Below are 576,716 nucleotides of genomic sequence, written 5' to 3'. Positions count from 1 at the left end.
GGAATTAAGCTTCTGAAGGAGTTTGCTGTGAAGGAAGTGCTTTATGGAGATCATGGTACTCATGAGCCTGACGATATTCCTTTGGGAACAGGTCTCATGAAGAAGCTGATTAAGCTTGCTCCTTCATCCTATGCTAACATCTTGGCCAGTAAATTCCTAGCAAGGAGTGATAATGGAAGATCTTTCACTGTTGGTGAATTCACTGACCAGCTCAGGCAGATAGAGGATAGCTTGTCACATTCTGGTATAATCTGTGCCATAAAGACTATGACTACAGAGCTTAAAGATGGTTTTCAGGAGAGCATGAAAGAACTGAAGGAGGACCTTAAAACCTCAATTTCCAATCTGGTAAAGGATACCGTTCCTGCATCATCTGAATGGGTGCATGTTTCTGCAGTCAGGAACAGACGCCCACCTCCTGCAAGGCAATTCCAGCCCAGGAGGAGACAAATTCCACCCAGACAGCAGCAATCACGTGCGTCACTGTGTATACTTCTGCGTGACACATATGGTGAGAACATGAACAAACAGGATGGTAAACCTACTTCAGCTCTTTCAAAGAGAGTCAGGGATCTGCAGAGTGGCAGAAACAGAGGCAGTAATGCCCGAAAAGTAGCTGTCACTTCTTCAGCTCCCGAGAGCAACTGCAATTGTTCCAACAGATGCAGTTCCTCTCACAACAACACCAATCACTGTGTACACCCTACATGCCATGTTCAGCATTAGGGGTGCCCTGCCTCCAGCCAGGAGGAGGAAAGGGATAGTGGAGAGAACCGAATCTATTGGAATGTATTCATTAGGTGGCCTGGCAGTTCAAGAGTTTGGAAATACAGGGCTTTAGTTGACACAGGTGCTCAATGTACTTTATTGCCATCTAATTGTAAAGGGACAGAGTCCATTTCTATCTTTGGAATCACTGGTGGATCTCAAGAGTTAACTAAGATACAGGCTGAGATCAGTTTAACTGGTAAAGAGTGGAAGACACATACTATTGTAACTGGTCCTGATGCGCCTTGCATTCTGGGAATTGACTTTTTGAGACAAGGTTGTTTCAAAGATCCTAAGGGTCATAAATGGGCTTTTGGAATAGCACCTGTAGAGATTGAGGATGATAAATTGAAATTGTCTATTAGACCTGAACTTTCTGATGAATCTGCAGTTGTGGGACATCATGACATAGAGGACCTGGAAGTGCCAATTGCAACTCAAACTGTTCATCATAGGCAGTACAGAACTAACCGTGACTCTTTGTTGCCCATTCATCAGCTGATTCGTCAATTGGAGAGTCAGGCTGTCATTGAGAAAGCTCATTCACCTTTCAACAGTCCCATCTGGCCTGTGCGTAAACCTGCGGGTGACTGGAGACTGACAGTTGACTTTCGTGCCCTCAACGAGGTGACACCACCCATGAGCGCAGCTGTGCCGGACATGCTGGAACTCCAGTACGAGGTGGAATCGAAGGAGGCTAAATGGTATGCAACCATAGACAGTGCTAATGCTTTCTTCTCTATTCCCATAGCAAAGGAGTGCAGGCCTCAGTTTGCATTCACCTGGAGAGGAATCCAGTACCAGTTCAATCGTTTGCCTCAGGGGTGGAAACACAGCTCAACCATCTGTCACTCAGTCATCCACAATGCACTGGAGAAAGGTAAAGCTCCAGAGCACATCCAGTACATCGACGACATCATTGTGTGGGGCCAAACTGCTGAGGAAGTCTTCGAGAAAGGTAACAAAATCATTGACATTCTGTTGCAAGCAGGTTTTGCCATTAAGAGAGACAAGGTCAAAGGACCTGCCAAGGAAATTCAGTTTCTGGGAGTGCGGTGGCAGGATGGTCGCCGTTACATTCCTCAGGATGTGATCAACAAAGTCTCTACCATGGCAGTTCCCACCAGTAAGAAGGACACACTTTCTTTTCTTGGTGTGGTGGGATTTTGGAGACTACACATTCCTGGTTTCAGTCAGATTGTCAAACCTCTGCATGATGTGACTCGTAAGAGAAACAATTTCGAGTGGGGACCTGAACAACAAGCAGCCTTTGATCAAATCAAACGAGAAGTAGTCCATGCAGTGGGCTTGGGACCTGTGAGATCTGGTCCAGACATTAAAAACATTCTGTACACGGCTGCCAGTGACAATGGTCCAACTTGGAGTCTCTGGCAGAGAGCTCCAAATGAGACACGTGGTCGTCCACTTGGTTTCTGGGGACGTTGTTACAGAGGTTCAGAGACAAATTACACTGCAACTGAGAAAGAGATCCTAGCAGCCTATGAGGGAGTGAAAGCAGCTTCTGAAGTGATTGGAACTGAGTCACAATTGTTTTTAGCTCCTAGACTGCCAGTTCTTAACTGGATGTTCAAGGGCAAAGGTTCATCACCACATCATGCCACAGATGCAACCTGGTCTAAATGGATGGCTTTGATAACCCAACGAGCACGAATGGGTAATCTTGACCGACCTGGTCTGGTGGAGGTGATCACCAACTGGCCGGAAGGCACAGACTGTTCCAAACCTCCAGAGGAGAAAATAACTCGTGCTGAGGAAGCTCCTCCCTATGGTGATCTCTCTGATCAGGAAAAGAACTATGCTTTGTTCACAGATGGTTCCTGTCGTCTTGTTGGGAACAAGCGAATATGGAAGTCAGCGGTTTGGAGTCCTACCAGGAGAGTTACCGAAACGAAAGATGGCGAAGGAGAATCCAGTCAGTTCGCTGAGGTAAAAGCTGTTCAACTTGCTCTTGATGTGGCTGAACGTGAGAATTGGCCTATCCTTTACCTCTACACCGACTCGTGGATGGTAGCCAATGCTCTATGGGGTTGGCTGAAGGACTGGAAGAAGAATGGTTGGCAGAGGAAAGGAAAGCCTATTTGATGTGCTGATCTATGGCAGGACATTGATGCACGGCTGGAGAAAATTCCAGTGAAGGTGCGGCATGTAGATGCACACATGCCCAAGAGCAGAGCCACTGAGGAACATCAACATAACCAGAAGGCAGACCAAGCTGCTAAGATTGCTCAAGTTGATACCAACTCTGAACTTGACATTGACCTTGATTGGAAACACCGAGGTGAGCTGTTCTTAGCTCGGTGGGCCCATGACTCATCTGGACATCAAGGCAGAGATGGAACATACCGATGGGCTCGTGATAGGTCAATTGACATGTCCATGGACGCTATCACCCAAGTCATCTATGACTGTGACATTTGTGCTGCTATTAAGCAGGCTAAGCGAGTCAAGCCCTTATGGTATGGTGATAGATGGTCAAAGTACAAGTATGGTGAAGCCTGGCAGATTGACTACATCACTTTACCTCGATCTCGTTCTGGCAAGCAGTATGTGCTAACGATGGTAGAAGCCAGCACTGGATGGTTGGAAACCTATCCAGTTCCACATGCTACTGCACGTAACACCATTGTTGGTTTGGAGAGACAAATCTTGTGGAGACATGGAACTCCAGAGAGAATTGAGTCAGACAATGGTACTCATTTCAAGAACAATCTTGTAAAAAACTGGGCCAAAGAGCATGGTATTGAATGGATCTATCACATACCCTACTATGCACCAGCTTCAGGGAAGATTGAGCGCTACAATGGTTTGCTGAAAACCACCCTCAAAGCCATGGGGGGTGGAACTCTGAAAAACTGGGACAAACATTTAGCACAAGCTACCTGGTTGGTAAATAGTAGAGGTTCAGTAAACAGAGCAGGACCTGCACAATCAGATTTGGTCCAAACAGTAGACGGTGATAAAGTTCCTGTTGTACGTGAAAAGAATCTGTTAGGGAAAACTGTTTGGGTATTTTCTCCTTCGGGCGAAGGGAAACCTGTCCGAGGGGTGGTTTCTGCTGAAGGTCCTGGTCATACATACTGGGTAATGCAGGAGAATGGTGAAATCCAGTGTATTCCACAGAGAAATTTAACTTTAGCTGAGAGAGTTTAAATTCAAGCTGTTAGGAGTTTTCTGTTCTAGGTAACATCGGCGCCCAACACTGAGAGAATCTACAATAGAATCTACAGTATGTGAGCACGAACCCAACATCACCTGGGAGTCCCTGTTCTGAGCTTTTGAATCACCTACATCTGATTGAAGTGTGAACTGAACTTGTATATATTGTTTTAGTGTAAATATTGGTTTAGATTAGATTGGGTAATTCTCAGCGGTACTCTGAGCGAAGTAGACAAGGGGTGGATTGTGCTAGTTTGAAGCAAGCTAGAATGTTTTGGTAACAGAACTAGATAACGGGCAGTGAAATGAAAACAATTGATGTCAACTTCTCTCACAGTCTCGCTGAGAGCTCTGGGAAGAAGAAAGACTTTTTCTCCATTTTGTTTCTCTCTCTTGCTTTTGCCTTAGACCTGGTCACATCTCATTAACCCTGCTCCTACTAACCTTGCTCCCTAACCTCTTGGCTGCACCTCTCTTCTTCCTGAGAACTGGGGTAAGGTTGAGAGGGCTGGGGGGAGGTGTTGGGGTGGTTTGAGAGCCCCTCCTGGGGACTCAGGTTTCTGGGAGGGGAGTTGTGCTTTTGTATTGTTTATCCTTTGTATATTTCTGTATATAATTGTATATAACTGTATATATTGTAAATAGCTGCTTGTAAATTCTGCTAGCTGTAAATAAATTGCTTCATCTATATTCCCAGAGGCCGTCTGAGTTAGCTGGGGCAAATACAAAAGTGTGGGAGGGGCGGGGTAACCCCCAAACCATCACAAGGTACTTCCTTCTTCTTTGACTGCCACAGTGCTGGCTTATTTTGTAACTGGTGATCAAAAACTCTTGAGCATACAGGTTCTTAGATGTGCTTTGGTCAGTAAATCAGAATAAAAGTGTTGATTCCCTCTCACGCGCCACTTTTACACCCTAGCAGATCAATGGGGGAATGCAAACAAAAAGAGCCTACAGCAGTGTGCAAAATAATGAGTCAAAAGTATGTGTAGCTTCATCCTCCACTAAAGAAGTTAACCTAGATGATGATGTGATAAATGTTATTGCACCATTAATATATTTATGTCAACTCAGTTTTAAAAGATTCTGTTAAAAACATCAGCTAAATCAAGTATCTCTCTGTCAGGGAAAGATGCAATTTAATGTAGCTAGGTATTAGAATAAAATCATAGAATCAGTCAGGGTTGGAAGGGACCACAAGGATCATCTAGTTCCAATCCCCCTGCCTTGAACAGGGACACCTTACCCTAGAGCAGGCTGGCCACAGCCTCATCCAGCCTGGCCTGGATCACGAGTTAGTGGAGTTTTCAATATACAGGGAGGTAGGGAGGCACTTCAACAAAACCTACACCTTGGACTTTAGGAGGGCAAACTTCAATTTGCTCAAGGAACTTATTTCCAATGTCCCCTGGGCAGCAGTTCTTGAGAACAAAGGGGTCCAAGATGGTTGGACCTACTTTAAACAGGAGCTCTTGAAGGCACAGGAACTGGCAGTTCCCACGTGCCGAAAGATGAGCCGCAGGGAGAGGCGACCAGCCTGGATGAGCAAAGAGCTCCTGAAGGAAGTGGGGGAGAAAAAGAGGGTGTATCGCCTCTGGAAGGAGGGGAAGGCTTCTCCTGATGTGTTTAAGGAGGTAGCCAGACTATGTAGGAGGAAAATTAGAGAGGCTAAGGCCCAGCTAGAACTTAGGCTGCCACTTCTATGAAAGATAATAAAAAGCACTTTTATAAATTTATCAACGCTAAAAGGAAGGGCAAGAAGAGCCTCCACTCCTTACTGGACCAGGAGGGGAATACTATAACTGATGATGAAGCAAAGGCAGAGGTTCTGAATGCCTTCTTTGCCTCAGTTTTCAACAGTAAGGAGGGAGGAGGAGGAGGCAAGTGGCCTCTTGAACTGGGGGATGGGGTCGCGGAGCGGTGTGTTCCCCTGGAAATTCATGAGGAATTAGTTCAGGACCTGCTGAGCCATCTGGACACCCACAAGTCCATGGGACCAGATGGGATCCATCCCAGGGTGCTGAGAGAGCTGGCAGCTGAGCTGGCCAAGCCACTCTCCATCATTTTCCAGCAGTCCTGGCTCACCGGAGAGGTCCCAGGAGACTGGAAAATGGCCAACGTGGTCCCCATCCACAAGAAGGGTCGGATGGAGGAACCTGGGAACTACAGACCTGTCAGCCTGACCTCAGTGCCAGGGAAACTGATGGAGCAGGTTATCTTGGGGCCAATAACTGTGCACCTGAGGGATGGCAAAGATCTCAGGTCCAGCCAGCATGGGTTTAGGAAGGGCAGATCCTGCCTTTCTAACCTGATCTCCTTCTATGATCAGGTGAGCCGCTTGGTGGATGTGGGGAGGCCTGTGGATGTGGTCTATGTGGACTTCAGCAAGGCCTTTGACACTGTCCCCCACAGCAAACTGCTGGCTAAGCTGTCAGCCCGCGGCTTGGATGGCAACACTCTGTGCTGGGTTAGGAACTGGCTGGAGGGCCGGACCTAGAGAGTGGTGGTGAATGGTGCCACATCCAGCTGGCGGCTGTCACTAGTGGTGTCCCTCAGGGATCTGTGCTGGGCCCCATCCTCTTTAACATCTTCATAGATGATCTGGATGAGGGCATGGAGTCAGTCATCAGCAAGTTTGCAGATGACACTAAGCTGGGGGCAGATGTGACTGAGCTGGAGGGCAGAAGGGCTCTGCAGCGGGACCTTGACCGCCTGGACAGATGGGCAGAGGTCAATGGGATGGGGTTCAATAGCTCCAAGTGCAGGGTGCTGCACTTTGGCCACAACAACCCCATGCAGAGATACAGGCTGGGGTCGGAGTGGCTGGAGAGCAGCCAAACAGAGAGGGATCTGGGGGTGCTGATCAATACCCACCTGAACATGAGCCAGCAGTGTGCCCAGGTGGCCAAGAGAGCCAGTGGCATCCTGACCTGCATCAGGAATGGTGTGGTCAGCAGGAGCAGGGAGGTCATTCTGTCCCTGTACTCTGCACTGGTCAGACCACACCTTGAGTACTGTGTTCAGTTCTGGGCCCCCCAGTTTAGGAGGGACATCGAGATGCTTGAGCGTGTCCAGAGAAGGGCGACGAGGCTGGGGAGAGGCCTTGAGCACAAGCCCTACGAGGAGAGGCTGAGGGAGCTGGGGTTGTTTAGCCTGGAGAAGAGGAGGCTCAGGGGTGACCTTATTGCTGTCTACAACTACCTGAAGGGTGGTTGTGGCCAGGAGGAGGTTGCTCTCTTCTCTCAGGTGGCCAGCGCCAGAACAAGAGGACACAGCCTCAGGCTGCGCCAGGGGAAATTTCGGCTCGAGGTGAGGAGAAAATTCTTCACTGAGAGAGTCATTGGACACTGGAATGGGCTGCCTGGGGAGGTGGTGGAGTCGTCGTCCCTGGGGCAGTTCAAGGCAAGGTTGGATGTGGCACTTGGTGCCATGGTCTAGCCTTGGGCACTGTGGTAAAGGGTTGGACTTGATGATCTGTGAGGTCTCTTCCAACCTTGGTGATACTGTGATACTGTGATACCTCTGGGCAAGGGGCCTCAACCACCTCCCTGGGAAAACCATTCCAGGCTCTCACCACTCTCATGCTCAACAACTTCCTCCTCACATGCAATCTGATCCTCCCCATTTCCATCTTCACTCCATTCCCCCTAGTCCTGTCACTACCTGATATCCTAAAAAATCCCTCCCCAGCTTTTTTGCAGGCCCTCTTCAGATATTGGAAGGCCACAAGAAGGTCACCTGGGAGCCTCCTCTTCCCCAGACTGAACAGTCCCAACTCTTTCAGTCTGTCCTCAAAGGAGACTATGAGATTTGATTCTTATACTAAGAGGTTATTATTTGCACTTGTGTTTTTGTATTTCCCATAGTACAGCAAAACTCACTGTTGTGTACTTCACTTCCATTTCTGTATCACAATTCTGTGCCTAAGATGCAACTGTGGGATTTTATTTGTGAGTTCAGCAAAGCTGATTCTCCTTTTTCTGTTTCTTCCCCTTCCCCTAAACCCCCACCTTTTTCGGGCCAGAAAAGGATCTGAGAAAACACCTCTTGTAAACAAGAAGCAGTTAAGTATTTTGCTTGGATACAAGTGTTCCTAGATCTTTGTGAACAATGTTACTTGAAACGTTCATTATCACTTCCTCTTTTAAACAGTTAGATAAAGAGACCTTAAACTAAAAGTTCACAGTGATATTAGCAAAAGGTTAAGATAATGTTTTCAGATTATTTTTTTAATCAATGATTTCAAATGGGGAAAACAGTATCATTTAATTTTAATTACTTGTCCCATTTCCACAGAATGATGTGCACTGATAAAACAGATGTAATCACACCCTCTCTGGACATTATTACGTACTACACTTGTGAACTGGGTACATGAACCAGAACAGAATAGAAGGAAGTGTGGGTTACAAGAAAACACCGTAAGCTGATGTGTAAGTACTTGATCAGAAAAGTGCTTTCATACAATGCTGTTTGAACCACTTGGCAGTCAGTTCTCTGGAGGTTGTTTCACAGTCCCTCCCATCCCACACAGTCCCAGTGAGACAGCATGGCAGGTTGTAGTGGAGGCAAGGAATTAATGTGGCCGAGTCAGGAATATATACAAAAATAGAGTTATTTCATTTTCCTGAAACCCGCCCCCAAAACTATATACAGAAATTAATTTAGTTTTAATTAGCAGATTCAGTCAGATTGAGAAGATCTTACAAGGATACCATAAATAAATTTGACTATTTTAGAAGTCAGGAGATGGAAAAGGCTAAGCTACTAAATATAGAATTCCCCAATATTAATCAGGATGAGACAAAAGTTTACTCACAGGTGAGTCAGGCTGTCTGAGAGAAAGGGTGCTCCAGGTGTTTGTCCCCTCCCCCTCTTTCAAAAGACCTCTGAGGCTCCTTAAGGCCTATCAAGCCTGCATAAAGGGGCTGCTTACGGTGGGAAGCTGTCCAAAGCAGGGACAGTCCTGTCCCTCAGGAGCTTGTCCTTTGGAGCACCAGAGGACTCTTTCTGCAGGAACTATCCAGGCAGGGGAGAACTCTAAGGCTGGAACCCCAAGGCATGAATTCCCCCAGTATTTATACCCAATATATACACACAGAGCAGAGTTACCACTGCCTAGGAGCGAAGACCACATCCAATCCCCAGCCCAATTCCAGCACAGGCATCAGCACGGGGCACCCCTTGTGCTGAAAGGGCCCTTTGCTACCCCTCTTCACACCTGCAGGGCAGGGGGTACAAAACAGGTTTTTCTCGCCTTTCCTCTCCCATTCAAACCACAGAGGGAGAGGAATTTTGGGCTATCCAGGACTCCAGGATGCAGGTGTGATGGAGCTCCGTAAGGAAGTGAAGGGAGCAGCTGCACCAGTGAATTACCTTGGGCATGAGCAGAGGCAGCCTGGAGGGTCAGGAACAGTATCAGGAGTATCAGGAACAGTGTGGCCAGTCGGACAAGGGAGGTTATTCTTCCACTGCACTCAGCACTGTTCAGGACACACCTTGAGTCCTGTGTCCAGTTCTGGGCTCCCCAATTCAAGAGAGATGTTGAGGTACTGGAACATGTCCAGAGAAGGGCAATGAAGCTGGTGAAGGGCCTGGAACATAAACCCTGTGAGGAGATGCTAAGGGAGCTGGGGTTGTGCAGCCTGGAGAAGAGAAGGCTCAGGGGTGACCTCGTTGCTGTCTACAACTACCTGAAGAGAGGCTGTAGCCAGGTGGGGGTTGGTATCTTCTGCCAGGCAACCAGCAACAGAACAAGGGGACACAGTCTCAAGTTGTGCCGGGAGAGATCTAGGCTGGACATTAGGAGGAAGTTGTTGGCAGAGAGAGTGATTGGCATTGGAATGGGCTGCCCAGGGAGGTGGTGGAGTCACTGTCCTTGGAGGTGTTCAGGAAAAGACTGGATGAGGTATTTAGTGCCATGGTCTGGTTGACTGGACAGGACTGGGTGCTAGGTTGGAGTGGTTGATCTTGGAGGTCTCTTCCAACCTGGTTGATTCTATTCTATGATCTTTCAAGGTTTCAAGGTGCTTCTAGTAGTAACAACCACCCTCTGAGCCATATCTTAGGCAGAGATTGTTAGAGCAGTAAGGCTTTGACCACCCTATTTCTGTGCTGATGTAAAATTTACCTTGTGAATGCAAGCCCCATGTCCATGCTGAGTGGGTTGCTGGAATGGTGTCTGAAATAACTCTCAGCACTCAGAAATCATTCAAACTTTGGTGTGTCTTGGAAAAAAAAACCGATTTGTGCATTTGGCTTTAATAGTACACAAGGAAGGTTATACAGGAGAGATGACAAACATAATAAGATAAGAGGGGAAGACTGGAAGATAATTATATGAGAAAAAAAAAGAAAAGGTAAAATATCCTAGCCAATTAATCCAGGCAGCTAAAGAAACTATAATCCCGGGACTCACCTTGAGTACTGTGTCCACCTTGAGTACTGTGTCCAGTTCTGGGCCCCTCAATTCAAGAGAGATGTTGAGGTGCTGGAACATGTCCAGAGAAGGGCAACAAAGCTGGTGAGGGGCCTGGAGCACAAATCCTATGAGGAGAGGCTGAGGGAGCTGGGCCTGTTTAGTCTGGAGAAGAGGAGGCTCAGGGGTGACTTCATTGCTGTCTACAACTACCTGAAGGGGCATTGTAGCCAGGTGGGGGGTGGCCTCTTCTCCCAAGCAACCAGCAATAGAACAAGGGGACACAGTCTCAAGTTGTGCCAGGGTAGGTATAGGCTGGATATTAGGAAGAAGTTCTTCACAGAGAGAGTGATTTCCCATTGGAATGGGCTGCCCAGGGAGGTGGTGGAGGCACCGTCCCTGGGGGTCTTCAAGAAAAGCCTGGATGAGGCACTTAGTGCCATGGTCTAGTTGATTGGTTAGGGCTGGGTGATAGGTTGGACTGGATGATGTTGGAGGTCTCTTCCAACCTGGTTGATTCTATGATTCTATGATTCTATGACAACCTGTAAAGTAATTTACTGAGTTCCATTTTCATAGTACTGGAAGTTCCTGAATAACTTCCAGTTAAAAAGGACTCTTATTCTTTTTACCCCAGGAAAAAAAATATTATTTCAGATGTTTAAGAAAATAATATGATTGAATGGTATTTTAGTACACAGTATTAGTGATTAATGAAATCACATCTGCAGAGAGTGTTACTGTTTCAGACCAAAATTAAGGGAAAAGAGGTTGTTTTCCCAGCAAGATCTCGGATAAAAACTCCAAACTGTTTCAGGTTATCTCAAATCTACTGCACAAACTTAAATGTTTCGGTTATTTGATTTGCGTTATTTTTTGGCCATTTCAGCACAAAGTGTCTTGTCCAGCCACGCAGCTGATATAAGCATTTGACCTAGAGGGCCAGCAGTACATTTAGAAGTAGACCCAAGCAAAAAGCAAGGAATTAATCCTGAAATATCTTCTGTCCTCTTTATTTCTCTACACCTCAGGTAACAAAATAAAAGCTTTCCACATTTTAACCTGAAATCTAGAGAGAAACCTGTTTGGTCCAGGGAGATAAGCTGACATATTTTTCAGTGTTTCAAATCACTGCTGCTTCAAGAGCAACAAAGAGAAGCAAAGATTTTGAATATGCCTTTTAAAAGTCTCATAGTAGACTCGTTCTTGTAAGTGAATGAATTGGGATATAGAACCGGCCTGAAAAATTCCTTATGGGTTTACAAGTTGCAGCAAGTCTCAGAGGAGTTTAGATTCCGAGCTATAAATCTGCCAAAGTACACAGATCTATGTGATGTAGACAGTGTTTGGGAGCTGAGAACTCTCCACAACAGACATCTCTGATACTGAAAACCAGACCTCTCAGATTTTCTGTCTCCTGTGTAAAATCACACTTTGCATAGGCTTGAAAGTAAGGTAATCATGATAATGTTAGGAAAAAGGAAAATCCCACGTAATAGAAGGGGAAAAAAAATAAGCATAGTTGTACTCAATCTAACAAACTTGGGAGGGTTTCTTCCTTGTTTTCTTTTATTTGCAAAATTTCATAGAAGTGATTTAATGTTCATTAGTGTTTAAGATGTATTTTACAAAAATATTTACCCTTCCCTTTCCTTGTCCTTTCCCTCTGTTTATTTCAATGCCAAATAAAAAATAATTACTCCAACTCACATTACCATTCAAAACTGTTCTTGTGAAATGGACCTGAGACAGCATTCTTGATTGCGCAGATTTATACTGGCTAGGGAAACAGAGGTGATAAATGCTGAGTCCAGCTTTGATTCCTTGCATCAGTAGAGACTGTTTCTCACTTCCACTTAGTGATAGAGCCTCCCTGCATTTAGAAACATAGAATGGTTTATGTGCCAACACCCTGCCATGGGCATGGGCACCTCCAACCTGGTCTTGAATACTTTCAGGGAGGGGACACCCACAGCTTCCCTGGGCAACCTGTTCCAGTGTCTCACCACCCTTACTGTAAAGAACTTCTTCCTAATATCCGGTCTAAATCTACCCTCTTTCAGCTTAAAGCTATCCACTCTCATCCTATCACTACAAGCCATTACAAAAAGTCCTTCCTTACCTTTCTTGTAGGTCTCCTTCAGGTGTTAGATGGTCACTATGAAGTCTCTCTGGAGTCTTTTTCCAGGATGAGCAGGCCACAGTTTTCTCAGAGTATCCCCACAGAGCAGGTACTCCAGCCCTTTGATCATCTTCATTGCCCTCCCCTGGATGAAACACTTTGATGCTCTTCCTGTACTGGGGGCGACAGAACTGGAGGCAGTGCTCTAGGTGAAGTCTCAGGAGAGTAGAGTAGAGGAGGGGAGAATTGCCTCCATCATTGATGCAGCCGAGGATACAGTTGGCCTGGACTGTGAGTGCACGTTCAGTCATCCATTTGCATGAAAACTCCAAGCCCCAAATGTGTTTCAGACTCACTCCTCTGTCAAATACAGCTGAAATTAGCCAGCTGTTTCAAAACACGTCACCAATGGATGAACTGTTGGAGTGCATAGTCTGATTTCTTTAGTAAGGAGACCACAGGCAAGCACAGGGGAAGACACAATGACATCCTTTATTATGGAAAAACTTAATTTAAGGTTTACCTTGCTACAAAGCTTTTGCTTGAAACTTGGAGCTTTTTTCAGTAAAAGAAATGGTGAATGTAACATTACCTAATACATATGACAGGATGAGGGGTAATGGGTTTAAACTGGCAGAGGAGAAATTCAAACTAGATGTTAGAAAAGGGGTCTTTACAGTGAGGGTGGTGAGACACTGGCACAGCTTGCCCAGGGAGTCTGTGGATGCTCCCTGCCTGGAAGTGTTCAAGGCCAAGTTGAATGAGTCCTTGAGCAGTCTGTTCTAGTGGGAAGTGTCCATGCCTATGGCAGGGGGTTGGAACTAGATCATCTTTGAAGTCCCTTCCAACCTTACCTGTAAATTAATGTCTTTGAAGCCATGACTGAAAACAGAACTGTTCAAAAGAAAAAAAAATTTAAAAAGCACTATTGTCATTGCAGATTTATTTTATTTTAAAAAAATACTGACAGAAAAAGTTTGTTGTTTGTTTTTAAAGTCTTTCAAAGGTTTTGAAGGAAACAGTATTATGTGCAGGATCTAACAGTCTTATTTTTTTTTCATTGTCTGTGTATTGGAACTTAATAATCTGTTATGAATTACAAATATTAATTTATGTATGCATATTATTATTTTTTATTATTATTAAAAATTCAGGAAAATTCCCTGGGATTCTTTGAATTTTCTGTTGACAGGAAGCAATTGCACAGAATTAAGCAGTTTAAAAACTCCAAACTTGGAAAACAGGAATGCAAGAACAGGAAAATTCTAACTGCTTGTGGAGTCTTGGCATTCACTCCAGCATATGTACTCACAATGCTTTTTGGTCCCTGAGTAATTCTCCTGTATCAAAGGCTCTTTCAAGCTCATGATAATGATCCCAGGGTAAAATACAAAATATCCCAGGCAGAGGGAGAGGAACTGAGTTGCTGCTAAGCTGGCCGGTGTGAGCTGCATACACATGGCCACCTGGATTCCCAGTTAGTGAGCCACAAATGACAGAAAGGCAGAGAGGCTCAGTGTATAAAGGCTGAATGCAGAAAGGTGGTTTCTAAATCACCTCCCTTTAAATACTTCAGTTTGAAAATCAAACTGGCCAACAGGCACTAGCACCATTATTCTGGCCAGTGAATTCAAAGATTTGTGCCTCTTTTGACCATGCAGGCATGTTGAGGGCAGCACAAGACACCTGACAGGTGGTGCTAAGCCTCTGGCTCTCAAGGCTTCACTCATCTGACTCAACTTGGACCTGCAACAGGAGGAGGAGAGAAAGGGCTAATCCAGCCCAGTAGGACTTATGCCCTTCCAGGACAACGTGCACAACATTTTTTCAATCAGTCTGACATATAAAGCTCTTCACATGTGATCATCAAATTATGAATAAGAATTACATCTGATAGAGAATATATCAAGAAGTTTTATAATTTGGAACAGGCATAGAGAAGTCTTTCATTCTTTAAGGTATTTTCCTGTGATAGTATTATGTACATGTGTTTGTGAGATATCTTGCATGTGTGTCTTAAGGTCTAAATCCAGTGGTGCAAGAGTTGAAATACTTCTACCAAATTTATGTCCATAGATCATGTCTTGAAAAATCTCAAAAGCTTCTCCTTTGTTTTAAGAGCTGAGTTTTCTTTTTCTGAATACTACAAGCTAAACAGGGCTGCAGAAAGACAGATGGTCATGGAAGAGGAAAAAAGCCTTCATTTCAATTAAAAACTTCCTTTGCAGCTATCAGTTTTCTAACCAAACACTGGAGGGAAATATGTTTATCTACAGAGACAGCACACAAAGCATTTTGGCTCTGGCTTTTGACAGTAACACATAGATACACAATCTGGCTGTTTCCACATCCAGTTAATGAATGCTTTTAGTATTTCCAATATATAGGTGGATGAGTTATACATGGTGCTGTTGTGTCCCAGGCCATGGGGACAAAAATGCATGATGCAGACACAGACCTGCCATCAGAGAAGGCAGAGGTAGCATGTTGACTACTAGAGGAGCCTGGCCTATACAAATTGGTGGGCCTGGATGCTATCCACCTGAGCGTGTTAACAGAACTGGTTGATGTAATTTCCAGGCTGATCTTGATAATCTTTGAGAAGTCATGAAGTCTGGGAGACATTCCTGAAAACTGGTAGAATGATAATGCCACCCCCACCTACAAGAAGGGTTCCAAGGAGGACTCAGCTAGTTATAGACCCATCAGCCTCACTTCAATCCCTGAGAAAGTTAATGGAACAAATCCTGGTGGGGATTGTCTCAAGCCATCTGAACCACATGACTGAGAAAAGCCAATGTGGATTGGCCAACGGCAAATTGTGCTTGACAAACCTGATTGCCTTCTATGACAAAGAAACTCATTCAGCTGGTGCAGGGTGAGCAGTTGACTGTCTACATGGATTTCTGCAAGGGTCCCCCACAACCTTGTCCTAGAGAAACTGACATGCTCAGGCCAAGACAAATGGTCTATGTTGTGGGTGGGGAAATGGCTGACAGGCTGTACCAGAAGGTGGTAGCAAACGGTTCTTTCTTAAAACAGCAACTGTTCACAAGAGGGGTCCCCAGGGAATGGAGACTGGAGCCAAAAGTGTATAATATCTGTCATGGAGGGCCTGTAGGCCCAAAAGCAGGCTTGCTTATGCCTTGTCTTGCTTGGACATGTTTTTCTGCCAGGACCCCTGGTTGTAAACAAATTGTGTAAGCCCACACACACCCAGCTCGTGTCTCCCTGGGGTAAACCCATGTGATCCCCATATTTGGGAAAGTCCAGGCAAGAGCTTCTGCCTATTATGGTAAGGTTTGGCTGACTGCCAACCTGATTGGTCATTCTAGTGGCCAAAGGGACCATTAATCTCAGCCCACATTCAATAAATAGGGGTGCACAGGTAAACAATGTGCTCAGACCCTGCTCAGCTCAGACCCCATTGCAGCGTCCTGCTGCTCTGACTCACCTGCATGGCTCAGACCTGTGCTCTGACCCTTACTTACAGCGCTAAGCTTAGACCCTCAGGCACGGACCCTGCATAGCTCAGCCACTCAGATGCTCAGAGGCTCAGACCTCATGCTCTGACTCATTCGCAGCTCAGCTGCCTGTGTACCTTTCTTGCAGAGCTCATTTAAGCCTGCACATACATATATATGAGCAGCCTATAGTCTCCTAAGACAGCTGTGCACATCTGCAGGCCATAGTGCTATCAGGACCAGATCCTGCATGCCTCTACCTACGGAGCTCAGACTCCCAGCAGCCACGCACACCTTGCATGCCTGCTGCCTATCATTGCCTGGTAAGAGCCATTGCCACTGAGGTAACCAGGAAGCAGGCTTTGAATTGTCTGCACACACACATGGCCTGCTAGCTGTGACAACCATGCCAGACACAGCACAATATTGTCCTCAGATTCTACCAGCTGAGAATTCCTGGACACAACATCCAGAAGAAGCCAGCAGCACCAAAGGCAGAGATCACCTCTTCGCCAGGAGAGGAGGTTAGAGAAAACCTATTTCCCCACAAACTGGGAAGATTTATCCTTCTCCCTCAAGCTGGGAGGATTCCAGCCTCAACACCCATGGGCAGAGATCCCCAGAAGTCTGGACATTAGGCACAGGCTGTGACACAGCTCTGGAGGGTGACTAATAATTAATAACATTTGCGAGTAAAAGCTTTGATACCTCTGTAAATATAAGTTACCTCTGCCATAGAGCAGAAAGAGTTTCAGCCTGCTCTGCTGCGTATATAGCATATGACCCCAAGCGGCATTAAGCCAGGGGGAAAATTCCTCTCTCTGCTTACAGTTTGAATGTTTGCTAATTAATTAACAAATTCCTGTACATGTTTTATCCTAGATTGTTTACATAACTGTGTATCAAATTTTAATATTAATATACAGTGGTTGGTGGTGGTGAGAGTTCAGAATATTGAGATTACTGAATATATATTTTTATATAAAATTATATTGCCTCAATTAATTTCTCCCCTCTGCCAAATAGGCGTAGGTAGCAGAAATCCTCCTCCGCAACAATATCTTTGTAAATTATCAGGATGTCAGAGTCAAGAGCACCCTGATGAAGTTTGGAGATGACATCAAAATGACGGAGAGGTTGACACTCTAGAATGGAGAACTACCCTCCAGGAAGATGTGGGGAGGCTGAAGGAGTGCACTAACAAGAACTTTATGAAGTTCAGCAAGGACAATATCTTAAGCCCTCTTAGCCACACATACACACACACACTCTCCTTCCTTAAGCCTACAAGAAAGCTGGGGAGGGATGTGTTCGGTTATCAGGCAGTGACAGGACTAGGGAGAATGGAACAAAGTTAGAGAATGGGTAGATTCAGACTGGATGTTAGGAAGAAGTTCTTCACCATGAGGGTGGTGAGACCCCGTAATGTGTTGCCCAGGGAGGTGGTGGAAGCCCCTTCCCTGGAGGTGTTTAAGGCCAGGCTGGATGAGCCTCTGATCTAGTATGAGGTATTCCTGCCTATGGCAAGGGGGTTGAAACTACACAGTCCTTGTGGTCCCTTCCAACCCTGACTTATTCTATGATTCTGTGACAAGTATAAGGTCTTGAATCTGGGAACACACCACCCAGGAATGTAGCTCAGACTGGGATCCACCTGACTGGAGATCAGCCCTGTGGAAAGCACTGATGATGTGATCCTTAGGGTCCCTTCCAGCCTGGCATTCAATGATTCCTATTCTAGTTGAGGATGCCCCTGCTTACTGCAGAGGGGAGGTGGACTAGATGACCTTTGGAGATCCCTTCCAATCCAGACTGTTCTATGATTCTACAACTCTGTGATTCTGTGCAATGTGTTGTGCACAAGAATGCCTTGACAAAATATGGCTAGACACATTAATTTACCATTAATGCAGTATTTCACTAGCATAACTTTACCTTCCTGGGTTTTTTAGCTGCTACCGCAATAAGGAACAATTTACTCCATTAGTAGCAGAATAAGATGCATGCTTTGCAAAACTGCCCATCTTCCTGCCTCCCAATCAGTGCATTATAGGATGGATGTTAGGAGGAAGTTCTTCACAGAGAGCCATTGGAATGGGCTGCCCAGGGTTGTGGTGGAGTCGCCATCCCTGGAGATTTTAAAGACTGGATGAGGCACTTAGTGCCATGGTTTAGTTGACTGGTAATCATGAATCAATCCAGTTAGCCCTAGAACCACAGGGGATGCTAAGCAACCCATGAAACACAGAGCACTGCAGCAGTGTAAACATAATGTGAATATGTGGGCATTTGAAATGACCAGAATTGCAGACCTGAGCGGGTATTTATTTTTGATTGAAAGCCCTGACTCAGACTGCATTTTGAATACAGGTGTTAGACAAACAATAATTTCAGGTTTGTTGCATCCATTGGGCTGATGGAGCTTCTGGAATTTCAGGAAGTGATTGGGCCAATTCTGAACAGCAAAAGGGAAAATAATTAGAATCATTCTTTACTTTCTAATAAAAGGAGAACAGATGTTTCTCTACTAGTATTTAACTTCATTAAAAATAATTTCTCTGGGTTGGTTTGGGGGTTATGTTTGCTGCTTCAGAATTTCTATACAGTTTTCTTGCCATTTTCAGTGTTTACCTTATACATGCATTTGCAATATATAAGAAGAAACCATAATAATCAGGCATAATAATCAGTTTTTTTATTCTAGTCATTATTTGAAGATTGAAGAGGATTTGGGAACTGACCTTTGGTTTTTAAATCTGTTTTCCAAATGATCAGTGATCTTAGATGTGTTGTTAAACAGAACCCACCTGGACACATTCCTGTGTGATCTGGTGTAGGTGATCCCACTCCAGCAGGGAGGGGGTGGACTGGATAATCTTTTGAAGTCCCTGCCAGCCCGTGTCATTCTATGATTCTATGAAATGTGTGCCTGGCTGAGTTAATTTAAGGTAGACACATTTTTTTTCCAGAATAAGGCTTTGCAACCAGAAAAGTCAAACTGCATAAAAGTATTTCAAATTAGGCATCCACTGAACTGAGAGATTTAAAATCACCAGGCCCTTTTCAAAGCCTCAACTGATGCATCTGGAGGCATTTTAACTCAGCCAGTGTTTGCCCCATGGTCATGTCCAACATGTAGCCAAATCAATAAAAAGAATGCAAAGCCTGAAACAGATGCCTGATCTATCACAGGATATATGGACTTATGCAGAGTTTCAGTCAAAGAACTTACTCTACAGGGAACTCTCAGCTGGCATTAGCCCAGATCAATAAAACACTCTTTGAGAGGCAGGACTGTTCATTGTCAATGCCACGTGGTGTTTGCTGGTTAATGTTTCTGTATGACTTTCTTGCCCCTGTGTATGATGTAGTTACTGTCAGTGTTTGAATACCTTCTCTTGTGATGTAATTCTTTTGCTAACACCGAACTAAAGGTCTACAGACAACACAGTCATCTGTGAACTTTGCATGTCAGTAGGAATAGGAAGAACTGTGCTGTCATCATGGGAATCATACGGGTGTGTCTTGGCCTACTCCCTCTGCAGTGGTACTATCCTGTTAACATTAGTCTGCCAAGTTAGGTACATTATGTTCTAGCACAACACAGCCTCTTAAGAATGTTTGTTTGACAGACAACAAACTTTGTTCTCAACAGGTGATCTACGTGGGATCAAAGGTGGAACATTGCAATTGGATTCTACCAGTTTGGGAGGCTCGAAGAAATCATAGAGGGACCAGCTAATTAAATGAACTCAAACAAACCCAAACAAGCACAGCAACAACCAAAAAAAAAAAAAAAAAAAACAAAAAACCCAAACACCATCCAAAAAAAAAAAAAAAAAAAAGCAGCAACTGCTAACAAAACAAACAAACAAAAGGCAAATGAACAACAAACAAAACCCAATGACAAACCCTTCTAAATGTCCCAAGATAAGTTGTGTTATCTTTTATGGGGGAAAAGAAAGTCATGACAGTGTGTGGTATTCATTAATGGACAGGGCAGCAATGTCCTCTGATAGAATGCAGGAGTTTACTGGTAATTTATGCTTCTGCTCTGGACCAGAAATAAAATCAGACCCCCTCCACAGCATCACAGAAAGGTTATTTTTTTCCTCAGTGGGAGCTCCTGCAGCAGTACAGGGATTTGAAGACCTTTCAGAGCAAGTCATTGACAAAGAAAGAGAATGAGGCAATTGGCACAGCCTGGTGGACACAAAGAAAAGCCTCCTGGCCCAGGTATTTGCTACCTGGAGATGCCATCTTGGCTGAAGACTTTACAGAGAATAGAATAAATCAGGTTGGAAGAGACATCCAAGATCATCCAGTCCAACCTAGCACCCAGCCCTATCCAGCCAACTGACCATGGCACTAAGTGCCTCATCCAGGCTTTTCTTGGACACATCCAGAGATGGCGACTCGACCATCTCCCTGGGCAGCCCATTCCGATGCAAATTACTCTCTTTGTCAAGAAATTCCTCCTAACATCCAGCCTAGACCTCCCCCAGCACAGCTTGAGACTATGTCCCCTTGTTCTATTGCTGCTTGTCTGGCAGAAGAGATCATCTCCCATCTGCCCACAATGTCCCTTCAGGTAGCTGCAGACAGCAATGAGGTCTGCCCTGAGCCTCCTCTTCTCCAGGCTAAACACCCCCAGCTCCCTCAGCCTCTCCTCACAGGCCTTGTGTTCCAGGTCTCTCACCAGCTTCATTGCCCTTCTCTGGACATATTCCAGCACCTCAATATCTCTCTTGAATTGAGAGGCCCAGAACTGGACATGGGACTCAAAGTGTGGCCTGACCAGTGTTGAGTACAGGGGAAGAATAACCTCCCTCGTCCTACTGGCCACACTGTCCCTAATACAGGCCAGGATGCCATTTTCTCTCCTGGCCTACTGGGCACACTGCTGGCTCATCTTCAGCTACTATCTACCAGCACCCCCAGGTCGCTTTCTTCCTGGCTGCTCTCCAGCCACTCTGTCCCCAGCCTGTAGTGCTGCTTGGTTGCTGTTGTGGCCAAAGTGCAGAACCCTGCACTTGGCCTTGTTCAATCTCATCCCATTGGCCTCTGCCCACCCATCCAGCCTGTGTAGGTCCCTCTGCAGGGCTCTCCTACCTTCCAACAGATCAACACCTGCTCCTAGCTTGGTGTCATCTGCAAACTTACTGATGATCTGCAAATTTACTCAATGCCCTCATCCAGATCATCAATAAAGATATTGAACAGGATTGGGCCCAGCACTGATCCTTGGGGAACACCACTAGTGACAGCTGCCAACTGGACGTGGCACCATTCACCACCACTCTCTCGGCCCAGCACAGAGTGAATCTGTCCAAGCCACAAGCTGCCAGCTTGGCTAGGAGCTTGCTGTGGCAAACACTGTCAAAGGCTTTGCTGAAGTCCAGGTAGACTACATCCACAGCCTGCCCCACATTCACCAGGCAGGGAACCTGATCACAAAAGGAGATCAGGTTGGTCAGACAGGACCTGCCCTTCCTAAACCCATGCTGGCTGGCCTGATCCCTTGGCCATCCTGTAGGTGCTTTGTGATGGCACCCAAGATGACCTGTTCCATGACCTTGCCTGGCACTGAGGTCAGGCTCACAGCTCTGTAGTTTTCTGGCTCCTCCTTACGACCCTTCTTGTGAATGGGAATCACATTGGCAGCTTCCAGTCTTTGGGGACCTCTCCAGTGAGCCAGGACTGCTGATAAATGATGGAGAGTGGCTTGGCCAGCTCAGCTGCCAGCTCTCTCAGCACACTAGGGTGGATCCCATCTGGTCCCATGGACTTGTGAGGATCCAAATGTCTCAGCAGGTCCCTTACTTCTTCCTCCTGGATTAGAGGGGGACTGTACTGGTCCCTGACTCCATCTGCCACTTCAGGAGTCCAGCTGTCCTGGAGACAACCTGTCCCACTAGTGAAGATTGAGGCAAAGAAGGTGTTAAGCACCTCTGCCTTTTCCTCATCCTTTGTCACTATGTTCCCCTCTCTATCTAACAAGGACTGGAGGTTGTCCTTGGCCCTTCTCTTGCCATTCATATATTTAAAGAAACACTTTTTATTTTCCTTGGCAGCTGTGGCCAGCCTGAGCTCCAAGTGGGCTTTTGCCTCTCTCATTTTTCCTCTACAAGACCCAGCAACTTCCTTGAACTTCTCCTGGGACACCTCCCCTCTCTTCCAAAGGTGATACACTCTCTTTTTAATCTTTAATTCCTTCAGCAGCTCCCTGCCCATCCAGCCTGGCTGCCTCCCTCATCGGCTCATCTTCCGGCTCAGTGGCACTGCCTGCTCCTGTGCCTTCAGGAGTTCTTTCTTGAAGCAGCTCCAACCTTCCTGGACCCCTTTGTTTCTAAGGGCTATTTCCCAAGGAACTTTCTGAATTAGTTCCTTAAATAGGCTGCAGTCTGCCCTTCGGAAGTCCAGTGTGGAGGTTCTGTTGATGCCCCTCCTGGTTTCTCCATGTATTGAAAACTCTATAATTTCATGGTCACTGGACCCCAGGCAGCCTCCAACCACCACATCCCCTACCAGCCCCTCTCTATTTGTGAGCAGCAGGTCAAGCAGGGCTGCCCCCCTGGTAGGCTCACGTAACAGCTGGCATAGGAAGTTGTCTTCCACACACTCTAGAAGCCTTCTAGACTGCTTCTTCTCTGCAGTATTAAAGTCGCAGCCGATGTCTGGCAGGTTAAAGTCACACACAAGAACAAGGGCAGGTGATCTTGAGGCAGCTTCCAGTTGCCTAAAAAGTAATAAATCAACCTCCTCTTCTTGGTTGGGTGGTCTGTAACAGACATCAACTGGGATGTCAGCCCTGTTGGCCTTCCCTTTAATTCTCACCCATAGAGACTCAATCATCCCTAATCTTTACATTTTCTCCAGGCATGGACAGTCCAGGTGCAGTCTTTAAGAAAACAACTTTTTAAATGCTTTCAAGGACAGAAAAAGCAAGCATTTATTAAAAAACTGGCCAAGGGAAGGAAATTACGTTTGGAGTAGATGGAACAGAGGAAAAAGGAGGAATCAAAATAAAAAATAGTATAATCAAAGTGAAAGCAAGTGATAAAAGAAGGAACTATAGAAAGGACTGGCAATGCAAAGGGTGAAATAAAACATGATCTCTTATGCAGACATTCCTGATTAGGAAAGGTTATTTCTCCTCTCTTTTTTTCCTTTGGCAGAGAGTGGGGAGCTGTAGGGAGGAGAAAATTGTTTGGTGCTGATGGAAACTTTTGTTTCAGCTGCAGCTCAGGCTGGGGAAGAACCTTGCCTGGTCAGAACCAGGTGAGGGTTGACAGATCCACAGTATTTGTGTCAGAGAGAGAAGCCCTTAATATCCTTTAATTTGTTTGTCCCTGAGCTGAGGAAAGCAATATTGATGAGTCTTTACATACTTGCTGCTGACATGTGACATGCATCATTCAAGGAATGATGGGATCACTTAACCTTCTTTCTTTGTTTCAGCCTCAGTTTCCATCCCAAATTGAACTGGAAAATTTTTTATGGACTTTGGCTTGTCTCAGTTATATTAAACCTCCCACCCCTCTTTCTATACCTCCTTTCCTGTCTACTTCTGAATCACTTTCTCGATCTGTGTCCAGGCTGCTTTCAGCTCTGGCACAGAACTGCAGCTTGTCACTAGAGGCATCCTGGCATGGACATAAAAGAGAATTGGAGGTGGAAATGATCACTAGCTAAATCACCTCATCCTCCCTCCAATCAGTGTGGGATTGTTCCTGCAGCATATTCCCGAAGGCTGGGGATTTTAATGCTTTGACCAACAGAAATTCCACCTCCACCCGCTTTGGGAGGAGTGCATGAGGGCTAATGGATCATACTTGTATGCATTTTTTCCTGATACATAGCCTACAATTTCCTTTGTTTGATGCCTTTACTCCGTTATTCCTATTTATAACTGCTGCTGGGTGAATCCCAGATGATTCTGAGGTTTATTTCTGTTTGAGAAGGCATGGCAGAGACTACTCCACATTCTTTAAAACATTTGGTGCCTTTCTGACAGACTCTTCTTATTTCTTTCCTAAAACTGCCCAGGACCCAGGAGAAAGTCTCATTTCCCTCTAACCCAAGAGAGCAGGATTTTGGATACTGGCCACTCCTCTGCTCTGGTAAATGTCTTCTGAGAACAGTGACTAAAGCCCTGATCTCCTTGATCTATATTATCCCTTTTTCTAGTCATTACCAAGTAGCCTCATTTCTCCAGTTTAATTTCCTGTATTCATCAGGCTGTCACCATGCTTTTTTTTTTCTCCCTCCCTGACCTAACAGAGGGAGTTTATCAACCTGAGCATGACAGATACTTAAGGTTTTTGGGCCTTTTTTTTTTTTCTTTTAAGAAATAAAATAATTTCTTGAGCTGCTATCCCATGAACCACTTGAGGAGCAAGTAGGTTCTCTTCCCTTGTTCCAAAGAGATCTTGCATGAAAGAATTCAGTCAGGGGCTGTGATTTCTGTCTCTAGACTCTCCATCCAACACACGGAGACAAGAACTGCAGAGGAGTCTGGGCAGACTCCACACTTCAAGGCTGCCCAAGCAATAGTTCAGTGTAATAACTACTGGCAAGCCTTTTCAGCAGAGGCATATCATAAAGTGTGTAAGCCCAATGACAAGCAGTGCTGTCAGGACTTGCTCACTGTCTTAAATTATTAGTCACAAGAGCAACTTTCTCCTTCTTCAGATATCAGAGACACTAGTCTTTGATTCAGGCACCTAATCTGGCCAGGACACAGAAGTGGCAGAATTACAGAATGGTAGAGATTGGAAGGGAGCTCTGAAGATCGCCAACTCCAACCTTCTTGCCAAAGCAGGATCACCTAAAGCAGGTCACATAGGAACACATCCAGACATGCTTTGAAAGTCTCCAGAGAGAGAGAGGCTCTACCACCTCTCTAGGCAGCCTGTTCCAGTGCTCTGCCACCCCCAAAGTAAAGAAGTTCCTTCTCATGTTTCGATGGAACATCCTATGTCCAAGCTTATGCCCATTACCTCTTGCCCTGTCACAAGGGACCACTGAAAAGAGTCTTGCCCCTTCTTCCTGGCCCTCACCTGTTAGGTGTTTGTAAAAATTAATAAGATGCCCCACCCAGCCTTCTGCAAGATAAACAGATCCAGCTCCCTCACTCTTTCTTCATGTGACAGATGTTCTAATCCCCTACACCATTTTTGGTCCTGTGATGGACTCTCTCCAGTAGTTAGTTGCTCTTCTTGAGCTGGGGTGCCCAGAACTGGACACAGTACTTCAGGAGAAGCCTCATCAGCACAGAGCAGAGGAGGAGGAGAACCTCCCTCAGCCTACTGTCCACACTCTTATTACATCTCAGGATGCCACTGGGCCTTGAGGGCTCGTAGTTGTCCTATTGTCTACCAGGACTCTCAAGTCACTTTCTTTAGAGCTGCTGTCCAACAGATCAGCACCCAACCTGTACTGACACATGCTACCGTTTTCCAGACATAGTACTTTACGTTTGCCCTCACTGAATTTCATTAGATTTCTCCCCACCCAGTTCTCCACCTACTCATGTTGTGCTGGATTGCAGCACAGCCTTCTGATACATCAGCAACTCTTCGCAGTCTGGTATCATCATCAAACTTGCTGAGAGTACACTCTGTGGCTTTGTCCAGATCATTGATTAATATATTTAATAGGGCTGCACCGATGTTCTGGAAGGCCTGAAACATGTCTTGGTTTGCTCCTCCCTCCTGCTGATGGGGGAAGCAAGGGTGGGAGGAAAACAAAGGCTTGGGACATTATGTCCCCTTCCAAAGTCACAAATAGGTACCCACAGGTGTTTAGGTACTTGTTGGTGTCTTGCCCAAATAAGGGGGATCAAGCTCTGCTTTCACCTAACATGGTCAGTTTGGAAAATGTCATTCTGATTGGTGACTCTCTATGGCCAAAGCAGCCACTGCACTCGGGCAAATAATATAAATGGAGCTAAGCTGCAAGCAGTTGAGCTGCTTCTGCCTCACTGCTCTACTCTACGTTCTACTCTGCTCCCATCTTAGACAACATGCTTCTCTCTGATCACACAATGTGCTCTGCCTCATGCTTCAGACCAGCTTAGCCCTGATGTTTTGGGCATGAGCTACCTGGAAACTTAAGTGTCTCAAATTTACCAGGAGAAGGCATTAAGTGCCTCATGACGTGGTGAGAAGTGTCACCAACTTTGTGCTCTCTACACATCTTCAAGAGATCCTGCCTGCACCTCTGCAAAGCTCTGTGCCAAGAGGAACCAGGATCAGGTCAGAGATCATCTGCCTCTTTTCCAGCACCCTGGGAAGATCTAGAAGCCTTTTAATGGCTGATCAGTTCCAACACTGCACAAAGGAGCCAGGGACTATCTTGAAATTTCCACTCCACCACAGTGAGCAGAACAGACTTACCCTAGGGTTCCCTAGGGTTACCCATTTATAAGTGGGACAAATCCATGTTGTGGCTAAACCTTTCCACTTTTCTGGTTCTCCTAAATTGCTGAATTGCCCATGCGCATCCTTGTGAAGATTTTCCCAACCAAATTAGAGCCAAAATGTAAATGGTTTGTACATAGTTGTGAGCAGGGCTTTTTGGAAATACAATAACTACATATTTTTACTTCCTGCTTTGTTAATTGCTCCAACTAATTCAACCCAGTACTGACTCCTGGGGGTCACCACTAGCCATAGGCCTTCAACTAGACTGCCCCACTGACCACAGCTATTTGAGCTCTGTCCTTCAACCAATTACCAATCCATCTCACCACTCAGTCATCTGATCTACACTTGTTAAGCCTAGCTGTGAGAATGCCATGGCAGACAATGTCGAAAGCCTTACCAAAGTCAAGGTAGACCATGTTCACTGCCCTTACCTCATCTCTCCATCTAGTTATGCCATCATAAAAAGCTATCAGATTGGTCAAGCATGACTTCCCCTTGTCGAATTCATGTTGACTATTTGAGATAACTCTCTTTTCCTCAACATGCTTTGAGATGGTGCTAAGAATAAGCTCATCCATCACTTTTCATAGAATCCTAGAATGGTCTGGGTTCGAAGGGATCTCCAAAGCTCATGTAATCCATCCCCCTCTGCAGTAATTGGGATCAGGTTTCCCAGAGCCTTGTCAAGCCTCACTTTGAATATCTCCAAGGATGGGGCCCCAACCAGCTCCCCACGCAGCCTGTTCCACCACTTTCATAGTAAAGAACTTGTTCCTAACATCCAATCTAAATCTGCTTTTCTTTAGGTTGAAGCCACTGTCTCTCATCCTTTCACTCCAGGCCTTTGTAAAGAGTCTCTCTCCAGCCTTCTTGTAGGTTCCCTTCAGGTACTGGTAGGTTGCTATTAGGTCTCCCTAGAGCCTTGCCTTCTCCAGGCTGAACAACCCCAGCTCCCTCAGCCTGTTGTAGCAGAGGAGCTCAAATCCTCTGATCATTTTTGTGGCCCTCCTCTGGACCTGCTCCATCAGGTCCATGTCTTTCCTGTATTGAGGGCTCCAGACTTGGATGCAGTACTCCAGGTGAGGTCTCACCAGAACAAAATGGCAGAATCACCTCTCAGGATGTGCTGCCAATGTATCTTTTGATGCAGTTGAGGATGCAATTTGCCGTCTGGGCTGCAAGCTCACACTGCCCGCTCATGTCCAGCTTCTCATCAATCAGCACCCCCAGGTCCCTCACCACAGGGCTGCTTTCTATCACCTCATCCCCCAGGCTGTATTGCTGGTGAGCATTGTTCTGGCCCAGGTGCAGAACCCTGCACTGGCTCTTGTTGAACCTCATGAGGTTCACCTGGGCTCACCTCGCCAGCCTGTCCAGGTCCCTCTGGATGCCATCCTGTCCCTCTGGCATATCAACAGCACCACTCAGCTTGGTGTCACCTGCACCCTTGCTGATGGTGCACTTGATCCCATGTCTGTATCACTGATAGAAGTATTAAACAGCACAGGTCCCTGTCATGGAGAGTAGCAAAGGCTCTCTAAGCTTTTGCTATATTGTGTAGTTTCTAGTGCCTCACATTCAAGCCAGAAGCATCGAAAAACCAAAACAATCTTTCAGTCCCATGGGAAGATTTCTCCCTAGGGTAAGTGAAAGGTAAACACTGGCCATGTTTCTCTTTCACTTGGCCTTGCTTTCCAGACAACAGGGTATTGTTTTGGTTAAGTAGAAACGACTATCTTAGGCCTGCCCAGCACCTGCAGGTGGGCTGGCCTGAGGAGTGGTCTTTATATTGTTTAGGTAATGTTATCCAATTGTGTAAGTTGATTACTGTTTTTTACCAATGTATGTGAACAACGTAAAAGTGGTCTGAATTGTGGGCTAGTCCTATTTTGGAACATTATAAAAATGGTGGACAGGCCAGGATCGAGGCCCTTGCGCTCTTCCCTTGCCTTGCCTTGCCCTTCTGGGTTTTTCCAGCCTTTCTGGTTTTTTCCCGGACTTCTAACAACAACAAACTGCTCGCCAATATAGCCTCGCCTCGGGCGGACCCCGAGTCACAGAGGCTAAAGCCTGCATGCCTGGACCCTCATCGGGAGAAAGGGACTCCCTACCAAGATACAGACTGTGAGTAGCTGACGAACTGTTAACTCAAACCTCAGAGACTCAAAAGAACTCTCTTTAAACATCATAGACTCTTTAATTTGCCATTTTCGGAAATGTTACTTTGATCTCAATCAAAAGAATTCACAGTGGTGGTGTAGTTTCGGGAAGAGGGAATCCGCATTCTTTGCAATAAATCACTGATAAAATAGTCAACGCCTCGCGTATTTCCCCCATAAATTCTGCCGCGAAACTGCGTTCCACGACAGTCCCAGTGCGCTCCCCTGAGGGACACCACTTGTCACTGCTCTCCATCTGGACTTCAAGCCATTGAGCACCACCCTCTGGATGTGGCCATCCAGCCAATTCCCTTATTCACTGAACAGTCCACACAACAAACCCATTTCTCTCCAGCTTAATGAGCAGGATGTTGTGGGGCACTGTGTCAAATGCCTTGCAGACAGATCACATCTATAGGTCATCCCTTATCCACTGACATAGTCATAGAATCATAGAATCAATCAGGTTGGAAGAGACCTCCAAGATCATCCAGTCCAACCTAGCACCCAGCCCTATCCAGTCAACCAGACCATGGCACTAGGTGCCTCATCCAGGCTTTGCTTCAATACCTCCAGGGATGGTGACTCCACCTCCTCCCTGGGCAGCCCATTCCAATGCCAATCACCTCCTCTGTGAAGAACTTCCTCCTAACATCCAGCCCAGACCTCCCGCAGCACAACTTGAGACTGTGTCCCCTTGTTCTATTGCTGGTTGCCTGGGAGAAGAGGCCAACCCCCACCTGGCTACAACCTCCCTTCGGGTAGTTGTAGACAGTAATAAGATCACCCCTGAGTCTCCTCTTCTCCAGGCTAAACAGGCCCAGCTCCCTCAGCCTCTCCTCACAGGCCTTGTGTTCCAGGCCTCTCACCAGCTTTGTTGCCCTTCTCTGGACATGTTCCAGTATCTCAACGTCTTTCTTGAATTGAGGGACCCAGAACTAGACACAGGACCCAAGGTGTGGCCTGACAAGTGTTGAGTACAGGGGAAGAATAATCTCCTTCATCTTTCTGGCCACACTCTTCCTAATAGAGGCCAGGATGCCATTGGCTCTCTTGGCCACCTGGGCGCACAGTTATCTCATCTTCAGTACCCCCAGGTCCCTCTCTGCCTGGCTGCTCTCCAGCCACTCAGTCCCCAGCCTGTAGTGCTGCTTGGGGTTGTTGTGGCCGAAGTGCAAAACCCTGCCCTTGGCCTTGTTAAATCTCATCCCATTGGCCTCTGCCCACCCATCCAGCTTGTCCAGGTCCCTCTGCAGAGCTCTCCTACCTTCCAAGAGATCAACTCCTGCTCCTAGCTTGGTGTCATCTGCATACTTACTGATGCTGGACTCAATCCTTTCATCCAGATCATCAATAAAGATATTGAACAGGACTGGGCCCAGCACTGATCCTTGGGGAACACCACTAGTGACAGCTGCCAACTGGATGTGGCACCATTCACCACCACTGTCTTGATTCAGCCCTCCACCCAGTTTGTGACCCATATAGGAGTGAATCTGTCCAAGCCACCAGGACTGTAACAAGCCCCAGATCATATCCTTTTTTTCTTCTGTTCACTTCAAAGAGGGATTTAAATCCACAAATCTATGCTGATCTCATAATGGCCACTATGCTATAGTGTATAGTCTGTCTTCTCACTCTTTCCTTTTGAAAGCTAAATAACAATAAAAAAAAAGAAGTTCTGTTGCAGGAAGGAAAAAAAAAGAAGTGATAAATTCCTGCTGTAGTCTGGAAGTCTAGGCATTTAAATTATGGGAAAATTATTTTTAAACACTTTTACTTGAGTCATTACCATCTTTTATATGGCAGCAAATGAGTTCAGCAAGACACTACTTCACAAAAAAAAAACATTATTCTCTTAGGAGATAAAATCCCTAAGGTTCTATCCCTGATGCAATTCCAGAAAGAGGCACAAGCACCATTTCTCCTTTACTTTTTGTATGATTTAAGCATGCCATTAGCCCACTAGATTGATAAAGGAAGAGAGGAAAGTAACCAGTTGTGAGATTTGTTGGCTCACACAGCACAGCCATAGGTGGTATTCATTGGCTGTTCACACAGTCAATACCAGAACAAACTAGGCTGGGGAAATTGTCTGATTTGGTACTGTAGAAATACAGAATCACAGAATCAGACAGAGTTGGAAGGGACCACGAGGATCATCTAGTTCCAACCCCCCTGCTGTGGGCAGGGACACCCTACCCTGGATCAGGCTGGCCAGAGCCTCATCCAGCCTGGCCTTAAACACCTCCAGGGATGGGGCCTCAACCACCTTCCTGGGCAACCCATTCCAGCCTCTAACCACTCTCATGCTCAACAACTTCCTCCTCACCTCCAGTCTGATTCTCCCCACTTCCAGCTTTGCTCCGTTCCCCCTAGACCTGTCACTGCCCAGTATCCTGAAAAATCCCTACCCAGCTTTTTTGTAGGCTCCCTTCAGATCCTGGAAGGCTACGAGAAGGTCTGGGAGCCTCCTCTTCTCCAGGCTGAACAGCCCCAACTCTTTCAGTCTCTCCTCATAGCAGAGCTGCTCCAGCCCTCTGATCATCCTTGTGGCCCTTCTCTGGACATGCTCCAGCATCTCCACATCCTTCTTGTAATGGGGGCTCCAGAACTGGACACAGTACTGCAGGTGGAGTCTCATCAGAGCGGAGCAGAGGGAGAGAATCACTTCCCTTGACCTGCTGGCCACACTTCTCCTGACACAGCCCAGCATCTGGTTGGCTTTCTGGGCTGCAAGTGCACACTGCTGGCTCATGCTGAGCTTCTTGTGCACCAGCACCCTCAATTTCCTCTCCTCAGGGCTGCTCTCCAGCCACTCACTGTTCAGCCTGGATTTGTGATTGGGATTGCCTCTACCCAGATACAGAACACTGCACTTGGTCTTGTTGAACTTCGTGAGGTTGGCTTGTCCCCACCTCTCCAGCCTGCCCAGGTCCCTCTGGATGGATCCCTTCCCTCCAGCATGAAGATCAGGGCTTTCATAAATATGAGCTTCCTGTATGCCTTGTCCCAAACAAACAAATCCATGGCTGAAAGTTTTGTCATCAGCTAGTTTCTAAACTACACAAAAAGGGATATAAAATTTAAAAGTAGCTTATTACGTAGATTGAATGGCAGTGTCAAGTAATAGACATTGATACTAAACCACTGCACCCTTAGAAGAAACAACTGCACAGAAAGGGAAATACACCTGTTTCAATTGGGAATTAAATCAATGAAGCAGGAATTACAGAAATATAGTCATTTTGTTTTCCTGAAAAGCCCCACCTCAAAACTATATATAAAATTAAGTCAATTTTATTTCTAAGTCAGGATTTTTTCACAGGGATGCTTGTGGGCAATTTTGATAATTCAGAAAAGTCAGAAAATGGAAAAGACTAAGCCACAAGATAGCTTTACCCCACTTAAAAGTCAGAGGCAGAGCAGCCTAGGGAAAGTCACTAGATTTGTTTGCAAGGGTGGAGTAGGAATTTGGAGACGGTCCCTGGATCTCCTTTATGGCAACCTCTGGAAACTGCAAGTCATAATCCAAGTGTGGAACCACGTGGCACAAAGGGAACCCGCCAAAGCTGAAGTGTCTCCAGACACAACTTCCAGAAGACAGACCTTGTGGAGCAGCACTGCCTTAGCAGTGCAGGGAAAAGCTGTACTGCTGGTGTGTTCCTGCCAGCAGCGGCAGTTTACAGTAGAGGCAGGGTCCTTCCAGCTTGGTAGTAGCAAATGGGAAGCCAGGATACGCTGGTCCGAGTTGATGCCAGGTCTGGGTACCGCAGGCAACTATTTCAAATGACTTCGTGGACTTGCAGGACTTGAGGGACCGTGCAAGAGCTTGTCTTGGAGTCCTGTACCCCTAAATTCCTCTCCTGCCCGGACTTCGGGGGGAAAGGGGAAAAGCCACCTGGTTTCCCCCCCCCCCTTGCCTGCCCTGCAGCCGTGAAGGGGGGGAGGACTGCCCCGTGAGTTCCCGCGCTGGAGCCAGGCTGGGATTGGCCGTGCGCTTTCGCGCCTAAGGTGTGGTAACTCTGCCCTTTGTCTAGCGAAGGTTATAACTATTGGGGGTCTTCCTGCCTTTGGGGTTCCCGCTTTGGAGTTTTGCCTGTGCCTGGACGTATGTGTCTGCCTGAGCTCACACACTCCCCTCGGCTGGACTGCAGAGACCTTCAAGGATTTGCTTTCCCATTGACACCTTTGTGTGCCTAATGACCCTTAACGACCTCTTAACGATTCACCTGCAGCCATTGAAAGGAAGAGGAAGACAGACCACACGAGTCAGCCTGAGTGAGTTATTTGGCTTAGCTTAATTTAGTAAGAAACCGCTATTAATTAATAGCTAAAGCCTTTTCCAACTTCTGACTTCCAATGTAGTCAGATTATTGATGGTATCCTTGTAGGTTAATTCTCATGCAACTGAATCTGCTTATTAAACTAAATTAATCTTTGTATATATAGTTGTGGGGGCGGGTTTTTGGGAAAATAAAAAATATCTATTTTTGATAAATTCCCGACTCGGCCACGTATTAATTCCTGCTCTCCACAACAGAGCTGCACAATTTTTCTGGTCACTCCACTTCAGTCTTTCCTAGACAATGTATCCAGTGTCAATATATACTGGGCAGGAAGAAACCAGCCAATGACAATCCCAGATTCCATCATGGGCTTTCCCATGAGTGACTACCTGCATGGGAGCAGGAGGAAAAGGTTACGTGGGTAGGAGCAGTAATGGTTCTAACTGTTGTGGTAAGACTGATAGGCCCAAAAGAAGCTTATACATATCCTGCTTTGCCTAGGCATGTTTTCTGCCAGACAGGCAAACACGGAAACAGACGTAAAAGAACCTGGAGCCACTGAGTCTGGCCTGCACAGGGTCCTGTAGTGTAAAGTACACACACTTAGCTTGTGCCTGCCTAGTTCAAGGCCTGTGCTTTTCCCAAATTAGGGAAAAGCAAGCCTAGGACTTTGCCCAATATGGTAAGGTTTGGCTAACTGCCATCCTGATTGGCTATTCTTGTGTCCAAAGGGCAATTAATCTCAGCCCACATTGATAAAAGGAGATATGCAAGTGAACAACCTGCTTTTGCTTCCCTGCTTTGCTTCCCTGCTCTTTGCTGTGCTCTCTCTGCTGTGCGCAGCCCTGCTGCTATTGCACACTGTCTTACTGCTTGCCTGCTAAACTCCACTTCATCCAGGAGCAGACCCTGGATATCTGCACGTGATCAGCCTGTGTGGCCAGCGTGATATCATGCTAAGACTGCACAACGTCCTTCTTATGCACCTGAAAGTCCTGCCTAGAATCCCTGGACATATACACAGATCATCCAGAAGTAGCCAGGTGAACAAGGTCAGAGATTGTCTGCGTCTTTTCCTCAGGAGCCAGGAAGAGTCAAATCTCAACGTCCAATAAGACAGAGTCCCCTGAAAGCATTTGGGCACTGTCTGGACTGTGGCCAGCCCCCACAAGTGGGCAATAATAATAATCCGTGAGTAAATGCTTAAATGCCTCTGTAATTTTCTACTGCCTTCTGCCATAGAGCAGATAGAGCTTGAGCCCAGCTACTGGGCAAATGGCATATTGACCACAAGTGGAATCTGACCGTGGGAATAGTCTTTTCCAGTTTAATTAAATGTATATATATTTTGCTGGTTATTACTAGATATAGATACTATCCATAGAAAGTTTCCATGACCATGTAAGAACCTAAATATTATTAAAATTACTGGTCGGGGTTGATGAGAGTTCTGAATAGCAAAATTAATGAACAATATTAATTTTGGGAAATATCATCTTGCATCAATTAATTTCCCCTCCCCAACAGTAAATATGAGGAGGAGTGGAGGCCAGCGACAAGTAGAGTCCATCAGGGATCAGTCCTGGGACCAGTTTTGTTCAACAGCTTTGTGGGTGACATGGACAGAGGCATTGAGTGCACCTTCAGCAAGTTTGGTGACAACACCAAGCTGTGCAGTGCAGCAGACAGGCTGGAGGGAAGGGATCCATCCAGAGGAACCTGGGCAGGCTGGAGAGGTGGGGACAAGCCAACCTCACGAAGTTCAACAAGACCAAGTGCAGTGTCCTGCATCTGGGTAGAGGCAATCTCAATCACAAATCCAGGCTGAACAGTGAGTGGCTGGAGAGCAGCCCTGAGGAGAGGAAATTGAGGGTGCTGGTGCACAAGAAGCTCAGCATGAGCCAGCAGTGTGCACTTGCAGCCCAGAAAGCCAACCAGATGCTGGGCTGTGTCAGGAGAAGTGTGGCCAGCAGGTCAAGAGAAGTGATTCTCTCCCTCTGCTCTGCTCTGATGAGAGTCCACCTGCAGTACTGTGTCCAGTTCTGGAGCCCCCATTACAAGAAGGATGTGGAGATGCTGGAGCATGTCCAGAGAAGGGCCACAAGGATGATCAGAGGGCTGGAGCAGCTCTGCTATGAGGAGAGACTGAAAGAATTGGGGCTGTTCAGTCTGGAGAAGAGGAGGCTCCCAGGTGACCTTATTGTGGCCTTCCAGTATCTGAAGCTGGAGAGGGATTTTTAGGCTCTCAGGGAGTGACAGGACTAGGAGGAATGGAGCAGAGATGGAGATGGGTAGGTTCAGACTAGATATTAGGAGGAAGTTCCTCATCAGGAGAGTGGTGAGAGGCTGGAATGAGCTGCCCATGGCAGGGGGGTTGGAATTAGATGACCCTTGTTGTCTCTTCCAATCCTGACTGATTCTATGATTCTATGAATTCTTTCCCTGTGAGGGTGCCAGAACACTGGCACAGGCTGCCCAGGGGGGTTGTGGAGTCTCCCTCTCTGGAGATACTCAAAACCTGCCTGAACACATTCCAGTGTGATCTGGTATAGGTGATCCTGGTCTGGCAGGAGGGTTTGACTGTGTGCTGGAGGGCCACATAGGCCCAATTGGGCTTACATATGCCTTGCCTTGCCTGGGCATGTTTTCCTGCCCAAACTTGCTTTTCTGCCCAAACCAGAGGTAAACACATTAAATAGATAAAAGGGGCACAATAGGCCTGGTGCCACAAAGTCTGGCCTGCCCAGGTTATGTAATGTGGTTGTAAACAGGTTGCATAAGCCCACGTGCTTAGCGTGTGGCCCACCCATGGTACCCCCGTATTTGGGGGTATTAGACTTGTGGATGCTTCCTAATTTGGTGTGTTTTGGCTGACTGCCAGAAGCCTATTGGACAATACTGTGGCCAAAAGACCATCAATCTCAGCCCACATCTGACAAATAGGGCAATCCAGGTGAACAAGGTGCTCTGCCACTCTTTCCGCTCTCCTCTCCCTGCCTGCTGCCTGGGGCCGCTACCTTTGTTGGCTTTATGTGATCCTTTGTTCCACGACACTCTGCACCGATCCAGTGGCTAATCAAACAAGCGTTCCCGGCTGGCTGCAGCATCAGCCTGATCGTGTCCATGGAATCTGCTCGGACAGCGCGACCCAATTCGAATTGAGCTATCAGCTCCACGTGAAATCAGCCACGTGGCTTTTGCTGTATATATTCTGGGGACCACAGACACTGAGACTTCCAACTAGTGAGTATTTGAACTCTCTTGATTCAAGTTGCTAGGGAATTTTACTAACTTTACCCACAGCACTTTATGCTGCAAGACTCTGACCAGAACACTTCTAAAACCTCTACCAAGTTGCTTAATTTGGCTGTAAATAGACACTTGTGCTAGTTTGAAGCAGGCTAGAAGGTTTTGGTGAAAAGAACTAGATGATAGGCTGTGAAAGGAAAAACAATTGGTGATGTCTACTCCCCTCAGAGTCTCGCTGAAGAAGAATGTAAACATTAGATAACACTTTTCACCATTTTGTCTTCACTCTCTGCTTTTGGTTTCAGATTGAGCTACATCTCCCTAACCTCACTGCCACTAACTTTGCTTCTTAACCTCTTGGCTGAACCTCTATTCTTTCTCAGGACTGGGGTAAGGTTGAGAGGGGCAGGGGGAAGGTGCAGGGGTGGTTGAGAGCCCCTCCTGGGGACTCAGGTTTCTGGGAGGGGAGTTGTGCTTCTGTATTGTTTTTACCTTGTATATTTTTGTATATTTCTGTATATATTGTAAATAACTGCTTGTATATTGTGGTAGCTGTAAATAAATAGCTTCATTTATATTCCCAGAGCTGGCTGAGTTAGCTGGGGTACCTTCTAAAGTGGGGGGGGGCGGATAACAGCCAAACCACCACAACACTCTGTAAAATAGTTTCACCAACCGCGTACAAAGGATTTGTGTGGGTTAGCTGTACATAAGTCTGGGGGAAATTCTCTTTGTATGTATTAATAAATTATTCAATAACCTTTAATCTGGCCTCATATCTCACCCCAAACGCAGACTCCAGCCTCTCTATAACAGACTGGATGAGCTTTCGAGGTCACTTCCAGCCCTTGACGTTCTGTGATTCTGTGAGGAGAAGCACCATGCTGGACTTCATATTAACAACCTAAGAAGGACTGTTTGTAGATGTCAAGGCTGGGGGTAATCTTGGCTGTAGTGATCAGGACATGTTAAAGTTTAGTATGATTAGAGAAAGAAGCAGTGTGGTAAATAAAATTTCTACACTGGACTTCAAGAAGGCTAACTTTGCTCTCTTCAAAACTCTACTTAGAAGTATCCAGGGGGCCAGGGCTCTAGAAGGAAGGGAGGTCCAAGAAAGCTGATTAATATTGAAATATTAACTCCCCTAGCTTTAAGAAACGTGTATTCTCTTAAACAAAAAATCAAGTAAAGTAGGCAGGAGATTTGCACAAACAAACAGGGGACTCTTGGGAAAAGTCAAAAAGAAAAAGGAGGATTACAATATGTGGAGCAAAAGTCTGGTCGATTGGGAGGATTAAAGAAGCATCGCCAGAGAATGTAGAGATGTGACGGGAAAGGTCAAGACTCTCAGAACTAAGTCTTGCCAGGGACGTGAAAGAAAACAGGATGGGCTTTTTCTAATACATCAATGATGAAAGGAAGAGCAAGGAAAAGGTAGATCCACTACTGAATGGTATGGGAGATACAGTAACAAAGGATGCAGAGATGACAGAACTGCTGAATGACCTAAGACTTGCACTCAGAAGCCCCAGGCTCTGGAAGCAAGGGAGCAGAACTGGAGGGAGGAGGACACTCCACTAGTCAGTCAGGACTGAATTAGAGATCTCTTGTACCAACTGAAGACACACGAATTATAGAATCACTGAATCAGTCAGGGTTGGAAGGGACCACAAGGATTATCCAGTTCCAAACCCCCTGCCGTGGGCAGGAATACCTCACACTAGACAACGCTGTCTAAAGTCTGATCCAGCCTGGCCTTAAACACCTCCAGGAATGGGGCTGCCACCACCTCCCTGCACAACCCATTCCAGGCTCTCACCACCCTCATGCTGAAGAACTTCTTCCTAACACCCAGTCTGAATCTACCCATTTCTAGCTTTGTTCCATTCCTCTTTGTCCTATCACTATCTGACATCCTAAAGAGTCTCTCCCCAGCTTTCTTGTAGGCCCTCTTAAGATACTGAAGCGCCACAATAAGGTCACATCAGAGCCTTCTTCTCTCCAGACTGAACAGCCCCAACTCCCTCAGTCTGTCCTCACAGGGGCCCTGATGGGTTGCATCATGAGTGCTGTCGGAAGTGGTTGGCACTGTTGCTGAGCCTCTCTCCATCATTTTTGAAAAGTCACAGAGAACAGGAGAGGTGCCTGGCGACTGGAAGAAAGCCAGTGTCACTCCAGTCTTCAAAAAGGACAAGAAGGAATACCCAGGCAGCTACAGATCAGTCAGCCTCACCTCCATCCCTGGAAAGCTGATGGAGCAGCTCGTTCTGGAGGCCATCTCTAACCACATAGAAGAAACAAAGGTCATCAGGAGTAACCGATATGGGTTTACTAAGGCGAGATCTTGATTGACTAATCTGCTAGCCTTCTATGATACCACGACCAAATGAGTAGATGAAGGAAAGCTGTGGATGTCATATACCTTGACTTCAGCAAGGCTGTTGATACTGTCTCACATAACATCCTCATAGGTAAGTTCAGGAGATGTGGCATAGATGGTTAGTCTGTGAGGCGAATCAAAAACTGCTTGACAGCAGAGTTCAGGGGGTTGTCATCAGTGGCACAGAGTCAGCTTGGAGGCCTGTGGCCACAGGTGTTCCCCAGGGATCAGGACTGGGTCCAGTTTTGTTCAGCATCTTTATTAACAACCTGGATGAGGGCATTGAGTGCACCCACAGCAAGTTGCTGATGATATGAAACTGAGGAGGGGGGATGTGGCTGACACCTCTCAGTCTGTGCTGCCATCCAATGAGATCTGGACAGGCTGAGAGATGGGTGAAGGTAAACCTCAAGAAGTTCAATAAGGACAAGTGCATGATCCTGCATCTGGGGAGGAATAACAACAGGCATCAGTGCAGGTTGGGGGTGCCCTGTTGAAAAGCATCTCTGTGCAGAAAGACCTTGGAGTGCTGGTGAGCAGCAAGTTCTGCATGGGCCAGCAATGTGCCCTGGTGGCCACGAGAGCCAATGGCATCCTGGGGTGCATCAAGAAAAGTGTGGCCAGCAGGGCTAGGGAAGTTCTTCTCCCTCTCTACCCTGGTGAGACCACACATGGAATACTGTGTCCAGTTTTGGGCTCCCCAGTTCAGCAGAGACAGGGACTTGCTGAAGAGAGGCCAATAGAGAGCAATGAGAATGACCAGGGGAACTGAGCATCTTCCCTACAAAGAGAGACTGAGAGCCCTGGGGCTGTTTAGTTTGGAGAAGACTGAGAGATCTGATCAATGTGTACAAATGTCTGAGCGGTGGATGTCAAGTGGCTGGGGCCGATTTTTTGCTGGTCTGCAGCAGTAAGACAAGGAGTAACAGCTACAAACTGGAACATAGATGGTTTCATCTCTACATGAGGAGAAACTTCTTCACGGTGTCAGAGCCCTGGAACAGGCTGCCCAGGGGCATTGTGGAGTCTTCTTCTTCAAAACCCACCTGGATGCATTCTTGTGTGAACTACCCTAGGGGATCCTGTCTTGGCAGGGAGGTTGGACTCAGTGATCTCTGGAGGTCCCTTTCAACCTCTAACATTCTGTGATTCTGTAGTATCAAGGATATCTGCTACAATTAAAAACAAATAAATTAAAAAAACCCCAAACAACAACAACAAAAACACACCAAAAAAGTCACTTTGTACCTCTGAATTAGCTCTACAAACTGGTAATATTAACTTCCTTGTTGATGGTACAGAGCTAATTAAATTTATTGATCTGTATAGAGAAAGTGAAAAGCATAGAGTCATAGAATCAACCAGGTTGGAAGAGACCCCCAAGATCAGCCAGTCCAACCTATCCCCTAGCCCTATCCAATCAACTAGACCATGGCACTAAGTGCCTCATCCAGGCTTTTCTTGAACACTTCCAGGGACAGTGACTCCACTACCTCCCCGGGCAGCCCATTCCAATGCAGATCACTCTCTCTGTCAACAACTTCCTCCTAACATCCAGCCTACACTTTCTCCCACCACAACTTGAGACTGTGTCCCCTTGTTCTATTGCTGGTTGCCTGGGAGAAGAGACCAACCCCCACCTGGCTACAGCCTCCCTTCAGGTAGTTGTAGACAGCAATGAGGTCACCCCTGAGCCTCCTCTTCTCCAGGCTAAACAACCCCAGCTCCCTCAGCCTCTCCTCATAGGGTTTGTGTTCCAGGCCCCTCATCAGCTTTGTCGCCCTTCCCTCCCCTAAATGAACAGACCTGTCCAAGCCTTTATTTTCCCTGGTTTTTTTTTTTTTGGTGTGGGTTTTCATTAGGCTTGTTTTGTTTTATTTCTTTTATCTTAGGCTGCAGAAAGATTTTAGGTCCATAGTTAACCCTGAGGAAGTTTCCATATCTCTATCAACTCCCCCATGAATTCTTGGTACTTGGAGTTTTGATACGAGCATGAAGAGGCACCTCTTCCTCACACTCATTTCCAAGTTATTTTACTTTATCAAGGCCTGGCTTATTCTCAAGCACAAATCTGAAATTTGGCTGCAACAGACAATTGCATACTGAAGGCAAAAGGCTAGACAAAACAGGATGATTTGAAGACTATTTAATAGCATAGGAAAGAATTGCATTTCTGGAGGACTGAGGATAAATAGAAAAACATCCAACATTTGTTTATCCTGATTAAAACCTTTCCCAGACCTTAAAACACCAGGGAGAATTGTCTTTGCAAAGTGGCCTGGGTTTGTCTGGGATATGGTTAATTTTCACAAGAAAGCTGGAAGGGGACAGAGCTAGGAGAGCTGACCTTTCCTAAACAAGGGGATATTCAATTGCACACAACATCGTGCTCATTATATAAACTCAGGGAGCTGATGAGGGCAGGGAATAAGTGGAAAGCAGGAGCTGCAACTCAGAAACAGGTTGGGCATTGGGTTCTGTGTTGTGAGTGATTGCATTGTGCACCACTCACATCCTATATTCTTTTATTACTATTACAGTCATTATTATTTCTTCTCTCCTTGTTTTGTCCTATTAGACTGTCCTTAAGCCAACAGTTGATACCTTTTTCTTCTGATTACCCTTCTCATCCTACTATGGGAAGGAGACGAGAGCGAGCAGCCTAAGCCAGGACAGTACTTCAGGCTCAAAGTGAGGCTCAAAGGGTTGAGATGACAGCAGATCTGACCAAGACATGCTAAACCAATTTGCTATATGCATTCATTACATTAGTTAAACAAATGTTGGTCACAATGTTGGTTCACTTTTTCATATGGTAGTATGTAAATCCTTATATACACTACATATTCCTTGAGGTGATGTTTATCACCTTTGAGAGAGGGCTCAGGGCTATTATTTTGCTGTACTATCAACTTATGACAAGATTACAGCACTGGTCATGAAGTTTATTTGGGCAACATGGTCATTTGTATGTGGCATGGTTGTCGTGCAAGTCCTTACTGTAACTTTTGAGGATTGAAAAATATGTTTCATATGTTCAAGCAAGCAGGCTGTAATTGCTATGTCTCTTGAATATGTTTCAGGTATTTTTAAACTCAATAAACTTTTTATTGAGGAATACTACCAGATGTGGGAGACACAGCCTGTGAGAGAGTATGTGCAGGTATATAGAGAACTTGGCCAAGAGAGCCAGTGGCATCCTGGGGTGCATCAAGAAAAGTGCGGCCAGCAGGGCTAGGGAGGTTCTTCTCCCTCCCTACTCTACCCTAGTGAGACCACACATGGAATACTGTGTCCAATTTTGGGCTCTCCAGCTCAGCAGAGACAGGAACTTGCTGGCAAGAGTCCAGTGGAGAGGATGACTAGGGGACTTGAGCATCCCCCCCCTACAAAGAGAGACTGAGAGCCCTGGGGCTGTTTATTCTTGAGAAGACTGAGAGGAGATCTGATCAATGTGTACAAATATCTAAGGGGTGGGTGTCAAGTGGCTGGGGCAAATCTCTTTTCTCTTGTCAGCAGCAAAAAGACAAGCAGCAACAGCTACAAACTGGAACATAGAAGGTTTCAGCTCAACATGAGGAGAAATGTCTTTACAGCCTGGAGAAGAAGAGGCTCAGGGAGACCTTATTGCTCTCTACAATTACCTGAAAGGATGTTGTAGCCAGGTGGGAGTTGGTCTCTTCTCCCAGGCAACCAGTAACAGAAAAAGAGGACACAGCCTCAAGTTGCACCAGGGCAGATTTAGGCTTGATGTTAGGAAGAAGTTTTCCACAGAAAGAGTGATTTGCACCGGTGGTAGAGTCCCAGTCCTTGAAGGTATTTGAAAGCAGACACTTAGTGCCAGGGTTTAGTTAAATAGAAGGTGATGGATGATAGGCTGGACTTGATTATCTCAAAGGTCTTTTCCAACCTGTTTAATTCTGTGATTCTGTGATACAGTGAAGGTGAAAGATCACTGGAACAGGCTGCCCAGAGAAGGTTTTGGAGTCTTCTTCTCTGGAGACTTTCCAAACGCACCTGGATGCATTCCTGTATGAACTACTCTAGGGGATCCTGCCTTGGTAGGGGGGTTGAACTCGATGATCTCTGGAGGTCCTTTCCAGCCTCTAAAGGTCTGTGATTCTGTGATTCTCACCTTCAATGATTTGGATCTTCATTCCTGAACAACTATGGGACCCTGAGGAAATGACAACGTTAGTAAGGGAAGTGCTGTGACTATTCCACTGATGCACTGTGCTGGGCTCTGGCCAGTCTCTACCAAACACTGTTTGATGTAGCATTCTCAGGAGGAAGGGCATGAAAACTGACCAACAGGGACTGCAGCTATTCCAGCCCTCATGACAAGCACTGTAACTACTGCAGCCTTGGTAACAGGCACTGTGGCAACTCAGACCCCAGCAATGAGCACTACACCAGAACCGAAGAACTGACTGGTGCCAGTACCAGTTCACCTTATACAGAACAAAAAAACACATTAAAACCTTGGTTCACTTAGTGAGGGATGAAGGTGAGCAAGAGTCATTATGAAAACAGGAGGAAGAAGCAGAACCACAGATAATCACCCAATGCCTGTCTCCAAACGAGCTGTGAGATATGAAAGGATTTCAGTTACTACCCAGGCAAGCACACTGTTACCCGGCCATTCCGATGCTGGGAGAACAGGACTGGGGCTAGTAGTGAATCAAAGGGTAGGGAGTCCAAGCCACTGAGTTCCTTGTCTAGGGAACAGAACATTGACAAGGTGATTGGAAAACAGGTTCGAGCCCTCAGCCTCTGGAGGTGACATGTGTAAAGTGTAAAGGTACCCCTGTGAGGAAAATATTACATGTCATGTAAGAAGGTTGACCACCACAGAGAGAGGTATCCAGTACCTGAGGGAACTGTCTGCACTGGAAGGGATTTATATCCACCCAAATAACGAGCAGCTACCCAGAGATGCAGCTGCAGTACAACACACACCACACCTGTGGCTGAAGTTGCTACAGACTGCACTGCTGTCATATACCAACTCCTTGGCAGCAGTGCCATGGAAAGAAGTTGAGGGGCAAACAGCAGGTGAAGTGACTGGCCAACTCTGGCAATACGAAGGGAAGCTCTCTTCTTCCTCTCTAAGGGGCCATGTCTCAGCTGCAGAGGAACCATGAGGCACTGCTTGACATTGCTGAATGAGGAAAAGGGCCAGTACTTTATCCCTCAATTGGCTCACGGATGTGAGCAAATGACCTGTGGGGGTGGCTACTGCAATATAAGCAGAGCAACTGGCAGTGCAGAGGTAAACTCATCTGGGCTGCTCTGCCGAAGCAGTCTACTGTTCACCAGCTAGAGCCACTGGCTGTAAAATTACACCATGTGGATGCCCATGTGGCCAATATTTGGGCCACTAAAAAACATCAAAGAAATGATCAGGTGGATCACGCTGCTAAGATCGAAGTGGCTTTAGACTGGCAATGTAGGGGTGAATTATTTATGACTTGATGGGCCCGTAACACTTCAGCCATCACGGAAGAGAGATGACATAAATACAAAGGCTTGTGACTGAAGGGTGGATCTGACAATGGATGCTATTGCACAAGTTTATCCACTAATGTGCTGCACTCAAGCAAGCCAAGCGGTTAAAGTCTCTCTGGTACGAGGGCAATGACAGTGTTGTGGAGGGCCCATAGGCCCAAAAATAGGCTTATTTATGCCTTGTCTTGCCTGGACATGTTTTCTGCCCATAACCAAAGGTAAACACACAAAATGAGCACAAAGGGGCACAACAGGCCTGGTGCCCTGCTTTAGGTTGTGTAAGCCCCCACATGCCCAGCTCATACCTGCCTAGTGTAAGACCCATGCTATCCCCATATTTGGGAGGTCCAGGCTTGTGGATTTTGCCTATTATGGTATGGTTGGCTGACTGTCAACCTGATTGGTCATTTTGGTGGCCAGTGGGACATTATTCTCAGCCCACATTTAATAAATGGGGGTACACAGGTAAAGAAAGTGCTCAGACTCCCCCGCAGTGCTCATTTGCTCGTGCTCATTATTATGCTTAAGCTTGCCTGTACCTACAGAGCTCAGTCTCCCGTGCAGCCATGCCCCCTATTGCACACCCACTGCCTGATCACTGCCTGGTGCACGCCACTGCTGCTGAGCTACCAGGAGCAGACCCTGGACTGTCTGCATGCGATCAGCCTGCATGGCCAGAGTTACATTGTGCTGGGACTGTACAGTGTCCTGCCTCTGCACCTGAAGGTCCTGCCTAAGAATCCCTGGACAGAGCATCCAGAAGAAGCCAGCAGCACAAGGTCAGAGACTGTCCTTTCCCCAGAACCTGGGAAGATTCTCCTTTCCCCTGAAGCCGGAAGGATTCCAGCCTCAAAGTCAACGGGCAAAGACTCCCCTAAAGATTGGACACGTGTATAGACTGTGACGTAACCCCGGAGGGTGATTGATAATTAATCAGAATTTGTGAGTAAATGCTTTAATGCCTCTGTAATTTTCTATTGCCTTCTGCTATTGCAGAAAGAGCTTCAGCCCACTTGCTGGGCAAGCAGCGTATTGACTCCAAGCGGCATTTGCCATGGGGAAACTCCTCTCTCTGTTTAATACTTTGAATGTCTGCTAGTTATTAATAAGTTATGGCTTGATATTAATCCTAGAATGTCTTTCATAACTGTGTAGATACTTTTAATATTAAAATACAGTGGTTGGGGGTGGAGAGAGTTCAGAATACTGAAGTTAATAACCACATATTTGTATAGATTATCTTGCACCACTTAATTTCTCCCCTCAGTCACAACTGGCGTAGGCATCAGGATACCCCGCCGCAACAGACTGTGAAGTAAATACACAGAGGCCTGGCACACTGACTACATCACAAACCCACCAAGGCATGCACCATGTGCTTACAGTGGTGGAAATGACAACTGGATGGCAGAAAATACACGCCATGCCCCATGCCACCAGCCATAACACTATCCTGGGCCTTGAAAAGCAAATCTTGTGGCAACAAGGCACCCCAGAAAGAAGTGAGTCAGACAATAGCACTCATTTCCCAAACAGCCTCATAGACACCTGGGCCAAAGAGCATGGCACTAAGTGGGTGTATCACATACCTGGGAAAATCAAAGACTACAACAGACTGCTAAAAACAACATTGAGGCAATGGAAGGGTAGGACCTTCATTGGGATGCACACTTAGCAAAGGCTTCTAGCTTAGTTAACACTAGATCTGCCATAGAGCTGGTCCTGCCTAATCAATACTTCCACGCACTGTAGAAGAGGATGTAAGCCCTCACAGGTGTCATAGTTTTTTTTAAAGAGAGTATGACAGAGATTAAACTCTCAAATCAAATTGGAGAGAAAACACAGAATTATATTTAGAGAGAGAAAACAGCAATAGACATTACAAAAACAATTACCATGGCAAACTCCCTTGAAGTTTCCCCCATCCCCAAAAAACCATATCTACACTCCCCAGTGCTCCAATCCTCCCCCCCCAGCCCCCTCCGCCATCCAAGAGGCCCACCACTCACATGCTCCCAATAAATTGTCTCCTGCCACACACTCAGGGCAGGAGGAGGAGGAAAGGAGAATGAATTGACCTTGTTGACAGTCTACAAAGAGATAGCAGAATTATAGGATTGAATAACAATCTTCTAGTCCCACAAAATTTTTTTTAACCCTATAGTTAGCATGGGTTAGTCCAGCCTCAGGTAAAGGCAAAGCCATCACTAAGACTGCTTTTGCTCAAAGACTTGTGTGCACTTGGTGTGTGATGCAAAAGAATGGAGAATTCTGATGTGTACCTCAAGGGGATTTGTTTTTAGATGAGAGCAGGCCAGTGAATTAAGTTGTATGATGCTAACTGCTATATAACTCTAAATGTCATCACAACTGCGGTTGATACACATGGTATCAATGGTATTACAGCAAGAGTCACCCAGATCAGTGAAGGATAGACCTGAACTAGCCACAGACATATTCCAGAATATATGACATCATGCTCAGTATATTAAGTGTGGACACCACCAAGGGTGAAGAGGGATCACAGCTCAGAACTGGTCTGGGCATCGGCTTCTGTGTAGTGAGCAACTGCATTGTGTATCATGCTTCATATATTCTTTCATTAGCAGTATTGCTACTATGATTTCCTTCTTCCCTGTGTTGCTCTATTAAACTATCCTTACCTCAACCCTCAAAGATTTTTTACCTTTTTCATCTGATTCTCTTCCCACTGGCTGAGGGGGGAGCAGCTGAGTGGCCACTTGGTCTTTACTTGCCAGTCTAAATCACAACATCAAAAAAAAGGTTAGATTGATTCCTTACTAAATACATTCCTTAATAACCATTAAAATCAGGGGGGCTATATGGTGTGGATGTAGTCTACCTGAACTTCAGCAAAGCCTTTGACACCGTCTGCCACAACAAGCTCCTGGCAAAGCTGGCAGCTCATGGCTTGGACCACTTTGATATTGGTCAAGAACTGGCTGGAAGGCCAAGCGCAGAGAGCGGTGTTGAATGGTACCACACAAACCCTATGAGAGGCTGAGGGAGCTGGGGGTGTTTAGCCTAGAGAAGAGGAGGCTCAGGGGTGACCTTATTACTGTCTACAACTACCTGAAGGGACATTGTAGCCAGGTGGGGTTGGTCTCTTCTCCCAGACAACGAGCAATAGAAGAAGGGGACACAGTCTCAAGTTGTGCCAGGGGAAGTACAGGCTGGATGTTAGGAGGAAGTTGTTGGCAGAGAGAGTGACTGGCATTGGAATGGGCTGCCCAGGGAGGTGGTGGAGTCACATCCCTGGAGGTGTTCAAGAAAAGACTGGATGAAGCATTTAGTGCCATGGTCTAGATGACTGGGTAGGGCTGGGCGCTAGGCTGGACTGGATGATCTTGGAGGTCTCTTCCAACCTGGTTGATTCTAGGATTCCATGATTCTGAGAGCCAGAATAACTCCTATTTTCAACTCCATACTACCTGATAGTGCTCTTTGTATGAAACGGACCAAGAATGTAGCGAACAGATGACAAAACACTTCACAGAAACAGGTGATAACATATTCCCATGTCTTTAATGGAAACATTTTGTTACAATTGAGGTTATGTGATATTCTTGCATTTTTTAAGTGTGTTAGAGAAAATGCAGAGACAAAAAAAAGTTAAAAGGACACCAATGAATGTAGGTATTTTAAATGACCAGGTTGTAAAAGACGTAAAATACATTACACAAACAAAGGTTATATCCACAGGCACTCTCTTCTACACAAAACAACAATAAATAAAATCACATTATATGCAGATAGTTCTACTTACATCAGTACAACATACTGTGTGGCTTTAAATTTGTTTTCTACCAGGCTGGTACTGTGTTTCTCTGTTTTCCAGTATTCTTTATGTTAATAATTAGTAGTGTCACCAAAAAAAATGGGATGAAGTCAGCGCCCACAGTGTCTATCCTGAGTCCTCCTACTTTAGTGGTAGTTACAGCCTATGCTCAACAAACACAGAAAATTCAGAGAATGGTCTGGGTTGGAAGACACCTTTAAAGGTCATCCAGTGTAACCCCCTCTGTAGTCAGCAGGGACACCCTCAATGAAAGCACGTTGCCCAGAGCCCTGTCGAGCCTCACTTTGACTATCTGAAAGGATGAGGCCCAAATCACCTCCCCAGGCAACCTGTTCCAGCATTCCACTGCCCTCACAGTAAAGAACCTGTACTTAACATCCAATCCAAATCTGTTCTTCTCTAGTTTGAAGTCACTGCCCCTCATCCTGCCACTGCAGGACCAATCTCTCTCCATCCTTCTTGTAGGACCCCGTTTGGTCACTGCCTTAATCCTGCCCTTCTACTGAAGCCTTCTCAGCAGTTTCAGACCTGCACTCAAAAGATGACATTTTTACTAGGCGAATGCTCAACCTGAGGGCATGGTACACTCTGAGCAGGTCCTATGCAAGACTCAAATCCTGTTTAAATTTTAGGTAAGGGGAGTATATGAGATTTAAAATGTGACTAAGCTTTCTGCTGAGTCCCCAAGAAAGCAGATATTGAACAATAAAGACAACACTACGGTACAGAAGGGGTTTCATCCCATTCTCCATACATTCAGTAGTATCATCCTAGGAGTATAACAAATCACTGAACATTTTCCCTTTTCTCTCTTCCTAGCAAAACTGCACAGCTATTTTTTCTATAGTCTCAATAGGTCTTTTCATTCCTTGCATCTATATTGCAGAAGTCATCACAACATCTACCACAACGTTACACTGGGGAGATTCTAATTATGGGAGGAAATGCTTCTTATCACACATGGCATCCAGATAAATGATCACTGGTTACTAACTGTGATACTGGCTTTTCAGTGGTGCCCTGCTCCTCTGTCACACTGAAGTCCACAGAGAAGTCCAGGTCTTCACCCAGTTTGCACAAGCTTACATACTGACAGCTTAGTGCAACAATAGCCAAAGCCTCTGTTTGTAGGTTTGTGTTCCCTGTGCATGCCAGAAAAGAGAACAAAACAAACAATTAAAACAAAATACTTTTTTAAAATACTCCTTTTGATACTTTTTCTTCTGTTTGCTCAAGTGCCCTCTGGAAATAGGACTGAAACACCAAGCAACAGTTCACACAGAGTGGATTTTAACCTTTCAGAGACTTAATGCCTAATGAATCCACAGCAGATTCCTGAAGTACTACAGCTCAACATACAAAGTTTAACAGCATTGGGTTATTTAGAATATTTTGGCTTTGATGCAGAATATTAACTGAGTGGTTAGTGAGAGATGCTGGAAGAACTCTAAGCCTCTCCTTTCAAAAGCTAGTTTTGTATGCTGTGCATTTATTGTCTGTCAGAACTCATTCTGAGTTCTGGAAGAAGTAACAGCATAACAGAAGAGTCTGTATAATGTCACACTGGTCATAATTAAACACTAGCCCAAGTGGGCAGTGTCATGGCAGCATCATCTTCTTGGTCAAAAGCAGCAGTAATGTCACAAACAAGAAAAGCCTGGATGAGGCACTTAGTGCCATGGTCTAGTTGACTGGATAGGGATGGGTGATAGGCTGGACTGCATGAGCTTGGAGGTCTCTTCCAACCTGATTCTATGAAAAACATCAACACTGACTTCTATGAGTGAGATAAAGGGAGAGCTGTATTTAACCCAGCCTTAAGGCTTCACTAGGGCAAACCACAGTGCTTAAGCTTCACGTCATTCTCTGGAAGAGAGAAGTCACTACAAAAGTCAGCCTCACTGTTTGCTGATCCCACAGCTGTCCAGACCTCTGTCAACAGCTGAGATGCTGTAGACAGTGGTCTCCAAACAGCTACTTATTTTAATTTCTATTATCATCCTCCATCAATCTCATAGAAGGTACCCAAGATTGGATAAAAATGCAGGTTTCAAGCCACCTGAACTAATTTCGGCCTCTAAGCAGGGATACACAGTGCAAACACTCCATTTCTTCCACTTGAAAGGTTTCATACACGTGAATCTTCCGCTTTCAACAGCATGCAATGAAAGGGGGGAGACGCACATAACCTATCTGAAGGTGAAACCTTTTCCAGCATGCCCATGTTTCAAAAAGCAGCTTTTTTATTTCATTGTTTCTAAAAATGACTAAAGCCAACTTCTGCAAAGCATGAACTCTGCTGACCTTTGTGGCTCACTGCTGTGACAGAGAGGTTACTAGGGCTTGTTGCTGACCACCAGAAAATGTAATGCACCATTAGAAACTTTCAGTCATGTTCCCATATGCCATGCTTTGAGGAGGGTGATCACTAGATCTGATGTAGTTTTATAGCAACAACAATTAGCTTTAAAAAAATAAAATCATCACCTGATACCACCTCCACACACTTTGACTGGTGTATTTTCTGAGTCCAGTGGTGCCCATTCATCACTTCAGCTTTAATGAGACTGTTTCTATAACCATAATTTACAGTGTCAGCCTTTGATGTTTTCAAAAGGCAATTATGCCAGCTGCAAAATTCAGATTAAACTTCAGAAAGCTTTGGCCAATCCAATGTTTCAGCTTTGCTTGGTTTAAAAGACAGGCAACATCAGAGGATCCTGAGTCTAGATCTCTGATAATGACTGGTGTGGCCATGGGCCAACATGAGCTGTGCTGGCAGCTGAGCAGCATGGTGGCAATAAACAACAAAAGCCACTTCCCAGTGAAGAAGGAAGCATCTCTGACTAAATGATGGAAAATGTCTGTCTCTCTTCAAAGTACTTCTGGAAACAGAAAAAAAGAACATTGAACAAACAAATCAAAAAGGGGGGAGGATGGAATTCGAGAGCATTCACTCTACCCTGAGAGAAAATGAGGAAAATGAACCTTAACTTCTTCATTTTAAAAAATGAAACGGCTGCATGGCTACTCTAAAACACAGGGAAGGGTAGTGAAGGACGTGGAACTGTCTTGAGCTCCAGAAAAGGTGGACTGAATTGCCAAACAAATTTACGACCAGGACTATTAGCTTCCTGTCTTTGATGTCTATTCTTGGCTTCCCAGGAGCATTATGGCATTCATGAGGTGAAAATCACACTGGAGCCAAGGTCAGCTAAGGCTGATGCAGCCTGTTCTACTGCAAAGCTGAGAAATTCACTCTGAACTGCCCCAAGATGCTGAGTTCAAAGCTTCAAGATGCTCCATTGAGGGCCTGAGTATACCTCCACTGAATCTGAGAAGTTTCTTTCATCAGCTTAACAAGATGTCCAACCCAAAAAACTAATCAGGGATCAAACACCTAGCAAAACACACCATCAGGAAGCACACTCTTGTTTTGTCCAGCACTAAGCTTTTCAAATCATTACCTATATCTTATTAGTTTTTCTTTACAAAACAAAAAAAACCCACATTCAATAATGCAGTAAAGCATTCCTTAAAACCAAACTGAAAACAGAGCAATCAAATTTATTTTCAGAAGTGAATGGATTTCTTTAATCAAATGAATTCTGGTCATAATCTTGCAAGGTGCACAAAGCTCTCATTTAAAATTTTAGCAACAAGCAAATGTCCTCAGAGCTTAGTTGGGCTTGGTCTGCAGTGAAGCACATCACAGAAAGAACTGGAAACTGATGATGGTGGGAGTTGCAGACAACTCAGCACACACAAACTGCCCATAAACAAAACTTCCAGAACTACCAGTAGCCCCAAATAAAGCATCTAGGAATGTGACTTTAAAGGTGCATGTCTTACTATAGGTAATACTTTCAGGTATTACTGCAAATTTTGCTTCATCATTATCTACTTTCAGTGGACGTATGAGTTGAAGATAAGGTATGCTTGCAAGTCAGGCAATTTATTCAGAGGATTCTGAGGTGAACCTGCTACTAAGCTGATCTGTATTTTTAACTCTAAAAAGCTAAATTAACAGAATTTGAGAGACTTTGACAATCAAAGAGCAAGACAGAAACTTCAACTTAAAAGGAACAACTATAAGATCTGGCAATAAACATACGGCCTACAGGGCAAACTTTTCTTCAATTCAAGCATGTTGCACAAACCCCTTTGCTTTAGCCATGGCCAGGATTGTCTTATTTGGTCCCAGGTCAGTAGAACACTCAGAAGCTGAAGAGGGGCATATTTTAAGTGTGTTCTGATGTGCTGAGCTGAGTCAAGATCCTCCCTGTGCTGCTCTGTAATAGAGGCAAGTATTTGTAATACAGGCAAGTTGTTGAAGACAAAAATGTAGGTTTTGGAAACCCTTTGGAGAATCAATTGTTATTTTGGTTAGACATTCCCTTACCAAGTTTGAAGCTCTGAACATTATGGCATTGAGCTAATGCAGATGAACCAGAAGGGAGAAGTGCATTAGCTGGCAAACAATCTTTCTGCTGAATAATCTAAACTCAAGGAAGTTTTTGATCTATGGGCCACAGAAGACCTGGGAACTATTAGCAAGAGGCCTGTGAAAGGCAGCTAAGACGAACAAGTTAGTTTACCTTATACAGGAATCTGCTTATGTGAAATGTCTTAAATGCTCTTCACACTTCCACAGAAAAAACGTACAGGCAGGTGTGCACCCACTGAACAAGTTTAAAACCCATTGACTCAAAATGTTCTAATGCGCAAGAAAGGTTCGCTTTCTTGGGAAATATTGGGATGTGAAGTCTAGAATAGACCATTGGGATGTGAAGTCCAGAATAGACCTCCATCAGCATCCTGTATTTTTTGTTTCCAGTGTGTTTAGTTATAGTTAAGATCATGTGATTAAAAAAAAAAAGCTATCTAAACAATTTAGTGCTCAGTTCAGATATCCTGGCTGAGACCTTCTGATCTGACTGTACATGGCACAGAGAAAATGAAGATCTACACTACTGTCTCTCTCCCTAATTCGTGAGTGTTAAAGTACTACTTGGCAATGCAAAACAAGTCATAACAAACGTAACTTTGAAGAAAAGTTTATTCTTCCAATCATACTCTCTTTTCTCTACACATTTTAAAATCTTCCTTTCTCCTTCTCTGTGGCAAAGCAGTCAAACGGATGAAAGAAAAGTAAAAATACCGAAAGGTGTATTTGGAAACCAAGAAATAGATCAAAAGTCTCAAATTATTAAAGAAATCCTGAACCTGAAGTGGGCCCAGGGGATAAACACACAGAACTGCCTGAAAAGAATTCAAAAAACTAATCAGCAAGTCCCTTTTTCTTCCCAGCCTCACAGCAGTATGAATGATGCTGTAGCCTATGCTCTTCTGTGGAGCCTGTGAGATAATGAGGCTACTTCAGAGAACTCTCCTTTGACCACAGTGTTGCTTTGGTTAAAGCATTTTTGCAGAAGTCATACAGACTTACATTGGAAAAACAGCTTGATGGAAATCTACCGCGTAAACAACAGCTGATACAGTGAATGCTAAAGACACCAAATCTATGTGCTGTGCATTCACCAGATACACTGGAGCTGCCTTGACAGCCAAGAAGCCCTGCCTCTGGCTGCCTAGGACACTGGACAATATTCCACAAGAGCAAGAGATTAACCCCCTGCACGTGGTAAGAGACAAGTGCAATGTAAGTAAAAAAGTCCAAGAAAATACTCCCGGAGTACTTCATCAGTAAATAAAAGGCAGTCGAAAGAACACAGAGCCAGCTTTTGCTCTTCATTCACTTCCAGCTACCCTAAAAGGGTTTCTCTGAATTGGCAAGCTGGTTTCCCAGGGCCTAGAAGTTTTGTAGAACACAGGCTTCGGTCCTAGTTTTGAGAATGAAGTCTGACTATGACTGCTGAGACCAAAAAATTCTGCTTATGGACTCAGAGCAGCCCAAAAACTTACATGCACTAGAACCACAGCTGTAGCTAGGCTTTCCCACAGACAGTATTGTTACGAGTCTTATTCACCACATTTCTAACATGCACTGTTCATTTCCATTTGCTGACTCGAAAGCGCTGAACTCTCATTTGTCTAGTATAAAATACCTTGTCAGTAGCTAACACATCACAGATTCAGTTTTGCTCCTGGTAAAGTCAATGGCAAAAGTCCCAGGGATACTGATGACAGCAGGATTAAAACCAGCCCTAGAACAGTGTTTTACTACCCCAGTTCCTGAAGGTAGTTCTTACATGTTATCTATACATGCATGAATAGTTAGTCTTGCTGACTAATGTAGGACTATTTAACATGTGAAAAGTTCATTGTTTGCATGATCAGCACTATCCTCATACAGACAATTTAGTAACTGCATTTATACTGTTTAGGTAACTACATTAACGTTGCCTATGCCTAGAGGAGATGGGGTAAAAAGTCTGTTACTATCTGTATGTCCATTCTCCTCCCCTAAATATTGGTTCTAAAATGTATTTACAGCTCTTGACTTTCCCTGCATGTTACTCCTATCATAAAAAATACATCTTGGAAACATCCTTACCCTTAGTTTTTAATCCTACCAAAGCAAAAATAGATACTTTAATAGAAAAATACAAGATTAAAAATATCCTAAAAATAAAATGGTAGCATGGAATGTAATTTTACACACACACAAAAAGATCCCCTTTCAAATTGCCTCAGCTATACAAACACTTCCATATTTACAATTTTGGATGCAGTCCTGTGCTCACTGAAGTTAATGGCATTTTGCCATTGACTTCACTGGGAACAGGAACAGGCTCTACATGGACTCTATTTGCCTCTCTATAAAGTCATGGCAGTCAAGAGAAAAAAGCATAATAAAACACATATGACTGAGGAACCTGCAACTCTTTCCTGATAGTCTTCCTCTCTCACTATTTCAACACCATCAAAACTCCTCATCCTCCACTGGAGCTCTCCTAAGTCCCAGCACCTATGAGGGAGAATCAGTGCTTTTGATTGTAATACTACACAAACAAGGAAAGAATGGTTTGTGTGTTTCCACTTGCCTGACTTTCTCAATGGCACTCATTACACCCCAGTGGAGTTAACTACAACCAAGGGTCACTGTCCTCCCAGAACTAAATTCCATATCCCCCATCTTGTATACCCTGTTATCAATGTCCATGACTCAGTGATGCAGGATCATACCCCAAATGAGCCCCTTTTTACTTTCCAACAAGCAATCAGCACCTGTGCCTGTCAAACCATATTTGATACCCACGTATAAGACACAATTAAGCAAAGAGGCAGTAGGAGTTAAAATAAAAGGGAGCAGAATGAGGCCTTCCCCCATCAACTAAACCCAGATCTGCACCCTTAACATATGCCTTAAGAAATACTGTCTTTTCATATTAAGTATATCCTATAACATCAAACTGCATTGTTTTCCTTTTTTTGTGAGATGAAAGGCCATGTGGCATAATGTGGTTAGCAAATCATTCCTGAGGTTCTGAAAGAAATTAAGACAAATTTACTGCTTAAAAGAGTGAGTTCTTCAAGAGCCTTGGTTCTTTTTATACTGATGTCTTTGGTTGTGTCCTTTTCCCTAATTCTTTTTGTCACTGGGAAGAATGGGATTCTTTTTTCTTCTTCTTCTTCTTCTTTATGCAGCAGAAAAATGAGATCTAATGGAGTCTTCACGTAACTGCCGATGTTTCCCCATGTTACAATCCTCCTGTCGAGTTCGTCTCTCAATAGTAATTCTGTATTTCTTTCTGCATGAAAGGAGAGGAACAGAATGAGAAATTCTTCTCCTGCTATAGGGTAACAGGACTTCCTTCATAGAGAATGCCTGTAGGGGACAGCTGGGTGCCAGTTGAAAAATGAAATGTGGCAGAATGTGAAACCCTGGTCAAAGATTAAAGCAGTGCGCCTCAAAACGCTTTGCCCAGGCTCCAGGATGCCTGTTAATTTCTACACATCAGCCTCAATGCACCAAGACCACAGACATTTGCTTCTTTGAAAACTTCTGATGTAAGCGATTAGGAAATTTTTGTGAAGTGTCATGTGAACTGTGTCACATCACTGCTTTGTATTGATCAAAGCTCAGTTTCTTTCCCGTATACTGGAGCAGTGGGCACTTTCTGCAGAGTTCAAACAGATCTGACTCATTAATCAGTTGTGTTTCTCACTGAAACTATGTATTAACTAATCCTCCCATCTCCCTCCAAAAAAGCTACGTCAGAGAAGGTAGTATGGTGAATTATGAGGAGGGATGTAGAAGATAGACAAGGAATAAATACAATTGCTCATGCATCAGACAGTTTTTCCTGTGGCTCTTCCTCTCTGCAGTCTTCTGAAGAATTGTAACGTTACTTTATACATCAAACAAGCCCTCTGATTGCCTTTCAGATTCTCCTTTATTACCCATATCTCCCTCTGAAGCTGTAAAAAGATTCACATTTGTATTTTATGCATTTATGCTGCTACTCAGTTTCAGGACCAATTTTTCCAAAGGGCATTACTCTAGCCCCTTGTGTGTGCAGTGCTGATCGTGTACGATAGTGCACGACAGAAAAGCTGCATGCAACGAAGGCTCTGCTCCACTTGCACACGCAGCCCAAGCCAGAGCTAGGTAAGCTCTGGTTTACAATCCATTTGCGTATTTTCAAGTCAGGTCCATCCACAGGTCAGAGCATGCATAGTGGCAGCTCATGCACAAGGATAGATCCACATTTTAGAAATGAAGCTCTTTTAAGATTAAATTTTTCCAAAGCCACATATGAGAGCTACAATCCAGATCTTTAAACGCTTCGCAGGCACACTCAAACCTCTGTTTGCATTCTCATTTGTGGTAATTACAGGTTCAAATGAGACTTAATCAGGAAGTACATATGCCATCAAAAGGTACAGGAGCAGCACGTGCAAATTACTTCCTGGCACACAATTGCTGGATCTACATTTTCTGAATACCCACACCATACATCCTGGTACACTATGTTTGATGTGTTCATTCTAACAGGCGAATTAGAGGGCTGTCCCTATTAACGCACTGAGACTGCAATTAGATCTCCAAGGTAAAATTCACTTCTGGGTCCTTAGATCTCTTCTGCATGCAGATCCATTCAACAGAGAAGCATTTCTAAGAGGCACTCTTCCCCAGCTTTTACATGAAGATGACATGAATTGCACCAAAGAAACTGTTAATTTCTCCCCTCTGACCACAAACTGAAAGAGTGCTGTGCTCAGGTTTGTACACTCACTTTTGCAGACACCACCTTTCACTCATGGATTTCCAATCCAAGTCTTTGTGTCAGATGACAAAGAGTTTAAGTCCTACTACTATAATGATGCTGCTTTTGCCTCATTTTTTTCTTGACATATCAACTCTCCCAATATTAGCACTGCTAGAAAGCACGCCTAGAAAATACCATCTCAGCTGTAAAAACCTCTGATGACATACAATATAAGGACAGATGCACATTTTCTTTTCCTTTTAGAGACAGTTTTTAGTTGGTCCTAGCTAACCTACCTTGTCTTAAACAGAAGCAACATATTATATAAGCAGCAAACACACACAAGAACAAAATCACTGTGCAGAATTTCCATTGTAAGCACCTGAATAAAAATCCTGGTTCTGGAGTCTGTGTGCTGGTGAATTGAAGCAGCTTTTGCTTGCTTTGTTTTTGTCAACATTTTTTAATAAACAGGTATTTTTATTGGATAGAATTATCTGATTCTTCTAAGCAGAGGTTAATTCTGTTTCCCTATCTGTCTTTTCCACAGGATAAGAGGATAAATTACAGTGTATATAAGATGCTGAACGTGGACTAATTTATTCTGTCAGTGCAGGATCAGCTCTTGAGTCTTTAGATTTGATGATTAGCAGTATAAGAATTATTTCACTTCAACAGAGAGTAAGACAGCGTTCACCCTGCAGCAACATCAGCTTATTAAGTTAAATGCACAGCTTTGAAATCCAGATGCTCTCTTAGATCAAGACAGAAATACCTTTCTAGTTTCCAATACAATTCCACTTAATACTCAACAATTAAAAATTACACAAATCTCTTGCATGACCATGCAGTCTGCACAATTGTGCTGGCAAGGAGTACAAAACAAAGAAAGCTTTCAAGGCCCGAGCCACTTTACTAAAGCAAGTGTGAATGACTGGAACTCACTAGAATTATTTTCATGAGTAAAATCACTCGGTGGCGTAAGCGGTTATAGTATGAGGCCCACAGACAATTAAATGATTTGACAAAAGGATAATCAAAGTGTCTCTGCTGTGTTTGGTGGGAATGTTACCAGAGAGGATTATTAGAGTGTTTCTCCATCTCCCACAGAGAATGTGCTGCAGGGAGCTGAGAGGTTTGGGTAACGAGCATGGAGAAATTTCAGTGAATTGGACTAACCTGAAAAAGTAAAAAGCCATTAGCAATCCTGCTCCAAGCAAGGCACCCACAACGATTCCTGTAACTGCTGATTCTCCTAGACCACCTGCTTGAAAAGGGGAAAAATAAACATCAAGGCTCGTATTAGAAACTGTTTGCATTCACATATCAGAAAATACACACAACCAGCAAATGAGTAACATACAACCGAATGTTGTTAGGAAACTGGTCTGGATACTTTGGTCTGAATCCTAACACAGACTGCAATCATAGTGACACATCCCATAGCAATCAGCACTGACTATAACAGAAGCAAACTAATTTAATTTGGTTAAACATCATAGTCCTTTATCCTCTAGGCTTATTAAAATATTGCCTGGTTATCCAACAGCTCCTAATTTTTAGTCTTTTTTTTAATCTTCTTTTTTTCACCTGAGTGTATGCTGTTTCCAGTCAAAGCCATATGAGCTTCACTTTGCTCCAAATGTCAACAGAGGCAGTGCACAGAGTGACAGAAGAGAAGCTCAAGTCGTTATTGTCACTTTGCTAAGTGCTCCCTCCTCTTCAAATTAAACCATCCCTACTCTTCATCTGCTGTTGACTCCTTTTTAAGGTGACTTTGTCTGTGCATCAGCATGTGTGGATGTAACAAGGTGCATGTTGTATGTTCTGGACACAGCCCGCAAGCAGTCTCTATAGCATGGCTTTCAAACACATGGTTTTCAGTGATCAAATTATCAGGTCACAGATACTTTCCACCACAGGATTGTGAAAAAGTTAAGACCACCCTTTGCTACCGAGGCACCAGTATCTCCCTATCCTTATCTCCATGCAATGTCCTGATCATTACAACATGGTCTGCAAAGTCAGTATGCTGGAAAACAAAACACCTTCTCTGTGGAGGGTAGTGCCAGTCTTTTAGATCCACATTCAACCACCTTCACCTCTCAGCCTATTGAGAGGTGCCTTCTCACAGTAGTGAAAACCATTCTGTACCACCCCCATCAGCAATGGCCTCCCCAGATGCTAATAATCAGTATGATTACTCAGGTTTTGGGGTCTCAATTAAATATTATCTGGCTGAAAGAGACTTTGCCTTTGAGCCCTTGGAAACCCCTAAGGCCTCCAGGGCCCCAGCCTGTGCATCATGAGTGCTTAAATTCAGCGAAGTGATGTAGACCACATACTACCCAAGGCTGCCAGTTCCTAACTTCCAAACAGTCAGCAGAGACACAGCCATGGTATCTCAGCTGGACAACTGCGCCAAGCAATTTAAAATCAAAGAATCATAGAATCAACCAGGTTGGAAGAGACCTCCAAGATCATCCACTCCAACCTATCACCCAGCCCTGTCCAATCAACTAGACCATGGCACTAAGTGCCTCATCCAGGCTTTGCCTGAACACCTGCAGGGACGGCTCATTACGCTGCATCACCCCTGTGGGTTTCTCTCTGTGACAGCTTGGGCAGAAGCATTAGGTCACTGAACTTACGTGATTTGCATGGTGTATTGTTTGTGTGCTCTGAAACTCTGCTTTCATCCAGTCGCAGCCTGCCGTGATTCCAAGGATACTTCACATTTGATCGGATTTCAAAATGCCCCTGCTTTCCATAGTAGTCCCCAATCACCTGCATAAAGAAGAAAGGAATGAAAATATTTTTCCTATCAATTGAGGGAAATGAAACACAGAGAACAGTGGCAATGCTCACTTGAACTCCTGTGGCAGGATGCTGAATCACAGAGAACAGGGCCGAAGGGGTCTGTAGGAGGTTATGTAGAGCATGCCCTGCCCCGTGGCAGGATCAGATGAACAAAAGCATTCTTGGCAGACGTTTATCTATCTTGTTCTTTAAAGCCTCCAAAGACACAGCCTTTAGGCAATTACTCTGGAAAGTTGCTATCCTTTGCAGTCAGTGGTATTCCCTATCAAGTAACTCCTATGGTTCCATTATCCATCAGTACTTACTGAAAACTGCCAGTGGGCACAGAGGCTCTTTCTTTGTGAAACACCACTCTACACATTCACAGGCTCTTTAGCTGGTCTGCCCTTGGGCTTCTCTTCTATATAAATCCTGTTTATACCAGTGTTTTTAATGCTCTAAATATTCCTCCTGCTCTACCCAGGTTTTCTTCAATTGTTTCATAGCAGATTCAATGCTCAGGACTGTTGCCCAGCTAAGAGGAATATCAAGTATCTTGATCAATCCCAACTACACACTCCAGGCTGGATTTTTCCACTTTGCAGGGATTCAGAGGTACTTCCTCACATTCAGTTAAAATCCCCAAATATGCTGGAGAACTATGACAGAGTCTTGTGTTTGTGCAGTTGCTGATATTCATCCAGAACGGGCCTTTCATACTCATGATTCTGGCAGCATGGACTACTATTTCAGGCCAATTTATCAAGATACTTAAGAATTTCAGTCCTGTTCTCAACAGCAAACCTAAACTTTATTTAAGATAATGTATGTTGGATCTACTGATAATTGCAGGACTAATTTGTGACAACTGTAGTGGGTCACTCATCTATGTACAGTAATAAAAATCATGACATTGAAGTAGTAAGGAGCAATAGCAGAAGCACATCAAACCCAGATTAATACTGTGGGTTTAAAATTTAAGCCTATTCAATTCTCACCTAAATTTCATTTTGAAGGGAAAGAGTTAAAAGATAATATTTGAACTGGCGAGACACACGGAGGTAGATTTCACACTGAATAAAGGAGATAATGAGAGAGAAAACCTTAGATGTTTCTAACATGTTTTCAACAGTAAAGGAAAATTCAGTAAACTGGAACAAGTAGAGGCAAAAAAATCTCAGAGAGCAGACTACTTATGAAGCTATTGTTTAATTTATCAAACAGAAGCAGGAGAGTCCTCTACCAGCAGGGCTTAATAAATATGAAAGCACATAGAAAGGCTTAAGGAGAACAGATAGCTCTAAGAAGAGACTAAACAGATTCAGATCAGAAGTGTATATAGATTTTTAAGGAGCAATAGTTGTTAAACAGTGAAACAAACATTCAAGGGGCAAGTGAGGTAGTGTCTGTTCTTCAGTATACAATCATAGAGTCAACCAGGCTTGAAGAGATCTCCAAGATCATCCACTCCAACCTATCACCCAGCCCTGTTCAGTCATCTAGACCATGACGCTAAGTGCCTGCTGTGGTAAAGGGTTGGACTTGATGATCCATGAGGTCTCTTCCAACCTTGGTGATATTGTGATATCTCCAGGGATGGTGACTTCACCACCTCCTGGGGCAGCCCATTCCAATGCCAATCACTCTCTCTGACAACAACTTCCTCCTAACACCCAACCTATACTTCCCCTGGCACAACTTGAGACTGTGTCCCCTTGTTCTGTTGCTGGTTGCCTGTGAGAAGAGACCAACCCCCACCTGGCTACAACTTCCCTTCAGGTAGTTGTAGACAGCAATGAGGTCAGCCATGAGCCTCCTCTTCTCCAGGCTAAACAACCCCAGCTCCCTCAGCCTCTCCTTATAAGGGTTTGTGTTCCAGGCCCCTCACCAGCTTTGTTGCCCTTCTCTGGACATGTTCCAGCACCTCAACATCTCTCTTGAATTGAGGGGCTCAGAACTGGACACAGTACTCAAGGTGTGGCCTGAACAGTGTTGAGTACAGGGACAGAATAACCTCCCTTGTCCTACTGGCCACCCTGTTCCTGATGCAGGCCAGGATGCCATTGGCTCTCTTGGCCACCTGGGCACACTGCTGCCTCATCTTCAGCTTACTATCTATCAGTACCCCCAGGTCCCTTTCCTCCTGGCTGCTCTCCAGCCACTCAGTCCCCAGCCTGTAGCACTGCTTGGGGCTGTTGTGGCCAAAGTGCAGAACCCTGCACTTGGCCTTGTTCAATCTCATCCCATTGGCCTCTGCCCACCCATCCAGCCTGGCCAGGTCCCTCTGCAAGGCTCTCCTACCTTCCAACAGATCCACACCTGCTCCTAGCTTGGTGTCATCTGCAAACTTACTGATGCTGGACTCAATCACCTGGTCCAGGTCATCAATAAGGATATTGAACAGGACTGGGCCCAGCACTGATCCTTGGGGAACACCACTAGTGACAGCTGCCAACTGGATGTGGCACCATTAACCACCACTCTCTGGGCTCTGCCATTCAGCCAGTTCTTGATGCAGTACAGAGTGAATCTCATCCCATTGGCCTCTGCCCACCCCCCTGCCATGGACAGAGACACCAAACCATAGATCAGGCTGGCCACAGTCTCATCCAGCCTGGCCTGAAACACCTCCAGGGATGGGGCCTCAACCATCTCTCTGGGCAGCTCATTCCAGCCTCTCACCACTCTCCTGATGAAGAACTTCCTCTTAACGTCCAGTCTGAACCTACCCATCTCCAGCTCTGCTCCATTCCCCCTAGTCCTGTCATTCCCTGAGAGCCTAAAAATCCCTCCCCAGCTTCAGATATTGAAAGGCCACAAGAAGGTCATCTGGGAGCCTCCTCTTCTCCAGAGTGAACAGCCCCAACTCTTTCAGTCTCTCCTCATAGCAGAGCTGTTCCAGCCCTCTGATCATCCCACTGGCCCTTCTCTGGACATGCTCCAGCATGTCCACATCCCTCTTGTAACAGAGGCTGCAGAACTGGATGCAGTACTCCAGGTGAGGTCTCACCAGAGCAGAGTAGATATATAAAACATCTTTATATATAAAATATCTTCAATATATCTATTTATATATAAATAATTATAAAATATTAATGAATAAATAATATAAATATTTATATAAAAATATCCTAACTGCATGTGCATTTACATATGCTATAAACAAAGCAGAGGGAATATAAAATGAGCAATATATTAAAAGGAGAAATATAAAAACAAAAAAATAAGAAAGTTTAAACTGCAAGTGAAAGTCCAGCAGAAGAAAAAAGATAATGAATTGGACAAAGAAAAGAGATACAAGTTTTTTAAACCAAAGTAGTTTCAGTTAATGATTACTCCTTCGCCTGGCAGTGCCTGCAGTTTACTTCTGTAGTTTCTCAGTCACTTTTACACATGAAAACACACTAGACATCCTCAGGCTCTAAAAAAATTATTCTTGAATTTGTCTCTGCCACAGCACTGAGAAGAACAATTTAACTTTACCAAGTTCAAATCCACATGCAGAAATGTCCAGCTCAGATTTACTGCCGCTTTATGTTTGAGCTTGATGAAATAGGAGAGGCCAGCAACCTTAGCCTGAAGCTGACTGCAATTAACAGCTTTACAGTGCAGATGGAGTTAGGGCACTATAACGTATTAAACTCGACACAGTCACTCTCCACATGAAGCTTGTGCTATGTCTCATAGACTGTTTTTCAGAGTCTGGCTGCTTCCACTTCTGCTGCATCCATTGGGAAGACCTTACTGGTCTACCTGAAAGGAGGTTGTAGCCAGGTAGGGGTTGGTTTCTTCTTCCAGGCACCCAGTGACAGAACAAGAGGACACAGCCTCAAGCTGCACCAGAGCACGTTTAGGCTGGATGTTAGGAACAAGTTCCTCAAAGAAAGAGTAACTGGCATTGGAATGGGCTGCCCAGGTAGATGGTTGAGTTGTCTCTGGAGGCATTTAAAAGGAGACTGCAGGAGGCACTTAGTGCCATGGTTTAGTTAATTAGAAGGTGTTAGGTGATAGGTTGGACTCTATCTCAAAAGTCTTTTCCAACCTTGTTAATTCTGTTTCAGTGGAATAACCCACATGGTGCATTCAAATGTCACTTGAACACTGAAGATAAGACACTCACATCTTATTCCTTGACAAGTAAAGGGAGGTGAAGTTTGCACTGCTGCCTGTGGTTGATGTGCAGGGTAAGATGCACCCACTGTATTTATACATCAGGGTAACCTTCTGCATTCATGTTGCTGTAAGATTACACTGGTTTGGTTTTTTGTTTGTTTTGGGTTTTTTTACAACTGAATAAAGGGCCCTGCTCATTTCACACAACTATTTCTCAAGTTCAAAACATACCAATATATAGCTTGTGTTATTTCACCATTTCAATTTTAAAAGCAGACACTGTGTGCATGAAAATGTATTATTAAAGAAAAGTAGTTAAGAAAGCTTTTAAAAATGCCTTATTAGGAGAACTACTTTGGGATAATTATTTTACAGAAAGGATTTGTTTTCCAAGTTGATAAGATTAAGCAATACAATTTTAATGTGCATATTAAACAAACCAAGTAAACAGATGATGTCATGTTACATTACCCTGGCTAATTTTATCAGTGGCCTGTTGCAGTGGTGTTTGTTTGCTTACCTCCTGGGTGCCTGCCTCTGGGTCTGTCATTCCAATCACAGAGAAATCCCCGTATCTGTCTCCATTGGCATCAATTGACACCTGCCCTGCAATGCCTAAAGAATGGCATGTGAGGAATTACAAAATTAATTGGTTAAAGTATTGAGCCTTTCCAAGGAAAACAAGAAAACAGTGCACAGGTTTTTACAGACTGATATGACAGGAAATTTCATCAGTTTCCCAGCGTTTTTGTTGGCATTCCAGAAGAAATTGTAATTTCAGCTCGGTGTCTGCATTCCTGAATTCCTAACATTTCTCCTTTTCAAATATCAAATTTGTGAGAATGCTTGGAGAATACGTGAGAAAAATCTAATCCAAAAGCCAGCATGCAAGAATAAACCACAAATGAGTTATTTACAGAGAGCCTAACCCTGGAGTACCTAATGATGCATCAGTAAGGGCAGCTCAGCTCATGTGCTGCAGAGAATGCAGGAGGTAACAGTCCTGCACCCTGCAGACAGTCAGTCTCCTGGTTTTTCCATTTGTTGGTATACTGGAGGAGTGTGATGGTTTGGGTGTTACCCACCCCCCCACACTTTGGGAAATCACCCAGACTAGACTCAGAGGCTCTGGAAATTGAATGAAGCTTGTATTTACAGCTTAGCACAATATACAAGCAGGTATTTATATGATATATATAGTTATACACAGAAATATACAAGGTAAAAGGTAATACAGAAACACAACAGCCCTCCCAGAAACCTGAGTCCCTAGGAGGGGCTCTCAACCACCCTTCCACCTTCTCCCACCCCTCTCTACCTTACCCCAGATGTTGCCTTGTACCCAAGGAAGACTAGAGGGTCAGCCAGGGGTGTTAGGAAGCAGGTGGACTAGTCACAAACACGGCAGACTAGGTTAGAGAGAAATGCAGCTCACAAAGCCCCAAGAGTGTCTCTGTTATCTACATCTATATTCTTGTTCTTATACATCTCAGCAAGCCTGAGATGTGTAAGTGAAGTAGAAATCACCATTGTTTTCTTCTCACAGCCTGTAATCTAGTTCTTCTCACCAAAACATTCTAGCTAGCTTCAAACTAGCACAAGGGGTGATGGACAAGGGACACTAGATACACTACACATGCACAAAGCCCTGCATTTTGTATATAGGATTACTGCATAATACAATGCTGTTTGTTTTATAGTTTTAGACCCCCACTTCACTTCCTTCCTTTATGAGTTCTAGGAAATTTTATGGAAACTGTGAATCACAGACTCATATGATAACTCAAGTCTGAAAGGGCTTCAGGAGGTCTTTAGTCCAGCCTCCCATTCAGAGCAGAGTCAGCCAGAAGTTCAGGGCAGGAGGATGCTCAGGGTTTCATCTAGGTTTCAAAACCTCCAAGGATGGAAGCTACACAGCCTCTATGGGGCACCTTGCTCCAGCTGTGACAGTGAACAAATGCATCCTTGTATTCACTCTAAAATTCTTCATTCAATATATGAGAGTGGTGAGAACCTGGAATGGGTTGCCCAGGGAGGTGGTTGAGGCCTCATCCCTGGAAGTGTCTGAGGCCAGGTTGGCTGAGGCTGTGGGCAGCCTGATCTAGGGTAGGGTGTCCCTGCCCATGGCAGGGGGTTGGAACTAGATGATTCTTGTGGTCCCTTCCAACCCTGACTGATTCTGTGATTCTATATGCCCTTGTACATAAATATGCAGCTCTGGCTTCTTGTGGTGTAAATCAGACTCTTAAAATCTATATAACAATACTAATTAACTACAATGAAGACACCGTAAGACTTTTCTGACAAGACTTTATCACCTCAGATATTCTCAAATGTGATTCTCCACTGCTGACAACAAACATAGGCACTTACAGCAGTTGAAGCAGAACAGGCACCATTACACATTCACATTACACTAATTACATGGCTGAACCAGGCACAAAGCCATAGAGAATCAGGCTGCCAGTGACTGTAAATCAGAAGAATCAGATTCAGTTGCAGTATAAACTCCCCTTAACATACCTAATGATAGTAAATATGAAACAGATTAACACACCTCTGTCTTGTCTGTTCCCATTTAAGGATGCCATAAACGTTTAAACAACTGTGAATTTCCAAACATGTTGTAGTCATCAAAATATTATTGTCAAGTTATCTGCTTCACTGTAACAATGCAGTGATCAAACATTGCCAATGTGATTATTTCAGGAAAACTGAAGGAGTGTAACAGCCCCTGGATTGTAAAAGCACTGGAAAAGGCCACTGTGAAGAGCTGCAACACTCTTGCCTGCACAGCAATGCGGACTCTGGATCAGACAGGAAGCATTACCTGGAACAGACACCTTCCCAGCCTAAGAAAGGCAGAACTCAACTTTTGGAAGTCGGTGTTAACATTTGCTGAAACTTGAAGTTCCTATGGGATATTTTTTTCATGGGAAAGACTAATTTTTAACTTCTCGATCCCAATCAATGCGGAGCGTTTGAGATGTCAACAACTCCTGTGAAGTTCTTCCTTAAGAAGATACTGAAGCAACCTTAATAAACAACTGCCATTAGATGAAGGCAGAAGGATTTCATCCAGTGTCCCTTCTTGTTCCATAATGTTAGACACACAGAGGAAATTTTGCTCCTTTTTGAAAGGAAATGTTAATGACTAGAAAAAATTTGCCACAAAGTGTGCCCTATAGTTATAACAGGGTTTTTCTAATAACCCAGGTAATAAGAAACCCTTCTGATCAAGGGAGGGGATTCTGCTCCTTCACTATGCTCTTGTGAAACCCCACCTGGAGTATTGTGTACAGTTCTGGAGCCTCCAACACAAGAAGGACATGGAACTGTTGGAGTGAGTCCAAAGGAGGCCACGAAGATGCTCAGAGGGCTGGAGCACCTCTGCTATGAGGACAGGCTACAAGAGTTAGGGCTCTTCAGCCTGGAGAAAGCTTCAAGGAGACCTTGTAGTGGCCTTCCAGTATCTGAAAGGGGGCCTACAAGAAGGCTGAGGAAGGACTATTTACAAGGTCTTGTAATGACAAGATGAGAAGCAATGGGTTTAAACTGTCAGAGAGGAAATTTAAACCAGAAGTTAGGAGGAAGCCCTTTCCAGTGAGAGTGGTGAAACACTGGAACAGGGAGGCTGTGGATGTAGAATTAACTTGGAGACCTGTAGCCAGTGCTCCCCAGGGATCAGCACTGGGTACAGTTTTGTTCAACATCTTTATCAGCAACCTGGATGAGGGCATTGAGTGTATTCTCAGCAAGCTGCTGATGATACGAAACTGGGGACAGAGGCCTACACCTGTCAGGCTGTGCTGCCATCCAATGAGATCTGAACAGGATGAGAGATGGGTGAAGGTAAACCTCAAGAAGTTCAATAAGGACAAGTGCAGGGTCCTGCATCTGGGGAGGAATAACAGGCACCAGTACAGGTTGGGGAGCGCCCTGTTGGAAAGCAGCTCTGTGGAGAAAGACCTTGAAGTGCTGGTGAGCAGCAAGTTCTGCATGGGCCAGCAATGTGCCCTTGTGGCCAAAAGAGCCAATGGCATCTTGAGGTACACCAGGAAAAGTGTGCCCAGCAGGTCTAGGGAGGTACTTCTCCCTCCTCTACCCTGGTGAGACCACACCTGGAATATTGTTTTGGGCTCCCCAGTTCAGGAGAGACAGGGACCTGCTGGAGAGAGTGCATCAGAGAGACACAAGAATAACTGGAGAACTTGAGCATCTCCCCTGCAAAGACAGACTGAGAGCCCTGGGACTGTTTAGTCTGGAGAAAAGAAGACTGAGAGATCTGATCAATGTGTACAAATATCTGAGGGGTGGTTGTCAAGTAGCTGGGGCCAGTCTGGTTTTGGTGGTCAGCAGCAGTAAGACAAGGAGCAGCAGCTACAAGCTGGAACAGAGAAGGTTTCATCTCAACATGAGGATAAACTTCTTTACAGTGAGGGCGACAGAGCCCTGGAATAGGCTGCCCAGAAAGGTTGTGGAGTCTCCCTCTCTGGAGACTTTCAAAACCTGCCTGGATGCATTCCTGTGCAAACTACCCTAGGGGATCGTGCCTTGGCAGGGAGGTTGGACTCCATCTCTGGAGATGCCTTCCAACCTCTAAAGTTCTGTGATTCTGTGTATGAATCAGCCATGTAACCTAAATAAAGCACACAGTACTGTGAAACCCTTGCATGGACACATTATCTCGTGGCTTCCTGGAGCAGAGAAGCAAGATCAGAAAAAACACAAACAGGCTGTGCTGGGTCATCTGCACATGCACAGACAGCATAATGAAACAGATTCCTACTGTTAAAACAGTGTTTTGGGAAGCCAATATGAATGGAGATAGTGGAACATCAAATACATTCTCCAGATAGTGCAGGCCACCTTATGGGATGACTAAAACTAGTGTAATTTCAATCAATCCCAGTGTTGCCTAGAGATGCCCTGGGGACCCTTTTGCATCGTATTCAGGCTACAACTTGGGAACAGAAGTTTGGAGCTGCTTCTTGCTCTCCTCTGTCCAGTGTGTTCTTAGAGAAACTGGTCACTGAGGTTCTTCTTATACACTCAATAATTTGCTTCTTATCTTGGGTAAATGTTTCCTTCTCTTAGGCATTTCCATAGGAAATATTGAAAATCTTACACCCAAAAATGGAGTATTATTAAAATATGGATGGGAATGTTGTAAAGAGATGAAAGGGAATGTTCTAAGAGAAGACAGATTAATCATAAAATCAGTCAGTCAGGTTTGAAAGGGATCACAAGGATCATCTAGTTCCAACCCCCAATATCCAATAATCCTTGGTTTCTTTAATGCAATCCATGCCTGACAAAACCTCTCACATCACTTTGCAACTGCAGGGTGACATACAACTCCTAGCTACACTGTGGAATTGAAGCCTACATAACTAGGCACAGTGCTGTTCTGAGATAACAGGAGGCTGGGGGGAAATCCTTCTAGGGCCCGAAGGAGAGTCATTATGAAACAACAACAACAAAACACCAGCTCTGGCACCTGCTTGCCTCTATCCATTCCCAGGCTAAGATAAAATAGTCAAATGGAAAGAATGAGGCAATGCCAGACTTAATAGATGCACATGAGTAAAGCGAGCAGCTGTAATCTTTTCAAAAACAAAGAAGGAGCCTGAGAAAATGATTGCCATTTCTTTGCATTAGTGAGGGGTGTTAAATTGTTAGGAGTGTTTAGAACTGAGTAAGACCTAAATTGCTGGTGCAAAAAAGAAGTCAGAGTGGTGGAGTATGTGAGTCAGCCTTTAAGATGTATATGGCTTCATATGTTTGGTCTTTTTCTTTTTTTCTCTCATTTAAGAATGTGTGCAGAGTAAGGACCTGACTCTGTTCCAAAGACACACAATTTTTTTTTGCCTCTGTAAGATGGAATTCCATACCACCCCTTACCTTCATATGTTCTGTTCCGTGTTTGCTGAACAATTTTTTCCCCATCTTTCTTACTGAAACCAAACTTCAGGACTTCCTGTAAAGCTAGAGCATAAAGAAGAATAGCATCATGGAATCCTTCCACAAACATGTTCACCTAAAAAAAAAAAAAAAAAAGGGGAAAAAAGCAATGGCAATTGACACATTAAAAATATGTTTTTCCATGTGAAGTTGATTAACTAAAATGAAATCTCCAAATTAACCAAAATTACTGATTTGAAGGGTTACTTTCTCAACAGCTGGAACTCAAAGAAACGTGTCTTGAAAAATTCTGGGGGGGGAGTAGCAACTTTTGACCCTTTTTAAAAAACATTTAACCAACACCTGCTACTCTGAATGTTCAAATCACACTTTAAATTCACAGATCACAGTTCCCATGCCCAAATGAACAAATTCTGCCGCTGACCACATGAAATTCTTTAAGGTGCTGAGCACCCTCACCGCACAGCATCGAGTATGTCCTCCTTTCCTTGGAGAGAGGACTTGGCACCTTTCAGGACTGGGAAGTATGTTCTGCCATGATTTTTTTGGGAGAGCACACCTCCTGGATTTGCTTTTTTAATGATTAGCACTTCCATTTCTGGCCCCGGTTCAGCTGAACATCTCTCCACTAGGAAACAAGCAATGAAGGAAACTACTTACCCTTGACAGTAATGCACTCCCTGGAACTGCCAGGAGAACACTTCCCTGTCCTTTACAGTCCTTTCTTTCAGTGACATGAAATGAATGAAATGGTTTCTAACTCTGACATAAAAGAAGACTGCTGTCAACCAGCTCCCTTCCTATGAGTCTGCATAGCAACCTACAGCTTTTGGTCTACATCACTGAGGGTGACAACCATTAAAAGCTGAGTGCTGCAGAGACATCACAGGTTTTTTTCACAGGACAGTAACATACTCTAATACTAAAACAAGCATTGCTTTAGGGGCTGAGCTCAGATGGAGAGCCATTAGCAGGAGCAGACACACATAGTTTGAGCACACATGTATTCCTCCTCTGCAAGCAGCAAGTCAAGTCTCAGTAGTGCAATTCACCCTGATCTGACGCACAGTAATACAGAATTAACTATCTTTTCATCTACAAGAAGGATGTTTCCTTTCATTCAGTTTCATTGCAGTGAAAAGCTCCTGACAACCTTGAATAAGATAACCAATGATTACACATTAGGGGGTCTCCTACTGCCATTTCCAGTGAACAATCCATCTCTAGAACTATTCTCCTGGACAAAAACAACATTTTGCTACCTTCCATTCCAGTGTATCTAAACAATTTACAATGTTGGTGTGCTAGTTTGAAGCAAGCTAGAATGTTTTGATAAGAAGAACTAGATAATAGGCTGTGAAAAGGTAAACAATGGTTGTGTCTCCTTCCCTCAGCAGTCTCACTGAGAGTTCTGGGAAGAAGAAGGAAAACATTTGATAACATTCTCCATTTTGTTTTTCATTCTGCCTTTGTCTTTAGACCAAGCCACATCTCCTTAACCCCACTGCCACTAACCTTCCTTCTTAACCTCTTGGCTGCACCTCTATTCTCCCTGGGAACTGGGGTAAGGTTGAGAGGGCAAGGGAAGGTGTTGGGGTGGTTTGAGAGCCCCTCCTGGGGACTCAGTTTTCTGGGAGGGGAGTTGTGCTTCTGTATTGTTTATCCTTTGTATATTTCTGTATATAACTGTATATATTGTAAATAGCTGCTTGTATATTTGTTGCTGTAAAATAAATAGCTTCATTTATATTCCCAGAGGCCGTTTGAGTTATCTGGGGCAAATTCAAAAGTGGGGGGGGGCAGGTAAGAGCACAAACCATCACAGTTGGTAAATAAAGTGTTTCAAACCTTATAGTTTTAGCTGGAGATAAAAAAAGCTAGAAAATTAAAATCGTGTAGCCAGTGAAGTAAATAACAGCTTCACAGATTAGAAAAGGAAAGTACTGCATAGTTAATTGACTAAGCCAAACTAACCATGCTCCGGTATGCAATTAATTACATGCAAGAGATTCCCACATTCCTAAACCATTTGCCATTACTGAGAATTTTTTAATTATTTACTGAAAATACAAAAGTTTACTTTGCTCTAATATTTAGAACTAGACTTTTACATAACTTCAACCAACGTTTCACTATGAGAATGCACCACCAGTGAGCTGAAGTCCAAAATGCTATGGAAAGTGCCAAGGACTAAAAAACACAGCTGCAGTTACTCTGACCTAAGGAAAATGCATGAAAGAAGAGGTGAAAGGCAGGATTTTAGTGGAATAATGAGAGCTGATAGACAAAGTGTACACTAGGACAGGCCTTGCCAACAGAGAGTCTAATTTTTGAGAGCTGAAAAAAATCCTTAAACCAAGAAACCACAAAGCTCAACAAGTGCTTTATGTGCCAGTATTAGAGTCCAAGTGGCCTGTGGATGATCAAACACGGGCTTTCTTGTTGTGACATTCATTCTCAGGAGAGAAACAAGTCTCTCTAGTTGCTTTACCTCCCTGCTGGCTGATTTACAGCTTGTGGTTGGCATCCATTTCAAGGAAAGCTACTTGTCACATCCTCTGCCATGGCAAAGACCTCTCAGCATTACACAGTGACCTTCAAAACCCAGTTTGCTCAATCTGAAATGTCACCCATGCCACTAGCCTGGAAATTCTTCTGTAGACAATGTGGATTTGCCAGGTAAGTCCTGCCAAAACTCACTTGACAGTTTAGCAGGTTACTGTCAGAGTTCCTTGCCTTGACTCTTGGCCAAAAGCCAAGATTTATGAAATATCACATTAGAAGTCCATCAGAAGATAATCTGTGCCACCTGATGTTCTTTATGCACAAACCCCAGCACTTCATGTCATATTGTCAAGGAAGGTGAAACTGCTGGTAATTTATGCCATTTCAAATCTTCTTTTAAAAGAAGTAGCATTTACTTTGTGTAGGTGAGACTTTACCTACACTCCCCAGCCAAACTGTATGTGGGGCATACTGGCTCTTTTCACATTAATCTAGGAACACACTCAAGAATCAGTTCTGGAAAAGGCACACAGAATGCCATGAAGAGTGCAAAGTTTTCATGCATATCATCTTAATTGATCGTTTAGTAGCTGCCATGATCCTACAGGCAGCATGATGTCTAGGACTTCTTTAAAGAAGAGAAAACACCACAGATGGGAATAATATTACAATGAGAAGTAATAGCTGCAGATTATTTTGAAGGAATTGCTTTCACTTTGTTCTATTTTCCACCTGTCCAGAATTCATTCATGTTCATATTGCAGTGCTGTTGCCTGTGACTGTCTACAATCACAGAACGTCAGGGGCCGGAAGGGACCTCCAAAGATCATCCAGTCCAACCCCCCTGCCAGAGCAGGATCACCTACACCAGATCACACAAGAATGCATTCAGGCAGGTTTTGAATATCTCCAGAGAGAGAGACCCCACAACCCCCCTAGTCAGCCTTTACCAGTGTTCCATCACCCTCACAGTGAAAAAATCCTTCCTTATGTTTAAATGAAACCTCCTATGCCTCAGCTTCCACTTATTGCCCCTTGTCCTGTCATTGGATATCATGGAGCAGAGCCTGGCTCCATCCTCCTGGCACTTGCCCTTTTCATATTTATAAACACTGAAAAGGTCATCTCTCAGTCTTCTCCAAGCTAAAGCGCCTCCCCAGCTCCTTCAGTCTCTCTTCATAAGAGAGATGTTCCATTCCCTTAATCATCTCTGTGGCTCTGCACTGGACTCTCTCAAGCAGTTCTACATCCATCTTGAACAGGGGGCCCCAGAACTAAACACAGTATACCAGATGCAAGTAAAAAAATTTGCTCCATCTGATACCAGTAATAAGTTACTAGAAGAGCATCCCAAGCCCTAGGACACCCTTTCTGGAAAACATTAACTCAATGATACTTCAAGTACCTCATGTACATGAAGGGTTTTCTTCCTTGATGTTTTTTTTTTAATTTTAATTTAGATAGCCTCTGTTCTACATTCAGCCCTGTCAGAAGTGATGAAATAAACTGACAGCCAGTTTTCTCAACAAATTTTTGTACTTTTTGTCCTGTGTTTATTTGAATTTTAGAATATCTGAAATTAAGAAAAAATAACACAAACCCCACTGATTCTTCATTTGCTGCAGGAAAATGGTTTAAAAAAGGTTAGAAGTTGTTTATGCTGCATTAATATTTCAATCAGGGTATCTTAAAAGCTTGCTTGAAACCTTCCATTGAAGTAATAATGTGTAGTTCAACATTAGCAGCCAGGACAAAGCTAAACAGATTATAAAAGCTAGTAAGATCCACCAATCCTCCAGGCAATTAACAATCCTTTTATTTCTAATAGAAAGCAGAAAATGTTTATAGTATTCTACAGTATTTTCCAATTTTGTTTATGCTGTGTTTCTTTAATTACATCTGCAAGTAGACCTCCAAAATGCTGTGACTGTAATTTGTGCACCAGGTCCTTCACAATGTTGCTGTCCCTGACCTGTAGTGCACAGCAGAGCCACTCCTCAACATGTGTCATCAACAACACAAGTGGCAGCAGGAAAGCTGAAAGGTTTGCTGATTATCTTTGAGGGGCTGCAGTAGGCACATATGTGGAAATTCCCCTGCTGAGACACAGTCTTTGTAACTTTCACATTCCATTTAAGGTACCATATGACTAAAAACCAGGTAAGCCTAACTGCATAGCTGGATGAGGCCAGTGCACCTTTGTGACTTTTACTTTCCTACCTTCCCACTCCAATAAATCATCTTCCATCAGAAAAAAAATAAAAACAAACAAGCCACCAAACCAAGCAAAACACACACACAAAAAAAACCAAAAAACCAAACCACACAACCACCACTTCATGGAAATCACATGAAGATATTTTACACAGTTCAAAGTTATGGTTCCCCAAGCAGCTATAGTGTAACCACACCATTCATATACACCAAGGTGTTAACAGCATATGAAGCAATGCAAAATACTACCAACATGGAAGGTAGCCAAGATGTAGCTACACAGGACCCATAATTTTCTGTATCCTGTCCACTGACTCTTAAGTAAGCTTATTCTTCTCCATCTGGAACTGCCCGGCTCTGAATCACAGCAGTGACAGCAATTCATACCACTTCAGGGCTAGGTGGGGAAGATCGTTATCACTTTCACTGTACTGCAAAGCAAACACCTAACATTCTTCAAACTGGGTCATCTCTTCTGCTTCCCAGTATCTCCACAGCAGCTCATACTACAGTTTCAGCCAAAATCACTGAGGACCCAGGGAAATTGTGCAGGGTCTACCCAGACTTTTCAAGAATCTTAACAACTGACATACTTGACATGACATTAAAGTGAGCTAACATCCACTTCAACTTCACTGATACCTCACAGGCTTTCAATTAGTCCACAAGGACAAAACTCCAAGGAGTCAGGTATGGAAGTCTGACCCTATAAACACATGAAGCTCACCTAACCTCAGGACTATGAATACTGTGAATGGACCATCATGAATTTTGTCAACATTGTGTTATACTGTGAAATTACAGCACAACATCCTGTGCAACCTGGGCTAGATTCTATGGTCCTGCTCTGGCAGGGGGGTTGGACTTCCCCTAATGTCCTGTGATGCTGTGACATATGCAATGAAATTAAAACACAGCACCTACATTTCACACACACACATATATATGTATGTAATTTTTTATAGATACATGCCTGCTATGATTTCAAAGCAATCTCATGCCAAGTTGCTTCATTTACTTTATAACTTTGGACTTCTTCAATGGAGTAGAACATACTACAAATTTAGGTAGATGTTTTCCCAGCATCTCATGTAGTTTTAATGTACCTCAATAAAACTGTCTTTCTCTAAGCAGTTGCAATTTCAGAGTCAGTTCTCTCTCTTTAATCCTTCCTCAGCTTCCTCAATTGTAATTATGATCCTTCCTTTATGAGCTTTTCCAAGAAACTCTGATGTAGGTAACTATTTTACAAGCATTTCTTGACATGTGTCTTTGATTGTCTTATGCTGATTGACTCACCATCCAGTAACACACTCTTCACTTGATTCTGGAGCAGTGACTTCTCTCTTTACTCACCATTTGCTGACGTCAACATGGACCTATTCAGGACACTGCCACTGCTGATGCTGTTGCTACAAATGTTCTGGGGGAAGCCCAGGAGCCCTCAGCAGTTTCTTCAAGAGTTGCTATGCCTTGGCTTTGAGCTGCATAAATCCAGAACACAGTGCTCACGAACCCCATTGTGCTGGTTGGAGGCTAACTGGAATATTTTAATGTGAGAAATTAGATCATTGGTTGCAAAAAGAAAATAATGATGATGTCTGTATCATTCACTGGCTTGCTGAGAGGGATAAAAAGTCAAAATACTAAGCAATCTTCCCTCACTCTGTTCTGGGACTTTGCCCTATTCACTTCTGCTTTGATCTAATCTCCTTTAATCTTGGCTAACGACTAACAACATAAGCTTTGATGACTTGCTTGTTTTAGTGTCTGGCCAGGAAGGGAACGAGAGAGAAAGAAGTGGTGTGGGAGGGAGGGGGTAGTTTTGGGCCCTCATGGGCAGTTTCCTTGGTCCAGGAGGGAGTCTGGATTTCTGTGTTAGTTCTGATTTGCATATGATTGTAAATACTTGTAAACATATCGTGTATGTTTATATAGGTTGCAAATTTTGCCATGCTGTAAATACAGCTTCCTCTTACTTCCAAACCATCTGACTTATTCTGGTAAATTTCAAATAGTGGTGGCTGGGGGGGAAGTTTCTAACCCACATCACTCATATGGTCTACGATAAACAGTTACTATTTGCTCAGTTGCCAGTTATTTTCTTGAAGGTACAGTATGATTGTCACAAACTGGTAGGATAAAGCTGTAATACAGTTAAGCTCAGGTGCTCAAGACTAAAAATACAGCCTGTTAGCTGCTTCCCTAAAGGAACTGGACCTTACTGGTTCAAAAAAGCCGGAAAGGAAAGAGAAGAATAACAGCAACGCATGACTCCTTCAGAAAAGGTCATTTCCTCAACATATAATTCACCACTGAGAAAGAACATAGGGCATTACGTCAAACACAGGGCAACACAGCTGCAGCCAAGGACAGTCTCTCACTTGATTCACTGATATCAACTCTCTATAAATACATAAATATATAAGCTGGCACCTGCTCAAGAACACAAGGCCAGAGCTCAGGAGTTGGTTTTCTAAACAACAGATAACTCTCCCAACTCTCATTTGTTATCTGGGGCTTGGACCCACAACACTCTGCTGAAGAGAGGATGGCGCATTACCCAGTAAAAGTAAATGTCTTGTAACAATCAATCTGAGAGATTTATTCAACTACTGTTGCATCAGTTTCATCTTTAACAGGGAGACAGAGAGTACATGGAACCCCACACAAGACTTTTCTTGCAGTGGAATATGACTTTACTATGTGCATTGCACAAACTGAGGTTTCTACTCTGCTTTAAAATTACAGCTTAACAAAATTGGTACTGCAGTCAAACAAGACCTCACTTTCCTTTAAGGACACTTTTTCTAACATGGTTGCCTCCTTTCCATAGAATCCTAGAACCAACCAGATTGGAAGAGACCTCCAAGATCAGACACTCCAACCTAGCACCCAGCCCTAACCAGTCAACTAGACCATGGCATTAAGTGCCTCATCCAGGCTTTGCTTGAACACCTCCAGGGACGGTGCCTCCACCACCTCCCTGGGCAGCCCATTCCAATGCCAATCACTCTCTCTGACAACAACTTCCTCCTAACATCCAGCCTATACTTTCCCCAGCACAACTTGAGACTGTGTCCCCTTGCTAGTTGCCTGGGAGAAGAGACCAACTCCCACCTGGCTACAACCTCCCTTCAGACAGTTGTAGACAGCAATGAAGTCCCCCCTGAGCCTCCTCTTCTCCAGGTTAAACAACCCCAGCTCCCTCAGCCTCTCCTCATAGGCCTTGTGTTCCAGGCCTCTCACCAGCTTTGTCACTCTTCTCTGGACACGTTCCAGCACCTCAACATCTCTCTTGAATTGAGGGGCCCAGAACTGGATACAGTACTCAAGGTGTGGCCTGACCAGTGTTGAGTACAGGGGAAGAAAAACCTCCCTTTTCCTACTGGCCACACTGTTCCTGATGCAGGCCAGGATGCCATTGGCTCTCTTGGCCACCTGGGCACACTGCTGGCTCATTTTCAGCTACTATCTACCAGTACCCCCAGGTCCTTTTCTTGCTGGCTGCTCTCCAGCCACCCTGTCTCCAGCCTGTAGCACTGCTTTTGTCCATTTCCTCACTGGTATTTACTGACGGAGCACGAATGTTGAATGCAGAGGAGATGGAGACATGTGCCTCCACATAGGCACTCTGCACATCAGGCAATGTGGCTCCAGTGTATGAGAACTCTGCAACTCAAGTACAAATTGAAAAAGTGCAGATACAGAAACTAGGGTGATGATTAAGTCTGGGAATCATGCAGTGGTCACAGCCCATCCACTGCTCACCTCCGTCACAGAAAAGTGGGCAAGCACCATTTGAGAGACAAGATGTACAGAAAGATCCCTCTTTGTTATGTGGTTTTTACTGTTTAATGTGGATACAAAGACACCCTCTGCCAAGCTAAATCCCTTTTCTTCAGGGTGAGACCACACCTATGCATGCCTGCACTGTTTAGCTTTGCGTATGACCAGCTAGTACGCAAGTGGATGTACAGCCCACACATGCCAAGCCACTGCCACCCTTGCATCACTTAAGAGAACACTTACTCCAAACAAAATACCACTGACAAACTCCCATCTGCTTTAAAGCCACCTGCAGACCAGAAGCCATCCTTTTGTTTCACAACAAGGAGCGGTGAAATAAAAGAAATTAACAAGAAGAAAACAAAACTTAGATTAACAGCCAATATCCGAGTGTAATCTTAAAAAGGCTAACAAAATCAGGCAGTTAAGGTATTTTGTCAGAGATTTCTTCCTAGGGAAAGAAAACTAAATACAAAGGCAGATCCTTTGCTCTTTTATCTTGTTGGCATTCTTAATGCGCTCTTCTTTTACTTAATATCCCATTGCTGAAAATAATGTAATTTACTCGGTGCCACCCAGCTGAGGCAGCTACAGGTTACAGTTTTGTCCCACTGGTAAATTCAAGCAGAAATCTGTTCAGTCCCAGGCTGCAGAGGAGCTATGCTGTGAAACACCAACTAAAACACAACAGGGCCAGCAACATCTGAGATGCAAGGGCATGCAGCAACCTTTTCACCCCACTGCCTGTAGACCTGTGCATTTTTTGCTTAGTGATTGCAACAGCCTGCTATGATTATGTAGAAAATAGCTCTAGACCCTCTCTGCCTGCTGCAAACACACCAGGCAGACAACTTTCAAAATACAGCCAAAACTTGCTCCGTCCATTAAACACAGACAAGGAAATTGCCATCTCAGCAGATCTAGTGTCTCACCCATGGTCAGCTCTCGTCATAGGGCCCTTACTGTTGCTGATCAGCAAAATCCAGACCAAACCTGTACCCCGATATTCTGGTCTCAGATCTCTCCAGACATCTAGTGGCATGACCAGACCAGGGAAGGAGCATGAGCTGAAAAATGCCCTTCTCCAGTAACACAGAATGCCTCTGGGTCCAGATTTTCCCCCTGCATGGGATTTGTAGCTTTAAACCCTTACTACCTGTTAATATTGGTCTCAAAGGAATGCAACTGATGTAGCTAGAGAGCATCACCGTGCTGCACCAGAAGTGAATTGCCTACAGAATAAATATTTAAGGGATGTTTTCCTTTATATATGCTTTACACACATACTATTCACACGTGCAGTTTAGCTTTAAAGGACTCCAGACCACTCCAGACCTTCCTGTCAAGGAAAAAGACAGAATAAGAGGAACACATTAATGTGCTTCTGCAGTTAAAATGAAATTTCCTTCCTCATGCTCATAGCACTCCCTAGCACAGACCACTATATTGCCTCCTTTCTCAGAAGGGAAAGAGAATCTTTGCTCAGGACATTGCAGGGCTGGTCAACAGGGCCTGAATCTACATGTGGAAGGGGAGTAGGATAATTATACCTGGTTTGTCAGTGACAAGCTGTAGGATGACATGTCAGGGTAAGAATACAAGGATGCTGCCCAGTTGTGTAGGGATGAGGGCAGGAAGACCAAGGCATGGCTGAAGCTGAACTTGGCAAGGGCTGCTAAGAATAACAAGAGAACTTCTACAGGTCAGCTGGCAAAGGGAAGTGAAAGAAAATGTGTTCCCCTGCTAAGCAAGAATGGCAAGTGACAACAGATGAGGTGAAGGCTGAGGTACCTGACAACTGTTTCGCCTTGGTCTTCACTGGCAGGACCTCTCCTCATGCCTCACAAGTTGAAGGACCACAAGACATGAAGCAGCAGTACAAAGTCCCTCCAACTCTGAGTGAAGGCAGGGTTCATGACCACCTGAGGAACCTGAACATACACAAGTCTACGGGGCCCCATGAGATGCATCCCAGAGTCCTGAAGGAATTGGCTGATGTAGGTGTCAAGCCACTCCTCATGACATGTGAAAAGTCCCCTCAGTCAAGTCAAGTCCCTGGTGACTGGAAGAAGCAAAATATTGCACCCATTTTTAAGAAGGGTAGAAAAGAGGACTCTGGGAACTACCAACTTGTCAGCCTCACCTCTGCACCTGGGAAGATCATGGAACAGATCCTCCTAGAATCTCTGATAAGACACATGGAACACAAGGAAGCAATTCAAGGCACCCAGCATGGCTTTACTAAGGTCAAGTCCTGCCTGATCAACCCAGTGGCATTCTACAATACAGTGACTACTACATCAGTGGGCAAGGGAAAGGCAATGCATGTCACCTACCTGGACTCCAGCAAGGCCTCTGACACAGATCCCCACAATCTGGAAAGATATCCTGGATTCAGTGCATGGACTGTTTTGTGGATATGGAACAGGCTGGATGATTGCATGCAAAAGGCAGAGGTCAAAGGCTCAATGCTCAGATGAAGAGAGATGACAAGTGGTCCCCTTGAAGGGTCCCCAGCACAACCAGCATCTTCTTCAGTGACATGCAGTGAGAATGAATATACTCTCTGCAAGTTTGCAAATGATACCAAGCTGAGCAGTGTGGTCATACAGCAGTGAGGCAGGATGGCATCCAGAGGGACCCAGGACAAGCTGGAGAAGTGGGCTCATGTGAACCTCAGGAAGTTCAACAAGGTCAAGCTCAAGATCCTGCACCTAGGTCAGGGCAATTCTCATTATCGGTACAGGCTGTGGGGAGGATGTGATAGAGAGCAATTCTGAGGAAAATTGCTTGAGAGTACTGGTGGACAAAAAGCTGGACTTGAGCCAGCAATGCACACTTGCAGGCCAGAAAGCCAGTCACATGCTGGACTTCACCAAAAGAAGCACAGCCAGCAGATCAAGAGAGGTGATTCTGTCACTGTGTTCTCATGAGACCTCTCCTGGAGCACTGTGTCCAGCTCTGAAGCCTTCAACACAAGGACATGGAGCTGGTGGAGCACAAACATGGTCAGAGGGCTGGGGCACCTCTCCTGTGAAAACAGGCTGAGAGAGCTGGCATTGTTCGGCCTGAAGAGAAGGCTCCGGGCAGACCTAACAGCAGCCTTCCAGTACCTGAAGCAGGCCTACAAGAAAGCTGTAGAAGCACTATTTACAAAGGCCTGTAGCAACAGGACAAGGGGCAGTGGTATTAAACTAGAGCAGGGTAGATTTAGATTGGACATTAAGAGTAAGTTTTTTACTATGAGGGTGGTGAAACACTGGAGCAGGCTGTTCAGCAGGGTCTGAATGCCCCATCCCTGGAAACATTCAAGGTCAGGCTTGATGGGGCTCTGGGCAACCTGATCTAGTTGAGGAAGCCCCTGCTCACTATAGGAAGATTGGACTAGATGACCTTTAAAAGGTCCTTTTTGTGCCAATGCATTCTATGATTCTATATTATTATTGCTTGAACACTGAAGGGATCTTAACTGTAACAGGTATAATTGTCTCTGCCTTTTACCAAAATGACTGGTCATTCAAGTTATGAGTTACAACACTGTGTTCAGAAATCATACTTCTAGTCACAGTGGTGAAATACAAGACATAAAGAAGACATTCAAGAAGCCCTTAAAGAAGATATTAAAGTAGCCCTTGCCCACGGCAGATGGATTGGAGTTGGATGATCCTTGAAGTCCCTCCAGCCCTGACAATTTTATGATTTGAAGTTATTTTTTTCACCAGAACACACACAGAAATTAAAATACATTTGTTAACAAGATCTTTCTAAGGACACCATAGGTAGTATGCATTATAATCTGCTACACAGCTGTAATGAATGCTTACATTAAGTTAGCATTCTGCAACAGCTGGGACATTTTAATTATGGGTAACTGCCTAGTAACCAAAAAAACCCCACCCAAGTCCTGTCATTAGATACTAAGTTTTAAATGTCAAGAAGCAAATTCAGTTTTTCAAGGAAGAACATATTTCAGCTTTCAGTATGACAGAGTCACTGAAAAAAATCAGTTCCACTTGCTAAAATAAACTGACTGGTTTAAATAAATGCAGACCTAGGACAAACAGGAAGGACATTTTTTGTTAAACGTCTATCCTCGTACAATGTGCAATTGTTTTGTGTTCTGGACTTCTAATATTATCACCAAACCACACAAAAAAAAAAATCACATAAATATTTTATTTTCTATACTAAAAACCCTCAAGATCACACCAGTTCCCATGCACAATGTGGAGGAAAATCACTGTATCGCCATGGAGAAAATTCAAACATTCAAACTGAACTTACTGGTGCTATACCAGTTAGTGAACAAATGGTATGAAGGTGGGCTGGAGATATTTCCAATGGGGTGAAAAGCAATCTGACAAAAGGACCATCTGATTTCTGCTTTACAGGAGGGTAGCAAAGGCTTTCCAGCTGAGTGTTTGCTTTAAATATAGTCTTAAGGGCTGGATAAACATGGATGCTTTAGGCATAGCTAAAAGTGGTGCTTAGCTCAAAAGTATGTTCAGAGCTGGGATTAGTCACCTAAGATCCTTATTCAGCACCAAGTGAAACCTAGGCAAACAAAACCAAGAGTCATAAGCACCAGCACCCTGCCTCCCCTTGCCGGAAGAGGAGGTGGAGAGTGAGTGATGGATGTGACCCTGTTACTTTCACAGAAGCAGGTAATGAACTCCCTGCTGCAGTCAAGCCTTCACAAAAGCCTCACAGGGAGACAATCATTTCAGATCCTCTGTCCCTTTCACCTAAAAGCCCAGGGCTATGACTGATGGCCAGCATAAGAGAAATTCGGGGTAGTGTCCCTGCTTTCAGGGAATCTGAACTCCACCCTTCCCCTACTCCATCTGTGGGGCTTCCTGGGGTGCACACAACCCAAGTGTTGGGAGAGAAAGATGACCTGCCAACACCCGGCGTACCTCTAGGCTGGGAGTAAATAATTTGCTGGCAAAGTCCACCTGAGGCTTAAGTTGCCATGACAAATGATCCCTTTATTAAATAACAGGGTAAATGGGCATATGAACTGGTAAACCTTAACAGCATGGAACTAATGCAAACCTGCAGGCAGCTACCAACCATGCTTCCATTAGCAATAACTTACAAATTAATGACTTGGCTTTGCTGTTTTCCTTCAGATACTGGGTATCTGATGAAAGCTGTTCACAGCTGGCTGATTAACCATCTCTTGGACGGCACACCTGCCAGGATCCCACTAGCACAGGAAATTAGAGGTACAGCAGTTATTTAAGAAGATATTTCACGTGTACCTGTCAGCAGGCAGTACTGTTCCCACTACACACCTAGAACATGTCCTCCCACCCTCCACTAGCAGCATAGTAATTACTACCTTGAAATCTGAGGATTTATAGCCCCTCCAAAAGGCTAAATATCCCACTATTTTAGCTTACTGTTTCTTTATTGACACTCTGATGCCTGAGATCCTGCTTGATTTTGCTTTCTAAGGTATTTTACAGTCTGCAGTCTGTTGGGCTAACTGGATGCACTGTACCAATGTGTGTCCCATTAAATGTAAATGTCTTCCTGCCTACTGAATGTGGCCTTGTTCTTGCCCACTAAACGAAGCGCGCCCAGAGCGCCTCACCTACCCTCCTTCTATTGTCCCGTGCCCCTTTCTCATGCCCCTCTTATTCATCTGCTCTGGGACAAACACAGTTCTTGTCTTTTCAATCTGACTTGATATATTAGTTCTTTTTACAGCAGACTAAACTTTTTGATCTTTGTCTCAGGCTTCTTTTCCTAATGAAAAAAAAACCCACAACAATCTGCCAAAGAGAGAAGGAAAGTTGGGAGTATCCTCCTGTAGGTTCCTATGTGCACAAGAACACCACTGCCTTTATTCAGACAGCCCATCCTCACAAGCCAACTACATTAACCCCTCTGCATTAGGGGAACTGTTAAATATCTACTGGAAAAACAAAGCAAAACCAAACCAAACAATCAGAGCTGGCAGTGTAGTACAACAATCGGGTCTCACGGCCCAGGCAGAGCACACCCAAGCCCTGCTGTCTGCCTTTGCTCTGCCACCTTACTCGAGGTGTTCCTGATTGCTGCTTACATTGCTCTTTCAGTAAGGCTTGTCACCGACATGTCACAAAGATAGACCTTGCTCTAGACTCTCACCATATCAACAGCTCAGCTGAGTAGAGGAAAGTTTCACAGGATCACAGGGTGTTAGGGGTTGGAAGGGACCTCTGGAGATCATTAAGTCCAATCCCCATTAATTTAATTTGCTTAATCACCTGAGTGCAGAATCTTCCCTGTGGAGTCAACACCGCTTTCACCCTCAAGCTCTCAAACAAGGAATACAGACTGTTCAGCAGGGTCTGCAGCAACAGGAAAAGGCATAATGGTTGTTGTGGTTTTTAAAGAGCTGACAGAATGAGTCTCTCAAACAAACTGGAGAGAAAAGCAGAATGGCTTTTGAGAGGGAAGCCACACAAAAAAGTTACAGAGCTTACACAGGATACATAGCGACCCCCTTGAGTTTTTCACCCAATCCAAAACTAATCCCCAGTGCTCCAATCCTCCCCCCACAGTGCCTCTGCCACCCATAGGCCCAAACAAAGCCTGTGGAGGCCCCTAACAAGCCTACTCCTTTTATGTTTACCCTGAGAAGTACCTCCTGCCAGACACAGCACGCAGGAAGGAGAGGAAGATTGTCCATGGGCCAGCAATCTGCCCTTGTGGCCAAGAAGGCCAATATGATCCTGGGGTGCATTAAGAGAAGTGTGGCCAGCAGATCCAGGGCAGTTCTCCTTTGCCTCTATTCTGCCCTGGTGAGACTCCATCTTGGGTACTTCATTCAGTTTGGGGCTCCCCAATTTAAGAGGGACAGGGATCTGATGGAGAGAGTCCAGCAGAGGGCTACAAGGCTAATTAGGGGATGGGAACACTGCCTGATGAGGAGAGGCTGAGGGACCTAGGGCTTTTTAGTTTGGAGAAGAGAAGACTGAGAGGGGATCTAATAAATGTTTATAAATATCTGAGGGCTGGGGGTCAGGAATGGGGGGGACAGGGTCGGCTCACTTGCTCCCTGTGATAGGACAAGGAGCAATGTATGCAAACTGCAGCACAGGAAGTTCCACCTCAACACAAGGGGAAACTTCTTTACTGTAAGGACAGAGTACTGCTCTGCTCCCAAGAGAGGTTGTGGAGTCTCCTTCTCCAGAGACTTCCAAGGCTCATCTGGATGCATTCCTCTGTGACCTGAGATAGACTGTGTGTCCTGCTCTGGCAGGAAGGTTGGACTTGGTGATCTCTTTGGGTCCCTTCCAACCCCCAACATCCTGTGATCCTGTGAAAGGAGCACGAGCTGGCCTCACCACCACCTCATAAAGACACAGCAGATTTAAGGGATCAAATAACAATATTGTACTTCCCTGTGTCCACCACTAGACTCTTCTAGTCCCTACAGGATTTTTAACCCTATAGTTCCCAACCGACAATGGTTTTAAACTAAGAGCACTGTCCCAGACTGGATATAAGGAAAACACTTTTTACAATGAGGGTTGCCCCAGAGTGGATGTAGATGCCTCAGCCCTGGAAACATTCAAGATCAGGCTGGGTGGAGGTCTGAGCAACCCAGTCTAGCTAAAGATGTCCTTGCTCACTGCAGGGGAACTGGACTACATGACCTTTATTATAAAGGTCCCCTCCAAGCTAAAGCATTCTATGACTTTGTGACTTCTGCCTGTGAAGATCTATCCCCCATTTACGACACCAAATAAGACAAAATGTGTCTCTTTCCCCTGCAACCCTCCTAAACAAACTGATTAAATTGCTTTAGCTCACACAAACACTGAACTCTAAAACCAGTCTGTTATTGCACTGTGAGCTACCAGCACAAGCAAGCCCTCCACAGCACCTGCAGTGTTGAGTCTGGAGCATCCCACCAGCCACCCAATAAGAACACCTCCACTGCAAGGAAACATCTTCCACCTGCCTGCCTAGGACCTGACTACTCACACAAACCTCCCATTTCATGCCTTGTTGACCTGAATGGTTTTCTTTTCCCCAGTTAAAAAAACTTTTCAATTGAGTGTTATTTTCATCAGCTACCGAAGGAACAAGGCTTGAACAGAAAGGTATTAGCTGCTAAAAAGTCAGTTACAAAGAACCTCGACTAGAATTTCTTAGATTGGAAAAGACCTTCGAGATCATTGAGTCCAATCATTAGTTTCATACTGACAAGTCTTTGACCTTCTTTTTTTAAGTGCAATTTTGTGCAAAATGGACTGTGTAGGTCCTTCCTTGCCTTCATTCAGACATCTCAAAGCCAAAGGCCTGTTTCACAAACCCTATGAGGAGGGGCTGAGGGAGCTGGGCTTGTTTAGCCTGGAGAAGAGGAGGCTCAGGGGTGACCTCATTGCCATCTACAACTACCTGAATGGAGGCTGTAGCCAGGTGGGGGTTGGTCTCTTCTGCCAGGCAACCAGCCACAGAACAAGGGGACACAGTCTCAAGTTGTGCTGGGGAAAGTATAGGCTGGATGTTAGGAGGAAGTTCTTCACAGAGAGAGTGATTGACATTGGAATGGGCTGCCCAGGGAGGTGGTGGAGTCACCATTCCTGGAGGTGTTCAAGAAAAGCCTGGATGAGGCATTTAGTGCCATGGTCTAGTTGACTGGCTAGGGCTGGGTGCTAGGTTGGACTGGATGATCTTGGATTTCTCTTCCAACCTGGTTGATTCTATGATCTGTTCTCCAAACAAGTATAAAAAATCCCATAAATTTTCATAAAAACAAGAACCTTAATAAGACAGCTCAGCTTTTGGATCACTAGAAATTCAAATGGCATGGAGAGACATTAAAAGCAAAAAACAGGTTATGAACTTTGCTGGGAAGATACATTCTTCATACTTCACTAATTGAATGTAAGGTGTAGTTCTAGCAAGTACTTCAAGGGAGAATGTCTTGCCCTTAAATGTCTGAGTGTCTGTTTCATAAAGTGGAATGTGCAGATCTGTGAAACCCAAGTGAAAATCTGGGGCTGTGGAAAATATACAATGTATATACGAACAACAACTCCAAACCTTTCCTACATTCCTGAAGAGTTCAGACGTTGCTATTTTCAGATATACCTACAGTTTTATCTTCATGGTATCTTCTCCAAGGTTAAAGACAGCTTTAAAAAATATGCTTAGGCTATAAAAACTAAACAGAAATCCACTGGAAGAGAGAAAAATAATTTCTTTCTTTTCCTGTCTCTTACAACATCTGTTAAAAGCAATCACCAAGCTATTACACTGCAGTTTTGCCCCAGATCCCAAGGTAGAAGATGCTACTCTTTCAAATCACTGAGAAAATACTAACACCAGGGATCAAAAACCATCTGCTGTATTCACCAAATCTATCAGCCCGAAGTTTCACACTGCTCTTACAGAAATGGAAGAAACTCTCATTAACTCCAAGGGGTGAAGGGCTAGCTGCAAAAAAATCCTAAATATGTTTTACTAATAGAATTCGACTCGTTAACAAGCTGGCACGTCAACTCGTCTCTTTTTTTTTTCCCCGGCTGCTGAAAGCAGCTTGTGGTTTGCTTTTATTCTTTCGGACACAATTAGCAAAGCACTCTAGCGGCTGAATAGACCTATTCATCTGAACAAATAATTCCCTGGCAGGGTGTGTTTTTCGGGTGGTTTGCTTTTGGTGCGGTTGTTGGTGGTTCGTATTTTTTTCCTTTATAAAATGAAAAAAAACCCAAAACCCTCAAGCAAACAATCAACAACAACAAAAAAATCCCCCAAATTCTCTGCCATCCTGGTGCACTCAGAGGAGACGCAAAAGCTGGCCTGTCATTAATCTTGCCTGCCTGTGCCTGAAAAAAGACCAGTGGGACATGCACTGCTCAATACATTACATTTCCAGCATCAACCCCAGTGACATGACTGAATTGCTCACTTCTCCCAAACCTTATCTTAGCTGCTGCACAATCCTAATTAAAAGGCTGACGTAAGGAATACACACGGGGAAGACTCTGGTACAGATGTTACGGATGAGATGACAAACTATATGAACACAGCTACCTCCCACGCAGCTTTTGTAGTTAGCTGCTGGAGCTTGAACAGTTGCTCCCATGCAGACCATTTCTCATTTCAGAGGGCTGAAAATATTAAGTAAAGCAGCCTTGCCCTTTCTAAAGAGTAGCAGCATCTCACTGATCGAATCAATCTACATAGCTCATTTCTTTCACTGAGATCACTGTACAAGCAAATGAGCTTCATTTCCCTTCTCCTGCTGCTCCTTTTCAATGTGACAAGAGCTGTGGATAGGACAAAACTCACACATCCACCTCGTGAACAATGCTGTCATGTAGTTAACACAGCAGAAATATTGGTTTAATTAGTTACTTTTTCAGCTTTTAAACAAGAAGAAATACAAGCCATGGGTGGTCTGTAACCTCAGAAGAGCAAATATCCCAGACTGTAAAATCATCCTAGCTGAGAATACTGGCTTGGATATTAGAAAAAAAAAAGGCATTTATTGAATCCTGGGCCTGAGTCAGAACAGAAGGTTTATTAAGAGCTTCCAAACTGCAGCCTACCACCAATTCACTAAGTGTTGTTCATTATTTAATAAAAATGGCTTATGCACACACTTTAACTGAAATGCATCTATTCATAAACATTTTTAACTAGAGTATTTGTTGGAAGTTATTCACATATCAACTCAGGGACAAATTCCTCCTCCAGTTAAATGCATGCAATTCCCCTTGCTGTCAGCCTCACCTAGGCTACAGCTCTGCAGGCAGAATCTGCCCTGTAATTTCCAATTCAACCATTGCTTCTTTGTTTCACAGAGACTAGGTCAGGCTGCCGTTCATGTCTTGCTAATATATCAACATAGAATCATAGAATCAACCAGGTTGGAAGAGAACTCCAAGATCAGACACTCCAACTTATCACCCAGCCCTATCCAGTCAACTAGACCATGGCACTAAATGCCTCACCCAGGCTTTGCTTGAACACCTCCAGGAATGGTGACTCCACCACCTCCCTGGGCAGCCCATTCCAAAGCCAATCACTCTCTCTGCCAACAACTTCCTCCTAACATCCAGCCTATACTTCCCCCGGCACAACTTGAGACTGTGTCCCCTTGTTCTATTGCTGGTTACCTGGGAGAAGAGACCAACCCCCACCTGGCTACAACCTCCCTTCAGGTAGTTGCAGACAGCAATGAGGTCACTCCTGAGCCTCCTCTTCTCCAGGCTGCACACCCCCAGCTCCCTCAGCCTCTCCTCATAGGCTTTGTGCTCCAGGCCCTTCACCAGCAGTCACAAAATAGCCATAATTTGGGTAACAGCACTAAAGTGATTCTATTCCTTTATGCCTAACGCAATCATTTGGCTGGGACAGAATGGCAGAAAAGCTGTCTCTCTTTTTCTTTTTTTTTGGGGGGGGGGGGCAATTTTATCAAAGAAGTCATTCTCTAGGTAGACACAAAATAAAATGGTCAGGTTTGCTATAGAAACACAGGGGGATAAAACTGATGACACTATTGAACGCTGAAAAGGAGGGCTGAGTAGATCTGATGCTTCGGCCCACAGCTCTTTGGGTTATGTTAACATGACAGTAACTCCTTTCAGGCTTAGAAAGTGGTGACTAAGCAAACTAATAATATTTGCTAACAGACTCCAGCAGCTGCTGCAATGGGATGTTGAAATGTGACAGTGTAGACAGGGAACACCCTGAACATCCTGTAGCAGCCTCATCCATTACCTACCCAAACATTTTTAAGGCACTTTCTCAGAACCCTTCCGCTCTTCTTATATTTAATACTGTCTAGTTAAAAGGCATTTAAAGAGACTTTTCTTTCACAAAAGAGATCTATAGAGGAGTCAGAGAAATTGCCTTTTCCACAACCTCCTGCTCACTTGAAAGGCACTGGATTCTCCACCTTCCTCATTTCTGTAGCATAATGCCCATGCAGAAACAACAGTAATTTTTGACCTGGGAAAGACATTCTCAGAACATGTTTATCTCTTCTGTGTGATTTCACAGCTGGAGATGAAGATGGCCAACACTATTTGACCTGTTACTCCTCCAAGGGGTGTATGTGTTCTCTACTTGGCAACCAGACAGCTGCTGCTTTAGGACTTTGCCCTTTCTGTCTCCCATATCCTTCCTTCTGTCATCTGCTTATTTTCCATTTTTATGATAGTCTTTTTTTGTAGATAACAATGCCTTTAGGATTAGTGATGGCAAGAAGCCAGGACAAAATGGCAGCACTAATGACTTTTGTTTAAGTTAGGGGTCACTGCAAGATAATTTAGACCGCAGACCTGAGGCCACATTTTCCCATGATACTAGAAAAATCCAGAGAGAAGCAGAAACTGTACATTTCAAATCCAAACCTCCCCAAGTTTATGCCCCTGGGACACAGCTTGCAGAAAAGGATCAGGATTATATTTCAACACCCGTGAGATGGACCATACCACCAACTCTCCTTCTCCAGAGTTCTTGTTTTCAGGAGCAGAATCCAGCATGCAAAAATCCATCTCCGTCACTACCCACCCACTCAGCTGTAGGACCTCTCTCTCCTAGGCTTCCCTTGGAGGATACATCCTTGCTTAAGCACAGAGCCAGGTCAAAACTGCCACTTTCTTCTCATGCTGCCAAAAGGAGCACCATTAATAAGGTCCCCAATACCCAAATATGTTTCAGAAAGGAACTGGCCCTCAGTTTGGCTTTCAGTTTTTCCCCTTTAGCTTTTAAAATGCAGTTTGTTTGTTTTTTTTTTTCTTCTCAAGGCTGAAGGCTGCCCTGAAATGCTTCTCCTCTGAAAACAGCAACAGGACAATCACCTAGGGGAATACAAAGCATCTCCCTCCTGCCATCTAAAGCAAGAAATGTAAAATTCATTTTAAGTTATGAGAAGCACCCCAGATAGTTAAAAGTCACACTGTTAATGAAGTAGTTTTTGCTGTCCTCAACTTGAGGCTACCCCTCTTTTAAAATTTTTAATTTCCCATTGGGTTTGGAGGCAGAGGAGACTCCTGTGCAAGTTGAACATCTATATAATATCAGGATGTTCTGCATTTAAACTCAAACCTCCTCATGATCTGCAGCTGCTTCATAAGGAGTCCCAGATCCTCATGGCCGCCACCACAAGCTTCCCAATGAGCCAAGGACTGATGTTTCAGTTGGCAGAAAGCTGTGGTAGGTGTACAGACATCACAGGTCCTTCTTCTGTCCTGACAAGAGACTGCGAGGGTGCAGAAAACCAGATGGGAAAGGAAAAGCAGGAAGAGGAGTGGGAGAGGCAACAATAGGCCCCATGTCTCTGCCCGGCTCTAATAAAGGCTGACGTTTTTATGTAAGGGAGTGCTTGGAACAAGATTAAAAGCTCTGGATCACAGGTCAGAATGGGATATAGGGAGAGGCAACTTTCTGAGCCAGGCAGAAGATGATCAAGGATGAGGCATTACGGAGCCAGGCACCTGAGCAGCTGCCCTAGGATGGCCAGGAGCACTGCCAGCACAGATGGCTGATTGCACAAGCAACGAGGGAGTGAGCAAAGGGAAAAAGTGGACTTCTAACAGTCAGCAAGCAGCTGTGCAAGGAGTCTCCAACAAACACATTAGCCTGGTAGCATGCAGGGGCATTTGCTCACTCACGGATCCACTTCTACTTGACTGTAACAGAGCTTGAATTTATCCAGCACCTATCAACACTGAACCTGCAAAGTGTTCACACTGGGTTCCTGTCCTAAACAACAGCAAACTGCTCCCTTGTGTACCTCTAAACTGAAAGAATTTTGAGCTCTTAGCAGTCTAAGACTTTTTCATCTGGGGAACTGTCCCACTGTCTAGACTAGAAAAGATACCAAACTGTGAATGACTGGATCCTTACTATTCAAAATCATGTTTCTCACCAGCCACAATCTCACAATAGATTTTCAAGCTTGCTAAGTCACACCTGCCAAAGGGCATACAGGGGGGAAATAGAGGAACAGCACAAATTTCTGTCCTGTGTCTTCTTCAAAACTCATCTAGCAGTTCCTGCAGAGTGCAGCACCTTAAATTTGGCAGTTGTGATTTCTCCACTAACCAAAGAGGAAGAACACCAACAAAAGACTATTTCTGCCTGCCTACACTTGGAAAGTCTCACAGAAAATACAGAAGCCACTGATGTAAAACTTAACATTTTAAGTAAAACACTGAAATATAATAGATTCAAGTTCTTAAAAGCACAATACTTATGAAAACAGACCAAGTTCTCTTTAAGTTTCTTTTCTTATAAGCATATTTGCAAAATTTATCATGGGGAAGGCTGTCTGGGAAGTACTTGCACCAGCATGCAGAAATCACTATAGGTACATGCTACACATTCTTGCTTTCACAAAAAACTGTTTTATAAAAACACCTAACAAAGTAGCTCAAAAAGCAACTTTCAGAAGCATCTCCCTTCTACATTTGGAGATACTTAAAGAAGATGTACTTTCCCACATCCATCTCTGGGGGGACAGTTGCACTTCCCTATGCCTAAAACAACTCACTAGGCCTGTGCTGATTCTTCAAACAGTTGAAGATAAACAACAGCAACAACTGAAATAAGCTTACTTGGAAATAAGACATGCATTCACATCAGGAGAAGCTTCATCTGATGCAATACAGAGGGTGTAACTTTCTGAGATCTGATTCTATGAAAAAAAATCACTGGGAGGAAACAACAAAAAAAAAACATTTCTTTGCCTGTTAGAAAAGTGACTGCTGGGAGAGAAAGACATGGCAATCTGCATTTCTTCAACCTTCCTGTTGATAAGCAGAAGCCAACTGGTGGTGCACAGACCTAGTGCACATATACAGATTCTGTTCTTACTGTTTGCATTATCCACAAACAAAGCTAAGGAGATTATATAGGCAGCAGTAGGAGTTTATAATTGAATTCAGGTGACTCTGTCCTGATAAAGTCTCACTGAAACTTCTGCTTTAATGAGGAACATGTTTTTGAAGATGCTAAGATCTGAACCCTGTCATCAAGTACTTACATAGTCATCCTCATGCAGACCTTGCTTCTGAATAGAACTTTTCACCTCCAGGGAAAATTTCTCAAACTCAGGCTTCACGGTCCTCAGCAGAGTGACAGTTTGGAGATAGGAGTATGCCTTCTTGGCTTCAAGGTCATGTTTGTCTCCTCTTCTCCAAGAGCCATTTCCTAAGGGGAAAACAAGCAAATTTCCAACTCCAAATTAGGTACCATTAGAGGATTGCCTTCTTTCTTCCTCCCAGAAATCACCTTGGGGAGATGATGGAGTACAAGGTAGCACTGAACCTGCTCCAAGACATGCAGGAAACAGAGAATGGAGCAATGGGTCCAAGTTGCAGCGTAAGAGGTTCCACCTCAACACAAGGGGGAACTTCTTTACTGTAAGGGTCACAGAGCACTGGAACAGGCTCCCCAGAGAGGTTGTGGAGTCTCCTTCTCTAGAGATTTTCAAGGCCTGTCTGGATGAGTTCCTCTGTGATCTGTCCTAGATTGTGTGGTCCTGCTCTGGCAAGGGGGTTTAGACTCAACGTCCTTGGGTCCCTTGCCACCCCTAATATCCTGTGATCGTGTAAAATGGCTAGTGGGAAGTAAATGTGCAAATAGAAGAACAACCTTACTCTCATGCTGTGATGGCTTATTTTTGAAGGGTGGGATGAAGCCTAAGCATGAGAATACACCTCAGAGAAAAAAAATGTGCCAGATATCAAACATAGAGATGCTCAAGTTAGAAGGGAGGATTTTGTTATACATCATTCCACCAGTGACACTCTTCAACAGTCAGAAAGGCACCAATAAAGTCAACAGCATGATCATCATCCTGAATGGGAGGTAGATGGCATCTACTTCTCCCACAGCTCTCCCACTGAGATCAAGGAGAAAACCATGTGTGCAGTGGCTGCCAGACCAACCCTCTTGTAGTGGAGAATCACTTAGAAATAAAAGAGGAACCTGCACCTATACTGTATTTCCAGCAAGGGAACAATTTATCTTATACCACCAGTAATCATACTTCTGAAAAACAGGATAGCTGACTGGTTGTTAATTAGCAGAGGATTCCTTAGGTCTACCAAGACTTGGCAGCAGGTCCTGGGACCCTGATTTACAGCTTCACAAGATCAATGGAAAGGTTCATACTGCACTAGACCAAGTTTTGTGCCATTTTACATAAACAATACACAGAAGAAGCCTGAAGGAAAGAGTGGTAGCTGTAAGCAGCATGCCTCCAAATGCTTACAAATAAAAGCTAGACAGTTATTTTTTTGAACCACAGCAACAAATCCCATCATGGCTAAGCCAGTCGAGATCAAAACTGACACTAAGCTCCTAAAAACAAGGAGGCGTGGAAAACCCTGATGTAAGACAGGATGTGGCTACTTTGGTTGAGTGTGATGATCACGGTGTCACTTAAACTAAGTGAAGCAAGAACTCACTGAGAAGCTAATGGAGACAGAATCCAGTCACCAACTCATGCTACTCCTTGCACAGCACTACCAGCGGCATCACATGCCAGCAAAAGCAAACTGACAGACCAGCTTGATGCCACAAAACCAAGTGAATACAGAGCCTACATTTTGTCCTCACAGTACCTCACTACTTCTGCTGGGTCATTTTTTTCTCTTCATTTTCTTCACAATACATGTAATTCAAGAATTGCTCTGCCTCCCCAGGGAGCACAGGGGAAGGAACAAAGGACTTGTTCTCCAGATGACAAGTCTATCCTCCTGCTGATTCTAGCTCCAGGGCAGCTCTTGCCACTCCCAGCACTGGGCAGGAGGTACTGGACCACCTCAGCCCTTTACCTCTCTTTTTCCACCCAATGAAAGCTTTACTTACCACAGCTCATCACCAGCTAAGACTAATCTTTATGAATACCATGAACCTTGCAAATTCTGAATTTTGTTCAGGTCATTTTACTGTCTTAGAAAGAAGCTCCACATGGCCTTGGTTTAGGGAATTCTCTTCCTAATACAAATTTTAGCCAGTCTTATGCTAAGACACTGTTCATCAGGTCTGAAGGAAACACTAAAGAGCAACTAACATCTCACCATCTGGTTTTGCCTTCAGAGGCAGCACTATTCCCTTCAGTGCCTGCACCTTGTCCTTGTTGCTGCTTTCAAAAAGAGATACACATCTGGCAATTGTAAGCTAGCACATATTGCTAGCTTCCCTACAGGAGGGTACAAGATTTACTGGAGCCTTACAACTTAAAAGCCTCTGCCCCACCTGCATCCTGCATTTCAGTGGTGTAGTATTCAGAAGTACAGCAGACACTACAGCACGGAGGGCTGTGTTATATAGCTTTGCATTTAATAATAAAATCACCTAAAGTGAGATTATAGACACCCAGAAAATAGTAGTGCTGATAGAACATGTGTAAGTTTCTCTCCTGAACACCATAGGTACTTGCTTCTAAATATCCTGACCTCAGGAGCAAAGAAGGTACACTAGGCTAAGAGTGCTCCTAGAATAATTTACATATTTTAATTCCTGCATGGATCGTTTTGTGGGAGGTTGTCTTGCCACAGTATTATGTGCAATTATTGCAGTCTTGGCATTTAGTAGGCCTGTTCTTCTATAAAAATTAGAAATATTCAGAACAGAGGGCAACAACAAACTGGAACAGGGTCATCTGAACTCAAAGGCAAAGCATCTGTTTGCCAAGCACACCCACTCTTAGATTTTGTACCTTACAGAAGTTACAAAATCTGTTATCTTCAGGCAGGGGGAACATGGAATTTGGGGAGAATTTCTCTACATTTCTCTTTCATGCTTGCTTTCCACATGTGATGAACATCTGCACAAAAGTCAACTTGTGATGCACAGTTAATTTCACTCTTCATGGGAAACACATCCACAAAGAAAACAGAAAAATTAGTTTCATGTCACGAAACAAAACATTCTAACTACAATACATTAGAAGACAGACAGTTTTCATTAATCCCTTGGAAAACCTACAAGAAGACTGGACTACCTGTAATGCAAACCAAGACGATGCAGTCTACTGTATGACTGCAGGGCAAACAAACAGCACATGTGGAGATCCCGTTGCCAGGATGGCATAGCACTACCATGTACAGAGCCGAATCATAGAATTAACCAGGTTGGAATAGACCTTAGAGATCATTGAGTCCAACCTATCACCTCACACCTCATTAATTAAACCATGGCACTAAGTGCCTCATCCAGTCTCCTTTCAAACACCTCCAGGGATGGTGACTCCACCATCTCCCTGGGCAGTCCATTCCAATGCCAATTAACTCTTTCTGTGAAGAACTCCTTCCAAACATCCAGCCTAAACCTCCCCTGGTGCAGCCTGAAACTGTGTCCTCTTGTTCTGTCACTGGCTGCCTGGGAGAAAGACCAACCCCCAGCTGGCTACAACCTCCCTTCAGGTAGTTGTAGAGAGCAATAAAGCCTTCCCTGAGCCTCCTCAACTCCAAGCTGAAAAACTTAACATTTTCACCCTGGTCCCAATTAAGGCTCCAATGCCACATGGCTTTGCTTATGCCAAAGAGGATAAAGTCACTCCAAATTAAATTCAACAAAAAGAAAGTCTTTATTTGAACTATTGACTTTGATGTTGTTCTGTTACTTTATCTTTCAGTTATTCAAGTGATTTCCTCATTAACCTAGACAACACATACAGCAGTATCTGTATCTCTGAATTTAAACAGCCACATCTACTAAAATACAGAGCTTTTAAACAAACAGCACTTTTTACTGTGAATAATTTTAGAGGTGGGAGATGAATAACAAAAAAAATATGCAAGAGAATTTAACTTACAATTGATTTTTCCTTTTTTAATGTGAATTCAGTTGTTGCTCGTGGTAATTTTTTTTGAGGCTTGAAAATGAGAAGAAAAAGCCCCAAGTTTTCTTTCCTCCTCATCCTTCACTTGTTTTTTCATTTGAAATGAATGTCATTGCAGTGAATTAGTTATGGCAGCCTACAGGGGAGAGATTATTTTCTCTGCACCTGCAAAACAGGTTTGCTCTTTTCAGAAGTAAAACCTAATTCCCAGGCATGAACTTGCCTCAGTTTCAGCGATCTGGTATTGTTCAAAACTCATTGAAAGCATTACTCCAGAATTACTCTGAATTTAACAGAGGCAGCTGTAGCAGCTGAAAGCAACTTCAGTCCCTGACATAGACTACCATATTACCAAATCTGTTTGGACGTAAGCGTGTTTCAAAAAGCAAATGTATTTTATTTACATTTTAAAGTCATGTTTTCATTTGACACATATCACTCTTTATCCTCAGGGGTAGAATTGGCTACTCCTATCCATCTTACTCCAGTACATTTGGACTGTCCTAGTCCCCTCCTTTCCCTTCAACACCACAACGCCGAGTGGTTTTGCAGATAGTTACTGATGAAAAGCTGAAACAAATTAGACACGTGGGTCCTCCAGGACAGAGATAACTTCTAGAGACCCGAGCCCTGCAGCTACCCAAGGCTCTGGTTGTTGTTTCCAGATCACAGGTCACTGGGCAGCCAAAAACACCTCTGCCCTGAGATCAGCAGTCCCATGGCCAGAAATGGTGCAATGTACCTACAGCTGAGCCCATGTACTACAGCACGTAGCACCTGCTGCTCTAATCAATGTCTTTGTCTGGTGCTGCTTCAACTGCAGGAAACTAAACAAGTTAGAGCATTTCAGTGTAAAATAGTGTTATTTGGCATTTTATAATCCACTCAGTGGTGACTATTGCCACAGACTCTGCTTTATTTCCTGAAATAGAACAGCCCACGTGAAAGATAACTGCAACAACAGGGAGAGACAGTAGTGTATCCTGGGGCTGCGTATTTTGAGGCTTACAAATCTAAAAATATTATCAGGCTTACAGAAGACTTTGCAACATTCTTGGGCAGGAAAAACATTACCATATGATGAGCTGTTGAAGAGTTCAATATTGAAGAAAGCATAGTCCCCATTGGTCATTCCTTGCCGATGAGCAGCCAACATGATGTTCCTGATTGTGTCACCGCTGGCACACATGATTACAACTGATGAAAGAAAATTAAAAACACAGATAAGAAGCAATTCAAGAACTTCAGGGAACAGCTTGTTAAGCATGAATGCTGCCAGAGACAAGTGACCCCAGCTGTCCTCCCAGTGTTGCAACAAACACGACAACAGAGATGCCAAACAAAGCAGATTTCACAAACAGCTGGCAGAAGACAGGTACCAAACACAGAGGAGATTCCTCCTTAATGCCTGTGTGAGCTCAGTTTCTTTACCCTTGCAACATGGATAAATTCTGGCTTCAAGTTTCTTCAGCTGCCTGTATTAGAGCAGTTGACTGCAACAATAATATTCTGCTCTTACTTCTAAGTGAACACAACAGAATCTGAAGATAAGGAATTACAGTGATACAATGACATTACCATTTTAATTTCCGTTTCACTGAACAGTTTGGTGAGATTTAGGTACCTGGTGACTTTCTCTCCAGAGACTATTCAATAAGCCTAGAGAACAATCTTTGACGCGACACCTAATATTTATAAAGAGGAAAATTGAGTGCCACTTTCTAAGGTGATTCTAAGATTAAATGCCACATGGACCAAGAGCTCTCCAGGTGCTCTGCTACTACAATGAGATCCGCAAGTGTGTTCTGTGGGGGCACCTTGATCCACAGTGAGTCAGCTGTGGTTAAGGTGTCTCTTCCAACTTACTGGGCAGGGGAGACTACTCCCCTTGCTACTCTTTCTCTTTGCAAAGGGAAAGCAAAAACTCAGGTGACATCCTCAGCACAGTGTGCACATTTTACTATGATCTTTTATATAGGTTCACAAGACTATCGGTGTGAAGATACTGACATCAGAACGAGCAGCAAAATATTGTACCAGTGCACACTCTGGGGCTATAGCCTTCAAAGTCATAAGAGATCTTGTTGGGACGATCACTCAAAACCAACTGCATGCAAGCTTCCAGGGACATCATCACAAATGCCAGGGCTCAAAAGCTACAATAATGCACACAAACATTTTCACCCCAACAATAAAACAGAATTGAAACCACATTCAGCTTCCCTGGGTAGAAGTGCTTGCTATTATAGGAAATGAAAAGGCCAAACAGGCCAAACCCTTTGCACACAATGAATCTTCTCCCATCACTTTTCTGGTTGGATGCCATCACAGGCATAAAGCTCCAGATGTGCTGCTGGGGTGAGTCACGTTTCAGTACATCCCCACGCTTCAGTAGAGTTATACCATGCATAGCTCTGTCCTACTGACTACAGCAAAGTAATATAATAATTTCCAGAGCAACAGAGCAAGACATATTTCATTACCATTGTGAAGTATATTAGCATGAAGGAAAAGGAGTAAAAAAAAAAATTATTACAATAAAATTTGGATCAAATCTTTTCCAGATGCACATCAGGAACAAATCTGTCTCACTGTTCCTAATTTCAGCATAGGTGAGAGATTTCCTTTTGAAATGTTTCCTTGCTGCCCTCCTTATTGTCCCTTGACTTTGCCTTTGTAATTCACATCTATCATAAAATCATAATCTGTAAATGGAATTAAAGAGATTCCCACAACACCAGTAAAAGAGCTTGAGCAGAAAGACTTAAAAAAATGAGAGAAAAAAAAAAACAAAACTTCTACTTTAAAATACATTAAATCATATTTTGTAAGCCCCTAAAGGAATGTAAGGGAAGTAATATTAACTATTTGGATGTGGTTTTCAACCCAGCAGGAGAATAAAGGTTACATACTTCAAGATTTTGAAGCAAGTAGCTATGGCATATTTCTTGCAATCTTCCAAAAACCTAAATTAAGTGTTTGTTTTTTTTTTTAGTCAGCACCCATATCTCATTATTGTGTACATACAAATCTGTACATGCAAACACACAGAAAATGTTCTTCTGCCAGCACTGTATACACACTGTAATTCTAACATAGCCCTGTGAATCTTTTGATTCTGATTATTGAGTCATTCTGTAAATACTTAGGAGTTTAACTTCAGCTACAGGAGTAAGCGTTCGCTTTGCTGCCTGCATTCCTTGGACCACGTGCTTAAAGCACAGCCCTGGGTTTGTGACCATTATGGGAAACCTGAGACTACGGCATCAAGTCCACAGAGAGGCGAACCAAGCTGACAGGAGAGCTTGAACTAATGAAATTCATTAAAGACACGTTCCATCATAGTATTCGTTTACGATTCTGCTGTGGCTCCAAGACTTTAATCTTTTGAAATGGCTCCAGGAAGCTGGGCTATAGCAGGCACTGGCAAATACGGGTGCATGGCTGAGTGTGTCCCTGAATGCTCAGTGCAAACCCCTGGACAGCAGCAAACTAATCCAGCCCAGGTCTCCACTGGCCAGCTGCTTTCTCAGCCCTGGCACAGTTCCAAGCAGGTATCCTGCACCTGCTTCAAAGCCCACTCCCAGCTGCACAGCTCAAGGCAGCCTGACCGCTCAGCTGGAATCAGTACCAGCAGCAATCTCTGGAAACAGGGAAGATGCAGGGACACAGCCCCGCAGAGGGTCACAGCAGATGTGACACAGCAGCCCTTAAAAACTGGTAAGAAAACCAACTGACCTTGAAAATATGTTTCTAGAAAGTGCTTTGGACAGAGCCCTGTCACCTGCAAACTCTGCTGACCCACTTGGAGGACCTCCAAGGAAGACTCACAAGAAACGAAGGCCTCATCTCAAGAGCTCAGGCACACAATGCATCTTTTGTATGATCTATGACCTTTAAAGTACTGCAATAATCTGAAAGATGCCATGAGCAGCAGGACTGCACCTCAAGCTTAATGGAATGTGCTAGGCAAGTCCTGTGGTCAGTCTTTAACGTCAGAAAGAGCTCACTTGCTGCATTTCACAGGGGCAGCATGAGCCACAGGACAAATGGAAAGGCAAGACAGAGGAAGGGGCCCTGAAAGATGTAAGTCAGGGAAGGATGGAAGACAGTGGGCTGCATTTATGCAGCCATTTGCAAGTTAAAGAATGATGCAAGACCAAAGGTCTCAGGCTAGCAAAGCATTTAAGCCCCGTCTGAAATGAAGCCTCTCTTCTCTGATTGGCAGCATCGTCTGAAAAGCCAGGCTGTCTTTAGCCATCAGTCACATTCCCACAGAACGGTTAAAGGCAAACACACACGCACTAAAGAAAAGCATCCTTCCCCCTACAGCAGTTTCCAATAGTGCTTTTACGTTCCATGGTACTTACTAGTTAAGCTCTATTTTAAGCACCTGCTTTGGTGAACAGTCATACACTACCAGATCTCAGTTACCTCTCACAAGGTCCTGAGCATGATAAAGATTTCACAGCAGCATGACATCAGCAGTGCAAGGCAAGGCTGCTCTGTTGGCAGATTATGGCATTGTAACATCAGCTGTGCCAGTCATGCACAGCATGATCTTTTTTGGGCCAATTCTGATGCTATTCTAACATTCTATGAACAAGGATGGAAAAACTGCACCAAGTACTTTGTACATCTACACATCTTTAACTTGACTTTAACTTGATCCTGCAGTCTACTTCTGGAATACAGTTTCTTTTTCTGCATCGACTTACTGGAGAAGCCCACGGCTAGTAAAACCCTCAAACAGAAAATGTTGTTTTGATTAGCTCACGTATCCACACATCGCTCGGTGAGATCTCACTTTAAACCACATCTAACTATAAATTTTATCCATCCCAAAGTACCTTTAAGTGTTTTACTACCTCATGATGCAAAGCCAGTTCAGCCCAGGGGTGACTTTCCAAGATGTTTCACAAGTCATTTACCTCCACGGTGTTTTTCTAACAGTTTGTGGCAATATTTACTGCACAGACTCACAGGTTCCGCTGCCACGCAGCCCCAAAATCACCATTTCCCCTAAACGCATTTGTTATTTATGAAGCAACTCGATGGGGCGTCCCATGGCAGGAGTCGGAGAACAGGACACAGCAGGGGGGAGAAGAAAACATCTTTGCTTAGGCTTTGAACTTACAGAGGAGTCACTGCAAAAATCTCAGAGAATACGCAGTAGGTTTGCTGCTGTGCAGATGTGAGTGATTTAGGCTATTCAGACTGCGAGCAGAAAGCCGATTTCTTAACACACCACAAAATCCTCCCAGTGTGGTCCCCTAGGGTAAGCCTCCCTTCCCTGCCGCGGGAGGCAGAGTTGCAAGAAACTTCTCTGGAGAGCTTTTGCTCCAGACAGCTGGCCCCGCTCCGTCCGGGGCTGCCTGGCCAGGGGATGCCGGCACAGCAGGGGAGTGAGTCTCCCTATGGGCGGGGAGGAGACTCCCCTCTCACAATCTTCTCTCCCCGGTGCTCCCAGCGCCCCAGCCTCCAGCTTCTTGCCCCAGCTACTACCGAATGCCGTCGAGGAACCAAACTGGGCGCCCTAACGCCAACTCACCCCTCTCACCGCTCTGGAGGGAGCGAACGATGTCGTCGAGGTCAAGGTGTCGGCTGTTCTCGTCGAAGCTATGCACAGCCATGTGGAAGGCCTCCTCCTGGAAGACCACATGGACGCCTTCCATGGCGAAGTAGCAGCTGCGCTCGGGGTTGCTGTCACTGTAGAGCAGCGTGGCCCGACTCCACTGGTGGTGGCGGAAAAGGGCTAGCAGCATCTCGCCCATCTTGGCGTAGGCAGGGGCCACGCGGGTGAGGTGCGAGTACTCGCCACCCTTGGCGCCGAAGCCCGCGGCCAGCGCCCCTGCCGACAGCATGGGGACGTCCCAGTGGGCCGCCAGCCGCGCCACCGGTGCCGCCGCGTACTCGCAGACAGGCCCCAGCAGCAGGTCGGGGCGGCGGCGCTGCAGGGCCACCATGTCCACCAGGCTGAAGAGGGCGCGGTTGCCGCATGCCGAGTCCTCGTAGGTGAGCTGGAAGGTGTAGCCGGGCAGCAAGCCGGCGCCGCTCTCCCGCAGGCTCCGCACCGCGTACTCGATCGCCGGCCGCACCCGCCCCAGCGAGAAGAGGTAGGCATCGTCCTGCGGCAGCAGCACCAGCACTCGGATCACCTTCTCCTCCGCCGCCGCCTCCGCGCCCGTGGGGCTGCCGCCCAGCGCCGCCCGCGCCGCCAGCACGCAGCAGAGGCTACCGAGCAGCCAGGGCGGCATCGCTCCCGCCCCCCGCGAGACGCCCGAGCTCCGGCAAACTTTTCACCCCCCCCTTCCCCGCCCTCCTAGAAATTGTTCGGTCGTGCTTTATTTCTTAGGTGTTTGGCGAACAACCTGCTCCCGTCTGCGGGTTACGGACGGAGCATCTGGGCTCTGATTTCTTGTTTTCTTAGAGAAAGATAATTATGATTATGATTGTTATTATTAGCCCCGCCCGCTGGATGCCCCTGCGGGGCCGCCAGCCTGCGCCCTCCCCGCTTAAATAGCGCGGGAGCGGCGGCGGCTCTCGGCACGCCCGGCACGGCGCGGCCGGGTTTGTGCGCAGGGAGGAGCCGGCCCTGTCGCTCCCGACCGCCCCCTCCGGCCGCCCCCCCGCGCCCGCACACCTCTCCCGCTGCGAGCGCGGAGACTGTCGAAACCGCTGGACGGCGTGCAGCCTTATCACACTTGTAACGTTTATCTGTGTGTGTTCATGTACCTTTCTGCTCAGCTGCTGCCCTCCCGGACAAGTAAGTCCTTACAAGAGGGAGTGGGCAGTAGGGGTCCCATTGCACTTTTCACTTAAAAAAAAAAATTAATAAAATTGGGGGGTGTTAAGGTGTACTTCGCTTCATGAAGAAAGCATCTGAGCTTCTCTCTCGTCAAGGAGTTTGGGGTGGTGCTCGGCGTGGCTAAGGAATTCAGTGAAGCGGATTTTGCAGTATCAGCTCTGGGGTATGCTGGGGCACCCTGAAAGGCGTTGCAGCAAAGTACAGAGTTGCCCGCCTTTGATCTCACCTGCAGAAGTGACCATGCTTAGGGATGATGTAACTCTATGGGGAAGCCGGCACTGGATTCCTGACCCCTGCCTGTATCCCTCTGGTGTCTTTCTGATAACCCATGCCAAGAAGTCCCAGACACAGTCTTCTGTTGTTTCCCACCCACTGTGTCTCAGATACAATATTTCATGCCTCAAGCAGCGGAGGTTTTCCTAGTGAAGGAGACAAGTCCTGTTCTGAGGTTATTTCCTCAGCAGAAAACTGCTTTAATTATCTTGACAACACTGTTGTGTCAGGGCATGTTAAATGCATACCTATTCACCTCTTGTTTACTGTCTATAAAGCTGCTATGCTCCAAAATTTTGTCAGTGTCCGTTTAAAATGGACCCTCTTGTTCTGAAATAAAGTCAATGCAAAATGTGAAAAATGTTTTGTGAAAGAGACTTTGGAATACCCAATGCTTTTTGACAGCAAAATCCAGAAGGATGGCTCTCTATGGAGTTTTCTGTGTCCTGTAACACCACACATCCTCAAACACTGAGCAGGGCTGCACGGATTGATATTCTATGGTTACTCAGAGTGCCAGGCTTGCATTCAAAAGGTGAGTGAATTGCTTCTGGCTTTACAGAAGTATTTTGTTTAGTTCAGCAGAGAGGTCCTTGTCAGGGCAGTATGTGTAAACATAGTTTTGTTGCTACCTCCACTGTGCAGTTTATGAATGGGAAATCTGCACTCCTGGGGTGCCCATCTGCTCACCTTTAATATGCCTCTATTAAAAAGAAAGGAAAGCTGGGAGAGCTTATGCATTTACAACCAAGGAGTGGAAGGAAAACAGCAGATAGCACAATGTATGCAAGTAATCACTAAATGATTTTTTTTTCCCCAGGAGCATTTATCTAATGGTGCTCAGTAAAATAAAGAAGCTCAGAAATTCAAAGATGGGTAGCATCTCTGAGAAATGTGCCTCTCACGTAGTTTTATTTTATTACTGAAATGAACTTCAGAGGGTTCTTGCAGATTACATAAACATCCACTCTGGTGAAGCTGGTCTTGTATGTTCCTGTACTGTAAGTTATGTCAGGCATTTTTTGTTGTAAATGACTCCATATAACATAGTGGAGATTAAGCAGAATGTTACAATATACACAAAGCTTGCAAAAACATTTTCTTTAAGACACATTTTGAAATGCTGACCTTTGTAGTCGCTGCTTTATGGTGACCCTACAGATGTGTTTACAACTTTGAAATCTGGACAGATTTCTTGATTCTCTCCTTCCCCCAGTAGAATATCTTTTTCATTTTATGTGTGAGTTCCATACTCTCCTGTCTTATTTGAGTGTAAGCTGTGTAAACACAACAGAAGAGATAGAAAGCCCATAAATCACAATGCTTCCATCCCTCCACACTGTCTGCTCCTTGTGAGGTAAAGTATTGCTGGGAGAAGCAGAGCCAACATGAGGGAAAAAAGAAACAAAATCCACCTAGCCAGTACTATGTAACTATAGCAGCATCAAACACCAATTTTGATGCTTTCAGAAAAATATGTGGCCTATAGTATATGGTCCTTACTCACCTGAATAATTACATTCAGCCTTATGGGAGTCACAGTGTCTTTGTGGGCCCAAAGTGCCACACACATTTCAGTTGTTCCCTTTGACTGGCATTAGGTTTATAAAGAATAATTCCAGCCTGTCATGGATTTATTTTTCTGAGCCAGAAATGCAAAAATAATTTAGTCATTAATCCCGATTAGAAATGTCACATCATTATTAGTTCACCTACATTATTTTCCATACCCATGTAGTCAGCATTTCTCCACAGACATTTTTTTCTTAGCTACATAAATGCTCTTGAATAGGAGCAAATCCTGCAGATGTGAATCGGCAGCAGGCAGAATGCCTGTGGAGCGCAGAGGTTTCAGGCTGGCCCTTCAGGACTAAAGACATTTGAGACACCAGTTATCTTCCCCCAGAAGTAACTCATACACAAATCAAGAATCACTTAACTTCCAGCTAGCATTAGCAACAGCCCGAACAGCCTGTCTCAGATTAAGGAAATTCTTTCCAGACAGGTTCGCTGAAAACACAGTCCCCTCTAGAGGCTGAAAGGATGAAATACTTTACTGTCATCTCTACTGTAAATGCATCTGGCCATTCCGATTTTCAAATCTTTTGTTTCTCAAAAAAAAAAAACAAAAAAAAAAAAAAAACAACCAAACAAAAAAAACCCCTCCCCCCCAACCCAAAAAACCTAAACAAACAAACAAACCCCTGTTCTGTTTTTATTTCGGTGAACCTATACTATTTGGGAACACACCCAAGAGATGCAACAACATGTAACTCAAGTCACTCCGTTCTCACCTGTGACACAATGCATCTGAGTGTCTCTTTTTGTCTCTTGTGGCCCTGCTTTTGTATTCCTATGTTATGTAGAAATGTAACAGAGTTTTAGGTGAAAATATTGCAGCATGCAAAATTCTAGATGACTCAATCTGATGAAGAAAAAAGAAAAAAAAAAAAGATATGGAAAAGGGACAAATTTACTTAGAATCACAGAATCATAAAATCAAGCACGTTGGAAGAAACCTCCAAGATCAGACAGTCCAACCTAGCACCCAGCCCTAGCCACTAAATGCCTCATCCAGGCTTTTCTTGAAGACCCCCAGGGATGGCAACTCCACCACCTCCCTGGGCAGCCCATTCCAATGCCAATCACTCTCTCTGGCAGGAACTTCCTCCTAACATCCAGCCTATACCTCCCCCAGCACAACTTGAGACTGTGTCCCCTTGTTCTATTGCTGGTTGCCTGGGAGAAGAGGCCACCCTCCACCTGGCTACAGCCTCCCTTCAGGTAGTTGTAGACAGCAATGAGGTCACCCCTGAGCCTCCTCTTCTCCAGGCTAAACAGGCCCAGCTCCCTCAGCCTCTCCTCATAGGATTTGTGCTCCAGGCCCCTCACCAGCTTTGTTGCCCTTCTCTGGACATGTTCCAGCACCTCAACATCTCTCTTGAACTGAGGGGCCCAGAACTGGACGCAGTACTCAAGGTGTGGCCTGACCAGTGCTGAGTACAGGGCAAGAATAACCTCCCTTGTCCTACTGGCCACACTGTTCCTGGCTGCTCTCCAGCCACTCTGGTCCCCAGCCTGTAACACTGCTTGAGGTTGCTGTGGCCAAAGTGCAGAAACCTGCACTTGGCCTTGTTAAATCTCATCCCATCACCCTCTGCCCACCCCCCTGCCATGGGCAGGGACACTCTACCCTAGATCAGGCTGGCCAGAGCCTCATCCAGCCTGGCCTTAAACACCTCCAGGCATGAGGCCTCCCTGGGCAACCCATTCCAGCCTCTCACCACTCTCATGCTCAACAACTTCCTCCTCACATCCAATTTGACTCTCCCCATCTCCAGCTTTGCTGCATTCCCCCTAGTCCTGTCACTCCTTGATAGCCTAAAAACTCCTTCCCCAGCTTTTTTGTAGTCCCTCTTCAGATCCTGGAAGGCCACAAGAAGGTCACCTGAGAGCCTCCTCTTCTCCAGACTGAACAGCCCCAACTCTTTCCGTCTCTCCTCATAGCAGAGCTGCTGCAGCCCTCTGATCACCCTTGTGGCCCTTCTCTGGACACACTCCAGCATCTCCACATCATTCCTCTAATGGGGGCTCCAGAACTGGACACAGTACTGCAGGTGGAGTCTCACCAGAGCAGAGCAGAGAGGGAGAATCACCTCCCTTGACCTGGTGGCACACTTCTCGTGACTCAGCCCAGCATCTGGTTGGCTTTCTGGGCTGCAAGTGCACACTGCTGGCTCATGCTGAGCTTCTTGTCCACCAGCACCCTCAATTTCCTCTCCTCAGGGCTGCTCTCCAGCCACTCACTTCCCAGCCTGGATTTGTGATTGGGATTGCCTTGACCCAGACGCAGGACACTACGCTTGGTCTTGTTGAACTTCATGAGGTTGGCTTGTGCCCTGTCCAGGTCCCTTGGATGGCATCCCTTCTCTCCAGCCTCTACAGTTGTTGTGGTTTGGGTGTTACTCCCCACCTCCCCACTCTGTAAATCACCCAGACTAGACTCAGCCAGCTCTGGAAATTTGAATGAAGCTATTTATTTACAGCTAGCACAATATACAAACAGATATTTACAGTATATACAGTTATATGCAGAAATGTACAAGGTAAAAGGTAATACAGGAACACAACAGCCCTCCCAGAAACCTAAGTCCCCAGGAGGGGCTCCCAACTACCCTTCCACCTTCTCCCACCCCTCTACCTTACCCCAGACGTTGCCTTGTGCCCCAAGGAAGAAAGGAGGCTCAGCCAGGGGTGTCAGGAAGCAAGTGGATTAACCAGAGAGACAAAAGGTGAGGTTAGAGATAAATGCAGCTTAAAGCCCAGGCAGTGCCCTAATGCCTTATCTATGTTTATAGTCTTGTTCTTATACATCTCAGCAAGCCTATGAGTGAAGTAGACATCACCACTGTTTCCCTTTCACAGCCTGTAATCCAGTTGTTCTCACCTAAACAGTCCAGCTGGCTTCAAACTAGCACAGCAGTGGCACAACATTCGAGGCAACATACAGAAGAGCTGCCATGTCTTACAGAAAAATCCTGCTCTCAGAATTATCTTAGAAGGTCCCAGCCTGGCATAGAAGAATTAGGACAGATATGAATGTTAGGGACATAAGTCAGTTATCAAAATCAGATTTTCAACATCTAGTATGTGCTACAGGAATTTCAGGGGGACCCAAAATAATACTTGGGACTACACAGTACAAATCACAGTCAGCGAGTGTGCCTTGTAACAGTCTTATTTCTGTATCCCATATAGTTACAGCAAATGAATTGGATCCATACCTTAATTTTCATCATAAGACTTTGGAGACTCTCTGAAGCACTGTCCTTCACTGCGTGCAGGATCAGCATTAACAACTTTCAACTAGAGATGTCTCTTTAGCTGTTTCATGATACATTTTTAGTCACCTCATTTCTTCTACATGTACTTTTCAGATCAATCCATCTGGTATTATAGTAGGAATAAATCAACTCTGATATATTTTATGTAGGAACAATAGATATGTTTGTGAAGTTGTGAGAATAACTCTGTTTTATAGTAGCAGTCTATCAACAGACCATGTCTAAACTATATTTGATTCTTTTCCAGTTAATACTCTAGTCTTTGTGAATAATAAACTGTTCACTTAGCAATGAATGTGTCTAAACATACCATATAGTGTCAAGGAAATACAGGCCTTATTTGATTAATATTAATTTTAAAGTACAGAAAAATAGTTTTTCATTCATATGATGCCTCTGAAACTGTTACAAATTGTATATACCATTTATCAGTAACTCATCACCCATATCAGGAAGACTGTCTTCTGATAACTGCATGTTCTACACTGCAAGTTCTGCAAGGAACAGGCAGAATCATCTTCTGAACCACAGAACTTTAGAAATTGGAAGGGACCTCCAGAGATCATCAAATCCAACCTCCCTGCCAGGGCACAGGGTTGTTTGCACAGGAATGCATCAAGGCAGGTTTTGAAAGTCTCCAGGGAAGGAGACTCTGGGCAGCCTGTTCCAGTGCTGTCACACTCACTGTAAAAAAGTTTCTCATCATTGAGGTGAAGCCTTCTATGTTCCAGTTTGTAGCTGTTGCTTCTTGTCTTGTTGCTGCTGACCAGTGAAAAGAGATTGGCCCCAGGCACTTGACACTGTTAGGGCAGGCCTGATAAGCCGAAATAGGCTTGTACATGTCCTGGCTTGCCCAGACATGTTTTCCTACTCTCCTTCCTTCTGTTGTGGGGAGAAGCAACCACTGGAAAGAGGACAAAGAACCTGGAGCCACTGAGTCTAAGGACTCTGGCTTGCCCAGATTTGTTTACATTCTGTGGTAAACAAGGTACACACACATAGCTTGTGCCTACCTTGTGCAAGGCCTATGTTTTTCCTAAATTTGGGAAAAGCAAGCCTATGGCTTCACCTAATATGGTCATGCTCAGCTAACTGTTATTCTGATTGGCTATTCTGTGTCCAAAAGCCCATTAGTCTTGGGCTGTATTGATAAAAAGAGATGAGCAGGAAACTCAACATGCCCTGGTTTATTCGTGCTTGCTTGCTTGCTACTGCCTGCTGCCATTGTTTACTGCCTGAACTGCCCAGAAACTCCACTGCCTCAGGTTTACCAGGAACAGGCTCTGAACACCTTCATGCAATCAGCCTGCACAGCCAGCATGACCACTGTCCTAAGACTGCATATCACAGGACATTCTGCCTACACCTGAAAGTCTCCTGCCAAGACGGGAAGTCATGGAGAAACACAGCTCATCCAGAGGAGCAAAGGTCAGAGATTGTCTGCCTCCTTTACCCAGCGCTCTGTGGAGCCGAGAAAGAATCAGAAGCTTCAATGGCTGACAAGACCCACAGAAAGTATTTGGGTACTGTCTGAAGCTGTAGCTAGCCTCATGAGTCAGGACTTTTTGTGAGTAAATACTTAAATCCTCTTGTAATTCACCATTGCCTTCTGCCATGAGCAGAAAGCGGCTCCTTGCATCCATCTAGTGCACAAGTGGTATATTGACTGCAAGCAGTATTTGACTGCAGGAACCTTCTCTTCCAGTTCAATTAATGTTTACATATTTTTGGTAGTTATTTATAGATCTATTTATTCTTCTGTATAATCTTTCCATGACAGTCCTGTTCAATATCTTTATTGATGATCTGGACGAGGGGATTGAGTAAGTTTGCAGATGACACCAAGCTAGGAGCAGGTGTTGATCTGTTGAAAGGTAGGAGAGCCCTGCAGAGGGACCTGGACAGGCTGGATGGGTGGGCAGAGGCCAATGGGATGAGATTGAACAAGGCCAAGTGCAGGGTTCTGCACTTTGGCCACAACAACCCCAAGCAGCGCTACAGGCTGGGGACAAAGTGGCTGGAAAGCAGTCAGGAGGAAAGGGACCTGGGGGTACTGGTAGATAGTAGGCTGAAGATGAGCCAGCAGTGTGCCCAGGTGGCCAAGAGAGCCAATGGCATCCTGGCCTGCATCAGGAACAGTGTGGCCAGTAGGACAAGGGAGGTTATATTTCCCCTGTACTAAACACTGGTCAGGCCACACCTTGAGTGCTGTGTCCAGTTCTGGGCCCCTCAATTCAAGAGAGATGTTGAGGTGCTGGAACGTGTCCAGAGAAGGGTGTCGTGAAGGGGTTTGTCTGGGTTTTGGGGGAATGAAATATGAGGCCGAATTTTAAAAGGGTTTAAATAATTTAATATTATATACACAAGGAATTCCCCCCCCCCTTCCCCAAACTTATTTACAGCTACCCCACACAAATTCTTTCTGTGCGGTTCTGAGATGATATTACAGAAGGTCTATCTACAGCAAAATTGGGAATTTAGCAGAGGTCTGAAAGGATTCAGGAAGAGAGTCTGTGGCATCGAAGTGCCACTGTTAAATTACTGAGAGTTTATGCTGGTTTAGCTCGAGTTTGCTCAGTTACTCACTGGCTGGAGTCAGTTTTGATGGTCCCAAATATCATGGGTTTGAATAATTCAACTCAGGGGTTATTGGGGCGCGCTGTCTGGAGCTTCCACGGGCACAGTCAAGCTGGGAACGGTGGCTGGGGTGACAGCTGGCCAGGAGCACCTTGGTCAGTTTCCCGGGGCTGGTGCTGTGGGCTGGAGTCATGCAGCAGTGGTGGTCCCCAAAAGCAGCTAGAGGCAGTAGGTGGAGGAGGGTGGCAGTAGTGGAGCAAGGAGCGAGAAGCGAGGTGCGAGGAGCGAGGATCGAGGTGGCAGAAGCACTGAATTTCCCCTTTTATGAGATCTGATCCCGATTCATGGCCCTTAGCCACAATTCTGTCCAATAGGGGCTTGGCAACAGGCCAAAACATACCAAATAAGGTGAAGTCCAGGGCTCCGGTACCCCCAAATATGGAAAGGGCTCAGGTGGATTCCCCACCCTAGGTGCATGAGCTTACACAACGTGTTTACTTCAACCTTTGAGGAAGCAACCCAGACACGAAGGCACCAGTTCTATTCTCCCTTTGTCCCTCTTACCTTGTTTACCCCAAGTTTAGGCAGGGTAACACCCTTTGGGGGCACAACATGTCTGGGCATGAATAGATTTGTAAACATAGTTATTTGAGACCTGTGCAACCCTCCACCACAAAGGGCAACAAAGCTGGTGAAGGGCCTGGAACACAAACCCTATGAGAAGAGGCTGAGGGAGCTGAGGTTGTTTAGCCTGGAGAAGAGGAGGCTCAGGGGGGACCTCACTGCTGTCTACAACTACCTGAAGGGACACTGTAGCCAGGTAGGGGGTGGCCTCTTCTCCCAGGCAACCAGCCACAGAACAAGGGGACACAGTCTCAAGTTGTGCCAGGGGAGGTGTGGGCTGGATGTTAGGAGGAAGTTCTTCACAGAAAGAGCGATTGGCATTGGAATGGGCTGCCCAGGGAGGTGGTGGAGGCACCATCCCTGGAGGTGTTCAAGAAAAGACTGGATGAGACACTTAGTGCCATGGTCTAGTTGACTGGGTAGGGCTGGGTGCTAGGTTGGACTGGATGATCTTGGAGGTCTCTTCCAACCTGGTTGATTCTATGATTCTGTGATTCCCTAGAGCTGCTGGCCACACTTTTCCTGATGCACTCCAGGATGCCATTGGCTCTCTTGGCCACAAGGGCATATTGCCGGCCCATGATGAACTTGCTGTCTACCATGCCGCCAATGGCTTTCTCCATGGAGCTGCTTTCCAGCAGGGCAGCCTCAACCTGCACTGGTGACTGTTGTTATTCCTCCCCAGATGCACTTGTCCTTACAGAACTTCATATGGTTGAAGTAATAGCAGTGTGCATAAGATTACATTCCCATTGGAAGCTAATTTATCTTGTGTAGTCTCATGACTTCCAAAATAAAGCATTTGGATTATGGATTATTACAAAGCATATTTTTTTCTTTCTCTCACTTTGATTAGTACTAATGACCTGCATTTCTGCAGTCAAGGCATGTCTGCAGATGCAACAACAACTTTTTTTTATTTCCCACATGAAAGAAAGGTAACAAACACAGCAAGTAAGATATCTTAGCTATTGTATTCTTAGCTTTATCTACTCTGGCCTGCTTGCTACCATCCCTTATAAACCAGCATTACTTACAGCCATTATATACTAATGGATGCTGTTTTCTGCTGCTTATCATTTGAATTGAATATTAACAGTTTGGGTTCAAGTTTTAAGTTTTCAGAATGTGTGTAAACTATGCCATTTTTGGTTGCTATTCTAACTTAGTCTTAAAAAGATTATGGTGATTCTTCAAGCGATTATGCAAACAGCATTTGCCTTCTATCTATAAAAAACTCTGGCAATTTTTTTTACCTCGGCCCTTCAGCCTGGGGGGAGGGAGAGAGCCTCTCTGTGAGGGACAGGCACGTGAAAATGTGTTTACATTTAATCAAAGGTGAATTCTAAGTTTAGAAAGACTGATGCAACATTATCAGCATAAATCCAAGATTTCACCTCCCCTACATGCACCATCCCCTTGCAAACTTGCTTATTATGTTGTACCTGCACTGCCTATCCCCAGCAACTGAGCTTTATCTTTACCTTCACCATGAATGGAGCCAGTGGAACACAGAGCACCAAAGGGATGAATGTATTTGCTTTGGGCCAGGACTCAGAAAAAACTCAGCTGCTCCAGACTGCTGGACAAGAGATACCAGAAGTAACATTAGGAAGCCTCATTTCATTTTCTTTGTGTAGTCTTGCAGAAAGTGGGACTGATTCCTCTCCTTCTCCCTCACATTTCGTAGCACTGGCAGTTCACCAGGGACAGCTGAGCACAGTGATGCCTATATCTGTCCTACCACAGATTTCCCAAAGCATTCTCATTGTTCACAGAAATAAAATGCCTTGGGTCACAGGAGCCTTCACATTTTTTATTCAATTTAGGCAATATTTAGTTACAACCAATATTTTTTAATGGTCCTCATTAATAATAAAATATTCTATATTTGCTTGCCATTTTAATTATAAATGTGGACTAGAGAGAACTTAGTCTTCCTGTTTTGTGTAGATGTGTATCTACTGTTTGGTGTTGAACTAGTGCCAAACTTGAGCCAGACAATGTAGACAAACACTTAGAAGAAGTGTAATGCTTGTGAGCTTCCTTAAAAGACAAAAGAGAGAATTTGAAATGATTGACAAGGCTGTGCATAACCCAGGTCACAAGTGAAAATAAGAGAGCTGGATCTCATGGGCAACAGAATCCTCCATTACTTATAAATCCACAAAAGAAACAAAGTGCACGGATTGTGTAGCATGGTTATTGATGTGGTGTAGGTCTCAATTCTGTACCACATGCAAAAAAGAATCAGTGCTCTTCTGGGTTGATTGCAAATCTGTGAGTAATACAATACTCAGTTCTGAAAGTTGTTTTGACATGGTTTAAGAAAAAAAAAAAAGTAGCAGAGGCTGTTAAAATAGAGGTCTTAATTTTGAGCCAGTCCCAGGTATTGTCCACCTGAGTTATATTTTTGTCCTTTATTTATATGGGGATTACTTGTAAGACTCTAAGTGTAATCCAAGTATAAATTCAGCCACCATCGAAGACCAGGATTTTGCTTTGTTTTAGCTCTGCAAAATACTTAATGTGGTACTGCTATCAGAAAGCTTATACCATATGAGGTTGTCATCAACTTCAGTTCATGAAAAAGGAATTTCCCCAAAGGACAAAATGGTGGAGTTCCACCTTTTTAGCATTAAGATAAAAATTATAAGAAAAAAAAATCTGGATTACTGTGGATTTTTCTCTTGCAAATCTTTGTGAAAGAGGTCAATTTTTCATGGGTCTGCAGACTAAACCTATTCCTGAAACTTTAACGATGAAATAGCATTATACTTTGGATAAAATCTTGTCTAGTTCTTTTTGGTGAAAAAGTATGTCTGTGGCTCTGAAAAAGTACAATGTGGCTCTGACCAACCTGATGTAGTTAAACATGTCCCTGCTGACTGCAGGGAAGTTGGATTAGATGACCTTTGGTTGTTCCTTCCAGCCCAAATCCTTCTATGATTCTGTGACTAGTCCACTCCAGAAAACACCTCCTCTTTTGCCTGGAAATGGTTCACATTCTGCAGGCAACAACTTTCAGTATTTATAGATAATACCTGGGTATAGAACAGACCTTTTATGATAAATGAACTGAATTAGAAGCAAAAGCTATCATAGTTTGCATTAAAGTATTGCTGTAATAATGACTTAACCTTGTGGAGATTTTCACTTATGTTTTCTTTTCGATGTCTTAGAAAAAGAGCTGCAAAAATTGCTCCTGGGATTTACTAATGAAAATGCCTTGGAGCATTTCCTGGGCTCACTTCTGCTTTGGATGGTCACCTCTGAAGTGCTCAGGACAATGGCTGCCTTGTTCCTTATATGCATTTGTCTTTATCAAAAAAAGGCCATATCATAGTTTGAGATAAGTAGAAAGTGCTGAAATACAAACATGTGCTGTGCCTCAGCAACACCACAGCAATTCTGTCCAGATGACTTAGTGCCATCAGAGATCAAATATCATTTCTGCTTGAGATTTAGTAACTCTACAATAGATACACATACTGCTTGTTAAAAGAAATGTTAGAAGTCATGTCATGCTATCCCTCAAAAAAAGATCTGGGATCAAACATCCCAGATGCACTGTCAGCCAGAGAGTTGGATTGCTTTTATATGTAATCTCAAGACAGAAACTATTCTGATGTGCTACTTCCATATGTATTCCCACATCAATAGAACCGAAACTTCACAACATAATTAAACCAGACATCTAAGCTTTTACTGGATATTCATCGCTACAGGCAGTATCAGTTTACATAATAATATGAGCCCAGAAATTGATTATCTGTAAGATCATTCTGAGGGAAACTGGATTTTTTTTTTGTAAGTCAGATCAGTTCACTGACATGGTTCACAGTTGTGTTGGCATGGCAGAGTAAGAGATATGAAAGGACACCAGCAAGCTGCCAGAGATGGAAGGGAGGAACTCGTTAGAGTTGGCATTAGCACTGAAATCTCTGTCTTTTCTGTTGTGTTTTATTTAATGATTAATTTCTGGGGAAAGTATTGGGCGGTGGAGGAACTCATTTAATACAATTGACAGATCTTGCTTCAGTGCTTTGGGAGGCCTGTCATTTCCAGTTTATTGAAGCACTAATATTCTTTAGTAAAAATGTATGTATTGAGTTGCTGGAACACACATTTGTCATTTTTTGTTACGTCACCGGAATGGGAACAAATGAGATCATTGAGAGAGAAGGACAAATGCTCCAGAAACAGATGGGTGGATGGAGGAAGACACAGCAAAGTAATGGAATCTTGATGCGGAGGGCAGTTCTCAGTACCTACGCCTATTTGGCAGAGGGGAGAAAATAATTGGGGCAATATAAATTTTATATAAAAAATATATTTATTAATCTCAATATTATGAACTCTCACCACCCCCAACCACTGTATATATTAATATTCATATTTCATATATATTAATATTTCATAACCGGTACATGGTTATGAAAACTATTTAGGATAAAATATGTACATGGAATTTGTTAATTAACTAGCAAACATTCACACTATAAAGAGAGAGAGGAGTTTTCCCCGTGGAGAGGTTGAGGGAGCTGGGCCTGTTTAGCCTGGAGAAGAGGAGGCTCAGGGGTGATCTTATTACTGTCTACAACTACCTGAAGGGACATTGTAGCCAGGTGGGGGGTGGCCTCTTCTCCCAGGCAACCAGCAATAGAACAAGGGGACACAGTCTCAAGTTGTGCCAGGGTAGGTATAGGCTGGATATTAGGAAGAAGTTCTTCACAGAGAGAGTGATTTCCCATTGGAATGGGCTGCCCAGGGAGGTGGTGGAGGCACCATCCCTGGGGGTCTTCAAGAAAAGCCTGGATGAGGCACTTAGTGCCATGGTCTAGTTGATTGGTTAGGGCTGGGTGCTAGGTTGGACTGGATGATCTTGGAGGTCTCTTCCAACCTGATTGATTCTATAATTCTATTCTATTCTATGATTCTATGATTCTATGAAAACAATTTAGGATAAAATATGTACATGGAATTTGTTAATTAACTAGCAAACATTCACACTATAAACAGAGAGAGAAGTTTTCTCCGTGGCTTAATGCCATTTGGGATCTTTATGCTATTTGCCCAGCACAGCAGGCTGAAACTCTTTCTGCTCTACGGCAGAGGCAACAAATATTTACAAAAGTATTGAAGCTTTTACTCACAACTCTTATTAATTATTAATCACCCTCTGGGGCTGTGTCACAGCCTGTGCTTAATGTCCAGACTTCAGGGGATCTCTACCTGTGGACTTGGAGGCTGGAATCTTCCCAGCTTGAGGAGAGAGGATAAATCTTCCCAGCTTGTGGGGAAATAGGTTTTCTCTAACCTTTGTTCTGGTGAGAGACGATTTCTGCCTTGGTGCTCCTGGCTTCTTCTGGATGGTGTGTCCAGGACTTATCAGCTGGCAGGATTTCAGGAGCAAGAGAATGGTTGTTCATGGCTTCAGGCTGTGTGTGTGTGCAGACAATCCAGAGTCTGCTTCCTGGTTTTCTCAGCAGCAGTGGCCTTCACCAGGCAATGATAGGCAGCAGGCATGCAAAGTGTGCGCGGCTGCTGTGAGTCTGAGCTCCATAGGTAAAGGCAATGCAGGATATGGTCCTCATAGCGCGATAGCGTGCAGATGTGCACATCTGGCTGGAGGCTATAGGCTCTTTATATATATATTATGTGCAGGCTTAAATGAGCTCTGCATCTAAGGTACGCAGGCAGGTGAGCTGCAAATGAGGGTCAGAGCCTCTGAGCATCAGAGCTATGCAATGGCATCCGAGCATGGGGGTCTGAGCAGCTGAGCACTGCAAGTGTGGGTCAGAGCACGTGTCTGAGCCATGCAGGTGAGTCAGAGCTGAGCTGAGCACTGCGATGGGGTCCGAGCTGAGCTGGGCTGGGCACGTTGTTTACCTGTTGCACCCCTATTTATTGAATGTGGGCAGAGATTAATGGCCTCTTTGGCCACTAGAATGACCAATCAGGCTGGCAGTCAGTCAAACCTTACCATAATAGGCAGAAGCTCTTGCCTGGACTTTCCCAAATATGGATTTACCCCAGGGAGGCACGAGCTGGGTGTGTGGTCTTACACAACCCGTTTACAACCAGAGGTCCTGGCAGAAAAACATGTCCAGGCAAGGCAAGGCATAAGCAAGCCTCTTTTTGGGCCTACAGGCCTTCCACGAGAAGTAGTCAATAAATTGTTACATACCAGAGCAAGTCAAAAGAGGAGATTTTACAGATAATGAGGAACTGGCCAATTCATATTTCTGTTAATGACATTTAATTTGACCAAAAGATGTAAGAGGTCAACAAACAAAATGGACAGAGCATTACAGGTTCAATTCTTGCTAGGATGTTGGAACTTGGCAGTGACAGATCACTTCTTCAAGCAGCCAGAAGCAGTGGATCAGGAAATGGAGGTATCCTCATCCTTTCAGAAGCGTGGCTTCTACTTGCACACTGAGAATAGACCTCCAGGAAGTGATGTCTTCTTTATGTGCAGTTTGCCACATATTTTTTAAGAGCCTACTGGTTCTTCAGCTATGTAGTCTGCTTCTGCTGACAGCATAAGTAAATGCTTTCATGACATACACACGAAAAAAAATCTATTTGAAAATGTTTAACTCATTCTCTTGTATGTGCACTTGTAATCTAAGGTCAAAAGCACAGAAATATTTCTTACATTTGTTAAAAAAAAAAAAAAATAGCTCTTCTGTGTCTTTTGCTGCCAAGGCAAACAGAAAGAGCAAGCATATATAAGTGTAGACATTTTAGCACTAATCAAACCTCTTTCTGAAGAAGTGGATTTATATTTCTTTTCTCTTAAATTTTCCTGGAAACTTTCACATAAAGACAGAAAATAGTAGGATTTAATTATTTTGGTTTCTTCAGCTTTAGTTGCTACATCATTCTTTTTTTAATACCAGACAGAACTTCTTAGGAAGAGGAGTTTGGTCAACTTTGTTCTCTCAAAGGCAATCAGGAGGACAGAGCACAGCAAGACCCCAATCTCATTTGTAGATGAAGCGGGATTGTTTCAGCTTTTGTGTACAATTTTTCAGGCTGAAATCAACTGGATTGCCATGAATCAAAAGAGAAGAAGAGAAAAAAAAAAAAAGTCTTGAGATCACAGCTATTCTGACAGTAGCTGATCTGAAAGAAGGAATTTTGGGTATGGATCCCCAGTCTAGCTGGGTACCGCTGCCAACTAGTTGCACTTCCACAATGCCAGAAAAGTTGCATGTGTAATTGCTACTTACCCTCATTCTGTCAGTATGATTTGAGAGGAAAAGGTGTTTCTGCTGAACTATGTCATCTGACAGAAGCAGGTTAGGGAGCAGCGCCACTTGAAGAAATGCCAAGAGACTGGAGGGTATGATAACAGCTGGCATTATGGCAAAAACAGGTCCAGGTGAGCTGCACTAACAGATTTCTTGTCCCAGGGCAGCTGCACCCAAGATGGCCTATTGGGCTCAGATGATCTAGAAGATAAAATAAACACAAATGTAGATAATATATTTTTTGCCATCTTCTCTTGTGGTTTACCCATGGTGTCAACATTAATCAGTACCCTTGTTTAAAGAGGTGACTGACTCCATGTTTATGAATAGAGTTTATGTACAGAGCCTATCAGCACAGGCTATGTATGTGCTACATAGTATGAACAATGCAGTACTTTACAAGGGTTGAGAATCATGTGAAGATAGTGTCAGAATCCTGACATATTAATATGGAGACATCAGATTGACAGGACAGTGATGGGTGAAGCTAGCAGTGAAAACCATAATAGAACTGAATCATAGAATCATTTTGATTAGACAAGACCTCCAAGATCTTCCAGTCAAACCTTATCTGCCTCTACCAAGTTGGTGCTAAAACTATGTACCTTAGCACCACATTACACTTCTTTTGAACCCTTTAAGTCCCTGCTGGGACTTAAACACTGCAGAGAAGAAGTAGTCTAGAAGGTTTCTGGATTGTGTGGAAGACAACTTCTTATCCCAGCTATTACGTGAGCCTACCAGGGGGGCAGCCCTGCTTGACCTGCTGCTCACAAATAGAGAGGGGCTGGTGGGGGATGTGGTGGTTGGAGGCTGCCTGGGGTCCAGTGACCATGAAATTAGAGTTTTCAACACATGGAGAAACCAGGAGGGGCATCAACAGAACCTCCACACTGGATTTCCGAAGGGCAGACTTCAGCCTATTTAAGGAACTAATTCAGAAAGTTCCTTGGGAAAAAGCCCTTAGAAACAAAGGGGTCCAGGAAGGTTGGAGCTGCTTCAAGAAAGAACTCCTGCAGGCACAGGAGCAGCTGTGCCATTGAGACGGAAGATGAGCCGACGAGGGAGGCAGCCAGGCTGGATGGGCAGGGAGCTGCTGAAGGAATTAAAGATTAAAAAGAGAGTGTATCACCTTTGGAAAAGAGGGGAGGTGTCGCAGGAAAAGTTCAAGGAAGTTGCTAGGTCTTGTAGAGGAAAAATTAGAGAGGCAAAAGCCCACTTGGAGCTCAGGCTGGCCATGGCTGTGAAGGAAAATAAAAAGTGTTTTTTTAAATATATGAATGGCAAGAGAAGGGCCAAGGACAACCTCCAGTCCTTGTTAGATAGAGAGGGGAACATAGTGACAAAGGATGAGGAAAAAGCAGAGGTGCTTAACACTTCGTTGCCTCAATCTTCACTAGTGGGACAGGTTGTCTCCAGGACAGCTGGACTCCTGAAGTGGTGGATGGAGTCAGGGACCAGTACAGTCCCCCTCTAATCCAGGAGGAAGAAGTAAGGGACCTGCTGCGTCATTTGGATCCTCACAAGTCCATGGGACCGGATGGGATCCACCCTAGTGTGCTGAGAGAGCTGGCAGCTGAGCTGGCCAAGCCACTCTCCATCATTTTTCAGCAGTCCTGGCTCACTGGAGAGGTCCCCAAAGACTGGAAGCTGCCAATGTGATACCCATTCACAAGAAGGGTCGTAAGGAGGAGCCAGAAAACTACAGACCTGTGAGCCTGACCTCAGTGCCAGGCAAGGTCATGGAACAGGTCATCTTGGGTGCCATCGCAAAGCACCTACAGGATGGCCAAGGGATCAGGCCAGCCAGCATGGGTTTAGGAAGGGCAGGTCCTGCCTCACCAACCTGATCTCCTTTATGATCGGGTTACCTGCCTGGTGAATGTGGGGCAGGCTGTGGATGTAGTCTACCTGGACTTCAGCAAAGCCTTTGACAATGTCTGCCACAAGAAGCTCCTGGCCAAGCTGGCAGCTCGTGGTTTGCAAAGAACTGGCTGGATGGCAGAGCCCAGAGAATGGTGGTGAATGGTGCCACATCCAGTTGGCAGCTGCCGCTAGTGGTGTTCCCCAAGAATCAGTGCTGGGCCCAGTCCTGTTCAATATCTTTATTGATGATGTGGATGAGGGGATTCAGTCCAGCATCAGTAAGTTTGCAGATGACACCAAGCTGGGAGCAGGTGTGGATCTGTTGGAGGGTAAGAGAGCCCTGAGGAGGAACCTGGACAGGCTGGATGGGTGGGCAGAGGCCAATGGGATGAGGTTTAACAAGGCCAAGTGCAGGATTCTGCACTTTGGCCACAAGAACCCCAAGCAGTGCTACAGGCTGGGGACTGAGTGTCTGGAGAGCAGCCAGGAGGAAAGGGACCTGGGGGTACTGATAGATAGTAGCTGAAGATGAGGCAGCAGTGTGCCCAGGTGGCCAAGAGAGCCAATGGCATCCTGGCCTGCATCAGGAACAGTGTGGCCAGTAGGACAAGGGAGGTTATTCTTGCCCTGTACTCAGCACTGGTCAGGCCACACCTTGAGTGCTGTGTCCAGTTCTGGGCCCCTCAATTCAAGAGAGATGTTGAGGTGCTGGAACATGTCCAGAGAAGAGCAACAAAGCTGATGAAGGGCCTGGAGCACAAACCCTATGAGGAGAGGCTGAGGGAGCTGGGGTTGTTTAGCCTGGAGAAGAGGAGGCTCAGGGGTGATCTTATTACTGTCTACAACTACCTGAAGGGACATTGTAGCCAGGTGGGGGGTGGCCTCTTCTCCCAGGCAACCAGCAATAGAACAAGGGGACACAGTCTCAAGTTGTGCCAGGGGAAGTATAGGCTGGATGTTAGGAGGAAGTTCTTCCCAGAGAGAGTGATTTGCCATTGGAATGGGCTGCCCAGGGAGGTGGTGGAGGCACCGTCCCTGGAGGTCTTCAAGAAAAGACTGGATGAGGCACTTAGTGCCATGGTCTAGTTGACTGGGTAGGGCTGGGTGCTAGGTTGGACTGGCTGATCTTGGAGGTCTCTTCCAACCTGGTTGATTCTATGATTCTGTGATTCTTTCAGTGATTGATATTCATCCGCCTCCCTGGAGAGCCTATTCCAGTGTTCAGTAACACTTTCACTGGATAAGTTTCCTCTAATATCCAGTCTAAATCTCCTCTGAATCACAGAATCACAGAATTAACCAGGTTGGAAAAGACCTCTAGGATTATCAAATCCTACCTATCGCCTAAACCATCTAATTAACTAAACCATGGCACTTAGTGCCTCATCCTGTCTCGTCTTAAACACCTCCAGGGATGGTAACTCCATCACCTCCACAGGCAACCAATTCCAATGCCAATCACTCCTTCTGTGAAAAACTTCTTCCTAATGTCCAGCCTAAACATACCCTGGCACAGCTTGAGGCAGTGTCCTCTTGTTCTGTCGCTTGGTGTCTGGGAAAAAAGACCAACCCCCACCTGGCTACAACCTTCTTTCAGGTAGTAGTAGGCAGTAATGAGGTCACCCCTGAGCCTCCTTCTCTAGGCTGAACACTCCCAGCTCCCTTAGCCTCTCCTCACAGAGCTGTGCTCCAGCTCCCTCATCAGCTTTGATGCCCTTCTCAGGACACGTTCCAGCACCTCAACATCTCTCTTGAATTGAGGAGCCCAGAACTGGACACAGGACTCAAGGTGTGGCCTGATCAGTGTTGAGTACAGGGGAAGAATAACCTCCCTTGTCCTACTGGCCACTCTATTCCTGATATAGACCTTGATGCCATTGGCTCTCTTGGCCACCTGGGCACACTGCTGGATCATGTACAGTTGCTGTCTACGAGTACCACTGAGTCTCTCTCTGCCTGGCTGCTCTCCATCCACTCTGTCCCCAGCCTGTTGCACTGCATGGGGTTGTTGTGGCCAAAGTGCAGAACCTCACACTTGGCCTTGTTAAACTCATGGCATTGGACTGTGTCCATCTATCCAGCCTGTCTAGGTCCCTCTGCAGAGCCATCCTACCCGGTAACAGATCAACACATGCTCCCAACTTGGTGTCATCTGCAAACTTACTGATGCTGGACTCCATCACTTCATCCAGATCATCAGTGGATATTAAAGAGGTCTGGACCCACCACTGATCCCTGGGGCACACCACTAGTGCCTGGCTGCCAACTGTATGTGGCACCATTCACCACCACTCTCTGGGCCTGGCCCTCCAGACAGTTCTTAACCCAGCATAGAATGTCCCTGCCCAAGCCAAGGGCTGCCAGCTTGGCCAGGAGTTTGCTATGGCAAACAATGTCAAAGGCTTTGCTGAAGTCCAGGTATACTACAACCACAGCCTGCCCCACATCCACCAGGCAGGTCACCTGGTCATAAAAAGAGATCGAGTTGATCAAGCAGGATCTGTTCCTCCTAAATCCATGCTATCTGGGTCTGATCTCCTGGCCATCCTGTAGATGCTCTGTGACTGCACTCAGGATGATCTGCTCCATTATCTTGCATGGCACTGAGGTCAGGCTGACAGGTCTGTAATTTCCTGGGTCCTCTTTCTGATCCTTCTTGTGGATAGGCACCACATTGGCCACTTCCAGTCTTTAGGGGCCACTCCAGTGAGCCAGAACTGTTGATAAATGATGGAGAGTGGCTTGGGCAGCTCATCTGCCAGCTCTCTCAGCACCCTAGGTTGGATCTCATCTGGTCCCATAGGCTTGTGAGGACTCAAGAGGCTCAACAAATCCATAACTACTTCCTTCCAGATTAGAGGGAGGTGCTCTGCTTCCTGACCCCACTTACCAGCTGTCGTGGAGAGGTTCATCTAGGTTTTGGGAGGAATGAAATATGAGGCCAAATTTTAAAAGGGTTTAAATAATTTAATATTATATACAGAAGGAATCCCCCCCTTCCCCAAACTTATTTACAGCTACCCCACACAAGTTCTTTGTGTGCGGTTCCGAGATTATATTACAGAATGTCTATCTACAGCAAATTGGGAATTTAGCAGAGGTTTGAAAGGATTTAGGAAGAGAGTTTGTGGCATGAAAGTGCCACTGGTAAAATTTGAAAGTTTATGCTGTCTTAGCTTGAGTTTGCTCAGTTACTCACTGGCTGGAGTCAGTTTCGATGGTCCCAAATATTGTGGGCTTGAATAGTTCAGCTCAGGGGTTATTGGGGCGCACTGTCTGGAGCTTCCACGGGCACAGTCAAGCTGGGAACAGCGGCTGGAGCGGCAGCTGGCCAGGAGCACCTTGGTCAGTTTCCCTGGGGTGGTGCCGTGGGCTGGAGTCATGCAGCGGCGGTGGTCCCCCAAAGCGGCTGGAAGCGGCTAGGAGCAGCAGGTGGAGGAGGGTGGCAGGAGAGGAGCAAGATGCGAGATGCGACAGATGCGAGAGATAGCAGGGATACTGAACTGTCCCTTTTTATGAGTTTTGACCCCATGATTGATGATCCTTGGGCCACAATTCTGTCCAATGAGGGCTTGGCAACAGGCCAAAACATACCAAATGAGGTGAAGTCCGAGAGTCCGGTACCCCCAGATATGGAGAGGGCTCAGGTGGATTCCCCACCCTAGGCGCGTCAGCTTACACAACATGTTTACTTCAACCTCCAAGCAGGCAACCCAGACTCGAAGGCACCAAGGCTATTGTGTCCCTTTGTCCCCCTTAACTTGTTTACCCCAAGTATAAGCAGGGCAACACCCTTTGGGGGGACAGCATGTCCAGGCATGAATAGATTTGTAAACATAGTCACTTGAGGCCTGTGCTACCCTCCACCACACCAGCTCAGGAGGCAGCTGTCCTGAGGACAACCTGCACTGCTATTAAAAATTGAGGCAAAGAAGGTGTTAAGTACCTCTGCCTTTTCCTCATCTCTAGTCACTACATTCCCGTCCTTGTCCAATAAAGAGTGGAGGGGAGGTTATCCTTGCCCTGGCACTACTTGAGGCTATTTTGTCTGGTCCTATTACTTGTTGCTAGGGAGAAAAGACCTTTCAGGTAGTTGTAGAAAGCATTAAGGTTTACTCTCAGCCTCTTTTTCTCCAAACTAAACAACCCCAAATCCCTTAGCTGCTCTTCAGAAGACCTTTGACCAGCTTCACTGCCCTTCTCTGAACTGGCTCTAGCACCTTGTCTTGAAGACCTGTCACCCCCCTGCCCTGCAGGCGCAAAGTGGGAGAGCAAGGGGCCCTTCTGGCATGAGGGGTGCCCATGCAGTGCCCACGCTGGCATCGGGCTGGGATTGGCTGTGGTCTTTGCGCCTAGGAAGTGGTAACTCTGCTCTTTGTCTAGGAAGGGTATAAATATTGGGGGACTTCCCACCTTTGGGGTTCCTGCCTTAGAGATCGTGCCTGCCTGAGCTTTCGTGCCTGCCTGAGACTTCCCCTGCCTCGCGCGGCCTGGATAGATTCTACAGAAAGAACCCAGCGCTCTGGAGGAAGGCTTCCACCCATTAGCATCCTTTGTGCACCTGAATACCTCCTTAATGACCCTTAATGATGGCATCAGAAGAGAGAGCGAGAGCACAGGTGGCTGGACCAAGCCAGCAGACTGTGAGTTATTTTGGCTCAGCTTTATTATTAAGTGGGAAACGCTATTCATTTAATAGCTAAAGCCTTTTCCAACTTCTGACTTCCAAAAATAGTCAAATTATCTATGGTATCCTGTAGATTTTCTGAAACGAACTGCATCTGCTAATTAAAATGAAATTAATTTCTGTATATAGTTTTGGGGGCAGGTTTTCAGGAAAATAAAATAACTCTATTTTTGTATAAAATTCCTGACTTGGCCAGATTAATTGCCTGCCTCCTCAACACACCTCAAAGTCTTTCTTGGAGTGAGCGGCCCAAACCTTAACGCAGTACTCAAGGTATGCCCTCACAAATGCCGAGTACAGAGGGATAATAACTTCCCTGGTCTTGCTTTTTATATTCTTCCTAATACAGGTTGTTGGTCTTCTCGGCCACCTGACTACACTGCTGGCTCATATTCAGCCAGCTGTCAATAATCAATTTATGGAAACAAAAAAAAAGCCAGCATTAGTGTACTGAAAACTTGTATGTTAGAGGAAACTAGCATAATGTTTGGAAAAAAATATACTTAGAAAACTCTGAACTACCCTAGGGGATCCTGCTTTGGAGGTCCCTTCCAACCTCTAACATTCTGTGATTTTGTGATTTTTGTAAACAGCTGCCACTCACCTTGTGTTAAACTGGAAAGATATTGCAAGCTGATTCTACTCTGTGTTTGATTCTTGTCCAAAAAGCCATTAGGTGTGTGAAGGAGGGAAGAGTATGTGTTATAAATCCATAAACATCTCAAAGTGAAAGAGAACAAGTGAATAGCTTAAAGTTTTGATGAACGTAATAAAATAGAGAGGTAATTTGAAGTCAGTCAATCAATTCAATAATGTCCAGTGCCTTATCCTTCAGGAAAGTGTAAAAAAGAAAAAGGCAGAATACATCACAAAATAGTGCTAGAGAAGAGTGTGGTCCTCATACTCTGAAGGTGAGTGAGGAACATGGTGCTGTTTTATTAGCAGGACAGGTCTGAGCAACAATCCTCTGTGCTCTGCAGGAGTGCTGTGTTTGCTTTGAGCGCACTATTGTTTTGAGTGAAACACAAACTGGAGAGTACATAAGGGAAGAAGCAGTGTGGAAGCATGTCCCCTGAGACAGGTTCAAAAGTTAAATTTACTTAGTCTAGAAACAGAAGACTAATATGAGATGAGATAGGTGTTGTGGAGGGCCTGTAAACCAGAAAAGAGGCTTGCTTATGCCTATGCATGCCTGGACATGTTTTTTTCTGCCAGGACCCCTGGTTGCAAACAAGTTGTGTAAGCCCCCACGCACCCAGCTCGTGTCTCCCTGGGGTAAGGCCAGGTGATCCCCATATTTGGGAAAGTCCAGGCAAGAGCTTCTGCCTCTTATGGTAAGGTTTGGCTGACTGCCAAACCAATTGGTCATTCTAGTGGTCAAAGAGGCCATTCATCTCAGCCCACATTCAATAAATAGGGGTGCACAGGTAAACAAAGTGCTCAGCTCAGACCTGTGCTCTGACTCTCACTTGCAGCGCTCAGCTCAGACCCTCAGGCACAGACCCTGCATAGCTCAGCCACTCAGATGCTCAGACCCTCATGCTCTGACTCATTTGCAGCTCACCTGCCTTTCTCGCAGAGCTCATTTAAGCCTGCACATATATATATATGAGCAGCCTATAGTCTCCTAAGACAGCTGTGCACATCTGCACGCCATGGTGTTATCAGGACCAGATCCTGCATTGCCTGCATTTACACACAGCTCAGACTCCCAGCAGCCGCGCACACTTTGCATGCCCGCTGCCTATCATTGCCTGGTAAGAGCCGTTGCTGCTGAGACAACCAATAAAGCAGACCCTGGATTGTCTGCACATGATTGGCCTGCTAGCCGTGGAGAACCGTGCCAGAGACAGCATGATATTCTCCAGCTCCTGAGATCCTGCCAGTTGAGGATTCCTGGACACAGCATCCAGAAGAAGCCAGCAGCACCAAAGGCAGAGATTGCCTCTTCTCCAGGAGAAAAGGTCAGAAACCTATTTTCCCAGAAACTGGGAAGATTTATCTTCTCCCCTCAAGCCAGGATGATTCCAGCCTCAGAGTCCACGGGCAGAGATCCCCTGAAGTCTGGACATTAGACGTAGGCTGTGACGCAGCCCCAGAGGGTGATTAATAATTAATAAGAGTTGTGAGTAAAAGCTTTAATTTCTCTGTAATATAAGTTGCCTCTGCCATAGAGCAGAATCAGTTTCAGCCCGCTCTGCTGGGTATATAGCATATGACCCCAAGTGGCATTAAGCCATGGGGAAAATTCCTCTCTCTGTTTATAGTTTGAATGTTTGCTAGTTAATTAATAAAGTTCCTGTACATATTTTATCCTAGATTGTTTTCATAACCATGTATCGAATTTAATATTAATATACAGTGGTTGAGAGGGGTGAGAGTTCAGAATATTGAGATTAATAAATATATATATTTTATATAAATTTATCTCACCCCAATTAATTTCTCCCCTCTGCCAAATAGGCGTAGGTAGCAGAATACCCCCTCTGCAACAATGGGCCCAACTGCAGCCCAGCCCCACACAGCTGCTCACACAACTTCCCCCTGACCCTGCTGCATGAAGTAGGGGTAGGTTTAGTAAGAGATGAATAGCCTTGCATTCTAGCCAAAGTTCTGAGAGACAAGAGGGCCTAGGGGTGTCTGGACTTCTCTCTAATTAGGGATGGAATTAGGGTGGCCTGCTACAGACATGTCCAGAGAAGGGTGACAAAGCTGGTGAGGGGCCTGGAACACAAAGCCTATGAGGAGAGGCTGAGGGAGCTGGGGTTGTTTAGCCTGGAGAAGAGGAGACTCAGGGGTGACCTCATTGCTGTCTACAACTACCTGAAGGGAGGCTGTAGCCAGGTGGGGGTTGGTCTCTTCTCTCAGGCAACCACCAATAGAACAAGGGGACACAGTCTCAAGTTGTGCTGGGGGAAGTACAGTTTGGATGTTCTTCCCAGAGAGAGTGATTTGCCATTGGAATGGGCTGCCCAGGGAGGTGGCGGAGGCACAGTCCCTGGAGGTGTTCAAGAAAAGACTTGATGAGGCACTTAGTGCCATGGTCTAGTTGACTGGATAGGGCTGGGTGCTAGGTTGGACTGGATGATTTTGGAGCTCTCTTCCAACCTGGTTGATTCTATGATTCTATGATCTGACACCAGATGCACCAATTGCTGTAGCTCCCGTTGCACTTCAGCAGTCAGGTGCACAAATAATATGGTTTATTTGTAAGTGAAGCATATACACACAGAGTCTTTGTGACTGCTGATGATAGGAACTTAACTGCAGAAATCGCTATACAGCTTTAAGGAAATGTGGTTGTAATTACTTTTGTAATTACCCAGAACAAAATATACTCTGTAGGCAGCTTACCTAAAGGGTAAGCTTCCTCCCTTGTGGGGAGGACAACAAAAGCTATAGATGTCTCTCCAGGGCTTTATTGTAAAATTCTCATCCAGTCCACACATTGGGTTTCAGAAGGGCTAATATTTATAACTCAGCTTTCTATTGTGTAAAGTGTGTGGGTAGGACTGTAGCCATATCATTAAGTGGGCATTTCAGTTGCACAAACGTTTCTTGATAGGACTTGATGTCTTCTGCCTAGGGAAAACAAACTGTGGTCAGGAACGGTTTATTGCTATGATAAGAAAGACAAAGGAATACCAGGGCCACACCTGGTCTAAGCTAACATTCCTATTTTGATCCCATCACCAAATACAGATGGCTGGGCCTCTGACTAGACAAAGTGTCTGGTTCAGATCTGAATGCTTACTCAGCAGTTATGCTTTCCTATTTCCAATATTTGTACTTCCAACATATCCCCTGGCAGGATAAGAAGGAGAAACTGGGAGCAAAATTCAAAGCCCCATGGGTTGAGACAAAGAAAAGTTTAAATAGGATAACATAAAGAATGAATTAATAATTGGAATAGCAACAACAGTAATGTACAAAATGAGTTAACAGAAATGTGCTGATCTTCCACCAGAACCTTGGGCATAACACTGAAACACTGGAACAGGTTGCCCAGGGAAGTTGTGGATGCTCCCTCCCTGGAGGTGTTCAAGGCTAGGCTGGATGAGGCCTTGAGTGACCTGTTCTAGTGGGAGGTGTCCCTGCCTATGGCAGGGAGTTGGAACTAGAACATCTTTGAGGTCACTTCCGACCTACACCATTCTATGACTCTATGGCATTCATGGCCGATCCAGATAGCTATAGGTGTGGCCCCACCTAGCTTCTCATTTAGAGAAAATTAACTTTGTCCTCATCAAATGCAGGAACCCTTCATTCCATGCAAATGCCAAAAAGCACCAACCCATTCTTTCAGGTAGACTGAATAAATAACACATTTTATCTCCCCTCAGAATTTCTTCTTCCTCTGATCAGTATCCAAGAGTAAAGTCCCTTGATAATTCATCTTCTGGCAGCTACTGCTAAGATTCTGTCACTCTACTTGTAGTTATACAATCTTGAAATTATTTGCCAGTTTAGTAGTATTTTTAGTAAGATCCCAAGTACTTCCAAGTAAAAAGAACACAAAGAATAAAGCCTTTATATAACTTGTCACAAGCACTTTGACAAAATTCACAGCTAAGACGTCCCTGTTTTCATCAGCTTTAATGCGTTGCTTTATTTGAAGCATTGTTACTGGATTGTGTCCATGAAACATCATTTAAAAGAGATGTTACTAAGAAGATCATCAGAACATCTGAGTCATGGCTAGAAAGAAAAATCAAGAACATGCTTTTCAAACAAAATAAATTTCACTGGAAGTATGTGAAATTAAGTCGTAACTGCAATGAAAAATATGGTTGAAGGCAACAAAACCTTAGAATGCAGCATTTGCTTTCCTTGTATTGTCTGCTATTTTCCCAAAAACTGTTGATGGAATACTTGTAGAAGGTAAAGCAAGATTAATTTTGGGTCCTTTTACACAAACCATCACAGTATTTTGAGATAACTTCTAGTAGAGAGTATGATGGAAATTGCTTGGAGTAAGAAACTGAGGTTGGAAAATCAATACTTACCAAAGAATGCCTTGGAAATTCATTTCTTGCTGCTAAGCACATTATGGAGGAAATTCCTCCCCTAGCCATGGCACAAAGGACACAGCTCAGAGAGATGTTACAGATCTCTGTAACATGCAAATCATCACTTTTTCTGGTAAGGGTATCAGGAAGTAAGTTTGATGCTTTCATTCTATAGATATTGATACATCTATGGCCTGCTGTTACAAGCACAGAAAAGATTATTCTCAAGGTAAAAATACCAGTGATGTCTATGGGGGGGAAAAGCTCTTCAGAAACCTAAATTCCATTATTACAAAAAATATCTGAAATAAATCAGATTGTCAGACTTTAAATTCTGAAATACACAATAAAATGAACCTTGGTTTTAATTTTGGTTGGGTTTTTTTTTTTTTTTTTTGTTTGTTTGTTTGTTTGTTTTAATTCAGTTACCAAAAACCTATCTCAGATTCTGGAAAATCCCATACATGGGCAAAAGAAAGTTCTATGTAGTAAATCAGCTTGGTGATGCTCAGTTATAGTAAAAGCTAGTTTAAATTTAGGTATAAAAAAGCAGAGGTGTGTCTAAGAGCCAAAATTTTGGCCAAAAAAAATGTTGTATCAATTGGATTTTTAACATTAGTTCATTGCAATATGATTAAAGACATGTGATTTCAATTTTTTTTTTTTTCAGTTTAGCACTCTTCCTCCTCAGTATATGAAATTGTTAGTATTTTAATTCCCTTTCTAACTGACTGTTTATCACCCTTCTATCTTAAAAAAGGAATACGAAATGGAAGGCAGGATTTCTGAATCTCCTTCAGGGAGCACAGTCATAAGACTGGGAGTGGACACCAGGGCAGGAGTCACAGATTTGCACAATTGCAGACAACACATCTTTTTCTGAGACTAGTATTAAAAAAAATCAAAGGAAGGGAAAAAAATATTTTCCAATTAAAGCAAACAATGTTTCTGTGGTCTTAAGTGCAAATCCAGATTCCAAATCTGGAAAATTTGAGTAATATAGAATCATAGAACCAGTCAGGGTTAGAAGGGACCGCAAAGATCGTCTAGTTCCAACCTCCCCCTCCCTTGCCATAGGCAGGGACACTTCACACTAGATCAGGCTGTCTAGAACCTCATCCAGCTTGGCCTTAAACACCTCCAGAGACGGGGCTTCGACCACCTCCCTGGGAAACCCATTCCAGGCTCTCACCACCCTCATGCTGAAGAACTTCTTCCTAACATCCATTCTGAATCTACCTATTTCTGGCTTTATTCCATTCCCCTTAGTCCTATCATTACCTGACATCCTAAAAAGTCCCTCCCCAGCGTTCTTGCAGCCCCCCTTAAGATACTGAAAAGTCACAGTAAGATCACCTTGGAGCCTTCTCCTCTCCGCATTGAAAAGCCCCAACTCCCTCAGTCTCTCCTTGTAGGAGATATGCTGTAATAGTAGGGAGTGGACATGGAGTAGGGAAGTCTATCCTAAAGGACAAGGTTTTGAAAAATATTTTAATCCTAGATACATCTTTTGGTTTAATGAGCCCCCCAAATGACTTGCACAAACTCCAACAAAAGAACACAGGAAAATTTTTGAGTTTAATTGAATGATGGCATACCTACTGCTTTTCATGATGTGAGGTTAGAAAACATTGTTGAGCAAATTATAAGTATTTTAAAACTTCTTAGCCAGTGAAATAGAGGTAAATTTGAGATATGGGGATGAGACATGAATTATCATTGCATATTTGTTACAATGAATCAAAAAGACAATATAGTTTGAGAAAAGAAAGAAGGGGCAGGGGGCCAGAAATCACTCAGCATCTCATTTCTTCAAGAGGCCCAAGGACTCCCAGTAGGAGTCTAATATTCATCTGATGTTAAGGAGTGAAGCCTGATTTTAAGTTTCAGCTAGTATTTGTAACCTGTGATTCCAACATCCCTAACAACAAACACTGAAACTAGATTTGACCGAATTCAACCTTACTGTGTTTTATTCAAAAACACTGCCTCAAAGCAGAGAACAAACTGTACTTGAGTAATTTGAATGTATTATCTCCACAGTTTCAGGTAGGAAGAAATAGTGGCAAGAGCAGCAGTTGAAGAGGACCTGAACCCTGGAATACAGACAGGGCAAAGCTGCCACTGTGCAGTGTGCTTCCACTTTACAAGAAGTGAGATTTCTGCTGTTACTGAAGAATTTCTCTCTAGCAAGTACAAGCATACATCTATTCTGTAAGAAGCAGAAAAATGTCTGGGAGATGAAGCAAACCTCTTGACACCATTAAGATTAGTACAATATACTGCAGTGGTGGTACACAAAACCATCTTGGCTATAGAAACAAAATAAAACTGGTCTCCTTCTTTGCATGAAATAAGTTATTTTTTCTTATCCTTCTGAAAATATAACTATCTCCTTCTAATAATTTAAAAAAGTTTTTAAGAAATCAACATCCAAGGCTTATTTTTTTCTAGAATGCTCCAGTTTGAAACAGGACTTCAGTTATTGTTACATTTTAGTTTAATGCCAACTCTTTCTTTTTTTTTTATTGCACTTCATGTGTTGTTAAATTTCTGAATGTAAATCACTAGACTTCTAAGATGCCTGCTGTTTTGTTGTATCTGCAAAGATGAAATAAACACTGCAGAAAACCACACAAGATTTCAGTTCCCAAAATTGAGGTTACCATATTTGCACGATTTTGTAATGGGAGCTGAAAGCTCTTCATTTGGTGTCAGTTTACAGAAATCCTTTAAGCCTTGAATTCAAATAACAGATCCATTAACTCTGGATGTAAATGGCTTTATGCAGTTTGAGTTTCCAATCAGTTGAGTTTGTGCAAAGTTAGTAAATACTCTACAGTGAACAGAACTGATTTAATGTACATCAAATTTAAACAAAGCCAGACAGTTTACAAAAAGGACAGTGCTGTTTCACAAGCTAGAGCAGGTGGTGCAAGTAAATTACAGGCTATTAAATATTTTTCTTAAAGTATCACCTCTTTCCCCTTCCTCAGTTTCTTCTATGTTCAGTTATCTTTTATTTCTACTCTTTTCTCACTACTTTCTAAACTTCTGATTAGCTTTTAGGTGTGGGGTTTGGCTTTTTGTGTGTGTTGGGTTTTTTTTTAAGTTATTTTTACATTTTTAATTTTGATATTTAGTTTTCCTAAATTAAATATTGTAATTCCAATTGAACTTTCTGACCGCATTTCAAATTCAGATGAAGCAGACACATGATACACTCACTGTTACGAAACATTCACTTATGATAATCATTAAAGCACACTAAATCAACTTACACTGGCTTGGTGTCCAGCTCAGTTCAGTCACACATCTTTAATTATGCTGCTTATGAGTGAAGCCAGTAAAATAGCTATTCAGTTTTGTGTTTTACACCATAAATCTTGTTATTTAAAGCCATGAGTTGTGAGTGGAGTATCCCACAGAATTAGTTGCTCCTTAGGACAGAGTGTTTCACTGCTGCCATCTTCTGTCAAAAGTGGTAGTTCTATAGTCTTCCCAATTGCCTTCTAAATATTTAATCATCTTTTCTCTTTTGCATTTTCGGCACAGGTTTTTGCTCATTCTGGCATTAGATAATTTATAACTTAGTTTTCAATTGTGCTGTCTCTTAGCCAGTTTATGCTGCGCATATTTTACTTTTAGGCAGCAAATGAATTAGGCCTAGGCCTAATTCTATCTTTAAGTAAAATTTTACTACACTTCGTTTTAATATATATATTTTTTTAAAAGCGTTTTTAAAGTTCCAGCATTTGCAGCCAAATAATGCAATTTTCTCTCAACCAAGCCTGTTTGCTACCTAAGCAGTATTTGAAGACCGTACAAAACTACCTATTTTTCCTGAATTTTCTTATTATAGCACTTCAAGTCTATGGAATATGAAGCACTCTGATGTCCGTTCAAGCATGTTAGTTATCTGAAACACTAATATTCCAGATCATTACTGCAGTCAAAGAGGAAGGACCTATTACAGCAGGCAACCTGATCTCCTTCTATGATCAGGTGACCCGCTTGGTGGATGTGGGGAGGCCTGGGGACACATTCTCAAGTTGTGCCAGGGTAGGTATAGGCTGGATATTAGGAAGAAGTTCTTCACAGACAGAGTGATTTCCCATTGGAATGGGCTGCCCAGGGAGGTGGTGGAGGCACCGTCCCTGGACGTCTTCAAGAAAAGACTGGATGAGGCACTTAGTGCCATGGTCTAGTTGATTGGTTAGGGCTGGGTGCTAGGTTGGACTGGATGATCTTGGAGGTCTCTTCCAACCTGGTTGATTCTATGATTCTATGATTCTATGTGGTCTATCTGGACTTCAGCAAGGCCTTTGACACTGTCTCCCACAGCAAACTGCTGGCTAAGCTGTCAGCACATGGCTTGGATGGCAACACTCTATGCTGGGTTAGGAACTGGCTGGAGGGCCGGACCCAGAGAGCGGTGGTGAATGGTGCCACATCCAGCTGGCGGCTGCCACTAGTGGTGTCCCTCAATGATCAGTGCTGGGCCCCATCCTCTTTAACATCTTCATAGGTGATCTGGATGAGGGGATGGAGTCAGTCATCAGCAAGTTTGCAGATGACACCAAGCTGGGGGCAGATGTGGCTGGGTTGCAGGGCAGAAGGGCTCTGCAGCGGGACCTTGACCGCCTGGACAGATGGGCAGAGTCCAATGGGATGGGGTTCAATAGCTCCAAGTGCAGGGTGCTGCACTTTGGCCACAACAACCCCATGCAGAGATACAGGCTGGGGTCAGAGTGGCTGGAGAGCAGCCAGACAGAGAGGGATCTGGAGGTGCTGATTGATACCTGCCTGAACATGAGCCAGCAGTGTGCCCAGGTGGCCAAGAGAGCCAGTGGCATCCTGGCCTGCATCAGGAATGGTGTGGTCAGCAGGAGCAGGGAGGTCATTCTGCCCCTGGACTCTGCACTGGTTAGACCACACCTTGAGTGCTGTGTTCAGTTCTGGGCCCCCAGTTTAGGAGGCACATTGAGATGCTTGAGCATGTCCAGAGAAGGGCGACGAGGCTGGTGAGAGGCCTTGAGCACAGCCCTACGAGGAGAGGCTGAGGGAGCTGGGATTGGTTAGCCTGGAGAAGAGGAGGCTCAGGGGTGACCTTATTGCTGTCTACAACTACCTGAGGGGAGGTTGTGGCCAGGAGGAGGTTGCTCTCTTCTCTCAGGTGGCCAGCACCAGAACAAGAGGACACAGCCTCAGGCTGCGCCAGGGGAAATTTAGGCTTGAGGTGAGGAGAAAGTTCTTCACTGAGAGAGTCATTGGACACTGGAATGGGCTGCCCGGGGAGGTGGTGGAGTCGCCGTCCCTGGAGCTGTTCAAGGCAGGATTGGATGTGGCACTTGGTGCCATGGTCTAGCCTTGAGCTCTGTGGTAAAGGGTTGGACTTGATGATCTATGAGGCCTCTTCCAACATTGGTGATACTGTGATACTGCGCAAAAGTTGCAGCAGAGGTCCAGTCCAAGCCTCAGCCCTGACACCTATCTTTCAAAGTAAGGACACTATGCCAAGATTTCTTGAAAACATTAAATCTTGCAAGAAACACTTTTCTCAAATCAGGCTATTAAATAGTTCACCGCATACATGCTAAAGCCTTGGAACTGACTGCACTGGGAGTCCACGGCCATCATGAGATTGTGTGAACAAAACGTAACCTTCCCCAATTAAACTATTATTATTATTATTATTATTACTATTATTATTATTTATTATTATTATTATTATTATTATTATTATTATTATTATTATTATTATTATTATTATTATATAAAAACAACGGAAGAGACAAAAGGGGGACTGATTCTAAGGTTACAAAGCAAAAACTCGTGCCTGAATGCCACTTCCTTCTTAGAGATGCTGGCAGCCTCCTACACAACACTAAGCCTCTCACCAGGCCTAACCAAAGCAGCCACTGCCGGGGCCCCCGCAACCTCCTCAGAATCTATTCCACATTTTGCCCGGAGAAATCAAGTATCAGACAATCCGATCCTGTCCCCACTGCAAAGAGCACTGCCATTCGATTCATCTTCCTCTGCAGCGCTGGCTCAGAGGAACGGCAGCTCAGTCGCTCCACCCCTCTGTCTGCTGTCACCTCCGCGGGGCCCCGCGGAAGGCAGGTTGTGTTTCTCCGCGCAGGAGCGCGGCGCGCAGGGCTGTGCAGACAGGAGCCCGCATTCAGCCCTCTCCAGTACTGCTACCCCCTCCGCCACCTTGCGCTGCTGGGGCCTCTAACAGACCGTCTTCACTCCACCGCATTGGCTATGCAGCCCTAGCCGCAGCCATACACTCCACGGCCGCCCAGCCGTGCGTTCCCTTCCTGCCCTATAGGCCCAGTCGCCGAGGCTCCAAGCGGAGTCGCTACAACCACCCCAAGTTGCATCAGCTACTGGCTGCCGGAAGGCGCCTGCGCAGGGCTGCTCCCGCCCCTTCCCCGCTACGCCGAGCGGCTCCGCGTGCGGTGATGGCGGGCGCTGGCAGCCAGGTGGGCCCGGCAGCGGGGCGGTGGGTCGCGCTGGAGCGCCGGCTCTTGCCTCAGCTCGGCGCCACCTTACGCGGGTGTCCCGAGGCGGAGTGTGCCCTGCTTCCCTCGACAGGCCTGGGCTGGGGGAGGAGGGGGGTGCTGGCCCTGTCGGGACAATGGGGTTTGTGGCAGGAGAGTGCAAGGCCTCTCTCTTCTCATCCTTTTAGCAGGTGGCCAGGGGTTTCCTCAGATCCGGGGGAGCAGGGTCGGAAGGGAATGAGGTTTACCTGAGAGCAGAAGAGCGAGTGTTTGGGCTGCGGTTTTCCGGGATAAAGAAACCGGGTTTTTTACCTGGCGTGCGGGTCTGAGGGGACTGAAAGCGGCTGCTGTAGCATGAGGAAATGGTTCTCGCCCGCAGGTAAATGCTGGGGAGGAAAAAAAGGCAGACTGCGGAAAGAAGAAAATGAAAGAAGGGGCCGGTGATGGAGGGAGGGCGGAGGTAAGCTGCCCAGTGCCACGGGCCCTTGAGCTATGTGGTCTCCTGGTTGCGGCACTGCGTACTGCTGGCGTTGCTGCTCTTCGTTCCTCTGAAGTGTTTTGTGTGGCGCTACAGTTAATCCTTTCCCCACCCTTATTTCCTAAACTTTGCCGTAAGATAACTTTGTTGCTTCTACACCAGGTTGTATTGTTGTAACGGGTAAGCATTTCTATAGTTGCAACTTGGTGGTGCAAATCGCTTTGTGCCTGTTCGCACTGGGAGATGGGCAGCAGGTGTCTGGGATGAGGAAAGTCTGCATAAGGCGCCCTGGCTTCCGCGTTCGTGGTGGTTAAATCCCTCTGACTTCACAGAGCTGCCAGCTGTTAGCCAGCATTTATCCTGAGCCTACTGCATAGCTCTGTAACCTGATAGACCTGACATCGTTGTATGATGTGTGGGCTGGATTCATTTCCTCTATAGGTGCTCAGAAGAGAATTATTCCCTTTGTTTTTTCGGACGTAACGATAATCTATTTTTATTTTGAATTTACGGAGTGTTTTCAGATTTCTTATTGTGTAGCTTATTAAACAGCTGTTCAATAAACTATGTAGTAACTTATTAACATGTGTACATTAATAAAGTGTACAGCGTTACATTTCAAAGCAGTTTTCATTAAATCAAACTCAGCACTGTATAGTTAATACATCATTAATATGTAGTAATAACACTTATTAGTTAAAGCACATATATAGATAAGGCCACATAATTGCTTGTGAAAAGTATGTCAGGAACTCAAACAAGATGGATATAACGTGTTATTAGACTAATAATCTATTGATTTTTTTTCTTTTGTCTTTATTCATTTTGTGTAGCTGAATCCCTGGCCTGCATTTATCAATGAACGTTTAGAAATGTACAATAAACTTAAAGCTGAACATGATGGCCTCCTTGCAGAAAGAGCTGCAAATGATAGCAAACCCATTAAAGTTATGCTACCTGATGGCAAGCAGGTTGATGCTGAATCTTGGAAGACTACTCCTTATCAGATTGCTTGTGGAATTAGGTATGATTCTATTCTGTGATATGAGTACAGTCAGCTCTATGTCTGCAGGTTGTTGCTGTATTTTGTTTTATATGGCAGATAGCCATTAAAAAGAGCAGTGGCATGTCTCCAGGTTATTCAGACTTAACTGTGGAGTAGATTTAAACAGTGCCACTGGACAGCCTGACAGTTAAAATTAGAAAAACTGGGTGATTCTTGGCAGTGATATGTGGTTTGCTTTTTTTTTTTTCCTGGCTTAGGTGCCATGTCATTGTAACCTTTACCACATTTGTGATCTGGGGTCGATGAAAGGGTTTTTAGCCTTTTGGAAGCAGAATGTAAAAGTTAGTACATCAGAAAATGTGTTTGATAATTTTTAAAAGAGAAGCTCTGTGTTTTATTGCAGTAGAATTTGAAAGCCATTTAGCACTTTTTGAGGCTGCTGCCCCTCAAGTGAAATAAGCTAATGAGTATTGTTGAGTATACAGCAGAGTTTTCTTCTCCCATCTCTGAGGTGCAGGTAGGATTTTCCTGAATGTTCAAGACTGGCTAAACTGCTCTCTTATTATGAATTTTTGGCATTGAGCCCTTCTAAAAATCATACTTAACTTTGGGGGCAAATTTGGGGAACTGAAACTTGCTGATTTCGAAAGATTAAATACTGTGTATTTATTCTGTAGTCAGGGCTTAGCTGATAACACTGTTATTGCTAAAGTGAACAAGATGGTTTGGGATCTAGACCGTCCTTTGGAGGAGGATTGTACCCTGGAGCTGCTTAAGTTTGAAGATGAAGAAGCTCAAGCAGTGAGTGTCTTCTACAAAAATTTGTTTACCTGTAGATTTGCATTAAGCTCAGCCTTGTGTAGTTATTTGCATCTTTACTGTGTTCAGAAGACAAGGGGAAGGGAACAGGTTTGCTGTGTATGTACATTTACATTTTCTATTAGCTCCATAAAAGGGAGACTGAGTACTGCAAATAATGTGCATTCTGCTGTGTATTGGCAGCCAAGTCTGCTAGCAGTTGGTGCAGGTGATGTCAAGTCTGCTCTTGTTAAAATTTATTTGCAGCCTTCATGTTAATGGTCTTTTGAACTGATACCTTCAGCACTGACTTTGAAAACAGCACTCAATACAAAAAGTACTGTCTATGTACAATCACAGATAGTACTGAATAGACTTCTCTTTTACTTGGTACATGCAGAAGTGCATACTTTATTTTGTCTGTTCATTCAGATGCTTGTGGATATCCAGTAAATTTGTAAATACTATCTTAAGAAAAAATAATTTGATGCAGGAAGCTGTCAAAGTCATCACAGAGGTCTTCCATTGAAATTTGGGGGCTTTGAATTGGTTAAATAATGACTTCTGTGAGGTTTCTGTTTTCTGTTATGTGCAAATAAAAGCAAACTGAACTCTTGTAGATTGCTTTTAATTTGCCAGTGCTTCAGGCGAACGACAAGATGGAACTTCAAGAACTGTTCTACTTCAGTGCAGGACTTCCCAGACATAAAATCTTCAGACAGACAGTATGGCATTCTGTTGAAAGTGCATCTGTTGCTCTTTATGCAGAGCTTATTTGTAGAAGTTCATTGGAAAAAAATTCTTAATGAGTTTCTTGACTTTTTGACATTAATTGAATTATTTCAACAATAGCTGAAAATAATTATTTGGTACCAGGCTGTAAACAATTTTTTGAGTAGTGGTACTTAGAATAAGAGCATTGTTGGGCAGGTCATGTTTTTTCTGCAGACTGCTCTAATGTGGGCTGTACATTTAGTATCAAAAGCAAGCATTCCAGAAAAGGTTTTAAATAAAACACTCAGAACTGTGCTGTGGGTATTCAGACTAATCCTCTGTCCGTACTTCCATTAGGTGTACTGGCACTCAAGTGCTCACATAATGGGTGAAGCGATGGAACGTATCTATGGTGGCTGCTTGTGCTATGGCCCACCAATAGAAAATGGATTTTATTATGACATGTTCCTTGAGGAAGGGTAGGTTTTGTACTTTTCTTTTTTAGATGGTGGGGGGGGGATGGCAATCAGTAAAATTAATGTTACTTGCTTGCTTCCTAAGCAAAGTGATTCACACCACTGCAGACTGCTTTGTTCTTAGCAATGTGTCTTATCCACAAGCTGCTGCATGGTGGCTGGGTCAGAAACTGAAAGCAGGAATGATTCACTCTTTTTGTGTGTGTTTGTTTTAGAGGTGTATCAAGTAATGACTTCTCTGCTTTGGAAACATTGTGCAAAAAGATAATGAAGGAAAAACAAGCCTTTGAAAGACTGGAAGTTAAAAAGGAAACACTACTTGAAATGTTTAAGGTGGGCTGGTTTAGAAGTCCATTTGTGACATTCAACAAAAAATGAGCAAAGATGTCATTCTTAGGTTCTCAGGAATATGCACTGTATTCTCTGCCACTGGAAAAATTTATGCCCATGGAGTAATCTTGGTAGCCATGTTCTTTGTTTATTTCCCACTGATGAAAATTCACAGTATTTCATATGCAATTACATGACACCTGTATTATATTGGCTTTTAGTAAAGTGCTGTGGTGATAGTGTAACTGCTTGTGCTGATGCATTCAGAAACCTTCATGGAACATGTTTTAGAATGAGTACTTCTGTCCAAGCAACATCAAAAGCTGATCCTTTCTCTTGAGTACTTACCTGCAAATAATTTTCCTGTGTTCTTGAGACAGAAATTACTCGATTTCACTATTAGGATATCAGGAGGATCAAAGTATCATTCAGGTTGGAAAGTGCCTTTGTAGGTCCCTAGTCTGATCTTCTAAACAGGGCATGGATGGGTTCAACACTGAAGTGAGACCACATTTCTCAGAGCTCATATATTTGGGCCTTCTAAACCACTAAGGGTGGTAACTGCACAAAGTGGTCTCTGGGCAGCTTGCTCCACTACTAGACTATATTTATGTCTTCCTGTTTTTCTTTTATAATCCTGTTTTGATGCAGTCTAACATCAGGTTTTCAATTATCTTGCTTAACAAGAAGTTAACAAATATGTGTGCTGCTTTTCTTCTCAGTATAATAAATTCAAGTGTCGTATCCTGAAGGAGAAGGTCAATACTCCAACTACAACCGTATACAGGTAATTATGCATGCATCACAATATTGCTGGATATAACCTTTTAAGATTAAATATATCAGAGGAGTGCTCCCCTCTTTTTTAGGTGTGGTCCCTTGATAGATCTGTGCAGAGGACCTCATGTTAGACATACTGGCAAGATAAAAACCATAAAAATTCATAAGGTGAGTGCTGAAACTGCCCTAGACAAATGTTTTCATGGCAAATGTCTTGCTGTCTTTGGGCAATATGGTCATGGTCTATCCAAGAATGTATTACTAAATGTAAAAAGTTGGGAAAGGGTTGTGTGCTAGAACAGCAGTTGGTGTGAAGCTCAAATAGGTGGCCAGGACCTGCAGTTCCAGTGCAGATAAGAGCATGAGTATGGCTGAAGTCTCAGTTGAACTGAGTTCATAAATATTTGCACAGCTGATGATTGTAGCTGTGTGTGCGTAAACAATTTGAATAGGATGACTACAAATAAACAAATAGACCTTAAAATAAAACACAAGAGAGCTTAAAACCATGTTTACGTACTCTGTTCACCTCTGCTTTCTGGATATTTCTAATGAGTGCTCTGAATGTAAGATAAAACTTCCCTTATGCCTTTTTTGTTCTACTTTAGTGATTTATTAATAATTGCACGCCTTCTCATAGCAGCCATGGTAATAAAACATGGAGGCTTCTCCTTTTTTTCATTGGGTTTTTTTTTGCATGCAGAATTCTTCTACCTATTGGGAAGGCAAGGCTGATATGGAATCCCTCCAGCGGATCTATGGAATTTCGTTCCCAGATGCAAAAATGCTGAAGGAATGGGAGAAATTCCAGGAGGAGGCTAAAAACAGAGATCATAGAAAAATTGGGCGGGTGAGACAGTTTTTTTGTTAATGTATTTCACAAACACCGTGTTACTCATAACTCCTAAAGTAGAAGCATTTTGCAAACAACATACACTTGCTGTCACAACTAAAATATGACACAACTGTACTTTCAGCCAGGTTGCAAAGTTAGGAATTTTGCTCTTGAAGGATGTCTAAAATCCTAAAAGAAATGACTGGTATGTAGACTTTGCCATTTGAAACACAACTAGATTCTTAGTCTACAGATCAAGAACATAAATGCTTTGCAGACAGTGCTCCTTCCTATGCAGTTTGTTGTAATCTGTTCACTCTACAGCTCCTTCCGTGCATGAGGATTTATAATCCAGTATACATTTCTGTGTTTTTTCAGTTGGTTGGTTTTTTTTGATTGATTTTATAGATTTAAACCCTTCTCCTAATGTTGATACCCCTGAACACTGTTAATGGTCTGCTGCTAGGACATTAGGAAAATATGCACAAGAATTCACTGTGCATGTGCATATTCACTGTATGCATTAGTCAGTTGCAGTCCATACAGTCAGTTCACATGCAGATAGCTGGAGAGCTGAAGAAGCAGAACTAAACAAAACTTGTCAGTGTACAAAAGGAGCTGTTAGAGCACACAAGCTGCGCATAATTGTGAAGTTTTTGAAGCATCAGTTGTGCAACAGGAAGCTTAACAATTTCATTCTCCTGTAAGTACTGATGGAGATATAGATAGCAGTGTAAATGCATCTGGCCTGTTTGTATTGGTTTGGGTTTATTTTTTTTACATTATTTATTAAAAAAAAAAGATTAGCAATGCCCAGTCAGTAGTAATGTAGTTTTTGATTGTTAACTGAAAAAAAAATGGGTGTACCAATGCTAAGGTTTTCAAATATTTTTCTGCAGGACCAAGAACTGTTTTTCTTTCATGAACTCAGCCCTGGTAGCTGTTTTTTCTTGCCAAAAGGAGCTTACATCTATAACACATTAATTGAATTCATCCGGGTAAGAAACGTCTTTTGGAAATCTCATAGAAGAAATTGCTTAATTGTAGAAAAAGACATAGCAGCATGCTACCTGTAACAGTATTATCAACCCTTCTTTTCAAGTTAGTGTAATGGCTTAGTTCTGTGAGTCACAGAATTGGAGAAACCTGATTTCTTTGAACTGGTCTTGTCACAACTTCTAATAAGACATGTTTTTGTCAATACTTAATACTTGCAGCTAAGGCAATGTTGATGCATTTTAGTATGAGTTCTTTGACATCTAGCAGCATAGCTAAACTCACACTGTTCTCCTGACGGGTGTTCATTTGTTGGAATAAACTTACTAGATTTGGCCTTGTAGAACTGTTTATTATGAAATTATGTGTAGGAAAAAACCACACTGATTTTCCTGTTGTAATATTTAAAGTCTGTCTTATTACCGTATATTTGGGCTGCAGTGTACTACCAAGTGTCATTGAGTAATTAGAGGCTGCTGATTTGCCTGCAGAGAGGAAGCTTGTTCTTCTTGCTTACTACACAGAAACTGTTCGGGGGAAGGGTGGTGCTGGTGGAAGGGATATATCTTGGCATGTCCAGCTTGAATCTTTCTCCTTCTTCTTGAGTCATTGACTTTTGCAGGGCAACATTTACAAATTGATGGCTGAAATCTATTACTTGAGTTTGCTTTCTTAGTTACTGGTTTTGTACTGGATCTTTTGTTTCAGAGCGAGTATCGGAAACGTGGATTCCAGGAGGTAGTGACTCCAAATGTTTTCAATAGCAAACTATGGATGACTTCAGGACACTGGCAGCATTACAGTGACAACATGTTTTCGTTTGAAGTAGAGAAAGAAATCTTTGCTCTCAAGCCTATGAACTGTCCAGGACACTGGTAAGTATATAGTGAATCTAGTTTACCCGAGATGCTGCTGATTGAAAAAAAGTTTTCTTTGAAAAATGCTGTTTCTTTTACCTGCTTATTGCAAAGATAGCTATCTTGCAACATTCAGATGTGACATGCTGTCAGGAGTGAGGTAATCAAGTTTTGTTGTCTACATTCTCTCTTTACTTTAGACACTGAGAAATAACTGATTTAGAAAGGAGGCATAATATGGCACTACTAAACCTGGATGCCAAAAGTAGATAATGAGCCTTTGCCATTGACATTTTAAGCCAATTTAGGCATTCGGGTTTTACAAGCTGCATTATTTTTTCTCCGTGAGATGAGGGAAGCCTAGCAGTTATAAAAAGGTTTTCCTGACAAAACTAAATCTGAATGAAGGTTGTATCCAGTTTGCTATTTGCATCCATAATGGAAAGGATGCCAAAGGTTTTGGAAAAGACATATAAGGTGATTGAATCCATCTATTATCTGTCTACCAAATCTGATGCTAAACCACATATCATGTACCACATCTACCTGTCTTTCAAATGCCTCCAAGGATGGAGATTCAACTGCCTCCCTGGGGGGCAGGTTCTAGTGTTCGATAACCATTTCATTGGAGAAGTTCCTTCTCATGTCATCCTGAATCTCCTCTGGTGCAACTTGAGGCCATTTCCTCACACCCTTTTACTTGTTATACAGAGAAGGGATTGGCACTTGCATTGCTACAGCCACTTTTCAGGTAGTTGTAGCCTCCTCCACAGTAAGCAACCCCAGTTCCCTCAGCTGCTCCTTTGACCTGTTCTCAAGACCCTTCATCAGTTTCATTGACCTTCTCTGGACCTGCTTCAGCATTGTGATGTCTTTCTTTTAGTGAGGGCTCCAAAACTGAACACAATTCTCAAGGTGTGGCCTCAATGCTGAGTACAGGAGAGGGTTCTAAGCCAGTACTTTGCTACTGGCTGCTTCTCACTGTCTGCTTGCAGAATTTTGATTCTAAATGAGCTTCAAGTAATAAACTTTTCCTTTAGCCTTATGTTTGATCATCGTCCAAGATCATGGCGTGAGCTGCCATTACGATTGGCTGATTTTGGTGTTCTGCATCGAAATGAACTGTCAGGAGCTCTTACAGGACTCACTCGAGTACGTCGGTTCCAGCAGGATGATGCTCACATATTCTGTGCAATGGAGCAGGTATGCACTACTGTTTAATGAAGTCAGGTATTAAAATCAGATTAAACGAGTTTTCCCATGTTTGATACTTTATTTCTATCTCCTAAAGATTGAAGAGGAGATAAAGAGTTGTCTGCAGTTCTTGCGTACTGTGTATGATGTCTTTGGATTTTCCTTTAAACTGAACCTGTCCACTCGTCCTGAAAAGTACCTGGGAGATATTGAAGTGTGGAATCAAGCTGAGAAGGTAAACAGTAGTTTTAATAACCTTTTACCTGAAAGCAAGACTGCAGATGGAGGTCGTGTGAGAACATTATGCCTTCTGGGAGGTACAGTGACAGCTGGGCATGAGCAATATAACTTCAGTAACTGTTTTTGTTTCAGTCTGGCTGCTGTAAATAGCTTGTTTTCCATACAGAAGTAATCTCCATGTCAGGATCAAACTACCTTACTCTGCTTGTATTTGGTAATTAGAAAAAAAAGAGGAAGAGAATTCTGACAACCCTTTTTGTAAGACTTTGGAGTCGGCTTCCAAAACTCCAGTTGCTTTTGTTATTAAAGTGGTGGTGTTAGCTACTGCCAGTGCAGTGCTGGGAAGAAAATAGGGCAGAAATAGCCATTAGGTGTATCAAGGTGAGTCACTGCAAGATTATCTACAAACTTTTGGGTCCAGAAATTTTGAATCTAAAAATCAGTATCTGAAGGGAGCTTAGAAGAAAGCTAGAGAGGGACTGTTTACAATGGCAGGTAGCACCAGGACGTGAGTCAGTGGTTTTAAACTTAGAGCAGGGCAGATTTACATGGGACTTCAGGAGGAAGGTCTTTAGTGTGAGGGTGGCTGGAACACTGGAAGAGGTTGCCCAGGAAGGTGATGTAGGCCTCATCCCTGAAGACATTCAAGATCAGGTTTGATGGGGCTCTGAGCAGCTTGATCTAGTAGGGGATGCGCCTGCTTGCTGCAGGGAAATTGGGGTAGATAACCTTTAAAGGTCCTCTCCAACTCAGTGCATTCTGTGATCCTGTGATTAGAAATTTTTGTGTCTTAGCTAATACTGCTTGTTTGGCAACTTCCAAAATCATTGAATTAACTTTGTTCAATTTAGGATTATTTTTTTTTTAACTGAGACTCGTCCAAGACTTTCCTTGAAATAAAATGACTTGGCAGCAGTAACTGAGAAGTAGTGAGAATTCAGTGTCAGATCTGTAGCAGCAGGCTAACCTTATGCTGTAACGTGGAAATAGAGTAATGACTTGGAAGCACTGAATGTATGTGTCCTTTATCTCTAGCAACTTGAAAACAGCCTCAATGATTTTGGTGAGAAGTGGGAGTTAAACCCTGGTGATGGAGCTTTCTATGGCCCTAAGGTTAGTATGTTGCTAACCCTGGTCTGGGTTAGGCTTTTAATTCTGTTTGGTTAAGGCAAGAAAATTACAATTCCCTGCTTCTGTTGATAGTAGCATAATCTATGCAGTAGTGGTAGCATGCAAATACTGTTCTTTGTTGTATAATAGATAAGGAGAAAAGCCCACAAACTTCATGTGTTTACAGAATTATGTCACCTTCCACATAAATGGGCAAAGTGTTTGCTATATGGTTTGTGCAAAATGTTTGCTAGATGACTTCAAATAGATACCTGACCAAGACAAAGTATCCTAGTTCATATTCTGGTTTAATTTAATTAAACAGGTACAGATTGGCAGTAAATGCTGTTAATACATAAAGAATGTTTTTCACACTATGTTATGAACAAGGGGGAGAAAATGATACAGTGGTGCTGTTGAGTTTCATTCATAAGCTTGTTAGAAACAACTTTTATTTTTCATTTAGTTTCCTGCATGTTTCCTTGCAGTGTAACATTACAACAAAATTTCTCAATGTCATTAAATTTTTCTAAAGCACTGGTGCTGTTACAGTTTGCCTAGAGAACACAGAACAGAATGGATTCTTAAATGGACAATTTGTTACAAAGTGAGATTTGGATTAGGAAGAGAAGATTGGAGGAGGACACTGGTTTTTTTCCTGGTTTTTTTTATGGTTATACCATTTTGAGGTGCTGTACATCTGAAATTTTATGGTTTCCCAGATACAAAAATCTCAGAAATACTTGATAGAGAGTACTCTGTGATCCTGATTTTTACATGTCTTTAATACTCATTACATTAGTTAAACCAGTTTACCTTCATAAACTATTTATCTACTGCTTAAATGCACATGAACAAAAGGTGGCACTCTAAGATCTGTACTAGCACTGCGCTTGTTACTATAGAAGTAATCTTTTTAGGGATAAGTGAATCCTGTCAGGAGAAGAACAAACCCAGACTTACTAGCAAATAAAAAAATCTGAAAAATGCTGCTTTTATTGGCACAGTTTTGTAGCAGTATTGAGTTGCTGGTGAGTTTTGGTATTTTAAAAAGCCTCTTGCATTGATTTTTTTTATTTTGTGGCATGGTTTTGATTGGTTGGTGTTTTGGTGTTTTTTTTTCTGAAGCTCTTCAGTTTGCACAAACTAAGGCTTTCTGGAAGTGTTGTGTTATCTTTGAGCATAAAGACACACAGCTTTACAAAATTACTTGTAAATCTTTAAAAAGTTACACTGCATTTATACACGTATTTAGTCATATAGTAAACTGGTTCTAATTTCTCTTTGCATGATAATTGAATCAATTTCATTTTATGAGTTGTAGGTGAAATGTGTTAGAATAGCTAATCATTACTAAATCCTGTTTGCATTCTACATTATGAATTTCCTCAGTTAACTTGAAGGAAGACAAATATCCTGCAGGATATTTGTTCCTAATGCACTCTAGCTCAAAGATGAGCAAACACAGCATTTTGCTCTGGTTTTAATGAGACTAGTTGAAGTTACATTTTTAAGTATTTCAAGGTAACCTAAATCTAGGTTACTTTGAAACTACTTGGTCTTTTTTTCTAGTTTGTAATTTGGTGATTTGAAATGCAGTAAGGTTATAAATAATTAATTTTGTTAGAAGCTCTTTATTGAGTAGCTGAACTATGATTAACTGGCTTCCAAATGCAAAATGAAAGATGTTTTGGAGTTCAGTTACTAAAACACCGATCTATTTGTTTGATACATAAATTAAAATATGGCACACAGGCCCAGCACACAACCATACTGGCAAAACAATGAATAATTTCAAGAGCACTGTGGTAAATAAATAAGGTCATGCCACTAGAAATCTACTAGTTTATATATCCATCTTGCCATCCAAATTTTATCATAAGTGTACTCTGGATGTTGCAACAGAAAGAATAGATTTGACTGCAGAGAGTGGTTAGATGGTTAGATGACTATTTAACAAAAATATTATCATCCCAGGTTCATGCCTTAAATTTATAATATATAATACAGAGGGATCAAGTCTTGCATAATGAAGGACTGTAAGTTTGCCAATTTCAGTTTGAAGGAAGTCTCACTGTGGTGGCACAAGTTCACTTCTGATACTGCACTTGCACTTATACTGCAAATTCTCTCAGTAAAAAAGCCCACGGAAGTCCCATACTGAGTTTCACAACATGTAGTCGGAGGAGTTATATGTAGTTCCACTATGAAGTAATGTTTGTCTATTAGCTTTAACATCTTTTCATTAGAACCTGAAAATCATTTAAGTCCTATTGCAGATAAAAGAAAAACTATTTTGTCTAAAACTACATACAGTTCCTGTGAAGCCTTCCATTTACAACAGTTTAAAACAATTTTCTTTCAGGAGGGCATGCTTGTATCCTTAACTGTAGTAAAAAATGTCTTTATTTTCTAAGATTGACATTCAAATTAAAGATGCCATTGGCCGCTACCATCAGTGTGCTACAATCCAGCTTGACTTCCAGCTGCCAGTCAGATTTAACCTCACTTTTGTTAGGTAAGCTGGTGTTTCAATTGCTATGTAATTTAATTTTACTGTCACTTAATAAAAAATACTTTACATGGAAAAAAACCATACTTTCTTCACAGCCATGATGGTAATGACAAGACAAGACCAGTTATCATTCACCGGGCTATCCTGGGATCTGTGGAGAGAATGATCGCCATTCTAACTGAAAACTATGGAGGCAAATGGTAACATTGAAAAGTAAATCTGTTTTTGCAGTTTGAGCAAACACTTTGTGTAAAAAATAGGCTAGCCTCAACCATGCAAGAATAAAGAGACATGCCATAGGTGTACCAGAAGGCAACTTCTTCTGAACCACATTGCTTAGATATTTAATAATTCTAGATATGGTAGCCTCTACCAGACAATGCTCATGCAGGTGCAGCATACAGCTTGTCTGCCAAAGGTGTATCTCTCAGCTTTGAGTTTGCAGCTGGGCTGCCTTGCAACAAGTTGTTTATGTAGGTCATCTCCTTTACCTCCTGTAGTATAATACCTTGCAGAGGTAATACCCTGTGATGGTAACAAAAGTCAAAAGTAAATGTTTTCCTCTAATTAGGTATAAGCGGAACAATTTGATTATAATTTACTATCTGTTGTAAGAGGCAACTCGGTTCTTCATGTCAAAAATTACTTCTGTCAACACCACAGTTCTTTCAGACAGCCCTTCTTGTGAGATAAGTGATAATGAGTATAGGTCTGTCTTTGCCTCTAAGCATCTGTGTCATTCTTCTGTATCAATATTAGTCCCATCTGTTAAAGAGGGTATTTTTATACTGAGAAATACTAAATCATACATAAACTTGTTTTGTTTGTTTATTGAAGGCCACTCTGGCTGTCTCCACAGCAGGTAATGGTGGTACCAGTTGGACCAACATGTGATGATTATGCTCAAAAGGTAATGTATGTGTATAATTAATAGTATTTATCCCAAAGAAATGTTACTGTCTTTTCATGTTGCATTGTATGATATTTGTATTACAGTGATGATTAGGTGCTGAAGTTGTAGAAATATCTTAAAACCTGAAATATGTTTGGGTTATTTAAATAACAGATGCTGATCTTTGTGAAGTTTTTGGATTTTAAAAGTTTATTTTTTCTTTCTAGCTCAAAAACTGTCTTTACCCTTCAGATTGCAGTCTCCCATGGCCATGTTCATCTTGCAAAAGAAGTAGAAAAAATCAAGATGGGTCTTTGCATATTTAGCAATCAGCAGGCTACCTCCTGTATTTCCTTCAAGCACATTATACATGATAGTCTGCAAAACAGATTCTTCCAATCAGAAAGTTTCACCATCTTGCCTCTTTTCTCGAGACTAAACTCAAATCACTGTCCAGCCCAAAATGCTAGATACTCGCATCAGTACTTAGTTACTTAGTGTTTATATGCTTGCATGATGGCTTCTTGCCTTCTTGACCTTCTTTCTTCAAACTAGGCTTATTTCCAATGTCTGAGCCTATGACAAGGCTTTCAGGGGTCAGATAAGATTGATTGGTTTAAGCCTACAAGTCATAAATATTTCATTGTGATGAATATCCTATGGTGACCATGCTAATACTTTGTCTCCTAGGTCAGGCAGCACTTCCACAATGCTGGATTAATGGCGGATGTTGATGTAGATCCAGGGTGCACACTGAACAAGAAAATCAGAAATGCTCAGCTTGCACAGTATAACTTTATTCTAGGTGAAGTATAGTGCTTTGGTTACAGTATCTTGACTTTCTTGCATATGCTATGTTGAGAAAGACCCTCAGGATCATCAAGTCCAACTGTTATCCTTACTCTGCAAAGTTGACTCTTAAACCGTATCCTCAAGCACCACATCTAAATGATTCCTAAACACATCCAGGGCTGGTGACTCGACCACCTCCCTGGGCAGCCCATTCCAATACCTGGCCACTCTTTCCATGAAAAAAATGTTTCCTGATGTCCAGTCTAAACCTACCCAGTTGTAGCTTGAGGCCATTCCCTTTTGTTCCATCACTAGTTACCTGTGAAGAGACCAGCACGAGCCTCTCCACAGTGTCCTTTCAGGTAGCTGTAGACAGCAATGAGGTCTCCCCTCAGCCTCCACTTCTTCAAACTAAATAGCCTCAGCCCCCTCATTGGCTCAGATTTATTCTCCAGACCCTTCCCCACCTTTGTTGTCCTCCTCTGCATTTGCTCCACCACCTCCACATCCCTCCTGTAACGAGGTGCCCAAAACTGAACACTATACTCAAGGTGTGGCCTCACCAGAGCCAATTACAAGGGGACAGGACGTCAGAGATTGGAAGGGACCCTAAGAGATACTTGAGTGCGCCTCCCCTGCCAGGGCAGGACCATACAGTCTAGCTTAGATCACAAAGGAATGCATCTAGATGGGCCTTGGAAGTCTCCAGAGAAGGAGACTCCACAATCTCTGGGGAATCTCTTCCAGGGTTCTGTGACACCGAAGAAGTTCCCCGTTGTGTTGAGGTGGAACCTCTTGCTCCTTGTCCTATCACAGGCATCAAGTGAGCAGAGCCTGTTGTCCTCCCCGGCCTTGACCCACATCCCTCAGATATTTATAGACTTTTATTAAATTCCCTCTCAATCTTCTCCAGACTAAAAAGCCCCAGATCCCTCATCCTCTCCTCCTAAGGCAGTGCTTCGGTCCCCTAATCATCCTTGTAGCCCTCTGCTGGACCCTCTCCAGCAGATCTCTACCCTCTTAAACAGATGAGCTCAAAACTGAACGCGGTACTCAAGATGAGGTGTCATAACCTCCCTACTGCTGCTGCACACAGCATTTCTAATACAAGCCAGGATGCCATTGGCTTTCCTTGCCACCTAGGCACACTGCTTGCTCATATTCAGTTGTTTGTCTTTTACATACTCCAGGTCCCTTTCTGCCAGGCATATCTCCAGCCACACCTGTAGCATTGCTTGTGGTTGTTATGGCCCAAGTGCTAGACCTGGCATTTGGCCTTGCCGAGTTTCATGCCATTAACACTGGCCCATCCATCCAATCTATCCAGGTCCCTCTGTAGAGCCTCCCTACACTCATGATCATCAACACTGCCGTCTAAGTTGGTGTTATCTGTGAACTTGCTGTTGACATGCTCTGTGTGTTCAAGGTCATTAATACACATGTTAGAAGTTTCAGACTGTTAAACAGATGTTAAATAGAAGTTACTAACTGGGATGCATTAGCATAGAAGGAGCCTTTGGTTTAGAAACACCTTCAGAGATCTAGGTGGGGAAAGCTGGGAGGAGGGTAAAGAAAGATTGGATGTGTTGGTTGGTAAACTTTTTAGAATGTTCTCAGTATTTCTAAGTTTTAAAGGAATGTGGAGGAGAAAGACATCTTGGTAAACATAAAGTTCATTGCTTTGCATCTTGGTTGTTTCTAGTTGTTGGTGAGAAGGAGAAGGCGAGTGGAACAGTGAACATCCGCACCAGGGATAACAAGGTGCATGGTGAGCGTACGATTGCAGACACTGTGGAGAGACTACTGGAACTGAAACGCTCTCGCTCCAGACAAGCTGAAGAGGAATTTTAACACCATCTACTCTGCCTGACATTAAAAAAAAAAAGGCAACAATTTTTTTCTAATTCATTTAACCACAGAGTTTGTAATATGTTTCACATTGGACCTCACACTCATTTTAGCAGAAATTTTTGATAGTCAAAAAAATTCGTTTTTGCAAAAATCAAATTTTCACTAACTTTAAATTCCCTGGCCTTTGGCTACTGGGAGATGCAGCAAGGTGAAAAGACCTTTTGTGTCCACAAGAGAAAATGCAAATGTTTAGCAGAATGCCCTTATCATTCCATCTACTTTCCGAAGTAAATAGATTTTGATAACAAATGACTTTCATGAAAGCTAATGTAAAGACCTCAAGTTTAAGCAACCACTTAAAAACCACGTGCTGCAGCAGCTTTTGGATTGTCTCCTTTAGCAAGGAAAGTGATATACATACAGTCCTGTCTGCTGCCCCTAGACCACATTAATACATTAACTTAAAGCAGTTCCCATTCCCGTGAATGGGAAAATGAACAGAAGTCTTCCACAGCTGTTGGTGCCTCTGGAGTTATCTCAGCTCTCACTGTATGGCACTCCTTATGTGAGGCCATCTGCCACAAAGTACTAAGCTGCTAACCAAAGCCAGTTATACTCACTTCCAAAGGCAAGCTCTACTGCTAACATAATAGCTGTAGAAAGGGGATACGACTGTCTGGAAGAAGTAGGGCATAGCAGGGCCAAGGAAGCAGCTGAAATAAAGACAGAAATCATGGGGATAGAGTTTCTGTTGTCAACTCTGAGCTGTGCTTTACAGAAGTGTGTGGATGTCACACCAGAAATTAATGTAGTGAAGCTGAAAAGAATGAGTTTTTAAAGACATGCTGTTTTTCAGCTCATTAGATACAGCCCTCTCCAGCAGAAAACTTCCCAAGCTTTTAGTCAGGGCATCACAGATTAGCAGCTGCTGTCTGACAGTTGAGGAATCTCATCAACTGGTTTTGGATTGGGATTTTTTTTTTTTCTGCACACCTGGCTGACAAGAGGCAAATACCTGTTGCTGACAAAAAATAAAGTCATAGTCTGAGGTTTTTTGTTGTTTGTGCTTGGTATTTTTATTTGTTAACTGACCTGAAGAACTTCAAAAGGTTGATAACTTCCTTTAAAAAGAAAACTTGCTACAGCCTTAACAAAGAGCAGACAGATCTGAGGACAGGTTTGAACCATTCTGTCTTTTGAAAACCTCCAGCTTTGATGATTTACTTTATTACTTGGGCAGAATTCATCTAACATTCTCCTATCTTTCTCAGGCCTGATGGTAACATGATACTAGCGCTTGAACCCATTGTGAATTTAATTTCACCAGACCACAACCGCAGCAGCTCAGCAAAATCTACTTCCTCATTCGCTTCCTTAGACCACATTCCAGCTAACTGCTGTGGAGAAAAACAAAACTGGGGAGATTGACTTTATACTGCATTGCTGCTTTCAGAAATACTTTTGATAAGGGTTCAGTAGGTTCCTTTTTTCTGTGTTGTACACCTGCTTTGTTTTGCTGCAAATCAGCAGAATTGGATGTAATTTTCCCTGGGACCGGAGGCCTTCATCATACATTGAAGCTAAACAAGAGGAGATCCTGATTCCCAAGGGAAAAGGAGCCACTAATTCTCTCTAGGAATCGTCTAAAACCAGCTCTCCCCTAGGCTAGTGTATGTTCTGAGAGAGCTCTTTTGTTTTACAGGAATGCTAGGCACAGTGGCATTAACTTAACCTTGGTTGTGCAGTGTGCTGGCAAGAGTAGAAGTCAGACTTGGACAAGTTATCATTGTAGAGAAAGCTGATTTGCTAAGCTCAGACTTTCAGATACCTCTATGATGATGTATATGTACACATGAATACACTGGTAGAAATGACACTTGACAGCACAGTGCTGTAAAATACACACCTCCAGTGGGATGGGAATAGGACTCAGGTTACATCCGAGTTGTGATCAGTGCAGTGGTCCATTGAAAGTGACGTCTAAACACGTTTTCTGATGTTTGACGTCTTCCAGCTGCCAGGAGCTGGAGACATGCACAGAAGCAGAACTGGCCTGGCCTGAGCAGCACATCCTTTCAGTTGGTTCAATCAGAAGTCCTCTGAAGACAGTTGTTTACCGTAGATTCTTCCATGCCCTTGGCTTTTCCTGTGGAGTAGCTGATAAGGTACAGCTCCAGCTCTACTTTACTTCACAGCATGTTTCATTTATACCTTAAAGCAGATTTCAAAGCAGGAGTCTGAAGGAGGCCTACAGAATGACAGGAAGGGAAGATCTCTAACCTGATAAATTAGCCAAGTACATACAAATAAGCTCTGGCAGGATTTTCTGTATCTGGCAGGGATCACTGTGTCAATCTTTATTTTTCTGTGGAACTTCTCAGTTCTGCAAACTCCCGTGAAAGAGTTTCACCTGGCCCAGAGCTACCTGGACACTGCCATGCTTTTAAGGTAGTTCAATCATGATTCTTTCTACTACGTCTTGGGGCAAAATTCCCATCAGGGCTGATACCACTTCCTTAAATGCACCACTGGGGCAAACTGATGCAATTTCAGTATTGAATGTTATGTCACCTCTTCTTCAAGCATCCCCTTCAGGGTGGCTACAGCTATGAGATATATTGTTAATTTCTGTAGACATCTTTACACGGCAAGTCTTGCCTTGACTGTTTTTTTTTTTCCCAGCATCCAAACCCACTGCCTGTTCTAGAAAGTTAAGAGCAAGCCTTCTGGTAAAGGAAAACTAGTTTGCAGTCTGGCTTTTCTCTTATTAAGGTAGCTCAAAATTAAAGGGGGGGAAGAGGTGTGAGGTGTGGGGTGTGTGTCTTTGCAAACTCATTTCAGGCCTTCAGCTCATACTCATGTAATTTTCCAACTGGATTAAGACTTCTCCACTATTAGTTAACTGCACAGTCCATTCTGGCAAAGATATAACAGTTGGGCTGTGGCCGTTTGAGCTGATCCTCTAGCTCAGACATAGGGGAGAGATGAACATTCCAGGGGTAGGCCACATAAATGGCAACAATAGATAAATTAATATAATTTCATTGGAGCATCAAGAACTTAATGTCTAGAAGCACAGTTTGTTCTCCCCCTTCTCCCGCTGGCTTCTGCTGCTGCAGCTTCGCCTATCTTCCCCGGCTGCTGTTTTGGCTACTGCTGCTTCTGCTGCTTCGCCGCCGCTCGACCCCTCCCCCATCTCCCTTAAGGTTATTGTATTGTTTTTTTTTCCCTTCCTTCCTTCTCTAGTTATTATTTCTCTTTACATTGTTATACTATAAGAAAATACAATTTCATCTTTCCCTGACTTTCAAAAAGAAGGGGGGGTTGTGTTGTGAATTTTCTTCCCGGGAGAGGGATCAGCCCAAACCTGGGACATGGGCCTTAAATCAGATAATGGTAAACTGATGCTGTGATGATGATGTGTTATTAGAGGCTCTGCTTATTAAAAACCAAGATAGCTTGCTGCTTAAAAGAGTATTTCCAAAACCGCTCAGCCTTTCTACACACCAATGTTTTTTCTACCTGCCGTGGTCAGGAGTATTTCTCCACTCTTGTGGCTGATGCCTTGCTAGCCACTGTGGTTGAGTATGCTTACATAGAATGAGCTGCTTGGACCTGTGTCAGGGTTTTTTTCATGTAGGAGAGCCTCTGGAGTGGGGCTCTCTGATACATTACTACAAAATGTGCTCAGATAAACTGGGGCAGCTAGGGACATTCTGTAGTGTTCTCAGGCATTAAAGGTTAACCAGCTGGGCTACAGAGTTTCACTTCTGTATTCCTCTCAAAAGTACATCCTTCCACTGGATCACAAAGCACTTTTGCAAACAAGAAAACTTGGAGCCACTGAGAGGGCAGCTGCAAACAATAAAAGAAAAATACCACCAAGCAAACCCAGACTGTTCAGCATCCAGAAAATAAATAACTTGCCAATTAAACGTGACAGAGTTGGCAAAGCAAGTGTATAGATCTATCTGTCTGAAGGTGGTAGGGCCCACTAAGTGGAGGCACAATGACTTAATCCATACTACATCAAGGGACATTTCTTTCATCCCCAGAGTCTCTCGACTTGCTTTTCTGTGGTCCCTAGAGATAGAAGCAGAAATATGGTCAAAGGCTTGGCGGAGAGGAACAGGAATCAGGCAGAAAACATGGGGCAAAGACACACAGCGCTCTCTTTCCTTAACATCCAGATGCAAAGCACAGTTAAGCTCCTTGGAGTCTGAAACATCCCACACCAGGATGCATTTATCTGGCTAGATTAGATGAGACTGCTCACTGTATACAAGTTTGAGGCTGACAAAGAACACGTGCTATCCACCACAGGAAGAAGCAGCGGAAGCAGCGTTATGCACCAGACTTTTACTGATTTGTTACATCCCTGAAACCTGATTCTTTATCTCCAGAGTACTCAGAACTCCTGTACATTTAGTAGGTATGGTAGCATCAACATAAGTTAACTTAATATTCTGCAAGAGTTTAAATGCACAATGATATTAGTAAGTTTTACAAAGTGATTGCTCAATTGCACATTCCAGGGACAAAGTCTAACCTATCTGCAGCATCTTAGCAATAAAAAGGAGAATTCTGTGTATTTTTATTTAGTGGGATAACTGACTATAAACATGTGAAATCTCTACCCTTGTTCATTTGCAAGGACCTCAGGCTGCACACTGGGACAGTTTAGAATGAACTGAGCAATGGACTTCTTAGCTATGGATGTGGCAAACCACCTTTTATTGCAGTAGCTGCTGAAAAGTCAGAAAGGGATCACTTACTGACCGTTCTCTCCCAGGAAACTGTTGCCAGATGGGAGTTAATAATGATAATCCACTTAGCTACTAGAAATCAAATCACCTGTATGTGTTCTGAGTTCTGGCCCCCACATTAAGACACATAGTGTCAGCAGAGGGACCAGATGAAGTCCAAATACCTTCATATCATGATAATAGGGGAAAGGGATCAAACAGAGACATTCTTTAAGAGTAATATTTATTTATTTAGAATTTTCAAACCAGTGCAAGTCTTTGAGCAGATCATCTCCGGACAGACTGTGCATGGCAGATACCCATACACTCCTCAGCATCAGAAGGCTGAGCTATTTGTATCTTTTTATTGCCACATATTTTTCTGAGATTTTTCACAGTGTGGAAATAAAAAACAGTGTCAAGATTTTGGGGATTACTTTTTAGCAACAGATTTGTTCTGATGTTTTGGGGTTTGGGTTGGCTTTTTTATTTTTGCTATAAGACTCTTTTAACACAACAAGACTTCCAAGGTCTGTGTAGAACTGAACAACTAATCAAACAACTAATTTCCTTTTCATTGCATGGTATCAAGCTCATATCATTATGGATTTGCTAGTGTGTAAATTAGATCTCAGTATGTACAGAAATTCAGAGATGCACTTTTCAAAGTTCAGCTCTCTGAAACAAGAGCTTGATTCAGATTTCATGTACAGACCGAGGAATTTAGCTTGGCTGGTTTGGAATGAGGAACAACACCCTAATCTGGAAAGCCAACAGAAACAATTCTTTAAAAACAACTCAGTTCTTACAGCTGAGTTCAAGAAATATCTCACTACCTATAGTGGAACTTCAGTGGAGACTAGAGCCCAGTTTCAGTTCATAACCAGTTCTTCAACCAGCTGCTACCAGGCCCTTAAGCACCTATACAGCAGAGCAATGTCTTTTCTTTTTCGTCTTAAAACACAAAACCTGCCATCCACTGGGTCCCTGTCCCAGATGCGGCTTGCCCCATTTGGGCTCCTTCTCTGAGGGAATTCAAACCCAAATCTCTTACATGCAGAGAGAGCATTGTTAGGTTGAGGTCTCTCTATATAGACAAAGACACAAGAAAAGCATTGAGACTAAGGAAATGGGCTGCCTGGGGAGGTGGTGGAGTCGCCGTCCCTGGGGCTGTTCAAGGCAAGGTTGGACGTGGCACTTGGTGCCGTGGTCTAGCCTTGAGCTCTGTGGTAAAGGGTTGGACTTGATGATCTGTGAGGTCTCTTCCAACCCTGATAATACTGTGATACTGTGGAATTCAGAAACCAAGGACTGGCTGTGCTGTGAATCTTATTGAAGGTTTCAAACACCTTTATAGGAAGAGGCTGCTCTCTTCTTACACAACGTTAGGATCTTTCTTTCCTTTTTGTGCTTTAATGAGATTTGAGTTCCCAGGTATTTACTCCTGAGTTTTCGATGCTCTACCTACAGCTGGTGGAGCACAAGATGCAATAATGTGGTGGCTGGCTTTTGTGTTCTCAACAGAATACTTCTCAAAGCAGTACTCTTCAGAACAATCTGTTGTCTTCCAGTTAACAAATTCATCAGAACAGGTACCATAAACCACTGGTAAGTTAATTTCAGTTGTGACTGTGTATGGAAGATAGTCCAGAAAGATTATGGCAAGCTGTCATTCTTTGTCTAGCAGGGGTTTCCAAGGGAATGGAAGAAAGTAGCATCTGTAGTTTGTGACACAGGCTGTGACACAATCCTGGGAGGGTGATTAATAATCAAGGGCAACACATCTAAGTAAGCTTTGATTCCTTTGTAAAATAAGTTATCTCTGCCTTAGAGCAGACACAGCTTCAGCCCCTGCTGGGCAGAAAGCATAGTTGTTAATCAGGCATTAAGCCTGAGGGAAATCTCTGTCTATAGTTGATGATAATTTCCAGTTGATAAACAAATCCCTGTAAATATATCATATCCTAATTGTTTTCATAACCTTGCACTAGAACTATATTTAATTACACAGTGGTTGAGGGTGGCAAGAGTCTGTAAATATTAATTTTAATAAATAATTTTATAAAAAATTAATACCACCTCAAATTAATTTCTCACCTCCCCCTAATAAGGGAGGCATAGAGAAATCCCCCTCCGCAACACTGGACACCAGCCAGGTTTGGCTCCATTCACCACCACTCTTTGGGTCCTGCTATCCAGACTGTTTTTAATCCAGTACAGGATGCACTTACCCAAGCCTTGTGCCAGGAGTTTCTGAAGGAGACTGCTGTGGGAGATGGTGTGAAAAGCTTTACTAAAATCCAGGTAGATAATGTCCACAGCCCTTCCCTCATCCACTAGGCAGGTCACCTTGTTGTAGAAGGAGATCAGGTTAGGCAGGCAGGACCTGCCTTTCATAAACCCCTGCTGACTCAGCCTGATCTCTTGGTTGTCTTGTAAGTGCCATGAGATGCCACTCAGGATGAACTGCTCCATAACCTTTCCTGGCACTGTGGAAAGGGTCTCTAGTGCCCTAGGTCATCCTTCCAGCCCTTCTTGGGCACCACATTTAGTAGCCTACAGTCAGCTAGAACCTCCCCAGCTAGTCAGGGCTGTTGACAAATAATGGTGATACCTGATGACCACATCTGTCACTTTCTTAAGTACCCGTGGGTGAATCACGTCCAGTCCCATAGACTTGTGCACATCTAAGTGGCACAATAGGTTGTTGATCATTTCCTCCTGGATTGGAGGGGGCTGCTTTCAGTTCCACATTGCTGTCTTCCAGTTCCAGGAGCTGAGCACCTAAGGAGCAACTGGTGTCACTGACAAATATTGAGTCAAAGCAGCCCTTTGGCAGCTCAGCCTTTTCCTTCTCTTTGGTCACCAGGTACCCTCATACACCCAGAGGTGAGTGCACATTTTCTCTTGCTTTTTGTTTACTCTTAACATCCTTATAAAAGCACTTTTATTATCTTTAATGACACTGGCCAGGTTAAGTTCTAGTTGATCTTTGATCTTTCTAATTTTCTCAGAATCACAGAACGTTAGAGGCTGGAAGGGACCTTGAAAGTTCATCCAGTCCAACTCTCCTGCCAGAGCAGGATCTCCTATACCAGATCACAGGAACACATCCAGACAGGGCTTGAATATCTCCACAGAAAGAGACTCCACAATCCCCTGGGCAGCCTGTTCTAATGTCCTGTCACTCTCACAGGGAATTTTTTTTCCTCATGTTTCCGTGAAACTTCCTATGCCTCAGCTTCCACCCACTGGCCCTTGTCCTGTCTTTGTGTATCACCCAGCAGAGCCTGGCTCCATCCTCCTGGCACTCACCTCTTAGATATTTATGAACATTGATGAGGTCACCTCTCAATCTCCTCTTCTGCAAGCTAAAGAGCCCCAGCTCCCTCAGTCTCTCCTCGTAAGGAAAATGACCCACTCCATCATCTTTGTGGCTCTACATTGGACTCTCTCAAGCAGTTTTATGTCACTCTTGAACTAGGGGGCCCATAACTGGACACAATACTTCAGCTGTGGCCTCATCAGGGCAGAGTAGAGAGGAAGGACAACCTCTCTCTTGACCTACTGCTGCGACGAAGGGACGGGGAGGCAGCTTGATGCAAGCTAAGTTCCAATTTTATTAGGCAACATACAAGGGTATTTATACTTTTCAGAGAGTATCAGAAGGCTTAACATCTTTGTCTATTGATTAGTCATTTTATCACATGCAAAATCATCTAATCTAAGTTCCATTGGCCACATCAGCTCTCGGGGTGCAGTAGTCTCAGCATATTCATCAGGCAAGAAGGACAGGCATATTCATCAGATGGCAGGACTGTCTTAGCATATTCATCAGATTAGAAGGGCAGGCATATTCAACAGATCACTCCGACTCAGACAGGCTGCCCCAGGGCCTGTGTTGCAGTTCCTCTGACCCTACAACCTACTACCACCCACACCTATTCTAATACACCTCAGAATGGCACTGGATCTCCTGGCCACAAGACCACATTGCTGGCACGTGATTAACCTTCCATCCACTAGCACCCCCAGGTCTCTCTCTCCTTCACTGCTCTCCAGCAGGTCAGTCACCAACCCGGTCCATGGGGTTGTTCTTTCCTCAGTCCAAGACTCTACACTTGTCCTTGTTGAACTTAATTCAATTTCTCCCTGCCCAACTCTCCAGCCTGTCTAAGTTGACTGAATGGCAGCACAGCTCTCCTGTGTGTCAGCCACTGCACTCAGTTTGCTTGCTGACAGTGCACTCTGTGCCCTCAGACAGGTCACTGAAGAATATATAAAACAGAACTGGTCCCAGCACTGACCCCCTGAGGGACTCCACTAGATACAGGCCTCCAACTAGACTCCATTCCATTGACCACAACTCTCTGACTTCTTTCCTTCAACCAGTTCCAAATCCACTTCACTACCCAACCATCCAGACCACACTGCCTCACTTTAGCCAGAAGGACGCTGTGGGAGAAGGTGTGAAATGCTTTACTGAAATCAAGATAAACCACATCCACTCCTTTACCATCATCTATCCACCTGGTGATGTCCTCATAAAAGGCTATCAGGTTGCTCAAATATGACTGCTTCTTGTTAAAACCATGTTGGGTGCTCCCAGTGACCCTCTTGTCCTTGATAAGCCTAAGGACAGCATCAGGCATAAGTTGCTGCATTACCTTCCTGGAGATGGAGGTCAGGCTGACCAGTCTGTAGTTACCTGGGTCCTCCTTCTTACCCTTTTTGAAGACTGCAGTGACATTTGCCTTCCTCCAGTCCCCAGGCACCTGTCCACCATGACTTACCAAAGATGATAGAGAGTGTTCTGGCAATGACTGGTGCCAGCTCCCTCAGCACCCACAGGTGCATCCCATCAGGACCCAAGGATTTATGGATGTGCAGATTACTTAAACTAATCCTTAACCCAATCCTCACCAACTAAGGAGGTCTCCTTTGTCATGTCCTCCTCTGGGTCCTCAGGGATCTGGGAGTCCTGAGGACAGTCTCCAGCAGTATGGGTGGAGACAAAGATGGCATTCAGTAACTCCACTTTGTGTCCTCTATCACCAGGAAACCCACTTCACTCAGCACTGAGCCTACATTGCCTCTGGCGTTAGTTTTCCCTGAAATAGATTTGAAGAAGCCCTTTCTGTTGTCCTTGACCTCCCTTGCAAGGTTGAATCCCAAGGAGGTCTTAGCTTTCCTAATTGCCTCCCTACATCCTCTGACAACAGTCTTACAATCTTCCCAGGTGGTCAATCCCTCCTTCCATGATCTGTAGATTTTCTGATTCACTTGACAAAGCTGGTGAGGGGCCTGGAACACAAACCCTCTGAGGAGAGGCTGAGGAAGCTGGGGGTGTTTAGTCTGGAGAAGAGGAGGCTCAGGGGGGATCTCATTGCTGTCTACAACTACCTGAAGGGAGGCTGTAGCCAGGTGGGGGTTGGTCTCTTCTCCCAGGCATCCAGCAACATAACAAGGGACACAGTCTCAAGTTGTGCTGGAGGAGCTCTAGGCTGGATGTTAGGAGAAAGTTCTTCCCAGAGTGATTGACATTGGAATGGGCTGCCCAGGGAGGTGGTGGAGGCACCGTCCCTGGAGGTGTTCAAGCAAAGCCTGGATGAGGCACTTAGTGCCATGGTCTAGTTGACTGGCTAGGGCTGGGTGCTAGGTTGGACTGGATGATCTTGGAGGTCTCTTCTAACCTGGTTGATTGTATGATGCTATGTTTGTGTACAGGCCAGGAGCTGCCAAGTGGCTCTTCTCTGCAAATCCCCTCTCTTCCTCACTGTGGCTGAGCAGCTTCAAACCTCTAGAAGAATACTGTTTGTTTATGAACAATAATTGATATTGGCTTTGTGATGTAGCCTCTTTCTGAACATGGTAACAGGAGCTTATCTGTGTCACAGCCAGAGACAAAACAACTAACACCAATGCAGCAGTCTGAAGAGAATTTTCCACAAATCCTTTTTCACTGACAGCTAACCTGTACAAGCCAGGGTTTAAAGCTAGCTGGAGAAATAAATGCTTGGTTCAAAATTAAAACAGAAATCCTGCCTAGAAGTTTTAATTTCTCATCCTCAGATCACATGGTCATTCTTCTCATAAACTGTCTCAGTAATGTGGCAATAAATCATATAATATGATTAATATAATAGTATAAATGCAGTGGCAAGGGCCCTCAAATGAGATAAAAGCCTCGTTGTCCAAAGCTGCACAGAGGCAGCCTCTGTTCTGAGAAGCTGGCTATTTAATTACAGGGGGCACCAGGAGTGCAGAATGCTGTGTTACTCTGCTAGCCAGCACTGCCCTGCAAAACCCTGGAAGGGGGGTTTCAGACTTGGAAAGTAGGGCTCTTGCTCCCCACACCACACTGCCTCTTCTGTTGGCTTTGCCAAGTAGTATTTTTAATAAGTGTGCATGTGATAAAAGAAAGATCAACCAGGGCTAAGTGTCTGTGTACTTATGCAGAGTCTGTGTGCTCTGCTGCACCCAGGCAGGGCACAGGGGGACTGCTGCTCCTTGCACTACACGTTTTTAGCAGCTGTGCTCCTTGACCTGGTCTTTCATGTCACAGCAATAAGTGCATGACACTATCAGTCATGGACAGAGGAAAAAATATGAGGTCAAACTTCTAACTTGAAAAGGATAGAGCTTCTCTGGTGTATAAACTGCAGCCATGAAAAGCCCCACTCTGAGTCACTGCAGCGATCATCCGTGCTCTAGTGTTTAGTTTGAGGATAGGGACAGGGACTTTCTATTCTCAGTGACATCACTTCCACCTCAAATCTTTAACACCTTTCCAGTCTGGCGCAGCAGCTGACTGGCCTCACAGTGCCCTTTTGAGGCTCAACTCAGAAAAGCACTGGGACTCTGCAGAGGGATAGTGTTACCTCTGCTGACAGCAGGATCAAGCCTTTGCCTTTTCCAGCCACTTGCTGAACAGGGTTTTGCCATGCAGCCCTATCTGTGTCACCCATTATGTACAGCTCTGCACACAAGGGCTGTGCTGCCCAGATGGCAAGAGAAGCCCAGAAAGGTGCTGCTTCAAAAACCAGAGAAGGAAAAAAACAGGCATCACACGTACCATGGTGAAGTTTGCCAATGACACCAAACTCACTGGGGAAGTGGGCACTTCAGAGGGACAGACACCCTGCAAAACACCTGGATAGGTTGGAAGACTAGGCTAAGAAGAACCTGACTAAAGTTCAACAAGGACAAAGGTAAGGTCTTGCAAGTGGGAAAACAGAATCCAGAAGTATCACACACAGTATCACACAGTATCACACAGTATCACAGTATCATCAGGGTTGGAAGAGACCTCACAGATCATCAAGTCCAACCCTTTACCACAGAGCTCAAGGCTAGACCATAGCACCAACCTTGCAGCATAAGCTGGGATCTACATGCCTGGAGAGCAGCTCTGCGGAGAGTGACGTCTGTGGATAGTAAGTTCAATGTAAGTGAACTGCTGTGGCAACAAAAGTCAGCAGGATGTTGGACTGTATCTACAGGGGCAATTCAAGAGAGATGTTGAGGTGCTGGAATGTGTCCAGAGAAGGGCAACAAAGCTGGTGAAGGGCCTGGAACACAAACCCTATGAGGAGAGGCTGAGGGAGCTGGGGGTGTGCAGCCTGGAGAAGAGGAGGCTCAGGGCAGACCTCATTGCTGTCTACAACTACCTGAAGGGAGGCTGCAGCCAGGTGAGGGTTGGTCTCTTCTCCCAGGCAACCAGCAATAGAACAAAAGGACATAATCTCAAGTTGTGTTGGGGGAAGTATAGGCTGGATGTTAGGAGGAAGTTCTTGCCAGACAGAGTGATTGGCATTGGAATGGGCTGCCCAGGGAAGTGGTGGAGTCACCGTCCCTGGAGGTGTTCAAGAGAAGACTGGATGAGGCACTTAGTGCCATGGTCTAGTTGATTGGACAGGGCTGGGTGCCAGGTTGGACTGGATGATCTTGTAGGTCTCTTCCAGCCTGGTTGATTCTATGATTCTATGACCAAATAGAGAAAAAGAAGTAATTTCCCAACTCTGTGTGAATGCTTGCCAGGCCATGCCTGGAATACTGTGGTCAGTGTTTGTTCCCATTCTAAAATAAAGGCACTGACAGGCTGGAGAGGGTCAAGAGAAGGGCTGTAAAGATATTAGAGAACTGGGAAGCTGCTATATGAGGAAAGGCTGAGAGAACTGGGTTTGCTCAGGATTGAGAAAAGGCACAGGGGACATCTTATCACCATATTCCAGTAGTTGAAAGGTGGCTACTAAGATGATAGCTCCTCTCTTTTTAGAAGGAGTCACATGGAAGAGAGATGGGCTAATGTGTGCAAGTTAATCCTGGGGAGATCCTTGGCTGGATGCAAGAGTTAAAAATTTCACAATAAGAACACCCAACCATTGGAATAGTGTCCTCAGTAAAGTGCTGGAGTCTCCAGGGTTGAAGATGTTTAAGATTCTGCTGGATGATGTGCCAGGCCATCCTGTCTAGACCATGCTTTTGCCAAGAAAGGCTGGGACAGATGATCCACGGGACCCTTTCCAACCTGGAAACCTATGTTCTCCTAAAGGTCTTCAGTTCTCCAGATTATAATAGTCTTCATAAACAATCATAGATTACAAAGTTTGGAAAAAAACAGTCCAAATTCACTTTTGCCCCACAGTTCATCAGCAGTGCCCTTGGGCACAGTACCCCACCAAGCAGGCACGTTTCATTGCACATCAGGATCAGTCATAATTCTAGAGGGAGATGAATGCGTGCAGAGGTCTTTGCAGCCCAGTTTGAGTTACTGCAAACCTTTTTGCAGAGTTTAGGCACTGACTTTGGTGTCTGAAGGATCTCTTCAATTCACTCACAAAGACTTGATCCCTCTCCTCACTAATTTATTAGTGGTTCTTTTTTTCTCTTTTCTGTTCTGTTCCATAGGAGTTGCTTACTCAGGTTTGGAATATCACAGTATCATCAGGGTTGGAAGAGGCCTCACAGATCATCAAGTCCAACCCTTTACCACAGAGTTCAAGGCTAGACCATGGCACCAAGTGCCACGTCCAATTCTGCCTTGAACAGCTCCAGGGACGGCAACTCCACCACCTCCCCGGGCAGCCCATTCCAGTGTCCAATGACTCTCTCAGTGAAGAACTTTCTCCTCACCTCCAGCCTAAATTTCCCCTGGTGCAGCCTCAGGCTGTGTCCTCTTGTTCTGGTGCTGGCCACCTGAGAGAAGAGAGCAGCCTCCTCCTGGCCACAACCTCCCCTCAGGTAGTTGTAGACAGCAATAAGGTCACCCCTGAGCCTCCTCTTATCCAGGCTAAACAATCCCAGCTCCCTCAGCCTCTCCTCGTAGGGCTGTGCTCAAGGCCTCTCCCAGCCTTGTCGCCCTTCTCTGGACACGCTCAAGCATCTCAATGTCCCTCCTAAACTGGGAGGCCCAGAACTGAACACAGTACTCAAGGTGTGGTCTAACCAGTGCAGAGTACAGGGGCAGAATGACCTCCCTGCTCCTGCTGACCACACCATTCCTGATGCAAGATCTCTATTTTTCAACTGAAAAGCATCATGGTGTAAATTGAGAGATTTTTCTCTCCAAAGCTCTGTATTATTTGATGGTTTGGGTGTTACCTGCCCCACTCCCCCCTCCTTTAAGAAAATCACCCAGATTAGACTCGGCTGATCTGAAAATTGAAGAATGGAGCTATATTTACAGCTTAGCACAACATCCAAGCAGATATTTACAATATATACAGCTACATACAGAAATATACAAGTTAAAAAGTAATACAGAAACACAACAGCCCTCCCAGGAACCAGAGTCCCCAGAAGGGGTTCCCACCCACCCTTCCACCTCCTCTTCACCCCTCTACCTTATTCTAGACTTTGTCTTATGTGCAAAGTGAGATTGGAGGATCAGACAAGGGGATTAGGAAACAGATAGATTAGCTAGGCAGCAAGTTAGAGAGAGAAGTGCATGCAGTTAGAGCCCACGAACAACTCTGTTATCTATGTGATTTGCCATTGGAATGGGCTGCCCAGGGAGGTGGTGGAGTCACCATCCCTGGAGGTGTTGAAGCAAAGCCTGGATGAGGCACTTGGTGCCATGGGCTAGTTGACTGGATAGGGCTGGGTGATAGGTTGGACTGGATGATCTTGGAGGTCTCTTTCGGCCTGGTTGATTCTATGATTCTGAGTAAATGTGAAGTTTTAGTTAGGCAGCAATGGGTAGAAGCTGTACTACAGAGTTTGGTTGCTGAAAAATGGAGTATTGGTATCTGAAACCTTTTGCACATTGTTAGGTTCTGTGAGACATCATGAATGATGTCAGAACTAATGTCAGTATTTCTGAAATGTTAATCTTTCTCCTGGGGAACATAGATGGATGCCATACACAGGACAGAAACTGCATGGTTCACTCATCAGCTGCTTGTTCTCGTTTTTATACATCTCAGCAAGCCTATGAGTGAAGCAGACATCGCCATTGTTTCCTTTTCACAGACTGTAATCCAATTCCTCTCACTAAAATATTCCAGATACGCTCACACTAGGACAATTATTGTTGCATTTCTGCAGCACCACAAAAAAGGTATTTTTACTTGACAAGAACCATTGCTTCTGAAAATATGAGAATTGTTGGGAGGGGGTGCTGGGCAGGAAGGGTAAGATCATGACCCTTGGCAAGGCTTACCTGCTGTAATAGCAGCACATGAGGATTCGATAAAACCCAGAACTGCAGCCCAATAGTTTCCATCCTCAGATTGTCGTGGAGGGCCTGAGGGCCTGTACAGAGGCCTCCCTATGCCTCTACATGTCTGGACATGTTTTCCTGCCAGGACCCCTGGTAGTGAATAGGGTCGTGTAACACACACCCACCCAGCCCGTGTATCCATCCCTGGGGTCCGCCCATGTGATCCCCATATTTGGGAGAGTCCAGGCAAACAGCTCCTGCCTATTAAGGTAAAGTTTGGCTTACTGCCAACCTGATTGGTCACTCTGATGGCCAAAGGGCCATGAATCTTGGCTCACGGTCTATAAAGAGGGGTACAAAGGAGCACCATGTGTTCAGATTCAGCTGTTCATATTCAGATTCAGCTCTCTGACCCACCTGCATGGATCAGCTATAGCTCTGACCTGCACCTGAAGCGCTCAGCTGCTCATACCCACATGCTTGGAAGCCAAAGCACTGCTCTGATGCTCACAGAGGTATAGACCTCTTACTTTGATTTCAGCTCGCAGTTAACCTGTCTGCGTACCTTAGAAGCAGAGCACATTCAAGCCTCCACATGATTTTTATATATAAGGAGCCAATAACCTGCTAAGCCGGGAGCCAGCTGTGCCTAGCGGCCAGCTACCTTGCTTTATCTATGGAGCTCAGACTCCCAGCTTTGCCTGGCAAGAGAGCCAGGATGCAGACCTCTGGATTGTCTGCAAACTTGCACAAACAGCCTGCTAGCTGTGCAGAGGACCGTGCTAGAAACTGCACAGACAACATCCTTCTCCTGTTCCTGGAATCTTACCATCTGATCATAGAATCATAGAATCATAGAATCAACCAGGTTGGAAGAGACCTCCAAGATCATCCAGTCCAACCTATCACCCAGCCCTATCCAGTCAACTAGACCATGGCACTAAGTGCCTGATCCAGGCTTTTCTTGAACACCTCCAGGGATGGTGACTCCACCACCTCCCTGGGCAGCCCATTCCAATGCCAATCACTCTCTCTGGCAAGAACTGCCTCCTAACATCCAGCCTAGACCTCCCCCAGCACAACTTGAGACTGTGTCCCCTTGTTCTATTGCTGGTTACCTGGGAGAAGAGGCCACCACCCACCTGGCTACAATGTCCCTTCAGGTAGTTGTAGACAGTAATAAGATCACCCCTGAGCCTCCTCTTCTCCAGGCTAAACATCCCCAGCTCCCTCAACCCCTCCTCATAGGATTTGTGCTCCAGGCCCCTCACCAGCTTTGTTGCCCTTCTCTGGACATGTTCCAGCACCTCAACATCTTTCTTGAATTGAGGAGCCCAGAACTGGACACAGCACTCAAGGTGTGGCCTGACCAGTGCTGAGTACAGGGGAAGAATAACCTCCCTTGTCCTACTGGCCACACTGTTCCTGATGCAGGCCATCCCTGGACTCGCAGTATCCAGAAGCAGCAGCGTCGAGGCAGAGATCACTTCACACCAGGAGAAAAGGTTAGAGAAACCTCTTTACCCCAGAGACCGGGAAGATTTATCATCCCCCCTCAAGCCAGGAAGATTCCAGCCCCACAGAGTCCGGACACTGGGCATAGGCTGTGACGCAACCTTGGGAGGGTGATTAATAAATTAAGAGCAACACTTATAAGAAAAGCTTTGATTCCCCTGTAATATAAGTTACCTCTGCCTTAGAGCAGACACAGTTTTCAGCCCCTGCTGGGTGAACAACATAGCTCCCAAGCAGCATTAAGCCTCAGGGAAATCTCTCTCTGCAAATAGTTTATAATTGAATGTTTTGACAGTTATTAACCAGATCCCTGTATATAGAATCATAGAATCAACCAGGTTGGAAGAGACCTACAAGATCATCCACTCCAGCCTAGCACCCAGCACTAGCCAATCAACTAGACCATGGCACTAAGTGCCTCATCCAGGCTTTTCTTGAAGACCCTCAGGGACGGTGCCTCCACCACCTCCCCGGGCAGCCTATTCCAATGCAAATCACTCTCTCTGGGAAGAACTTCTTCCTAACATCCAGCCTATACCTACCCTGGCACAACTTGAGACTGTGTCCCCTTGTTCTACTGCTGGTTGCCTGGGAGAAGAGGCCACCCCCCCACCTGGCTACAATGCCCCTTCAGGTAGTTGTAGACAGTAATAAGATCACCCCTGAGCCTCCTCTTCTCCAGGCTAAACAGGCCCAGCTCCCTCAGCCTCTCCTCATAGGATTTGTGTTCCAGGCCCCTCACCAGCTTTGTTGCCCTTCTCTGGACACATTACAGCACCTCAACATCCTTCTTGAATTGAGGGGCCCAGAGTTGGACACAGTACTCAAGGTGTGGTCTGACCAGTGCTGAGTACAGGGGAAGAATAACCTCCCTTGTCCTACTGGCCACACTGTTCCTGATGCAGGCCAGGATGCCATTGGCTCTCTTAGGATATATATTAGGATATATCACATCCTAATTGTTTTCATAAACTTGCACAAAGAACAAGTGGTTGGGGGTGGCAAGAGTTTGTAAATATTAATTTTAATAAATTAATTTTTATATAAAATAATACCACCTCAAATAAATTTCTCACCTCTGCCAAATAAGGGAGGCATTGAGAACCCCTCTGTAACACAGATACAACTCAATGCAAGATAGGCTGTTTGCTTTTCTCCATCTAACACAGATACAACTCAATGCAAGATAGGCTGTTTGCTTTTCTCCATCTCAGCTGCACTCTGGAGATCCTGGCAGAGAAGGTGAAGATGAGTCAGCAATGTGCTCTTGCAAAAAAGTCCAACAGCATCTTGGGCTGCATCTTAGACAGAACATTGCTAACACATCAAGGAAGGTTATCCTTCCCCTCTGCTCAGTCTGGTAGAAACACCAGTAGAAGAAGTCCAGTAGAAGAAACACAGATGGACCCACAGGAGAGAACCACACAAAGGGCCACAAAGCTAATGGCAGAAGTTGTGTGCTAATTTGAGGCTATTTGGAATACTTTAATGAGAGAAATCAGACCATTAGTTGTAAAAAGGAAATAATGATAGAGTCTGTATCATTCATTGGTTTGCTGAAAGGCATAAAAAGCCAAAGTATAAACAATTTGATCCTCTTTTGCCTCAGAGCCCTGCTCCTTTTACTTCTGCTTTGCTTCACTCTAATATCTTCCACTAACACATAACAAGCAGGCTTGAACACCTCCAGGGAGAGTGACTCTCCTGGGCAGTTTGTTTGTCTGGGAGGGAGTTTGGATTTCTGTATTATTTCTAACTTGTAAATATCTGTAAATATATTGTCCACAAGTGCTTGGAAATTTAGCTTTGATATAAATATAGCCTCATCTTACTTTGGAGCTGACTGAGATGGTCAATAGGTGTGTGTGTGTGTGGACGTTCCTCAACCCACCACAAGTCTCTTATGGAGAAATCTCCAATCTGGTTGCTTCTATGATTCTATGAAATCACACACATTGCTTTAGATGTGATCGGAACAGAACCAACAGCAGGTGGCTAGAAGAGTCAAGCTGGAGACCGAGGAGGGTGTTGTAAAAGGATGCAAACACAGACATGTGCCAGAAAAAAAGCCTTTGCAGTGTTATCAGAACAGCTTTCAAACTGGGAACTTAGTCATGCAAATCTCATCCAAGGGATGTTTATCTCAACACCTGTTGAGATGAACACCTTGCAAAGTTTTCAAGGCCTTGCAAAGTTTTCTGTTGTGAACGTGGGTTAAATTTCAAGAGGGGGGAGGAAGGGAGATATGGTAAAGCAATTATGGGCTTGCTTCTCATCTTAATAACGGGGAAAGGCTAAGCTTCTGCTAATGCAAGTTTTATGAATAGCTCTTCAGTTTTATTCAGCTGCCTCTGCCAAGAGGCCTCTCTTTAGATCTCAGAGACTGCAATTTCACAAGAATCATGATTTGAAGATTTTATGCTGATAAATAACATCCAGTACCATATGTTACCTAGGACATAAATGCTGTCTAACAGTGAACAACAATAATGAGTGATAGCATAGGTCACCAGTTACCAAGCAGTATTCCTCTGATCTTTATGGGGGGAAATGTAGGCACAGAAAGGAAATTGGACAGTACATTAGAGTTAACACCATCATTTCAAAAACATGTTAAGTATTATTTCTGAGCAGTTGCTAGGACAACACAGAGGGTCAAACAAACAGACACAAGCCAAGGTTTTGATTGCTTGTCAGCTGCTCATCAAAAACTGCAACACTCACAAGACTCTGCTTTGAAAGGAAGCTGCTAGCTACAGCAGTCAGTGCTTTTTGGCTTCTTTTTGTGTTTGGTTGTTTTGGTTCTTTTTTCTTTCCCCAAGAAAAGACAAGATAAAAGTCTGATAAGATATAATTTATTCTAAAACATGTCATTAATTTTTAAAAATTAATTTTGAGCTTCCCACAGCTGAACAAAGTATCTTCAGTGATGTCTCTTTTTATCCATAAAAAAAATCCTGATCAGCTCCAGTTCTGAAATGCCTGTACATAGTTCTGAGTATAGTTCATAGAATCATAGAATCAACCAGGTTGGAAGAGACCTCCAAGATCATCCAGTCCAACCTAGCACCAAGCCCTAGACAGTCAACTACACCATGGCACTAAGTGCCTCATCCAGGCTTTGCTTGAACACCTCCAGGGACAGTGACTCCACCACCTCCCTGGGCAGCCCATTCCAATGCCAATCACTCTCTCTGGCAACAACTTCCACCTAACATCCAGCCTAGACCTCCCCCAGCACAATTTGAGACTGTGTCCCCTTGTTCTGTTGCTGGATGCCTGGCAGAAGAGACCAACCCCCACCTGGCTACAGCTTCCCTTCAGCAATGCGGTCCCCCCTGAGCCTCCTCTTCTCCAGGCTGCACACCCCCAGCTCCCTCAGCCTCTCCTCATAGGATTTGTGTTCCAGGCCCCTCACCAGCTTTGTTGCCCTTCTCTGGACATGTTCCAGCACCTCAACATCTCTCTTGAATTGAGTAGCCCAGAACTGGACACAGCACTCAAAGTGTGGCCTGACCAGTGCTGAGTACAGGGGCAAAATAACCACACTGTTCCTGATGCAGGCCAGGATGCCATTGGCTCTCTTGGCCACCTGGGCACACTGCTGGCTCATCTTCAGATACTATCTATCAGTACCCCCACGTCCCTTTCCTCCTGGCTGCTCTCCAGCCACTCAGTCCCCAGCCTATAGCACTGCTTGGGGTTGTTGTGGCCAAAGTGCAGAACCCTGCACTTGGCCTTGTTCAATCTCATCCCATTGGCCTCTGCCCACCCATCCAGCCTGTCCAGCTCCCTCTGCAGGGCTCTCCTACCCTCCAACAGATCAACACCTGCTCCTGGCTTGGTGTCAGCTGGAAACTTACTGATGATGGATATCTATGAAAATTTTTGGTTTGCCTCATTCAGTACTTTGTAAAAACTAGGACCATGGGCAGGCACGCCCTACCCTAGATCAGTCTGACCTCCCTGAGCAACCCATTCCAGGCTCTGACTACTATCACACTGAACAAGTTCCGCCTCACATCCAGGCTGAACCTGCCCATCTCCATCTCTGCTCCATTCCCCCTAGTCCTGTCACTCCCTGAAAGCCTAAAAACTCCCTCCCCAGCTATTCTGTAGGCCCCCTTCAGATCCTGGAAGGCCACAAGAAGGTCACCTGGGAGCCTCCTCTTCTCCAGACTGAACAGCCCCAACTCTTTTGGTCTCTCCTCATAGTAGAGCTGCTCCAGCCCTCTGAGCATCCCCATGGCCCTTCTCTGGACATGCTCCAGCACCTCCACATCCTTCTTGTAATGGGGGCTCCAGAACTGGATGCAGTACTCCAGGTGGGGTCTCAGAAGAGCAGAGTAGAGAGGGAGAATCACCTCCCTCACCCCGCTGGCCACACTTCTGATGCAGCCCAGGCTCTGTTTGGCTTTCTGGGCTGCAAGTGCACACTGCTGGCTCATGTTGAGCTTCTTGTTTTAAGGGGCTAACCAACCTGGGGGAGTGGTCTTGACTCTGACCCCAGGTGGTCCTGACCCCTCCATGGGGCTGGGTCCAACCACTACCAGGTGTGGTAGTTAGCTCCACTTCCACTGCCTGTCTAAGACCCCTATAAAAGCCGAGGACCTTCCTGTTTCACTCTCTCTCTCTGCCTCCTGCCTGACAGTGTCACCATCCTGTTTCCTGCTGCTCTTTGTTTTGCCACATGGCCATCCCCCACGAGGTGGACAAAACCATTTGCCATCAAGTCTGGTTGCATTTCCATATTTTGTATCTTGTGTTCCCTTCACTACACCTTTTGTAACTTCCTTACCTCAAATACCTTTTATTTGTTGCTAAACTTTTCTTCTTTTAACTTTCAAATCAGAGTGAGATTATTTATTTGTGTCTGCTTACCTTTTCCTCTCTACATCTAATTCCTTTTCTTTGGGAAAGGAGGGGGAAGAGGGAAAGGCATCCTATAAATTGTTATTGATTCTATCAACTATACTTGAGTCTCTGGGAAATTCAAATTAGAACCGAGACACTCGTCCACCAGCACCCCCAAGTCCCTCTCCTCAGAGCTGCTCTCCAGCCACTCACTGCCCAGCCTGGATTTGTGCTTGGGATTGCCTCAACCCACATGCAGGACCCTGTACTTGGTCTTGTTGAACCTCAGAAGGTTGGCTTGTGCCCACCTCTGCAGGCTGTCCAGGTCCCTCTGGATGGATCCCTTCCCTCCAGCCTGTCTGCTGCACCACACAGCTCGGTGTTGTCATCAGCAAACTTGCTGAGGCTGCACTCAATGCCACTGTCCATGTCACCCACAAAGCTGTTGAACAAGACTGGTCCCAGGACTGATCCCTGAGGGACTCCGCTTGTCACTGGCCTCCAGTTGGATGTTTGAAAGCCACTCTTTGGGTGCAGCCATCAAGCCAGCTCTTTATCCATCTGGTGGTCCACCCATCACACTCATGTTTCATGATAAAGACAACAGCTCATGTAATACAAGGCAGGGATGCATACTAAAGTTCATGACACTGTACAACAGCAGCAGAGTAATGGCAAATTACAAGCTGTGTTTGTCTTTATAACCTAATGCTAGAGCTGCAATAAGTTAAATTTGACCCTGAGAAAGTAACAGAATATCAATGCTGCCTGCAGTGACACGACCAGATTTATAGTACTGCAGCAGGTTTATGTGTTTATGCTGCAAAGTTACATTTTTCAGAGTTCAAAAACAGAACAGAAAGTAATTGAAGTCCATGGAATACACCTTGGAATAACTGAATAAACTCAGTGTATTGATTTCATTTAAGGGAAGACAGGTGGGTGACTTGACCAAAGTTTGAAAGCACCTCTTTGTAAAACAGATTTCTAATAGAAGCTCTGCTCCAGGCACTAAAAGAAAGAGTCCTGTGGCTGGAAGCAGAAGTAACAAAAATTTGAGCTAGCAAAAGGCAAAAAAGCTTAAAAATGGGTAGCAATGAACTATGAGGTTAATCAGCTGTTTCAATCATCCTAGCAGCCCAACTCATGAGCAAACAAGGTGTCTGGATTTCACTGGGACACAACCTCCATATAGGTCAAACCAAACATGCTTTTCCTTTGATCAGATTAAGTACTGTTAAGGATGCAACAGCCCTTACTAGTAACCTCAATTTGCTAATCTAGGCCTGATTTACTTCTAGTTTTTTCACAAAATGTACAGCAAACCAATAAACAAAGATGATGAAAAAGTGGAAGCAAACCTTTTGCCCATGTAGCTGCAATCTACAGTGGATTTTAATCTCAGCAGCCAACTATCACCAGAGAGGGAGAGGTGGCACAGACCAGTGCAAAGGATATGCAATGTTCTTTCCTTCGAGGCTTCTTTTATTGTTTCTCTTATAAATGGTCTTCAGGCTCAAGCAAATGACAGCCTTATGTGTGCAGAACAGTGAGAGGCAGTCAGGCATACCCTATAAATCTGTTTAGAGACTTCTGGTAATTCCTTACTAGGCCAGTTCAGTATCAGCTTGCTTTGGCTGTCAGCTAGTAAAATACACGTGGTGGAACCAACAGCTTTCAGCCTTGTGCTCAGCAAACAGCCACATATGGTGGATTTAGAGATGGCTGAATGACAGAGCTCAGAGGGCTGTGAACAGTCGTGCAGTCTAGTGCACTAGACTACTGAACACTCGGTCCAGTCTGGGTGTTTCCCAGAGATCACTACTGGGTCCAGTTGTACTATCTCCATCAGTGACCTGGATGAAGGAACAGAGTTGTACTATCAGCATGTTTGCTGATGACACAAAACTGGGAGAAGTGGCTGACACACCAGAAGCCTGTGCAGCCGTTACAGAATCACAGAATTATTGAGGCTGGAAGAGACCTCTGAGATCATCACCAAGTCCAGACTATGACCTAACACCACCACATCCACCAGACCACGGCACTGAGTGCCACAGCCAAGCTTGTCTTAAACACTGTTAGGGACGCTGACTCCACCACCTCCCTGGGCAGTCCATTCCAGTCTCTAACTTCCCTTTCCAGCAGGAAGTGCTTCTAAACATCCAACCTAACCTTCCCCTGGCACAGGTTCAGATCATGCCCTCTCCTCTTGGCACAAGTTGCCTGGGAGCAGAGCCTGCCCCCTGTCTTAATACAACTTTCCTTCAGGTAGTTGTAGAGTGCAATAAGGTCTCCCCTGAACCTCTTCTTCTCTAGGCTACACAGTCCCAGCTCCCTCAGCCTCTCCTCAGCAGCATTCCCCTCCAGTCCCTTTCCCAGTCTCTTCATTATCCTTGGGACCAGCTCCAGCCCCTCAAGATCAGTGAGGGTCCAGAGCTGCACACAGTACTTGAAGCAAGGCCTTCCCTGTGCCAGTACAGGGCAGAATTACCTCCCTGTGCTGCTGGCCACGCTGCTCCTGATGCAAGCCAGGATGCCATTTCCCTTCTGTGCCAGATGGGCACATTACTGGCTCATGCCCTGCCCCTTGCCACCCAGCATTGCCAGGTCCCTCTCCGCCAGGCTCCCTCCAGCAGGTCAAGAGATGTTCCTCTCCCCCTCTACTCTGCCCTGAGGAGCTCACATCTGGAGTATCGTGTCAAATTCTGGGGTCCACAGATCAAGAGAGGCAGGGAATCACTGGATAGAGTCCAGAAGGTGGCTAAGTTGATTAGGGGATTGGATCATCTCTCTTTTGAGAAGAGGCTGAGGGACATGTGTCTGTTTAGCCTGGAAAACAGTGAGAGGGGACCTTATCAATGCTTATAACTATCTAGAGGGCTGAGGTCAAGAGGGTGCATCCAGACTCTTTTCAGTGGCATCCAGTGAAAGGACAAGAGGTGATGGACACAAACAAGAAGTTCCATCTAAAGCATGAGGAAAAACTTCTCTACTGCAATGGTGATGGAGCACTGAACAGGCTGCCTAGATAAGTTCTGCAGTCTCTTCTGGAGACTCCACATGGATATGTTCCTCTGCAACTGTCGTGGAGGGCCTGTCGACCCGGACACGAGGCTTATTTATGTCCACATGCCTGGACATGTTTTTCTGCCAGAACCCCTGGTAGTAAACAATTTATGTAACAAACACACACCCATCTTGTGTATCCCTGGGGTCTGCCCATGTGATCCTCATATTTGAGAGAGTCCAGGCAAACAGCTCCTATCTATTATGGTAAAGTTTGGCTTACTGCCACTCTAGATGGCCAAAGGGCCATTAATCTCAGCCCACAGTCTATAAAGAGAGGTGAAAAGGTGCACCATGTGTTCAGACTCAGCTCTGGTCAGATCTGTTCAGATTCAGCTCTCTGACCCTGCCTGCAGTGCAGCTCAGCTCTCTGATCCACATTGCAGCGTCCTGCTGCCCTGACTCACAGACAAGGCCCAGACACAGAATCTGGCCCTCACTTGCAGCGCTCACTGAGGCTCAGACCTCATGCTTTGATTCTATTTGCAGTTAACCTGTCTGCGTACCTTAGGTGCAGAAGCTCATTCAAGCCTGCACCCATTTATATATATAAGGAGCCGATAGAACCTCCTAGAGTCAGCTGTGCATATTGGTCAGCCATCTTGATTTATCTATGGAGCTTGGACTCCCAGCTTTAGCCTGGTGAAAGCCATAGCAGCTAAGAAAACCAGGAGAGCAGACCTTTGGACTGTCTGCACCCACACACACAGCCTGCTAGCCATGAAGGACTGTGCCAGAAACTGCACGGACATTCTCCTCCTGTTCCTGGAATCCTGCCAGCTGATAATCCTGGACACGGCTTCCAGAAGGAACCAGCACCATTGAGGCAGAGACCGTCCCTCGCCAGGAGAACGAAAGGTTAGAGAAACCAGTTTACCCCAGAGACTGGGAAGATTTATCATTTCACAGTATCACAGTATCACAGTATTATCAGGGTTGGAAGAGACCTCACAGATCATCAAGTCCAACCCTTTACCACAGAGCTCAAGGCTAGACCATGGCACCAAGTGCCACGTCCAATCCTGCCTTGAACAGCTCCAGGGACGGCGACTCCACCACCTCCCCAGGCAGCCCATTCCAGTGTCCAATGACTCTCTCAGTGAAGAACTTTCTCCTCACCTCCAGCCTAAATCTCCCCTGGCGCAGCCTGAGGCTGTGTCCTCTCGTTCTGGTGCTGGCCACCTGAGAGAAGAGAGCAACCTCCCCCTGGCCACAACCACCCCTCAGGGAGTTGTAGACAGCAATAAGGTCACCCCTGAGCCTCCTCTTCTCCAGGCTAAACAATCTCAGCTCCCTCAGCCTCTCCTCGTAGGGCTGTGCTCAAGGCCTCTCCCCAGCCTCGTTGCCCTTCTCTGGACACGCTCAAGCATCTCAACGTCCCTTCTAAACTGGGGGGCCCAGAACTGAACACAGTGCTCAAGGTGTGGTCTAACCAGTGCAGAGTACAGGGGCAGAATGACCTCCCTGCTCCTGCTGACCACACCATTCCTGATGCAGGCCAGGATGCCACTGGCTCTCTTGGCCACCTGGGCACACTGCTGGCTCATGTTCAGGCAGGTATCAATCAGCACCCCCAGATCCCTCTCTGTCTGGCTGCTCTCCAGCCACTCCGACCCCAGCCTGAATCTCTGCATGGGATTGTTGTGGCCAAAGTGCAGCACCCTGCACTTGGAGCTATTGAACCCCATCCCATTGGACTCTGCCCATCTGTCCAGGCGGTCAAGGTCCTGCTGCAGAGCCCTTCTGCCCTCCAATCCAGCCACATCTGCCCCCAGCTTGGTGTCATCTGCAGTGTTGCTGATGACTGACTCCATGCCCTCATCCAGATCATCTATGAAGATGTTAAAGAGGATGGGGCCCAGCACTGGTCCCTGAGGGACACCACTAGTGGCAGCTGCCAGCTGGATGTGGCACCATTCACCACCACTCTCTGGGTCCGGCCCTCCAGCCAGTTCCTAACCCAGCACAGTTTGTTACCCCATTATACCCTTTTGCTTGTTACCCTGCTCTGCTCGCTCTCCTTCTGACTGATACTCTCGCACACGATCACACACACGCATCGGCACAGACCAGCATTCGCTCGGCATTAGCAGCAATAAAACTACAGCCGGCTCGAGACAGCACCGTTCCAGACAGCGCCCCGATCCTCACTAGCCTCGGAAGTCAGCGTCCAGCTCGGCCCGGACCTGCGGAAGCTCAAACAGCGCGCTGCAATCCATAATACTCTAAAACTTCTCTGAACTGCATTTGGTCAGTGAGTAACTGACAAACTTAATTTAAAACTGAATAATCTCTCAAGCTTCCAGTGAACTCTCTCAAAAATCACAGACTCTCTTCATTTTAGCCATTCTATATCTTAATTCGTGACCGCGGACCAAGAACTTCGTGGGATAGTTATAAATCATAGAATCATAGAATCAACCAGGTTTTGGGAAGGGGATTTTTAGTGTTTATAGTAATAAATCTCTTAAATTCTTTCAATTTCAGCCTCGCATTTAATTCCCTGAAAACCCAAACAAACTTTCCCCCTCCACAACAGGGGGACAGGGAACACCCAAACCGTCACATCACCAAGCTGCAGCTAGTACCATGTGGCAAATCCGAGAAGGCAGCAGCTGATGAGTGAACCATGCAGTTTCTGTCCTGTGTACGGCATCCGTCTATGTTCCCCAGGAGAAAGGTTAACATTTCAGAAACATTAACATTAGTTTTGACATCATTCATGGTGTCTCACAGAACCTATACTCCATTTTTCAGCAACCAAACTCTGTAGTACAGCTCCTACCCATTGCTGCTTAACTAAAACTTCACATTTACTCAGAATCATAGAATCAACCAGGTTGGAAGAGACCTCCAAGATCATCCAGGCCAATCTAGCACTCAGCCCTAGCCAGTCAACTAGACCAAGTGCCTCATCCAGGCTTTTCTTGAACACCTACAGGGATGGTGACTCCACCACCTCCCTGGGCAGCCCATTCCAATGGCAATCACTCTGCCCACAACTTCCTCCTAACATCCAGCCTATACCTCCCCTGGCACAACTTGAGACTGTGTCCCCTTGTTCTGTTGCTGGTTGCCTGGCAGAAGAGACCAACCCCCATGTGGCTACAGCCTCCCTTCAAGTAGATGTAGACAGCAATGAGGTCACCCCTGAGCCTCCTCTTCTCCAGGCTGCACACCCCCAGCTCCCTCAGCCTCTCCTCATAGGGTTTGTGTTCCAGGCCCCTCACCAGCTTTGTTGCCCTTCTCTGGACACGTTCCAGCACCTCAACATCTCTCTTGAATTGAGGGGCCCAGAACAAACAGATGAACTCACTCTGCAGACAGGACAAGAGTGACTGGCTGTAGTGAATAGAAAATTTCAACTCCAGTCTTGATTAACTTTCTGCAGTTTCAGACCAAAAAGGGTCATGGCCATGGCTGTCACACCATCAGGATAAAAGCTCCCTGCAAAAAGCTTCCTTTGTACTAGTGGATATTTTTCATTTTCTCCTATGGTTGTAACAACATCAGACAATAAAATTACAGATATGAGTTGCTCAAAGGATTTATCAAGGTCAGCTGAGAACGTTTTTGTGTTCACAGCCTCACCATTGTTTTGGATGCCAGGAGTCCAACAAGGGGTGAGCGACACATTTCCCATGCAGAGCGTGAATGTAGGTCAAGTGGATTGAAGCTGAGTCTGAGTGAGCATGGAAAGGCAAAGGAGCAGTAGATCAAAAGCTCCAACATCCTTGCACAAGTTTTAAACCAATGTTTTACACCAGTACTGCCTGCTGCCAGCAGGACTCCCATATAAACCAGCCTACCTCTGTCAATGAGACCATTCGTCCCCTGTGGGACAGGTGTGGAAGCCAGTAGGAAGCTTCAGCCAAAATCAAATTAACCTGAACATGTAACTACAACAATTACTAAGACTCATTTCTAGTCCCATTAATTCCAGCAGCATTTTCCCTGCCTCTTTCTCTAACCACACACTTTGAAGACAGGTATAAATAGAAATTAAGTGGCACAGGAGCAACAGGGAACTGTCAGCTTCCAGGGCACATGCAGGCAGTATTTGCTAGTAAGGAGGATGTCTACTGTAAGCCAACTCCTGCCTCATGCAGAAGCCTGAGCATACTTATGGCCTCCCCACAGCTCAGAGGCAGTAAGTTTAATTTTACATGGCTAGGAAGCCAAGACCGGCTGGGCTCAACTTCTTATCAGATAGGCAGGAGGAATAAAGCCAGCTACTTTTAATCTATGTTTGTGGCTGCTGAGTGAAGAGTCTGGCACTGCCTGCTTTTAGCTGGTGGCAGAATCTCACAGCTCTCTCCATGTGTTAGTGTGCTAGTTTGAAGCAAGCTAGAATGTTTCGGTGAAAAGAACTAGATAATAGGCTGTGAAAAGGTAAACAATGGTTGTGTCTCCTTCCCTCAGCAGTCTCGCTGAGAGTTCTGGGAAGAAGAAGGAAAACATTTGATAACATTCTCCATTTTGTTTTTCACTCTGCTTTGACCTTCAGACCTAGCCACATCTCCTTAACCCCACTGCCACTAACCTTCCTTCTTAACCTCTTGGCTGCACCTCTATTCTTCCTGGGAACTGGGGTAAGGTTGAGATGGGCTGGGGAAGGTGTTGGGGTGGTTGAGGACCCCTCCTGGGGACTCAGGTTTCTGGGAGGGGAGTTGTGCTTTTGTATTGTTTATCCTTTGTATATTTCTGTATATAACTGTATATATTGTAAATAGCTGCTTGTATATTTGCTGCTGTAAATAAATAGCTTCATTTATATTCCCAGAGGCCTTCTGAGTTAGCTGGGGCAAATTCAAAAGTGTGGGGGGCGGGTAAGAGCCCAAACCATCACAGTTAGCTATTCCAGTGACTTGCTCTGACTACCAGTTCCAGGGTTCCCTTTCATGGAGGCTTAGGAATAGGGACAGGAAAGAATTCAGTTTTGCTCTGAAGAGAAAAAAGCACCATTCAACCAGTTTTCAGATAGTAGGTGTTGCAGCAAAGCACAGTAATTTTATAAGCCAGACATTCTTGTTATGGTCTGATCCAGGCTCCCATATACTGTAACATGACAATACATTTTTACTTTCAGCACCAAACAGCCAAATAATATAATTCCAAGCCAAAAGAGTGCATAAGAGGTAATTTAATCTCAAGCTTCATTAGTTCAGTTATGGTATGAAACAGATGCAGGGAAAATAGAGAGAAAACAGTCTTTCCATGCCTGCCATCTGTGTAAATAAGCATGTGGGAAGCTTGAAAATTCCCTGTGCTCCTGTTCACGGAATGTCCTCATGGGTTTGTAGTAAAGCATTTCCTCCTAGTTCATTAATCAGCTTCCCTTGCACTGGAGCCTTCCATATGGCAATTTCTCATTAATGCCTTGTTTGCCAAGACTCCAGCATACCAGTACTCCTAGTGGGAACTTCAGTGAACACCAGCACTACAGTAAACAGCAGTGCCTTTTGCCCAGGCAGAGTGACAAGCAGGGCAACAGACACAGTGTTATGAGAGGGCAGCACTGGGACAGTTCACACCTCCAGGATTAGGGCTGCAGTAAAGCTGTGTACTGCCCTGGGATGCTCACATGTACGGCAGCCTTCACCTGCCTGGGACTGCCATGATTATTTGCAAGGAAGCATCTTGACTCAGCGTGCAGCCTTTTCTTGCTTCAAGCTTTCCCTGGTCTCTGAACGTGCACATTCTCTTTTTTTGATAGCAGATTGTATGTACTTAAATGGAAGACAACCCTTAGAATCCACCATTTTTTGAGACACCATACTAAACAAGAAGGAATTTCTGTTTTCTGTTCTGCCTTTATGGCATACCAAAACTTGGGTCTTACACTATGTCCTTTGCTCAGTTACCTGGGCACCGTTATTTGTTCATTAATTAGTAACCTGGCCTCAAGCCATTCCCTTTCAAATTGCAAGCAAGTAATTGTTTGGGCTGGAAAAGACCTTTAAGATCATTGAGCTCAACCATCAACCCAACACCACCATGACTACTAAACCATGTCATAAAGTGCCATGTCTTTGAATGCTCCCAGGGATGGTGACTGCACCCCCTCCCCTGGGAGACTGTTCCAATGCCTGACTGCTCTTTTCAGCAGATAAATTTTTCCCAATATCCAATATTGGAAGGTAGGAGAGCCCTGCAGAGGGGCCTGGACAGGCTGGATGGGTGGGCAGAGGCCAATGGGATGAGATTGAACAAGGCCAAGTGCAGGGTTCTGCACTTTGGCCACAACAACCCCAAGCAGCGCTATAGGCTGGGGACTGAGTGGCTGGAGAGCAGCCAGGAGGAAAGGGACCTGGAGGTACTGATAGATAGTAAGCTGAAGATGAGGCAGCAGTGTGCCCAGGTGGCCAAGAGAGCCAATGGCATCTTGGCCTGCATCAGGAACAGTGTGGCCAGTAGGACAAGGGAGGTTATTCTTGCCCTGTACTCAGCACTGGTCAGGCCACATCTTGAGTACTGTGTCCAGTTCTGGGCCCCTCAATTCAGGAAAGATGTTGAGGTGCTGGAACATGTCCAGAGAACGGCAACAAAGCTGGTGAGGGGCCTGGAACACAAATCCTATGAGGAGAGGCTGAGGGAGCTGGGCCTGTTTAGCCTGGAGAAGAGGAGGCTCAGGGGTGATCTTATTACTGTCTACAACTACCTGAAGGGGCATTGTAGCCAGGTGGGGGGTGGCCACTTCTCCCAGGCAACCAGCAATAGAACAAGGGGACACAGTCTCAAGTTGTGCCAGGGTAGGTATAGGCTGGATGTTAGGAAGAAGTTCTTCCCAGAGAGAGTGATTGGCATTGGAATGGGCTGCCCAGGGAGGTGGTGGAGGCACCGTCCCTGGGGGTCTTCAAGAAAAGACTGGATGAGGCACTTAGTGCCATGGTCTAGTTGACTGGATAGGGCTGGGTGCTAGGCTGGAGTGGATGATCTTGGAGGTCTCTTCCAACCTGGTTGATTCTATGATTCTATGATTCTATAAACCTTCCCTGATGCAACTTGAGGCCATTTCCTCTTATTCTATCACTAGAGAAGAGACCAACATCCATCTCACTACAACCTCCTTTGGGTAGTTGTGGAGATCCATGAGATCTCCCCTCGGTCTCTGTAGTGGAGGGCCTGTAGGCCTGAAAATGGGCTTATGCATGCCTTGTCCTGCCTGGACATGTTTTTCTGCCCACACCAGGGGTAAACATATTAAATGAACACAAAGGGGCCTAACAAACCTGGTGCTATAAAGTCTGGCCTGCCCAAGGTCCCTGATTGTGTGAACATGGTTGTACAAGCCCGTGCACCCAGCTCATGTTTACTGGGTGCTAGGCCCATGCTATTGCCATATTTGGAAGGTCCAGGGCTGTGGATTTTGCCTAATATGGTATTGCTTTGGCTAACTGCCAACCTGATGGGTCATTCTAGTGGCCAAGGGGCCATGAATCTTGTCCCGCAGTCTCCCATGCAGCTGTGCATCCTATTGCAGACCTGCTGCCTTATCACTGCCTGGTAAGTGCCACTGCCACCGAGTTACCAGGAAGCAGACCCTGGATTGTCTGCATGCGACCAGGCTATGCAGCCAGTGTCAGTCCGTGCTGAGGCTGCACAGCATCATCCTCCTTCTGTACCTGAGGTCCTGCCTAAGAATCCCTGGACATACTGTGATGGTTTGGCTGTAACCCGCCCCCTCACACTTTAGAAATTGCCCCAGCTAACTTAGACGGACCCTGGGAATATAAATGAAAGTTATTTATTTACAGCAGCACAACATACAAGCAGCTATTTACAGTATATACAGTTATATACAGAAATATACAAAGGATAAACAATACAGAAGCACAACTCCCCTCCCAGAAACCTGAGTCCCCAGGAGGGGTCCTCAACCACCCCAGCACCTCCCCCTGCCCCTCTCAACCTTACCCCAATCTTGAGAAAGAATAGAGGTGCAGCCAAGAGGTTAAGGAGCAAGGTTAAGTGGCAGTGAGGTTAAGGAGATGTGGCTTGGTCTGAAGGCAAAAGCAGAGTGAGAACAAAATGGAGAATGCTATCTAATGTCTACTTCTTGTTCCCACAGTTCTCAGCAGGACTGTGAGAGAAGAGACACACAATTCATTTCACAGCCTATTATCTACTTTCTCTCACCAAAACATTCTAGCCTGCTTCAAACTAGCACACATACACACAGAGTGTTCAGAAGAGGCCAGTAGAACAAGGTCAGAGACTGTCCTTTCTCCACAAGCCAGGAAGATTCTCCTTTCCCCTAAAGCCGGGAGGACTCCAGCCTCAAAGTCCATGGACAGAGTCCCCTGAAGATTGGACTTTCTGCCATAGAGCAGAAAGAGCTTGGGCCAGCTACTGGGCAAACAGCATATTGACCCCAAGCAGTATTTGCTGTGGGGAAATTCCTCTCTGTTTTATAGTTTGAATGTCTGCTAGTTATTAATAAGTTATTGTTTGATATTATTACTAGAATGTCTTTCATAACTGTGTAGATCCTAAATATTAAAATTCAGTGGTTGGGGGTGGTGAGAGTGCAGAATATTGAAGTTAATAAATTATATATTTTTATAGAATATTACCTTGCACCAATTAATTTCTCCCCTCTGCCACAACTGGTGTAGGTGGCAGAGTACCCCTTCACGACAGTCTCCTCTTCTCCAGACTAAACTATCCCAGTACCCACAGTTGCTTCTCACAAGACTTGTTCTCCTGACCCTGCACCTGCTGTGCTGCCCTTCTCTGGACAAGCTCCAGCAGGAAGATGATGAGGATGCTCAAGTGGCCTTTTGGTGACCCACAGCTGGTTCACGGCAGAGAAGCTGTCACTAGGTGCCTCAAACCATACTCACCCTTGCAGCTAGCAGCCTTAGGTTTAGAGAAAGAGGACACCCACCATTCCCATCAGAGTTGCAAGATGGCGCCTGACAGTTTGAGGCCATTTTCTCCAGGAGGAATCTGTGGGAGACAGTGTCAAAGACTTTACTGAAGTCCAGGTAAACAATATCCACAGCCTTTCCCTCATCCACTAAGAAGGACACCTTGTAGCATCAGGCTGGTATGCAATAGTGTGTTTGCAGTGCATACCAGGTGATCCTTCAGGAACGATCATATGCCACACAACTCTCCAGGGAAACAAACACATCCTCCAGCAGACACAACAGTCATGCACACATCTGCAGCCAGTGCACTAAGGTGCATCTGTGTGGACTGGAAGTGGTAAGATGTTATCTGTTTCACAGGAGATAACTCAGTCTATTAATGTAGAATCATAGAATCAATCAGGTTGGAAGATACCTCCAAGACCATCCAGTCCAACCTGTCCCCCAGCCCTAGCCAGTCAACTAGACCATGGCACTAAGTGCCTCATCCAGTCTCTTCTTGAAGACCCTCAGGGACGGTGCCTCCACCACCTCCCTGGGCAGCCCATTCCAATGCAGATCACTCTCTCTGGCAAGAACTTCCTCCTAACACCCAGCCTATACTTCTCCCGGCACAACTTGAGACTGTGTCCCCTTGTTCTGTTGCTGGTTGCCTGACAGAAGAGACGAACCCCCACCTGGCTACAATGTCCCTTCAGGTAGTTGTAGACAGTAATAAGATCACCCCTGAGCCTCCTCTTCTCCAGGCTAAACACCCCCAGCTCCCTCAGCCTCTCCTCATAGGGTTTGTGCTCCAGGCCCCTCACCAGCTTTGTTGCCTTTCTCTGGACATGTTCCAGCACCTCAACATCTCTCTTGAATTGAGGGGCCCAGAACTGGACACAGTACTCAAGGTGTGGCCTGTATATTTTACTATCCTCTGTTTGTCTTTTTCCCCTGACCTTTTTTAATGATCTCTTTTGTGTTGGATGTCAACCATGAAAATACCTCAGTGGCAAGGATGCCTCTGAAATAGAAAAGATACTTCCTAAGCTTTGTCCTTCCTTGGAATTCCATCTTATGAATGTGCTCACACTGGAAACATAAAATACCAGAAGACATCAGACATAAACAATGCCATTTATTGAAGCTTGAAACAAGTAAATCATCATAGTTTGCTTTTTAAACCTCAAAATGTTAGAACAATACACTTTCTCTTTTCTTTTTTTCTCCTGAGCAACCTGTTGAAGCTGATGTGTCTCAGGCTAATACAATAAAATGATATTAGGCCTCTGCACTTAATAGTCTATCCTGTTTTGAGAATAGTGACCATCTGAGCCAGGACAGTAAATCTACCTTTACTTTAACAAAACAGTTATGCAGTAAGAAATAAATCTTGTTAAATGGACGGGAGAGATGACTGCACAGATTATTAGCATAGAGGAGACAGCTGGCTGATGAGTGTAGGTAAAATACACCAGTGGCACTGCTCTATTAAAACAGTTCATGTTGTTGTCACAGGTTATTTTTTTTCCCTAGAGGTTTAAGCTCAGCAACAGTGATGATTGTGCTTCCCTGGATAGAAAAAATATTTTGATTAATGCCTGTAATATAATTTATTCACTTACATCCATTTTAAATGAAATTACAGCTCCCTGAAATATACAGTGAAGTCAGAAATGGTTTTACTCCACACCAGCCCTAAGAAGCACTGGAAGGGACAATCCTCCCAAGCACTTTTCCTCCCACCTCTGCTGTATCTACTCAGTCAGCTCTGTTCTCATTACCCCTCATAACTGATGGCCCATTTCTCCTAGCCTGTGTGGATAAAACATTGCAGATGCCTCTGAGGACAGAAGAGTCTGACTCTGAAATTAATCTAAACTCAACCTGCCCAAATGCTAGAAGATGCTGCTGGGAACATCAGAAGCCTTGCCACTGGCCACCAGTCAAGGCTGTTTGGCTGCCAGAGGACTGCCTTGGATGTAGCAGGACAGGTTCTGGTCTACACAATACAGCCTGAGGCCAAGCCATGTCCAAATGCTTCCTTAACCAATGGGAAATCTCTGCTCCTTCACATGATTCAGCTGCTCATATTTTTATTGCTCAAGGATCAGTAGACATTCAGGACCTTGGAAGAACATAAGCACATTATGAAACTTAAAAAAGAATAATGTCTGGTATTGGCCAGCAACACCATGGACATGTAACATTTTAAGAGTATGTGCACACATGCTATATATATGCTATATATATATATATATATATATATATATATATATATATATATACATGCATGCACGTGCACCATTTTAAGCCATCCCCCATGTGGTATACTAGCACCATGTTTTTGACAGTGGATTTTAAGTTTTTATCAGCACCTATAACTGAGGCTATATTGCCACCACAGAGGTGAATAAACCTAACCTTACGTGCTGCACATCCTGAACTACCAGAGACTTCAAGAGAAGTGAGCAGCCAAGTGACTTTAAACAAAGGTTACAAACCTGTGAAAAAGGGCAATCAGACTTGTGGCCATCCTTAGGTTAATACATTATAGTCAGGCCCAAATACTTCTATTAGCTTTCATAAAGCTCTGTCTAGAGATAGGACTTTTGCTAGTAATAGATCTGTAACTACAGTGACACTTGGATTCACAGCTGTGTGTCTCACTCCGCACTGTGTAAGATGTGACATTTCCTTGTATTACCATCTCAAGTTCTCACATAGCTAGGAAGTAAGTCTGAGATTTTCAAAGAATCAAGATGTTCAAACTGTACTCAATTTCAAAGCATTCTAAACGTCAGGATCTGTCCAGCTATTCTGAAAACACCCAGCTTTGCTTCAAAGCCCAGTCTGGTCTCCTTGAAGTTTGCCCTGCCACATTCTTCAGGAGCTAACAGATACACTATTTGGCTCCTGTTCTTCTAATGTCTGAGGCCTAGAGCTATACAGATGCTCTGAGTCTGGTACTCCTGTCCCAGGTGCTTTCACTATCACTATGACCAAGGATTTACTCTGGGGGGAAAAGTTTGCTGTGATTGAGGTGACAGGAGTATTTTTTGTGGCTATGGGCTTAGATTCTACTAGTAGATACTGGATTAAACAACAGCTCTATCGTCTTTGAATATGGCTGTAAATTACAATCCATGCAAACAGCTTCACTTTCGTGGCACCAAGAAATGCAGCTCAAAAGGTATTTGGGAAATTAAAAGCCTGCCTTTGGTGGGGTTTTCAGGTGACTTGCAATAGAAGAAAAGTGGCCAGGAGTGGCAATTGCTGCAGAATCCTCTAGCAGTTCAGCCAAGCAGCGAGTGAACATCTTTTCTTTTGAAAACACACAGCGTTTGTGTTTGGCCTGCATATTGTAATCAGTTGTCACAAAACCCTGCCTTTACATTTCTCTAGTAAGAAAACAATTCAGAGAAATGCTGCCACTTCATCTTGATTCCTAAAAGTAGTCAAAAGTGGGTGAACACAGAGGGGCCCATGGGGCAGCGCAGGTCTGTGTCCACTGCCCCATGGGCTACCTTCACTCAGCACTCTGGAGTAAGCAGTGCTGCTGTTTCAAGTAGGTGTTGGAAAAGAGACGAAGAAGGAACAACTAAAGCATTCACTTGAAAAAAAACAATTGATTCTTGCAAGCTTGTTTCTAGCCTCTATGTGTGCTTAGGAAGTACTAACTGCTGGTACATTGCAAATTTTGTTACAGATTTCAGGCTATGACAGGAAAAGAATCTGAAGCAGTATATTAGGACTGGTAACTCTAATGTGTTTTCCCAGTTTTGATCACAGATTTTTCATTTACTTTCAATGGTCCAGGAAAAAAAAAAAACAACAAAGCAGAAGGAACATAAAACCTGTAAATAGAAGCCCTACTCAAAGCGGCTAGGTAAGAAACAACTAGTGATGAACAGCTTGGTTGTTGTTTTCTTGGTTCTGAGGTGATTTTCTTCTAGATTTGGTGTAATTTTGTTGTTTGAGACCCCGTTGACCCCAGTATCTTGCTTTGTTACGGATTTGTGGATGACTACACGTGAAGCAGCACTGAGTTTGTATTGACGGCAGCAGGCACTTGCCAATGCCTTTCAGCCTCTGGCAGAAGTGAACTGACAGTTGGTCTTTGCTGCAGGGCAGCCCTGTGGTGGAGAAGATGAGAAGAATTAGCTGTATTTTGATGATAAATTATCTGTATGCCTAGAATTTGAAACTGCTTTATGCCTGTTAAGGTTCTTATTTATGATACCTTTTCCTTCTTTTGTGTTTTGGGTCAGCATGATCTCCATGAAAATTTAGGACTTCTAAGTGAACAGGTCTCACTAAACTTCACATGATCTTCTGTCTTGGATAAAAAACAGTGCTCTTGTATTACTGCCCAGTAAGATGATCTGAGTTTTTCACTTTAACATTTCTGCCTCTGGGAACTGCCAGAGAAAGTCTAGCAACAACTATTTTTGAGTCTGGTACTTTTGCTTCCTTGTAATAATGCTCTTAAGACAAGCTCACAGTGTGCTACAAAGCCGTGCAGAGCTGGCAGACAAGGAACCTGCAACTACATGTTGAGCTTGACTAGGCTTCAATTTCCACAGCAAAAGAGTAAGCCAGGGACTGGTACTGCACGTATTACGGTGCTGATGGGTCTTCAGTAGCATTAATAAACTGACACATCAGATTTAGTCAGATATTACCACATGGGGGTGTGTTATAAATTATGCAACATTAATAATTGATATTAATTTTGATACGCAGGTGAAGATTGTTAATAACTATGAAAATTGTTTAGTAACATTAAATCTCACCAGAAGACTTATTTCCAATGTTCAGAACACACGGTTTGGATACTTACACACACAGGGAACAGGCAAACCTAGGACACTTTAAGAAATAACTAGCAAATGAATCATCATAGAATCAGCCAGGTTGGAAGAGACCTCCAAGATCATCCAGTCCAACCTAGCACCCAGCCCTAGCCAGTCAACTAGACCATGGCACTAAGTGCCTCAGCCAGGCTTTTCTTGAACACCTCCAGGGACAGTGACTCCACCACCTCCCTGGGCAGCCCATTCCAATGCCAGTCACTCTCTCTGGCAAGAACTTCCTCCTAACACCCAGCCTAGACCTCCCCTGGCACAACCTGAGACTGTGTCCCTGATAGAAACTAGTTACAGAATTTCTTAGAGAGAGGCTTTTCAAGACACCCAAAGCTTGAAGGGAACTCTGTCGGTGTCTTGAAAGTCATTGCAAGCAAAGCAGAGCATAATGTGGCAGGGCAGAGCAGGCAAAGCAAAGGCAAATGCAAAAGCAAAAAAAACCCAAACATGTGGCAGAAGCCTACTTATTGTTTTGCCCAAAAGTAATGGGCCACTTGGCCACACAAATTCACGAATCAGAAAGGCATTTTGCCAGACTTGACCATATTAGGTGAAGTCAGGAGCTTGCTTTCCTTTATTTGGGAGTAACAAGTCTGGGAAAGTCTTGGACCCTCAAGGTGGGTGTCTCCAAGCCTTTTGTCTTCTCCCTGTGCTCTACATCCCACCCCACACACACTGTGACAGAGGGAAGGGAACCATAGGATCATGCCTGGACAGCCCAGGACATGTATCTTTCACAAGAGAGTACCACATGCAGGTCCTCAGCTATAAGAAGAGGGTTACAGTGATTCTCTCCACTTCTTCATTCTGGAGACAGTTGCACCTTGTGGGACACTGAATTCACAGTACCAAACCAGTATTCGGGTTTACTAAAAGTCAGATTTTTCATATAATACCTGTCCCATGTCACTTGCTTGCACTCCCAGTTCAGAAGCTGCAGTTGTCATAGGGATATTCCTCTTAAGAAAAGGCATCTCTTTTGTGGTGGTTTGGCCCAGGTCCCCTTCTTAAGTGCCATAGAGTTCCCCAGGAGGACCAGAGAGGTCTAGGGGGTGGACTCCAGAAATTTTAGGTTTTGTTATTCAATCCCATAATCTTGCTATCACTGTGGACAACAGTGTGTGCTATCACTGAGTGGGCAACAGAGCCAAACCTCTCTCTTTTCTCTCCCTTCCTTTGGCTCTCTAGAGGGAGTCTTATCTGGTAACCATGGGGGAGTAACCTGCCTGTGGCCTCTAAGGCTGCAGTGAATTTCTTGCTTTTCAATCAGACTTGCTTCAGCCTAACAAGAGACAATGGGGGGAGGGGGGAGAAGAAAGCAAGCACTGGGGTTTGGTGGTGTAGCTTGGCTGGGGGATGGTTTTGGGGGAATCCTCACATATCCTGTATCTGTATTAGGTGTTAAGGATTCCTGTATTCCATATATTTTTCCTGTACATTTTAAAATATATTTTTCTGTATTCCTCTCCAATTCAGCAAAAGCATTTTTATTTTGCTGCCTTTGGGAGTAAAATAAATTATTTCTGCCCACTCTCTAAATTCATAACAGCTTTGGACTCATTTCATGTTCTTTCACAGCCCTCAGAGGACCCTCTGAGTTACCTAAACCAGGTCAATACAGGAAGATTCATTCACTTAGTTGTGACATCATAGTCCTGGAGTCCTGTACCCCTAAATTCCTCTCCTGCCCGGACTTCGGGGGGAAAGGGGGAAAGCCGCCTGGTTTCCCCCCCGCCTCGCCTGCCCTGCAGCCGTGAAGGGGGCGGGGACTGCCCCGTGAAGGGGGGGAGGACTGCCCCGTGAGTTCCCGCGCTGGAGCCAGGCTGGGATTGGCCGTGCGCTTTCGCGCCTAAGGTGTGGTAACTCTGCCCTTTGTCTAGCGAAGGTTATAAATATTGGGGGTCTTCCCGCCTTTGGGGTTCCCGCTTTGGATTTTGCGTGTGTCTGGATGTATGTCTCTGCCTGAGTTCGCCCACTCCCCTGTGCCTGGACTGCAGAGAGACCAAGGATTTGCTTTACTGTTAGGCACACACCTTTGTCTGCCTAACGACCCTTAACGACCCTTAACGACTCCTGCAGCCGCTGGAGGAGGAAGACAGACCGCACGAGCCAGCCTGAGTGAGTTATTTGGCTTAGCTTAATTTAGTAAGAAACCACTATTAATTAATAGCTGAGTCCTTTTCCAAAAACTGACTTCCAAATATATATAGTCAGATTATTAATGGTATCCTTGTAGATTTCTCATGCAACTCAACCTGTTTATCAAACGAAATTAATCTTTGTATATATAGTTGTGGGGGCGGGTTTTGTAAAAATAAAAAATATCTATTTTTGATAAATTCTCGACTCGGCCACGAATTATTACTGCCCTCCGCAACATTATGGCGCAGTGTATGCAGGGTAGTTCAATCATAGAATTTCTACAAGAAAAGGGATGCCTAATCACAGGACTTGATTTAATTTGGGCTCAGAAAAATTGTAAAAATCCGGAGAAAATCCTGGAGAAACTAGCTCAGCGCTCAGACCCTGTGATTCCTGAGTCTCCAACGGAGCATTTCTCTGTTGTTCTGGGGTCAGTCGTGACCCAGACTCTGGCCGAATTTGAAAATTATGAAAAAAGAATTCAGGCCTTGGAAAAGGATTTATTAGCAGAAAAAGCTAAAAGCCAAAGTATCTGGGAAAGCATGCTGGCGCAGACAAAGAGCCTGACCGTGGCACTGACTGCCCAGATGAAAGAAAGGCTTGTAACGCCTGCAGACACTACCTCTTCGGTCTCCGTGTCTGAATTTGAATGGAGTGATTCGCGGGAATCAGGGAGAAAGGCAGAGAATGCCCCGAGGGGCTCTTCGGGGGAGAGGAGTTCCCCGAAACCAGGCACAAAAGACTCTGCTAGAGACTCAGAGAATTCCTCTGCACATGCCTCTGCGCAGCAGAAAGCCTCAAAGCCATGCAGAAAGCGCAGGTCCCGACCGGACTTCCCCGTGGCTAGCGGTGAAGAGAGCTCCGGTGAGGAGGGCGCCGCGGTGCAGAAGCACGTGCTGCCGGTAATAAGGACTGAGTCCGTGAAGGGCAGGAAAGGCGCTGCAGGGACCACCGTGATCAAAAAACAGTTCACAGACGCACAGCTCAGTGACTTACAAGTCAAATATGCGAGAGATCCTGGGGACTCAGTCACTGACTATGTGTATCGAGTGTCCCGAGCCGGTGGGGACCGTGTCCTTCTAGACTCGCAGGAAGCTGCTGGAGACTGGGGGGACGATGTGTTCCTGACACGTGAACCCGAGGGGACACACAGCCTCACCGCTCGGATAGCCTACTGGGCAAGCAGTGTCCACCCAGCCTACCGGGGGGAGCCGACGGAACTAAAGGTCACCAGCTCCTCTGAGCTCATCACTGCTCTCCGCAGACTTGCCTGTGTCCAGGCTATATATGATAAGGGACATTATGATTGCCCGTTTTATGCCCCTGTGGACCCGGAGAGACTGCACCCTATTATGAAGGGTTTGCCAGCAACTCTGCAAATCCAAGTAATGAAGAATGTTGAAAAAATTGAACGTGTGCTTGGAAAAAATGCAGAGAATGATGATGCTAAAGAGCATGTAATGACTTGGGCTGAACTGTTAACCGACTTGAATGCCCACGGGCTGCAGTTTGGGTTTGGGTCTCCTGAAGGAAAAGGGGCTGGGGAGAGACAGTCTCGTGCTTCTCCCCCAGAAAATCCCAGGACTCTGCGCAGGCAGGTCCGGCCAGTGCAGGACTGCCCCCCCAGGGGGACGGGTCTTGCAGGCTTCTTGCCAAGGGGAAGGAGCAGAGACCAACAGAGTGACTGGAGACCCAGAGAAAAGAACAGTTGGTATAGACAAGCCCTGACTTTAGGGGTACCAAAATCTGTTTTAAGGCAGCTGGCAGATTGGCAGCTGAAGGATCTAGTGCGGTGCCTTCAGCAATCGGCTGCAAAATCCAGAGGCTGCCGCGAGAAGCCCAGGGCCAGCGGCAGCAGCACGCCCAGACGCGGCAGCCCCCCCGCGACTGTTTCAGCTGCTTCTCCGGGCAGGAAGGTTAACTCTTCCTTGCCTTCCCGGCAGGAGTCAAAAAACTAAATGAGGCGGTGACTGCGTCAGGCCTCTGTCACCGCTTTGTAAACATCTGTCAATGGTCTGACAACGATGAGCCCTTTATCCTAATCCCGACTGGACCCAGTAGAGCAGCCGTAAAATTCCTAATTGACACAGGTGCTCAAATTAGTGTTTTAAACTTAGAATTGGCAAAGAGCCTGGGGATACATCCATCCCGTAAAAGGATAAGAATACAAGGTGTTACAGGGGCACCTGATAGCTGCTACCTAGCTAAAACAAGGGTGTGGCTCCCAGGGGACAAACGCAGCACCTTGGTGGAAGTTGCCTTAAGCCCCTACCCGGGGAATATATTGGGTTTTGATGTGCTGGCTGGCAAGAGGTGGCACCTTCCAAACGGCTCTCTTTGGAGCTTCGGTGCCTACGGGGTGGAGTCAAGGAAGGTGAGAACAGCCCATGTAAACACCTTGCAGTTGGCTCCAGCGTTACCTCAAGCTGGCATCACCTATGCATCTCAATATCCCTTACCTGCAGCAGCCAGGCAAGGCATCTCTGAGGTGATTGCCGACTTGGAGAGGAGACAGATAATCTGTAGGACTCACTCTCCATATAATTCCCCGGTCTGGCCCGTTAAAAAACCGGATGGGCGCTGGAGACTAACAATAGATTATAGGAAGCTGAATGCTAATACTCCTCCCCTCGCAGCAGCAGTGCCTAGCCTAACCTCAGTGGTCACAGCCATTCAGGCTGCATCCCACTCGTGGATGGCTGCCCTGGACATCCGGGATATGTTTTTCATGATTCCCCTGAGAGAGGAGGATAAGCCTCAGTTTGCTTTTACCTGGCAGGGGATTCAGTACACCTTTAATCGTTTACCCCAGGGGTACAAGCACTCTCCTACCATTGCCCACAATGCACTGGCAGTGCTTCTGGACACTATCAAGGTCCCAGAAGGCGTTGTCATTTATCAATATATAGATGACATATTAGTGGGTGGGGACAACAAAGACCAGGTGGGCTCCGTAGCAAAAGCCATCTGGGAACTGCTGACCCAGAATGGGTTAGACATCCCCTCTGCCAAGTGCCAAGGCCCAGGACAGGAAATCAAATTCCTTGGGGCCTGGTGGATAGCAGGAGCAGTGGCAGTGCCTGCTGACACCCTGGAGGAAATTGAAAAGGGCCAAATCCCCGGGAACAAAAAGGAACTGCAGAAGTTATTGGGAACCCTTGGATATTGGAGGAAGCATATTCCCGGCTTCTCGGTGATTGCCAGGCCACTGTATGATCTGCTGAAAAAGCACAGGGCCTGGGATTGGACAGCAAAACACGGTGAGAGCCTTAAAACCCTTAAGGACGAGTTAAAGGCCTACCAGAAACTGGGCCCACTACACCCACAGGACCCCTTAAGGGCAGAATGGGGCTTCTCTGAACATGCTTCCTATTGTGGAATCTATCAGAAGGGACCTAAAGGCCCCACTAGAGCCCTGTTGTTTTCCTCTACAGCGTTCAAGGACACTGAGAAGAGGTATTCTGAATGGGAAAAGGGGCTCCTTTCCCTTACAAGGGCTGTTAAGGAGGCAGAGAAGCTTCGCACCACACAGGATATTGTGGTGCAAGGACCTTTCCTCCTGCTTAAACCAATTCTCAAGGGATCCCCTCCACCAGAGGAGATAGCCCAAAAATCCACTGTAAGGAAGTGGTATGCCTACTTAGAGGGAATTGCCCAGCTCATGCCTCTAAGAGAGGGCCCGGCCAAGGTGTCCAAACTTCAGCAGCCAGTAAATCCAGATACAACTTTACTGGGGCAGCCCTATAAGCCATCTCCAATAGACGTAGCTCCAGAGATAACCACAGACTCTGACACTGAGGGAGTGTGGTTCACCGATGCCTCTTCCCAGAGAGCGGGCTCACAGTGGCATTACAAAGCAGCAGCTTTAGAAATCAGTACAGGCAGGACTGTTACTGAGGAGGGTGAAGGCAGTGCTCAAGTGGGTGAACTGCGGGCCCTCATGTTAGCTGTAGAAAATGGTGCCAAAGCCATCTACACAGACTCCTATGCCACCTTTAAGGGAGCTACGGAGTGGATTTGCCAATGGGAGGCAAATCAATGGGAGATTGGCAGCACCAAGGTCTGGAGAGCTGGAGATTGGCAGAGACTGCTGGAGATAGGCCGGTCGAGACCCATCAAGGTGGGGTGGGTCAAAGGGCACTCTAAGAAGGAAACCCCTGCTGCAAAATGGAATCAGCAGGCTGACTACCTGGCACGTATCCATGTAGTGGGCAGTGGGGAAAAGGATTGGGAGAGATTAGCTGAATGGTTGCACCTTAAAAGGGGACATTCAGGCAAAGCTGATCTCTACTATGAGTGCAGGTCTCGGGGATGGCCAGTCTCACTCTCAACATGTGAGACCATTGTTTCAGCCTGTCCACAATGCCAGATAAGGCTGAAGGCCAACCACCCAAACCTTGCACCAGCCCAGCATATCCGCCAGGACAAAAGTCTCTGGAACACCTGGCAGGTGGATTATGTGGGACCCCTCAAGCCATCGCATGGAAAAAAATACATACTGGTTGGCGTAGAAGTGGTCTCTGGTCTAACCATGGCCACTGCCACCAGTGCAGCCTCGAGAGCTCAAACCGTTGAGACTCTCAAACACTGGTTCGGCATCTTGCCAATGCCTGAGTGCATCCAGAGCGACAATGGATCGCACTTCACTGCAACCTCAGTGCAAGACTGGGCACGTAGTGAAGGGGTGAAATGGGTGTTTCATACCCCGTATTACCCCCAGGCAAATGGCATTGTCGAGAGGGCAAATGGCCTGATAAAAAGACATGCAAATGTGTCTAAGGGTGGCTGGGACTCGCGTTTGGCCCAAGCAGTCTTTACAGTCAATAATCGTTGGGGAAGCTATGGAAGCCCCAAGATTAAGGCCTTTTGCCCAGCTGAGCCAGTAGTGGACAGTGACCTTGTGCCAGGGGGAATTAAGGATAAATCCTTGTCCCAGATGCAAGTGGGCCAACCTGTGCTTGTCAGGCTACCCTCTATAGGGGTGGTGCCAATGACACTGGGTAAACCCAGAGGCTTATATGCCTGGGAAGCCCTGGATGCAAATGGAAAAGGCCACCGGATCAGTACACGGTGGATCGTCCCCAATTATTAATTGTCAAGCCTGGCCTTTATAGGCCGAGCCAGGTTTTGTCTCCTTACAGGTTAAGGTCGAGGCAGAGGACCAGTTCCTGACCACCTGACCAGCACCTGGGAAAAGGAGAACCAGCTACACAAGAGATGGAGTCATATCACCGGGGTGGCCAGTGGATGATGGCATCCGGACCCACGGACTGTGACCTCCAGCCATGGACTCAGAGCATCTAAGGCTCTGCCATGAACTTGGTTGCTCTACCAGGAACAGAGCAATCTTCAAATGGACTGTGTAGCTTTATTAATACTGTTTGGGCTATTGTTAAGCCTTGTTAAGTATTGTTAAATATTGTTGGGGCGATTAATGTGTTATATATTGTTAATGTTGGAAAAGGCTAAGCCATATATATATATTAATAGGTTCCTAAATTGAAGGGGGATCACCTGTCACTAAAGTTCTAGACAAAGATGCTCATTACCACCGGGGTGGGATGTCCTGGAGTCCTGTACCCCTAAATTCCTCTCCTGCCCGGACTTCGGGGGGAAAGGGGGAAAGCCGCCTGGTTTCCCCCCCCCTTGCCTGCCCTGCAGCCGTGAAGGGGGCGGGGACTGCCCCGTGAAGGGGGGGAGGACTGCCCCGTGAGTTCCCGGCTGGAGCCAGGCTGGGATTGGCCGTGCGCTTTCGCGCCTAAGGTGTGGTAACTCTGCCCTTTGTCTAGCGAAGGTTATAAATATTGGGGGTCTTCCCGCCTTTGGGGTTCCCGCTTTGGATTTTGCCTGTGCCTGGATGTATGTCTCTGCCTGAGTTCGCCCACTCCCCTGTGCCTGGACTGCAGAGAGACCAAGGATTTGCTTTACTGTTAGGCACACACCTTTGTCTGCCTAACGACCCTTAACGACCCTTAACGACTCCTGCAGCCGCTGGAGGAGGAAGACAGACCGCACGAGCCAGCCTGAGTGAGTTATTTGGCTTAGCTTAATTTAGTAAGAAACCACTATTAATTAATAGCTGAGTCCTTTTCCAAAAACTGACTTCCAAATATATATAGTCAGATTATTAATGGTATCCTCGTAGATTTCTCATGCAACTCAACCTGTTTATCAAACGAAATTAATCTTTGTATATATAGTTGTGGGGGCGGGTTTTGTAAAAATAAAAAATATCTATTTTTGATAAATTCTCGACTCGGCCACGAATTAATCCTGCTCTCCGCAACAATCATAAATTCAGGATGCATGCTCAGCAAACTGTATTCTTTGTCACGGCCAGTAAGTGTGGAGGCTAGTAAGGGTGGAGAACATGACAACGTGATTCTGGAATGATTCTGATCCTACAGTGAAGCGAGGCTGACCAGTAACCATTCACAAGCACCTGATAAATCAGGTCAGCTCCCACTTACTGCAGTAAAGGAGTGCTTTTTGGAAGCTGTCTGTTGTGGATGTATTACTGTACCTGTGTTTTTCCTGCATTCTTGCAGATTGCACTTGCGATAGTCCGTGGGCTTGGGTTTATCCACACACATACTGTCCTCTTCGGTTTCATTGGTTTCTGTGTTTATGCACTTCACAGTTGTTTGCTGAATGCCCCCTCCACAAGAAACAGAACACTGAAAAAAAGCAATTTTAGCACATGTGAAAGTCTTTTACACAGAGCTTGTGTGACACACCAGCACTCAAGGCGTTAACGTGATGGGAAGACAAAACTGTTGTATGATCCAGCACCAGACACTAAAGTACTTTGTGTACTGCATTCTCCTTCCAAACACCTCCACGGTACATGGTGGCCAGATTTGGCAGGGTACAGTGGAGGTGTAAATAGTGTTAATGCAGCCTCTTGCAATGTGTAACCAGGTTGAAAGGACTGTTTTCCACAGAGGATGATGTGAAATGTCAGTCCTATGGAGTAGGAGAGTATTCATAGAATCATAGAATCAGCCAGGTTGGAAGAGACCTCCAAGATCATCCAGTCCAACCTAGCATCCAGCCCTACCCAGTCAACTAGACCATGGCACTAAGTGCCTCCTCCAGGCTTTTCTTCAGCACCTCCAGGGATGGTGCCTCCACCACCTCCCTGCGCAGCCCATTCCAATGCCAATCACTCTGTCTGGCAGGAACTCCCTCCTAACATCCAGCCTAGACCTCCCCCAGCACAACTTGAGACTGTGTCCCCTTGGTCTGTTGCTGGTTGCTTGGGAGAAGAGGCCAACCCCCACCTGGCTACAACCTCCCTTCAGGTAGTTGTAGACAGCAATGAGGTCACCCCTGAGCCTCCTCTTCTCCAGGCTAAACAACCCCAGCTCCCTCAGCCTCTCCTCATAGGGTTTGTGTTCCAGGCCCCTCACCAGCTTTGTCACCCTCCTCTGGACATGTTCCAGCACCTCAACATCTCTCTTGAATTGAGGGGCCCAGAACTGGACACAGGACTCAAGGTGTGGCCTGACCAGGGCTGAGTACAGGGGAAGAATTTTCCTTGTCCTACTGGCCACACTGTTCCTGATGCAGGCCAGGATGCCATTGGCTCTCTTGGCCACCTGGGCACACTGCTGGCTCATCTTCAGCCTACTATCTATCAGTACCCCGAGGTCCCTTTCCTCCTGGATGCTTTCCAGCCTTTCTTTATGGCCACACAAACAACTGCCAGATGCTTGTTCTGGCTGCACACAGATGATTATTTCAAAAAAGAACATTACCAAAACATGTTCCTGTGCCATTCTGTAAATGCACTCAAATCTTCTGACAGCACAGAGCGTTTGAGAGTTACAGTTAATTTTAAGATTATTTTTTCTACTCAGATAAATAGTAGCCAGCAAGGTAAATAACTCCAACAGATAGAAAATGTGAGCTAATGACATGCAAGACGTGAAGACAGGACTGGTACTTCTGCAAAATACACTCTCTAATGTACACCTCTTGTTCGTAAGCCACAATATCACTAAGATGAATTACAGTAAAAGATCTCAGGTACTCTTGTGGCAACTTCAGATGAATGTTTAAAATAGTTTTTTTGAGCAGTAAAATAAATGGGGTTAATAACCAGTAAAACAGTCGGTATTCATTCTGGTATTCAGGTCTTTTTATCTAATGCATGTCCCAGCACTTTTGCTTCCATAATTAAGTCTTAGAGATATACTACTTCTACATTATGGTGGATGGAAGGATGGCCATGAGCCAGCAGTGTGCTCTTTTGGCAAGGAAAGCCAATGTCATTCTGGGGTGTATTAGAAGGGGTGTGCTTAGTAGGTCAAGGGAAGTTCGCCTTCCCTTCTATTCTGCCCTGGGGAGGCTTCATCTGGAGTATTGTGTCCAGTTCTGGGCCCCTCAGCTCAAGAAGGACAGGTAGCTGCTTGAGAGAGTCCATTGGAGAGCCACAAAAATGATTACACAAGTTGAACATCTTCCTTGTGAGGAGAGCCTGAGGGAGATGGGGCTTGTTAGCTTGGAGAGGAGGAGACTGAGGGGTCTAATGTTTATAAATATGTTAAGAGTGAATGCCAGGAGGGTGGAGCCAGCCTCTTCTCAGCGATGCCCAGTGACAGCACAAGGGGCAATGGGTGGATGTTGAGGCATTGGGGGTTCCATGTGAACCTGAGGAAGAATTTTATCACTGTGAGGCTGACAAAGCACTGGACCAGGCTGCCCAGGGAGGTTGTGGAGTCTCCCTCTCTGGAGATATTCAAGAACTGTCTGGATGCATTCCAGTGTGATCTGCTCTAGGTGATCCTGCTCTGGCAGGGGGGGCTGGACCAGATGATCTCTAGAGGTCCCCTCTAGCCCCTGACATTCTATGATTCACATTCTGTGATTATGTTATACCCATATCACATCTAATGGCTTTATGTCAAAACCAAATAATTACATTTTCTGTGTTAAATGACTCTCCATTGTTTCCTTATTTGTGGCTCCTGGCTTTTAATGTTCTCTCTATGTTCTCCTGTCCTTTGATAAGTATTTCTAATATATGAATATGTTTCTTAAGAAAAATGGAGGGAAATGTTTATTAAATATACCAGCTTCTTTATAACCAAACATGCTCGGGGTTGGTCTCTTCTGTCAGGCAACCAGCAACAGAGCAAGGGGACACAGACTCAGGTTGTGCTGGGGGAAGTCTAGGCTGGATGTTAGGAGGAAGTTCTTGCCAGAGAGAGTGATTGGCATTGGAATGGGCTGCCCAGGGAGGTGGTGGAGGCACCATTCCTGGCGGTGTTCAACAAAAGCCTGGCTGAGGCACTTAGTGCCATGGTCTAGTTGACTGGCTAGGGCTGGATGATAGGTTGGACTGGATGATGTTGGAGGTCTCTTCCAACCTGGTCTATTCTATTCTATTCTATTCTATTCTATTCTATTCTATTCTATTCTATTCTATTCTATTCTATTCTATTCTATTCTATTCTATTCTATTCTATTCTGTTCTATGTTTTGCTGATACTTGAAGATTCCCAAAAGACACACTTCATAGTTGTCAGTCAGATTTCCAGATGCCAACGTAGAAGGCCACATGTCAGAGTTTAGAATTTCTGTTTGTGTTGGCAAACCCAACATTCCACAAAGGTGCTTTAGGGGTCACCCAGCCACCCCTCGATAGTTTCAAACAGTGGAGTAATGGAACAATGTCAATGGCATCTCCTTTTTTATCAGAAAAGGAAAAAACAAACCAACCTTCCAATGATATCTAATGCAGCAATGAAAAAGCCAAAGCTCTCTGTCACCTGAAAGAACCAAGATGGGATGACTCTGAAATCTTCAGCCATCTTTTCACAGGATCTCTCATTGTAGCTCCAGGTATGGTTAAGAGACTACACTTGCCATTGGCTCTCAGGTTCACAGACAAATGGACAACACTCATGATGACAAGCCACATGAAACAAAGAACTGAATCCTACCGATCCCCATGCCTGGTTAATCCAATGCACACAAGGTTGCCTGTTACACAGTGCAATGGCATTGGGTCTGTTTGTCCAGTCACAGTAGCCTTCTTCTGGACAGTAGATACGTCGCTTTTTTTGGCCACCACCACAGGATCGCGAACACTATCAAAAGAGGTATACAAATCATTAAGGGGAGAGTTGGGAATAGGTAAGAACCCAGAAACACACCACAAGGACAGCAGGAAATATTCTTCTTTTAGAAATTTGAAGCCACAGAATGACAGAATCACGGCACTTGGGAGGTTAGAAGGGACCTACAGAGATCATCGAGTCCAACCCCCCCTGCTGAGGCAGGATCCCCTAAAGCAGTTTGTACAGGAATGCATCCAGGCAGATTTTGAAAGACTCCACAGCCTCTATGGGTAGCCTGTTCTTGTACTCTCTCATTCTCACTGCAAAGAGCTTTCTCCTCATTTTAGAATAGAATAGAACAGAATGAACCAGGTTGGAAGAGACCCTTCTAAGATCAGGTGACCCGCTTGGTGGATGTGGGGAGGCCTGTGGATGTGGTCTATCTAGACTTCAGCAAGGCCTTTGACACTGTCCCCCACAGCAAACTCCTGGCTAAGCTGTCAGCCCGCGGCTTGGATGGCAACACTCTGTGCTGGGTTAGGAACTGGCTGGAGGGCCGGACCCAGAGAGTGGTGGTGAATGGTGCCACATCCAGCTGGCAGCTGTCACTAGTGGTGTCCCTCAGGGATCAGTGCTGGGCCCCATCCTCTTTAACATCTTCATAGATGATCTGGATGTAGGCATCGAGTCAGTCATCAGCAAGTTTGCAGATGACACTAAGCTGGGGGCAGATGTGACTGGGTTGGAAGGCAGAAGGGCTCTGCAGCAGGACCTTGACCGCCTGGACAGATGGGCAGAGTCCAATGGGATGGGGTTCAATAGCTCCAAGTGTAGGGTGCTACACTTTGGCCACAACAACCCCATGCAGAGATACAGGCTGGGGTCAGAGTGGCTGGAGAGCAGCCAGACAGAGAGGGATCTGGAGGTGCTGATTGATACCCGCCTGAACATGAGCCAGCAGTGTGCCCAGGTGGCCAAGAGAGCCAGTGGCATCCTGGCCTGCATCAGGAATGGTGTGGTCAGCAGGAGCAGGGAGGTCATTCTGCCCCTGTACTCTGCACTGGTTAGACCACACCTTGAGTACTGTGTTCAGTTCTGGGCCCCCCAGTTTAGGAGGGACATTGAGATGCTTGAGAGTGTCCAGAGAAGGGCGACGAGGCTGGTGATAGGCCTTGAGCACAGCCCTATGAGGAGAGGCTGAGGGAGCTGGGATTGTTTAGCCTGGAGAAGAGGAGGCTCAGGGGTGACCTTAATGCTGTCTACAACTACCTGAGGGGACGTTGTGGCCAGGAGGAGGTTGCTCTCTTCTCTCAGGTGGCCAGCAACAGAACGAGAGGACACAGCCTCAAGCTATGCCAGGGGAGATTTAGGCTGGAGGTGAGGAGAAAGTTCTTCACTGAGAGAGTCATTGGACACTGGAATGGGCTGCCCGGGGAGGTGGTGGAGTCACCGTCCCTGGAGCTGTTCAAGGCAGGATTGGACGTGGCACTTGGTGCCATGGTCTAGCCTTGAGCTCTGTGGTAAAGGGTTGGACTTGATGATCTATGACGTCTCTTCCAACCCTGATGATACTGTGATACTGTGTGACTTCCAAGATCATCCAGTCCAACCTAGCACCCAGCCCTAGCCAGTCAACTAGACCATGGCACTAAGTGCCTCAGCCAGTTTTTTCATGAAAACCTCCAGGGAAAGCGACTCCACCACATCCCTGGGCAGCCCATTCCAATGCCAATCACTCTCTCTGCCAACAACTTTCTCCTAACATCCAGCCTGTACCTTCCCTGGCACAACTTGAGACTGTGTCCCCTTGTTCTATTGCTGGTTGCCTGGAAAAAGAGATCAACCCCCACCTGGCTACAGCCTCCCTTCAGGTAGTTGTAGACAGCAATGAGGTCAGCCCTGAGCCTCCTCTTCTCCAGGCTAAACAACCCCAGCTCCCTCAGCCTCTCCTCATAGGGTTTGTGTTCCAGGCCTTTCAGCAGCTGAGGTGAAACCTTCTATGTCTCAGTTTGTAGCTGTTGCTCCTTGTCTTATAGCTGCTGGCCATCGAGAAGAGATTGGCCCCAGGCTCTTGACACCCACCCCCAGACACACATGGATCAGATCTCTCAGTTTTCTCTTCTCTAGGCTGAACTGCTCCAGGGCTTTCAGTCTCTCTGTGAAGGGGAGATGCTCAAGTCTCTGAGTCAAGCTCATGGCTCTCCACTGAACTCTTCAACTGATTCCTGTCTCTCTTGATCTGGGGAGCCCAAAGGTAAGACAAAGCCTGTCCCTGATGCCTATGATTTAGGAAGATGTACAGGCTAGCCTGCATATCAAGTCTTTGTACAGGACATGTACAAAGAAAAGCTTTGCAGTGTGACATTCATTTCATTACAGGCTTGGAAAGAGACCAAAGTGCTTGGGGTAAAGTAATCCTGACACATATTAATACAAGTAATATAGGACAAGATGGAAGTGGCAACACAGAAAAGGCAACACTGAATTGCTCCTGCAGCACTGCTGGCAACAGTAAATTCTCTAACAAGAATGAGATTGGAAGTCTCATGTTTACGGGGTTAATCTGTGATAGGTACTGAAGAAGGCACAAATTATGAGATATGACATTAAAATACACCCAGTCCATTCAATAAAGGGAATTATTTGCCAATAAAAGCTTCATCTAAAGATAGGGATACAGGTAACTTTTTAAACATTTGTGCTAGTTTGAAGCAGGCTAGAATGTTTTGGTAAGAAGAACTAGATAATTGGCTGAAAAAGGAAAACATGGTTGTGTCTCTTCTCTCACAGTCCCACTGAGAACTGTGGGAACAAGAAGTAGACATTAGATAACATTCTCCATTTTGTTCTCACTCTGCTTTTGCCTACAGACCGAGCCACATCTCCTTAACCTCACTGCCACTAACCTTGCTCCTTAACCTCTTGGCTGCACCTCTATTTCTTTCTCAGGATTGGGGTAAGGTTGAGAGGGGCAGGGGGAGGTGCTGGGGTGGTTGAGAGCCCCTCCTGGGGACTCAGGTTTCTGGGAGGGGAGTTGTGCTTCTGTATTGTTTACCCTTTGTATATTTCTGTATATAACTGTATATATTGTAAATAGCTGCTTGTATATTTGCTGCTGTAAATAAATAGCTTCATTTATGTTCCCAGAGTCCGTCTGAGCTAGCTGGGGCATTTTCTAAAGTGTGTGTGGGGGGACGGGTTACAGCCTAAACCACCACAACATTCTTTTGACCACACTGTAGTATTACTCTACTGTTAGTCAGCAGCAGCAGAACCTGCTTGAAATATGCAAGAGATTTCCCACACTGACGTGAAGTAAGACACCAGATATACTTTGAATACTGCACTGCTCTTGCCCTACAAGGAATTGCATCCCCATGGGCAGAGGACCAGAGTTTGACATCTGGTAAATGGACCTTTTAAATCCAGTTCTATCCAGTACCCTTACCATGTCAATTGCCAGGGTTAGACAAGTGTTTCTGTGAATTGTTTTAAGTGACAAGTGGCTTCAATCATTTGTCCATTTGTCATTGTTCCAGCCCTTGTGCCAGCTCTGACAGGAAACCTGCACCCTGCTCTCGTCCTTATTGCAGGTGTGATTTGTCAGCATCCTATAAAGAAGCAATGTGATTACATCCCTTGAAATCCAAAGCATCAGGCCCACAGTGCCACAAACACTTCTCCCTAAAGCTGCTTTTGGTGGGAGTAATCACTAAAATGTAATCAGACCACAGGCTTTAGCTGACATAAATATGTGCCTGGCAGTCTATGAGTTTGTTGGCACAGATTTATATTACCAAGTCACCCAAAAGTCAGATTTATGTTATCTTTGCCCTCAATCCCCAGCACCATAAAATTCCAGCCCAAAAGTGTAAAGGGAATCTCTAAATTAATTGTATTGAGAAAGCAACATTAAAATAGCAGCAAAAGGAATCAGTCTGAATGAATCATAATTACTGATCCAGCAGGACAGCTAAAACAAATCTTCTTCCAGGCTTCTCTCTTTTGGGCCATGGCAGTTTACAGCTCTAGCTGTGTATCACATGCAATTCGAAGAATGATGCTGGGGAGTCTCACAAACCTCTAGGATAATTTTCACAGTATCACAGTATCAACAAGGTTGGAAAAGACCTCACAGATCATCAAGTCCAACCCTTTACCACAACTCTCAAGGCTAGACCATGGCACCAAGTGCCACGTCCAATCCTGCCTTGAACAGCTCCAGGGACGGCGACTCCACCACCTCCCCGGGCAGCCCATTACAGTGTCCAGTGACTCTCTCAGTGAAGAACTTTCTCCTCACCTCCAGCCTAAATCTCCCCTGCTGTAGCTTGAGGCTGTGTCCTCTCGTTCTGGTGCTGGCCACCTGAGAGAAGAGAGCAACCTCCTCCTGGCCACAACGTCCCCTCAGGTAGTTGTAGACAGCATTAAGGTCACCCCTGAGCCTCCTCTTCTCCAGGCTAAACAATCCCAGCTCCCTCAGCCTCTCCTCATAGGGCTGTGCTCAAGGCCTCTCCCCAGCCTCGTTGCCCTTCTCTGGACATGCTCAAGCATCTCAATGTCCCTCCTAAACTGGGGGGCCCAGAACTGAACACAGTACTCAAGGTGTGGTCTAACCAGTGCAGAGTACAGGGGCAGAATGACCTCCCTGCTCCTGCTGACCACACCATTCCTGATGCAGGCCAGGATGCCACTGGCTCTCTTGGCCACCTGGGCACACTGCTGGCTCATGTTCAGGTGGGTATCAATCAGCACCCCCAGATCCCTTTCTGTTTGGCTGCTCTCCAGCCACTCCACTGAGGGACACTGCTCAACCATACATTAGGACTGCACCGCTCACTACAACCATACATTAGGACTGCACAGGCTCTGAGTGTTACTGTGTGTCTTCCTTTGAGTGAAAGCATGGTGTGTAACAGTCACTGTCAGCTGACAGCAAATCGTTCATTCCCAAATCTAGCTTTGAAGAGTAATACCTTACTCCAGGGCTCCACTTGCCACTCCAAGCAAGGCTCCAAGTTACAGCCAGTGCTGAGCTGTGGTTTATATCCGAGTAAGTGGCAATGAAAAGGCCTCAGAAGTCGCTTTTCATGAACATCAACACAGTGAACCTCTCGTGTCTTGAAACCACCGCTGCAGTTAGCAGAGCACTGCACACAAAACAGAAAGGGGCACATCTGCAAAGGATGCTCTGCTGAGGGACTGTCCCTTTCCCAGTCACACGGGAAGGGGACAGCCAATTCTTTGAGCATCCTGACTCACAAGGAAATTTTCCAGTTTGCTGTAACAACAGTCTCCTGTTGGGATTAAAAAACATGAGTTTCATCACAGCAAATCAGACCACAGCACATAAATATTTCCCTTTATTTACTGGAACTTATGTTAATAACATGAACCTGTATTTCATTAGGAAACTCTGCCAGCTATTTCCAAAAATCTCACAGCAAAAGAGTCATAAGGCAACAAATACAATGAAGACATGGAAACTGTCACTGCTTCAGTTGATTCTGAGGAAGGAAGGGAAGAAAGAGGCCCAGCTGCATAAATTGATTTGTCATTCAAGCCATGGGAGAGGTCTGTGTCCATGGCAGCAGACTGCTCAGGCTGTTAAAACCACTCCTCATCTCAGCCTGTAGAGTAGAACTACTGCTAACACTGTAAGACAGTGCATGCATCCCACAGCAGCAGTTCCCACCCTCACTCTTGCTTCTTGGTGGCACCAGAAGGATCCATATCATAAAAGCAGCCTGGGTGTGCGAATGGGAGAGACATCCTGAGCCTCACTCACTGCCTGTGAAAGAGCTTTTCATCTTGGACCACTATAGGCAAGCCAAGCCAGACTTTCTAGTCTCCTATTTCTCCCCAGAGCTTGCTCATGACCTCATGCAGCAGCATCAGGTTGCGCTTCAGGATCACAGAATGTCAGGGGTTGGAAGGGACCCAAAGAGATCATCAAATCCAATCCCCCTGCCAGAGCAGGACCATACAATATAGCTCAGGTCACACAGGAATGCATCCAGACAGGCCTTGGAAGTTTCCAGAGAAGGAGACTCCACAACCTCTCTGGGGAGTCTGTTCCAGTAGTCTATGACCATACAGTAAAGTTACCCCTTGTGTTGAGATGGAATCTCCTGTGCTGCAGCTTACATCCTTTGCTCCTTGTCCTATCACAGGGAGCAAGTGAGCAGAGGCTGACCCCCCTCTCCTGACCCCCAGCACTCAGATATTTACAGACATTTACTAAATCTCCTCTCAATCCTCTCCGGACTAAAAATCCCCAGGTCACTCAGGCTCTCCTCATAAGGCAATGCTCCAGTTCCCTAATCATCCTTGCAGCCCTTGTCTTCACCTACCAAAGCCCAGGACCTCTCCAGCTGCTCAGGAAGAGCTGAATATGCTACCCTGAGGATAAGGATAAATACACATCTAATTATTTTGCCATAATCCAGGATTAAAGGCAGTTCTACCAAGGCCACTGAATAACCTCAGATCAGCTTTCATTTTTACCACCACGATGCAATACAACAACTGATGCTGTTTTCTTTTGCATCAATAAGCATTCATCAGTTGACATGTAAACTGAATATAATACTTCCCTAAGGAGCTGAACAGTGGGTGGAAAAAGGAGTCCAAACTCTTGTTCACAGAAGCTTCTGTCCCTCTGGATAGAAACAAGGGACAGATAATGACTGTGCAAGAAACTGAGCGTACACAGAGTCCCAAAATACATTAAAACAATCTTAAACTTAGACTGGAAGAACAGGTCTGAAGCACCTCTCTTTCTGAGGAGGTGCACAATGAAATAAGAGAAAAGGAACAGAGAAGGCTCTTCTACAGTAGCAGGAGAACACAGCCATCTTCCTGTGATAAGGTGACATAAAAAGGTTTGACAACAAAAATCTGCTAGGAAAGACCTTTCATTGCAAATTGGCTTCACAATTGGACTCACATTTGAAAGAATATGTTTCTTGTAACATTTCATGATTAAACCTGGTATCTAACCACTCCTCTGTGGCAAAACTATCATCCACTTGCTGCAAGAACAGTAGCTATCATGAATCAAAAGTAAAGTTAAAATATGACCTACTGCAACTGGGACTGGTAATTTAAAATCGATTTTGAAGGATTAAATGTGGTTATGTAAAGCCATGGCCTTTCCTGAACTTCTCAGGAGTCATGCAGAAACCAATGTTGTTGTCTAAAAGCTCAACAATACAGCAAATGTTTTGTATCTGTAATCACCTCTTTGTCTGATTCTACCCTCTAGTCCCACTGCAAACCAGTTTCTGCAAACAAAGACACATACTGAGACACTCTGAGAGATAATTCACTGTTCGAAGCTCTGCTTTTAAACAGCATGCAGGCAACACTGGTCAGGCTACACCTTGAGTGCTGTGTCCATTTCTGGGCTCCTCAATTCAAGAGAGATGTTGAGATACTGGAATGTGTCCAGTTCTGGGCGATGAAGCTGGTGAGGGGCCTGGAGCACAAATCCTATGAGGAGAGGCTGAGGGAGCTGGGGTTGTTTAGCTTGGAGGAGGCTCAGGGCTGACCTCATTGCTGTCTACAACTACCTGAAGGGAAGCTGTAGCCAGGTGGGGGGTGGCCTCTTCTGCCAGGCAAGCAGCAATAGAACAAGAGGGACACAGTCTCAAGTTGTGCTGGGGGAGGTCTAGGCTGGATGTTAGGAGGGAGTTCCTGCCAGAGAGAGTGATTGGCATTGGAATGGGCTGCCCAGGGAGGTGGTGGAGGCACCATCCCTGGAGGTGTTCAAGAAAAGACTGGATCAGGCATTTAGTGCTATGGTTTAGTTCATTAGAGAGGGCTGGGTGATAGGTTGGACTGAATGATCTTGGAGGTCTCTTCCAACCTGACTGATTCTGTGATTCTATTCTATGAAAATGTATCAAGATTTGAGAACCAAGAAAGTCCTGCAAGAACTGAAAGGCTACACTTTCCACCTTGGACTCTCTTCCGTCTCTGCCCCATAATTGTGTATATAACTTGAACCAAATAAGACCCTATCTATAGAAGCCATTTTCCCCAGTAATTCTTTTGGATTTGTTTTCATGATGTAGAACTTAGAGGTTACATGAATAGGGAACAGAACATGTCATGTAAAAGATAACCACAGAATCACAGAATGGCCTGAGTTGGAAGTGACCTCCAGAGTCATCTAGTCCAACTCTTGCTGCAGTAAGCAGGGGCATCCTCAACTTGATCAGTTCGTCCAGAGACCTCTTGAGCCTCACCTTCAATATCTGTAGGTATGGGGTCCCAACCACCTCTCTGGGCAACCTATTTCAGTGTTCCACTATCCTTATGGTGAAGAACTTGTTTTTAACATTCAATCTAAATCTGCTCTTCTCTAGTTGGAAGCCATTGTCCCTCGTCCTTTCACTACAGAATCACAGAACAGAATCATAGAATCAACCAGGTTAGAAGAGATCTCCAAGATCATCCAGTCCAACCTAGCACCCAGCCCTAGCCAGTCAATCAGACCATGGCACTAAGTGCCTCATCCAGGCTTTTCTTCAGCACCTCCAGGAATGGTGACTCCAGCACCTCCCTGGGCAGCCCATTCCAATGCCAATCACTCTCTCTGCCAACAACTTCCTCCTAACATCCAGCCTATACTTTCCCTGGCACAACTTGAGACTGTGTCCCCTTGTTCTGTTGCTGCTTGCCTGACAGAAGAGACGAACCCCCACCTGGCTACAGCCTCCCTTCAGGTAGTTGTAGACAGCAATGAGGTCTGCCCTGAGCCTCCTCTTCTCCAAGCTAAACACCCCCAGCTCCCTCAGCCTCTCTTCATAGGCTTTGTGTTCCAGGCATTTCACCAGCTTTGTCACCCTTCTCTGGCTTTTGTAAACGATCTCTCTCCATCCCAGTAGAATGGAACACGTTAGCTGCCTCTCCCAAATTCTCTTCTGCTACTAGATATTAGGATATGCCTTAGAAACAGAGGTCAAAAAGATGCCACATATGAATATGTACAGCTTTGCTCTAGGGTAGCCACAGAACACTTAGAGCGGACACCGCTTTAGCTCTAGACTCAGGAGTTAACGAGCATCACCCCCATGCAGGAAGAGCAAAACTCACAGCAGATGTGTTTCCATAAATAACTTAAGCCAGGAAATTAGCTAATTAGTGCTGAAGGGTCAACTGAGAATCATGTGTGCATTCACTGAGTCAATAATTATTTTTAAAATGACATATTTATAATCCCCTGCTCTTTGAAATCAGGAGAGTTCACTGCTCACACACAGCTCTGAATGAAGTTACCTTGCTCCAATTTCCTGTTTTCCAGCTAGCACATGGGCGGAGATAACATTTTCTTGCAGGATCAGGCTTCTTTGTGTGCTGACAGTGGGATGTGTTCCTGCTGCTGCACTCCACACGTCTCCAGAAAGCCCCCATTCCACAAGTGGTAGAGCACTGCACAAAGGGTGAGAGGAAAGTCCAGGGGCAAACTCAAAGTTAGCAAATCGTTCTGGAAACTTAGTGTCAAGGGCCATTTTGGATGACCTTGGTTATCTGAGATATCCAAAAGAAAACTTCAAAGTCACCTAAGTCTTAAGGTTCTGGAGGAGGTTTTTTTGTGTGTGTCTTTGTTAAGAAAGTACCAATTCTGATTTATACCATGCACTGCTGTTTGTTAGCAAACTCCTGCTTCTGAGATGTTCTAAATCTATACCAGCTGTGTCACTCTGTGACTTCCAGGGATGCAATGCAAAATGTCATTGCATCAAATCTTCAGCACTGTTCCCTCTCTATGCCAAACACCACTAAATTTCATTTAATTTATCATTGTCCAATGCTCCAGACTATCCTGATCCCTCTGCAAGGCCTCCTGTCCTTCCAGAGATTCAAAATAATCTCTCAGTTTGGGATCATCAGCAAACTTGTTGACATTGTGCTCAACTCCTGCTTCCAGATCCCTGGTAAATCATAGAATTCCAAAATCATCCAGTCCAACCTATCACCCAGCCCTGTCCAATCAACAAGACTATGGCACTAAGTGTCTCATCTAGGCTTTTCTTCATAGAATCGGTCAGGATTGGAAAGGGCCACAAGCATCATCCAGTTCCAATCCCCCTGCCATGGGCAGGGACACCCCACCCTTGATCAGACTGGCCAGAGCCTTATCCAGTCTGGCCTGAAACACCTCCAGGAACGGGGCCTCAACCACCTCCCTGGACAACCCATTCCAGGCTCTCACCACTCTCATGCTCAACAACTTCCTCCTCACATCCGGCCTGAACCTACCCATCTCCAGCTTTGCTCCATCCCCCCTAGTCCTGTCACTCCCTGATAGCAGAACAAGTCCAGTTTTGTGGTGTGACAAAGTACTTCACTCAAACATATGATAACCACATTAGGTAATCATGACAAACTAAGACACTTTACTTACTTAGCAGTAGTTCAGACAGCTGTTCACACTCTACCCTTCTTTTAAGTTAAAAATAACTTACCTCACTCCAGTTGCCTATTATCCAGTAGGCACCACCAGGCGAATTGTTGGATGTGATTAGGTGATGGTTCTCTGTCACATTCATCAAAGCACTTTGGTTCCTGAGAGTGTGCTTGAGACCTAACAATTGTGTGCTGGTGGTTACAGTGTTGGGTAGTTTTGTCACTCTTCTGTTTTCAGTGTGGGCTCTTGGTACATGACCGAATGCTGTGGGCACTACTGTGACTGATGCTTGTGGGGTAGTTACTTCTACATCAGGCACACCAACCTGCAGGCTGGTATAGCTGGCTGTCGTTGGAAACACTACATCCTGTGCTGCTCTGCTAATAGGGAGGGGTGTAGAGGGGTCCTGGTGATAAGATGCTGGGGAAGGCTGAGAAGTCATGCTCTTATTTTGCATGACAGGAAGGGTAGTATCTAGGGTTGTGCTCCTGCTTCTGATTTCAGGATTGGGTTCTGTGCTGCTAAGGAGATTGGTTGGTTTCTCGTTGCCTCCAAGTGACCTATCAATGTCGTCAGATTCTTCGGTTAAGTAGTCATAGCTGGGAGTTATTTCTGGACTACTGGTAAAAGAAGAGACAGGAGTGTCCTCATTTCTCTGTACCTCACTCTCTACAGTAGAAACTGGCTCACTTGCAGAAACATTTTCAACGTGTCTGGTAATTTCAGTACTTAATCTATCATGAAAAAGCCATGAAGTAGTATTTTGGTGTGAACTGTTTTCAGTAGAAACAAGTGGATAATTGTAAACATCACTTGATGCAACAAAATTATTGTGTAATATTCTGTTGACTGTTCCTTCTTTTTCTGAGGCATTACCAAAGCCAGAGGATGTAGGCAAAGTAGGAGTTACACTTTCAGGTTTGGGTATTTCTGTTGTATGGGACCTCGGGCTTGGTATGGGTATTCTGCGAGGAGGACTCCTTTCAGGATGAGTAGTTGTTTTTCTGATTATGATCTTCCCTCTTCTAGGTGCCAGTGGAGGTATCAGAAGTCTTCCAGCAGAAGGACATTGCTGGAGACCACACAGGGCCTTGGAATTTGGTCTCTTGGAAGTATCACATGGTTCACGGTTATTTTTGGCACAAGTGACATTACGAGTCCTTACTCCACCACCACAAGTAACTGTGCACTGCAAATGAAACAGAATTAATACACCCACCCTCTTCATTCTGCTGTACATATCAATAAAAACAGGTAACCTGTTTTTAACAAAGAAGTGTTACTATAAATAAGCAACATCAAAGCCTTTTCCCAAGGATCATGTTCTGTTATCAAGAAACTCTTTCCAAACTTCTCAGAACAGAAAGTATCACCTTGGGGAAACATTAGTGAAAGGAAGACTACACAATAAAGAGAAAATATGAAAGCAATATGCTAGAATTCGATTTCTTCAATGAATCACAGAAGTTGTTTAGCCCAGACCTTTTATACCTGGGTTATAAAAAACATACTAAAATCCTGCCGCCAAAAACATACCTGCCTGGCTCAGTGATGGCTGCCTACAGCACCACAAACCCTCTGTGATTATTCATGCAGCTCACAGATCTTTGTGGACTTTATGAAATTAATAATCCATACAGTCTTAGTTCAATAACCACAGAAAGACAATGGTACACTGGGCTGCATCAAAAGTGTGGCCAGCAGATGGAGAGAGGGGACTCTCCTCTCCTCTGATGAATACTCACCTGGAGTACTGTGTACAGCTCTGGGGCCCTCAACACAAGAAGGACATGGACCTGATATGCCATATCCAGAAGAGGGCCACATAAACGATCAGAGGGCTGAAGCACCTCTTCTATGAAGACAGGCTGAGAGAAGACCCCAGGGAGACCTTATAGCAGCCTTACAGTACTTAGAGGAGAGCTACAAGAAAGCTGGAGAGGGACTTTCACAAGGGCATGTAGTGACAGCAGAAGGGATAGTGGGTTTAAACTGAAAGAAGGTACATCTGCATTAGATATTAGCAAGAAATTCTTCACCACAAGGGTGTTGAGACACTGGAACAGGTTGCCCAGAGAGGCTGTGAATGCTCCATCCCTGGAAATGTCCACAGACACGTTGAATGGGGCTCTTGGAATCTGCTCTAGTGGAATGTGTCCCTGCCCATGGCACGGGGTTAGAACTAGGCGACTTTTAGTGTTGCTTCCAACTCAAACCACTGTGTGATTCATTCTATGATTCATTTTGTGACTCAAACAGCTAACATGCAACACTTGCAGAAATCTTAGCAAGCAGGGTAGCTTGTAGGTTTCCCTTCTGCATAAATGACTTGTGAAGACAGGTTACAAAAAAACCCCACAGGCAAAAACCCCAAATTGCTGCTTCTCTGTGCTGACTTTAACAGGTCATTTTGGACAAAAAGATGTTCAGTGTTACAGTTGCCATGAATTTACCTCAGTCCAGTTGCTCACTGTCCAGTTAGATGGGCACAAGATGTCTCTGTTGCATGACAGATGGGTCTTTGGTTTAAGCAGGTGCTGGCACTCTGTTGCAGCCAGTGCCTGCTCATCAGATCCCACTGTCTGGATGCAAAGTACAGTTCGCTTCTTCTGGCCTGTTGGGCCACATGTAGTTGAACATTTCTGCCACTCTCCTGCCCACCACCTGGAAATCAGAGGTGTAAGAAACTTCAGAAAACAACCTATGATGAGCACATTAAGGAAACGGTCGAAGACTACAAGAAACAGAACCAGCAATATAAACTCTGGGTTCAGAGATATGCTTTTCATATTAAGCCCAGATCACTCAGGCTTCCCTATCTGCCCTGTGGTAACTAGGGTAACAAGCAAACAAACAAGCAAAATGCATGATTTGGACAACTAATGTGTGTGAGCACTGATTTTACTGAGAGCAATTTGTATGCTGAAAGCATAACCTCAGTCATTTTTCAGCTGCATCTGTGAGTGCAGAGCTCATCCACAATTCAGCCTGAGACAGGGGTAAGCAGAAGATCTGATTCTGTCAGGTGTCAGTCACCTGCTTTAAATGAGACCCATTGCTTTTTTCCCAAGGTTGAGTTTCCAAGTCTAACAGTTAAGGTGGGGCCCAGCTGCTTTGTCCATGATACAAGGGGACACAGTCTCAAGTTGTGCCAGGGTAGGTATAGGTTGGATGTTAGGAGAAAGTTCTTCAAAGAGAGAGTGATTGGCATTGGAATGGGCTGCCCAGGGAGGTGGTGGAGTCACCATCCCTGGAGGTGTTCAAGCAAAGCCTGGATGAGGCACTTAGTGCCATGGTCTAGACGACTGGATAGGGCTGGGTGCTAGGTTGGACTGGATGATCTTGGAGGTCTCTTCCAACCTGGTTGATTCTATGATTCTATGATCCTAATACTCATCTATACCTGGATGATGTGTGCTGAACAAGATGTGGATGCTGCTGAAAAAGTTAGCAGCATGAGATTTTATCAGCAAAGTTTGTTGCATTCATGCCTTATGGTGCTGGAAGCTCCCTCTCTCCCACCTTACTGTGTCATACTTTTTGTTTTTCATGGTACATTTCTTCAGCACCAAGAGCAGCAGATGCCATAGGGGACTGATTTTCACTCTGTGTTTTACAATACAAACAATATTTCCTTACTATGCTGCTGGGTTTTGTTACGCAGCCTAGAAGAAGAACAATGCAACAGCATCAGATAAAACCCAGGAGATCACAAGGACTCATAAAATAACCTATTTATAGTTACTCTGTCAAGTGGATAGGCAGGTTAAAAAGGCTCTAGGCATTTTCTTTATAGAGGAGAGCAAATCTTCATTCACAACACTTGGATGGTTAAAATCTCTCTGTCTTCAATAATTATCTATAATTTTTTATTATTGCACCTATGGAGCAAAATACCTGCATAATAAAGAAATACACAACTGGAAATCATAGAATCATAGAATCAACCAGGTTGGAAGAGACCTACAAGATCATACACTCCAGTCTATCACCTAGCCCTATTCAGTCAACTAGACCATGGCACCAAGTGCCTCATCCAGTCTTTTCTTGAACACCTCCAGGGATGGCAACTCCACCACCTCCCTGGGCAGCCCATTCCAATGCCAATCACTCTCTCTGCCCACAACTTCCTCCTAACATCCAGCCTATACCTCCCCCAGCACAACTTGAGACTGTGTCCCCTTGTTCTGTTGCTGGTTTCCTGGGAGAAGAGACCAACCCCCACCTGGCTACAGCCTCCCTTCAGGTAGTTGCAGACAGCAATGAGGTCAGCCCTGAGCCTCCTCTTCTCCAGGCTGCACACCCCCAGCTCCCTCAGCCTCTCCTCATAGGATTTATGCTCCAGGCCTTTCACCAGCTTTGTCACCCTTCTCTGGACAAGTTCCAGCACCTCAACATCTCTCCATGTTCCATAGCAAAATGTGGGAAAAGCATGCATTTGTAACAAAATCTTGTTGTACTTCTGTCTAGTTTCATCCATCAAGGTTTACACGAGTGGTTGTATGATAATTTAACTCTCAACTCTTCAGCCACCTTTATTTTGTTCTGAGCCAACATGTGGCATACAGGTATTGCAACGCTTTAAGGATTTTATCTGCTTTGCTCCAGACTCTTTCAGTAGAAAATACAGGGGAAAAAAAGGTAGACCATTTCAGCTAGCAAACAAGATCTGGACTTCTTGACCTCTTGGAGTCTGTCATTTAGATAGTTTGTAATTAGTTTCTTGAAATGGATTAATGAGATAAGACAATGCTTATAAGAGTCACGAGGCTTGGGGAAGTGAGCTGGAAAGATGTCTGGAAGAAAGGGACCTGGAGGTTTTAATCAAGCTGGCAGTGTACCCAGGTCACCAAGAAAGCCAATGGCATCCTGGCTTGTATTAGCAATATACTGTGGCCAACAGGAGCAGGGAGGAGATTGCCCCCCTGTACTGAGTACTGGTCAGGCCACACCTTGAGTACGGTGTTCAGTTTTGGGTACCTCAATACAAGACAGATTTGAAGGTGCTGGTAAAAGCACAGAGGAGGGCAATGAAGCTGGTGAAAAGCCTGGAGAATAAATCTTACAAAGAGAACTGAAGCAGCTGGGGCTGTTTAGTTTAAAGAAGAGGAGACTGAGGGGAGACCTCACTGCTGTCTAGAACTGCTTGAAAGGACATTGTGGAGAGGTTGGTGCTGGTCTCTTCTCACAGGTAATTAGGGATAGAACAAGAGGGAATGGCCTCAAGCTGAGACTGCATAGGTTTATTCTGGGGATCAGGAAAAAAAATTCACAAAAAGAGTAGTCAGGCATTGGAATGGGCTGCCCAGGAAGGTGGTTGGGTCACCAACCATGGATCTGTTTAAGGTCATCTGGGTGTGGTGTAGGCTTATCAGTTGGACTTGGTGATCCCAAGGGTCTTTTCCAACCTGAACGTTTCAGTCATTCTGTGACCCTGTGGTCTTATCAGCTCAGTCTGAATGCAGTTCTATTTGCAGACTTAGATTTGACATGAAGAAGTGGAATAAGCTGCCCAGGGATGTGGTTGAGTCACCATCCCTGGATGTGTTTAAAGGTCAGTTAGATGTGGTGCCTGGAGATATGGTTTAGGGGTGAACTTCAGTAGAGTTAATGGTTGGACTCTATGATCCAAGGGGCATTTACAACCTGAATGATTTTGTGATTCTGTGAAACATTATAGTAAAGCTGTTCTTTGCAAGTGGTGACTGTTGATAAATTAATTCTGATTTAGTGGTCTAGTGGCTAGTTTTGTGGTAGCACACTTTCCATCAATAGGATTTAGCAGATCATAAGGGGGAGAGTTCCACAACAGAAGATCCTTCTTGGTTTAGATAGGTTGTTTCTATAAATAAACTTGTTTGCTCTGGGAAAGTGTGAGACCATTTGTTTCACTGCCGTGGCTGTAGCACTAACCATAGGTCCCCTGCAGAACTGTGTTTAACAGCACCGTCCTCTAGCACAGAATTCAGCCATCTCTCTGCAGAAAACAGCTGGTCTTCAGTACTTCACACCAACTCTCACTTATCTTACATCATGCTGTTTGGGACAGTCAAACCTTACTCCAATGTTCAGATTTTCTTTACAGTTAACACACCAATGAACTCAGCTTAGGCTGGCCACGGCTGTCAAGGAAAATAAAAAATGTTTCTTTAAATATATGAATGGCAAGAGTGGGGCCAAGGACAACCTCCAGTCCTTGTTAGATAGAGAGGGGAACATAGTGACAAAGGATGAGGAAAAGGCAGAGGTGCTTAAAACCTTCTTTGCCTCAATCTTCACTAGTGGGACAGGTTGTCTCCAGGACAGTTGGACTCATGAGCTGGCAGATGGAGGCAGGGACCAGTATAGTCCCCCTCTAATCCATGAGGAAGCAGTAAGGGACCTGCTGAGACACTTGGATCCTCACAAGTCCGTGAGACCAGATGGGATCCACCCTAGGGTGCTGAGAGAACTGGCAGCTGAGCTGGCCAAGCCACTCTCCATCATTTATCAGCAGTCCTGGCTCACTGGAGAGGTCCCTGAAGACTGGAAGCTGGCCAATGTGATACCCATTCACAAGAAGGGTCGTAAGGAGGAGCCAGAAAACTACAGAGCAGTAAGCCTGACCTCAGTGCCAGGCAAGGTGATGGAACAGGGCATCTTGGGTGCCATCACAAAGCACCTACAGGATGGCTAAGGGATCAGCCCCAGTCAGCAGGGGTTTAGGAAGGTCAGGACCTGTCTCACCAACCTGATCTCCTTTTATGATCAGGTTCCCTGCCTGGTGAATGTGGGGCAGGATGTGGATGTAGTCTACCTGGACTGCAGCAAAGCCTTTGACACTGTCTGCCACAACAAGCTCCTGGCCAAGCTGGCAGCTCATGGTTTGGACAGATTCACTCTGTGCGGGGTCATGAAGTGGCTGGATGGCAGAGCTCAGAGAGTGGTGGTGAATGGTGCCACATCCAGTTGGCAGCTGTCACTAGTGGTGTTCCCCAAGGATCAGTGCTGGGCCCTCTCCTGTTCAATATCTTTATTGATGATGTGGATGAGGGGATTGAGTCCAGCATCAGTAAGTTTGCAGATGACACCAAGCTAGGAGCAGGTGTGGATCTGCTGGAAGGTAGGAGAGCCCTGCAGAGGGACCTGGACAGGCTGGATGGGTGGGCAGAGGACAATGGGATGAGACTGAACAAGGCCAAGTGCAAGGTTCTACACTTTGGCCACAACAACCCCAAGCAGCGCTACAGGCTGGGGACTGAGTGGCTGGAAAGCAGCCAGGCAGAAAGAGACCTGGGGGTACTGATAGATAGTAGCTGAAGATGAGGCAGCAGTGTGCCCAGGTGGCCAAGAGAGCCAATGGCATCCTGGCCTGCATCAGGAACAGTGTGGCCAGTAGGACAAGGAGGTTATTCTTGCCCTGTCCTCAGCACTGGTCAGGCCACACCTTGAGTCCTGTGTCCAGTTCTGGGCCCCTCAATTCAAGAGAGATGTTGAGGTGCTGGAACGTGTCCAGAGAAGGGCAACAAAGCTGGTGAGGGGCCTGGAACACAAACCCTATGAGGAGAGGCTGAGGGAGCTGGGGTTGTTTAGCCTGGAGAAGAGGAGGCTCAGGGGTGACCTCATTGCTGTCTACAACTGTCTGAAGGGAGGCTGTAGCCAGGTGGGGGGTGGCCTCTTCTCCCAGGCAACCAGCAACAGAAAAAGGGGACACAGTCTCAAGTTGTGCTGGGCGAGGTCCAGGCTGGACGTTAGGAGGAAGTTGTTGGCAGAGAGAGTGATTGGCATTGGAATGGGCTGCCCAGGGAGGTGGTGGAGTCACCGTCCCTGGAGGTTTTCAAGAAAAGCCTAGATGAGGCAGTTGGTGCCATGGTCTAGTTAACTGGCTAGTGCTGGGAGATAGGTGGACTGGCTGATCTTGGAGGTCTCTTCCAACCTGGTTGATTCTATGATTCTATGAACTGCACTAAGTGATGTCTTACATGTCAGGTGAAAATGTGTAACCATCTGTCTGGATTAGAGGTAATGCCAGGGAAAGCAAGTATCTATAAAATCCCACACTAGGACTACAGCCTTGAACAGAGACCATCTACAAAATGAAGGGCTTGAGTGGGATGGATAGGAATTCACTCTTCTCTACCAGCTCTTCCAACAGAAGAATTAAGGGCCACTAACAGAAACTAGCGGAAGCCAGGCTCAAAATAATTAAAATGAGGAATTAAATCTTTGGAGCTTCTTGCAGAGGAGGTTGCATGACAGAAGTTTTACAAGGCTGCAGAGGTAGGCTTGGACAAAAATTTGGAAAACAGGTTCATAGGAGATCGCTGATTTGGCAGGTTATAAAATGCCTCTGGAAATGCCTTGAACTATAACCATTTGGAAGCTGGAAGAGTATTAGAATGAGATATAATTTACGCTTGTCTTGTCCTTACTCCTCCTTAGGCTCATCAGCCCTGCTGGGAGACACAACAGGAATTTAGATAGGCCCATGGTCAAACTACTACAGGCACTTTTTTGTTATAAAAGGAAAAACAGGTACAGAATGTGACTCCAGAACTACATACATATGAGTTCCTCACACTGCATTTTGTCAGTGTTCTGCTACACTCAGAAGGATAACTCGGACTCTCCTCGGCAGCGCAGCGTGAGCATGAGAAGCATCACTCAGACTGCCAGCATATGAGAGTTTGTCTGCCTCGCCTGCAGAAGAGCACGGTTCACAAATCACCTAATTCTACAATCTGCCCAGCAGGGGACAAATTCTTCTCCCTCACTTTCAAGAGCAAGCCTGAATAATGCATCACTTGGGGAAAAAAAACAGAAAAAGAGAAAAACAGGGCTCATCTGGTACTCCAAAACAAATAGCACAATTTATATGTGTTATAAATAAGAAATGCCCTTATATATGTGAGCTGTCTCAGCTCATAACTTGTCAACTAGTTAATAAGTTTGATCTACCAGCGACTGATTTTCTAGCCATCTACAATGCAATGTTGGCCACTTATGGAGGCTGTCAGTGCAAAGATGCAATTCCCAGAGGAAGCATCATCTACTGTTGTGAAGATATCTGCAAACAACTAATAAAACCAACAGCCATGCAGTGCTTTTTTTACATTAAAGCTTCACAAAATTCACATCTACCAAATGTAATGTGATGCACTTCAAGGGACTCATTATTATAGAATCACAGAACCAGTGAAGGTTGGAAGGGACCACAAGGATCATCCAGTTCCAACCCCCCTGCCATGCCCAGGGACACCCTACCCTAGATCAATCTGACCAGAGCCTCAGCCAGCCTGGCCTGAAACACCTCCAGGGATGGGGCCTCAACCACCTCCCTGGGCAACCCATTCCAGCCTCTCACCACTCTCATGCTCAACAACTTCCTCCTCACATCCACTGTGAATCTCCCCACCTCCAGCTTTGCTCCATTTCCCCTAGTCCTGTCACTTCCTGAGAGCCTAAAAAGTCCTTCCCCAGCTTTTTTGTAGGTCCCCTTCAGATCCTGGAATGCCACAAGAAGGTCACCTGGGAGCCTCCTCTTTTCCAGACTGAACAGCCCCAACTCTTTCAGTCTCTCCTCATAGAAGAGCTGCTCCAGCCCTCTGAGCATCCCCATGGCCCTTCTCTGGACATACTCCAGCATCTCCACATCCTTCTTGTAATGGGTGCTCCAGAACTGGATGCAGTACTCCAGGTGGGGTCTCACCAGAGCAGAGTAGAGGGGGAGAATCACCTCCCTCACCCTGCTGGCCACACTTCTCCTGATGCAGCCCAGTACCTGGTTGGCTCTCTGGGCTGCAAGTGCACACTGCTGGCTCATGTTGAGCTTCTTGTCCACCAGCATCCCCAAGTCCCTCTCCTCAGGGCTGCTCTTCAGCCACTCACTGCCCAGCCTGGATTTGTGCTTGGGATTGCCTCAATCCAGATGCAGGACCTTGCACTTGGTCTTGTTGAACTTCAAGAGATTGGCTTGTGCCCACCTCTCCAGCCTGTCCAGGTCCCTCTGGATGGACCCCTGCCCCCAAGCCTGTCTGCTGCACCACACAGCTCGGTGTTGTCAGTGAAGCTGCTGAAGGTGCACTCAGTGCCACTGTCCATGTCACCCACAAAGCTGTTGAACAAGACTGGTCCCAGGACTGATCCCTGAGGGACTCCACTTGTCACTGGCCTCTACTTGAACATGGACCCATTGAGAGCCACTATTTGGTTGACGCCATCCAGCCAGCTCTTTATCCATCTGGTGGTCCAACGATCAAACCCATGTGTCACCAGCTTGGAGACCAGGATGTGGTGTGAGACAGTGTCAAAGGCCTTGCTCAGGTCCAGGTAAATGACATCAGACATTGTAATTACTTCAATTTGACTTTGCTTTTAACTAGAGTTACCAGGGAAAGACTGGTGTACTGTTATGAACAGCAGGATAAATATTTATGGAGACAATGAAAGAAAAAAGTAACATGTTCCACTACTTAAAGCACAACATTGAAATCTGTTGATGTCTTAGAGCAAATATATGCCTATTTTAGAAGCCCACAGTTCTGCTGCCACTGGATTGTTTGTTGTGGTTAGTCTTTCTTACCTTACCAGCTGAAATGGTAGAACAAATCAAAACAAAAACAGAGTTGAGTGTAAACTAAAATAATGTTATGGGAATGGAAATAACAAAAATATGTCAAATAATAAGTGTTAGGAAGAAGGTACAATAATTAGAGTAAAGGAATAGTACAACTCCACTCATCCTCCCTCACAATACAAGACAAAGGAGCATCAAAAAGTACTGAAAAACAGTACGAGAAGGTTTCTAAAACCTCGCTGCAAGTTAGTAACACTTATTAAACAATACCTTAACACTTGAGCTAAGACAAGAGGATTTTTATATTAATTAACAGTTTCCACATTTCTCAGGCATACCTGCACCTAAAATGAACAAGAAGAGTATCTATACAGAGCAAACTCTGCCATGCCTGGCACAGACTGCTCGGTAACTTGCATTGGAAACTTTTCACTTCTAATATGTCCATTACTGGGTTTCTGCTACCTTGCTCTGAAGTGCTTGGGAGCTCTCACCATGGCAGGCCAAAGATGCCACAGTAGTCTAGTACTAGGAACAACATTTTCTATTGAATAAGGCTGCTGTTCAGCACTAAGTTCTTCACAGAGAGATTGATTTGCCATTGGAATGGGCTGCCCGGGGAGGTGGTTAAAGCCCCATGTCTGGAGGTGTTTAAGGCCAGGCTGGATGAGGTTGTGGGCAGCCTGATCTAGGGTAGGATGTCCCTGCCCATGACAGAGGGGTTGAAACGAGATGATCCTTGTGATCCCTTCCAACCCTGACTGATTCTATGAAGAAAAGCCTGGATGAGGCACTTAGTGCCATGGTCTAGTTGACTGGACAAGGCTGGGCAATAGGTTGGACTCAATGCTCTTGGAGGTCTCTTCCAGCCCTCATTGACTCTATGATTCTATGATCTTGGAGGTCTCCTCCAGCCTGGTTGAGTCTATGATTACCAGAGCCCTCTCAGTATCTGTCACCTGGGTGGGCAGTCCTTCTCGTAGCATTTCTTCTGCCGCCCGTTTGGCTGTGTGGCTGGGTCGCAGAAGGAGTTTTTGATCACTCCGCTCCCCTTTCGCATGCAGTGGGCAATCTGGCGCCGCACCCCTGCGAGAGAAGGACACAAACATGATTATCAGTAATACATGAAGGCTGGGGACGAGCTGTCCTCTGTCAGGGGGAGCACACAGTGGCCATACTGACATCCAAGAATACATCAACAGCTCTGAAAGTCAGTTCTGCTGAACATCTGGGGTGAGTCAGGTATAAGCACCCTGTAACAAAGATGAAAAGCTGTTAAGCGGAGCTCTTTGGTATCAGATTGCTCAACTGAGATCAGGTTGTGTCATGGAAGGTAGCAGAGCCCTTTTGCAGGCCCCATTTGTGCACAGGGTCATGGCTCACATGAAGGCCAGCCATCGCAAAATCAAAACACTGCTTTCTGTCTACTGTCTCACAGTATCACAGTATCACAGTATCATCAGGGTTGGAAGAGACCTCACAGATCATCAAGTCCAACCCTTTACCACAGAGCTCAAGGCTAGACCATGGCACCAAGTGCCACGTCCAACCTTGCCTTGAACAGCCCCAGGGACGGCGACTCCACCACCTCCCGGGGCAGCCCATTCCAGTGTCCAATGACTCTCTCAGTGAAGAACTTTCTCCTCACCTCCAGCCTAAATCTCCCCTGGCACAGCCTGAGGCTGTGTCCTCTCGTTCTGGTGCTGGCCACCTGAGAGAAGAGAGCAACCTCCTCCTGGCCACAACCACCCTTGAGGTAGTTGTAGACAGCAATAAGGTCACCCCTGAGCCTCCTCTTCTCCAGGCTAACCAATCCCAGCTCCCTCAGCCTCTCCTCGTAGGGCTGTGCTCAAGGCCTCTCACCAGCTTCGTCGCCCTTCTCTGGACACGCTCAAGCATCTCAACATCCCTTTCTAAACTGGGGGGCCCAGAACTGAACACAATACTCAAGGTGTGGTCTAACCAGTGCAGAGTACAGGGGCAGAATGACCTCCCTGCTCCTGCTGACCACACCATTCCTGATGCAGGCCAGGATGCCACTGGCTCTCTTGGCCACCTGGGCACACTGCTGGCTCATGTTCAGGTGGGTATCAATCAGTACCCCCAGATCCCTCTCTGTCTGGCTGCTCTCCAGCCACTCCAACCCCAGCCTGTATCTCTGCATGGGGTTGTTGTGGCCAAAGTGCAGCACCCTGCACTTGGAGCTATTGAACCCCATCCCATTGGACTCTGTCCATCTGTCCAGGCGGTCAAGGTCCCGCTGCAGAGCCCTTCTGCCTTCCAACTCAGTCACATCTGCCCCCAGCTTGGTGTCTCAGCAGCTACAGAGCCTCTGAGAAGATTTCTCCCCCAGAGGGGCAGAAGGTAAACATAGGCTATGTTTTGGAGTAAAAGACCTTGGTTCTCACACCTGATGAACATCTGTCGGGGGCTGGCCCCTGGGTGGTTCTACAGGTTGTTTTGGTAAAAATTATCCAATTGTCTGAATTGATTATAACTTTGTACCAATCTGTAAAATTAACGTAAATTAGCCTGAACTGGCTGAACACACCTCCTTTGAACACTATAAAAATGCTGCATTTGCCTTAATTGAGCATCCCTTGCACCCCTCTTCTGACTGATACCCTGACTGCACACGCATCGTGCTGCAACAAAGGGACGGGGAGACAGCTTGATGCAAGCTAAGTTCCAACTTTATTAGGCAACATACAGGACTTATATACTTTGTCAGAAGGCATCAGAAGGCTTAACACTTTTACATATTGATTAGTCATTTTATCACATGCAAAACTGTCTCTTCTTCCAATCTAAATTCTTGTCTGCCACATCTGCTTCCCGTGGAGCAGCAGTCTTAGCATATTCATCAGATAAGGACAGGCATATTCATCAGATGGCAGGACAGTCTCCTTGCTTCTCCTAATCAGATCACTCTGACTCCAATAGTTTGTGCCCAAGGCTTGTGTTGCCACTGATCCACTGATTGACCACTGTTACATCAATCCCACAGCATCGCTCGGCAGCATTAAAGTTAAGGCCAGCTCGGGACGGCACGGCAGCGCCTGGTCCTCATCAACTTCGAAAGCCAGGGCCCAGCTCAGCCTGATCCTGCAGGAGGCTCAGACAACGTGCCTTAAATTCATAAATACTCTAAGCCTCTTCTCTGAATTGCGTTTGGACAGTGAGTAACTGATTATTTAGAGACTGAATAATCTCACAGACTCTCTTCATTTTTGCCATTCTCTATTTTAATCTGCAACCACGAACCAAGACCTTACGTGGGATAGCTATAAATAAGTTTGGGGAAGCGGATTTCTAGTGTTTTAGTAATAAATCATTCAAGCTTTTTTATGAATCGGCCTCACATGTTATTTCCCCAAAATTCCCCTAAACTCCGTTCCATAACAGGTTGCTTAACTGAGATTAAGGGAAATCAGTTCCCTAAATTTCAATTTAGCTGACAGCATCAGAAAAGGCTCCTGCAGGTCCTGCAGCACGTCTAAGGGGCTATTCTTGGATTAGTCACAAGTAAGAAGCAAACCAGCAGCATTAAGCTACTCACAGCAAGGGTGTTTTCAATGACCTTTTCTTTGCATTTCTGAGAATGGTGTTTAAGCAGAATACAAACTGAAGTGTTTCAGCAAAACTGATACAGCTAGCAGTCTGTTTCAGTGCTTGGGCACTCTCACAGTAAAGCAGCTGGAATATTTTGGTGAAAAGAATTAGATTATAGGCTGTGAAAAGGAAACAGTGGTGACACCCACTTCACTCATAGGCTTGCTGAGATGTATAAAAACAAGAACATAAATATAGAATAATAGAATCAACCAGGTTGGAAGAGACCTCCAAGATCATCCAGTCCAACCCAGCACCCAGCCCTAGCCAGTCAACTAGACCATGGCACTAAGTGCCTCATCCAGTCTTTTCTTGAACACCTCCAGGGATGGCGACTCCACCACCTCCCTGGGCAGCCCATTCCAATGCCAATCACTCTCTCTGTGAAGAACTTCCTCCTAACATCCAGTCTATACCTCTGCCAGCTCAACCTGAGACTGTGTTGAAGGCTGGGAGCAGCCTTGACAGCAGTGACCAAGACATGATAGTTTGGTATCATACAAGGAAGAAGCAGGGCAAATAAGTAGGACTGAAACTCTAGACTTCAGGAGGGCTAACTCTGTGCTCTTCAAAAACCTACTTGAATGAATCCCATGTGAAAAATCTCCAGAAGGTAGAGCAGGCCAAGAGAGCTGATTAATATTCAAACATCACCTCCTTCAAGCTCAAGATAAGTGCATTCCCTTCAGAAAGAAATCAAGTAGAGAAGGCAGGAGACTTATATGGATGAACATGAATCTGCTGAAAAAAGAAGTTCACAGCATGTGGAAAAAGGGAGTGGTGACTTGGGAGACTTGTAGGAACACTGATGACAGTATGTAGGAATGCAACAAAGAAGGCTAAAGATGCCTTAGAATTAAATCTGGAAAAGCAAGTGAAAAAAGAACAAGAACTTTTTCAAACGCATCCGTGGTAAAAGGAAGATTGTGGGCCCACTGCTGAATGAGGTGAGAGCCTTGGTAACACAGAATGCAGAGAAGGCAGTTACTAAATGCCTTTGTTGCTTCAGTGTTTACTTCCAAGATCACCTGTCCTGGATTCAGCTGGGAGGGACTAGTTGGGACAGCCTCCTGAATCAGCTGCTGAGTATTCAGTACCATGCTGACAGTCATGCCACCTGATGTATAAGGAAACACTATGCTGGCCAGAGCAAAGGATCATAGGGCTTGTAGCTTGGACTAACAAGAGATACTTCCTGTTTCCAGAGGCTTCTTTGGCCTTGGGCCTTGAGGTGTTCTGGGTTTGCTTTTGCTGAGAAATATAATGTGTACCATATTGTACATTGTATTATTCCATTAGACTCTCCTTATCTCAATCCACAGGGCTGTTGGCCTTTTGGGGAGCCTTTTTGTTGTTGGTTGGTTGGTTTTAGTTTTTTTTTGTGAGAGTTAGGCTGCTAGAACTCAACCACTGGCTGAGTCAAAACCCTAACACCAGCTCTCAGGAATCTCAGGAGTGAAAGGCTGGTGGAAGGCTCTCCATTGATCGAGGGTTAGAGGCTGTTTGGGTAAATTGAACATGCACAGATCCATAGGCCCTGATGAGATGCACTGACAGCTGCTGAGAGAGCTGGCTGATGTTGTTGCTGTGCCACTTTCCATCACTTCTGAAAGATCATGGAAACCAGTAGAGGTGTTTGAGGACTGGTGGAAATCAGATGTCACTCCAGTCTTTGAAAAGAGCAAGAAGAAAGATTCAGGAAATTACAGACCAGTCAGACTCACCTCTCTCTCTGGAAAGTGATGGGACAGCTCATTCTGGAGATTGCATCTAAGCACATGGAAGAAAAGAAGGTTGTCAGGAGCAATCAACATGGGTTTACTAAGGGGAAATCATGTTTGACTAATCTGATAGCCTTCTATGACTTGAATGGGTAGGGAGAGCAATGGATGTTATCTACCTTGACTTTAGAAAGGCTTTTGACACTATCTTCTGTAAGCTCAAGACAAATAGGCTAGAAAAACAGATAGTGATATGGATTTTGAAATGCCTAAACAATAGAGTTCAGAGGGTCATGACCAATGGTGTAGAGTCCAGATGGAGACCTGTAACTAGTGGTGTTCCCCAGGGGTCAGTACTGGGTCCAGCCTTATTCAACACCTTAATCAACAACCTGAATGAAGGACTCTCAGCAAGTTTGCTAATGATAGAAAACTGGGAGGTCTCACTGATAAACTGGAAGGCTGTGTGCCTATTCAGAAGGATCTGGATAGACAGGCAAAAGGGGGAATCTAATGAGGTTCAGTAAGAGTAAGTGCAGAATCCTGCACCTGAGGCAGAACAAACATCTGTACCAGCACAGATTAGGGTCTGACACGCTAGAGAGCAGCACCATGGAGAAGCATCTGGGAGTCTCGGTGGACAGGAAGTTAACTGTGGGACTGCAATGTGCCCTTGTGGCAAAAAGGCCAGTGGTATCCTTGGGTGCATTTAGATAACCATGGACAGAAGGCCAAGGGAGGTTCTTGTCCCCATCTGCTCCACCCTAGTGAGGTCACATCTGGTGTACCGTGTCCAGTTCTGGGTTCCCCAGTTCAAAAGAGACAGGGACATACTAGAGAGAGTCTAGCAAAAGGCTATGAGGATGATGAAGGGACTGGAACACCTGTTTGATGAGGAAAGGCTGAAAGCCCTGGGGCTGTTTAGTCTTGAGAAGAGATGACTGAGAGGGAATCTTACCAATGTTTACAGATATCTAAAGGGTGGGTGCCAAGAGGTCAGGGCCAGTCTCTTTTCAGTGCCAGTGACAGGAGAAGGGGCAGCAGACACAAACTGGAACACAAGAAGTCACATCTCAACACGAGGAAAAACTTTTACTGCGAGAGTGACAGACCACTGGAACAGGCTGCCCAGAAAGGTTGTGGAATCTCCTTCTCTGGAGACTTTCAGCACCTGTTTGGATGCATTCCTGTGTGATGTGCCCTTGGTGATCTTGCTTTGTCAGGAACTCCGGATTTGAATCCCTACCACTCACTGATGATTCTGTGAACTGAATTTGTTACAAGATTGTCTTGTATTTTTGTTTCTGGAATGTCATTTTGAAGGTAAATAACAAAAAATATCCTAGCATTAGAAAGAGAAAAGTCTTATCTCACATTGTTTGCCCAGTGGCTGCAACTTTGGTCTTCTACTGATCTCTAAAGTTTTCATATAGATGGCCAAAGAACAAAGTTCCCATTCTACCTATAGGACCTCTCCTCATCTAAACTCAGGAATTAATTCAGATGGAAGGCTGCCATCTCTTCTCCCCAGGTGCAGACTTACTTCCACATGCAACATTTTTCTCATATTTAAAAAAATTATTTCTGCAAAGGATAGGGAAAAAAACTTTATTCTGGTTAAGAAACTTTCAGACCTCTTTACCATCATTGTTGGTTTACGGCAAGCACTAACTCCATCTCATCGATCTATTAACTACTTTTACTTTCCTGCTGGCATTTTCTGTTATCAAAGGCAAACTTCTAGACGTGTGATCATCATTCTGGTTGCCTGGTTTAACATTCTGCACAGAACCACAACATAACTGCCACTGTTCCCAAGTCATTGCACTGACAGTGGTGAAGACATGTAAGACTGGTTCGTCGTGGAGGGCCTGTAGGCCCAAAGAGAGGCTTACTTATGCCTCTACATGCCTGGACATGTCTTTCTGCCAGGACCCCTGGTTGTAAACAAATTGTGTAAGCCACACACACCCAGCTCGTGTCTCCCTGGGGCAAGTCCATGTGATCCCCATATTTGGGAGAGTCCAGGCAAGAGCCTTCTGCCTACTATGGTAAGGTTTGGCTTACTGCCAACCTGATTGGTCACTCTGGTGGCCAAAGGGCCATTAATCTCGGCCCACATTCAATAAAGAGGGGTGCACAGCTAGACACGTGCTCAGCTCTCTGACCCTGCCTGCAGCATGCTCAGCTCTCTCTGACTCACCTGCATGGCACAGACCCTGCAAGGCTCAGACACAGAATCTGACCCTACCCGAAGCTCAGCTCGGACCCTATTGCAGCGCCCTGCTGCTTTAACTCACCTGCAAGGCTCAGACACAGAATCTGACCCTCATTTGCAGCACTCAGAGGCTCAGACCTCATGCTTTGATTCAATCGTAGCTTACCTGCCTGCGTACCTGAGATGCAGAGTTCATTTAAGCCTGCACCTGTATATAAAAGGAGCCTATAGCCTCCTAAGCTAGCTGTGCACCTGCAAGCTATACTGCTATCAGGACAAGATCCTGCACTGCATTGATTTACCTATGGAGCTCAGACTCCCAGCAGCCGAGCACACTTTGCATGCCCGCTGCTTATTGCCTGGTAAAAGCCACTGCCACTGAGAGAAGCAGGACGCAGACTTTGGATTGTCTGCACACACACACACATGGCCTGAACCCGTGGAGGTCCGTGCCAGGGACAGTATGGACATTCTCCTGCTCCTGTAATCCTGCCAGCTGATATCCCTGGACACAGCATCCAGAAGAAGACAGCAGCATCAAAGGCAGAGATCATCCCTTGCCAGGAGAACGAAGGTTAGAACCTAAGACCCCAGAGACTGGGAAGATTTATCCTCTCCCCTCAAGCTGGGAAGATTCCAGAGTCCAAGTCCATGGGCAGAGATCCTCTGAAGTCTGGACATTGGGCACAGACTGTGACACAGCCCCGGAGGGTGATTGATTAATTAAGAATAACATTTGTGAGTAAAGCTTTAATACCTCTGTAATATAAGTTGCCTCTGCCATAGAGCAGAAAGAGTTTCAGCCCACCCTGATGGGCAAATAGCACAGAGACCCCAAACGGCATTAAACCAAAGGGGAAATTCCTCTCTCTGTTTATAGTTTGAATATTTGCTAGTTAAATAACCAAATCTCTGTATATATTCTGTCCTAAATTGTTTTCATAATCGTGTATTGAACATAAATATTAATATACAGTGGTTGGAGGTGGTGAGAGTTCAAAACATTAAATGTAATAAATTATATTTTTATATAAACTTTATATTGCCTCAAATTACTTTCTCACCTACGCCAAATAGGTGTAGGTATTGAGGACCCTCTCCACATCATGGTTTAAATAAAGCTGTTATTGACAAATGCACAAAAATCACATATCAAAGTAGGACAGAAATGAGTATTTTCTGTAGTTAACACATTTGAAAGACTCAGTAGGGAAACAAGAGTGGGTCACACATGAGTTTTGCTGGGAATTGGGGCTATTGTGAACTATACTGACAGCAAGCTGCATGGAAAACAAAGCTATTTTCATTTTGAATCTCAGAGGTTGAGAATTTCAGGGCAGGTGTTACAGAAATATGTTTGACTTAAATGATTTCATAGCATTTTGTTTTAAGGACAGAATACATTATTGTAACCATGCACTATGATTTCACATCAAATGCAGATTAAAGAATCTTACCTCCTTGAGGACATTGCTGGAATAACTTAAAGATTTGTTAGTAATGAACAATAATAGGAAAAGGAAGAGTGGAATTACCTCTTCCGCAGGTAACACTGCAGGCTGTCCAGTTTCCGTACTGCCAAAAATAATCTGGCTCATCAATTCCATTCTCATGGCTTTCCTCTTTATGTACAGTGTATTCATACTTGATTCCAGGATTAGTTTCTTGAAACAGTAGCTGGGAAAACAGTGTGCTTAATTTAATTACTTATGTTTTTAATAATCTACTGGTCCAAAGCTTTCAAAGCATGAAAACAGAAGAACAAGCAAGGTTTAAAGCAGCCCATTTTGGAGCCTGCAATCAATTTAGAAAAACAGGCTGTCAAAACTCCAATCTGTGCACCAATGAGTGTATGTGTGAATCTTTCTAAGATACAGCTGCTGGCCATGCACTTTTGCAAGCCCAGGTCAGCATAACTGTCATTCTATTGACTGTGAGAAAAGATAATGCCAAGTCCATTCAAAGCACTATCAAATGTGCTGTTGATTAAGAGCAATTGCCTATCAACATGTAATTTCTCTGCCTTTCTGAAACAGCTGCTACAGATCAACCAGTACATCAGAAAAGAACAGATTTTATTCAGACACTGTTTTAGTATCATTTTTCTATATAAGAATGAAATCAGCAATTGAGAAGAGCCACCCAAGAATTTACTGTTTGGCTGCTAAGAAGGGAAAAAAATCCCTTACATCACCAAAGGGCAAAAAGATCATCAATGAACTTCAACTCTTCTTCCCAATTTTTTCCTTGACCTTGTTACAAGTAAAGGTTGAGCACCCATGAAATGTGCCTTCCCATCAGACATTCAAAGTAGGAAGGTGGTTCCCATCATACCCCTAATACTTGTTTTGATTGTGTGATGGATACACAGAGAACACAAACCAGGATAGATGAATTCAGAGAACAAAGGAGAAATTTGATTAACAGAAGCTGTTTAACTTAGAACCTGTAAGGCAACATCAAAGAAAACAAAAAGGAGCAACCTCAGTGGATGCCAAACAGATTCATTTCACTTGCCATAAGCCATTAATTCATCTATCTAATGCTGTATTTTCTTGCTCAGTGCAAGCTGTCATTGCTACCAGCCTTTCCTAGCTTTCAGTGTTCACAGCTTGATATAAGATTGCTTTTTGTGATAAACAGCTACTTATTATGTGGGTTTGCTCCATATCGTGGTCACATTAGTCTAAGCTGGCACAAAAGACAAGTTTGGGCAAAGGACTGACCAACTACAAGTGTCAGGATCCCTATTCTCGTGCCAGCACTGGGTTACACCAGCCTTCGGTAGTCATCAGACTACGATGCTGGGCACACCTGTTTCCAGGCAACATGAACAGCTGTCTCAAGCAACATGCTTATTTATCTCCAGAGCAGCTCAAGTGATTTCAGCAAGACACCATACTGGAGGAGGAGTGGTTTATAAACAAATATTTTTCCAGCCTCTGTTTCAGAGGCATGTTCTGCTGCCATTCAAACCCAGAAGGTTCTGCTAGTGATCTCCTTATTACCTGAATCCATATTGACTCATTGGTGGGTCCTGGTGCCGTCAGATTTTCTAGATCCCCTGTTCTGTCATACTGAAATATGGTGCCTGCCACTTTGTATTCGCCGTTCCACTGGATGATAAAACCTCCATTCAGGTAATATTTTTCTGGGTCTTTGCTTCGCACAGCAAGGAAATTTCCTGCTTCTGCAACTTCCATGACTTTGATTCCCCTTGCACCTTTTGGAATTAGCCCAATATCAACATATCCTAAGAACAAGAAAGGTTTATGGAGGTGAACAACAGAAATGTCATTGCATTTTACATTGATGAGCTTTGCTTAAAAATATATACAAATGAATCATAGATCAGCCAGGTTGGAGGAGACCACCAAGATCATCCAGTACAACCTAGCACCCAGCCCTAGCCAGTCAACTAGACCATGGCACTAAGTGCCTCAACCAGGCTTTGCTTCAACACCTCCAGGGACGGTGACTCCACCATCTCCCTGGGCAGCCCATTCCAATGTCAATCACTCTCTCTGGCAACAACTTCCTCCTAACATCCAGCCTAGACCTCCCCTGATACAACTTGAGACTGTGTCCCCTTGTTCTGTTGCTGGTTGCCTGGCAGAAGAGACTAACCCCCACCTGGCCTCCCTTCAGGTAGTTGTAGACAGCAATGAGGTCACCCCTGAGCCTCCTCTTCTTTAGGCTAAATAACCACAGCTCCCTCAGCCTCTCCTCATAGGGTTTGTGCTCAGTGCTGATCATCACAGGATCACAGGATCACAGGATCACAGGATATTAGGGGTTGGAAGGGACCGAAGGAGATCATTGAGTCCAATCCCTCTTCCAGAGCAGGGCAATGCTATCTAACACAGATCACAGAGGAACACATCCAGACAGGCCTTGAAAGTCTCCAGAGAAGAAGACCCGACAACCTCTCCAAGAAGCTTATTCCAGTGCTCTGTGACCTTTACAGTAAAGAAGTTCTCCCTTGTGTTGTGGCGGAACTTCTTTTGCTGCAACTTACACCTATTGCTCCTTGTCCTATCACAGGGAGCAAGTGAGCAGAGCCTGTCCCCTGCCAGTCCTCAGATACTTACAAACATTTATCAAACCTCCTCTCAGTCTTCTCTTCTCCAGACTAAAAAGCCCCAAGTCCCTCAGCCTCTCCTCATCAGCCATGCCCTCCAGTCCCCTAATCATCCTCGTAGCCCTCCACTGGACCCTCTTCAGCAGATCCCTGTCCCTCTTAAACTGGGGAGCCCAAAACTGAACACAGTATTCAAAATGAGGTCTCAGCAGGGCAGAGCAGAGGGGGAACATCACTAGTGACAGCTGCCAAGTGGATGTGGCACCATTCACCACCACTCTCTGGGCCCAGCCCTCCAGCCAGTTATGTGGTTACAGTAATGTGTTACTATATATCTTGTATTTCAGGTAGTTTAATAGTGTGACCTTCCAGGGCAGATTTTCCCATATTAGTTAGGAAACACAAACACTCATAGTGTTTATGCAGTGACAGCATTTAGAAGGGATACAGAAGTAAAGGATTTTCTGAGCTGCACCAGGCAAAATCTGTTCCTTGGAAGAGCATGAGCATATCCATAACCATGGCCAAGGGCTCTGGCACACTGCACTGTGAGTTGTCTGGAGAAATGCTGGGGACACCCAGCAAATAAAGTCTGTTGGGAACAGGTCTTTTCAACTTGCAAGGGGTGTTTCTGTCTGTCATCAATGTACAGGTATCGTGCTAGTTTGAAGCTAGCTAGAATGTTTTGGTGAGAAGAACTAGATTACAGGCTGTGAGAGGGAAACAATGGTGATGTCGACTTCACTCATAGGCTTGCTGAGAGGTGTAAGAGCAAGAATTCAAACACAGTTAAGGGAGTCGCTCTTTGTTTGGGCTGTGGGCTGCATTTTTCCCTTTAATCTCCCCTTCCGTCTCTCTGATTAATCCACTTTGCTTCCTAACCCCCCTCCCCGGCCGAACCTCCATTCTTCCTTGGGGCACAAGGCAATGTCTGAGGTAAGGTAGGGGGGTGGGAGAAGGTGGAAGGGTGGTTGAGAGCCCCTCCTGGGGGCTCAGGTTTCTGGGAGGGCTGTTGTGTTTCTGTATTACCTTTTACCTTGTACATTTCTGTATATAATTGGATATACCGTAAATATCTGCTTGTATATTGTGCTAAGCTGTAAATATAAGCTTCATTCAAATTTCCAGAGCTGGCTGAGTCTAGTCTGGGCGATTTACAGAGGGGGAGATGGGACAGGCAACACCCAAACCACCACAGGTATGTACAAAATCCCATGTACTTTCTACCTTCTCTTAAGTGACTTAGTCATGGAGATGACTATTTCTCATAGACAGGTTTACTACAAAAAAAAATACTGTTATTCAAATGCCTCAAATTCTGATGATCAGTTGATCATTTTAATAATCCAGTGACTCTCATAAGGAAGTTCAACAGTCCTTCGTATATCGTTACCTATAATGACAGATTTTTGGTTAATAATGAATGAATTAAGAGCAACTGTTAGAATTTTGTTTGAATGACAGGTGCTCTACGACATCAAGCTCTACACTTCTCACCTTACAGGGAGCTGCCATTGCTACTGCTGCTGAACTGTAAAAATAGGAAGTTCACACAGAAATTTGAAGGCAAACTGAGGAAGCATTCTGGCTGTTGCACCTACTGGGCTTTAGAAATTGGGTGGATGACAGGTCCACAAGTAGGTGCCCTGAGAGTGACAGCTGCAGCGTATGTTGGTTTACTTAAAGACTGGAAGATACGTGGCTCCCCAGCCCTCACCACACACTGCTGAGGTCACAAAAAGCCTGGATGAGGCATTTAGTGCCATGGTCTAGTTGACTGGGTAGGGCTGGGTGCTAGGTTGGACTGGATGACCTTGGAGGTCTCTTCCAACCTGGCTGATTCTATGATTCTATGAACTAAGTTCTGAGACTCATGTCCCATTCAGCTTTGTAGTGAGATAAACTGATCACCTTTCTTTACACACTGACATAAGTAGATTAAAAAACACACTGGGCATAATTAGGGGATCTTCAGTATCAATGCTTTCCACCTACCAGAAGTACTTACACGCTGCACTGTAGTAAATAAGTGCCCTAAAGTCTTCAACACTTGAATTTAATTTCAGGCCTTTTCTGGGGTGATAAGTATTGGTTCTAATAATACATATTACTTAGGGTACAAAAAACCCATCAGTTTCATGCCTTTCCTAATTACAGTAGCAATACATAATTAAATACACATTTTCCCTCTTCTGATTAATGTTCTAGAGTGAGAGTTTTCTGAATACCACCTTCAGCAAGTTCCTAAACTTTTCAGTCTTTTGTAAGCGCATCTCTGGATGTGTTGGAGCGTGTCCAGGGAAGGGGATGCTCAGAGGGCTGGAGCAGCTCTGCTATGGGGACAGACTGAAAGAGGTGGGGCTGCTCAGTCTGCAGAAGAGGAGGCTCCCAGGTGACCTTCTTGTGGCCTTCCAGGATCTGAAGGGGGCCTACAGAATAGCTTTTTAGGCTCTCAGGCAGTGACAGGACTAGGGGGAATGGAGCAAAGATGGAGATGGGTAGGTTCAGACTGGATGTGAGGAGGAAGTTGTTGAGCATGAGAGTGGTGAGAGGCTGGAATGGGTTGCCCAGGGAGGTGGTTGAGGCCCCATCCCTGGTTTAAGGCCAGGCTGGATGAGGCTGTGGGCAGCCTGATCTAGAGTAGGGTGTCCCTGCCCATGGCAGTGGGGTTGGAACTGGATGATCCTTGCGGTCCCTTCCAACCCTCACTCATTCTATGATTCTAAGCGAAAGAAACAACAAAGCCTCGAGTGTTACTGAGCAACTTACATTAGAGGAAACCAGCAGTCCAGAGCTCTTACAAGTTACCAAGGTCTGACAACTGTCCCAAATGTTATATTTGCTCTGTGAAGAGTAGACGCGCTATGAACGCAGTGTGTGTTGTGTAATTGAAGACTCAATTAGAAGGCACACTCACAATTGAGCCAAATTAACACAGCATGGAAAATCTCAATTGTGTCATGCCCTCACGTCTTTGCAATGCTGCTGTCCTTTTCCAGCAGGTTTGTTTGCAGATGTAACTGGAACAATATTTGTCCAAAACACAAAGTACAAAACCAATAAAACAGGATTTTCTTGCTGTTGTAACATTAAAACTTGCCTAACTCTGAAATTTTTGCAGAATTGGTTTTGTCTGAATCACCTGTTGTTGTTGCTCACAAACCTGATTTTACATGTCTTGCAACTGTCTGGTGATAGATGTTGACATTTAGTCGATATATGACACTCCTTTCTTGCCGGCTGTCCCCTTCTTGAGTAGCTAAATTGCCTCCTGATTTCCCAGAACCTCACTCTAATTCCTAATTAATGTTATCTGCTTCTGACAGCAAAGCTAATTAGCAGCAAGCTTTTGAGTCTGTCATCCATTAGCAGATTTTTCTTTAAAAATAACATCAACGGTGTTTATAAAATTACTCCTGGTTGTATATGGTTTCATGGGATAAGGATCTAGAGATAGGAAATTCAGTAACAGATAACATACATGGTATTCTCACTAATTCCTAAAGCATTCATACTGTGGGTGCCACTACACACCTGTGAAGCGGCCACTTTCGGATGCTATTAATCTTTTCCTTTTTAATGAAAATTAAATCTCTAAGTTACTAACACAGACAACAGTGCAGCATGAATAAATTCATGCAACCCTTGTTGTAGGCACAGCTCTACCAGGGCTGAGGAGCTGTCACTTAAGAGAGAAGGGAGAAATACCACTCAAGTGATTAACACAGTATTGCAGATGAGCTGATGATCAGATTGGGCTCTTTGTCATAATCAGAGCAGCTCCATCCTGCTCTCCAGTTTGCTGTACCTGTGAGATAGCTTAAAAACACATGCTCTTAAGGCATGATTTTCCACTAATCCAGGCTCCAGGCACTATCATAAGAATATTAAGTGGAAAACAGCACAGGCTTCCAGTGATATAGTGGGTTTTCAAATCAATGTATGGTTGCATACAGTCTCCAGTGGAATGGAGGGAGCATAGAATCATAGAATCAACCAGGTTGGAAGAGACCTCCAAGATCATCCAGTCCAACCTAGCACCCAGCCCTATCCAATCAACTAGACCATGGCACTAAGTGCCTCATCCAGGCTTTTCTTGAAGACCCCCAGGGACAGTGCCTCCACTACCTCCCTGGGCAGCCCACTCCAATGGCAAATCACTCTCTCTTTGAAGAACTACTTTCTAACATCCAGCCTATACCTACTCTGGCAAAACTTGAGACTGTGTCCCCTTGTTCTGTTGCTGGTTGCCTGGAAGAAGAGGCCACCCCCCACCTGGCTACAATGCCCCTTCAGGTAGTTGTAGACAGTAATAAGATCACCCCTGAGCCTCCTCTTCTCCAGGCTAAACAACCCCAGCTCCCTCAACCTCTCCTCATAGGATTTGTGCTCCAGGCCCCTCACCAGCTTTGTTGCCCTTCTCTGGACACCTTCCAGCACCTCAACATCTCTCTTGAATTGAGGGACCCAGAACTGGACATAGGACTCAAGGTGTGGCCTGACTAGTGCTGAGTACAGGGGAAGAATAACCTCCCTTGTCCTACTGGCCACACTGTTCCTGATGCAGGCCAGGATGCCATTGGCTCTCTTGGCCACCTGGGCACACTGCTGCCTCATCTTCAGCTTACTATCTATCAGTACCTCCAGGTCCCTTTCCTCCTGGCTGCTCTCCAGCCACTCTGTCCCCAGCCTATAGCGCTGCGTGGGGTTGTTGCATGGTGGTGTGTTATGGTAGTGGAAAAAAAATATAGTCTAGAGACAGTCTCCTGTGTGAGGATCCAGAATCACTGTTCGCATTATGGCTATAGCCATGCTCCATCCTGGGATAGTTTCAGGCATGCACCAGGTCTCTGCACTTCAGCTGCATGAAAAGGAAAGAGAGACAGCCTGGAGACCACAACACAAGTTGATTCAGTCACAACCAGGTTGTTGAGGAGGTAACAGGACCCAGGACAAACCTCAAGGTTAGGGCGAGTATGGCCATAGTTTCCTGTTTTGATGAAATTCATCCCTTCACTGGAATGGCATGGACCTAATCTTGCCACCTGACTAGCAAAGTATTGCATCCCTTCTTCTAATGCATAGTCTCCCATGCTCTAATTTTCATAAATTTAAATGCATTGTCCCCTTGCTACTGGAAGTGGCAAAAATAATTTCCCCTTCATGCACAAAAAAATGAAGACAGAACAAATGCCCATACTTCCAACTACCATCTGTTTCCTAGCCATTCCTTCTTCTAAGGCCAATCCCTCAGATTCTCACAACCCTCTTCCCTTTTCCCGTTATCCATTCGTTCCACATGTCCTGCACCTGCCACAGTACTAGGGCCCTGTCCCTGGTGCCTGAGTATTTCTCATATTCCAATGTCTGTTCTCATCCAGCAGCAAAATTTTTTCTCCTCCTAAAAGAGTTTGCACAGCCTGCAAGCATTCTGCTGTGCACGGTAAAACTCCTTTGCAGTCATCAAAACAAAATAGGGATTTTAACCTCAAAATAAAAGCAGATGCCTTCTACCTATAGACAAGGAGAGTTAGCTTCTTTTCCCAGGCCTAGATCTGGCTTTTTAATGTCTTGATCACGTTGTAACCTTTCTGCAGTAGTTGGCAGCTGAAGCAACTTAAATCACCTTCAAATGAACCTTCTGGAGGTGAGGTGCCCGCCAGGTACTTGGTAATATAAGTGCCAACAGGTAAGAACATTTGTACATAACAGACCTTTGTTTTCCATCATGAAACTCTGAGGGAGTCCATTACACAAATGATGCTCCCATTCCTGCACCTACGTTGGGGGCCCAGGATAACTATTCCCATTTTGCATACACAGGAAACACCAAAAAAAATTGGATAGAAAACCCAAGTAATGAAACAGGTTTAAAAACTTTTCTTTCTGAATATGAGGCAAAAAGACTTCAGGTAAAACTGACAGCCTTGCCCTGCAGCAAAAGGCTGCATTATTAAAACTCCTTCCCAGCATTTCATTAGTCTGAGTGACAATCTAGTCAACTTACAGAAACAACACACGCACTGCTGTAGCACTAGGCTTGGGAAAGACCCTACTGGACTCAAGTTCTGAATAAAGTTTTACATCAAAATAGATTTGCTTTGATTTTGCTTTGCAGCTCATGGCTTGGACAGATTCAGTCTGATATGGGTCAAGAACTGGCTAGAAGGCTGGGCCTAGAGAGTGGTGGTGAATGGTGCCACACCCAGTTGGCAGCTGTCACTAGTGGTGTTCCCCAAGGATCAGTGCTGGGCCCAGTCCTGTTCAATATCTTTATTGATGATCTGGACGAGGGGATTGAGTCCAGCATCAGTAAGTTTGCAGATGACACCAAGCTAGGAGCAGATGTTGATCTGTTGGAAGGTAGGAGAGCCCTGCAGAGGGACCTGGACAGGCTGGATGGGTGGGCAGAGGCCAATGGGATGAGATTGAACAAGGCCAAGTGCAGGGTTCTGCACTTTGGCCACAACAACTCCAAGCAATGCTACAGGCTGGGGAGCAGCCAGGAAGAAAGGGACCTGGGAGTATGGATAGATAGTAGCTGAAAATGAGCCAGCAGTGTGCCCAGGTGGCCAGGAGAGCCAATGCCATCCTGGCCTGCATCAGGAACAGTGTGGCCAGTAGGACAAGGGAGGTTATTCTTCCCCTGTACTCAGCACTGGTCAGGCCACACCTTGAGTCCTATGTCCAGTTCTGGGTCCCTCAATTCAAGAAGGATGTTGAGGTGCTGGAACATGTCCAGAGAAGGGCAACAAAGCTGGTGAGGGGCCTGGAACACAAACCCTATGAGGAGAGGCTGAGGGAGCTGGGCCTGTTTAGCCTGGAGAAGAGGAGGTTCAGGGGTGACCTCATTGCTGTCTGCAACTACCTGAAGGGGCATTGTAGCCAGGTGGGGGGTGGCCTCTTCTCCTGGGCAACCAGCAATAGAACAAGGGGACACAGTCTCAAGTTGTGCAGGGTGAAGTCCAGGCTGGATGTTAGGAGGAAGTTGTTGGCAGAGAGAGTGATTGGCATTGGAATGGGCTGCCCAGGGAGGTGGTGGAGGCACCGTCCCTGGAGGTGTTCAAGCAAAGACTGGATGAGGCACTTAGTGCCATGGTCTAGTTGATTGGATAGGGCTGAGTGATAGGTTGGACTGGATGATCTTGGAGGGCTCTTCCAACCTGCTTGATTCTATGATTCTGTGATATCTCTAGAAGGAAAAAACTCTGCATAATCAATATTTTTTTCATTTTTTTTTTACTGGATCTAAAGACAGCATTGAAATTATTTTGATTAACATTCAGTATCCCTCATCAGTGTTTGTCAGTGATACTTACTGAATCCTGGGGCAAGGGAAAAATAAACAAAGATAAAGCATAATATTAAGTTAATTAAAATAAGAGTCACTTATCCTCTTCCATGTGTTATGGTATTGGACTTTTTATGTTAAAACTTTTATCTGAAAGCACATCATCTTCATCTGTGGAAAACCCACAGTCAAAGGCCAATCAAATTTCACACTAGTAGAAGCAAAAATATCAGAGGCTGGAAGATTACTGCAGTATTGGAGAAGAGGGAGCTTCAGATCACAGAATCACAGAACATGAGAGGTTGGAAGAGACCTCCAAAGATCACAGAGTCCAACTCCTCTGCCAGGGCAGGATCCCCCAGGGTAGTTCACACAGGAATGCATCCAGGTGGGTTTGGAAAGTCTCCAGAGAAGGAAACTCCACAACCATTCTGGGCAGTTCCATTGCTCCATCTCCCTCACTGTGAAGAAGTTTCTCCTTGTGTTGAGGTGAAACCTTCTCTGTTCCAGTTTGTAGCTGTTGTTCCTTGGCTTATTGCTGCAGACCACTGAAGAGATTGGCTCCACCCACCCCTCAGATATTTGTACACATGGATAAGACCTCTCAGTCTTCTCTTCTCCAGACTAAACAGCCCCAGGCCTCTCAGTCTCTCTCCATAGGGAAAATGCTCAAGTCTCACAATCATCCTTATGGCTCTCCACTGGACTCTTTCCAGCAGGTCCCTGTCTCTCCTGAACTGGGGAGCCAAAAACTGGACACAGTATTACAGGCATGGTCTCACCAGGGCACAGGAGAGGGGGAAGAGAACCTCTCTAGACCTGCTGGGCACACATTTCCTGATGCACCCCAGGATGCCATTGGCTGTCTTGGCCACAAGGGCACATTGCTGGCCCGTGCAGAAGCTGCTGTCCACCAGCACTTCAAGGTCTTTCTTCACAGAGCTGCTTTCCAGGACAACCCCAAACCTGTTGTGCGAGTTTGAAGCAGGCTAGAATGTTTTGGTGAGAAAAACTAGATCATAGGCTGTGAAAGAAAAACAGTGGTGATGTCTGCTTCCCTCAGAGTCTTGCTGAAGGAGAAAGGAAAACATTAGATAACACTCTGGCCATTTTTTTTGTCTTCATTCTCGGGCTGGGCTTTGACTGAGCTGCATCTCCCTAACCTCACCTGCCACTCACCTTTGCTTCTTAACCTCTTGGCTGAACCTCTATTCTCCCTTAGGACTGGGGTAAGGTTGAGAGGGGCAGGGGGAAGGTGCAGGGGTGGTTGAGAGCCCCTCCTGGGGACTCAGATTTCTGGGAGGGGAGTTGTGTTTCTGTGTTATGATTTACCTTGTATATTTCTGTATATAACTGTATATACTGTAAATATCTGCTTGTATATTGTGCTAATGGCAAATAAATAGCTTCATTTATATTCCCAGGGCCTGGCTGAGTCTAGTTGGGTACCTTCTAAAGTGTGGGGGGGCGGGCAACACCCAAAACCATTATACCTGTACTGGTGCCTGTTATTCCTCACTAGAGGCAGGATCCTGCACTTGTCCTTACTGAACTTCATAAGGTTTGCCTTCACCCAGCTCTCAGCCGGTCCAGGTCTCATTGGATGGCAGCACAGCCTGACAGGTGTCAGACACCCCCCAGTTTTGTATTATCAGTGAATTTGCTGAGGGTTAGATTTTCCTTTGCAAGTCTCACATGCATATACAACCTGCACTTTGCACAGTTGCAGGCATCTTGACAGTTCAGCTGTGGGATACGGAGAGAAAGAAAGCAAACCCAAGTGTATGGTAGAAAAAAAATTAAAGAGCTTTCCTCCCAAATTTTGGAAACAGAACTCATATTTTTGCAAATCAGAATTATTCTATGGGAAAGAAAACAGAAACCCAAAAGTCAGACAAAGCCTCACTCTCCCTGCAATTACTCTCTCCTCACTAGCACAGTACCAATTATTACATATGAGACATCTCATCTGTGCATCAGCCTTTTTCTTCAGTCACAGACCTTGCTCTAAGCACTCTCTTTAGGACCCTGTTCTTCTCACCTCTCTTCTTCTCCTGGCCTTCCCTTCAAAATTGTACATCCTAGCTGTTTGTTCCATCCCCAGCTCACTGCAATGGTTCTCATTCAGTTTTGGTCTCCTACTTCTAGACTGTCTGGCTCCCATTCACCTCACATAGAATCATAGAATCATAGAATCAACCAGGTTGGAAGAGACCTCCAAGATCATCCAGTCCAACCTATCACCCTGCCCTATCCAATCAACTAGACCATGGCACTGAGTGCCTCATCCAGCCCAAATGTCTCACTGCTGTCAGTGAAGAAAAGCTGAGTCCTCCGAATGCTGACTGAGATCACCTTAGCCCTATGGGGAGTTACTTTCCTTCCCTTTCAAGCCAGAGGTAGCCCAATTAAATTTTAGAGCAACCAGAAGTGAAAAGTTCTGCACGAGGAAGAGGTTGCACACAGTCACTAAAGACAATGGTAACGGTTTTATGACACTGAGAAATGATTCCCAAACCAACTCACTCCAGCACTTTGTTGGTGCTTTACACAGTCCAGAGTTTGGCCCAGATTTTTCGAGGTGGTAAAACATATTCACTCATTAAATGCATTTGTCACTTGAGGTTTCAGCATTATCTGTGTAACGAGCACAGGGCCTGGTGGTCTCTGATACAATTTTAAATGAACTTAAAAAGCACAGACAGTGGATTTTTTTTTTTTGTGATCACAGACCAGAAGCATAATAAACAAACTGATAACTCACTTTTCAATGAAAAGCACTCAAGCCTTTTCATGTAGAAAAATTACTTCACCAACTGAAAAGTTTAAAAGAAGAGCACATTTTACCAAATCCTTCGGTTTGGTTAAACATCATCTTCACTGTATGACAAGCAGAGCCATCTCCCAGGCAAACACCACACTGGTCTTCAGTCGCATTGGAATTTATCTCATAATCACAGCCAACAGTCTAGAAGGAAAAACAGATTCAGAATGTGACCTCCATAATGAAATACTCAAGAGCTTTTGCATTGCTGCTTCCAGCTAACTGTGCTCTTCTAAGACAGAGGAGAAGCAGTTTTGTGGAAAAGCATATATCCTATATAAACAAATAGTAGAGATTCACAGAATCACAGAATTTACCAGGTTGGAAAAGTCCTTCAAGATCACTGAGTCCAACCTATCATCTAACCATGGCATTAAGTGCCTCATCCAGCCTCCTCTTAAACACCTCCAGGGATGGTGACTCCACCACCTCCCTGGGCAGCCCATTCCAATGCCAATCACTCTTTCTGTAAAGAACTGCCTCTTAATATCCAGGCTAAACCTGCCCTGTTGCAGCTTGCGACTGTGTCCTCTCATTCTGTCACTGGGTGCCTGGGAGATTGTTATATCCAAGTTAAACTCACGTATGTTATATGATGGTGAAAACAAACCAACAAGCAACCAACCACAGGATGCTGTGAAACACATGGTAGTGACAAGTTGCTGGAGACATGACACCCCCAAAATGGCCTCACCACCTACAACTTGCATCTAGGATTTGTGTATGCTTCTTTCATATGTGGTAAAGCATCCATAGATTGTCAGGAACACAATGCACTAACTGAACTGAAATCTGTGTGTTGTTTTTTGGTGGCTGTCAGACAGTGCAGAACCACTACTGCAGTCATGCTTCCTGGCAAAAAGAAATTCTTAATCAAACCTGAAGTTTTATATCCATGACAGCTGCCTCTCCATCTTGCCAGCATGGGGGAATGGGTCAAAATAAAGTTCTGACAAAGACTGACTTTTCAGTTCATGCTTGCTACAGGGAGAAAGTGAGGAAAAAAAAAACATTCATACTGAGTTAGGACAAAACTTCCTCCTGGCCCAACCCAGGTTGGAAAAGATCTTCAAGATCATTGAGTCCAACCTATCACCCAACACCTTCTAATTAACTAAACCATGGCACTAAGTGCTTCACCCAATCTCCTTTAAAACACCTCCGGGGATGGTAAATTGTCCATGGGGGCACTAACTTCAGTCCCCTAATGCCTTTAAACTTAACTAAGCCTTCATTTGGTTTTGGGGTGGGGCTTTTTTGGGCTTCTCTTTATAAACCAGGAAGGTTGTAGAATATAAGCTAAGGTTTAGCACTTCAGTGGTTGCTAATAGTATCTAAGACAGCTGGAGGCCTGTGATTTAGATGCACAGCCATTAAGTTTGGTGGTATGTATAGTTTTTCTCAGCTGTTTTTTCCCAAAGTTTCCAAATGCCATACCTGACAACTTCTCTAACACCCTCTTGCTGTATGAAAATCTGTGCATCTCTGCTTTTGACTCTTATTTTACCTTCAGTGCATCAGCTACTGTAAGCTTCTGGCAGGAAAATCCACCTATTAGACCAGTCTAGATATAAAGGCTCCTGCACTCTCTAGTCCTTTCCCCTCATTTTCAGTTCATGAAACACTTGAGCTTTTCCTCCAGACAACTTTTCAGTCTTCCCTCATTTTCAGTTCATGAAACACTTGAGCTTTTCCTCTAGACAACTTTTCAGTCTTCCCTCATTTTCAGTTCATGAAACACTTGAGCTTTTTCTCTTCCCTCTTGGGAAGCAAGTCAAGGCTCTGAGTTACAAACTGTGCTAAAATATTCCACTTGCATTTTTACAGAGGATACTAAACAGTAATCCATTGCTTCATGACTGATTGATACCTGCTCTGAAAAACAACATCCAGCCCAAAAGGTTCTGCAGCAGACTCAGCTTCTCCTTTCAGTGAATGCTTGTCCTGGTTTGAGGTAGAACACAACTGGTTCTGTTCAGTGATGTTACTTTTCAGTTGAATCTCCTCTAACTAGCTGTACTTTCTGAAGTTAACAGCACTTTTGTGCACACAGCATCTGCTTGTAGTCTGTGATAAAGCTAGGTATTTAGTTACTGCCAAGGACTGGTGTGTGGAAAGGCTCTTACTTTGCTCCTGCAAAGACTTGGGTCACTGCTAAATCCCACGTGTCACATTGTGGATGCAGCAAGTAAGAGGTTGCACCTGTGGGGTGAAGCAGACAATTCAGGTGGCTCTAAGCCCATCCACAAGGTATTCCATCACATTTGGCACAAAGCTGAGGCATCACAAGGGTGAAGTTCTCATCTCCTGTAGTTGGTGTCTAGAGAGGATTTTGTGCATTCTGTCTTGTTGCAGTGTGCGTTCCTGAATCTGATTCCTGCCTGCTGCCAAGTCCAGTGTGAGACTTCTCCAGTGCCAACCCACAGCATCAGTGGTGATGCTGACAAAACTGTCATTAGGAGGAGGCACTTAGTGTCATGACCTAGTTGACTGGATAGGCTTGGGCAACAGGTTGGACTGGATGACCTTATACGCCTCTTCCAACCTGGTTGATTCTGTGATTCTATATATAATTAATTTAATTGCTACCACTTTTATTAAGCCATTTAAATTTTCTTTTCCACTTTATGAGTCTCTCTTTCATATTCCCTTCCTCTTCCTCTTTGGGAAGGCAGAGAGGTTAAGACAGAGAGACTTGCTTGTCTAGTGACCAGCCCTAACCCTTGGCAAAGCTGATTTCAAAAAGGAGAAGGTTTTGTAATGTCTCTCATGCAGACACATCTCAGCACCAAAGACCACATTTATGAGGAGCAGTACAAAGTATCAGATAGAGAATTGTAGAATCCTGCCCAATCCAGCCCTGTCCAATCAACCAGACCATGGCACTAAGTGCCTCATTCAGGTTTTTCTTCAACACCTCCAGGGATGGTGACTCCACCACCTCCCTGGGCAGCCCATCCCAATGGCAAATCACTCTCTCTGCCAACAACTTCCTCCTAACATCCAGCCTATACCTCCCCCAGCACAACTTGAGACTCTGTCCACTTGTTCTGTTGCTGGTTGCCCGGGAGAAGAGACCAACCTCCATCTGGCTACAGCCTCCCTCCAGGTAGTTGTAGATAGCAATGAGGTCACTCCTGAGCCTCCTCTTCTCCAGGCTAAACAACCCCAGCTCCCTCAGCCTCTCCTCATAGGGTTTGTGTTCCAGGCCCCTCACCAGCTTTGTTGCCCTTCTCTGGACATGTTCCAGCACCTCAACATCTTTCTTGAATTGAGGGGCCCAGAACTGGACACAGCACTCAAGGTGTGGCCTGACCAGGGCTGAGTACAGGGGCAGAATAACCTCCCTTATCCTACTGGCCACACTGTTCCTGATGCAGGCCAGGATGCCATTGGCTCTCTTGGCCACCTGGGCACACTGCTGCCTCATCTCCAGCCTACTATCCACCAGTACCCCCAGGTCCCTTTCCTCTTGGCTGCTCTCCAGCCATTCTGTCCCCAGCCTGTAGCATTGCTTGGAGTTGTGGCCAAAGTACAGAACCCTGCACTTGGCCTTGTTCTGTCTCATCCCATTGGCCTCTGCCTACCCATCCAGCCTGTCCAGGTCCCTCTGCAGGGCTCTCCTACCTTCCAACAGATCAACACCTGCTCCTAGCTTGGTGTCATCTGCAAACTTACTGAAGAAGCACACATTAAGAAGACAGCTACTTTGTTGTCTCTGAGCAGGTAGCTATTCCATCAAGTATGGATTCAATGAGGCATTCCAAGTAAACACATGCTACTGAGATAAGTGCAGGATGTATCTTTATCTCTCTGAGTTCAGATCTGTTTCTTCACCTATCTACAGATGCACTGTTCTTTATACTTAACACTTCCTCAGAATTTAAAGAAGCAGGTGTGTAGCTATTTTCTTGAAGAGGTGCATTCTGCAGTGTATTTACTGGCCTGTCAGCACATTTGTTAATCACCTACACACAGAGAACAAACTCACTGCTAGCAGGTTTATTATTAGACCACAGCATATATTCAGTCTTAAGCAGAAAGTCGGGAAAAACCTGGAAATGGAACCATCCACTTTGTTTTTTGCTGTTATAGATATGATTAACCAGCGTTTGGGTGTGTCTCTTTTGATATTTTGGGGGGAAAAAACCACAACACAACAAAACTTGTCTTCAAATTGAATCATTTTTGTCAAACTTCTGGTAGGAAGTAATGTTCCTCAATAGGTCTCTGTTCATCTTCATTTACTGTTCAAAGTCATTTGAGTGGCTCCACTCAGAAATAATTCATCTAGTTCAGGCTGTTAATCAGACGTTCTGAAATGACCACCACGACACATATGTTCCATTCATGTACTGTGCTGTGCAAAAATCCTCAAACTCTCAACAAATTAGTCCTTAACTACTGCACTGGCTCTAGCAAACGAGTCTAGTAGCAGCACCACAGTTTCTTGCCTTTGCAGTTGTCGTGGAAGGCCAAAATTGACCTAAACATGTCCCGGCTTGTCCAGACATGTTTTCTGCTCCACTTCCTTCTGCTGATGGGGGAAGCACCACAGGAAAGCAAGACAAAAGGCCTGATGTCTTCTGCGATGGTTTGGGTGCTACCCACTGCCTCCCCCCCCACCCCCCCTTACGAAATCACCCAGGCTAGACTCAGCTGGCTTGAAATTAAGGAATGAAGCTTTATATTTACAGCATAGCACAATATACAAGCAGGTATTTACAATATATATACAGTTAGATACAGCAATATACAAGTTAAAAGTTTGCCTACATCTCAGCAAGCCTGTAAGTGAAGCAGACATCACCAGTGTTTCCTTTTCACAGCCTATAATCTAATTTCTCTCACTAAAATATTCCAGCTAGCCTCAAACTAGCACACCTCCGAGTCTCCTTCTCTCCTTTCAAACTTGTAAACAGGGTACCTCATGTTCTGCCCTGAAAAGGGCAGAAGCAAGCCCTGACTTTACCTAATATGGTCAAGTTTAGCAAACTACCATTCAGATTGGGTAAGCTTTTGCCGGAGGAGCACCTGGGTAAAATGATTCTTCTTTCACCAATATGGTTAGGTGGTCATTCTCCAGCTTTATTTCCTTATACAGTGAGTTACATGCTTTCTTGCAAGAGGCATGCACAACTAAGATTGGTGCATGTGGAGGGTACAGGGTTACAAGCATGGCTTGGATAGGGTGATATACAATAACATCCTGAGGGGCCAGCCCCTAGGCTGGCTAACCCAGGCTAAACTACCCCATCTCCTTCCACCTCTCCTCATAGGATTTGTGTTCCAGGCCTTTCACCAGCCTCGTTGCCCTTCTCTAGACACATTCCAGCACCTCAACATCACTCTTGAATTGAGGAGCCCAGAACTGGACACAGGACTCAAGGTGTGGCCTGATCAGTGCTGAGTACAGGGGAAGAATAACCTTCCCCTTAGGTCCCCAAAGACTGGAAGCTGCCAATGTGATACCCATCCACAAGATGGGTTGTAAGGAGGAGCCAGAAAACTACAGACCTGTCAGCCTGACCTCAGTGCCAGGCAAGGTCATGGAACAGGCCACCTTGAGTGCCATCACAAAGCACCTACAGGATGGCCAAGGGATCAGGCCCAGCCAACATGGGTTTAGGAAGGGCAGGTCCTGCCTCACCAACCTGATCTCCTTTTATGATCAGGTTCCCTGCCTGGTGAATGTGGGGCAGGCTGTGGATGTAGTCTACCTGGACTTCAGCAAAGCCTTTGACACTGTCTGCCACAAGAAGCTCCTAGCCAAGCTGGCAGCTCATGGCTTGCACAGATTCACTCTGTGCTGGATCAAGAACTGGCTGGATGGCAGAGCCCAGAGAGTGGTAGTGAATGGTGCCACATCCAGTTGGCAGCTGTCACTAGTGGTGTTCCCCAGGGATCAGTGCTGGGCCCAGTCCTGTTCAATATCTTTATTGATGATCTGGACGAGGGCATTGAGTCCAGCATCAGTAAGTTTGCAGATGACACCAAGCTAGGAGCAGATGTGGATCTGTTGGAAGGTAGGAGAGCCCTGCAGAGGGACCTGGACAGGCTGCATGGGTGGGCAGAGGACAATGGGATGAGATTGAACAAGGCCAAGTGCAGGGTTCTGCACTTTGGCCACAACAACCCCAAGCAGCGCTACAGGCTGGGGACTGAGTGGCTGGAGAGCAGCCAGGAAGAAAGGGACCTGGGGGTACTGATAGATAGTAAGCTGAAGATGAGGCAGCAGTGTGCCCAGGTGGCCAAGAGAGCCAATGGCATCCTGGCCTGCATCAGGAACAGTGTGGCCAGTAGGACAAGGGAGGTTATTCTTCCCCTGTACTCAGCACTGGTCAGGCCACAGCTTCAGTGCTGTGTCCAGTTCTGGGCTCCTCAATTCAAGAGAGATGTTGAGGTGCTGGAACGTGTCCAGAGAAGGGCGACAAAGCTGGTGAGGGGCCTGGAGCACAAACCCTATGAGGAGAGGCTGAGGGAGCTGGGGTTGTTTAGCCTGGAGAAGAGGAGGCTCAGGAGTGACCTCATTGCTGTCTACAACTACCTGGAGGAAGGCTGTAGCCAGGTGGAGGTTGGTCTCTTCTCCCAGGCAACCAGCAACAGAAAAAGGGGACACAGTCTCAAGTTGTGCTGAGGGAAGTATAGGCTGGATGTTAGGAGGAAGTTGTTGCCAGAGAGAGTGATTGGCATTGGAATGGGCTGCCCAGAGAGGTGGTGGAGGCACCATCCCTGGAGGTGTTCAAGCAAAGCCTGGATGAGGCACTTAGTGCCATGGTCTAGTTGACTGGCTAGGGCTGGGTGCTAGGTTGGCCTGGATGATGTTGGAGTTCTCTTCCAACCTGGTTGATTCTATGATTCTATGATTCCTCATCCTACTGGCCACAGTGTTCCTGATCCAGGCCAGGATGCCAACGGCTCTCTTTCATTTTATTCCCTAGCTCTGGGATACTGCTGGTAGTGCAACGACCTTTGTATCTAGCAGCAGGGCCTCATTACATGGCCACTGGTGACAAAATGTCTATTCTCATGCCAGATGAAACACCTCCAGTGGTCATTTATTCTAAGTACATTTACATTAAGTTTAATTCTCAGGTCATGTTTTACCTTCCCACTCCAGTCAATATCACATAACTTCTGTCATCCATTAGATTAATTTCTAGATGCTTCCTCCTCCCTTTCACTTGCTTTCCTCATTCTTCTGGTCCTTCTAGGTACACAGTAGCCATATTTTCTAAACCTGTCTTAAGATGATGTGTCTCAAATTGCCATTTAAAAGGGATCCAGAGGCTTAGCACAAGATATATAAACAAGAAAAAAAAATCAAACCAGCAGCACAAACGTTTTGATTCTTTTGCACACAGATTTTCTTCTGTACCCTCTGCCTGTAAAGTATGATGCACTACAGGAACCACTATGTGCCATAGCATGTGCAGCACAAATTAGCATCCTTTCATGCAGCCTTTTGCCACTGCCCCGTTCACCAAGGGCCTTTTTGGTGCACCTGAGCCCAGCTTTATTTCTGGACCCAGCACATAATGAACAGGCAGAAATAATGGCCTGAATTTCCTGGCTGCATTACAGGAAAGAGGAACAATTTCTTTCCTGCTGTTCAGTGACTAAATGGAAAACAGCTAGAAACATTACCCTTTTGCCACTTGCAGGAGGAGAGACTTTTGTGTCAGACTGGCAGCGTGTGGCAGATACAAAGTCCTTGTGGCTGCTGAAGGGTATGGCCTGTATATACTGCCTGAATATCAAAGTTACATGGATGGTACACTTAATTTTAAGCTCTTTCCTTCCCTTTGTCTCTCTCACCGGCCTTCAAATAAAGAAACCATATCCATGTCATGTTGGCCATGACATTGCTTTGAACAGGGAGAACTATGTCCTGATGTCCCCATTTATCATCTAATTTGTCTAGGCAGATTTGATTCCATGTCCTGTTGGGCTAGCAGAGGGAAGAGGAGACTGAACCACAGGAAGAAGGTGCAAAGCTATTACAAAACACCTGAGAAGGGTAATCTGCTTTTCATTAAGAAAAAACACCACATTTTCCTCCCTAATGCTCTGTACTTCTCCAATACAGTGTTAGCCCCTCAACACAACACTTGTGAATTGCCACAGAGAAGAGCTCACAGATTTGCGTGACCAAAGGTCATTCAAGCTTATTGAAACTCTGTGCAGGAGATGTATGCTTACCAGAAACAGCTGGAATGCTAAGTTCTCTCAGTGCATACACCACCTAAGCCTCCATTTTCAGATGATGCCATGGCTTGTACTGAACCAAAATACTCAGTCATCAGTGCCCAGCAAACATACTCTAGTGGCAGTATCTTTGCTTGGTGGCAATGAGGGAGCAATTGACTGCTCTTTTAAGAATTCAGAGCGTTATGGTGATGTATAATTTGAAACACAGGAAGATAGGATATGTGCTTTAAGGACCTTCTAAATAAAGGGAGGGAAATGACACTGAAAGGATAAGTGCAGACAAACACGGTTAAATAGAAACTAGTCATAGTATATCTTGATTTTAGATGAAATTACTGACAAATCTTGCTGACTCCTTCCTCTCAAAGGTACTTATAAGTCAGATCTGACAAAAGGAGGCAGTCTCAGAAGGCCAGTCTTGGAACAAATAAAATAAAAGGAGTAAAAGGACTGCATCTCTTATGTCCCTCTTCGCCCCAGATGGAATACGAAAGGATTGCAACTGCACATCTAGCTTGGAGATCTCCCTTTGGAGCCACTGGTTCCAGCACTGAGCTGATTTAATGACTTTACGTGTGCTTAGAAAGCTGAGAGAGGACCCAGTTGTTTCATACACCAGGACCTCAAAGAAGCCAACAATTCTAGCTTGTTATTGAACTAACAAGTTCTAAAGCAACACCATAATGAGCACACATTACTGGTAAGGCTTCCACCTGCACTGAGGCATAGGCAACACTCCAAAAACATTAGGACCCATACACTGGGCAAATAGCCCAAGTGAATTAGAATCAGAGAATCAGCCGGGTTGGAAGAGACCTCCAACATCACCCAGTCCAACCTAGCACCCAGCCCTATCCAGTCATCTAGACCATGGCACTAAATGCCTCATCCAGGCTTTTCTTGAACACCTCCAGGGTCAGTGACTCCACCATCTCCCTGAGCAGCCCATTCCAATGGCAAATTGCTCTCTCTGGCAAGAACTTCCTCCTAACTTCCTCCTAATTAGCACTAGCGTCTGTCCATACTTACTTCCAGCTTGAGGATACACAGCAGAGCTTTACTAAGGTAGCTAGGAAAGCATCCACTATACCTCAGGTAGCTATAATGAGGTATTTCAATCCACGTTTAGCTATCAAGGCAAGACCAATTTCTCTGATCACTCTGAACAAAACCATGGCAAACTGCAACATCAGGCTGAAACCAGATGAATTTAGGAGATTAAATTCTTCATTGCATCTGAGTTGATCTTGTTACGACATAACCACTGGGAAAACTCTGAATTCAGTTGCAACAAACCAGCTGGTCTGCACACCAAACACACGAGCAATACGGACAGTGCATCTAACCTACAACATCTCACCATTTCATTTTTCCACTCCATTTCATACCTGAGTGAAGTGTTTGTTATTTTATCATTCAGAATCTGAAGTGCTTTTGTGAGATGTAACACAAAAAAAAAAAAAAACCACAGAGCAGGGCTTTAACAGAAATTGCCACTAACATTTGTGAACTCTTTCTTCACATCATTAGCAACATGTTGCTACTGGTGTATAAGAACAATGTTCCAGACTACATTAAGTGCATTTCCAGCTTTACTCACTGTGACCCATAATGTATGCATCGTGTGTAACTAGCTGGACTGGAAAACTAGTGGATTCTACAGAGATGCCTGAAAAAGCTCAAGTGTTATGTTTGGTACTTGTTTGAGACAAAAGCACACTGCTTTTCCCTCAAGTGTGAGCTATTTGGGTTACCTATTCAACACCTGATCTCATTTGCAGCAGTTGCGTGACTGTGTTGTTGGCTCTGGGATTCTGACTCCAATTCAATCTGCTTGTCAAAGGCGAGAAGCAGTAGTGGATATGTGAAATGCTGGTAAAACTGTATGTCAGCACCTCTACCTTCCAGAAAGGCCTTGAGTTCCTACCACTATGTGTTCTTGTAGCCAAGAGGGCCAATGCCATTCTGGGGTGTATTAGAAGGGTTAACAGGTTGAGAGAGGTTCTCCGGCACCACTACTCTGCCCCAGTGTGGCCGAATCTGGAGTATTATGTCTACTTCTGGGCCCCACAGTTCAAGAGGAACATAGAATTGCTTGAGAGAGTCCAGCACAGAGACACAAAGATGATGAAGGGAATGAAATATCTCTCTTACAAGGAGAGACTGAGGGAGCTGGGGCTCTTTGGCTTGGAGGAGACTGAGAGGTGAGCTCATCGATGTTTATAAATATGCAAAGGGTGAGTGCCAGGAGGATGGAGCCAGACTCTGCTCGGTGATGCCCAAGGACAGGACAAGGGGCAATGGGTGGAAGCTGAGGCACAGGAAGATTCATGGAAACAGAAGGATGATTTTTTTTCCCTGTGAAGGTGACAGAACACTGGCACAGGCTGCCCAGGGGGGTTGTGGAGTCTCCCACTCTGGAGATATCCAAAACCTGCCTGCACATGTTCCCGTGTGATCTGGTACAGGTGATCCTGCTCTGCAGGGGGGCTGGACTGGATGAGCTTTGGAAGTCCCTTCCAGCCCCGACATTCTGTGATTCTGAGAATGCTAAAGCATACTAGTATCTATAAACTACAACTAGTAATGGCTTTGTCACATCTCATAGCCTTCTGAGCTATGCATTTAGACTAGAGAAAGTCAGAAGTATAGCAAAGTTTTTAATATGCTGACAATGGTTTGAAGTGCTCAAGTCCAAGTCAGGTCTTTCACCAACATAGAAGACTCATTCTGGTATCAAGCAGAATCTCTTTGGTGTGAACTTAAGCAGGGTTACAGTAACTCCTCCTCCTCCTAAGTGCATGTCCTGCAAAAAAACTAGAAAGACATCTTTTACTGATGCTTTCTGAGGCGCTACCATTCTATTAACACAGAAAGTCTTTAGAGAGGGTATGTCAAGAACCTGTTTAAAAGGTGAAGCTTCTATTGCTGAAAGTGTTCAAGAAAAGAACGTGAAAGTTATCAAAAAGAGAACAAGACGCTGTGAAGGGATGAAACAGATGACTTCCCAGAGTCCCTTCTAGTTCCATTGTTATGTAATGCAGTGAGTTAGGACATGCAATCTCCAGCTATCTGCAGTAGGCTTACAGAGTTTCCATGGTGCATCAAGACCTGCTTTGTTTTCCAAAGATCATAGAACCACACAGTCATAAAGGCTGGAAAAGACCTCTAAGGTCATCAAGTTCAAACTTCTAGCCAACAAATCCATGTCCAATACACCATGTCCTGAAGTGCCACATCTACTTCGTTTTTGAACACCTCAGGGCATGGTGACTTCACCACCTCCCTGGGTAGCCTGTTCCAATGCCTCAACACTCTTTCAGTAAAGAAATTCTTCCTAATATCCAACCTAAACTTCCCTGGTGCAGCTTGAGTCATTATCTCTTGTTGCTGTCCTGCCTGGGAGAAGAGGCCAACATCAGACTTGCTACAACCTTCTTTAGGCAGCTGTAGAGAGAAACAAGGTCTCCTCTCAGCCTCCTCTTCCTCAGGTTAAACAATCCGAGCTCCCTCAGCCTCTCCTCATAAGACATGCTCTTCAAACCTCTCACCAGCTTTGTTGCCATTCTCTGTACCCGTCCCAGCATGTCAACGTCTTTCTTTTACTATGACAGCCAAAATGGGATGTAGTACTCAAAGTATGGTCTCACGACTGCTGTGTTCAGCCTGGAGAGGAGGAGGCTCAGAGGAGAGGTCATTGCTGTCTACAATTACCTGAAGGGAGATTTTAGCCAGGTGGGGTTGGTCTCTGTTGTGGAGGGCCTGTAGGCCCAGAAAGAGGCTTGTTTACACCTTGCCCTGCCTGGACATGTTTTTTCTGTCTAAACCAGAGGTAAACACATTATTGGGATAAAAATGAGGCACAACAGGCCTGGTGCCATAAAGTCTGGTCTGCCAGGACCCCTGGTTGTAAACAGGTTGTGTAAGCCCCTGCACACCCAGCTCATGTCTCCCTGATGTAAGCCCAGGTGATCGCCATATTTGGGGAGAGTCCAGGCAAGTGCTTTTGCCTGTTATGGTAAGGTTTGGCTGACTGCCAACCTGATTGGTCATTCTAGTGGCCGAAGGGCCATTAATCTCGGCCCACATTCAATAAATAGGGGTGCACAGGTAAACAACATGCTCAAGCCCCCTGCTTGGATGCCATTGCTCACACTCAGAGCCTCACTTGCTGATCAGACCCCTGCATAGCTCAGACCCTCATGCTCTGACCCACTCACAGCTCGGACTCCCCTGCCTGCGTACCCTAGTTGCAGAGCTCATTTAAGCCTGCCTATATATATATGTGGAGCCTATAGTCTCCCAGCCAGCTGTGCACACTTGCACGCCACTGTGTTATCAGGACCAGATCCTGCATTGCCTTTACCTACGGAGCTCAGACTCCCAGCAGCCATGCATACTTTGCATGCCCACTGCCTATCATTGCCTGGTAAGCGCCATTGCCGCTGAGATAACCAGGAAGCAGACTCTGGATTGTCTGCATGCAATCGGCCTGCTAGCTGCATGAGATCATGCTGAGACTGCACGATATTCTCCTCCTGCACCTGAGATCCTGCCTGCTAAGAATCCCTGGGCAGAGCATCCACAAGAAGCCAACAGCACCAAGGCGGAGATTGCATCTTTCGCTAGGAGAACCACGTCAGAGACTGTCTTTCCCCAGAAACTGGGAAGATTCATCCTTGCCCCTCAAGCTGGGAGGATTCCAGCCTCAAAGTCCACAGGCAGAGATCCCCTGAAGTTTGGACACTAGGCATAGGCTGTGACATAGCTCCAGAGGGTGATTATTGATTAATCAGAGTTGTAAGTAATTGCTTTAATACCTCTGTAAATATCTGTTGCCTCTGCCATAGAGCAGAATCAGTTTCCAGCCCACTCTGCTGGGCAAATAGTGAATAGACCCCAAACGGTATTTGCCTCAGGGAAACTCCTCTCTCTGTTTATAGTTTGAATTGTTTGCTAGTTAATTAATAAGTTACTGTAGATATTTATCCTGAAATGTTTTCATGACCGTGTAAGAACATTTTTAATATTAATATACAGTGGTTGGGGGTGGTGAGAGTCCAGAATATTGAGTCTAATAAATACATGTTTTTTATAGAACATTATTTCGCCCCAATCAATTTCTCCCCTCCTCCAAAATCGGCGTAGGCGGCAGAATACCCCTTCGTGACAGTGTCTCCTCCCAGGCACCCAGTGAAAGAACAAGAGGACACAGTTTCAAGCTGCAACAGGGTAGGTTTAGGCTGGATGTTAGGAAGAAGTTTTTCACAGAAAGAGTGAATGGCATTTGAATGGGCTGCCCAGGAAGGTAGTGGAGTCACCATCCCTGGAGGTGTTTAAAAGGAGGCTGAACGAGGCACTTAGTCCATGGTTTAGTTAACTAGAATAGTTAGGTGATAGGTTGGTCTCAATGATCTTAGAGGTCTTTTCCAAGTTGGCTAACTCTGTGATAGTTCTGTGAGGACAGGGACATATCACTTTCTTTCTCCTATCAGCCACATAATTTCTGGTACAGGCCAGGAGGCTGATAGCATTCCTGGCCACCAGGGTACACTGCTGGATCACGTTCAGATGGCTGTCAACCAGCATCCCCCTGGTCCTTTTCTGCCTGGCAGCTTTCCAACCACTTTTCCCCAAGCCTGTAGCATTGCATGCAGTTGTTAAAAAAAACTCACAACTAAACATTCAGGGTTCAAGAGGGTACAGGACACAAATCATCAGTTCAAAGAAATAAACCATAGTTGTAGATATAGTCTGTGTGAGAGAAATACTCATTTCAATTATGAGAAATTCACTAAAACCAATGCTAAGACTGTGGGTGTTAAAGCAGCTACAGAACACACCTGCAAATGTCACAAGCACAAATAACATCCTGGAAACCTACTATTGACATGTTAAATATGCAGAAAACATGACCCCTCCTCTTCAATAAACAGAACATTGCCAATCTCTTCTTGGTGCTCAGCAGCAATAAGACAAGGAGCAATGGCTACAAATTGGAACATAGATGGTTTCAACTTAACATGAAGAGAAACTTCTTTACAATGAGGGTGACAGAGCACTTGAACAGGCTGTCCAAAGAGATTGTGGAGTCTCCTTCGGAGACTTTCAAGACCTGCCTGGATGCATTCCTGGGATCCTGCCTTGGCAGGGAGGTCCCCTCCAACCACTAAAGTTCTGTGATTCTGTGAAGATTGAACCACATGCCCAGTGCTTGCCTATTATCTCACTGTACAGCATTATTCAATTTACTGCTGTAAACTAAAATAATTTTACTGCCTCCAGGTCTAAATGTCTGCTCTTAATAGAACTCAGTTCAGAATTGCTATGTGATGTGTGAGGTTAAACCTCATTTTCATGAAAATACCCACAGAAAGCAGTGACACCAATTACAATCCAAAAGCTACAACCCTTAGTGAAAACATCTCAACAGAAACAAACACATTTCTCATATTGATGTTTTGAGATATGTTAGAAGAGAGGGGTTAAAAGGCACCAAAAGTAATTAGCACTCAGTCTAATGGATTCAGGGGGAACTACAAGCCAGACAGTCTCACCTTGGTGCCTGGTAAGATCATGGGGCAGATCATCCTGGAGGCACTGCTGAGGCAGAAGAACAATGAAGAAGTGATTGGATACAATCAACAGGGCTTCAGTAAAGACAAATCGTGCCTGGCAAGCCTGGTGGCCTTCTATGACAAGGTCACAACATCAATAGAGAAGGGGAGAGCTGCCAGTGTCATTTATCTGGACCTGAGCAAAGCCTTCGACACACGAGCAATGCTACAGGATTGGGGAAGTGTGGCTGGAGAGCTGCCTGGCAGAAACAGGTCTAAGGGTTGTAACAGACAAATAACTTAGTATGAGCCAGCAGTGTGCCCAGGTGGCAAAGAAAGCAAACGGCATCCTGGCTTGGATTAAAAATGTAATGGCCAGCAGGAGTAGGGAGGTGACTGCCCCCTTGCCCTCAGCTCTTGTGAGGCTACATCTCACAAGAGGTGTTCAGTTTGGGGCAGTGCAATAAAAGAGGGATGTGGAGGTGCTGGTGTGGTTCCAGAAGAGGGCAACAAATCTGGGAAAGAGCCTGGAGAATAAATCTTATGAGGAATGGCTGAAGAAGCTGGTGACGGTTAGTTTGAAAAAGAGGAGGCTGAAGGGAAACCTCATTGCTGTCTACAACCACCTGGAGGGACATTGTAGAGAGGCTGCTGCTGATCTCATCTCACAGGTAATTGGAGACAGAACAAGGGGGAATGTCCTCAAGCTGAGGCTGGGTAGTTTTTCATGGAGAGAGTGGTCAGGCACTGGAATGAGCTGCCCTGGGAGGTGGTTGAGTCACCCACCCTGGATGTGTTTAAGGGTTTAAGGTAAATTTTGTAGAGTAGGGCTATAGGTTGGACTTGGTGATCCCGAGTGTCTTTTCCAACCTGCATGTTTCTGTGATTCTGTGACATCCTCATCTTCAAGCTGGTAAAATTTGGTTTTGATGGATCACTTCAAGATAAAGGGCTGGCTTGACAGCTGCACCCAAAGAGTGGCTGTTAATGAGTCCATGTCCAAGTGGAGGCACTGATAACTGGAAGATCAGCATTGGGACCAACCTTGTTCAAAATCTTCATCAGTGATAGGGACTGAGGCACCTTCAGTAAGTTTGCCAACAGCACCAAGCTGGTGTGGCTGACAGCTGGAGGGAAGGGATCCATCCAGAGGGACCTTGACTAGCTACAGAGGTGGGCCCAAGCCAACCTCATGAGCTTCAACAAGACTTAGTGCAATGTACTACACCTGGGTCGAGGTAACCCCAGGCACTGATATAAGCTGGGCAGTGACTGGCTTGAAAGCAGCCTTGAGGGTGCTGGTGGATGAAAAGCACAACATGAGCCAGCAGTGTGCACCTGCAGCCCAGAGAGTCAACCAGATCCTGGGCTGCATCAGGAGAAGTGTGGTCAGCAAGTAGAGAGAGGTGATTCTGCCCTTCTACTCCACTCTGGTGAGACCCCACCTGGAGTACTGCACCCATTTCTGCAGACTCTGTTACAAGAAAGATCTGGACATGATGGAAGGCATCCAGAGAAGGGCCACGAGGATGATCAGAGGGCTGGAGACAGACTGAGAGAGTTGTAACTGTTCAGTCTGAAGAGGAGAAGCCTCTGAGGAGACCTTATTGTGGCCTTCCAGTAACTGAAGGACTGCAGCCTCCCAGTAACAGTAACAAGAAAGCTGGTGACCAGACTTTTTAGGGTGTTGGGTAGTGATAGGACTAGGGGGAATGGATCCAAGCTAGAGGAGAGAAGATTTAGATTAAACATTAGGAAGCAGTTCTTCACCATAAGGGTAGTGAGACACTGGAAGAGGTTGCCCAGGGAGGTGGTGGAACTCCCATCCCTGGAGGTAAGGGTTAGGGAGGTTAGCTCTGGAGATCAGGCTGCATGTGGTTCTGCGGAAGCTGATCTAGTGGAAAGTGTCCCTGGCCAGGAGGTTGGACTAGATGATCCTTTTCCAACTCTGCCCATTCTACAATCAAAAAGGATGGAAATGACTCTCACATCAACTTGGAGAAGCTGTTTCTATAAACTTATTTCCACGATCACTAAAATGTGACAAAACGGAGCAGTCCACCTTCATACCCCTCCCCCCCCCAAAAAAAAAAAAAAAAAACAACCCCAAATTGTTAAACTTTTCTGCAAAACTTTATAAAATATTGTAGAGAAAGAAACATGCAAACATACCCAATACCTTACACATGCCATTAATACAGGTATCTCGGCTGTGTCTCCCTTCAAAGCACGGAGTGCCATCGGTGACTGCATCAAGCATCTTCTCAGAAAAATGGCCATCTATTGGGCGACAGTGGAGCTCACAGGGGTTTGCTGAAAGGAAAGCAGACACTACCTCAGACAAAACTTCAGCAGGCCACTGAACTGCAACAGCATGTCCTCACTGCACCATCCACTCACTTTCTGCATTATGTGACAGAAAGGGCTCAATCTAAAGCAGTTATCAGAACCAGGTCTTATTACCAAGAGCAGCACAAGCCTGATAAATGCCACTTGTGGATTTCCAGGGAGCTGCTGGAGGCTGACACCCTCACACCTCCGTATTTTCAAGTGTGGGTGCATTAACAACCAGCTGCCTCAATCAAGCAGTAATGAGCCCATCAATTCTGAAGGAGGAAGGGAGAGGAAATCAGCAAAACCAACCACCTTTAGTGAAGGGTAAGGAGGAAGGTGGAGGTGAGATAGCTAAGTACAGATCACAGTTTTCCAGTAGCTGATGACAGTGCTTTTAGAGGAAATGTGAAACAGTTCATCATTTCTCCCAGCCTCTCTCAGAGTGCAGCCAAACTGCTGTTCCTGATCTGCTGAATGTCAGTGGAGTGTCACATCACCACTTACTTTCAGCTGTCTGCTAGCACTTTATAAATATTTTCAAACACTGGACTTCTCTCCTGCATGGCACCTTATGAAATGGGGGTTATAGGGGTGGCTCTGACAGACCCAGGCTATTCTCGGATATATGTGCACTGAAGACACAAGAAGGAGAAAAGCTGCAGTAAAAGCAGTCTGAGTCTCTGAAACAAGACTGCCTCCAATGGAGAAGCCTTGGTCTCTTCCATCCATGAAGTAAGAAAAGCCAGACACACTGCCTTGTCTCACTAGCACTGGCCCTTGGGAATGGGAAGTTTTGAAACTAAAGCTTCAGAGAGTCCAAGGACACCAGTTTGATATATACATTGAGTACATGGAATATGGATTAGAACTGAAACCAGAGTCAAAGCAGAGACAGACATAATCCCTTCCCTTCTATCATTCCCCAGAAACCCTCCAGCAAAGCCAATGCTATTTGACCAAAAGAAAACAAATCATTTAGGGGCAGCAAGAGAGGATTTGTCTCCTGGGTTTGACCTATTCCAAGACCCTAGTCTAGTGTGCTAGTTTGAAGCAGGCTAGAATGTTTTGGTGAGAAGAACTAGATCATAGGCTGTGAAAGGAAAACAGTGGTGAAGTCTGCTTCCCTCAGAGTCTTGCTGAACAGGAAGTAAGTATTTTTGTCTGCACTCTCGGGCTGGGCTTTGACTGAGCTGCAGCTCCCTGACCTCACCTGCCACTCACCTTTGCTTCTTAACCTATTGGCTGAACCTCCATTCTTCCTTAGGACTGGGATAAGGTTGAGAGGGGCAGGGGGAAGGTGCAGGGGTGGTCGAGAGCCCCTCTTGAGGACTCAGGTTTCTGGGAGGGGAGTTGTGTTTCTGTATTACTTTTACCTTGTATATTTCTGTCTATAACTGTATATACTGTAAATATCTGCTTGTACATTGTGCTAGCTGTAAATAAATAGCTTCATTTATATTCCCAGAGCCTGGCTGAGTCTAGCTGGGTGACTTCTAAAGTGTGGGGGGCCAGGGAACACCCAAACCATCACATCTAGCAAATTGTTTATGCTCAGCAAACTGAAATGTCTTCCTGAGCAAGGCAGCAGGCCGTAAAACCACCATTCACCAGTGAGTTTAAGGCTCCATTACTGAGCCATTTTCATACAATCAAAGAATGAACCAGATTGGAAGAAACCTCCAAGCTCATCCAGTCAAACCTAGCACCCAGCCCTGACCAATCAACTAGACCATGGCACCAAGTGCCTCATCCAGGCTTTTTTTGAACCTCCTTTTGCAATTCCAAGCTTAAAGTGCTAGAGTAGCTCCACTCCAGCTTTTTTCCTCCCATTTTGTCTCTGATTTATAATTCTAATGTAATTGCCTGCCCTGCCACAGTTGTCTGCCATGCTCAGTTCCTGAGGATCCCTGCACCCCACCCTTCTGCATGTATACTGAGGACTGTGATATTTAAAGTATGGCAGGAAAAACAAAATATAGGTTTCTGTTGTCATAGCTGAAATGAACAAAGGAATTCCCTTTGTGTTGCAGTCATGACATAGGATATTTTGATGCTGTGGATATAAAATCATAGAATCATAGAATCAGCCAGGTTGGAAGAGACCTCCAAGAGCAGCCAGTCCAACCTAGCACCCAGCCCTAGCCAGTCAACTAGACCATGGCACTAAGTGCCTCAGCCAGGCTTTTCTTGAACTCCTCTAGGGACAGTGACTCCATCACCTCCCTGGGCAGCCCATTCCAATGCCAATCACTCTCTCTGCCAACAACTTCCTCCTAACATCCAGCCTAGACCTGCCCTGGCACAACTTGAGACTGTGTCCCCTTGTTCTATTGCTGGTTGCCTGGAAGAAGAGACCAACCCCCACCTGGCTACAGCCTCCCTTCAGGTAGTTGTAGACAGCAATGAGGTCCCCCCTGAGCCTCCTCTTCTCCAGGCTAAACAACCCCAGCTCCCTCACACAATATGAATGTGTGCTGCTAAGTGATAGTTTCATCCTTTGCCTGACAGAGTCAGCAAAAAACTTGCTTGGTCTTCAAGGGATACAGAGTAATCCTGCCTAATTAATTCATTTCTCCTTCTTCCCCTACTCACTCCTTTACTGATGTGGCTCTTGTGTCATACTAAGAACTGTGTTTAAAATTATAGGAATTTATAGTAATGAGAGAAATACAAATTTTTGGTAATGTAAAGAAACAAAATAATTTCCTACAAAAGGGTTTATTAGTTTGAAGGGGCCTATCTGCTCTCATTGCTCTGGCTTGTACAGCACCAACATAACACACAACACCACGCAGTGCTGAAAAGTGACAGCAGCTCCTATCCCCAAAGTGTTTGTGGCTTAAGGACTGACTCTTACACAGCTCTATGACTATGAATCTCATTCATGTTAACAGGATCTCTGCAGAACTGGGATAAAAAAAAATTAAAGGGATATTAAATGAAATCCAAAACCTTAATGAGGAGTTTTGTGTTTTCCCCAGCAGAGTTAAAATGGCATCTTGGGACTCACAACAATGACGTGCTTGTGGCTTCACAAAGATGCCTTCATAAAGGGCAACAGTGATTAGAGGAAGAGGACAAGGTTATAAAACTGGTAAAATTCAAGGTTATGTGAGCCATATTCAAATATACCAACAAAGACAAGGCTACAAAAGAGTCTCAGGCAAGAATATAAAGTTTGTAATCCTTACCAGGCCTCTGCCCCTCTATGAAAAGTGCCAGCCATAACATCTGATATGAGCTGTCATGATAAGAAAAAGCAATTTTACTTCTCTCTGGAGAATTTTTTTTGCTGGCCATGTGTTTAATTTGATTACATCAGTATTCTAAAATTTTGTTGCATATCTTTACCTTCTCTATGAACCATTTTTTAAACACAAAGCACAATATCCTTACAAAAGGAGAATCCCTGAGAACGGATAATGACAGACACAGACTTTGCAGAAAGCCATTTCAAGTTTTACTCTATTCATGATGAGATATGTGGAGCAGCAGTTTGATCTCTGTGCTCCTCCCTGGTTGTGTACTGACACAACGGTGTGCAATTCCATTACAGAAATCAGTGAAGAAGAAAAAGCAGCCAGTGCTGATTGATGACATAACCCTGCCATAAACACAACACTCAGGAAAAGTTTGCACAGAAGGACAACTCCTTTACTAAGCCAAACAAACAAACAAAAAGTTAAAACTAAATATTGAGAAAACTTTCAGGCTTGCAAAGGTTTTTGATTCAAAGAAGGTCTCCCTAGGCCTGAAAGCTTTCATGGATTTATAGTAACTGATCTAAAACTAGAACCTACTTGCACCTATGCATTTCGTATTGCTTTTCTTCCTGTCATAGAATCACAGAATGGATTGGGTTGGAAAGGACTTGCAAAGGTCATTTAGTCCAACCTCTCCCACAGTAAGAAGGGACATCCTCCACTAGATCAAGTTGCTCAGAGCCCCATCAAACCTGACCTTGAATACCTCCAAAAATGAGCCTTGACTACCTCCCTGGGCAACCTGTTCCAGTGTTCCACCATCTCTGTGGTGAAGAACTTGTTCCTAACATCCAATTTACATCTTAACATAAAACCATTGCCCCTTGCTTTGTCACTAAAGGCCTTTGTAAAGAGTCTCTCTCCATCCTTCTTGTAGGTGCCCTTCAGGTACCGGAAGGCTGCTATTATGCATCCCTGGAGGCTCCTCCTCTCCACACAGAACAACCCCAGCTCCCTCAGCCTGTCCCCACAGCAGACGTGCTCCAAACTCCTAATCATTTCATGGCCCTCCTCTGGACCCTCTCCATCAGGTCCATGTCCTTCCTGGATTGAGGCCTCCAGACCTGCACACAGTACTTCAGGTGAGGTACTACCAAAGCAAAGTGGCAGAATCACCTCTCAATCCTACTGAGTTTCACTGAAATGAAATGACATTTTCCCTCCCCACAAACTCCATTCTACCCAGTATTTATACTCCTGCCATCCTTCTCCAAGTTATTTAGATAGTTTACCTGCACAGAAGGCTGTTCAGGGCACTACTGAGTAAATTATCCTACCACTGCATTAGCCATACATTCTCTATAAAATTACTCACTCATCTATCACAGGAACCTGACAATAAAATGAAAGTTCAATTATTCTAGAACTGTATCATAATCAGCCACTGCCCTCGAAACACAGAATCACAGAATCATAGAATCAACCAGGTTGGAAGAGACCTCCAAGATCATCCAGTCCAACCTAGCACCCAGCCCTAGCCAGTCAACTAGACCATGGCACTAAGAGCCTCATCCAGGCTTTGATTGAACACCTCCAGGGATGGCAACTCCACCACCTCCCTGGGCAGCCCATTCCAATGCCAATCACTCTCTCTGCCAACAACTTCCTCCTAACATCCAGCCTAGACTTCCCTCAGCACAACTTGAGACTGTGTCCCCTTGCTCTATTGCTGCTTGCCTGGAAGAAGAGACCAACCCCACCTGGCTACAGCCTCCCTCCAGGTAGTTGTAGACAGCAATGAGGTCACCCCTGAGCCTCCTCTTCTCCAGGCTAAACACCCCCAGCTCCCTCAGCCTCTCCTCATAGGGTTTGTGCTCCAGGCCCCTCACCAGCTTTGTTGCCCTTCTCTGGACATGTTCCAGCACCTCAACATCTCTCTTGAATTGAGGGGCCCAGAACTGGATACAGCACTCAAGGTGTGGCCTGACCAGTGCTGAGTACAGGGGAAGAATAACCTCCCTTGTCCTACTGGCCACACTGTTCCTGATGCAGGCCAGGATGCCATTGGCTCTCTTGGCCACCTGGGCACACTGCTGGCTCATCTTCAGCTACTATCTATCAGTACCCCCAGGTCCCTTTGTTCCTGACTGCTCTCCAGCCACTCTGTTCCCAGCCTGTAGTGCTGCTTGGGGTTGTTGTGGCCAAAGTGCAGAACCCTGCACTTGGCCTTGTTCAATCTCATCCCATTGGCCTGTGCCCACCCATCCAGCCTGTCCAGGTCCCTCTGCAGGGCTCTCCTACCTTCCATGAATCAGATACAGAATGTACTCTCATGTCTTGCTTTCAGACAGCGAACTGACACGCAAGAAAAATTCCTTAAAATTATGGTCAAAGTTGAAAGCAAAAACTTGCATTAAATTCAGTTTTTCTAAGTCTTACTTCAATCCTGAAAAATCTAAGAAGACTAAGACAAATTGGAGCATTTGGGTTGCATGGAATCACAGAACGTTAGGCGTTGAGTGCTGTGTCCATTTCTGGGCCACTCAATTCAAGAGAGATGTTGAGGTGCTGGAACATGTCCAGAGAAGGGCAACAAAGCTGGTGAGGGGCCTGGAACACAAACCCTATGAGGAGAGGCTGAGGGAGCTGGGGGTGTTTAGCCTGGAGAACAGGAGGCTCAGGGGGGACCTCATTGCTGTCTACAACTACCTGAAGGGAGGCTGTAGCCAGGTGGGGGTTGGTCTCTTCTTCCAGGCAACCAGCAATAGAACAAGGGCACACAGTCTCAAGTTGTGCCGGAGGAAGTACAGGCTGGATGTTAGGAGGAAGTTCTTGCCAGAGAGAGTGATTTGGATTGGAATGGGCTGCCCAGGGAGGTGGTGGAGTCACCGTCCCTGGAGGTGTTGAAGAAAAGCCTGGATGAGGCACTTAGTGCCATGGTCTAGTTGACTGGACAGGGCTGGGTGCTAGGTTGGACTGGATGATGTTGAGGTCTCTTCCAACCTGGCTGATTCTATGATGAATCTATGATTCTAAGATATGGGACTGGCTGACAAGTGCTGGGTAGCTGTGTGCATAGACACTGACCTCCATCCTCATTCACTTGGCCCTCTGCTTCAAGAGCCCTGTACCTGTTGTGTGTGGGCAACTGGGAAGGCTGGGTAGACCAGGAAGGTTCTTGCCTACCTCTCCTGCCTCGATGGAGAGGGATCTGTGTCCATTTCCCCCCTATCTCTTAGGTATCTTCCTTTTTCCAGGTGACAGGAGGACACGGGATCTCCTGCCTTTTGTGCCACCCATACTTGCTGCCCTTCCTTCAGGGATGGCAGAGCCCAGCTCCACAATCTATCTCCTCTTCACACTCCCTTATAATCCTCTGCCTCTGCAACTTCTTCCTTCAGCTCAGGCATTAGGCTGTTCACATCTGCTGCAGGTGTCATCTCCACCACTCTCCACTGCAAGTGCCAGGCTTTGGCACTCTCCAAAGCCAGTGGCCTGGACACCCACCTGTTTGTGCAGAGCCTCTGTCTGGTTCTGCTGTCAACAGCCCTCAGCCTGGCTGTAACCATGGCTGGATCTCTACACCAGACTGACTTAACAGGCTGCTGGGACACCCCTGGATGACTCACTTTGCTTGCTGATTGACCTTGTTCCTGGGGTGTTTAAATAGTTCGAGGTGGCTGTGACTGTGCCCATGCCTCCCTCTGTCTCCCTTGTGAGACAAAGTGGAACTGGGAGCCACACTTTCTTTGGCTTCTCAGCTATGAAGCTATGAAAAGCTTCACCTACACAGTGAAAAAAATGCCCATCTCCCAGTCTGCCACTGGGACAAGGCTGGTACAGCAATTTCTTGGCTGTTCTTGAGCAAAGTTTGCTCTTCAAAGTCAGTTAATAAGGGCACAGAGCTGCTTGCATGTCAACAGCTTTTTCCAGACACTCTCAAGCACAACACTGCACCTATGCAGTCTTTCTATCTTGTATCTCTGTAGTAACTCAGAGATGTGCATGCTAAATACCCTTAGAAAATCTCCTCAAGTAGTTCACAGGATGACAGGATGTTAGGGATTGGAAGGAACCCAAGGAGATCAGCCAGTCCAACCCCCCTGCCAGGGCAGGACCATACAATCTAGAACAAATCACACAGGAAGGCATTTAGCCTTGAAAGTCTCCAGAGAAGCAGACTCCACAACCTTTCTGAGGAGCCTGTTCCAGTGTTCTGTGACCCTTACAGTAAAGAAGTTCCCCCTTGTGTTGAGGTGGAACCTCCTGTACTGCAGCTTACACCCATTGCTCCTTGTCCTACCCCAGGGACCAAGTGAGCAGAGCCTGTCCACTCCCTCCTGACCAACTCTCAGATGTTTATAAATATTTATTAAATCCCCTCTCAGTCTTCTCTTCTCCAGAATAAAAGTCAACTCATTTCATATTCTCCTTTCTAGAGAAAAATTTGCTTTTCTCAACTCTCCCCAAAAATCTGTGTTTTTCAAATAATTTTACTTCTATGTTGCTCTCCTGTAAACCTCCTCCAGCCTGTGTGCATACTTCTGGCAATGTGCTGCTCCTAGTTGGCCATGAGATTTTAGGTGTGGTACCATCAACACTCAGGAGCCACTATAGTGCCTGTATGTTACACCAAGATCACGTTGCTGGTGTGAATAAAGGCAAGATCAATCCTCTGACACAAAGGAGAAACCCAGATGTAATGGAAACCCACACTGCTGAGCTCCTCTAAGTCTCCAGTGACTTATTTGCAATCAGAATGGGATCGAGGAAGCAAACAGCAAAGCCAAGTAAAGTCCTAATATTCAGGTATGCGATTCCTGCCCTCCACCCCGCTCCTGACAGAGTTGAGATTCACCAAGTGTAAACAGAACACAAAGATAACTAGAAAGGAACATATTTCATTCCCAATTTAAATGTCTCCCTAGCAGCTGACTCCCATCAGTTCACATGCAGGAAGGATCCAGCTTACCCTGACTCAGAAGGATGTGATTAATGTGCCTGCCAGCAGAAGATAAGGCTTCAGGTTTTTTTCCTACTCTGTAAGGAAGAAAAGAGATGAGCCTCTTCTCTTCAAACCCTCACCTCTGTGAGAACTCAGAACTGGCTGAGGAAATCCAAAGCAAAGGAAAATAGACATTACAATTATAAATCAGAGACAAAATGGGAGAAAAAAAGCTGAGGTGGAGCTACTCTAGCACTTTAACTAAGCTTGGAATTACAAAAGAAAGTTCAAGCAAAGCCTGGCTGAGGCACTTAGTGCCATGGTCTAGTTGACTGGACAGGGCTGGGTGCTAGGTTGGACTGGATGATCTTGGAGGTCTCTTCCAACCTGGTTGATTCTATGATTCTATGAATGTAACCCCTACCTGTCAATAGATGTGGAGATCCTGGCACCAATAGAGAAAAGAATGGTATTTGTATGATTCAGTGCATGCCTCATACTTACTATGTGGAAATTAGGTCCTGAGAAACCATCAAATGGTGTAAAATAGAGAATTGCAGGGTCAGTCTGACGGCAAGAAAAGCAGAGTAGCCACAAAGTCTGACTGCAGAGTCAAAGTAGGGCTCACAAGAACAATTCAGAAAGTATCCTGTTTAGAGCTGCTGGATGCTTTAACCATCACTGAACTTGGATGGCCCCTTCATCTTAAGACTCTCAGGGATACTCTGCTTCTCCAGCTACTTGTACAGGTTTCTGTGCTCTGAGGCAAATCCACAACAGGACTATGCAAGTTCCTCAAGGAGCCAAACTGCTTTAAAACAGAAGGGAAAAATCTCAGCTAGGACCTTAAATACAGTTAAGCTTAGCCAACAGCAAGATGTCACTCATTGTTTTTCTGCCACATTGCCTGCTAAAGCTGCTTGCTGCATCTCATCTTATATTAAATCATAAGCTATTAAAAAATGGTCTTTGTCCTCTTGTGTAGGTACAATCTACAAAACAGAAAAGGACATCACAGCACTATTTAATTATGTGGCATCCATTATAACTGGCTTATGTAAGTTATGAAATTAAAGCCAGGCGACAGAACTGTGACCATCAAGATAATTTACCATTTTTCTAGCAGGATGAAAGAACACAGGATGTCTAAAATCTCACGAAATACAGGGCTGAAGGTTTCATTTCCTCAGCTAGGTGCTTCCATGCAGGAACTGTGATGTGCATTCAGAGAAAACCTCGTGGTATTTTCACAGTATCACACAGTATCACAGTATCACTAAGGTTGGAAGAGACCTCACAGATCATCAAGTCCAACCCTTTACCACAGAGCTCAAGGCTAGACCATGGCACCAAGTGCCACGTCCAATCCTGCCTTGAACAGCTCCAGGGACGGCGACTCCACCACCTCCCCGGGCAGCCCATTCCAGTGTCCAATGACTCTCTCAGTGAAGAACTTTCTCCTCACCTCCAGCCTAAATCTCCCCTGGCACAGCCTGAGGCTGTGTCCTCTCGTTCTGGTGCTGGCCACCTGAGAGAAGACAGCAACCTCCTCCTGGCCACAACCACCCCTCAGGCAGTTGTAGACAGCAATAAGGTCACCCCTGAGCCTCCTCTTCTCCAGGCTAAACAATCCCAGCTCCCTCAGCCTCTCCTCATAGGGCTGTGCTCAAGGCCTCTCCCCAGCCTCGTCACCCTTCTCTGGACACGCTCAAGCATCTCAATGTCCCTTCTAAACTGGGGGGCCCAGAACTGAACACAGCACTCAAGGTGTGGTCTGACCAGTGCAGAGTACAGGGGCAGAATGACCTCCCTGCTCCTGCTGACCACACCATTCCTGATGCAGGCCAGGATGCCACTGGCTCTCTTGGCCACCTGGCACACTGCTGGCTCATGTTCAGGCAGGTATCAATCAGCACCCCCAGATCCCTCTCTGTCTGGCTGCTCTCCAGCCACTCCGACCCCAGCCTGTATCTCTGCATGGGGTTGTTGTGGCCAAAGTGCAGCACCCTGCACTTGGAGCTATTGAACGCTTATACCCCATGTGCAGTGTGAAAGGGGTTTAAAATGACTGATAATAAAACATAAGCTGCATTGGGTTTGTGTAGTTTGCGGGGCCAGTGAGGTGGCTTCGGTGAGAAGCTGCTACAAGGTTCCCTCATCATGTCCAATAGAGCCAATTCCAGATGGCTCCAAGATGGACCAGCTGCTGGCCAGGGACAAGTCCATCAGTGGTTGTACCACTGGGATAACATATTTAAGAAGGTGAGAAAAGTTGCTGTGTAACAGCAATTGCAGACAGAGAGAGCTGAGTGAGAATACGTGAGAAAAATAACTCTGCAGACACCAAGGTCAGTGAAGGAGGGGGATGATGTGCTCCAAGCACAAGACAAAGACTGCCTTGCAATCTGCACTGAAGACCACAACCTAGCAGGTCATTGATTGGTAAGAGTGAAGCAGATATCCACCTGCAGCAGTTCAAGGACCTCATGCTGGAGCAGGTGGATGCATGTGAAGGAGGCTGAGACCCTGCTGGAAGTCCATGCTGGAGCAGGCTCCTGGAAGAACCTGTGGACTCACAGATAGAGTAGGGACCTAAACTGGAGCAGGTTTGCTGGCAGAACATGTGATGTCATGAGAGACCCACAGGCACAGCTCATGACAGGTCATCTCCCATGAGAGGCACCCCATGCTGGAGCAGGGGAAGACTGTGAAGAGTCCTCCCACTGTGGAGGAAGGAGCAATGCAGACAGCATGTCATGAACTGACTACAAACCCCATTCCCTGTCCCCCTGTGCCATTTGGAGGAAGGAGGAAAACAAAATTGGGAGTGAAATTAAGCCTGGGAAGAAGGGAGAAGTAGGGGGAAGGTTTTGATTTTTTTTCTGATTTTCCTATTACTCATTGTCTTACTTCAATTTAGTGGCTAATAAACTAATTTTCCCCAAGCCAAGTCTTCTTTGCCTGTGACAATATCTGGTGAATCATCTCTCCACATCCTTAAATTGACCCAGAAGCCTTTTGTTAATATTTTCTCTCCCCCATCCTGCTGAGGAGACAAATGACAGACTGGCTCTTGTGGGAACCTGGCATCCAGCCAGGACCAACTCACCACACAAGCCAAAATCTTGATGGGAATAAGTAACAGAACACAGAGAAAAGTCCTTGGAACTGGATTGCATCAGTTGAACAGGAAAATAGGGGAAGCTAGTGTACACTAACAAAGCTTGGTGTACATATGGTGGACACGGTGATTAAGTCTCCAGAACCCTGAAACATCAACTCTTTTTTGTAAGGGTTCTACGAGGCTGTTGGTTGAAGTCTTGGCTTGTTCAGGGAAAGTACTCAGAAGAAAGGCTCAAACTGCTCCAAATAAAGAAAATTTGTATCTGAGACGGGAGGAAAACTCTCAGATATTTTCTGTTGCAGTAGGTAATACTGGCTGGGAAAGCAGCACATCCACCTACCCACAGCCATACAGTGATGATGTTAGATGAAGGATCAGCACAGGATTTGGCAGACTCCCTGCTTAGATATGTGTTCCCAGGAGAGGCCTGCCTACCTGAGAAAGCCAGGATTTTTTTCAGTTAGAAGTTCAGCACCAACAAAAACACTTCAAATGCTGTTAACAGAACAAAAGAACCGCACAGAATCCAGAATTAATCAGGTTGAGAAAGATCATCGAGCTTAACCTATCACCTATTTAACTAAGCTATGGCACTAAGTGCCTCACCCAGCCTCCTTTTAAACACCTCCCGGGATGGTGACTCCACCACCTCCCCGGGCAATTAAAGCACGAACATTAAGGACTTCATGGATTACAGGAGAGACATATAACTCTAGAATGACTTCCTCTCTGCTGAGAAAACAGATGAGAACAAAGTTTAAAGGCATAATGCTTGCATTTGTTTGCTTCTCTTCAAATGGCATTGACTCCGTGCACTGGAAAGCAAATGCAAGTGTTTGATATACAAAATAATTTTGCTGGTAGTCTGACCCTATCAACAGCAAACTGAAGTTATGCATAGATTTAATGTGGTAATTACAAGAAAACAGAAGAATATCCACAGTGACTCCCTGACATGGTTGCCCCTCATAGCTTTCACACACAAAAAAACATGCAAGCATAAAGCATGATCCCTTCTTAAGCTATTCAGTTTTATTATCAGATCATTTGAGTGTACCCTCAGCAAGTTTGCTGATGACACCAAGCTATGTGTGGTCATATGCAAGAGGGACTGGATGTCATCCAGACAGACCTGGACAAGTTGAAGAAGTGGACCAAGGTAAACCTCTGAAGTTCAACAAGGCCAAATACACCTGGGTTGGGACAATCCTCATTACCAATGCAGCCCGGGAAAGGCTGTGATAAAGAGCAGCTCTGTGAAAATGGACTTGGGGACACCAGCAGATGAAAAGCTGGACATGAGCCAACAGTGTGCACTTACCACCCAGAAGGCAAATTGTATCCCAGGCTGCATCAAAACAAGCATGGCCAGCAGATCAAGAGAGGTCATTCTGCCACTCTGCTCTGGAAAGATGCCACCTGGAGTACCCTGTCCAGATCTGGGGCATTCAACACAGGAAGGTGTACAGGGTTAACCCTCCAGGGGGTTAACCTTGAGCCTGATCCTAGGGGTGGGTCTGAACACCACCAGGTGATTCATGGTTAGCCCAGTCCCCCTTCCTGTCTAAAGATCCATACAAGCACGGGGTCTTCCTGCTCTCTCTCTCTCTGTGCTCCCTGCCTTCCTGCTTGCCAGCATCACCATCCTGTTCCTGGCTCTTACCACATGGCTATCACCCACAAGGCAGACGAAGCCCTTACCATCAAAATCTGGTTGTATTTACACATTCTGTATTTGTTTTCCCTTCCCTATACCTTTGTAACTTCCCTACTTCAGATACCTTTTTAATTCATCGTTAGACTTTTCCTTTCTTTTTCTTAACTTCCAAATCAGAGTGAGACTATTTATTTGGGTGTGCTTACCTTTTCCCCTCTCTACATCTAATTCCCTTCTTTTGGGAAACAAGGGAGAGGGAAGGGCACTCTATAAAATTGTTGTTGGTTCTATCAAATACATATATTTGAGACTTTGGGAATTTAAATTAGAACTAAGACAGAAGGGCACAGACCTCCAGAGGAGGGCCACAAAAATGACCAGGGAGCTGGAACACTTCTCCTATGAACTGAGGCTGTTCAGTCTGGAGAAAAGAAGGCTCTGGAGAGACCTGTCCTGGTTTGAGTCTAACTGGAATATTTTAATGAGAGAAATGAGAATCATAGAATCATAGAATAAACCAGGTTGGAATCATAGAATCATAGAATTGAATCATAAAATCAACCAGGTTGGAAGAGACCTCCAACATCATCCAGTCCAACCTAGCACCCTGCCCTATCCAATCAACTAGACTATGGCACTAAGTGCCTCATCCAGGCTTTTCTTGAACACCTCCAGGGACGGTGCCTCCACCACCTCCCTGGGCAGCCCATTCCAATGCCAATCACTCTCTCTGTGAAGAACTTCTTCCTAACATCCAGCCTAGACCTACCCTGGCACAACTTGAGACTGTGTCCCCTTGTTCTATTGCTGGTTACCTGGGAGAAGAGGCCACCCCCCCCCGGCTACAATGCCCCTTCAGGTAGTTGTAGACAGTAATAAGATCACCCCTGAGCCTCCTCTTCTCCAGGCTAAACAGGCCCAGCTCCCTCAACCTCTCCTCATAAGATTTGTGCTCCAGGCCCCTCACCAGCTTTGTTGCCCTTCTCTGGACATGTTCCAGCACCTCAACATCCTTATTGAATTGAGGGGCCCAGAACTGGACACAGTACTCAAGGTGTGGTCTGACCAGTGCTGGAAGAGACCTCCAACATCATCCAGTCCAACCTATCATCCAGTCCTGTCCAGTCAACTAGACCATGGCACTAAGTGCCTCATTCAGGCTTTTCTTGAACACCTCCAGGTACGGTGACTTCACCACCTCCCTGGGCAGCCCATTCCAATGCCAATCACTCTCTCTGGCAACCACTTCCTCCTGACATCCAGCCTAGACCTCCCCCAGCACAACTTGAGACTGTCCCCTTGTTCTGTCGCTGACTGCCTAGCAGAAGAGACCAACCTCACCTGGCTACAACCTCCCTTTGGGTAGTTGTAGATAAGAATTAGATTGTTGATTGTGAAAAGAAAAACAATTATGATGTCTCTATCATTCACTGGTTTGCTGAGAGGGATAACAAGTCAAAAGATAAATAATGTTTGGGCATCTTGTCCTGGGACATTGTCCTGTTCACTTCTCTATCTGGTCTCTGTGTTGTTCGATTTAATCACTTTCTTTTAACCCTGACCTGCTCTGACACCTCACCTCTATTTTTGGCAATTAACAGGTAAGCTGCTGGCTTCTGCTTTGTTTATGTGTGGATTTCTGAGATAGAGGGAGGAGAGGACAGAAAGCAGGGTACCTTTGAGCCCTTCCTCCTCCAGGTGGTTTGTTTTGTCTGTGAGGGGATTGGGATTTCTGTATTATTTCTAACTTGTATATAACTTTAAGTTCTTGTATATGTTGTGTACATACGCTTTTAAGTTTTGCAGTGCTGTAAATACAGCTTCATCTTACTCCCAAACCATCTGGGTAATTTCAAGTAGTGGGGTGGAGAGTTCCTAACCCATTACAAGACCTAATAGCAGCCTTTCAATACCTGAAGGGGACCTACAAGGACACTGGAGAGGGATTGCTTACAAAAGCCTGTAGTGATAGGACAAGGGACAGCAGTTTGAAACTAGTGCAGGGCTGATTTAGACTGGACATCAGGAGGATATTCTTTACTGTGAGGGTGGTGTTACACTGGGGCAGATTGCGCAGAAAGGTGATGGAGGCCCCATCCCTGGAGACATTCAAAGTCAGATTTGATCGGGCTCTGAGCAACTTGACCTAATTGGGAATGCTCCTGCTTAGTGCATGGAGGTTAGGACCAGATATCTGTAGTGGTTCCTTACAACCCAGTGCATTTTATGATCCTATGAAGAGCTTTTTGAACTGCAGAAAAAATACTTAACTGGTATTTCAAAGAGAGAGCAATAAAGTCTCTCCTCAGCCTCCTCTTCTCTGGACTAAACAATCCCAGTTCCTTCAGCCACTCCTCGTGTAAGTCTTGCTCCTCAGATCCTAAACCAGCCTTTCTCTGAACACATTTCAGCAAGAAAATGTCCTTCTTGTACTGAGCCACAAAACTGAATTCACGGCCTCAGCAGTACTCAGTACTGGGGCATGATTGCTTCTCTACTCCCATTGTCCACAGTATTCCTGGTACAGGCCAGGATGCTGCTGGCCTTCTTGGCTACCTGAGCACACTGCTAGCTCCTATTTAGCCAATTGTGAACCAGCACTCTCAGGTCCTTTTCCTGCAGAGCAGTTTTCAGACAGTTGGCCCAAGCCTGTAGTGTTGCATGAAGTTTTTGTTAACCAAATTCAGGACTCAGTGCTTGATCTTGTTGAACCTCATAAAGCTGGTCTTAGCCCATTGATTCAAACTGTCCAGGCTCCTTTGTAGACCCTCCCTACCTTTGAGCAGATCAATGCTCTGACCCATCTTGGTGTCATCTGCAAAGGGGTGCACACAATCCCTTCATCCAGATCACTGATAAAGACATTAAACAAAACTGGCCCAAAAACTCTGTACCTGGCCACTGAGGCAGTTTTTCACCCAGGAAAGCACCCATTCAGTCAGTTCCTCCTGGATGCTGCTGTGAGAGACAGTGCTAAAAGCTTTACCAAAGTCCAAATAAACAACACCTGCAGCCTTCCTCTTATCCACTAAGCAAGCCACCCTGTCACAAAAGGAGATTGGGTTCATCAAGCAGGACCTACCCTTCACGAATCCATGCTGACTAGGCCTGGTCACCTGCTTGCCCTGCACTAGATGCATAATAGAACTCAGGATGATCTAGCTCCATGTGACCTTTCCCAGCACTGAGGTCAGACTGACAGGTCTGTAGTTCCCTAGGTCCTCCTTCCAGACCTTCCTGTAGATGAGAATCACACCTGCCAACCTCCAGTCAGATGGGACCTCCCCAGTTAGCCAAGATTGCTGGCAAATGATTCAAAGTGGCTTGGTAACCACTTCTGCCAGTTCTCTCATTATCCTTGTGTGTATGACATCTGGACCCACAGATTTCATGTGTCTAAGTGGTGCAGCCAGTCACTAACCATCTCCTCTTGGATTACAGAACCTTCCTTCTGCTTCCCATCCCTATACTCCAGCTCAGGTACCTGGATATTCTGTCAACTGATCTTACTTCTAAAAACTGAGGGAAAGAAGGTATTGAGTACCTCAGAATTTTCCTCATCCTTAACCACTATGCTCTCCTCTGCATCCAACAAAATGCACTGATTTTCCTCAGTCCTCCTTTTATGGCTAATCTATTTGTAGAAGGATTTAATTTCTCTTAAACAGCTGAAGCCAGATTCATTTCCCTGCACAAGCTCACAAAAGCCTTGTAGTCCTCCTGAGTGGCCTGCTCCTTTTTCCAACAACCATGAACACTCATTTTTTTTTCCCTAAGCTGCAACTAGATTTATCTAAGCAGACAGGCTGGCTTCTTCCTTTTGATTCATCTTTTGGCACATGGGAACAGCCTGCTTCTGTGCCTTTGACCTTCCCTCTTGAACAGCAGCCAGTCTGCCTGGACTCCTTGGCCCTTCAGGACTGCCTCCCAAGGGATTCTGTTGACCAGACTCCAAAACAGGCTAAAGTACGCCTGCCAGATGTCCCAGATGGCAAATCTGCTGACCCTCTCTTTACTTCTCCAGCAACTGAGAACTTTATCATTTTGTGATCACTGTGCTCAAGATGGCACAAGTCCTTCTCTCTTCACAAACTACAGGTCCAGCAGGCCATTTTTGCCATCTGACTCTGTCAGAAAGTTGACCTCCACACACTTACGGAACCTTCAGGACTGTTCCCTCTCTGCTGTGTTATAATTCTGGAAGATGCTAGGCAAGCTGAAGTACCCCCATGCCAACAACAGTTGCCAGCAATTGCAAGAATTCTGCCAGATGTCTGAATAACATTTTGTCTCTCTTCTCATCCTGTTAGGATGATCTGTGCTGAAACACAGGAAACCTACTCAGAATCGCCAGTAACTGTCAAAACTCAATGGCCTTACTGAAAAGCACTACTGAAAACAAAACTGAAAGCTGAATCTTAATCTTCTTAGTTTATTTTTTCCATAAATAAAACTACACTACTAGCTGCTACTGGATGATCTACACCTTAATTTTGCACATACACTGAAAAGCAAACCTTGTGGGAGCAGTTATCACCTTTGTATTTGGTAACTAGCTGTTACAAAGCAAGTTACAAGGCAGAGGCATTGACTCCATCTCTACAATACAGGGCAACAGAATATTGAACGCACTGGGGTATTACTTCCCCAGCGTGGTGCCAAGTACACTTAGAATGCAGATCCAGGATGGAAGTAGCAAAGCCACAGTTGTGCCACGACAGAGCTCTGATTATTTGGTACAGTCATGGCTGGAGGCCCAAGCATGCAGCTCTACCTGAACTACTGTACTTTGTGTTCTGTGGCTGACATGGGAAAAGATGGTTTAGGCCTATCCCAGACAGCTTAATATAGCCACCAGTTCACTATTTTTCCTTAGGGAATATCTTTCCAGGAACTATGCTGGTTACACTCATACTCACTGTCACTACATGTGTCCAGCTCTGGGCTCCTCAACTCAAGAAAGATGTTGAGATACTGGAACATGTCCAGAGAAGAGCAACAAGGCTGGTAAAGGCCTGGAACGCAAACCCTATGAGGAGAGGCTGAGGGAGCTGGGGGTGTGCAGCATGGAGAAGAGGAGGCTCAGGGGGGACCTCATTGCTGTCTACAACTACCTGAAGGGAGGCTGTAGCCAGGTGGGGGTTGGTCTCTTCTGCCAGGCAACCAGCAACAGAACAAGAGGACACAGTCTCAAGTTGTGCTGGGGGATGTATAGGCTGGATGTTAGGAGGAAGTTGTTGGCAGAGAGAGTGATTGGCATTGGAATGGGCTGCCCAGGGAGGTGGTGGAGTTGCCGTCCCTGGAGATGTTCAAGCAAAGCCTGGATGAGACACTTAGTGCCACGGTCAAGTTGATTGGATAGAGCTGGGGGATAGGTTGGACTTGATGATCTCGGTCTCTTCCAACCTGGTTAATTCCATGATTCTATGATCCTATACAGCCTGTGTTACAGATTTAAAGACTAGTGTCTTAAATTTAAATTCTAAACAAAATTTCTGAGAGACTTCAAAAGCACATCCCGAAAGGGGGCTGAACATAAGAGATATATTTATCTCATTTCATTGACTTGTTACTTTTCTATATAATCTGAGGTTCAGAGTGTTCTCATTCTTCTTGCTTGGTCTCCCTTGCTTGCTTGTTACTTCCCTCTGTCTGTCCATCTGGCCTTGACTGCTTCTCTGCATTGAGAATTGTTAATACTGGTAAGAATGCTGATTGAGAGCGGGGAAGAGAAGATATTCTATCAGCTGAGGTTTTCCTCCAGGGGGATTAGTTGGGCTGTTTTCTAGTTGTATATGTTGATTCGATGATTCTATGTCTATATGTATTTGTATATGCTTATTACCTTTTATATGTAGCCAACTTTGTAAATAATAATTTCATTTTACTTCCAAAATTCTGAGTAGCGTGGCAATTTACCTTTGAGGGGTAAATCCAAACTCTAAGTGATATAAGTGGTCAGCACAGAGTAGGCAAGGCCAGAAGGGAGAGAAGCAGTGGGAAAAGCAGGCAAAACATCTGCATGTAGAGGGAATCACTGCCTTTGTGCATACACAAAAAGCACGTGAGATTTTTTGCTCTAAAGACTTACAGAAGCACAGAATGGAAGGGGTTGGGAGGGACTTCCAGAGATCATAGAGTCCAATCCCTCTGCCAAGGCAGGAGCACCTAGGGCAGATCACCCAGGAACATGTCCTGATGGGTCTTGAAATTCCCTAGAGAAGGAGACTCCCAGCCTCTCTGAGCAGACTGTTTCAGTGCTCTGCCACCCTTAAAGTTTTATCTCATGTTGAGGTGGAACTTCCTGGGTTCCAGTTTGTGTCCACAGCCCCTCATTCTGTCCCAGGGCACAACTGAAAACAGATTGGCCCCTTCTTAACACCCACCCTCTGGATATTTGCAAACATCAGTAAGATGCCCTCTCAGTCTTCTCTTTGCCAGAATAAAGTCTTTCAGCCTTTCCTTGTAAGACATGTTTCAGCTCGTTCACATTCTCACTGCTCCCTGTTGGGCTCCGTAGTGTATCTCTGTCCTTGAACTACAGACCCCAGAAGCAGACACAATACTCTAGATCTGTTCCCATCAGAACAGAGTGGAGGGAGAAAACCTTCTTTGACCTGATGACTACAGTCTTTTAAATGTACCATTGACCTTCCTGGCCACAAAGGCACATTGTTGCCCCATGGATAACTTACTGCCCACCAGGACTCAGAGGTGCTTCTCCAATACGGTAATTACAATTAAGTCACTTCTTGCATTCACAGAGACTTCTTGTAGGTCTATAAATTAGACATTTCATGGAAGATCCTAAAAAATTTGTAGCTTCATACCTGTGTTATAAACAGGAACCCAGTGGTAGAATTCATTCTGGTAGGGAACTGTATCAAATTCACTGCACTGCATCTGACGAAAGGTTGGCAAGCCTTTGTGACAGGGGCTAATGTTACACATGCGATAGCGTTTCCTTTCTCCAGTGCAGTAGTCTCCTCCAAACTGTGGCCTAGAGAAGGAACATTGAGACTGGGATGTGAGATTCTGGGTAAAAAATTGTTTTAAAAGAACAGTGTCTTTCAGGGTCCAAGGGAGTAAAACAAGATGAAGCTGAACCCTTGACAGAGTAGAGATATCATTCATGTGTTCAAGTATTCAAACATGTATGTCAGAGAATGGAGCACAGGGATCTAGACCCTGAATCCCAAAAAAGTGCTTGCTATGTTGCCCAGCTGAGCTCACAACAAATGACCTCATCAAATGAACTCTCCCAAAATATCCTGCCTTCCAGAATGTTTGACAGTTCCTCCTGAGAAGCCAAGAGATTTCTGCTGTTAGGCATCTTCTTAGTGATTTCTGAAAACAAGATTGTACTCAAATAGTTGTTAGAAAATTCTCCCTTTCCTGTTCTGTACCTATCAACTCACTTATCTCAAGCCCAGATGAATCTGATGATTAAAACAAAACATGAAAAATTAGTACATTGCTAGCTAATGTTCTTACCTGATGTTTGGCACTTATTTGTAAGTGACATTATTAGTAAAGTAACATTGATACTATTTCTGCAAAGCCCAAATGGTAAATAAAAGAACTTTGTTTGCATATTGTGTAGCAATAAACTTCACAGAGGCTAAGGTTTAAAAGAGAGAGACCACAGATCTAAAGAGTGGGCCAAATGAATTTCACACAGAATAGTGGCTTAACTGGGAAGGAGAGGTCTTCACAGAGTCTGTCTTGCTGTGCCTTTTGCTGCTAACAGTCTTATACAAGAGTTTCTGACGTCACAAGTATATGAAAGATTCTGGATAAAAAGTAAGAAAGAATTGTGCAGTCAGCTTACTCAGGGTTATTGCAGGGTCTCTCTGCGCTCTGAATTCCTGCCCCACATGTCCTTGTGCAATGAGACCAGGAGGACCAAATGCCCCATCCACCATGGACTGCTTCCGGAGTCTTACCTACTGTAATGCATTCACCAGAGAAGCACCACTAAAGAGAGAACAGAAAGGACAAACATCTTAAGATCACCAAATTAGGAAGGTATGAACCTGAGCAGTGGACCACCAAGGAATTAGTTGTACGGCTGCACTCGGAGAGTTGCATTCAATGGCTCAATGTCCAAATGGAGACCAGTGACAAGTGGTGTCCCTCAGGGGCTGCTACTGGGACCAGTGCTGTTTAACATCTTTGTTGGTGATATGGACAGTGGGACTGAGTGTACTCTCAGCCAGTTTACAGATGACACCAAGCTGTGTGATGTTACTGACATGCTGGAGAGAAGGGATGTTATCCAGAGGGACTCGGACAGGCTTGAGACATGGGCCCAAGCCAACATCATAAAGTTCAACAAGGCCAAGTGCAAGGTCCCACACCTAGGTCAGGGCAATCCCAAGCACAAATACAGGCTGATCAAGGAGTGGCTCAAGAGCAGTCTTGAGGAAGAGGGACTTAGGGGAGTCAGTTAATGAAAAACTCAACCTGAGCCAGCAATGGGCATTTGCAGCCCAGAAGACCAACTACATCCCGGACTGGATAAAAAGAACTGTGACCAGCAGGACAAGGGAAGTGATTCTGCCCCTCTGCTCTTGTGAGATCCCTCCTGGAGTACTGTGTCCAGTTTTGGTACCCCCAGTGTAAATGGAATACCAAACTGCTGGAGTGAGTCCAAAGAAGAGCCATGGAGCTGACTAGTGGGCTTAAGCACCTCCCCTGAAGTGACAAGCTGCAAGACCTGCAACTCTTCAGCCTGGAAAAAAGAGGCACTGGAACAGGTTTTCCACAAAGGTGGTGAAACCTCCTCTCCCTGAAAGTGTTCAAGGCCAGGCTGGACAAGGTCTTGAGTGACTTGGTCTAGTGAAAGGGGCCCCTGCCCATTGCAGGGGTATTGGAACTAGATGACCTTTAAGCTCCCTTCCCACCTAAACCATTTTATGAATCTGTGAATCATTACTGCAGGAAAACATTACTGCGAATTATTTGTTATTCCAGGCCATGATGTTTGAAAACTTAAGTGGAAATGTAAATGGAGATGTCACACGATGCTCCTTTTTCATGCTGAACAATAGCAGACCTACTCATGGTTCCTCAGCTGCGCTATTGGAGGCAGAGCAGCTTGCGGGCAGAACAGCTCACAGTCACCTTGTTTTCCCCGCACCGAGTTCCATCCGCAGCTGCATCCAGTTTGGAGCGGCAGGAGCCTTTCACCGAGCACCAGAGTGTTTGACAAAGGTTCTGGAAAAGAAAGAAATCTGCAAGTCTGAAGCAAAGCTGAACACCTATGGCCAAGATTTTCAAGTCTTCCAACTTCTTGTACATCCATTTACAATGCCTCATTGTCCTGGCAGGGTAAAAATCCAGCTAAACCAGTTTGACTACTACCCAAAGCTGCACCTTCTCCTCCAGCTGCTGGGTCCAGGAGCGAGTCCAGGGAGCAGACAAAGCAGCCAATGGGGATTAGCTCCAGTAAGCCTGTCCGAAGGGGTAGCAATACAGCACCACATCTCAGACGTCTTGTGTAACCTGAAACGTGTGCCTTATTGCCTTTTAGGGTATTATATGTGGCATGAGACTTTGAGCTCATTGGCCAAACTCCTGACACTTGTGCCCATTGGACAGTTTTATTTTCAAAACACAGTTAATAGGGGAGAGAGTGTGATTCTTAGTGATTCCCTCTGCATGGTTGCTAGGGCAATTTCCCAGTGAAGTCCCAGCTGCTTCTCCCCCATTGCCAGCTCATTAACTGGATTCCTGCCTGCAGCAGCAGGACTCACAGCACTGTTAGCTTTTGTTTCACAGCAGCTATGCATCTGCAGTGGTTCAGCTTACTGACTTTCTTGACTGACGTGTTCTAAGCATCAATTCCACATTGTCCTCCAGGTTATGGTACTCAGTTTTTCTCTCCTTCCTTCTGCCTTTGGAATTATATTGTATTTTTACTCTCAGGATTGCAATCGTGGGTTGTGGGAGCATCTTTGTACATGAAAAACTCCTGGGATATCTGTACATCCTTTGTAATTTTGGGCTTGTTTCTGTAAGTCTTAAGTTTTTAAAGACTTGTCTAGTTTGGGCTTACTCAGCAACCCTATTTGGTTGTGAAAGGAAAATAAAGATGAAGTCTGTATCATTCCTTGGTTTGTTGAAAGGGATAAAAAGTCAAAAAGTAAACAATTTGTCCCACTTCATTCTGGGATGTGGCTTCCTTTTGCTTCTCCCTCACAAAATCACAAAATCACAAAATTAACCAGGTTGGAAGAGACCTCAAGGATCATCGAGTCCAACCTACCACCTAACTCTTCTAGTTAACTAAACCATGGCACTAAGTGTCTCATCCAGCCTCCTTTTAAACACCTCCAGGGATGGTGACTCCACCACCTCCCCAGGCAGCCCATTCCAATGCCAATCACTCCTTCCACAAAGAATTTCTTTCCTAATGTTCAGCCTAAACCTGCCCTGGTGCAGTTTGAGACTGTGTCCTCTTGTTCTATCACTGGGTGTCTTGGAGAAGAGACCAACCCCTGCTGTTCTAACATTTCTCCACTAACAAATAACGACATAATATTTGCTGGTTGTTTTTTGTTTTTCTATCTGGGAAAGTACAGGGAGAGAGAGGGTAGCTTTGGGCCCTTCTGAGCAGCTTCCTTTGTCTGGGTAGGAGTTTGGATTTCTGTATTCTTTCTAACTTGTATATAGTTGTAAATAGCTTGTGTATAACTGCTAGTAAATTTAGCTTTGCTGTAAACACAGCTTTACCTTACTTCCAAGCCATGTGAGCTACTCTGGTTAAGTTTCAGTTGTGTAAGTTTCTAACCCACCACTGTTGTGGAGGGCCTGTAGGCCCAAAAATAGGCTTATTTATGCCTTGCCCTGCCTGGACATGTTTGCCTGCCCAAACCAGAGGTAAACATATTAAATGGATAAAAGAGGCACAACAGACCTGGTGCCATGAAGTCTGGCCTGCCCAGGACCCCTGGTTGTATAAAGTGCTTGTAAACATGTTTGTGTAAGCCCATGCACCCAGCTCATGCTTGCTGGTGCTAGCCTGTGTGCTTACCATATTTGGAAAGTCCAGGCCTGTGGCTTTTGCCTATTATAGTATTGTTTGGCTGACTGCCAACCTGATTGGTCATTCTAGTGGCCAAGAGGCCATTAATCTCAGCCCACATTTAATAAATAGAGGCACACAGGTAAACAACGTGCTCGGACTCCATTGCTCACGCCCATGATCACTTGCTCATGTTCAGGCTCACTTGCTCATTATTAGGCTTAGACTCACCAGCACTGCTTATGCCTATTGGCTTTGCTGTTATTATGGAGACAGAATCTCCCATAGTCTCCCAGCCAGCTGTGCACACTTGCACGCCACTGCGGTGAGTTATCAGGACCAGATCCTCTATTGGCTGCCTTTACCTATGGACCTCAGACTCCCATGCAGCCATGTATACTATTGCACACCTGCTGCCTTATCACTGCCTGGTAAGCGCCACTGCCGCTGAGTTAACCAGGAGCAGACTCCACTTGTCTGCACGCGATTGGCCTGCTAACCAGTGTGAGACCATGCTCAGACTGAACAGCATCATACTCCTGCACCAGAGTCCCTGGACAAAGTGTCCAGAAGAAGCCAGGAGACAAGGTCAGAGACTGCATCCTTCGTCAGGAGAACAAGGTCGGAGACTGTCATCTTCCTCACAAACCAGGAAGATTCTCTTTTCCCCCGAAGCCAGGAGGATTCCAGCCTCAAAGTCCATGAGCAAAGACTCCCCTGAAGATTTGGACACTAGCAATAGGCTGTGATGTAGCCCTGGAGGGTGACTGATAATAAGAATTGTAAATGAATGCTTTAATGCCTCTGTAATATCTATTGCCTCCTGCCATAGAGCAGAAAGAGCTTTCAGCTCACCTGCAGGGCAAGCAACATATAGACCCCAAGCGGTATTTGCCGTGGGGAAAAACTTCTCGCTCTGTTTATAGTTTGAATGTTTGCTAGTTATTAATAAGTTATGGTTGGATATTATTCCTAGAATGTCTTCATGACCATGTAGATCCTTTTAATATTAAAATACAGTGGTTGGGGGTGGCGAAAATGCAGAATATTGAAGTTAAATAAAAATCTATTTTTACAGAATATAATCTCGCACCAATTAATTTCTCCCCTCCTCCACAATTGGTGTAGGCAGCAGAATACCCCTCCACAACAACCACACTGCCTTTGGCTGTTTAATTCTGTGTTCATAAATACCCTTTGTGTAAATACTTGTCATCAATCAAGAATCTGGATGAACCTCATGCATTCTGGTGAATTTTTAATATTAATAAATAATAATCAGTATTTATACTGGAAATCTAATTTTCTTAATTCATTATTTTGAGTAAAAATTATTACACTCATAAGGGCTCTATTTCCTGAGGCAGATGTTCAGGTTTCTCCACAAGTGAGGTCCCACCATGGGTTCAAATGTAGGTATTCCTCATTAGTCTACAAAGAGTGACTGTCTGAAAAATCCAAAATGGTGAATGCTTTCTACCAAGTGAATTACCTGAACTACATGAGTTCAAGCACTGTCCTCACTGGTTGCTCAGCTTCCACCCACACACAGGGGAAAAATAGCCTTACAAAGGTTGGGCACTACTGTCTGTAGTAAAGTTGAAGAGCTTTGGAATTATTTCCATTTAATTACTACTTATGAATGCAATGCTCAATTTTGCTTTGTTGTCTGCCTGAAAACACAACAGTAAAATCAAAGGAGGTTAGAGAAGCTGGCCAGATAAGTAAAACGAATGTCATGGGTATCTGTTTAAGAGCTAATGCTCTATTTTGGTTTTAAATTATAAACAAGAGAGAGGAACTTTCTGGACATTCTTTTGAATGCTGTTTAGCCTGGAGAAGAGGAGGCTCAGGCCAGAACTCATTGCTGTCTACAACTACCTGAAGAGAGGCTGTAGCTAGGTGGGGTTGGTTCTGGGCCCCTCAATTCAAGAGAGATGTTGAGGTGCTGGAACATGTCCAGAGAAGGGCAACAAAGCTGGTGAGGGGCCTGGAACACAAACCCTATGAGGAGAGGCTGAGGGAGCTGGGGGTGTTTAGCCTGGAGAAGAGGAGGCTCAGGGCAGACCTCATTGCTGTCTACAACTACCCAAAGTGAGATTGTAGCCAGGTGGGGGTTGGTCTCTTCTGCCAGGCAACCAGCAACAGAACAAGGGGACACAGTCTCAAGTTGTGCTGGAGGAGGTCTAGGCTGGATGTTAGGAGGAAGTTCTTGCCAGAGAGAGTGATTGGCATTGGAATGGGCTGCCCAGGGAGGTGGTGGAGTCACCGTCCCTGGAAGTGTTCAAGAAAAGCCTAGATGGGGCACCTGGTGCCATGGTCTAGTTGACTGGCTAGGGCTGGGTGCTAGGTTGGACTGGATGATCTTAGAGGTCTCTTCCAACCTGGTTGTCTGGGAGAAGAGACCAACCCCCACCTGGCTACAACATCCCTTCAGGTAGTTGTAGACAGCAATGAGGTCACTCCTGAGCCTCCTCTTCTCCAGGCTAAGCAACTCCAGCTCCTAGGGGAGTCAGATATTGTGCATTCCTAACTGGAAAAGTGGAAAAACAGAAGCAAAAGCCCTGGGGCTCTGTGCCAGGTCTTGGCTGAAGCTAATCCAAATGCAGAGTTCAACAGTGGGAGAAAAAACAGAGTTGGTAGCATCTGGCTGTAAAGCCAGCACAACTCTTAAGTGTCATCTGAGAAAGGAGCTGAAAAGAAGGATACACCTAGCAGATCCACTGAGCTCCTCAGAGAAGGCAATGCAGCACGTGTGAAGCCAACACAGAAACCGAGCATTTGCAAAAATCCAGCCTCAATGAGGTAGTAGCAACATTTGGCCAACTGTGAATTACAAAACTTGGCTGCTGGATTCTGACCTGTTCACACTTAAAATACTTAGGCACCGTCTGTTTTGAGATAGTTTGCTTTTTGTTACTTTCTGCATTGTGTGTTCACCTTGGCTTTGATACAGAACACTGGAGAGAAAGCTGACAGAAGAGAACAGTCTGGAGCACTCCAAATTTCTAGTTGTAACACAACATCTGTCTCACTGCATCTTGGCTCATTTGGCTACTGTTGGGCAATGTACACAAGTCAAAGGCTGCTTTGCAGTTCCCTATTTATAGTTCAAGAGTAACATGACTTAGCAGCCCTGTCTGGAGCCGTTGCTGTCAGGTTCTTAAGGCAGGGCTAACCATGTGTTCTACCTGATAAATTTTACTTCATTATGAAATAAATTCTTTAACTCGTACATAGAATAAGGTTTTTACTTTCCAGTGCATGAAGTATGCTCCTGCACAGTGCTGCAGACACAAAAAAAAGCACACAAACCACACACATCTTTTCACTGATGGGAACATTTTAACAAGGTGCTTTCCACAGATTTCAAAGCCAAGAGCTCAAAGAGGAAGTTCTTTAGCTTTGTAAGAATTCTTTCATATCGATCTCCATATACTACAGCTTTTTTCTGTTTACTGTGTGCTTTTGGGAGTAATAGCCAGGAATTCGAAGTCCCTTATGACCTCACTGCAATATAGTGCACACTTTCCACCCACTCTATGACACCAGGGTCTGTGCCTTAAAGAAAGCAGAATCAAAAGCTCCTCAGTTTCACTGAGGTCAGTGGAGTCCTGAAGATAAGAGATAAGGATACTGAGCTCCTATGACCTATCCCATAAGAACCTATGGATATACCTTGCTTCTCATCTGTATTTCACATTTCTTCATTAGTTCTCTTTATGTACTTCACAAGGGGTGACCTCACTGCTGTCTACAGCTACCCAAAGTGAGATTGTAGCCAGGTGGGGGTTGGTCTTTTCTGCCAGGCAACCAGCAACAGAACAAGGGGACACAGTCTCAAGTTGTGCTGGAGGAGGTCTAGGCTGGATGTTAGGAGGAAGTTCTTCCCAGGGAGAGTGATTGGCATTGGAATGGGCTGCCCATGGAGGTGGTGTAGTCACTGTCCCTGAAGGTGATCAAGAAAAGACTGGATGAGGCACTTAGTGCCATGGTCTAGTTGACTGGATAGGGCTGGGTGCTAGGTTGGACTGGCTGATCTTGGAGGTCTCTTCTAACCTGGTTGATTCTATGATTCTAAGATGCTTAGAGGACCTACCACCTAAGTGATTTGTGGAAACAACTACCTCAATCATAAACCTCAGCCTTCACTAAGCATAATCACTAAATTGTGGGATATCTTCAGCTAAAAAAGAAGCTGTGGATCTAATTCTGTCAGACATTAGAAGTTATGGAACAAATAAGGCTGGTCAGTAAGCAAGAGTAGATACAGGAAAGGCACAGAACAGACAAGACCTCTTGGACAGAGTGACTGTACTGATTGTTCGACATGCCGGGCACACTGTATTATTCATGACTCCTTTCCTTGCCAGTGCAGTCACCTGCAGAGCACAGGCCTTTCAGTAAAACACAAAATGAGATTATATCAATTAATTTTCTGACATATGTCTAGTTGTAAAATTGGCTAATGGGGAGACGTCGAACGTAAAGGTCCAGTAAGTTCAAATCGAAGGAGAGACAGAATAAACCAATACTGCAAAATTACACTTTAATTTTCCATCTGTACCAACAGACAAATTACAGTAACTGAGGAAGGTGGAACAGCAGGTAATAAAAGCAAACTTTCAATATCCACTTTAGTTTCACTAGCTGCAGTGCAATACTGGCAATCGTGTTATGTATCATGGCTGAGAAGATTAATTAGAAATAATCTCCCTGATAGAAGGGTAGATGAGGATACATGTAATTACCTGAACAGACAGCATCAGCACTTCTTAATTCACAGCTGTGCACTGTCTCTCAAACACACTCCAGCTCTGCTGACAGCCATACCACTTTCACCACAGCTTTGCTTAAGAGGGGAAGAAAGCTGGATGCTGTCTGCAATGTTTGCTTCATATTGCTGCCCAAAATACAGCAAAGCTTAGTGAACTCTTAGCTAGACTAGCACCTGAAACCACTGTTTCTGAACTTTCTGTGTAGAAAAATACTGCATGAAGCCAAATAGCTCTGAGCATACTAGGTATGGCTAAAATACCATACAACTGCACTGTAGATAACAACCTCTTCCTCTGCAGTGGTTTCTAGCTCCTGTAGAGGGTTGTGCTGCTGTGGCTACACTGCTTCCTTCAATCTCCACAGAGCACTGTTTTGCTGTGCTGTAAGGCAAACCCCTAGGGTACTTTGTAAATTACCTATTTCCTCACAAAAATCTCATGTTCTGTGGAAAATCAAAGATTCTTCAAGGTACACAGACTGAAATTTCCTATAGTTGGACTGCCAAGACTGTGAAATATTAGGACATGGAACAAAAGAGCACAATCCTGGCTTCTTCAAGAAACTCTTCCTTGAAGATTTGTCCCCAGAATGATTTGGCCAGTCAAAAGCCATATGGCTGAAACATTTTGAGTTCTGAAATGGGATTTAATCTGCATTGACCATTTACCTAAGATCAGAACTACAAGTTTAAAATGAAACTGACTACACTGCTGAAGCACAGAAATTTAATAACAGATATGGGGTCAGACACAAAAAGGGTCGTGCAAAATACATGGCGCACACAGTGCAAGCCACTTCTAGAGTCTGCAGACTGGAATTAAAACAGTGCTGTGGAATACCTGCATGGCACATTAGTCTATGAGACCCTAAACATGTTGCATGTGCAGCCAGCAACTGTCTGCACTTGCTGCACAGCTAACATTCTCATTAGGAGAACGAAGGAAAACAGACAGCACTTACATCAACATCTTCACAGAAAGTAGCATTGGAACCATACTGAAGCTGGCACTGGTGATGCACATCATAAATCACTCCAGGAGCAATGATGGGAGACTTTGAAACTTCTTTTTGAGGGATATCATCCAGACAGAATCCCCACCCACGGCTAAAATACGAAAATTACATATCAAAAAAGAGCATGCAATCACATGTTTATCTTATCTAATTCTAATTCTTAATGGTAATCTAATCCTTCTTTTATATGGCCTTTGGAAATAGTACTTTCAGATTCCAGCTATGACATGCAGAAATGCTGGTAACAAACAACTCTCTCTAGCTGGGGAGGGTTACAAAGGCAATATACAGCTTCTTAAATTGGAAATATTATGAGGTCATTAAGGTTTGCAGAATGACTACGTAGCATGCAAGAGGCTCTGCTCAAAGCAATATTCTATTTCTGCTCATAAAAAGAACATAATGAATTTGCACAAGTTGGTGAAGTGAAGTACGTGTCATGGTGACCCAAGACAAAGTTTATAATGTCACATCAGTCCTGGATGGACAGACTTCTCTCTTCCTGGTAATTACAAATACTGTAGGATGCATCAAACCTGTGCTGGTATGACAATTTACTGCTTTACTGCCAGAAACTAAGACTATAAAGGAGTTTTTTCACCAAATACTAAGTAAGCAATAAGCCTGGGGTATGCCCTCCACAGAAATTGACTCATACTACAAAACCCTACACCTAGTAATGTATTAACACAGGATTTACTTTAAACTCCACACAAATGTCTCATTTCAAGGAAATGCTACATTCTGAACACTCACTCCAGAAAACGTGTGATGTATTCCTTGCTGCACTGAGACCAGGTGAGTGGAGTGGGATCATACTGCAGCTGTCGAGACATAATATATGGGCGCTTTCCAACAGGCTCACAGTCGTTCTCTTTTCCATCGTGCTGGATACCAAAACTGCAGACAAAAAAACATCATCTAGTTATTCCAAATGTTTGATTGTACCACAACACCTATCTATGAGTCCCCGACAGTGCTTGTAAACACATTAAGGTTGCTTCTTTCCCTGGCAGGCTGTAGATACCTCTGGCTTTAAAAAAAAACCAACAAACCAACAATCTGACCCAAAGTCCACAGAAAAATCTACATTCCAGCAGGCTGTCCTACATGTCTGTTATATACAGCAATATTGTCCAGCACAAACCAGATTGCCAGAGATTATATGGAGGAGTGTTTTTAAGGGAAGTCAAAATACTACTGCACAGTTGGGCAGACAGCTTCAGTTATATTGAAGCTGCTAAACCTAAGAGTTTCAAAGCTCTTTGACCCCAGCTATTTCAGACTTGTACTCTTTTAACTAAGATTAGGCTTCCTTCCATCCTTATAATCACATCTCTATTGCATTTTTCCTTTGATATCTCTTTTGAGGTTGAGATGTCATTGTTCAAATTACTAAACTAATTCGGTGTATTAGCCTCCTATCCCCAGTCCTTCCACCTAATCTTTCTTAAACTATGCCTCACAAAGACATTTCCGCATCAGGTTGTCCCAACATGGTTCTCTCCAACTTATTTGACTTACTAAAGGATTTCTTTATTCATCAACTTGTGGAAGTCATAAACATCAAAAGCTTAGGATGAGATTTAGCTGATTAATGGCTCTGTTATCATATCATCATGAAAATATACTCTTAAGGTTTCATGCTAACAACAAACCCTGCAGTATGCAATTTTCTCTCTTGGAAAACAATTCTTACAGGTAAGGCTCTGTAGTACTCTGTCCCACAGCATTCAAAGGACAGAGAATTACAGTCACCCATGCTAGACCAGGAGAAGGTCACAGACAGCTCTAAAGGGAAGAAGGTCTTCTAATACTAGTCTTAATGAGAAAAGCACTACAATTAGCAAGAGGTTGTGGGAACAAAGTAACTAAACCCAAAGCACCCAGACTCAAATGTAACGATTTCAGCACTATTTTACTATTTATTTTCTGGCAACTGAGAGCCTGAACAAAGAAAGGCCAATTAATGAGTGATAGGATCAATACTTAATCTTTTAATCAGTTTATCACTGATATTGTTGTTGTTTTATTACATCCCATTAGAAAATACAAACTTCATCCTGAGTGGTGGTTGAGTACGTGATGAAAGTAATGTCATTGTAGATACAGCTAGCCAAGTGTTCTGGTAGGGCATTAATCCTGCCAGGATGGCTTAAACCTTGCTCTCCTCCTTCTGTTGTGGGATCTGGGAGTGGAGTTAGATGAGCAAACAATAAGGGTTTGGTCCCAGCAACGCTTTGAGGGCTAAGGGGCTTAGCCATCATGTGTCAGGTGTCTTGTGCTGCCCTCCACATGCCTGCATGGTCAAATGAGGCACAAAGCTCTGAACTCACTGGCCAGAACAACGGTGCTAGTGCCTGTTGGCCAGTTTGATTTTCAAAATGAAATATTTAAAGGGAGGTGATTTAGAAAACTGCCTGTCTGCATTCAGCCTGTCTGCACAGAGCTTTCCTGCCTCTCATCATTTGTGGCTTGTTAAAGGTAGCCACGTGTATGCAGCTCACACCTGCCAGTTTAGCTGCTCAGCAGAATCTCCTTCCTCTGCCAGGACTATTTTGTATTTTACCCTGGGATCATTATCATGACTTTGAAAGCATCTTTGATACAGGCAACTCACTCAGGGACCGAAAGCGTCGTGAGTACATATGCTGGAGTGAATGCCAAGACTCCACAAGCACAGTCAGAACTTTTCCTGCTCTCGTGCTCCTATTTTCCAAGTTCTGATTGTTCAAACTCTTTAATTCTGTGCAATGGCTTCCTGTCGACAGAAAATCCAAAGAAGCTCAGGGAATTTTCCCGAATTTTGAATATTAATTTAAAATAACATTCATACATACACTAATATTCATAATTCACAAATGATTATTGATTTCCAATACACCGAGGAACATGGGCCAGCTGAAAACTGCAAGGGTTGCAGCCAAACTGGAGAAATACTGAGACTCAGAAGTTCAAGTGAAAATACCCAATCATAAAATAGCTTACACATTGCGGTGGAGGGGCTCAGACCCAAAAACAGAGGCCTCCCTATGCCTCTGCATGCCTGGACATATTTTTCTGCCAGGATCCATGGTAGTAAACAGGTTGTGTAACACACACACACACACCCAACTTGTGTACCCCTGGCATCTGCCCAGGTGATCCCCATATTTGGGAGGGTCCAGGCAAACTGCTCTTACCTATTAAGGTAAAGTTTGGCTTACTGCCAGCCTGATTGGTCACTTTGGATGGCCAAAAAGGCCACAAATCTTGGCCCAGAGTCCATAAGGAGGGGTGCAAAGGAGCACCACATGTTCAGAGTGTTCAGACTCACCTGCTCAGACTCAGCTCTGGTCAGATCTGTTCAGACTCAGCTCTCTGACCCTGCCTGCAGCACAGCTCAGCTCTGATCCACATTGCAGCTCAGACCCGCACCCGAAGCTCTCAGCCGCTCACACCCACATGCTCGGAAGCCAAAGCACTGCTCCGATGCTCACTGAGGCTTAGACCTCATGCATTGATTACAGTTTGCAGTTAACCTGTCTGTGAACCTTTAGAAGCAGAGCACATCCAAGCCTGCACCTGATACATATGTGGGGAGCCAATGGCCCCCTAAGCCTAGAGCCAGCCGTGCATCCTGGCCACCTATCTAGCATTTATCTACAGAGCACAGGCTCCCAGCTTTAGCCTGGTAAGAAGGACCAGGGCAGCAGACCTTCTATATTGTCTGCAAACCCACAAACACAGCCTGCTAGCTGTGAAAGGACAGTGCCAGAAGCTGCGCAGACAAATCCTCCTGTTCCTGGAATCCTGCCAGCTGATCATCCCTGGACATGCAGCATCCAGAAAACCAGCAGCGGCGAGGCAGAGACCACCTCACACCAGGAGAGAAGGTTAGAGAAAACCTGTTTACCCCAGAGACTGGGAAGATTTATCATTTCCTTGCAAGCCGGGAAGATTCCAGCCCTACAGAGGTTCAGACACTGGGCACTGGCTGTGACACAACCCCGTGAGGGTAATTAATAACTAAGGGCAACACATCTAAGTAAGCTTTGATTCCTAAGGCCTATGGATGTGGTCTATCTGGACTTCAGCAAGGCCTTTGACACTGTCCCCCACAGCAAACTGCTGGCTAAGCTGTCAGCCCATGGCTTGGATGGCAACACTCTGTGCTGGGTTAGGAACTGGCTGGAGGGCCAGACCCAGAGAGTGGTGGTGAATGGTGCCACATCCAGCTGGCGGCTGCCACTAGTGGTGTCCCTCAGGGATCAGTGCTGGGCCCCATCCTCTTTAACATCTTCATAGATGATCTGGATGAGGGCATGGAGTCAGACATCAGCAAGTTTGCAGATGACACCAAGCTGGGGGCAGATGTGGCTGAGTTGGAAGGCAGAAGGGCTCTGCAGCGGGACCTTGACCGCCTGGACAGATGGGCAGAGTCCAATGGGATGGGGTTCAATAGCTCCAAGTGCTGGTGCTGCACTTTGGCCACAACAACCCCATGCAGAGATACAGGCTGGGGTCGGAGTGCCTGGAGAGCAGCCAGACAGAGAGGGATCTGTGGGGTGCTGATTGATACCTGCCTGAACATGAGCCAGCAGTGTGCCCAGGTGGCCAAGAGAGCCAGTGGCATCCTGGCCTGCATCAGGAATGGTGTGGTCAGCAGGAGCAGGGAGGTCATTCTGCCCCTGTACTCTGCACTGCTTAGACCACACCTTGAGTCCTGTGTCCAGTTCTGGGTCCCCCAGTTTAGGAGGGACATTGAGATGCTTGAGCGTGTCCAGAGAAAGGCAACGAGGCTGGGGAGAGGCCTTGAGCACAGCCCTACGAGGAGAGGCTGAGGGAGCTGGGATTGTTTAGCCTGGAGAAGAGGAGGCTCAGGAGTGACCTTATTGTTGTCTACAACTACCTGAGGGGTGGTTGTGGCCAGGAGGAGGTTGCTCTCTTCTCTCAGGTGGCCAGCACCAGAACGAGAGGACACAGCCTCAAGCTACGCCAGGGGAAATTTAGGCTGGAGGTGAGGAGAAAGTTCTTCACTGAGAGAGTCATTGGACACTGGAATGGGCTGCCCGGGGAGGTGGTGGAGTCGCCGTCCCTGGGGCTGTTCAAGGCAGGATTGGACGTGGCACTTGGTGCCATGGTCTAGCCTTGAGCTCTGTGGTAAAGGGTTGGACTTGATGATCTGTGAGGTCTCTTCCAACCCTGATGATACTGTGATAAGTTACCTCTGCCTTAGAGCTAGGCAGACAGCATAGTTCATAAGCGGCATTAAGCCTGAGGGAAATCTCTCTTTGTCTATAGTTGATAATTTAACAATTATTTAACCAAATCCCTGTATATATATATATGTCATAGAATCATAGAATCAATCAGGTTGGAAGAGACCTCCAAGATCAGCCAGTCCAACCTAGCACCCAGCCCTAGCCACTCAACTAGACCATGGCACTAAGTGCCTCATCCAGGCTTTTCTTGAACACCTCCAGGGACGGTGCCTCCACCACCTCCCTGGGCAGACCATTCCCATGCCAATCACTCTCTCTGTGAAGAACTTCCTCCTAACATCCAGCCTATACTTCCCCCAGCACAACTTGAGACTGTGTCCCCTTGTTCTGTTGCTGGTTGCCTGGGAGAAGAGGCCAACCCCCACCTGGCTACAATGTCCCTTCAGGTAGTTGTAGACAGTAATAAGATCACCCCTGAGCCTCCTCTTCTCCAGGCTGCACACCCCCAGCTCCCTCAGCCTCTCCTCACAGGCTTTGTGTTCCAGACCCCTCACCAGCTTTGTCGACCTTCTCTGGACACGTTCCAGCACCTCAACATCTTTCTTGAATTGAGGGGCCCAGAACTGGACACAGCACTCAAGGTGTGGCCTGACCAGTGCTGAGTACAGGGGAAGAATAACCTCCCTTGTCCTACTGGCCACACTGTTCCTGATGCAGGCCAGGATGCCATTGGCTCTCTTGGCCACCTGGGCACACTGCTGCCTCATCTTCAGCTTACTACCAGTACCCCCAGGTCCCTTTCCTCCTGGCTGCTCTCCAGCCACTCAGTCCCCAGCCTATAGCGCTGCTTGGGGTTACATATCCTAAGAGTTTGTAAATATTAATTTTAATAATTATTTTTTACAAAACATGAATACTGCCTCAAATTAATTTCCCACCTCCCCTAATAAGGGAGGCATAGAGAAACCCACTCCGCAACAGACATCTCCAAAACTAAATGGCCAGGAACTTGAGCTGACTTCTGTGTCCATAATAGCAATCATATACAGGCAATATCAGTTACTAATGAGCACCCAAAAGTAGCTTTGTTTGCTTACCAGAAAGACCAAAGACTTGATATTTCTGCCAGGTTTGATTGCTTGAATTAAAAGTATTTCCAGCTAATCTGCAATATTTAAATGAAACAGCCATGTTTTGTGCAAATGATTTGGACTGATCTGGAGGTCTTGTAAAGCAATGGCATAGCAATTCAGCGTATGTTTGGAAAACAGCATAGCTAAGTGATTCTTCTTTGTAGCTTAATTATTTCAGCCTGATATGCTTTCCTAGCAGGCTCTGCTAGAATGGGAGAACTTAATACTTGTAAATATCAGCAAAGGTCAAAGGCTTAACAATCTCCTCCTTGGTACTTTGCTTTGAAAAAAGCCCAGAGATTTGATTTTAATAATAGCAACATTAACTCAATCCTTGTTTTGTTTCTGTCTGGTAATCGGAGTATGAGTGTATAAAGAACAGATTAAACTTAGCTAGGCCCTCTCTTTGCTTTCAACTGTACCTGTGTCCAAGTTCATGAGCAATAGTGAAAGCCAGCGGGAGGCCAGAATCTTCATTGATGTTACAGCTTCTGTGAGGCTGACACATGCCTGACAGATGAGACAAACCTAAGGTTTCGCATGGACGATTCATGCCAGCACAGATGTCCTTTCTAGAATGACAAAAGAGATGTGCCTTTGAAAGAGCTTAACATTAACTGTAGAGTGCCACACTGTGCTAAGTCTTCATCTTAAAATTGAAGCAGCACTGATTTTCATTTAAAGCAAAGCACAGAGTCAAAGTTGTACAAACATATAAACAGCAGCAACATTTCTTCACCAAAAAGGTCATTAGGCATGGGAACAGGCCACTCAAGGAGGTGGTGGAGATGTTTGGATGAGGAGCTTAGGGGCATAGTCTCAGAGTTGTGCACCAAGAGATATTAGGTTATGGTTGGATTTGATGACCTTAGTGTCTCTTCCAACCAGTTGATTCTGTGTGACATGCACTTGTTCTGACACTATCATACTTTACTGCTGTAATTGGTAGCCAATACTTACGTTGCTGTAGTACCTAAGTACATGTGTTAATTGCCAACTCTCATAAGAAAGTCTGAGAATGTCCACCTCTGACAGCTTTATTAAACACACTGAAAGTCAGCTTCACTCAAATGACCTGCCTGAACTCTGTTTATTTGGAGAGGTAAACCATACACCACTGTGGGACTTCTTCTTCTCATTCTTAAAGATTTATTGACACTGCTGCACCATTTGAGGGGGTTTTACGACATTGTTTATTGATTTTGCCTGACAGAATTTAACACAGGACTGTTATTTTTGCAGACTTCAAACGCAATCTTTTCTCTCAGCTATGTGTAGATTGGATTCCTTTTTATGGACCTGCAGAAGCTCTGCATCACACCCATTGACAAAACTCCCTGTGTAACCCCAGACATCACCTTTAAGTTTTCTGTGAGTCCCTTGATCACACATAAAATATTAAAATATTCTGTCTCCTTAAATAAGGAGATAATATTTTAAAATAATACTATTCAGAACTTAAAAATAAATGGCATAGTGTTCCCAAAATACTCTTGCACTCCAGCAGCACTTGCATACTATTCTAGGATGTGTCACTATGGAGTTTATCTACATGCTATGTTGTTTCAGTATATTGCCTCAAAGAAGAACAAATAAGTGACTGAGTGCAAAATGAGATATGATCAAGTACAAAAAAAGACCTCAGCACTGTAACCTCTCATACTGCTACCTCTCATACAGTTCTCAATTTCCTGGCCTAGACAGATCTCTAATAAAACACCCACATGCACACATGAAGTCGTGTATGCACTTTGAAAACAAATTAAAACCAACTCCTTTAAAAGGTACAGCAGGTCTGACTTCAGCCACTTGTTTTTACCATATAGCTAATCTTCCCTGCCTGTATGTCAGGCACACTCATAGTAAGATATTTTTGCATTAACCCTGTGTCTCGGTTATAGTTTAAATTTCCAGAGACTGAAGTAAATTTGATAGAATCAATAACAATTTTTAAAGAGTGCCCTTCCCTCTTCCCCCTCCTTTCCCAAAAGAAAGGGATTAGATGGAGAGAGAGAGAAAAGTAAGCACACCCAAGTAAATGAATCTCACTCGATTTGGAAGTTAAAAAGAAAAGTTTAACAATAACTTTAAAGGGTATCTGAGGTAGGGAATATACAAAGGGTATAGGGAAGGGAAAAGCAACCACAAATGGTATAAATACAACCTGAGTTTGATGGTGATGGCTTTATTTGCCTCGTGGGTGATGGCCCGGTGGTGAAACAAAGAGGAACAGGATGGTGATGATGATATGCAGGGAGCAGAGAGTGAGAAACAGAAGTCCCCCTGCTTTTATGGGTCTTTAGACAGGAATGGGGAGTGGGCTAACCATCACCTGCTGGTGTTCAGACCCACCCCTGGGGAGGGGTCAAGACCACCTAGGGTCAGGCTCAGGATTACTGCCCCTGGAGTGTAAACCCTATACACCCTGGGTTTCAGTAACAACATATCTTCATCAGACCACTTCAGTGGGTTCTGTGCAGAGTGAACTAAATGATGGCATGAGCCTACAGGAAAATATACTCTCACCACAAAAACACAGCTAAACAAGAGCCGGTCACAGCTGCTGAGCTGCTGTCATACCTGGTTAGAAGGACAGCCACATCGTGGTGTGTAGGGTTGACGTCACTCTTGGGATTGACACTCTTCTGCCATTTGCAGAAGCTGGCTAGTGTCTTATCAGCATGGTGAACTATCTTCAAGCCTTGCTAATGGGAAATGAAGGAAAATATTACTCTAAAGACCACACTACAATAACTTGTCTGTGATGCCAGCTATGAAGCTGGGTAATTTCTGAAATCAAACTGAATATGCTTTTGCCTAAAGCTACAATCATCAGCAGGGGCAATGCCATTTATTTGTCTAACATATTAAGTCAAAACGTTGACATTTCTGTAATTGGCTCAGCTAAAGGAAAAATTAAATGTGGAAACGCACACATGCTTTGCTAACTGAAATCTGCAAGACACAACACTGAGCTGAAAATTCCAAACAAACATTTCACATTCTCTTTCCTTCCCCTATAGAGAAAGTAAAGATTAACAGAGCTGGCACTTCATGCTCAAGTTTGTCACTCAGCGTTATGCGAACAGGGTCATGTTCAGTGAACAATTCTGCTCCTAAGGCTGCATTTCTTTCACAACATTTTTCAATTCCAAAACCAAACAATGCAGACATAGGTGTTCATTCCTCATCTTCTTACTATATAGTATGAAGGCCATTTGCTAAAATGTCTTCTAAAATACAACACATGTAAAAAAAATTAATAAAATTAAAATGTATTTTCTCATTTCCAGTCTCTGGCATTTGCTGTATCTTGTCTCAGTTTACTCTACTGAATATGTGCTTTTTTTTTTACAAAGCATCTAAATAACATTGCTATCAGAAAGTAATTTCAAGTCATATTTTTAAAGACTTCTTTAAAGAAGACTTTTACAGACTTTGTTTAAAGACACTTCTGCTTCCGTTGTTGCAATACTCAACAGAACAGGATTTAAAAGAGACATAGAAATGTAGCAAGTAAATTTAACTGGAGGACACCTTGGAATTCAGGTCCTGATTACCCCATAAAGAGGTGAACTACAGTGTTTGGCCTGTGCATTCCCTATGCTCTATCCCAATAATTATTTCAGAAGACACAGCCTGGCCCAGTGGCTGAGTTCACTGCCTTCTACAGCACTGAGTACGTCCAGTGTGTGTTCATAAATCAAAGGCATGGAAGAAACCCTCTTGACGTACTCCTGCAGTCAGAGCAAGCTATGTTATATACAGCATTTTAAAAATAACCACAAAATGATGACAATCAGCACACACTGAAACGTTCAGCAACCTACTGGTGTATGAGAGGCACTGGAAACTATCCATGTACAGCTAGTTGACAGAAATCGGCATCTAATTAGACCCCATTTCTTTGTTTTGAAAGATATCTAAAAATCAAAATGTGTGTTTGAGCTGCACAGTAACAGATTTACTTCTCCAGAGACCTGCAAATACTCTAGCATTACACTTTACAATACATTTCAAGTAATACTAGCCACTGCAGCAGCATGCACTTGCAGCCGAGATAGCCAACCAGATCCCAGGCTGCATCAGCAGAAGTGTGGCCAGCACATCGAGGGAGGTGATTCTCCCCCTCTGCTCTGCTCTGGTGAGACCCCACCTGGAGTATTGCATCCAGTTTTGGAGCTCCCACTACAAGAAGGATGTGGACATGCTGGAGCTTGTCCAGAGAAGGGCCACAAGGATGACCAGAGGGCTGGAGCAGCTCTGCTATGAGGGCAGAGTGAAAGAGTTGGTGCTGTTCAGTATGAAGAAGAGAAGGCTCCAAGGTGACCTTATTGTGGCTTTTCAGTATCTGAAAGGGGCCTACAAAAAAGCTGGGGAGGGACTTTTCAGGATGTCAGGGAGTGATAGGACTAGGGGGAATGGAGTGAAGCTGGAGATGGGTTGGTTCAGAGTGGACATGCGGAGGAAGTTGTTCAGCATGAGAGTGGTCAGAGCCTGGAATGGGTTGCCCAGGGAGGTGGTTGAGGCCCCATCCCTGGAGGTGTTTAAGACCAGGCTGGATGAGGCTGTGGGCAGCCTGATCGAGGGTGGGGTGTCCCTGCCCATGGCAGAGGGGTTGGAACTAGATGATCCTTGTGGTCCCTTACAACCCTGACTGATTCTATGAATTAGATGCTGAGCAATGACTAATTTCTGTTTCTCATCTAGTCTTTCTTGGCATCCCATGCATTTGACACTGGGGAGACTCCTTTTCAGCATTCCTAACTGTCCTGTTTGAACTACAATTTCCTTGGCTGTTTTATGCAGAAATACCTGAAAACATCAGCTAAATATTTTGCAGCATTTATTCTAGAGACAAACATGACAAAAACTAATGGAATATTAAAATGAACGTGTTCTTTTAAGCAAACAAACACTCTCCATAGTCTTGGCTCAATGCTCTGAATTCCCAAGTTCTATACATGATATTTTGGTGAAAACAAAACCTTACCTCCTCCTCCTCAAAGAGGATGAGTCGGACCAGAACGATGTGAATTGCATTGCCGATGCTTGGATCGTGGAACAACCCTGTGACCTGTGCCAGAGCCAGAAGGTATGAGATTAACCAACTCTATAGAAGTGCAGGACTTCAGAAAGAAAGCACAACATTTACTTCAAGCACTGTCCCGGGTTTGGGCTGATCCCTCCCCTGGGAAGAAAATTCACAACACAAACCCCCCCCTCTTTTTTTGAAAGTCAGGGAAAGATGAAATTGTATTTTCTTATAGTATAACAATGTAAAGAGAAATAATAACTAGAGAAGGAAGGAAGGAAAAAAAAGAAAACAATACAATAACCTTAAGGGAGATGGGGAGGGATCAAGCGGCGGCGAAGCAGCAGAAGCAGCAGTAGCCAAAACAGCAGCCGGGGAAGATAGGCGAAGCTGCAGCAGCAGAAGCCAGCGGGAGAAGGGGAAGAACAAGCTGTGCTTCTAGACATTAAGCTCTTGATGCTCCAATGAAATTATATTATCTATTGTTGCCATTTATGTGGCCTACCCCTGGAATGTTCATCTCTCCCCTATGTTTGAGCTAGAGGATCAGCTCAAACGGCCACAAGCACACTGTCAGACCTGGGGTGGGCATCAGAGGTACTTGGATTTTTAAATCCGCAACACACTTCATTGAAAACTTACTAAAATGCAACAAACGTTTACACCACCTCTACGAGCAGCTCTGCCAAATGAGCAATGATTTGGCAAATGTTACTAAGGTAAGGACTAAAAACACTCAGGAGATTGATTATTTTATGTCCATTTCCCTTACAAGAACTTCAGAGTCCTTACAGAACACTGGTAACATAGAATGCAACATACAGAGTCCCAGAATAAGGAGATACAGTCTCAAGTTGTGGCGGGGGAGATATAGGCTGGATGTTAGGAGGCAGTTCTTCCCAGAGAGAGTGATTGGCATTGGAATGGGCTGCCCAGAGATGTGATGGACCTGCCACCCCTGGAGGTGTTCAAGCAAAGACTGGATGAGGCACTTGGTGCTATGGTCTAGTTGACTGGATAGGGCTGGGGGATAGGTTGGACTGGATGATCTTGGAGGTCTCTTCCAATCTGATTGATTCTACGAGTCTACGGTTCATACCATTATGGATATTCTTGTGTTTTCACAGCACAGGAGAGGATAATAAGAACAAAAGCAAAAATAATGAATACATTACAAAAAATCCACAAAAAAGAGAGCAAGAATTGAAGTCAGAAAAAAAGCTGTCCCATAAACATCCTACTCATCATTACAATGTTCAATTAGGCAGGGAAAAAAAGGAATAGGGAAAGGCAGATGTTTGTAACCTCTCTGTAAGTGAGCTATGCCATATATCTGTGGCAGTTTGGAAGTTTCCCAGCCTCCCTACACATTCACCAGACTAACTCAGTCAGATGGAAGTTATGGAATGAAGCTATATTTGCAGCGTGGCACACTTTACAAGCATACATAAACAATATATATAGATATTTACAACTCTATACAATTATATACAAGTTAAAAGTAATACAGAAACACAACCTCCCTCCTGCACAGCACAACCGCCCAGGAGGTTTTTTTTTTCAAACCAACCCCCTCCTCTTTTCAACCTCCCCGTATCTCCAACAAAATAAACAAAATAAGCCCCCTACAGCTCACTTGATTAATTGCAGAGATCACAAGGTAAGATAACAGAGCTGATAATGAGTAAGAAGGAAATTATTAGTTTGGGTTACACAGGTTCAGGCAGAGATCGTTAATGCAGCAGCAGCCACAGACTGACTGACTTTGTTAACATTTCTTGTCACAGTATCACAGTATCACAGTATCACCAAGGTTGGAAGAGACCTCACAGATCTTCAAGTCCAACCCTTTACCACAGAGCTCAAGGCTAGACCATGGCACCAAGTGCCACATCCAATCCTGCCTTGAACAGCCCCAGGGACGGCGACTCCACCACCTCCCCGGGCAGCCCATTCCAGTGTCCAATGACTCTCTCAGTGAAGAACTTTCTCCTCACCTCCAGCCTAAATTTCCCCTGGCACAGCCTGAGGCTGTGTCCTCTCGTTCTGGTGCTGGCCACCTGAGAGAAGACAGCAACCTCCTCCTGGCCACAACCACCCCTCAGGTAGTTGTAGACAGCAATAAGGTCACCCCTGAGCCTCCTCTTCTCCAGGCTAAACAATCCCAGCTCCCTCAGCCTCTCCTCGTAGGGCTGTGCTCAAGGCCTCTCACCAGCCTCGTTGCCCTTCTCTGGACACGCTCAAGCATCTCAATGTCCCTCCTAAACTGGGGGGCCCAGAACTGAACACAGTACTCAAGGTGAGGTCTAACCAGTGCAGAGTACAGGGGCAGAATGACCTCCCTGCTCCTGCTGACCACACCATTCCTGATGCAGGCCAGGATGCCACTGGCTCTCTTGGCCACCTGGGCACACTGCTGGCTCATGTTCAGGTGGGTATCAATCAGCACTCCCAGATCCCTCTCTGTCTGGCTGCTCTCCAGCCACTCTGACCCCAGCCTGTATCTCTGCATGAGGTTGTTGTAGCCAAAGTGCAGCACCCTGCACTTGGAGCTATTGAACCCCATCCCATTGGACTCTGCCCATCTGTCCAGGCGGTCAAGGTCCCACTGCAGAGCCCTTCTGCCCTCCAACCCAGCCACATCTGCCCCCAGCTTCGTGTCACCCCAAAGTTGCTGATGACTGACTTGATATTTTTATATCTCTCAGCAGAACAAATGAGTGATATAGACATCACCATTATTTTCTTTTCACAGCCAATGATCTAATTTCTCTCATTAGAATCATAGAATCATTACAATATTCCAATTAGCCTCAAACCAGCACAATATCTCAAGAAATACAAATGGACAAAATGGATTGCATTTGGGTCAAAAATGTTCTTGAGAAGATCACTAAAGGAGAAATTACTTAGAAGCAGTGGAAATTGTGTTTACAAAGGTTTCATTTCACTATGTGGGTTTTTTTTTCAGGTGTTAGACTTGAAAATTTATCATTTTGAGTAACCCTACCATCTCCAGTACAGACCACAGAGAAGATGTTAAGGTTTGTTTTCCTGAAATTCATTATATTAGGGTTTTATTCATGTGTTTTCCCTGTGTTCATAGAATCATAGAATCAACCTGGTTGGAAGAGACCTCCAAGATCATCCAGTCCAACCTAGCACCCAGCACTAGCCAGTCAACCAGACCATGGCAAGAAGTGCCTGTCCTGGAGTCCTGTACCCCTAAATTCCTCTCCTGTCCAGACTTTGGGGGGAAAGGGGAAAAGCCGCCTGGTTTCCCTCCCCCCTCGCCTGCCCTGCAGCCGTGAAGGGGGGGAGGACTGCCCCGTGAGTTCCCGCGCTGGAGCCAGGCTGGGATTGGCCGTGCGCTTTCGCGCCTAAGGTGTGGTAACTCTGCCCTTTGTCTAGCCAAGGTTATAACTATTGGGGGTCTTCCTGCCTTTGGGGTTCCCGCTTTGGAGTTTGCCTGTGCCTGGACTTATGTGTCTGCCTGAGCTCATACACTCCCCTCGGCTGGACTGCAGAGACCTTCAGGAATTCGCTTTCCTACTGACACCTTTGTGTGCCTAACAACCCTTAACGACCCTTAACGATTCACCTGCAGCTGCTGGAGGAGGAACACAGACCGCACGAGCCAGCCTGAGTGAGTTATTTGGCTTAGCTTAATTTAGTAAGAAACCGCTATTAATTAATAGCTGAGGCCTTTTCCAACTTCTGACTTCCAATATGGTCAGATTATCGATGGTATCCGTGTAGATTAATTCTCATGCAACTGAATCTGCTTATTAAACTAAATTAATCTTTGTATAAATAGTTGTGGGGGCGGGTTTTTGGGAAAATAATAAAAAATAACTATTTTTGATAAATTCCCGACTCGGCCACGTATTCCTGCCCTCTGCAACAGTGCCTCACCCAGTCCCCTCTTGAACACCTCCAGGGATGGGTCTCCACCACCTGCCTGGGCAGCCCATTCCAATGCCAATCACTCCCTTTGGCAACAACTTCCTCCTAATATCCAGCCTATACTTCCCCCAGCACAACTTGAGACTGTGTCCCACTGTTCTATTGCTGGTTGCCTGGGAGAAGAGACCAATCCGCACCTGGCTACAACCTCCCTTCAGGTAGTTGTAGACAGCAATGAGGTCAGCCCTGAGCCTCCTATTCTCCAGGCTAAACAGGCCCAGCTCCCTCAGCCTCTCCTCACAGGCTTTCTGTTCCAGGCCTCTCACCAGCTTTGTCAACCTTCTCTGGACACATTCCAGCACCTCAGCATCTCTCTTGAATTGTGGGGCCCAGAACTGGACACAGCACTCAAGGTGTGGCCTGACCAGGGCTGAGTACAGGGGAAGAATAACCTCCCTTGTCCTACTGGCCACACTGTTTCTGATCCAGGCCAGGATGTCATTGGCTCTCTTGGCCACCTGGGCACACTGCTGGCTCATCTTCAGCTACTATCCACCAGTACCCCCAGATCCCTTTCTGCCTGGCTGCTTTCCAGCCACTCTGTCCCCAGCCTGTAGCGCTGCTTGGGGCTGTTGTGGCCAAAGTGCAGAACCCTGCACTTGGCCTTGTTCAATCTCATCCCATTGGCCTCTGCCTACCCATCCAGCCTGTCCAGGTCCCTCTGCAGGGCTCTCCTACCCTCCAACAGATCCACACCTGCTCCTAGCTTGGTGTCATGTGCATACTTACTGATGCTGGACTCAATGCCCTCATCCAGATCATCAATAAAGATGTTGAACAAGACTGGTCCCAGGTGCTAAAGCCAGTTTTACATCTGTTTAATCAGGCTCACTGCTCAGTAACTAGTCGGAATGCTCAGACAGCCACACTGCATGGGAACACACTGTATAAGCATAAGGCACAGATCAGTTACCATGGCTAGAATTACACTGATTAATTTCACATGTATTGCACATGCACCTCGATAACATATAAGACATCCTCAATAGACTCCCCATGGTCAGTATCTACCATCAGCCCTATTTGTAGGCAGTCTCATGGAACACTAATGCCCTTCTGTAGCGGGGCACTCCAAGCTCCCTTTGGGCACCCTCTCCTCCTTCATCAGTGATTTGAATGAGGGAAGATGAAGATGAGAAACTGCTTTTCCCCTTCCCTTGTGGGTTTGAACGGGGAACAGCAAAAGGCCTTTTCCTCCCACTCCCACATGTGTTCTCACTCACGGGACAGCCTGCATTGGAACCTGAGATTGTGATTGGCTGGATTTTTCATGCCCAGTATATACTGGCACTGGAGACATTGTCTAGGAAAGACTTAGAGTGGCCAGAAAGCGTGCACAAGTCTGCAAGTCTGGCAAGTCCATTAGGTTCATTTGAGAGATTTGTCTGTGGCATCTGGACCTGGCTTCTCCTTGGACTGGTGTGTGCTGGATTCCTGCTTGCTACCCACCCCTGCCCAGTATCCCTGAGCTGGAGGGAACCTGCCTCTGCTATAAACTGCAGCTGTTATCAGGAACACGGCAGCAGCGCGACTGTCCCTGTGCTGCCAAGGCAGTGCTGCTCCACGAGATGTGCCTTGTGGACGCTGTGTCTGCAGACACTTTGACTTAGGCAGGTTCCACTAGTGCTGGATTTATGCTGCGTGGTTCCTAAATTGAATTACGACTTGCAGTTTCCAGAGGCTGCCACAAAGGAGATCCAAAGACCACCTCCACATTCCAACTCTGCCGTCATGGGTAAATCAGCCTTTCCCTAGGCTCTCTGCTCTGCCTCTCATTTCTAAGTGGGGTAAAGCTATCTTGTGGCTTAGCCTTTTCCAGCTTCTGACTTTCCTAAATTACCAGAATTGCCCACAAGCATTCCTGTGAAAAATTCCCAACCCAATTTGGGCCTGTAAATAAACTTTAACTTAGTTTTGTATATAGTTTTGGGTGAGGGATTTTCAGGAAAATAAAATGACTGTAATTCTATAATTCCTGCCTCATTAAATCATCCAAATCAAATCACCTTACATTTTTAAACTTGCCACAAAGGAAGACACTGAAAGCAATTTTTTTTTTTCCAGTGTGGCTTTTTTACTACACGCATAATACTTTTCTGGAATAAAGAGTTGTACTGGTTTTGACCAGGATAAAGTTAAGTTAGCCACTGGAATGGGCTGCCCAGGCAGGTGGTGGAGTCACTGTTCCTGAAGGTGTCCAAGCAAAGACTGGATGAGGCACTTAGTGCCGTGGTCTGATTGATTGGCCAGGGCTGGGTGCTAGGTTGGACTGGATGATCTTGCAGGTCTCTTCCAATCTGGTTGATTCTATGATTCTAAGTGTCTTCACAGTAGCTCACAGGGTGTTGTTCTGATTTGTGGCCAAAACAGTAACACACTGATATTTTAGGTCTTGCTAAGTTATATGACAATTGCCTGTGGGCTCCTGCCATTAAATCTCGTTCACAGACATGGGGAAGAATCCACATACTTAAAACTGTAGGTATCTGTTGCTGTAGGTATCAACCTGAAATCCCCAGTGAGCAACAGATGTCAAAGGAGATAGTTTTCAGTGGAAAGATAAAGTTTCACTGGCAAAAAAAATAGTGCTAGCATTTTCAGCTTCTCTCAAAGAAGTTCTGCTTGTGCAAAATACTAGGTAAAAAATGCTTTAAAACACAGAGTTCCAGTCACAGAATCAACCTAGTTGGAAGAGACCTCCCACATCATCCAGTCCAACCTAGCACCCAGCCCTAGCCAGTCAACTAGACCACAGAATCATAGAATCATAGAATCAACCAGGTTGGAAGAGACCTCCAACATCATCCAGTCCAACCTAGCACCCAGCCCTAACCAATCAACTAGACCATGGCACTAAGTGCCTCATCCAGGCTTTTCTTGAAGACCCCCAGGGACAGTGCCTCCACCACCTCCCTGGGCAGCCCATTCCAATGCCAATCACTCTCTCTGTGAAGAACTTCTTCCTAATATCCAGCCTATACCTACCCTGGCACAACTTGAGACTGTGTCCCCTTGTTCTATTGCTGGTTGCCTGGCAGAAGAGGCCACTCCCCACCTGGCTACAACCTCCCTTCAGGTAGTTGTAGACAGCAATGAGGTCACCCCTGAGCCTCCTCTTCTCCAGGCTAAACAACCCTAGCTCCCTCAGTCTCTCCTCACAGGGTGTGTGTTCCAGGCCCTTCACCAGCTTTGTTGCCCAATGAATATATATGCATAGTATTACACTTCTTTCAATGGATTATGCTACAGATTTGCTTCAACATGACCAGTAATGAAAGACTTCATTTGTCTACCTGAAAAAAATAGGAGAATTGTACTTACCATACTCATTATAGTGAGAATATATGATTCCACATGGTCACTTCCATGATATTCTACCATCTTACTGTCTGCAACCACAAGTGTCTCCACCCATCGTTCCTTGCTGACAGAGCGCCGAGAAACCTTTCTGACAGCCATATGATTCTGTTCCCATGCTTCTCTCCAGTGCTGCTGCTGCTTGAAAAAGTTGAGGGTATCTGGAAGAGGAAGAAGAAACACTGGCTTGATAGGTATTTTCAAGCTTGATTTAAAGCGTACGGCTGTAACACTTGCAGACAGAATGGTAGCACTGCAGAGTCAGAGATGAAACAATTGCTAGCATCCTTGCACTGCACTCAGTGGGGCTAATTGCTCTCTGCTCATTCTAGCTGTGAACTCTTGAGACCACATTTTGAGCACTGTGTCCAGTTTCGGTTACCACAGTATAGGAGGGACACTGAGGTGCTGGAGTGGGTGCAGAGAAGTGTGACGAGGCTGGGGAGAGGTCTGGAAAACATGATCTATGAGGAGCAGCTGAGGGAGCTGGGGTTATTTAGTCAGGAGAAGAAGAGGCTGAAGGGGACCTTACTGCCCTCTACAACTACCTAAAAGGAGGTTGTAGTCAGGCTGGTGCTGGCCTCCTCTCCCAAATTACTAATGACAGGACAAAAGGAGATGGCCTCAAGTTGCATCAGGGGAAGTTTAGATTGTTTGTTTGGAGGAAGTTCTTTACCAAATGGGTTATCAGGCACTGGAACAGGCTGCCCAGGGAGGTGGCAGAGTTGCCATCCCTGGAGGTGTTTAAAAGGAGAGTGGATGTGGTGCTTGAGGCTATGGTCTAATGATTAAGGATGCTGGGATGAAGATGCACTGGATGATCCTGGTGGTCCTTTCCAACATTAGTGATGCATAGTGATCAGACGTGCTGCGGGAATTGGTTTAGTCAAGGACTTGTCAGTGTGAAATTAATGATTTGACTTGATGAGCTTGAAGGTCTTTTCCACTCTAAGAAATTCTGTGATTCTGTGAATGACAGTTGACTGTGTTACACAAGGAAATACCAGGAATGCAAATACCCTTGGCCCTGAAAAAGAAGGAAGAGATGGCAGTTTGACAGCAATTGGCATTTTCTCAACATAGAAGCCAGAGAAACACTTCTACAGTGCCATGATGCTCTGAGTCCCAGAAAGGATCATGAACATTCGTTGCTATTACAGGTAACTGCAGTAGTCCTTTGGCATCTCAGTCACAGAAGAGGATGTCCTTATTCCAGATATGGCAAATCAACAGATCAGAAAGACAGCTCCTGTCTTGAAGTGCTTACAGTCTGTCCAGCATTATCCTCACTGTTCTGTGGTAAAGGACAGCTACCAAGCATTACCTCCATCTTCTAGCACTACTAGGTGTTGAGGTACAGTAACCCAGACCACTCTTCCCCTGAAGAATGCATGATACGGCAGCTAGACCCCCAATTTCGTGTTGATACGTGCAGAAGATCTGTTCCTTATTTGTCACAAGTGAACTGCTTGTCCTTCAGAAGACCTAAGTGCATCAAGAATGTGTCATGAAATCTTGTATGTCCACAAAGTATGGCACCATCGGAATGTTGTTGAAGTCTATAATACATCTCCCAGCATAAAACGGCATCTTGGTTTATCAATTGTACAAAACAAGACACAGGAGGTTTTTTTAAAGGTGTTCTAGGTTAAGCCTATGAGGAGAGGTTGAGGGAGCTGGGCCTGTTTAGCCTGGAGAAGAGGAGGCTCAGGGGTGATCTTATTACTGTCTACAACTACCTGAAGGGAGGTTGTAGCCAGGTGGGGGGTGGCCTCTTCTCCCAGGTAACCAGCAATAGAACAAGGGGACACAGTCTCAAGTTGTGCCAGGGTAGGTATAGGCTGGATGTTAGGAAGAAGTTCTTCACAGAGAGAGTGATTGGCATTGGAATGGGCTGCCCAGGGAGGTGGTGGAGGCACCGTCCCTGGGGGTCTTCAAGAAAAGCCTGGATGAGGCACTTAGTGCCATGGTCTAGTTGATTGGTTAGGGCTGGGTGCTAGGTTGGACTGGATGATGTTGGAGGTCTCTTCCAACCTGGTTGATTCTATGATTCTATGATTCTAAGCCCATATGGAGTGGTGGAATGGTCTGTGTCCCGGGTTAGGGCAGATCCCTCCCCCAGGGAGAAAGAAACTCACAACAACACAGATTTATTTTTTTTTTAAGTCAGGGAAAGATGAAATTGTATTTCTTATAAGTATAGCAGTGTAAAGAGAAATAACAACTAGAGAAGGAAGAAAAAAACCACAATACAATAACCTTAAGGGAGATGGGGGAGGGGTCAAGAGGTGGCGAAGCAGCAGAAGCAGCAGCAGCCAAAACAGCAGCCGGGGAAGATCATAGTATCACAGTATCATCAGGGTTGGTAGAGACCTCACAGATCATCAAGTCCAACCCTTTACCACAGAGCTCAAGGCTAGACTATGGCACCAAGTGCCACGTCCAATCTTGCCTTGAACAGCCCCAGGGACGGCGACTCCACCACCTCCCCGGGCAGCCCATTCCAGTGTCCAATGACTCTCTCAGTGAAGAACTTTCTCCTCACCTCCAGCCTAAATCTCCCCTGGCACAGCCTGAGGCTGTGTCCTCTCGTTCTGGTGCTGGCCACCTGGGAGAAGAGAGCAACCTCCTCCTGGCCACAACCACCCCTCAGGTAGTTGTAGACAGCAATAAGGTCACCCCTGAGCCTCCTCTTCTCCAGGCTAAACAATCCCAGCTCCCTCAGCCTCTCCTCGTAGGGCTGTGCTCAAGGCCTCTCACCAGCCTCGTCGCCCTTCTCTGGACATGCTCAAGCATCTCAATGTCCCTCCTAAACTGGGGGGCCCAGGATTGAACACAGTACTTCAAGGTGTGGTCTAACCAGTGCAGAGTGCAGGGGCAGAATGACCTCCCTGCTCCTGCTGACCACACCATTCCTGATGCAGGCCAGGATGCCACTGGCTCTCTTGGCCACCTGGGCACACTGCTGGCTCATGTCCAGGTGGGTATCAATCAGCTCCCCCAGATCCCTCTCTGTCTGGCTGCTCTCCAGATAGGCAGGTGCAGCTCAAGCAGCAGAAGCCAGCGAGAGAAGGGGGAGAACAAACTGTGCTTCTAGACATTAAGATCTTGATGCTCCAATGAAATTATATTAATTTATCTATTGTTGCCATTATATGGCCTATCCCTGGAGTGTTCATCTTTCCCCCTATATCTGAGCTAGAGGATCAGCTCAAACGGCCACAGTCTGGAAACCTAACCTCAGGTGGGCAGAGAAAACTGGCCCCTCCTGGGGGGAGGACGCCCCCCAGATCAAAGTTTATCCTACTCCCACTTCTTGTCCACAACCCTATTTAAGAGGCAGTCGAGTTCCTGCTCAGTCAGTTGCTCCTGCCTTTGCCATTGCAACACCTCCTTGCTGCTGCTGTTCCTGATAACCACATGGACAACTCTGCTACCTCATGCTAGGGCCTGCGTTCCAAGGACAATCCATCTCAATCCAGATAATCCAGCCTACTTTGTGTTTGTGTATGTATCTGTATCTGTTCCCTTCCCTTTTATCTCTCTAAACTTCCTTTACCTTAAGTACATTTTATTTATTGTAAAGCTTTTAAATTAGAGATGTTATCAGATGTTATCAAGACAGCACAGTCCAATGCTATGAGATTTAACAAGGCCAAGTGCAGGGTTCTGCACTTTGGCCACAACAACCCCAAGCAGCGCTACAGGCTGGGGATAGAGTGGCTGGAGAGCAGCCAGGAGGAAAGGGACCTGGGGGTACTGGTCGACAGCAACTGAACATGAGCCAGCAGTGCCCAGGTGGCCAAGAATGCCAGTGGCATGCTGGTCTGTGGAATCACAGAATGTCAGGGGTTGGAAGGGACCTCAAAAGATCATCTGGTCCAGCCCCTGTGCCAGAGCACAGGAAGAATGTGGCCAGCAGGAACAGGGAAGTCCTTCTGCCCCTGTACTCAGCACTGGTCAGTCCACACTTTGAGTACTGTGTCCAGTTCTGGGCCCCTCAGTTTAAGAAAGATGTTGAGGTGCTGGAACGTGTCCAGAGAAGGGCACCAAGGCTGGTGAGGGGCCTGGAACACAGCCCTGCTAGGAGTGGCTGAGGGAGCTGGGGGCATTCAGCCTGGAGAAGGTGAGGCAGAGGGGAGAGCTCATTGCTGTCTACAACTACCTGAAAAGAGCTAGTAGCCAGGTGGGGTTGGTCTCTTCTCACAGGCATCTAGGGAACAAAACAAGAGACATAGTCTCAAGCTGCAACATGGCAGGTTTAGGCTGGATGTTAGGAGAAAGTTCTTCACAGAAAGAGTGATTAGCATTGGAATGGGTTGCCCGGGCAGGTGGTGGAGTCACCATCCCTGGAGGTGTTCAAGAGGAGACTGCATGAGGCACTTACTGCCATGGTCTAGTTAATTAGAAGGGTTAAGTGACAGGTTGGACTCTGTGATCTTAGAGTTCTTTTCCAAACCAGAGTCATAGAATCATAGAATGATTTTAGGTTGGAAGGGACCTCAAAGATCATCTAGGTCCAAACCCTGCCACAAGCAGGGACACCCCTCACTAGAAGTGGTTGGTTGCTCAAGGCCTCATCCAACCTGGCCTTGAACACCTCCAGGGAGGGAGCATCCACAACTGCTCTGGGCAACCTGTGCCAGTGTTTCACCACCCTCACTGACTAATTCTGTGATTCTGCAATCTGGTTTTGTGTACACATACATATATATGTGTGTATCTATATATGTATGTATATGCACACATATCTATATTGCAAAAATCAGTGTTGTGCACAATTCTGTTGGAGCTGTGTGACCTCTGTGAAAGAAACAAAGGTTGCACTCTCTGTTTTTACAAATCAGTTTCATTTTTCATTAGGTGGCAACCGAACTGCATGTTGTAATTCGCCAATCCCTAGAGTAAGAAAGAGCTTTCTAAACTGTAAGAAGAAATATCAATAGTCTTGATGTGAAAAAAATTAAGTTCTTCACTTTGAGTGACTCATCCACTCAAAATGTGGCTTGATTATAGGTTTTTGATAATTCCCTAGCTCCGAAGTGGCTTAAAGAATAGAGAAGTCTCACTCCTCACTTACAGGCATTATGTGAGATTTCCATATCAAAAGGTTTTTTCCCACCTTTGTCACCTGCAAGTGATGTTCACAGTAAAGTGCAGCACACTCTATGATATAAGGGGACCTCGAACTGCTAACTGCACACAGTCACCTTTCAACACCTTCGGAGACACATTGGGCTTTGAGGAAGAACAGTGAAAATGTCTGGAAATTCTCAGAAGAGGAGAATGCAGCCTGCAACTGGAGGCTGTCAGACAAAAATATAGTAGTGCTGATTTGTGCCTTCGCTTTCTGTTCTCACCTCCTTTCTCTGCGAACAAGCTCTTTTATTTCTACCACTTTGTATTCTTCACAGCCAAAATGCTGCATCTCCAGATGAAAGGTATATAACATCTGGCACAAAGAAGTATACAAAAGTTCAGCCTTAGACTAAACAAAGGAAAGGCTGAAGAGTGACTCAGCTAACAAGAATTAAAAGGATAGTAAGGTAGAAGAAATTAACACAGTTTGCTGAAAAGATATTATCATCCTACCAGTTTTAGTCTAGATCTAACAAAAGACTTGGTATTTCCCAGAACAGTGCTCTAGCCACTGCACTTCTGGTAAAGAAGGTAGGAGCTCACACTCACCCTAACACCTTACCTACTGCAAAAAGTTCCTTATTTTTCACAAAACTCAAAACCTGTAAATAGATCCTTTCCCCTGTTCTACCTCTGCTGAAACAAGTGAATAAAGCAGCTGCCTAGAAAAGCTCTGTGAAACCAAATACACAGGAAGTTGTTTACACAGAGACTCTTCATATACCCACAACAACCTTTCTTGTGGCTATTCATAACAAAAATAAGGCTGGGTGTTAACAATGTGAGAGTAAGGGCACACACGTTATAGCATCATAGAATCAACCAAGTTGGAAGAGACCTCCAAGATTGTCCAGTCCAACCTATCACCCAGCCCTGTTAATAGGGAAAACCTGGTGTGAAACAATGCAGAAAGGATGTGAATTCAAAACAGAACAGGTACCTGAATCAGCTCTTTTGATAAGCACTTCTGAAACAGGCTAATATAAATCACACTGATGCTTTCTAAGTCTGAAGCAGTGTTCACACAGGAAAATACAACAGCTTCACGTACTTCCCCATGCTGACAATCTTGAAGTCCCAACAAAAATAATCACAGAGGAAAAAACCTTACAATTCAGAAAGCTTTTTCTAGCTTTAACATTCCTGCTGTCAAGAATGTGAAGTATCAAGCTGTGGAGTCACACCACTCTAAGGCAGAACAAAGCTAAAACTGGACCTGTCTTGACTGATTCACTTGATCAGGTGCTGCTGCTGATTGTGTCTGCTGCTCATTACCACCTATGCTGGAAGGATGAAATCATAAATGTTCTGGGCCAGAAGTATCAGGAGGCACACAGAGAACAACATTATGGGAAACAGCTATGCCTGGAGCTTCCTGTATTTTGCAACCACAAATTTCCTTTTGCCTGAATGTCCTTATCCATTTCCCCAGGGATTAAACTCAAGTTGACAACGGGCAATGAAAAACTACAGCTGCACAAGGTGTTGTTCTAGAATCCTATTATTCAATGTCTTTGGAACTTTCCATGCATGTTCACTTGGTAACTTCAGTGGCTGGTTCCTCTTAGTTTGGGGAAAACATGGATGCCATGCATTAGAAGAACAAGGTGACTTTTATCTTGGTTAATCTACCACTTTGTCATCTGAGACCAAATTAATTTGCAGCACAATCCTATTTCACGGAAAGCAGGCTATCTTCCAAAACAGAATGCATCTCACTGCAAAACAAACCACAGAATCAGAGAATCAGAGAATCAGTCAGGGCTGGAAGGGACCACAAGGATCATCTAGTCCCAATCCTGCTGCCATGGGCAGGGACACCCTACCCTAGATCAGGCTGACCAGAGCCCCATCCAGCCTGGCCTTAAACACCTCCAGCCATGGGGCCCCAACCACCTCCCTGCACAACCCATTCCAGGCTCTCACCACTCTCACACTGAACAACTTCCTCCTCACCTCCAGTCTGAATCTCCCCATCTCCAGCTTTGCTCCATTCCCCCCAGTCCTGTCACTACCTGATATACTACAAAGTCCCTCCCCAGCTTTTTTTGTAGGCCCCCTTCAGATACTAGAAGGCCACAGGAAGGTCACCTGGGAGCCTCCTCTTCTCCAGACTGCACAGCCCAAAATCTTTCAGTCTGTCCTCATAGCAGAGCTGCTCCAGCCCTCTGATCAGCCCAGTGGACCTTCTCTTGGCACTCTCCAGCATGTCCACATCCTTCTTGTAATGGGTGCTCCAGAACTGGATGCAGTACTCCAGGTGGGGTCTCACCAGAGCAGAGTAGAGGGGGAGAATCACCTCCCTCAATCTGCTGTCCATCTTTCTCCTGATGCAGCCCGGGCTCTGGTTGGCTTTCTGGGCTGCAAGTGCACACTGCTGGCTCTTGTTGAGCTTTTCATCCACCAGCATCCCCAAGTCCCTCTCCTCAGGGCTGCTCTCCAGCCACTCACTGCCCAGCCTGGATTTGTGCTTGGGATTGACCTGACCCAGATGCAGGACCTTGCACTTGGTCCTGTTGAATCTCATGAGGTTGACTTGTGTCCACCTCTCCAGCCTGTCCAGGTCCCTCTGGATGGATCCCTGCCCTCCAGTGTGTCTGATGCACCACACAGCTTGGTGTCATCAGCAAACTCAATGCCTCTGTCCATGGCACCAACAAAGATGTTGAACAAGACTGTTCCCAGGACTGATCCCTGAGGGACTCCACTTGTCACTGGCCTCCACTTGGACGTGGACTCGTTGACAGCCACTCTTTGGGTGTGGCCATCAAGGGAGTTCTTGATCCATCTCATGCTCCACCCAACAAACCCATGTGTCACCAGCTTGGAGACCAGGGTGCAGGCCAGTGTCAAAGGCCTGGCGGAGGTCCAGGTGAATGACATCAGTTTTTCTTCCTCACTTCCCATTTAAGACAGAACTTCTCTTAAATTCACTACACATGCTCAGGAGGTGAAGGATTTATTTAGGTAGAAGGTTTTCTAGCTATGAGGTGTGGGTTTTAACATCATAATGAAGGCGTGTCGTGGAGGGCCTGTAGGCCCGAAAAGAGGTTTGCTTATGCCTATGCATGCCTGGACATGTTTTTCTGCCAGGACCCCTGGTTGTAAACAGGTTGTGTAAGCCCCCACACACCCAGCTCGTGTCTCCCTGGGGCAAACCCATGTGATCCCCATATTTGGGAGAGTCCAGGCAAGAGCCTTCTGCCTACTATGGTAAGGTTTGGCTGACTGCCAGCCTGATTGGTCATTCTAGTGGCCAAAGAGGCCATCAATCTCGGCCCACATTCAATAAATAGGGGTGCACAGGTAAACAATGTGCTCGGACCCCATTGCAGCACCCTGCTGCTCTGACTCACCTGCACAGCTCAGCTCAGCTCTGACCCTCACTTGCAGTGCTCAGCTGCTCAGATCGCCATGCTTGGATGCCATTGCATAGCTCTGATGCTCAGAGGCTCAGACCTCATGCTCTGACTCACTCACAGCTTACCTGCCTGTGTACCTTAGATGCAGAGCTCATTTAAGCCTGCACATATATAATATATATATAAGGAGCCTATAGCTCCTAAGCCAGCGGTGCACATCTGCACGCTATTGCTATCAGGAGCAGATCCTGCATTGCCTTTACCTACGGAGCTCAGACTCCCAGCAGCCGCGCACACTTTCAATGCCCACTGCCTGTCATTGCCTGGTAAAAGCCATTGCCACTGAGATAACCAGGAAGCAGATTCCGGATCGTCTGCACACACACACGGCCTGCTAGCCCTGACAACCATGCCAGAGACAGCACATTATTTTTCTCCTGCTCCTGAAATCCTGCCAGCTGATAATTCCTGAACACAGCATCCAGAAGAAGTCAGCAGCATCAAAGGCAGAGATTGCCTCTTTGCCAGGAGAACAAAGGTTAGAGAAAACCTATTTCCCCAGAAATTGGGAAGATTCATCTTCTCCCCTCAAGCCGGGAGGATTCCAGTCTCAGAGTCCACAGGCAGAGACCCTGGAGAATTAGACACTAGGCACAGGCTGTGACGCAGCCCTGGAGGGTGATTAATAACTGATAAGAGTTGTGAGTAAAAGCTTTAATACCTCTGTAATATAAGTTACCTCTGCCACAGAGCAGAAAGAGTTCCAGCCCGCTATGCTGGGTAAATAGCATAAAGATCCCAAATGGCATTAAGCCACAGGGAAAACTCCTCTCTCTGTTTATAGTTTGAATGTTTGATAGTTAATTAACAAATTCCCTGTACATATTTTATCCTAAATTGTTTTCATAACCGTGTACCGAACTTTAATATCACAGTATCACAGTATCACAGTATTATCAGGGTTGGAAGAGACCTCACAGATCATCAAGTCCAACCCTTTACCACAGAGCTCAAGGCTAGACCATGGCACCAAGTGCCATGTCCAACCTTGCCTTGAACAGCCCCAGGGACGGCGACTCCACCACCTCCCCGGGCAGCCCATTCCAGTGTCCAATGACTCTCTCAGTGAAGAACTTTCTCCTCACCTCCAGCCTAAACTTCCCCTGGCACAGCCTGAGGCTGTGTCCTCTCGTTCTGGTGCTGGCCACCTGAGAGAAGAGAGCAACCTCCTCCTGGCCACAACCACCCCTCAGGTAGTTGTAGACAGCAATAAGGTCACCCCTGAGCCTCCTCTTCTCCAGGCTAAACAATCCCAGGGGGGGCAAGAGTTCAGAATATTGAATTTAATAAATCTTTATTTTTATATAACATTTATATCACCCCAATTAATTTCTCCCCTCTGCCAAATAGCCGTAGATACTGAGAATCCCCCTCTGCAACAAGGTGGTTCACAAAAAGGGTACCTCTAAACTTATTTCTCGTGACAGAGTCCTGACTGATGTTACATTATCTCATGATGTTACCCAATATATACAGAACCAAGGGCTCTCCTCCAGTTAAGAGCTCCTCTTGATATCCTTGGTGCTTTCTTACAGAGTTTTTTTTCATGGTGATAGCATCTTCAATCTTTTGGCCCCTCTTCAAGGATACACAATTCCTAACAAGACATGCATTGTTTACACAAAGCCACTGGCTTTACACCTTAAAGCCAATGAAGACCAATGCAGGACACTCATCAAATGGTGCATTTGGTTTCACTTGGGTAACAGTTTTTCCAGCCCTCCAACACCAGAGGAAGGAATCCCCTTCACATGGAAACCTGTCATGAAATCCTCCCTGCGTTATCACCCCAAAAGCAGAACACCCAGTACTGTTTGGCCTGTTGGTGTTCCCCGATGCAGAATCAAAAATGTTGGGTAGGTTTAAGAGCCTACTCTAGGTCTTCGAGAGCCAACATGTTCACCATAGGAACTGCTCTCTGGCTTCATAATTTCTCTCCAATTAGTACAGCAAAAAACATCCACTTGGGTCTCTAGGAGCCTAAAAATGATAACACAGAACCAGCTGGGACCAGCTGCTCCGGCCTCCTGCCATGGAGGGTAGGAAGTCAGAGGCAAAAACACACAAGCAACACAAAGCAGCCGCAAGATGCCACCACTCCTGTGTTTACCCAGCTTGTTGGGTGGTCCCAAAACAGGATGTAGCCTCCTTGCAGGCAGTGACCTTGCTCCAGCTCATGGCTTCACCCCCACAAAGAAAACTACCAAGTTAACAAGAACGGAATTTCAGCAGTTTGGTTGGGAATGGTCTGTGAAAACTATGGCTGCTGAACTAAAGCTATCTCACATCACCCAACTCTGTCCTCCTGCTTAGTCCGGTCTATTCACAGTCTTCTGTGCCTCTTGCCCTAATTGCATCTTTTCTCCTCCTGACACATAAACAACTCCCTTCACTGAATCCTCTGCAAGGTTCCAGCTCAGCTGTGACTCCCGTGAGCAAGCCCAGGCATCCTGAAGCTCTCATGCCACTTCTACGGCCAGTGCTTTCTCTCTCACAGATGTCAGCACACACTGCTCCACCACCTCTGCTTTGCTTTGGCTTGTGCTGGGCCAAAGACAGCTTTTAAACAGCTGCTCAGCTCATCCCTCAGGAAGCTGCAGATAGCTCCAACAGTTAAGACAGGCTAGCAGACAGCTGTGCCTGTCAGATCTTATTTGACTTTGTGAATTCATTATGTACATTCTCCTTGGATAAAAAAAAAAACGTTGAATAATGGAGAGAATTTTTCAGCTGAGGGAAGCATTAACTTTGCTTTTTAAGAGGCAGATCACCTGTATTTATGATATTACTGTTACAAAACCCCAGAAATTCAGGATATGACTCCAGAAAAAAACTCAAGCTGAAATCTGCCATATCCTAGGTGAGCTGTAGAATAAATCACATCAAGTCACATACTGGGACAGGACCCACTTATTTACATACTGGATGTCAGAGCACAGAACAGACTCCAAAAACATTCAGTCAGCAAAACAGGTCCTCCAAGTTGTGTCAAAATTGCTTAAGTTACCAATAGATGTGACTTCTTCATCTTTCCAAACTATTCTCAAGCATGTATCTCCTAACTCCAGACATCCTGTTGGGTGCCATGAATTGACACTATCCACATTCACTGAGTCCCTATAGAAAACCTAACAGCTGTTGAGTAGCTGAGATGGGGCAATCTCTTACAGTCAGCTAAGAACTTAAAACATAAATAGGGCCTGAAAAGAACTTAACAGTCATCCAAAACAATTCACTGACTCTAGATTCCATATCACAGAATCATAGAATCAACCAGGTTGGAAAAGACCTCCAAGATCAGCCAGTCCAACCTGGAACCCAGCCCTAGCCAGTCAACTAGACCAGGCACTAAATGCCTCATCCAGGCTTTGCATGAACACCTCCAGGGACGGTGACTCCACCACCTCCCTGGGCAGCCCATTCCAATGCCAATCACTCTCTCTGGCAACAACTTCCTCCTAACATCCAGCCTAGACCTCCCCTAACACAGCTTAAGACTAAGTCCCCTTGCTCTGGTGCTGGTTGCCTGGGAGAAGAGACCAACCCCCACCTGATTACAACCTCCCTCCAGGTAGTAGTAGACAGCAATGAGGTCTGCCCTGAGCCTCCTCTTCTCCAAGATAAACAACCCCAGCTCCCTCAGCCTCTCTTCATAGGGTTTGTGTTCCAGTCCTCTCACCAGCTTTGTCGCCCTTCTCTGGACACATTCCAGCACCTCAACATCTCTCTTGAATTGAGGAGCCCAGAACTAGATGATCCTGGTGGTCCTTTCCAACCATAGCGATTCACAGTGATTAGATGTTGTGCTGAGGGATTTGGTGTAGTCAAGGACTTGTCAGTGTGAAACTAATGATTGGACTCAATGATCTCGAGTGTCTTTTCCATTCCAAGAAATTCTCTGACTCTGTGACCTCAGGTAAATAATGGAGAGCAGCTTAGCGAGCACATAGAAATTAAAAATACTTTCTTTGCTACCAATGAAAATGGGTTTGAACCTGAAACCACAACAAAATCACATTTCAGACTGCACCCTAAAATATGAGTAATCCTTCCCTCACACTCAAATCCCTCATTTTCCTGCCTGATGAGTAAACAAACCTTTTTGTATAAAAAAACAATCCCTTAGTCACATCGCAGCTGTTACACGCAAAAATCACTCCTGAAAACTTACTTCTGTATTTCCATATGGAGAAGCAATCATCCTACACTTATACTCAACTTCACAGTGTTGGAGTAATGTACTTTAACATATCTGATTTCTTCTGGCTACAAAGCATTGACACCTTTGGCTTTCTGTGAATGCCCTCCTTACTTTTCCAAGCCATTCTTGCTGCAGCTTTGCTATCCCATCCAGTACTAACTTAGTTTCTCTACAGGTGATACGTTCTTTATGTGGCTGCCCAGGGAGGTGGTGGAGTCACTGTCCCTGGAGGTGTTCAAGAAAAGACTGGATGAGGCACTTAGTGCCATGGTCTAGTTGATTGGACAGGGCTGGGTGATTTTGGAGGTATCTTCCAACTTGGTTGATTTTCTGGTTCTATGATTCTGTGCCATTTACTGAAGCTTCAAGGAACAAAATGGCACTCTATCCTCTCAGGTACTCTCCTTCTCCACAAAAAAAATACAACCTACTAAAGTTAAACACAGTCAGGGAACAAACATACTCAGGCACCGGACTTGTTTTTCTACTCTATTAAAAGCGAATGGTCCCCAGCAGGGCCTCAGCAAGGGCCAATGAGCACAGCACAGGAGTAGACACAAGCCAGGAATCACCCTCAGCAGTCAAGACCTGGGCACTCTGCTGAAGTGGCTGAAAAAAAAATGTAATGTATGCATACAGACTGTTCTATACTACTTGGGAGCACTGCCAAAGAGTACTGGAGTATTTAATTTATTAGCACAAACATGGTCTCACTGTGTTGGAGCAGTGGTTGCCACACCTTGAGTATTGTGTTCAGTTCTGGGCCCCCCAGTTTAGGAGGGACATTGAGATGCTTGAGCGTGTCCAGAGAAGGGCAACGAGGCTGGGGAGAGGCCTTGAGCACAGCCCTACGAGGAGAGGCTGAGGGAGCTGGGATTGTTTAGCCTGGAGAAGAGGAGGCTCAGGGGTGACTTTATTGTTGTCTACAACTACCTGAGGGGTGGTTGTGGCCAGGAGGAGGTTGCTCTCTTCTCTCAGGTGGCCAGCACCAGAACGAGAGGACACAGCCTCAGGCTGTGCCAGGGGAGATTTAGGCTTGAGGTGAGGAGAAAGTTCTTCACTGAGAGAGTCATTGGACACTGGAATGGGCTGCCCGGGGAGGTGGTGGAGTCGCCGTCCCTGTGGCACTTTAAGGCAAGGTTGGACGTGGCACTTGGTGCCATGGTCTAGCCTTAAGCTCTGTGGTAAAGGGTTGGACTCGATGATCTGTGAGGTCTCTTCCAACCCTGATGATACTGTGATACTGTGATACTGTGAATATCTGCAGTGTTGCAGCCTCAGAAGAAATGCCAGATCAGCGCTCAGCTTCACAGACAGGAAATAATGCCCTGAACCAGAATACACAGTGCTTGGAATACCCACTGGCACCTTTCAAACAAAACTTTCCAAGCCAATTTACTAAACAGGACGTCTGTTTATCTTCATCATATAACTGCCTGCCTTTGTGGCTATTCTGTATGTTTACAATGTCAGGTTTTTGCTATATATTCTGGCATCTGATTAATATGTTCAGGGTACTTTCATGATTTGGTTACTCAGATATGTTCACACTTCTAAGAAATACTAGTTTTTTAGCTCAGCTTTCACAATGTACTGGTTAAGAGAAACCGTGGATGCCCCCTCTGTGGAAATGTTCAAGGCCAGCTTGAATTGAACTCGCAGCAACCTCATCTAGTGGAAGGAGCCTTTGCCCACTGCGAGCGGTGGAACTAGATGATCTTTAAGGTTACTTCCATCCCAAACCATGCTGTGGTTCTGTGTTTCAAATAATTTATGTCAAGATATCAGTAGAGAAGTTACTGGACATCCACACACAAAGAAATTGGGGAACTTAGTCAAAATCACCCCAGATGGTATCTCTTTATTCTTTGAAATTATCACCAGAGAAATATTGGGTAGATTTAAAGGCCTGGAACACAAAGCCTATGAGGAGAGGCAGAGGGAGCTGGGGGTGTGCAGCCTGGAGAAGAGGAGGCTCAGGGCTGACCTCACTGCTGTCTACAACTACCTGAAGGGAGGCTGTAGCCAGGTGGGGGTTGGCCTCTTCTCCCAGACAACCACCAATAAAACAAGGGGACACAGCCTCAAGTTGTGGCGGGGGAGGCATAGGCTGGATGTTAGGAGGAAGTTCTTCCCAGAGAGAGTGATTGGCATTGGAATGGGCTGCCCATGCAGCTGTTCAAGAAAAGCCTGGATGAGGCACTTAGTGCCATGGTCTAGTTGACTGGATAGGGCTGGGTGCTAGGTTGGACTGGATCATCTGGGAGGTCTCTTCCAACCTGGTTGGTTCTATGATTCTATGATTCCATGATGCTAAAGAATACAGATTTGCCTGCTATAACTTCTATAGATGTAAAGATAAATTAAGCTAAAATTACGTTGCAGGGAGGGATCCAGAGCAGCAATGTCCCAATCCAATCAGAGTAGTCTAAAACATGCCCTAGCTGTCTCCCGAAATGAGAATCAAAAAAAATCCAGCTGAAGTCTATGTGTAGTAATGCACAAAGTCTGGGAAACAAACAAGAGAAATGGAAGCTGCCTGCCCAGTCAGAAAGTTATGATATCATAGAAGTAACTGAAAATTGCTAAGAGAACTCACACAACTGGAGGATCATGACACCTCTAAAGACAGGTAGGCTATAGAATCACAGAATCATAGATTCAACCAGGTTGGAAGAGACCTCCAGGATCAATCAGTCCAACCTAGCGCCCAGCCCTAACCAATCAACCAGACCATGGCACTAAGTGTCTCATCCAGGCTTTTCTTGAAGACCCCCAGGGACGGTGCCTCCACCACCTCCCTGGGCAGCCCATTCCAATGGGAAATCACTCTCTCTGGGAAGAACTTCTTCCTAATATCCAGCCTATACCTACCCTGGCACAACTTGAGACTGTGTCCACTTGTTCTGTGGCTGGTTGCCTGGGAGAAGAGGCCAACCCCCACCTGGCTACAATGCCCCTTCAGGTAGTTGTAGACAGTAATAAGATCACCCCTGAGCCTCCTCTTCTCCAGGCTAAACAGGCCCAGCTCCCTCAACCTCTCCTCATAGGATTTGTGCTCCAGGCCCCTCACCAGCTTTGTTGCCCTTCTCTGGACATGTTCTCTTGAACACCTCCAGGGACAGCAACTCTACCACCTCCCTGGGCAGCCCATTCCAATAGCAAATCACTCTCTCTGTCACGAACTTCCTCCCAACATCCAGCCTAGACCTCCTGTCATGGAGGGCCTGTAGGCCCAAAGATAGGCTTATTTATACCTTACCTTGCCTGGACATGTTTTTCTGCTCACACCAGGGGTAAACATATTAAACAAGCACAAAGGCGCACAACAGACCTGGTGCCATAAAGTCTGGCCTGCCCAGGGTGTAGGTTGTATAAAGTGCTTGTAAACATGTTTGTGTAAGCCCACGTGCCCAGCTCATGCTTGCTGGTGCTAGCCTGTGTGCTTACCATATTTGGAAAGTCCAGGCCTGTGGCTTTTGCCTATTATGGTACTGTTTGGCTGACTGCCAACCTGATTGGTCATTCTAGTGGCCAAGGGGCCATTAATCTCAGCCCACATTTAATAAATAGAGGCACACAGGTAAACAGTGTGCTTGGACTCCCCTGCATTGCTCACGCCCATGATCACTTGCTCATGTTCAGGCTCACTTGCTCATTATTAGGCTTAGACTCACCAGCACTGCTTATGCCTATTGGCTTTGCTGTTATTACGGAGGCAGAATCTCCCATAGTCTCCCAGTCAGCTGTGCACACTTGCACGCCACTGCGGTGAGTTATCAGGACCAGATCTTGTATTGGCTGCTTTTACCTACGGAGCTCAGTCTCCCGTGCAGCTGTGCATACTATTGCACTCCTGCTGCCTTATCACTGCCTGGTAAGTTCCACCGCCGCTGAGTTATGAGGAAGCAGACCCTGGATTGTCTGCACGTGATCACCCTATGTAGTCAGCGTGAGACCATGCTCAGACTGAACAGCATCGTAATCCCTCTGCTCCTGAGGTCCTGCCAGAAGTCCCTGGACAGAGCATCCAGAAGAAGCCAGGAGATAAGGGCAGAGATTGCATCCTTCACTAGGAGAACAAGGTCAGAGACTGTCATTTTCCCCAGAAACCAGGAAGATTCCCCTCAAGTCAGGAGAATTCCAGCCTCCAAGTCCACAGGCAAAGCTCCTCTAAAGTTTGGACACTAGTAATAGGCTGTGACGTAGCCCCAGAGGGTGACTGATAATTAATAAGAACTGTAAGTGAATGCTTTAATGCCTCTGTAATTTCTATTGTCTCCTGCCATAGAGTAGAAAGGGCTTTCAGCTCACCTGCTGGGCAAATAGCATATAGACCCCAAGCAGCATTAAGCCACGGGGAAACTCCTCTCTCCATTTATACTTTGAACTGTTTGCTAGTTATTAATAATTTATAGTGTGGTATTAATCCTAGAACGCCTTCATGACTGTGTAGATCCTTTTAATATTAATATACAGTGGTTGGGGATGGCGAGAGTGCAGAATATTGAAGTTAATAAATATATATTTTTATAGAATATTATCTCGCACCAATTAATTTCTCCCCTCCGCCACAATTGACGTAGGTGGCAGAATACCCCTCGGTGACACCTGCGCCAGCACAGCTTGAGACCCTGTCCCCTTGTTCTATTGGTGGTTGTCTGGGAGAAGAGACCAACCCCCACCTGGCTACAAACTCCCTTCAGGTAGTTGTAGACAGCAATGAGGTCACCCCTGAGCCTCCTCTTCTCCAGGCTAAACAACCCCAGCACCCTCAACCTCTCCTCATAGAGTTTGTGTTCCAGGCCCTTCACCAGCTTTGTTGCCCTTCTCTGGACATGTTCCAGCACCTCAACATCTCTCTTGAATTGAGGAGCCCAGAACTGGACACAGCACTCAAGGTGTGGTCTGACCAGTGCTGAGTACAGGGGAAGAATAACCTCCCTTGTCCTGCTGGCCACACTGTTCCTGATGCAGGCCAGGATGCCATTGGCTCTCTTGGCCACCTGGGCACACTGCTGGCTCATCTTCAGCCTACTATCTACCAGTACCCCCAGGTCCCTTTCTTCCTGGCTGCTCTCCAGCCACTCTGCCCCCCGGCCCCTAGTGCTGCTTGAGGTTGTTGCAGTAGACATCTGTTACCAATCCTCAAACTGAGATGGCATCACCAATGAGATGGTACTTGAGTCATTTAAACAAGCATCAGGTCAGCAAAATCGGTTTCTCACGGGACACTTTACTTGCTAGAAGACCATCACATAGGTTCACTTGTCATCCATCAGGTTTCTGGAATGCATCCTCATACAGAAGTTAGATGTGCCAATCAGAAATGAGGTACTGCTGGACTTGCTGCTCACTAACCAAGAAAATTTGACTTGTAATATCACAGTTAGTGACAGCTTTGGCTGCAGTGACATTCTCTGGAGACATTAAAAAACTGCCTGGATGCATTCCTGTGTGGACTTCCCTGGGTGGTCCTGCTCTGGCAGGGGGGTTGGACTTGATGATCTCTGGAGGTCCCTTCCAACCTCTAATGTTCTGTGTTCTGTGATTCTGTGATCAGAAATACAGTAGCATTTGGGATGCTGCTGAGCACAGTAAAGGTTAGTTCCAAAACAAAGGTTTTAGATTTCAGAACAGCAAACTTCATCACACTCAAGAGCACATCTGGAAGTGATCATACAGGAAGCTTCCACAGACGACAAAGGAGATGGTCAGTGCTGGGAGTCTTTCAAGAACAAACTCCCTAGATACACAAACCCAGTTCATCTCCTGGGATGAAGTGGACAGAGCAAGTGACCCTCGGCTATACGATGCTTCTGGTTTTAGCCAGACTTTAGAGAGTAGTTTCTCTCATTGAATCTGATTTCCTAGCAGAGACTAGTTGTCATGAACATTATAACTTGTTTAACATCATGATCCCATTAATTCACTTCCATTTTTGTCATGCATAGAGGGAAGGTCCACCAGTAGGACTATCTATAATTAAGTGGATGTCCTTTGGTTTGCTCCTTGCAGAAATACATGTCAGAATTCTTCACAGACAGGAGCTATTTGGGACACCCACACTAAAATGCCAAGTATAAAAGCACTTGCTGAGAACTTGGTTTGAAATCTGGAGTCCCATGGAAAAGGAATCAAGCAAAGCCCTGTCAACAGACTTAGCCTCTACATGGCAATATTAGTTTTCATTTGCAGAAAGTCCTTTGCTCCTCTCCCAAGTATCCTTGAAATTGTAAGTGTATATACCACATGGGACCATAAAGAGAGGAAAAATGCAGGCAGGTTTGCCTGAAAGAAGCATCCAGTTCACACACATCACAGAACAGTATATTAATGATAGCTTAAGAAAGTAATATCCCCAAAATATACCCATGAGGTATAAAACCAGGTTACAGCCATCAGCTAGGGATGGGGCTCACGTTAAGACTGTTTCTGAATGAACAACTTTCCACTGCCTCCTAGTGCTACCAGTTCAAGCTTTGCAGAAAACATCCTTTACAACCTTGTTTTGCATGACCGCCCTAGAAGGCAAGGTTTCATCCCTCTCATCTGCATCCTTCCCATCTGAGGAAGATCTGACTGACAGAAGAAATGCACAATGGGCAACAGATGCAACTGGGACACTGAAAAGAAAATGCCACAAAGCAGAGTGGTTTAGTGAGTATTTCACCTGGAGAATGTCAGGCAAACAATACGGAAAATGTCAGGAATCGTCTCTTGTTAAAGCTGCAGCATCTAAAAGACTTTGATCCAAACCCAAACCTCCACAGAGCTGACAGGAAGCCAGACTGCAAGGCTCAACCGAGAGCAGTGCAGAAAGGAATTTGATTCACCACAGGAAGGTAAGAAACTCTGGCAGAATGGAGGGCTCAGGCTGAGGCCATGTTTTACTTGTGTTTAAAAAATATTCAAAATACAAAACCCTATCTGCAGCTTCAATTTGTATAGGATTAACCCTCCAGGGGGAGTAACCTTGAACCTGACCCTAGGTGGTCTTGACCTCTCCCCAGGGGTGGGTCTGAACACCACCAGGTGATGGTTAGCCCACTCCCCCTCCCTGTCTAAAGACTCATAAAAGCAGGGGGACTTCCTGTTTCACTCTCTGCTCCCTGCCTCCCTGGTCACCAGCATCACAGTATCACAGTATCACAGTATCATCAGGGTTGGAAGAGACCTCACAGATCATCAAGTCCAACCCTTTACCACAGAGCTCAAGGCTAGACCATGGCACCAAGTGCCACGTCCAACCTTGCCTTGAACAGCCCCAGGGACGGCGACTCCACTACCTCCCCGGGCAGCCCATTCCAGTGTCCAATGACTCTCTCAGTGAAGAACTTTCTCCTCACCCCAAGCCTAAATTTCCCCTGGCACAGCCTGAAGCTGTGTCCTCTCGTTCTGGCGCTGGCCACCTGAGAGAAGAGAGCAACCTCCTCCTGGCCACAACCACCCCTCAGGTAGTTGTAGACAGCAATAAGGTCACCCCTGAGCCTCCTCTTCTCCAGGCTAACCAATCCCAGCTCCCTCAGCCTCTCCTCGTAGGGCTGTGCTCAAGGCCTCTCACCAGCCTCGTCGCCCTTCTCTGGACACACTCAAGCATCTCAGTGTCCTTCCTAAACTGGGGGGCCCAGAACTGAACACAGTACTCAAGGTGTGGTCTAACCAGTGCAGAGTACAGGGGCAGAATGACCTCCCTGCTCCTGCTGACCACACCATTCCTGATGCAGGCCAGGATGCCACTGGCTCTCTTGGCCACCTGGGCACACTGCTGGCTCATGTTCAGGCGGGTATCGATCAGTACCCCCAGATCCCTCTCTGTCTGGCTGCTCTCCAGCCACTCCGACCCCAGCCTGCATCTCTGCATGGGGTTGTTGTGGCCACTATCCTGTTCCTCTTTGTTTCACCACCGGGCCATCACCCACAAGGCAGACAAAGCCATCACCATCACAATCGGGTTGTATTTATACCTTTAGTGTTTGCTTTCCCTTTCCTATACCCTTTGTAACTTCCCTACTTCAGATACCCTTTAAAGTTACTGTCAAACTTTTCTTTTTAACTTCCAAATCGAGTGAGATTCATTTATTTGGGTGTGCTTACTTTTCCTCTCTCTCTACATCTAATCCCTTTCTTTTGGGAAAAGAGGGGGAAGAGGGAAGGGCACTCTATAAAAATTGTTATTGGTTCTATCAAATCTATTTCAGTCTCTGGAAATTCAAATTAGAACCGAGACACAATTCAAGCACCATCTGCAGCTGAGCAAAAGAGTAGATAATGCCTTTTTAATAAATGCATACAAATCAGAGATCGCATAGAACTAGAGCAATTTTAGGGAAGACATTAATAAAGAACATCAACATTTTATTTTCCTCATAGAATCATAGAATCAACCAGGTTGGAAGAGACCTCCAACATCATCCAGTCCAACCTAGCACCAAGCCCTAACCAGTCAACTAGACCATGGCACTAAGTGCCTCATCCACTCTTTTCTTGAACACCTCCAGGGACGGTGCCTCCACCACCTCCCTGGGCAGCCCATTCCAATGCCAATCACTCTCTCTGGGAAGAACTTCCTCCTAACATCCAGCCTAGACCTCCCCTGGCACAACTTGAGACTCTGTCCACTTGTTCTGTTGCTGGATGCCTGGAGGAAGAGGCCAACCCCCAACTGGCTACAGCCTCCCTTCAGGCAGTTGCAGACAGCAATGAGGTCACCCCTGAGCCTCCTCTTCTCCAGGCTAAACAACCCCAGCTCCCTCAGCCTCTCCTCATAGGGTTTGTGTTCCAGGCCCTTCACCAGCTTTGTTGCCCTTCTCTGGACACATTCCAGCACCTCAACATCTCTCTTGAATTGAGGAGCCTAGAACTGGACACAGGACTCAAGGTGTGGCCTGACCAGGGCTGAGTCCAAGGGAAGAATTACCTCCCTTGTCCTACTGGCCACACTGTTCCTAATACAGGCCAGGATGCTATAGTAATTCATTTTGGAGCATTGCTTCTTCATATTGATTAGAATGGTTTAGAAGGATCTTCCTCTAATTTCAGTCTAGTTAACACACACAAAGAATTCATCATGAGTTGTTTAAAGAGGAGAGGAACATGTATTTTTTTTCAGCTAAGCCACATTCTTTGCTGAAGCAAGTTTACGTTAAGTATTGGCTAGAGAAGAAAAGCAGAAGGAGTAGCAGAGATCACAGCAAAAAAAAAGAAAAAAAAAATCAGTATTCTCTTTTATGTTCTTTCACATAGAATCCTGGACAGGGAGCAGGTGGTTTCACAGAATCTTCAAACAAGTGCAGTTTTGAAGAGGTCTAACTAAAAAAGAAGGTGCTATAATTTTCAGCCTATCAATCTTCTGGCTACTTATAAAGGTGGATGCCTACTTCTGTTAGAGAATTCTTTTCTGTTAGAAATGTAATTCTGTATGATCTTTAAGAGTTCAGTGACCCTCCAGTCTGTCATTGTTTGGTCTTTATCAGAAAAGCTGAGAAAGAGCACAGGGTGAAGAGGTATTATCTCTGAAGACACACTGCAACAGGCAGTCTTTACACACATGAAATTAATGAACAAACTCAACTTTACTAGAGCTCCTTCACAACAAATCAAATCCACCTAGCCAGTCTAGCAGGTCACTAAATCTGTGTGGACTGTTTTCAGTGTCCAAACACAAGAAAAGTTCAGATGTAAAGATCAGTGTCTGAAATTACATCCTGGACTCCAAAAGATGCCATCTGCAGACTGCTGTCTAGCGAAACTGTACCTAGTAAACACAACGTCCAAGCTACTCAATATTGCCAGAAATTCTTATGAGAATGGTCCCCACAAGGACTCATCACTAGGGCTGAGAACTCCACATCACACTCAGCAAATAATCAGGAGTGCAGAATGGGATCTGTGCACTCCGGAGCATGCTACTGAGTAACTGCATGTAGTGTGGAATCTGTATGCAGCCTCACTTCTGCCTAAAAAGGAGAGTTTCTAGTTCTCTCTAAGATTAATGAAGTAGTGGTGGATAGAAAAAAACCTTTAACCTTCTAAGTCAAGCAGCTCCCCTCATTCCTAACTACTTATAGAGCTAAAATTTCTGCTGAGAGAAGCACTGTGATCTCCATTTAAGGAAAATTACTCCAGAAGAGTCTTTCCGAAAACACAAAATGCATACAAGTTGAAGCAGATGCTGGGAGCACAGAGTGAAGAATATCAGCCCCAACCAAGGAGTGGACAAGATGCAAAGACAGTGTGATTCACACATTAAAACTGTGCTCAGACACTTGTTTAAAGTGGGTAACATATGATAGGAGACTGCCAGACACTCATCAGGTACATGCAGACTTCAGAGAAAGCAATTGGGAGCACTGAGTCTGCATCAGTGCATTACAGAATCACAGAAACGTTCAGGCTGGAAAAGACCCCTGGGATCATCAAGTCCAACTGTTATCCCTACTCTACAGAGTTCATCCCTAACCCATATTCCCCAGCACCACATCTGAACAGCCTTTAAATACATCCAGAGTTGGTGACTCAACTATGTCCCTGGGCAGCCCATTCCAATGCCTAACTACTCTTGCTGGGAAAAATATTTTCTTAATGTCTAGTCTAAAGCTTCCATATTGCAGTTTGAGGCCATTCCCTCTTGTATCACTATTTACCTCTGAGAAGAGACCAGCACCAGCCTCTCTAAAATGTCCTTTCAGGTAGCTGTAGACAGTGATGAGGCCTCCCTTCAGCCTCCACTTCTTCAAACTAAACAGCCCCAGCTCCATCATAGAATCATAGAATCAACCAGGTTGGAAGAGACCTCCAAGATCATCCAGTCCAACCTATCACCCTGCCCTAGACAATCAACTAAACCATGGCACTAAGTGCCTCATCCAGTCTTTTCTTGAAGACCCCCAGGGACAGTGCCTCCACCACCTCCCTGGGCAGCCCATTCCAATGGGAAATCACTCTCTCTGTGAAGAACTTCATAAGATTCTCCAGGCCCTTCACCAGCTTTGTTGCCCTCCTCTGCACTCACTCCAGCACCTTCAAATCTCTCTTGTATTGAGGTGCTCAAAACTGGACACAGTGCTTGAGGTGTGGCCTCACCAGTGCTGAGTACAGGGGGACAATCACCTCCCTACTCCTGCTGGACACACTATTTCAAATGCAAGCCAGGATGCCATTGGCTTTCTTGGCACTACAACACAAGTTCAGCACTTCTCTGAAGAACCAGAAATTTGTAGTCTGCCCAGAAATAGCAGAGTATTGGTTGTTTCTTTTAGAAACTTCACAGAGAGATCAGTATGACTGAGAAATCTTCTGCTAACTAGACTGAAGGCTGAACTGCTTTGCCAACAATAGTCCATCAATGAGTCAAGTGTTCTGAGCAAATATTCAAACTCCTGAAACAAAAATGTTTCCTAAGTGCAGCTTAGCTTTCTAGGATTTCTATTTCAGCTGTGGAAATGATGCTTAGAGTTGTTCAAGTCTAGTGATAGCTTACAAAAGGTAAAGGGATGGCATGTGACATGTAACAGTTTGCTTTTAAAGCCTGATACTGCTCTCTGAATCAATACTGCAGCAGTTTATCATTTACATTACCAAAACATTTGTTTACTAAATCAATGGCAATACTCAAAAAGTGTATTAGTGTCATGCACAGTTTGATAAGGCAGAATGTAGGCACAGAATAAGAGTAGAGCACACTCCTCTGTTGATGGTATGCAGAACTGCTGAGACTCCTCAATCTGATGCATGACTAAAGACACTGTTTCAAGGAAGATAAAATAAAAACCTCACAGTCTACCCTTTAAACTACAGAAAATCAAGTGCATTAAGCAATCATGAAGTAGCAAACACTACTTCTTTCCAGTGGCAAAGACCCAACTGAAACAGAGTGTAGCAGATTTTTCCCTTCTTACAGCTCTGACTTGTATTATTTGGAGTTGAGGAAGTATATCACATTTCTGATGTTTTTTGGTGATGCCAAGTGAGCCATCTCCACATGTCTGTCCCCTACCTTTTGCACAACACAAGCACAACATCTTGCTAATGAAAGCTAGAAACTTTTCTCATGGCTTTGCAAGGCTACCCATTTGTGCCTGCTCATTTATTAGATGTAAGAGGATTTTTGATAGCAAAGTGAAATGAATACAGAAATCTTCTTAAACTCCTAGGTCAGCCACTCAAAGCTGAAGGACTCTCATCTCCCCAGTACAGAGGTTTTAGAGATGGTGGAGGAGAATTCCTTTTTCTGGAGAAGGAATGCACAGGACAATGTAAAAAAGTCAATCTTGTCTCTGATTATCTTCTAACAAACTCCAGAGAACAACTGGAAGAGAAAAGTCTTGAAACCTGAGAGACATTTACAGTCTTCTGTTTCCATTTCACAAACTTGTTTTGGCCCAGAGATGGGTTAGGAGGGTGGGTGGTGGAAATCCCTTGGTACCAGTTAGCAGCAATTGCCTCACCCACTGCTAGAACAAACCAGCTATGTCATTGTTTCCTAGATACCCCACCCCGCAATGCTACATCTCCTACCGTCTCCACAAGCAGGCACTCACTGTCTTCAACTCAATGCAAACAATTCCAGAGATGAGATTTACTCCATGGACTCCTGCAAACTGCTTGTTTTATTGTTCCTGCTTTAACACAGAGGTCATTTTGACTGAATGTATTGGAATGCAGGGAGAAAGATGTTCCTCCCTCAACACTGAATTGATCTCAGTTACCACATTCCGTGTGTCAACTTACTGTCCCAAGAATAATAGACTCAGCATTTTGGAGAAGATAAGCAAATCAAACTGAATAGTAATTGATATGATTAAACATAGGATAAACAAATGTCAGCATCGTTCTTTAAAAGATAGGAAAGCTACACAGCATGTACCAGGACTTCTGCCAGCAAGCAAAGCTGCTTACATTGGCCACAATATTTTTCCACAAAAATACAGGCTACCCTTTGAGAATAAAACAGTGACCTGGGCTTTTTTTTCCTCCCCCTTTTCCAAGTGGCTAAACAAGGACTGGATGATCTTTGAGATCTCTTCCAACCTGGTTGATTCTATGATTCTATGAAAAGCTGAGACTAACAGTTTAAGCTGTAGAGTTGCAGAGAGAAAATCTGGAGACTCCTCTGGCAGTAGCAAGACCACAATTCAATAAAATCCTGCAGTCAGTTAAAACCCTTTAGGAAGAACAGAAAACTATTATTGGAAACAGCTTAATGGCATTCTAGTCACCTGTTAAATTAAATTAAGCTGTAATTAATTTAACAGCTATTATGACTTAAAACCCAGTATAGCACAGATGATGGTTAACTTGCACCAGGACTCCCAGGATCCTCTCCACAGGGCTGCTCTTCAGCAGATCACCTCCCAGACTATACTGGTGCAGTTTATTATTCCTCCCCAGATGCAGGACTCTGCTCTTGTTCTTGTTGAACCTCATTTGGTTCCTCTGTGCCCAGCTCTGTCTCTCCAGGTCTCACTGGATGGCCACACAGCCTTCAGCTGTATCAGCCAAGCCTCCCAGTTTGGTGTCATCAGCAAACTTGCTGAGCAGACTCTGTCTGTCTGTGTCCTCATCAATGTCATTGATGAAGATGTTGAACAGGATTGAATGCAGCACTGATCCCTGGGGGACTCCACTGGTTACAGTTCTCCAGCTGGACCTAGCACCTTTGATCACCACTCTTTGAATTCTATCTTGCAACCAGTTCCTAATCCGCCTCACTGTCTGCTCTTAATTCCCACACTTCTTCAGCTTGCTCACTAGAATATCATGGGAGACAGTATCAAAGGCCTTGCTAAGGTCAAGGTAGACTACATCCACTGGTCTCCCTGAATGTACTCATTCAGTTATGTCATCATAGAATGCTAACAGGTTAGTCAAGCATGACTTCCCTTTGGTAAATCCATGCTGACTACTCCTGATATTCTCTTCCAAGTGCCTTGAGATGCCCTCCAGAAGGAGCTGCTCCATCATTTTTCCAGGGATGGAGGCGAGGCTTACTAGTCTATAGTTCCCTGTAATCTCTTTCTTGCCCTTTGTGAAGACTGGAGTGACACTGGCTCTTCTCCTGTCTTCTCTCTTCTCTTTTGGTTTTGCCTATACAATTAACTTTTATATTGACACAGAATCACAGAAAGTTAGAGGCTGGAAGGGACCTTGAAAGATCATCCAGTCTGAGCCCCCTGCCAGAGCAGAATCACCTATACCAGATCACACAGGAACGCATCCAGGCAAGTCTTGAATTCATTTCCAGAGAGGGAGACTCCATAACCTGCCCTGGGCAGCCTGCACCTGTGTTCCTATACATATGCCTATAAAGTACAGGCAGACATATTAGTTCTGATTACTATTATCACCATTCGACTTTAGGTGCTGACTTGAAAGCATCTAGGTGGTTCCACTTTTCCAAGCAAAAATCACCACTACTGTTTAGCCTGGATACATAAAGGGTTTCCCAAGCATAGATCTGGAAAATTATTCAAATGTCATGCCTTAAGCTAAAAAAAACCAACAAATAGATTTCTGGCATCAGACTAAACAACATAAAGTGCTTAAGGTCTTGAAACAGGGGAAGTTGGCTTACTTCTAAACTTTATTTATGCACCAAGTACTCCCCAAAGCTTATGTATAAATATATTTATCACAGAAAGCAAAAAAATTAAATTCCTTTCCTGTTTTTATTGTTCTGTATTTCACTTCTAACAGGAGCAACTGCACTTTAACATTGAATAATGCAAACACGAGATGACGCTGACTTTACTCCTCGGTACACATGCTGAAGAGCTGGCTACAATGGAAGTGAGATAAGAGAATGCAACATACAAAGTAAGAGTTAAGGTCCTTAGAGGAATCAATGACATATTCTACCACACAAAGGGTAAAAATGTCATCAAGGAAATGCTTTCTTTCCTCCTTTTGATATCGATTTCACAACTTGTGACAGTGGATTACTGCTTGACCAAAAGCAAGTGTTACCTCTAAAGGCTGGTCAAGTCAGTTAAACATGGAAACGTAAGTGGCAGTATGTTCTTTTGTTGATCCATATAACACTCCCTTTGTTAGCCTGGAATATTATGAACATACTATCACCACCAGGAATAGGTCTGTCACATTAGAATGAGTAGTATCAGGCCAGCAGTCTAAATTAAAAAAGCCTATTAGAGCAAACTTAAACAATCTGAGTGATAAAATCTCAGAAGCTATGCTCAGTTCTCCCCAGCACTCAAGTACAGCCAGACTGTCTCACTCCACACAACTCAGAAGGCAGATACAAGATAAAAGGTTAGAGGCAGGAAGAAATTAAACAGGTTACACAAAGCAAATAAGCAGTACGATCTGCTACCATCTGCCACCACAAGCTCCTGCAAAGCTGGCAGCTCGTGGCTTGGACCCTCTGTGCTGGGTCAAGAACTGCCTGAGGGACTGGGCCCAGAGAGTAGTGGTGAATGATGCCACATCCAGTTGGCAGCTGTTAATAGTGGTGTGCCTCAAGGATCAGTGCTGGGCCCAGTCCTGTTCAACATCTTTATTGCTAATCAGGACCAGAGGATTGAGTCCAGCATCAGTAAGTTTGCAGATGACACCAAGCTAGGAGCAGGTGTTGATCTATTGGAAGGTAGGAGAGACCTGCAGAGGGACCTGGACAGGCTGGATGGGTGGGCAGAGGCCAATGGGATGAGATTTAACAAGGCCAAGTGCAGGGTTCTGCACTTTGGCCACAACAACCTCAAGCACCACTAGAGGCTGGGGGCAGAGTAGCTGGAGAGCAGCCAAGAAGAAAGGGACCTGGGGGTACTGATAGATAGTAGCTGAAGATGAGCCAGCAGTGTGCCCAGGTGGCCAAGAGAGCCAATGGCATCCTGGCCTGCATCAGGAACAGTGTGGCCAATAGGATGAGGGAGGTTATTCTTCCCATGTACTCAGCACTGGTCAGGCCACACCTTGAGTACTGTGTCCAGTTCTGGGCCCCTCAATTCAAGAGAGATGTTGAGGTGCTGGAACGTGTAGGATTGATATTAGGAGGAAGTTGTTGGCAGAGAGAGTGATTGGCATTGGAATGGGCTGCCCAGGGAGGTGGAGGAGTCACCATCCCTGGAGGTGTTCAAGAAAAGACTGGATGAGGCACTTAGTGCCATGGTGTAATTGACTGGACAGGTCTCAAATATCAGAGAATCAATCAAAGATCTGTAAATTTTTCACAGAATCAGCCAGGTTGGAAGAGACCTCCAAGATCATCCAGTCCAACCTAGCACCCAGCCCTAGCCAATCAACTAGACCATGGCACTAAGTGCCTCATCCAATCTTTCTTTGAACACCTCCAGGAATGGTGATTCCACCACCTCCCTGGGCAGCCCACTCCAGTTTTGGTATGAATCCAAGTAAATTATTTTACTTAACAGAAGAACTAATTTTGTAAATAGGAGATATCAACTACCTTCTAGCTATATACTTAGATACTTCCCTTCTAACATAGTGAATTTCTCTTCCCCAAAGACATGATGCTGAGTATCACTGTGCTAATATTTAAGTTATTTTTACTTTTGCTTCTACAAAAAAATGCCCTTTGCTGAGGATGCCTTGCACTCTACTTTCAGAACAACCAAATGAAAATCTTTGAATATTCTGGTAACAGAGAATATAGAAATCCTGAGTTTGGACTCTGTGTAAAGGCGTGTGTGTGTCTATTTTATACAGAAGATGGTATTTACATGGAGTGAGAATAATTTAATGAAAATAATGATGACTGCAATTCTCCTTATCCCAGAATTACTCAGGAGTTCAAGTCTTCCTGACATGCTGAACAGTTCTGGATGCAAAGTGAGTGAAAAGAAGGATCAAAAAATTTGTAATGACAGGACGAGGAGTAATGGGTTTAAACTGGCAGAGGGGAAATTTAAAGTAGATTGGACACTGGAATGGGCTGCCCGGGGAGGTGGTGGAGTCGCCGTCCCTGGGGCAGTTCAAGGCAAGGTTGGACATGGCACTTGGTGCCATGGTCTAGCCTTGAGCTCTGTGGTAAAGGGTTGGACTTGATGATCTGAGAGGTCTCTTCCAACCCTGATGATACTGTGATACTGTGAGGTTGGTGAGACACTGGCACAAGTTGCCCAGGGAAGTTGTGGATGCTCCCTCCCTGGAGGTGTCCAAGGCCAGGTTCAATGAGGCCTTGAGTGACCTGTTCTAGTGGGAGGTGTCCCTGCCTATGGCAGGGGTTTGGAACTGTATGATCTTTGAGGTCGCTTCCAACCTAAACCATTCTATGATTCTGTAAAGGGGATGTAAGTTTTCACAAAGGAACCAATATGAGTGGCTCTCAAGGAGTTTTGATGGAGATGCTCTCACTCTGCATAACCACTTTCAACAGCCTGTCAAAAAATCACTGTCAAAAGCCTGCACACCAGTGGAAGCAAGAAGTATTTTAAAAGACACAGAAAGAGAACAGAGGAAAACCCATCAGTATCTGTACCATTCAATCCACATGCTTGTTCTTTTTCTGCCGGGACTGCCCGTCTTCTCCTTACAGCATTCCGAAGGATGTTGGCCCTATAGATAACATGGGGATGCGGTGTGCCCTTCTTCAGTGGATGCTTTTTAATGGGCTCAATGAAGTAGTCTCCATGGGGCAGATGGAAATACCCAGTCTGAAAATAAGCACAGAAGAGTTATTAATATCTACTGTCCAGTACTGGAAGTAAAAAGCAGAACACCTTTTTCATATCATCATCCCTGTGCTCTTCATAGAATAAAGAATCACAGAATCATAGAATCAACCAGGTTGGAAGAGACCTCCAAGATCAGCCAGTACAACCTATCCCCCAACCCTATCCAGTCAACTAGACCATGGCACCAAGTGCCTCATCCAGGATTTTCTTGAACACCTCCAGGGACAGCGACTCCACCACCTCCCTGGGCAGCCCATTCCAATGCCAATCACTCTCTCGGGCAACAGCTTCCTCCTAACATCCAGCCTATACTTCCCCTGGCACAACTTGAGACTGTGTCCCCTTGTTCTATTGGTGGGTGCCTGGCAGAAGAGACCAACCCCACCTGGCTACAATGTCCCTTCAGGTAGTTGTAGACAGCAATGAGGTCAGCCCTGAGCCTCCTCTTCTCCAGGCTAAACACCCCCAGCTCCCTCAGCCTCTCCTCATAAGGTTTGTGTTCCAGGCCCCTCACCAGCTTTGTCGCCCTTCTCTGGACACATTTCAGCACCTCAACATCTCTCTTGAATTGAGGAGCCCAGAACTGGACACAGTACCCAATAAGCTGTGCTGGTTTGAGTGTAATTGGAATATTTCAATGAGAGTGTAATTGGAAAATTTCAATGAGAGAAATCAGAACATTGGTTGTGGAACAAAATAATGGTGTTGTCTGTATCATTTATTGGTTTGCTGGGAGGGATAAAAAGTCAACACATAAACAACATTCTCTCACTTTGTCCTGGGATGTTGCCCTGTTTGTTTCTCTCGCTGGTCTGTTGTTCCATCTTATCACTTCCTTTTAACCCTGAACTGCTTTGATATCTGTGATGGTTTGGGTGTTACCCACCCCACACACACACGTAAGAAAAATCACCCAGACTAGGCTCATTCAATCTGGAAATTGAATGAAGGTTTATATTTACAGCTTAGCACAATATACAAGCAGGTATTTACAATATATATAGAAATGTACAAGCTAAAAAGTAATGCAGAAACACAACAGCCATCCCAGAAACCTGAGTACCCAGGAGGGGCTCTCAACCACCCTTCCACCTTCTCTCCACCCCTTTATCTTACCCCAGGCTTTGCCTTACATTCGAGGTGAGTTTGGAGGGTTGGCCAGGGGGGGTTAGGAAGCAGAAGGGTTAGTCACATAGACAGCAGGTTAGTTCATGCAGCCCCAGAGCCCAGAGAGAGACTCTGTTATCTATGTGTATGTTCTTGCTCTTATACATCTCAGCAAGCCTGTAAGTGAAGTAGACATCACCGCTGTTTCCTTTTCACAGCCTATAGTCTAATTCTTCTCACCAAAGTATTCCAGCTAGGCTCAAACTAGCACAATATCTCACCTCTAACCTTGGCAGATAATATGTAAGCTTTGGTGGCTGCTGCTGGCTTCTGCTTTATGTTTGTCCATCCAAAACAGAGGGGAGAGGGAACAGAGAAGGGGGTAGCTTTGAGCCCCTGTGGGCAGTTCCTTTGGCCAGGAGGGAGCCTGGATTTCTGTATTATTTCTAACTTCTGTGTAATTGTAAATACTTGTATATATTTTGTACATTTTGCCATGCTGTAAATACAGCTTCATCTTACTTCCAAACCATCCAAGCTAGTCTGGGAAATTTCAAACAGTGGGTGGGGGGAGGGGAGTCCATAATCCACCACATAATCCATTCATTACACTGCAGAAATACAGAACAAACAGGTTTTCAGCATTTATTTTGCTCCACCAATCAAGGCTTCCAAAGGGGAATAGGAAAAAAAAATCTTCCTAATAACTTGAAATTATGTATACAGAGGCAGAGACTTCCATATTTCTACAATACCACTGAAAGGTCAAAAGCTAATTTGTCAAACATGATGCACTAAAAGGAACTGCATCTTGCTTTTTTTTCTGTGCCTCGCTGCCCAGAGAACAATCCCTGAAGCTCTTTCATAAATGCAATACACAATTCTGCTCCTAGCTGCAACTCCAGAGCCAGGTTACACAACCTATCAGATGAACAGGACTGTGTGGTCCACCCTTCCTTCCCCCAGACTACAAACCTACATGGCATCCAGGCTTCCAGTGGAAGAAATAAGTAGCTTTTCATGAATCACAGAAAGCTACTGTGATGATAAAACTGACCTGTGTAACAAAGGCTCTAACACTTCTCACCTGTTAACTTCTGTATCAACCTCTAATTTTTGACTAAACCGCAGGTCTTTTAATACCCATCTGGACCAGGCAGGATTAGTTTACACCTCCCTCTGCCATGCCATAAGAGACACATGCAACCAGGTGTGGCCTTAGTCTCCTCTGTCTCAGCATTTTTCTAAGGATTTCTAACACTGCACAACCATTCTGTAGCCCTTCCACTTCCATGTATACAGAGTGCTGCTAAATCTGAAGCAAAGGATCCACTGACATCCCGGACCACACGTGGGCTGTGAGAGGAGACAGGCTTTGTTTCTTCTTTGCTCTCTTGCTGTGGTCAGTACATCCTTCTTAACCTGCTTCTGGAGCAGAGGAGAATGCAGCAACCTTGTGCTCCTGGAGCTGTATTCAGATCACAAGCACAGACAAATCTAAATGCCCTTGTGGAATACTCAAAGATTTTAAGTTTTCCTGGACAGCTGGCAAAATGGGTAAGGGTAAAGGTAAGGACAAGAAGGAAATCATATGCATGGAGGAAAAGCGTTCTTAAAAAGAAAGCAAGCATGAACTGCATGTACCAGGAGCCCAAAGGCAACTCAGTGCAATACCCACACAATGTGATTTAAATGCTCCTCTACCAGATACCTTCTACCTCCACACTGCCACAAACTCAATATGGGTCACAGCAAACCAGCACTAATAAGTAATTGTAGATGTCATTTCACAGAATTTGCTCCAATCTTCTTAAGCACAGAAACCCCAGTTTTCTGGGGCCAGTCTAAGCTTGAAAGCAAAAGGCCTTCCTTGGTTTGGAGCTCTAGTTACACCCATAAAGCTTCACAGGTTCACAACCAAAAAGGGAAGGGATGCCACCCAGAGGGTCGCCACCCAGAGGGTCGCCACCCAGAGGGACCTTGACAGGCTGCAGAGGTGGGCCCAAGCCAACCTCATGAGGTTCAACAAGACCAAGTGCAAGGTCCTGTACCTGGGTCAGGGCAATTTCAAGCACTGCTACAGGCTGGGCAGTGACTGGCTGGAAAGCAGCCTGGAAGAAAAGGACATGGGGATGCTGGTACATGCAGCCAGACAGAGAGGGATCTGGGGGTACTGATTGATACCCGCCTGAACATGAGCCAGCAGTGTGCCCAGGTGGCCAAGAGAGCCAGTGGCATCCTGGCTTGTATCAGGAGTGGTGTGGTCAGCAGGAGCAGGGAGGTCATTCTGCCCCTGTACTCTGCACTGGTCAGACCACACCTCGAGTACTGCGTTCAGTTCTGGGCCCCCCAGTTTAGGAAGGACACTGAGATGCTTGAGCGTGTCCAGAGAAGGGCGACGAGGCTGGTGAGAGGCCTTGAGCACAGCCCTACGAGGAGAGGCTTAGGGAGCTGGGGTTGTTTAGCCTGGAGAAGAGGAGGCTCAGGGGTGACCTTATTGCTGTCTACAACTACCTGAGGGGTGGTTGTGGCCAGGAGGAGGTTGCTCTCTTCTCTCAGGTGGCCAGCTCCAGAACGAGAGGACACAGCCTCAGGCTGCGCCAGGGGAAATTTCGGCTCGAGGTGAGGAGAAAGTTCTTCACTGAGAGAGTCATTAGGCACTGGAATGGGCTGCCTGGGGAGGTGGTGGAGTCGGCGTCCCTGGGGCAGTTCAAGGCAAGGTTGGATGTGGCACTTGGTGCCATGGTCTAGCCTTGGGCACTGTGGTAAAGGGTTGGACTTGATGATCTGTGAGGTCTCTTCCAACCTTGGTGATACTGTGATACTGTGATACTGTGAAGCTCAGTATGTGCTGCCAGTGTGCACTTGCAGCCCACAGAGCCAACCAGACCCTGGGCCACATCAAGAGAAGTGTGGCCAGAAGGGCAAGGGAGGTGATGCTCCCTCTCTACTCCACGCTGGTGAGACTCCACTTGCAGTACTGTGTCCAGCTCTGGAGCCCCTGTTAGAAGAAAGACATGGAACATGTCCAGAGAAGGGCCATGAGGAGGATAATCAGAGTGCTGGAGCTCCTCTCCTATGAGGACAGACTGAGAAAGTTGTGGCTGTGCAGTCTGGAAAGGAGAAGGCTCTGAGGAGACCTTATTGAGCCCTTCCAGTATCTGGAGGAGGTCTACAAGAAATCTGGTGAGGGACTTTTTAGGATGTCTGGTAGCCATAGGGGTAGAGGAGCTGGATGCAAGCTAGGGCAGGGTAGATTTAGATTAGACATAAGGAGGAAGTTCTTTACCATAAGGGTGGTGAGACACTAGAACAGGTTTCCCAGAGAGAGACTGTGGAAGCCTCATCTGGATGCTTTTCAGGCCAGACTGGATGTGGCTCTGGGCAACCTGATCTAGTGTGAGGTGTCCCTGCCCACGGCAGGGGGGTTGGAACTGGATAATCCTTGAGGTCCCTTCCCAACCCTGTGACTCTGTGTATTTGCTCACCTGGGATTACAGTTACTGCCTCTATATTCTTTGTCTCATTTTGAGGAAAAAAGAAATCAAGACTCTGATTCTTAAACATGAATTCCAAAATTGCTCAGGTTCCTTCTAAAAGTATAAATCAAAGCTACATTTAATACAGGAGCTGAGACACAGTACAAAAGCAACAATCTGCACGCTCAGACTGGATGGAGATGTCAGGCAAACATGACTTTATTGAGTTGAAATGCCTGTACAGAGGCTAAACCAGGAAACAGGTAGATGTGGCTTTCTTCCTGCTGCTCGAGGAATCAAAGCACCACCAGAAATCTTTGTCCATTCCTCTCCATTATACAGGACTCAGTCTTCTCTGGATATTCTGAGTGTCTCAGTTATTAGATCTTCTTTTCCTGTTGTATTTTTTAGCCCAGTCAGAACCACCTTCACTGCAGACCCTGATTTTATGAGGCAGGCTGATTAGTCACTGGGCTATTGTGTCAAGTTGCATCTGTAAGAAGAAAGGCCATGCAATCATATAACAAATGAAGTATATTAGCAGAGAACTTACTTCTCAAGCTCCCCTAGAAATATTTGTGCATTGAAATTCAGATCTCCATCCTCTATAAAGCAGGAGAAAAAGAAAGAATAAAAACAACAACCCCAAAACATATTTCATGCTGTACAGGCACACACAGAGATGGCTTCTTCAGTGTTAACCCTTCACCCACAACACTGGGTCACTGAACAAGCCACCAGTGTGTACACCTATACAGCATGAAATCACAGAATCACAGAACCTTAGAGGTTGGAAAGGACCTCCAGACATCATCAAGTCCAATCTCCCTGCCAAGGCAGGATCCCTTAGGGTATTTCACACAGGAATGCATCCAGGTGGGTTTGGAAAGTCTCCAGAGAAGACTCCACAACCCCTCTGGGCAGTCTGTTCCAGTGCTCTGTCACTCTCACTGGAAAGAAGTTTCTCCTCATGTTGAGATGAAACCTTCTATGGTCCAATCTGTATCCACTGTTCCTTGTCTTATTGCTGCTGACCACCAAAAAGAGATTGGCCCCAGCCACTTGACACCCACCCCTCAGATATTTGTACACATTGATCAGATCTCCTCTCAGTCTTCTCTTCTCCAGACTTAACAGCCCACAGGGGAGATGCTCAAGTTCTCCAATTATTCTTGTGGCTCTCTGCTGGACTCTCTGCAGCAGGTCCCTGTCTCTCCTAAACTGGGGAGCCCCAAACTGGACACAGTATTCCAGGTTTAGTCTCACTAAGGCAGAGAGAGGGGGAGAAGAGCCTCCCTAGCCCTGCTGGACACACTTTTCTTGATGTACCCCAAGATGCCATCGGCAGTCTCGGCCACAGGGGCACATTGCTGGCCCATGCAGAACTTGCTGTCCACCAGCACTCCAAGGCCTTTCTCCACAGAGCAATGTGGGGCAGGGCAGCACCAACCTATACTGGTGCCTGCTGTTATTCCTCCCCAGAGGCAGGACCCTGCACTTGTCCTTATTGAACTTCCTGAAGTTTGCTTTCACCCAGCTCTCAGCCTGTCCAGATCTCGTTGGATGGCAGCACAGCCTGACAGGTGTCAGCCACTCCACCCCCCCAGTTTTGTATCATCAACTTGGCAAGGGTGCACTCAATGCCCTCATCCAGGTTGTTAATAAAGATATTGTACAAAACTGGACCCAGAACTGAGGAACACCTGTGGCCACAGGCCTCCAAGTTGACTCTGTGCTACTGGTGAAAATGCTCTGAACTTTGCTGCCAAGCAGTTTTTCATTCACCTCACAGACCAACTATCTATGCTACATCTCCTGAGCTTATCTAAGAGATTGTTATGTGAGACAGTATCAAAAGCCTTGCTGAAGTCAAGGTATATGACATCCACAGCTCTTCCTTCATCTACCCATTTGGTCATGGTTTCATAGAAGGCTAGCAGATTAGTCAAGCAAGATCTGCCCTTGGTAAATCCATGTTGGTTACTCCTGATGACCTTCTTTTCCTCCATGTGGCTAGAGATGGCCTTTAGAATGAGCTGCTCCACCACCTCTCCGGGGATGGAGGTGAGGCTGACTGATCAGTAGCTGCCTGGGACTTCCTTCTTGCCTTGTTTTGAAGACCATGGGATTTTTGTCTACAGAAACTGGAGTTTCATTTTAACTTCCAATTCTACTTTTTTCTTTCCAAACAAAGCAAGAGTATTTTGTGTTCAGGCCCCATGCCTTGTTGGGCACCAGTTCATTCTGTCACTGCTTAAGGCTCCTAGGGTAAAAACCTCCCAGAATAGAATTTAGATGACTCCCCTCTGCCCTATCCCTCTCCCTGCTTTGGGAAAAAATAGGCAGGGGGAAAAAAGGGGGTAAGCAAAATGACTTGCACAGAATTGGAAGTTCAGAAAGTAATTTTAACAAACATAGCAGGTATTAAAGGAAAAGGGATGTACAGAAATATTGGGGAAGAGGATAGATATATACCTATATGTGTATATATATATATAAAGCAAACCACAGATGCTGATGGATTAGGGCCAACCACATGGCAAAAACAAAAATAAACTCCCCACCAGGCAGGAAGGTGAAACCCAGAGAGAGCTCCCTGGAAATTCCTGTCCCCTAAATAGAGGGTAGGCAGGAAAGGGAAGGGAATTACTCCCACCTGCCCACCAGTGCTGCATTCCACCTCAGGGTACCTCAGTTAACCCTTAACTCACAACACCCAGCAAACATTAGAATCATAGAATCATAGCATGGGTTGGGTTGGAAGGGACCTTCAAAGATCATCTAGTCCAATGCTCCTGCACTGAACAGGGACATCTTCAACTACATCAAGCTGCCTTGTTCACCCTGACCTGGAGTGTTTTCAGGGATAGGGCATTCACTGCCTCTCTGAGCAGCCTGCGCCAGTGTTTCATCACCATCATTGTAACCACCTGTGCTAGTTAGAAGCAGGCTAGGATGTTTTGGTGAAAAGAACTAGATAATAGGCTGTGAAATGAAAACAATTGTGATGTCTTCTTCTCTCACAGTCCCACTGAGAAGTCTGGGAACAAGAAGTAAACATTAGATAACATTCTCCATTTTGCTCTCGCTCTGCCTTGGCTTCACACTGAGCAACATCTCATTAACCTCGCTGCCACTAACCTTCCTTCTTAACCTCTTGGCTGCACCTCTATTCTTTCTCAGGATTTGGGGTGAGGTTGAGAGGGGCAGGGGGAGGTGCTGGGGTGGTTGAGAACCCCTCCTGGGGACTCAGGTTTCTGGGAGGGGAGTTGTGCTTCTGTATTGTTTATCCTTTGTATATTTCTGTATATAACTGTATATATTGTAAATAGCTGCTTGTATATTTGCTGCTGTAAATAAATAGCTGCATTTATATTCCCAGAGCCTGTCTGAGTTAGCTGGGGCATTTCTGAAAGTGTGGGGGGGCGGGTTACAGCCAAAACCGCCACACCACCTTCCTTAGATATAGTCTAAATTTCCCCCCCTTTGTTTTAAAACCACCACCCCTCACCTTGTTGCAACAGATCCTGCTAAAATTGTTGTCCCAATCTTTCTTATAGACACCCTTTAAGTGCTGAAAGATCTCACTAAGGTCTTCCCAGAGCCTTGCCTTCTCCATGTAGGAGAGCCCTGCAGAGGGACCTGGACAGGCTGGATGGGTGGGCAGAGGCCAATGGGATGAGATTGAACAAGGCCAAGTGCAGGGTTCTGCACTTTGGCCACAATAACCCCAAGCACCACTAGAGGCTGGGGACAGAGTGGCTGGAGAGCAGCCAAGAAGAAAGGGACCTGGGAGTACTGATAGATAGTAAGCTGAAGATGAGGCAGCAGTGTGCCCAGGTGGCCAAGAGAGCCAATGGCATCCTGGCCTGCATCAGGAACAGTGTGGCCAGTAGGACAAGGGAGGTTATTCTTCCCCTGTACTCAGCACTGGTCAGGCCACACCTTGAGTACTGTGTCCAGTTCTGGGCCCCTCAATTCAAGAGAGATGTTGAGGTGCTGGAACATGTCCAGAGAAGGGCAACAAAGCTGGTGAGGGGCCTGGAACACAAACCCTATGAGGAGAGGCTGAGGGAGCTGGGGTTGTTTAGCCTGGAGAAGAGGAGGCTCAGGGGTGATCTTATTGCTGTCTACAACTACCTGAAGGGGCATTGTAGCCAGGTGGGGGTGGCCTCTTCTCCCAGGTAACCAGCAACAGAACAAGGGGACACAGTCTCAAGTTGTGCCAGGGTAGGTATAGGCTGGATGTTAGGAAGAAGTTCTTCACAGAGAGAGTGATTGGCATTGGAATGGGCTGCCCAGGGAGGTGGTGGAGGCACCGTCCCTGGGGGTCTTCAAGAAAAGCCTGGATGAGGCACTTAGTGCCATGGTCTAGTTGATTGGATAGGGCAGGGTGATAGGTTGGACTGGATGATCTTGGAGGTCTCTTCCAACCTGGTTGATTCTATGATTCTATGCTAAATACAGTGTTTTAAGTGCACTGTTTTCAGTAGTATTACTTACTACTGAACCTGGATTAAAAAGTACTTGCACTGATTTTTTTCCCTTACCATTGCTATTCAAGATGGAATAATCTGTTTACATAGTCTTAGAGCATTTGGATGCAACAACTCCATCCCAAGCTACCCTTGTTCCAGTACAGCTGTAACACCCCCACCCAGATGGCACTCCACAGACAACATAATGTTCAGCAGTAGGTGTGTACCATCCTGTAACAGGAACAGTGCCAGTTTAACTCTAACTCTAGGATCAAACTAGCTGTTGTGCCTTCTGCACTCTGCACTAATTGCTTGTCTGCCCTCACAGAATCATAGAATCAACCAGGCCGAAAGAGACCTCCAAGATCATCCAGTCCAAACTAGCACCCAGCCCTGTCCAATCAACCAGACTATGGCACTAAGTGCCTTATCCAAGCTTTTCCTGAACACCTCCAGAGACAGCAACTTCACCATCTTCCTGGGCAGCCCATTCCAATGCCAATTATTATCTGTGGTGTTGGTTTTACTTCTGTTCTTATGGTTCATCTGAGTAATTAACTCCAGATATTAGGAAGCAACAGGTCTCTTATTCCACCCAAGTTTAGACCTCTCAGTAAACCTAAAATGAACAGGTAGTCTTAAGCTACCTTAGGATGCTTGTACAACCCAGGACATCACCACTACTGACACAAAAAACCTACTCCAAAGGACATCCACCTCACCTCATCTCCTTGTCTGAAGGCTTCCTGATGGAGAACTTGACAATTAGATGACATGGCACTGAATACATTAAACTTATCAGCTGAGAAGACAACCTGTATTTTATTCCTTATTGTTATTGCAAGCCCCTGGTAAAAGGTGATCTTTTTAGTCTTTCACACTTCACATGCCCACAGTTAGACTGAACAATCAACTGATTGTTATCTAGTATGTAAAATATAGTATTTAAAACCAACTGATTCGCTCTTCTGTCAAGAACTTCCTCCTAACATCCAGCCTAGACCTACCCCCAGCACAACTTGAGACTGTGTCCCCTTGTTCTGTTGCTGGTTGCCTGGCAGAAGAGGCCACCCCCCACCTGGCTACAGCCTCCCTTCAGGTAGCTGTAGACAGCAATGAGGTCACCCCTGAGCCTCCTCCTCTCCAGGCTAAACACCCCCAGCTCCCTCAGCTTCTCCTCATAGGGTTTGTGTTCCAGGACTCTTGGCAGCTTTGCTGCCCTTCTCTGGACACATTCCAGCACCTTAACATCTCTCTTGAGTTGAGGAGCCCAGAACTGGACACAGTACTCAAGGCATGGCCTGACCAGTGCCGAGTACAGGGGAAGAATAACCTCCCTTCTCCTGCTGGCCACACTGTTCCTGATACACCTGGCCACACTGCTGGCTAGAAAGTTCAGCTACTATCTACCAACACTCTGGTACCTTTCTGCCTGTCTGCTCTCCAGCCACTCAGTCCCTAGCCTGTGCTGCTGCTTGGGGTTCTTGTGGCCAAAGCATAGAACCCTGCACTTATCATTTATGAACTGTTCTTTTTCCTGTCACTGTAGTGCTCTCCAGGAATATGTGGCTACTTGACTCACACTGACTGCATGTGCTTCATTCTTTATGTTGACAGAAAACTGAATATGGATAGAGACACAGCAGCACCTCCTTCTCTGTGTTGTAATTACTACCTTCCTGCTTGCTTCCTGTACAAAGGCAAGGTTCAAAGAAGTCTCCTGTATTTCATGCAGAAAAAGTGAGCCTTTTTTATGTCCTTTAACCTCAGAAGAAGCCATGTTTGTGTGTCCTGTCTCCTCCGTCCTGCCTTGTCCTCTCCTATGTCCTATCTTTTTAGATAGCTCAAGTATGTGTTACTTCTACATGGCAGCTTTAACATTTGTTCTATACAACACACTGATGACAGCTAAACCTTTGTAATTTTGGCTACAAATTACTGAATCTTGGGGAGATAAAGGCTGCTCGATCAGACGACATCCAGACTGAAGTCACTGTAGAGTGTGACAAAGTCTGAGGACCTATTTTACTAAGGATATGCTTCAGAGTTTGAAGACTGTCATCAACTCACAGCTCAACTTGACACAGTTCAATTTGCCACAACAGCTCCTGACACCTCGGAACAATCAGAAAATCTCTACTTTTTGAAAAGCTAAGCCCACAAAGCAACAAAACTAAGATGGAGTTTGAGCCACTAGCCACTCAGAACAGAACAAGAAAAACATCAGGTGTATTTTCAGGTTATGCATAGGGCTTCACAGCTGGCTTGGCAATTCTGCTGGGCACACTTGCAGAGTCATTTTAGGCATTAGTACAATGGAGCCTCTCCACAAACAACTGAAGAGATGGCATGGAAATATATAAACCAGCTTTGCCATCAAATAGAGGGCAAATTCTACCATGAATTCAAGGCTACAAGTCAGTACAGCACTATTTTGCATCGCATCTTGGTTTAACTGTATTTGGGCACAAGACATTCTTGCCTCTTTCCCATCCCCACCTATTTGTTCCTGGCATCAAATTGCAGCCACTAGTTCCTTACGGTGCCGTATGAGGAAGGAGGAAAGAGCTAAAAAGAGACACTGAGCCTCTATTGCCTCTAAACTTACTGTAATATGAACATTCATGGAACGCTCCTGACATGCACCATGAGACTGAATATACATTCAGCACTTGGGAATCCTTATTATAAAATTAAGTTATAGATCACCACTGTTGTGCAAAACTTTCTAGGCAGGAGTTTGTCCAGGTGGCCAAGAGAGCCAATGGCATCCTGTCCTGCATCAGGAACAGTGTGGCCAGTAGGACAAGGGAGGTTATTCTGCCCCTGTACTCAGCGCTGCTCAGGCCACACCTTGAGTCCTGTGTCCAGTTCTGGGCTCCTCAATTCAAGAGAGATGTTGAGGTGCTGGAACGTGTCCAGAGAAGGGCAACAAAGCTGGTGAGGGGCCTGCAACACAAACCCTATGAGGAGAGGCTGAGGGAGATGGGGGTGCTTAGCCTGGAGAAGAGAAGGCTCAGGGCAGACCTCATTACTCTGAAGGGAGGTTGTAGCCAGGTGGAGGTTGATCTCTTCTCCCAGGCAACCAGCAACAACAGGACACAGGCTTAAGTTGTGCCGAGGGAAGTCTAGGCTGGATGTTAGGAGGAAGTTGTTGGCAGAGAGAGTGATTGGCATTGGAATGGGCTGCCCAGGGAGGTGGTGGAGTCGCTGTCCCTGGAGGTGTTCAAGAAAAGACTGGATGAGGCACTGATTGGCTGTTAGGCAGAAAGTATTGTTTTCATTCCTGTCCAGAATCACAAAGAACACACTTAAGTCATCCTCAAAGTTTAAAAAAATATAATTTAAATAAATAAATAAATAAATAAACCCTTTAAAAATCAATCAATTGCACAGTGTAGCAGTTGGAGGTATAAAGACCCTATGCATCGGCACTGGTAAACAAAATCATTGGTTTTAATCCTGAGAAATGTGGTTCTCATATTCCAAATGCTAATCTACCAGGGGAAATAATACTTTTTATTAATTCAATTTCCTGCTCTGTCTTGTAGAGAAATGTGTTATAGAGATACCTGTGTAAATTTATGGGTAAAGCTAATTAAGGAAATCAGAGCAGGAAATGCATCACGCCTGTCAGTGCTGCTTGTGATGAAGTGACTGACAAAATCCACTTTCAGCACCCAGATGTACTTTACAACAGCTTCCATCAGCTACTGAATTCCAGCTCTGCACTTGTTATTTCATCCTATACAGGTTATACACTGAGAAATGAATGAGATACCATCATATCATATAGAATACAAAGGAGTAGGAAGCCAAAGTAGCCATGGTGCTTTGTGTCTCCAGGGATACGAGATATCATATCAGAACATAACCCTTCAGCTCTTAGACTGCTAATGGTCAGACTGGATACGAGATATCATATCAGAACATAACCCTTCAGCTCTTAGACTGCTAATGGTCAGACTTAACTCACAATCATAGAATCACAGAATCAACCAGGTTGGAAGAGACCTCCAAGATCACTCAGTCCAACCTGGCACCCAGGGCTATCCAGTTAACTAGACCATGGCACTAAGTGCCTCAACTTCTATACATTTCTGAGACAGGGTTTACCAGATTAAGAACATATGCTCAACAAATGAGACAAGCCAAGTTTCTGTGGTCATGTCAGTCATACAATCACTTACATACACCATCACTGAGCTGAGACACTTCACAGAGCATCTTTACTTCAGGTTATGGCACCAGCCTGCTGGTGACCACATTCAACTTCATTTCCTCTTTTCACCACACTTAAGCAGGACAGAATCATTTCTCTTTTCACAGTCTAAAGAAGATGGAGATTTTTATCTAGGATATGTGGTAAGAAGCCAAGGCATTGAAAATTCATGCTTTATAAAACTGATAAGAGAAGTAACTTTTCCAAATCGTGTCCTCCTCTGCTTGCCCCAGAAACAGCTTATTAAGCAACAATGATAGCAACACTGATAATTTCTACGGATCTCCAACTCACTGTGAGCATTTCTTCATGTGAAGCATCCTGGCCACAGTCATTTGGACTCAAGAAAACTATCTGTGAAATAACTCTTCTGTGGGGATTTGAGCATGCTACGTGAAAAGACTACAACTCAGAACATGCCATTTTAAAAGATACCTTTGTTCACAGAATCATAGAATCATAGAATCAACCAGGTTGGAAGAGATCTCCAACATCATCCAGTCCAACCTAGCACCCAGCCCTGTCCAGTCAACCAGACCATGGCACTAAGTGCCTCATCCAGGCTTTGCTTCAACACCTCCAGGGACAGCAACTCCACCACCTCCCTGGGCAGCCCATTCCAATGCCAATCACTCTCTCTGCCAACAACTTCCTCCCAGCATCCAGGCTAGACCTCCCCTGGCACAACTTGAGACTGTGTCCCCTTGTTCTGTTGCTGGTTGCCTGGCAGAAGAGACCAACCTCCACCTGGCTACAACTTTCCTTCAGGTAGTTGTAGACAGCAATGAGGTCACCCGTGAGCCTCCTCTTTTCTAGGCTAAACAACCCCAGCTCCCTCAGCCTCTCCTCATAGGATTTGTGCTCCAGGCCCCTCACCAGCTTTGTTGCCCTTCTCTGGACACGTTCCAGCACCTCAACATCTCTCTTGAATTGAGGGGCCATACTTCAAGTCATGGCATCCTCTACTATGAATTGCCCATCCTAAATGAAAAATGTTGGGGTTTTTTTTCAACTATTCTCTGGTTACCCTTAGAAAAAATTAGTCTGGGTACCTTATTCATGCATTTTCTTGAGGGTGTCCTTATGGTTCTAGTAGTATTTGCATCATGGAAATATCCCCTTTTTTATGATACAAGATCCACAAATGTAAGACGGCATCTGAATGTCTATGAAGCTGCTTGGAGCCTCCTTAGTCTCTCTACAGGCTTCTGCTTTGAGATCTCCAACACTTCATGAGGAACATGATGCTATGTTCCCACAGCTTCTACCTCTCTACCCCTATCACAGTGCCCAGCAGTAGTCACTTCACCTCATTCAATTCCAAGAAAGTCTTCCAGCTTCCTTCCACATTCACATTTTCTACTATTTGAAATATGTCCATTTGACTCCCTTAAGTAAGAACAGTTATCCTTTGCTGCCTCTAAAGCTTAGGCACACCATTAAATTGAGTTGAAACACACCTGTGTTTATCACAGCCTAAGCATCCAGCAGGGAATTGTGTGGCACATTAAACAGTTTGAACCCTTATTCTACTTACGAGTGTGATTTTGACAGTGTAGCTGAGAGATGGACTACAAAAAGTTCTCTGAAGCCTAGTGCTTGAGATTTGGTGCACTTTTAATCAATATTCCATTCATCAATTTCTGACAAGTCTTTTGTGTCATTGGAGAAGATAACGTTGCAGGCTTTTGCTGCTCCAGAGTCCATGAGGTGACACTTTGTCAGGACAGACAGGCTGAGTGGATGGTGCCTAGTCTGTGCCCTGAGCCCGTCCACACAGCCCATCCACATCACTCCTAAAGACAAAGCACACTCAAGTTATTGCTCCTGCCAAAAATCAGACAGGCCACATGGGGCAACCCATCAAGCAAGGAGAACGAAAAAGTAGCCAATACAGCCCCAAATTCTAACTCAGCGTGACTCAAGAGCAAGTTAAGTCTAAATTAAGTATCAATGACTTTGCTGTCCAGCCTGAAGGACACTCTTCAGTGAACAGTAGAATAGTCTTTGACTCTTCATCTATGCTTCCTTCTTCTCCCTTCTTCCCTGTTTTCCTACAGATACTGGAGAGGGGAAAAAAGACCCACACAAAACCAAACAAAAAAAGCAGGGGTAGGGCTGCACAAGACATTTACCTTGACCACAAGCACCAGACATTGGATAATTTAAAGCCTATGTAACACACTGAAGTGCAAAGATTTAACGTGAGCTTGGTAAGAGGTTCCTTGCCTAAACTGTGCTTTTTATTAACAATAAAAACACAAGCGAGAGGTTCCAAAAAGCAGACATGACCTCTGTTCCTGGAGACACAAAGCACCACAGCTACTTTGGCTTCCTGCTCACTTATATTATAAAACTAATTTCAAGTTAGTGAGCATGACAATGTTAATGCTGCAGAGCTCAAACTCCATTAGATAATAACTAGATGCAGATATCTGATCAAATGACAAGTGACATTGTTAATACTGGGAGGTACTGTTTGTGTTACTGTGACCCACACGAACCCTAGTCACACAGTCAAAAAAGCAGAGATATATTAAGAAAGTACAATTATCCCGTTTTGCAGTGGGTGAATGCCAGGCAGATGCTTTGCTCATCTGCTGACATCCTCCTAGCTTCATTCTGTGCAGCCCAAGAGCAGCAGAGTTGTGAAGTACAGAGAGCATATTTTAGGTCTGCAGCTGTGATCATAGGTGTGCTGAGGGAGAAGGCTTCTGCCTCTGTTTTCTCCAAACATTTAAGCTTCTGGCTACACACCTCAGATGAGACTCATGAATTAATTCAGTATGCCTGCAAAGTGTCATGTCACCACTCATCAAGAAAATGTCCTATCAGAGAAACTTAAAGGCTGCCTGTACTGATGCTCTCAGTCTTCTTTTCTTGCCATCTGTGTTCCAGTGTCTTTCTAAACAGTGACTTCCCCATAGACAAAGGATAACCTCAGAGCAGCACTGTGACATGGAGTTTCATCTCAGTGCCCACAGGAGGAATCATGGACTCTGCTCAACAACTGCAGCTCAAAACACATTGCCTCTGCCTCTGAGGGTGGTATAAGAAAACAGCTGCTCCATTTGCTCTGCACAGCTTTGCAGCAGGCTGCAAGCCATGCTCAAGCTGTAACTCTGTGCTGTCTCTGGTGAGGAATGAAGAGGGAGGGAGCTTATTAAACCCAAATACCTGGCAAAACACGACAAATAAATTCCCCAGTTAAGGGCAGCTGTAGCACACCAAGATAGCAGTATCAAGCGAGCGGCACACTACACTGGTTATTTTGCATCACAAACAGTGGCCGTGTTAAAAAAGGACTGCGAGTTAGAAATGAGCTGTGGAAGTAGAAGGGAGAAGAAATAAAACACAAAGCTAAGAACAAGGCTCAAGCTGAGCACCATAACCTGGAGGACAATGAGCTTAGAACACGGCAGCCTGGGGACCAGCAGGATGATAACTGGCAATGGCAAGAGAAGTTCTAAACTTCAGCTGCCCTGGGGCAAATCACATAACACTTACTTGGCTTTTCCTGTTATTTTTGTCCACCTGAAAAAGTGAGAGCATTTTTTACTAACTGTATCTGCCACACCACCACATCTTTTACAAATCTAGTACAAGTCCTAGCTCCCATACATACCAAAATTAAAGGCTGACCAGATTCAGCATTTGGTTCAGGTCACTTCAAATGCACAAACCACCTACGTTAGCCCTGAAGTTGATTTAGATCCCCTCCTGAAACTTAAGGCCTGAATTCTGACTAAAATTCATTTCAGTTGACAGGAGAGGTACTGTGCACACACCAATGTATTGTCATCATTACTTGCATGTGTGAGATGCTACAGCTTGCAGGCAGAAAATTAACAACTCAGGTGCAGAGAGATGACCTATACTTTGGAATTTACACTGTGCAAAACCACACCAAAACAGTAAGAACAAAAGCCTGCAAGACAAACAAATACTCCTCAAAATACTCAGCTCAAAACTTAATATGAACCAACCCAAAACTTGGTAATATTCCAATAACTGAGTGAACTCCTTACAGTAAGCATAAAAATTTCTGTCAATTCCAGCTCCACCTAAGAGCTTTAACTCATGAAATGCAAACTACCTTCTCTAAGGTGATGAATAATCTCAGGTCCTGAAGCCAGTGGGAAATCAGAAAGTTATGCACTCCAGAGGCAAGACCCTGTATAATGAGCACCTGAAAGGCTGTGAAAAAAAAGACATGGGGAAGCAGCAAACAGCAGAGGGAAACTGAAGACTTCTACCTGTTTGCTATCTGCTCTTGCACAGGAGGTCGTGAGCTTCAAGAGAATCTGATAAACAACAGTAACTTTATTTTTACCAAAACATACTTAAGATTAAGGAGCCTTTGCCATAGAAAATTGCACATCAGAAATATTTTAGAGAGGTATCATAAGTGGCTGGACAAATACATGTAGGAAAGGTTATTCCTGCATTTTAAAATAGAAGAAAAAACACCTACAGCTCAGAAAACAGCATGTCAAGAAGATGTCCCTCTTTTCCAACCCTGTTCTTACACCTCACCCCAGGAATCTGCTGTTGACCATTATTTCCTTCAGAAAGTCAGTGACATACTCAACAAAGCCAAGAGTCTGCCAAATTAATACCCTTCACCAACACGGAAATCAACAATCTGCTGCTCAGGTGCTGCCTTTGTAGGAGCTTTTTCAATAGAAAAAGAGGATTTCTCAGTTGGGTGCTTAGCCTTCTTGGTTCCTTTTGCAGTTCTCAATCCTTTCTCCTATTGTGCCTTTCACGAACCAGTATTCTGTTTTACTTCAGCCGTAACATCAGCCCAAGATGCCCTTCTGGGAGATCACAGCAGGGCACATTCAGTCCTTTCTATTTCTTCAGACTAGCCCTTCTGTGAAGCAGACTGGACTTCTTGGCTGACTTTGTACTGCCATAGGTGTTGACTACTTATGCAAACAGCAGCCGCTTCCTTTTAAAAGCGTCCAGGTTTCCAAATGGTTCTTGGTGATGTCCTTTTGTCTGCTTGAAAGATGAAAATGTCTTAGTTGTGCAGCTCACCTGTGGAGACTCAAAACAATAGATTTCAGCCTAGACCTGAAGAATTTAGGATTTTAATGTTGAAGTGTTTTGATACACTTGAATTTGTTTCTTCTGTAGATTATGGGAGGTGGGGAGGGACAGAGGGAGAAGAGGGAAGTTTGGGTTTTTTTCTGTTGAAAAAATTATTGTTCTTATTTGAAACTGTCAGAAGAATCAGACTTCCCATCAAAACAATTCTTTGACTGCAAACAGATTGCTTTCACTGTTTTGGAAATGCAGCACTGTTTGGAATAAAAGCATTTAATTTTTTCTTGCTTTGAAGCAGCAGTTGGCCTTTTAGGTTTGAATATGATATTCCATAGCACATCAAATGACAATACAGGGAGAAGAATAGCACTGTTTGTCTGAAACTGGGCAGGCAAGGAAAAGGGGTTTGCTATAGCAAAAGGATTCATTTTCTTTAAGCCACCTCTTCTTCTGCTGGAGGGATGTTAATGATTAGCCTTTCAAGCCGGCATGTTTTGAAATCCTCATAATGCACCCTTCAGGGATTCAGAAATTACAAAAATATATTTTAACTTTTAAAAAGGCACAGTTCAGTATTTCTAAGAATTCAGCAGTTTGCCTCTTTAGGACATTGTCATGGCTTCAGCAAGCTGGACCAAAGAATGGTATTTCATCATAGTATCATAGTATCATCAGGGTTGGAAGAGACCTCACAGATCATCGAGTCCAACCCTTTACCACACAGCTCAAGGCTAGACCATTTGATACCATGCTGACATTCTGACAGCTTCACAATTAAAGTGCTGGGTGAAGCACAGGTGAAAGGCCTTAAACACAAACCCTATGAAGAGAGGCTGGGGGAATTGGGGTTGTTTAGTCTGGAGAAGAAGAGGCTCAGGGGTGACCTCATTGCTGTCTACAACTACCTGAAGGGAGGTTGTAGCCAGGTGGGGGGTGGTCTCTTCTCCCAGGCAAGCAGCAACAGAACAAAGGGACACAGTCTCAAGTTGTGCTGGGGGAGGTCTAGACTGGATGTTGTTAGGAAGTTGTTGCCAGAGAGAGTGATTGGCATTGGAATGGACTGCCAGGGAGGTGGTGGAGGCAGCATCCCTGGAGGTGTTCAAGAAAATGCCTGGATGAGGCACTTAGTGCCATGGTCTAGTTGATTGGCTAGGGCTGGGTGCTAGGTTGGACTGGATGATCTTAGAGGTCCCTTCCAACCTGGTTGAATCTACAATTCTATTTTCTTTCCTCCTCAAAACGATTCAGGTGACACTTCCTTGAGCTGATGTGTTTCTTTATCAGTGATACTTCTTTTTTCCTTCTACCCCCAACATTGAAAACCAGGAAACAAACACTGAACCAAATACACCCTGGCTCAATCTCATTGACCTATGTGCAGCAGAGGCAGATCTGACTGCTTATACTGCAACAAGCTATGCGTGGATTTCAGAGACAGTGAATAACCTCCTCTAGGTGGAGATGCAAAATGCATGCATTGCTACCGTACAATCTTTTGCTATTGTAAAACATGCTTCATCTTACTCTATTCTGAGTACTCATCACATGGCAGCATGCACAGATCCTCCACGTGCATCTTTTAAAGAGAAGACACTCAGGGCAGGCTCTGCCAGAGCTGAGCTTGAAACACAGAGGTAGTTTCGTGGAACTGGCTGTTAAAGCTGACTTCTGGCAGGCTTTTTTCCCCAGCACTAACAGCTGTTTTCCAAGAGCTACACAACATACTCCTAGCCCAGGATGCACATTCTCCTTTCCTTCCACAGACTGGCTCAGCCCTCTAAAAATTGGTTTTTGGCTGCACATCTCTGGATTCTGCCCAGTTTTCTTCGAAACATTAAGACTTGCACCGGCCTTATTACAAGCTCAACAGGTCTGAGATTATAACAGCTACCTCTCCACTAAAAATCCATGTTTGGTTTCCCCACATAATCTGATTAGATTCATTTGGCACAACCTTTGATGAACTTGGCTGAGCACACCGTCTCCTGGATAAAGCACTGGCTGGACAGGAGGGCCCAGAGACTGGTGGTCAGCAGAGTTAAATCCAGCTGGCAGACAGGCACTAGTGGTGTACCTCAGGGATCTGTGCTGGGACTTCATTTTAACATCTTTATTGATGACCTTGAATTCAGGCATAGAGAGTGTCAGCAGTAAATTTGCAGATGACACCAAGTTAGGTGGCAGTGTTGATCTGAATGAGGGTAGAGAGGCTTTTCAGAGGGACTTGGATAGGCTAAATCAATGGACCAAGGTTAATGGGATGAGTTTCAACAAGGTCAAATGCCAGGTCACTTGGGTCACAACAACCCCAAGCAATGCTACAGGCTTTGGGCAGTGTGGCTGGAGAGCTGCCTGGCAGAAATGGATCTGGGGAGTTGTAATGGGCCATGACAGGAATATGAGGCAGCAGCGTGCCCAGGCAGCCAAGAAGGCCAATGGTATCCTGGCTTGGATTAAAAATGCTGTGGCCAGCAGGAGTAGGTAGGTGACTGTCCCCTTGGACTCTGCTCTGGTGAAGCCACAGCTCAAGTACTGTGCTCAGTTTTGGGCACTGCAATACAAGAGAGATGTGGAGGTGCTGGAGAAGGGCCTAGAGAACACATCTTATGAGAAGTGACTGAGGGAGCTGAGAATGGTTAGTTTGAAAAAGAGGAGGCTGAGGGGAGACCTCATTGTTGTCTACAACTACCTGAAGGGACACTGTGGAGAGGTTGCTGCCAGGCTCTTCTCACAGGTAACTGGAAACAGAACGAGGGAATGTCCTCAAGCTGAGACTGGATAGGTTTAGATTAGGTATTAGGAAAAAGTTCTTCATGAAGAGAGTGGTCAGGCACTGGAATGAGCTGCCCAGGGAGGTGGTTGGGTCACCGGACCCAGATGTGCTTAAGAATCCTTTGGATGTGGTGCTTAGGGATATGATTTAAGGTGAATCTTGCATAGTAGGGTTCTAGGTTGGACTGGATGATCCTGAGGGTCTTTTCCAACCTGGATGTTTCTGTGATTTTGTGATTACCTTTCGGTGAGAAGCACTTGAGAATATTTAAGAGCCACACACAGTTACTGAATAAACTGTTTCAGTTTTCACTCTTTGCAGAAGGCTATTTTCAAGTATCAGCAACTATTTTGTGAGGCTCCAGGGAAGTTGTGGGGATTTGCTTGTCTGTTGTCTTCAGACAATAATTCTACTCATTCAGAAAGACTGTACTACAGATGCACACACTAAAGATTAGCTCTGGGTCCAGCATTTGGAATCATGCCCTGCTCTCGGTCACAGCAAAGTGCAGAACATGAACAAATGAAGGACAAGCAGGGGATCTACACACACACTCAGAGTGTAATCCAGCACGTGTGGAGCACAGGAATTAGAACACTCAGTTGGATCCCTGCAACTAAAGAGAAGATCTGAGCAGCTGTGCACTAGAACCGAGAAAAAAACTCAGTGCAGGTTATTTGTGATTAATCCTCACCTTGCAACAAACCAGCTGAACTTTGTCCCATTCTACTGGCAACATATAAACAAAAATAAGTCAGTTCAACTGAATTTGCAGTCCTCTAGATGGGGCATCTGCCAAAAAAAAAAAAAAAAAACCCCAAACTTTTTCCAACTCTATATAAATCCTTTTCCTCTACAACCACAAATCCCTTGGGAATACGATACTCCAGCTTGTTGCAAGCATGTCTACCTGCACATGAGAAACAAGAGACAGAAGAAGGGAGAAGTTCAGAGCACATGAACCCATTTTACTGATCCTCAGCTTTGGATACTTCACATGCCAAGGATCCACAAGGATTTTCAGACAATACAGCAAAGATAACAACTTTATGTGCAGGACTCAATGGAAACAGACTCTGGCCTGCTGACACTAATACCAGGGGCGAACACTGCTGCATTTTAGGTGACACATTTTAGGACTACTCACAGAATTGGTGAGATATGTCAACTGGGTGTCAGAAATGAAAGGCTGAAAATAATCATAGAATCATAGAATCAACCAGGTTGGAAGAGACCTCCAACATCATCCACTCCAACCTAGCACCCAGCCCTAGACAGTCAACTAGACCATGGCACCAAGTGCCTCATCCAGGCTTTGCTTCAACACCTCCAGGGACGGTGCCTCCACCACCTCCCTGGGCAGCCCATTCCAATGCCAATCACTCTCTCTGCCAACAACTTCCTCCTAACATCCAGCCTATACCTACCCTGACACAAGTTGAGATTGTGTCCCCTTGTTCTGTTGCTGGTTGTCTGGCAGAAGAGGCCACCCCCCACCTGGCTACAATGCCCCTTCAGGTAGTTGTAGACAGTAATAAGATCACCCCTGAGCCTCCTCTTCTCCAGGCTAAACAACCCCAGCTCCCTCAGCCTCTCCTCATAGGCTTTATGTTCCAGGCCCCTCACCAGCTTTGTTGCCCTTCTCTGGACACGTTCCAGCACCTCAACATCTTTCTTGAATTAAATTCTCTTAAAATCAAACAGAAAACTCCATTTCCTTTTGTCAAATGAAAATATACAGCTCAAAAATACATGTCAAACCTGCTGTTTCCTAAGGAAAAATCCCTTTCCAACTCACACCCATCCTGATGTCTTTTGATTTACACTCACTGTCTCACAGCAATGAATAGATTTTTGATGTTTATGCAGAACCTAGCCCAGTGCCTGTGACTCAGGCACACAGAACTACTGCTTTGTGAATTATCACTCCAGATAATAACAGCAAGAATGAGTAACCCAATGAATAAGCCAACAGGGGCAACATTCATTTTACTTCTTTGGCTCCCTATAGAATCATCAAATCATAGAATGGTTTAGGTTGGAAGAGACATTAGAGATCATCATTTTCATTCTTGTCTTGTACTCATCACTTTGAGGCCAAACCTTGTGTCCTGGCCTGGGCATCTTAAGAAAGATGCTGAAGTGCACAAATGTGTCCAGAGAGGGCACCAAGGCTGGTGAGGGGCCTGGAGCACAGTCCTGTAAGGAGTGGCTGAAGGAGTTGGGTGCTGTTCAGCCTGGAGAAAAGAAGGCTCAGGGGAGACCTTATCAATGTCTGTGACTACCTGGAGGAAGGCTGTAGCCAGGGGAAGGTTGGTCTCTTCTCCCAGGTAACCAGGGACAGAACAAGAGGACACAGTCTCAAATTGCACCAGAGCAGGTTTAGGCTGAATGTTAGGAAGAAGTTCTTCACAGAAAGAGTGATTGGTATTAGAATGGGCTGCCTAAGGAGGTAGTGGAGTCACCACACCTGGAGGTGTTTAAAAGAAGATTGCAGGAGGCACTTAGTGCCATGGTTTAGTTAATTAGAAGGTGTTGGTTGATAGGTTGGAGTTGATGATCTTAGAGGTCTTTTCCAACCTAGTTAAATCTGTGATTCTGTTATCTAATCTAACCTTTCCACCATGGGTACAGACTTGGCTGCCCAAGGCTAATTCAGCCCATCCCTGAACATCTCCAAAAGCAGTCCTGCATCCGGGAAGGAATAATAAACTGCACCAGTACAGGCTGGGAGGTGATCTGCTGGAGTGCAGACCTGTGGAGAGGGACCTGGGGATCCTGGTGGATAACAACTTATCTATGGCACAGCAATGTGCCCTTGTGGCTGAGAAGGCCAGCGGGATCCTGGGGTGTATCAGGAAGAGTGTGTCCAGCAGATCAAGGGAGGTTCTCCTCCCCCTCTACTCTGTCCTGCTGAGACCTCATCTTGAGTATTATGTTACGTTTTGGGCTCCCCAGTTTAGGAGGGACAGGGATCTGCTGGAGAGGGTCCAGCGAAGGGCTACAAGGATGATTAGGGGACTGGAGGGCATGGTTTAGGAGGAAAGGCTGAGGGACATGGGGCTGTTTAGTCTGGAGAAGATTTAGAGAGGATTTGATAAATGTTTGTAAGTATCTGAGGGCTGGCCAGGAAGGGGGGGACAGACTCTGCTCACTCGCTCCCTGTGATAGGACAAGGAGCAATGTGTGTAAGTTGCAGCACAAGAGGTTCTGCCTCAACACAAGGGGGAGCTTCTTTACTGTAAGGGTCACAGAGCACTGGAATGGGCTTCCTGGAGAAGTTGTGCGGTCTCCTTCTATGGAGACTTTCAAGCCCTGTCTGGATGCGTTCCTCTGTGCTAGATTGCTCTGGTAGGGGGATTGGACTTGATGTTCTCCTTGGGTCCCTTCCAACCTCTAACATCCTGTGACCCAGAAGGATTCTCTTGGACCTTCCATACAGCTGCCTCGGAGATGGAAAAAACTAGGCAGTTACCTACCTTGCCCAGACTTTTGTTTCTGAAACAACCTGGGCCAGAGAGCACAGCACTGAGCAGAGCTGTCATTACCTCCTAATCAGAGAACGCCAGGAACATTGAACACTACAATGGACTGTTAAAAATAACAGTGAGAGCAACATGGGGTGGGACTTTAGAACAATGTGACATACATTTAGCAAAAGCCACCTGGTTAGTTAAGACCAGAACACCTACCCACTGAGCTGTCTCTGCACAATCAAAACTCCCACTACTATACAAAGAGCTAAAGCCCCTGTGGTACACATGAAGAATACAGTAGGAAGTATGGTTCATCCTGCTTTGGGCAAAGGCAAACCCATCTGCAGGACTCATTTTGCTCAAGGAGCTGGCTGTGCCTAGTGGCTGATGTAGCAATCATAGAATCAACCAGGTTGGAAGATACCTCCAGCATCATCCAGTCCAACCTATTACCCATTCCTGTCCAATCAACTAGAAAGTTCACTGTCTCTCAGACACTGTCGCGGGCTGGACTATAGTTTGTCAGGGGCCAGACTATAGTTTGGTTCCAGGCCAGTCCTGGTGGGTGTTTGGGGGCTGTGGAGGTCAGCAAGTGGATTAAATGGCAGGAAGTGGCTGCTTGGTTTTCCCCCCAACCTTCAGCGGTGTGGGGGGCAGATTGAGGACCCTGGGGAGTCATATCCAGCCCGTGGGCTGTAGTTTGAGGACCCCTGAGCTAGACCATGGCACCAAGTGCCTCATCCAGGCTTTTCTTCCAACACCTCCAGGGACAGCGACTCCACCACCTCCCTGGGCAGCCCATTCCAATGCCAATCACTCTCTCTGGCAACAACTTCCTCCTAACATCCAGCCTAGACCTCCCCTGGCACAACTTGAGACTCTGTTCCCTTATTCTTTTGCTGGTTGCTTGGGAGAAGAGACCAAGCCCCATCTGGCCACACTTGAGAGAAGCAGCACATTTTGACAGGAAGGTTTCTTGCTTGCCACAGGCTCAATCTCCTCAATAAGTGTCACAGGACCATGTCACAGTGACCATCACTGGAATTAACACCTAACACTTTCACATTGTCATAACCTTTTATTTAATGCTTAGATCCCATCACAGACAACTTGAGTTTTGCTCTCTTTTTTAACTGCTGGAAAGAGATGAGCATCCACAGAAGGACCAGAGACTAAAAACATGTCTAAATTAAAATGTCATTTAACTAGGTGGGAAGATTTAGAGCAAGATATTCATGATAGCACTGGGTGGCAAAAGGAAGAAGGATTATCAAAAGTAGGCAGCAGAAACCAAAACTAACACTGAACTATCAGCATTGCCTAATTCTCTGTAGGTGCAACTAGTTTGAGCTAAGATCTTTCAGCAAAGCAAACAGGATAGAACAACCAGGTCCCATGTAGCACTGCAATCCCACAGTCTCCTGTGAATATGGAGGGGCAAAACTGGTAACATAAGCAGAGAATTTAAGCAGGCAGAATTTGTAAAGGCCAAAGTTTTTTCTATGACCTTTTGAGAAACTATGGAGCCTCACAAGAGTTACTTTCTCAAGCTTTCTGAATTTGAGAGGGTGACTCAAGAGACATTTGACAAATTAAGATCCAACGATGACTCAAGAGAAAAAAACACAATTCAGCCAGAAAAAGTTCTCTGAAAAAAATATTTATTTTTTATGTTAGATGTTTGAATACTGTACTCAGCCAACAGCCGGGAGGAAAAACAGTATCAGGTCCTTTGACAGCAGCTTGATGGACCAATGTTGAATCACTTGCACCTATGTGGAGAACTAAATCACAAAGGTGCAAGAAAAGCACTGTCTTTATCTGCTTGAACTAGAAAGGAGCAGCTTTCCTCCCCTAGGCAAATCTGCCTGTGGGCAGTTCAGTTAAAGATCTGTGCTCTCCTGGCACTGACTATCCATGTTTCCCCATCCCAGTTCTTCACTAATAAATCATTTGTTGCCATTGCAGTCAGAAGCATCTGTTTTCTCTCTGTCTGAGGGAAAAACACTACTCTGCTCTAATTGGAAACATACAGAATGCAACACTGGAAGCGCTTTTTACAACTCTGACTTATGCAGGCCAGGCTGACTTGCATTTTGATGCAATACATATCACAGTATCACAGTATCATCAGGGTAGGAAGAGACCTCACAGATCATCGAGTCCAACCCTTCACCACAGAGCTCAAGGCTAGACCATGGCACCAAGTGCCACGTCCAATCCTGCCTTGAACAGCTCCAGGGACGGCGACTCCACCACCTCCCCAGGCAGCCCATTCCAGTGTCCAATGACTCTCTCAGTGAAGAACTTTCTCCTCACCTCCAGCCTAAATCTCCCCTGGCGCAGCCTGAGGCTGTGTCCTCTCGTTCTGGTGCTGGCCACCTGAGAGAAGAGAGCAACCTCCTCCTGGCCACAACCACCCCTCAGGTAGTTGTAGACAGCAATAAGGTCACCCCTGAGCCTCCTCTTCTCCAGGCTAAACAATCCCAGCTCCCTCAGCCTCTCCTCGTAGGGCTGTGCTCAAGGCCTCTCACCAGCCTCGTTGCCCTTCTCTGGACACGCTCAAGCATCTCAATGTCCCTCCTAAACTGGGGGGCCCAGAACTGAACACAGCACTCAAGGTGAGGTCTAACCAGTGCAGAGTACAGGGGCAGAATGACCTCCCTGCTCCTGCTGACCACACCATTCCTGATGCAGGCCAGGATGCCACTGGCTCTCTTGGCCACCTGGGCACACTGCTGGCTCATGTTCAGGCAGGTATCAATCAGCACCCCCAGATCCCTCTCTGTCTGTCTGCTCTCCAGCCACTCCGACCCTAGCCTGTATCTCTGCATGGGGTTGTTGTAGCCAAAGTGCAGCACCCTGCACTTGGAGCTATTGAACTCCATCCCATTGGACTCTGCCCATCTGTCCAGGCGGTCAAGGTCCTGCTGCAGAGCCCTTCTGCCCTCCAACCCAGCCACATCTGCCCCCAGCTTGGTGTCATCTGCAAACATGAAGCAATGAGTAACAGCAGAAAGTTAAAATTGATTGCTCATATGCTCAAGCTTCTAGCAATGACTTTCAACAGCAGACAGTTAAAAAACAAACCCTGTGAACAGCATGAAGAGTCACTATGTTCAGCACTACAGCAGGAGGAGCAAGTACATTTTCCAGTTACAGCTGGCCACCAGTTCAAATCCTGATCAAACACAGTTATGCAGTTAGTGCACAGTAATTATCTTGCTTATGCCCTGATTCTTGCCTAAACTATGCTTCCTGAGAGTTTATGTAAACTGAGCTGAGTACAAGAATTCACATCAGTGGGAACTGGGTGAATGGAACAGTGACTGAGAAGACTCTTGACAAGACTCAAAGGGTCACTGATCTCCAGCTAAAACACAAATCACAAGCACAAGTTTGAAAAGAAGAAGAAAAGCCAGATGACTGGTTGTGAGAGGAAAGGAACTCATGCTGCCATCAGTCCCTATTATTGCTGCAAGATGACAGCAGAGTCTTCAGAAGCATCTCAAAGTAACTCAGATCATCCTCCTCTCAGCAGAGATAATGAGCATCTACAGATTTTGTGGCTACATTCTAATACTGCTTATAGAACAGCTACCAATGAAACTCTTACTTTAGTCACATAAATCAATGTTTACTTTAGTCCCACATTAGAGGACAAGCCACATATTGTCTTACTTTTTAAGAAGGCTTTTTAGTGTTGCTTTTATCCTTTTTGATTCCCTCCCTACTCCACAGTGTCTCTGGCACTGTTGAATGTCAAAGCTGGTAAAAATTAATCCCAGATGCTAAACTGCTAAACCTATTCTTACAAAATGAAACAAGCAAACAAACAAACAAATCACTGCCACAGTGCTGGGGCAGAGTGGATCAAAGCTCCCATCCAGATAATACACAAGCATATATTTATATTTTTATACATTACCTTCATTTTTCTAAGGGCAAAACCAAATTCCAGATAAGGTATTAATTTGGTCATACATAAATATATATCTTTAAGCTTGTCCCCTCAGATCTCTTTCATAATTAATACAGGATAGACAGCTTCATCTGATCTGCACCACGAGTACTGGGACAAGTTAAACTGCACCTGGGAGAGTGTCCTAGAAGTGTCCTTTTCATTGGCCCTATAGAAGGTTTGCAGAAGCTAAGAAGTGGATAACTACAGCAGATGCTTGTGTTTGGCCAGATACTTCTCATTTACTGTGACTTGGGATATCATTAGATTCTGTGTTCCACTTAATAGTTTTCTCTCTGCCATTCTGGGGACCATCAAATAGCTACAGCCAGCGGTGGAAAAACCAGTGGGTGCTACTATGTCTGTATTGCTGTGTAAAGTTCAGCCAACTCATGCAAAATTGAGCATGTGTACATAACACTGCAGCCCAACAAGCAGCAGCAGGATATTCCCCACTGCATGAAGATATTTCTAATCACCACATAAAGAAAGGACAGACATTATGGAATACTTCTGAATTATGATCACTTGCAGCAGATCCTGACCTATCCAACTAATAAAATATTTATAATCTAAAGCACTGGAAGCAAAATAGAACAGGAGTCTCACTGAGAACCACAGGCCTCAGTATTTTCATTAATTTATGTAACTGAACTCTCTTCAGCTATTGCCAGTTTTAAGTCTGCAGCTTTCTGACTTCTTTTTCTTCTCTGAATCCAGAGGTTTATGATTTTATCATATTCGCTTACTTCTTTTTGATGATCACAGAATCATAGAATCATAGAATCAACCAGGTTGGAAGAGACCTCCAAGTTGATTGGCTAGGGCTGGGTGATAGGTTGGACTGGATGATCTTGGAGGTCTCTTCCAACCTGGCTGATTCTATGATTCTATGATCTCATAAAGCAAATAAAGTCAGGAAAACACTACCACTTCAGACTACATAATATTTTTAATCTAGATTTTTGCCATCACAGATGTGAAACTCTTGTGAAAACACACCCAGGGTGTACGTATGAACCACTGTATTTGCTTGAGATCACAAGAAGCCTAAAACAAGAGCTGCCAGATATGTCCTTTTTAGATTTCAAATAGAATTATCTGAGATACTACAAAGAATACAATAGCCTTATGAAGCCTGTCCTTTAAAGTACACACAGAAGAACTGGCATTAAATTATGAAGAACTCTGCCAGCACTTTTCAAAGGGAGCACAGCCTGCATTCAGATCAGAGTTCTTGTCATTTGGGCCCAGAATAATTGCATTAAAAAACATCAAAAAACAATGAGCAAATCCTTAATTGCACGCAGCACATATTTCAAGCATGTTCTTCCCCCAAAATATAACTCAAATATACCCTGTGGCACATAAAAAAACATTGTACTCTGATATAATAATTTCTACAGTGCCTTCCTTGCAGGTCCTTACTGTATTGCAGAATCTCCTTGTTGTGGTAGGCCTGATAGGCCCAAAATAGGCTTACACATGTCCTGCCTTGCCCAGGCATGTTTTTCTGCTCCACCAGAGAGGCAAGCATGGGAAATGGACACAAAAGAACCTGCAGCCACTGAGACTGGCCTGCCCAGGGTCCTGTAGTGTAAAGTACACACACTTAGCTTGTGCCTGCCTAGTGCAAGGCCTGTGCTTCTCTCAAATTAGGGAAAAGTGAGCCTGTGGGTTTGCCTAATATGGTAAGGTTTGGCTAACTGCCATCCTGATTGGCTATTCTTGTGTCCAAAGGGCAATTAATCTCAGCCCACATTGATAAAAGGAGATATGCAGGTGAACAACCTGCTTTTGCTTTGCTGCTTTGCTTCCCTGCTCTTTGCTGTGCTCTCTCTGCTGTGCCCAGCCCTGCTGCTCTTGCACACTGCCTTATTGCTTGCCTGCTAAACTCCACTGATGTGAGTTACCAGGAGCAGACCCTGGATGCCTGCATGTGATCAGTGTGACATCGTGCTGAAACTACATAGCACAACATCCTGCCTCTACATCTGAAAGTCCTGCTTAGAATCCCTGGACATATATACAGATAGTTGGGAAGAAGCTAGGAGACAAGGTCAGAGACTGTCTGCACCTTTCCCCAGAAGCCAGGAAGATTCAAGTCTCAATGTCCAACAAGGTAAAATCCCCTGAGAGCATTCGGGCACTGTCTGGACTCTGCCTAATCCCCACAAGTGGGTAATAATAACTTGTGACTCACTGCTTAAATGCCTCTTTGTAATTCTCCATTGCCTTCTGCCATAGAGTAGAAATTGCTCCTTGAGCCCATCTGCTGGGCAAGCAGCATACTGACCACAAGCAGCATTTGACCATGGGAATCTTCTCTTCCAGTTTAATTAAATGTTTGTATAGTTTGCTGGTTATTACTAGATCTAGATATTATCCACAGAATGTTTCCATGACCGTGTAAGTACTGAAGCATTATTAAAATCAGTGGTTGGGGGTGGCAGAGAGTTCTGAACAGCAACGTTAATAAACAATACTAGTTTTGGAAAAATATAATCTCGCATCAATTAATTTCCCCTCCGCAACACTCTTCCAAGACAGCTTGCTTATTTCTCCCTCTGGAAGCTTCTTCATCACCTTTTGCTAATGCTCCATACTCAGTTTCCAGTAATTGTGAATTAGAGTTAGCAAGCAGGAGCTAAATTGGAATTACTCCAGCGTCTCACATACTGCTGTGTCTGTATTGATTTTCAGGTGAAATGGTCACAAGTGACATGGAAAAGGCTGAGGTTCTCAATGACTTCTTTACCTCAGTCTTCACTGCAAAGGCCTCCAGCCGCACTCCTGGAGCCATGGAAGATAATGGCAGGGGCTGGAAGGAAGAGCTGCCCATCATAAGTGAAGATCAGGTTTGTGATCACCTGAAGATCCTGAAAGTGTTCAAGTCCATGGGACCCGATGGAATACACCCATGGGTGCTGAGGGAACTGTCAGATGAGGTTGCTAAAGCCCTCTCTATTCTACTCCAAAAGTCCTGGTAGTCTGGTGCAGTCCCCACTGACTGGAAAATGGGAAACATAACTCCCATTTTCAAACAGGGTAGGCAGGATAAGCCAGGGAACTCCAGGCCAGTCAGTCTCACCTCTGCCCAGTAAGGTCATGGAGCAGATCCTCCTGGAGGCACTACTGTGACAGAAGAACAGTGAAGAGGTGATTGGGTACAATCAGCATGGCTTAACCAAGGGCAAATCCTGCCTGACAAACCTGGTGGCCTTCTATGAACAGGTCACAACATTCACAGATGAGGTGCAAGCAACTGATATCATTTACCTGGACCTGAGCAAGGCATTTGACACTGTCCTACACCACATCCTGGTCTCCAAGATGGTGACACATGGGTTTGATGGGTGGACCACGAGATGGATAAAGAACTGCCTTGATGGCCACACCCAAAGAGTGGCTGTCAGCGAGTCCACGTCCAAGTGGAGGCCAGTGACAAGTGGAGTCCCTCAGGGATCACTCCTGGCACCAGTCTTGTTCAATATCTATGTCGGTGATGTGGAGAGAGGCATTGAGTGCAGCCTCAGCAAGTCTGCTGATGACACCAAGCTGTGTGGTGCAGCAAACACACTGTAGGGAAGGGATCCATCCAGAGGGACCTGGACAGGCTGGAGAGGTGGGCACAAGCCAACCTCATGAGCTTCAACATGACCACTGCATCTGGCTTGAGGTAATGCCAAGCACAAATCCAGGCTGGGCAGTGAGTGGCTGGAGAGCAGCCCTGAGGAGAGGGATCTGGGGGTGCTGGTGGATAAGAAGCTCAACATGAGCCAGCAGTGTGCACTTGCAGCCCAGAGAGCCAACCAGATGCTGAGCTGCATCAGGAGAAGTGTGGCCAGCAGGTCGAGGGAGGTGATTCTCCCCCTCTGCTCTGCTGAGACCCCACCTGAAGTACTGTATACAGTTCTCAAGCCCCCATTACAAGAAGGATGTGGAGATGCTGGAGCGTGTCCAGAGAAGGGCCATAAGGATGCTCAGAGGGCTGGAGCAGCTCTGCTGTGAGGACAGACTGAGAGAGTTGGGGCTGTTCAGTCTGGAAGAGTGAAGGCTCCCAGGTGATCTTCTTGTGGCCTTTCAGTGTCTGAAGGGAGCCTACAAAAAAGCTGGGGAAGGACTTTTCAGGATATCAGGGAGTGACAGGACTAGGGGGAATGGAGCAAAGCTGGAGATGGGTAGGTTCAGACTGGATGTGAGGAGGAAGTTGTTCAGCATGAGGGTGGTGAGAGCCTGGAATGGGTTGCCCAGGGAGGTGGTTGAGGCCCCATGCCTGGAGGTGTTTAAGGCCAGGCTGGATGAGGCTGTGGCCAGCCTGCTCTAGGGTAGGGTGTCCCTGCCCCTGGCAGAGAGGTTGGAACTAGATGATCCTTGTGGTCCCTTCCAGCCCTGACTGATTTTGTGATTCTGTCATTCTATGATTCTGGCTGCTCCTAGAGCAGAGGTGGTGATTAGACAAGTGAAACCTTTGCTGGCTGTTTGGGAATCTTTGACTGGTTTTAAAACAGCAATATGGGTAAAACAACACACAGGTATAGTGACAAGGTCTTCACTGCCAGTTACAGCCAGCACACTTTTTAAGATATTGGTTATGTTCCTGTCATTTAATCCCACTTGCTGTATTAGCTAGAATAGTGTACCTTCATCAGAGAATAGAATTAGTTTTAATCCAAATAACCATCTCTGCTCAGGCACTTCAGCAATTTCACAGGCTGGTGTTGCAAGACACTATGAGAGTGTCAGAAACTATTAAAATTAAGCATAGTTTATCTAAACAATTAAATGCTAACTAACCATCATAATGGCATTTCTGTCCTAACAACCATTTCCATAGTCCAAATTCCAGTCTCCCTGTGTAATCATGCCAACAAAACTGCAAGTGCTTGCAGCTATACCAAATATGGCATTGAGTTCCAGATTTTGGACCACAGCACTCAGCTAAGGGCTATTTCTCAATAAAATCTGTCTCATCAGCCAAGTTACGAAACCAACATAAAGAGCAGTGGTATACCCCACTTCAGCTTATGCAGTAACTCCATTTTCCCCCAATACAGTTACGAGTTTCTCAACCACTGTGCAAGTATTCTACAGACACTTTAAAAAATTACCAGTACACAGTCCATAGGTGACAAGTGACCTAGCTGTCAAAGGCCAAATTTTTGACTTAGCTCTCCCACCAGACTCTACTCAATACAATTCACAAAATGCTGCTCTTTGGTTCTCTTGCTTGTGTGCATTGGTGCTGCTACAGGGCAACATGTAAAGCCACATTTTCCTGTCCTGTTCTACTCTTTTACAGCAACTCATGATAATTTCTAAAGGGAAATAAAAAGGTTATATGATCGTTTGCTTCTATCTGTGAGCATACACTGGAAGAGAACAAAGAATTCTTTGCTAAAGAATCCACTTATAATTTAATTCTACTACTGCCTCTGCTGTAGTAAAAACTTGACATGAGACACATCACTAACATCCAACCTCAAAAGCAACCCCAGAAAACATGCTGGTTTGTTGGGATTTCTTATACCCAACCTGCAATGAAAGCTAGCAGGATCCAAACATAAAAAAACCTCATGATTCTACATACCAGAGAAGTATACATGAACATTCTCTTACTTTACAGTAAATAACAATTAACACATGATTTCAATCTCATTGTATTCAAGAATCATAACACATAGAATCATAGAATCATAGAATCATAGAATCAACCAGGCTGGAAGAGACCTCCAAGATCATCCAGGCCAACCTATCACCCAGCCCTAACCAATCAACCAGACCATGGCACTAAGTGCTTGGGGTTGTTGTGGCCAGTGTGCAGAACCCTGCACTTGGCCTTGTTCAATCTCATCCCATTGGCCTCTGCCCACCCATCCAGCCTGGCCAGGTCCCTCTGCAGGGCTCTCCTACCTTCCAACACATCCACACCTGCTCCTAGCTTGGTGTCATCTGCAAACTTACTGATGCTGGACTCAATCCCCTCGTCCACATCATCAATAAAGATATTGAACAGGACTGGGCCCAGCACTGATCCCTGGGGAACACCACTAGTGACAGCTGCCAACTGGATGTGGCACCATTCACCACCACTCTCTGAGCTCTGCCATCCAGCCACTTCTTGATCCAGCACAGAGTGAATCTGTCCAAACCATGAGCTGCCAGCTTGGCCAGGAGCTTGTTGTGGCAGACAGTGTCAAAGGCTTTGCTGAAGTCCAAGTAGACTACATCCACAGCCTGCCTCACATTCACCAGGCAGGAAACCTGATCATAAAAGGAGATCAGGTTGGTGAGACAGGTCCTGCCCTTCCTAAACCCATGCTGGCTGGGCCTGTTCCCTTGGCCATCCTGTAGGTGCTTTGTGATGGCACCCAAGATGACCTGTTCCATGACCTTGCCTGGCACTGAGGTCAGGCTCACAGCTCTGTAGTTTTCTGGCTACTCCTTACGACCCTTCTTGTGAATGGGAATCACATTGGCCAGCTTCCAGTCTTCAGCGACCTCTCCAGTGAGCCAGCACTGCTGATAAATGATAAATCAAGCAGGACTTGCCCTTCATGAACCCATGCTGATGGGAACTGATCACCTGGTTGCTGCATAATAGCACTCAAGATGATTTACTCCTTGAACTTCCCTGGCACCAAGGTCAGACTGTTAGGTCTGTAGCTCCCAGAGTCCTCCTTCCAGCACTTCTCAAAGATGTGCATCACATTCTACAGAATCACAAAATGTTAGGAGATGGAAGATGACTTAGTTGGTGCAATTGATGAGGCAAGAATTATAAAATACATAGCTATTTTATTTGCAAAAAGCCCCATCCTCAACTATGTAAAAACCAGTTAAATTCAGGCTCTAATTTGGTCAGGAAAATCTTCACAAGGATGCTTATGGGCAATTCTGTAACTTAAGAGAACAGAAAATTAGAAAAGTTTAGCTCCACTTATAAAAAGGCAGCCTGGCACCCTAGGGGAAGTTTGTTCTACTCACAGTGCTGGAGTAGAAATTTTGAGATAGTCCCTGGCTCCACTGTGGCAGTGTTGGAACTGCTCGGTGTCTCGATAGCTGTTGAGGGGCTTCTAGATCTTCCCAGGCTCTAACAGGGTGCTGGGAAAGAGGCAAATGATCTCTGACCTGATCCTAGTTCCTCTTGGCATGGAGGTTTCTAGAGATGCAGGCAGGATCTCTTGCAGATGTGCAGAGAGAACCATGTCAGTGGCAGCTCTCACCATGTCATGAGGCACTTAATGCCTTCTCCTGGGAAACTTGAGGCACTTAAGTTTCCAGGTAGTTTAAGCCCAAAAGATCAGGGCAAAGCTGGTCTGAAGCATGAGGCAGAGCAGAACACACTGTCTACGCTGAGAGCAGTGAGGCAGAACAGTGAGGCAGAAGCAGCTCAACTGCTTGCAGCTTAGCTCCATTTTTATTATTTGCCCAAGTGCAGTGGCTGCTTTGGCTACAGAGGTTCACCAATCAGAATGGCATTCACAAAACTGACCATACTATGTGAAACCAGGGCTTGCTCACCCTTATTTGGGCAAGACAGTCCCCCACAGCAAACTGCTGGCTAAGCTGTCAGCCCATGGCTTGGATGGTAACACTCTGTGCTGGGTTAGAAACTGGCTGGAGGGCCGGACCCAGAGAGTGGTGGTGAATGGTGCCACATCCAGCTGGCAGCTGTCACTAGTGGTGTCCCTCAGGGATCAGTGCTGGGCCCCATCCTCTTTAACATCTTCATAGATGATCTGGATGAGGGCATGGAGTCAGTCATCAGCAAGTTTGCAGATGACACTAAGCTGGGGGCAGATGTGACTGAGTTGGAAGGCAGAAGGGCTCTGCAGCGGGACCTTGACCGCCTGGACAGATGGGCAGAGGCCAATGGGATGGGGTTCAATAGCTCCAAGTGCAGGGTGCTGCACTTTGGCCACAACAACCCCATGCAGAGATACAGGCTGGGGTCGGAGTGGCTGGAGAGCAGCCAGACAGAGAGGGATCTGGGGGTGCTGATTGATACCCGCCTGAACATGAGCCAGCAGTGTGCCCAGGTGGCCAAGAGAGCCAGTGGCATCCTGGCCTGCATCAGGAATGGTGTGGTCAGCAGGAGCAGGGAGGTCATTCTGCCCCTGTACTCTGCACTGGTCAGACCACACCTCGAGTACTGTGTTCAGTTCTGGGCCCCCCAGTTTAGGAAGGACACTGAGATGCTTGAGCGTGTCCAGAGAAGGGCGACGAGGCTGGGGAGAGGCCTCGAGCACAAGCCCTACGAGGTGAGGCTGAGGGAGCTGAGGTTGTTTAGCCTGGAGAAGAGGAGGCTCAGGGGTGACCTTATTGCTGTCTACAACTACCTGAGGGGTGGTTGTGGCCAGGAGGAGGCTGCTCTCTTCTCTCAGGTGGCCAGCTCCAGAACAAGAGGACACAGCCTCAGGCTGCGCCAGGGGAAATTTCGGCTCGAGGTGAGGAGAAAATTCTTCACTGAGAGAGTCATTGGGCACTGGAATGGGCTGCCTGGGGAGGTGGTGGAGTCGTCATCCCTGGGGCAGTTCAAGGCAAGGTTGGATGTGGCACTTGGTGCCATGGTCTAGCCTTGGGCACTGTGGTAAAGGGTTGGACTTGATGATCTGTGAGGTCTCTTCCAACCTTGGTGATACTGTGATACTGTGAAGTGCATAAACACTTGTAGGTACCTGTTTATGACTTTTGGAGGCGACATTATGACCCAAGCCTTTCTTTTCCTCCTGTCCTTGCTTCCCTCACCAGCAGAAGGGTGGAACAAGCCAGGTCATGTTTCAGGCCTATTAGCCTTCCAGGACAGACCTCTATAGATCATTGAGTCCAATCCCCGTGCTAAAGCAGGACCACCTAGGGCAGGTCACAAAGGCAGATTTTGAAGGTCTCCAGACATTTGCCAATCTGCAGTCAGCTGGGACCTCCCCAGTTAGCAAAGCGGTTCACTGAACACTTCCACCAGGTCCCTCAGTACCCTTGGGTGTAAGCCATCTGGCCTCATAGACTTGTTATGGTCATGTGAGACATCTCATCATGTTTCTGTGAGAGACACTGTTTCTTTGTTTTCCTGATACACACACAACAGCTTCCACCTCCTGTTTGTTTCCCATGCTGCCTAAATTAGCGCAAATGCACTTCAGCTGGGCTAACTGTTCCACCATCTTTTTTCAGGGAAAGTCCTATTCTTACAAAGAAAGGAATCTCAACAATTCAACCCCACCTCTGTTGCATAGAAATTAACAAAGACTCTCTGCTAGTGCCTCACCAGGGGTCTTATTATGAATTAGCAGGGTCTCCTCCAAAGATCACAGAAAGTGGACACAGCATGAACTTCTGAACTTTCAGGACAGAGCATAGGCTTAACAGGCTACTGAATATTAACTTCTCCACCCAGAGAAGTAAGGAACCCAATTTAAAAGAACATGAGATGTGTGCTGCATGGAGATGTACATATAATGGGGCAAAGTGAAGTAGGCAGATCGGGAAGTCTGTAAACTCTGAGTAGCTCACCCCAATAGTGAAAGCAAAACAGTCACCTGCAGCCAGGAATTCACAATAAAAAGAGGCTGCACCCTCCAGCCAGTTGAGAGACCAACCCAGGGAATATGCTTCCGTGGACTCTTTACTGAATAAAGTTTTTAATGAATAAAGTTTCATGGGACTCCTCTGCCTCCATTGTGAACATGAACATCTAGTGACAGACCACTTTACTTATGCTAAGGTCCTTTTTCCCTTTGCAGACAGGTGTACCCCATCTGTTGCCAGCAGACCTAGTGTCCTGTAAAACAGCCTGTGACTAGAGAACCCAACATCCTGCCTATGCCATCAGGCTTGGAGCCAGGCACTGATCTGCTGGCTCCTCCTGTCCCATCAGGAGGGACAGAGAACACTACTTGTGCTTCTGATCCCTCAGATGGTTTCCCCAAGGCCCTGAAGTCTCTCTTCGTTGCCTTCAACTTCTTCTTGTGTAAAGGGTTAACCCTTCTCAGGGGGTGGTCTGAGCCTGTCCCCGGGTCCTTGTGACTCCTCCCTGGGGGCTGGATCTGAACTTGACCTCAGGTGTAGTGATTAGTCCACTACCATGTGTTGTCTAGAGCCTCCACAAAAACAGAGGAACTCACTTTCTTTCTTTCTTTCTTTCTTTCTTTCTTTCTTTCTTTCTTTCTTTCTTTCTTTCTTTCTTTCTTTCTTTCTTTCTTTCTTTCTTTCTTTCTTTCTTTCTTTCTTTCTTTCTTTCTTTCTTTCTTTCTTTCTTTCTTTCTTTCTTTCTTTCTTTCTTTCTTTCTTTCTTTCTTTCTTTCTTTCCTTCTTTCCTTCTTTCCTTCTTTCTTTCTTTCCTTCTTTCTTTCCTTCTTTCTTCCTTTCTTCCTTCCTTCCTTCCTTCCTTCCTTCCTTCCTTCCTTCCTTCCTTCCTTCCTTCCTTCCTTCCTTCCTTCCTTCCTTCCTTCCTTTCTTTCTTTCCTTCTTTCTTTCTCTTTCTTTCTTTCTTTCTTTCTTTCTTTCTTTCTTTCTTTCTTTCTTTCTTTCTTTCTTTCTTTCCTTCTTTCCTTCTTTCCTTCTTTCCTTCTTTCCTTCTTTCCTTCTTTCCTTCTTTCCTTTCTTTCTTTCTTTCTTTCTTTCTTTCTTTCTTTCTTTCTTTCTTTCTTTCTTTCTTTTTCTCTTTCTTTCTTTCTTTCTTTCTTTCTTTCTTTCTTTCTTTCTTTCTTTCTTTCTTTCTTTCTTTCTTTCTTTCTTTCTTTCTTTCTTTCTTTCTTTCTTTCTTTTTCTTTATTTCTTTCCCTTCCTTCCTTTCCCTTCCTCCCTTCCTTCCTTCCTTCCTTCCTTCCTTCCTTCCTTCCTTCCTTCCTTCCTTCCTTCCTCTCCTTTGCCTCCCTGCCTGCTAGCACCACTCTTGTTCCTGCTGCTCCTATCTTACCACATGGCCATCCTTCCACATGGTGGACAAACCCTTCCTGATTCTACTTTCATCCACTGCCATTGATCTGGTTGTATATATGTTTTTCTGTATCTTATTTTCTTTTCCTATACCTCTTTGTAATTCCCCTACCTTAAATCCCTTTTATTTATTGTTAAGGTTTTAGTCTTTAAACTTCCAAATTGAAGTAAGACTATTTATTTGGATGTTTTACTCTCTTCCTCTCTACATCTAATTCCTTTCTTTCCAAAAAAAGAGCAGGATGGAGAGAGGGGAAGCATTCTATTATTGTATTGGTTCTGCTAGCTGTATTTTGAGTCTCTGGGAAGCTTAAACTAGAACCAAGACATTGCTGCTACTTCATCACTGCTTAGCTGAAAGATCAATAATGGATAATAATCTGAGGGCCATAGCAGGGAAGGAACCTTCCTTCCTACATCAATAACTCTGAAACAAGCAGAACCAGGCGAGTTCCAAATGAGTGTTTCAAGTAAAGCACATCTAAAAGACATAGATTTATCTCTTGCTGTGCTCTTCCAGATCATGTCATTCTCCGTACCTTTTCTTTCTTTTCCAGTGCTCAGAATACATACTGTGCCATTTCACCATGCATAGCATGCAAGTCTTGGCATAACAGAGCTTTCTCCTCACTCAGAAACTAATGAATGGCTGTGAGGCTCACAAGCCACTTCTGCACAAATTCAATACCTGTAAGAAAGACAACATGTCTTAATCTCACACCAGAGGAAGTCAAGAGGAATAAACATCAGAGATCAATAAAGCATTCTTAGTGAAAGAAACAGCCCAAGTATCTCCCGTTTTCAGATGCAGTTCTAAACTCTAAGCAGCTTCCTCTGTCTGCTGACACTGTGGATCATTCAGGCGCAAATGAAGCCTGTCTTAAGGACTGGAAAAACACTTCCATTGACATCCTTCAGCAAAAGATAAACCATAGTTTTAGTAGCACACAGTTGAGGAAGAAGCCTTCCTTCAATGAAAACTTGCCTTTGGCAAATTAAAATGCAAGCTCAAAAGGATAAAAGCCCATCCAGGTCACTCATTCAAACACACAGAAGCAGGAGGAATATCTGCACAGAATTGCTACCTTGTGTATATGGCAACAAGAAAGTTTCAAAGACCATCTATGCTAGTTTGAAGCAGGCTAGAATGTTTTGGTGAGAAGAACTAGATTACAGGCTGTGAAAGGAAAACAATGGTGATGTCTACTTCCCTCATAGGCTTGCTGAGAAGTATACAAATAAAAGCAAAACACAGACATGGGAGTCTCCCTCTCTGTTAGGGAACTGGGTGAGCTGTGTCTCTAACCTCACCCTCTGCTGCGACGAAGAGACAGGGAGGCAGCTTAGAATCATAGAATCAACCAGGTTGGAAGAGACCTCCAAGATCATCCAGGCCAACCTAGCACCCAGCCCTAGCCAGTCAACTAGACCATGGCACTAAGTGCCTCATCCAGGCTTTTCTTAAAGACCCCCAGGGACGGTGCCTCCACCACCTCCCTGGGCAGCCCATTCCAATGGGATGCAAGCTAAGTTCCAACTTTATTAGGCAACATACAGGACTTACATACTTTGTCAGAAGGTATCAGAAGGCTTAACATTTTTACATATTGATTAGTCATTTTATCACATGCAAAACCGTCTCTTCTTCCAATCTAAATTCTTGTCTGCCACATCTGCTTCCCGTGGAGCAGTGGTCTTAGCATATTCATCAGATAAGAAGGACAGGCTTATTCATCAGATGGCAGGACAGTCTCCTTGCTTCTTCTAATCAGATCACTCTGACTCAGGTAGTTTGGCCAAGGGCTTGTGCTGCAGCTGGTCCACTGATTGACCATTGTTACATTAAACCCACAACCCTCCGTTTCTTTTCTAATCCACTTTGCTTCCTAACCCCCCTGGCTGAACCTCCATTCCTCCTTGGGACTGGAGTAAGGTTGAGAGGGGCAGGGGGAAGGTGCAGGGGTGGTTGTGATCCCCTCCTGGGGACTCAGGTTTCTGTGAGGGCTGTTGTGATTCTGTATTACCTTTTACCTTGTATATTTCTGTCTATAACTGTATATACTGTAAATATCTGCTTGTATATTGTGCTAGCTGTAAATATAAGCTTCATTCAATTTCCAGAGCTGGCTGAGTCTAGTCTGGGTGGTTTCTAAAGTGCGGGGGAGGTGCATAACACCCAAATCATCACACCATTGAAAATAAGAGATAACACCTATGGGAATTGAAATAGACAAAGTTTCACTGCCCAGAGACAGCACTGAGAAGGACCACTGATAAGGAAGCAGAAAGCAATTACTGAGCAAGGCAATAGCTTTTGCTTTGGTCACAGGATCACAGAATTAACCAGGTGGAAAAAGACCTCAAAGATCATCAAGTCCAACTTATCTGATTAACTAAACCATGCCACAAAGTGCCTCATCCAGTCTCCTTTTAAACACCTCCAGGGATGGTGATTCCACCACCTCTCTGGGCAGCCCATTCCATTGTCAATCACTCTTTCCATGTAGAACTTCTTCCTAATTGTCCTGGAGTCCTGTATACCCCTAAATTCCTCTCCTGACGTGACTTCGGGGGAGAGGGAAAGCCGCTTGGTTCCCCCCCCCACCTCACCTGCCCTGCGGGCGTGAATGGGGGTGAGCAAAGAGGTCCTGCCCGCACGAGGAGTGCCCCATGCAGTGCCCGTGCTGGAATTGGGCTGGGATTGGCTGTGCCTTTCGCGCCTAAGGTGTGGTAACTCTGCCCTTTGTCTAGCGAGGGTATAAATACTGGGGGGCTTCCCGCCTTTGGGGCTTCCCGCCTTGGAGTTCGTCCCGCGTGGAGTTGGTTACTGCCTGAACCTTTGTGCTTCCCCACCTCTCTCGCCTTGCCTTGGATGCAGAGAGATCTTCAAAGACTGCTTCATCTATTGACACCCTTTGTAAGCCTAACGACCCTTAATGGTCCACCTGCAACTGCTGAAAGGAACAGAGGGACAGACCTCACCAGGAAGCCAGCCTGATCGTGAGTTATTTTGACTCAACTTTATTAGTAAGAAAATGCTATTAATTGATAGCTAAAGCCTTTTCCAACTTCTGACTTCCAAAATAGTCAGATTATCGATGGTATCCCTGTAGATAATTCTCAAGCAACTGAATCTGTTAATTAAACTAAAATAATCTTTGTATGTATAGTTTTGGGGGTGGGTTTTTGGGAAAATAAGCAACTCTATTTTTGTATGAAATTCCTGACTCGGCCACACATTAATTCCTGCCTCCACAACACTAATATCCAGCCTAAACATGCCCTGGCACAGCTTGAGGCAGTGTTGTCTTATTCTGTCATTGGCTGCCTGGAGGAAGAGAGCAACCTCCACCTGTCTACAACCTCTCTTCAGGTAGTTGTCGACAGCAATGTGCCCCCTCTTCTCCAGGCTGAACAACCCCAGTTCCCTCAGCCTCTCCACACAGGGCTGTGCTCCAGCCCCTTCACCAGTCCTGGTGCCCTTCTCTGGACACACTCAAGCACCTGAACATCTTTCTTAAACTGAGGGGCCCAGAACTGGACACAGTACTCAAGATGTGGCCTAACCACTGCTGAGTACAGGGGCAGAAGGACTTCCCTGGTTGTGCTGGCCATACTACTCATGATAGAGGCCAAGATGCCATTGGTGGTTTTGGCCACCTGGGCACACTGCTGACGCGTGTTCAGATGCTTTCAACAGACAAGTACCCCCAAGTCCCTCTCTGCCTGGCTTCTCTCCAGCCACTCTGTCTCCAGCCTGTAGTACTGCATGGGGTTGTTGTGACCAAACTACTCTTCACCCCCTAACCTCTGTTCTGGGAGGAGATTTTCTGTTATGTCAATTACTATAGACTGTTGTTTTTCCTGTCTACAATCCACAATTCAAATCTAACACACCTGAAATTTAAATGAAACATAAAGCTAGTATCCTTTTTGGTTTGCCTAAAAAGCTTGACATACGGGGAAAAAACCCTTACAAACAAGGTTTATTACAATTATACACATAAACTATTGAGCATACCAACAATGGCATCTTTACCAAAGAAACACAAAAGTAAGATTCAAACTCAAAGTTTCCATTGACTCAGAGACGGATAGTACAAAAGTACTTTTGTCTATAGCAGAAAGGCAATACATAAGTCTACTCTCTATCAGATTCAATAGCATGGCTTTAAATGACAGTTAAATCCCCAGAACAGCCTAGACAGACTTTAAGTGACAGAAATACCAGTGAAGATTGAAAGGCGTTCATGTTCAAATGGGATTATGATCTCTTGCTGCCATTCATGCATGTCAAAGAAACCTTTCACAGGTCTATCACGCTAGCGATTTCATGCATTAAGACAAGAAGCAACACAAGAAGCTGTACATCACCCACCTTGGTTGTACTATTGTACTGTCTCATACTAGCTTTCCTCAGCATGCAAAACATCAGTTAGCTTTAGTCAGGGACCTTTTCGTGGTGTGCCTGGAGAAGAGCTGTTTTGAGTAATGGTGTGGGTTTGTTTTTTCTTAAAGTGACTGGTTAGACCACACCTTGAGTACTGTGTTCAGTTCTGGGCCTCCCAGTTTAGGAGGGACATTGAGATGCTTGAGTGTGTCCAGAGAAGGGCGACGAGGCTGGGGAGAGGCCTTGAGCACAGCCCTACGAGGAGAGGCTGAGGGAGCTGGGATTGTTTAGCCTGGAGAAGAGGAGGCTCAGGGCAGACCTCAGAATCATAGAATCATAGCATCAAACAGGTTGGAAGAGACCTCCAAGATCATCCAGTCCAACCTAGCACCCAGCCCTAACCAATCAACTAGACCATGGCACTAAGTGCCTCATCCAGGCTTTTCTTGAAGACCCCCAGGGACAGTGCCTCCACCACCTCCCTGGGCAGCCCATTCCAATGCCAATCACTCTCTCTGTGAAGAACTTCTTCCTAACATCCAGCCTATACCTACCCTGGCACAACTTGAGACTGTGTCCCACTGTTCTATTGCTGGTTGCCTGGGAGAAGAGGCCACCCCGCCACCTGGCTACAATGCCCCTTCAGGTAGTTGTAGACAGTAATAAGATCACCCCTGAGCCTCCTCTTCTCCAGGCTAAACACCCCCAGCTCCCTCAACCTCTCCTCATAGGATTTGAGTTCCAGGCCCCTCACCAGCTTTGTTGCCCTTCTCTGGACACCTTCCAGCACCTCAACATCCCCCTTGAATTGAGGGGCCCAGAACTGGACACAGTACTCAAGGTGTGGCCTGACCAGTGCTGAGTACAGGGCAAGAATAACCTCCCTTGTCCTACTGGCCACACTCTTCCTGATCCAGGCCAGGATGCCATTGGCTCTCTTGGCCACCTGGGCACACTGCTGCCTCATCTTCAGCTTACTATCTATCAGTACCCCCAGGTCCCTTTCCTCCTGGCTGCTCTCCAGCCACTCTGTCCCCAGCCTATAGCGCTGCTTGGGGTTGTTGTGGCCAAAGTGCAGAACCCTGCACTTGGCCTTGTTCAATCTCATCCCATTGGCCTCTGCCCACCCATCCAGCCTGGCCAGGTCCCTCTGCAGGGCTCTCCTACCTTCCAACAGATCAACATCTGCTCCTAGCTTGGTGTCATCTGCAAACTTACTGATGCTGGACTCAATCCCCTCATCCACATCATCAATAAAGATATTGAACAGGACTGGGCCCATCACTGATCCTTGGGGAACACCACTAGTGACAGCTGCCAACTGGATGTGGCACCATTCACCACCACTCTCTGAGCTCTGCCATCCAGCCACTTCTTGATCCAGCACAGAGTGAATCTGTCCAAACCATGAGCTGCCAGCTTGGCTAGGAGCTTCTTGTGGCAGACAGTGTCAAAGGCTTTGCTGAAGTCCAGGTAGACTACATCCACAGCCTGCCCCACATTCACCAGGCAGGGAACCTGATCATAAAAGGAGATCAGGTTGGTGAGACAGGACCTGCCCTTCCTAAACCCATGCTGGCTGGGCCTGATCCCTTGGCTATCCTGTAGGTGCTTTGTGATGGTACCCAAGATGACCTGTTCCATGACCTTGCCTGGCACTGAGGTCAGGCTGACAGGTCTGTAGTTTTCTGGCTCCTCCTTACGACCCTTCTTGTGGATGGGTATCACATTGGCCAGCTTCCAGTCTTCAGGGACCTCTCCAGTGAGCCAGGACTGCTGATAAATGATGGAGAGTGGCTTGGCCAGCTCAGCTGCCAGCTCTCTCAGCACCCTAGGGTGAATCACATCTGGTCCCATGGACTGAGGGGAAGTTGTAGCCAGGAGGAGGTTGATCTCTTCTCTCAGGTGGCCAGCACCAGAACAAGAGGACACAGCCTCAAGCTACGCCAGGGGAAATTTAGGCTGGAGGTGAGGAGAAAGTTCTTCACTGAGAGAGTCATTGGACACTGGAATGGGCTGCCCGGGGAGGTGGTGGAGTCGCCGTCCCTGGAGCTGTTCAAGGCAGGATTGGACGTGGCACTTGGTGCCATGGTCTAGCCTTGAGCTCTGTGGTAATGGGTTGGACTTGATGATCTATGAGGTCTCTTCCAACCTTGGTGATACTGTGTGTTTCTTTCTTCATACCCCCCTCAAAAAAGAGTAGGGATTGAATGCTTTATTTTCTACAGTAAGTGTAAATAAAAGGAGTAAAATCTTACCTGTGGGTCACCAGCCTCTGTATATATTAAGGGTCAGGCACCATACAGGAACCTACAGTCAGTATTAGAGAAACAGTCTTGTTTTCAAGCTTGATTATATCTGTGCATCTCCTGATTTTGTAAGCTCAGAAAAAAAATGGAGCTTGAAGGAGCTATACCTCTGTGATGTTAATAACATGCTTAGAAAGCTTTTTACAGTTAGAAAGCTTGACAATCTTTCTTTGAAAAGCAACTGAAAAATAAAGATCAAAAAACCCAAACACAGGACTAAGTTAAGATCCACGTGGACTGTCCTAAGGAAGGGCTGTACGACTGAGATCTTAGTTCTGCAGTATTCAATACTTCAGACGGAATCACACAAACAATTTAGTCATCCATTTATGCAGATACACCACAGACCTTAAGCATTTATTTCTATATGGTGCAGATCTGAGGCCAAAGGAAGTCCTGTGTTTTCTGGATGTGCCAGGGAGAAACTAAAATCTCTTGAGTTCACCCTTGAAATGGGTCACCTACTTACTGACCAAAATAATCTCACAAGTAGGCTATAGCACAAAAGATGAACATTATTTCTCAAAATCATTGCCATGTCCACAATTAACTCTGCACTGCCTTCACTAGAATCTAGTTTTCTAGTCAAGCTGTAGGTGAGCTCTCAGTCTGCAGGAACTTTCAGAGTTAGAGAGATTCAGAAAGTAAGAAGACTGAATCCTTTCAAGGAACTGTGTTAGACTCTTAGCAATTAAATGGGATTCAGACAGGATCTTATCTTCAGATACCTGGGCTCCATCCTTTTCCTTCACTACAGTGGAACAGAAGTAGACGTTGTAATAACTTTTGACAGAACACAATGGGATTTTAAGCAGTCATCACTTTGAAAAGCAGATAATGTCTTGAACCCACCAAGGTACTTGTTGTGGAGGACCTGTAGGCCCGAAAGCAGACTTATTTATGCCTGCTCTGCCTGGATATGTCTCTTTGCTGGCACCAGGGGTAAAGGAGCACAAAGGGGCAAAACAGACCGGGGCCATAAAGTCAGTTGCCCAGGACACCTGATTGTGTAAGTCCCCACACGCCCAGCTCGTGCCTGCCTAGAGTAAGCCCATGTGATCCCCATATATGGGATAGTCCAGGTAAGTGCCTTTTGCCTAGTATGGTAAGGTTTGGCTGACTGCCAACTTGATTGGTCATTCGAGTGGCCAATGAGGCCATTAACTCTCGGCCCACATTTAATAAATAGGGGTACACAGGCTCACGTGCAGCCTTCCCCACATTACTTGTGGCTCCGCCACATTGCTTGCCTGCCTGACTGCGTGCTTCCCTGCAGCTTTATGCCTGCCTTTATATGATTGCCTGGTGTGCACCATTGCCACAAGTTGCCAGGAGCAGACCCACTTGTCTGCATTTGATTGGCCTGAGGAGCCAGCATTAGACCTGTGCTCAGACTGCACGGAATCCTGCCTCTGCACCTGGAGAGAGCAACCAGCAGAAGCCAGCAGCAAGGTCAGAGACTGCCATTTCCCCTGAAACTGGAGGATTCCATCCTCAAAGTCCACAGGCAGAGACCCTGAAGAATTGGGACACTTGCAATAGGCTGTGACATAGCTCTGGAGGGTGATTTCTTATCTGAATTGTGAGTAAATACTTGAAATGACTCTGTGATTTCTATTACCTCTGCCATAAAGCAGAGAGCAGCTTTCAGCTCAGCTTTGCTGGGCAAATAGTGTAAGACCCCAGGCGGCATTAAGCCGGGGGGAAACTCTCTCTCAGTATATAGTTTGAATGTTTGCTAGTTATTAATAAGTTTCTGTAGATATATATTCCCTTAATGTCTTCATAACTGTGTAAAGAACAATTTAATATTAAAGTTCAGCGGTTGGGGGTGATGAAAGTTGAAAATACTGAAGTTAATAAATATATATAGTTTTATAAATATCATAGAATCATAGAATCAACCAGGTCGGAAGAGACCTCCAACATCATCCAGTCCAACCTAGCACCCAGCCCTAACCAATCAACTAGACCATGGCACTAAGTGCCTCATCCAGTCTTTTCTTGAAGATCCCCAGGGACGGTGCCTCCACCACCTCCCTGGGCAGCCCATTCCAATGGGAAATCACTCTCTCTGTGAAGAACTTCTTCCTCTCACATTAATGACTTTCTCCTCTCCACCTAATCGGCGTAGGTCGCAGAATACCCCTCTGCAACACTACTGATATCTATTTCACTGTGCATTACAGGCATCTTTGAAATACAATTAATTACTGCTTCTATTATGGTTGTGTCACTTTCAATGCAGCGATGTGAATAGTACACAAAACTCTGCCTTAGTCAGCAGTCTCAAGGACACCATACAACAGCAGGTATTATAGGAGTGCATCAAAGACAAGGTGACCACACACCTTCAAACATACATATTTTCCAGGTGCTTACTTGCAGAGAAAAACAACAAGGAATGGCTGAGTTCAGAGTTGCCACATCAAAGAACGGAAAATGGATAAGTGCAGGCAGGGGTAGTCTGTGCTTCTGCAAGCCAGTTCTGCCATACTCAACAACTCAGACCTGACCAGTATTTAAATAAATCAATCAATCAATGCTGTAATTAATTTCAAGATTGCTGCAGCTGGAACATCCACTCTTCTCATATATACCATGTCCGCGCAAGCTGAAGAGTATTCACCAGTTTTCCTAAGCTTAGCGCATATAACAAAAGGATTCTGACTGGAGAAAACAACAAAAAACTATGAGATGCAATCTACAAAAACGCTTGAGAGATTGGGGATTCTCCAGATTAATTCTTCTTTTACAACAATAGCAATAATTAAAAGGAGTTTCTTTGAAGATTATATAGAATCATAGCATGGTGCAGGTCAGAAGGGATCTGAAAGATCATCCAGTTCCAACTCCTTGCCATAGGCAGGGACACCTCACACTAGAACAGGTCACTCAAAGCCTCATCCAGCCTGGCCTTGAACACCACCAGGCAGGGTGCAGCCACAACCTCCCTGGGCAACCTGTGCCAGTGTCTCACCACCTGTCATGGAAGGGGTTTCTCTATTCCTCCTCTGTTAGGGGGAGGTAAGAAATTAATTTGAGGATGTATTTATTTTATATAATTTTTTAAATTAAAATTAATATTTACAAATTTGTACCACCCCCACCCACTATGAAATCAGGTTCATTTGCAAGTTTATGAAAACAGCTTGGGATATATTTACAGGGATTGATTATTAAATGGAAATACCAAATTATCAACAACTATAGACAGAGAGAAAGATTCCCTTAGGCTTAATGCCTCTTAACAACTATACTGTTTGCCCAGCAAGGGCTGAAACTGTGTCTGCTCTTCAGGTAGAGGTAACTTATGTTACAAAGGAATTAAAGCTTGCTTAAATGTGTTGCTTTAAGTATTAATCATTAATCACCCTCCTGGGATTGTCACAGCGGGTGCCCAGAACTTGGGGTCTTGGTGAAGCTGATATCTGTCCCAGCTTGCAGGGGATGATAAGGGTCCCCAGTCTCTGGGTTAAAAAGAATTTCTCTCACCTTCTCTCCTGGGGTGATCTCTGCCTTGGTGCTGCAGCTTCTGGATGCTGTGCAAGTCCAGGGATGATCAGCTGGCAGGTTTTCCCAATGCAGGAGAAGGATCTGTCCATGCAGCTTCAAACACTGTCTCACAGCTAGCAGGCTGTGTTTGCAGGTTTGCAGACTGAAGATCTGCTGGGCCTGGATCTTTCCAGACTTACAGAACAGCTGGCAAGCAGGGTCTATGCCATGCTGCAGGGAGATATCTCCGTAGATAAACATAAGGCAGCAAGCCAGTGTGTACGGCTGCTCTTGAGCTTAAGCAGGGGGCTCTCAGCTCCCCATATATGTATGAAGTGCAGGCGTGCAGGCGCTCTGCTTCTCAAAGGGCTCGCAGACAGCTTCACTGCGCCTTGAGATCAGTGCAAGAGGTCTGTGCCTCAGTAATGCTTGCAAGTGAGTAAGGCCTGATCCTGTGTCTAGGCCATGCAAGCAGATCAGGGCAGCAGGGTGCTGCTGTGGATCAGAGCTGAGTCTGAACGCTCTAAATGCTCTGGTCTTCTGAACAGTCTGGACGGTCTGACCACGTGGTGCTGCTATGCACCCCTCTTTATAAGCTCTGGGCCGAGATTTGTGGCTCATCTGGACAGCTAATACAACCAATCAGGTTGGTAGTAAGCCAAACCTTGCCCCAATAGGCAGTAGAGACATGCCTGGACCCTCCCAACAGGGGATTACCTGGGCAGACCCCTGGGGTACACGGACTGGGCGTGTGTGTGTTACATGACCTGTTTACTGTCTCGTGGGTCCTGGCAGAAAAACGTGTCCAGGCATGTAGAGGCATAGAGAAGCCTCAGTTTTGGGGATGCTGCCCCTCCACCACACCATCCTCACTGTAAAAAACTTCTTCCTAACATCTAGTTTACATCTCCCTTCTGCCAGTTTAAACCCGTTACCCCTCGTCCTGTCATTACAAGACCTTGTCAATAGTCCCTCCCCAACCTTCCTGTAGGACCCCTTCAGATACTACTTGAAGGCTACAACAAGGTCTCCTCAAAGCATTCTCTTCTCCAGGCTGAAAAGCTCCAACTCTTGTAGCCTGTTGTCATAGCAGAGCTGCTGCAGCCCTCTGAGCATCTTCATGGCCCTCCTCTGTACTTGCTCCAACAGTTCCATGTCCTTCTTGTGCTGGGGTCTCCAGAACTGCACATGGTACTGCAGGTGGGGTCTCAGGAGAGCAGAGCAAAGGGGCTGCTGGCCAGGTGGGCCACATGCTGGCACGTGCGCGACTGCTGGCCATGCTGCTCTTGCTGCAGCCCAGCACACAGTTGCTATCTGGGCTGCACTCACACTGCTGGCTCATGTTGAGCTTTTTATCAACCCAGACCTCCAGGTCCTTTTCCTCAGGGCTGCTCCCAGCCATTCACCACCCAGCCTGGAGTTGTGCTTGGCACTGCACCGACCCAGGTGCAGGACTTTACACTTGGCCTTGCTGAATGTCATGAGGTTGGCCTGGGCACACCTCTCCAGCCTGTCCAGGTCCCTCTGGATGGATCCCTGCCCTCTGGCAAGTCGATTGTGTCACACAGCTTGGTGTCATCTGCAAACTTGCTGTGGGTGCACTCAATTCCTCTGTCCACATTGCTGACAGCACAGGAAGGCCAGCTGTGTCAGTCACACACATGCCTCCACCTCCTCTAAAAATTAGTGTTATGATTTAAAACATGTTCTTGTGTACCACCAGGTGTGAAAAGCTCTACAGCCCACAGCTACACTGAAAAAGGTCATTTCAGTTTAATTTATTATTTTCACACACCAGAGCTTCCAAAGAGGGAAACAACATAGAGGGAAAGCTCTGGATTTGAAGTTTTTTCAACAGAAATGCTTATTCAAGTTAGGATCATGCAAAGGTAACAGTCCACATTACCTTTAAAATTCGTGTAACTGGTAGCCCTTAAGCAACCAAAGTCATCAGACAATAATTTAACAGTTATTGGTAATGAGAACACATCTTAATAACTGCTTATTTATTATACATTTACATCTCAGTAAACTCCCTCTCGTTGAAAGAGGCAGTCTGTACTTATTTACACCACAGCAAGAGAGAGCTATGAGGTTAACACATGACAGTCAGTGGTGAATTCATCTTGCTCAGGACAGGAGAGCTCTGTTTCAGATGCTGTCAGAAGGTGAAGTTTGCTGCAACTGGACCTTTCTGGAATCTGAGCTGCTCCATCCTTGCTTATGAATCTTCATGTTCCACTGTGTTACAAAGCACATATGTAAATAAGGACAGCAGGACATACAGTCAAGCCAGGAAACAGCTGAGCTGCTAAATGATCTCTTCACTACTCTCTCTGAATTAGCCCGTAGTCAACTGAAGTCACAGAATGACAGAATGTTAGGGGCTAAAGGGACCTCGCAAGATTATCCACTCCACCCCTGCTGCCAGAGCAGGATCACCTATACCAGATCACACAGGCACACATGACGAAGAAAAGGCTGAGGTCCTGAACGCCTTCTTCGCCTCAGTTTTCAACAGCAAGGAGGGAGGAGGAGGCAAGTGGCCTCTTGAACTGGGGGATGGGGTCAAGGAGCGGTGTGTTGCCCTGGAAATTCATGAAGCATTAGTTCAGGACCTGCTGAGCCACCTGGACACCCACAAGTCCATGGGACCAGATGGGATCCATCCCAGGGTGCTGAGAGAGCTGGCAGCTGAGCTGGCCAAGCCGCTCTCCATCATTTTCCAGCAGTCCTGGCTCACCAGAGAGGTCCCAGGAGACTGGAAACTGCCAACGTGGTCCCCATCCACAAGAAGGGTCGGATGGAGGAACCTGGGAACTACAGACCTGTCAGCCTGACCTCAGTGCCAGGGAAACTGATGGAGCAGGTTATCTTGGGGGTGATAAGAGCGCACCTGAGGGATGGCCAAGGGCTCAGGTCCAGCCAGCATGGGTTTAGGAAGGGCAGATCCTGCCTTTCTAACCTGATCTCCTTCTATGATCAGGTGAGCCGCTTGGTGGATGTGGGGAGGCCTGTGGATGTGGTCTATCTGGACTTCAGCAAGGCCTTTGACACTGTCCCCCACAGCAAACTGCTGGCTAAGCTGTCAGCCCATGGCTTGGATGGTAACACTCTGTGCTGGGTTAGGAACTGGCTGGAGGGCCGGACCCAGAGAGTGGTGGTGAATGGTGCCACATCCAGCTGGCAGCTGTCACTAGTGGTGTCCCTCAGGGATCTGTGCTGGGCCCCATCCTCTTTAACATCTTCATAGATGATCTGGATGAGGGCATCGAGTCAGTCATCAGCAAGTTTGCAGATGACACCAAGCTGGGGGCAGATGTGACTGGGTTGGAGGGCAGAAGGGCTCTGCAGCGGGACCTTGACTGCCTGCACAGATGGGCAGAGTCCAATGGGATGGGGTTCAATAGCTCCAAGTGCAGGGTGCTGCACTTTGGCCACAACAACCCCATGCAGAGATACAGGCTGGGATCGGAGTGGCTGGAGAGCAGCCAGACAGAGAGGGATCTGGGGGTGCTGATTGATACCTGCCTGAACATGAGCCAGCAGTGTGCCCAGGTGGCCAAGAGAGCCAGTGGCATCCTGGCCTGCATCAGGAATGGTGTGGCCAGCAGGAGCAGGGAGGTCATTCTGCCCCTGGACTCTGCACTGGTTAGACCACACCTTGAGTGCTGTGTTCAGTTCTGGGCCCCCCAGTTTAGAAGGGACATTGAGATGCTTGAGCGTGTCCAGAGAAGGGCAACGAGGCTGGGGAGAGGCCTTGAGCACAGCCCTACGAGGAGAGGCTGAGGGAGCTGGGATTGTTTAGTCTGGGGAAGAGGAGGCTCAGGGGTGACCTTATTGCTGTCTACAACTACCTGAAGGGTGGTTGTGGCCAGGAGGAGGTTGCTCTCTTCTCTCAGGTGGCCAGCTCCAGAACGAGAGGACACAGCCTCAGGCTGTGGCAGGGGAAATTTAGGCTCAAGGTGAGGAGAAAGTTCTTCACTGAGAGAGTCACTGGACACTGGAATGGGCTGCCCGGGGAGGTGGTCCCTGGAGCTGTTCAAGGCAGGATTGGACGTGGCACTTGGTGCCATGGTCTAGCCTTGAGCTCTGTGGTAAAGGGTTGGACTTAATGATCTGTGAGGTCTCTTCCAACCCTGATGATACTGTGATACTGTGATACATCCAGGCAGGTCTTGAATATCTCCAGAGAGTGAGACTCCACACGTCCCTGGTGCAGCCTGTCCCGGTGCTCTGTCACTCTCACAGTAATGGGTTTAGGAAGGGCAGATCCTGCCTCTCCAACCTGATCTCCTTCTAAGATCAGGTGAGCCGCTTGGTGGATGTGGGGAGGCCTGTGGATGTGGTCTATCTGGACTTCAGCAAGGCCTTTGACACTGTCCCCCACAGCAAACTCCTGGCTAAGCTGTCAGCCCATGGCTTGGATGGCAACACTCTGTGCTGGGTTAGGAACTGGCTGGAGGGCCGGACCCAGAGAGTGATGGTGAATGGTGCCACATCCAGCTGGCGGCTGTCACTAGTGGTGTCCCTCAGGGATCTGTGCTGGGCCCCATCCTCTTTAACATCTTCATAGATGATCTGGATGAGGGCATCGAGTCAGTCATCAGCAAGTTTGCAGATGACACCAAGCTGGGGGCAGATGTGACTGGGTTGGAGGGCAGAAGGGCTCTGCAGCGGGACCTTGACTGCCTGCACAGATGGGCAGAGTCCAATGGGATGGGGTTCAATAGTTCCAAGTGCAGGGTGCTGCACTTTGGTTACAACAACCCCATGCAGAGATACAGGCTAGGGTCGGAGTAGCTGGAGAGCAGCCAGACAGAGAGGGATCTGGGGGTGCTGATTGATACCTGCCTGAACATGAGCCAGCAGTGTGCCCAGGTGGCCAAGAGAGCCAGTGGCATCCTGGCCTGCATCAGGAGTGGTGTGGTCAGCAGGAGCAGGGAGGTCATTCTGTCCCTGTACTCTGCACTGGTTAGACCACACCTTGAGTATTGTGTTCAGTTCTGGGCTCCCCAGTTTAGGAGGCACATTGAGATGCTTGAGCATGTCCAGGGAAGGGCGACGAGGCTGGGGAGAGGCCTTGAGCACAGCCCTATGAGGAGAGGCTGAGGGAGCTGGGATTGTTTAGCCTGGAGAAGAGGAGGCTCAGGGGTGACCTTATTGCTGTCTACAACTACCTGAGGGGTGGTTGTGGCCAGGAGGAGGTTGCTCTCTTCTCTCAGGTGGCCAGCACCAGAACAAGAGGACACAGCCTCAGGCTGCACCAGGGGAGATTTAGGCTGGAGGTGAGGAGAAAGTTCTTCACTGAGAGAGTCATTGGACACTGGAATGGGCTGCCTGGGGAGGTGGTGGAGTCGCCGTCCCTGGAGCTGTTCAAGGCGGGACTGGATGTGGCACTTGGTGCCATGGTCTAGCCTTGAGCTCTGTGGTAAAGGGTTGGACTTGATGATCTGTGAGGTCTCTTCCAATCCTAATAATACTGTGATACTGTGATAAAAAAATTCCTCCTCATGTTTACATGGAACTTCCTCTTAGCCTTCTTGTCCATCTGAATAGCACCTAAACAGCTCTTCTGTCTGCCATCCCTAACACACTCTTCATTCTTGGAATATTGTGACACAGCCTGCTCCCTTCCTTACAGCTACATCACATGAAATGATCCTTGAACAAAGCAGACTTATGCCTGTTACATCAAGAGCAAAAATCATCCCTCTGATGAAATTCAGTATCTTTTGCCTACATTTAGGGGCAGTTCATTAAAAAAAAGTAACATAATAACATTAAAATAGGAATAAAATTAGTTTCTAAAATCCAGAAGCATTCATAACCAGAGCAGGAATTTGTATTTCTAGTCACCTGATACCCATTTCCTCAAAGCTATGAATATCACCACATATCTATGCATGGTAAACTACCTGCTAGGAGGCATTGCTTCAAAAACTAAAACCTCAAAAAAGTAAACAGTGCTGACCTCTAATAATTTAATATGAGACAAGGCACAACAGCCTCATGTTAACATTTTACAGGAGGAGAGAGAATAGTGAGGAATGGGAAGTGTTCCAAAATTAACTCTCATTTTCACAGTTATCTACTGCTGACTTTGATTGCCACAGATCATTAAGAAGTTCTTAGATCAAATGTGCAGCAGTCACAAATAAAATGAGAAATAAACAACCCCAGGGCTACACTTGAAATGAGACAAATGCACATATTTTTAACCAGATGGTCTCCTCTATAAGTTCTAAGCTTTTATAATATAAAACCATTACTCCACATAAGAAGTGTTACTTGCACATTTTTAAATTCTAGGAAAACTTAACTGCTCCATCACCTGCAGCACAGACTTTCAGGGAATGTTAAGAATCAGGATACCAGATCTCCCAGTATCAACCTCTTTACTGACTAGCAGCCCAGCACCTGTGGCATGGGCTCACACATACTCAATGAAGTCAAATATTTGTCAAGATAATTTGTTTTGGCAGGTTTGGAGGGAACTAGACAGGATTACTCAAAAAAAAAAAAAAAAAAAAAGGCAAAATGCCATCATTTTGTCCATTGTGTTGAATGAGAGCAGTAGCCTAGACAAAATATCTCATTAAACCAGTCGATGGATAATGGATTCAGGGCAACCTTTGAAGAGCCTCTGGGTATGACATAAACCTGAACTAAGAGCAGAGTAGTGGATGGAAGAATCTTGTCTTAACTTCATTCCTTTCTGAACATGCAGACTCAGAATCACACAATTGTTTTGGTAGGAAAAGCTTTTAAGATCATACAGTCCACCCATTATCTAACTTTACCAAGCACTGGTGGTGAACCACATGCCTTGGCGTGACACCTCTGTACCTTTTCAACTATAGAGATGGGGATTCAACCACATCACTGGGGAGCCTGTTCCAGTGTTTATTAACCACTCAGTGAAAAAGTTTTCTACTAATTTTCAATCTAAACCTCTCCTGGTGCAATGTGAGTCCTTTTCCTCTCATCCTGTCACTAGTTACTAGGGAGACCAGACCAAGATCTACTTAAGTACAACCTCCTTTCAGATAGTTGTAGAGAGCAATAAAGTCTACCCACAGCCTTGTCTTCTCCAGACTGAATAACCCCAGCTCTTTCAGTTGCTCCTCAGACAACTTGTTCCTCAAATTCTTCACCAGCTTCATTACCCTTTTCTGGACAAGCTCCAGCAACTCAACTTATAGTGAGAGGCCCAAAATTTAACCCAGTACTCAAGGTGCGGTCTCATCTGTGCAGAGGGGGACAATCACTTCCCTGGTCATCCTGTTGGTCACACTATTCCTGATACAGACCAGGATGCTGTTGTCCACCGTGGTCACCTGAGCACACTGCTGGCTCATGTTAAGCCACATGTCCACCAGCACCTCTCTCAGCTGGGCAACTTTCCAGACACTCAGCCCCAAGCTTGTAGCATTGTATGGGGTTGTTGTGACTCAACTGCAGGACCCAACAACTGGCTTTGTCATACATCACACAACTGACCTATGCCCATTGATCCAGCCTGTCCAGATACCTGTGCAGAGCTTTCCTACCCTCAATCAGATCAACACTATCTCCCAGCTTAGAGTCATCTGCAAACTTACTGAGGGTGCACTAAATTCCCTTGTCTAGATCATTCATACAGACATTAAAGAGAACTGGCTCCAACACAGAGACCTGAGGAACCTGTCACCAACTGGACTTAACTCCATTCACTGCCATTCTTTGTGCCTGGCCATCCAAGCATGTCAAGGATATGTTAAAACTTATGTCAAGGATAGAAGCATAAATTTCCTCCACCCAACTTCACTCACTGAACATACAAACTGAAGTTACTGATGAAAGACAAACATGACCTAAGCTAGCTAAGGCTTTTATAAAGCTATGAAGCACAAATGATCACGGTTAAGGTATCAGGTGCTCTAGGATCCATTCAGAGGTTTTTCAGAAGAATGGCTCTGACCTTTAGCAGGCTGAACCACATCTGAAGATCCCTGGTTAAGGGTCTAAAATAAATTTATGCAAACCCAGTTCTAAGAGTGTTGGTCCGTATTAAGAACAAAACTAAAACTGCTATTAATATGTATCTCCAAATGCATCTGTTTTCATTCAGACTTTCTTTAAAGTGCTGCCAATCAAACTGGCAATGTAAAACCATCAGATAATTACCCACTCTACTTACATAGTCCATAAGAAAGCACAGTTAACATCTGTGTCTTGATTTCTCTCAAAACAAAGACAGGACATCAGCCTTCATAAAAATGCCATATGGTGGTGCCAGTCTATGTTTCATGCCTTTCTGAGAACTCGTTTCTCAGAAACAGGGAAAGACAAATGTTTGGATTTCTAATTCATAGCAAAGAATTATTTTATGAGACATTTCAGTAAATGTGAGTAGCATATCAAGCAACACTTCTAAAAAAGTACAAGAGCAAGTTGCTATGTATTTTTCAGCAATAATTAACTGACCATCAGCTTTGCAAATGCCACTTATTTTCTCTCATATAAGAGCTGCTTTATCTCTTGTTCCAATATGCAACAGCCTGACAGAACACAAGTGCAAACAGCTTTCCGGATCATTGTCCTTGGACTCAAATACAAGCTGTATTAATGTTCTTTTCCCCAGTGTTAAATGTTTTTGATAGCTAAGAGAAAGGCTTCATAGTGTAAGAGCTGGCTGCTAGATGAGGGCATCCCACTGTGGGCTGTATTTGGCACTTCTTTCCTATAATGTGAAAGCATGACAGCCATTAGTATAATTGGGATTTACAAGCCTGCATAATGAAGCAAAACTTATTAAAGACCCAAGAATGAACATAAGCTATCACTAGCAGGAATGAATTTGATGCGTAAGCCATAATGCTGCTACTAGAGCATTTCTGGCTTTCATGAAAAAGAAATTTCTCAGTATCACTTTAGCATTCATATAGTTCATCTATTTGTGCTTTTATCTCACACTAGTTTTTAGAAATGAAAGTGAAAAGCCAAACCAAAGAATTTCTGAAACGATACAGCCACACATTAATAGTAACAATAATAACTACAGTAACAATAACAACAGCAATCTTTGAAAGGGAGAAATTAATGGATTAAAACTGCAGAGAGGCTGATGTGCAGGTCTCCTTTCTTTAGCTTTTCCATTAGCTGCTTCAAAGGATCAGTATTATGTGATTGGCATGGTTTGAGTAATTGCTCCTCTCTGGACTTGACTTGTGAAAGGACTTTTCTAACACAGTCTATTTCTTTTTAATGCTATTCAAACTGCAATCAAAAGGTGGTCAGTCTAAGTCATGGCCCTGCATATGTCCTCCACCATTTAGCTTCTCTCACATCTGAACTGAGTTCCAGACACAAGGGGCTTATCACATCCTGCCGTGTGAAGTCATGCTATCCTTCCAATTTCATCCTAATAAACTGTACCTGCCATATGCCCCTTTACACTCATGAACAAGTCATGCTACCTGACTCAAAATCCAGAGCCATACTAAGAAATTTACTCTAGTAAAAGGAACAGATGTCCAGGTTAGCACAGAGAAAGAATTAAAGAATTCAGCAGCAGCAGACACCTACCTTGTCTGTATCCTTTCTAGTCCTCAAACAGTGAGTAACGAGGCAGTGAAACACAAATACATCTATCAGAAATGAAATTACCAATAAAACTTCCAGTCTGTTCTTAAAATGAGGTGACCTTATTGTGGGCTTTCACTGTCTGAAGGAGGCCTACAAAAAAAAGCTGGGGAGGGACTTTTCAGTATATCAGGGAGTGACAGGACTAGGGGGAATGGAGCAAAGATGGAGATGGGTAGGTTCAGGCTGGATGTGAGGAGGAAGTTGCTGAGCATGAGAGTGGTGAGAGGCTGGAATGGATTGCCCAGGGAGGTGGTTGAGGACCCATGGATGGAGGTGTTTAAGGCCAGGCTGGATGAGGCTGTGGGCAGCCTGACTAGGGTAGGGTGTCCCTGGCCATGGCAAGGGAGTTGGAACTAGATGATCCCTGTGGTTCTTCCCAACCCTGACTGATTCTATGATTCTGTGAATTATAGAACTGTTGACATATAGAAGACAAACAGGAAAACAAAACAAAAAAAAAAATCAAAAACAAGACCAAAATTGTTCATTTAAGCCTTCTTGGTTTTTCATGTGGGAAGACAGTCCTGTAATGCAGTCATACTACTTGTACTTCAAAAACAACTAGGGAAAATGTTAAAGAGCAAGTCCAACACTTTGAGGGCCAGAGAATTTTGATAACTTGTATCCAAGAGTTGTAATGGGAAAGGTCAATTACTGTGTGGGAACTTAACAGCGTTCAATAAATCTTGGAACAAGAGAAATTTTCCTAAGTACAGAGAGAAGTCATTGCTGGCATGGTGTATCTACTGAGGGCATAGAGCAGAACACAGGACATCACAGTCATGTCAGCTTGACATGCTTCAGGGTGAACAATAAAGGGAAGAAGGAAGGACAGCTGATACTAACCAGACTAGTAAAGAATTAACAGCAGGAAATATGGCCAAAACCAACTTCATAAGCAACAGATCCTGTCTAATGAGGTTAACATTTTTACATTGTCTAATCACATTTCCTAATGAGATTACCAGTTTGACCAGTAAAGATACTTGGTGCTTAGGGACAGGGCCTTCAGTGCTGGGTCAAGGGTTGGACAGGATGATCTTTGAGGTCTCTTCTATCTGGATGTATTCTGTGATCTCTGCTGTGGTATGCTTATGACACATTAAGGCTTTGTAGGGCATTCAGCTTAGTGTATTTTGATGAAGAATGATGTAAAGAAAATCATCGCTAGGTATATTCCACCAACACAAAACCTGGCTAAGAGCTTAACGTACAATTATAAACAAGGAGTCATCATCAAGCAGGTACATTTCTACCAAAATTCCTCAAGGTATCAGGTTTGCCTCTCTGGTACTGAACATTGTTACAAAGATTCAAAGTACAATATGAAAACATTTGCGGTGCCACCTCTAGATAATACAAAGACTGAGGGAATGCATTATTAGGACAGGTGACAGACACAGAACCACCCGAGCCATCTGTAATCTGAGCCCTGGGAAACAGCACAATTTTCTGTATGTTTAAACAAAAAGTCACATAACAGAAAAATTAAGTGTCCAGAAACAGCTGCAGTCTGCAAAGCAGCACCTTTGGCGTCAGCTTACGGTGGCGAACACCAGCTCTGAACAGACTTATGAAGTCAAAAGGGATCCTAGGCAACAAAAACAAAGATCTTGCCTGGAACTATCATCTACTGCTGCAGAGGGCTGCTTACATCTCTGCCAAATCTGCTTTGCCAGAGCAGAACATTTACTCTACTTTCACCAATATCCAGACCTCTTTTGGCACAGAAAAGCTTTGCTGGAAAGCAGGTACCAGCCTTGTATTGCTCTCTTTTTTCGAAGTTGCCACATCAAATGCCAAGAGATACACTTCAAAATTACATGTTGCTATCCACAATTATACAGTAAGCAGTGTGACATTTCATATCTTTCTCTATGGGCCTTTTGTCTTTAGCTGCCTGTACAGTCAGGCCATTAGTTACACAAGCTACACTTACTGTAAATTATTCTTCCATCTGCCAGTCCTGATTTGCTGACATCAGTGGGTTAACTTATGCTCCCTAAGAAACAAGCATGAATGCATCTTCCTCTGTGGCACAGCAATCCCCACTGCTTTCTCTTTCTCTCCAATTTGTTTCTTTTTAATATATTCAGTGCATAATTGATTTTGTAGAGGTACATACTAGCTCCTGAAAGATCAGTGTCTAAGTTGTTATAATTCCTTCAGTCACTGTTCATTGACATGTGTTTCTAAAGTGCACACAGTGCTTTCAGGAGAAAGCATAGTGGGTAGAGTCAGAGGAAGGCACATGTGGCAGCTCAAGAGCATATCCTGTGAGCTTTAAATTGGACTCATGTCGGCCCAGCCTTAAGAACATGAACTTGCTATTTTCCCCAGGAAGCCCAAAAGCATTACTATGCAAGCAGGAACAGCAGATAAAAAAATACTTGAAAATGATCTTTGATTAGATCCCCAGGAAATTCTTCCCAAATGCCTGCTGCCTTTTTTATGGGCTTGTTTTTTTCAATAAGTATCAGCTGTGACCTGCTACTATTTTTATATGCAAAGTGATTCTGTTTTCTACCTTAAACTGAACAATATACATTAAAAAAAAAAAAATCACCACACACACAAAAGCAAAACAAGAAACAACCACTGTGCATGCAAAATCCATGTTCTGGGTAGGATGCAGTAATTAATCACCAAAATGTCTACTCCCAACAGAAGTGGGAAGCATGCACATCTTCCAGCCTCTTGTCAGACATCCAGTCTCCACAGACACATACACCTTGTGAATCACAGCAAATATAAAAGAATCTGAACTATGACAAGATTTCCAGTTCTCAACAGGGACCACCTTCTCTGGTATTCTGCCCCATTCACTACTGATCACACCATCAGGATACTGCTCCCAGAGAGTCCCATTTTCTGGCCCATCTCCACCCTTGTCTTGACCTGCCTGTCTCTTGCAGTTCCTTACAGTTTATCAGACATGCTTCCTGACTTCTCTCACAGCTTTGAAGACTTTTTATACCCTTATTTCTATCTTTAATAGTTACATACACAAGTAGTTCACTTCAAACTTTTGATCATCATTGATCCCATTTTCAAATAGCAGTGAAACGTATTTCATAGGTCAACTAAATACTAACTCTAATTCTGCATACAAGACTGAACAAGTCACCCGAGCTACGTTGAAAATGGTGATAGTATGTTCTTCAGGAAAACACTTGGTCAAATGGTAGATCCTGCTCTTGTGTGGCAGCTGTGCTGTCTAGTAATCCTACAAAAATAGGAAAAAATATTTAGAAATGCTAAATTCTTGCTTCATTATACACAAGGAAATCTGTATCAACATACGGCTGAAGATCTGAAGCTGCTCTCAGCATACAAAAACATTCAACATCAGTCTGTGGTGTTTGTCCTTCTTTTTGGGCTATGCAACAAGAACTGAACTTGTCCCTTTGCCAAGACTGACCTTTGCAAATATTCTCACAAGTTTCCATAGCATAGAAAACATTGTTTTGCCTATGACAAAAATCCCTCATTCTTCTCCTACTGCAATGTGAGAACTACAGCAGACTACTGCTTAATCAGTCCTTCTACTGAGTAATTTCATTTGCAAAACTGAATATTTTGCATTTAAACATTGACTTTAATTTGTATTTCACAACTAGCTTGGGCAGGCTGTGGCTGGGCTGACTGGGGAGACAAGTCAGTCAGTTTGTGGGAGACAGAAAACCTCATAGAGACTGACAAGGCTCATCACTGGATTCTGCCCTCAGAGTTAGCTAAGAAAATGCAGCAAGATCCCTAGCAGCTGTGGGCAACCACTACACCTGTCCACTCTGTAGCCCAGTTGTAACTATCACCCCTCCATTCCCAGCGCTGACCACAGAACCTCTTCTCAGCTCTACTGGGAACAGTTTTACACACTTTGCAGGTTAACAAAATCTGTTACAGCTAGTACGTGAAAACAATGCAATATACTAACTGGCACTACTGCCCCTTTTCTCACCATAACCACAGCATTCAACTGCCCCTCTGCTCCATAACACATAATACAATAGGAAGAACTGTGCTACAAGACAGCCAGTATGTTTACTCTGCTGCAGAAGACCAAGGGAGTTTATTTTGCCCTTTGACATTATAGTAATATGAAAAGCAGAGATAGTCTTTCTCTCAGTCTTTGCAAAAGACAGACCCGGAAACACTACCACTGTGTTTCCTGTGACGTTGTCCAACACTTGCACAGAACCAAAGAATTAGGATTTAATAGAATCATAGAATCATAGAATCAACCAGGTTGGAAGAGACCTCCAATGTCATCCAGTCCAACCTAGCACCCAGCCCTAGCCAATCAACCAGACCATGGCACTAAGTGCCTCATCCAGTCCCCTCTTGAACACCTCCAGGGACAACGACTCCACCACCTCCCTGGGCAGCCCATTCCAATGCCAATCACTCTGGCAGGAACTTCCTCCTAACATCCAGCCTAGACTTCCCCCGGCACAACTTGAGGCTGTGTCCCCTTGTTCTATTGCTGGTTGCCTGGGAGACCAACCCCCACCTGGCTACAGCCTCCCTTCAGGTAGTTATAGACAGCAATGAGGTCCCCCTCGAGCCTCCTCTTCTCCAGGCTAAACAGGCCCAGCTCCCTCAACCTCTCCTCATAGGATTTGTGTTCCAGGCCCCTCACCAGCTTTGTCGCCCTGCTATGGACACGTTCCAGCACCTCAACATCTCTCTTGAATTGAGGAGCCCAGAACTGGACACAGCACTCAAGGTGTGGCCTGACCAGTGCTGAGTACAGGGGAAGAATAACCTCCCTTGTCCTACTGGCCATACTCTTCCTGATCCAGGCCATTGGGTCTCCTGGCCATCTGGGCACGCTGCTGAGTCATGTTCAGCTAGTATCTACCAGTACCCCAAGTCCCTCTCTGCCTGGCTGCTCTTCAGCCACTCTGTCCCCAGCCTGTAGTGCTGCTTGGGGTTGTTGTGGCCAAAGTGTAGAATCCTGCACTTGGCCTTGTTAAATCTCATCCCATTGGCCTCTGCTGCCCACCCATCCAGCCTGGCCAGGTCCCTCTGCAGGGCTCTCCTACCTTCCAACACATCCACACCTGCTCCTAGCTTGGGGTCATCTGCAAACTTACTGATGCTGGACTCAATCCCCTCATCCAGATCATCAATAAAGATATTGAACAGGACTGGGCCCAGCACTGATCCCTGGGGCACACCACTAGTAACAGCTGCCAACTGGATGTGGCACCATTCACCACCACTCTCTGAGCTCTGCCATCCAGCCACTTCTTGATCCAGCACAGAGTGAATCTGTCCAAGCCATGAGCTGCCAGCTTGGCCAGGAGCTTGTTGTGGCAGACAGTGTCAAAGGCTTTGCTGAAGTCCAAGTAGACTACATCCACAGCCTGCCCCACATTCACCAGGCAGGGAACCTGATCATAAAAGGAGATCAGGTTGGTGAGGCAGGACCTGCCCTTCCTAAACCCATGCTGGCTGGGCCTGATTTCTTGTCATCAGAATGAATGAAGTTCATCTCCCTGTTCTTACTACGACCCTTGCAGCACAAATTAGTCTTTCAGAGATAAAGAAAGTAAAGACTTCAGAATAAGCATGGCATTTGCCCTCTGACTAAAACCAATGTGAGTCTATCGAGAAAAGAATTCTAGCGAGAAAGTGAATAGTTTGTGCCTTGCATACTTGCGCAGTAACTTCTTAACGTGAAAAGTGATCCCAAAAGCCTTTCAAGCCCTGGCAAACTTCTCAGGAAATAATTCTCTCCTCTTATGTTGCAGAATTTAGCATGCTCTGTGCTTGATGCCCAGTTTTCTCTCTCTGCAAGTACAGTGCACTGGGATCGTGTAACAATCCAATGTAAGAGACATTACCCTACTTCAGAAACAGAAAGCAGTGAATATGAATCCTTCATGAAACCAACGCCAAAAAGACACATGACAGTACTAGAAAGCATAGTACTACTAAGATTATTAGACAACGAGTGCATGAGCTTCAAGATGCTATGGGCAGCATCTGTATTCACTCCCACTTGCTGGGAGTGTTACTCCACACTTGCTGACAAGCAAGGCTATTACCCTGGGAGACATCAACAAAAGATAGCAAGCAGTAATTGGAGCCTACCTAGTTATAAAAGTCAGAGACTGCATTTACAATAACTTGTTCCACTTCCATCATACCTTCACTCCCTCAATGTACAAGACCTGTACTCTCAATCAGCCTTCTACAACAAAACATTTCTGATACCATCCAAAGGCACCACAAGACTTTGATGATGGCATAAAAAGATGGAATCAACTGCAGGGAGGGAAGAGGGGGATCCAGCCTACCTCCAAACCTAAACACTCCTTTTTGTTGACCAGAGAGGTTATGCCAGTAACAAAAGGCAGAGCATGCAGTGACCAAGAGGGCTGAGTCACACTACACAGAGCTGTACATAGCAGAGGCCAGTCACACCTATAAGTTGGTATTAGTCTACCCAAAACTGTGTGCTCGTGCTACTGGAATTTGCACCCACAAAGCAACATGACATCAGTATGTCATCCCCAAAGCGAAGAAGGGTGCTTATGACTAACTGATGTGAAGACAGACATTCATTTGCTTTAGACACGTACTCTAAGGAATGGCTATGGCATACAAAATACCATAGCAAGTACAGTAGAACCAAAGCAAAGGGGAAATTTAGAGAGGACCTTTTTCTTGCTTGGTATTTGCCAGAAAAATGACAGTGGACTCATGCTACTTAGTGTTTTCTTCCTGAATGATCCACCAGGCTCTTGCTGCTCCATTCAGAAATGCTCCTTTTCAATAAAAATCAATCAAGAAGACGCAATTATAAGGAGGGGTGGGGGAGAACCTTCTAAAGCTTGCCACATTCATCATCTCTAGAATGTTTATGCTCACAAACATTGCTTTGACCAGATTATGTTCGGTAAAGCATGGCACAGCACCCCTCACAATCATTGCTTGCCAGAGTGCACCACCTACAGTGATAGGTAGGCTCATCTCAGAAACATGTAAACATGATGATTTTTTTTCCACTGTGAGGGTGACAGAACACCAGAACAGGCTGCCCAGGGCAGGTTGTGGAGCCTCCTTCTCTGGACATATTCCAAGACTTGTCTGGCTGTGTTCCTGGATGTGATCTGATATAGGTGATCCTACTCCGGCATGGAGGATGAACTAGATGATCCTTCAAGGTCACTTCCAGCCCCTAACATTCTATGATTCTATGGTAAAAAACTCCTAAGAGCTGTCTGGATCTCATGCTTACCTCATCTCCTTCCGCTATATCAAATGCCAAAGTGCTTGCTGTTGTGAGCACTGCACCCTTCACATGCCAATGCACTGAGATGCTTTCTCCCACTTTTCTGAGCTAGACACTCCAGTAACCTATTCCTGGTTCTCCTGAAGGAAAGAAGTCAGGGAAAAGTCTGACAAGGAATGATACTTAAACAGGTCCAAAGTGCACAGTTCTCAGGCAAACCACACTGCAAACCCTGTGTGCTAGTTTGAAGCAGGCTAGAATGTTTTGGTGAGAAAACGTAGATTACAGGCTGTGAAAGGAAAACAATGGTGATGTCTGCTTCCCTCAGAGTCTTGCTGAAGAAGAATGTAAACATTAGGTAACACTCTGACCATTTTGTCTTCTCTCTCGCTCTGGCTGCTGACTGAGCTGCATCTCCCCAACCTCACCTTCCACTCACCTTTGCTGCTTAACCTCTTGGCTGAACCTCTAATCTTCCTTAGGACTGGGGTAAGGTTGAGAGGGGCAGGGGGAAGGTGCAGGGGTGGTTGAGAGCCCCTCCTGGGGACTCAGGTTTCTGGGAGGGGAGTTGTGTTTCTGTATTACTTTTACCTTGTATATATCTGTATATAACTGCATCAGGAATGGTGTGGTCAGCAGGAGCAGGGAGGTCATTCTGCCCCTGGACTCTGCACTGGTTAGACCACACCTTGAGTACTGTGTTCAGTTCTGGGCCCCCCAGTTTAGGAGGGACATTGAGATGCTTGAGCGTGTCCAGAGAAGGGCAACGAGGCTGGGGAGAGGCCTTGAGCACAGCCCTATGAGGAGAGGCTGAGGGAGCTGGGATTGTTTAGCCTGGAGAAGAGGAGGCTCAGGGGTGACCTTATTGCTGTCTACAACTACCTGAGGGGTGGTTGTGGCCAGGAGGAGGTTGCTGTCTTCTCTCAGGTGGCCAGCACCAGAACGAGAGGACACAGCCTCAGGCAGCGCCAGGGGAGGTTTAAGCTCGAGGTGAGGAGAAAGTTCTTCACTGAGAGAGTCATTGGACACTGGAATGGGCTGCCCGGGGAGGTGGTGGAGTCGCCGTCCCTGGGGCTGTTCAAGGCAGGATTGGACGTGGCACTTGGTGCCATGGTCTAGCCTTGAGCTCTGTGGTAAAGGGTTGGACTCGATGATCTGTGAGGTCTCTTCCAACCCTGATGATACTATGATACTATGATACTATGTTGTAAATATCTGCTTGTACATTGTGCTAGCTGAAAATAAATAGCTTCATTTATATTCCCAGAGCCAGCTGAGTCGAGTTGGGTACCTTCTAAAGTGTGGGGGGGCAGGGAACACCCAAACCATCACACCCTGTTTTAAGAATCCATTTCACCTTATCTTCCTTCATACCAGTATTGATCAGTAAAGAAACTCTTAATATTAGGGTACAGAAAGACCCAGATAGGAAGCTAGACCAGACTGCCTGAAAGAATACATTTGAAAAGACATTTTTTTGCCCAGAACAATACTGTCTGCCACAGCCAGCAGGAAAGAGATTAATGTTACGACAAACTCCACAGCTTCAACAATGTGGCATCCACGCCCTGCTGCCTTTAACTAAAAGGACCAGAAAATAAACCTACAACACCCCTGAAAAGCAGGGCACATTTCAGGTATTCTCTTTTAAAGAATCTTCAGCAGTTTTTAGCTATGTTCCAGTATCCCTAAGTCATTTGTGTTCCCAAATAAAGGTGCTGGCAAGTGGATTCTCTCAGTGCATACCGCTGCAAATGTTCTCTGACACAAACCATACAAGAACGTTGCTGTGCTGGCTGGCTGTCCTTTAGACATGCACACACTGCATTGCCTCGGCTTCTGCATATAATTCACATAACAGAACTTTACAGCTGGCAATATTTTTGCTATTGTAGGTAGATAAACAACCCCCTCTCCTTTCACTTTTTTTCTTCTTCTTTGAAAATTCTGTCCCTCCTCCTCTGTCTCCATGAATGTGTTTACTTAGCTCATGCAAGGTTTCTCACTTGGTTCAGAAATCTTGTGGGCATTTAGGGGCTTATACTTGAAAAAGGTACTGGTTTTAACTACGTACCTCAGTCCCATTACCTGGAATTATAGAATCATAGAATCAACCAGGTTGAAAGAGACATCCTAGATAATCCAGTCCAACCTAGCACTCAGCCCTAGCCAGTCCACTACACCATGGCACTAAGTGCCTCAGCCATGCTTTTCTTGAGCGACTCCAGGGATGGTGACTCCACCACCTCCCTGGGCAGCCCATTCCAATGCCAATCACTCTCCCTGGTAACAACTTCCTCCTAATATCCAGCCTAGACCTCCGCCAACACAACTTGAGACTGTGTCCCCTTGTTCTGTTGCTGGTTGCCTGTAGGAAGAGACCAACCCCCACCTGGCTACAACCTCCCTCCAGGAGGGAGCTTTTGACACTGTCTGCCACAAGAAGCTCCTGGCCAAGCTGGCAGCTCATGGTTTGGACAGATTCACACTGTGCTGAGTCAAGAACTGGCTGGATGGCAGAGCCCAGAGAGTGGTGGTGAATGGTGCCACATCCAGTTGGCAGCTGTCACTAGTGGTGTGCCTCAGGGATCAGTGCTGGGCCCAGTCCTGTTCAATATCTTTACTATTGATCTGGACGAGGGCATTGAGTCCAGCATCAGTAAGATTGCAGGTGACACCAAGCTAGGAGCAGGTGTTGGAAGGTAGGAGAGCCCTGCAGAGGGACTGAGAAAGGCTGGATGGGTGGGCAGAGGCCAGTGGGATGAGACTGAACAAGGCCAAGTGCAGGCTTCTGCACTTTGGCCACAGTAACCCCAAGCAGAGCTACAGGCTGGGGACAGAGTGGCTGGAGAGCAGCCAGGCAGAGAGGGACCTGGGGGTGCTGGTAGATAGTAGCTGAACATGAGCCAGCAGTGTGCCTAGGTGGCCAAGAGAGCCAATGGCATCCTGGCCTGCATCAGGAACAGTGTGGCCAGTAGAATGGGGGAAGTTATTCTGCCCCTGTACTCAGCGCTGCTCAGGCCACATCTTGAGTGCTGTGTCCAGTTCTGGGCCCCTCAATTCAAGGAGATGTTGAGGTGCTGGAACATGTCCAGAGAAGGGCAACAAAGCTGGTGAGGGGCCTGGAGCACAAACCCTATGAGGAGAGGCTGAGGGAGCTGGGGTTGTTTAGCCTGGAGAAGAGGAGGCTCAGGGCAGACCTCATTGATGTCTACAACTACCTGAAGGGAGGTTGTAGGCAGGTGGGGGGTGGCCTCTTCTCCCAGGCAATCAGCAACAGAACAAAGGGACACAGACTCAAGTTGTGCCGGGGGAAGTATAGGCTGGATGTTAGGAGGAAGTTCTTCCCAGAGAGGGTGATTGGCATTGGAATGGGCTGCCCAGGGAGGTGGTGGAGGCACCGTCCCTGGAGGTATTCAAGAAAAGCCTGGCTGAGGCACTTAGTGCCATGATCTAGATGATTGGATAGGGCTGGGTGCTAGGTTGGACTGGATTATCTAGGAGGTCTCTTCCAACTTGGTTGATTCTATGACTCTGTGATTCTATAGGAAGAGAGACTTCTCTCACATTGGCAGAGCAGGGTAGTCATTTCGTAGACTCATAGAATGGCTTAATGACTCTCGAATACAGAAAAGACTTCACAGCCTCTCTAGGCAGACTGTTCCAGTGCTCTGTCACACTTACAAGAAAGAAGTTTTTTCCTCATGCTGAGGTGGAACTTCCTATGTTCCACTTGGTATCCCTTGCACCTTGTCCTATCACAGGGCACCACTGAAGAAAGACTTGAACCTTCCTCTTGACACCCAACCTTTAGATATTTGTAAACCTTAATAAGGTCCCCTCCCAGTCACTTCTCCAGACTAAACAGCCCCAGGTATCTCAGCCTCTCCTCATCAGACAGATGTTTCAGCCCCTTCATCATGGGACTCTCCCCAGTAGTTCCCTGTCCCATTTGAACTGGGGAGCCCAGAACTGGACACAACACTCCAGAAGTAGTCTTACCAGGGCAGAGTAGAGGGGGAGGAGAACTGCCCTTGACCTGCTGCCCACACTCTTTTTAATGACCCCCAGGAGACCATCGGCTTCCTTGGCTACAAGGGAGTATTATAGTCCCACGGATAACTTATTGTCCACCAGGACTCCAAGGTCCTTCTCCAAAGAACTGCTTTCTAGAAGGTCAACCCCTAATCTGTACTGGTGCATGGAGTTGTTCCTCCCCCGGTGCAGAAGTCTACACTTACTCTTGCTAAATCTCATGAGGTTCCCCTCTGCTCAGTCCAGGTCTCACTGAGTAGCTGCACATCCTGACAGGGTTTCCTTCCAGTTTTGATCTAGCTGTGAACAAAGCTTATGCCAAACATGAGGCGTAAGAGACCCCAGGACATCCTACTTCCTTGTACAACGTGGCACTTGCAATGACACAGGAAGAATGTACTCATGACTGCACAGGGAACTTCCAGCTGTAAATACCAAACAAAAAATGGTATTGTGCAAGGCTGAATATAGCAAACAAAAAAATCTTGAAACATGATTTAGGGGAGGTCAGTGTCTGAACTTGAAATTTCTTGCCAATTCAACTGAGTCATCAGCACTGCATTCCTTTGACAGAGAGGACACCACACTCAGTTTACACCATCTGAGAAGAACTTGGCTAGGTGGCCTGCCTGCTCTCCTGCTAGGTAAGCCAAGTATGCCACAGGCCTTTCTTATGGATAGCATCATTAGGATTCTATATGTGCTATCAGTATCTGAGCAGTTTGTCTTTTGCCATCTTTTCAGGTCAGGGATAAAGACTAAGTGACCATCTCTGTCCCTTCCACTTGTTCCCACGATGATCCTCATTCATTCTTATCCTTTGCAAGAACAACTGCTTTCCTTGTGTGTTCCTTTCTCATACAAGGGCAACTGATACTGGTACAGGCTAGTTCTCTGGTGCACCTGGCATGCCTGCTGTTGGAGCCTGAGTAGTCACTGTACCTGCCAGTCTGCTTGTAGTCCTGGAGATCTTCTCCTGCCCTTGAGTGATGAGAATGGCTCAAAAGGCATGGGCCAGGTCCCCACCCACTGCCACGATTTCTGTCCCTCAGGAATTTCGAGGCTGACCACAGACCTTTTCCAAAGATTTCACCAGCTTGTTAGGATTTTGGATTTGTTTGGTCAGGAGTGAAAATCCAAGGCAATCCTAGGCACTTGTCCATACCCTCCCATATACCTTGCCATTCATCCAAGCTTGGGAGTTTCTTGGGAATGATATTCTCCTGGTGGTATTACTGGGGAAAACCTTTATAACAAGACCTTAATCATCAACAGAGTGATCAGTTGAATAATCATACTATGACACTATACAGTGCAGCAACACCACAGCTCTAATCAATTTCCTCATTGAGATAAATATATGAGAAGACACAAGAATTTATGTAACATAAACAGGGCTGAGCCCCAGCTCACCAGCTCCAGCCACCACCAGAAAGCAAATAAAGCCATTTCTCGTTGTGTCAACCATTTCATGCCCCTTGTTGGGGACCAAAATAGACTGTCCTAATTTAAGGCTGTCTGCTCTAACAAAACTCACTCCCATGATTGACAGTGAGTGAAACACAGGCTCCCCAGAGATGCTGTGCAGTCTCCTCCTCTGGAGACTTTCAAGACAGATTCACTCGAATATGGGTCAAGAATTGGCTGGAAGGTCAGGACCAGAGAGTGGTGGTGAATGGTGCCACATCCGGTTGGCAGCTGTCACTAGTGGTGTGCCCAAGAGATCAGTGCTGGGCCCAGTCCTGTTCAATATCTTTATTGATGATCTAGACGAGGGGATTGAGTCTAGCATCAGTAAGTTTGCAGATGACACCAAGCTAGGAGCAGGTGTGGATCTGTTGGAAGGTAGGAGAGCCCTGCAGAGGGACTGAGACAGGCTGGATGGGTGGGCAGCAGAGGCCAATGGGATGAGATTGAACAAGGCCAAGTGCAGGGTTCTGCACTTTGGCCACAGTAACCCCAAGCAGAGCTACAGGCTGGGGACAGAGTGGCTGGAGAGCAGCCAGGCAGAGAGGGACCTGGGGGTGCTGGTAGATAGTAGGTGAACATGAGCCAGCAGCATACCCAGATGGCCAAGAGACCCAATGACCTGGATCAGGAACAGTGTGGCCAGTAGGACAAGGGAGGTTATTCTTCCCCTGTACTCAACACTGGTCAGGCCACACCTTGAGTACTGTATCCAGTTCTGGGCTCCTCAATTTAAGAGAGATGTTGAGGTGCTGGAACATGTCCAGAGAAGGATGACACAGCTGGTGAAAGGCCTGGAACACAAACCCTATGAGGAGGGGCTGAGGGAGCTGGGGATGTTTAGCCTGGAGAAGAGGAGGCTCGGGGGGGACCTCATTGCTGTCTATAACTACCTGAAAGGAGGTTGTAGCCAGGTGGGGTTGGTCTCTTCTCCCAGGCAATCAGCAACAGAACAAAGGGACACAGTCTCAAGTTGTGCCGGGGGAGGTCTAGGCTGGATGTTAGGAGGAAGTTCTTGCCAGAGGGAGTGATTGGCATTGGAATGGGCTGCCCAGGGAGGTGGTGGAGGCACCATCCCTGGAAGTGTTGAAGAAAAGCCTGGATGAGGCACTTAGTCCCACGGTCTAGATGACTGGATAGGGCTGGGTGCTAGGTTGGACTGGATGAGCTTGGAGGTCTCTTCCAACCTGGTTGATTCTATGATTCTAAGACCTGTCTGGATATGTTCCTGTGTGACCTGAGCTAGACTGTATGGTACATCTCTGGTAGGGGAGAGAAGTACCATACAATGGTACTCAATGATCTTTTTGGGTCCCTTCCAACCCCTAACATCCTGTGATCCTGTGATCTATGGAGGTCACTTCCAACCTCTAATATCCTGTGATCCTGTGAAACACAGAAAAAGCCCTGTGGGTTGATAGACAGTTTAATGAATTAACAATGTACAAATGCTGTACACAGCACAGAAGCAGCAGAAGCAAGCTAATCACAAAATGACAGCTCCCTCCATCCCCCTGAGGCCACAGCCAGCAAAGTAGAAAAGACCAACACCTGAAGCCAGAAGCAAGTGCTCATAAGCAGGAAACATCACAGGTTACAGCCTGAATGCTAAGGCCTATGATCTTGTGCTCTGGCCAGCACTATCTTTATAAAGCTGACATGACATCAGCATGGCATTGAATGCACATCAGCTGATTGAGCAGACTGCCCAAAAACAAGACAAAATGCCAAACCACTGAAAACTGGCATGGCGTGAAAGTCTGTCAGTGGAAGAAAAACAGCGTCTCCGTTTGGCTATGAGTTACTAGGAAAAAGACATGGCTATGCTAAAATGTAGGCAATGCAATTCAACTGCTTTGGTGTCATCTACAGACATGGCAAGGACTAATGCAAATGAAGATCTAGTAAGGCCCTTTGAGGACAGAGAGCAACAAATGACAACTAGACTTTGTAAGAAAAACAGAGATAAAAAGAACTTACTTCAAAAACAACTCCTCACATCTCATAGAGGCAAGTATCGAATTCTTGTTTTCTATACCACATGCCACAACTTTCAAGGGAAAGGCATCTCTATTACCAAATAAGCACAGCAAAAATACTCTGGGTTAGGGAAAATCAATTACATAACCTATGACATAAGAATACAGAAGTGGTCAGAGTGGACGGAAATAAAGGTCGCTTCAAACCCAGTAGTCTTTTTCTTACAGAAAGGCTGTAAGAATGGTACAAGGATGAAAGGTCACAATCATTGACCTTCAGATATTGGGGCAATCTACTAGTTAAGCACTTAAGGGTTGCTTCTTCATCATCTCAAGTTGTGCTGGGGTAGGTCTAGGCTGGATGTTAGGAAGAAGTTCTTCACAGAGAGAGTGATTTCCCATTGGAATGGGCTGCCCTGGGAGGTGGTGGAGGCACCGTCCCTGGGGGTCTTCAAGAAAACACTGGATGAGGCACTTAGTGCCATGGTCTAGTTGACTGGCTAGGGCTGGGTGCTAGGTTGGACTGGATGATCTTGGAGGTCTCTTCCAACCTGGTTGATTCTATGATTCTATGATTCTATGATCACTGTTGCGGAGGGGAATTTCTCTATTCCTCCCCTATTAGGGGGAGGTGAGAAATTAATTTGAGGAGGTATTAATTTTTTATAAAATTATTTATTAAAATAAATATTTACAAATTTGTGCCACCCCCAACCACTGATTAACAAGTTCTAGTGCATGGTTATGAAAACAATTATGATATGATATATTTCCAGGGATTGGATTATTAATTATCAAATAATCAACTATAGACAGAAAGATTCCCTTAGGCTTAATGCCTGCTTAACAACTATACTGTCTGCCCAGCAGGGGCTGAAAGCTGTGTCTGCTCTAAGGCAGAGATAACTTATTTTACTAAGGAATCAAAGCTTACTTAGATGTGTTGCCCTTAATTATTAATAATCACCCTCCCAAGATTGTGTCACAGCATGCCCAGTGTGTCCAGGTCTTTGTGAAGCTGGAATCTTCCTGGCTTGCAGGGGAATGATAAGGTGTTCCCAGTCTCTGGGGTAAACAGGATTTCTCTGACCTTCTCTCCTGGTGTGAAGTGGTCACTGCCTCGATGCTGCTGGCCTTCTGGATGCTGCGTGTCCAGGGATGGTCAGCTGGCAGGATTCTCAGGTGCAGGAGAAGGATTTGTCTGTGCAGCTTCTGGCACGGTCTTCTGTACAGCTAGCAGGCTGTGTTTGTGGGTTTGCAGACAATCTGGAAGGTCTGCCTTCCCTTAGGCTATAGCAGCGGGCATGCAGTGTGTGCCAGGCTGCTGGGAGATTGATCTCCATGGATAAATCGAGGTAGCTCTAGGCTTAGGCAGGGGCTATTGGCTCCCCTTATGTATCAAGTGCAGGTGTGAATGTGCTCTGCTTCCAAAGATTCACAGACAGGTTAACAGCAAGTCGAGATCAATGCAAGAGGGCTGAGCCTCAGTGAGTATGCAAGCAAGTGAGGGCCTGATCCTATGTCTAGGCCTTGCATGCAGGTCAGGGCAGCAGGATGCTGCTATATGGATCAGAGAGCTGAGCTTAAACAGGTAAGTCTGAACCTCTGAACATGTGGTGCTCCTTTGCACCCCTCTTTATAGACTGTGGGCCGAGATTCATGGCTCTTTTGGCCATCTAAAGTGACCAATCAGGTTGGCAGTAAGCCAAACCTTACCTTATTGGGCAGCAGCTGTTTACCTGGACCCTCCCAAATATGGGGATCACCTGGGCGGACCCCAGGGATACATGGGCTGGGTGTGTGTGTGTTACACAACCTGTTTACTGCCATAGGTCCCTGGCAGAAAAACATGTCCAGGCATGTAGATGCATAGAGAGGCCTCTGTTTTGGGGCTGCAGCCCCTCCACCACAATCACTTTACTCATTGGAGCCTTCATCCACCTGTTTGGTCATTTGATGCCACTTGGAGTAAGTGGATGGCTCTAACAACTCAGAGAGCTCGGATGGGGACCCTCGAGTGCCCAGGTGTTGTGGAGGTCATCACCAAGTGGCCAGAGGGCACTGACTTCAGAACACCATCAGAAGAGAAGACAGTGGCCCATGCCGAGGAAGCCCCCACACACAGTGACCTTTCTGAGGAGGAAAAGGCATATGCTCTCTTCACAGATGGATCCTGCAATCTTGTAGGTAGCAAGCAGAGATGGAAGGCTGCTGTCTGGAACCCTACATGCAGGGTTGCAGAGGCAAGGGACGGAGAAGGTGAATCCAGCCAGTATGCTGAGGTAAAAGCCATCAAGCTGGCCCTGGACATTGCAGAACGAGAGCAGTGGCCAATGCTGTACATCTACACTGACTCATGGATGGTAGCAAACGCCTAATGGGATGGCTGAAGGAATGCAAGCGAAATGACTGGCAGAGAAAGGGGAAGCCTATTTGGGTTGCTGACCTCTGGCAAGACATTTCTGCATGTCTGGACAAACTACCAGTTAAAATCAGACACATCAGTGCTCGCATCCCCAAGAGCAGAGCCACTGAAGAACAACAGCACAACCACCAAATTGACTTGGCTGCCTACATCCAAGATGACACCAAGCTAGGAGCAGGTGATCTGTTGGAAGATAGGAGAGTCATCCAAGATTTCATTGCCCACATATGTACCCACCTTCTAAGGTCAATTTAAATGATAGATGATGTTTCACAGATATAATTCAGCACATTTACACTAATTGCTTTTGAAAAGCATCTCACTTAAGTGATTTTCTCTTGCCATTCATTTAAGAATACAGTGTATACAGCCTTGTCACCTGCAAGCACTTCATTTGTTGTCAGCCGCATACATGGTTACAGAGTCTGAGGACGGGTTCCTGACTATGAGGTGTCTGAAAAAGTTCCCAATCTGTGCACCTTTAAGAAGCTTTTCTTTAAGATTTTTTTTTTGCCTATAAGCCAAATTCTTCTAAGTTATTTTAGTAGCTTGTATGGCAATTTGCAATTTTCCTCTCCCTTGAATATAATAACTGTATTTGCAAACCCCAACATCTTGTTTTTATTCCCACTAGAATCATAGAATCAATCAGGTTGGAAGAGACCTCCAACATCATCCAGCCCTAGCCAGTCAACCAGACCATGGCACCAAGTGCCTCATCCACTCTTTTCTTGAACACCTCCAGAGACAATGACTCCACCACCTCCCTGGGCAGCCCAATCCAATGGCAAATCACTCTCTCTGGGAAGAACTTCCTCCTAATATCCTAACATCCAGCCTATACTTCCCCCTACACTAGGGTAGGTTTGGTTTGGTAAAAAAATTATTAATGCAATAATCATAAACTATTATTTGATGTAAGCTTCCAGGAAGGCATCATTAAACAAGTCCCGTATGACAGATGAATTTTACTCCACCAGCTGCTTCTTTTTTAACCCTTCATCATTTCTAAGCAATTTCCCTTTTAGAAGTTAAACACACCCATAGGGGACACATAAAAAGACCAACAGCATTATAAATCAAAGCTGCAGGCTCCAGCACAAGAGTTTCAAAATACTACTTGTAATTATAACAGATCTTAAGAGTCCTCAAGTCCTCAGCACAGTGCTAAGGATGTGCTAACATAAAGATGTTTCTCACCCTAGCAAGCCCCTTGATAGACCGAGATAAAGGCTGATAAATACATCACCATTTCCCTCTTTTTTTATAATAATGAAATACAATGCATCACTAAGAAAAGCAGTTTCCCCTTCCTCTTTCTTTGTGCACATTAACACAGCCAAAAGACTGAGGAGGGCAGACATTATTTACTTAACAGCTGTTTGTGCACACATTTAAAAATATAAATAAACTTCCCTGCCAGAATAAAGGCCACATTAAAAAAAAAAAAAAAAAAAAAAAAAAAGAAAAAGAAAGAAAGACAACATACCACCAATGCTGTAAAGAGCAGTTTTATTCCATTTATAACTCCATACTCCTTTTAAGAGGCTGAGTATAGAGCCACTGACTAAGGAGCAAAGTTATTAAGCCAACTTTAATTGCCGAAGTTCTGGGCTCCTCAATTCAAGAGAGATGTTGAGATGCTGGAACGTGGTCAGAGAAGGGCAACAAAGCTGGTGAAAGGCCAGCACAGAAAAGAACAAAAAAAATCAGAAAGCATAGATTTAGGAAATTACATGTTTGTCTGTTTTTAATTTAAGATTATGTTTCTGATTACAAATATTCCCCGATAGCAATAACCCCCTGACAATCTTGCAAGTACAAACTTGACCCATCGTAAAATGCAAAAATTATTTATAACTAATAGAATGCTACCCTTGTGCAAATCATAAACAATAATTATGCAACATAGGATCATAGAATCAACCAGGTTAGAAGAGACCTCCAAGATCATCCAGTCCAACCTGGTACCCAGCCCTAACCAGTCAACTAGACCATGGCACAAACTGCCTCATCCAGGCTTTTCCATCCTCCAGGGATGGTGCCTCCACCACCTCCCTGGGCAGACCATTCCAATGCCAGTCACTCTCTCTGACAACAACTTCCTCCTAACATCCAGCCTAGACTTCCCCTAGCACAACTTGAGACTGTGTCCCCTTGTTCTATTGCTGGTTGCCTAGCAGAAGAGACCAATCCCCACCTGGCTACAGCCTCCCTTCAGGTAGTTGTAGACAGCAATGAGGTCCCCCCGGAGCCTCCTCTTCTCCAGGCTAAACAGGCCCAGCTCCCTCAGCCTCTCCTCATAGGATTTGTGCTCCAGGCCCCTCACCAGCTTTGTTGCCCTTCTCTGGACAGGTTCCAGCACCTCAACAACTCTCTTGAATTGAGGGTCCCAGAAGTGCATAGATGCCCAGATGTGCATAAACACACCATAGTATCACGCCTATCATTCAGCATTGATAGAAATACAGGCCAAAAGAAAACTGTACAATTTCAGCTGTTCCCATGATCACTTTCAGTGTAATCAGGGAATAACTGAACAGTGGTTTTGCGCTGAGCACAACTGTTTGGGATTTGTTATTAAACTACCCAGCTTTGAAAATAAATAGCTGAAGACTTTTTTCTGCCAATTCCCAGTCACACTTAATTAAAAAAACAGCAAATTGAGACCTACTGAAAAAAAAATGTGATTAATAAAGTGAGATTGTTTTTTGCAGTAATTTCAGTGATTCTGAAACTGTTTGCTAGCCTTTGTTTTACACAGTTACCTAAAATGACATCTTGAGAGGCAAAATCCTAAACAAAAATTTCGTTCTGGATCCAACTAAAGTTCCAGTTGAAACTATACCACGCAAATACTTTGGGAAAAGAAGGGTGGGGGGAAATGTTTTTGTTTTTTTTTTCAGTGACAAAACTCTCCAAATTGAGTGTAGTTGAACAGAAGCTACTAAAAGTAATTATTGAGGCTATAGTTTACAGCAGAGACTTTTTCTTCTCAAACAGTACACATGAATTGAAGCATAATGGACTTCAGTAGGGGTGAAATAACGATCTATGATGTCAATGCAGCTCCATAAGTATCTACCAAGGAGACTAATAGTAGTAGCAAGAGAAATACAAATAATTTCTAACATAGAAGCATGTTAATCCTTAATAGAAGGGTTTCTGGAGGGGAAAAAAAAGGAGGGGGAAAAAAAGAAAGCTCTAACAGTTGGGTTTCTGCCAGAATCAAACATACTTTGTTCCTCATATACCTAATGCACTATTTGTTTCATCTGATCTAATCACGAAGACAGTGGCCCTGACTAGATCTTGATTTATCTATTTAATTAGCTTAAACCTGAAGAAAATACAGGGAAATAGAAAATGAAGGAAAAAACTATAGGTACCAAAAATGAAGAAAAACATTTGCTTGAACTATTAGGTTGGATTAAGCTTCAGAACTGTGGCCATGTAAACAATGTTGCAAAAGAACAAACTTTTTCTTCACGGCAAATTTACCTGTCTCAGAATTACAGAACCTTAGAGCTTGGAAGGGACCTCCAGAGACCAAATCCAACCTCCCTGCCCTCCCCATCTCCTAGAGTAGTTCACATAGGAATCCATACGGGTGGGTTTGGAAAGTCTCCAGAGACGGAGCCTTCACAACCTCTCTGGGCAGCCTGTTCCAGTGACCTGTCAACCTCACTGTCAAGAAGCTTCTTCTCACGTTGAGCTGAAACTTTCTATGTTCCAGTTTGTAGCTGTTGCTCCTTGTCTTATTGCTGCTGACCACCGAAAAGAGATTTGCCCCTGCCACTTGACACCCACCCCTCAGATATTTGTGTACATTGATCAGATCTCTCAGACTAAATTGCCCCAGGTTACTCTTCATGTCTTGGAATAAAGATTGGATTATAACATACCTATAAGAATTTACTCTAGAGAATAAGAACCTATACAGATCTTCACACCCCAGTGTATTCCATGATGTGTTTACACCTGATCTCTGTGCATACATTACTGCACCCTGATGCTGCTGAGGGACTGAAGCTGTTCCGCACTAAGAGTAAAACAGAATTGCAGATGTAGGATCAGATCTTCAGGCTGTGGCTTTCAGCCGGTGCCAGAAGCCAGACTCAAACAACTCCTGTAAGAGCACCAGTAGCCCATCTATCCACTAAGGGCAAACAGCAGGCACAGACTGTTTGGGTCTCTTGTTTACATCACCCATTGGTGTTCACCACTTAATACCCTGTCAGTGTTTGTCTAATCAAAACAGTAACAAGGCAGGCCTTTCTTGATAATCTTTTTTTTTTAAAAGCTGGGAAATAAGGCATACAATTGGCAAGATTTGATCCTATTGTCACGTCATATGCCTCACAGACTGGGTATGTAAGAAAGTTTCAGTTCTTCCTTCTCTTCTGCTCATTATTAATGATTATATTAAAAGCATATGCTGCGGTGGGCAGCAGACACAGAACACTGTTGATACAGACACAAATGCATATAACTGCATACTTCCAAGCTGGACCCTTCCCTTCTTCATCATGAAAATTAGGATTAAACAGCAGAACTATCAAAACCTTGTTGTTTCCCTGTAGATTTGCTTCTCACATGTGCTTCACTTCTTCATTTGAAATAATTTTCTCCTATCTCTCCTGAATTCTCCAACACTCTCCATCAGCAGGGCCACAGGTAGCACTGCACCCTGCTTAGTAACATCTTACAGTTGTGCTGAGCCTGGTCAGCCTGCATGTGCTCATCATTTCACCAATAAGAAGTTTCCTTCCTTACATGCAAAATTCATAAGAATGTAATTGTTGTGGTAGACCTGATAGGCCAAAATAAGTTTGTACATGTCCTGGCCTGCCCAGACATGTTTTTCTGCCCTCCCACCTTCTGTTTTGGGAAGAAGCAACCGTTGGAAAAAGGACAAAGAACCTAGAGCCACTGAGTCTAAGGACTCTGGCTTGCTTACATCCTGTGGTAAACAAGGTACACATCCTTATCTTGTGACTGGCTTGTGCAAGGTCTATGTTTTTCCCAAGTTTAGGTAAAGCAAGCCTATGGCTACATCTAATATGGTCAAGCTTGCTTAACAGCCATTCTGATTGGCTATTGTGTGTCCAAAGGCCCATTAGGCTTGGGCTGTATTGATAAAAAAGAGTTGAGCAGGTAACGCAATGTGCTCTGTCATTGTATTCATGCTTGCTGTTGCCTGCTGCTATTGCTCTCTGTTCCTGGCAGTATACTGCCTTACTGCCTGCTGCCATGCTATGCTAAGCTATAAGCTAGCTCTACCACAAAGTAACAAACTCTGATTCTCTGAGTTTGTTTGCCTGCCTGGAGTTTACCAGAAACAGGCTATAAATGCCTGCATACGATCAGCTTGCCTAGTCAGTGTGATGACTGTACATCACATTGCCTGCCTGTCACGGAAGGTAGTTTGGGAGGTTGTGGGGAAAACATGCGAAAGCTCACTTGTGGATTTCAAGTGATTTATTGCTCAAACACGGAGATCCCCTCCCAAACTAAATTCCCCAGGTGAATTCTTTGGGTTTGAAGCTGTAGAATAACATTTCAGAAAATAGCAAATAAAGGAGAGTCTGTGATTTCTTTAGAATTCTTTTGAGTCTTTGAAGTTACTCAGTCTTTAGGTGAGGAGTTCTTTCTTTGGTTTGCTCACGATTCAGCAGTTCAGATTAGCATTGTGGTGAGAGGCCTTGAGCACAAGCCCTATGAGGAGAGGCTGAGGGAGCTGGGATTGGTTAGTCTGGAGAAGAGGAGGCTCAGGGGTGACCTTATTGCTGTCTACAACTACCTCAGGGGTGGTTGTGGCCAGGAGGAGGTTGCTCTCTTCTCTCAGGTGGCCAGCGCCAGAACAAGAAGACACAGCCTCAGGCTGCACCAGGGGAGATTTAGGCTGGAGGTGAGGAGAAAGTTCTTCACTGAGAGAGTCATTGGACACTGGAATGGGCTGCCCGGGGAGGTGGTGGAGTCGCCGTCCCTGGGGCAGTTCAAGGCAAGGCTGGACGTGGCACTTGGTGCCATGGTCTAGCCTTGAGCTCTGTGGTAAAGGGTTGGACTTGATGATCTGTGAGGTCTCTTCCAACCCTGATGATACTGTGATACTGTGATTCGAAGTTTGGGTGGTGTCCCTTTGTTCGTCAGGATCGGGCCCAAGCAGCTTCAGGCCTCTGCGGGCCCCTCATCAGGCAGGGCCGATCAGGAACGAGAGGTCACCGGGGCAGGAGCGAGGCAGACAGGCAGGCTAGCGAGCGAGCAGGTAGGAGCAGGTAGGAGCAGGTACCAGCAAGCTCCCGATCCAGGCCGGCACACCATTTTTATAATGTTCAAAAGAGGTGTAACCCTCCAGTCCAGGCTATTTTATGTTATTCTTACAGATTGGCACAAAGTTATGATCAATCCATACAATTGGAGAATTTTTACCAAAACAATTTCTAAGACCACCCCAAGCTCGGCCCACACCAGGTGTCGAGCGGGCATGAGAACTGCCGTTCCCCCTAACCAAAACAGTGACCACTGTTTACCTTTTATCTCGACTAGGGAGAGACTTTCTCATGGGACTGAAGGATTGTTTTGGTTTTGCGAAGCTCCTGGCATTAATGTGAGACACTATAACTTTCACAACAGGGAGGCCTGCTAAGGGCTTCTGCTACTTTCCATGACACTGCCTCTCTGCAAGGCTTCTGCTTAATCAGGAATCAAGAGGAACCAGGTCAGACTATGCTATATTCCCAGCTTCCTGAGAAAAAAGCCTAAGAAAACTGTGAAAACTCCAAAACCTCTAACGGCTTTGAGACCACTGACAGCAACCCTTCCACATGCTTTGAGTACTGTCTGATACTGTTTAGTGAGTAAATACTTAAAGCCTCTTGTAATTTACTAATTGCCTTCTGCCATAAGCAGAAAGAAGCTTCCTGTGCCCATCTAGTGGAGAAGCAGTATAATTAACCACTGTCCTGGAAGGCTAATCATAGAATCAACCAGGTCGAAAGAGACCTCCAAGATCATTCAGATGTCTTGGCTTGCCCCACCCTTCTGCTGATGGGGGAAGCAAGGGTGGGAAGAAAACAAAGGCTTGGGTCATTATGTCCCCTCCCTAAGTGACAAACAGGTACCCACAGGTGTTTAGGTACTTGTTAGTGTCTTGACCAAATAACGGTGAGCAAGCCCTGGTCAGTTTTGCAAATGCTGTTTTGATTGGTGAATCTCTATGGCCAAAGGAGCCACTGCACTCAGGCAAATAATACAAATGGAGCTAAGTTGCAAGCAGTTATGCTGGCTCTGCCTTGCTTTTTCTGCCGCATGGAGCTGCCTCTGCCTCACTGTTTTTGGACAACATGTTCTGCTCTGCCTCATGCTTCAGACCAGCTTAGCCCTGATGTTTTGGTCTTGAACTACCTGGAAACTCAAGTGCCTCAAGTTTCCCAGGAGAAGGCATTTACGTGCCTCATGGCATGGCACGATATCGTGCGCTGCACATCTGCAAGAGATCCTGCCTGCACCTCTGCAAACCTCCATGCCAAGAGTAACCAGGATCACGTCAGAGATCATCTGGCTCTTTCCCAGCACCCTGGGAAAATCTAAAAGTCTCTCAACAGCCGAGCAGTTTCAACACTGCCACAAAGGAGCCAGGGACTATCTCAAAATTTCTACTCCACCACAGTGAGTAGAACAGACCTTGCCTAGGGCTCTGGGCTCCCTTGCATTTGCTAGGGGGGCAAAGCCATTTTTGTGGCAAAACCTTTTCCAATTTTCCTGATTTTTCTACATTATTATATTGCTGATAAGTATCCTTGTAAAGATTTTCCCAAACAAATTAGACCCCCTAAATAGGGATGCTCTGGATGTCATGGAGGTAGAAATCAAGGACGATCAAGTTGAGTCATTATGGGTGAGACTTAAGGTGAAGGCCAACAAGACTGATATCCAGGTGGGAGTCTGTTACAGACCACCCAACCAAGAAGAAGAGGTTGATTTATTACACTTTAAGCAACTGGAGGATGCCTCAAGATCACCTGCCCTTGTTCTGGTGGGCGACTTTTACCTACCAGACATCTGCTGGGACTTAAACACTGCAGAGAAGAAGCAGTCTAGAAGGTTTCTAGAATGTGTGGAAGACAACTTCTTATCCCAGCTATTACGTGAGCCTACCAGGGGGGCAGCCCTGCTTGACCTGCTGCTCACAAATAGAGAGAGGCTGGTAGGGGATGTGGTGGTTGGAGGCTGCCTGGGGTCCAGTGACCATGAAATTATAGAGTTTTCAACACATGGAGAAACCAGGAGGGGCATCAACAGAACCTCCACACTGGACTTCCGAAGGGCAGACTGCAGCCTATTTAAGGAACTAATTCAGAAAGTTCCTTGGGAAAAAGCCCTTAGAAACAAAGGGGTCCAGGAAGGTTGGACCTGCTTCAAGAAAGAACTCCTGAAGGCACAGGAGCAGGCAGTGCCATTGAGCCGGAAGATGAGCCGGCGAGGGAGGCAGCCAGGCTGGATGGGCAGGGAGCTGCTGAAGGAATTAAAGATTAAAAAGAGAGTGTATCACCTTTGGAAGAGAGGGGAGGTGTCCCAGGAGAAGTTCAAGGAAGTTGCTAGGTCCTTTAGAGGAAAAATTAGAGAGGCAAAAGCCCACTTGGAGCTCAGGCTGGCCACAGCTGCCAAGGAAAATAAAAAGTGTTTCTTTAAATATATGAATGGCAAGAGAAGGGCCAAGGACAACCTCCAGTCCTTGCTAGATAGAGAGGGGAACATAGTGACAAAGGATGAGGAAAAGGCAGAGGTGTTTAACATGTTTAACACCTTCTTTGCCTCAATCTTCACTAGTGGGACAGGTTGTCTCCAGGACAGCTGGACTCCTCAAGTGGTGGATGGAGTCAGGGACCAGTGTAGTCCCCCTGTAATCCAGGAGGAAGCAGTAAGGGACCTGCTGCATCATTTGGACCCTCACAAGTCCATGGGACTGGATAGGATCCACCCTAGGGTGCTGAGAGAGCTGGCAGCTGAGCTGGCCAAGCCAATCTCCATCATTTATCAGCACTCCTGGCTCACTGGAGAGGTCCCTGAAGACTGGAAGCTGGCCAATGTGATACCCATTCACAAGAAGGGTCGTAAGGAGGAGCCAGAAAACTACAGACCTGTGAGCCTGACCTCAGTGCCAGGCAAGGTCATGGAACAGGTCATCTTGGGTGCCATCACAAAGCACCTACAGGATGGCCAAGGGATCAGGCCCAGCCAGCATGGGTTTAGGAAGGGCAGGTCCTGTCTCACTAACCTGATCTCCTTTTATGATCAGGTTCCCTGCCTGGTAAATGTGGGGAAGGCTGTGGATGTAGTCTACTTGGACTTCAGCAAAGCCTTTGACACTGTCTGCCACAAGAAGCTCCTAGCCAAGCTGGCAGCTCATGGTTTGGACAGATTCACACTGTGCTGGGTCAAGAAGTGGCTGGATGGCAGAGCTCAGAGAGTGGTGGTGAATGGTGCCACATCCAGTTGGCAGCTGTCATTAGTGGTGTTCCCCAGGGATCAGTGCTGGGCCCAGTCCTGTTCAATATCTTTATTGATGACCTGGACGAGGAGATTGAGTCCAGCATCAGTAAGTTTGCAGATGACACCAAGCCAGGAGCAGGTGTTGATCTGTTGGAAGGTAGGAGAGCCCTGCAGAGGGACCTGGACAGGCTGGATGGGTGGGCAGAGGCCAGTGGGATGAGGTTTAACAAAGCCAAGTGCAGGATTCTGCACTTTGGCCACAACAACCCCAAGCAGCACTACAGACTGGGGACTGAGTGGCTGGAGAGCAGCCAGGAGGAAAGGGACCGGGGGGTACTGATAGATAGTAAGCTGAAGATGAGCCAGCAGTGTGCCAAGGTGGCCAAGAGAGCCAATGGCATCCTGGCCTGCATCAGGAACAGTGTGGCCAGTAGGACAAGGGAGGTTATTCTTCCCCTCTACTCAGCACTGGTCAGGCCACACCTTGAGTACTGTGTCCAGTTCTGGGCCCCTCAATTCAAGAAAGATGTTGAGGTGCTGGAACGTGTCCAGAGAAGGGCAACAAAGCTGGTGAGAGGCCTGGAACACACATCCTATGAGGAGAGGCTGAGGGAGCTGGGGTGTGCAGCCTGGAGGAGGCTCAGGGGTGATCTTATTACTGTCTACAACTACCTGAAGGGACATTGTAGGCAGGTGGGGGGTGGCCTCTTCTCCCAGGCAACCAGCAATAGAACACGGGGACACAGTCTCAAGTTGTGCCAGGGGAAGTATAGGCTGGATGTTAGGAGGAAGTTCTTCCCAGACAGAGTGATTGGCATTGGAATGGGCTGCCCAGGGAGGTGGTGGAGGCACTGTCCCTGGAGGTCTTCAAGAAAAGCCTGGATGAGGCACTTGGTGCCATGGTCTAGTTGACTGGCTAGGGCTGGGTGCTAGGTTGGACTGGATGATCTTGGAAGTCTCTTCCAACCTGGTTGATTCTATGATTCTATGAAATAACTCATTTGTATATAGTTGTGGGCAGGGATTTTCAGGAAATAACTGTGTATTTTATAATCCCTGCCATGTTAACTGCCACAACCAATTTAACTGCAAGCAATATATTTACTGCAAGAACCTTCTCTTCCAGTGTAATGTTTGCATTTGCCAGTTACCTCTTAAAGTGTTCTAGTTTTGCCTGTTCCCTGTGTGTATATGTATCCAAATGAGTTTTCTGGCAAGATTTAATGTTAATAATCCAGGTTTGTAGTTATTAATCTGCATTAAAATTAATACAGCTTATTAATTTTACATAACTCATAACAATAAATGGCTTTTATTATCTCAATTTATTCAATTTCTGTTTCAGGTTTGGCTGAATTGGGCCAACAATTGCAAAAAATACTAGAAGAAACAAAGAACAGACAATCTAAAAGACTTCAGGAATCAAGGCAAACCACTGTGTATATTTTGTACTTCTACGTTCCAAACCTTTAGGCTGAAGTCACAGTCCCAGTTCACCCTCAGTAAACAACATACTTCTAACTTAGAAGAAAAAAACAAAACAAAACAGAAAAACACCCACATTTTTTGAATTGAGAGTGAAGACTTTCAAGGAAAGAAAAAAAAAAAACCAACAAGCCAATACAACCAAAAAGCCCCAACAACCACACACACATACGTAGAAGAGTCATTAAAAGACCCATGGAAACTGGCAATATAATTGACTGCTCTCCACACTAACAATATTCTTAAGTAATTAGCAAATAAGTAGGTACAGACTTAAACAAGAGAATAAGATTTCTTAATGCTACATAAAAAAACAGTCTGTCTTTCATACTCTCAAAAAATAGTTATCTTACAGAAGCATTCTAATCCTGGGAACTGTAATCAAATCAGTTCATACTGACTAATCCTTATGTTTACCTACCCCATGAATGACTGCTCCCCTGAAACATTAACAACTGTGTTATAAAACCCCCAGCCATGTAAACTGCAGACAGCAATTTCATATTGGTTAAAGGTGACAAGGTCAAGACTAGGAGCCAGAGACACAGCCAGATTCTTATGTATTGAGATCACTGATGAAATTCATTTGACCTGTCAATTAGAGTATTTTTGCAGACAAAAGACTGCGGGAAGGGAGCTGGCAGATGGACAGCTCAAACAAAGAAATGGATGTTAAAGTTCTGCAGCAAACAACAGTCAAAATTTGAATGATTAATCTGCTGGGGGGATACATCCAACAGAACAAGCAACTACCACTACACATACTGGTTTTGCATCATCTTCAAGGAAAAATCAAAAGCACACAACACGGCCATAACATTACTCCATAATAGTATATGGAGAAAAATGCAAATCAAGTACAACACAGAACAGAGGCTCTGTGAACCGTGCTGTATTTACTTCCAGTGTTACATTTATCTACTTAAAGCATTTTCCATACTGCCTCAGAGACATACAGCAGACACACAGCAGAGTTACTGAGCAGATAGTTTGTTCTTTAAATGTGCTAACTGCATCCAACCACAAAGCAATTCCCACCCCCAAAGAAAAAGCTGGCAGCTTGCTTTCATGCCTGGCTTTCTATGTTATTCCTACATTTTGCTTCCAGAAGGTTATCTCTAGCAGGACAAATCAAAACAGGTTGCTGTGGAGACTTTATGGACATCTAAACACGAAAACACATCTGGCAAATGGGGCCATCTGCCCTACTAACACACTTCCAACCAGAAGCAGGACCCACCAAACACTATGGGGCAGGGGAATGGAAAAGAAAGAAGTGAGACCCTCTTAGAGAAAGCAAGGAGAAAGAAGTGAAGAAAAGATGTCCTAAGAACATGTGCATTTGTTTCCCAGTACCCTCATTCCAAGAACAGAAATCACTCATTTGAAGTAGCACTACAGAAATACACCACAATTCATCTCTTAAAATAGCTGCCACCAAAATAGCATGTGTGCTCAGATGTGTTCTGCTTCTATCAGTGCTGAATCTGGCTTCAGGTGGTCACTTGTGCAACTAAATTTTACATTTCCCCTTTCCTTTCGTGTATTTCTGTACTGTCACACATCTACAATAACTGAAAATCACTTCTGTTCAAAGATAAATTGTTTTCTTGGTTGCAGATACACCACAAAGGAACAGAAAGACGTGGTCACTTTTCTGGGCTTTAGGAATGAATTATGGAGAACAGCAGCATTGCAGAGCTGTATTAACTACCTTTACCAACCAATTAACAAACTGTTGATAATCAGCCAACCTCAAACACTGGGACATAAAGAAGCAGGTAAAAGTTCTTATTGGAAGTTCAGTGATACATTTTTGTTATTCCATTAGCTTAGAACAAAATATTACAAAACTGTTCTAAAGTAACAATTGCTTTATCCCCAACCTGCTTCAAAGTAAAACACCAAGCAGTCTGACATCATGATGCAGGTTTTCTGAATCTGCAGGATAGGAAATTTTGAGCACCATGTAGGGCACACTAACACTGAAGGAACATGCATAGAACTGTTAACCTGGTGTAGATCATAAGATAAAGGTGGTAAGACACTGGAACAAGCTGCTGACAGATGTTGTGAATGCTCCCTCCCTGGAGGTGTTCGTGACAAGGCTGGACATGGCTTCGAGCAACCTGGTCTAGTGGAAGGTGCCCCTGACAATGCCAGGGGGACTGGAACTACATGATCTTTAAGGTCTTTTCCAACCCAAACTGTTCTATGATTCTACGACAACATGTGAGTCATCATGGAAAACACATCTCACACTAACTAGAAAAGCTTCTTGGCATGTAAGAGGAGAAAAGAGGTCATGCTGAATTTCCCAGAACTGAGGAAGTCAATTGCAATGGTGTATTTTATACGAGATTGAGTGGAACAGATTGAGAATGTAAGTGACACTGTGTAATTTCCAGATCTCATTCTTAGGCTTCATGTAACAGTGATATCTTCTAATGAGGAGAATTCAGTCACCCTTCCACTTTCCAATGACTAACGTGCCACAGATCTACACAGTCAGATGCCACTTGGAGAATCTCCCATCAGCTACCATGCAAAGAAAAATTCTCGTACAGCCGCACATTCTCGGAGGGCTCTCCTGATTGTGGCTGGACTCAGAGGGAAGAACTGAGGTGGAGCAAAATCTTTCAAAAATGCTGGGCACAGGCAGACCTGACTTTGTTTTCTACAGATCACTAGGGTAGGGAGCAGCCATTTGGTGTGTATGTCTATCACTGCTAAGAAACAGCACTGTTCTACAGTAGCTGGATTTCGAGAGGGAGAACAAGTAAACAGTGCTTCATGACTTCGTACTGCATTTACTGTTGCCTGGGCAGCAAACAACAGCCCTTTTTGTAAACACTGGTGCCTACCATGGTAGAAGCAACTCTCGGAACAACTACAGTCAAAAAAATTATCTTCTGTCCGCAGAGCTAGCCAAGGCCCAGTACAGCCAGGAGCTTAACAGGTACAGGTGCAATGATGGTTCTCAATTTCCATACTAATGTTCTTTGTTCTTCTTTCAGTTCAATGCTAATGCTTGTATAGCCTTTTAAGATAGAAAGTATTACCAGGAGTGACTGTCAACAGTCTCTACACTGTAAACAAGTGCTAAGGAAGCAAAGCCTTAATAATGCTTTGTCATCTAAAAATACTATAAACAATGTCTGCATTAGTGATTAGTAAAAGAGGTCCTTGTTTCTAATTAAGAGGATAGACTGTAGAGAAAAAAAAATCACCTCTCAGCTCTACAGAACTTGGTGCATAAACTTAGACCATTTGACCAGCTTCACTGAGGTTTCCTCCCTGCCACTCCTGCTGGGAGGACAAGCTAATAGTACTGCTGTGACATAAGGGATCTCAGGATTAGCACACAACTGAGAATTAATGCATTTGTATCCGGAAAAGTTCACTACAATTTTTGGTGGAAAGACTCTGTGAAAACAAAGCATTAATATAAGTGTGGCCTAAATAGCCTATCAAGGCAAATCCAACTATTATTTCCACTGAGAAACACAAAAACAAAACCATTTTCTCCCTTTACCTCCTCTTGGAAACTTTCCAAAACCTAAGAGATTTCGTGTATGCTGTCTTCCCAGCTGCCACAAATTTATTTGTTTCTGGTGCTCCAGTAGTGACCTCCTCTCTGCGCTTTCCTCCTTCAACTGTGACCCAAAATAAACAGTGAGGTTTGTCCCACTCTTTCAATGTTAAATCAGTCGTATGCATTACTCTAGACCCAAAAATGCAGAAGACATTAACTAGACAACCTGAGCCAGAGAAGAAGATGCACAGCTTATAGCATCATTTTCTTCAACCTGTTAAGGTCATGACCTATTTAGCATAAAAAGGAAACAACGATATCACAAAGGGTTAGAAAAAGAAGAGGGATGTGAAATTGCAACTTAGTTCCTCCAGATCTCTGCTACTTGTTCTTTATCTTCTTGGTTCTAAAACATCCCTTTATGAACTTTTCCACTTGCTTCCATACCTGTTCCTCAAAACAGACGCATTTGCATTTATAAGAAAAGAATGAGTATCCTCACCATTCACCTATCTGTCACTCTCTTATTCCCCTTGCAAGATGCTTTGGAAACATATAAACACACAAGAAAATTAAATTTATAAGATATTAGTGTACTTTGTTTTTAAAACAATTAAGGAAATGCTGTGATTCCTAAATATGATGACATTCACGCTGAAAAAGCAATATACTGTCAATCTGGAAAAGCACTGATGGCTGCTTTACATATTTTGGAAGTATCACTTTTTCAGTCATTTGCTTACATGTTTTAAATAGATATCTTCTGAAAACCACATCTTCTCAGCACCGTCCATTTGATCTATGCAAAGAAATTTGTCTCTGAGGAGTGTCATGAATAAATATTAAGAATGCTCCTTGAGCAATGTCCATGTAATGCCAACGAAAGATGGAATAGATTTTAAAGCAATAATACTTTCCCCAGCTTGTGGCACGTAGAGGAATTTAGAGACTCATATCCAGCCTGGCAACTTCTGTAGAGCAGTGACTTGTGGTCTTCAAAAATCACAGTAACAAAACCATCATGCTTTCCTCAGCATGATGTCACTATCAATCTGAAATAATTCATAATTCTGTATTTTTAAAGCTTCATATTAGGGTGAGGAGAAAACAAAACATGACACTACTTTTCCATATACCAATGTTTTGTCAAGGAGAATCTCGAAGCCTATATTCTAGCAAACATCATTTAAAAATTATCCAAATATATTTTATCACCTCTGTCCACACACTCCACAAACCCCTTGCCTTTTGCCTCTCAGAGATTATGTGTGTCATTTTGCACAGCTCCCTACAGCATCTCTGTGCTATTTAGGCAGTTTTCCCCTTCCTCCTCTTCCCAAATAGATTCAGTCTCACCCTCTAGAAACAAAAACATAACTTATGGCAGTGCTAAAAACTAAAGTACCACAAAAATAAGATTTGCACCTTCTTGTCTCTCTCTGAAACATAGTCAATGAAGAAATGTAAGCCTTCAAGCTTCAGCCATCAAAGTGTTCTTTTGAATGCCTCAAAGTGGTTCAGGTTTTAATTCAAAGCTTCAGCAAAGTTTCTATCTACCCTACCACTTCTTCCCAAAGTTGTAGTGCAGTTGGAAAGTAAAATCTCCCAGTTTTTCCTACCTATCATCACCTGATTTGATCCACAGAGCAGTTTCAGCGCACCTGAGCTACACATCTTTCAGAGGAAAGTAAAACAGAAGCTCACACTATATTGGTTTGAGGCTGATTGGAATATTCTAATGAGAGAAATTAGGTCATTGATTATAAAAAGAAAATAAAGTCTACATCATTCATTGGTTTGCTGAAAGGGACAAAATGCTGTGACTTTTTGGTGCCTGTTTGTAATCCGATTCGTCAACTGGAAAGTCAGGAAGTCATAAGCAAAGTTCATTCACCTGTCAACAGTCTGATCTGCCCTGTGCGCAAGCCTAACAGAGACTGGCATCTCACAGCAGACTTCCATGCCCTCAACAAGGTGACTGCACCCATGAGTGCAGCTGTGCCGGACATGCTGGAACTCCAGTGGGAGCTGGAATTCAAGGAGGCCAAATGCTACCATAGACATTGCTAATGCTTTCCTCTCCATTCCCATAGCAAAGGAGTGCAGGCCTCGGTTTGCATTCACCTGGAGAGGAATCCAGTACCAGTTCAACCATTTGCCTCAGGGGTGGAAACACAGCTCAACAATCTGTCACTCAGTCATCCACAATGCACTGGAGAAAGGTAAAGCTCAAGAACATTTGCAATTCATCATTGACTTCATTGTGTAGAGCAACACTGGTGAGGGGGTTTTCAAGGGAAGTAACAGAATCATTGGCATTCTGTTGCAAGCAGGTTTTGCCATTAAGAGAAACAAGGGCAAAGGTCCTGCCAGAGAAATTCAATTTCTGGGTGTGTGGTGGCAGGATGGTCATTGTCACATTCCACAGGATGTGGTAAACAGTCTCTACCATGGCAATTCCCATGAATAAAAAGGACACTCTATCTGTATTGGATGCAGTGGGATTTTGGAGAATACATATTCCTGGATTCAGTTAGATTGTTAAACCTTTGCATGACGTGACTCACAAAAGAAACAATATTGAAGGGGTACCTGAGCAACTAGCAGCCTTTGATTAGATAAAGTGAGAAGTAGTCCATGCAATAGGTTTAGGACCTGTTCGAACTGGTCCAGACACTAAAAACATTCTGTAAACAGCTGCAAGTGACAATGGTCCAACTTGGAGCCTTTGGCAGAGAGCTCCAAATGAAACACATAGGCATCCACTTGGCTTCCGGAGTTGTGGATACAGAAGTGTGCTGGTCTGAAGTTAATCAGAATATTTTAATGAGAGAAATTAGATTATTGGCTGTGAAAAGAAAATAAGGTGATGTGTAAATTACCCATTTGTTCTGCTGGGACATATAAAAGCAAGGACACAAGCAGATAAGACAGTCTCTGCCTGGCTATTGCTGTATTAACTATTCTGCCTGACCCTGCACATTTTCCAACTAATCATTCTGCTTCTAACACCCCTTGCTGACCTTTCCAGCTCAGCTTTCATGTAAGAGATATTCTGAGATAAAGGAGAGGGTGGGAAAAAAGGTGGAGGGGTGGATGGGAGTCCCTCCTGGGCACTCTGACTGCTGGGAGAGGTCTTGCATTTCTGTATTAACTTTAACTTGTATATAGTTGTAAATATTTGTAATATATTGTATACATATGCTTGTAAATTGGGCTGAGTTGTGAATATATAAAGTTTCATTCTTTAACTTCCAGCTGTCTTAGTCTGGGTGAACCCTTGGCAGGAGGGAGGCAAGCCAGGTGACACCCAGAACCACTACAAGAGGTTCAGAGGCAAATTACACTCCAACAGAGAAAGAAATGCTAGCAGCTTATGAAGGAATAAAAGCAGCTTCTGAAGTAATTTGACCTGAATCACAACTTCCTTCAGCTCCTAGATTACCAGTTCTGAACTGGATGTTCCAAGATAAAGGTTCATCACCACATCATGCCACAGATGCAGCCTGGTCTAAGTAGATGGCTTTGATAACCCAATAAGCACAAATGGGAAATCTCGATCAACCTGGTCTAGAGGAAGTGATCACCAACTGGCCAGAAGCCATAGACTGCACGAAACCTCCAGAAGATAGAGTAACCTGTGCTGAGGAGGAACCTCCTTATGGTGACCTTTCCGATGAGGAAAAGATCTATACTTTGTTCACAGATGGCTCATGTCATCTTGTTGAGAACAAGCGAAGATGGAAGCCAGCCTTTACCTATGCACCGACTCATGGACAGCAACCAATGCTCTGTGGGGTTGGCCAGAAGACTGGAAAAAGATTGGCTGGCAGAGGAAAGGAAATCTGCAAATCTGTGGCAAGACATTGATACCTGTCTTGAGAAGATTCCAGTGAAAGTGCAACACATCGATGTACACATGCCCGAAAGCAAAGCTACTGAGGAACACCAACACAACTATCAGGCAGATCCAGCTGCCAGAATTTCTCAAGTTGATACAAACTGTGATCTTGACCTTGATTGGAAACACCGAGGTGAAGTGTTCTTGGCTTAGTGGGCACACGATTAGTCTGGACATCAAGGCAGAGATGCAACGTACTGATGGGCACGTGATAGGTCAACTGACTTATCCATGGACATTATCATATAAGTCATCCATGACTGTGACATCTGTGCTGCTACTAAGCAGGCTAAGAAAATCAGGCTCTTATGGTATGGTGAGAGATGGTCAAAGTACAAGTATGGGGAGGCATAGCAAATTGATTACAACATTTTACCTCATTCTCACTCTTGCAAGCAATATATGCTAATGATGGTAGAGGCCAGGACTGGATTGTTAGAGATCTATCCAGTTCCACATGCTACTGCATGTAACACCATTCTTGGCTTGGAAAGACAAATCATGTGGAGACATAGAACTCCAGAGAGAATTGAGTCAGACAATGTCACTCATTTCAAGAACAATCTTGTGAAAAACTGGGCCAAAGAGCATAGTATTGAATGGATCTACCACATACCCTACTATGCACCAGTCTCAGGAAAGACTGAATGCTACTATGGTTTGCTGAAAACCACTCTACAAGCCATGGGAACTTTGGAAAACTGAGACAAACATTTAGCACCAGCAACCTGGTTGGTAAACAGTAGAGGTTCTGTAAATCGAGCAGACTTGCACAATCAGATTTGGTCCAAACAGTAGACGGTGATAAAGTTCCTGTGTATGTGTTGTTAAGGAAAACTGTTAGGGTATTTTCTCCTTCAGGTGAAGGGAAACCTGTCTGAGGATGGTTTCTGCTGAAGGTCCTGGTCTTACATACTGGGTAATGCAGGAGAATTGTGAAATCCAGTATGTTCCATAACAGAATTTAACTTTAGATGAGAGAGTTTAAATTCAGAGTGTATAATACAAGCTGTTAGGAGTTTCTGTTTCAGGTACACTGTGGCATCCAAAGGAGGAATCTACAAAGCATCTATGGTACATGAGCACAAACCTTAAGTCACCTGGGAGTCCCTGTTTTGGTCTCATCTAAAAAAGGCAAACTGTTTCCTGCTTTCTGAGCTTTTGAATCACCCATCTGTTATATAGCCCAAGTGAAGAATGACAATATGAATCACTGTGTACCTTCTTTGAGATTAGACAGATAATTTTACACAAAACAATGAATGATACAGAGGTGTGGGGTTGTACTGGATTGAGGCTAAGTAAAATATTCTAATGAGAGAAATTAGATCATTGGTTGTAAAAAGAAAATAATGATAAAGCCTGTATCATTCATTGGTTTGCTGAAAGGGATAAAATACCAAAATGTAAATAATTTGTCCCACTTTGCTCTGGGATGCTTTTCACTTCTCCTTCACTCTGCTCTAGTATCTTCCACTGACCTTGGCTAGCCAGATAACAACTAAGCTTTGCTGGTTGTTTTTGATTTCTGTCTGGGAAGGAGAAGTGAGAGAAAGAGGCTTTGAGCCCCTTCTGGGCAGTTTCTTTGTCTGTGAGGGAATGTGGATTTCCGTATTATTTCTAATTTGTATATTACTGTAAATACTTGTACATATTTTGCTTTGCTGTAAATGTAGCTTCATCTTACCTCCAAGCCATCTGAGATGGTCTGGTAAATTTCAGTAGTGAGTGGGCAAAGTTCCTAACTCACCACACACACTGAGATGCACAACCAAAGGCACTCCAGTTATTAATGGGGTCAAAGCCATGATTGGATATTTGGATGGCTTCTAGCCATCTGAATGATAGAGATGTTTAACACCAACCACCAGAAAAAAAAACTCTAGTGAAAGCAAATCCCAAGGAATTGTTATGCTTCTGATAAGGAAAAGCTCAAATGACATCAAGAGTATTAAACCGATTCTTTCAAAGCATTAAGGTAGCAATCTTGGTCATCCTGTTTTTTACCAGACATTCACATATCAATGATCGAGTTCAGTTCTAATGACACCAAAACTGACCCAGAATCCCAGTAAAGGTTACATCACTTACCAGGCCATTGCAAGTGCTGATAGCTGCTGTCCCACTTCCTGAACCTGGCTGCAACACTGTGCCAATGAAGTGGCAACGAATTCCTGAGGGAGCTGCAATCTTTGCACTTGTGTGGTTACCACGTCTCCTTTCTACCACATAATTATGGGAAAGAAATCCTGTGTGGACAGTCAAGTTAAAAAATAGATCCTTCTCTTCATGGTTAATTTTGTAATAGATCACATTTTCCTTTTTGCTGAGATCTTCCTCCTTTCTCGTGTTTGAGATGTGATGGTGTAAATTGAAAGAGAGAAAATGTCCACTTGCATCTGCTCGTGCTGGATCAACCACATGGTATTCTGGCAATGTCTTGAAAAATTGCTCTGAAGGGAAGAGAGGGGAAAAAAGTAAGAAACAGAACTAGGGTTAGAGTGCTAACCTATTTGGATCTCACACGATTTAAAGGGAAACTGAATGGTGATTGCAATTCACCAAACCATACTATGAACACAAAGGCAGGCTGTGCACGTTCCACTGAGCATTACAATCCTCATTTGGGCTTTCTACTCTTCCATTATAACACTCAGTTTAGAAGCTAAATATTTTTTTCAAACTTTTGGTCATCATTCATACAAAAGTTTGACTCACACACATACACAGACCTTCCCAGATCCCACAGGTGTTGGGAACCCTCTCTGCCTTAGGTTCCTAGCTCATGATGCTCTTATTGAGAGCACTCTCACACATGCAGAAAGTTTTCCACCTGAAGTAACAAATAGAATCACAGAATCATAGAATTAACCAGGTTGGAAGAGACCTCCAAGATCATCCATTCCAACATAGCACCCAGCCCTATCCAGTCATCTAGGCCATGGCACTAAGTGCCTCATCCAGACTTTGCCTGAACACCTCCAGGGATGATGACTCCACCACCTCCCTGGGCAGCCCATTCCAGTGCCAATCACTCTCTCCGGCAACAACTTCCTCCTAACATCCAGCCTAGACCTCCCCCAGCACAATTTGAGGCTGTGTCCCCTTGTTTTGTTGCTGATTGCCTGTGAGAAGAGACCAAACCCACCGGGCTACAACCTCCCTTCAGGTACAAGTGAAGCAAATGCTACTGACTAGTTTGACAGTCTGTATCAACAGAACCTCAGTAGCATCATCTTTAGTGAATGTTGCATCAGAGGAAGGAATTTTAAAGAAGGAATTGAAGGGGAATGAAAGAATCTTGCCTTTTTGTATACAGACACGTATTCCAACCAAAATAACACTGGATGCTTTATCACTTATCAGGGTCTAATTGAGTGAAAAAGCATTACTAACATTCTTGTCTTCTGCTGTGATACAGAACAAACACCACCTGTTCCATTTTTCTTTTAATTAGTGCAAAACTCACAAGCCTCGAGCAAATAACATAAATCCACATAAAACACAGCTCTTAAGAATTCCTACCTTAAGGGTCAGATTTTCTGTTGACATACTTGATTTCAGCCCAAGAAATCACACTCTGAACATACTCCATTGATAAGAGACTATGAGGGTAGATGTCATTCCATTTCTTCTTTGCTCAGGGCTGTTCTTCATTCCCAAAGTCCCAGCCATACATCAAGCGATTACATCTCACTCATTTATTAGGCTGGTTAAGAAAGCAATTAGCCTGCTCCAGGTACTTCCAAAGGAATTTACTCTTCATTAGGACTGATAACCCTTCCAGACACACTGTTCTTTCCACAGCCTGCACCTTCAAAGCCACACATGCTCAAACAAGTAGCTGTCTGCATGTATCTCCTTCAGAGAGGAACATACCTCCTTTGCCATAAGCTGCAGTGTGAGACGTGGCTGCTTGTATTTCCTTAGGCCACAGACCCTTGACACACATGCACTGAAACACTCCCAGTTCAAAACAAATCACAACACCCCACGCCCCGCTCCCTTCCCAGCACACATACAAAACTGCCTAAGAAATCTGGCCTCGTCTCAGTACCATCGTTACTTTGTCTTCACACTGTCGTGGAGGGCCTGTAGGCCTGAAAATAGGCTTATGTATGCCTTGCCCTGCCTGGATGTGTTTTTCTGCCCAAACCAGTGGTAAACACATTAAACGGGTAAAAGGGGCACAACAGGCCTGGTGCCACAAAGTCTGGTCTGTCAGGACCCCTGGTTATAAACAGGTTGTGTAAGCCCCCACACACCCAGCTTATGTCTCCCTGGTGCAGGCCCATGTGATTCCCATATCTGGGGAAGGTCCAGGCCTGTGGCTTTTGCCTGTTATGGTAAGGTTTGGCTGACTGCCAACCTGATTGGTCATTCCAGCGGCCAAGGGACCATTAATCTCAGCCCACAGTCAATAAATAGGGGTACACAGGTAAACAATGCACTCGGACACCCCTGCTCACGCTACCTTGCAGCTCAGGCTCCCTGCCTGCGTACTCACTTGCAGAGCTCACTTAATCCTGCCTATGTATATGTGGAGCCCATAGTCTCCCAGCCAGCTGTGCACACTGGCATGCCACTGTGTTATCAGGACCAGATCCTGTACTGTCTGCCTTTACCTAGGGAGTGCAGGCTCCCAAGCAGCCATGCACCCGGTAATATGCCTGCTGCCTATCATTGCCTGGTAAGTGCCATTGCTGCCGAGTTACCAGGAGCAGACTCCACTTGTCTGCATGCTATTGGCCTGCTAGCCAGTGTTGAGACCGTGCTCAGACTGCACGGCACCGTCTTGCTCCTGCACCTGAGGTCCAGCCTGCCAACAGTCCCTGGACAGAGCATCCAGAAGAAGCCAGGAGACAAGGGCAGAGATTGCACCCTTCACCAGGAGAACAAGGTCAGAGACTGTCATTTCCCCAGAAACTAGGAAGAATCCTCCTTTCCCCAAAGCCAGGAGGATTCCAGCCTCCAAGTCCACGTGCAAAGGCTCCCCTGAAGTTTGGACAGTAGCAATAGGCTGTGACATAGCCCCAGAGGGTGATTGATTAGTCAGAATTGTAAGTAAATGCTTTAATGCCTCTGTAATATCTGTTGTCTCTGCCATAAAGCAGGAAAAAGTTTTCAGCCTGTGCTAGTTTGAAGCAAGCTGGAATGTTTTGGTAAAAGAAGTAGATAATGGGCAGTGAAATGAAAAACAATTGTGTGTCCTTCTCTCACAGTCACGCTGAGAACTCTGGGAAGAAGAAGTAAACATTCTCCATTTTGTCTTTGATTCTGCCTTTGCCTTCAGACCTAGTCACATCTCATTAACCTTGCTCCTACTAACCTTGCTCCCTAACCTCTTGGCTGCACCTCTCTTCTTCCTGAGAACTGGGGTAAGGTTGAGAGGGCAAGGGAAGGTGTTGGGGTGGTTTGAGAGCCCCTCCTGAGAACTCAGGTTTCTGGGAGGAGAGTTGTGTTTCTGTATTGTTTATCCTTTGTACATTTCTGTATATAACTGTATATATTGTAAATAGCTGCTTGTATATTTGCTGCTGTAAAATAAATAGCTTCATTTATATTCCCAGAGGCCGTCTGAGTTAGCTGGGGCAATTCCAAAAGTGGGGGGGGGGGGGCGGGTAAGAGCCCAAACCATCACACAGCCCACTCTGCTGAGGAAAAATCCTCTCTCTGTTTATAGTTTGAACTGTTTGCTAGTTATTAATAAGTTACTGTAGATATTTATCCTAGAATGTTTCCATGACCATGTAGAATCCATTTTAATATGCAGTGGTTGGAGGTGGCAAGAGTTCAGAATATTGAGTTTAATACATATATATTTTTATAGAGTGTTATCTCACACCAATTAATTTCTCCCCTCTGCCAAAATCGGCGTAGGCGGCAGAACACCCCTCTGCAACACATACACAACAGATTTCCTTGTACACAAGCCTTCAATAACTTTGTGCCTTTGCAGGATAAGCAACAGCACTGAGCTTTTGGATTGCCACAGTGGCAGGTCATGAAAACACAGAGACTAACACCTACGCCAAGCTCTGAGAGACATCTCTTGCCCTTATCCACATAAGCCCAGCAGAGGCTGAAACACTGAAAAACTTCAGTCCACATTTTCACGCCTGCAGTTTACACAGCGTGCAGGTAACACCGAAGATACCAGATACCTAACAACTCACCAGCTGAAGATAAACTAAGGTGGTCCCTTACAATCCCAAGTAAAGCGAAAAATACAGTGAGAGAAGAGGTGAAACATCAAAAAGTATGCACAAGCTGAACTCTAGTATTTCGGTGAAGTCCCACACCTCATATCGTGCTAGCAAAGACAGCTTAGTAGAGAATGCTGCAAAGACAGGTCCTCAGTTCCTTGGTTTTCAGCACAACTCATGAAACTGTCAGATTAAAAGGCTGATAGAAAAATATTCATACATTGTCACTATGTGATATGCCTCTGCTTGACGTCTTGAGCTTAATTTGTTGTTTCTTCACTTAAGCTCTAGGCAATGCTGAAGATTCCCAGACTTCAGACTATTTAAGGACGTTTTTTATTTCATCAGTACAGTAATTACAGATATACAGGAATTATAGTAATTCACAGGTTGCACTGGGTTGGAAGGAAACCTCAAAGTCCATCTTGTCTAACCCCCACTGAAGTCAGCAGAGACACCTCCAACTAGGCCAGGCTGCCCAGAGCCCTAACAAGGCTGATCCTGAATTGGTTGGGGCTTCAACCACTCTCATAAGAAAGATCCTCCTTCCTACGGACAACCTAAATCTACCCTGCTCCAGTTTAAAACCATTGCTCCTCATCCTATTGTTATAAACCCTTCTAAACAGTCCAGGACCTTTTGATACTGAATGTAGCTATAAGTTCTCCTCAAAGCCTTCCTTTCTCCAGGCTGAACAGTCCCAATTCTTTCAGCTTGTCCTTGTAGGAGAGATGCTCTTCTGGACCTGCAAGTCTGTCTCTCTTGTACTGGGAGCCCTATAGCTGGACACAGTACTCCAGGTGCAGTATCACAAGAGTAGAGGGGCAGAATCACCTCCCTTGACCACACTTTTGATGCAGACCAAAATGCAATTTGACTTCTGGGCTGCAAGCACACATTGTTGGCTCATGTTCAGCTTCTCATTCACCAGTAGTCCCAAGTTTTTTCTGCAGGGCTGTTATCAATTTCATCATCCCCCAGACTGTACTGATATTGAGGGTTGCCCCAACCTAAGTGCAGGACCTTACACTTTGCCTTACTGAACCCCATGAGATTCTCCTCAGCCCACCTCTCCAGCCTCTCCAGGTCCTTCTGGACAGCATCCCATCTTTCAGTCTCATCAACTTTGCCACAAACTTGCTGAGGGTGCACTCAACCAAGATACTGAACAGCACTCTCAATATGGATCCATGAGGAACACCACCTGTCAACCATCTCCATCTGGACACCAAGTCATTGACCTTCTGTATGAGACTGTCCAATCAATTCCTTATCCACTGGACAGTCCACCCATCAAATCAATATCTCTGCATCTCAGAGAGAATGAAGTTGTGTGAGACTGTGTCAAAGGATTTACGAAAGTTCATCCGTTGTTCTTTCCTTGTCTGCTGATGTAGTTACACCATCGTAGAAAGCCACTCGATTCTTGAGGCAGAGCACACCCTCAGTGAAGCCACATACCGTGTGCATAGGTTAAGACAAATTAAAATATCAGCATCAGTAAAAAGGAAAATAATGCCTAAGCATCTGATGGCAAAAGCATTATCAAAGCAGAGAAGTCTTAACTTCTTCCACGCACTTCTTAAATATTAATTTCTGCATGCTAGTCACTGGAGACTGGAATTACAATGCAATAATACTATGCTGTAAGAGAACTGCAGAAATTAATTATTTTTTAAAAAGAGTAGAGGGAATAACATTGTAATGCAATAAAATTTTACAAGATGAGCCTGAAGATATTTCTGCAAGTAATCATCCGTTTTGTCTAGACTGTTGGGTAGAGATAACCAAAGGCAATTCTAACAACAACAACAACACAACAACTTACTGAGCTGCACATTAAGCCTAACATATTGCTTCGCCTTTCTAGATGGAGAAGAGTCTCAAACAAAGACAGAAGGTACAGTCCCAGTGATAACTTTTCCTCCTTTCTTGAAAAGAACACTCACCTAGGAGTCAGAGACAACAAAGCAACTTAACAAAAGCAACTCAGACTTCAATAATGCCTGCCTCAATCTTCTGAAAGTAGCAATTCATATTAAAACACAAGTTTCCATAAAAGTTAGTGCCAGCAAATACTAAATGGAGGCAATCTATCTCTTTGCCATTGACAAGCCTTTGGGCTGGCATGTCATGGCGTCCTCCCCGGCCACTCAGAACACTCTCCACTCCAGTGAAACTCTGCCTGCCAAGTGGCTCTACTCAGGATTTATAGGCCAGGAAAGGGAAGACTTTTCCAGGCAGCTTGTGCAGCTCCTGAGAATGCTGTCTTTCCACAACTGCAGCCTGAACATGCCAGCTTGCATTGGTACCAGCAGTAATACCAAAGCATCACACTAAAGTAACAGATAATGCTTAATTAATAATTTGTCACTATGTCTGAATAGAATCTTTCAAGTGCATGGGACAAGAAAAGTTCAGGCCCTTCGTGACTAATTGATAAGTTTAAGAATTAAGGCATTAGAGAAACATTCACTGCAGACGCTCCTAACTGTATCACTGAAAACATCTGATAATAGGCAAAACCACCACTGTTTGTTCTGTTCCTCTGTGGATTCAAACTCACTACACATGGCAGAAAACTGTCTAGATGAAGAATAGCTGTAGACAAAGTAAATAAACTTGGATAAGGAAAAAAAGTTTGTGGCACATCACAGGAAAAGCATTTTTTTTTTTTTACAGATAACATGTTTTCTGACAAAATGCCTTTAAAAGGTGATACATAATTTGCCATTGCCTCATCTACATCTGCCCATCACATTCTCTGGGGTCTTTTCTAATGATTCCTTGAGAAAGGATACAGTGTTGGTCACGTCTGGAGGAAGCATCTTCCTGAGTCAAATAAAGGCCCCACACCCAGTAAACACTTTGTCCATGAAGCTCCATAGCTGGGTGCAAGGCTACAACATTCAGCAAAGACGTCCCTAACTGTCATTGTGGGTATGGAGGAAGCACAACTATTACCACTAATTCAGCTATGCAAGACACAAATTTCAGTCCTTCACACACTGAACCACATTCAGTGTTCCTCTGGAGGGGAAAAAAAATTAGCTGTTGCAAACTGCAAATTATTGGGAAAGCCTAGGTTTTTCATGCTTAGCATTAATTCTACAGTCATTTCCAAATGTCTGATAATTAAAGAGCTATTACATGCTAACAGTCATCTCTGTCCTGTCCCATGTGGAGTCATCGGAATGCAATGATTGTTTGCATTCACTTTAAATTAATCCAGTAGGAGATAACTGCAGGGTAATTGTTCACTTCTCAGGCTGCTTACTTAACCACTTTTCCTTTCCAGGATCTCTGAGGGGCACAGATTTTCTCCTCTGTGTTCAAGCTCTCCCACTGATAGCACCACAGCTGTTGATTGCATCAGGAAGATTTTCAGGAAGCAGAATTTCCTCCTACAGTCTTGAGACCTCTATCACCACTAAAAGTCTTCCAGCTAATCATATTTTTTCTCTCTTGGGAGCTGCCTCTCAGATTTTCCTTAAACAGGACAAAATTCCTGACTTGCCCTCTGGGAAGTGTGCAGCCAGTACCAACTTGGTACCTAGAGAGGCAGCCACCAGGGACACCTCTCAGACACGAAGCCTCACTTCTCACTTACCATCTATACTGAAAATTAATAACTTAACAGTAGTTATGACACCCTAATAATACCAATCTTTCAGTTTGAGCTGCTGCAGTACGTGATTATTTGTTAAAAACAATAATAATCCGGACAGTAAACTTTGTCAGTTTAGTAATACCAAATTATTCTGGCATTTGGAGAGATGGCTCTTAATGGGGAAGACGAGCAAAAAGCAGAATCTAGCAACACCTTGATCTACACAGCGCAACTCAATGACTAATGCAAGGCAGCAGGAAGGCGCTGCCAGAGCTGCGTGTTCTCTCTGCAAAACTTTGAAGTCCAGAGCAGCAAGTCCCAGGAGGCGCCGAGGGCAACCCCGCCAGCTCTTACCTCTCAAGAGGCTGGGCAACAAAGCCAATACCAAAGCGTCGGGGGCCGGGCCGGGGGGGCGACACAGCAGGGCTCGCTGCCTTCTGCCCGAGTAGCGCCAAGGGGCCGTTACGCGACGGCTGGAAACGCGCCCGCGGCAAGCCTGCTCGGCAGGACCCCGGCCTCACTCACGCTGTGCCCGTGGAACTCCCCGCTACCCGACCCGCTCGCCGCCACTGACCTTGCCTCTTGTCAGGGAAAAGGGAGCTGCCGGGCGGCGGGACCCAGCCCAGGCAGGGCGCTTGGACGTGAAGTACGAAGAGCCAGAAGATGTGTGCCGCCCGGCTCGGCGGAACACGTGGCATGGTGCGGGAGGGGAGCTCCGCGCGGGTCGCCGCGACCGCCGACGCCTAGCCGGGCTGCGGCATGGCCGGGCGGCGGGGCAGCGGCAGAGCGGCCTCCAGGCGTGGCACGGACACAGGCGCCGCTCCCCACAAGGGCTGCGCGGGGCCGTCCCGGTGTCTGGTTTCTGTCGGCAGGGGAAGGAGGGCTATGGGGAGGGAGTCGCTCCCGCAAGCCCCCGCCTCGGAGCGGCCGGGGTTAACGCTCTAAGAGTGAACCGGTCCAGCCCAGCGGGGAGGGGAGGAGAGATCGCCAGCGGGGGCTCCCGCCCCCCCCACTCCGCCCTCCACGGCGGCGAACGTGGGGCGTTAGCCCCGGCAGCCTGCGGGTGGGCTGTTCCGGGCGAGGCAGCTTCGCCTGCTCCGTCCCACACCGCGGGTCCCAGCCTCTCAGACGTGCTCCCGCCCAGGCAGAGGTGCCCCCTCGGCTTGTGACAGAACTGCCCAAAGCACGCGGGTGTTACCGCGGTGTCCATCGCTTCCCGCCGCAGCTCAAAGGACAGTGGAGCCTTCCCCCTGTCTGAGGAGTCTGGCTGTGGCCTCTGTCCGCCGCCTTGCCAGAGCCAGGTTGCCTACGCGAGGCGCTGAGGCCATTCCTGTACTTCATGCTGCATGTCCCTGTTCTCTTACAGCGCTGGCAGCTACATTTTAAAGTGTGTGCCAGGTACTCGCTGCCAAGGGTAACCACGCAGCCTCTGCTGCCCGGGTACCACAGGTGTGTGCCTGGGACACAGCTCTTGTGCCATCCGGCCCCTGAGACCTGGGCTGAGTTCATCTGCTTCGGTAGCCCTCTGCTTCAAGTTCGGTCTCCTGCGTGTTTCTTGGGTAGCTTCATGGCAGTCTTTGCTTAATGAGGCTCGTTCACTGCTCAGACTTTGCTAGAGGAGAATAGCTGTCACAGTTCATCTGCCTTAACTGTGAGAACTCTCAACCTCAAATTCCAGAGAGCAAAAATGCAAGAAAGGGTTAAAACACCGAGGGTTTCTTAATCGGATAGAAATGTGGCTTCTCCCAGGCATGAGACATGACAGCTCTGTAAACAGAACATATTTGTAAGAGAGTGGCATTTGAATTATGAGTCATAATGTACTCTCTTCTGTCTAATGCAAGGACACAGACAATACAAAAGAGAATGGGTTTGTGTATATTTGATATCCAACAGTTACCAAGAGAAGATTTGTACATGATAAGGTATTTAATATATCTGCTTTTAATATATTCTCCATATAAATAACATTATCTTGCCTGTTACGGTGACATTTCCAGGTGCCCTTGCTATTAGAATTCTTTGACCAGTGGAGTCAGATAGTAGGCACCGGAGTATTCTGTGACATGGGATATTGTAGCCCTTTTATCAGCACTTCTCTGAAATTAAAACTCTGTGTGACCTGAAATTGGTACAATGTCTATAATACTTAGCACTGTAAAAACATTTAACTGTCGTTGCATAGAAGCAGTCTACATAATTTTAAAATAATTAAACTGGAGAATAAGGAAGTATCTACAGTAAAGTATCTACAGTAAATGGCACCAAAAAAAAAAAGAAAAAAAGGACTGTGAAATGTGCAGAACAGGCAGGAGCACTGGAAATGAAGGTGAAAGTTCAAGGGATGAGCATACATTTACATGGGTTGATAAACTTCGTGAAGGCTATCAGAAAATCAGCCTTTCTATTTAACAGTTTACTTCAGTATAATCCTGTCAGGCTTTTGGATATATGTTGCCTGTGTCTGATGCAAGGCAGCTAGTATTTCATGCAGGATTCCAGCTTGATTTCCTTCTCATTAAGAAATGTTAATTTCTGTTGTCTGTAATTCTCTTCTAGCATGAAATGTTTTCCCTTCTGCTCTTTGCTGATACTACAGTTTCTCATTCTGGAGTAATTCTTTCAACCTCTTACTCTTGCCTCTTTTTCCCCCTGTTATCCTTTATCCAAACAGCATAAGAGACAGAAAATGATCAAGAAGAGATGGAGAAATAAAAACTTCAGTAACTCTAGGAGGTCTGAGTAAATGTAGGTATTCTTAGTTGTTACTTTAAAATATATATGTATCACCAAAAATTGTAGATGCAGAAATCATACCAAATGGAGAAAGAGTACTGTGGGAATCAGATCCAGAACATCTATAACTCCCTGGGCTTTGTGCCAGCATGCACTTACACAGAAAAAAATATTCACTGGGTGTAATATCAGAAAATGCCCTGGGGAACAGTAGGGTTCCTGCTTAAAGAAAACTGTGGCCATAGTGGACATGTCACACAGGGTTAAAATGTGAAGCAGAGGCACAAGCAGAAGTCCCCTTCTTGCTGTGAGGACAGAACTGAGGCCAGCTATTTAAGTTAATACAATTTATGGCACTGTGTCTTGCCAGAACAGATCTGATTTAGAAGAACATTTGTGGACTATTAAAATAAGATACTCATCTACTAAGCCATTTGATCATCCACAAAGAATCATAAAAATCTAACTATAAGGAATTAATTAGTGTTTTCCTGTTCCAAAGAAGCATAACCTGAGGTTTTGTAGCCTTTTATGAATGTAAGAGTACTGTTTTTTGTTTGTTTGTTTGTGGGTTTTTTTTAATTGGGTTGTTTGTTTGTTTTTTCGATTGGGTGAATTTTGGATTTTGTTTTGTTTTTTAATAACCTCATTTAAAAAATATAAAAAGAGCATAATACCATATTAGTGTGGTGTTTTGGCAGCAAAGATACTGAAGTTCAGTAATGGCTGCTGAACATGGAAAAGCCTATACATTTATTGAAAGGAAGTCAGAAAAAAACATGCTCAAGAGACAGGCCTGAGCCTGGATTGACAATCCAGGTGCAATCAGTATCAGTATTTTAAACTTAAGTGGATTTCAAGGACAGCAGTGAAAGATATGTGTGTCCAGGAATTTATATGCTTGGGTAAATGTATGCAGAGAGATAAAAACAGAGGTTATGAGCAGAGAGGAACTGCAGCATGAATTATATTATTTGGTGTTGAGGAGCTGCTGGAAAATAAAGCCATGCTGAAGGAAGTCAAGAAATTTTGCTTTACTAGGAATAAGATTTTCCTGCCCAAAGTTTAATGATCTTAAAAGGCATCTAATACACACTTGCTTGTCTGTTCCTCCAGTCACTAGGGAGAAAAGATAACTCTGGGTTATCTGTTAACACACATCCCTTTCTGTCACATTCAAGGTGAAACACTGTCCAGATCTAACTATCTTGTTAACTATGCAGGCAGCTTTACAATTTGCTTGAACTAGAAATGTCAAGAGGATGAATCGTGAGTGATGTGGTGGGCTGTGTAGTGAGCATTAGCAGAGGGATGAACTGAAAGAGAATCCCAAAGGTTGTACAGTTTGCTGAGTAATTATGGTGCATCTGTTCTTTTTTTTCCCTGAGACACATTAAGTGAAAGCTTGTGGGTAAATTTTTACCTTACTCCCTCTTTCACATTTAGAGATAGAGCCTCTTAACATGGCTAACTGTTGGTGATTCAGAGATGCTGTGGGATCTGTCAATTACTGTTTCGTTGTAGTCTTTCAAACAGAATGAAGCAAACTCTAAACCAGTCAGTGATTCTGTTGCCTGGATTTTTTTTTTTTATCCTTATATCCAGATGGTTATTTGTAAGCTGTGAGCTAATTCACAAGGTTACAATTTTGAGCTTGAACTATGTGAGTTTAAAAGCCCATTTGGTCTCATCATCCATATTAGCAACTTTAAAAGGTATTCCTAGAGGAAAAGGTCATTTTGAAATTAACTTTGTGAAAATTAGAGCCAGGAAAATATGTTCTCCATGATTTATGTAGAAAGCAAATGAGTAAAGGGTTGAACACAGGGAATGAACAAGATTAAAGTAATTTTTTTGCAATTGCAACTTAGATCTGTATCTGATAATACTTTCTGGACAATATGTGGTCCTTGAAGCGTACTTATGATGGTGTGATCATTGTTATCTAAATGAGTACATTGGTTGTGTTGTAATCTGACTGAGATTCTGTAATTAAAAACTGTGTACATCTGCTTTTACACATTTAGGGAAAGAATTGCCATAAAAATCTTCCTGTGGTGGATGCACATCAAGTCACATGAAACCTTCACTCTCAGGATGGATAAAGTTGAGTTGTAAAAATCTATTTTCAAATTTAGTTAAATGTAGTTAAATAACTGTTAGCAATTATTGTCTGAGTTTAGTGAAAGGCATGTGATTTCATAAAAAGCCAGAGGGAGACCATATGGGTTCCAGAAATTAGAACTGAAAAAAATAAACAAATGTGAACTGTGGGATGGGGGTTTTTTTTCTATTTCTCATTCTTTCTCCTCCTTCAAAATTTCATTTGAAGGATACTTTTTATTTTAAGAATTAGTTATAATACAAAATTTTATGGCAATAATGTAATATACGGGAATAATATAAAACCCATTTAAGTAACATAGGTAACTTTCAAAGAATTAAATTTTCTCAAGATCTTTTCTAATACTACTCATTGCTTTAGTATGTCAAATAGGGAAAAAGCGAAAACTTGCTTTGCTGCTACAAAAATGCCTTAAGAAATAGTCCCATGTTTCCATATCTAAAAGAGTGACCCATTCAGTATTTCACAAATCTGCTTTAAGCTACACAAATTACTTTCATATTGAAAACAGAACCCCATCTGCCTTGCCAAAGTATTTCAGAACAGCATGCAGCTGGTTCTGTCACTCCTGTAATCATAATCAATCTTTGGTTTATGTACAAGCTCTGTAAAAGAAGTGAAAAATTATAGGGAACCTTCAGGGTAAATTGCAGGAAAATTAGCATTTTCAGCAAATGTTTGTTTGGCATAGTTATCTGAAACTTTTCTAAAGACTGTTTAAGAAATACCTGCAGGGGCACCTTCATCTCTTGATACAGTATAGTTGAGATCAATGGGCAGTTTCAGTTGGTGGTCAGACCTAGTACAATTACCTAAATTTACCCTACAGATTGATATTAAAAGATAAACTAGCAATCTTAGCCCCAGAGTTTTTTTTAGCAGAGTACTATATAAACCCATAAAAACCTCTGACAAGGGTCTACAGTATCTACTTGAGACTTCCAAGATGAACAGATGAACCATTATTTCCCCATTATCACCAAAATACATCTTGAAAGTTTATGTCAACCAAGTTTGAGTTTTCATAGAATCATAGCATGGTTTGTACTGGGAAGGGCTTGGAAATCATCTAGTTCCAACCCTTCTGCTGATGGCACAGACACATTCCACTAAACCATGTTGCCCAAAGCCCAATTCAGTCTGATGTTTAATATTTCCAGGCAGGGGGCATCCACAGCTTCCCTGGGCAGCCAGTTCCAGTGCCTCACCACTCTCCCAGTGAATAATTACTTTCCTATATCTCATCTAAATCTACTTTCTTTCAGTTTAAAACCATTATCCCTCATCCTATCACTACAGTCCCTGATAGAGTCCTTCCCCATCTTTCCTACAGGCTTCTTTTAGGTACAGGAATGCCACTGGAGGCCTGGCAGCCTTCTCCTGGCTGAACGAAGTTAATTCTGTTTTCAAAAGCTAGTCAGTAACACCACTTACACTGATGCTTTGATAAAAAGAAGATTCTAGAAAGTCACATACTAGCAAAAGCCATTTGACAGCATTGGTGGAATAAGTAAGAAGAAACAGAAGACAGTATTTTCCAGAGTAGTAACCCTTAGGTAATGTATCTAATGAATTTTTCAATACTTTTTTGAAAATAGCTGGTAATTTTTAAAAGTATTTTATGATGGCCTAATGAATAAATTACTTGGCAAATATCTCTTTTATTATTCATCTAGGCATAGCAAGTTCTCTTACTTGCTTCTAAAACTTCTTCTGTGAGGTGGAGAATAATGAATGGAAAAGACAGACTACCCACGACTGAAAAAGAAAGAAATTATGATCAGAATATAAGCAAAAGAACCTGGACAAGGATTTCATACTTGAAAATCCATGGCCAGTGTTTCCATCAGGTACCTCAGCCCACACTCTGCTTTCTCTGGATACCTAACAAGAATACCAACATATCAGAAATTATTTCCCTCCCCCTTCCCTTTCTAAATCTTAATTACTGTCCAGCCACTGCAGTAGATCGTCAAGAGCTGCCAAATGGTAAAATAAATTATTTGGTGCAAGGTGTGTCCTCTGTGATTTCTCCAGTGAAATCCTTAAAATTAGGCATGGAGGTAGCAGTGTGATCAGGATGGGGCAGAATTCAATCTGGAAAAAGTCCACTTCTGCACTGTCCACCTCACTAATGATTTGGCAAGTGACTGTGTCGTAACTCAATTACAGATTATGTTTTACTGGTGAGCTAATTGTGGAATAGTGAGCTAAGTAGAGGAGAAATATTGAACAAGAACTACAATATTTCAAATATTGTACTGACCTTAATTTTGGATGATCACTGTCCTAAGGCAGCCAGCACTGCTGAGGGCCTGGGGGCACATGACCTCATGTACTGTTGGCAGAACCTTTGCCATGGTCCAGCTCTGATTGAAACTTGGCATTTTTAATTTACTTGTTTATATGGTTGGTGGGTTGCTGCTGTTGGATCCTTGTATTTCTCTTCTGACTGTGCTGATTTATAGTCATTGTGCAATACTGATGGTGCTGATGGGACTGTTAGGTTTCACTGCAAGAGTGCCTTACTTGGGGTGAAGGAATCGAAAAACTTCTGACATTCAGCAAGCTAAGGGATGAAAATGCCACAGGCATTCAATCCTAGTCAGTGACCATGAGCTATGGAGGACATTTTGAAAGCCCATTATTTCAGTGAGGATGGATCATTTTTTAAATGGATTAATCATTTTTTTAAAAGGATTGACATGGAAAAGAGAAGGGGTAATGGGTATGAGTTACTTCTGGAGAGATTCTAATTGGACACGAGAGGAAAATGTATCAAAAGAGCAACCAGTCATTGGGACAGTGACTCCAGTGAAATGGTGTAGTCCCCTGCATTGGACACTTAAGATTCAGCTGGACAGGGTGTTGGGTCATCTAGTCTGAACAGTGCTTTTGCCTTGAAAGGTTGGGTCACATGATCCCTGAAGACCCTTTCATCCTGCTATTCTGTTCTCAGTTTTTTTTTGTTTCATTCTAGTCCCAAAGTGTTTAGCATAGCAAGTAACCTGGAAGACAAGCCTTCCTAGTGCATTGTGTTGCAAATTCCAGAAAGCTGCACCCTTATTATATGCAAAAATTCACTCATCTCTCTTTTCCCCCTTTAGCACTCTCACAATCTGACTGATATTTGTGGAGCGTCACTGCAGATACAAACCAGAGTCATAAGTAGACTGCAGCAACAAATGTCACACACGACGATGTCTTTGCAGGAATTCCTATATAATAAACAACTTTAAAGACTATGGAGAAGTAATTTCCGTGCCAAATCTTTCCTTAACCTCCCCCAGAAGGCTGTTCAACGGTGCTTTATTTAGGTGTATTTAGAATCCATTTAGTTTTCAAAATGCTCCATCACTTTGATTTAACTAAAAGCAGAATGGGCGAAGGAGAGCCTGGTTCCTAGTGATACCGATTGCTTTCTGTTTATGCTGCAAACTTGGTAGGAATGCGAGTTTCGGGCTTGGCGCAAGGCCGGCAGGGGCCGGTGCGCCTGCCAAACTCCTCGGGCCGGTGCCGGCCGCCGCCTCTTCCCGGCGCGTCGGGGCCCTCTAAGGGCGGGCGGCTGTCGGGAGTCCGCGGCCTCTCGCTACCTACCGAGGCGGCAGCTTGTGGCCGCCGTGGGGCTGGCTCGCTTCTGCCTTCGCCCGAGCAGCTGCTGGCCTTTACAGCTTTGTCGTTAGAGCTGTTCCTTTTACAATGTGGGTTGACCACCTCCTCTCTGTGTCCCGAAAGCAAGAAAGATGTTTGTCGCTCCCCACCGGGATTGTGGTTACATTAGGGAACGGAGAAGAGCATCCAAGGCTGGTGCCGCCGTCTCTCAGGCAGGCAAGCGCTGCTTGTTTCGCGTTCGCACTGCAGCTGGGCAGAGATACGATGCGCCCAGCGCTTCCCAAACACAGGAGAGAAGGTGGGGAGTTCTTAGGAGCTCGCTCGCCGGGACGAACTTTTGGGAGACGGCGTCACCCCAGGCTGGGCACCCGCTGAACTCAGCCCGTGGAAACTCGCCGACCGCTTGGCTCACAGGCACTGTTACCAGCAGGGCTGGGGGCACAGAGCGAAGGCGAGCAGCAGGAATGAAGCTGGCTTGAGTACCGGGAGCCCCAGGGCGGGGGGCCGGGGGCGCGGCCACTCGCGCTCAGCACCCGGGAGAGCTCCACCGCCTCACTGCGCATGCCCAGGCACCGCCGGCGCGGATATAACCGCGGCGCGGCGCGGGAGTGCCGCCCGCTCGCCTAGCCAGGGAGACGCTGTTTTTCTTGTCGCCACCTCGGCAGCCCACCCGCTGACGGGCTTGCCTGCTGCTGGCTCGGGGAGCTCGGGAAAGGCTCCGTCGGACCTGCCGCCTTCCTTAGTATGGGATGGGCGAGCCCTGCGAGCACGGGGACTGCTCGCCAGCCGGCGGCGTGAAGAAAGAAGTGGACTCTGAGTCCTGGGACGTGCCGCTGGGTTTCCTGGAGGGCGTCCAGATGGCCAACAGGAGCAACATGTCCTTCCTGCAGTTTCTCAAAAACATCAACCTGGAGCGAGCCGACGGGATGCAGGGGGACAGCTCCGACGTGGTTCGGATTGTCATCTCCCTGGTATACTCCGTGGTATGTGCCTTGGGGCTAGTGGGTAACCTGCTGGTGCTCTACCTAATGAAAAGCAAGCAAGGCTGGAGAAAGTCCTCCATCAACCTCTTTGTGACCAGCCTGGCAGTGACTGACTTCCAGTTTGTGCTCACCTTGCCATTCTGGGCTGTGGAGAATGCGTTGGACTTCAACTGGCTCTTCGGCAAGGCTATGTGTAAGATCGTCTCTTATGTGACAGCTATGAATATGTATGCCAGTGTCTTCTTTCTCACTGCCATGAGTGTGGCTCGGTACCGCTCTGTGGCTTCAGCCTTGAAGAATCAGCGTCGAGGTGACCCTCTGGGTGGCTACTGCTCTGCTAAGTGGCTTTGTGCACTCATCTGGCTGTCAGCTATTCTGGCTTCCCTGCCCCATGCCATTTTTTCCACCACTGCCACTGTCTTTGATGATGTCCTCTGCCTTGTCAAGTTCCCTGAGGGCCGAGGCAACAATGCACAGTTCTGGCTGGGTCTCTACCACATCCAGAAGGTGCTGCTGGGCTTTGTGGTGCCGCTGGCCATCATCAGCCTCTGCTACTTGCTCCTGGTGCGCTTCATCAGTGACAAGCACGTCGGCAGCACCTGCAGCGGCCCCAGCAGCAAGCGCCGCTCCAAAGTGACTAAGTCAGTGTCCATTGTGGTATTGTCTTTCTTCTTGTGCTGGCTGCCTAACCAAGCGCTCACAACGTGGGGCATCCTTATCAAACTCAACGTGGTGCACTTCAGTTCTGAGTACTTCTTATCCCAAGTGTACCTCTTCCCCATTAGTGTGTGCCTGGCACATTCCAATAGCTGCCTCAACCCCATCCTCTACTGCCTCATGCGCAGGGAGTTTCGGAAGGCCCTGAAGAGCCTCCTCTGGAGGATCACCTCCCCTTCCCTCACCACCATGCGTCCTTTCACTGACACGACCAAACCTGAGCAGGAGGAGCAGGCTCTGCATGCCTTGGTGCCTGTCCACCCTGTCACTGCTTCTTTCCCTGCTGCAGCTGTCCAGCCAGAGGTGGCCTACTACCCGCCTGGGGTGGTGATGTACAGCAGCCGCTATGACCTGCTGCCTGCTAGCTCCACGGAGCAGCAGCGCTACTGAAATGGACATAAGGCTCTGGGGGGTGAGACTGGGGTCTGTGCGAGATGTAGCCCTGGGATACTGAATGCCTAGTAGGGACAAAGGGAGGAGGGATGGGTTAAAGGAGGGCTTCTGAGTGAGAGGCTCCTTTAAGGTTGTGTCTGCTCTTGGAAGCTTGCTGATGGAAATTGTCTTGAAAATGTGCCCCAGACTCGAGAAAAGGAGTAGGAGAAGATTGGTGATTGGGGTGTCTCTAGGAGATTTTTTTACTGCTTGTGCTCTTCTGGGGAGGGTGATGAGGCTCTAGCCAGGCAGGATACAAGGTGTGCAGGGCATGATAGGGAGAAAAGAGACTGGATGGGATAGATCAAGGTTGATAGGCCTCAGCCATGCCCTCCAACCTGAAGGCACAAGCAGCAAGGAACCAGCAGCCTTCTTGTCCCTGTGCACGTAGTTGAGGCAGGGAGAGGGGGCTTCTGCATAACACTGCCAATCCTGCTGTGGTTACTGCTCCCCACGCTCCAGTGAGGGCACAAAGATCAGGTAGCCTGTGTCCTGTTTCATACCTATCCTCACAAGAACAGCCAGAAGAGGTAGGTACAAAGCTCCCACTTGTTCAGATCCCTTTCTCCCTTGTCCCCTTTCCCTTTTCTTAGGGACCCAGGAAAGAAAAGGGAAAAGGAACACAGTTCTCCCCCACAGATCTGTGTAGGATCTGCTTTTCCAATTCCTTCTATCCCCTCTGCTGCTGCCAGGATACAGAGTAACCCAGACAGCCAAGGAGAAACCCAAGGACAGTACTTGTGGCTTCGTGGAGAGGTGCTGCTTTGCCTAGATTTGAGAGGGATGGTATGAGCTCCCTGATGTTGTGTTCCCCAGCTTCTCTCGAGGCTTCTGGAACAGACAGGGGAGCCACAGCCCCAGACCATGTGTCACAAGACAGGCTTCTCTCCCAGGGCACTGAAGCTGCAGGCTTTATTCCTGCTGTGCTTCAGACTGTATTTCACTCCAGGAAAACAGCACAACTGTAAATTAAAAAAGGGGGGGAAAAACCCAAGTCATAGCTACTTCACACAGCTTGCTTTGGAATACTACTGGGTTTAGCTAAAACCAAACACAAAGGCTTTTGTTCTGCCAGAGTGTTTGTTAAGGGTATATACTGATACTTGCCAGTGTTTAAATTAACTCCAATTCCTCTGGTGTGAGCAGCCCTAGAGTTTAGTGCTCTCACATCCTGGAGAAAGGCAGGCAGAATGCCTGTTCCAGACTGTGGTCCAGAGAAGCATATGGGAAATAATTTGGTGTTGATCTGAAATGAACTTTTAAGAGCATGAGAGGGGAAAAAAATGCAATTTTAAACTGTGAAACTTTTTATTATAAGGTTACATATTTACTCTTTTAAATATTTTCCTTTAACTATTTGAAATGGAAATGACCAAACACTTATTTTGAAAGATGAAAAAAATGCAGCAGTTATTTGTTTTGTTGTCAAAACACAAGTTTGTTAGTCTCCAATACTGCATATGGGGTGAATATATAAATGCAATATTCAAACTACTTATCCTTTTTCAGCCCCTTCCCCTGCAGCCTAAGTCCAACACCTGCTTGACTGCTAAAAAAGCATTTGTGCAGAGGCTTGTTTGTCACTGCTGGGTACTGATGTGGCAAAAACTTGCTGTTTCTATCTAGAGAAAAATTGCAGTGTCGTTAATTGCTTTGCAATTTAGGTTTACTGTACATGTCAGTAACTCCTGTTGTAAAATTCAGATTTGGTCTGGAAGCAGCCGGTTCTGCCACTTGCAAGGAGAAGCTGTAGTTCTGTTTTGGGCTTTTGTTTTCCAAAGCAGAAGAAGCCATGGGTGCTTGTGAAATGGAAAAGATACCGGTGAACAGCAGAAGTGAGCTAGCAGCTGATGGACATGCTTATACAAATGCTAAGACTCTAAAGAAATCAGGCATATCCACAGAAGAACTTGTATTAAAGTACTGTACAACTGCCCTTCTAAGTTCCTAAATCCTGACTTGGCTGCCAGTTGAAGTCTATAGGTACTTACATTTTTTTCTAGTACAATTTTATGTGCCTAGAGTCTGCTTCTGAGCATGCCGAAATCTGCTTAATTCTGTAGCGTTTATCACTGTGCTATATGGGGATCTCTCAGTCAGGACTGGCTGCAGTGTGCATCCTACACAAGGGAGGCAGATCTGCATCCCAACACACTGTGCCAGGAGGGACTGGATTGTAAACTTAATTCACTCCGCCCATCCCTTTATATCTGTGCCTAGATATGCTTCTGTCCCAGTTTCAGTGCATGTGCAGATCGTAGTCCTTCCTTTCCCTTTAAAGACACTAAATAAGTGGGCAGAGATTTTGCCCACAGCCTAGGAATCTCAGCTTCCCTTCATCCACATACCTGGGGAATGTCTAAATTGCTAGGCTACTCCATGAATGTGCTCAATCCTCTGGCTGTTCTTTATTGCATGAGTTGCTCACCACTGATGGCTTGTGAAGAGAAAGCAAGCCTTTGAACACTACTTTGCAGCATCGTGGACAGGCTGTGAGCCCCAAAGAGGTGGTGTCAAGATTCAAGATGTCAAGAAGGAAAAAACTGCTCCAGGTCTGGATTCTAGATCTGCCTGAGGAAAAAAATACTAACTTGCTCTGAGTTCCTGGTTCAACTGAAGTTTCAGTATGCCTTGAAAGAGCCTGAGAGCTTTCTAGACCTGTAAATCTAGCAGCCTAATTTGTCAAAGGATTTGCAAAAAAAAAAAAAAACCCCAGCATTTGGGACTCATTTTCTGAGAGAAAGCTCTAATGCCTCTGCTAGCAGATGAAGAAAGCTCCACCGTTTTGTGAAGGTAGCCATGAACACTTAACTCCCGAGCTCAGAGACATCTAACTGTGTCTCTATAGGCCAGGAGAAATTACCTCAAGTAAGAAAAGGGGATGAATCTCAAAGCCAGAATCTGCTCTTAGTGCTTGATTTTAAACAGCATTGGTTTCTTGCTTGGCTTCCTGAAACTTTAATCCCTGTGCTGATGCTTAAATGTTCTTGTGCATTACATGAAAAGCTGTCCAGGTGTCTAAAGCATAAATACAAAATTTGCCAAACAGCAAACTCCCTACAAGACATCCTCTGCCATGCTGAGCATGCAAAAAACACTTTTGTAGATATCAGTGTAGAGACAATTTTACGCCAGCAAAACAATACAGTAGAATAGGTGATAGAACAAACCATAGTGAGCCCAGAATATCAGCAAGATGCCACGCTCAGAGGAAGCCCCGGGTATCTGATTACTAATGACACACCTTGCACTGGCAAATCACCACAACTGGCCAAACACCAGAATGGCAGCTCAGGGGTGCAGGTGAGGGTCTCCCCAGCACGGCCAAGGAGCTGTGTGTGAATAGAGAGAAATGTTGTTTCGGATGTGCTACCCAGTGCTCTGAGCGTGCACACAGCAGCAAGTGTGTGGCCCCAGCAGAGAGCTGTTTCAGCTCCGTCCTGGACGCGACTTGTTAACACCAAATCTTCCGGGTAGCTGTGGGTTTCCTAAGCAATCAGTTCAGTGCTTTTTGAGAACACACATGTTTCCTCCAAATGTTCATGTCTTGATTTGTAATTATCGCCTTTACATTGGACTCAAATAAACACCGCTGAAGGATACAAAACAGTATTTCCAGGCTTCTTTAATCGATTTTCTGTGACCTGTCTCCTCCTGGCGGAGTGCTGGTAGCGAGGTACACTTCGCTGCGGAATGATAGGGACCTGAAGGTGCATGCTGACATCTAGTGACTAACTGAAAGAAGCTTCGAAGCTCAGAGATTATTTCATGAGGCACCGACTTTGCCTAAGCACTTTTAAATATCTCCCTCGCTCAAATAACTAACCAAGCTCCTAATGTAATAACGACCTCCAATTGCATTTCCAGATTTCCCTTTGAAATTCCTCTTCGGCAGAACTATTGCTTCACTTTTCTCTTTGAGTTATTCTGGCACTCCCTTTAACAGATTAAAAAAATAAACACCCAACCTAGCCCCCTCATTCCCTTTCATGACTGTCTGCTTTAAAACTAGATTATTCAATTGAGTGCCTGTGCAGAAGCTCTGATCTAATTGGTATCCCTGAGGTTGAGCAGACATAGGTATGGGTGTGGTGCAGCTCGAGGACATTAGATTGGGAGCCTGAATCTGAAGTTAGTTTTACTGAGGTTTATTACTCTCCTGCTTGAAAAAAAAAAATCATTATTAGTCTGTTCAGAGGAGGCTATTGAAAATACATTTTTATCACTTATAAGAATCTCCTGAAGAGAGATTGTAGCCAGGTGGGGTTGGTCTCTTCTCCCAGACAACCAGCAATAGGACAAGGGGACACAGTCTCAAGTTGTGCCGGGGAAAGTATAGGCTGGATGTTAGGAGGAAGTTGTTGGCAGAGAGAGTGATTGGCATTGGAATGGGCTGCCCAGGGAAGTGGTGGAGTCGCTGTCTCTGGAGGTGTTGAAGAAAAGCCTGGATGAGGCACTTAGTACCATGGTCTAGTTGACTGGCTGGGGCTGGGTGCTAGGTTGGAGTGGCTGATCTTGGAGGTCTCTTCCGACCTGGTTGATTCTATGATTCTATGATACTCGAGGTGCATTCTCAGCCTCAGACAATGCAGCAGCAGTCTGCAAGAAAAAAGTCACAGAATCACAGAAAAGTAGAGGTTCAAAGGGACCTCTAGAGATCATCAAGTCCAACCTCCCTGCCAAGGCAGGATCCACCAGGATCACACAGGAATGCATCCAGGCAGGTTTAGAAGGTTTCCAGTGAAGGAGACTCCACAGCCTCTCTGGGCAGCCTGTTCCAGGGCCCTGTCACTCTCACTGTAAAGAAGTTTCTCTTCATATTGAACTGAGACCTTCTCTGTTCCAGTTTATAGCTGTTGCTCCTTATCTTATTGCTGCTGACCAGCTAAAAGAGATTGGCCCCAGCCACCTGACACCCACCCCTCAGATACTGTATTTGGACAGAGATAGGCATTACATAGCATTTACCACATCCCTGGCAAAACCACTTTAATTTTCCCCCAACCCAAAAACCCCTAAATCTCCACTCCCAGTGCTCCAATCCTCCCCCCTCCCTCCTGTCCCCCAAAGCCTCTGCCATCCAAGAGGCCTAAACGAGCCTCTGGAGGCCCCAAAGCAGGCCTACTGCTTACATGTTCTTCCTGATAAAGTGGCTCCTGCCAGACACAGGGCAGGAGGAGGAGGAAAGGAGAACAAACTGGCCTTATTGTGAGTTTATAAAGAGATTGCAGAATTCTAGTCCCCAGAAGATCCTGATGGACCTGTGAGACAGCAAGCTGCCTTTGCAGCAAAGGCCAACAGCATCCTGGACTCCATGAAGCAGATCATCACAAGATGGCAAGTTTGCTGATGACACCAAGCTGTGTGGTGCAGCAGACACGCTGGAGGGCAGGAATACCATCCAGAGGGACCTGGACAGGCTGGAGAGGTGGGCAAGAGCCAACTTCATGAGCTTCAACATGACCAAGTGCAGTGTCCTGCATCTGAGTCAGGGCAATCCCAAGTACAAATTCAGGCTGGGCAGTGAGTGGCTGGAGAGCAGTTCTGAGGAGAGGGACTTGGGGGTGCTGGTGGATGAGAAGCTCAGCATAAGCCAGCAGTGTGCACTTGCAGCCCAGAGAGCCAACCAGGTCCTGGGCTGCATCAGGAGAAGTGTGGCCAGCAGGTCAAGGGAGGTGATTCTCCCCCTCTACTCTGCTCTGCTGACACCCCACCTGAAGTACTATGTCCAGTTCTGGAATCCCTATTCCAAGGGAGATGTCTAGAGAAGGGTCACAAGGATGCTCAGAGGGCTGGAGCAGCTCTGCTATGAGAAGAGACTGAAAGAGTTGGGGCTGTTCAGAAGAGGAGGCTCCCAGGTGACCTTCTTGTGGTCTTCCAGTATCTGAAGGGATACGTGGGTGTCCCTACCCATGGCAGTGGGGTTGGCACTAGATGATTCTTGTAGTCCTTTCCAACCCTGACTTGTGGAAGCACTTCTTGCTGACAGAGGACATGATTTGATAAACGTGAGCATCCCATGCTGCAAAGAGTGTCCTTGGAGCCCATCTCAGAGGCAGGAACTAAGGCGATGAAAAAACCCCCACATCCATCTGCAAGGGGGCAGGATCTGCTGACTGCAGGAGGCTGGCCCACCAATGTTTGTTTAAGCCTTAATCTGTCTGTGCCTTCCACATGTACCAACCTTAATTAAGCTAGCTGAATATGCCCCTTCTAAGTTTGGCATAAAAAACGCCGTATCGCTGCAATAAAGGGAGGATGATTTTAACCACATTGGTACACATCGTTACTCTGGCCCTGACCTTTCACCAGCACTGACTGATTCTATGGATTTACTGGAGAGGCTCCAATACCATGGAAGGCATCAAACATCTGCTCTGTAAGGAGAGGCTGACAGAGTTGGGGTTGTTCAGCCTAGAGATGAGAAGGGTCAGGGGCATCTTATCAATGTGTAAAAATACCCAGTGGTGACTGGGATTAATGAAGATGGAACCAGACTCTTCTCCATGCGTCCCAGGTTGAGAATCATAGGGTTACAAAAATCTTCTGGGGACTATGTGCTAGTTTGAAGCAGGGTAGAATGTTTTGGTGAGAAGAACTAGATCATAGGCTGTGAAAGGAAAAGAATGGTGATGTCTGCTTCCCTCAGGGTCTTGCTGAAGAAGAAAGGAAAACATTAGATAACACTCTGGCCATTTTGTTGCACTCTGCCTTGGGCTTCTGACTGAGCTGCATCTCCCTAACCTCACCTTCCACTCACCTTTGCTTCTTAACCTCTTGGCTGAACCTCTATTCTTCTTTAGGATTGGGATAAGGTTTAGAGAGGCAGGGGGAAGGTGCAGGGGTGGTTGAGAGCCCCTCCTGGGGACTCAGGTTTCTGAGAGGGCTGTTGTGTTCCTGTATTACCTTTTACCTTGTACATTTCTGTCTATAACTGTATATATTGTAAATATCTGCTTGTATATTGTGCTAGCTGTAAATAAATAGCTTCATTTATATTCCCAGAGCTGGCTGAGTCTAGTCAGGGTGATTTCCAAAGTGTGGGGGGGCAGGGAACACCCAAACCATCACAGATTAGAAGATTGTTATTCAATCCTACAATTCTGCAATCTCTTTATAAACTCACAATAAGGTCAGTTTGTTCTCCTTTCCTCCTCCTCCTGCCCTGTGTCTGGCAGGAGCCACTTTATAGGGAAGAACATGTAAGCAGTAGGCCTGCTTTGGGGCCTCCAGAGGCTCGTTTAGGCCTCTTGGATGGCAGAGGCACTGGCAGGGGGCGGGGGGAGGATTGGAGCACTGCGGAGTGTAGATTTAGTTTTTTTGGGGTTGGAGGAAAATTAAAAGGGGGTTGCCAGGGATGTGGTAATTGCTTTGTAATGTCTATCTCTGTCCAAATATAATTCTGTATTTTTTCTCCAATTTCATTTGAGAGCTTAATTTCTGTCAGTTATCTCTTAAAAACCACAATGCCATGTCATCCAGGGAATGGAGAATAGGGAACAGACACAAACTGGAATTCAATAACTTGAATTTCAATGTAAGGAAAAAAGTTTTTTTTGTTTGGTAGGTAGCCTGGAGAGGTTGTGGTATCTCCATCCTTGGAGATGCTCAAAATTCAGCTCAACAGAACTTGGCCAGCCTGCTCTAGTGAGTATGCACTGAGCAGGAGGCTTAGAGGAAATGCTGACCATTTCCAAGGAAGTCTTAACTGCTGTGTGCTTCTGTGATGGCAAATAAAGTGCACTGAATGTGTCTTCATTCCAGTACAGTAGAATTAGCACATAGAATGATAGACTCAACCAGGTTGGAAGAGACCTCCGAGTTCATCCAGTCCAACCTAGCACCCAGCCCTAGCCAGTCAACCAGACCATGGCACTAAGTGCCTCATCCAGGCTTTGCTTGAAGACCTCCAGGGACGGTGCCTCCACCACCTCCCTGGGCAGCCCATTCCAATGCCAATCACTCTCTCTGTGAAGAACTTCCTCCTAACATCCAGCCTAGACCTACCCTGGCACAACTAGAGACTGTGTCCCCTTGTTCTACTGCTGGTTGCCCAGGAGAATAGGCTGTTGTGGAGGCAGGAATTAATGTGTGGCCGAGTCGGGAATTTTATACAAAAATAGTCATTTTATTTTCCCAAAAACCCGCCCCCAAAACTATATTCACCACCACTCTCTGAGCTCTGCCATCCAGCCAGTTCTTGATCCAGCACAGAGTGAATCTGTCCAAACCATGAGCTGCCAGCTTGGCTAGGAGCTTCTTGTGGCAGACTGTGTCAAAGGCTTTGCTGAAGTCCAAGTAGACTACATCCACAGCCTGCCCCACATTCACCAGGCAGGGAACCTGATCATAAAATTGTGCTAGTTAGAAGCAAGCTAGAATGTTTTGGTAAAAGAACTTGATAACAGGCAGTGAAATGAAAACAATTGATGTCAACTTCTCTCACAGTCTCGCTGAGAGCTCTGGGAAGAAGAAGTAAACATTCTCCATTTTGTCTTCTTCTTCTGCCTTTGCCTTCAGACCTGGTCACATCTCATTAACCTTGCTCCTACTAACCTTGCTCCCTAACCTCTTGGCTGCACCTCTCTTCTTCCTGAGAACTGGAGTAAGGTTGAGAGGGCCGGGGGAGGTGTTGGGGTGGTTTGAAAGCCCCTCCTGGGGACTCAGGTTTCTGGGAGGGGAGTTGTGCTTTTGCATTGTTTATCCTTTGTATATTTCTGTATATAACTGTATATATATTGTAAATAGCTGCTTGTAAATTCTGCTAGCTGTAAATAAATTGCTTCATCTATATTCCCAGCGTCCGTCTGAGTTAGCTGGGGCAAATACAAAGTGTGGGGGGGCGGGTAAGAGCCCAAACCATCACATATATATACAAAGATTATTTTAGTTTAATTAGCAGATTGAGTTGCATGAGAATTATCTACAGGGATACCATCAATAATCTGATTATTTTGGAAGCCAGAAGTTGGAAAAGGCTTTAGCTATTAATTAATAGCGGTTTCTTACTAATAAAGTTGAGCCAAAATAACTCTCGATCAGGCTGGCTTCCTGTCGAGGTTTGTCTCTCGTTCTCCTGCAGAAGCTGTCGGAGAGTCGTTAAGAGGTATTCAGCTCTTACAAAGGTGTCAGTGGGGAAGCAATCCCTTTGAAGCTTTCTGTATTCACCTTAGGCGAGCAAGGCGGGGGGTGGTCTCAGGCAGACACAAACGTCCAGGCAGGGACAGACTCCAAGGCAGGAACCCCCAAAGGCGGGAAGACGCCAATATTTATACCTTTGCTAGACAAAGGGCAAAGTTACCACACCTTAGGCGCGAAAGTGCACAGCCAATCCCGGCTCAATCCCAGCGCGGGCACTGCACAGGGCACTCCTCATGCGGGCAGGACCCCTTTGCTCACCCCCTTCACGCCCGCGGGGCAGCCGAGGGGGAGAACCAGGCGGCTTTCCCCCTCCCATTCAAGCCACGAAGAGAGAGGAATTTAGGGGTACACAGGACTTCCAGGACAGAGGCCAACCCCCACCTGGCTACAATGTCCCTTCAGGTAGTTGTAGGCAGCAATGAGGTCACCTCTGAGCCTCCTCTTCTCCAGGCTAAACACCCCCAGCTCCCTCAGCCTCTCCTCATAGGGTTTGTGTTCCAGGCCCTTCACCAGCTTTGTTGCTCTTCTCTGGACACGTTCCAGCACCTCAACATCTCTCTCAACATCTCTCTCTTGCTTGGCATTTGTACCAAAAAACCTCTGAAGATTTATTTCCTGAAATCATCTCCCGTGTTTTATTTCTAATAATCTATTCCATGTTTGTGGCCATAAAGAGATTCTGAAACTTATTTTTATTTCTTTTGAAACAGCTGAGGGGACTCCAAGAAGACATAATCCATTCCTTGTCCATCAAAATGCATTTCATAGAATCATAGAATCAACGAGGTTGGAAGAGACCTCCAACATCATCCAGGCCAACCTAGCACCCAGCCCTCGCCAGTCAACCAGACCATGGCACTAAGTGCCTCATCCAGGCTTTTCTTGAACACCTCCAGGAGCAGTGACTCCACCACCTCCCTGGGCAGCCCATTCCAATGCCAATCACTCTCTCTGGGAAGAACTTCCTCCTAACATCCAGCCTAGACCTACCCTGGCACAACTTGAGACTGTGTCCCCTTGTTCTGTTGTTGATTGCCTGGGAGAAGAGACCAACCCCCACGTGGCTACAGTCTCCCTTCAGGTAGTTGTAGACAGCAATGAGGTCCCCCCTGAGCCTCCTCTTCTGCAGGCTGCACACCCCCAGCTCCCTCAGCCTCTCCTCAGAGGGCTGTGTTCCAGGCCTCTCACCAGTTTTTTTGCCCTTCTCTGGATGCGTTCCAGTATCTCAACATCTCTCTTGAATTGAGGAGCCCAAAACTGGACACAGCACTCAAGGTGTGGCCTGACCAGTGTTGAGTACAGGGGCAGAATAGCCTTCCTTGGCCTACTGGCCACACTGTTCCTGATACAGGCCAGGATGTCATTTGTTCTCCTGGGCACACTGCTGGCTCATGTTCAGCCTACTATCTACTAGTACAGGCAAATGCAGTGATGCACACAGAGGTAGAGAGTAACTCTGCTAGTTTAACACAGCCTTTTCTCTACAACCCACAACTGAGGGACAAGCAATGCATACTAAAACTCTGTGTTGATATCAAGAATTAAGAGTTTACTGAATAAATGAGTTTATAATAATACAAATGCTCAGTTGCCTTAAGCTATTTGCAGAAAAAAGCACAGCAGAAAGAAGCATCGAGCAGAAGCAAGCAAGCTAAAAACCCAAGCCAGGGAGCTCCTCCCTCATCCCACCCTGTCCCACTGCCATTCTCAGCAGAAGAGAGACAACACCCAAAACTCCAGAACCCTAAAGCAGCAACCAGAACTAGAAGCCTCCATGTCACAGTATCACAGTATCACAGTATCACCAAGGTTGGAAGAGACCTCACAGATCATCAAGTCCAACCCTTTACCACAGAGCTCAAGGCTAGACCATGGCACCAAGTGCCACGTCCAATCCTGCCTTGAACAGTTCAGTCAACAATCTGAACTTCAAACCCCATAATACCTTGCTCCAGCCAGCAGATCTGGGATTAGTTCCAAAGACATAGAATGAAATCTTGAATTTTTGAGCACGCTTGATGTCAAGTCATTCCAAGTAAAATATTGCAAAACCCAAAATGCCTGTTCAGATACAAATCAAATCCTCTGATAAGGTGCCAGTCCTTTTCTCAGAGATAACCATAGTTTCAACAGTTGTTTTGAAGTGTTATGGCAACAACAAAAAAAAAAAAAAAAAAAAAATCTGGGATGTATTTCTGTGATTCTTTAAAAAAAAAGAAAAAAGTATTTGGATTGGGTTTTATGCTGGAATTTCAGCAATTATCAAAGGTGCAAGAACTTTAACCTCCGACTCCCTGGAATCTAATAGCTTGCAAATTGTATTGCAAAACTACTTTTGTCTGTTTGATGTTTCTTTTGGGTTTGTTTGGTTTGTGGGTGATCCTGCTCTGGCAGGGAGGGTTGGACTGGATGATCTTTTGAGGTCACTTCCAGCCCGACATTCTGTGATTCTGTGACATGTAACTCCAGGCTACTGCTCATCTTTAACAAAAGGCATACCTGGCACAACCCCTTTCACTCCTCATGTGTCTCCCTTATGTCACTCCTCAGACCTCACCATTCTGCTATTTTTCCTCCTCTTCCTCCTCCTCCTCAGCACCTAATGAGCAGACGGGTCCTTCAAATAGAGGTGTCAAAGACCCTGATGCTGGCTATTGTGTTCTCTATATGCTGCAACTGCTGTCACTGCCTCCTGGTGCACTTAGAATCATAGAATCAACCAGCTTGGAAGAGACCTCAAAGATCAGCCAGGCCAACCTAGCACCCAGCCCTAGCCAGTCAACTAGACCATGGCACTAAGTGCCTCAGCCAGGCTTTTCTTCAACACCCCTTGAACAAAAACTAATTTGCCAGACAAATGAGGGGATGGCTTCACCAGAGGATTGAATCTTGGCACTGCAGGTTTTAAAAGATAGATTTTACCACGAGTTTGATGCTAAGCATATCCTCAGTGGGCTCCTGTCACTACATATCCATATGGCATTATGCAGTTAAGTTACAGCTAGAAACAAACAAATTTCCTATGCTGCCTAGAAGTCAACAAAAAGAGAACTGAACTGCAGCAGCGTATCACTGTATGAAAACACGGAAGAGAGAAGGGTGGGACTAGTGCCAGAAGGCGAGCCAGGCAAAGGCAGCTTCTGCGCTCTGGAAGTGCTACAATGCCGTTGAACACCGGGGGGCAACCAAGCACCCAGCCTTGGAGCAGGGAAGCGCCAGATCTGCAGTCCCATTCCCCCTCCTCCTTGGAGCAGGCAGAGCCTTTGCTGATTTTCCTTTGAAAAAGCAGTCTGCTAGTGGCGAAAGGTCACAGATCTCCCTCCGACAGTAACACACAGGACTTGCTTATCTCACTCTACCCTGCGATTCGGAGTAGAACACACTGAATTCTGTTTTCCCACTATTGCAAGTCCTTACCTGGAGCAACACAAGGCAATGCTCTGATACGATGTCTCTGCCTTTAATAGGCAGGTAATAGTACACGGGGAGGTAAAAAATTCATTTCTGAGAAGAAGCTGTAGGAAATACAACTGATTAACACAGCTGGTATAGGAGCAATGTACAAAACTGAACACCCCATAGAATACAACAGAATCTACAAATTGCTTGGACAATTGGGCTGGTGAGCAAGAAATGCATGCTGGAGGCTCAGAGGGGAAAGTTTTGGCTTACAGGCAATTTTTTATATATTTATCATCCCCAAAATCATTTGAAGATATTTCACAGCAGATACCTCCACCCTTCCCCTCTGCAGTTCAGAAATACCAAATGTCAGTCTTCATTGCCACATCTCCTTTTTACACCGTTCTCATTATCTTTTGGCATGCTGCGGAGTTTGATACTGATCCACGGGCACCAATGCTAAAGCTCTACCAAGTTCTGCCAAGGCAAAAACATTTATGATTCATCCTGGCTTGTCTGACAAACAGTGTCTCCCACAAGCTGCCTGGGCTTGTTTTCAAGGAAGTGCAATGAAAGTAATGAGAACCTTAAAAACCAGAACGATCGTTTGGATCACTGGAACTAACAACAAACAGTTGTGACACAAGTGATACTGCAAGTCCTCTAAACAAGAGAGCCTAAACTTCCTTGAATGGTTTGCTTGCTTGACATGCCTGCTTGTTAAGCATGGGTTTAGGAAGGGCAGATCCTGCCTTTCTAACCTGATCTCCTTCTATGATCAGGTGAGCCGCTTGGTGGATGTGGGGAGGCCTGTGGATGTGGTCTATCTGGACTTCAGCAAGGCCTTTGACACTGTCCCCCACAGCAAACTGCTGGCTAAGCTGTCAGCCCATGGCTTGGATGGCAACACTCTGTGCTGGGTTAGGAACTGGCTGGAGGGCCGGACCCAGAGAGTGGTGGTGAATGGTGCCACATCCAGCTGGCGGCTGTCACTAGTGGTGTCCCTCAGGGATCAGTGCTGGGCCCCATCCTCTTTAACACCTTTATAGATGATCTGGATGAGGGCATGGAGTCAGTCATCAGCAAGTTTGCAGATGACACTAAGCTGGGGGCAGATGTGACTGGGTTGGAAGGCAGAAGGGCTCTGCAGCGGGACCTTGACCGCCTGGACAGATGGGCAGAGTCCAATGGGATGGGGTTCAATAGCTCCAAGTGCAGGGTGCTGCACTTTGGCCACAACAACCCCATGCAGAGATACAGGCTGGGGTCAGAGTGGCTGGAGAGCAGCCAGACAGAGAGGGATCTGGGGGTGCTGATTGATACCCGCCTGAACATGAGCCAGCAGTGTGCCCAGGTGGTCAAGAGAGCCAGTGGCATCCTGGCCTGCATCAGGAATGGTGTGGTCAGCAGGAGCAGGGAGGTCATTCTGCCCCTGTACTCTGCACTGGTTAGACCACACCTTGAGTAGTGTGTTCAGTTCTGGGCCCCCCAGTTTAGGAGGGACATTGAGATGCTTGAGCATGTCCAGAGAAGGGCGATGAGGCTGGTGAGAGGCCTTGAGCACAGCCCTACGAGGAGAGGCTGAGGGAGCTGGGATTGTTTAGTCTGGGGAAGAGGAGGCTCAGGGGTGACCTTATTGCTGTTTACAACTGCCTGAGGGGTGGTTGTGGCCAGGAGGAGGTTGCTCTCTTCTCTCAGGTGGCCAGCACCAGAACGAGAGGACACAGCCTCAGGCTGCGCCAGGGGAAATTTAGGCTGGAGGTGAGGAGAAAGTTCTTCACTGAGAGAGTCATTGGACACTGGAATGGGCTGCCCGGGGAGGTGGTGGAGTCGCCGTCCCTGGAGCTGTTCAAGGCAAGGTTGGACGTGGCATTTGGTGCCATGGTCTAGCCTTGGGCTCTGTGGTGAAGGGTTGGACTTGATGATCTGTGAGGTCTCTTCCAACCCTGATGATACTATGATACTGTGAAATGAGCAGCAGGCAAGGGAAGGAATAAGCAAAGTGTCATGAAAATACGATTGCTCCCTGCCTTGTTTCATCTGTCCATGACTAGTTTTGTCAAAGAGGGAGAGAGGAAGGGTTGACTATCTGAAGACATCTGTCTTCACCTAGGCATACAATCTACACAGACATGATATAAAGAAGATCTTTATTTATGTATGCATGTGGAAATAAAAGCCAATGAGAAAGCTCAGACTCAGGGTACTCCTTACTCTGAAACTCATACCAGTGTAATGACAGCTGATATTAAGCACAATAACTGATTGCATTGATAACTCAAAGCCTGAACAAAGGGACACAAAAAGTGCAACTTCTTCAGAGTTCTTCAGTGCCTTTAATGATTTTTAAATATTTTAGCACTTCTATTGCTGGAATAAATTATTTTATTCCTTCTCATGAATTAGTAACATTTTAGATATTTTTCAGTAATATCTGAAATATATATATATATATGTATATATATATATATATATATATAAACTTCAGAACCAGTGCCATCATATTTTTTCTGGATTAAACATTGCTTTTCAAATGGTAAATAGGTTGTTGTTGGGTTTTTTTTTTTATCTGCATGCTATTTCTGATAAAGAGCTGCCAAGAAAAAATATTATCTTGATGTATTAGAAGCAAGTGTAGGGTGTTTTTATGGAAAGTTTCATAGAATCATAGAATTGACCAGGTTGGAAGAGACCTCCAAGATCATCCAGTTGTCATGGAGGGCCTCTAGGCCCGAAAAGAGGCTCGCTTATGCCTTGCCTTGCCTGGACATGTGTTTCTGCCAGGACCCCTGGTTGTAAACAAGTTGTGTAAGCCCACACACACAGCTCGTGTCTCCCTGGGGTAAGCCCATGTGATCCCTATATTTGGGAAAGTCCAGGCAAGCAGCTTCTGCCTACTACGGTAAGGTTTGGCTTACTGCCAAACTGATTGGTCATTCTAATGGCCAAAGGGCCCATTAATCTCAGCCCACATTCAATAAAAAGGGGTGCACAGGTAAACAACGTGCTCAGCCGCTCAGATTCTCAGCTGCTCAGATGCTACCTTGATAGCTCAGCTGCTCAGACCCCGGCTCAGACGCCATTGCTCACAATGGGAGCCTCACTCACAGCTCACTTGCCTGTGTACCTTTGTACCTTTCTTGCAGAGCTCATGTAAGCCTGCCTATATATATATATGTAAGGAGCCTATAGTCTCCAGACAGCTGTGCACATCTGCACGCTACTGTGTTATCAGGACCAGATCCTGCATTGCCTGCATTTACATACGGAGCACAGGCACCCAGCAGCCACGCACACCCTGCATGCCTGCTGCCTATCATTTCCTGGTAAGTGTGCCACTGCCACTGAGTTAACCAGGAAGCAGACTCTGGATTGTCTGCACACACACAGCCTGCTAGCCGTGAAGAACTGTGCCAGAGACAGCACGATATTCTCCTCCTATACCTGAGATCCTGCCAGCTGAGAATTCCTGGACAGAAGCATCCAGAAGGAGCCAGCAGCACAAAGGCAGAGATTACATCGTTGCCAGGAGAACAAAGGTCAGAGACCACCATTTCCCCACAAGCTGGGAAGATTCATCCTTTCCCCTCAAGCCAGGAGGATTACAGCCTCCAAGTCCACGGGCAGAGATCCCCTGAAGTCTGGACACTTACAATAGGCTGTGACGTAGCCCCGGAGGGTGATTATTGACTAAGAAGAATTGTGAGTAAAAGCTTTAATATCTCTGTAATATAAGCTGCCTCTGCCATAGAGCAGAATCAGTTTCCAGACCGCTCTGCTGGGCAAATAGCATATAGACCCCAAACGGTATTTGCCACGGGGGAAAACTCCTCTGTTTGTTTACAGTTTGAATGTTTCCTAGTAATTAATAAGTTCCTGTACATAATTTATCCTAGATTGTTTTCATACCCGTGTAACAAGTATTAATATACAGTGGTTGGGGGTGGTGAGAGTTCAGAATATTGAGTCTAATAAATCTATATTTTTATATAATATTATCTCACCCCAACTGATTTCTCCCCTCCGCCAAAACCTGCGTAGGTACTGAGAATCCCCCTCCGTGACACCAGTCCAACCTAGCACCCAGCCCTAACCAATCAACTAGACCATGGCACTAAGTGCCTCATCCAGTCTCTTTTTCAACACCTTCAGGGATGGTGACTCCACCACCTCCCTGGGCAGCCCATTCCAATGCCAATCACTCTCTCTGGCAAGAACTTCCTCCTAACATCCAGCCTGGACCTCCACCAGCACAATTTGAAGCTGTGTCCCCTTGTTCTGTTGCTGGTTGCCTGGCAGAAGAGACCAATCCCCACCTGGCTACAGCCTCCCTTCAGGTAGTTGTAGACAGCAATGAGGTCAGCCCTGAGCCTCCTCTTCTCCAGGCTAAACACCCCCAAAATAAAAAAAAAAAAAAAAAGCCAAGTTAAAGATGTGGTCTGTAGTATGCAGTGAAGATCATAAGAAGGAGCATAATGCGAGTTCCTAGAATAGTTTTCTCTGATTAAGCTTGTGAATAAAAGTAGTGATATAGATGATGGTTGTATCTCTCCTCTCTCTGTAGGTTCACAATCCTTGTTATGTTGGCACAGTCACTCCGTGGGCCTGAGTCAATGCTATCTTTCTCCTTGTCTAATAGAGCAGAGATACCACTGACCACTCAAATTTTAATGTTCTGATGGCACTCAGTTTCAAAGAAAATATTGACAAAGACATAGGTAAACATTGCAAAATTCCTTTCCCAGACTCACACTCGAATCAGAACTTTACAACCTCAGCTGCTGGAGGATCCAGGAGTCAACTAACTCAACAGTGCATCTGACTGAACAGTATTAATTCAACATGTACAACATTCAAAAAAACCTCAAACAAACAAAAAAACGCAAATCCCAAAAGTAACTAAAACCCAAAGAAACACACACCCCCCCAAAACAAACAAAAAAAAACCACCTCAAACCAATCAACCAATCAAAACCCCCGAAAAACCCAAGGCAAAACAAACAAACAAACAAACAAAAAAACCCCACACAAACCCAAACCAAACAAACAAAGAAACAAACAAACCTACAACCCCCAAATCAAGCCAACAGCAAAACCCACCATACCTGGCAGCAGTCTCTCTCTGTGTTCATTAACAATATTGCATTAGCAGATGGGTTCATGTGGTCTAGAATGTAACTCTGTAGGTAGGACATTTGTCAGAGCAGAGGTGGCACAGCACAAATACAGCACTTTCATGAACGCAGGATTTTCAAAGCTCTGGCAGTATTATACAGATGAGAATGAAGCTTCCTATGCAGTTAAATAGAAATAACTGGGCTTCAGTATTCACTGTACAGCAGTTCCTGATTGTGCTTTGCAGAGCTAGATTTATTTACAATATTCTGTAGAGAACAAACACCATTTCATTCAGAGCCAGACACACGACGGAAAACAGAGAAAACAGGGATGCTACTCTAAGGTAAATAATGGCATGTCCAGTGTCAAGATTTATGTGACCTACAAATATCCACAGAACTCTTATTTTGGACAAGTTTATGTTTTAAATTACAGTATCAAAGCCAAGAGGCTGTGATGTTAAGAAGGAAGAAATGGCAGTTGTTTCCCACAGTCTGAGTGCTTGGGTGCCTACCAATGAATTTGAAGGCATCCTTAAGCAGACAGTCTATGCTGCGATTTCATTCCTGGAGAAGCAGCAAGATCTGGTATGAAATAATTACTTTATGGTTGTTGTTTCAAATAATAGGGTTCAATATTTTTTTATATTCCAATCACCTTCCACACTCAAATCTGCTTTTTGCCAGTAGCTGAGTATTAACTGATCCCCTACAACAGTAGTAATAAACATTACACAATCGCACCCTGCATGGCCTCTGACACCTGTTTGATCCTCCTGCAGCTTTTGACTAGCAGATGGAATATCCCCAAACTTAAGATACTAGAAAACAAGATAAATAAAAGCATTGTTTCTAAGTGTCTGTTTTCATTGCTTCTTCAGTTTAATACAGCCCATCTATTAGTGTCCACAAATTGGTAATGACCACTTTCGTAATGACTTCTTGTGTAAGACTTTGAGATACCATGGGCATAGACACTGTCATGTGCAACAGCATGTTAAGACACTGAGGTCAGGAGGGCTGAAGTAATAACACAGTCAAAACACAGAAGCTTTCAATCTGAGGCATTAGGCAACCAGTTTCAACAAGTCTCCATTTCGTAAAGCTCTGAAAATTGCAACCACTCCGAGGAGGTAAGAGGGGAGGACGTGCCAGCAGTATCAGCATGGCAACAGCACCAGTGCTACTGACCCAGAAAGAAAAAGCTCCCCTGGGGAGACTTCATTCAACATCTTCACACAGTCCTACTCCACATATCGAACACAAAAAGCCACGAAGCAGCAGCCAACCAGCGCGACTGTAGATGCTGAAATCACGGTGACTGAGCTGCCAGCAACACTGACCAAGAGACCCAGGCCCACACCCAGTATGATCTGGGCCAGCTGGACCATGCAGGTGAGAGCAGCACAGTCAATGCCCTTCCCTCGTCTGTGTTCCCCAGCTTGTTCCTCATCCTGCAGCTTCAGGCTCTGCAAAAAAGCACAAAACAAAACTCAGTGAGACGAGACCTTGCCGCTCTCAGCCAATGCACTGTCATGACACCCAAGTGCATCAAGGCAGACCATTATCTCTCTCTGCTTCCCTTCTGTTTTTTTTTATGCTTGTCCCACAGAGTTCAAGCACATTGTACAAGTGAAACAGAAATTTCCCAACTCCCCCTAGATTGTCCCTCTTGCCCCATCTACAATTTTTCCCTCCATCCCTTCTCTCAAGGACAGAATGAAACTTGATCAGAAAAATCATCCATTTCTTTCCAAGTTCCAGGCCTATTTGAGCTCTGGCAAAGTGATATCTTACAGTATAAGACTACCATGGATAATTTAATATTAAGATGAGGCATACTACATCTCCCACACACATTTGGTTATAATGGAACACTGTGTTCTGAAGTTATGGCTCTAAGCACATAAAAGGAGTTCAGTATTGAAATCTAAATGAAATGCTTTCATTGCTGGAGAAAAAAAAATCTGAGAAATCTGAGAACATTCAGATCAGGATTGCACAAATAATTACATCAGATTACTGATCAGCTGTGTATCTGCTGTCATATATAAAGCAGACTGAAAGGTTCATTCATTATTGATGAGAATCTCATATATAAGCAGCCTGTGGAAGCTGTTGATGACTAGAACAGGCTGGCCAGAGGGGCCCTAGAATCAATGGAATTGTTTTGGTTGGAATGGACATTTAAGCTGATCAACTCACCACTGCTAAGTCACCACTGAATCATGTCCCTCTGCACCACATCTACACATCCTTCAAAGAGCTTCACAGATGGTGACTCCACCATTTCCCCGAGAAGCCTGTTCCAGTGCTCGGCAACGCTTTAAGTAAAGATTCTTTTCCTAATGTCCAACCCACATCTCCCTTGATACAACTCAAAGACCTTTCCCCCTGTCCTATCACTTGTTAGTTGGGAGAACAGACCAACATCCACCTTGCTACAACCTCATTTCAGGTAGCTGTCGGTAGGAATAAGGTCTCCCTTCAGACTCTTCTCCAGACTAAACAATCCCAGTTCTCTCAGTTGCTCCTCAGAACACCTCCAAATCCTTCTCCAGCTTTGTTGCTCTTTTCTAGATATGCTCCAGCCAACTCAGTGTTGTCAGGAGCCCAAAACTGAACACAGTATTTGAGGTGCAGCCAACACTTCTGTAGCCCTCTCTTGCTGATAGAGGCCAGGGTGCTCTTTGCCTTCTTGGTCATCTGAGCACATTGCTGGGTCATACCAAGGCAGCTGTCAGCCAATACACTCAGGCCCATTTTCACCAGGCAGCTTTCCTGCAGCTCTTCCTCAGGCCTGTAGTGCTGCAAGGATTGTTGTAATCAAAGTGCCAAATCCAGCACTTGGCCTTGTGGAACCTCATACAACTGATCTTGGCCCATCAATCCAGTCTGTCCAGATCCCTCAGTAAAGCCTCCCAACCTTCCAGCAGATCAACAGCAATGTGCCCTTGTAGCCAAGAGAGCCAATGGCATCCTGGGGTGCATCAGGAAAAGCGTGGCCAGCAGATCTAGGGAGGTTCTTCTCCCTCTCTACTCTGCTTTGGTGAGATCACACCTGGAATACTCTGTCCAATGCTGGGCTCCCCAGTTCAGGAGAGACAGGGACCTGCTGGATAGAGTCCAGCAGACAGTCATGAGGATGACTGGGTCACTTGAGCATCTCCCCTGTGGAGAGAAATGGAGAGCCCTGGGGTTGTTTAGTCTGGAGAAGACTGAGGAGATCTAATCAATGTGGATGAATATCTAAAGGGTGGGTGTCATGTGGCTGAGGACAATCTCTTTTCAGTGGTCAGCAGCAGTAAGACAAGGAGCAGCAGCTACAAACTGGAACAGAGAAGGTTTCAGCTCAACATGAGAAACTTCTTTACAGTGAGAGTGACAGAGCCCTAGAACAGGCTGCCCAGAGGGGTTGTGGAGTCTCCTTCTCTGGAGACTTTCCAAACCTGCCTGGATGCATTCCTGTGTGAACCATCCTGGCAGATCCTGCCTTGGCAGGAGGCTGGACTTGATGATCTCTGGAGGTCCCTTCCAACCTCTAAGGTTCTGTGATTCTGTGAACACTCCTGCTCAGCTTGGTGTCATCTACAAACTTAGTGAGTGCCCTTGATGCCCTCATTCAGATCATTGTTAAAGATAGTAAGGAGAACAGATCTCTCTAGTGAGCCCTGAGGAACAGCACTTCTGACCAACTGGATTTATCTCCATTCTCCATAGCTTTTTGGGCCCAGCTATCCAGGCTCCATCCTCAGACTTGTTCAAATCTGATTGGCTATAACTGGACAAACTGCCCCAGGTGGTCCTGCTTGGACTACATAATCTCTGGAGGTCAGCTTTCATTCTTGCTGTTTGGTGATTTCATCCAGGCAAGAACTTTTCTGTTTCACTGGAAAATTACGTGATAATTTACATGTTTCTTGTTGCTCTTGCATAGGCTGCTGAGCATGTGCAGAGAAAGGCAATGAAGCTGGGAAAAGGCCTGGAGAAGAAGCCTTATGAGGAGTTGCTGAGGGAACTAGGATTATTTAGCCTGGAGAAACGGAGGCTAAGGGGAGACCTTAGACCTCTGCAATTACCTAAAAGGAGGTTGTAGAAAGGTGAGTGTTGGTCTCATCTCCCTAGTTTCAAGTGATAGGATAAGTGGCCTCAAGTTGCAGCAGAGAAGTTTCAAACTGAGTATTAGGAAAATTTTGTTTACTGGAAGAGTGGTCAGACATGGGAGCAGGATGATAGCAGAGTCACTGTCCCTGAAGGTGATCTAAGAATATTAGACATGGCACTTTGGAACATGATTTCATGGTCATGGTGATGTGAGGTTGGACTCAATGATCTTGGAGATCTTTTCTGATTCAAACAATTCTAAGATTCTGTGATTCTATGAATGGAAAGATTTGGAATCAGATCTACAAAAGATGTAAGCATATTGAGACATTCTCCATTCATTCATAATAAATGAATGGATTCAATGTAATAAATGAGTTTTCCTCTATTAAACATTCAGAGGGTGATGCTTAGAAGTTGTACAGAAGAGTAGGACATGTCCTCGACAACACTTCTGTCTTTTCATTTTCAAACAGTTCAGTCTTGCCTTTATTAATTTCTTCAAATGTCTCCAGATGTAACAGGAACTTTCCCTAAGTCCTCCCAGTTCTCCTTTACCTTTCCTGTTTCCAGCTTCTCACTAATTTCAGAATCAGTCAGGGTTGGAAGGAACCACAAGGATCATCTAGTTCCAACCCCCCTTCCATGCCCAGGGACACCCTACCCTAGATCAAGCTGCCCACAGCCCCATCCAGCCTGGCCTTAAACACCTCCAGGGATGGGGCCTCAACCACCTCCCTGCACAACCCATTCCAGGCTCTCACCACTCTCATGCTCAACAACTTCCTCCTCACATCCAGCCTGAACCTACCCACCTCCACCTTTGCTCCATTCCCCCTAGTCCTGTCACTCCCTGACAGCCTAAAAAGTCCCTCCCCAGCTTTTTTGTAGGCCCCCTTCAGATACTGAAAGGCCACAAGAAGGTCACTTCGGAGCCTCCTCTTCTGCAGACTGAACAGCCCCAACTCTTTCAGTCTGTCCTCACAGCAGAGGTGCTGCAGCCCTCTGAGCATCTTTGTGGCCCTTCTCTAGACATGTTCCATCACGTCCACATCATTCCTGTAAAGGGGGCTCCAGAACTGGACACAGTACTCCAGGTGGGATCTCACCAGAGCAGAGTAGAGGGGGAGAATCACCTCCCTTGACCTGCTGGCCATACTTCTCCTGATGCACGCCCAGGACCTGGTTGGCTCTCTGGGCTGCAGGTGCACACTGCTGGGTCATGTTGAGCTTCTCATCCACCAGCAACCCCAAGTCCCTCTCCTTAGGGCTGCTCTCCAGTCAGTCACAATTTAAGAGATTTGAGAGGACTTTCCCTCTAAAGAGCACAACACTTTACAAGACATGAAGCTCCTGCTGTGCCCTGCAACATGACACAAGGAATGCAAGCTTTTCTATGTCTTCCTTGGAAACATGAGGGACTTGGACAGGCTGGATGGGTGGGCAGAGGCCAATGGGATGAGATTTCACAAGGCCAAGTGCAGGGTTCTGCACTTTAGCCACAATAATCCCAAGCAGCACTACAGGCTGGGGACACAGTGGCTGGAAAGCAGCCAGGAGGAAAGGGACCTGGGGGTACTGTAGCTGAAGGTGAGCCAGCAGTGTGCCCAGGTGGCCAGGGGAGCCAATGGCATCCTGGCCTGCATCAGGAACAGTGTGGCCAGCAGGACAAGGAAGGTTATTCTTCCCCTGTACTCAACACTGGTCAGGCCACACCTTGAGTGCTGTGTCCAGTTCTGGGCCCCTCAATTCAAGAGAGATGTTGAGGTGCTGGAAGGTGTCCAGAGAAGGGCAACAAAGCTGGTGAGGGGCCTGCAACACAAATCCTATGAGGAGAGGCTGAGGGAGCTGGGGGTGTGCAGCCTTCAGAAGAGGAGGCTCAGGGCTGACCTCATTGCTGTCTGTGACTACCTGGAGGGAGGCTGTAGCCAGGTGGGGGTTGGTCTCTTCTGCCAGGCAACCAGCAATAGAACAAGGGGACACAGCTTCAAATTGTGCTGGTGGAGGTGCAGGCTGGATGTTAGGATCAAGTTCTTGCCAGAGAGAGTGATTGGCATTGGAATGGGCTGCCCAGGGAGGTGGTGGAGTCACCGTCCCGGAAGGTGTTGAAAAAGAGACTGGCTGAGGCACTTAGTGCCATGGTCTGGTTGACTGGATAGGGCTGGGTGCCAGGTTGGAGTAGATGATCTTGGAGGTCTCTTCCAACCTGGTTGATTCCATGCTTCTGTGTGGTGGAGGATCAAAAAACAACCAGAGACACTTCACAGAGATCAGATAATGATATATTACTGAATACTGAACTACCTAAAACTCTTTGTATCTGAGTTTCAGACAGTAGCTAACAGCTTTTGTAACACCTGGTAGTTAACTCAAAATTCTGCCAGCCTGTACAGTGTGGTTATTAACCTGAGGAATTCAGAAGCCAAGTTCTCAGCAAATGCAGCTGGAAGGAAGGAATATAAGAAAGGTTGCACCCAAAGGCAGCACAGGAGAAGCCCTGCTACCTGCCTGCTGCCTGACACACACTGTGACTGGCTTTGGTTGGTGATGTGTTGTGGTAGGCCTAATAGGCCCAAAATAGGCTTAATACATATCTTGGCTTGCCCAGGCATGTTTTTGTGCTCCAACAGAGAAGCAAGCACAGGAAAAGAACAAAAAAGAACCTGAAGCCACTAAGTCTAAGGACTCTGGTCTGCCCAGGGTCCTGTGGTAACAAGGTACACAGGCTTAGCTTGTGCCTGCCTTGTGCAAGGCCTGTGCTTTTGCCAAATTTGGGTAAAGCAAGCCTATGGCTTCACCAAATATGGTAAGGTTTGGCTAACTGTCATTCTGATGCTCGAGCGTGTCCAGAGAAGGGCGACGAGGCTGGTGAGAGGCCTTGAGCACAGCCCTACAAGGAGAGGCTGAGGGAGCTGGGATTGTTTAGCCTGGAGAAGAGGAGGCTCAGGGGTGACCTTATTGCTGTCTACAGCTACCTGAGGGGTGGTTGTGGCCAGGAGGAGGTTGCTCTCTTCTCTCAGGTGGCCAGCTCCAGAACGAGAGGACACAGCCTCAGGCTGTGCCAGGGGAGATTTAGGCTGGAGGTGAGGAGAAAGTTCTTCACTGAGAGAGTCATTGGACACTGGAATGGGCTGCCCGGGGAGGTGGTGGAGTCGCCGTCCCTGGGGCACTTCAAGGCAGGATTGGATGTGGCACTTGGTGCCATGGTCTAGCCTTGAGTTCTGTGGTAAAGGGTTGGACTTGATGATCTGTGAGGTCTCTTCCAACCCTGGTGATACTGTGATACTGTGATACTGATTGGCTATTCTGTGCCCAAAGGGCAATTCATCTTGGCCCACATTGATAAAGAGAGTTATGCAGGCAAACAACGTGCTCTACTGTGCTGTGCCATGCTATTCATGCCTGCCATTGCCTATTGCTAATGCTTACTGCCTTGATTGTTTGCCTGGAAATTCCACTGTCATGAGTTTACCAGGAATAGGCTCTGAATGCCTACACACGATTGGCTTGCGTGGCCAGCCTGACAGCATGCTAAGATGATGCAAGACACCTGAAAGTCTCCTTCTAAGACTGTAGGAACACAGATTGTCCAGAGGAGCCAGGAGACACGGTCAGAGGTTGTCTACCTCCTTTCCCCAGAAGCCTGGGAAGAATCAAGTCTCAACGGCCTACAAGACAGAGTCCCCTGGAAATATTTGGGCACTGTCTGGGACTGTGGCTAGCCCCATGAGTTGGGTAATAATAATCTTGTGAGTAAATGCTTAAAAGCCTCTTTGTAATTCTCCACTGCCTTCTGCCATAAGCAGAAAGAGCTCCTTGAGCCCTTCTACTGGGCAAGCGGCTTATTGACTGCAAGCAGCGTTTGACTTCAGGAATCTTCTCTTCCAGTTCAATTAGTGTTTATATATTTTGCTGGTTATTACTAGATATTATCCACAGAATGGTTCCATGACCGTGTAAGAACTTGAATATTATTAAAGTTAGTGGTCAGGGGTGGTGAGAGCTCTGAATAGCAAAATTAATTGATAAATCACTTTAATTTTGGAAAATATAATCTCTCATTAATTAATTTTCCCCTTCGTAACATGATGGCAAATTTGTTTCACTGCAGGATGATTTGACAAGTATAGAGCTGGGACCTTAGCTCTGACAGAAACTTTCCATTCTTAATGTGTTTAAAATGAAAGTTCAAAGCTGATCACCAGTTCTCTTCAGTTTTCTCCCCAAACAAACTAAACAGATATAAACTTACCCTCTCCTAGACACTGAACTTACCTCTTCTTCCCTGTGATACTCTGCAATGAGGTGGAAAGGCACTGTGTACAGTGTGCTGGACATGACCCCAAAGAGGGAGCACAGAGCCAGAGTGGAATAGACATTGGGAAACAAGCCAATTAATCCAGTACCCAATCCAAAAAGTAGGTATCCAATGAAATAAAGTCCCTTTAATCCTATGTATGGCAAAAGGATTTTCTGTAGGTCTGTGAAAAGAAAGTGAAAATGTTGATAAACCAAACCAGGTTACATTTAGTCTGTGAGTTCCTTTGAGGGATTATATTCTATAAAACACAATGAAAGAGATTATTGCACTGGTTTTGCAAGTTGCCTCAAATTATTGCAGGTGTAAAGTTGCCAGAGAATACTTCCTCTCTCTTATTCTGGTACAGCCAGAGAAGTAGTAGTTAAGTACTGTTCTGGAACCTTCAGAGGTTTCAGCTGTTTGATTACAATACAAATATTTGGCATTGACCTCTGTCTGAGCTGAGACAGGCACTACTGAGATGTCTGTAGTTAAGCTGCAAAGAGGAAAAGATTTCCCTCAAGCCTCTTTCAGCTGCTCAGTTCAGCTCACAAAATGCTTCTCATTTGAGTTTTCAGACTACGATTAATTTTATTTAATCCTATGGTGAAACCTGTCTAGGGAACTGTGCCAGCATATTTATACACAATTTTGGAGAGCAAAATTCTGGCTTCCACTGCACTGTGAAGTTGTTTTAGGAGGAATGCACATGGGGAGAGGCCATCAGAGGGACCTTCAAGTACCTAAAGCTACAGCAGTGCCATGTGAGAAGTGTATCAGAATGGTGTCCATGGCATCCGCATGAGTCTAGCGTCCAACTTCAGGATGGTTTTAGGTCTTCAGGGTCAGTTCACAAGCAGAACAACTCCTTATTCTCAAAGTGACCCCCTCATGATGTGGTCAGGAACTGTTCTTGTTAAGATATGAGTTTCTAGCAGTGTTGAGAAGGCAGCATTTCTTTAAAGTTTTCATATGGAAAAGACTAATTCAGTGTTGCTTTGGTTTTTTACACAGCAGCAAATAGCAAACAGTTTAAACAGTGTTGTGAAATGCACTGTTGGGAGCACATTCCTGGGTACTTACATGAATAGACTGATGAAGAAATTGCATTGATGCACAGTCCCCAGCATCCCATCTCTACTCCTGTTTTGTAGGTAAGGTAAAGTGTGGAGTTATGAGGTGCATAAGGACTACCCTGGTACACAACCTGAAAGAGACCACAAAGATCAGAGAAGGCAAGGATGGACTGCACGTTTTTAGTTCCTCCTTCTTATGGGAATAAGGTAGCCAACACAGGACCTCATCTCTGGCAAAGGAGATAATTAACACCCAAGAAGCATGTTAAGTGGTGCCCTAACTATCCCTTCACAGTCCTCCAGGTTTCACAGTCATTTATCCATTTATCCCAGATTCTCACATTCTAGGCTCCTCATTTATTACCCACTGCCTTTTCCCAGACTGTCCACTCTACATTGGCTCATTTGCTCTTTTTCTTTGGGTGTCTCATTTCCCACTATCCTGCTCTCTCCACTTATTGCCTTAGCCTTTCTTTCCCTAACTTATCTACAATTATTTAACTATCCTAATTTTCCACACTCATTTTTCCACACAGTAGTTGTCTTATTCAGTTCCTTATATAAGCAGGGAAAAGTTTTTCCTTCAGTCATTCATGTACACTGCAGGGAGGAAAAATCACTTCATCTCACCTATAGAAACAACAGGTTAAAAAACCAAAGAGAAAGGACAGCTGGATAGAAATCACAGGGAAAAAAATGAAGTGACAGTGAGAAGATTTGTACCCTGGAAGAAAGAAGACAGACAGGATTGTCCAGGCAGGAACCACTAACAGGGACACAGTCTTACTGCTTGGGAGTAAGGTGGGAAAATGTGGCACTGTGTACCACAAAAGTGAAGAATTGATGGCTAAAGAGACACAGGGACAGGTTTAAAGAAGTATGGTGTGGATGGTCAAATTTGAGACAACAACAGCCTTGAGCTACCAAGTAACTCACTGTGTGCAAAAAGCTGCAGTGCCTGAAGCCAGGTAGGCTGCAGTGCAGGTGAAGAGTTTTGTGCCAACAGTGCCCATGCACCAAAAGTCATCTGTGTCCAAGCAACATCCACATTATTTTAGTAAGGAAGCATGCCCATCTCAGAGCAGCTCGAGTTAAAGCATAGAACCAATGTGTTTGGAACAGCTCACCAAGACTCATCTGACACCACTGAATAGCAACAAATAGACATTTTCCCCCTAAAATCCAACAGGCCCAGGGTCAGAACGAGGGCCTGAGATCAGTCAGCCGATCTGCAAAGCTTTCACTCAGCCATCCACATACAGCTGTCTCTGCCACCACTGTCACATCTTCATTTCTTTACTGTCTCATTTCTTTCCAGTGAAGGAAGGAGAAACGAGGATTTTGTGCTTTTACCTGCCCCATGAAATCCGTGAAGAAGAGCATGTTGGCCAGGAAAGCCATCCATCCAAAGAGGTGGCTCACGCACAGATAGCGGTAGTGGGGTGGCATGCTTAGAAGTGTCTTCAAGAGTGATTTAAGAGTCATCCGCCTTTGATCCTAAAAGCAAGTATTTAACAAGACTGTGTTACTGACCCTGAAGACACCAAATTAAGCAAAAGTGCCAATCTGCTGGAGGGTAGGAAGGCCCTGCAGAGGGATTTGGACAGGCTGGAGCAATGTGCTGAGGCCAACTGCATGAGGTTTAACAAGGCCAAGTGCTGGGTCATGCACTTTGGCCACAACAACCCCAAGCAGCCCTACAGGAGTGGCTGGAGAGCTGCCTGGCAGAAAGCAACCTGGGGGTGTTGGTGGACAGCCGGCTGAACGTGAGCCAGCAGTGTGCCCAGGTGGCCAAGAAGGCAAACAGCATCCTGGCCTGTATCAAAAATGGTGTGACCAGTAGGAGTAGGGAGGTGATCATGACCCTGTACTCAGCACTCTTGAGACCACACCTTGAGTACTGTGTCCAGTTTTGGTCACCACAGTATAGGAGGGACATTGAGGTGCTGGAGTGGGTGCAGAGAAGTGTGACGAGGCTGGGGAGAGGTCTGGAAAACATGATCTATGAGGAGCAGCTGAGGGAGCTGAGGTTGTTTAGTCAGGAGAAGAGGACTCTGAAGGGGACCTTATTGTCCTCTACAACTACCTAAAAGGAGGTTGTAGTGAGGCTGGTGCTGGCCTCCTCTCCTGAATTACTAATGATAGGACAAAAGGAGATGGCCTCAAGTTGCATCAGGGGAGGTTTAGGTTGGATGTTGGGAGGAAGTTCTTTACTGAGTGGGTGGTCAGGCACTGGAACAGGCTGCCCAGGGAGGTGGTGGAGTCACCATCCCTGGAGGTGTTTAAAAGGAGAGTGGATGTGGTGCTTGAGGCTATGGTCTAGTGATGAAGGATGCTGGGATGAAGGTTGCATTGGATGATCCTGGTGTTCCTTTCCAACCATTGTGATTCACAGTGATCAGACGTGCTGAGGGAATTGGTTTAGTCAAGGACTTGTCAGTGTGAAACTAATGATTGGACTTGATGAGCTTGAAGGTGTTTTCCAATCTAAGAAATTCTGTGATTCTGTGACTAACAACATAGCTGACAGCAAAGGAAGAAGGCCTCAGCATCCTTCAACTGCTAAACCTCCAAAGGTAATTTGTTTGTTTTGCCAAATGTCCTTCATTATATATTTATCTTGTAGAGCCATTCCCTAATAAAGTCAGCTGAATGATGCACAGAGGCCCTGGGAGAGCTGCAGTAGGTCAGCAAGAATGTAACATTTCTCACTGTTATAATCCCTAGGATTATTATTTACTAGTAGAACCAAGTGACTTTTTTTGCCAGAAGAGAATTCAGTGGAGTTAAAAACAAGTGCACACCACCAAAACCAGAAACTAAAATCACTTCTTCATGGAGAGAGCCAGCTTTTCACTAAAAATCTACAGTTGCCATGGAAAAAGCTAAACTCCCTGAGAGCTGGATGGTATCAGGTGTGGAATATGGCACTCCTGGGGCCTCATTCTCATTCCCTTAAGTGCTACATTCCCTAGAAAACTTGACCTCTTCTGGTGTGTCATCACCGTGAGATTCCTGCTCAACACTGCCCTCCCCTCTGTGGAGCAGGGGAAGAATGTGATACGCTGCAGAAGAAGCAGCATCACTCGGAATCTTAACACCCATGGAACGTGAGCTGCAGCACCTGAATACCTCATCCCACGGGAGAAATCAGAACACTTTTGGTCCTCAGTAACAGATTCCTGATGCAGAGAAGCAGAATTTCTCATCACCTCCAATGTCCCATCTTATCTCCCTCCTCCTTGTCTAAGCCTTCTGCCCCAAGACTCTGTTTCAGATTCGTTCACAGTCACATTCATCAGATCACCTGTATCACTTGAATGTTTTTTTTTTTCAGTGCTGCAGCTGTGCTTGCTGTCAGGCACTTGAAAAACACAACCCTTACTGCTTTAAAGCTCCTTCTGTGAGTCTTTGCTTCTTACAAAAATGGAACTATTTCATCCATGTTTGATGGAATCATTCCAGTTTCCTCTGGTGATGTTTGGAGGCAAAGGTGTTGAAAGAGATGGGAAGGGAAGCTGCACAGGCACAGTGTGGAAGAACTCTGTAAGTTGACATCCACTACTGGTAAGCTGAATTTTGTCCTCAGTTTGGTGTAAGATAATGGCTTTTTTTTTTTTACTTACTTTTCACAGTTCTGCTTTCCTTTGAACTAGGCCACGCTATAAGCTACTCTATCAATAATCACCATCTATCAAACTGCAAAAATACTTTGCTCTAGTGGGAGGTTTTTAATCTTCATAGGAATGCCCAAACTAAGTTTCTAATTTCCACCTTGAACTACATACTGTGCTGGAGCGTGTCCAGAGAAGGGTGACGAGGATGCTCAGAGGGCTGGAGCAGCTCTGCTGTGAGGACAGACTGAAAGAGTTGGGGCTGTTCAGTCTGCAGAAGAGGAGGCTCCAAGGTGACCTTCTTGTGGCCTTCCAGTATCTGAAGGGGGCCTACAAAAAAGCTGGGGAGGGACTTTTTAGGCTGTCAGGGAGTGACAGGACTAGGAGGAATGAAGCAAAGCTGGAGATGGGTAGGTTCAGGCTGGATGTGAGAAGGAAGTTATTCAGCATGAGAGTGGTGAGAGCCTGGAATGGGTTGCCCAGGGAGGCAGTTGAGGCCCCATGCCTGGAGGTGTTTAAGGCCAGGCTGGATGAGGCTCTGGCCAGCCTGATCTAGGGTAGGGTGTCCCTGGGCATGGCAGCAGGGTTGGAACTAGATGATCCTTGTGGTCCCTTCCAGCCCTGACTGATTCTACGATTCTATGATTCAAATCCCTTAGACTATCTCTTGGTGTCTCTTGTCTCTTTTTGAACAAGGTAAGCTTTCTATTCTTCTACAGTCATAAAAAACAAACAACAACAATAAAGTCCCATAGGACATCTAACTGTTAGAGTGAGTCCACAGAAGGGCCATAAGGATGCTCAGAGGGCTGGAGCAGCTCTGCTATGAGGACAGGCCTTGAGAGTTGGGACTCTGCATCCTGAAGAAGAGAAGGCTGTGAGAAGACCTTTTAGTAGCCTTACAGTATCTGAAGGCTGGGAAGGGACTATTGACAGAGTCTTGTAATGACAGGACAAGGGGTAATGGGTTTAAACTGTCAGAGGGGAGATTTAAACTAGATGTCAGGAAGAAGTTCTTTACAGTGAGGGTGGTGAGACGCTGGCACAGGTTGCCCAGGGAGGTTGTGGATGCTCCCTCCCTGGAGGTATTCAAGGCCAGGTTGGATGAGGCTTTGAGTGACCTGTTCTAGTGGGAGATGTCCCTGCCTATGGCAGGGTGTTGGAACTGGATGAGCTTTGAGGTCCCTTCCAACCCTGACCATTCTATGGCTGCATTTCAAGAGCAATTACTATTGTTTGTCTTGGCTTATGTAATTCATTCACATCTTCCACACAGTTCTTGCAAACAGCTTTTCCAATCTAAGTCTTAGCATAAGATCAAGGAACTACAATGCACACTGCTGTAATTACCAACAATGTTTTGACAGGTATTTTAGAGACTGGAAATGGACACTGAAACGTTTAATGCACACATTCAACACACACCAACACACAAACCCTGCTCTAATTTAAATGACATGCTGAAGTCTGGCTCCTCTTAAGTTCCTTATCCTTCAAAATATCACAATCCTCCATCTTTTTCTCTATAAAATCACTACAACTCAAGGTCTAAGATGATTCATAAGGATGCAGAGGAATCATTATGAGTTTGATTTTCACAGAATCACAGAAACATTCAGGTTGGAACAGACCCTCAGGATCACCATGTCCAACTGAGCTGGCAGCTCATGGTTTGGACAGATTCAATCTGTGCTGGATCAAGAACTGGCTGGATGGCAGAGCTCAGAGAGTGGTGGTGAATGGTGCCACATCCAGTTGGCAGCTGTTACTAGTGGTGTGCCCCAAGGATCAGCGCTGGGCCCAGTTCTGTTCAATATCTTTATTGATGATCTGGACGAGGGCATTGAGTCCAGCATCAGTAAGTTTGCAGATGACACCAAGCTAGGAGCAGGTGTGGAGCTGTTGGAAGGTAGGAGAGCCCTGCAGAGGGACCTGGACAGGCTGGATGGGTGGGCAGAGGCCAATGGGATGAGATTTAACAAGGCCAAGTGCAGGGTTCTGCACTTTGGCCACAACAACCCCAAGCAGCACTACAGGCTGGGGACAGAGTGGCTGGAAAGCAGCCAGGAGGAAAGGGACCTGGGGGTACTGATAGATAGTAGCTGAAGATGAGGCAGCAGTGTGCCCAGGTGGCCAAGAGAGCCAATGGCATCCTGGCCTGCATCAGGAACAGTGTGGCCAGTAGGACAAGGGAGGTTATTCTTCCCCTGTACTCAGCACTGGTCAGACCACATCTTGAGTGCTGTGTCCAGTTCTGGGCCCCTCAATTCAAGAAGGATGTTGAGGTGCTGGAACATGTCCAGAGAAGGGCAACAAAGCTGGTGAGGGGCCTGGAGCACAAATCCTAGGAGGAGAGGTTGAGGGAGCTGGGGTTGTTTAGCCTGGAGAAGAGGAGGCTCAGGGGTGATCTTATTACTGTCTACAACTACCTGAAGGGACATTGTAGCCAGGTGGGGGTTGGCCTCTTCTCCCAGGCAACCAGCAATAGAAGAAGGGGACACAGTCTCAAGTTGTGCCAGGGTAGGTATAGGCTGGAGATTAGGAAGAAGTTCTTCACAGAAAGAGTGATTGGCATTGGAATGGGCTGCCCAGGGAGGTGGTGGAGGCACCATCCCTGGGGGTCTTCAAGAAAAGACTGGATGAGGCACTTGGTGCCATGGTCTAGTTGACTGGCTAGGGCTGGGTGCTAGGTTGGACTGGATGATCTTGGAGGTCTCTTCCAACCTGGTTGATTCTATGATTCTATGATTCTAAACCTACCCAGTCTCAGCTTGAGGCCATTCCCTCTTGTTCTATCACTACTTACAAGTGAGAAGAGATCAGCAGCCTCTTCAAAACCTCCTTTCAGGTGGCTGTAGACAGTGATGAGGTCACCCTTTAGCCTCCTCTTTTTCAAACTAACCAACCCCAGCTCCCTCAGTCACCCCTCATAAGATTTATTCTCCAGCCCCTTCCCCAGCTTCACTGCCCTCCTCTGCACTCGCTCCAGAACCTCCAAATCCCTCTTGTAATGTGGTACCTAAAACTGAACACCATACTCAAGGTGTGGCTTCACCAGGGCAGAGTCCAAGGGGACAATCACCTCCCTACTCCTGCTGCACACAGCATTTCTAATCCAAGCCAGTATGCCATTGGCTTTCTTTGCCACCTGGACACACTGCTTGCTCATATGCAGTTTGTTTGTCTAGTACAACCTCCAGGCCCCTTTCTGCCAGGCAGCTTTCCAGCCACACTGCCCCAAGCCTGTTGCTTTGCATGGGGTTGTTGTGGCCCAAGTGCAGGACCTGGCATTTGGCCTTGTTGAAGCTCATCCCATCCATCCAATCTATCCAGGTCCCTCTGTAGAGCCTCCCTACCCTCCTGCAGACCAGCACTGCCTCCCAGCTTGGTGTTGTCTGTGAACTTACTGCTGACACACTCTGTGTCTTCATCAAGGTCATCAGTTAAACAGAAGTGGTCCTAACACTGAGGGACACCACTTGTGCCCAGCCACCAGCTGGATTTAACTCCATTGACCTTTGGGCTCTTTCATCCAGCAGTGCTTTATCCAGCAGAGCTGTGCTCATCCAAGCTGCAAGCAGTCAGTTTGTCCAGAGAATTTTGTGAGGAACAGTGTCAAAGCTTTTCCAAAGTCAAGGTAGACAATATAAACAGCCTTTCCCTTATCCAATAATCAGGTCATCTTGTCATAGAAGGAGAACAGGCCTTCATAAACCTGTGCTGACAGGGCCTGATCCCCTGGTTCTCTAAAAAATTATGGCAGTAGACCCTGAATAACTTGGCAAAGCACTAAAGAACAAAGTATTAGTAACTTTAGAGGTCTAGTCATACTGTAACAGATCAAATCTCATTAATAATCAGGGTAGCTGTCAGAAGTTAAGAGCACAGTCCTTAATTTAGGGTTTGTTTAGCCTGGAGAAAAGGAGACTGAGGGGTTTTCAAACACTGGAATAGGCTCCCCAGAGATATGGTTGAATCCCCCCATCCCTGGAGGTGCTTAAAAGATGCACAGATGTGGTGCCAAGGGACATGGTTTACCACCAGCTTTGTTAGATAATAGATGGACTCAATGATCTTAAAGGTCTTTTCAGACCAAAGTAAGTCTAGTTCTGTGATTTGCCTCAGATGTAGAGTGTCACTGATTTAGTGGAGTTATTAGTTCCTGCCAAGACAGAAGCTAAACCAGTCCATACTCTGTTCCCCTTGCTTTCATTTACCTTCCTTTCTTTAGAGCCCACATGGGCCACAGTCAATGACAACTCAGAGGATGCTCAGAGCAGTGAAGGATGTTCCCTGCTTGAGCTGGCCTGCGGTGGGGAAATGGATAACATTCCATTGTCAGATTCTCCCAACAAAGTGTTGCCTTGCTGTCTGCCCCTCTCTGTCTGCCAGTCTCACCAGACAGTGCTCACCTTTCATTCTATCTTTGTGATTTATTTGGCATACTAATATTGCTCCCCAGATTGGGAATGCTAAGCATTGTGATAATACAAATGACAAACAGTAAAAGACAGCAAATCCATTTTATCTGTTCCTTAAAAATGAGTTTAGGTTTACAAAGTACAACTATCTGAACATACTCAGTATTTTTCCTCTGGCTTATCAAAGCCCATATCGGAGATAAATACACATAACAACAAGAGATCAGAGGTGTAATTAAAACATCAACCTCTGGTCTGGCACCTACTGTTATACTGGGAACCAAACATAAGCACTAGCCTTTGCTTACTGTTGTGGAGGGCCTGTAGGCCCAAAAATAGGCTTATTTATGCCTTGCCCTGCCTGGACATGTTTTTCTGCCCATAACCAGAGGTTAACACATAATGAGCACAAAGGGGCACAACAGGCCTGGTGCCATAAAGTCTGGCCTACCCAGGACCCCTGATTGTGTAAGCACCACACGCCCAGCTCATACCTGCCCAGTGTAAGGCCCATGTGATTGCCATATTTGGGAGGTCCAGGCCTGTGGCATTTGCCTATTATGGTATGGTTGGCTGACTGTCAACCTGATTGGTCATTTTGGTGGCCAGTGGGACATTATTCTCAGCCCACATTTAATAAATGGGGGTACACAGGTAAAGGAAGTGCTCAGGCTCCCCCGCAGTGCTCACTCCCTGGCTCTCATTATTATGCTTAAGCCTGCCTGTACCTACAGAGCTCAGTCTCCCATGCAGCCGTGCCCCCTATTGCACACCCACTGCCTGATCACTGCCTGGTGCACGCCACTGCTGCTGAGCTACCAGGAGCAGACCCTGGATTGTCTGCATGCGATTGGCCTGTGTGGCCAGAGTTACATCATGCTGGGACTGTACAGTGTCCTACCTCTGCACCTGAAGGTCCTGCCTAAGAATCCCTGGACAGAGCATCCAGAAGAAGCCAGCAGCACAAGGTCAGAGACTGTCCTTGCCCCTGAAGCCAGGAAGATTCTCCTTTCCCCTGAAGCTGGAAGGATTCCAGCCTCACAGTCAGTGGGCAAAGTCTCCAAACTCCCCTGAAGTTTGGAGACTAGCAATAGGCTGTGACATAGCCCCAGAGAGTGATTGATAATTAATAAGAATTTGTAAGTGAATGCTTTAATGCCTCTGCAATTTCTATTGCCTCCTGCCATAGAGCAGAAAGAGCTTCAGCCCACCCTTGCTGGGCAAGCAGCATATTGACCCCAAGCAGCATTAAGCTGCGGGGAAAGTCCTCTCTCTGTTTAATAGTTTGAATGTTTGCTAGTTATTAACAAGTTACTGTTTGAGATATTCTTATAATGTCTTCCATGACCATGTAAGAACATTAATATTAAAGTTCAGTGGTTGGGGGTGGCGAGAGTTCAGAATATTGAAGTTAATAAATATATATTTTTATAGAATATTATCTCACACCAATTAATTTCTCCCCTCCACCACAATTGGCGCAGGCAGCAGAATACCCCTCCGTGACACTTACCAGGGATACCATGAGCAAGGACTCCCACCACTAAAAGCAACCATCAAAACAGTAAAAAACTATCACCTGTTCCCAGAAATGTGCTCCCTAGATATCTTTCTGGTGGATTGATCTTTGAGTTGTCTCAGATTGAAGCAACATCTCATACAACACAGCAGAAACCAGGTAACAGCGATGCTCTGACAGTACTCACTACTCTCTCCCATCTACAAGTTCTGCCAAAGACACAGCTACAATGTCATTTCAAAACAAAACTTCAGAAGCAAGGCAGCACTGCTGTAGAAGCTGTGATTTTAAGCACATCAGTACTGCAAATAAACCCTCAGTGTAATGCTGAGCAGAAGCAAACTCAAACCTTTATTAGACCAGGAACAAACACTTCTCATGTACTACGTGAAAAGTGTGTGGACTTCAGTGGGAGTTACAGATTTATATTGAAGATTAATTGGCTCAAAGTCCTCATCTGCAATTTCATGTCAATTCTGTCAGGGCTAATGGACAAAACAGACCCTCCCCACAAAATTCACAGGGAGGATGCCAAGAGACTGACACAGCAGAAACCTGAATCTTGTTCTCTCTCATCCCTGCTAAGCCAATTGTTGATAGCACCTCAACTCAGTATCTCAGTATCTCAGTATCACCAAGGTTGGAAGAGACCTCACAGATCATCAAGTCCAACCCTTTACCACAGAGCTCAAGGCTAGACCATGGCACCAAGTGCCACGTCCAACCTGCTCCAAGGACGACGACTCCACCACCTCCCCGGGCAGCCCATTCCAGTGTCCAATGACTCTCTCAGTGAAGAACTTTCTCCTCACCTCCAGCCTAAATTACCCCTGGCGCAGCCTCTCATCTCTCTTGCTGGATATACTTTGTAAATATAAAAGAAATCAGCCTTTTTTCCTGACCCTGTATCCTGGTAAGGGATTATTTTTTCACATGTGCAAGGGCTCCACTCCAAACAGTCATCATTAGCTCATAAAAGTGTCTCCAAGGATGCAAATTTACAGCTCATGAAACAACCTCTGCACTTACCTCCACGCGTGATGTAACAGTGCATTTCCCTGGTTCAGCTGCAGTCTTTATTTCAGTACATGTTGATTTTAAGTAACCATTCTTCATCTCCTTCTCTATGGAACTATATTTATAGGATTCAGACACTTCCAACAAGAACTTTGTCTCCTCATTTTCATATCTGAGTGGGACTTCGGGAATACTGTGCAGGTGTACAGTAAGGCAGATTAGGAAAACCAAGGCTGCGAAGAAGAAAATCACCTGGAATTCTGATGCCAAGGAATATACTAAGACAGTCTGACCCCAATCCATAGCACCTGTCAGGTAACCCAGGGCTCCTCCCAAACCTACAGGTGTGGGGAGAAAAGAGAGAGAGAAAGGTTCTACTTGTACTGAAAAAACAGACAATACACAATAGCCTCAACATGCAGTCCTCTAGAAATGACTGAATAAGCACTCTTCAAATATTAATCACAAGAAACAGGAATATTGAGCTAGCCACAGACATGAGCAGTTACCAAAACATCTCTTGAAAATTCATCTCCTCAGCTCTGGTAGACAGAACTCTCAAAAAATGCCTGATCATATAACAACACAGGCCTTCGCACAAGTGTCTCTTTCAAGCCTTGCTTGCCACAATGAGTAACACAAAATAAAATCCCACTTAAATTTATGTGATTTTTAAAACCTCATTTTCTTCTGTGAAAAAAAATATCTTGAAACTGTCTATAGTATAGACTCTGTAAAATGTATTTTAAATAGCTGAATCTAAAGAGAAACACTGCCTCCAGGTGATTTTTTTTTTCCAAAATAAGGATAAAACTAAAGCATTCTTTGTAATTGTGACAGTTTGGGTGTTACTTGTCCCCCCACTCTTATGAAATCACCCAGACTAGAGTCAGCCGAGATGGAAAGCAAGAATGAAGCTTTGTATTTACAGCTTAGCACAATATACAAGCAGGCATTAACAATATATGCAGCTACATGCAGGAATATACAAGTTAAAGAGTAACAGAGAAACACAGCAGCCCTCCCAGAAACCAGAGTCCCCAGGAGGGGCTCTCAACCACCCTTCCACCTCCATTCCAGCCCTCTGTCTTATCCCAGAATTTGACTTACATTCAAGGTGAGTTTGGAGGTTTGGCCAGGACGGTTAGAAAGCAGAAGGATTAGTTACACAGACAGCAGGTTAGGGAGAACAGTGCAGGCAGCCAGTGACACACAGCAACTGTGTTATCTACATTTGTGTTCTTGTTTTTATACATCTCAGCAAGCCTGTGAGTGAAGTAGACATCACCAGTGTTTCATTTTCACAGCCTACAATCTAATTTCTCTCACTAAAATATCCCAGTTAGCCTCAAACTAGTGCAGTAATTTTCAAACTACAAATACTTCACCACTCAAAAGCAAGAGAACAAAAAGTATCAAATAGAAATGTGCAATTCTGCATACTCACTTTCTCAGAGAAACTAGAATAAAAATGAGAATGCTGACTTGTGTCTTGGAAGTTAATAAACTCAGCATTCAGCCTTTCTCACCCCCCTACTCCGCCACCCGATTTTCATCATTAGTACACACAGTTAAGCAGGGTATCATAGAATCAACCAGATTCGAAGAGACCTCCAAGATCATCCAGTCCAACCTAGCACCCAGCCCTAGCCAGTCAACTAGACCATGACACTAAGTGCTTCATTCAGGCTTTTCTTGAACACCTCCAGGGACGGTGCCTCCACCACCTCCCTGGGCAGCCCATTCCAATGCCAATCACTCTCTCTGGGAAGAACTTCCTCCTAACATCCAGCCTAGACCTCCCCTGGCACAACTTGAGACTGTGTCCCCTTGTTCTGTTGCTGGTTGACTGGGAGAAGAGACCAACCCCACCTGGCTACAATGCCCCTTCAGGTAGAAGCATCTAAAGGAGTTGAAAATATTTTCCCACTATTCTGGTTAAGGCATGAAGCGAATGTTAAGTTGCACTGTTTTCTCTAACAGAAATTGACAGAGGCAATATATCCTACATTTACTTCCCCTACAAAACACATTTGAAACTGTGTTTTAGAAGGGACTGTATCCTTGCTTGTTCTGATGAAAAACAAAAACCAAAAAAAAAAAAAAAACACACAAAAAAAAAACCCAAAACCAACCAACAATTAAGGCTGTTAAATTACTTTTTTAAAGAAAACATACACAACAACTCCAAGCAGCACTATAGGCTGGGGACTGAGTGGCTGGAGAGCAGCCAGGAGGAAAGGGACCTGGGGGTACTGGTAGATAGTAGGCTGAAGATGAGGCAGCAGTGTGCCCAGGTGGCCAAGAGAGCCAATGGCATCCTGGCCTGCATCAGGAACAGTGTGGCCAGTAGGACAAGGGAGGTTATTCTGCCCCTGTACTCAGCACTGGTCAGGCCACACCTTGAGTGCTGTGTCCAGTTCTGGGCCCCTCGATTCAAGAAAGATGTTGAGGTGCTGGAACGTGTCCAGAGAAGGGCAACAAAGCTGGTGAGGGGCCTGGAGCACAAATCCTATGAGGAGAGGCTGAGGGAGCTGGGGTTGTTTAGCCTGGAGAAGAGGAGGCTCAGGGGTGATCTTATTACTGTCTACAACTACCTGAAGGGACATTGTAGCCAGGTGGGGGGTGGCCTCTTCTCCCAGGCAACCAGCAATAGAACAAGGGGACACAGTCTCAAGTTGTGCCAGGGTAGGTCTAGGCTGGATGTTAGGAGGAAGTTCTTCCCAGAGAGAGTGATTGGCATTGGAATGGGCTGCCCAGGGAGGTGGTGGAGGCACCGTCCCTGGAGGTGTTCAAGAAAAGCTTGGATGAAGCACTTAGTGCCATGGTGTAGTTGACTGGCTAGGGCTGGGAGATAGGTTGGACTGGATGATCTTGGAGGTCTCTTCCAACCTGGTTGATTCTATGATTCTAAATTTTTGCACAGGGTGAAACCTGACATTTGAGGTCACCGATCCTCTGTCAACAAAAAACAATGATGGTATTGGAATGCAATCTTGAGTGCTGTGTATTGAACGTGTGCACTCCTCCTTCCACTCGTCTCAGCTGTTGCAAGCTTCCTAGCTGCAGAGCTATCAAGTTTAGCATCCAAACTTTAAACTGAGGACAAACTGAAGAACAAGATCATGGAGGCATTTAGCACAGAATGAAGGAACTAAATAGGAAAAACAAAACTAAAACAGCAGCTATAAAAGAAATGGGAAGATTGCCCTGTGTGTCTAATAGGGATAGAACAACGAATGGTAAATGTTAATTGTAGACACTCCATGTTAAGATTAGATTTCAGGGAAGACTGTCTAACAACAAGTCCAGTGAAGTGTTGGAACACTGACTTGGGAGAGCTGCAGAACTCATGTCAAGGGAGGTTTCAAGAACAAGATAGGTAATTGCCCATCAAGAAGGGTAAAGATACTGATGATCTTGCTACAGAGGGCATACAGGGTGCTGGACCAAATAATGCAACCTGTTGCAGTCATATTTGATGTGATCTGTCCCAGATTCCCTTTTTAGAGCTCACTACACAAAGCAGTCAGCTAAATCTGTAGCTTCAGATTTGGAAACCAGGCAGGTTTTTTTGGTTATAATCTGAAAAAAAAAAAATTGCAACCAGGGGCCTGGAGCACAAATCCTATGAGGAGAGGTTGAGGGAGCTGGGCCTGTTTAGCCTGGAGAAGAGGAGGCTCAGGGGTGATCTTATTACTGTCTACAGCTACCTGAAGGGGCATTGTAGCCAGGTGGGGGGTGGCCTCTTCTCCCAGGTAACCAGCAATAGAACAAGGGGACACAGTCTCAAGTTGTGCCAGGGTAGGTATAGGCTGGATATTAGGAAGAAGTTCTTCACAGAGAGAGTGATTTCCCATTGGAATGGGCTGCCCAGGGAGGTGGTGGAGGCACCGTCCCTGGGGGTCTTCAAGAAAAGCCTGGCTGAGGCACTTAGTGCCATGGTGTAGTTGATTGGATAGGGCTGGGTGCTAGGTTGGACTGGATGATCTTGGAGGTCTCTTCCAACCTGGCTGATTCTATGATTCTGCTGAAGGGAAGAGCATACACAGAGAGTCCTGCCCCCTTCCTGTCCAAACAAATGATTGTTACAGATTTTATCTGTCAATTTCAAATGAGTAATACTAACTTAATTCTCATGTGGCTTTAAGGTTACTTTCTAAACGGTGTTCCTGCACACAGCTATCTCATCTGTCCCAAGGCAGCTTACTGTCAATAGCTACCACACCTCGCCCCGTCGGCTAGAGTAACTGCTGCTGAACCTACCTGCTTCTGTGCTTGGTATGGCTCAATGGTGACAAAAACCTGCACCAGCACAGACTGCATGATCTCTCATCCAGTGTGCTTTCTGCCTAATCCTTCCAGAGTCATAGCTTGTGGGCACAGCTGGAAGAGCCTTCACATTACAGGTACACACCCCTGTGTATCTTCCCTTTGCATTTTTCCAACACAGGGCTCATGTACGGCAGAGCTCTTCCTTCTGTAACTCAGCAACACTTCAAACACACATGAAGGCAAATGAAGGTCTCCATTTGCAAGAGTCTGGACTGAACCACTTAGACTTATTTTCCACACAACTTTGTGACAACTGTGAATTTTACACAGAAAACTTACTTCTGTACAGGAAGGCAGCACATACTGGAGCACTGCTCTGGTTTGTGCAGCTTTTGCTCTGTGTGACATGCTAAGTAAGAAATGAAATATTTTACATCCCTTATTTTTTTGCTTCCCCAAAAGTTTCAGGGGGGAAAAAAATCAGAACAAGCTGAACAAACACTACTTTACTTTAATTGCTGTAACTGAAATCATGGTTATGTTGCTGTAAATGTTTATGCCTGCAGTTTTCTGCAGCAGAATTCTTGCAGTAGCAACCACAAGTTGCTGTTCTCCAGAGAAGTGAAACCCCAGCAACAAAAGACTCGTGACTGAAGTGCAGGATCAGATGATCAGTTCATTCGAGATTAGAAACACAGTGAGGATAAAATCCATGCAATTACCTTCCCCTCCTTTGAGAAGTAAGGAGGAAAAGAAGAGATCCGAGTACCTGTGAAGAGGGCGTGGTAATGCAGACCCTTCTCTTTATCCTGATGAGAGCAGACATCAAATAAATATGCTTTGATGGGGCCATCAATAAAATCAGCTGCAAAATCAAAAAGCACTACTCCCAGCATGGTAATGACTATTGCCCACGTCCGCTGCTTGTCTCTCTCAGCGATGAAAGCTACAAAAAGAAGAACACTCTCATCCTGACAGCAACAACGCTACGTTCTGCAAAACCATCTTTTATCTTCCCTCGTGTCTCCAAATTATGCAAGAAAGCACAGTGATACTAGAACCACATCACAGGAGCAGGATAACCGAGTCACTAGTGCTGAGCTGTACTCGACTGACTTACTGTCTTCAGTCAGTGCAAGCTCAGGGTATTCCAAGCTCCACAATCAAGAGCATCGCTAGCCTTTATCTGCTCCTTTGTGCTCTGATGCCATGCTCTGATAGTCTAACATATATGTGCTTTGTAGTAATCTTTTTTTTCCTTCTATTTGTCCCCCCCCTTGCATTGTTTTAGATAATCAAATCTTTATGGTAGCATCTCCTCTTGGGCCAATGACTATGAGTATATTCAACATCCATGATATCCAGAAAAACAAAGCAATTCATACAGAACACACACTTTCCCCTTCTGTCAGGTCATGATGGCAGCAACAACTTTCCATCAAGACTTTGAGAAGCTACATCTCAAGCTGAAATTAACAGTTATCTAGGGATGTCTTCATTTGACTGCAGACCCCAAGTGCACCATGAATTCCAAGGACTTGCACATTCCTATTATTCATGGATGCTGCAGTTCTGAGGTAAGTCAGCACTGTAATAATTAAAGATAGGTATTCTGGATGCTAATTTATCTAACACAAGGATTAACAGATACTCGGTTTCCATGTGCATTACATCACACAATCAATATCAACCACTTAACTTATGAAGGTAGAGTTCATGAAAGCTTCCCTGGGCCTAAGCAGTGCTTTATTTGTATGAACTGGTGAGGCAAGCACACCAGTAATACCAAACACATACTGTAACTGCATGCATGAACTACAGAACACTGTGCAGTGTCAGGACTGGACAGTTGTTCCCCAGCTTCCTCAACGTAGCAGGATATACAGTTCTAACAGTCCATTCTAGCAGAGAAAAAAAAAAGAGACAAAACCCTCTTTTCTTTGATTCAAACGGCTAGGATGAGTTTTGTCTCTCAGGACAGCATATGCCCCTTACTCACCTGAGATAATCACGTCCCCATTGAGGTACAAAGTCATGCCTAACAGCATTATGATGCCCAGACCCAGAATGTAAGGTCGCCTCCTGCCCCAGTTACAGGTGCAGTGGTCGCTGGCTGAACCTACCACAGGCTGCAGCACGAAGCCCAGGACAGGGCTGATGAGCCACACCAGGCTGTAGAGGTTCTTGGGCAGCCCTACACTGAGAAGCACCGGCGTGACGAAGGCAGCCTCCACAGCATAGCAGAACTCCCGGCCGAACATGGCCATGCTGTGCATGACCAGCCTTCCCACCGCCCGCTTCTGCGGCACCACCGCTCCAGTCCTCGTCACAGACTGCATTAGAGATGCCTCCTTCTCCCTGCTGCTGTCCATGCCGACCTTGGCCGCTTCAGAAGAGGGTGGAAGATCCCCGTGGAAACTTTCTTTCGTTAAAGTCATTGCTCCGACTATGTGCCGTGCTCTGGCAAGTTGGTGCTGCCTGCTCCGGCTGACATGGAGCCCGAGTCATATGCCGGGTGGGATCGGCCTGTGCTGGGGGAGGGACTCACATACTTTCATGGCTCTGTGATCACAAGCTATGCGAGGAAGGGGGTGGGGAAGCATGTGTTAACATTAGCAGATCTGAGCTCTTGGGCATCCGCAAAGCTCCCAACCATCCACAACTAAAGAACTGCTGTGAAGCATGGAACACACATATCAGGAACATACATCACATGCGCAAGGCGCAGGATTAGCCTGACACAAAGCTATTCTTGTTGCTGTAAGACCACAGTGACACCAGCATTCTAGAGCCCTCATCTTTCCGTTCAGCAAACACCACGAGCACCAGACACTGTGCCAATTTCCTGCCAACCACACAAGGAGGGGAAACGTAAGAGAAATCTGTAATATGTATCCAGAAGAGGACTTCACTGCACTTCATAAAGACAAGTAAGTGAACCTACCTATTGCCCTAGAGTGCCAGTGGCAGGTCAGAAGTTTGACAGAAGTCTGCCAAACCACAATTGATCAGTACTTTTGTGTATCTGCTGTATGCCATACTCAGCAACAGCTGATGATTTTCTTGGTTTCTGAAAAACAAAGGATATCAGGATCACTTTGGGTGTTTTAAAACACTCTTACCTGCCAAATAGGCCTTAAAAGAAACCTGCAGTGCCCCATATCAAAACTGCACCTTTCAGGTTAGCCACCTGAGTGAGGCAGCTGATCAAACTGATCCTGAAGTCAGCCCAAGTTTTTTAATGGACTTCAGTGGTTTGGAGGTCAAAACTTATGTGCTCTGGAGATTATATTTCACAAGGGTTATTGTTCTCTAACAAGATCAGATGCATCTGTGACTAAGCAAATTGTCAGATCTTAATGTAAATGCATATAATATTCAGTAATTTACATTACAATCACTATGACTTGGAAACTTCAGGCAGTTTTGCTGATTCTTTATCTAACTGCAGGACCTACAAGATAATTCTTGCTTCTGGGCAAGTGTTTATGCAGTTGGGTGTAAAAGGTAGATTTTTTTCAATAGTAATAATGCTGACATTTTTGTCAGCATGACACATGCAAGCCTTCTAAGTCTTTGTAAGAAATTAACTAACCTTTAGGAAGGTAAACACTCTGGCAGCCAAATTATCAAAAGCCCCCAACTCTCCTTATAGTAATTTCTGATACCATAGAATCAACCAGGTTGGAAGAGACCTCCAAGATCATCCACTCCAACCTAGCACCCAGCCCTAGCCAGTCAACTAGACCATGGCACTAAGTGCCTCATCCAGGCTTTGCTTCAACACCTCCAGGGACGGTGCCTCCACCACTTCCCTGGGCAGCCCATTCCAATGCCAATCACTCTCTCTGCCAACAACTTCCTCCTAACATCCAGCCTAGACTTTCCCCTGGCACAACTTGAGACTGTGTCCCCTTGTTCTGTTGCTGCTTGCCTGCGAGAAGAGACCAACCCCACCTGGCTACAATGTCCCTTCAGGTAGTTGTAGGCAGCAGTGAGGTCAGCCCTGAGCCTCCTCTTCTCCAGGCTAAACAACCCCAGCTCCCTCAGCCTCTCCTCAGATGTAAGACTAAAGAAAACTGTATTAAGGCCACATAACCAATTGCTTTTAAAGGTGTATTCTCTTCTGCATTGAAGGAGACTGCCTCAAGCGAAGGTTTCATTTGGCAGGAAATGAAAACCACTGTGGAATAACCGTTGTTTAAAACCTGTGCAGCTAAGTTTCCTACCACTTTTCCAAAAGAGAGAGGAAAGGATTAATATCTGGCAGGTATTTTAAAATGTTTTAAAAAAAAAATCAATCTGAGGTGATTTTCTAGGCAAACTGTGATTCAAATTGTAATATAAATAGGAGACTGCACTAAGAAAAAATGTAGCCAAGCTACTAAATAGAGTTACTTTACAATAATAACTCCACAGCAGCATATAAGAGAACAGCATCATTTTGATCACTGTTTTGGCATGACAAAGCAAGTGAGTTAATATGATAAGGTAAGAGAAAACAATCCCGTTAGCCTGTGAGTAAACAATACTATCACTTGTTTAGGAAGAATATAACTGTATTTCATGAAAAGTATTGTCTTCATATAATTACAACATGCAATACAAAGCAATGGTGTAACTAAGAACTAAAAGAAACAAACATTTCACAGGGTATGATATTTAAAGAAACATTTTCATGATTTACAGCTGCTTACTAAGTAAACTGTATCCATGTTCAGAACACAGTTCTGAACTAGACTGCAGCCCATCCAGGTACACAAACATATAATCCCCACTGTTTTCAAGTAAACTTAAAACTTCCATAACTAAAAAAAAAACCAAACCTTAAAAGCAATATAATGCAAACATTTATTTATCATATAATTCAACTTTAATGTATATAAATTACTGTATCAGCCTAAAATTTGTCTGATCTGCATAGTTAAGAGATTATAAATTAGCTTTTGGCTTCCTGAATTCTATTACTTCATCAGAATGAAGTTTAGCAATTTCTTCCTTTGTAAACCCATATTCTAGAAGTATCTCTTCTGTGTGTTCTCCTATAAAAGGATCTCTTTTAAATGAAGGAACAGCAGGGGTCCTTGATAGAAGAGGAGCAGGTCTGGGACTTATCTCTCCTTGATCATTTTTGATAAAAGAACTTCTTTGTTTGTTATGCTGATATGAAGCCACGTCATCAAAAGATAAAACAGGGGTCACACAGGCATCAGTACCATCAAATATACTGCACCACTCAGCTTGTGTCTTCTGTGCAAATACAGATGCAATTTTTTTCTTCATTTCAGGCCAGTCAGAAAAATTCAACTGACTGGGCATCTTGTCTGAGTCTAGGCCAAGACCTGAAAGGAGAAGAAGAGAAGTTTAACTATAGCACATCTTAGATAAATTACCAAGTGCTGCCCTCAACTAAATACTTTGTAATAGCAGAGAAGATTAGAAGTTGCGTGAAACATTTTTAGGCTATCTATAAGCAGAAGAATAAAATGGTCTATTACTTGCAATTACACTAAACTGCATTAGCTACAACCTCTTCACTAAGTATGTGTAACAAACATTCATTTGTATAAACATTTTGTAAGAGCAGTAGCTGCCTAGAGGTAGTTTGCCTTGAGAGCATTCTTTGTAATAGGTATTGCACTCCCTACCTGGCAGCAGCAATACAAGTTTGGTGAAGGAGTCTTCGACTACAGCAACATACTTATCTCACCAAAGCCAGTGGTTGCAGAATTATGAACACAGAATAACAAAGATCACACTTCTTCAGTGTCCCACTCCTGGCACCTCTCTGGTCCTTGAAGGGCTTCTCTATGGTTAAGACATACCAGTTCTTAAACCTGTAATAGTATTACTACAGGGTAACCACCAATGCTCATTGAGTTACGTGTCACATGCACCTTAAATCACTAAACTTACAACCTAGCCTTCATAACCTAAAAGCAAAAAAGATCAGCTGAAGATTATTCATACTGGTTGAGTATCCATAATTAAATGGAAGCTAACAACACTTTCAAAAGTAGTTATTAATTTTCAGAGTATAATACTGAAGATGAACTGTGATATCTACTTTACTTAAGAAGTAGGTGGTGTGGCACCTACCTTCCACAGCAAGAAAAGGTAAGGAACAACACAGTATCTGAGACTCTCTCTCAATGCATGAAATCTTATCAATTGCAAGCATTAATTTTTATGGTTTTGTTTGCATATAAACTATGGATTGGGTTCTAGTAGCCAGTCCAATATGGCCACAGCTCTACCATTATCCATTACACAATTGCACTTGAAGGTTGCGCCAGATGGAAAGTTGGCTGATCCCAAACGTACACGTTCTAGCAAAATAGAGCAATATGCAGAAGTAGGAATTTACTGCTACATGTTCATTTTCCACTGACCACTGAAGACTCCAAATAGCATGAACTTGCAGCATTTGAGGACTATAGCTCCTCATTTTCCAGCTTGTGCTAACCTTTTGTGGTGTAGACAAAGCAAATCACAGCAGGGGTAACTGGGCCAGCAGGGAAACAATTACACAGCACAGAATTGTCTGGGATACCACAGGATGACAGATTTCACCCAACTCAATCACAAGCAAAGTATCTTTTACGCAGACTATCTGGTAAAGCAATCACAACTTGTTTCCAGTTTTTTTTGTTCCAGTTTCTTTTCTAGGGATTTTTGTTTAGGAAACTCCAGTAACCTACCCTAGTACTATTTCTGAAAAACTGAAATATTAAGTCTCCTTTAAATGCTATCACTTCACTGGCATATATCTTCACATCATTTATTAATGCAACAAATTTAAATCTCTTGCTTCCACAGAAGTCCTCTTTTTAGTTTAAGAGGAGGCTGAGAAGAGAGCTCATTGTTGTCTACAGCTACCTGAATGGACACTGAAGAGAGGTTGGTGCTGGTCTCTTCTCAGAGGTAAATAGTGATAGAACAAGAGGGAATGGCCTCAAGCTGCAACTAAGTAGGTTTGCAGATATTAGGGGAAAAAAAATTCACAGGAAGAGTGGTCAGGCATTGGAATGGGCTGCCCAGGGAGTTGGCTGAGTCACCAACACTGGACACGTTTAAAAGTCATTTGGATGTGGTGCTTGGGGCTGTGGTTTAGGGCACACCTTGTAGAGTAGGGTTATTGGCTGAACTTGGTGATCCTGAGAGTCTTTCCCAGACTGACTGTTTATTTGATTCTGTGACAAACTACAACAAAATTAGGCACCTCTCTCTCAAGAGAGAGAACAGTCAAATTGATTACATAAATCAGCAGTTGGAATTAAACAGCTTCTTAGAGTGTTCCATGCATAGTATTTTAAAAGATCTCTAGCAAAGATTTAACTATGTTTTTTTCTTTCTTTGCTTTAACTTGCTAATTTTCTTTTCAAAATAGTTCACAGCACAGTAATTTGGGAATTATGCTGCCACAACAGATCTGAATAGAACCATAGTATGGGAATTCTTAATTTCTGTCCCAAAACACAGTCATAAGGGGTATGCCACTGCTCTCACTTTCTCTCTCTACATTAAACTCATTTTCACTTTGAGAGGAAATTGAACTCTAGCATTTCCAAGACAGCAGCAAATTTTCATTACAGCAACTGTGTAAAGGTTGGGGGTTCTCCTCTGCTCTATGTTTCTGGAACTAACATTTTTGCAAAGAGGCAGTTCAGCAAAATGTTGATCAGATCCTGAGTACTACCAACCATAACTGCAAATGTATCCCTAGCTGTACTCCATGTTTACATACTGAATTACCACAATTACAGTGGGTTTGGTGCAGTAAAAGCCTGTCTCCCTATTACTTTTTTAAGGCTTCCCTTAAATAAAATTCAAATTTAAAAAAAAAAATCAAACTAAATTCAAATAAAAAATAATATTCTGTGTACTCAGTGTGTCTAAAGTGTAATGAGGAAATTCTTCAACTACTTTGCACACCTTAACAATGATGTATTCAATCCATAAGGGAGACAAAGCTGATGAGGAGCTGTGTCCAGTTCTGGGCCTCTCAATTCAAGAGAGATGTTGAGGTGCTGGAACATGTCCAGAGAAGGGCAACAAAGCTGGTGAGGGGCCTGGAACACAAAGCCTATGAGGAGAGGCTGAGGGAGCTGGGGGTGTGCAGCCTAGAGAAGAGGAGGCTCAGGAGTGACCTCATCACTGTCTACAACTACCTGAAGGGAGCTTATAGCCAGGTGGGGTTGGTCTCTTCTCCCAGACAACCATCCACAGAAGAAGGGGTCACAGTCTCAAGTTGTGCTGGGGGTGGTATAGGCTGGATGTTAGGAGGAAGTTGTTGGCAGAGAGAGTGATTGGCATTGGAATGGGCTGCCCACGGAGGTGATGGAGACAATCCTTGGCAGTGTTCAAGAAAAGACTGTATGAGGCACTTAGTGACACAGTTGACTGGATAGGGCTGCGTGATAGGTTGGACTGGATGATCTTGGAGGTCTCTTCCAACCTGGCTGATTCTATGATTCCATGATCTGATTTTTAATACAGTATGCAATGTTTTACACTGCACCAAAATCCCTGTGGACACCCTTCTTAATGATGAAAAAAGTGTATTTTAAGTGCTTCCTAATAATTTTTTCCTTCTTTTTGAAAAGAAGTCACACAATGTAGGAGTATTTGTCATGGTAGGCTTGATGGGTAAGAAATAGGTTTATAGATGTACTGGCTTGCCCAGGCATGTTTTTCTCTTGTGGTAACAAGGTACACAGCTTAGCTTGTGCCTGCCTTGTGCAAGGCCTATGCTTTTGCCAAATTTGGATAAAGCAAGCCTATGGCTTCACCAAATATGGTCAAGCTTGGATAACTGCCATTCTGATTGGCTATTCCATGTCCAAAGGCCCATTAGTCTCAGCTACATTGATAAAAGGAGTTAAGCAGGTAATACAGCATGTGCTCTGCCATTCTATTTGCGCCTGCTGTAGCCTGCTGCCATTGTTTGCTGCCTTACTGTTTGCCTGGAAACTCCACTGTCAAAAGTTTACCAGGGACAGGCTCAAAATGTCTCCACACAATCGGCCTGCATAATCAGTGTGACATTCTGCTGAGACTGCACATCACAAGACATCCTGCCTACATCTGAAAGTCTCCTGCCAAGACCAGAAGACCTGGAGACATACATATTGTCCAGAGGACCCAGAAGACAAGGTCAGAGATTCTCTGCCTCCTTTCTCTCAGCCTGTGAAGCCTGGGGAGGATCAGAAGTCTCAGCGGTTGACAGTAACAGAACTCCCTGAAAGGGTATGAGTACTGTTTGGGACTGTGGCCAGCCCCATGAGTTGGGTAATAATATTTTGTGAGTCAATGCTTAAAAGCCTCTTTCTAACTCACCACTGCCTTCTGCCACAAGCAGAAAGGTGCTTCTCGAGTCCATCTAGTAGGCAAGCAGTATATTGACTGCAAGAATCTTCTCTTCTCCTCCAGTCCAGATAATGTTTGTATTTCTGCAAGTTATTTCCAGATCTAGTTATCATCTGTAAAATGTTTCCCTGACTGTGCAAGAACAGGTTATTTTTAAAATTAATAGTTAGGGGTGGTGAGAGTTCTGCATATCAAAATTAATAAACAATATTAATTTTGGAAAAAAATACCATCTTGCATTAATTAATCACCCCTTCGTAACAGTATGAAAGTAGAATGAAAGGAGCACTATCTAATAATACATGTTCTGAACTTCAGAGACTGTTAATGTTTTGACACCAATACAAGCTAAGAGCAAGTCTGCCATATGTAACTGAGTTTGTACCACAGGATATAACGCAGAATCAAACCTTTACTCTCACCTGATAAACAAAATCCACTGTGTTTTGCAGGCCTGTTATAGCCTGGCTGCAGCAATACTAACCACTGCAGAAATGATTTAGAGGTCAGTTGGAAGACATTCTGTCTCTGTCTGTCAACATACTGAAACTTAACATTAGCAGCATATGTTCCTTCTATCAGATTTTTTCATAAAATGCAAAGGCATTTTAGTTCCTTACTGGCTCACTTTTGTAGCAATAAAATTAATATACACAGGATATAACTCCTATTACTACAGCAATTATTTACCATGTCTATTTTATAGAGCTTCAGTTTCTCATATAACCTTAAAAAAAAATAGTGGTAAGCAGAAATTTAGTTTTCCCTGCCAAGCATGATCTACAAAGCCAACAATCTCGTTAAAACTATCTTTTCTTCAACTTACTCAGTTTCTCTCTGCAGACATCTTAGAACTTTCCTAGCCATGTCATTAAATGCATTCTGGCCCAGCAGTGGATTCTCCTAATTCTGCAGGGAAACACTACAGTGAATCAAAACCAAAAGGAAATTAGTTTCACTTCAGCTAACCAGAACTCTGAGCAGTAACAAATGGTTCAGAAAGCATGTTCTTTTCCTCAATTCTGCAGCTCTGACATCTGCAACAACCACATCCTTATGTTCTCATTACACAAGTGAAGCAACCTACTGCGAATACAGAGAGAAAGACATAAAGTGGCTATTTTGTCTGGAATAACACCAAACTGTTCATCAGCAGAACTGAGCAGAATTATCAGAAGAAAGAATGAAATAAAACTATGGAAACTGTAACTGGAACACACCATTTTAAAACTACTTGAAGCAGAGAATTAATGTCTGGAACAGATAACTCCGATGCTAAGTCAAAGCTCCTCGGGTTTGTGAAAAAGCATTCTAATGCTCACAAGCAGCTTTTTCTTCCACGTAACATTCGAACCTTAAATTCTGAATTTAATTTCTGCAACAGGCAGCCCAGAAAGTAAAAAAAAAAAATATTTAACCCACAAGATGAATCTGCTCTTCTAATTTTCTGCAGCATTACTTCAGAAAGCTTGCAACTGTAACTAGTGAAGGGCACTAACATTTCGTATTACAATTCATTATATGCACCTATAATATAACAAAGAAAGGTCACTTAATTAAGTGATTTAGCCTGGAGAAGAGGAGGCTCAGGGGTGATCTTATTACTGTCTACAACTACCTCAAGGGGCATTGTAGCCAGGTGGGGGTTGGCCTCTTCTCCCAGGCAACCAGCAATAGAACAAGGGGACACAGTCTCAAGTTGTGCCAGGGGAGGTATAGGCTGGATGTTAGGAAGAAGTTCTTCACAGAGAGAGTGATTTCCCATTGGAATGGGCTGCCCAGGAGGTGGTGGAGGCACCGTCCCTGGGGGTCTTCAAGAAAAGACTGGCTGAGGCACTTAGTGCCATGGTATAGTTGACTGGTTAGGGCTGGGTGATAGGTTGGACTGGATGATCTTGGAGGTCTCTTCCAACCTGGTTGATTCTATGATTCTAAGGAATAATGTGTGAGGAGAGACTGAGCAAAAAGAAAAAGCTGCTCCACTGTCACCCTTGCTCAAAGATGTACCATATGTAAATAATGCACGCAAAAAAGTGATTCACATAACACTGGGTACATCCACTTCAGGTGTATTTCTTCTCCTCGTTAAGCAAACCTAGCACTAGATTGAGAACTTTTTCTATCCTACATATTCAGGATAATGGAAAGAGAATAAATACTAAATCGTTGTGTGATTTTTGCAATAAATATTTTCATATATTGTATATGGAAAGCACAGAAGTGTACCAAAGAAGCAGAACAGAAGATACTACTTTTACATTAAATAACCAGTAAGGAGCTAAGAGCACATCTGATCAAAAAGCTTGACAATATAGACAGTTCAAAGGTAAAGAAGCACCTGCAAATTACTGTTTTACCTTTACACAACTGTTTTGCATGACCCATTCTCATTTCTAATCATTTAAATCATATCTTAGAGCCACATTTAAGGAATCTTCAGTCAAATATAAAAGTTATATCCACCGCTGGACACTAAAAGCATTTTGAAATTGTATGTTTGAAGTTAATTTTAAAAACTTAACTTGTATCAAGAAACATTCTGAACTACTTCCAATGAGTATTCATTTCTGAAACTATGTAAAGATTCTTTAAAAAACAAAAAGTAGCACAAATAACAGAAATTGATTGAAATTTTATTTATAATACCAAAGAATTAAGCCTATTTTTTAAATTATTTTCACAACCCCTTGGAAAAAAGTGGTTTTCAAAATCAGTTCAGTCCAGAAGAAAACCTCTGATTCAACTGTAGTTTCTGAGGGTGAGGTAAAAAAAGAAAAGGAATGAAATGGAAATAAATTAAGGGCTAAAATAAGAAAGTTCAATATGTTTATTGATGATCTGGATGAGGGGATTGAGTCCAGCATCAGTAAGTTTGCAGATGACACCAAGCTAGGAGCAGGTGTGGAGCTGTTGGAAGGTAGGAGAGCCCTGCAGAGGGACCTGGACAGGCTGGATGGGTGGGCAGAGGCCAATGGGATGAGATTGAACAAGGCCAAGTGCAGGGTTCTGCACCTTGGCCACAACAACCCCAAGCAGCGCTACAGGCTGGGGACTGAGTGGCTGGAGAGCAGCCAGGAAGAAAGGGACCTGGGGGTACTGCTAGATAGTAAGCTGAAGATGAGCCAGCAATATGCCCAGGTGGCCAAGAGAGCCAATGGCATCCTGGCCTGCATCAGGAACAGTGTGGCCAGTAGGACAAGGGAGGTTATTCTGCCCCTGTGCTCAGCACTGGTCAGGCCACACCTTGAGTGCTGTGTCCAGTTCTGGGCTCCTCAATTCAAGAGAGATGTTGAGGTGCTGGAATGTGTCCAGAGAAGGACAACAAAGCTGGTGAGGGGCTTGGAACACAAACCCTATGAGGAGATGCTGAGGGAGCTGGGGTTGTTTAGCCTGGAGAAGAGGAGGCTCAGGGCTGACAATCAAAATAAAATATTAAGGAATTATCAAAAGCATGCTTTGCTGGTGTAGAACAACTGTTCCAAGCTACTCACCCTTTATTAACTGCTCATAGAATTGTGGCTCAATGGCACCAACAGCTACGAATTTTCCATCCGAGGTCTTGTAGGTTTCATAAAAAGGTGCACCGCTGTCTAGCAGGTTCTCACCTCGAGGTCTGCTCCATAATCCCAAGTTTTGTGATTTCCAGAGGAAAGAACTTAAGTATGCTACTCCTTCAACCTTGAAGAATTACAGAAAATAATAACATATTCAGTAAATTACCTAGTGTGTTACATCTTGAATGTACGTAAACCAAAACACTACTACCCATTCTGTCCTTTGTTAAGGTTTTTAGTGACAGCAACTCCGGTAAGCAGTTGCATTTCTTTAAATTTTCAGTTACTGCTTATATTGCATACATTAAATCACCTAGAATCAGAGAGCTAAAAGGAATGTAAATGTGACAATGATGCTTCAGATGGCTAACACTTTCAATGTATAAAGTTTCCTCATTTAGTAAGTTTTAATCATTAAGAATTCAGAGAGAATGGAAGTAATTTTAGGTGATGGGACAAGTTCTATGTAACACAAGGCCTATGAGGAGAGGCTGAGGGAGCTGGGGGTGTGCAGCCTGCAGAAGAGGAGGCTCAAGAGTGACCTCATTGCTGTCTACAACTACCTAAAGGGAGGCTGTAGCCAGGTGGGGGTTGGTCTCTTCTGCCAGGGAACAAGCAACAGAACAAGGGGACACAGTCTCAAGTTGTGCCAGGGGATGTATAGGCTGGATGCCAGGAGGAAGTTCTTGCCAGAGAGAGTGATTGGCATTGGAATGGGCTGCCCAGGGAGGTGGTGGAGCCACCATCCCTGAAGGTGTTCAAAACAAGACTGGATGAGGCACTTAGTGCCATGGTCTAGTTGACTGGATAGAGCTGGGGGATAGGTTGGAGTGGATGATCTTGGAGCTCTCTTCCAACCTGGCTGATTCTATGATTCAGTATCTGACAGTTGTCAAACCTTTTAAACCTCTGGAAATCAAGATGTCTATACCAGTAATATCAAACTTTTGTCTTAGCATTAAACAACCAACCAAAAACTTACTGATTATAGTAAGACTGCTATTTATAGAAGGAAACAAAAGGTTAAAGCTCTCTTATACCACAGAAAACGGAAAAATTACTCTCTCATCACTGGCAGGCATATAGACATAACAAGGTAATCTCAAATTAGGCAAGTGTTTGATGCATACAGCACTAGAAAACATTATTAATCCTGTTTCAGTTTGCTCCTCAAAACTTTGCCTGTGTGGAGTACAGCCACATGAAAATTCAGTGTGTCCTGCCTTTCATTAATTATCGAGCTTGTAGCAGTCTTCCCAAGCAAAATCACATCCTATTGTTTTTGCTCAGTAGGAGAATCTGTTTTCTTACATCTGCATGAGAAAAACTGTAAGCAAGGATAAGGTAGTAGCAACAGTACATGGACAGAATCATTCCACTGAATGAGAGAAAAACCTAAGTATCATTCTGATTATCACTTTGATGCAAGCATTGTCAGCTATGTAAAATTAATCCAATATTGTCCTTAAAGAAAATCACACAGATTGTAGCTTTATCGAGATTGTATCAAAGAGTGTGACATTTTGGGTGTTGCCTGCCCTCCCCACTCTTATGAAATCACCCAGACTAGACTCAGACGAGATGGAAATCAAGAAATGAAGGTTTACATTTACTGCTTAGCACAATATACAAGCAGATACACTCAAGTATATACAGAAATATACAAGCTAAAGGTAATACAGAAACACAACAGCCCTCCCAGAAACCAGAGGCCCCAGGAGGGGCTCCCAACCACCCTTCCACCCCCTCTACCTCATCCCAGACTTTGCCTTATGTGCAAGGTGACTTTGGAGGATGGGCCAGTGGGGTTAGAAAGCAGGATTAGTTACACAGACAGTAAGTTAGGGAGAAAAGTACATGCACCAGCTGCACTCAGAGACCAACTGTGTTAGCTATGTTTGTATTCTTGTTTTTATACATCTCAGAAAGCCCATGAGTGAAGCAGACACCTCCATTGTTTCCTTTTCACAGCCTATAATCTAATTTCTCTCACTAAAATATCCCAGCTAGGCTAAAACTAGCACAGAGAGCTAAACAATTTTCACATGAAGAGATCTATTAGTTTCTACCCTTCTAAGCAAGAAATTAAAACACAAGTCGTTGAAGTGGGCCTTTGTGAAGGCTTCTTCATTTAACCCTACTTGGCCTCCTTCTCAAGTACCTGCCACAAGGATACAAGTACTTCTTCCCTACTTGACATAAGTTAAATTCAATTCAAGTACTTTCACATGAAAAAATACCATATACCTTCATCTACCTGTTTGCAAAATGAATGATATCAAAACAGTTTCCTTTACCAACAATTCAATCTTGCACTGGCCATAGAAACAAAAAACCCAAACCAAATACCAAAAACAAACAAACAAAACCCCCCAAACTAACACCAGAAAAGGTGGCATTAGATGGGGATAGTATCAGTATAAGTTTTAACTGAAAGCAGATTTTTGTGCTGATGGAACTATTTGCAATACCTATGTACAGTGCTACTGGAAACACTTAAAATAGCTGCTCTGAATGTGTATAGGGACTTTGGAAATATCCCTGGACAAAGGGACAGCTAGCCTTTGCCTGAGGCCCACATCTTGCCTGAAGCCATTCAGAGACAAGTAAAAAGGTTTCCAACATCTGCACCAAGCCTGCAAAGGCATGCTCAAGTAACAGCGCACACACTCTGATGTGGACACTTTCTTTTAAAACACATGGGGAGACTCCACTTAAGCCAAACTACAGAATGATTACAGTAAGTTATATGTTTCACTTTATGATTGTCTCATGCCAAAAGCATCAGCAGTCTCTGAAACAGGAACAAGACTCCAAAGGTGTCACCCCATTGTGTGACTTGTCTTTTCCACAAGTCTGTTTCTTCTGTAGAGTGAAGCACTTCAAACAAAATTGAGAATGAATCCACAGCAACCTAATTTTTATCCTCATGACTGATGAATGCCTCTAGGATGTGGGATTTTTGGTTTTGAATACCTCCAGGCTGAGGAAAATATGGAATTTCAGTTTTCTCTTGGACAGCTAAATGCTCTTGCCATGAGACTACTCTGCCAGTGACCATTACTAGCATCTGCTACGGTAGCCTGTCTTTTCACAAAGAATGAGTCACGATTAGTTAGATGCTTATTGTGCTAGTTTGAAGCAGGCTAGAACATTCTGGTGAGAAGAACTAGATTGCAGTCTGTAAAAGGAAAACAATGGTGAGGTCTACTTCCCTCATAGGCTTACTGAGACGTATAAAAACATAAGTCAAAACATAGGTAACACACTCGGCACCACTCTCACTCAGGCTGCTGGCTGAGCTGCATCTCTCTAACCTCACCCTCCATTTTGGACTAATCCACTTTGCTTCCTAACCCCCTGGCCGAACCTCCATTCTTCCTTGGGACTGGGGTAAGGTTGAGAGGGGTAAGGGGAAGGTGAAGGGGTGGTTGAGAGCCCCTCCTGGGGACTCAGGTTTCTGGGAGGGGAGTTGTGTTTCTGTTTTACCTTTTACCTTGTATATTTCTGTATATTTCTGTACATACTGTAAATATCTGCTTGTATATTGTGCTAGCTGTAAATATAAGCTTCATTCCATTTCCAGAGCTGGCTGAGTCTAGTCTGGGTGATTTCTAAAGTGTGGAGGGCAGTGGAACACCCAAACCATCACAATTACGAACAGCAGAAGGCTTTGTGCCTGAATTTGGAGTGAACCTAAAACAGGGCTGTAACTCACACGCCTCTAGTCCAGCATGCTGCAAGACCAAAGACATACAATGGTGCCTATCACATATCACTCAATCCACTCCACATCTTATCCAGTACATGGGAACTACCAGGCTCACTGTAAGGTACCTAGGATCCCTATGCAGTCAATGAGAAGACACAGCAACTACAATGAGTCAATTCAGACCAGGCACCTAAGTTTCTGAGGTGGACAGGCCAACTGCAGAACTCAGAGTCTCCTTCTTATGCAGCACAACAGTGGACAATGTGAATAGGTAATCCAAACCAGCCTTTGACTGATTCTTTCTACCTTCTTTTTGTGTCAGTTTAGTTTCACCAACTAGATGTGTATGCTCCCAAGGCATTTCCAGATTTCAGCATAGCAATTAGAACGAAAAGATAAATAACAAATTCTTCTATCCCAAAAATTAGGGTCTAACTAACCTCAAAGACAAGAAATAATTTATTTCTTAAGACTACTTAAAAAAAAAAGCACAGCAATACAATGAAAAAGCAAACATGTAGTCAGATGAAAATTTAATAGAAGTAACACTAAGGACATAAAGCTGCTAAAAAAATAAATTCATTTCACCTCTTCAACCACAGAAAATTCCACCATGTGTCAGTCATTAACATATTCAGACTATGTAACTGTAATACAACTTAAGAAGGAGGCCTGTTAAATAATCACATTTTGAATAGTTAAAACAAAATGACAGCTGAAATGCTGAAATCACACAATGCTGTCATTTCTTAAAATACCTACTTCTACAAAACAAACTTAGACATAAACCCATCAACCTGGTCTACTAAGCTGTCTTTGCTGTTGATGATGTGTGTCTGGTTTTTCATCAACTGTCACTCTAATCCTGTTCAAGTGAAATCATAGAATCATAGAATCAACCAGGTTGGAAGAGACCTCCAAGATCAGCCAGTCCAACCTAGCACCCAGCCCTAGCCAGTCAACTAGACCACGGCACTAAGTGCCTCATCCAGGCTTTTCTTGAAGACCCCCAGGGACGGTGCCTCCACCACCTCCCAGGGCAGCCCATTCCAATGCCAATCACTCTCTCTGGCAACAACTTCCTGCTAACATCCAGCCTATACCCACCCCGGCACAACTTGAGACTGTGTCCCCTTGTTCTGTTGCTGGTTAAGTACATCCAGTGATACTGGACAATATTCCATCCATTTCTGAGGACAACAGAAACATCAGCAGGGAACTGTAAATTCAACAATTATAGTATGACAATAAAAAGTTGAAGTAAGTTTTGAGGACTTACAGAAACAAATTAAAAAAACCCTTAAAACATCCCATTCCCAATGAGCCACAGATCTCACTAGGATGCTAGTAGAGTTACACTGGCTTGTAACAAACCTTTTAATGACTTTAAGTAGCAACAGTGAGAATAAGTTAATATAATACAACTACATATAGTTATAGTATATAGTGAGAATAAGTAAATTGTTGTCTTGGGGCTCTGGCCATCCTGATATTTGCTTCACAAATATACACATTCATTCAATCTTCCTTTATATATCATCTTTTAGACTGTCATAATTTTTGTTGTGTTTCTCAGACTTTCTCAAAGTAGTGTGTGGGGTTTTTTTTTGGGGGGGGAAACCATTACTAATATCAGAAACATCATTTTCCTGAGGCTTATAAATGTTGAATAGAAGAATTACTTCAGAAACTTTGCTGGATCTGTTTCCTGTTTGTACACTCTAATACAATGTGTGTGTGTATTTTACAACAGCATGATATTGTTGACTCATGTTTGGCTTGTGACTGCTACAAACCCCCAAAATTGTACTTTAGCCAATTGTTCTCAGGCTGCATTTGTACAGATGATTGTTTCTGCCTAAGAGAATTATAGAGCAGTGGTGTCTATGAATTTCAGCCAATTTGTTTTCAGGTCATTTCTCCAATTTGAAAAGGTCATTTTCAATTCTAACCCAAGTGTCCAACACACTTGCAGTTCTTCCCATGTGTGTATCCTCTGTGAATTTACTAAACACAGCTGCTCATCCATCATTCATCTTATTGGAGAAAACACTGAAAAAAAAACCCAGTGGATGTTTGTAGAATGCCAGCTGTTCATTTTTTTTTTCATTCTGGGAATCAGCTACTGGTAATTATTGCTGGGGTAAAAACATTAGGTGAATTTCACACTGATTTTACAGAATCTTCATCTGGACCACAATGCCACATGAATCTGTCAAAAATTCAAGTGAAGACAGTTCACATCTCCTGCTATTCTCCAACCTCTGAGACCTCTTCAACAAAGGGATTTTCTCTACTAACACAAACTTTTTCCATTATATGTAAGTCCAAATCAGAATCCTCACAGGATCACAGGATGTTAGGGGTTGAAAGGGATCTCCATAGATCATCGAGTTCAACCCCCAATCTCCTCTATGTCACAATACCTTAAAGGGAGGTCAAATTTTAATTGCAATGTTCTTTAGAAAGTAAAAAAAGAAAGAAAGAAACAGCAAGAGAAAACAAGACAACTGAAACAACAATCCACTTGCAGAGAATACTCATTTCAAGGATAAACAGAAATGGGTGTTTTTCCTGCGTGTTAGAGGCTCGCCCTGCAGTGAAAAAAAATCCATAGTATTCATCATCAATCTAATTTTGCCTTTCATTTATTTTATAGTGCATTAACACAAAAGTGTTCAAAGTTCACCTCTTGTCAATAGTTCATGGCAGTGTACTTATGTGAAGAAACAGTGCTTCTAATTCAACAGGACTAGTCACAAATTCATAAGCAGATATATCAAGAAAAGCCTGGATGAGGCACTTAGTGCCATGGTCTAGATGGCTGGATAGGGCTGGGTGCTAGGTTGGACTAGATGATCTTGGAGGTCTCTTCCAACCTGGTTCATTCTATGATTCTATGATCTTGGGTAAAGCTACTGCAATTCTCTCTTTTATGAGGACCATTATTTTTCCTGTTATGCATTATGTTGTTTATTATACACTCTAATTTCATACACCAAACTCACTCATCAAATATACACAGCTAACATTCTATGAAGAAGGCAGACTGTCTAAAGGAAAGATAAGGACTGTCACAAAAAGCTGGAGTACGGGCCCCATGTCACAAGGATGAGATGGCAACAGCATAGGCTAAAACTGCTTGCACATGAATAAATAGACATTTTATGAGCTTTTTTACTTTCCCTTTCTCAACTTGTAAATTTTAAACCTTAAATATAGATCAAATTTTCACCTTTTTAGAGACTTAAGAGGAAGAAAACATCCCCCACAAGCAAACCTACAAAACCTCACCTTCCTTGTGACCAAACTTACCATACTGGCATCAATGACTTGCCCTTTACCAGATCTGGTACGTTCATAAAGGGCTGTAACAATGCCCATTGCACACATTACACCCCCACCAGCAAAATCAGCCAGAAGATTTAAGGGTGCATAAGGCTTTTCACCTTTTCTGCCCAGCTTTGACAGCACACCTGACAGTAAAAAAGCAAACAGAAGTATAAAATTAATGACAGTCATTTCTACAATTAAAATGTTGTTATTTTCATCTATGCAAATAAACAAGGAATAAAGCCAATTTCTACCAACAGTTTTCTGTCTCTACTCAGCAGTGTCTTAGCAGATAGTAACTCTTCAATTCACACCAAAAAAATTAAATCAGATAAGGGAAGATGCATTTAGTAAAAGTCTTACAGATAAACCACTGAGAATTTATCCACAAAGGGTGCAAATTTAATCAATGAACCATGTGCAGTAATTCTCTATTACTATACGCATATAACCTCCAAAAGAAGTCAGTAGGCAGTAGTATGAACACAAAACAACTTTGGTAAATAATTCTTTGAATCTTTTAAGGTAGTCTTCAATGCACATAACCCATACATTAATAGCCATAACAATGGATTTCACATCAAGAACTGCACTTCACTCCTACCCTCCCAACAACCTTTGCAGAAAAAAAAAGATAAAGAAAAGGTTGTGTCTAAAAGGAATGAGTAACAGAATAGTTACCTGTGGCTGCATGCAACATTGAGAGCTAGAACCTATGTTTATGCCAGCAACTACGCAGAAATGAAGGGGAAAGGAGCAAAGGCTAAGCCAGTTTACTTTGGATAGAGGGTTGAATCTGTTAGCATTTCTCTGCCACCCTGAACAACTTACTCACTATCCTCTTGCTCAATGCAGTTCTCTCATAGTGATTCCCTTTGGTCAAGCAAAAAACTGCAGTATGATCCTGTAGCCTAAGGTCTGCAAGTCGCAGAACACACATTCAGTTTCCTGAGGAGTGCATGACTCTGGTGCACTACTTGGTTAGCTAGGGTTTTAATGTGCTTCCTAAGCATGCACAGTAAAAAGTGGTTTCCACAAGCACAAAGCCCCATCACTGACTGAAATCTCACTTTTAACAGGCCAAAGGTCACCACAGGCACCAGCAGATTAACACATTAACTTACACTTCAAGCTTGCAATGCAAGCCTTTTTTTTTTTTTTTAATAGCTAAGTTTCGTGAAACAAACACTTGGGATAAGAGATCTCACTCTGTCCTAGATCCTTTAGATAGGCAGAAAAGCTTCACCCACCAAGTTTCAAACAAAAATGACTTTAGGACGACAGTACTAAGCAAAATCTTATTGATTAAATCAGTTCAGGGGGACGAGGACCACCAAAACCAAAAGCCCAAACCTAAAACACCTGCTTTTGTAAAAAAGAAAATAGTAAAATCTAAGACAGCAGTGGACTCTATTGCTTCTGTACTGACTCCTTCTCTAAGCTGCTAACAAATAAAAATATTGCAATACTTCAAAATCATTTGGACAAGAAGACAGAACTGTTTCACATGAGGCATCCTTTCTTTACTTTCTTTTCCTCTTTCATGAGAGAAGACTAAACCCATTCATGAGGAAACCTAATTCCACAAGACAACGACTCTCCACAGTGACATTGGATCACTGCATTTGCAGTGCTTCTGGCCTAGTCCTTTGCTGGGGCTAGAAGAAATGCTTTATCTAGTGAGAAGCCAAGAAGTTTTGAGCACTTTGTCTTCTCCCTTACAGACTAAGAGAAGCAATCAGAGACAGAAGCAGCGTGACAGAAGCAGATGAGGACATGCATGGCACATTGACTGACATCACTGCCAAGAATCGTAGAATCACTTTGTTTTGAAGAGCTTTAAGATCATTGAGTCCAACCATTGCCTAACTCTACCAAGCCTGGTGCTAAACCATGTCCCTTAGCACCATCTCTGTGCATTTTTAAACACCTCCAGTGATGGTGATTCAACTACCTTCCTGAGAAGCCTATTCCAGTGTTTCACAACCTGTTCAGTGAAGAAGACTCTTCTAATATCCAGCCTCAGCCTCCATCGGTGCAACTGAAGGCCATTTCCTCCCGTTCTATCACTTGTTACTAGGGAGAGGAGACCAACACCCTCCTCATTACGACCCTTCATACATTTGCAGGGTGATAAGGTCTCCCCTCAGCTTCCTTCCCTCCAGACTAAGCAACCTCAGTTCCCCCAGCCACTCCTCATTGTAAGACTTGGTTCTCCAGACCCTTTACCAGCTTCACTGCCCTTCTCTGGACCCACTCTAGCACCTCAATGTGTTCCTTGTAGTGCAGGGCCCAAAACTGAACACAGTGCACTAACTTTTCTTTCAGCCGATATCAATGGAGAGATAAGTGAAGCAAAAAAGCACAAGTGCACAAACAGCTTAGGCTGCCTGCTTTTCCTTCTCTCAACAAAAAAAGCTGCTCACAAACACACAAAACAGTCTGCAGCCTTTTCAATACAATAAGCACACAGATTTTCTAGGAAAGACAAAAATGAGTAAAAGCCCTAGTTCCTTTTTAGAAAAGAAAAACTTTATTCAAATGAAATAGCACAAAGACAGGAAGATATCGTAGAGAATGAAAAGACATGCTGATCTGGCCTAACAGCTGGCTGTTGCTGTCAAAACTAACAGGACTGTCCAGTCCACGTTTCCTTCTTTCTGGTACTGGCTTTCTATGTTTGCTGGATCCCTTAACAAACTGCTTCAACTCAATCATCTGACAGAAAAACATTCTCACTTCTGCTGGCCAGTTGCTTGACTTGTGAGAGAGCTTAAAGAAAGGTTATGCAAGGGCCACGCTGACTGGAGAGAAAAAAGCAGCGAGAAGCACCTGGAAAGAGAAGGAAAACCTTATTTCACTGACAGAAATGCTTTAGCTCTGCTCAACTGTTTCATCAGACTGCACCTCTGGTAACTGGAGCTATCTGCAAATAAACTTTCAATAAATTCTTGTGCCTTTATTTAAGGGAAGAAAAACCTTATTTGACATGAAATTTGACAGCCTACCTGATAGAGCTAAATAATTGATGTCATGACCTGCAGACTTGGCGCATTTTCCTGTCTGGCCAAATCCAGTAAGTCTAGCATAGATGAGTCTGGGATTCTCCTGTAGAAGGACCTCTGGACCAAGCCCAAGTTTTTCCATGACACCTTAAAAAGACAAAGCATGCAATCCTAATTCACATTTTTTCTGTAAGACTTGAAATATACATGGTTCAAAGTTAAATTACACAACTACTGGACTGAATAGCAATTTATGAAGTAATACACTCCAAATTCAGCATATCTATTACAATGTGAACAGCCAGAATGTCATAAAATATACACAATTTGCTTACATTTTGAACACATCCAACTGAGTGGAAATTATGTTGTAGGGGCTGTTCTCTTTAGTTTTTTTCCCAAATTTTTTATCCTGTTTTACTTGCCTAGAAGACTGCCAGATATTTTTCTGCAATCCATCAACTGTTACATGAGAAAAAACTACCACAGGCTTGTAAAAAACAAACAAAACCAGAAAAAGGAGCAAATTCTTCAAGTTTTCCCCATTAAAATGACCATTTTTTTTCACCTTTCACTACAATATACTGTCCTCACCATCCTAGCTTCTTGGTACCCTCTATGCATTCCTGTACCTTTGAGTCCTGATGCAAATGGACTATGCTGCTACTCCACAAATTAATTCCAACAATTCATGTGTGTTGTGTCATGCAGAACACAAGAAACTTTTAGAAATCAATGAAATGTAGATTTGGTCAGGGTGGGTTTACTGCAATCAAGGCTAAAGGCTTGATCTTGCAGTTCTGGTTCTAAAAGAACCAAATTCACGCTGCAAATTAATGGTTAAGATTTTTATTAGCTCAGTGCAGCTTGGTCAGACAATGCCCTATAATCTACACTGGCACAGCAGGGACATACATTTTGGAATAGAAAGGGCAACATAGCCTCAATGCCTATTCCATTCCACAATCTAATACCGCAGCATGCTTCAAAAAAACAGTTCATAACATTCCTAAGTCTTCAGTGCCCTTAAGATCATAAAATCACAGAATAAATGAGGCACCCATGTCACAGAGGGATAAACCCAAAGACATAAGGGCTTCAAAGCTCCCATCTATCATTCTATGCAAAAGCTGAAACAAGCATATTTCTTGTCAGCTATTAAGAAAGAAGAAAGATTTTGTTCCTTGCTTTCTAATAGAGTCCACCTGGTTCCTACTCATTACTGCTCTGGTGGTTTGATCTTACACAGATATTTTTTTGGTCCAAATTAATAATAGAGTTCAGACTTTGCTCTTCTGTCTCCAGTCTTTTGAACAGACAACAATTTCATAGAATCATAGAATGAACCACATTGGAAGAGACCTCCAAGATCATCCAGTCCAGACGACCACCCAGCCCTGTCCAATCAACTAGACCATGGCACTAAATGCCCCATCCAGTCTTTTCCTGAACACCTTCAGGGACGGTGACTCCACCACCTCCCTGGGCAGCCCATTCCAATGCCAATCACTCTCTCTGACAACAACTTCCTCCTAACATCCAGCCTAGACCTCACCCAGCACAACTTGAGACTGTGTCCCCTTGTTTTGTTGCTGGTTGCCTGGCAGAAGAGACCAACCCCCACCTGGTTACAGCCCCCTTTCAGGCAGTTGTAGACAGCAATGAGGTCACCCCTGAGCCTCCTCTTCTCCAGTCTAAACAACCTCACCTCCCTCAGCCTCTTCTCACAGGGACTGTGTTCCAGGCCTCTCACCTGTCATCTATTTCTATTGTCTTACATTATCGTCTTACATACTGGGTGATAAAAACACTAATGTCAAGGAGAAAGCAGTGAAATTCAGTAAAAAGCAAGATTTGCAAAACCACAAGTGTGAGCTGGGTGTCAGAAAGTCATTGTGGGAAGGTCAATAGTATACATTATGTTTAAAGCCACTCCTGCTACTTGAGCCCTCACCTTCACATTGGTTCATGCTGGATTACCTAATTTATAGCTATAAAATTACCTGCATTTCCACAATTAATTTTTTTTTTTTAAAGTGCTTTTAAAAACAAAGAAAATAGGAAAAAAACCACTACAACATAGAAAACTAGCCACAGTGAAACAAAAGAGCCTCTAAGGAACAAAACAAAACTCTCATGGTTAAAAACACCACAATTAAAACCCCTGTTTTCAGAATGAAAAGTATTACCTGTGACAGAGGACACACAAACCTGTTTATGGTATGTGATATTAAACTGACAACAGCCTTCCTTTTCTAAACCAACTGTAAAAACCCTGAAACACTTAGTGAAGCATGATCATTGAGTTATTATACAACGGTCTGAGTCAGAACAGACTCTTCAAGCTCTATTCCGTCCTCCTTGAAACGAGCAGGGGTATATTCAACCAGATAAGGCTGCTCAGAGCCCCATCAGGGCTCTTAACAGAACAGCATACTCCAGGAGCACCACAGATACTGAAACGGTCCATGCATAACCATCAGGTAAGTGCCTGTGTACAGCTCAAGAATGAAGACAGCATACTAGATCTGTTGTCTCCAGAGGAATCATGAGCTTTGAGACCTAGACCACTTTCACAGAATCACAGAATGCCAGGGGCTGGAAGGGACCGCGAAAGCTCATCCAGTACAATCCCTCCACCAGAGCAGGATCATCTACACAAAGATTACACAGAAGACAGCCAAGTGTGTTTTGTATATCTCCAGAGACAGAGACTCCACAACCGCCCTGGGCAGCCTGTTCCAGTGTTCTCTCACCCTCGCAGTGAAAAAAATTCCTCCTTATGTGTCCATGGAACTTTCTATGCCTCAGCTTCCACCCACTGCCCCTTGTCCTGTCATTGGGCATCAGCGAACAGAGCCCAGCTCCATCCTCCTGGCACTCACCCTTTACATGTTTATAAACATTGATAAGGTCACCTCTCAGTTTCCTCCAAGCCAAGGAGCCCCAGCTCCCTCAGGCTCTCCTCTTAAGGAGTATGTTCCCTGTGGCTCTGAGCTGCAGTCTCCCAAGCAGCTATCCATCTGCTGTGTTCTGTTCACGTGCTAACCTTAAAAACGTTAACTGAGTTACAATCAACAGGCACCAAAATCATTTCAGGACTGATGCCCACGCTCATGTATGACTGCTTGGCCCAGGTATCTTCTGGCGCCATCCAGAACTATTTGCTCCGCGCCTGGGTCCCTGGGGCAAGGTCCCTCCTGACCACCTTCCACGGCTCCTGCCCGGTGGTGTCTCAGGGCTGCCGCACTCCACAACTCCCAGTTCGCCCCACTGCGTTTTTCACCCAGTCATATCTAATAACCCCCCGAGCCGTTCCCTTCCCAGCGAGCGTGTCATGAAGCCGCAGACTGACAGGAGTGCTTTCGGCACTGCACCATCCTGCTCCCTTCAGTGACACGCACCCGGCCGCCCGCTCACACCACGCCACCTCCGCCAGGATGATCCCACGCCCCGGCCACCACTCTCCCCCAGCCCTAACCCGGTGCCTCCCACCACCACCCTGGCCTCACCGTGGCGGAACGGCTCGATGAGCACGTCCGCCCCCCTGCACAACCGCTTCAACACCGCCGCGCCCGAGGGCCGCTTGAGGTCGAGCGCCAGGGAGCGCTTGCCGCGCGCCTGCACGTCACTGCTGGCGGCAGAGCGCGTCCGGTCCACCCGCACCACGCGGGCCCCGAAGTCGGCAAGGATCATGCCGCAGAGCGGCGCCGGCGCCAGCCCGGCCAGCTCCAGCACCCGCACACCGCCCAGCGCCATGGCGGCCGCGCCTGCCGAGCGCCGACACATCGATCTCCGCCGGCGCTTTAACGGCCGCCCGCGCCGCGGCAGTTCCGGTGCCAGGCGTCCCGGCAGGCGTGGGCTGTGGCGAGCGGGCGTACTTGGCTTTGCTCTCCGAGGCCCGAGGCGGCTGGCTTGCGCCTCTCGTCGCTCGGCACTGGGCTTTGGGCATTCTCTTGTTGCTGCGCCTCAGGCAGACATAACCGAATGAAAGTGAACACCTCGGGAAACCTCTCCGGCGTCAGCCGTTGTGTTTTAGAGTGTCTCACAGTAGCGCCAGCCCTACCCGCTCCTGGTCGTCCAAACCCATACACACCTTAGCCTCCCAGGTCACATTCTGGGTTATTTCCAAAGAGCCGGTGAGAACTGAGCTTTTTCACCACCTGTGCTTATTTTAAGCTGGACCACCTAGTCCAGTTGCTCTTGAGAGCTCCAGCAGCTGTGACCTCTCCTGGAGGGGCAGAGCCCACCGCTGGAGCAACATCCTATGGAGGGTCCTCGCTAAAATCTGAGCGGGTCTGTGCTAGTTTGAAGCAAGCTAGAATGTTTTGGTAAAAGAACTAGATAACAGGCAGTGGAATGAAAACAATTGATGACAACTTCTCTCACAGTCTCGCTGAGAGCTCTGGGAAGAAGAATGACTTTCTCCATTTTGTCTCTCTTGCTTTTGCCTTCAGACCTGGTCACATCTCATTAACCCTGCTCCCACTAACCCTGCTCCCTAACCTCTTGGCTGCACCTCTATTCTACCTGAGAACTGGGGTAAGGTTGAGAGGGGCCGGGGGAGGTGTTGGGGTGGTTTGAGAGCCCCTCCTGGGGACTCAGGTTTCTGGAAGGGGAGTTGTGCTTTTGTATTGTTTATCCTTTGTATATTTCTGTATATAATTGTATATAACTGTATATATTGTAAATAGCTGCTTGTAAATTCTGCTAGCTGTAAATAAATTGCTTCATCTATATTCCCAGAGGCCGTCTGAGTTAGCTGGGTACCTACAAAAGTGGGGAGGGGGGCCGGGTAACCCCCAAACCATCACAGGGTCGGGGTGGGCACATCTGGCGATGGGAAGTACTCAGGTGGGACTTTAAATAATTACAAAACGTAATCCAGATCTTGATGCTTGCAGCTCTTCATTGTGGAGCCACTAGCTCACTGGTGTCACAAACAGAAGGCTGCCACTTAGGGAGGCCATCAGCCCAGTAACCTCCAGCTGGCTGGGAGTGCCGTGGAATTTCAGCCAGAAATGTCTCCAGTTTCCACTGCACAGAGCCTAGGAGTTTATGCTTGGTTAAATCAGATGGGGTTTAATAAAGCCCACGTTCATGCACAGTTGCTCTTTTAGTGTAGCTTGCCAGAAAAGCAGCTGCGTTTGACTGGAGGCCATGCTCGCTTTATATTTGTTTAGGCTGCTCACAGGAACAGACATCCATCTAGGAGAGGTGATGAAACAGGCACTGGATTAATGTGACTTCTCAGACTTCGGCCCTTCTTACAGTATTTCAGGTTATTGAGTAGGAGACAGAGTGAAGGGACCCTAAAAATCAATTCCATACTCCTATTTATTTGTTTGATTATTTATTTATTTATTTATTTGACTACCCCAAAAAAAAAAAAAAAAAAAAAGTGAAGGCAGCAAAACCAATTCCAGAATTTGTTTTATCTGTGCAATAACAAACAGAAGAAGTTTATTGTCACAGTACTTTTTATTTTCCAAGTAGACACCTGGCTCTATAATGCAGGTGCTGATCTTACCAATGACATGATGCTACCCACATAAAGTAGCAGACAGAAAAGAATGTGCATTTTCCTTCAAACAGAGTTGTCTTGGTTTGTTGACAGTCCATCTTTCCTGAAGACACCGTTCTGTTACAAGGTTTGTTTCCACAGTTACCATTGCCTTACTGGGTCACTGCATCTCCTTCAGGTCTTGGAGTTTGTATTAAGTACAGGCAGATTCCATTGTGTTGCCTTCTTTCATCTGGACGAGGGGATTGAGTCCAGCATCAGTAAGTTTGCAGATGACACCAAGCTAGGAGCAGGTGTTGATCTGTTGGAAGGTAGGAGAGCCCTGCAGAGGGACCTGGACAGGCTGGATGGGTGGGCAGAGGCCAATGGGATGAGATTGAACAAGGCCAAGTGCAGGGTTCTGCACTTTGGCCACAACAACCCCAAGCAGCACTACAGGCTGGGGACTGAGTGGCTGGAGAGCAGCCAGGAGGAAAGGGATCTGGGGGTACTGATAGACAGTAGCTGAAGATGAGGCAGCAGTGTGCCCAGGTGGCCAGGGGAGCCAATGGCATCCTGGCCTGCATCAGGAACAGTGTGGCCAGTAGGACAAGGGAGGTTATTCTTGCCCTGTACTCAGCACTGGTCAGGCCACACCTTGAGTCCTGTGTCCAGTTCTGGGCTCCTCAATTCAAGAAAGATGTTGAGGTGCTGGAACATGTCCAGAGAAGGGCAACAAAGCTGGTGAGGGGCCTGGAGCACAAATCCTATGAGGAGAGGCTGAGGGAGCTGGGGGTGTTTAGCCTGGAGAAGAGGAGACTCAGGGGTGATCTTATTACTGTCTACAACTACCTGAAGGCGCATTGTAGCCAGGTGGGGGTTGGGCTCTTCTCCCAGGCAACCAGCAATAGAACAAGGGGACACAGTCTCAAGTTGTGCCAGGGTAGGTATAGGCTGGAGATTAGGAAGGAGTTCTTCACAGAGAGAGTGATTGGCATTGGAATGGGCTGCCCAGGGAGGTGGTGGAGGCACCATCCCTGGGAGTCTTCAAGAAAAGCCTGGATGAGGCACTTAGTGCCATGGTCTAGTTGTTTGGTTAGGGCTGGGTGCTAGGTTGGACTGGATGATCTTGGAGGTCTCTTCCAACCTGGTTGATTCTATGATTCTATGATTCTTCCATTTCACCTGGTGCTGTTTGGCTTATCACATTCAAGTAACACCATAATCACACACTGGATAATGTCTGCTGTGGTTTAACTGAGCAGTCCTTTGCACCTCTTTTGTTGTTGTTGTTGTTTGTTGTTATTATCCACCGTTACAATGGGCACTCTGTGGCAGAAACATTCAAGTTAACACCTTACTAAATCTTTGCAGTTTTAGGAAGGTAAGGACAATAAATCTGCATTTTAAAAAATCGATTTTAACAAACAAACAGACGCAAGAGAGAGATGGGTGATCTTAAGGGATGAGGCTAATTATCAGAACCTGGCAAACTCTGCTGCAGCACCAGCCTGACCAGCAGAAAATGTGTGTTAAAATCAAGGAGCCCTCTCCTTGCAGTTAAAATGGTGCAGTGCTTATCTATGTGATACTATTTATTATGCATCATTAATATGCAGCAGCAAGTGGATGTCTCTATGAACTCAGCACTGCAGAGGCAGTGGGTGTAGGAAAGGAGGTTGTTTTGAGATTGAAACCCCAATGTGGGTGGCACTTCTGTGATACATACTGGCCACACTGCATGCCAGACTTTTACAACAGATTTGTTGTTTACAGTTATTCCTGCTGTTCAGTCCTTGTCATGGCAGGAGTGTGAAGTTATAGCTGTACACAAACTTCTGATTATCCACTTTCATGTTTATGTTGTTTACAATTTAGTCCACCTTAATGAATAAAGAGATAGAGGTTATCAGAGCAGTTTGTAGTGGTTTTGCTAAATGAAAAATCAAGAATTGCTCACATCTGTTATAATATTTCAAATCTTGATAATTGTCAAAAAATGAAAGTGTTATGTCAGTACTTCAGGTGAAACTTCTCTGTTAACTCAAACATATCTGCATTAATCTGAGAACTTCAAAGATTTTGATTACATTTATGTGGGAGTATTTTCATGCCCAAAGTTTGTCAGACCTTTAAACATGAGTGCTTTATCCTGAAGCCTGTATGTATGCCTTACGTGAATGTAAGCTGTGTTCCATTGATAACACTTCTCAATATCCAAAGACAATGTAGGTCCACATTTCTGACCTCACACTGTGTGCTCTTGGGACATGCTGTCCCTCATACAAACAACATGCTTGGCAAATGCAGCAGCTTAATCTGGGCAGTTTCAACAGGTTCTTCAGGTTGTGCTTTTTTTCCTTTTGGGTGTTTCTCTGTGAGTGGGGATTGTTGTGGAAGACCAGTAAAAGCCTAATACCTATCCTGGCTTGTCCAGACCTGATCTGCTCACCCCTTCCCTCTGCTGGGGCAGGTGAAGCGGGGAGCAGCAGGGGAGAAGACAAAAAGCTTGGAGACACGAAGTCAGCTTTGGTGGTAAACGAGGTGCATGCACTTGTTTAGGCATGGCCTGTGTCTTCCAAAACACGGGTAAGGCAAGCCCTGTTTTCACCTCATGTGGCCAGTTTTGGCAAAGTGCCATTCTGATTGATGATCTCTCTGGCCAAATGAGCCACATTTTACTCACGCAGGTGATAAAAGTTACGGGCGAGGCAAGCTACGTGCTCACTGTTTTGCTTTTGCCTTGTGGTGCTCTGCTCTACTATCATGCTTCGCCTCATGCTCCAGGCCAGCTTTGCTGCGTATCAAGCTTTGATGCTTCAAGCCTGTCCACCTGGAAACTACTGTGCCTAAGTTCTCCAGGAAAGGCAGTAAGTGCCTCCACACTGTAGGCAAGAATAAGTCACCAGCAAGACATCATGTCTGCCTGGACACCATCCATCCTGGAAAAAGAACCAAGACCAGGTCAGAGACTGTTCTAAACCCCAACATTCTGCTAGAGTCCTGGGGAAAACCTCCAAAGCTTCTAACAGCTACCATATCACTGACAGACACACCCCCCACCCCCCACCCCCCCCCCGCGCTTTGGGTGCTAGCTGAGACTATAATGCAGCCTCAGAAATCCAGAGATACTATGTTGTAAGTGAATATTTTTAAAAGCCTCTTTGTAATTAAAGTTCTGATTTGGTAACTGTAAACTCCATTGTGCCTTCTACCTTAACAGATAGGAGCCTCTCGAGTCCTCCTAGAGGGCAAGCAGCATATTGACCGCAGGATTCTCTTCCCAACAGTTTAAATTGTTTGCGTTTCTGGTTTGTCCTTAATTGTTTAAATGGCCTGTTTCCCTGTGTCGAAATTGCACAATTCATACATTGTGGTTCGCTCTCTTAAGTGTACTTCCCACCATACAAAATGCCCCAACATGTCTTGAGATTGATTTATCCTTCTAAAGTAGCAGTGAATTCATTCTGCATGAGAATCTGCCTATCTGAAAGTATGAGTTACAGATTTAGAAATGAAAGTGCAGTCTCATCCACAGAAATTAATTGTATAAGCTGTCTCAAGCTACGTCATTCAAGTAAACATATCCTAGTGTCATAAATAACAGGCACAAACTTGCGTTCATGCAAGTTAAGGCTTTAATAGAGTTGCAGGAATCAAGCAATGTAGAGGCCTGGGTGCATGGGGAGGCTCTGCTCTACCCTATCGCACACCTTTTGTTTTCAGTGTTCTCTTTTTATATCCTATTCTATTACTTATTCGTTACTAATTCTAAGAAAAGGTTGGGTTTTCCTTATCAGTTCTAAGAATGGGAGGTGTCTCTTCCATGCATGTCTCTTTTTACTTGGTGGTCCCTCTGGTGGTCTTCAGTGGTGAAGTAAGGGGTCTTCCTCAAGTGTCCGCTCCTTGAACGCCAAACCAGTCCTCTGTTTGCTCATGCACAATAGCTGTCTCTTCCACCTGCCTCACTCCTCCACCAAGCTTTCTAGCTTCTAATTATTTATTGCTGTTATCTTAAGCCAAGTGCATGCTTCTGTGATGGTTGTGCAAGGAGGAGTGCAGCTCCATTCAAACCCCCCCTTCCTCCCTGTCCTGGGCCTCCTGCCACAAATTGATTGGATCAAATATATATTTCTCACACTAGGAAAACTACTGTTTGTGAGTTGAGTGCAGCCATTGTTATGATGATCTGCCCTTGCTGCAGAGAACGAGCTTTGCCACTGACTTTCAGTGTCAGAAATTTGCCGCATGATACTCTCTTAAGGTGGGAAAACAGATTACTGATACCTGTGACAGTGATTTCTGTACTTTGGACATTTACCATTATACCTGAGCCACATACTCATCTTTTATCTCCTTTGAGTCACTTTGGTTTTACTGGTGCTTTCATTATTTAGACAAAGAGACCGTCAAAATAGCATTCTATAGCTAATCTTTGTGTTGACTTATCAGTAGAAAATGCTTTTCTGCAAGTTTATTATTAACCACTGTTGTAGGAACTGAAAAATCTAGACCAAGGTTATTCCCTGGTTTTGTTTGCTTGGATACTGAACTTCATCTCTCTGCTGGGCACCACATGCAATACCACTCAGCCATCCTGCCAAACTTTTTTCCAGAGAGCCATTCATTAAAGATAATACCTTCTGCATTGCTACTAACATGGATTTACAAGCTTTTGTTTCTATGAGCTGTTTCCTTGTCCACGAGCCACTTATTTATACCTTAGCCATGGCATACCTGATGCATGTTCTCTATTTTGGCCACCTCTGGTAATTTTAGAAAGTGACTATAGACTGTTCTGAGGAGTGGTCTTGCAAGGAAGAGAGCATTGTTCTGAAGTGATGCTGAATCTCAAAGATTTTATTCAAAACTGTCACACTTCTAAATTAAAAGTTGAACAGGAGACAAATTAAATATTCCATCTAATGCTCCCAGATGAGGAGACTGTAGCCAGGTGGGGGTTGGTCTCTTCTCCCAGGCAACCAGCTACAGAACAAGGGAACACAGTCTTAAGTTGTGCTGGGGGAGGTATATGATGTTAGGAGGAAGTTCTTTACAGAGTGATTGATTTGCCATTGGAATGGGCTGCCCAGGGCGGTGGTGAAATCACTGTCCCTGAAGGTGCTCAAGAAAAGAGCAGATGAGGCACTTCGTGCCATGGTGTATTTGATTGAGCGGGGCTGGGTGATAGGCTGGATAATCTTGGAGGTCGTTTCCAACCTGGTTGATTCTATGATTCTGTGTGGACCAGGACTTTTCATGTGACAGAATGGCATAAGCTCTGAAATCCCTTCTCCAGAAGTTCCAATTAGAATGAATCATGGAATCATAGAATGGTTTAGGTTGGAAGGGACTTCAAAGATCATCCAGTTCCAAACCCCTGCCATAGGCAGGGACACCTCCCACTAGAACAGGTTGCTCAAGGCCTCATCCAACCTAGCCTTGAGCACCTCCAGGAAGGGAGCATCCACAACCTCCCTGGGCAACCCGCACTTCCTTTACTCTCCTGGACTTTAGCATGCTGTGAGAGCTATGAGTGTTTTTCTTTCAAAGAATTGCTAAGATTGAATACTCAAGCTGTTAGAAAGTGAGAAAATGCTAAGATGAAGATTGCTGCTGTGATTTTAATTCCACTGTTCTTTCTTGCATATTAACACATTTTATTTTATTTATTAATGGTGCTTCATTAGCTGTATATTTGGATGAAGTTACTGAAGGAAGCTTTTCTAGATTCATCTCTTGCTATCACATTCCAGTATATGGCCTGTGTTACTCAACAAGCGTCATGTAACTGCTTCTGGAAGAGGCTAAGAGGTAGCATTTGTCTAGGTGACTGGAGGAACATGCTGTGAGACACATTCACAGGAAACAGGTCAAAGATATTTTAACATAGGTATTTCCATTCTTGGTGTGGTAATAATGTGATTGCTTTAAAACACTGCTTTTTGGTGTGATTTCTCATGTCTGCTTGATTGTTTCTAGAGAAGCAGAACAATAAAACTGCCTTAGTGGTATTTTTTGCCAGTTAACACAGGAAGTCTCTGTCCAGTAAAACCTGGCACCACATAGCTTTTATTATTTTCTGAATGTGCTTGTGGAGGATGTCTTGCCTCATTTCAAATACATATGTACAATATCCATCCTTTCCCACTGTTGTCTTAGGGTCTTCATGCCTACTTTTATGTGCTGATTTCATCACTCCAGCCATAGAATAGAGTGACCTAGCTGGTCATATCTGCTGGAACAAATTTGCAGTGTGAAAAAGCTGGTGTAATCTGTACCCATGGCCGTTACTTGCCCTTGTTCAGCCTCCAAGGTCCTGGGATGATGTACAGACTAGTGAACTAAACAGTGAGAATACTTCACATGTCTCAGAATTTGCTGGAATTTAGTGTCATGACATACACAGAATCACAGAATTAATCACGTTGGAGAAGACCTTTGAGTTCATCAAGTCCAATCTGTCACCCAGCACCAACTAATCAACAAAATCATGGTACCAAGTGCCACATCCAGTCTCCTTTTAAACACCTCCAGGGACGGTGCCTCCACCACCTCCTTGGGCAACCCATTCCAAAGACAACTGCTCTTTTTGTGAAGAACTTCTTCCTAACATCCAGCCTAAATCTGCCCTCATGCAGCATGAGACTGTGTCCTCTTCTTCCTCTTTGCCTGGGGGAAAAGCCCAATGCCCATCTGGCTACAACCTCCCTTCAGGTAGTTGTAGACAGTGATAAGGTGCCCCCTGAGCCTCCTCTTCTCCAGGCTAAACAACCTCAGCTCCCTCAGCTGCACCTTGTAAGGCCATGCTTCAGCCCCCTCTCCAACTTTTATCCCTTTCTGTAGACATTTTTGAGCAGCTCATCATCTTTCTTAAACTTACTGGCCCAGAATTGGACACAGTACTCAAGGTGTGGACTAACCAGTGCTGAGCACAGAGGCAGAGTGACCTCCCTGATCCTGCTGGCCACACTACTCCTGATGGAGGCCAGGATGCCATTGACCTTCTTGGCCACCTGGGCACATGCTGGTTGTCAACCAATACCCTCAGGTCCCTCTCTACCTGACTGCTCTCCAGCCACTCTGTCCCCAGCCTGCAGTGCTGTGATACTGTGATACTGTGATACAGTGCTGCATGGGGTTATAGAACTGTATTAGTAGAAAAGTCCTGAATTTAGTCCATGACAAGGACCTCTATCCAAACTTTTCGTGAGTACTGTTTGAATCTTAGTGCAAGCCAGAGGTTGTTCTCAATAGACAGTTTTGCAAGCAGACACCCTGCTATGGAGGCTGAGAGAGTTTAACATAAGGTAGTCAGATGGTAGCTCTGGGGAGAAGAATAGTCTCTGGCATTGTTTTAGTGGTTTGTTTTTTTTTCCTATCATTTTAACTAGAGAGAAGGGGGTTGGGGCTTGGGAAGTACAGTTGTTACCTGCTGCTGCTACTGTGCTGCATAATTCCCTCAAGTAGGCTATTCAGTAATGAAAATTAACATGGCACTGCAGATGCTTACCTGGCAGGGGAGACACCACGATCAGGAAGGTGGTTTTCCCAGGGCAAGGCTCATCCTTTGCACTCCAGGTGTGCTGACCCCTGTCATTTCCCCAAATGTGGAAAACTCGACTGTGTAACTTGAAGTAGTGGGGGACTGCATTCACACTCTCCCCAGCAGTAAAACTGTTTCTATTTGAGATGAGATTTAACAAGGCCAAGGCAGGAAGGTAGGAGAGACCTGCAGAGGGACCTAGACAGGCTAGATAGGTGGGCAGAGGCCAATGGGATGAGATTGAACAAGGCCAAGTGCAGGGTTCTGCACTTTGGCCACAACAACCCCAAGCAGTGCTACAGGCTGGGGACAGAGTGGCTGGAGAGCAGCCAGTAAGAAAGAGACCTGGGGGTACTGGTGGATAGTAGGCTGAAGATGAGGCAGCAGTGTGCCCAGGTGGCCAAGAGAGCCAATGGCATCCTGGCCTGCATCAGGAACAGTGTGGCCAGTAGGACAAGGGAGGTTATTCTTCCCCTGTACTCAGCACTGGTCAGGCCACACCTTGAGTGCTGTGTCCAGTTCTGGGCCCCTCAATTCAAGAGAGATGTTGAGGTGCTGGAACATGTCCAGAGAAGGGCAACAAAGCTGGTGAGGGGCCTGGAGCACAAATCCTATGCGAAGATGCTGAGGGAGCTGGGGGTGTTTAGCCTGGAGAAGAGGAGGCTCAGGGATGACCTCATTGCTGTCTACAACTACTTGAAGGGAGTCTCTAGCCAGGTGGGGGTTGGGCTCTTCTCCCAGACAACCAGCAACAGAACAAGGGACACAGTCTCAAGCTGTGCCGGGGGAAGTACAGGCTGGATGTTAGGAAGAAGTTCTTCACAGAGAGAGTGATTGGCATTGGAATGGGCTGCCCAGGGAGGTGGTGGAGTCACCATCCCTGGAGCTGTTCAAGCAAAGCCTGGATGAGGCACTTAGTGCCATGGTGTTGATTGGATAGGGCTGGGTGCTAGGTTGGACTGGATGATCTTGGAGCTCTCTTCCAACCTGGTTGATTCTATGAAATATATATATATATATATTTGTATATACACTACCAGATTGATGGCAGTGGTTTTGTCCACCTTGTGGATTATGGCCATGTGGTAAAGAGCAGCTGGAAATAGGAAGGTGGTGCTGGCAAGCAGGGAAGCAGGGCAAGAGAGCACAAAACAGGAAGTTCCTCTGTCTTTATAGGGGGCTAGATAGGAAGTAGGAGTGGGCTAACCACCACCTGGAGTAAGGGTTGGACCCAACCCCTGGGGAAGAGTCAGGAGGACCTGAGGTCGGGGTGAAGATCGCTTCCCCAGGAGGGTTAACCCTTTACACCCAGCCAACTCACGTGCAAGGATTCTTTTCCCCTTATGGGACAGATGAACTCCCATCTGTCGCCAGCAGACCTGGTGCCAAGAAAACTTCCCCATTGTTGGAAAACTCAAGTTCTGCTGGTGGCACCAACCTCTAGGCCGTGTGCTAATCACATGACCAAATGGTAGAGTCCTTGGTAAATACAGATACGAACACATCAGTGTAGCTTTATGATTATTAACCTTTATTGGGTAAATGTATTTTTTACAAAGTAAGCAAAACTTCCTAACACAACAAGAAATACTTTTTGAGATTTTTGCTACTGTGAACATTATCTCACAATGCTGTGCATCTCATACAACTTGTGCACTTATTCTAGAAGAGCAGTGTTATCTGACTACCTAGTGAGTTTTAGTTTGGAGGCATGCCAGAATTTCACTGAAATGCTCGTTAAAATAAGGTGGCCCCAGGTTTTGAAAACTGATGTGTTCCAAACCTGACCCAAGCTCATCAAGAAACAATCAAACTTCATTAAAGCTAGTATTTTCAGTGGTTGATGCATAAAACTCAAAATGTCATAATCATCAAGTACCAGTATGCATTTTTCATCACAAGATGTGATTTACATCGTGTGTACATAGGGCATGCAAATTCATAGGGCATTTTTGTTCATTTTCTCTATTGTTGTACTATTGATATCTGTATGCAGTATAAAAGGGTTTCCTATAGATGTTTTCTAACTCCACTAGTGTGTAAAGTAAGGGCAAGTAATGCCTGGTTGAAAGGTAATGTCTATTAAAATGTAATTTATACTTCATTAACTTGTATGTGGAGAGACAGAACTTGCAAATGATACTTTCATACTTCAGTACTGTCTTACCTCTATTTGGTGCTGATTCTGATGAAGATAACCAAGCAGGCTTTCAGGTATCCATAATTTGAAAGGCTGGTGGCAAATGTTAATGCTGAAGAATTGCCTGGTTTGCTGTGACTGGAGCTTCAGAGCCAGCCAGCACTTGTGCTTGCTTAAATATTGGACTGAGTTAGCAGCTGCTTTGCCAGGCTGCGGTGTCTTTTCCTGAAATGCTGGTTCTTGGAAGGCTGCTAGGAAACGTGTATCAACAACTTCACTGTTAAGTAAATACACAATATTAAAATGTACATCCTTAAAGAGCTCCTAACTCCACAAAGACTGTGCTGTTGGTATATCCCCAACATCTCCAACATTGTCTCTGAACATTTTGCATCCAGTGACATCAGGTTTTAACACTTTGAGTATTAGGAGGAAACATTACAGATCCCCTGCCTGATCCCCTCAACGGCTTCAGGCTGCTACTAAGGCAGAATTTACTACCACTCTTTTTTTAAAGAGAGTGAACATAAATACTTACTAAAAATCTGTGGAAAATGACACCACATACATCTGCAGAGGTTTGAGATGGGAACACAGTAGACCTGAATCTTTCGACATCTTTATTTTCACATTATATTTTAATTCATTCTAGTCCAGTAGAAACTTCTTCTTTTAAATCTGGTCTCAGCTGAGCCTGAGTGTATTCCTTTCTGGGCTGTTTCCATGATGCAAACTTAAATAAATGTGCAATAAGAACTGAATAAATGAAAATAAGGACTTGAATTAAATTGTTCCATTTCTGACGTATACTTAAGTATATTTACAGACAAAGTTGACTGTTCTGCACAAACTGCTTTCTAAATTATTTAAACTCCTTTTCCTTTGTTTTTCAGTCACTTTGGAGAGAAGAGTGATAGGAACATGTATCAACTCTCTAGACATAACCCAGATGACAATGCAACTTCTGTGAGCCTGTGTCAACTACCCAATGCATTCAGCTCACCTCTGAAATACAAATAACAACACCCTGCATCAAAACGAGCCTCCCTGATCTTTCAATGTTATACTGCTCTTCCACAGTCCAGAGAAAAATACCAGCTCCAAAAAAAGAAGTTTCCTTAGATAAACATCTACGGGGTTATTTCTTTCTCTTTTTCTTTCTTTTTTTTTTCTTTTTCTACTTGGTTTCAAAAAGAAGAAACCCAGCAAAGGTGGAGAAGCGTTGATGGTCTCCATGGAGGGCTCCATTTCCCATTCGCAGCCAAACTTCATCTCCCTTGGCGAGTTTTAGGATTGCACTGTTTCCTGAGGTGTCTGCCTTCCCTTTTGATTCATAGCTGAGGGTGAACATTTTAATGTTAGCTTTTGTTTTTTTCTCAACAATGATCAATAAAACAACTTGTAGAAACAGGATCCAAGAAATCATGTTGTTATGCTCAGCAAAACATCCTTGAAAGGCTCACCAGCACTTCTGCGATTACATGAGGAAATTCTGGCATTTCTCTATGTTTGCTCTTCTGATCAAATTTTGCACCTTGCCTAATTGTATCATCTTAGTCCTTTCTTAAATTCTAGAAGTTTGACTCAACCTGTTTCAGGACACAGGAACAAGTTTGTTGTTTATAATAAAATTGCTCATTCATAGGTGCATAGATTTATAGAATGGTTTGGGTTGGAAGGGACCTTAAAGTTCATTTAGTTCCAACTCAACTGCCATGGGCAGGGACACCTCCCACTAGAACAGGTTGCTCAAGGTCTCATCCGGCCTGGCCTTGAACACCTCTAGGGAGGGGACATCCACGACCAACCTGAGCAAGATATTCCAGTGTCTTACCTCCTTCATTATAAAGAATTTCATTGTAATATCCAGTCTAAATCTGCCTTCCTCAAGCTTCAGTCCATTCCCTCTCATTCTATCACAACAAGCCCTTATAAAAAGTCTCTTTTTGCTTTTTCTGTGAGTCTGCTTCATGTATTGGAAGGAGACTGTAAGATCTCTCCAGAGCTGCCTTTCTGAATAGCCACAACTCTCTTAGACTGTCCCCCAGGAGAGGTGCTCCAGCCCTGTGATCATCTTCATGGCCCTCCTTTGGATCTGCTCCAGTGGTTTGACGTCACCAGAACTGGATGCAGTACTCCAGGTGGTGTCTCACAAGAGCAGGGTAGAGGGGGGAAATGACCTGCTAGTAACACTTCTTTTGATGCTGCCCATAATGCCATTGGCCTTCTGGGCTTCAAACACACATTGCTAGCCTATGTCAAAGTTTTCATTAACTGACACCTCTGAGTCCTCCTCAAGACTGCTCTCGAGACACAGAAACATAGAAGTGTTTTGGTTGGAGGAGACTTTTAAGATCATCGAGTCCAACTGTCATCACTACAGCCCAGATTTCCTGTGATGCTCTTTTTACCTTGTGTTCATCTCAGCTAATTTTAAATGCCTTTAGGTCAGGGGTCTCAAGTGAGGTGAGCCCATGTGTTCCTGGTGCAGGCAATAGGCAGGGACAGGCACCTCAATGCATCATGAGGCTTTTTGATGGGATGTAAGCCAATGTGGCCTCCCCTGCTGGCTCTGCGTGACTGCTGGTTCCATTTCTTCCACTTACTGTCATTTCTGACATCAGTGACTCTGAGGAAAAAATAAGGCCCTCTTTCTTTTGCAGGAAATATTTATTGAGCAGGAAGCATCCTTTGATAATGCTTCAGGTACAGGCTGCTGAAGAAACCTTAGCAGCTTAAATGAACATGCTGTGATCTGAGTGCCTGAAATCCAGTGTGGTCAATTTAAGCTTTTGTTTTTGTCCACTTTGTCTCAGGAGAGAAGCTTGGTTTTGACATCAGACAAGCAGTTGATATTAAAGAAATAATGTTTTTTTCAAACTTTTTTTTTTGGGGGGGTGGGGGGGTGGGGTGGGGCTAACTATCTGGCTACAAGCTTCTTGACCTGGTCCTTATAGAAGGAGGTAAGCTAGCACTGGATCCAAATTGGTAAGTTGAGGAGGACAAAAGGCAATAGTTTTCTTTTGGGTTTGGCTTTGGTTTGGGGTTTTTTGTTTGGTTGGTTTTGTTTGTTTTTGTTTTGTTTTGTTTTGTTTCCTTACAGGAATACTTACAAATCATGAACAACCAGCAATAGAACAAGGGGACACAGTCTCAAGTTGTGCTGGGGGAAGTACAGGCTGGATGTTAGGAGGAAGTTCTTGCCAGAGAGTGATTGGCATTGGAATGGGCTGCCCAGGGAGGTGGTGGAGTCACCATCCCTGGAGGTCTTCAAGAAAAGACTGGATGAAGTACTTAGTGCCATGGTCTAGTTGACTGGCTAGGGCTAGGTGCTACGTTGGACTGGCTGATCTTGGAGGTCTCTTCCAACCTGGTTGATTCTATGATTCTGTGATTCTATAATTTCATGTTTCTTGAAATGTAACCCATCACAAGTGTGGAAACATGCCTGGCATTAAAGTGGCCTGACCATTCACTTACCTATATAAGCTGAAAACTGTGTTACCATTGTGCATCAGGTACACGTACACTTCCTCCACATCTTCGTGTTTCATCATGTTGAAGGTGAAGAAATAGACCCCTGAAAAGATTACCAAATACAACACATATGCTTCGTAGAGGGAAGTAGCCATGCTGTAGACTTGTCTTCACACTTACAAAATGTAACAACTAAGGGCAGTATTGTCTTCCAGATGTCAGTAGTTATTTTGCTTCTGCTTATAGCGTGCCAAAATCAGATGGATTTTTGTTCTGCATATGGCATTGTTTTAGCCACTTCTTGTTCCAGAGAAACAACTGTATTTTGACATGGCAAAACCTCTCATTCTTTCCTTCACACTGAAAGGGAAATTTCCCAGAGGCTTCGTTGAGTAACTCTCACCTATTGTTCCTTACCTTACCTTACCTTACCAAAAGGGCAGTCTCCAGGTCAGCCAGGGCTTAGCCTAGGAGGCTGTCAGACAGAGAGCATGTAGCCCAGCTCAGGCAGGATGTGAGTAGCTTTAGCAGAACCTATTCAGCTAACCTGGCCAAACTGGCTTCCTGAACAATGAGGACACAGCCACTGCTTCCTCTTCTTGCACAACACACACTTCCTATCACTGTTTTTAGCTCTTTCTCTGAGTGAAAGTGGCTGAGAGTGTGTCAGTGCAACCCTATCTTCATTGGCTAGCAAGCTCTCTCTTGGCTTGCTCGGTTTCTAGTTTAATTTTTCCTCATGTAGGCACCACAAGCTATGCAGAGCACGTCTCATGAAAAGGCAGTTAACTAGTTTCTCAGCTTTACCAAGCACACTCCTCCTTGTAGCTCTCAAAAGTGCATTAGTTTGTTTTGCACTCACCGTTCACCGGGGCACCGAATCTTCCAGTCATGACATCAAAAAAGTTCCCCACATTGGTTTCGACACTGCTGAAGATGATCCCACTGTTCTGGTTGCTGAAGTGAGTAGCCATGGAAGCCATGAATGCGACCTGCAGAAATGCAGTCTTAACTCAGGCAGTCATTCATTACAAGCACATGTGCAGCTGCAGAGCTTTTTCCTGTATTTACAGTCTGTTTATTTTCCTGACAGAGATGTTCTTCTAGGGCCTGCTCCAAGGCCATTAAACTGCAGTAACAAAACTCCCATTGAATGAAACTGGAAGATGACTAGGCTTCTGAGGTTCAATTGGACTATTCATGACTGTAAAAGTAAGTGCACCAGCAAGTGTTTGCAGGTCAGACCTTGGGGGAGTTTATTTACGTTTCAATTCTCTCTAGAATGGTGCAACAGAAAACTGGTATTGAAATGGATGGTGTTTCTGGCAAAAGTTATTTAATTAGTTTTTATCTATTCCCCAGAGTTCTTAGACTGGATATTGCTTTTAACTGAGTGTGTGAAATAAACAATGGTCATTAAAGTCCTTACCCATTAGTGTTTCTTGCTAACTACAGTCAGGTAGGTTAAGCGTTTTACTAGAAGTCTTCTAAAGGTGCAGTTGCTGGGACTCAGCGTTCAGTGCTTTTTCTCTCTTAGCATCTGCCTGTACCCTCAGTTGTGACAACAGAAGGTGCAGGAGACCAAAAGAGACAACTAAGGAGGTAAAGACTGTGCTTCAGCTTCATGGTACTTCTTGCAGAGAGACATTTGGGCCGTGGGGAATATTTCACAGCTTTCTATGAAAGTGCAAAACCTCCCACATCAGGCAATTCAAATTACCTTCAGTAAGATACCAAGGAACAACCCTGCCAACTTGCATGGTCCAGGAAGGAGGTTGTCTCTTCTGTGAGACTGTGACCCACTCATCTGATTGTCAGTAGATGGGACACAATCAGAACTGTGGTGCCAGAAGGTCGCACAGTGACTTTGTACTTTATTTCTGTCTCTTAACTTCTTAGATGACAAATGCTCAATTACAGTTTTTAATGCCCCTCATAAAAAATTAGTTTGTTTTGGTTTGTTTCAGTTTGGTTTGGTTTGGATTTTTTATGAGATTCCAGATATAATTGCATTAAGAACATGCACACACACACACACACACACAAACTTCTTTTGATTTCAGGTCCAAATGAGAGCAAAACCAGACCAGGCAAAATCACATTCAAGTCTACATCCAACAATGGAAATCATTAGCCATCTGCTTAGAAATTTGAGGAGCTCCACATGTGGGGCAAAAGCCTGGACTAATTTTCCTTATCCCTGCATGAATGCATTTGTTATGGTGGCAAATTGTTAACGTCTTGCTTCTCAGCCAGGCTCACATCAGAATTCATCATATATTAAAGGAAAGCAGCTGCAATGGAAGCCTGATGGAATTTTCAGCTTTTGTCTAGATTGCATTTGCATGCTTTTTGACCTCAACCTGCTTTACTTGGGCTAATCAGAAGAGTTGAAAGAGATGTTCTTTTCTACCTGGGTATCACTTTGAAGTAGCGCATCAACATGAACTTGCCAAGCCTTTCAAATGATTCCTGTACTTAAGACAGTATTGTGTTCAGAAATGCTTTCTCCTCTACCTACCGCTGCTCTGAATTTCTTTAGCATGATGTTAACAAGAAATGCATATACTATATGCCTATAAAGAATTTTTAAACACATCTGTTGAAAATAGTTATGGAATTTTACTTGGAAATAAGAATTGCAATATGAGCTTTTTGTTATTCAGTCCTCTTGCATTTCCCAGCTTTTAACTATATTGCTGCCACTGTCTTTTTGTAGGGAGGGGGGAAATGCTGATCACTCATTCTAGAAGTACAAAAGGTTTTATGTTGAGTGCAAAACACTACAAATATGCTTTTAAGGTATAAAGCTGTGATGTTCATTTCAGTTAATTCTTTAAGAGTATTTAAATTATTCTGCTTTATTTTAAAAGTCCAATAATTTTGGAAACTGCTGTCATTGTGAGTTTTATTTTGTGCAGTTATTCCATTTTCATGCGACCCACAGCAAAAAATCAAGCATACAGAATGCCAAGAAATCCAAATCTGTTTTCTCACACTGCACATGTTAGTTGTGCTGTTAATTTTGCTGTTAATTTGCATGCCTTTTATGAGGAGATAAAGCATGCTAGCAATGACTGCTACTGGGAAAGTGTATTCTTCAGTCAGAAAGTGTAAATCTGAACTTCATTTTCTTTCCAAAATCTGACTTTTTGGAAGTGAAATTTACTTCTGTATGTGTTTGCTATGTCCCATTTTGTCTCTTCTGTGGTGAACTTGGTTTGAGGACTATCAGTGAGGTTTAGACACTTCAATTTAAGTGGTTTATGTACAACTGAACATGTAAACTCCCTTACAGTTTCTGGAGATCTGCATACTTTGTGGTATCTGAAGTCCCATTTGCCCAAAAGCAGCAGTGGCTCTGGTTAAGCTGAGCTGCTCTTTTAGGTCATCTGTAGTTGCAGTGGGAGCTTAGACACTTCCCTCTCAAATGTAGGCTGTCTGAAGTTGAATTTGACTGCAATTATTTACCCATGCAAATACTCTTAGTGCCATTTGAAGTGCTTTAGGCTTCCCCTACAGGGGGTTAGCTGGTCTGACCTATAGAAGGCTGTTTTTTATCTCCACTGGCAGCTGGAGACCAGGAGGGATAAATCTCAAAGGCTTAGGCATCTAAATCTTGTCTTTAGATCTCAGCCATGTTACAGTCAAGTCTTCCTGCTATTGCAGACTAACTGCCTATATCTTACTACGTTGTAATATACAGTGTGGATAACCCTTTAAAATCACCTCTGCAACAGCAACCAAGGGTATGTATGTGTATATGGTATATACAGGTATATATGTAAGCTCCCTGCCGTCTGCCAGACTGCTGGAACATGAAGAAGCTCTCATTGCAAAAGCTCTGTGACTATGCCAACGGAGTCTTGAGCCCAAGTAAGTATGTCCCACACCTAATCAGAGCTTATCAGCTCAAGCTTAAGCTCAGATTTTATTCATTAGCTGGCTTTTGAGTAGTTCTTTCATGCTTCTCAGTATCTTTAAGGTATCTAAGCATATAAACCACAGATAGCTAAGGAGGTGTATTTTTCAAAACCAGAAGACTTCTGTCTGCACTCAGTGGTTCTGGCCCACTGCTTTGAGGAGTTGGATCCATACACTTCTGAGAATCTCATAAACTCTGACTGACCTGAGAAGCACAGGCAAGATGATGGGCACTCCTTTACTCTTTCCATATGCCATAGGAAGCACAGTTATGTATATGATACAGTTTGGTAGGAAAATAAGAGTACTTTCTCCTCTCCTTTAATGACCCGGATACTTCTGCCCTAAACTAGAATTGTATGTTTCTTCCTGCCCATATCTTAGTTGGATTTTTACCCTAAAGAGAGACTAAGAAAGAAGCCTTGATATCCTTCGTTTTCAGGAAGGTCTGTCAGGCCACATTTGCCAGTCACAATGAGAACTGTGCATGCCTCATGCTGTATTAATACAAAGGAGTTTGCTTCAGAAGTATCTTGCAGTAGTTAGGCAGAGAAGGAAACTATAACCTGAGCATTGCAGCCAAGACAAGACAGAGATTTTGTACCTGTAGCTCTGGGGGAACCCCAGGGTAACCCTTCTCGCCTTTGGGCCCGTGATGGCCACGCTCTCCCCTTGGTCCCATGTCTCCTCTGTCTCCTTTCTCGCCTTTAGCTCCTTCCTGGCCAGTTGCTCCATTATTTCCATTGTTTCCATGATTTCCTTAAAGGAAGCAGACTTTTCAGTTTACCTTAATTTCAAATAATGTATTTTAGCAGGTAACTACAACAAGGTCCTTTTCCACCAGTTTCCAACACATGGTCCTGTCAATACTACAAAACCCAAATTGAGCTGTGATGGATACATTAGTGGTACAGTTAAGCTAAAGATGAAGGTTTTGATGGACAGGTTTCCAGAGGAGCACCAGTTGATGTTTAGGAGTTAACCCACACTCAGTCGTGGTGTTGCTGTATCAGCTGTAGATGTTTCAGTTTATTGTCATTGGGGAAATATGCAAGGGACAGCAATGTGCCCTTGTGGCCAAGAAGGCCAATGGGATCCTGGGGTGTATTAAGAAGAGTGTGTCCAGCAGATCAAGGGAGGTTCTCCTTCCCTTCTGCTCTGCCCTGGTGAGACCTCATCTTGAGTACTGCGTCCAGTTTTGGGCTGCACAGTTTAGGAGGAACAGGGATCTGCTGGAGAAGGTCCAGTGGAGGGCTACAAGGATGATTAGGGGACTGGAACACTGCCTGTTGAGGAGAGGCTTTTTAGTCTGAAGAAGACTGAGAGGGGATTTAATAAATGTTTATAAATATCTGAGGGATGGAGGTCAGGAATCAGGAGGACAGGCCCTGCTCACTTGCTCCCTGTGATAGGACAAGGAACAATGAATGTAAGCTGCAGCACAGGAGGTTCCACCTCAACACAAGGGAGAACTTTACTGTAAGGGTCCCAGAGCAGTGGAACAGGCTTCCCAGAGAGGTTGTGGAGTCTCCTTCTCTGGAGCCTTCCAAGGCCTATCTGGATGTGTTCCTGTGTGACCTAAGCTAGATTGTATGGTCCTGCTCTGGCAGAGGTGTTGGACTCAATGATCTCTTTGGGTCCCTTACAATCCTGTGACAAGATGTCAGCAACAGTAAGGCTCAAAGCAAGTGAAAGCCACTCCCTGTTGACACATACCAGCCTGCCAGCATAAGCACTGTTCCTTTTCCATAAAACCTTATTTCCTGATAATCCAAGCTAATAAGGATAGAATGAGATAATTTTATATAACATTTTGGTATCTTTAAAACATATTCTACACAATTGAAGGTAGCTGTAACCTTAACCTAGCTGAGTGACCCATCCATGGTGGAGTGTGCATTCTCAGGGTGCTGGGTAGCTTGATGGGGGTTGATTGATCTAGACTAGGGTGTCCCTGCCCATGGCATGGGGATTAGAATTAGATGATCCTTGTGGTCCCTTCCAACCCTGACTGATTCTATGGTTCTATGTTCCTAGATTTAAAGATAATTTTTTTTTTTAATAATGAAGGCTTTCTGAGAGTGCTTCTTGTAAAAAGGGTCATAAAAACATAGTTTTGTGTCTACAGTATTGCTTACTTCCTGATGTTTGCTGAGGAAATTACTGAGCAAACACCTATGCAACTGAGAAAATATTAAAGTTGGCTAGAATCAGTGAGCAATTGTGCTGCCTGACTGAAGCAAAAGCCTGAACTTTCAATTAATTAGGAGATTAATTAGTGTCACTATTAGTCTACCTGATTTGAAACAGGTTCTTTGCCATTCTGCTTGCTCTCTGAAGAATCGCTCTGGTTACTAATTCACAAGAATGGGATTATTGGAGATCATATTTAACAGTTCAGTGATGCCTTAGAGTTTTTGTACTAAGAAAGAGAAATTTACTTCAAACAAGGAATGTCAGTCATGGAAGAAATTAGGCAAATTTTTGCTTGGATAGAGAAATCAATAGCTCTTAACAGGGATGATCATAGAATCACAGAATCATGTAAGTTAGAGAAGATCTTTAAGGTCATTGAGTCCAACTAACATCATCCTTCATGCAAAGCCAGAACTACTCCCGTACCAGTTCAGAACAGAGATTTGAAAGTCACATTTGATTTCATTAAGGGAAACATACCTGTTGTTATTCCTTTTATGGACACAAGTATATGAAATGCAGCAGATGGAGGAGATGGAAATTCTGGGGTGCAGAAAGTTGCCATCAGATATATTCCATGTGATATTTGTGACAAACTGTGGCTGAGATATATCCTCACGTGAGGAAAGGGCAAAACTAGCCCTTAGGCTGTGTCCTTAGGCTGCAGCCTTGGAAATGTGGGTCTAATACAAAATCATGTCCTGTTTCTATGATGCAAACAATTTACTAGTATGTGATACAGTATTTCTGCATAACAGGCCTCACCTTTAGGGTTCTCTTCTGTAATGGTCAATCATAGAATCATAGAATCATAGAATCAACCAGGTTGGAAGAGACCTCCAAGATCATCCAGTCCAACCTATCACACAGCCCTATCCAGTCAACTAGACCATGGCACTAAGTGCCTCATCCAGTCTTTTCTTGAATACCCTCAGGGATGGTGCCTCCACCACCTCCCTGGGCAGACAGGTTTGATGCATTTAATTGTATATTTGTGTATGTGCATGGTTTTCTGACTTGTTTCTTACCACCAGTACATTTGTGAGGTAGAAGGATTACAAGACTGCACTTTTATTATGAGAACAGAAGATGTAAGCTTTGAAGATAAGACCAATCTGTCAGCCACTTTGTCACCTTGTGTGTCTTCTTTAGAAACTGTGATTGTCAAATCCACAAAGGCAGCTGCTATAAGAAACACCAACATGAGACTACCTTTTTCCCTTCTCTAGGCAATTACTTTTCAGTACTACTTATCAGATTGAAGTGTATTCTTTTCTTGGTCTTCTGTGTGCAGTTTTAATCACAAAAGAGAAAAAAAAGAGAAAAGTGTAATTTTTATTATGGAAGACAGTAAGAAAGAATGAATGAATAAGAAGGTACTCTGTGAGAGAGTCAAAGCATGCATGGCTGTAAAATATTGGCTAGCAGTATGCTGATGAAAAGACAAAACAACCAAACCCTCCCCCCGAATGCAGTACACAATAGCATAGCTGGATATTAAAAGGTGACTGCAGGAATCAACTCCAGCAAACAAGTTCTTCCAACTTTAAAGGGGGCTTCATGCATGTTTAGGAAGAGAGACTAATTTGCCCCAGAAATGTAACAGGATTACTTTTAGTAGGGATTTGTGAAAGCTGAAATATTAATAACAAATGAGTTTTCACTGGAAAGGACTTTAGAGTCTAATAGAAAAATCTCTGTCCTGGATAGGTTCCTGAATCTATCCGCCAAGACTAGTGTTTAGACCATTCCTTGATAGTTCATAGAACATCTTGTAATTTATAGCCTGTAATTAGACTGATTTAAAAAAACCCAACAGTTAAACTTCATGTTTACCTGGCATCCCAGGGGGGCCAGGAGGTCCTGGAGGCCCTTGGTAGAGTCGAACTCCAAAGTCACCACGGCAGCAGGAACTACAGTCTGGGTTCTGCGGTCCAGTTTGTGGGGGCTAAGTGCACAAAAATAAGGTTTAAATGGATTATTCATGGAAGGAGGACGTCAATCATATACATGACAGTTACATGTTCTTCATTGTATATCCTCTCTTTATATATTTGGTGAGTTCTTTTGGGAACCAAAAAAAGGAGTCAGCTAAATGTGATGAATGATGCGCCTTCGGTGCGCATCCCTGTGTATCCCTGACACAGTAAGGTTGGGGATAGAAACATAGTGAATTGGTATTCTTGCCAGCACCAGAACAAGAGGACACAGCCTCAAGCTACGCCAAGGGAAATTTAGGCTGGAGGTGAGGAGAAAGTTCTTCACTGAGAGAGTCATTGGACACTGGAATGGGCTGCCCGGGGAGGTGGTGGAGTTGCCGTCCCTGGGGCTGTTCAAAGCAGGATTGGACGTGGCACTTGGTGCCATGGTCTGGCCTTGAGCTCTGTGGTAAAGGGTTGGACTTGATGATCTATGAGGTCTCTTCCAACCTTGGTGATACTATGATACTGTGATAACTGTGATCTGCATGGAAGTGACATAACTTAGAACAAAGAACTGAAAGAAGTCTGTGTTAAAATAGCTAACATCTCGCTATTACTTCACTGTTATCTAATAAGAATGTTTGGAACAATATTTTATCTAATCACTGTATTCTACAACTTGTAGAATTGCCACAACTCATAGAATGGGATAAAAAGGACTGTGGATATAGCAATAAATGGTGTCTGGGCTTTTGCCTTTGGCTTGCAGCTTCAGCTATTGTGTGTCACTGTTATTTTGTCCGTCACGAATTAATACAAGTTCTCAAAACACTTGTCTGGGCTGAAGTCTCTCATACTTGGATTGTCTTTGAAGATGGTGGGGATTTTATTTTTTTTTTTGGTGGGGTTTTGTTTGCTTGTTTGTTTTTTAAGATTTAAGAAGATAGCTCTTAAAGTGTTTTAAGGGTTACATGTCCTGTCAAATAGGGAGGGGTTTGAATATAAAATAATTTCATAGAATCATAGAATCAACCAGGTTGGAAGAGACCTCCAAGATCATCCAGTCCAACCTAACACCCAGCCCTAGCCAGTCAACTAGACCATGGCACTAAGTGCCTCATCCAGGCTTTTCTTGAATACCTCCAGGGATGGTGACTCCACCACCTCCCTGGGCAGCCCATTCCAATGCCAATCACTCTCTCTGCCAACAACCTCCTCCTAACATCCAGCCTAGACCTCTCCTGGAACAACTGGAGACTGTGTCCCCTTGTTCTATTGCTGGTTGCCTGGGAGAAGAGACCAACCTCCACCTGGCTACAACCTCCCCTCAGGTAGTTGTAGACAGCAATGAGGTCAGCCCTGAGCCTCCTCTTCTCCAGGCTAAACACCCCCAGCTCCCTCAGCCTCTCCTCATAGGGTTTGTGTTCCTGGCCCCTCACCAGCTGATCAATGAAAATCAGATGAATATGCAGATTTCTATCCTGCTTTTAACTGATCTTGCATTTCATCTGATCTTTGCTGGTAAATAAGGCTTTGTGCAATGAGTGGTAGGAACACAAGGGACTTCACTTGACCTTCAGCAATGAACTATCCTCCACTAAATGCAAAGAAAACTCTGTTAGACCTGCCAAAGGAGATGTTAAAAAATGCCTGTGTGGCCCGTTCCTGTTCATGGTCCCTGACTTGCATATTTACAGGCTACTAAACTTAAGAGAAACAAACAAAATAAAAGTGCCAAGATATCTTGCAAATACAATTGCAAACTGGCCACAACACGTGGTGTTAGAAGCACTGGCTTATTTGTACTTGTGGGTGTGCAGCTATGAAAACCTTTTTATGTGCTGAAACTAATACAGCAGTACAGACCAGCTGTGAGTTTGTTATTATACACAGCTCAGCTACTGTCATTATAGTTTGATAATTGTTTTGTTTCAGTGCTTTTCTTTCCCACATCCTTTTATGTAAACTAATGGAGTCTCATTCAATACTGTCTGGATTTCATAACCAGCGTCTTGCAATGATTTAGCTGTCACAAATCTTCCAATGGGTCACTTGAGGTAGGAGGTTCTGGGTGATTTTATTTCTCCACCTCCTTCTTATTTTTCTCCTCTTTTTCCCTGCTGTTCTTTGCTGTTATCCTGAGATGCCAGTCTGTGGTTCTTAAATTCTGCAGGACAGTTACACCAATCCAGCCACTACTTTTCTCAGGTCATTGTACTATTTGCTTTCTTTCCCTTTCTTTCCACTCATCTTTATCATCCTCAAGTTACTTGCTGCATGCAGACCTAAGTGTTTAATGGCAGCAAAGAAGATTCTCGTAGGATAGGAACTGCCAAATGAATGTACAGATGTCACCTGAACAAGCTTGAAAAGTCAGCCTCTGTGAACCTCTTGAGGCCAAGTGTAAGGTCTTGCACATGGGTTAGTGCAGTCCTTGGCATCAATACAGGCTGGGGGCAAAGGGATTGAGGCCAGCTCTGTGGAGAAGGACTTAGTGGTACTGGTTCTGGCATGCAGATGAAGAGAGGTGATTGTCTCTTTTTTTACTACTCTGGGAGTATGTCAGCTGGAATACTGTGTCCAGCTCTGGAGTCCTCAGCACAAGAAGGGCATGAACCTAACAGAGTGTTGCTCTGAAACATTAAAGCCTTCTGCCCACATTTTGAACAATACCACGCACAACCTTCTGAATTAATTAATTTCAAGATACTTGGGAGCTTGTATTTATGGATACAGAAAACTCCTTTCATGACACCAGAATACTGTATATCCCCTCCAATGTGACATTCATGTCCTCACCAGCTGGAACCACTTGCAGTGGAACTACCATGCAAATAAATTCTGACCTGACTGCTCAACAGATAGAAGTTATGGAAATGTTAAGATTTGCCAACAGGCAGAAGGGCTTCATTTACACATTTTTGGTCAACAGTTCTTTACCTTAATACTGGGTAAGGTCTTTTACTGGGTAGGGCCTCTTTTTGTTGTTGTTATTGTTGACTTCTTCTTGGAGAAAAATTAATTCTGCCTGTTCCTGGAAAACCTGTCTGTATCTTTCTTGCTGTTTTATCGCTCCCATTTGTTAGGAAGAACTTAACTGACCATAACCAAACACAGTGGTTAAAACTTCTTAAAACTTCCTTAGTACAAGAGAAGAAGTAGCCCTGATTTTGGCTTATTTTCAGTTCTTGAAGGGAAGCCAAGTACAAGAAGACTGGAACTGAAATACCAGTGGTGAGTATTGCACAGAGATTAAAATCTCCAAGTGTTTTTTAATAGTGCTTCATATTCTTATCAAATAAAATGCAAACTGTATACACTCCTGCCAGGAGGAAATAAAGATCAAGTAAGTCATTTCAGCCTAGAAATACCCAAAGAGTTGGAACTGCAGGTAGAGGAAGGCATGAATTCAGCAAACTGGACTGCATGCAAAGACTTCTGTCTATGAAGAGTCAGATTTGGTTTTATACGCAGTGCATTAAAATTCTGAATGATATTAGCTAAATAGGTACGTTATCATAAAATAAACCCTATGAAGAGAGGCTGAGGGAGCTGGAGGTGTGCAGCCTGGAGAAGAGGAAGCTTGGGGCTGACATCAGTGCTGGCTACAACTACCTGAAGGGAGGTTGTAGCAGGTGGGGGTTGGTCTCTTCTGCCAGGCAACCAGGAACAGAACAAGGGGACACAGTCTCAAGTTGTGCTGGGGGAAGTATAGGCTGGATGTTAGGAGGAAGTTGTTGGCAGAGAGAGTGATTGGCATTGGAATGGGCTGCCCAGGGAGGTGGTGGAGTCACCATCCCTGGAGGTGTTCAAGGAGAGCCTGGATGAGGCACTTAGTGTCATGGTCTAGTTGATTGGCTAGGGCTGGGTGCTAGGTTGGCCTGGATGATCTTGGAGGTCTCTTCCAACCTGGTTGATTCTATGATTCTATAACCAAATGCAATTTGGCATTACCTCTCGAAATGCTTAGCAGGTTACAATGAGCAGTGAGGCAATGAGGTGAGTCCTGCTGGCTTGTTTGCATGAGAACAATCCCACAGATTTCAAACTAACTACTTACCCAAATTATAAAGTCGTAGTATTGATTTATTGTCTTTACTAATCCTTTGACTAGGAGGAAAAAAATGTCCACAGCCACCTACCAAGAACAGTGAATGTTCAGGGTACTCTTTTAGTCTCTGAAAACAGAGAACTCAGTGAAGAGTATATTTAAAGGAAGTCTGTTCCCAAATCAAAATTACACTCAGCTGAGACAAAGAGATTAATTATTACTTACTTGCCAGAGGTGTCTGTGCAACCATTTGCACATAAATTTTATTACACAACTAATCTTTGGCATTGCCCTCAGAAACCGAGTATGATTTAGGAGCTTGTGAAACTCATCTGCCACTTGATATCTTAATACAAATAGAATACTGGAAATATTTCTGAGGCTATGATTTAGTATGTTGGAGGCAATTCTAGGCAAGAGACGATCTGTAAAATTCCCTTAACTTAAACCTATGACCTCCAGCTTTTTTTGTGTCCCAGTAAATTGTATGGAGTTTGGTTATATTGCCTAGGACAATGCAGAAGATGAGTAATGGACATCTCAGGTTCTTAGCTCCCATGCTGATTGTAAAATAGCTTGTCTTTGTGGGCCCTCTGTGTCCTTCCTCTAACAAAGAATTAAACAAATTAAAATGGCCAAAATAAAGGTAAAATGCCAACAAGATGAGATGTCCCTGAGGGTTTTTGAAGACCAACCTGAGAAGGAAGAGGGTATCTGGAATGTCTTTCTCTAGTCACTACAGTTCTTGTACTTGAGGAATGGACATTAAGTTACCAGCAGCTGGGAAACAGGCACAGAAGCAAGGACAACACAACAGGGAATGGGACCTTTAAAGCACTTTATCAAGAAGGTGAAATTGTCCAGCCAAAGCTAAGGTAGCCAAGACAACAGGGACTTAGGTGTGAAAGAGCCTTCAGATAGCTCAAGGAGAAGAGAGAGTTTTTACATGAATTAAAAAGTATCTGTGCCACCTTTGTTCCTTCTCTCCCTGGAATTCCCTGGAGTCTGCAGATGGAAAATACTTATTGCATCAGCCACTCTGTGATAGATTATCCCCTGCTAGTGTTCCATCTCATTTCAGGAAGCCAAAAATTGCATCATTTTCCCAGCAAAAATTACTTCTTAGGAGGATCTGGCAGGTAAATGACTGTCATCAGATGTACTTGGACTCTCTGGGCTCTGTTTTAATGTCACTGCCTTTTTTTCCCCAGCAGAGAACTTCCAAACATGCTGCATGAAACTCTACTAAGAGACACATGTGTCCCAAACACAGTAACACTCTGCGAGGAAGAGTTTGACCTCTAAACAAGTGTAATTATGTATTAAATTCTGCATTATCTGGAAATATGTTGAATTAAAGTGAATCCTTCTTTAAGTTCCAGTAATACATGGCCCTTAGAATGCAGTTCCACAGTTCTCTCTGCAGTGAAGAAGTGTGCAGACACTAGCTGACTCATTGCACTGCATACTTTATGGTCCAAGCCTTTTATGTACTGAAAGTGCAATTTAGTGTGACTGCAGTGAAATACCCATTTTGCTGAGTTCACTGTGGGAACATGTAGTAACTCCTGCCCAAGAAATCTGTAATGCAAAACACTATAAAATTTAAACACAGGGAACACAGTGGTGTATTAATCCTGTTTTCATACTTGGATGTATTTCAGTTCCTCAAGCCTTCTACAGGGTTAAGATAAAATCTCTTCTGTGCTTATCATGGCAGAAGTCATTACTCTACACTTGTCTGCATGTCTGTGATTTTTGGGTATTAAAAAAAAATCATAGTTTGCTTCTGAAAGAGTTTCAGAAGAGAAATTATTAAAGGTGAACTATGCAGGACACAGCCATCTGCACCAGCAAGAGGAATAAAACACTCATGTCCTTGTGTTTAAAAAGTACCAAACGAGAGAAACTTCATCTGAGTGGAATTTAGATCTGCCTAGTGCTAGAATAAGCTTCATTTTTGCCCTTCAGACTTCTCCCTTTAAATTTGGACAGTAATGTTTTGTGTGTGATCAAGTTGTGCCATTTTCCCTTTGCTGTAAACTAAACTGTAACATCTAAAGTGCTGTATAAGAGGCATAAAGAAATTCCTATCTTTAAACACAGACACTACAGGTGATTCAGAGTTTCTTTCTGAGTATTCCTTTCTCTGACACTGTCAAGCTGACATATATTATTAAATCTACTCTTAACTTTAGTAACTGGTTTGTTTGCTTCCCCCCCCCCCCCCCAAACTATTCCTTAGAATAAAATTTTCAACAATCAGAACTTCACTAAGTTTGACTCAAGCTCAGAAAAACCAGACAAGCTTCATATTAATAATGTAAAAGTTCTCATCTGCTACATTAATTTATCCAAATACCTGTATGAATTCTGTAACTTTCCTTCACATCCAAATGAGTTAACAGAGTCTAAAACGTTCATACATTAAGTAATAGCTTGGAAAATTAAGACACACTATAATACAGTATATGGTTGCAAAGGCAAAACAAAAGGCTGCTGTCTGTATTGAAAACAGTGTCCCCAACCACACTGCTGGTTCTACCAGCTCGTTAAAAGATCCTATAAAGCAACTCAGCAGGATACAGACCAATAAACAGTTTCAATAAAAATAATCTCATAAATGTATCACTAATAATCTTAGCCAAAAAAAAAAAAAAATCAATCTTATTAGCTTTAAAGACATCTTTAAAAGATTAATTCAGAGTACCTGGACTCTATCTGAGGTAGTCAGTTCTACATCATCTACCTCTGATCTCAGGACTTTTTGGTCTGTAGAAGTGCTATTATCAACAGTCCACTCTATAAGTTGTCTCCGCTGATTCAATATTTCCCTGCTTCTGGAACTTTTAGGGCCAGTCTGGTGGTGACTTTGCAAGACTTTGGCCACTGGTTTATAAGATCTTCTGCTCACCTCCATGTATTCTTCTTGACACAGGCAAAATGGAAGAAAAAATAAAGCCAGCAGATGCCAACTGATGAAATCCTTCTCTGCCATGTTATTCAAAGTAAGGAGTCCAGCAAATGCCTTGCAGAAGGAGAAGCTCTTTGCTGTACTAGGAGCTATGTGGTCCTTTCAGCTTTTCCACTAGTAAGCCTGGCACTGAGACCAGTACCAGGTTTTATACGGTTGCGTGCAATAAATAAAACTGAAAATGCCAAGGTGACAGGATCCTTCATCCAAAATCAGTCATGCTCCTTTAAACAAACCAGGCATTATTCACCACTTCTGCACCACAAGGAAAATTGATTTGTATGCTGGAAATGACCACAGCATTTAATGGACTCCTGTGGTTCCTATTTGGGGGCATTAAAAAATGTAGCACCTTTTCTTTGGCATGTTTTTGTTTAAGTGTGAAAAAATGTGATGGAAATGGAGAACATGTGGCTAATGGTTTGCACTTCTTGATTAGACATGGAAAGGCTGTGAATTCATGCTCTTAAATGCCTTTTGGACACAGTCACCTTCCTTATTTGCCAGGAAATTCACACACACAACTGCGTCAGCCCAGTCCAAAAAATCCTTCCAAGAGCAATTAGGAAACAAAAGCACAAGAGCAGCTTTTGCATATGATCCTGACCCAGTGCCTGCTTCTGAGTATGTTTTTCATTCACTAAAAGAAACATATTGAATTTCTGACAGTTGGCCAATGGTGGAAGGAGACTGGGTAAGCAGCTCTTGAAAAACTAGGCTGAATTCAGATTCACAGAGCACCGTTTCTCAGGATTAGTTCAAGCTCCTGAGCCAGCAATATTTTTTCCCTCGAGTTCCCAATGCTTTCCTAAATGAAACTGCCAAACCAAGTCTTATTTCTTTGCTGCCAAGTAAATATAGATTTGCTAGGGGCTTATTTCACTCTAAAAGAATCAGATTATATATGCATAATAATATCCTTATTATATTTTTTGAACCACCTCCTGGTATCCTCTAGAAAGCCACAGCTGCAGAATGCAGCTCTCACAAATGCAGGCACATCCACATGCACACCCTACCAGCAAGTAGCTGCTTGGCCTGTGAGAAACGCTTCGTGGCTACAAGAAGATGACTGAAGGCATCAGTCCCAGGGAATGATTCCTGGCCTCACAATGCAATGGGCTGGGTCATGCTCAAGTTGCTCCATGCTGACCACCCTGCGTAGTGCTTGGCAAGGGCTCCTCTGTGACTGCTGGAGTACTCTGTGCCCCTAAGTCATCCCACTTATTTTCCACACTTTAATTCTGCTCAGTGGTGCAGGCTGCTGCCCCAGGTGTTTTCTGAGCACAAGGCTAGGTTTTCATATCCAAGGATGGGCTGTGAGGGGGATGAGAGCACCAAGGGCCCAGTGGGACTATTTCTGGCCCGTCCAGAAAGTAGTCTCTGAATCTAATGATCCACAGGTATCACCCAGACTTAATTTTGAGGAGGAAGTAGTGCATCACAGAATCACAGGGTATTCGGGACTGGAAGGGAGCTCGAAAGCTCCTCCAGTCCAACCCCCCTGCCAGAGCAGGATCACCTGTACCACATTACACAGGAACACATCCAGATGGGTTTCGAGCATCTCCAGAGAGGGAGACTCCACAGCTTCCCTGGGCAGCCTGTGCCAGTGTTTTGTCACCCTCACAGTCAAAATATTATTGCTCATATTTACATGAAACTTCCCATGACTCAACTTCCACCACCTGCTCCTTGTCCTGCCATTGGGCATCTCCAAGCAGAGCTCCATCTCCTCCTGGCACTCACCCTTTACATATTCATTAACACAGATGATATCACCTCTTAATCTCTGGACATGTTCCAGCACCTCAACATCTCTCTTGAATTGAGGAGCCCAGAACTGGACACAGGACTCAAGGTGTGGCCTGACCAGTGCTGAGTACAGGGGCAGAAGAACCTCCCTTGTCCTACTGGCCACACTGTTCCTGATGCAGGCCAGGATGCCATTGGCTCTCCAGATCCCTTTCCTCCTGGCTGCTCTCCAGCCACTCAGTCCCCAGCCTGTAGTGCTGCTTGGGGTTGTTGTGGCCAAAGTGCAGAACCCTGCACTTGGCCTTGTTCAATCTCATCCCATTGGCCTCTGCCCACCCATCCAGCCTGTCCAGGTCCCTCTGCAGGGCTCTCCTACCTTCCAACAGATCAACACCTGCTCCTAGCTTGGTGTCATCTGCAAACTTACTGATGCTGGACTCAATCCCCTCATCCAGGTCATCAATAAAGACATTGAAAAGGACTGGGCCCAGCACTGATCCTTGGGGAACACCACTAGTGACAGCTGCCAACTGGATGTGGCACCATTCACCACCACTCTCTGAGCTCTGCCATCCAGCCAGTTCTTGATCCAGCACAGAGTGAATCTGTCCAAACCATGATCTGCCAGCTTGGCCAGGAGCTTCTTGTGGCAGACAGTGTCAAAGGCTTCGCTGAAGTCCAAGTAGACTACATCCACAGCCTGCCCCACATTCACCAGGCAGGGAACCTGATCATAAAAGGAGATCAGGTTAGTGAGACAGGACCTGCCCTTCCTAAACCCATGCTGGCTGGGCCTGATCCCTTGGCCATCCTGTAGGTGCTTTGTGATGGCACCCAAGATGACCTGTTCCATGACCTTGCCTGGCACTGAGGTCAGGCTCACAGCTCTGTAGTTTTCTGGCTCCTCCTTACGACCCTTCTTGTGAATGGGAATCACATTGGCAGCTTCCAGTCTTCAGGGACCTCTCCAGTGAGCCAGGACTGCTGATAAATGATGGAGAGTGGCTTGGCCAGCTCAGCTGCCAGCTCTCTCAGCACCCTAGGGTGGATCCCATCTGGTCCCATGGACTTGTGAGGATCCAAATGTCTTAGCAGGTCCCTTACTTCTTCCTCCTGGATTAGAGGGGGACTGTACTGGTCCCTGACTCCATCCACCACTTCAGGAGTCCAGCTGTCCTGGAGACAGCCTGTCCCACTAGTGAAGATTGAGGCAAAGAAGGTGTTAAGCACCTCTGCCTTTTCCTCATCCTTTGTCACTGTGTTCCCCTCTCTATCTAACAAGGACTGGAGGTTGTCCTTGGCCCTTCTCTTGCCATTCATATATTTAAAGAAACACTTTTTATTTTCCTTGGCAGCCGTGGCCAGCCTGAGCTCCAAGTGGGCTTTTGCCTCTCTAATTTTTCCTCTACAAGACCTAGCAACTTCCTTGAACTTCTCCTGGGACACCTCCCCTCTTCTCCAAAGGTGATACACTCTCTTTTTAATCTTTAATTCCTTCAGCAGCTCCCTGCCCATCCAGCCTGGCTGCCTCCCTCGTCAGCTCATCTTCTGGCTCAGTGGCACTGCCTGCTCCTGTGCCTTCAGGAGTTCTTTCTTGAAGCAGGTCCAACCTTCCTGGACCCCTTTGTTTCTAAGGGCTTTTTCCCAAGGAACTTTCTGAGTTAGTTCCTTAAATAGGCTGCAGTCTGCCCTTCGGAAGTCCAGTGTGGAGGTTCTGTTGATGCCCCTCCTGGTTTCTCCATGTATTGAAAACTCTATAATTTCATGGTCACTGGACCCCAGGCAGCCTCCAACCACCACATCCCCTACCAGCCCCTCTCTATTTGTGAGCAGCAGGTCAAGCAGGGCTGCCCCCCTGGTAGGCTCACGTAACAGCTGGGATAGGAAGTTGTCTTCCACACCTTGCAGAAACCTTCTAGACTGCTTCTTCTCTGCAGTGTTTAAGTGCCAGCAGATGTCTGGTAGGTTAAAGTCGCCCACCAGAACAAGGGCAGGTGATCTTGAGGCAGCCTCCAGTTGCTTAAAGAGTAATAAATCAACCTCTTCTTCCTGGTTGGGTGGTCTGTAACAGACTCCCACCTGGATATCAGTCTTGTTGGCCTTCCCCTTAATTCTCACCCATAATGACTCAACTTGATCATCCTTGATTTGTATCCCCATGACATCCAGAGCATCCCTAATATACAGAGAGCCACTCCCCCACCCTTTCTCCCTTGCCTGTCTCTCCTGAAGAGTCTGTAGCCATTGATTACAGCACTCCAATCATGTGAGCCATCCCACCACGTTTCAGTGATGGCGACAATATCATAATTTCCCTCCAGCACCAGAGCTTCCAGCTCCTCTTGTTTGTTACCCATACTGCGTGCATTAGTGTACATGCACTTCAGCTGGGCTGCTGCTTTTACTCCTAGCTCTAGCCTACCATCCTCAATTCCCTTTGATTTATCTCTGGTGCTGTCATGTTTAACCCCCTCCCCCTTCCATTCTAGTTTAAAGCCCTCTCAACAAGCCCAGCCAGCTTATGTGCCAGGGTCCTTCTCCCCCTCTGTGTCAGTTGTGTCCCATCTGCTGATTGCAGACCTGTGGCAAGAGGAAGTTCCCCAAGATCAAAGAATCCAAAGTTATGTTGGAGGCACCAACCTCTGAGCCACTTGTTCATCAAATGCACTTTCCTATTCCTCTCTGTATTCCAGCCTGTGACTAAGGGTATAGATGAAAAGGTTACCTGTGCCCCTGCTCCCTCAACTGCTTTCCCCAGTGTCTTAAAGTCCCTTTTGATAGCTTTTAGCCCTCTGCTATTAATCTCATCATTCCCTGCCTGTATAACTAATAAGGGATAGTAATCAGAGGGCTGCACTACAGTAGGCAGCCTCCTGGTAACATCCCTGACCCGGGCTCCAGGGAGGCAGCAGAGCTCCCTGTGGAAGGGGTCTGGCTGGCATATGGGGCCCTCTGTTCCCTGCAGATGGGAGTCACCAATAACAATTACCCTCCTCTTTTTCTTCTGGGTACTTGTTCTGATGTGAGGGGGCAACTGGTTTGTTTCAGTTGCCCTCCCAGCTGGTGATGCTTCTGCCTGCTCCAGAACCACCTCACCCTCAACCTCTAGTGCCCTATATCTGTTGTGTAAGGGCAGCTGGGGATGTGAAGATGGCTGGAAGGGTTTTCCCTTGCCCCTTCTGGCAGGCACCTGCATCCATTCTCCTTTGTTACTTAGTTCATCTCCCTCTAGCAAGGGGGACTGCAGAGCATGGTGCTCTCTTTTACGTTCCCTTTCAGCCTTGAGGCACTCCACCTCTCCCTTGAGTTCAGCCACCAGGTTAAGCAGACTATTGATCTTCTCACACCTAATGCAGCCATTGCCTGTGTCCCCTCGACTCCGAGTGCCAGGCTCCAGCACTCCTCACATCCAGTTGCCTGGACACCTGCATTTCTATAGGTGGGCTCTGTTTGGGTGCCCACAGTTTTACAAGCATTGTAAGAGAGCTGTTCCATTCCCTTGATCGTGTTTGTGGCTCTGCACTGGACTCTCTCAAGCAGTTGCCTGTCCTTGAACTGAAGGGCCCAGAACTGGACACAATATTTGAGATGTGGCCTCACCAGGGCAGAGTAGAGGGGGAGGAGAGACAAGTATGGGCCTGCATCAGTCCCCCAGAAAGCCAGTGGCAGCCTCTGTGGACACATGGGGTCCAGGTTGTGACAGCACAGGGGCCAACAGGACTGAAGGCAGCTCTTGCCCTTTATTTCCCTCTCCATTGGCCAAGTGTGGTATGGGAGTAGAAACCCCAGCTGCTGTGGACCCAGTGATTCCCCTGAGGATAAATAAGACCTGCTGTTTTCACCACTCTTGTTGTCTTGGCAACAGCCTCAGGAACAGGGGCAGCTCCTGGTTATCTCAGCCCCCAGCCTTGCCAGACAGAGCTGTGTCTCTTTGCTTCATGGTTTTATTGTATTTATCTCCTTTATTTTGCATCTCTAATGACAAGAATCTTAATTTCATTTCGATGAAATCATGGATTCTCAAGCCAAATGTTCAGGATCATTGAATAACACTTCATAGATTAGCTCTTGAGCCTTGCATCTGTGTATAAAAGTTAATTAACTAAATAGCCTTGCTTCATGACTGCTGAAAATCCTAATTAAGGGGGAAAAAAAACAGAGAGAGAGGGAGAGAGAGAGATATCCCACAAAAACACAAGTATTCCAGTTATTTCACTGGACAGGGAGAGATGGAAAGGAATTTACTGGAGAGAGAAGCAAGACCTCTGCAAATGCAGTTCCAGATTTCGGAAGCTGCTGCCACCAAAATGGGGGCTTGTGCATAGAGAGGATTTTCTTGTTAGGAAGGCGGTTTGAAAACCCTGGACTCTGTAAAACTTGGAATGACTCAGAGACAAACATTAATTTGTCTTGGCACTTAATAATTTGATTCAGCAAGCACTGGTATAGCACTGATGTTTTCAGCTGCTGTTAGGGCTTTCATGACTTTCCAAACTCTGTTCCAGGAGCTTCCTGTGGCAAATGTTTCCAATGTGAGTAATGGACATCCACAGCACCCATGTCACAGAGGGAGGAGGAAGAAACCCAAAGACATAAGGGCTTCAAAGCTCCCATCTATCATTTCATACAAAAGCTGAAACAAGCATATTTCTTGGCAGCTATCAAGAAAGAAGAAAGATTTTGTTCCTTGCTTTCTAATAGAGTCCACCTGGTTCCTACTCATTACTGCTCTGGTGGTTTGGTCTTACATAGATTTTTTTTCGGTCCCAATTAATAATAGAGTTCAGACTTTGCTCTTCTATTATCCAATCTTTTGAACAGACAACAATTTCATAGAATCATGGAATGAACCAGGTTGGAAGAGACCTCTAAGATCATCCAGTCCAACCTAGCACCCAGCCCTAGCCAGCCAACCAGACCATGGCACTAAGTGCCTCATCCAGGCTTTTCTTGAACACCTCCAGGGACGGCAACTCCATCACCTCCCTGGGCAGCCCATTCCAATGGCAAATCACTCTCTCTGTCAAGAATTTCCTCCTAACATCCAGTTTAGACCTCCCCTGGCACAATTTGAGACTGTGTCCCCTTCTTCTGTTGCTGGTTGCCTGGAACCAACCCCCACCTGGCTACAGTCTCCCTTCAGGTAGTTGTAGAAACTACAATGAGCTCTGCCCTGAGCCTCTTCTTCTGCAGGCTGCACACTTCCAGCTCCCTCGGCCTCTCCTCACAGGGCTGTTTTCCAGGCCCCTCACCAGCTTTGTCACCCTTCTCTGGACATGCTCCAGTATCTCAACATTTCTCTTGAATTGAGGAGCCCAGAACAGGACACAGGACTCAAGGTGCAAAAATCTTTGCTGTCCATCATTCTTTTCTGTGTCTTCAGCAACAAATATCTCACCCATGCATTCATTGTCTACAGGCAGCAAATGTTGGGCTTGGAAATAGAAAGCAATAGAGGGACTGATTCCAGTTCTCACTCTTCATCTCCAGATGGTCAAATACACTTACCCAAATGTGTGAACTGAATCTAAAGTAGTAAGACATCAAAATAGCAGTGTTTTGGATCACCTTGGTACTGGAATAAAACACTGAAGATTCTTCATGCTGAAAGAACAGATCCCACTTATCTGCCTGTGAGAAAAGGATGGATCTAAAAGGTTTGGGTTTGCTTTTTGTTGCAGGGCTGGTGTGCATTGCAGAAACACTAACTGAGATGATAAAATCTTCCCCCTTCCCTAACTCTTCTCTGTGTTTTTGCACACTCAGCATTACCCTTCCAGTCTTGGCCAGCTGAGATGAAACACAGCCATAATTACCTTTCCACTCCTGGTCTCTGGCAACAGGATATGCCTGTATCTGGTAATCAGCAGTTTAAGATGAAATGAAGCACATGGATCTGCTTACTGAGATACCAGCTAAAATGCAGCAACTGCTACGTAAAAGCTGCCTCCCTCCTTTGCAAGCAAAGACTCTGCTCTGTGAGAAGGGGACTCCTATTACTGTGTTACTCATACTGACATTGTAAATATGAGTTATGAGTGAGGCTACTACATAAAAACTGCAGGCCATTTTTTCTTATAGGCAACAAAACAAAGCTATTAACATAAAAAGACCCCAACCAAACAAAACAACCCAAAAATGCATACTGCTGCTACTTAGGCAGGCTTGTGCCTGTAATTAAACATTTACAGTTCCTAGACTTAGAAGTAATTCTTTTTACAGTGAAAACTCCTCCACATTGGACACAGAGATAATCTGCATCTGCCTAAATGACCTTTGGAGGTCTCTTCCAACCCAGACTGTTCTATGATTCTGTGATTTCACAAGCAGTGTACACTGAGCCACAGCAAGAGGGCCAGACCACAGCTGAAGAGATGAAGGCCACCCAGCACTGCACCATAATGCATTGACCACCACCAAATTCCTGCCCCACATAGTTCTCTGGGATCACTGCTTTCCAGGTATGTTCAAGCCTTGCTCTTGCTGGTCTGCCTGCTCCCTCGATCTGTCTGCCACTTCCACCATTCCTGCAGCAATGCAGTGATGCACCAGTGTCAACACAAAATGCCAAACGTTGTTCTGATCTTTGGCTCACTGCTGCAACAGCCACAGACAGAGCCCTCAGTGTGGCTTTGAAGCCTTTTCCCACGTTGCTGCTGACCGCTGCAAAGCCATGGGAACAACTGAGGTGTTTTTGTTGAAGGTTTCTGTGATCTGATCCTTGTTCCTGCAGTTTTGGTCAGTAAGAAGGATTCAGTCAAAATCATAGAATCATGGAATAGTTGGGGTTGGAAGGGACATCAAAGCTCATTGTGCTAGTTAGAAGCAAGCTGGAATGTTTTGGTAAAAGAACTAGATAACGGGCAGTGAAATGAAAACAATTGTGTCTCCTTCTCTCACAGTCACGCTGAGAGCTCTGGGAAGAAGAAGTAAACTTTCTCCATTTTTGTCTTTCACTTCTGCCTTTGCCTTCAGACCTGGTCACATCTCATTAACCCTGCTCCTACTAACCTTGCTCCCTAACCTCTTGGCTGCACCTCTTTTCTTCCTGAGAACTGGGGTAAGGTTGAGAGGGCCGGGGGAGGTGTTGGGGTGGTTTGAGAGCCCCTCCTGGGGACTCAGGTTTCTGGGAGGGGAGTTGTGCTTTTGTATTGTTTATCCTTTGTATATTTCTGTATATAATTGTATATAACTGTATATATTGTAAATAGCTGCTTGTAAATTCTGCTAGCTGTAAATAAATTGCTTCATCTATATTCCCAGAGGCCGTCTGAGTTAGCTGGGTACCTACAAGTGTGGGGGGGGTGGGGTAAACCCCAAACCATCACACTCATCCATCTCCAAACCCTTGCCACAGGCAGGGACACCTCCCACTAGAACAGGTCACCCAGGGCCTCATTCAGCCTGGTCTTGAACACCTCCAGGCAGGGAGCATCCACAACCTCCCTGGGCAACCTGTGCCGGTGTCTCACCACCCTCACTGGGAAGAACTTCCTAACATCTAGTTTAAATCTGTCTTTTGCCAGTTTAAACCCATTATTCCTCATCCTGTCATTACAAGATCTTGTAAATAGTCCCTCCTCAGCCTTCCTGTGGGCCCCCTTCAGATACTGGAAGTCCACTCCAAGGTCTCCTTGAAGCCTTCTCTTCTCCAGGCTCAAGAGCACCAATTCTCGTAGTCTGTCCTCATAGCAGAGCTGCTGCAGCCCTCTCAGCATCTTCATCGCCCTCCTCTGGATTTGCCCCAGCAATTCCATTTCCTTCTTGTGTTGGGGGCTCCAGAACTGCACACAGGACTCTAGATGTGGTCTGACAAGAGCAGAGTAAAGGGGCAGAATCCTCTCCCTTGCCCTGCTGGCCACACTGCCCTTACTGCAGCCCAGCACACAGTTGCTGTCTGGGCTGCACTCACACTGCTGGTGAGCTTTTCATCCACCCAGACCCCCTCAGGGCTGCTCTCAGCCATTCACCACCCAGCCTGGAGTTGTGCTTGGGATTGCACCAACCCACCACTTGCCTCAGAAAGACAGCCACCAAAGGGAAAGCAGATTTGTGAGGCTTGCCAAGTGTTGTGCACAGGCTGTGGCTTTACAGTCACAGCCTGTGCAACAAGTCTTATGAGGGAAGGCTGAGAGACCTGGGGCTGTTTGGTCTGGAGAAGAGAAGGCTGAGAGGGAACCTTATTTATGCTTACAAACATCTGATGGGTTAGGTGTCAAGAAGAAAGAGACAATCTCTTTTCAGTGGTGTCTCGTGCTAGGATAAAGGGCAACAAACACAATTTGGATCACAGGAATTGCCACTTCAGCATGAGGAAAAACTTTACTGTGAGGGTGGCAGAGCACTGGAGCAGGCTGCCCAGAGAGACTGCAGAGTCTGCTTCTCTAGAGACTCTCAAAACCTGCTTGGACATGTTCCTACGTGACCTGCCTTAGGTGAAGCTGATGTGGTAGAGAGGTTGGACTCTATGATCTCTAGAGGTCTCTTCTGACCCCTGCTGTTCCTTGATTCTACAATACAGTGCCCATGGTTAAAGGTTTTCTGCTGTACTACACTGCCACTGAGCCCTGCAGGTGGTGACAGTGCAGTGAGTGCTTGGGGCAGTTAGTTCTGCAGCACCCTAGCTGTGTGGTACACCAGCTCCCAGAGGTACATCACAGCAAGACGTGCTTTGTAGGTGTTTTCCTCACTAGTTATAGGAGGTTACTGATAGCTTTTGGAGATTAGAGCATATCTAGCTCCAGTACATTGTTTCTGCCCTCACCTAAAGCATATGGGTCCCCCAAAGGGTGTAGATCTGCTCTAACTATGACTTTTTCCATCAATCAGGAAATCATTCTGCCTTCCTTGACACCAGCATTTTCTTTCCCATGTAGTTCAGGAGCTGGAGCTGAGGTCTTGACTCTCCACTACCCTCCACCACTCCTTGAGCTCACACATATTGCCCAGGGATGTACCCTGGAGTGGTGTGGTTCAGCAGCCCTGAACTTCTATGAGAACCTTCCATTGTTTACAGCCTAAAACACATCTTTCTGACACTCTGTTATGCCTCAACTAAGTCTCCTAAAAGCAAGGATTAGCAATGGGAAGCAATTCAATCTCAAGTCCCCAGTTTCCAGCAGACCCACAGGTCTAGATGATGCTCCAAAACACAGCACAGGCTCTACCAGCTCATCTGCATAAACCCTTTTTGGTGGAGGGGATTTCTCTGTGCCTCCCTTATTAGGGGGAGGTGAGAAATTAATTTGAGGTGGTATTAATTTTTTTATAAAATTATTTATTAAAAACAATATTTACAAACTCTTGCCACCCCCAACCACTGTGTAATAAAATACAGTTCTAGTGCAAGGTTATGAAAACAATTTGGATGTGATATATATATGTATTTGGTTAATAACTTTCAAATTATCAACAATAGACAGAGAGAAAGATTCCCTTAGGCTCAGTGCCGCCTTGAGACTATGCTGTTTGCCCAGCAGGGTGGGCTGAAAACTGTGTCTGCTCTAAGGCAGAGGCAACTTACATTACAAAGGAATCAAAGCTTTACTTAGAAGTGTTGCTCTTATTAATAATCACCCTCCCGGCGTTGTGTCACAGCCAGTGCCCAGTGTCAGGACCTCTGTAGGGCTGGAATCTTCCCAGCTTGAGAGGAAAATGATAAGTGTTCCCAGTCTCTGGGGTAAACAGGTTTCTCTAACCTTCTCTCCTGGTGTGAGGTGGTCTCTGCCTCGCCGCTGCTGGTTTTCTGGATGCTGCATGTCCAGGGATGATCAGCTGGCAGGATTCCAGGAACAGGAGAAGGATGTTGTCCGTGCAGCTACTGGCATGGTCCTTTCACAACTAGCAGGCTGTGTTTGTGGGTTTGCAGACAATCTAGAAGGTCTGCTGCCATGGTCCTTCTTACCAGGCTAAAGCTGGGAGTCTGTGCTCTGTAGATAAATGCTAGATAGGTGGCCAGCATGCACGGCTGGCTCTAGGCTTAGGGGGCCATTGGCTCCCCACATATGTATCAGGTGCAGGCTTGGATGTGCTCTGCTTCTAAAGGTTCACAGACAGGTTAACTGCAAACTGTAATCAATGCATGAGGTCTAAGCCTCAGTGAGCATCGGAGCAGTGCTTTGGCTTCCGAACATGTGGGTGTGAGTGGCTGAGTGCTTCGGGTGCGGGTCTGAGCTGCAATGTGGATCAGAGAGCTGAGCTGTGCTGCAGGCAGGGTCAGAGAGCTGAGTCTGAACAGATCTGACCAGAGCTGAGTCTGAGCAGCTGAGTCTGAATACTCTGAACAGCTAAGTCTGACCACTCTGAACACGTGGTGCTCCTCTGCACCCCTCTTTATAGACTGTGGGCCAAGATTCGTGGCCCTTTTGGCCATCCAAAGTGACCAATCAGGCTGGCAGTAAGCCAAACTTTACCTTAATAGGTAAGAGCAGTTTGCCTGGACCCTCCCAAATATGGGGATCACCTGGGCAGACCCCAGAGATACACAGGCTGTGTGTGTGTGTGTTACACAACCTGTTTACTACCATGGGTCCTGGCAGAAAAACCTGTCCAGGCATGCAGAAACATAGGGAGGCCTCTGTTTTCGGGCCTGCACCCCTCCACCACACCCTTGCTACAAAATATGCACTGGAGACACAGAGCACTTCACTCCATCAATGCTGTTTCCAAGGGTCTGTGACAAACTGCCTGGATCAGACTGTCAACAGACCCAGACAGGACCACCAGGTGTTTTATCCAAGTCTCTCTTAAACTCACAGAAACAGATTTCACAGTGTTGATAGGGCTCTGGTGTTGGAAAAAGTAATGCAGTGTGATAAGCTTTTTCCAGTCTGCAGTGCACCAATTATCCATCTCTAATTGAAGAGCCAAAGCATGGTGACTTCCAAGAAAGCAGGGTGGGGAAAGCACAGGCACAGGGCCAAAAAAATAGCCATGGTCAACATTCTAGTCAGGGATGGATATGCTGGTTTGGATTAAACAAATCTAACCTGAAATTTTGGGTTCATCTTAATTCACCTTTCCCCCCCCCACACATACCTCAAGTTTCAAAACGTTTAGATTTGTTACTTGAAATATGCTCTTTGCTGCAATACTTTTATTCTCACCAGAACCAAAATTGTAAGGGCTGAAATAATGCAGAAACAACTGCTCATTATTTGTGCTAGATTGAAGCTAGCTAGGATATTTTAGTGAGAGAAATTAAATTATGGACTGTGGAAAGGAAACGATGATGTCTGCTTCACTCATAGGTTTGCAGAGATGAATAAAAACAAGAGTATAAATATAGATAACACAGTTGCTCTCTGGCTCTGGCTGCCTGCATTTCTCTCTCTCTAACCTGCTGTCTGTGTAACTAATCTGTCTGCTTCCTAACCCCACTGGCTGATTCTCCAAACTCACCTTGAATGTAAGGCAAAGTCTGGGATAAGGTAGAGGGGGTGGGGAGAAGGTGGAAGGGTAGTTGGGAGCCCCTCCTGGGGACTCTCTTTTCTGGGAGGGCTGTTGTGTTTCTGTAGTGGCTTTTTAACTTGTATATTTCTGTATATATTGTAAAGATCTGCTTGTGTGTTGTACTAAGCTGTAAATATAAAGCCCCATTCTGATTTCCAGCTTGGCTGAGTCTAGTCTGGGTGAATTTCACTAGGAGGAGAGGGGTGGGGAGGAAGGTAACACCCAAACCATCAGATCTTTATTTTGGCACCCAATGTGGGCATGAGAACCTGTTCTGACTGCAGACCCAGCTCCAGCTCTGCACATGCAGAAGCTGTAGGTAGTTCAGATAAGGTGTGCTGGTTTCTCATGGGAAGTTAAGAGAGTTTCAGCTCCACCAGTACCTAGGAGTGTTACAATATCACAGTATTATCAGGGTTGGAAGAGACCTCACAGATCATCAAGTCCAACCCTTTACCACAGAGCTCAAGGCTAGACCATGGCACCAAGTGCCACATCCAACCTTGCCTTGAACAGCTCCAGGGACGGCGACTCCACCACCTCCCCGGGCAGCCCATTCCAGTGTCCAATGACTCTCTCAGTGAAGAACTTTCTCCTCACCTCCAGCCTAAATCTCCCCTGGCACAGCCTGAGGCTGTGTCCTCTCGTTCTGGTGCTGGCCACCTGAGAGAAGAGAGCAACCTCCTCCTGGCCACAACGTCCCCTCAGGTAGTTGTAGACAGCAATAAGGTCACCCCTGAGCCTCCTCTTCTCCAGGCTAAACAATCCCAGCTCCCTCAGCCTCTCCTCGTAGGGCTGTGCTCAAGGCCTCTCCCCAGCCTCGTTGCCCTTCTCTGGACACGCTCAAGCATCTCAATGTCCCTCCTAAACTGGGGGGGCCCAGAACTGAACACAGTACTCAAGGTGTGGTCTAACCAGTGCAGAGTACAGGGGCAGAATGACCTCCCTGCTCCTGCTGACCACACCATTCCTGATGCAGGCCAGGATGCCACTGGCTCTCTTGGCCACCTGGGCACACTGCTGGCTCATGTTCAGGTGGGTATCAATCAGCACCCCCAGATCCCTCTCTGTCTGGCTGCTCTCCAGCCACTCTTCTGCTCTGGACAATGAAAAGCATGAATACCAAAATATTCTCCCAGCATGCTGTCGTATCCAGGAGAGAGCAAAACATTTGTCTGGGAGCTGTAAGCAGAATTCCAGAATTTGTGTGACCTGATGTCAAATAAACAAATTTTTAAGGGCCCAGATTTAACAGAGTTTCTCAGCTTCCAAAGATGCATCAAAGATGTTAGGCCTTCTCAAAAATGTGTCAGTAAGTGAAAAACAGGGATTATATAAGCCTTCAGGCTCTCTCAGGAGTTCTCCTTGCCTGACCTGAGCCCTGGATGAAACTGAACTGTGGATGCTCCATAGCATATTAACTCAGTAGGGTCTGGTTACTGGGATAGTGCTTGTGTGTTCATATCAGATTATTAAAGTATTTGGTTTATGCATGTATTCATCATCAGTGAGTTTGCAGATACACCAAGCTAGAATCATAGAACCATAAAATCATAGAATCAAACAGGTTGGAAGAGACCTCCAAGATCATCCAGTCCAACCTAGCACCCAGCCCTAGCCAATCAATTAGATCATGGCACTGAGTGCCTCATCCAGGCTTTGCTTCAACACCTCCAGGGACAGTGACTCCACCACCTCCCTGGGCAGCCCATTCCAATGCCAATCACTCTCTGCCAACAACTTCCTCCTGGCATCCAGCCTAGACCTCCCTTGGCAAAATTTGAGACTGTGTCCCCTTGTTCTGTTCATGGTTGTCTGGGAGAAGAGAGCAACCTCCACCTGGCTACAGCCTCCCTTCAGGTAGTTATAGACAGCAATGAGGTCAGCCATGAGCCTCCTCTTCTCCAGGCTGCACACCTCCAGCTCCCTCAGCCTCTCCTCATAGGGTTTGTGTTCCAGGCCCCTCACCAGCTTTGTTGCCCTTCTCTGGACACGTTACAGCACCTCAACATCTCTCCTGAATTGAGGAGCCCAGAACTGGACACAGCACTCAAGGTGTGTCCTGAGCAGTGCTGAGTACAGGGGAGGAATAACCTCACTTGTCCTACTGGCTACACTGTTCCTGATGCAGGCCAGGATGCCATTGGCTCTCTTGGCCACCTGGGCACACTGCTGGCTCATCTTCAGCTACTATCTGTCAGTACCCCCAGGTACCTTTCCTCTTGACTGCTCTCCAGCCACTGTGTCCCCAGCCTGTAGTGCTGCTTGGGGTTGTTGTGGCCAAAGTGTAGAACCCTGCACATGGCCCTGTTCAATCTCATCCCATTGTCCTCTGCCCACCCATCCAGCCTGTCCAGGTCCCTCTGCAGGGCTCTCCTACCTTCCAACAGATCAACACCTGCTCCTAGCTTGGTGTCATCTGCAAACTTACTGATGCTGGACTCAATCCCCTCGTCCACATCATCAATAAAGATATTGAACAGGACTGTGCCCAGCACTGATCCCTGGGGAACACCACTAGTGACAGCTGCCAACTGGATGTGGCACCATTCACCACTACTCTCTGAGCTCTGCCATCCAGCCAGTTCTTGATCCAGCACAGAGTGAATCTGTCCAAGCCATGAGCTGCCAGCTTGGCCAGGAGCTTCTTGTGGCAAACAGTGTCAAAGGCTTTGCTGAAGTCCAAGTAGACTACATCCACAGCCTTCCCCACATTCACCAGGCAGGGAACCTGATCATAAAAGGAGATCAGGTTGGTGAGGCAGGACCTGCCCTTCCTAAACCCATGCTGGCTGGGCCTGATCCCTTGGCTATCCTGTAGGTGCTTTGTGATGGCACCCAAGATGACCTGTTCCATGACCTTGCCTGGCACTGAGGTCAGGCTCACAGGTCTGTAGTTTTCTGGCTCCTCCTTACGACCCTTCTTGTGAATGGGTATCACATTGGCAGCTTCCAGTCTTCAGGGACCTCTCCAGTGAGCCAGGACTGCTGATAAATGATGGAGAGTGGCTTGGCCAGCTCAGCTGCCAGCTCTCTCAGCACCCTAGGGTGGATCCCATCTGGTCCCACAGACTTGTGAGGATCCAAGTGTCTTAGCAGGTCCCTTACTGCTTCCTCCTGGATTAGAGGGGGACTACACTGGTCCCTGACTCCATCCACCACTTCAGGAGTCCAGCTGTCCTGGAGACAGGTGTTGATCTGTTGGAGGGTCGGAAGCCCTGCAGAGGGACCTGGACAGGCTGGATGGGTGGGCAGAGGCCAACAGGATGGGATTTAACAAGGCCAAGTGCAGGTTTCTGCACTTTGGCCACAATAACTCCAAGCAGCGCTACAGACTGGGGACAGAGTGGCTGAGAGCAGCCAGGAGGAAAGGGACCTGGGGGTACTGATAGAACAGTGTGGCCAGCAGGACAAGGGAGGTTATTCTTCCCCTGTACTCAGCACTGGTCAGGCCACACCTTGAGTCCTGTGTCCAGTTCTGGGCCTCTCAATTCAAGAGAGATATTGAGGTGCTGGAACGTGTCCAGAGAAGGGCAACAAGGCTGGTGAGGGGCCTGGAGCACAAACCCTCTGAGGAGAGGCTGAGGGAGCTGGGGGTGTTTAGCCTGGAGAAGAGGAGGCTCAGGGATGACCTCATTGCTGTCTGCAACTACCTGAAGGGAGGTTGTATCCAGTGGGGGTTAGCCTCTTCTCCCACGCAACCAGCAATAGAACAAGGGGACACAGTCTCAAATTGTGCTGGTGTAGGTCTAGGCTGGATGTTAGCAGGAAGCTGTTGGCAGAGAGAGTGATTGGGACTGGAATGGGCTGCCCAGGGAGATGGCGGAGGCGCCGTCCCTGGAGGTGTTCAAGAAAAGACTGGATGAGGCACTTAGTGCCATGGTCTGGTTGACTGGCTAGGGCTGGGTGCTAGGTTGGACTGGATGATGTTGGAGGTCTCTTCCAACCTGTTTGATTCTATTCTATTTAGACACCACGGATCAGGAGTATGGCTGTTAGGAAGATGGCCACACTGCAGTTTTATATTACAGCCCTTGGGGAACTCTACAGAGATCATAAGGAGAAAGGTCTAAGAGTTTGCTTGTGAAGGCACTGTGGTCAGATTCCACCAAAATTGTGTCACAACACTGAGGATCCGAACCTCATGAAGCAGATAGAATAAATCACACTGTGGTAAGAGGAGAGATGCCCACTGCCATCTTATTTTGCTAAATTACATGCAGCTCCTACCAAGAACACATGCTGAACTGGACAGCTTGTAAGGAGCTAAGAATCACAGAATGTCAGGGGCTGGAAGTGTGCTTGTTTGAGGCTAACTGGAATATTTTAGTAAGAGAAATCAGCTTATAGGCTGCAAATAGGAAACAATGGTGATGTCCACTCAAAGCTTACAGAGATGTATAAAAACAGGAACATAAATATAGATTAGACAGTCAGTGTGTGGGTCTCTGTCAGAGCCTGTGCTTTCACCCTGGGCTGCTTTCTGTGTAACTAATCCTTCTGCTTTCTAACCCCCTTGCCAACCCTCCAAGCTCATCTTGCACTAAAGGCAAACTCTAGGATAAGGTAGAGGGATGAAAAGAAGGTGGAAGGGTGATTTGGAGCCCCTCCTGGGGGCTCTGTTTTCTGGGAAGGTTGTTGTGTTTCTGTATTACCCTTTAACTTGTATATTTCTGTATATAGCTGTATATATTGTAACTATCTGCTTGTATATTGTGCTAAGCTGCAAATATAAACCTTCATTCCTTAATTTCCAGCCAGCTGAGTCTAGTCTGAGTGATTTCATAAGAGTGGGGAGCAGGTAACACCCAAACCGTCACAGGAAGGAACCTCAAAAGCTCATCCAGTCCAACCTGTGCCACCTATACCAGATCACATAGGAACATCTCCATGTGGGTTTTGAATATCTCCAGAAAGGGAGACTTCACAACCCCCCTGGGCAGCCTGTTCCAGTGCTCTGTCACCCTTCACAGTGAAAAATTCCTCTGCATGTTTACATGGAGCTCCTTGTGCCTCAAGAAGATAGCCCTAGAAAGAATAAAAGAGTTTGGGGTTTTTTTCATCAGAACAATCCAAGCAAACCTGGCATATAAAGGCAGCATCTACAGTGTGATGAAGAACTAATTTTTTCCAGCCCTTCTTCCCTTTGTAAAAGGTTTCTGGAAAATACTCCATCCACAGGCTTCTGCTTACCTCAGAAGAGGCAGAAAATGGATACAGAATCACAGAACTAACCAGGGGGGAAAAGACCTCTAAGATCATCAAGTCCAACCTATCACCTAACCCTTCTAATTAACTAAACCATGGCAATAAGTGCCTCATCCAGACTCCTTTTAAATGCCTCCAGGGACGGTGACTCCACCACCTCCCCAGGCAGCCCATTCCAATGCCAATCACTCTTTCCATGTAGAACTTCTACCTAACATCCAGCCTGAACCTGCCCTGGTGCACTTTGAGACTGTGTCCTCTAGTTCTGTCACTGGGTGCCTGGGAGGGGAGACCAATCCTTGCCTGGCTACAACCTCTTTTTGCTCCTAGTTGTAGAGACCAGTAAGGTCTGCTCTGAGCCTCCTCTTCTCCAGGCTGAAGAGCCTCAGATCCCTCAGCTTCTCCTCACAGGGCTGTGCTCCAGGCCCCTCACCAGCCTTTGTGCCCTTCTCTGGACACGTTCCAGCACCTCAACATCTCTCTTGAATTGAGGGGCCCAGAACTGGATACAGGACTCAAGGTGTGTCCTGAGCAGTGCTGAGTACAGGGCAAGAATAACCTCCCTTGTCCTACTGGCCACACTGATCCAGGCCAGGATGACACTGGCTCTCTTGGCCACCTGAGCACACTGCTGGATCATGTTCAGCCTACTATCTGCTAGTATCCCCAGGTCCCTCTCTGCCTGTCTGCTCTCCAGCCACTCAGTCCCCAGCCTGTAGTGCTGCTTGGGGTTGTTGTGGCCAAAGTGCAGACCTGGCACTTGGCTTTGTTAAACCTCATGGCACTGGACTGTGCTCATCTGTCCATCCTGTCCACATCCTTCTGCAGAGACCTCCTACCCTCTAACAGATCCACACTTGCTCCCAACTTGGTGCCATCTGCAAACTTACTGATGCTGGACTCAATCCCCTCATCCAGATCATCAGTAAAGATACTAAACAAGACTGCGCTCAGCACTGATCCCCGGGGCACACCACTAGTGACAGCTGCCAACTGGATGTGGCACCATTCACCACCACTCTCTGGGCTCTGCCATCCAGCCAGTTCTTGACCCAGCACAGAATGCCCCTGACCAAGCTGAGGGCTGCCATCTTGGCCAGGAGTTTGCTATGGCAAACAGTGTCAAAGGCCTTGCTGAAGTCCAGGTATACTACATCCACAGCCAGCCCCACATCCACCAGGAAGGCCATCTGGTCATAAAAAGAGATCAAGTTGGTCCAGCAGGACCTGCTCCTCTAAAATCCATGCTGGCTGGGTCTTCTGATCTCCTGGCCATCCTGTAGGTGCTCTGTGATTGCACTCAGGATGACCTGCTCCATTATCTTGCATGGCACTGAGGTCAGACTGACAGGTCTGTAATTTCCTTCTGACCCTTCTTGTGGATGGGATCACATTGGCAGCTTCC

At 45.2% G+C, this 576,716-nt stretch overlaps 7 protein-coding genes and 1 non-coding gene across 10 annotated transcripts; 3 read left to right on the top strand and 5 right to left on the bottom strand.

Annotated features, from left to right (window-relative positions):
* Positions 1-52,825: 52,825 nt before the first annotated feature.
* Positions 52,826-103,403, bottom strand: NPR3 (natriuretic peptide receptor 3). 2 transcript variants are annotated; one of them, XM_064176301.1, is made up of 8 exons: positions 102,671-103,403; positions 98,194-98,316; positions 93,310-93,476; positions 69,777-69,912; positions 64,393-64,487; positions 59,612-59,747; positions 58,140-58,227; positions 52,826-55,499 (listed from the first exon to the last, which is right to left on the bottom strand). In XM_064176301.1, exons 1-8 carry the CDS (start codon positions 103,374-103,376, stop codon positions 55,388-55,390), a joined length of 1,563 nt encoding a protein of 520 aa, XP_064032371.1. In that variant the 5' UTR covers positions 103,377-103,403; the 3' UTR covers positions 52,826-55,387. The 2 variants fall into 2 exon arrangements, with proteins under 2 accessions (XP_064032371.1, XP_064032372.1); XM_064176302.1 differs by having other exon boundaries at positions 58,140-58,224.
* A 34,076-nt stretch (positions 103,404-137,479) lies between these two features.
* Positions 137,480-154,494, top strand: TARS1 (threonyl-tRNA synthetase 1). The gene is made up of 19 exons (XM_064176300.1): positions 137,480-137,560; positions 137,958-138,038; positions 138,890-139,080; positions 139,740-139,863; positions 140,932-141,053; positions 141,266-141,383; positions 142,103-142,167; positions 142,250-142,328; positions 142,864-143,010; positions 143,895-143,993; positions 144,700-144,866; positions 145,889-146,051; positions 146,140-146,277; positions 147,318-147,395; positions 149,810-149,910; positions 150,003-150,107; positions 150,745-150,817; positions 151,490-151,604; positions 153,294-154,494. Exons 1-19 carry the CDS (start codon positions 137,540-137,542, stop codon positions 153,440-153,442), a joined length of 2,136 nt encoding a protein of 711 aa, XP_064032370.1. The 5' UTR covers positions 137,480-137,539; the 3' UTR covers positions 153,443-154,494.
* A 36,552-nt stretch (positions 154,495-191,046) lies between these two features.
* ADAMTS12 (ADAM metallopeptidase with thrombospondin type 1 motif 12) lies at positions 191,047-448,298 on the bottom strand. The gene is made up of 24 exons (XM_064176516.1): positions 448,175-448,298; positions 439,876-440,237; positions 342,711-342,885; positions 312,455-312,651; positions 305,126-305,209; positions 302,713-302,837; positions 300,555-300,704; positions 294,552-294,695; positions 293,742-293,886; positions 286,100-286,192; positions 284,805-284,950; positions 283,804-283,973; positions 263,890-264,023; positions 246,966-247,086; positions 235,755-235,999; positions 234,282-234,423; positions 226,155-226,281; positions 217,094-217,304; positions 214,699-215,829; positions 213,509-213,661; positions 209,200-209,373; positions 204,107-204,253; positions 200,680-200,833; positions 191,047-191,282 (listed from the first exon to the last, which is right to left on the bottom strand). The coding sequence occupies exons 1-24, from the start codon at positions 448,296-448,298 to the stop codon at positions 191,047-191,049; spliced, it is 4,890 nt and encodes a 1,629-aa protein (XP_064032586.1).
* Positions 448,299-456,822: 8,524 nt separating this feature from the next.
* Positions 456,823-461,817, top strand: RXFP3 (relaxin family peptide receptor 3). The gene has a single exon (XM_064140409.1). It carries the CDS (start codon positions 456,823-456,825, stop codon positions 458,161-458,163), a length of 1,341 nt encoding a protein of 446 aa, XP_063996479.1. The 3' UTR covers positions 458,164-461,817.
* A 13,886-nt stretch (positions 461,818-475,703) lies between these two features.
* SLC45A2 (solute carrier family 45 member 2) lies at positions 475,704-502,629 on the bottom strand. The gene is made up of 7 exons (XM_064176633.1): positions 502,191-502,629; positions 500,961-501,137; positions 495,929-496,254; positions 486,699-486,842; positions 485,353-485,476; positions 484,245-484,450; positions 475,704-477,334 (listed from the first exon to the last, which is right to left on the bottom strand). Exons 1-7 carry the CDS (start codon positions 502,627-502,629, stop codon positions 477,110-477,112), a joined length of 1,641 nt encoding a protein of 546 aa, XP_064032703.1. The 3' UTR covers positions 475,704-477,109.
* A 2,100-nt stretch (positions 502,630-504,729) lies between these two features.
* On the bottom strand, positions 504,730-526,963 carry AMACR (alpha-methylacyl-CoA racemase). The gene is made up of 5 exons (XM_064176568.1): positions 526,677-526,963; positions 523,168-523,311; positions 520,142-520,302; positions 513,052-513,238; positions 504,730-505,533 (listed from the first exon to the last, which is right to left on the bottom strand). Exons 1-5 carry the CDS (start codon positions 526,951-526,953, stop codon positions 505,124-505,126), a joined length of 1,179 nt encoding a protein of 392 aa, XP_064032638.1. The 5' UTR covers positions 526,954-526,963; the 3' UTR covers positions 504,730-505,123.
* A 9,209-nt stretch (positions 526,964-536,172) lies between these two features.
* LOC135173762 (U1 spliceosomal RNA) lies at positions 536,173-536,336 on the top strand. The gene has a single exon (XR_010301430.1). It is a non-coding gene; the product is annotated as a U1 spliceosomal RNA (small nuclear RNA).
* A 1,385-nt stretch (positions 536,337-537,721) lies between these two features.
* Positions 537,722-557,003, bottom strand: C1QTNF3 (C1q and TNF related 3). 2 transcript variants are annotated; one of them, XM_064176554.1, is made up of 6 exons: positions 556,634-557,003; positions 549,787-549,898; positions 546,359-546,513; positions 542,693-542,822; positions 541,834-541,933; positions 537,722-539,690 (listed from the first exon to the last, which is right to left on the bottom strand). In XM_064176554.1, the coding sequence occupies exons 1-6, from the start codon at positions 556,919-556,921 to the stop codon at positions 539,531-539,533; spliced, it is 945 nt and encodes a 314-aa protein (XP_064032624.1). In that variant the 5' UTR covers positions 556,922-557,003; the 3' UTR covers positions 537,722-539,530. The 2 variants fall into 2 exon arrangements, with proteins under 2 accessions (XP_064032624.1, XP_064032625.1); XM_064176555.1 differs by having other exon boundaries at positions 556,838-557,003.
* Between the last annotated feature and the right edge of the window lie 19,713 nt (positions 557,004-576,716).

This window comes from Pogoniulus pusillus, chromosome Z (genome assembly GCF_015220805.1).
Source record: "Pogoniulus pusillus isolate bPogPus1 chromosome Z, bPogPus1.pri, whole genome shotgun sequence".
Classification (NCBI taxonomy): domain Eukaryota; kingdom Metazoa; phylum Chordata; class Aves; order Piciformes; family Lybiidae; genus Pogoniulus; species Pogoniulus pusillus.
Note: the sequence above shows the minus strand (reverse complement) of the source record. Positions and strands in the feature narration are given on the sequence as shown.

What these genes read in the sequence shown, in the direction of transcription:
- TARS1 (XM_064176300.1), top strand. Translation starts at nt 137,540, where the DNA reads ATGGCGGGCGCTGGCAGCCAG. An exon ending in TGGCGGGCGCTGGCAGCCAG is followed by an intron (nt 137,561 to 137,957) that starts GTGGGCCCGGCA and finishes TCTCGCCCGCAG; the next exon opens with GTAAATGCTGGGGAGGAAAA. An exon ending in CATTAATTGAATTCATCCGG is followed by an intron (nt 143,994 to 144,699) that starts GTAAGAAACGTC and finishes CTTTTGTTTCAG; the next exon opens with AGCGAGTATCGGAAACGTGG.
- ADAMTS12 (XM_064176516.1), bottom strand. Translation starts at nt 448,298, where the DNA reads ATGCCACGTGTTCCGCCGAGCCGGGCGGCACACATCTTCTGGCTCTTC. An exon ending in TTCTCACTATAATGAGTATG is followed by an intron (nt 305,210 to 312,454) that starts GTAAGTACAATT and finishes GCTCTGGCACAG; the next exon opens with GTCACAGGGTTGTTCCACGA. An exon ending in TAACCAAACCGAAGGATTTG is followed by an intron (nt 236,000 to 246,965) that starts GTAAAATGTGCT and finishes TCTTGTTCTTAG; the next exon opens with GATATGTTGATATTGGGCTA.
- NPR3 (XM_064176301.1), bottom strand. Translation starts at nt 103,376, where the DNA reads ATGCCGCCCTGGCTGCTCGGTAGCCTCTGCTGCGTGCTGGCGGCGCGG. An exon ending in CCTCCAGAGCGGTGAGAGGG is followed by an intron (nt 98,317 to 102,670) that starts GTGAGTTGGCGT and finishes TTCTTTCATCAG; the next exon opens with TTGTAATCATGTGTGCCAGC. An exon ending in ATGGCTTTTTACTTTTTCAG is followed by an intron (nt 55,500 to 58,139) that starts GTTAGTCCAATT and finishes CCTTTCATGCAG; the next exon opens with AAAGAAATACAGAATTACTA.
- AMACR (XM_064176568.1), bottom strand. Translation starts at nt 526,953, where the DNA reads ATGTGTCGGCGCTCGGCAGGCGCGGCCGCCATGGCGCTGGGCGGTGTG. An exon ending in CATCGAGCCGTTCCGCCACG is followed by an intron (nt 523,312 to 526,676) that starts GTGAGGCCAGGG and finishes TGTCTTTTTAAG; the next exon opens with GTGTCATGGAAAAACTTGGG. An exon ending in CTATGAGCAGTTAATAAAGG is followed by an intron (nt 505,534 to 513,051) that starts GTGAGTAGCTTG and finishes TTCTCCTTTCAG; the next exon opens with GTCTTGGCCTAGACTCAGAC.
- RXFP3 (XM_064140409.1), top strand. Translation starts at nt 456,823, where the DNA reads ATGGGCGAGCCCTGCGAGCACGGGGACTGCTCGCCAGCCGGCGGCGTG.
- SLC45A2 (XM_064176633.1), bottom strand. Translation starts at nt 502,629, where the DNA reads ATGACTTTAACGAAAGAAAGTTTCCACGGGGATCTTCCACCCTCTTCT. An exon ending in CTGTTACATCACGCGTGGAG is followed by an intron (nt 486,843 to 495,928) that starts GTAAGTGCAGAG and finishes ACTTGCTTTTAG; the next exon opens with GATCAAAGGCGGATGACTCT. An exon ending in TCACGGATTTCATGGGGCAG is followed by an intron (nt 485,477 to 486,698) that starts GTAAAAGCACAA and finishes GGTCTCTTTCAG; the next exon opens with GTTGTGTACCAGGGTAGTCC.
- C1QTNF3 (XM_064176554.1), bottom strand. Translation starts at nt 556,921, where the DNA reads ATGGCAGAGAAGGATTTCATCAGTTGGCATCTGCTGGCTTTATTTTTT. An exon ending in CTACCTCAGATAGAGTCCAG is followed by an intron (nt 549,899 to 556,633) that starts GTACTCTGAATT and finishes TTGTGCACTTAG; the next exon opens with CCCCCACAAACTGGACCGCA. An exon ending in GGGTTCCCCCAGAGCTACAG is followed by an intron (nt 542,823 to 546,358) that starts GTACAAAATCTC and finishes GCATTTCTGCAG; the next exon opens with GTCGCATTCATGGCTTCCAT.